This window comes from Periplaneta americana, chromosome 14 (genome assembly GCF_040183065.1).
Source record: "Periplaneta americana isolate PAMFEO1 chromosome 14, P.americana_PAMFEO1_priV1, whole genome shotgun sequence".
Taxonomy (NCBI): domain Eukaryota; kingdom Metazoa; phylum Arthropoda; class Insecta; order Blattodea; family Blattidae; genus Periplaneta; species Periplaneta americana.
The window spans coordinates 94,642,972-95,077,645 of record NC_091130.1 but is presented as its reverse complement, the minus strand read 5'-3'; the positions used below and the strand labels follow the sequence as shown (position 1 = coordinate 95,077,645).

General features: G+C 36.0%; 2 protein-coding genes, 1 long non-coding RNA gene and 1 pseudogene across 6 annotated transcripts; 2 read left to right on the top strand and 2 right to left on the bottom strand.

Annotated features, from left to right (window-relative positions):
• Nucleotides 1-57,838: 57,838 nt before the first annotated feature.
• LOC138714007 (5S ribosomal RNA) lies at nucleotides 57,839-57,957 on the top strand (annotated as a pseudogene).
• A 60,832-nt stretch (nucleotides 57,958-118,789) lies between these two features.
• Nucleotides 118,790-267,042, bottom strand: 5-HT2A (5-hydroxytryptamine receptor 2A). 2 transcript variants are annotated; one of them, XM_069845778.1, is made up of 7 exons: nucleotides 266,293-267,042; nucleotides 265,032-266,165; nucleotides 150,698-150,925; nucleotides 149,203-149,500; nucleotides 135,785-135,979; nucleotides 127,044-127,358; nucleotides 118,790-123,199 (listed from the first exon to the last, which is right to left on the bottom strand). In XM_069845778.1, the coding sequence occupies exons 2-7, from the start codon at nucleotides 265,825-265,827 to the stop codon at nucleotides 122,938-122,940; spliced, it is 2,094 nt and encodes a 697-aa protein (XP_069701879.1). In that variant the 5' UTR covers nucleotides 265,828-266,165; nucleotides 266,293-267,042; the 3' UTR covers nucleotides 118,790-122,937. The 2 variants fall into 2 exon arrangements, with proteins under 2 accessions (XP_069701879.1, XP_069701878.1); XM_069845777.1 differs by having other exon boundaries at nucleotides 265,032-267,042.
• Nucleotides 137,989-360,729, top strand: LOC138713592 (26S proteasome non-ATPase regulatory subunit 1-like). 2 transcript variants are annotated; one of them, XM_069845780.1, is made up of 9 exons: nucleotides 137,989-138,106; nucleotides 334,491-334,605; nucleotides 342,347-342,463; nucleotides 345,629-345,731; nucleotides 349,927-350,096; nucleotides 354,660-354,854; nucleotides 356,035-356,235; nucleotides 356,381-356,507; nucleotides 360,448-360,729. In XM_069845780.1, exons 2-9 carry the CDS (start codon nucleotides 334,567-334,569, stop codon nucleotides 360,516-360,518), a joined length of 1,023 nt encoding a protein of 340 aa, XP_069701881.1. In that variant the 5' UTR covers nucleotides 137,989-138,106; nucleotides 334,491-334,566; the 3' UTR covers nucleotides 360,519-360,729. The 2 variants fall into 2 exon arrangements, with proteins under 2 accessions (XP_069701881.1, XP_069701880.1); XM_069845779.1 differs by lacking the exon at nucleotides 137,989-138,106 and adding an exon at nucleotides 180,973-180,995.
• A 774-nt stretch (nucleotides 360,730-361,503) lies between these two features.
• LOC138713593 (uncharacterized) lies at nucleotides 361,504-412,859 on the bottom strand. 2 transcript variants are annotated; one of them, XR_011335934.1, is made up of 5 exons: nucleotides 411,886-412,859; nucleotides 368,271-368,340; nucleotides 367,803-367,864; nucleotides 363,898-364,059; nucleotides 361,504-362,465 (listed from the first exon to the last, which is right to left on the bottom strand). It is a non-coding gene; the product is annotated as an uncharacterized lncRNA (long non-coding RNA). The 2 variants fall into 2 exon arrangements; XR_011335933.1 differs by lacking the exons at nucleotides 361,504-362,465; nucleotides 363,898-364,059; nucleotides 367,803-367,864 and having other exon boundaries at nucleotides 368,090-368,340.
• Between the last annotated feature and the right edge of the window lie 21,815 nt (nucleotides 412,860-434,674).

Genomic DNA, 434,674 nt, shown 5'->3' with positions numbered 1-434,674 from the left:
TAATGGTGGGCTTATGTGAGGGCGGCAATGAACGTCCGGGTTCCTTAAAAGCCAGTAAGTAATGATGATGATGATGATGATGATAATAATAATAATAATAATAATAATAATAATAATAATAATAATAATAATAACAACCGTAATTCCCATTATTTCGGTTGAAGACGTCGTTCCCCCTAACTTTGACGAAAGAATAAAGCTACAGGATTTGCTCTTTGGCAGCCTTTATCTTCGGAAGTACGAATTTGTTTGTCCCTTTCATACGGCCAAACTAGTGCAGAAATTCATTGATCAAAACAAGAAACTTTGCCCTAACCTCCATTGCAACGTATTTTACGCATATTTTAAGCCACGTGTATAATACGTTTTATCTTATTAGAGTAATTTTAATTATTTTCCTTCTTTTTATGTAATACTAGCCATACCCGATCGCTTCGCTGCACTTCTTAGAATTAAATATTGACAAATCTAAATACAGTTTTATAATTACTTAGTGAATAATAGCTTTTTGTATGTTGTAAGTCGTTTTCTCCTGAATCATTTTGAAAGTTATATTTATAACTATGAATTTAATTGTTATTATCTTGCAATACTTCCTGGAGTTGTTCAGTCAACTCTATTTTTAAGATTGATACTATCCCGGTCGGGGCACGTTATCTGGTTGAGGTTTTTTCCGGGGTCATCCCTCAACCCAATATGAGTCAATGCTGGGTAACTATCGGTGCTGGAACCCAGACTCATTTCACCGGCAATATCACCTTCATCTCATTCAGACGTTAAATAGTCTACTCTAAGATGTTGATACAGCGTCGTAAAATAGCCTAATAAAAAAAGTAAAACAAAAGTTGATACTATTATTAGACCTAATAGACAAATGGTCAGCGTCTGAAATGAAATATACTTGTAAGAACTAAAGGCTCTTACTCTTAGCTGGAAAAAGATTTCCAATTAAATGATAAGCCAATGCTAGAACTTTAAATGATGGCGTAGAATTGACTTTATGTATTTCTTTTGCACCAAACGATGCTACTTGAAATATGTTGTACTGTCTTATATTATATTATTTAAAAGTGTGTTGATAATTTGTTGTGGGAGCTCTTCAATCTCAGGAGGAACAACTTTTACAACAGCGCAATATAATCTGCTTGGCTCATTACCCCATTTTTTACATTGCATTTATTGCATAGTTTATTCATTTTATCTATTTAACACAATTCATTTGAGCATAGTTAAATTTGGATTATAAAATAATGGAATACTAAGCGAACGTACTATTACTGCATACTAAATCAATACACTCTCGTTGTCCGTTAATTCTCTGAAATCAAAATGAATGTGCTACATAAACATTAGTTCAAGAAATACAGGAATATACAGAATAGCCTATCCAGTTTTCTGTGCATAAGAAGCTATTTTAATCTTACCTGCCCTCGATTCACTCTGAAGTTACTGTAATAACATTATAGCATTATGTCCATCTAGAGAAACTACACTTTCCAATGGTGAAATAATAATTATATAAATCGGTTAATTAGCTTCTGAGATTACTTCATACAAACACAGAAACATTCTCTGTATGTTAATAGCTTCCGTTTGTTGTTGTCCAAGGCCCCTTATAGACGAAGTCATTTGTTTTATTTCATTACAGCCCGTTAGATGGCGATAATAAAACGAATTGTTATTTTAAAACTCACTTATCTCATTAAATATCAGTACTATCAAAATTTTGCATAGAATAAGACTTATCGAAATCAGTTTTAAAGAAACTTTTGTTATGTAACTACTTTGGAAACAAGCCCTCATTAGACCTATCCCGAAAAATAAAATTCCTGAATCCCCAAACGACTATAGAGCAATTAGCATCTTGCCAGCTCTGTCAAAAGCACTGGAGCGCGTAGTACATAAGTAGGGACTGGATTTTTATGTAATATCAAAGTGTGAAATATGTACATATTTATGTAAGAAAAATAAGCTGAATATGTACCAAAATATGTAAAATCATGAAAATACTTAATATCAATATCTGGCAGGTATAGGATAGGTAAGACTCTCCAGTTGTGATTTCATAGAGCACCCGACTTTCTTGACACATTATTATTTTTCCATCTGTAGTGAAAGCTTCGTCCATTGGAATCCACGATTTTATTTTTGTCATTAGGGTTGAAGTTACAGGCCATTTTAGTTAGTTAAAAACAGTAGATAAACTCACTTGCACTTTATAGGTACTGTAAGTACTAAAACTAGAAAACTGAGTGAAATGAATGACACAACAGTATTGCAAGCACTGTTTCGCTTTACTGGATTATGAGAAAATAAGAGGAGATGTGGGACACATGCATTTTAGCTGCTCCCTATAAGAAACAAGTACCTACTAAAACCTCAAACTATAGGCATCTACAAACTGTTGTTTGAAAAGTGACATTCCTGTCACATTCAAAAGGGTACGATTATTCCAGCCGAGAACCATACTTTGTAATTGGTCGGAAAATCCCATTTCCGTATAGGTCTACTAAATTTAAAATAAAGAGGTCAAGCAGTAACCTGAAAGTCTCATGTCAGACTTGACACGGGTTTTCCCTGGAATAATTAGGAAGAGAGTGGGTAAGGTTGCAAATTGCATGAGAACGGCTTGTTAAGTTGTGTACAGAACAATTATAGTTCGAGACAAATCATGTCGTCCTCGTTCCATTCCACCGCATAAAGGCAACTCTGCTTTCTGAGTGATTTTTACAATACAAGTTAGTTGTATGAGAAAGGTTACCTTTCGTTCACTTACATTTACAGTGGGCGGTATGGGCTAAGTGCCTCTATTACTGTAACTAAGGACATTATGTTTCGTCCCGAATTATATCCTTTCTTGGGTAGGTAAAATGGCCTTTTAAATCTGTGTATTTCAAATTGTAAACTTCCCTAGCAGAAGTTCCCCCTTTCAGACAATTAAAAAAGAATAAAACTCTTAAATGTGTAGATTTATGTAATAACAAGTCATAATATGTAATATGGGGTAAATATGTAGTATCAAATTTTAATATATGAATGGTAATTACAAGATTCGCAAATATTTGTTATTTATGTACGTTAGGTTGAAAGGAATATAATATGTAATTACATAAAAATCCGGTCCCTATACATAAGCAACTGACTGACTACCTCAATGAGCATTGCCTACTTGATGATTACCAGTCTGGTTTCCGAACAGGACATAATACTACTACTGACCTTTTAAAAGTGATTGAAGACACTCGAGAAGCCAGTGACAGAGGAGAACTAACGCTACCGACATTACTAGACTTCAGCAAAGCTTTCGACACAGTTGACACGGATCTCCTTTTATGTAAACTAAAAAACTACAATCTTTCTAACAGTGCCGTTGCTTGGTTCGATTCCTACCTTCGCGAACGCCAACAATGTGTATCAGCCGGTGGTCATTCTTCCAATTGGCGTACCGTCAAGGCCGGAATCCCTCAGAGCTCGGTTCTTGAGCCATTACTTTTTACGCTTTACATAAACGACGTAACAAAGATCTTAAAATATTCTAAACACCACCTATACTTTACATTCATTCCCGAGCTTGTACAATCAATGACTCCGTGATCAGAATTAATGAAGATCTAGCATCTGTAGCTCAATGGGCGCAAAAATTTGGACTCAGACTAAATCCAGACAAATCACAAGCTATAATAATGGGCTACCAACGAGCATTAAACAAAATAGATCTAGCCACTGTATCAAATACAAAAATAAATAATACCACAATTACATACAGTAAGACAGTAAAAAATTTAGGGGTGTATTTAGATTGAAATTTAAATTTTCAAAGTCAAGTGACCTACATGTGTAAGAAAACTTTTTCCATAATTCATTCCCTCAGACACTGAACCAACATTTTACCTCTCAGCCTTAAAAAGAACCTGATCCAAACTTTAGTGATGCCCCACTTCGATTATTGCGATTCTCTATTCACGAATCTAAATACTGATCTTGCCCATTGACTACAGCGTGTTCACAATATCTGCGTTCGTTTCGTTTGTAACATTAGAAAATTCGATCATGTAACACCATCACTAGAATTGTTGTCTTGGAGTCCACTTAAAGAAAGAAGATTCTTCAACTCTCTCTTATTACTATTTAAAATCATCCACACCCTCTTACCTAGCATCTCGTTATGTTTATCTTTCACTACCTCGAACCCGGAACATGTACCTTCTCTCTATTCCTCTGCACAGAACATTTTTATACTCATCATCTTTCAGCGTATCTATTCCACGCCTCTGGAACTCTCTTTCTGACCATGTTAGAGACTGTCGGACAATATCAAAATTCAAATTTAAATTAAAAAACCACATTCTAGTTCATGGAATTGCTTGTTGAACACCTGTCAGGTTGCGCAACTTCGGCTTAACCCATGACATATAGTAAATATTGTAACTGTGCTGTTGTAAAATTGACAATTGATATGTAATGTATTTATTATTATTATTATTATTATTATTATTATTATTATTATTACTATTATTATTATTACTATTATTATTATCATTTATCACTATCATCATTGCTATCTCTGTTTTCTTTCTTTTTTTCTTGTATTAGCTCGATGAGAGCTCTATAGTGTTCTTTTGACCCTCTATAGGGCTTTAATTTCATTTGTAGTATTTTCACCAGCGTCTGTATTTCTTTTTTGTATTTTGATGTGCTATCTGGTGGGCTGGAAGAGAAGGCCTTATGGCCTTAATCCTGTCAGAGTAAATAAATAAATTATATTCATGAAAATTAATAATAAGAGCTATAGTTCGATTTATTTAATTCAGTCCGCCTTATAACCCCCCTTTTAAATGACGTATTTTAAATGCCATATAGCCTAAAATCGAAGTTAGAACGAACTTAATTTATATCCCAGTTTTCATATAAATCGGTTCAGCCATTATCGCGTGAAAAGGTAACATACATCCAGCCAGACAGACATACAAACAAAAATTTCAAAAGAGCGATTTTTGATTTCAGGATGATTAATCATACATGTTGACACCAATTATTTTTGGAAAGCGAAAATTACCAAAACAATTTCAGTTACACATTTTTTATTATTACTATAAATTACTTCTTCATAATGAGTTGTTTAAAACTCTAGCATGATTTAAAAATTCTTGTGTTGCTAAGTTACCGATGGCGGTTGTCCATGTTTGTTGCTAGTTTACTTATGTAATCTTTGTTTCTGATTAACAAATTGTTGCACAGGTTGAAATAACTGTACGCAGATAAATGTAAGCTTTGTTTATAATTAACAAATTATTTCACATGTGAAGTAATAAGCCATTTCGGATATTCGCTAACATTTTGATAAACAGTACACTCTGTCACTAGGATAAGTTTTTTTACCAGCATAATATAGTAGGTATATCATACAATTAGGTACAGAAGTGATGCTTTATTAACGAGTGGGTTAAATTAGAACACGACTGTGTTCTGTGTACTGAAATTATAATCTTGGTTTGTGTTAAAATAATAGGAGACTTGAAAATATTCGATGAGAAAGAGTCCCTTGAGAAATAATAAGTAAAGCTACCCAATTATAAGCTCTGAACTCCCGAGATAATATGCATCGAGTAGCAGTAGGGATGTCATTCCTGCTGTGATTCCGGTACTAATTTTTGTTAGGAGGCTGAGTGAACCCTAGGGCCATAGTATTGTCGGAAGAACTAGATGTTGTTGTTTAGAGAACTGTCCGAAGACAGATCTGAACCTCGCAAGTGACAACAAGAAGACACCACTTATGAGGCAAATAGGCTAGGAGATAATGGGATAGGATGGCCAGTTCCTCTTTCACTCCATTGCATACATCGCCTACTAGCAACATATTACACTACTTAGACTTCAGATGCATACAAACAATTGTTCTTCCTCTGACATATCATCAAGTGAGATTACTGTCTATGTATATATATATATATATATATATATATATATATATATATATATCAGCCAGAACCTCAGTCAGAGGGATGAATGCAGAAAATTCATGACGCAATTGGGAATCAAACCCTCGACTTCCCGACTTACGTTGCAGCACCTTAGTCGCGACGATATCGCGCGCCTTATCCATTAAACGTGGTTGCGGACAGTTAATGTTATACAAAGGTACCGTACGTAAGATAGCAGTTTTTGTAATTATTGCATAAAATGCAAAATGAGAAAGTGTCATTTGCCTGGCGCCGTTTGTTTATTTCTTATTTATTTGTTTGTTTATTTATTGAATTACAAGAGCTGCGTTGGTCGCTGTTTGGACAGTCCTGTCATATAGTTTACATATCTGTTTAACTTTGAAGATAATGTAGGAAAACAAAAGCAGTTTGTGTATTATACACTAAGCCTAAGTAGTCGTGTGGAAGTGGCAATTAGAAAATGTGTACAGTTTGCTATTGCACTGTTTATTTAGAGATGTGACTTTGTCGACATGGTAATGAATAATTTTACGGCAATGGTTTCCGCTCTGATCGTCGCCCCTAGGACTTTGGAGGTTGCCATTGACGACCTCAGGATCGATTTTCAGGAACAGAATATGAACAGTCAAGTATTGAAATAGCATTCAGCTCCGTGTGTTCAATAAATGGAACAACCAAGTGTATAAATATCACAGTATTGATTTTGAATGCCACCTGTTTAAGCAATGCGTTTGTGTTTTAAGTTCAGTTTTAAATGCTATTTGCATACTGCGGTGTGGTCATAAGTCATGGCTTTTATGGTGCAGTGTGGCGGTGGCAATTCATCTGCGCGTATATCCAGCATAATGAAAGCCTGCTCTTCTTTTGAAAACTCCTGTCTTGTTTTGGAATATTTTTACCCAAAAACATACACTATAGTGAGTATTATAATGCCGTATAAAATACAGAGTTTAATTTAAATTGAGTTTCATTGATCGTGATTGTAAATTATGTTTTATTTAACGACGCTCGCAACTGCCGAGGTTGTATCACCGTTTCCGGTGTGCCGGAATTTTGTTCCGCAGGAGTTCTTTTACATGCCAGTAGATCTACTGACGTGAGCGTCTTAAATGCCATCGATCTGGGCCGAAATGCGCAACCCATGCCGACGATTGATCGTGATGCCGAAACGTTATTTATTTTATAAAGTTTTGTCGGATAATTTGTAATGCATTTTTTATTCTTGTCAGTTGCATAGAAAATTCAGAGACGGTGTCATGGTGATTCAGCAGTGTTGAGGTAATAATGGAACGAGAAAGACAGGAAATACTACATTGCAAAACTGCAGTGGCGTATGAAACACGTTTATAATGTTATACTTTATTGCACGTCTGTTTAGGAAACTAATTTTGAAGAATGCAATAACTGTATAACATTATAAACGTGTTTCACACGCTATTATAATATAATCGTGTGAAACATATTATGTACTACAACATTATAAAACCATTAATAAATTAATAACATATCAAATTTGTAATTGAGGGGCTGGGTGCAAGAAGGGCATTTTAGAGGATGTGCCCTTTTTGAGTAAGACGCTTTATTGTGTTCTCTGATCTGTTATGCATATGATCACCAAGTTGTAGTTGAGTACTATGATCAGGAGTACCCAAAATGTAAAGGCGTGCATAGATAACATTATTACGGTTTGAATTTTCAACATCAATTTTTCAGAACTTGCATTTGAGAGAAGTGCCTTTCTTGCACCCAACCCCTCAATTATGAGTAACCTAGTTTGATATCATAGTCTTTGAAGAACGGGTTGCTATGACAAGGGTGATGTATTATTGCATAGAAAATCTTTTCATAATATTTTTCATCTTACTATTGTTACAAAAGTGAAGACTTAGTTCATTGTTTTCAGTAAAAAACACAATCATTATATTAATTTAGAACATAAAACGCGTATAAAACGTAAAACACGCCCTTTTTAAAACGTAAAACATACTTTAATGTGATTCAAAATATCAATTGAAACGTATTGTAATCTCACCATTATTATAATTCTGAATGTTTACAGCACATAAGTACATTATTTGACGAAAGTACATTTTTTAATGACATTAATATTTTATTTACACAGAAAAATTATATATATAGACACACACACACAATAATCGACAATATCGTAACCCAAATTTCCGCAACTTTACTTGCACTTGAATTTTGTCTCCAAGAATTAAATTTGCCACTCTCTTCTTGCACTGTATAGATTCTTCTACTTATCCCTCTAATACAGTAGTGGACTTCCATTCTTCATGTCTTTTTAATGTCAGAACATTAGCACCATGTGTTTGAAGAAAATACAGAAGAACGTCTCAGACAATTCCCAGTGTAATTCTTGGCGTTTTCCAAGTCTAATTACTCTGCAATATGACTATGAATCTTTCCAAACTTGTTTATGGAAATAACTTGATTGCCACATTTTTCTTTGGAATAGAAGAGGAAGTACTAAACACTCCTTAATAGGAAGTCGGAGATCATTATACAGTACTTATGACAAATCTCAACAAAATCAACATCATTCAGGTCACTACTAAATGTGTATGCTTTTGTCTCCCGTATCTTTACAATGGATGAAGAACTTACATCCTCGACATCATTGTTAATTTCTATAATTCTTCTCACCGACAAGCACCACATAGACTTAACCCAATTATAAGAGCAACTTTCTAATAGGTATTTATCATCAGGTGGATTTTTTAGGGATTATGTGATCTAATTTTGAACTAATATTTTTGACTTGAGTTGTAACCATCGGATTGGCTCTTTAAAAATGCCCTCAGCTTTTCGTACTTAGTAATATCAACATTAGTAATTATAAAAGTTGATTTGATCATAGAGTATTCAGACCAATGACTAGATGGTTTTACGCTCTTCTGCTTTTCATAAAAATAAAGCTACGAGTAATACAGTATCTTCATTTTTACTTGCACTTCTCTAATCACGCACTAGTTTTTTATTTTAGTAGGCTATTTTACGTCGCTTTATCAACATATTAGGTTATTTAGCATCTGAATGAGATGAGGTGATAATGCCAGTGAAATGAGCCCGGGGTCCAGCACCGAAAGTTACCCGGCATTTGCTCATATTGGGTTGAGGGAAAACCCCGGAAAAACCTCAACCAGGTAACTTGCCCCGACCTAGAGTAGAAACCGGGCCACCTGTTTTTGCGGCCAGACGCGCTAACCGTTACTCCATAGGTGTGGACTCTCTCGCGCGTCTTTGAATTTCGTGTAACTGCTATAATAAAGGTTTCTTGATTTTTGAAGAAGAATGTTCAACGTTGCATCTATAATTTCAACTGATGATGCGGGAAATTCCTCTGTGGCTCATTTTCGGCGTTTGAAGCGAGATTTAAAATCGAGACCTCAGTAACAGTATTTGTAGATTTCTATGTAAACAATCTTATTCGTAGGAAACGACTTCTCGATCATGTATAGGCCTAAATTGAAGTAGGCTGTGCCCGAATAAAATGAACTAACTTGTTATAAATTTATTTTCTGAATTTTTAAATAATTTTCGTTAAATATACGAAACGTAGGTAAACGTAGATAAAATATTATAGTTAGTTTTAGTATCTCGCGAGTCTTATAGATAAAATTTAATATCATAGTCAACACGTTACAAAACCAGCTTTAGTATCTCGCGGGTCTTAGCCTGACCCTCTCGTTACTAAAGCTCCACTTCTGTAATTAGTTGTCTAAATAACTATTTTTTTGTACACCAACATAAACGGTCTTTATCGTTGGTTCATAATATTTTAATATGCCACATAAATGTACCAGTACCACAACCATATCATACCAACTAAAACGTCATGGCTTCTATTATGACGGCATAACTTGTACCATAAATCTACTTAAAGATTATTCTAAGTAAATATTAATTGTACCATAAAGGTAATACTACAGCCTATTTCTAGTATATACAGTCACGAAGATTGAGTTTATGAGGGTACTAGGAACAATAGACTGTGCAGGTACTGTTTCGCATTGTCTGTAATGAGGCGATAGTAGCGATCCTAGTGATTAGCAACTATGTATGGATGCATATTTACTACGTATTGAGCTTCGTGACTATATATTATACTAGACTATACTGGACTGTGCTAATACTATGAAATGATTTACCGTGCAATAATACATATATATTACATCATTGTTGCCATAGTAACCCCTTTCTTTATAGACCATGGTTTAAATCAAACTAGCCAGCATTCCAAATTGAATATCATATTTTATTAATTGTTTCATAATGATGTCGTACGAAAAAATTGCATATGAAACACGTTTATAAAGTGATACAATTATTGCACTCGTCAAAATTAGGAAACGAGCTAAATATTGACCCGTGCAATAAAGTTAAGATAAACTTGTTTCATTATATGCAATTATTGCACGTCATTACGTTTCAGTTGGCACGGTAATAATCAGTAATGTGGCGTATTGTACACGATTTTAACTAACGATAAGGACTGTTTATAATTCAGATAATTCCCATTGCCTGTTTTTCTATTACTTTATCTTCCAGTTATCGAACCCAGGTTCATTTGTCAGTAATGAAGAGTCGGTTCATTGAGGAAGTATTCCAGGAAAAATTATTAATTTGTATTCGAAATACAATCCTGTTTTGTTTGAAACGCTGCTCAGATTTATACAACAAAAAAGGTCACTTTTAACGATTTTTTAAGCCACTGGCGTAGCCCAGACGGCTAAGGCGTTTGTCTGCCGATCCGGAGCTGCGCTCGAGCGCGGGTTCGATTCCCGCTTGGGCTGATTACCGGGTTGGGGTTTTTTTTTCCAATGTTTTCCCCAACCATAAGGCAAATGTCAGGTAATCTATGGCGAATCCTCGGCCTCATCTCGCCAAATATCTCGCTATCACCGATTTCCATCCACGCTAAATAACCTCGTACTTGATAAATCGTTGTTAAATAACCAAGTTAAAAAAATTTTCTTCACCGTGAACACCGTCGACAGAAAATGTCGAATCCGGTTTCCAACTAATGCAGTGGTTCCCAAACTTCTTCGACTCGCTTCAGAATGATCCGAATTTGGCGAATCCCTTATTAATAGAAATATAACTTATGTAACAACCTTCAATTAACTTGTGGCTGTAGGTATGGTAAATAGGCCTACCATAGGATTCCCCTCCAAAAATATTGAACCTAGGCCTACATAAGTTCAAACAATTATACATTTATTTTACATTTGAAACATTAAAACCCAAATTAAATGGGCGAGTTAATAATGGAATTGCGCATTTTGCTATCTTTAAAGTCACATTATTGGAGTTAACACATTTTAATTTCAGCATACACCGATATTAGCTACTTTGTAGATGTTATGGATATCATGTAGTGACAGTATTTCATGCGGGCTTACGTTGCATGGCAGTTTCAATATTTTAAACTTATATCTTAATCTAAACGTGTTTATTATAGAGTTACTCACCTTTTCATTTGAAATTCAATAAGAAGGACGCGCTTAATTTCGATAGCACAGAAACTAAGAAGTTATAGGAAATCTCATACTGCTTTCAGCAAAAAATCTATTTCTGGATTTATTTTTTAGATAGGATTATGTAGAAAGAGACTTCTCGCACAAATATTTATGGTTTTATTCGCTAACACTGGGAGCTCCTTAAAACTAAGTTTTATAATTTTTCTGTAATTGAAAATCAGTGTAAATGACGTTTAAATAGAGAAAGTTTCAGACTACTGTTAGCATGAATGTTACCACTGCGGTGTTGAACATTCCTTGTGACCTATGTAGGAAAATCCAAATCTAATAATATAATTATCAGATTACTTTCTTCACTTTGCGCATGATTGACCTTTGTCGGATCGACACACATCACTAGACGCTGAATCACCCGATGGGCTTGATGCAGCACTCATCCCGATATCTGTTCCCGTTTCAAATTTCCACGTTTCAACCAATTATCCGTTTTAGATGTGAACTGAAACGATTCTGATATCGATATGAAACTGAATATGCCAACCAGGCCAAGTAGTGGTAGAGGGGCAGAGAAGGCCTGACGACCTTATCTCTACCAGGTTAAATAAATAAATAAATAAATAAATAAATAAATAAATAAATAAATAAATAATCCGTGGCGCTACAGCCCGTGAAGGGCCTAGACCGACCAGCCGACACTAATACTAATACTAGAAGTACAATAATTGAATAGGTAGGTCCGTCAAATTGCTTATCAAAATCACGATGCTGTAATTATTGTAAAAGAACGTATCGGACTCACACATCATGTTCATCAAGTAGAGGTAGCTTATTGTTGAAGCTACAAAATTCTACATTCTACAGTTGTGATTGGTTGTTACGTTTGGAGTTATTACGTTCAGAAATTTGCGATTTAATGGTTGTTCTTTTTCTGAAGTGGAACTTTAAAACATTTCCAAAGAAAAGTTTGGATCTAGACATTAATACAGAAACGTTTTTTTAAAATCCAACTCAAAATGAAATTCAGCACGTTTTATGACTGCTCTAAGTGCTACCAGAAGACAACAGAGGTTCAGACACGATATCTGAAAACAATTTAACAGGTGAGAAAGACATCAAAGGAATTAACAGATGGTACATAATTGCACATGTAAGTATACAAAGATCGTTGAGGACCTAACAATGTACGTGCTGTACAAATAATACCTCCCGAACCGCCTCTTTGCTCGGGTCATGAATACTGTAGTCTGCTCTTCATAACACTGCGTATTCTACCTCGTGTCACTATTCAATCGCATAAAGCCATATGAGAGCGGCATATGTCTTTGTACCCGGCCATGTGTTCCTCCCTTCCGTTGCCTGGCACATATTTTCGTGTTCACAACAGTGTCTTCTTATAACAGGCTGAGGCGGCTATTCTCTGTCACTATTTAAACACACGCTTCATTTCAAAGCACTGAAAACAATATGTTTAATCCACATAGTCATGTTTGCTAAAGGTCGATATTCAAGGTGTAATTTGTAATAATAATAATAATAATAATAATAATAATAATAATAATAATAATACGATAAGAATAAGGAACCAAAAACCTCAAAATCCGCCATTAGGGAAAAACATTTTGGTGAACTTCTTTGCAATTTTTTTTTGGGGGGGGGGGGAACGCTGACATACAGCGTTATATCAATAGTACATACTGTATGAATCCCTCCATAATTTTCTTACTTTCATTCCCTTCACTGACTTCTTATTTATAAGTCCCTTCTTTCCGTTCGTAACTTCTTCCAGTGGTTTTAATTCAGAGGACATGGTATATAGATACACACTAAACGAGTTAACGAGTACAAAGCTTTGTTGCAATTTGGGTTATATGTTCGATAATACAATCCGGAGGAGTCTTGTAAGATTTATGGTACGCAAAACTGTTTTAAGACAGATTTCCTTGTTATTATTCTTTTTGCACTTCTGCTTCATTGTTTCTTTTTACTTGTATTTTGAGACGCCTTTGTTTGGAAACATCTCCACATGATCATTTTATTACGCTCAATAGTCTCTTTAATTTGTAAACGATGTAACATAAATAACACTGGTTAACAGCCATTTTGCATCTGATGTGTGATACATCAATTCATATCAATTTTTGGTAGTAGAATCCGAAACGGCCTTCGGAATTGCTGCATCACCTAAGAGTTTTGAGATATTTTAGATTTTATAAGGATTTTTAAAAAAGTATCTTTACGTTGTCCGTGTTGTCATTTTTTCAGACATATTGTATAGTAATTAAGGACTATGATGGCTAAACTCTTTATTTCGATGTAGTATACGGTGGGACAAGGTAGGCTACATCTATTGATCAGGAAATTGTTGAAAGATTCTACTTTTAATGCAAAGTCACAAATCTTGAGTTAACCTCTTGGTCCTCTTTCAAAACCATTATTTATGGATTTCTGGTTAACATTAGAGACGATATTTCCATAGTGACTGCTTTGCTAGATAACTATAAGAGTGCAAAATTCACATTTTTTTTTTTTTGCTGTTATTTGTACTCGCTTTAACATCTCCGGTCATATCGTGAGTTAATCTTCTGGATGAAATCCGAAGGCCTCTGTACTATTGTTGAGAATGGTTCTATTGTTGTGAACTAGATGTCGTCTGTAGATATATTACTGATTTGTTATGAATATGATTTTGATTATGAATGAGGGCGGTGATATTTAGGGATGTTGTTGCCCGAATTTCCGGCATTTGCCTTTCGGTTGAGAGAAAACCTGAAAATCCTCAACCAGGAAATTCAACGCTACCGGGAATTGAACCCGACCCCTCTGCGTAAGAGACCAGCATGCAGACCCCTACACCACAGAGGTGGTAAAATTCACATTTACACTCACACTTGGACTTCTTCCCAGAAAACTGAGGAGCTTCTAGTGACGAACAGGATGAACGTTTTCACCAGTACACCCTACCATGGAGAGTTGTTACCAAGACTACTGGAACCGCTCAATAATGGATGATTACTGTTGGTTCCTTTTTAGAGAGACGGATGAGACACCGTACAAAAGAAAAGCATCATGATCCCATTTTGCAGAAAGAAAGGGACTTTAAACTGTGTAAATATGTATTAACATCTTGGATTACTGTGAATTATTTTATTGTTTTTGTTGATCAATAAGAATTTTTTTATGTTATTAAGAAAACTTTAGTGGGTTCTGAGTATTACGTTATGTTTGTATTCAAACTGAGCCATGTCTGCCAATATCCCATTGCTGTCTTTGTGTTAGTGCTGTGTATCTAGGAAATGTGACGTGATAGGAACTGATTTTTCTACTCAATTCAGCACCCCAAAATTAGGTAAATCCACCTATTTACACACCAGATACACGAAAAAAGTCTAAATTTGTTGACTAGTGACAATTATAATTATAATTACAATTTAGGCCTCTTTTAGCTGTATATTAATCGAAAGTTATATTAATTAGTAATTGTAATAATTGTATTATTAATTCCTCAGAGTAGGGTCTATAATTTGGATGGAACTAAAACGAAGAATAAGCTTTTCAGTTATCATCGTATTGTCTTGAAATAATTTTCGAATATAAAATTATTAAAATGGATATTAAGGAGATAATGAAGATATTAAAGATGAAGATAATTAAAGAAAAGAAGGGAAGGGGAGGAAATCGTCGTGCACCCATTTGACGTATTTTTCTATTCCACAAATAATACCTTTATGATTGTTAACATTATTTATTTTCTTCATATATTCCGATTTAATTTTGGAGGTAGTATCTTTAAGATATCTAAATATCTTTTGTTCCTTTTGTTTTATCTTCTTTTTTACAGCTACTTGACATTTTTTACAGCTACTTGACATGTTTGTTATGAAATGACGTTTAGATTGTATGCAGACGGTCTTGTGCATTTTTAAACGAAGCTGGTTCACACAATTTTCTCGCATTTCAAGTTAATATTCATAGACTTTGGATTTACTACCATCTGCATGTCTCGAATTTTGTTTTATACAGTTCGTATGTACGAGGCGCATCCAGAAAGTAAGTTTCCCTATTTTTTTTTTAAAGAACACACTTTCAGGAAAACATTTATTGGCAACATGTACAGCAATGTTTCAGCTATTTTTCAACATAGCCACAATCAGAATTGAGACATTTGTCGTATCGTGGGATCAACTTTTGTATCCCTGTGACGTAGAACTCTGCCGCCTGTGAATGGAACCAGCGTGTGACAGACGTCTTCAGCTCTTCGTCGTTGCCAAAACGCTCACCGGAGGACAGGAATTTCTTGAGGTGCAAGAAAACGTGAAAATCGCTGGGAGCAAGATCAGGACTGTAGGATGGGTGATCAAACAACTCCCAGCCAAATTCCGTCAAAACAACTGCTGTGCGCCGAGCCGTATGTGGACGAGCATTGTCATGGAGGAGCACAACACCTGCAGTAAGCATTCCAAGCCTCTTGTTTTGAATGGCACGTCGCAATTTTCGCATTGTTTCACAGTAATGGTCAGCGTTCACTGTTTCCCCTCTTGGAAGGAAGTCAATGAGCAGAATGCCCTTCCTGTCCCAGAACACCGTGCACATCACTTTCCGTACCGACAGCGTCTGTTTGAATTTCGCCCTGACCGGAGATCCACTATGCCGCCAATGCATTGACTGCTGCTTGGTTTCCGGGGTGAAGTGCGAAATCCAAGTCTTATCGCCCGTGACGATCCTGTCGAGGAACTCGTCGCCGTCATCGTGATACCGTTGCAGAAATGTCAGTGCTGCTCCTAAACGTTGCATTTTGTGTTCGGGTGTCAGGTTTTTCGGCACCCACCTGGCACACACTTTTTTGAACAGCAGATGCTTAGTGACAATCTCATGCAACAAGGATCGCGATATCTGCGGAAAATGACTCCTCAGCTCCGTAATCGTGAAGCGACGGTTCTCCATGATGCACTGCCGCACCAGCTCAACACGATCATCATTGATAAGGGACGGTCGCCCACTGCGCTCTTCATCATGGACACTTTGACGACCTTCGGAAAACTGCCTACACCAGCAACGCACCATCTGCTTACTCATGATGTTCGGCCCATAGACCTGACAGAGCTGCCGATGAATTTCAATTGGCGCAATGCTTTGTGCATTAAAGAACTTTATCACCGACCGAACCTCGCAGGCGGCGGGAGAAGGAATAAGAGCTTCCATTTCGGACCACTGCTGCCACGCTACTGGCACCAGGCGGGATCTGTCCGGCTGGCATATGATTGATACGTCATAGATCTGTTACGCATGCGCAATTGACACGGCTAATTACGTTTACTTTTAAGAGGAAAAATCGGGAAACTTACTTTCTTGATGCGCCTCGTATAATATTAACCTTCTGCAATAGTCCTCCGAGTTACCTTCTATTGAAATGTAAATATTGTAGGAACGGTTTGGAATTGAGAAATAACTAATTGGAGTATTAATTTCTTTACTGCAATAAATTCGTATGGGCGGTTGTCTTATAGGCCTATTTGTATTTCACACGCATGCTTTAAGAAAATACCTGTATTGATGTCACCTTATTTCAAAGTGTACAGTTCCCAGAAAAGCAAAGCTATCCCACAAATATACAGGGACACCATTTTATTTTTACTTCAATTTTTATTGTACCTGAGGTTTTTAATATACTTCATTCCCATCCCTTCTATAAGTGAACTCTCACCCGTCTCCATACAGAACCAAGGCCGCATATGCAGTCATCTTACGGTCATAGTAAACAGTACTAAGTGAGTATAATACGTTCCAGAAATATGGTCGCGTTTTTTCAGTGAAGAAACAGAAATCAGTAGTGACTCATATTTTCGCACAGGTACTGTGCGTCCTTTTGGTTACGTCGCATCCCGGTTTCCCCCACCCGCTTCTTCTGGCCCCTCTGTAAAGGCTAGTGGCTGGGCTGTTTTAGCTCTTTTCTGAAAACATTTGCTGTTAGGAATTTGACGTCTACGTAATATTATAGAACTGTTTAAAATAACTTATACATACTATGGTTGGGAGTTCACTTATGGAAGGGATGGGAATTGTTGAAAATGATGGCTGTTCATTTCGATACAGGCTTCAGTTATTTTCTGCATATCATGGCACTATATTTTAGCCTACCTAATTATAATTTCCAGTTTCGTCCTTTGTACTATAGCGCCCATGTCTGAGTCAATTTATCGTGCAGTACGGGCAGAAGTAAAGATTAAATTTATAATACGTAAGGAGTAGGTACTGAATTATTTCAACACGAGTTACTGTTTTTACGTACAAAGGACGAAACTGGAAATTAGAATTAGGTAGGCTACAATATACTGCGATGATATGCAGAAAATAACTGAAGCCTGTATCGAAATGAACAGCCATCATTTTCAACAATTTGTTTAAATATCTACAGTAGATTATGATTATTATGGATTTTATCTGTCACTGGAATATAGAGATACTTAAAGAATTTCAACTTTATGAATTTGAAGTTGACTTCTCGCTCTCTATAGCGCCACGGTCTTATGAAGGAAATTGCGACTGCACAGCGCGCGTGAGACAAAATCAATAATTTCAGTGCAAAGAAATTATCGTCCATAGTACGGAGGAGGTGCACCTGAAGGGAAAACAAACATGATTTGAGAAGTTCCTAGCGATTGTAAGTGTTCTGAAAAAAAATTGGAGGATCTCGTCGACATGTTTCTGGAGAGAAACTGGAAGAAACTCGGATGTAGTTTCAGAATAGCTCGAGTAAATCAATTCACCAAGCATCGAGACAACATGAGTGCATCGAGTGCTTCATAAGCGGCTACGTTTGTATCTTACAAAGTGTATAACACAATTGAAGCCAGACGACAAGCCGTGACGGTAGGAATTTGTTTTTGGAATGCTGGATCGTATCGACAGGAGCCCTCAATTTCTTGGAAACATTTTGTTTTCAGACCAGACCACATTTCATCTGTCATGTGTGTCAATCATCATAACATAAGGATCTGGGGAACGCAAAATCCGCACGTCTCCAGAAAACACGTCAGAGATAGGCCAAAGTATAACTCTTGGTTTCGCCTAATGAATGACAGGATTATCGGTCGGTTCTTTTAAATGAAGCCAAAATAACCGGTCCGATATACCTTGGCATGTTGGAGGAGTCCCTGTATCCCCAGTTAATCAGTCTGCGAACTAAAATCATCTTGCAACATGACAAAGTTCCTCCACATTGGAATTTGGATGTTCGGAGTTCCCTCATTGCAATCTTCCAAGATCGCTGAATTGGACGTGTGGAACATTTTGTTAGCCATCACGTTCACTGGACCTCACACGGCTGGATTTGTTGCTCTGTGGTTACGTGAAAAATGGTTATGTGGTAATGTGATGCAAAATAAACTTTTCTTGGCCTTGTTTGTTGCTGTCAAAGGAAAAAAATAAAAAGAAAAGAATGAAAGGGGAATTTCAACACATAATATGGGATGCTTCATCACAATGAAACAATCACTGAAACTCAGAGCATAACAGATTATTTGGTGAGTGAAATTATTATTTTTCATTGATAGTAATAAGAATGGACTAATAATAGTAATAATAATAATAAAAATAATAATAATACAGTAATAATGATGTTAATAATATAATAACAATAGTAATTAATATCATAAACAAACATTTCCTATCGGAGGCACTTAAACTAGTTGCATCTGGCCTCACCGAGGATTTCTATCACCGGCCGCTACTGCCTAACATATATAATTAACCACCCTGAAACCGAAAATCGCTTTTTTGAAATTTTTGTTTGTATGTCTGTCTGTCTGTATGTTTGTTACCTTTTCACGCGATAATGGCTGAACGGATTTCGATGAAAATTTCTAATATAAATTAAGTTCGTTGTAACTTAGATTTTAGGCTATATGGCATTCAAAATACATTGTTTAAAAGGGGGGTTATAAGGGGCCCTGAATTAAATAAATCGAAATATCTGGCTTATTATTGATTTTTGTCAAAAATGTTACATGACAAAAGTTTCTTTAAAAATGATTTCTGATAAGTTTTATTCTTTGAAAAATTTTGATAGGACTGATAGTTAATGAGATAAATGAGTTTTAAAATTAAAATAACTGCCATCTAAGGCGGTGTATTGACATAAAAAACAAATGACTTCGTCTATAAGGGGCCTTGGACACAACAATCGAAAGCTATGAAAGATAGCCTACAGACAATGTTTCTGTGTTTTATGAAGTAATATCGGAAGCTAAATTAACCGATTTGTATAATTAATTATTATTTCATCATTGGAAAGTGTAGTTTCTCTGGATGGACATAATGCTATAATGTTATTACAGTAACTTGTGAGTGAATTGAGGACAGGTAAGATTAAAATAACTTCTTATGCACAGAAAACTTGATAGGTTATTCTGTATATTCATATCCTGTATTTCTGGAAATAATGTTTATGAACATATTCATTTTTATCTCAGAGAATTAACGAACATACGAGAGTGTATTGATTTAGTATGCAGAATGAAAGGGGAATTTCAACACATAATATGGGATGCTTCATCACAATGAAACAATCACTGAAACTCAGAGCATAACAAATTATTTGGTGAGTGAAATTATTATTTTTCATTGATAGTAATAAGAATAGAGTAATAATAGTAATAATAATAATAAAAATAATAATAATACAGTAATAATAATGTTAATAATATAATAACAATAGTAATTAATATCATAAACAAACATTTCCTATCGGAGGCACTTAAACTAGTTGCATCTGGCCTCACCGAGGATTTCGATCACCGGCCGCTACTGCCTAACATATATAATTAACCACCCTGAAACCGAAAATCGCTTTTTTGAAATTTTTTGTTTGTATGTCTGTCTGTCTGTCTGTATGTTTGTTACCTTTTCACGCGATAATGGCTGAATGGATTTCGATGAAAATTTCTAATATAAATTAAGTTCGTTGTAACTTAGATTTTAGGCTATATGGCATTCAAAATACATTGTTTAAAAGGGGGGTTATAAGGGGCCCTGAATTAAATAAATCGAAATATCTGGCTTATTATTGATTTTTGTCAAAAATGTTGCATAACAAAAGTTTCTTTAAAAATGATTTCTGATAAGTTTTATTCTTTGAAAAATTTTGATAGGACTGATATTTAATGAGATAAATGAGTTTTAAAATTAAAATAACTGCCATCTAAGGCGGTGTATTGAAATAAAAAACAAATGACTTCGTCCATAAGGGGCCTTGGACACAACAATCGAAAGCTATGAAAGATAGCCTACAGACAATGTTTCTGTGTTTTATGAAGTAATATCGGAAGCTAAATTAACCGATTTGTATAATTAATTATTATTTCATCATTGGAAAGTGTAGTTTCTCTGGATGGACATAATGCTATAATGTTATTACAGTAACTTGTGAGTCAATTGAGGACAGGTAAGATTAAAATAGCTTCTTATGCACAGAAAACTTGATAGGTTATTCTGTATATTCATATCCTGTATTTCTGGAAATAATGTTTATGAACATATTCATTTTTATCTCAGAAAATTAACGAACATACGAGAGTGTATTGATTTAGTATGCAGTAGTAGTACGTTAGCTTAGCAATCCATTATTTTATAATTCAAATTTTAACTATGCTCAATTGAATCGTGTTAAAATACATAAAATATATATGCAATAAATGCAATGCAAAAAAATTGGGTAATGAACCAAGCAGATTATGTTGCGCTGTTGTAAAAGCTGTTCCTCCTTAGATTCAAGAGCTCCCACAACAAATTAAAAACTTTCTAATTCGAGTACATCCGTTATCAACACACTTTTTACATAATATAATATAGTATAATGTAATATATATAATATAATATAATATAATATAATATAATATAATATAATATAATATAATATAATATAATAATAAATCTGTAGTCAAAATTTTTCTGTTAATTTTCGCTTTTCCAAAAATAATTGGTAATGACAATTAAGAAACATGTTAAAGGAATTATCATTGCACCAAATGAGTGGTCTCTGGATCAAAATGATCGCACTTTAATATTTTAAATACAATTTAAATTAAGTAACATATTAAACGATTTATCCTTCTATCAAACATGAATGTTCCCTGGATCAAATGTCCTATTTTAATTATGTAATTACTTTATATTTATTTCTAACGGGTGCAGCGGAGCGCACGGGTTCGGCTAGTCTATACTAATAATAAATCTGTAAGTGAAATTATTCTGGTAATTTTCGCTTTTCCAAAAATAATTGTTGTTAACGTGTATAATTAATCGTCTTGGAACCGAAAATCGCTTTTTTTTTTTTTTTTTTTTTTTTTTTTAATATTTGTTTGTCTGTCTGTCTGTCTGTCTGTTTGTTAACTTTTCACGCGATAATGGCTGAACGGATTTCGATGAAAATTGGAACATAAATTAAGTTCGTTGTAACTAAGATTTTAGGCTATATGGCATTAAAAATATTTTATTTAAAAGGGGGGTTATAAGGGGACCTGAATTAAATAAACCGAAATATCTCGCTTATTATTGATTTTTGTGAAAAATGTTATATAACAAACGTTTCTTTAAAAATGATTTCCGATAAGTTTTATCCCAGGAAAAATTTTGATAGGACTGATATTTAAGTCTGTCTGGATGTTTGTTACCTTTTCGCGCGATAATGGCTGAACGGATTTCGATGAAAATTAGAATATAAATTAAGTTCGTTGTAACTTAGATTTTAGGCTATATAGCATTCAAAATACTTTATTTAAAAGGGGGTTTATAAGGGGGCCTGAATTAAATAAACCGAAATATCTCGCTTATTATTGATTTTTGTGAAAATGTTACATAACAAAAGTTTATTTAAAAATGACTTCCGACAGTGTTATTTCAGGCAAAATTTTGATAGGACTGATATTTAAGGATGTACAAGAGTTTAAAATAACAATACAATACATTTCCACCGGCGCCTCAGATTATAGTGTCGTTGTTCCGTAACTTCTATGTGCAAAATATTAAATTTTTTAGTAGGAAGAAAAACAAATTTATTCATTCTATGGCCGTAGTGCATAGGAGATCGTGAATTCTTACATTTTTCGAAAGAAAGGAATATAATTAAGTTATATATAGTAGATTGTATTATTTGCTGCATCACTATTTAAGTTATTTAATAGAGCAAATATCTGAAAATCGATATGTGACATAGGAGTTATTGCAGGAACGACGACGATGCCTACAGTGAAATCAAAACAAATGACTCCGTCTATTTAAAGCGGCCTTGACGTTTATCAGTGTTAATATACAGAGAATATTTTGTGTGTTTGTATGAATTACTAATCTCAGCAGCTAATAATTAACCTTCACTATTTGAAATTTGTAGTTTCTCTAGATGGATGTAATGCTACAAATGAGGACTGAGGTAAGATGAAAAGAAATCTGTACGCACAGAAAACTTGATATTCTGTCGAAATATTGTAGGCCTATGACTTGATTATTGCAACTTTATTTGGTCCACATAAAATACTCTAATTTTATACACTCATTTTATCATAGAGATCACTGGAGCTGAGTTATTTGAAAAGGTGTCATGAAATGGCGTTCCTGCGCTCATAATTTACCCATATTCGTTTCCTGTGTTTCTTAAAATAATATTTATGTAGGGTACCTCATTTTTTTTATTTGGATAAACAATTATATACAACCGAGCGAGTCGGCTCAGGCGGTAGCATTTGAGACACGCATTCGGGGGTCCCGGGTTCAAACCCTGTTGCCGACCAATCTGACTGGGGTTTTTCATTATTTCTCTTAGTCATAAAGGCAAATGCCGGATTGGAAAGATACAGGCCATTATTCATCACCGCCTCAATTACCATTACTAATCAGTTACATGAACACAAGCCATCTACAACACATAATAGAAACAGGAACTCAGCAAGAGTAAAAACGGCCTCCTGATATACCCACACATTCTAAACACGCGACATGACCACAGATGTTAAGGCGTGAATAAAATAGACTTAACAAAAAAAAAAAGGTGCATAGTAAGGTTAACATAAAAATGATCTTCGTACACAATCAACTCTATTAATTTGATGTGATTTATTAAAGGATGCATTCAAGACTAATTTAGAAAAATGTTAAACGAATTATATTTGCACCAAATGAGTGGTCTCTGGACCAAAATGATAGCATTTTAATTATTTAAATACAATTTAAATTAAGTAGCATATTAAACGATTTATTCTTCTATCAAACGCGAATGTTCCCTGGACCCAATGTTCTATTTTAATTATGTAATTACTTTATATTTATTTCTAATAAGTGCAGCGGAGCGCACGGGTACAGCTAGTTCGTACAATAAAGTTCGTACAATAAATATCTTTACGCAGTCCAGGACCGTATTATTAATTTCTCGATGCAGTTGTAGATAGTGAGCAGGCTGTTTTTTATCAACTGAATTCTAGAATTCTTTCAAGCTACAAGGATTGCTACCACATAATTTACTTAATATTGAATAACCAGAAGTACTATTACGAAATATTAACCCACCAAAATTATGCACCAACATGAATTGGTGTGAAGAATTCATGCGAAACCTAATAGAAGTCGCAATATTAACTGGGAAAACGAAAGGGGAAGATGTTTTTATCTCACGTATTGCTATGATACCCATTCTATTTAGTGCAATTACAATTTCAGTGCAACTAGTATTTGTAATGACCATAGTAAAATGAAGCTCAAGGACAGTACCTCAAAGTTGCAGACATTGACTTAAAAACTGCGTGTTTTTCACATCGTCGACTATATTTTATACAAAGAAGTGAAAAAAGAAAAGATTTTACACATATCAAAAAGCAATTCAATGATACTTCTGTCATGTTGCTAATGTAGTACGTGAATGTACGTAAGCTGACTGAAAATGGCATTGTATTAATTCTAAAATATACGTCTCTCAAAATATTGTTGTTCACGTCCGAAAATATGGTGCTCGAAATTCTATCTTTGTAATCACGTTGCAAATGTACTATGTTATGCGTTGTGGAAATAACAATCTCTTAATTTCTAAAATACCGTTTAGCCTATACGTCTCTCAGAATATTAGTCTTTATGTCAAAAATGTCTTATTACAAGTTTTTATCGTATTCTGTGTATAAAATAAGAATTAATATAATATGTTCCGAATTTGTGAGATATAGTTTTCCAAGTCATATTAAAAAAAATTGCGTATGATATAAGTGGGTGTACAGTGGTTAAGGGGTAAAAAATCTTCAAATATAAATTAAATTATATATGTACATATTGATTCGATACTGAAACTGATCAGAAAGAGGAAAAGGAATCATTTTCGTTGGGTTTTACTTTGTTCATAGTAGTTTGGTTTTCTATTATTTTATTTGTATTTCTGGCGGTGTGGAAGAGAAGGCCTAATGGCCTTAACTACCCAGAATAAATAAATAAAAACAAATAAATATATAAATAAAAAAAAACTTGAACGTCAGGCACGTGATGACATGTTTTCTTTTCGGTGCCTGATTTACAACTGTTTTAAATTGAGTTAACGCTGGCAGGAATTTCGGTAAGGAGTTCATCAATTCATGTAAATGACGTTAAGTAAAGATTAATATTAGCTCAGCAAAGACAATTCGTTTTGGTTGTCTATAGTTAGGTTTCCGAGTTTCCGAAAATGTAATAAGCAGTTTAATTAAAAACAGAAGCAGAAAAGAAAACCTGTGCAACTCTGGGTGTTTTTAGCTAGTCTCAAATAATGTTCACAAAACACTATGTACAAAACAAAACTGTCAGTTCTCAGTTCACGGTACGTCGAACCCCAAGCCTTCCAAATACAGTTTACTGCACTTCGAACCGAAGACTTTCAGATACAGTTCACTGCACTTCGGACCCAAGACTTCCGGATACGACGCATTCGCCTGGACGCTGCCACAGTTACTCAAGTTCACTGCATCTAGAACTCATCCACTGGATACGTCTTCGCTAACTAGCTTCCTCGCAGCTGACGATCTAACTAAACTAAACTGACACACACTCGCTCCTTTATATTTATTAAATCACACGTTCTCGAACCTTCGATCCTAGTAGCTTACAGAATCTTCGGGAACAGTCTGTTTCCAGACGTCTCCTTTACGTCCGTCCCCTCCACTCTGCGCGGGCCCGTAGCTTCCCTTGCCGCGCCGCGTTTCAGCATTCGCCGAAGCCCGAGCCCCCCGCGTCCCTCGCCTTCCTGCGCCCACCCTTCTGCCGGACGCGCGCTCAAATCCCGAGGAACTAGAATCTTCCAGAACAGTTGCCACAATATTGTAGAAAAACTGATTCAATAATATGTGCCAACGAACTGTTAAACGTCAGAAATTGACATGTCTTAAATCATAGCCAGGAAGAGAAAGATGAGATAAATAAATGTAGGGAAGTCAGCTACCTAATGAGGTTTGAAATATCTCGTGCTCTAAAGCCTTTTAATAGAACAAAATTTCTCAAAAGAATAATGATTAAAGTAGCTTAAATAACTTGTCCATAGGAAGTTTTTAGTTTTGAAAAACTGCGATTTTCTCGACCAGGTATCGAGAGAAGAATTTAGAAAATTCCTCATTATATTCAAGAGGAAGGCTAAAAAAAAAAAAAAAAAAAAAAAAAAAAAAAAAGCAAGAAAATTCGTATATTATTCACTGGCTGTTGATGACATTACTGATACAGCAAAGCTTGAGATTATTATCCGCGGGATTGATCAAGATGTTGGTACAGGAACCACCACTGGCTGTAGTTTTCATGCCAAGTACCTTTCCTGCGTCTTCTTACTTCAAGGCTGGCTGTCGCATATAATCACTGCAGTTCGAGTTTTGGTCACCGCTGGATTAGAGGAATAGTTATATAAATAATATAGGCCTATTCTCCGACAAAAACATTTCTGTAGGCATAATGCGTAAATACTATAAAATGCGACACTTGAGTTGGTGTAGGCCTAACACTCTTTGTGTAAAATTTTGCTTCGTATTGGGATAAAAAATTTTGTAATTAATGGTGAAATGTAGTTCGGGTTTTCTTCCACACTGTTGCAAGTTTGGTATGTTAGATTGAAAAGCTGATATAAAACTGTGCATTTTGTATACTGTCAAAGTATTGCATTTTACATTATGTTCCAAGTTTCTTACGAAAATTTGAGCTATTATACTATGGACAATGAAAAAATAAATTACTGTGGTAATGCATACTTTTAATAGAGCTTGAATAATGTAAATTCAATGTGGAAAATAAAAACATATTAGTGTCGATTTAATATTACATAATATAGTCAGAAAAATCGTTTTGATTTAGTTTTTAACGGCACTGTTTCTTAATTTTTAACGGTTCTAGTTCGTCATGAAATGTTACCATGCTATAATGTTCGCTGTTTTGAATGTTATAACAGCTCTTTTGACTTCGTATTTGTCCCCTTTTAGTCTCTATCGAGCCAAATGTCTCTTCTCATCTCTCCAAATATTGAAACTGTCACGCTCCTTTCGCCCAGAATGTACTTACAACTTAATGTGGTAATTCTGAATTGTGGATTTTTTCGTATATAACATCATAGATAACTTTGATAGCGTATTATTTGTCGAATTCTGCCATGGACCCTATCCAGCTTTCATAATTCAAGCACTCTTCTCACTATATTTAAACTTGAATTAATTATTATTAATGCAGTTACTGATATTGAGTTATGCAGGTATCAAAATGTATGGTCCAATAAAGATAATTATTTAAATAAGAGAAGGAAGTGAAAATTACTGAGAGAAATTTGCTCCATAGTCATTATATCTGACCACAAAATTTTTCGGAATGAATTTGTTAGTAATCAGTAATCATTATCTGCTTTATGGCTAGAATTGTATTGTTTAGTTCAGAATATTATTTTTTTTTTTTTACTTTATTTCCATAGCCGCTAATATTTCTTCATCATAGAAAGAGGAATGTACTTACGTTGTTTGTTTCTCATACTTTTCTGAATATTGCGGTGTGTGCAACGATCTCTCTAAAATTCTGTTCTGTCATTCTTCCATATTACAAAGCAGAAGAAACTTGTATCAAAGATGTAGTAGCCTGTCGCGTTATACCATAGCCCTCTAGACTAGAAAGAGCTGTAGTTACACTTTATCGTAAGAAAAGTCATCTGTAGAGATCCGACGGGATATTATTTTCCGTTGCCAATTAACGCCAGGAAATTTCCCTCTGTCCCGTTTTGCCATTACATTGTTCCGTTCTTATTTTGCGATCTTTGCGCAGAAGCGTAGATGATGCGGTAAATCATTTATCTCCAGAAAATAATTAATATTGTTTTTTTAGATAAAAGGAATGTTGATACTGATAACATATTTTGTGCGCATTACAGCCAAGCACATAGGCCTACGTCTATGTATGATACGCGTATTTTTGTGAATTTAGTGTTTATATTTCCGATAGTGTAACGATGGGCTGTCAGTAAATCTGTAATATGTTGCTGATGTCACAACTAACATTAATGAACATTTCATGTCATAACACTGGATACATATCCATAGGTTATTAAAAAATGTATCCATATGACTTCTTCATTCATCGCCATAGCCGCACAGTGGGTCAAAATGCGAATCTAGCGAAAAAAATATATATACCGGTATTTGGAATATTACTTGAATCAACAATATAATCTATACTAATAATAAATCTGTAACCAAAATGTTTCGGTAATTTTCACATTTCTAAAAATAATTGGTGTAAACATGTATAGTTAACCATCCTGAGAGCAAAAATCGCATTTTTGACAATTTTTTTTGTATGTATGTATGATACATACATACGTGTGTCTGGATGTTTATTACTTTTTCACGCGATAATGGCTGAACCGATTTCTATGGAAATTGGAATATAAATTAAGTTTGTTCCAACTTACATTTTAGGCTATAATTATGACATTCAAAATACTTTATTTAAAATGGGGGTTATAAGGCGGCCTGAATTAAATAAATCGAAATATTTCCCTTATTATTGATTTTCATGAAAAATTTTACATAACAAAAGTTTCTTTAAAAACGATTTCCGATCAGTTTTATCCCATGCAAAATTTTGATAGGACTAATCTTTAACAAGATACACGAGTTTTAAAATAGCAATGCTTTATGTAATTGTCGCCACATATTAATATACGAGAAATAAAGATGAAACAAAGGACTCTGTATTTATTTAAAGTGGCCTTGGACAACAATCGGATTAATATTCATTGAACAACCATTTTTATACATATGATTTTCATGATTTTTATAATATACTATATATTATTATAAACAGAGTGTTTGTATAAGGCGATCTTAGGAAACTATTTAATCGATTTGGATAGTTCTTTCATCATTGGAAAGTGTAGTTCCTTCAGATAGACATAGGCTTTATGTCACTACAGAAACTCCAGAGTGAATCGAGGACTGATCTCAAATCCATAATAAGGTATGATTAAAACAGACTCTTACGCACAGAAAAATTGATATACTGTTGAAATTAACGATGAATGAGCGATATGTAGTAAATTTAATGCTATTAGAAGGTAATAACATTTTATGTCTGATTTGTTTCCTATTACTCGTGTTTTTAAGCTAGTACATTGAAAAAATTACTTATAAAATCAATCCGTAGAAACTGACACAGACTGTATCACAACAATCGATCAATTGAGGCAATCAGCTGCATCTATGGTCCGTCCCACGAATCTGTAGAGTAGAAAGACGAAACATGACTTCTGGGCAAGTGGTATGTTGAAGGGCTAAGGCCAATGACTGTTCTGGGGGGAGGCATTGCTTGAACGAAGCGAGCATCGCTTGCAGGGCGGGGATCATTTCTTTCTGAACTCTACTCTCCTTTCTATCACGAGCATCTTACCCCCTTAGCGGCCCCGAGCTGATGCTGCCCGCAGTGTACTCCGTTACAGATAGACCCGCCCCCATATGCGCTAAGTTACTCCTTAGATCTCATAGATACAGTATATTTATGTACGGCTAAGTAGTGATTGGTAGCGTACAGAATAAAGTGTCCAGTGAGTATCAGTCTAAACGCAAGTAAAATGTTACACTTACGGTAACTGTGGGTGTAAAATGGCCCATATCTTATCATAACAAAAGCTTGTACAGACACTATAGATCGCAATTGAAGAGCATAATTCCGAAGTGACGTAACTCCACGAAATACAAAACCTCAGAAATCACGATTTTTTTATTTTCTTCTAACTAAATTCGGGTATGATTATGAATATAATGTAGTCTCATTCATTACTTGTGTATACATCGTGACACTACGTATGCTTTAAAAATCTCGTGTCATTGGAAATTGTGATAATTACCTCATTTAAATTGTTTAAATGCAACAATTATACCTGCATTTCAAATATTGATTATAAATGAAGTCTTCCAATTACACTAGCCTGCGAATTTCAACTTTGTGTTTGTTGCCTAAACTAAATAATGTGATTTTATATAATGTCGATGTGCTGAATCCGAATTTTCAATCCGTTTGCTTCTATCACGTCAGGTTTGTTTGCAAAATCACTTTAAATGTATTTTACAATTACGTGAATTTCATCACCAACTTTTTCATTTCACTTTTTTATTTCAAATTCAAAAGCAATATTTAAAAGACACAACTTGCTAAAATTATGTGTATGGTTGTTCATACATGTCACTAGAGTGTTTTTGCTTTGTTTTGTCTTGTTTACTTCACTATTGGATGTATAAGTTAGCACAATGCATCACACAAAAAATTACACCACTTGCTTCTTAGTTGAGAAAGTCCTCCTGTTCCTCTTTCTTTTATGTTTCTCTTCAGGTATTTCACGCTTTAACAACCAACAATAATCACCAAGCATACTGATGCTCCGGCGTCCCTGGTACCTTCTTTCGAACTCCTGCAGATCCTTGTGAAATCGTTCATCTTACTCTTAGCTGAAAGATCCTAGATTTTCGGCGAAATAATCTAGCTGAGAAAACAGAAAATTTTGATACTCACGTTACAACCAAATTCCTTGTATGCTTCAAGCATGTTAGCCACAATGTTTCGGTAATTAGGATCCTTGTTGCCAAGAAATTTTAAAACAACTTCACAAAAAAAAAAAAAAAAAAATCCATGCTGATTTCTCCTTTTCATTCATACTGTTTTTAAATGCTGCACCAGACATGTACTAAAAACAGCCTCCTTACTTATTTAAAACTTTTACAAGCTGTTTCATTAAGCCACGCTTGATGTGGAGAGATGGCAGCACAACTTTAGAAGAACTCACAAGGCTTGGTGCACAACATTCTTACAACCGACTTCCAAATTTTTTCGAGGTGGCCAGTCTTTCATAGTCCAGTGATCAACTCGTACCCTACTATCCTATAGGCAAAGAATGGATGGAAATTTGGTAAAACCAGATTGTTGACCCAGGAATATAGTAAGAACTTTGTAATCATCACAAACTTGCCACTAGTGATCTTATAGTCTAGTCGCAACAACAGTAAGTTCTTAGTTGCAAATTTGTGTACGATTTTTTTAGGATCACTGAATAGGCAACGGGCACTGAAGCAAAAATGTTTCCGTTATGAAGGAGGGAATCCTTTAAACTTCGCTTGGAAGCATCAATGAACAGTCTCCATTCACTTAGGTCATAGTTTGGAAGTCCAAGTTTTAGCATAAATTCTTTCACATTACTGCAATATACAAGATTATCATCTTCGGAGAAAGAGTATTTGAAACCTATTTCACGTTGTCAGTACCAATAGAATTAGGTTTGTTTAAGATTTTCTGGTCGCACAGGGATTGGTACATTAGGCACAGGTAAAATGCCTGACCGAGCAACTGAATACCCGATTTGATTTTTATGTTTAGAATCGTACCCCTTCACATCACACGAACAGAAGTAGCAGTCATTACTATGGTTCGACTGCTCTCTCCAAACCATAGGTACTCCAAAAGATCAAATGACGAAATTCTTCAGTGCATACTCTACATACTTTGTGTGGTGCCCAAGCTTTACTTTGGTCTCCAAGTTTGATTCCAAAATAGGCATGGTATGACTTTTTCACAAAATCTGTAATAATATACCTCTGCTTAGGTAATGTGTATCTCCTACATAAGTTATATAACAAAAGTGGTCTGGATTATTTAGACATTCTCGATGCAACATGGTAAATACTTTCTTACTGAACTAAAAACTTTCAACATTCTACTCCACAATAAAGCCGCAAACTGATTTCGTTTCGTTTCCAGATGAAACGCAGACTAATGAAATGTGAGAGAAACTAGACGAGTTTAGTTCAGTCTCTCACCAAGGAGTGGCTGACATTTCTATCTTCCACAAATAAAAATAATGACAAGGCTGCACGTTATTTTGCCCTAACTTCCTTATGTGCTTGCACCCCCTATCTGCTAAGAAACATCCAGTGTCCTTGGTTTTCAATATAAACACCTTAAACATATGTTGAATACATTTGGTTTTCATATCCTAACATACTAAACCTACATATGTTAAAATATTACAGTTTAAATAATTATGCTATAAATTGTCGTAATATATTATGAGAAAATAAAAATAACAAAAAAAATGGTACGTGATAGGAACTTTTTGGCCTTGAATTTGGTTTCAGCATGCTAAAAATACCCCAAAAACATTAAAAATTTGGAGGCAGGTATTTCATCGCAGACTAGTGTTATTACAGCACTTACAGGAACAAAATAAATTAAAAAAAAAGTGTTCAAGACATGAAATACATTACAGTGTCTTCAATCATCGCCATAACTGTTACTATTATTAGGAATATTGTCAGCTAGAAAAAAAGACATTTGTTGATAAAACGGCATAGCAAGATGATTCTTAGTTATGCCAAGTTTATTTAGAAGCATCTTTATGATTTGTTGTGTCTTTCATCTTTTCCTGTTTGACTGGGTGGTCTAACTGTTCTTCTCGTAGGTTGAGAAACGAACCTTTTTTACTCTTCAAAAATATGCGAAAACATCCTGACATCACTGAATATGTGCGTTTGCGGACACTTTATACTTATCTCAATAGATTTTAAGTCTGAGATATTAAAATCCATTTTCGATTCAATATGTTCCGTTGCTGAGGTATTCCATATGTAGACATGCCAATCCTTGCCAAGAAAATGTACAGTGCCATCATTTCCGAAAGTATTGTTATATTCAGTAGGCAAAAATATATTATCCTTTTTCGACAATCTCTTTTCGACCCTTCCAAATACATAATTTACAGGCAAGTAACTATGTCCCGTCACAAGGAATGATATGTTTACAGTAATGGTGACTTTACTAGTTTTCGACACTTGAATAGCATTTTTAATGAAAGCATCTTGTTCAGCTTTGCTTGTTCTTTAATAAAATAATAATGTGTGTAAAAGTCTCCATCGGTATGTAGCAACGCAATAGCTTAACAATGACCATCATTATGTTTACATGCTACTTTCGGAACGAAGCCATTGCTCGCATAATATCCGCATTTTATCTCTATTTCATCCAGTTGAACGGTGTACCTGGCAGTGCGTCCAAACTGATGTTGTATGTTCATCTTCTTCAAAGTTAGGCATGGCCTAGATTTACTACTATGAAACACAAAATAAGTTCCCAATACTGTTCTATTACTAGCTTTAAGCAGCTGTGTTCCTGCGTCATATCACATGACGTCCAGAGAACCAGCGGATTATTGAAGTGGATAGAAGATACTTTGGAAATAAATGCACATTGGAGTTGTCACTTTGCAAATAAACGCCTATTGCAGATATCTATTAACATGGGATATAGTACTTGTTGCGACTAAAACGTTTGCTATAAGATGGAGTAACTTATGATAGTATGTTATGCAACGAGTCTATAATAAGACGCGAGTATCATAATTTTCATACGAGCGTCTTAATGATGAGGCAAGATGCATACGACTGTTTTTGTTCGATCATAATTAAATGTCAAAGTTTTGAGTTTTTACAAATATCTTACCTGAGTGTCTTTTCAGCGTGTTCCCGAGTAATGCAACAGATGGCAGGCACGGAGCATTTTTGCGTGTACGCCGTGTTTATTGATTTTTGCAGGGCTTTTCTTTGACGATTTTAACCTCAAAGCAACACACATTAAAACACAGCAAATGAACCCAGTTTATTAGAATATTAAAATTAACATGAACAGAATTTATTTTATTTTAAATTCATGTTGATTGTTCAGTTTGTGCCTGCCATTTTGAATTACTCCTTTCAAGGCTTGCGGGTTGTTGCGCGTACGATATTAATCAATATCGCATATGCTTAGTTGAAAATCGATAGTTGGAAAAACATAATGAATAACAGTACTTTTTAAGGTACAGTCACGTCACATGAAATGAGCGTATTATAGTTTTGTCGAGCAAAAACGATTTTATGAAAGCAAAAGATGAAAATAATTAATTTTGAATTTACGTCACTTTGGAAATAAGCACTCCAATTGTGCATATTTATGTACAGCTGAATATGGATTGAGAATACCTCGAGTCATGATTCGGTAAGTATGTGCCAGTTGAGGACTAGCTTCCCGTTTTATTTTTCGAACTTCTTTATATTTGCTGTTTTTCTATTGTATTCAGTTTTTAAATTCGTATTATCTTTGTCATTCAGTCATCTTGAACGTGCTTCCTTTTTCTCAACAGTGATATTTATTTCATTTCAAATGCTTAGACTTTTCTTAGTACACTTTTCTTTATTCCTAAGCGGCTGTTACTGCTTTTAGTATTATATATTTTCAATATATCCATTCTTGATTAATATTTCTAGTAATTGGTCGTTGATATAAATATTGATTTACTCTGCTGCTAGAAATATCTGATAGGGTCTGCTATCTCTTTTCTGAAGGAGGACCTTAGAACATCTTTCCGAAGTCCTTGTTTCTGATTTTGGTTTTGTCCTACTAGAAATTATCATCTTTGAAAAAAACAATCTGTTGAGACAACTGAATCTCTACATATTTAAGTATCTTGGATAAAGATCCATACTCTTTGTTTCCCATAACGTAGTCATTTTTTTATTTTGAGCTCCTTGATGTCCATATATGTTTGTGTATCTTTTCATATCTGAAGAATGTTTGATAATTTGAAATCATTTACTACCGCAAATTCAATTAATTTCTGCCCATTTGTATTTAAAGCATCTTGTCCTCGAGTACCTACTACATGGGAACCAGTCTATTAACCACACTTGCATTGAGGCCACCTGCTACCATTACATAATCATTTAATTATTCGTATTCATTTTATTCATGACCGATTGTAAGTTGTATGGAATTCCTCTGTTTCTGTTTTTCGTCCTACTAATATATAGAGCTATTCATAAGTCCGTGAAACATTTTAAAAATTCATAACTACTAAACTACACAACGGATAACAAATTGTTTTACACTAAAATAAAGAGGAAAACTCCAAGTTTTGTTACATACCTCACAGATGCTCAATGTGTCCACCTTTGCTAATACGGCATACATTCATGCGGTAATCCATCTCACCCCCAAATATGCTTTAGCATGTTACGGTTGACCAGAATCATGGCAGCTGTAATCTGGTGGCGAAATTCCTGAAGATCAGCAGGGAGCGGAGACACATAGACAATACCCTTCACAAACTCCCACAAGAAAGAGTTCTACTGAGTTAAATCGGGTGATCGTGTTGACCACTTTATTAAAACGACATCTTATGGTCCTTTACGTCCGAATCCATCTCTGTGGCAAATATCTGATTCACTGTTTCTTCGCTGGGTTTTGGACGTCCTTGCCAAGGAGCGGCACACAGACACCCTTCATCACGGAATTTCACATATTTCCAGTTCTTGATACTGTTGAAAACAGATGCTGCCTTTTGAAATTGCGCTCAAAATCGTCGTTGCACAGTCACAACGGACAAGGTCTTCGCATATTCCAACACACACAAACGATTGTTCACGTTTGGTAAACCCCATTTTGCCACTATTGATAACTACTGCCACCTAGCGATAAATCATGGGAACTAAGAGCAGGCTTTTCTTATTAAAAATCTTGGAGAGTTTCTCTTGTGGAGGTTTGGGTATTGTCTATGTGCCTTCGCTCCCTGCTGATCTTCAGGAATTTCGCCACCAGATTACAGCTGTCATGACTCTGGTCAACCGTAACATGCTGGACTCTCACATTCCACGTTGAATGAATGATTGAATGGGTCCACTGTGTCCCAAAAAGGGCTAGGTCCTCCTAAGGAAGGGGAAATCTCTCATAATATCTCACGTGGTGAGCAACTCCATGTCAGGTGATTGTACAAGCTATTCGATTCGTGTCTACTGCTATACTCCTTTTCTTGCGATTTAGTTCATGGAGGTCGCGGCTTTCTAGCTCCCCAGATTAACACGAGCCATTCGCGCTTAAGTAATGTTGTCCAGTTGTAATGTTAAGACTCAGCCGCACTTGGTTATAGTAAGTTAAATTTTACATGCGCCTAGACAAAATATTGTAGCCTCGAAGAAGATGAGACGTATGAACCAAGTCGCGTGAAAAGCGTTATAATCCACATTACACTTTTTTTTTTTTTTTTTTTTTTTTAATTTGTGTCTTAGTTCCCTCCGAGCACTTCTACACCGGACGTCACTAGACCAGTGAACGCCCGCTAATTGCTTGAAGAAGCCTGCCCATCTTCTTCGTGGCCTCCCTTGGGTCCTCTTGCCTGTGTAGGGGTTCCACATGGTGGTTGTCTATGCCCATCTGTCCTGTTGTTGACTTGCCACATGTCCTCCCTAGAGATGGGATAAACTATTCTTTTCAAGAAACAGTTTCGTCTATAACTGTTTTATGAACGAAACTGTTCCAAAATCACAGTTTCAAAGAAACAGTTTCATAAGAATATGTTTACAATATCAGTGCCAACTGTTCCAAGTTTTCGAACTTCTCATCTGCTTCGGGAACATGTTTCAAAGCCCTTGAATCGTCTTTAAATCAGCTGTTCAGTGTATTATGACAACGAAAATCATTTTTCGTAGGTTACTGTTAAAGAGTACAGTAAGTAACTACAATTCAAAATGAATTGATTTTAGTAAAAATAACGCATGTAACTCTAGGAGAGTTTGATAACGTTAAGACATTAGTCGATGATATTTTTCGCGGTATATAAATAATTAACACCATGTTAGGGCACCATGAACATTATTCTCAATCAATGGACAGCTAATAATTAATATCAGATTTATTAGGGAATTTGATTCGTACAATTAAATTGCGCGATCCTACATAGGCTACTGTTGCACGAAGGCCGAGTGGAACATGGATAATATTATATCTACTTTCGATTGGAGGTCAGTGATAGCGCTACACATGGTCTTTGCAGACAGTAAAGAAGTGGAAAACCGTTTGAAAATTGAACTGTTTATCTCTTGGAACCATGTGGAACGTTGAAGTGATCACTGGAGCAGTGTAACACTCTTTGGAACAGGTTATTTCATGAAACTGTTCCGCTGTTCGATATGAAACAGTTTCAATTGTGAAACAGTTTAAAAAAAACTGTTGCAGCTTTTTTTTATCCATCTCTAGTCCTCCCCACTTCCTATTTATGATTGCAGCTCGTTGCTCGATATAATTCGAAGCTTTGAATTCATGTAGCCTATTATTGGAGATCCTGTCTTCCGGTGTTATGTTTAGTATCCCTCTTTCCATTCTTCTTTGGCCAGCTTCCACGTTTTTGCTATTTTTCCGAAAGGGATCAAGTTCGGCATCCGTATAGCAACACTGGTAAGACACAAGTGTTGAGTGCCTCTAGTGTCAATTTCCGGTTTAGGTCTTTGTCCGTTTAGTCAGCTGTCCGAAGACAGATCTGTTCCAAGTTTGAGCCGTTCTCCATTTTAATTATTTGTCCATTTTGTGGTTAAATGATACAAGCTGCTCGAGATAGACATATTCATCCGCATACTGCAGCTCTGTACCATCTACTTCAATTGTTCTTGGTGGCTTATTTGACATTTTATGGTTCATTGAGAGGCCAACATCTTTGCTGTGCCTGCATAATTCTTGAAGCATTTGTTGTAGTTCGTAGGATAACCTGGCAAGTAGCACTATATCATCTGGGAGTTTTAAATTTGTGAATTTCCTTCCATTTATGTTTAGGCCATATTTGTCCTATTTTAATTTCCTAAACATGTCCTCTATTACGCAGGTGAAGAGTTTGGGGAGATTGGATCGCCCTGTCTTACAGGGTTGTTTCCGATCTCTGATAACGAATTTCAATGACCTCATGTGCATCAGGAATCACACCGACAGCTGAATTGCGGCGAGAGGTGACAGAGCAGTAGTGAGTGATTTCATAATCAGAGTGCACAGTGTATCACAGTAGCAGTGCCCAAGAAAATCGAGCCTTTTTGGGAGGTGTACATAGCTCTTTCCGATGCCAAGTACAGTTACGTAAAAATCATAGCCTGCAAAAAACGTGGTTTCGTTATTTCCAAGAAAGGCATCTTGTGTGTACCTAATAAAACTGGCAAAGCTGGGATGGGATTAATTCCAGAGCGAAAAAGTAAGCAAATCCACCCCCCATCACAAGTCGCCGCACACCACGAGATGATACAAATTAATTCCAATCTTATTAAGTACACAGAAGATGCCTTTCTTGGAAATAACGAAACCTCGTTTATTGCAGGTTTCTTTTATTTTCACTTAACTGTATCTGGCATTGGAAAGGGTTGTTATGTACCCCTCCCAAAAAGGCTCGATTTTCTTGGGAATTTCTGCTTTGAGTCGCCGTGCACTCTGACAATGAGATCACTCATTACTGGTCTGTCACCTCGCGTCACAGTTCAGCTGTCGCGTGACTTCTAACGGATATGATGTCATTCAAGTTCGTTATCAGAGATCGGAAACTCCCCTGCCCCGTTTGAAGGTTTTTCCCACTTTTTCTGTCTTTACTTTGGCTACATTATGTCTGTGCAGCTTCTTCAGAATTACAATGCATTTTTTTCCGAGTCCTTGGTTTCACAGTGTCTGAAATACACTGACGTGTTCCACCGAGTCAAACGCTTTGGTAAGGTCCAGGGCTGTCCAAGGGAACTGCCCCAAACTGGCTCTCGGAGCACGGGTGCAAAAAGCAAGTGGACGAAAGCGCGAGGATGAGTATATTTTTAGTTGTAGTATTTATTTATTTAAGGCCGTCAGGCCTTCTCTGCCCCTCTACCAAGGGATTACAACTATAATATGAACAATAAAATTACAATTGACATTAAATTTACAATTACAATTACAATAAAAATTAAAGTACGACAAGATTACCCGATTAATGAAAGCTAGACATTTTATCATAGAAGTTAAGAACAAAGAATATTTTTGTATAGTGGCGGACAAAAGCACAAGTCGTGTTTTACTAAGTGGAGCGGCTTTTATTTATATCTTTAAATAAATGGTTCTCAAATAACAATTGTCAGTTTAAGTGTATGTACAGGAATTGCTCTAAACATTTAATAGGCCTATTAGTATTATACCTGAAGAATACGTTCCCTTGCATGCACCAAAATAAGCCATATAATAAGATTAATTTAATTCAGAGATTACAATACACTTAACATATAAAGGTCATTTCTCTTCACTCAAAGTCCATGAGATTACACTACATGTGTGTCTGTGCTATAAGACGTTAAATATCTGGACATACAGTACTTACAAAATAGAGAATAAAAATCACCGGTATGTAAACAATACCAGCACGACAAGATTACAGTACGCCGGCATCTCTAATAACTAACATCAGTCGTCAGACTTGCTCAACATCATTGTCATTGCAACTATTACGAGACTAATAACGAAATAAGATCAGTAACATTATTATTATTATTATTATTATTATTATTATTATTATTATTATTATTATTATTATTATTCATAATTAAACTTGCCTCGTTTAAGGAGGCTTTCTCAAGATCCTCAGATCCACCGCTATGGAGTAACGGTTAGCATGTCTCACCGCGAAACGAGCGGCCGCAGGTTCACATCCTGGTTGGGAAAGTTATCTGGATGAGATTTTTTCCGGGGTTTTCTCTCAATTCTTTAAGAACACATGCTAGGTAACTTTCGGCTCTGGACCCTGGATTCATTTCGCTGGCATTATCATCTTCATCTCACTCAGAAGCTAGATAATCCTAGCAGTCGATAAAGCGTCGTAAGATAAACCAATTAAAAGAAAAAGATTCTGAGTCATTGTTGTACTACCCTCTTCTACAACCAAATCATAAGTATTAGGATGTTTATTTTCTTAGTGGCGCTTCACATTATATTGGTCACGAAAGTAGAAACATATCAAGCATATCGATCGTTCATCTACTTGAATAAAGGAACATTTTTCTTTCCAGTCTATATCATGGATAAAGGAACATTTTTTCTTTCCAATCTATATCATGTATAAAGGAACTTGCGCGTCTCCTATCCAATATGCATTTTTCGAATCCATATTATTAGAGCGATCAGAGTTTAGAAAATATCATTGGCTACATAAGCGTTTTCTTAGCGGACATCCTCCTCTTTCTACTATAGTTTAAGTAAGTCATTTGCGTATTTTATAATGTATATAAATATCAAAAGTAAGTTATTCCGTTTATTCTGTTATTGGAAATACAAACAAAGTAACATATAGGCCTAAGTCTATTTATAACCAATATAAAGCGTTTATATTTGAAGCAATGCTTACAGTGTATTTAAATTTACTTCTATTGATTCATATACGTTAGAAAATACGTAAATAACTTATTTTAGTTGTATTGCAATGGAGGGATGTCCGGTAAAAAACGCCTATATACACAATGGTATATTCTGAACTCTCTATATAGACGATGCAGATTGTAATGTTATTGTACATTCGTCATATCACGATTCTCAGACTAAGAAGGTAGCAATATTATGACTAGACATCGGAAGTTAATGCACTAAAACATGATATTTTAGGCGCCTAAAAAGGCTCTAAAACAACAAAAATAGGGCAATAAAGGCACTGAAATTATATTGAATCGCCCATAATTAATAAAGTAAACATCCATAACCCTAAGTAACTTAACAAAGTGCACTGGAAAAGTAGTTTCTCTGGTCTATAGACTTGTTTCACTTGTACTTATTCATCCACAACTTCACATCCATAATTTGAGTTACAATAAACAAGTAACTTTTCAAAATTAACGCAAAACTTTTGTCACGTTTATTGGACAAAATCAGTGTGACGATGATTAATGTAACAATAATGAGACATCGGTAGAGTCGCGAAGTCCTACCAGCAAGTACCGTCTTTGTCCACCACAAATTATAGTTGGGCCGACCGGAATTCCTAACTGGTTATCAACGTGGAAATCCAACTCTTCGTGTATTCGATTATTAACTGATGTTTGTTGTTGTTTAGTGAACTATACGAAGACAGGTTTGAATGTCACAAGTGATACCAATAAGGCATCCGTCACTGATGAGGCAACTGAGCCAGGAATTAATGGAGTAGGTCAGTCAGTATTGGAGTCGGCAGTGCTTGGTAATGACTAGACATCGGATTTTTAGGCACTAAAAATTGCAGTTTTAGGCGCCTAAAATAAGCTCAAAATTTGTAAAATTAGGCTCTATTTTAATGAAAATAGGCATTTTAGGCACATCAAGGTATCATACTTATTTCTTTCACTGAAATTTTTAGTTATACACTAAAATACGCACAAAAAAGTATGTTTAAACATTAAAAAAGAATACTATATTATATTTATAAACAGAGCTGCACAAATTTAATATATTGAAACTAATGAAATAATGATTATTGATATCAAGATTACTCATTTTAAGTTATTGAAATTCAGTTCCATGCTCAGACTTTATTATAATTATCTGCACAGTACACCACCAGAATTTTTTCTAAATTCTCCACAGTTAACCTTTGCCTTTTGTCACTGAGAATCATTTTGAAAGCAGAAAAACTTCTTTCAACCGAAACTGATGTGAGAGGCGCAAATTTAAATTAGGTACAATAGAAACATCAATACTTACTGGAACATTTACATCTAATCCTAATTGTTGTATTGCCGTATTTCTATCACAAAGTTAGTGGGTTCGAACAATCAAAATTTTAATGACCTGCAAATACTTTAACTATCGGAATTTAAAAGGTTAAAGTGTAGTGGTCTTAAAAAGAATTATACCTCAGGATAGCTCAGTCAATGTATAAATATTATAGGCCTACTCATTAAAATTAATAGAATTTATATATTTCAACTATTGTTACATACCTTTGCTACAAATCTTGCAGAATATTATTTTTCCATCATAAGTGAATTCTGAATATTCTGTTAGCCATTGCCGGATCAATGTAGATTTTGCACTTATATTTTTCGGCATTATCGCGTTAAACTTCACAGGGAAACGTCCTACCGCTCAAAACTTCTCAACACAAATAAGGTGAGGGAAAGAGCAACTGTTAACGAGCATTCAAATGAACCGTTGTTATTGAGATTCAATTGGACAAAAATACAAAGTTCCACTTATTGTTGCATTTCCTGGTAGTGTTAACACTAGGAGGGCCATTCTTTTAAATATTTTGTAATGGTTTACCCTACTAATTCGCAGTTTTACGACTTTTCATAAATATTTCAAAAACACTCTTTCTCCAAAAATTGTGATTTTATGACACTCTGAAGGGCAGTACAGCTAATCGGTTTCAGACCGAAAACAGTCATTTTTATAGTATAGTATATCTCTGAATCGGTAGCAGCACATGTTGTGATTGTTGCCTGCTTCAAAACTAAGGTTGGTTCTTTGTCGGCATTTATGCCTCCAAACATGTTAAATTCGGTGAAATCTATTGCGAGTGTCGTGAGATTCAAAACATTTTGTTTCCTTTATCAATGGTTTCATGGCCGGTGTGAAGCAAGCTTTCCACTTTTTAAATGCCTTAAATTTCGCAGTGAATGCATGTATAAATTATAAAAAGTAAGAGTAAAATGCGAAACTTTACAGTGAGTTAGGCATTTTTAGGCGAATATTAACAAATTAGGCTCTAATAACCGTTTTAGGGCATTTTAGGGCACTATAAAACTCTTTGAATACCTTTCAATTTCCATGAAACACAAATATTAATAATTATTTTTACTTTTCTCCTAAAGAAACAAAATAGGCATTTGCCCTAGAATCCGATGTCTGGTAATGACAAAGTCGATTCCGGAGTAAGCGAAACAACAACATTGCATTGCAACAGAGTATCCCATATCTTTGGCTACTATAAGCATTGCAATGTCCTTAGTTTTGAAAGCAGAAATGAATGCAGTATTGTTGGAGTGAGTAGTCATATAAAGAAAAAAAGCGAGAAAAGTGCAAAAAAAAAGTACATATTAAAGTTAAAAAAAGTGTAAACGGCAAAAAAGCAAAAAAAAAAAAAACAAAAAACAAAGATCAAACTTCATCAGAATACTTCATTTCTCACGATTCGTGCACATTTACTAGAAGCCTTTAAATATGACCATTCAAATAAAATAGGTATTTTCCTAAACATCCGATGTCTAATTATGACGCTCCGTGCACTGCAGAGACAGGCAAAGTTTCTATCAGGCTTGCCTATGACTGTTTACGTCCGTGAGCGGGCTTACGCTTAGTATCGTTCGCCCGCATGCAACCTTCCCTCACACACAAACAGGCAGGCAGTGTGGTTGCACGTGACTTCCAAACAGTCCTAAGGCGCAATGCACACAGAGAAGACGTGGCTCGGGCGGAGGCATGATGCCTTTTCGCGTCTCTCCCATGTAAACAAATGTGTCAATGCACACAGAGAGGACGGGGTGGGGGCGCGCCAATCCGAAGCCTGAACTGCGTCTCTTTCCAGTCACGAGGGACCTTTCAAAGCGACACGTGGCGTCTGACTTCATAACAAAATGCGCGACGATTTTGAATTTAACATTCAATTTTGTGAAGAGGTTGAAAAGTATTCATCATAGACTTCAGACACTCAGATAGTATACAGGACAAAACATGGCGAATAATCGCAAGAAAATTAAACGAAACAGTAAGTTTATTAACTATTTATTATTGGTTTCTTTCCACACAAAGCTTGAACTAGTGTTCTTTTAGCAGAAACATCACAAAATGCAAATATTTAATCCATACAATATCCATGGGAGAGCGCTCTTTCAAGTATTTGGTTCCTCTTACATTTGTTTTGCCATTGTGTTGCTTTTGGAAGAGCGAGATTTCAAAAAGTTTTTCAAATATTGCAGATGTGGTGCCAGATAATACTTTTTAACTGGTTTAACTCCAGAACCTGAGGTCTGAGCCCTTTTCTTATTATACTTGGAGTACGGCCCTCTAATATTTTTCCGGCGCTCCTTGCAGTCATTTACTGAACACAAACGAAATCCACTTATGTATCGACAATTTAATAATTTAAATACTATTTTGCCAGAATAACACATCAAATTTTAAAATTTGTTATTTGCCGTACACAGTTATAAAAGAATGAAGAGGATGACCATGCAGTCTCCCACGACGACAATGATGAACATGATCCGTTGCCAATCTCTTCTTCCAACAACATCATTTCTTTCTCCTTATATCGTTCCTCCTAGAAAGCCGTCTCCACCAGTATCCAGTGTTAAGTATAGGAAGAAAAGAACACGAACTTTGAGTGATGTAAATGATACTTCCTGTAACTACTTTGAAGAAAAAGAAGAAAAAGTTTGTTGAACAAGAACGTTACCGGACATGACCCAGATATGGCATTCTTACAAAGCGTTTTACCAGACGTGAAAGCCATGAATTTGTCATCAAAAACTGAAATTTAAAATGTGAATCCTGCAATTAGCAGAACAAATTCTTGAGAAAAATGTTTCTAATTACTCCACGGACAACGGTTCTCTTAGCAGGGAAGTGATCGCTCCATCAAGGTGTGACGTCATAAGTTTGGAATCAGTCAAGCAACTCCAACATATGCCACTTTATCAACATCGTCTGCAAACAGCATTGCTTCAGGTCAGTCATCAAACGAGACATTGATTTCTATGAGGGAGAATATGACAGAAAATAGTTTCAACTTAAGTGAATTTTTAATACATCTTGATTACACACCTTTTAACACTGTATCACTTCGGAATATGTATGATAAGAACTTTCTTGTGTTACGTTAAAATTTAACACAAGAAAATGAGTTTTTAAGTTATAAACAATAAAACAAATCTCGATTAAGAGGTGTAAAAGTTTACTCCTCAGAATACTTTATTTCTTCCTAGGAGTTCGGAGATGCTGCAAAAAATATTGTATGACACTTGTAACTTGTAGAAGGTGATACAATCTGAAATATGAAACTTTCTTTTGTCAAAAGAATGGAATAAGTAAAAATAAATATTAGGCTTATAGTAACATACATATGTCAATTCTTATAGTAGCCTAATATAATGTTTTGTTTAAAAATTTACACCTTTAACCAAACAATTCTAGAAAATAGGAATTTCATCCATCATTTCCCTTAAATGGGTTTTCAAACTTTTCTTGTATTATGTAATATAAAAATAAAATATCTGGAAATTAAGGGTTTTGTTTAGTTTACCTCAATGTTATCAAAATCCTCTCCTGTGGACAAATAGGCTGTCTCCAATTTATAGCTTTTTTTAAGGCTGTCCATTAATTTGTGTAATATGGTATAGAAGCATTGATGGGATATTCTATAAAAAGTCTGGAAACTGTCCGGATGTATGTTCAATTCCTTCATCACATCGAATATGACATACTTCTTCGCTTTTTCAACTACAAAGGTTGAACCCAAAATCTGCTCTGTGTTTGAACTATTAAGAAGTTGTACGACAGCCAAGGTATCCTCATCTTCTGAAGAAGAAATTACGAAGGCTGTACGACGCACAAATGTCGCAAGGACTTTTGACTCTTCAGTATGCTTTGCTCACGTCATGTCCGCGTCATGTTTCCGCCCGACGTCCGAGCCATGTCCTGTCCACGTCTTCTCTGTGTGCATTGCGCCTAAGTGAGACCCGAAAGGACTGTTGGGTTCCGCCGACCTGCGCCAGACTGTGCTGGTTTCAGATGCATGATAAATACCAACCAAGTCATTCAAACCTGACAAGAAGCCTATAGATATAACCAAAATACTGGAAACTTAATTTGTTGTCTTCTGAAATGTATCGTTAATAAAGACAAAGAAAACTATTTCTCGTCAACATAATATCCATTAAATGCCAACAGTTATTATAAATTATTTGCACTTTCCTTTTCATCGTAGTAATGTAAATTTAATGCAAACCATTCAAACTTTCAGCTTCATAAATAAAAATAAATCTGTCCCTCAGAAGTTAAATAGCAAAACAATATTCTGAAGAATGAAAAACTTTTATACATTTTACAGATATTCATCACGCTTTTAATTGTTAATAAGAAAAAAAGTTAAAATGGAATATTTTTCTATAATAGTTGTTAATATTCATAATAATTGTTACCAATATCTTTTCAACATATTTTTTTCTCTCTTCTCTTCTCTTCTCTTCTCTTCTCTTCTCTTCTCTTCTCTTCTCTTCTCTTCTCTCTCTCTTCTCTTCTCTTCTCTTCTCTTCTCTTCTCTTCTCTTCTCTTCTCTTCTCTTCTCTTCTCTTCTCTTCTCTTCTCTTCTCTTCTCTCCTCTTCTCTTCTCTCCTCTCCTCTCCTCTCCTCTCCTCTCCTCTCCTCTCCTCTCCTCTCCTCTCCTCTCCCCTCCCCCTCCCCTCCCCTCCCAGCCTCCCGTCCCCTCCCCTCTCCTCTTCTCTTCTCTTCTCTTCTCTTCTCTTCTCTTCTCTTCTCTTCTCTTCTCTTCTCTTCTCTTCTCCCCTCCCCTCCCCTTCCCATCCTATCCCATCCCCTCTCCTCTCCTCTCCTCTCCTCAACTAGTCACAAATTACGAAATGTTACTATTTTGTTGAGTTAGATACACTTTGCAGAAATATGAAATGTATAATATTGTCTTATTATTTTATGAATTCTGTAGCGCAATAAATCGTAAAACTGTGTTTATTTAACCAAGAATTATCTGCCGTTATTTCTTGAGTCACACTTTGCAGGAATATGTATTGTATAATATTGTCTTATTATTTTATGAATTCTGGAGCGCAATAAATCGTAAACTGTGTTTCTTTAATCAAGAATTATCTGCCGTTATTTCTTGAGTCAGATACACTTTGCGGAAAAATGAAATGCGTCTGTAGTGCAATAAATTGCAAAACTTATTTCTTTAATCAAGAATTTTCTGCCGTGTTCGACCATAAGATAAAGATTTTTTTTAAAGTGACTAAATAGCCAACGAACTTAGATTTCAAACTAGTACTGTTTCATCTTAACCAGCGCAGACTGGCTTCCGTGAATGCAAGTCACTCTACCTTACAATACGAGCAAACAGGCAGGCTGAACTGAACTTAAGAAACCCGGGCTAAATGGGTTCAGTCCTAAAAGTTAACTTGCTTTGTAGCGTCACCCAAGCAGGTACGGGCGTGAGTCTTGTCTGATTTGCCAGTCTCTATTACACTGCCCCGTCTCTCGTATGCTGAATGCCCCAGTGGGTGGTAAGTGGCATCTTAAACTCTTCTGATTTTTCAATAATCTGGTTAACGGATTGAAGATGGTCTGCTTTGCGGAGTCCAACGCTGTAGCCTGCTTGTTCGTTAGGTTGGTTATCATACAAGGGTTTTCGTCAATCTTGTTATTACCTTAGAGTCAGCGGTTCCCAAAGTGTGCTCCGCGGAGCCCTTAGGGCTCCGCGAATGATTCTCAGGGGCTCCGTCCGCGGAAATTATGAAGATGACAAAAATTGCTAATTCCATCTAGTCTCTAGCGGGGAAAACGGAAACTACTTCCATCAAGCGAAAAATACTTTCTGAGAAAGTAGTTTGCGTTCTTCTTGCTACATGGAAGCATTAATATTAGATCTACTCGTCACTGGAACTATCTCGATCTTTCTTGCTTGCCAAATACTCAATGATTCTCGAAATTTATTTTATTTTTTATATACTGGGCAGGCAGCGTTTGTTATTCGTGGTACGTGGAATGTACAATCTATTGACTGTTACGTTACCTCAAAAAAAATATATATACTGTATACCTACATGTTAATTTGATAGCAGATGTGTTAGCTAAACTTTCGTTGAACCGGAACTGTGGCTTAAGATGGGCTCCCTAAGACCTAAGAGTCATTAGCCATCAACCAGTGCTCAGCCAAAGGGAGATAACAACAGCTATAACCTTACTTTCAAAGAAGGTATTGCGAATATGTTGAGCATGATCCTGTCTCAGAATCTACGACGCCTAGTGTAGAGGTATTGAAAGTAACAAACTAAAATATTGTGATTTATATTTGGACATGGGATTCACTGAGTTTGCTGATGAACGTCCACAGTGTGTGATATGTAACAAAGTTTTTCCCAATAGTTCTATGTTCCCTGCCAAACTTAGACAGCATTTCTCAATTCAAAAATTCACAAATAAAACTGCAGACTACTTCGAAAGAAAAAGTGACAAACTCCATGCATTTCAGACAAAATTTTACCTCTTGTAAAAACAAACAACGAGAAAGCACTGAAAACGTCATATTTGGTTAGTCATGACCAGGCTCTTGCTGGTAAACCTCACCCTTGCTGAAACTCTTACGAAACCCTTATAGTGAAGGTACCGGTAGTGAAGTGCATGCTGGATGAGAAAACTCCAAACTTGATTTCCAGTGTGCCCTTATCAAATAACACTGTACATAATGGAATCCAGAATATATGAAAAGACGTAAAAAATATCATGATTATCCGTATCAGTTAAACAAAATTTTCGTTACAACTTGACAAATCCACGGCCTTTGCCGGATTAGCTATGTTAATTATGTTTGTGCGATATGAATTTTCAGGTTTTTTCATGAAATATTTTGTTTTGCAGCCATTGCCATCCTCTACAAGCGGTACTGAATTTTTTTCTTCTTCATTGAAAATTCGATGCCATGGGACAATTGCATTGACATGTGCACAGATGGCGCAAAGCCCATGGTAGGTCCTGTTGCTGGCGCTGTTACAAGGATCAAGAAAGTTTTAAAAACTGAACAAGTAGTCACTGTGTACTACACCGACACGCCTTCGCAAGGAAAAAAATGCCAGCGTTATTAAAGCAGGTACTAGACAACGCCGTCAAAATTATCAACTTTGTTAAGGCACGACCTTTCGCTGTGTAGACTACTTAAAATCCTATGTGAAGATATGGGTAGCATACACAAGTCCTTGTTAGTAATATTACACACAGAAGTGCGATGGTTGTCGCGCGGTAAAGCGTTGTCCCGATTACATGAACTTCGAACGGAAGTTTATTCACTTTTGAATTACTAGAACAGTTTGCTAGCAGATTATTTTAATGACCAGGAAAGGTTGTACAGATTATGTTACTTGGCAGATTTTGTCAAAAATGATTTCAGGACATAGCATACAAGGTAAACGGAAGACTATATTCGATGCTGATGACGAAATTGTCGCACTGAAGGAAAAGATAGCTCTCTACATAGAAAGCGTCGACAATAAGGATCTTACGTTTTCTCATTGACTTCAAACTTTATAGAAGAAAATAACATAACATTGAATGTCTCATTCATAGCAATAATAAAAGAACACCTTGACAATTTGCTTCAAAATATGAATTCATTCTTTCCAAGGGACACTCGGGAATCGATTCTAAAGAAATATGAGTGGATTGTAAATCCATTTCCAGTGATGTCAAAACCAGCAGCCCTCACTGCTTCAGATATGAGGTCCTTATAGACATGGTTTCGAACAGCCACTGTCAGGCATAATTTAACCCTGCATTACTCAGGTGGGGTGTGGTAAACCCCGGTGCATATTTTTCAACGAAAATCTAAGAGATGGAGCTAGTGTGTACTCTGTGCATCTGTATAGCTTTCAATCACATCCAGAAGAGTTCACTTAAGAAATTGTTTAAGTGAACTAAGAATAGTATATTTAATTGAATTTATCTGATTTCTGAAACTTGCGGAAAAATATATTAGTTATTTAAAATGGGGTTTGTGAAACCCCACCTGAGCAATGGTGAGAATATTTATAACATGAGTAACGCAGGGTTAAAAGCAAACCATTTCCCAAATTTTGGACTAAGTTAGGGGAGGATCTTTTGATATTAAGTTCAAAAGCTAAATTTCTCTCACTGCATTTTGGTACTGTGTACCTCAGTGAAACGACCTTTTCGAGGTACGCGGTTACGATATACGTCTTCAACTGACTTCTATGACACCGGACATTGACAAACTCTGTCGCAAGAGACAGGCACATTTTTCACATTAACTTCGGGTGTACATGTAAGATTGTAACATTTTTAAAATATCTTAACTACTCGTTAATATCAAATTGTATAGATTTAAATAAATTATATCCAGTACTTTTTTACTAGTGTTTACTTTATATATATATTCATACTTCCGTTTATGTATCGTGTGAAATATGCTTCATAGAACGTAGACAGATAAAACTAAAAAGTAAATATTTCTTGGGGCTCCACGAGAAACTTTTGCTTCAAAAAGGGCTCCATGGCTGAAAAAGTTTGGGAACCGCTGCCTTAGAGAATAGTTTGTACATGTTTGTCATTTGGCTTATAGGCCTGTAATAATTACAGTAATTATTGCCCAGGTGTTTTTGGGCCTTTCTTATGCAATAATACAAGGTGAGCCAATGAAACGGGAGATTTTAAAACTTTAATAATTGTTGCACTGATTACTTTGAAACGAAACTTTCACTTTACATTTAAAGTATACACAATAGCATTTACCTGTATGTAATGAAACTCTTTATTTTCTGAACACTACATACCGCAGGTAGGACCCATTTCGTTGCACACATTCTTCAAGTCTGAGTCTAGCCGTGTGACTGGTCGCACCTTCCTGTTGAAACCACGTGTCTAATAATAATAATAATAATAATAATAATAATAATAATAATAATAATTTATTCTGGCTAAGTTAAGGCCATTAGACCTTCTCTTCCACTTAGCCAGAGGATTATTGGCAATTTGTGGAGATAAAAATTTTTGAATCATGCGGACATATCACTGTGATGTTACAGTAACAGATGTCCCATTATCGTCCTCAAAAAAAGAAGAACCGATGATTCCATATGACGCTATTGCACACCAAACTGTGACTTTGACACTGTGTAATGGTTCCTCATGCATTTCGTAAGGGTTAGTTGGTGACCAGTATCGAAAGTTTTGTTTATTGTATCCAGAGAGATGAAAATGAGCGTCATCACTCATCAGCATATTGTGGACAATGTCTTCGTTAACATTTAGATCCAAGAATTGTTGGCAAAAAAATCATGCGGTTTACTTTATCAGCATCTTTTAATGTCTGCAACACTTGAAGTTTGTATGGATGCATGTGTATGTCCTTATGAAGAATTCTTCGTATACTGCTGTTTGACAAGTCAAGTGAAATTGCATGACGCGACGGGCAGAATGTTTAAGACTACGGATCATAGCAACTCTTACGTTGTTGATGTTTTCCGGGGTACGTAGCAGATCTTTGGTTACCTGGAGACTTCTTCTTTAACACAGAACCAGTTACTTCAAAGTTCTGAATTCAGATTTTTATTGCATGAGCTGATGCATCGGATTATTGCGATGGATATTGTAATGACGTCGAAATAGCCGTTGTGCAGCAATAAAACTCATTATTTTTGTAATATGCCGTAGTAACAAAAGCACTTTGTTCACCCGTCCAACGATGCATTGTAAACAAATGCTTTCGAATGAAGAATAGGTTGTTGCATGTAACAATTAAAATACTCGACAATAGCCGAAAAGACACGAATCTAAAAATCGCCCGTTTCATTGGCTCACCTCCTATAATTACTGTATTTAATTTGCATTATTCAGGTATAATTTCAGATTGCAGTATCTTGTTGAATATCATGGTGATTGGCTTAATTGGAACTTCTGCTCCGGTTTCACATGTTCGTTTGATATGCCATCTTCCCCAAGGGTCCTTCCATTTTTTAGTTCTTCTATTGTGCTTCTAACTTCGCTGTGTAAAATAGGAGGGACATTATCGTGAGGTTTTTGTAAGTATTCACATTCCACGTTGCTGTCCTTAAAATATTGGCAATACCTAATCCTTTATTCTTATTTGAGATGCAATCATCGTTACTTCTGTCTCGGCTATTCAGTTGAAGGATTTGAATGACTTTCTGCCGCCATGCATTGGTGGGACTGCCACCTTTGAGCTTTAGCCTCGCTCCTTGGTCTATTGGTCATCAAGAGGGCTGCCCTCTCCGCCAGCTATTTAATATCTGGTTGTCGGCCTGGTTGGCTTAGTCGGTAGAGTGCTGGCCTTCTGTGCCCGAGGTTGCAAGTTTTATTCCGGCCTAGGTCGATGTCATTTAGGTGTCCTTAAATGCGACAGGCTTATGTCAGTAGATTTACTGGCATGTAAAAGAACTCCTGCGGGACAAAATTCTGGCTCATTTTTTCATTTCATTTATTATATTCCATAGGTATTATATTAGCAATGAAGCTTTAAGATGGGAACAAGTCAGAATGTTACAAGATTACAATTGCAATTTGTACAATATTTCCCAATTTTCTAGAATATTTTGGCGAGATGTAGTGAGATGAGGTGACGTCCGAGGATTCGCCAAACGATTACGTGGCATTTGCCTTATGGTTGGGGAAAACCTCGGAAAAACCCAACCAGGTAAACAGATAAAGTGGGTGAAATGAAGTGAGGCCGAGGATTCGCCATAGACAATCCGGGATCAGTCCTACGGCTGGGGAAAACCTGGGAAGAAACCAATCAATGAGACCAAATGGGGGATCCAACCAAAGCCTGAGCGTAGCTCCTGATCAGCAGGCCAGCGAGTCTGCCGACACAGCTACATCGATGGCTCTGCTAAAAATATATAGTACATAGCCAATCAGATTATTAAATTTACAAACGCAAACGTTTATTCATCAGTTGAGCTATAAAATATAATACATAACAAGTAAGTTAATTCAATTTAAGGCATAAATAATTCAATCAGTTGAGATATGCAGAAATTGGCAACACATATCGTGCAAATTACTTCTAATTACAAACATAAACAATTCATCAATTGAGCTATACAGATTACTATTCAATTTAAAGCACATATAGCCTCAGCAGTTGCGAGCGTCGTTAAATAAAACGTAATTTAAAAAATATATGTATATTTAGTTGCTGAAATTATCTTTGCTTCTGTTACTCCAAGCGTGGACCTTGTGTAATCCCAGAGAAATAGACGCTCTTTTCCCCTTACCTTACTGAAGGGTTTGAGTACCAAAGGTAGAGTACTCGATTAGTAGCTCCACCTCGTGCAAGTCGGGAAAGAATTTTGTTTGCAGAGGCTTAGTGTTCACAATGGTTACTATTGCGCATGTTTTGTTTTATATATATTATTTCATAACAGTCTTTTGCTTTTTTGTAAGTTATAACATCACATCACACCCCAAAAAGTTCCTGTCCTCTTGTCCGTGATCTTGTTTTGCCGTCTACACCTCGAGACTAAGAAGGACGTAACGGTGATAGGCGAACAACACTGAGTAGTCTGAAATGCATGTTAAATAAATATTTACGAATTACAGCGCATATATTGACGGCATAAACGGCGACGGTTTCTCGAATGCATTCTTAATAACTGTAATTAAGATATCAAGCAATACGAAGAATCTGGTGTCTTTAATTAAGATATCAAGCAATATGAAGAATCTGGTGTCACATATTATATTTGTTCGACAATGCAGGACATAAGACAATTCAAGTTTGTTGCTCGACCTGGTGGATACAAAAACTGAGAGAGAAGATTATTATGTCAAGAAGAGAGGCAGACAAATTTTAATGGACGAAGAAGTATAGGAAACAAGCGAAACCCAGACAAAAACAGAATGAAGAATGATAAATACTTTATGCACGTCACACATTTTCGCATCTACAAGGTATTCCTGCCTTCAAGTTTTAGGTTGGACTCAAGTCGTTATTCATCTTGCTGAAGCCATTACAGAAAGCTGCTTCTCAGAATGGAGAAGCCTTTATTCATCAGAGCTACAGAAATGACTGCATTGTTTAGCAGTGTATACGTAGACGTTGAGATCTCAGTGTAATCTAAAGGTTAGTTTACACTGCTACAGTAATGTAATAACTCTTCTTGCCATTCCAATGTTCCATTTTCTGTATAGAGTGTAGTGTAGAGTAACCGTTTACACGTGGTTCCACAAGGAAAAGTACATTACAGAACTTGTCGCGTATCGGTAAATTTGCCGCTTCATTCTCCCCATAATCAAATAGAGGCGTCCCTTCACATAATAAGCATATTCGAGTCTCCTCTTCGTTATATCTTGCACACGGCAGTCAGTTTTAATACAGGAATAGTAAACAATAAATAATAATTCAATTAAGAAATGCAGCAGTCCTTTAAAAGCTTTGTGGTGTATCACGACGTATTCTGTCAAATATTAAAATGACATCATTGTTTCTTTTGATTGAACTTACGACAGAAGATAAGATACAGTATAAAATGAGTGTGAGGAAGACTCCTGAAAACACTGTTAATGTTACAAAAGCATTAATGTTTTCAGTGAATTCTACAAATTTAGTAGTTTCGTTTCCTATTTCATTTGTCTGGTAAAATATGAAAGCAATTCCATAATTGTATTGTTAATAATAGTTTGTCTTCAAGTTTCTGGTTGTCTAATGGCTGATTCAGAACGCATTTTTATATTCACTTCTGCTTGAATGCCTTCAAACTAAGACATCTAACAGCTAGTAAATGTTAGGATGTGGAGAGTAGAACACACTCTTTAAATGAGCATGGAAAAATTCAGATGCATTGCTTGTACGCATGGAAGAAGAGGAAAACTCTGCCTTTATATTTGGAGGAAATTGGCCATCATGCATGATGTGATTTTCTAGGATATAATCACAAATTTCCTGCACATTCATTGTGCTATATGGCCATTATGTCGTCGGTAAAGCAATTCTGTACTTGGTTGGGGTTTAGAAACCGAAGTCTGAAGGAAAACTTAAGTTACTACCAATTTCAGAGTCCTTTTGTTTTTCATTGTACTAATAAAGGAAACTTTTCATCACAACCTTTTTACATTTTAATGGAATATAGCTCATTTTGAAGCTTATGTAAACGAGAATAAGAAACAACGTTGAAAATATGCCGAAGTTGCTTCTAAAAAGCGTAAATCTTAGTTGGAAATCACTCCATATCAATCGACATACTGTAATACTTTATAACTACAGTAAAGCGTCTCGTTTAGGCACAGTGAAAACGTAAACAAAGTGCAGGTAACGTGTGGGAGGAGGACGAGCCGTACGATAAACACGAGGGATACACAAGGTTTTAGTTACAACATTTATGGCGGAGGATTAACTGAAATTATATTTTCCAAGAACACACAAAACAAAAGAACACAAATTGCATAAGGTTATCAGATACACACTTCAACAAACAAGAAATAAAATTTTAACGTTGAAATAATACAATATAACAAATCAAATTTTGCTGCTTATATGACGTTGGGTCATTCCATACAAAATTTTAAGAATATGCCAGCGATGTCATGAATTTTTTGGGCTTTTAATATAATGTTATTATGAAAATAAATTAAACTGCCAACTATGATCGCCATATCATACGGATGACTGAAAAATGGGTGGCAGTTACATGTTATCCATAATTTAAAATATTCTACACACTCTATATGAAGTGTTATCGAAACTAAACAGACGCCATTGTAAACTTGAATAATATATTTTAATACCGAAGGGCCATATTCATAGACATTCTTAACACGGGATTCCGGTGGATGGTCAGCGAACTAACGTTTTTCGTATTCATAAACCAGTGTTAGCGATATGATATATGATATGATATGATATGATATGATATGATATGATATGATATGATATGATATATGATATGATATGATATGATATGATATGATATGATATGATATGATATGATATGATATGATATATGATATATGATATGATATGGTATATGATATGATATGATATATGATATGATATGATATGATATATGATATGATATGGTATGGTATGGTATGGTATGGTATGATATGATATATGATATGATATATGATATGATATATGATATGATATGATATGATATGATATGATATGATATGATATGATATGATATGATATGATATGAATCCTATACAAGTAATCACTCGATAGCCGGAGCTAGTTTAGCACGCTTGTAGCGCGGTATAGCGAAATGTCTATGCATAGCACCCTTAAAGACTAATCCGAATAATATTAAGGCATGCTTATAAAAACACCTCATTGAAAAAAGAAATAGTTTCATATTCGAATGCAACAAATTAAATTCATGCGAATTTCATTCCTATTAAAGAAAATCTTATTCCTAATCCATCTCCCAAGTTTTATGATTTTATCTAAAAAAACCTGTGAATAATTAAATTAATGTGTAGCGGTCGCAGCGTTCGCGAGACTTCATAACGATGAGTAATCTCAGACGTCCGTCTCTCTGACCTTGATCGCGCAACATTCTGTACGACGGGAGAGCCTACCTGTTGAACTCCTTTGTTCCGGTGAGATATTTGTTTATTAAAAACTGACATGATATTTAAATCAACTTTCTGAAATTTTTACAGTGGAATCAATATACCCTAAAGAATTAAACACATGTTTTTTTCGTGTGCAAAAAATGAATTGCATTTTGTGTTGTATATTTTTTAAAATTATTTTACTGTGGGTAACTATTTAAAAAATTATATATATATATATATATATATATATATATATATATCATTTTAAGGGCATTTGTAAACAAGGCTCTCCTTTTTCGAATTGCATTAAAATCACTTTTCCATCTTCCTTTACATAATAAGAAAACTTCAGTGAATCAAACCGCGTTCTTTGTTAAACCATATTTTTAATTCTGATTGCTGCCAAACTATGAAAGATATAAATATAGTATTGGTTGAAATTCATATTTAGAACAAAATAACCTACTACAATATTTTTAACTTTTGAGACATCATGGTTCAAAAATATAATTTTTTGCATTGAATGACCCTTTGCTTTCAAGCAGCATTTTTACGGTCATGAATTTCATTTTCTCTATAACTAGCATAATATCACCGGCTTCTGTGGCCGAATTAACAAAACTACAGTATACTGATCTGAAGTGACAACACTATTTCGTAAACATAATTATTCCTTTCAAAGTTCAATTTATTCAGATAGATTTCAGACCAATACATACACAATTGAATAGAAAAAACATTCACACATCATGCACACTAACATGCATTAGAATAGAATACTCACAGTACAGTCCTGTATGCTCTTGCACTGGAAGACGATTTCTTGAGAATTTGATTTTTAAGTGTTTGCGTTTGCATTAGTTGCACACTGTGTTCAAATATGGCATTTAAGGGAAAAAAAAGGAACTTCTTTTTATATTCAAAGCTCTGGGAGACATCCATTGTTGAAATGTAAGTTAATATTTTGTACCGATTTATGTTGCAGAGTTGATATTTATACGTGATAGTGCAAACAATAATTATTTAATTTCTTAAGTGCAAAGATTTTTAATTATTAGAATAAGATATTTATTCCAATGGTACATATCTTTGAAATTGCTTTCTAAATAAATAGATAGGCCGAAAAATAGTAATATACAAACATACATTATTTTAAACCAATGATTTAATTTCTTTGGATTTCTCATAATTCGTACTCGCATTACGAACTGGTTGGCTCTTTATCCATTGCGAACAGCAATGTGTTGCATTTTGCACGTATTGCCACAGTACACTGAAAGTCCATAACACTTAACTTGCACCTTGCTGAGTGCCGACTTTTACTCGGGAAAGCAGACAATAGTTTCAAACTAAAAATGTTATTCATAGATGATGTGACAAGTAATTGTTGCGTATAATATTTAATATAAAAGAAATGGAAATCAGTTGTATCAAAAGCATTAATTTAAATTGGGGGAAATTGTTGAACTGCATTTTACTGCAGACGCTATTGTTAATTATTGTTGTGTCGGCCATGACTAAAACAAGACAAGGAGAACACGTGTGCAACGCGACGACGGATGGGAGAGAGCGTCATAATCATAATAATATAATAATTGTAATAAAGAGAGCAAGTGAGAAAACATGCTTGCAAGATGCGATACTGGTCGAAGAGAAGATTCAGGATCATGATATGTATTGTACAATTACACAACACAGTAGTTTCATTATAAGTAATTCTGAAAGTAAATCCTAATGACGAAGTTTAGAAAAACATCCCCAAATTTATCTTTCCCCTGAAAGTCCCCCTAACATATTTCTCTCTCCAAACCTCCCTCTGGCAACGACCGTACCATGTTGAAAATACCGGTTCTCGGCCGATCACCGAAGTCAAGCAACATTGGGTGTGGTCAGTACTTGGATGGGTGACCGCTTGGGAACACCACGTGCCGTTGGCGAAACCTTTTCGGGCAGTGTATGGGAACGGTGCCCATCCAGCATCGTGATGCACTTGGGGAGCTACGATAGGTAGCGAAAATCCGGTTTCGCAAACCAACTATAACGGCTGGGGGGATCATCGTGCTAACCACACGATACCTCCATTCTGATTGGATGATCATCCACCTCTGCTTCGGCATGTGAACGTAAGGCCAGCACCGGCTGGTCGGTCTTGGCCCTTCATGGGCTGTAGCACCATGAATAAAAAACTGAAACTTGCCCCTGGAAACGTGTTTTTCCCTCAAATTTGGTGGGAAAACACCCAACTTGGCAACACTAACAGACGTCCGAGGGCACGCCAGCATGCAAACCAACCCTGGGCCATAAGCTTGAAACAGTAGAACCAAGAAGGTGTACTAGTATGGCCGTAAAATTACCCATAGTTCATCTTTTTTTCCAGCGTGTTTTTATTTTATTAGGTTATTTTACGACGCTTTATCAACAGCTCAGGTTATTTAGCGTCTGAATGAGATGAAGGTGATAATGCCGGTGAAATGAGTCCAGGGTCCAACACCGAAAGTTACCAAGCATTTGCTCAAATTGGGTTGAGGGAAAACCCCGGAAAAAACCTCAACCAGGTAACTTGCCCCAACCGGGAATCGAACCCGGGCCACCTGGTTTCGCAGCTAGACGCGCTAACCGTTACTCCACAGGTGTGGACTCCAGCGTGTTAATCAGCTGTTATGTTCATATTATTACGATTACGAATTCTGTTTTGTGTTGTGAATATTTTGAAAGTCTAGTAAAATTCAGCGGGTGTTATTTTTGTAAAAGCTAATATTCTTTTCTGCTGGTGAATATAATGAACAGTAATAAAATGAAGTAGAAATGAAGTGTTCAGTCCATGTAACAACCATAACACGTTTAATAAAGCTACAGTGAAATGTGCATTTATATAATAATCTACCAATTTACTCTTGTTATCTCCACATCCATTCTATGCCATTTACGTATGACAAAATGTAATTATTGGAGCTTCATATGTTACAACATAGGTGGATATATATAGTGCAGTTGAGTCTAATTTTTTTTAAGTACCTGGCTTTGTAAAATACCGTACTATACAGAAAAGTACATTTTTGGGATACATTTCACAACACGGATATCTTCCTTTTCCTCTTACTCCAAAATTCTAACCTTGTGCACACAAAATAAATGATTGGCACTGAAAAGTGTCTTTTTGTAAGCATGGTGCGCATTTACCGGTATTAGGCGATGTAGCAACTGCATATGGTTAAAAATAATATACTCTTTGAAAATGCTGTAGCCTATATTGATATTTTGGTTTAGCTGTTACACCACATACGCAACAACTAACCATTATTAAAATCTGAATTACAATTTAAATTTTTTTGTCATGTGAAATAGCTACCTATAACAGAAGTTAAATACTTGACGGTATTTCGCGAAGGATTATGGATCATAATAGGTGTAGTTTGATGTCACATCCGTCCCATCGCTTTTAAGCATTTTTCCTTGAATCGCTCTATTATTTCTTTTTATCCTCGAAGATGCAAACCGAGTGTGCGGAATGTATACTTTTTCGACCTGCACTGCAATTCGGGAGCGCCCAGAGAGAGTAACTTCATGATTCCGTGCGCATGAGCTTCCACACGGCTCCACTATCGACTTCGAATCGATTACTTGTCGCTCATTGACAGTGCCCTATAATCATCTGTTTTTGTAAGGAGTGTACTAATGCCCATAGGCTGAGTTCATTTGTTCTGTTTGTTTCATTCATCAGAATTTGCAAAAACTTGATTGCACATGAAAGTTTGCGTAACTTGCAATAGTAAATACGTGACAATTTAGCAGCTTCTGACCAACAGTACTAGGCCAACTATTCCAACGTCTTGAAATAGCGCTCTAGCAACTACGTTCCAAGTCGTTTGCAAGAGGATAACGAGACTTTCCTCACTTACCCTAGTTACTATCCGCTTTACTCTAACATGTAGACCAATATTAACGTTTCAAGCACTTGAGAAAAGTTCTTACGTGACAATGATGCATCTTGCCTACTAGGATGTATTGGATTTTTTTTTTTTAATGAAGGTGACTAGTGCGGAAAGTTGCGACTTGTGGCAGAAAGAGCGTAGAAAAAAAAAGAAAATAGTAATTCGACAATATCCTGCGTCTTCGCATCAGCTCTAAAGTTTTGCGAGCCTAATGCTCTATGTCTGTTTTCAAATTTGTTGTAGATATAGCTCTTCGCCTATTTCTTTAAATTTACACTCAGAAATAACCCAGGGCTCACTATGAGGAGATGGATGTATTTCGAGCTTCATCCCTCCACCCACCCTTAGTAGTATACTCCGGTGTCAAATGTTGACAGACTTCGTTGCGAAGCATGGAATTTCTCAGCTATGCACACTAAATTACGTGAAGGATTCCTACGGCTCACATACAAGTGGAGATTCCTACAAACAGTTGTAAGCTATCGAGATTGAACAACTGGCGATGGTTTCTTCGTTTCAAGCTCTATCCGACAATGGCCAGAATGAACAGCTTGGCAAATCCCCAGAAGATACTTCTGGTCAGTACTAAGCTCGGAGATCCGTTCCACGTTAATTTTGTTGATCCAGAGTACTTCAATGGCTTTGAAATTCGTCACTGATTTTGTCTCACAGTGGAGTAACTCCTCTCCGATAAATCCAGAACAAGTTCCTGGATCTGTAGTGATACCAGCGAAATGTTTCATTATATGGCGGAGTGGAAGTTCATTTGCATGGAGAAGACAAATTAATATTCATTCTTAAATAGTGTCTTGGTCGTCACAATGTCGATATTACCAATCATCATATTTCGTTCATTTCTCTGGTCTATTAGAAAGGATAGTTCTATCGATGGAACTTTCCTATTTAACTCACATTCACAGATTCTGTCGTGGTCCGGGCACTGACAAGTGCATATATCAAACAATTTTCGACCTTTATTAATAAAAGCCTACTCATGCGCCCTTGAGGTTGGCCCACTGCGATCTCAGAATATTCTGATATTTACTATGATACAGTTTTATCATTTCCACTACTCTACGCTTGCTGATGGTAGGAAGGCTTGCTGTTTTCCAAACCTCGATACGTTTGTCGGCAGTAGCATGAGCGATGTCTTTTACTGAAAGGTGTTTTCCACCTAGTTCGTTTGTCTGTACTCTCTTATCGGTCCTGGTGTACCGAACAAAGGATTCTCAGGCGAGTACGGAATTATTTTTCCCACTCATGACAACACGATACATAAGAACTATTGCATGTACCACTAAACCACTGATATGATACACGATTTCACAGGAACAGCAGCGATACAAACCCGGCCAGCGTAGCTTACCAAATACTACTGCTGGGCAGACGCTACCCTTACTGCCAACATCTCTCTCTTCTCTCACTCCATAGAAGATACTGGTGCAAGATGCTTCTCTTCTTGTAGTGTCTTTGCTAACTTTTATCTAGTTGACGGAGGGTAGCTGTATAGGTATGCAGACCGTTATAATAATTTTTACTAGTAATGCGTTATAAATTCGAATCTTCACTATTGATGTGGAGACACTTAAGATATTGATTAAATTTAATTTTATTTCTCCTGCAGTCTTTCTGCCACAAGTCGCAACTTTTCCGCACTAGCCACCTTCATTTTTCATTTTTTTTTCGATACACCCTATAATATTGAAGGGCGATACCCAAATGCACCAAAAACGTAATTCACAATGAGTACACCTGCGCGGGGAGATTAATGTTCATTCTAAAAGAACAGAGCTTTAAAAAGTTGCCCTTAGAATACATCGTGTTGAATGCGATCACCGATTGTGAATGCCTAATGTTGCCTCACGAAAACGAAAACGTAGTAGGCCAAACTGTCGATAATAATATTGAAATTGTTTAAACTTTAAAGTATACATTTTACATAAAAGTATCCAGAGCTATCCAAGACCTACTCTCAAAAGACAGAAATATACGAGACCATTCGTAAAGAGGACCATCCATTAAACACATGCAAGAAATAAAATAAAATAGAGACTTGGGCAAATTATTATTAGAGTAAACATTTTTTTTTCTGAATGTTGATGGTAAAATTGTACATAATATGCTACAAATAATTACTTTCATAACATTAACACTTCGTATGCATCTTATTTGCTTCAATGAGTGACTTGTAGAGTTGAACAACGATCGAGAAAGCAAGACTAAAGCTCCCGCAAAGCCGAAAACACGCACGACAGTATTGCCTAAGTCAGTGGTTCCCAATCTTTTTTGACTGAGGACACACTTTACTGGACGCCCACGATATCGCGACACACTTATTTGTTTTAGTAATAATAATATAACAACCAGTGCTTTTCTTCTGGAAAAAATATGGTGGAACTCTGTGTAGAATATTTTATAGCGGACGGGGAGATGATTACTGATCACTGCATGGGAATTTTGTCGTTTTTATCCTCCTTTTCGTCCAACTAAGACTTTCAAGGTGTAAGCGGAATTCAAAGAAAAACTATACCGGTATTAAAAACGTAGATATTCACACATATTTCGATTCCATGATGAAGAATGCAACAAAAAGTGCCGGAATGCCGTTCCAGCGCGTTCCGCGAGAAAAAAAAAACACTGGTAACTTCTATGTAGTGTCGGACATCCAGTGTTGTATATACTGTAGGTCGATGTTAACATGCAACCGAAAAAAACAAGCAGCAACTTATTAGCATTAGAAAAAAACAAAGTTATATTTCAAAAATTCCAACCCATATAATGCTGGTAAAAAAAAAAAGGTAAAGGTATCCCTGTAACATGCCATGAAGACATTTGGAGGGCATGGAGGTAGAGCCCCATGCTTTCGACGACCTCGGCACTAGAATGAGATGGTGTGGTCGGCACCACGCTCTGACCGCCTTTTACCCCCGGGAAAGACCCGGTACTCAATTTTATAGGAGGCTGAGTGAACCTTGGGGCCGTTCTGAAAGTTTGGCAACGAGAAAAAATCCTGCCGCCACCTGGGGTCGAACCCCGAACCTTCCAGCCCGTAGCCAGCTGCCTATATGTGCTGGATGTCCGATAAAAGATTTTTATTAAAGTTTTTGAAAACTCACCTATTTGAATTAATATGAAGTCTGAGTTGACTGTATTATTAACAGACATCGGATTCTAGGGCAAATGCCTATTTTGTTTCTTTAGGAGAAAAGTAAAAATAATTATAAATATTCGTGTTTCATGGAAATTGAAGGTTATTCAAAGAGTTTTATAGTGCCCTAAAATGCCCTAAAACGATTATTAGAGCCTAATTTGTTAATATTCGCCTAAAAATGCCTAACTCGCATTTTACTCTTACTTTTTATAATTTATACATGCATTCACTGCGAAATTTAAGGCATTTAAAAAGTGGAAAGTTTGCTTCACATCGGCCATGAAACCATTGATAAAAGAAACAAAATGTTTTGAATCTCACGACACTCGCAATAGATTTCACCGAATTTAACATGTTTGGAGGCATAAATGCCGACAAAGAACCAACCTTAGTTTTGAAGCAGGCAACAATCACAACATGTGCTGCTACCGATTCAGAGATATACTATACTATAAAAATGACTGTTTTCGGTCTGAAACCGATTAGCTGTACTGCCCTTCAGAGTGTCATAAAATCACAATTTTTGGAGAAAGAGTGTTTTTGAAATATTTATGAAAAGTCGTAAAACTGCGAATTAGTAGGGTAAACCGTTAAAAAATATTTAAAAGAATGGCCCTCCTAGTGTTAACACTACCAGGAAATGCAACAATAAGTGGAACTTTGTATTTTTGTCCAATTGAATCTCAATAACAACGGTTCATTTGAATGCTCGTTAACAGTTGCTCTTTCCCTCACCTTATTTGTGTTGAAGTTTTGAGCGGTAGGACGTTTTCCTGTGAAGTTTAACGCGATAATGCCGAACAATATAAGTGCAAAATCTACATTGATCCGGCAATGGCTAACAGTATATTCAGAATTCACTTATGATGGAAAAATAATATTCTACAAGATTTGTAGCAAACAGGTATGTAACAATAATTGAAATATATAAATTCTATTAATTTTAATGAGTAGGCCTATAATATTTATACATTGACTGAGCTATCCTGAGGTATAATTCTTTTTAAGACCACTACATTTTAACCTTTTAAATTCCGATAGTTAAAGTATTTGCAGGTCATTAAAATTTTGATTGGTTCGAACCCACTAACTTTGTGATAGAAATACGGCAATACAACAATTAGGATTTTATTTTAATTCAGTTTACTTTACATTTTTAGATTTCGCAAGAAAAGAAGTGCCACCTAAAGCAGCATGTGCAAGGAGCGGCTCATAAGGCTAAAGCTCAGCAGAAAAATCAACGGCAACAAACTTTACTAAGACAGCCTACTTCATCCAATCTCAGCAGCAATTTCTATGCTGATTTAACCAGAGCGTTTGTTGCTGCTAACATTCCCTGGAATGCAATTGAAAATCCGGTTTTAAGACAGTTTTTACAAAAATACTGCAAACAAAATATCCCATCTGAGTCGATCCTAAGAAAAAATTACTTAGACAGAATATACAATGAAACTTTAGCTTCCATTCGGGAGGATATAGGTGATTCTTACATATAGGTCTCTGTGGATGAAACCTCAGATCCTATGAATAGGTATATAGCAAATATGGTAGTAGGAAAACTTAGTCCTGATGGACCTTCGATTCCACACCTCGTATGTGTTAAGGAACTTTCGAAAGTGAATAGCCAAGCCATTGCTTATTTTGTAAATAAAGGCCTACAGTCTTTATACTCAGGTAATATAGACGATTCTAAAGTTCTGTTGTTTTGTACTGATGCTGCCTCATACATGGTTGCTGCAGCTCCACTTCTTAAAACATTTTATCCTCACCTCACGCATGTAACCTGTCTAGCACATGGCCTTCACAGGGTTTCTGAAACAATCCGGAATGAATTTCCTCTTGTCAATTCGTTTATTTCTAACACAAAAAATGTTTTTGTAAAGTCCCATCCAGGATTTCAATATTCAGAGAGAACTTTCCAGATATCCCACTCCCACCTCAGCCGGTTGTTACACGATGGGGAACCTGGATTCAGTCAGTGGTGTATTATTCTAAGTATTTTAAAGAAGTGGTCACAGTTATTGATAAATTACCTGAAACTGATAGTGCAGCGTGTGTGAAAGCAGTGAAAGATTGTCTGAATGACTCACGAGTGAAAAACGATATTGCCTACATAACATCAAACTTTTCTTTCATACCTGCAAGCATTGAACAATTAGAACGTGAAAAACAATCTCTTTGTAGCCAAATAGCAATAGTAAAGGAAGCTCAAGTGAACATACATTCTGCTTTGGGCGAAACTGGGAAAAAAGTTAAAAATAAGTGGGACAACGTATTAAATAAGAATGTAGGATTTTCATTGTTGGAAAAAGTATCAAGAGTGATATCGGGGGAAGGTGTAAATGTTCCAGTAAGTATTGATGTTTCTATTGTACCTAATTTAAAATTTGCGCCTCTCACATCAGTTTCGGTTGAAAGAAGTTTTTCTGCTTTCAAAATGATTCTCAGTGACAAAAGGCAAAGGTTAACTGTGGAGAATTTAGAAAAAATTCTGGTGGTGTACTGTGCAGATAATTATAATAAAGTCTGAGCATGGAACTGAATTTCAATAACTTAAAATGAGTAATCTTTATATCAATAATCATTATTTCATTAGTTTCATATATTAAATTTGTGCAGCTCTGTTTATAAATATAATATAGTATTCTTTTTTAATGTTTAAACATACTTTTTTGTGCGTATTTTAGTGTATAACTAAAATTTTCAGTGAAAGAAATAAGTATGATACCTTGATGTGCCTAAAATGCCTATTTTCATTAAAATAGAGCCTAATTTTACAAATTTTGAGCTTATTTTAGGCGCCTAAAACTGCAATTTTTAGTGCCTAAAAATCCGATGTCTAATTATTAATTATCTAACTCTTTGTATACAAGGGTCAACAATGCTTCCTACTTTAACTTATGTATTTAAAACTCTGTCTTCACTGATTTTCATAAATCATTCACCTAAAATGAGATGACGATGCGATGATGATGATGATGATGATAATAATAGTAATAATAATAGGACACTTGGGTGGGCTCGGGCCGCACGGTCTCATAAGTTGGCACCACTGCTTATTATTATTACAGTATATAGATTTAGTGAAATGATTATTACAATTTTAATACATTTTCCTTTTGTTTCAGGTAAGCCAGAAAGTCCTTTCCATTTCTCCAGTTAAATAAAACAAAAGGTAAGATGTGAATGTTGTACTGAAGGTTTATTTTATTGATAGGAAATTAAAACATATGGGATGAATTATCTTTAAGCTGGTAACAAACTTACGCATTTAAGCCGATTTAATAACAGAATCTCAATACGGTTCATTGTAATTGAGAGCGACGGATTTGATCTTTCTGCAAGTGGATCATTTTCACTTTTCCATGAATTTTACTGTAGTTAAAACTTTTTTTTCTTAGGCTATTTTCTGTCTTTTATCGCATGATATTTGAATTTTAGTTCTGTCTGCTGTCCTAAATTGGTTTTAGTTCTTGTTTATAGTAGTTACAAATCAATGTAATTCTTGTTTTCTTATCCATGTCCATTTTCATCAGTATTTTAATGATGTGTTTACAATTTCGTGTATTCAATCCATTTATTATATTTTAGGTGTATATTGAAAAATTACATTTGATAGCTATTTTTAGCTTTTCTTTTTCGTAAAGATAATGACGTATAAAATATTGGTGGCTTGTTCTTGTTTATAGTAGTTACAAATCAATATAATTCTTGTTTTCTTGTCCATGTCCATTTTCATCAGTATTTTAATGATGTGTTTACAATTTCGTGTATTCAATCCATTTAATATATTTTAGGTCTATATTGAAAAATTACATTTGATAGCTATTTTTAGCTTTTCTTTTTCGTAAAGATAATGACGTCTAAAATATTGGTGGCTTGATTTGAGATTTTACTTACGGGTATGCACTGAAGTATAAACTGCTGTTTATTCCATGCCATGTTAGTTATAAGTTATTACTCAACCAAGTTCGGAGTAGGATGGACTGACGGCGCTATTGTAGCGAGCGAGAGGGCTGACGGTCGGAATGCAAGTGTACGGGGATCGTTTCCGAACTTACCCATCCTATTCTGAGCTTGGACTTGGGATGCATCATATTAAAGAGCATCCGAGGTTTGCTGATACATTCTGATCTAGTCGCGTTTAAAAATTATGTATATTCTGAAATAAACGTAATGAAAGGTACCATATTTTACATTTTGGAACTCTAAATTAATACTTCAAGAATACATTTTATTGAGATGTAGGCGGTATGTACTGTATTATGTTTAGTATGGTATATTTTGTCATTTTCTGTTGATAAGAGAAAATGAGATGATCATATCGTATCAGAGTACAAAATGTATTCGAAATTGATATCTTATATCTTGGTGATATCTGATGCAAGTACAATAGAGAATTTTTCTTGCTTCATTGCAGTTGTAAGAGAAAACAAACCTGATTCTACTGTATCTCGACGATTCTTTCAGCTAACAAAGGGCCTTTTCCTCGTTATTCTTCTATAGAATCCATACTTGTGTAAGGTGCGCTGAATCGTCTCGTTGTACATTCTTTCTGACGTCGTGTCCTCATTTATTGGCCGTAGTTTAGTGGGAAGTGGTAATCAGCGCAACTTTCACCGACATATGTAAAGAGCGCCAACCAGAGGTGTAAATAACGTCACCAACCTATGTAAAGTGCGGCACGCTAACATTTTCCTTCCCACTTTCCCGACTTAGGACTGGTTATGAAATTACGTAGGTGTGGTTAAAAATTTTAGGCTTAGTTACTTTGTCACTTACAAAATGGTTAAAAATGTTTGGCTTAGTTACTTTGTCACTTATGAAATTGTAAAAAAATGTTGGACTTAGTAACTTTGTCACTGATAAAATGGTTAAAGATGTTACGTTTAGAATTCTGTCACTTATAAAAGGGTTAAAAATGTTAGGCTTAGTACCTTTGTCACTTATAAAATTGTAAAAAGTGTTAGACGTAATAACTTTGTCACTTATAAAATGGTTAAAAAGTGTTGGGCTTAGTAACATTGTCATTTATAAAATTAACATTCCTCTGAACTTCATATCTTTTTCATGAGCACTTTTGTTTGATATGACGCCTTCTTAATGAAATCGAAACGGATTATTTCATTGTTTATATTGGTGTCTCCACGTGCATAGGCGAGAATACTTGTTTATTTATTTATTTATTTATTTTTATTTTAGCTGATCTTCTTACAGGTATTACTTGTTGAATACTTCTTACTTTTATGTAGGCGTAGGCACCTATGTATTTTGAATTGGAGAAGTACATGTAAGAAAAACAAAATATTGGGAGAGGCGTGGTAAGACATGAAATTATATTTTGCATGAAATGATTGTGCTGCCTTAGTTGTTTCTTTGTATTCACTGGACTGTTCATTCGCCCATAGTGCGGGTCTGCAGAGATATAGTTGTTAAATACATAGTCACAGAATTTAGTGAGGTTATCATTTTCAGATTTTTCAGCCATGAAGTTGTCAGTAAAATAATTATCCACGTCGTCAATTTGAAAAAAATGGAAGCCCAAAAAAATATAGTAAAAATTTTCCAGTGTCGCAAGATCCTGCTGTACACACTTCCCCTAAGCCTAATTCAACTATTTTTCGGTACCAGTTTTGTGATAAGTAGAAGTTGCATCCACTTATTTTACTATTTATTTAGCAACACAATATAAATCAGTGGAACATAATGACCATTTTGTATCTATGAATGCTGAATAGCTGGCTAACGAATGCAATGCAATATTCGAATGTACCATCTACGTATATTTTTTCGCACTCACAAAGAAATATGAAGTTAGTGTTGCATGAAACAATTATCACGTTACTCACCGAGTCATTAAGAAGTAAAAATTCTTCATCCTATTAGTCTTAGGAGTTACAGCACGAACTGCTTCGTGTAGCCTACGTCAGCTCTGCTTTTTGGCAGTGGTGGCATAACACTCTTCTTTTTAAACTGTACGAGTTCCGACGAATACGTGAGGTGTCAATAGTGCTTAGATTACTTTCCTCCTCGTACACAGAAATGTCTCTTAAGTACTACTTTCGTAGATTTCTCTCGAAGTAATGATCATCACCTCGTAATTTTCTTTTAAGATGATTACACAGGATTTGGCGGTTTAAGTTCTGATCGCGTTCATGATTATGTTCTGAATTTGATTATGTAAGTCAGTTTTATAATGTGACTCGCTACACGTACTGTATGTACAGTGAATGCAAGAAGTGTTCGTACATTTACAAACGTGAGTAAAAACAGTTTCTGAAGACAAATGAGATGTCTGAAAATGATGTCACAATATTGTGACTGAAAACTGTATATATTTTATAAAGTGTAACAAAAAGTAATATATATGTATATAATAATAATAATAATAATAATAATAATAATAATAATAATCTTTGTAATATATTTAACAAAATTAAATCACTCTATTTTCATACACAATACGTTATCGTACACCTGCTATCAGGAAGTCTTTATAAACCTATACTGCATTTCACTACCTTGTAGGATTGCCCTTTGCCGCGATTATTGCCTTCAGTCTTTGTGGCATTGATTCCACTAATTTTTCTGTAATTGTGGAATCAATTAAGTCACATTCTTTTTTAAGAGCTTGCTTAAGATCTTTTTTGAGAAATGGTGCCTTCTTATGTTTTACTCTAGAATAGCCCAAAGATGTTTGATGACTTACTGTCAGGTGACGGAGGGGATGTGTGAAGTTGTTTTGGAGTAATGCAGAGTGTTTTTCGCAGTATGTTTGGGGTCATCTTGCTGGAAAACGAAAGTGTTTCCAAGACCCAACTTTTCAGCACTAGCATGGAGATTCTGCTTTAAAATGTGTGGTCCATCACACTATCGATAAAATGCGGTCTACCCACGCCCGAGGCACTCAAACACCCACAAACTAGCACTGACCCGCCTCCATGTTTTGCTGTAGGCACAAGGGGTTGAGCATTCATCTCTGTATTCTTTTGTCGCCACACCATACATCTCCCATCCGAACCAAAAACATTAAATTTACTTTCGTCCGAAAAAAAAAATTCTTTCGCGATATTTAATCGTTTCTTGCGATATTTTTTTTTTTTTACTCACCCAACACTTTTTCCGGGCTACGTGACCATGATAACCATGGCTGTGCTAGCTGAAATTTTCACACCTCGTCTTTCCAGATCTACGGCAATTTTTATTGCAGTAATCTTGGGATCTTTTTTAATTTCCCTAATGATCACGCGCTCATCATGTTCGGTTAGAACTTTAGGTCGCCCAGGACTTGGCTTGTTTTTCACTGTCTTTGATAAGCAGAACCTATCAGTAATTGATTGAATGGTAGACCGAGGTCTCCCAACAATTTCTGATATTTCACGTAAAGTTTTGCACTGGTTATGTAGTTTAATAATAACTTTTCTTGTCTCCTCATATGTTTCTTTACGGTTGCTGCCCATTTCGACGTTTCAGCTCTTCATTCATTGATGACGAGTTCTCTCCCTGTCACTGCTGCACACAGAGGCACACAAACCACCCCTCCACCTCTTCTTTTACTATGATTACTTCATGTGTACGATCACTTATTGTGCCGACTTATGTATCATTATGGAGATTAATTTTAATTTAATTTTCCAAATATTGTACTACTTTTGTTATTTTTGTAGTCAGAATTCACTATTCATGATTAGTCCATTATTGTATTCTCAGATCCTGCGATTCTCCTTAAAGTGTATTATAATCTGAATTTTCTAAGAGTACGAACACTTTTTGCATTCACTGTATTTCAGTGTAACACATTTCATTTACACAGCACCATCTGCACCAGCCATCTTTACTTTTATGATTCAGTCCCAATTTGTAGCCGTCAACCATGATGAGACGTTTCCCGTTTTGACTCACCATTTCAGAAGCCATCACGTCCATGGCTGCGACAACTATGAGAGCTTAGACACAAGTGAATGACTGGTTAGTGGGCGTGTGTTGTGATCTATTTTGTTATGATTAGAGACGAGAATTTCAGCACTATAAAATCCCAAAACATGCATGAATTCTTGCCATATCAAACTATATAACATGCACGATCAAGCGAAATATACATTAAAATATATGCACTTTCATTTGTGTTCCAAACTTTCATTTCACTTTCCTTGTTGCACCGTTAACAACTAACAACAATTCTAAATTGGTTTCTGTGAAGTTCCTACGCTTGTCAGTCAATGTGTTTTTGTAGACAGAGAATTATCTCTCTACATCGCAGGAAGTTATGGGTGCAAACTTGAATGAATCTTTTTCTGTTATTTAGTTTTCTTTTGTTTTCCTTCTTGAATCCTGATTCCTGAAGCTAAAATAGGGGACATAAAAATCGAGGAACTGAGATGTGCACTCAAAACTATTAAAACATGTATTTAAATTGAATATAATGTATATTTATGCATGATTAAGCTAAAAATAGCTTAAATGTGCTTTATGAACGTTTTTATCCCCAAAAAGGCCAAAACATGCAAATATTCACGGAAAAAGTGCACATACTGTAGGCCTATTTGGAACAGGAAAGTAATGAAATGGATAAGTACTAAGTTTGAGCTATTTTCTATGTTCCTATAAAACATGCATTTGCATGAAATTCTCGTCTCTAGTTATGGTATAGAACAGCTGTTACCAACCGTTGGCAAACCGTACCAACCTATAGATAGATTCAATATCGATAGACTTTCCTCGATTTTGTTTATCGTATTACTCTTGGCGCAACCTACAAATCTACGTAGCGTAGTTTACAAATCTTCGTGCCGCACTCTATATATCTCATTTTCATTCAATTACAGAATCTGAGTTAACTGTGGGGTTTGTCCTAATTTTATTTACAACAAACCTCTCTTTTCTCGAATTTAGTTTTCTTTCTTTAGATTTTCTTTTCAGATTGTTAGTAGAGCCGTCATATCTGAATTTGTTAATAATATACTGTATTGTAGAATGTGATTGATGAACTAACTGGCCTATTTTTCGCAAAGAATGTGCTTTCAATGGCAAATTAACAATTACCTGTTTCAGAGCTGACGAAATTTCCTTTCCTTTTCCCATTGTGGACAAATCTGATATATAGAGTACACAAACGGACACTGATTGGCTCTAAGCACAGTTGACGTACTCGTGTACACTCCTTGCTTGCTTGTACAACTCGACCGAGGCAAATGGAGACGCGAGCGTAATGTGAACCATCGCGATGTTACTATACGAACGCAGGAGAAATACAAGTAGCGCTTCGGGTTGCAGGACTCCACTCACCTTAGTCGAGTAATAACACAAAAAGCATCAACAAAATACGGTGTGAACTCTACACCATACGAATACAAAAGTGACATCATTTAGAAGTATTTTTCGTCTTTACATCTATATTTATTTTACACCTTAAGTGAGAGACCAAGTATTATTAGCTCAGGTTCACCATGATATGAAATACATGGTAAGAAAACTAAAAGAAGATTACGAAAAATGGAGACTTTCCATAAATATAAGGAAAACTAAATATTTATGTATAGAAGAAAATGAAAATTTAATGTTTTGTAATGGAGAAAAATTAGAACCATCTATTGAATGCACTTATTTAGGCACAAAGATAGACCATTCAGGAGATAATACAGTGCAAATTAAAAACAAAATTACACAACGATGAAAGAGTAATGGAACGGAGAAAAATTCTCTCCGGCGCCGGGATTTGAACCCGGGTTTTCATCTCTACGTGCTGATGCTTTATACACTAAGCCACACCGGATACCCACCCCGACGTCGGACATAATCGTCTCAGTTTAAGTTCCAACTCTTGGGTTCCCTCTAGTGGCCGCCCTCTGCACTACATCATAGATGTGTATGAACGTAGGACTGAAGTCCACACATGTGCTGAGGTGCACTCGTTATGAGTGACTAGTTGGCCGGGATCCGACGGAATAAGCGCCGTCTTAAACCACGAAGTGACTTACGCATATCATATATTATATTATTATAATGTACCGAAGTACATATGATATTTCCATGCAGATATTCTGCGTCATAATACGATGAAAGAGTAATGGAACGGAGAAAAATTCTCTCCGGCGCCGGGATTTGAACCCGGGTTTTCAGCTCTACTTGCTGATGCTTTATCTACTAAGCCACACCGGATACCCACCCCGGCGTCGGACAGAATCGTCTCAGTTTAAGTTCCAACTCTTGGGTTCCCTCTAGTGGCCGCCGTCGGATCCCGGCCAACTAGTCACTTATAACGAGTGCACCTCAGCACATGTGTGGACTTCAGTCCTACGTTCATAGACATCTATGACGTAGTGCAGAGGGCGGCCACTAGAGGGAACCCAAGAGTTGTAACTTAAACTGAGACGATTCTGTCCGACGCCGGGGTGGGTATCCGGTGTGGCTTAGTGGATAAATCATCAGCACGTAGAGCTGAAAACCCGGGTTCAAATCCCGGCGCCGGAGAGAATTTTTCTCCGTTCCATTACTCTTTCATCGTATGATGACGCAGAATATCTGCATGGAAATATCATATGTACTTCGGTACATTATAATAATATGTATGATATGCGTAAATCACTTCGTGATTTAAGACGGCGCTTATTCCGTCGGATCCCGGCCAACTACTCACTCATAACGAGTGCACCTCAGCACATGTGTGGACTTCAGTCCTACGTTCATAGACATCTATGACGTAGTGCAGAGGGCGGCCACTAGAGGGAACCCAAGAGTTAGAACTTAAACTGAGACGATTCTGACCGACGCCGGGGTGGGTATCCGGTGTGGCTTAGAGAATTTTTCTCCGTTCCATTACTCTTTCATCGTATGATGACGCAGAATATCTGCATGGAAATATCATATGTACTTCGGTACATTAAAATAATATATAAAATTACAAAAACAAAACAAGCAATAAGTGCTCTAAATTCTATTTGGTGAAACAAAAATATTACAAGAAATAGAAAATTACAAATATATCAAACCACAGTTCAAAGTATCCTAATATATGGAGCTGAAGTTTGGCAAATTCCAGGTAGGGAAACAAAGGATTAGGTAGGCCTACAGAAATGGATGTCCTAAGATCAGCTGGGAATCTAAAGTGGAAAAATAAGAAATAGACGAATAAATGAAATTATGGAAGTGCAAGACGAGCCACACATTATAGATACCGTATATTAGAAAGAAAAAAGTTATAGTGGTGTGGCCATATCAGAAGAATGCCAGAACGTCGGCAGACTCGCTGGCCTGCTGATCCGGAGCTGCGTTCGGGCTTGGGTTGGATCCCCGTTTGATCTCATTGTTTGGTTTTTTCCGAGATTTTCCCCAGGCGTAGGACTGATGCCGGATGGTCTATGGCGAGTCCTCGGCCTCACTTCATTTTACCCCCTTTGGTCTGATTACCTGCTTGGGGTTTTCCGAGGTTTTCCCCAACCATAAGACAAATGCCAGATAATCTTTTGGCGAATCCTCGGGGCTCACCTCATCTCACTCCATCTCGCCAAAATATTGTAAAAAATTGTAGAAATATTGTTGAAAATTGCAAAATTGTAAAATCTGTAATTGTAATGTAAAATTTTGACTTGTTCCACATCTTAAAGCTTCATTGCTAATGTAAGATCTATGGAATATAATAAATTTAATGAAATGAAATCAACGATTACCAAAAACAATTATGGATGGATCCCACCAGAAAGAAGGAAAAACGACGACCAAAGAAGACTTGGATGGAGGGTGTACTAGCAGCTATGAATGCTCGAGGATTAGAACCAGGCCAATGGATGAACAGAAGGGAGTGACATTTGGTTTGCAGAAAACAGCGACAGATGTTATGACACTGGAATGATGGATGGATTAAGTGAGATAATATAAAGAAATTTATGATATTTTATTCTTGTATGCTAATATATGATATGATATGATATATGATACGATATGATATGATATATGATACGATATGATATGATATATGATATGATATGATATGATATGATATGATATGATATGATATGATATGATATGATATGATATGATATGATATGATATGATACATTTATTCCACCAGTTTACATCGGTCGTGATGGCCCTTCACATTTCTGTATACAGCGCCATCACTTCCTTGGATACATAACATTCTGCTTACGCTTTTTTTAAACATCCGGCTATTACATATAAATGACCCTGAGCACTTTTCTATCACGTCCCTCACCTCTGTTTCCCTCCCTTCTTCTTATATTTACCCTTCCCTTTTCTAGTTATCTATCTTATTCTTACTAATCTCATTTAACTAAACAATGACTTCTCTCAATCTCTTATTAATTGTTCCCAACATTGTTTATATTAGTTGAACTCTTCTGTAGTTGTTAACTTATTTATTCACTTGAATCACTAACATTTACTAACCACTTATTCCCATTAATCTAATCTGTATATTTTCAGATAAAGTAGTTTCTACAGTTTCATTACCTTTCCATTCCCACTTTCGTTATTATATTTGTATCTCTACTTATTATCAATCTCTGGTTATTACTTGTATCTTATCCTTTTTCACTATTATTCCCTTGCCTTACAGTCTTTTCTGTCACTATCACACTGTTCACTGTGTCACTTTCTTACGTTTTGTCACTCATGCATATTATTTGCACTTTATCACTTTCCTATGTCTTGTCACTCATGCACCAACCTCTTAAGCTATAAGTTTTCTGTCCCTTACTTCTTCCCACTGACAAACCTCTATTCGGTGTCGCTAATGTTACTTCATCCCTTCCATTTCTTGCAGAATCTTGTCTTCTTATCTTGGTATCTTCTTCATCTCTCGATCCCTTCTGTAATTGCTGACCCATATTTGTTGTATGCTAATATATAATACTTAAAATCATACTGAAACGAATGTCACCAAATTAAAAAAAAAAAACAAACTATATCAAATTTAAAATACGATCTGTACCAAGAACATTGTGATTAACTGTATAAAAATAATCGACGTATGGCGAAGGACGACGAAGATGTATAGCGACTCAACTTTTTTGTGAAAGCTATCAATTGAGGAAAGCTGGTAAAATTTTCAAGTCTGGACCAAACAGAAATAAGAAAGAACAAGTCCTAAACGTTAAATTTACTTGCACAGCATACAAACACAAAATATTAATTCCCTTCTCATTACGATCTGTGCCACGGGAATATAAATTACAACTTTTTTAAAGCTGTGCTCATTGTTTCGCGACAGGAATACATCTGCTTTAATAGCCACAGGTCATTCTAACGTTACATGCATAGAGATGTAGGTAGAGAGATGTGCCGAAGACCCGCCATAATTTAGTAGATGGACTGACAGAGGGAAGACATTCATCGTATGAATATTCATGAGTCAGTAAAGCGGCAGAATGTAAACCAACAAGTAAAGCCATGAGTTCCCTTCAAGCAAAGTATCAACATTGGACTAGATCACGTTTATCGATAGTGGTTCTTAAACTGTACAGTTTTTTTTCTGTATGGTGATTTTAAATTTTTTCGTATTCCACAGCTTAAAGCATGTATGCTATTGTAATTTTTCTACACTCAATAATTGAATTGATAGTTATGTACACTCAGATATTGTCATTTTTTCTAAGGACAGCAGTTGTCTGAAAAAAAGTTCACTATTCATACACAAGGAGAGATCATGTATGTTATAGGTCTCGCAAGCAGAGATTACCGACGATTGGAATGCGAACGAAACAATTCGATAAGAAAGAGCGGGCGACAGGAAAGGTTACGAGATAACTTGAATGATACTTAAGAGTACAGTTGGAAGAGAAACGACATTGATAGAATCAGTCTTGCATTGTGATAGTTACATTACGGTTTTAGTTTCAGTTCCACTGCATGTGAATATGTGTCTTGTCCCAAGTGGGTTTATTTTAGTATGTAGTGATGAAGCGTTCCTCTCGTAGAGTATCATTATTTTATTCATAAACATAATGTTGCGCGTTTAATTTGCTTCGATTTTTTTTCTTGGTACGCTCTTTATTTCCACAGGCGATGTCCCCATCTGTTCATCTTCTTGAGAGAGGCAGTTAGTTCCATCGGCTATCAACTCTCACTCCCTCGGCGTGCCTATATACACACGTCAAAACAGGCAGTAACGCCACCACTGTTTTTCCGTAATCGTTCCTTGTGCGAACTATATACTGTACACTTGGCCTGAGCTGTTTTGATCTCGAATATTTCCAACCAATATGAAATTTGTCATCATCATCACCATAATAATCATCATCTTCTACATGGTAGGCCCGAAAGCCTGTTCCAGCTCAGAATCTTTCCAGCTAGTTCTACGACGACCAACATCTCTATGACCTTATAAATGTAGAATCTTTTTACTTAGTATTCTATTAGGATCTATTCGCGTTATGTGACCATACCAACTGTTTTTATTTAAAATAATTGTTGCATTTAGGTTAAATATACCGTATTTAGCCTATTTCTAATTACATTATTGTTCACTTGATCAAGCAAAATAAGACCAGCAACTCTTCTTAAAAACTTTATTTCACTTGTTTTAATTTTTCTTCTGTCAGATCTATTTAGTGCTCAATTCTCTGAACCATACATTGGCATTGGGGCAGCCATCACTTTATAAAACGTGAGCTGGGTGTCGATTCCGGTTTTGCTTCTCAAGAGTTCTGTGTATTGCACCACAGGTGAAATTTGTATTTAGCTATAATTATTTCGATGATTTTCTATATCGAAACATTCGTAACCCTATAATGAAAATATTTTATCTTCGTGTGAACTATATACATTTGCAAATTTAACTAACATAAATAGAACGTTAGTTGGGAGGCCGGAGGGACTAAGACCTTTGGGGATAGCGAGACGTAGATGGGAGGATATCAAAATGGACTTGAGGGAGGTGAGATGATGGTAGAGACTGGATTAATCTTGCTCAGGATAGAGACCGATGGCGGGCTTATGTGAGGGCGGCAATGAACCTCCGGGTTCCTTAAAAGCCATAAGTATGTGTAATGATTTCTGCATAGGTTATGTAATGAGTGTGATCCAGACAATAAAATTATACCAGCATAAAAAAATAGAGAATACGGTTTTCGCATTAAGTACATACGTACAGTACTGAGCATGCGCAATATGTTATAACTGGAACTAGGACAATTTTGTTTATGGGTCTGTACATATACGTACGTACATACATACCTATATACATTCGTACGTACCTTCATACATACGTACGTACGTACATACATACATACATACATACATACATACATACATACATACATACATACATACATACATACATACATACATACATACATACATACATACCGAGAAGATGAACAAGTAACTTATTCCAGGCCACTTTTCTTCCAACTTTCTCAGGTATTATAATTATACTATTATAGTGACATTTCTTAAATTCTGAGGTTCCGTGACCTTTCTCAGATCATCCTAATCATTAATTGAACTATAAACACACACACACACACACACACACACACACACAGATAGACAGACACAGCCTTCGAATAGACGTTCATACGTTGCATTATTATGTGTATGTGTATTTATTCACACTGCAATGGGTATATACCCGGTGGCAGTGGTAACTAATTACACTCAATAATGACAATAATAAACTTGTTAATTAAAAATACAACAATAATAATAATAATAATACCAATAATTAATACTAACAATAATTTATAATAATAATAATAATAATAATAATAATAATAATAATAATAATAATAGGGAATATCCTAAATTAAATGAAGCACTATCACTTAAAATAGCATTTAAAATAAATCTAATTTGTATCTTAAATCTAAGTTCGAACTAAAACCCACGAGTATGATATGTTCATATCTGCACAAGTACCTTTCCACATTACACTCATTTCGCTGTCAACTCACTCACTGCACTGGAACTACGACACATTTCACTGATTCTATCCTGATTTCAAAAACATTTCACTGTTCAAATTCTTTGCACTGCCACTATAAACTATAAAGCTTCCCTGACAGGAACACGTTTCACTGACACAACACACTTCACTGACACAACATAATTCTTCACTGATACAACACATTTACATCCTTTACATACTGTGTATAATTATCGTCTATTAGTAAAGTCCTTAAGCCTATTTTTAAATACGTTTTTGGTTGTTGGTAAAGCCTTTAGTAAGTCTGCAGGTAAAGCATTCCAGTCCCTGATAGTACGATTGAGAAAAGAAAACTTTCCAGTGTCCGTCCTCTGTCTTCTTTCCCTCAATTTATATGAGTGGTCGTTCCTTGAAGAGTAATTTGGCGGTTGCAACCTATTTTTTATTTCTCTCCAGGCAGGCTCACCTCTGTATGTTTTGAACAGTGCGCATAATCGAATTCGCGTTCTCCTGTCCGTGAGTGTGTCCCATTTTAATTGTGAATTTTTCCGGCAACTCTTGAGAGCCCGTTTTTTAATCTTTTCCAGTGTCTTAATATGTTCTAATCTGTAAGGATCCCAACATGCAGCACCATATTCCATTACTGGACGTACTAGTGATTTATATGCAATCTCTTTGGATTTATCAGACCCTTTTCTTAGTACCCTCATCACAAAGTGTAACGCTCTCCATGCTTTTCCCGCTGTGTCTTCCCCCCAGCCGAGATCGCTGCTAAATGTTATTCCGAGGTATTTACATTTGTTAACTTCCGGAATGGTTTCATCCCCCAATGTATACGATGCGACTATTTTATTTCTTTTCCTTGTAAAGCTGATGGCTTTGCTCTTTAGAGGATTTATTTTCATTTTGTTGGCTATTGCCCAATCGTTGGCTATTGCCCAATCGCTGGCTATTGCCCAATCGCATTAGTTCTTCTGAAATTGCTGCAATTTCCCTTCTTATATTGGCATTCAGACCAGAAAGGAAGAGATCAATGGGACGTTCTGTAAAAAGATGGATCGAGTCCTTAACAAGCCACGTGGCCTAATACATGTTTTGAAAATGATGGTGATATTGACTTTCAGTTCTTCTAGTGCATAGGGTTATAAATCTTTCAAGATGAGTTTTCTGAACTCAATATTTCTTTAGCTCATTGACTCCTGAATGTATCGCACACTACAATTAAAGATCTGAAAAAGAACATAGCTGTTTATATGATATAGTTCGGATTCAGATATCTGTTTTTTAAGTTTATGTAAAACAGATTGAAAATAAATTTATTCCAATAAAAGTTTCTTGCGACACTAGACTCATAAAAAGTAGGCATTCAAAACAGGATATAACTTGGCCAGCGTGTTTTGCAGTGACGAAGCAATTGTTCGTAATTTATGCTGACAAAATCACAGAATTTCTTCAACTTTTCAGTGTGAAGTGTGTATTGAAAAGAAGTTGAAAACCTTTAGAACTATTGACTCTCTGTCAACAGATAATAAATCAGTTCCATGCCGCACAAACACTTTCATCACTCTTAGTTTATTTCGATGCGAAGTAAGATGTTATACCACACAAGAGGAGAATGAACTTTGAAAGCACGTATAATATGCTTAGTTGTTTTTAAGTGACTATTCAAATCCGTCCCACTTTTTGACGCTACAGATAACAGGCGCATTTTGCTTCCGTTTCTACACGGCCCTGAGCAAAGCATAGGCATTTACATCTGATAGAATCGCTGAACTCGAACTTCTTTTAATATCTGGTTTTCGATCGTCACTGCCTTTTTTTTTTTTAATGTAAAAATCTGATTAACATCAACTCGAAGAATATATTACCGTAGATTACTGACCAAAGACAGCACTGTAGCACGTTGCGCGTTCAGTGATGTAGAACTGAAGCAGGAAACGGAAATCGATCTGAACGCTAGATCCTGTTGCGAATGTTGCGATAAGGTGAAGTGTATCAAATATGTGTGAAGACGATGGAAGTTGGGAGGGGTCTTCAACTCCAAAAAGAAACGCGAAATTAAAGGGAAAACTATATAAAGATGAAGGAAAGTGGCGTAAAGAAACATTCGTAGAAGATAAATTTAAAGGTTGGCTTTCAAAATCTAAATATCCATCTAATGTTACGTGTTCGTGTTATAGAAAAGATATAGTTACGGGAAAAAGTGAACTAGAAGGACATAGTGGGTTAGCCGATATAGTAGTACTCCCACACATAAAAAAAGCGTAGTTCAAGCGAAAAACGTTCCAAAATTTACTTTATTATTTGAAAGATTCAGAACCATAGTGGGCCAAGCGCCATTTACTAAAACCGTACAACACAAGGGTTAAAATGAAGTTATCACCATAATTCAATGGAAACATATAGCAAGTAATATAAAGTATACACATTCAAACTAAATGATATGTCAATCTTCATTGAACTATGGTATTCACTTAACTTTAAGCCTTGCTTTCTCCGTTTTTAATAAATGGCGCTTGGTCCACTATGCCTCTGAACCATTCATTTACTAATAAAACCAACGAGAATAGGGATAGAAAGATAGCTGAATGCGAACTTATATTCGATATTGTAGAGCATAAAAGGAGTTTGAGGTTCATGAATCATTTAACGGGGAAGAATAATCTGCATTTCCAGATTGGAACATCGCGAAAAACTTGGCGCTCGAAAGAACCGAAGTAACTTGCCTACTTAGTAATGTAATTAATGAAACTGTTAAAAAGAAGAATGTTAAAATATTAAAGAACAATAGACCTACATTTCAGTCTTGCTCGATGAAAGTTACGATATTGCATATGCCATAATTTCAATTATTCCGAGATTGGGAAGAATTTGATTGAATTTGCCTCATTTTAATGTTCCTATTGAACGCATTATCTTAATTGTAACCATTATTAAAACTAAAACGAAGCAGATTACATGCGCGAATACTTGTCGCTCTTGTAAGACTAAAGATTAGCTGCAGAGGGAGAGAAAAGTGCATTGGCGACTCGTCACCAACTTTCTTGGGGGTTCAAATAATTCGGAATAATTATTAAACTTACCTTATACTCGTATACCTACACTGCACAACTGCAGTTTTGAATGCGGAATGTACAGGCAATAGATAGAGATGGGATTTGTTTTATATTAACTAAACGTTAGCTTGCGATTTGGTATTTACTTTAGAAATGTATTTGTATTGTTTTTCGTAAATTTTACTTAGGCTGTGATTTGGTATTTAAAACATTCAACTAAACTTCTGTACCGGTAGTTAATTTTACTCAGTTTGAAATTTGCTATTAATTTGTGTCTATTCTATTATGTTTGTAATTACGATTTATCAATTAGTATTGTTGTTGTTTAGTCAACTGTCCGAAGACAGGTCTAAACCTCATAAGTGATACCAAGAAAGCACCATTTATGAAGCAACTGGGCCAGGAGTTAATGGGATCACTGAGCTGGTTTGTGGTGGCATTTGTTTGTTTGTTGCAGGCCTTGCTTTCAGACCGTAGTGCTACAGTAAAAGGTATACTATGGATGTGATGAAGAGTGAGAAATATAGGCCCCTTTTTATAGTGGACGGCTACAAACTCCGATTTCACAAGGATTTGTATGGAAATGTTCAGCGATGTGCCTGCTGGTAAAGAATGTGCAAGTGTTATATAAAGCTTTATTAAAGAAAATACGATAATCGATAGTTTCCAACAACATAACTACGAAAAGGAAGAAGAAAAAGTGTTAAACAGACAGAAATTAAACAATCACTTGAAACTTAAGGATGTAGAAAATGTTTGAAGTAAATTATCGAAACTTATGCAAAGTGAGCTTAAATAGAGTGATGTGCTTACTATAACCTTCTCTGACGTGGGGCTCATTAAAGGAAATATTAGAAGATCTCGAACATCTGTTCATCCGAAATTGCCAAATAAGTCGCACAGAAACACATGGTGCACTGGAACACATGGACATTAAAACAAATACCGGCGAAGAATTTTTAATGATAAATGATAGCGATAAGGAAATAGGTTTTCAACAGCGACAAATTTGAGTGTATTAAGTGGAAGTAGTTTCTATATTGACTGAATATTCAAAAATTGTCCTAAATACTTCAATCGAATCTTCACGATTCACGGACTTGTTAATGAAATATATGTGCCTCTATTTTTCTTTTTGCTGCCAAATAAAAAAAAAATCGAAAGCTATACAGAAATGTTTCAGTGTATTATAAGACAGTGTGAATCACGAGCTATATTATTTACGAACGCAACTGACCAATAATTGAATAAGTAGGTGGACGCAACTAACCTGATTCTTACTTGTGGGGACGTAACTAACCGAACCCGGAAAACACGGATCACTCAAATAACGCAAAAATTTATTTTCATTCTCTCATCATGCAATAATGCGCCATCTCTTTTCTTCTGATATTTCCCAAGGTAAATTATTCGTCAACTGTTCTACATTTTGCCTACTGAACCGATACAAAGTTCAACGCTACTTCCTGTACGTAGTTTACTCTTTTCTTCTTCATTCATGCACCCACTTTATAATTATATTGAGCGACTGGAGTGACCTAATGAGATGACTTAGAAAACTCCGAGTTAGGACCCTTACACACCAGCGACTTTTAGCCGCCAAGGTCGACTGCAAAAGCAGTTGATCTGACCGCCGACATGAGCGACTCTGCAGTCGATACGGGCGTTGTGTGTCGTCGCTTCCGACGACAGTCGAACTGCAAAAGGTGTGTAATTAATAATTACTCGCATTATAATAATGTACTTTGAGAAAGAGCTACTTTTGTTACTTCTTCTCCGTCGTAGAAGTGGCGTGCTAAGCATAGAAATTATTGGATACATTCGATTTTTACGCAACAGTATGGACAATTTCAATGTCTTTTTCACGAGCTTCGAACCCATGAAGATAATTTCTTTCAGTACTTCAGAATGTCAATGTTATCATTCGATCATCTATTGGAAACAGTGGGAGACAGTGCAGACCAAGGAAACTTTTTTCTGAATCTTCTGAAAGGTCTGAGAGAAGGAAAGCTAGGAACACAATGCAGTCCCGAAACAAGGAGGAACGTCCTTTTCTTGCACAGATGAGCTTGAAAAATCGGAGAAAGAGAGATACTGCTGGTTGTGTCAAGGAAATTATAGATAATACACCACAAAAATAAAGACAGCGTACAAGTCAGCTGCCAAAAAGCCTATTCTACTAACTTCTGAGAAAGCTTTGGCTCTTATTACGAAACAGGTATGTTACCTTTAACTAGTGTACAAAGTTTCATCAAGCTCTGTTAGATAGGAGAAAACGTTATCAAAATTTGTATACAAGACAAATATACTATCTGTAACTATGTACAAAGTTTCATGAATATCTATTAGATAGGAGAAAGTTAATCTTATCTAAATGCATCCCTATAAGGGGTAGCTTCTCTTATACAAACGTAATCACAATTTGTATACAAAAAAATATATATTACCTATAACTTCTGTACAAAGTTTCATGAAAATGTGCTACATAGGAGAAAAGTTATTGATTTTCTCTAAATACACCCCTCTATATGGGGTAGTTTACTTCAGTCAAACTTAACCGCTAATCAGAGTTTGCATACAAAACAAATGTACTACATGTAACTACTGTACTAAGTTTCATGGAAATCTGTAACATTGAAGAAAAGTTATTAATTTTTTCTAACTGCACCTCCTATAAGGGATAGTCTCCCTTATCCTAATGTTAACAGAGTTTATACACAATACAAGTATAGTACTTGTAACTACTGTACAAAGTTTCATGAAAAACTGTTAAATAGGAGAAAAATGAGCAATTATGTCCAGCTAAATTTACGTTTTGGACCACTGCAAGTCGTCGTTATGGACTGCTTGTCGCGGGGCTGTTGTTGGTAATGTATTTCAATGGAAAACGTCGTTTGCTTTTCACACGAGCGCTCAACCGACGGCAGACCGACTGCTGTCACTGTCAAGCAGTCGATCCTCGCGACCGGCATCAGCGTTTTCTGCTTCATTATTCATGACGGAAGCTATGATGCCACTCCCCTTCCTCATAAATAACACACAGTTTAGACGTGGACAAAAAATTGGACTTCTTTATAACACAAGTCCATTATTGTTTTTTAGTGTCTTCAGACTAGTTATAAAACAACAATCTATACAAATCGAGCTTTCAGGTATAACTCCCTGTAAAGTTGATTTGAATAATTTCGAGGGAAAAATTGTTCCGGGGCCGGGCATCGAACCCAGCACCTTTGAGGTCTGTGGATATAAAGGGAAAAATTGGATCTGTATCTGGTAGAGTTTCCGGGTAGCTCAGTTGGTAGAGCGTTGGTACGTTTAACCAAAGGTCCTGGGTTCGATGCCCGGCTCCGGAACAATTTTTCCCTCGAAATTATTCAAATCAGCTTTACAGGGAGTTATACCTGAAAGCTCGATTTGCATAATACACGTCACTGTTCGTTAACAGAAAACAAGAATTTAAGTCACACAGAGTTAGTGTGCACTCAATGTTGGTTGCTTGACGGTTGTCAGCCCACTTTGAGGTCTGTGGATATAGAGGGAAAAATTGTATCGGCGTCTGGTGTAGTTCCCGGGTAGCTCAGTTGGTAGAACGTTGGTACGTTTAACAAAAGGTCTCGGGTTCGATGCCTGGCCTCAGGAAAAATTCAACAATCTATACAACTTATAAAAGCCGAGCCGGAAATCGAATACATCTTCTACTTCTTACAGTGCCTGATAATTGTGTGCCGATTATTATTATTCGTAGCGTCAGTATCGTTGTAAAGTAGTTCTCTTTTGCCGCGTCTGTGGTTATAGCTACAGTGCTAGCGCGCTGGGCTTCCATCCAAGCAGCCCGTGTTCGATCTATGTCCAGGTCCTGATGGAGTTTGTAGTGAACAAACAGATGTTGCAGAGGGTTTTTCTAGAGCAGCGGTGACCAAAGCGGGTGTCGTGATTACGTCGTGTAATCACATACATTCAAACGACTACGAGGTGTTTTCTGTACATTGCTGTGTTTTTCATTATCAAGCAGTGGCGGTATCATGTCACTCTACAAACTCTGTCTCTACAAGCAGTAAGAGGTGGTTTCGTAATGAATGAGAAGGAGAACTTGTTTGTTGTTCTGTCGAACAAAATGTAATATGTTTACTTTGCTCAACGCTTCAATTGGGAGTATATAGAAACATGAATTGCCACGCTGAATAATCTATCATTATTATTATTATTATTATTATTATTTATTACTACTACTACTACTACTACTACTACTACTACTACTACTACTACTACTACTACTACTACTACTACTACTACTACTACTACTACTACTACTACTACTACTACTCCTGACCACAAAGTATGTGTTTCTATAATTCTACTGTACGTGCATGAATATTGATATTTTTAGATCTTCTCCCTAGAAGGATAAAATTATTAGGTTTTATCTCAGTTTTTATCTTCTTAATCTTCAGAAGAGGGTAAGGTGTTTATTAGGTATTCATTTAATAATAATATTGTAGAAAGACTGATTCAACATTATGCCAACGAACTGTTAAACGCCAGGAATTTACGTGTCTTAAATCATAGCCAGAAAGAGAAAGATGAGATAAATAAATGTAAGGAAGTCAGCTACCTATTGGGGTTTTAAATATCTCGTGCTCTAAAGCCTTTTAATAGAACAAAATTTCTCAAAAGAATTATGATTAAAATAGCTTTACCTTGTCCATAAGAAATTTTTAATTTTGAAAATCTGCGAATTTCTCGACCAAGTATCGAGAGAAGAATTTAGAAAATTCCTGATTATATGCAAGAGGAAGCTTAAAAAAAGAAGCAAGAAAAATCGTATATTATTCACTGACTCTTGATGACAACAATGACATTACTGATAACGCAAAGCTTGAGATTTTTATCCGCGGGATTGATCAGGATATTAGTACAGGAACCATAATTGTTTGTAGTTTTCATGTCAAGTATCTTTCCTTCGTCTCCTTACTTCGTAGGCTGTCGCATGTAATCACTGCAGTTCGAGTTTTGTCCACCGCTGTTCTAGAGGTGCTCCCGTTTCCCTCTGTAATTCCACCAACACACTTCACCTCCCCTCTCATTTCATCTATCATCCGCAATAGTAAAATAGGCTGGGATGAAATCTTCAGGACAGTACGGGTTTTGGATGTTGATGCAAGAAGGACTTTGGGCTCCGGGCTCAAGTTACTCGTATACGGACTGGACCTGACTCTATCAGGGTCTGAGGCAGGATGGCCCACTTTTCAGCGTTGGCTGGTAAAGAATGGCTTGGGACTCCGGGCCCATGGGCTTATCAGATTACTCGTCCGCGAAACGGGACCCGGCTCTGTCAGGGGCTGAGGCAGGATGGCCCACCTGTTATTGTCGGAATCACGAATGCCACCCAGGCCACCAGTCGGACTTGGACAGTGGATCGCATACAAGGTCGGACAGTGGGCCAAACTGTGTCTGAGTCCCAGTCCCTAGTCCAGCCCACGTAAAGTCAAGCCAAGCAAAGTACCTAGGGCCTACTCTTTTTCACTGTTAAAGGTTATTCGGAATCTGATGAACAGACCATAGTGTTGGGAAGAAATACTGATTTTAAACGGTCTGTAGACACTTGTTAAGCATGAAATAAGCCTACTTCTTTATCTTTCAATCTTCCCGTTTACTTGAGGACGGTAAGTGATAGTGTGAAGTTGATGGACACCCCAGCAAATATGCCAGTAATAATTTCTTATTCTAGCGTAATGATTAATCACGTGTCCCTACTCTTTTTCCATTTGATGACGATTCCCAGCATAACAATAAGATTTTTTTTCAAGCTTCCATTACGTTTTATCGATTTCGCTTGATATACCGTGGTATAATAATATAATCTTCGGGTCTTAAAATAATCTTAGTGTCCTAAAAGGGAAGTTAAATATTTACAATTATGACCAGTGTCATGATCTATTGAGCACAGAAACTTCTCCTTGAAGGGAATTGTTCCTGTGTTCGTATGTGGTTTGAAATTTAGGTTAAGTTTAGATTTAAGACCTCTACTGGCACTATATAATCGTGATCATACTTTCATATCATCGGAGTTATATAACTCCACCTTTCAGGCTCCCCAACCTCAGAAATGGGTTACACCTAAGCCACGCCAGGAGAGAAGACCAGAAATGTCGAAAGACAACCTTGTGGCACTGGGAAAAAGAATATTTACGATTATAGTAAGTGATCATCGTATCGTGTTGGAACAATTTTTGTAGTTTTTTTTCAGCAGTGAATAAACAATTGCAAAATTATTTTATAATCTCTGAACAGATAATTCTAACGTTTCTAATAACCTGTGAAATGGACGTTAAGTTACTACAAGTAGAACTATTATTTTATTGTCTCTGGATAGCGTCCACAGCTAAAGGAAACATTAGATAAGGAATTATTGTCATTGAACGACAGGTTTTTTTTATTTCGACTTTTAAGGAACTAAAATCCGCATTCGACTTGAGGTAAGGGAAAATATATTTCATCCATATGCTTTCTGTTGCGATAAATCGCCTCTCGAGATTGACATCGTTGCCTCTTTGTTAGTGAACTTTTGGTTCAGTTCGTTGAGTCCCTGATTACCGTCCTTTCTCACAAAGCGAAGGTCCTCTCTTTCTCACCTGCGCACTCTCAGTTTTAGTCCGATATAGTCTACTCTGGATTCACAGTACTGTCTCACATGTCACCCATGCCCTCATAACACTGTATCACTTATTCTGAATACAAAGTAGTGTGTTTTAGTATAGACGTACCTCTTCAGTATAAATATCAGAAAACATTTAAATGAACCGCAATTTTAGTGTAGGTTTATGACATTATCCGCGGCCATATTCTTGTAGACTACTTCCTTTTCTGAAGTCACAGTAAAAGTTTACAATGTCAGAATTTTCTTTCTGCTTCCAAAACTGTCACAAGGTTTTAAAGTTGTAAAGTTTTAAATAATTATATTATTATAAATATGCAGAAATTCTAGCGCTGTTCTGAAACGGAGTGATCTCGTGATCAGGGGAAGATTCAATTCAAAATAAAATTACAGATAAATTAGAATAATTAATATCCTATTCCCAAGAAACTAGTTAGATTAATTAAAATGTGTCTCAGTGAAACGTATAGCAGAGTTCGTATAGGTCAGTTTCTGTCAGATGCGTTTCCAATTCACTGTGGGCTAAAGCAAGGAGATGCACTATCACCTTTACTTTTTAACTTTGCTCCCGGCAGCGGTTCCCAAAGTGTGAATTTCAATGTTGTGAAGGCCATAACTCGGAAATGAAGCATTTCCGGACACATGTTGTAACGAACTATTTTGATTGTCTACATGTGGGAAATACATACCTGAAATTATGCCCCGTATTTTTGAAACACTCTGTATAATATTCATACTTCCATTTGTGTATCGTGTGAAATATGCTTCCTAGAACGTAGGCAGATAAAACTAAAAAGTAAACATTTCTTGGGGCTCCACGAGAAACTTTTGCTTCAAAAAGGGCTCCGTGGCTGAAAAAGTTTGGGAACCGCTACTCTAGAGTATGCCATTAGAAAAGTCCAGGATAACAGAGAGGGTCTGGAATTGAACGGGTTACATCAGCTGCTTGTCTATGCGAATGACGTGAATATGTTAGGAGAAAATCCACAAACTCTTAGGGAAAACATGGGAATTTTACTTGAAGCAAGTAAAGAGATAGGTTTGGAAGTAAATCCCGAAAAGACAAAGTATATGATTATGTCTCGTGACGAGAATATTGTACGAAATGGAAATATAAAAATTGGAAATTTATCTTTTGAAGAGGTGGAGAAGTTCAAATATCTTGGAGCAACAGTAACAAATATAAATGATACTCGGGAGGAAATTAAACATAGAATAAATATGAGAAATGCCTGTTATTATTCGGTTGAGAAGCTTTTATCATCCAGTCTGTTGTCCAAAAATCTGAAAGTTAGAATTTATAAAACAGTTATATTACCGGTTGTTCTTTATGGTTGTGAAACTTGGACTCTAACTTTGAGAGAGGAACATAGGTTAAGGGTGTTTGAGAATAAGGTGCTTAGGAAAATATTTGGGGCTAAGAGGGATGAAGTTACAGGAGAATGGAGAAAGTTACACAACACAGAATGGCACGAATTGTATTCTTCACATGACATAATTAGGAACATTAAATCCAGACGTTTGAGATGTGCAGGGTATATAGCACGTATGGGCGAATCCAGAAATACATATAGAGTGTTAGTTGGAAGGCCGGAGGGAAAAAGACCTTTAGGGAGGCCGAGACGTAGATAGGAAGATAATTTTAAAATGGATTTGAAGGAGGTGGGATATTATGATAGAGAATGGATTAATCTTGCTCAGAATAGGGACCAATGGCGGGCTTATGTGAGGGTGGCAATGTACAGTTTCCCTAGAAAAGGATGAGACGATTGAATATTCCTAAGTCTCAGATGTAAGACACTGCGCATGATCGGAGACCAGAGCACTGATACACAAGATAACGAATATTGAGTTACTTAAATTCAGGCTATTTGGTTTGTTATGAGCATCGTTCCGAAATTCACTTCAAAAACTGCAAAAAAATATGATAATTTTACGTAAATAAAAGATAAATATATACATAAATCGTGTAGTTAAATCGACAATGGACCTTCATGACTAGATCGACACTCCACACAGAAAGGAAAGCTTTCGTGTTGTTTCAATAGCTCAGACGCTAAGACTTCTGCGTCTCGTGTAGAAGAGTGCGAGTTCGATTCCTAGTCTATACAACGATTTTTTTGTCTAAATAACTTTGAAATAGCTAAATAACGTTGAAATAGAATTTTACAAATTCCTTAGATTGTGTTAATGATGACAGACAATACAAAATTACAAGTTATAATATTGTAAACGTTAATCTAATGAATGCATTTATACATACACACATACAATGTAATTGCATATATATTAAAAACTAACAATTAAAATGAATTATGTTAATAACCTAGAATTTAGCTGTAGCAATGTGGTGTCATAACTTGGGATTTGTTTATTTAACGTAATTAGATTTAATTTGATTAGTTTCGCAACAATAATTGGACTTCCTGTTATATCCTGTTATTTAAATATTTAATTTATGGTTGACTTATTAACTCTTACTGTGCAAGATGCCCATTATTTCAATAATTATATATCACGCTAAATAGTTATTGTCTACACTAAAGTATTATCGTCATCCCTCATTTCTCATCGTAATGGCGAACCGACGTGACATGAGACAGCGAGTTATAGCTCTAGTTGAGGCTGTATATGGGGCTAGATCTGCTGGCTGTTTGGTCGGTGTCCCTGGAAGTACAGCAGCGAGGGGGTTCATCGTTACAAAATTCAGGGGAGGTCGAAAATCGCCCTATTCCATGAGCGTTTGCGGATTTCTTCATTGGAAGAGGATGCTCTCTTATTCGAGACAGTTCGACTGGACCCTTTCGGACTGCTAACGAAATAAGAGCAGCATCTAATTTTCCCGGTTCTTCACAGACTGTGATCAGCAGGTTGAGGAACCGCGGTATTAGGAGCCGGAGGGCTGCGCAAATGGAAATATTGGGGGAAGCACAAGCTGTCAACCATCTTGCCTTCGCTACCAATCGAGTGGATTTCGATTGGAGAAATGTATGATGGTATGCGGACAAGATTTTAAGTTAACGGGTCTCTTTTTGTTTTTTATGATTTTTATTTCAGGAAGAATACTTTTAACTTCCAAGTAAGATTTATTTATTTTTCGACGAGGTTCAGCCCACTTGTAGACCAAAAAATTGGGCATAAATTATTCCATATTTTTCGACAAATTATACAGTCGAGGAACTCTAAACAAATTAATTACACGTCAATAAAAAAAAGAGTTTTACCTGGGATCGAACACGAAACGTTTCGTTTATACGGTGGAACCGACACGCTACTATATGAGCTACCGAGACAAGACAGTGACAGCAGCAGTCCAGAATGTAGATCCGATAGCAGGCATTTGCCATTCAGTACAGAGAAGCAATGATATTTTCTTACCCGAGCTATGTTGTGAAATCGTGGCTTTAAATGGCTGTCTTCTTCGTGATCCTTATTCTGATCCCTGTCCTTGTTGTGGTCCTTGTAACAATTCTTGTTCTATTTGTCATGTTACTCATCGTTATACGTCGATATCGAGTGAACCGCGCTGTAGAACTTTAACTTCCGACAACCAAGAATCGTCTCATTCTTTTTAAGGGTAACTGTATCTCCGGGTTCCTTAAAAGCCAGTAAGTAAATAAGTAATATCTTAATGAATTAATATTCGCTAATAACATAGTGCTTACGTATATCGCACCCCTAGCATAATACTGTAACTCCCAAAAATTTAATTTTGAGTTAAAGCAGTTTCGTAATCTTTATTTAATCTCCTATCAAACAGTGGAACTGTCGTATCTCTAAGTTCAAGGTAAAGTCATGCGACAAGCTCGTGTCAGTAGATTTACTGGCATGTAAAAGAACTCCTGCGGGACAAAATTCCGGCACACCGGCGACGCTGATATAACCTCTGCTGTTTCGAGCATCGTTAAATAATCCGTAGTTTAATTTCTTTCTCTTCTATTTCAAATTCTGCGCACCTCAACCCCAAGTTATTTGTCGTTTCGTCTTGTGTATTTATGCTCCAACCATAACCTGAATACTCGATGTCAGATCACCGGTACATTGAATATACCTCATCATAACACTTCCCGATACTCTTCATCATTCACCGTTTCAATTTCTCGTCATTGAAACTCCCTACCTCATACCTTAAGGGGCTGTCAGACATTTACTCATTTGAAAACCCGATTTTCAAATAGACTGCTTAGACCAGGCCTGCAGAACTGTAGCTCTTGAGAGCGACTGCTTTCCTCCCCTTTCTTACCCCACCCACCTTTTCTACCTGTGCGGTCACGGAGTTCTAGTTACGCTCGGCTGCATCAACATTCATTTTCGGGTCGGAAGTCGATCATCCCCAATAGAAGTGGAGTGAGGCTGACGTCATATTTCCCCTCCTTACGAGCTTTGCAGGCCTGGCTTAGACTATGAGTTTTCCTAAAATATAATTTTTCCTAATATACAGTATGATTTTTATTTTTAACATATACATTTTCTTATTATTTTAACAATTATTTCCATTCAAATTACAATAGTTGTTTGATTCTTAGAATCACATGTAACTGAACTTATTTTCGTTTTATTATTATTATTATTATTATTATCATTATCATTATTATTATTATTATTATTATTATTATTATTGTTATTATTTCTGTTACTATTACTAATTGTATATTGTTCCTGTATTTCTGCCATTTTTATATTTGCTATTGTTCTAATACTGGTTGAGTGGAAGAGAAGGCTTTATTGCCTTAACTCTACCAGTAGAAATAAATCTACTAAATAGATAAATAAATAAATTTCTCTATTCCAGCAATGGTAACAAAGCGATCGCTTGGATCCATGCGCCGTCCTTAGCGCTACTCTCGCTCTGTTTACAATATACTCCATCACACAATCCAGTATTGCCAATCCTGCGGCTTGATTGAATCGCACAATTAGTTCCAAATTATTTAATTGGAGGATCGTACATTATAAAAAAGGTATGTTTGGATTATTTTACCTAAACCCCGTCCACTGCGTTTTATTTAAAATATTTTTTAAATTCTTATAAGAAAATAGTTGTTAAAAATTAAATATGGGAGCATAAAATGGTTTTAAACACTTCGTTGTCTGCTTACCTTGGGTGAAGACTTACAAATGGAAGAATCTTTGTCTTGAGGAAGATCAGCAACAGCAGGAACAGAAGAACCGGAACCTACATCTAGCCCCACCATAATTTGTTGTAATTTTGTTCCCATCTTTTATATTTAAGTGCACCCAATGTAGTTTTGTAGGGATAGGACCTACTAGGATCACTATAACCGTCTTCTGATTCCATTGCCACTATTTCACGTCAGAACTAATGATAATGAGTTAATGACACTTACGTCTTACTGCCCTGGCACTACTTCAAAACACGACTGGAACGAAGAACTAGTGTTACAGAATACAGACTGCCATGTTGATTTATATGTACAGTATACCGAATATGTTGCGTTTCTTTTCCTGTTCCGTTGTTCCCAAAACATTATATTCAACTTATTACATGCTTACGTGACAACAGTAATTAATCTTTGGTCTATTGAGAGGTCTGAAAAGAATTTCTCAGAGATGTTTGGATATGAACGGAGGAATCATTGTTTGCATCATTTTTGAGTAGCCACTAGTAATGGATTTCTTAATACCTACGAATGTCAGGCTGTCGCCTGGATCTGAGACATATGAGGGCATTGTTTAAGTAGAAATCTGTGATGCACAAATCGACTATACAGAACTTGTACCGCACAAACTACTTTAAATGCGTAAGTGGAATAGAATACTGCAAAAATGTGTACAGTATATAACATTTCAAATGTCTAAAGTAACGAATTTTTAAAATCCCTTCATTCTCAAATGTTTTTTCCTCTTTCCCGATACGATCGTACATTTTGCGTACTATCCTTGGGTTGAATCGTACGATCGTACATGATACAAATTATCGCACATGTACGATCCAGATCGTACGGTTGGCAAAAACACACACACACACACACACACACACACACACACACAGAGTTGTACAGTTAAGATAGCGCCTGCCACCTACCGAAAATATTCCGAAATTACGCACTTAGTACATAGCTTTTATTGTAGATGTCAGGTTTGTGCAGCGCTGCACAAAGCAGTGTAATATACTCTGGCGCTGCAGTAGAAAATGAAGGAGGGGCTCACGACAGGAAGAAACTTGACTGTGAGATCAAATTGCGCATGAGCAGACTTCTCGTGCATTGCTGGATTAGCTAGATTATTTTCGCGTGCACATTCCAGATCAAATCAATAAGTTTCCCTCGTAGTCTGGTTACACATCTTGTATATACGAAGATTAGCTTTGGTTTGTTTCGTTATATATTAACCAAGTCCGCGCATGCGCAGTTAGATCTCATAGCCAAGTTCTTCCTGTTGTGAATCGCACGTCAAAATACTGCGTAAAGGTACGGTCTGTCACACGTCGCTACTTTTGCTGCGCAACTTTTTTTGTACTGCAGCTGTAAAAGTTGCGTATCGTGTTCACACGTAAGCCAAAAGTAGCGCGCTGCACGCTACTTTTCGTAATGCGCAATCCGAGCGGTGCAAAAGTTGCAACTGGAGGTTGCGAGTCTGTTCACACACAAGGCGCTACTTTTGTAGCCGTAGTCTAGCTGCAGCTCTCCATTTCCGCATTGACTTTTCAATATACATTTTGTGGTTATGTTCTCTTAGAGTTTCGGATTATGAAACTCATGCGATAGCTTGATTATCTATTATTTGGTTTTGTGACCTAACTAGTATTCAGAAATTAGCATAATTTTTACTATAAAGCTATTAAAAAACGTCTATATACTTAAATGATAACCAACAGCATAATCACGTAATCAATGTTGGAAGCCTCCTGTTTAAAACTACACTACGGAAAAAAAAAAAAAGAATTATATCGTCAGAAAATGTACTCGGACTGTGCTGTACTGTACATTTAGTAACTGTTACAAATCATTTATTTTCATCATATCTAACATTAAAATATTTGCAAACAATAAAAATATCATTGGCACATTTGGATAGCGACATTGGTCGCAACCGCAGCAAAAGTTTCAACAAAACTGGTATCAAAAATGCTGCGGCTGCAACCCTGAGAACCCTGTTCACACGTTGCTACTTATAAGCTACGCGCAGCATGAAAAAGTAGCGGGCAGCAGGTTCGGCAGCCGCTACTCCTCGGATTGCACTGTTGTTCACATCACGCAGTACGAGAGTTGCTCAGTTTTTTGTACTGCAGCGCTGTAAAAGTAGCGACGTGTGGCCGTACCTTAAGGGCCCTTACACACGAGCGACTTTTAGTCGCCGCCAAGGTCGACTGCAAAAAGCAGTCGGTCTGCCGCCGACATGAGCGGTTCTTCGACGGCAGAAGCAGTCGACATGAGCGACTCTGCAGCCGATACGGGCGTTGTGTGTCGACGGTTCCGGCGGCAGTCGAACTGCAAAAGGTGTGTCATTTTTCACTCGTAATATAATAATGCACGTCGAGGAAGAACTAATTTCTATTATTTCTTCTCCGTCCTAGAAAAAGACGTGTTAAATGCAGAAAATATTGGAAACATCGGATTGTCTTTCAATGAGCGCAGTATGGCTAATTTCACTGCCTTTTTCACGAGCTTCGTGCCTATGAAGATAATTTTCTTCACTACTTCAGAATATCAGGGCTATCATTTGATCATCTGTTGGAAAAAGTGACAGACGATGCAGACCTAGGAAAATGTTTTCTGAATCTTCTGACAGGTCTGAGAGAAGGAAAGCTAGAAACATACTGCAGGCCACCGGCGTCATTCGGCTAAGGTGCTCGCCTGTCGATCCGGAGTTGCACTCGGGAATGGGTTCGATTCCCGCTTGGACTGATTACCTGGTTGGGTTTTTTCCGAGGTTTTTCTCAACTGTAAGGCGAATGTCAGGTAATCTATGGCGAATCCTCGGTCTCATGTCGTCAAGTAACATCTTGTATCACCAATCCTATCGACTCTAAATTATCTAGTCGTTAAATACAGCGTCGTTAAATTACCACACACACTGCAGTCTCAAAAAAGGAGTAACTTCTCTTTCTGACACAGATAAGCTTGACAGATCAGGGAAAGAAAGATGCTGCTAATTTTGTGAAGGAAATTACAATTACTACACCGAAACGTGCCACAAAATAAAAAGAGCGTGCATGTCAGCTGTTATAAAGCCTATTCCACTAACTCCTGAGAAAGCTTTGCCTCTTGTTACAAAATAAATATTTTACCTCTAACTGCTGTACAAAGCTTGATCATAATCTGATAGATAGAAGGAAACTTATTAAATTTGTCTAAATTCACCCCTATAATGGGATAGTTTCCTTTGCACAAATATAATTGGAGCTTGTACACAAAACAAATATGTTACCCGTAACTACCGTACAATTTTGATGAAAATCTGTTTCGTATGAGGAAAGGTATTAATTTTATCTAAATTCACCCCTACAATGGGACAGTTTCTTTTACACAAGTATAATGAGAGTTTGTATACAAAACAAATATACTGCCTATAACTACTGTGCAAATTTTAATGAAAATCTGTTAGATAGGAGAAACGTTATTAATTTAATCTAAATGCACCCCTTTCTCTCAAACGTAACAAGAGTTGCTATACAAAACAAATATACTACCTGTAACTACTGTACAAAATTTCATGAAAATCTGTTAAATAGGAGAAAAGTTAATGATACGAGTAGTTGTTCATTTTTCTATAAATTCAGCACCTATAAGGGGTAGTTTCCTTTATACAAACGTAATCGGAGTTTGTATACAAAACAAATATACAACCTATAAGTACTGTACAACGTTTCATGAAAATCTGTTAGTATCAGTAATCAGTTTGTATACAAAACAAATATACTACCCGAAACTATTGCACAAAGTTTTATGAAAATCTGTTACATAGGAGAAGGTTAATAATTTTCTCTAGATGCAACACATAAGGGGCAGTTTCCCTTATAAAAACGTTATCAAAGTTTGTATAAAAGACAAATATACTACGTGTAACTACTGTACAAAGTTTCATGAATATCTATTGAATATGAAAAAAGTTATTGATTTTCTCTAAACCCACCCTTTATAGCGGGTAGTTTCGTTTATACAAACATAATCAGAGTTTGTATACAAAAAATGTACTACTTGTAACTACTGTACAAAGTTACATGATAATTTGTTAAATAGGAGAAAAGATATTAATTATATCCAGCTAAATGTAATGTTTTGGACCATTGCGTGTCGCCGACCTTGGCGGCTAAAAGCCGTCCGTATGTAAGCAGAAAACGCTGCCGCCCGTCGCAGGGACCGACTGCAAGACAGCGGCTGCCGTCGGTCTGCCGTCGGGGTCAGCGCTCGTGTGTAAAACAACCGGCGTTTTCCATTTAAATACATTACCGACTGCATCCCCGCAAATAGCAGTCGACCTTGGCGGCTAAAAGTCGCTCGTGTGTAAGGGCCCTAACTCTCGTACTGCGATGTGTGAATTATTGTGAACACTGTGCAACCCGAACCATCTGCTCCTCGCAAGTTGAATGTAGCGACTGAGAACCCGTCTCAGACTTGTAGCCGCAGCATTTCACTTTCTGGTTTGTGTTTGCTTAACTTATATACGAAATCCAGAGTATAAAAGAGTATAATAAAAATAAATCAGTAATCTACCTACAAACAAAATTCGTCCACTAAAGCTTTTACTTATAATTTAAAATGTTTCAGTCCATAATTGAAAACCCCGCTCAATTAAAAAGTACATACCGAGTTCATCGAACAAGCATTATTTCGTTTTACAATTCATGTTTTGATTTTCAGATAAGTCAGTTATTAAATACAATAAATAATGTTAAAAATTGTTCAGTTTTATGACTTATCAATTTAATATTAACATTTGTTAATACATGTTAAATATTAAATAATGTATAAACGTTTTCGTCTTTTACGGCATCATCAGATACAATTCAGTTTGCTTCTACGATATGAAGAGTCCACTGCAAGAATGATGGATGTCACTTTCTTGTCGAAAATGAACCAAGACTGTCAATGCATAGCTTAACCCAGATATGCCTACTGTCCTATTAAAAGGACAGTGGTCAATGTTTCAAATTAACCTGTCTACAGTTAACGCATTTGCTTTTTCACAGGTGTCACTATTACTGGTCTTAATTGGAGGCTTGCTAGGTGTAAGACTGGTATGAGAGCTCTGGTCACCGTTGAGTTTGAGATGTGGACTTGAGATTTGTTCGTTTATTTCAGTTATGGCATCCGAGACGCAAATCAGATATGAAGTTAAATATTGTTACAGTACGAAATTATTTGAAAAATTATTGTAGATCAAATGACTCCTAATAAACATAAATATAACGTTAAACTACAATGCGTTCGAAATATCTATTCTTTGCAACATTACAATAACGAAAACTTGTGTGTCCTTTTAGAAGGACAGTAGGCATATTCCCATATATTTTGAAATTGTTTCACTTTTTCAAATTTTAGTGGATTTTCCTTGCATGACGTTTGAAAATTGTGCTACGAGCGAAATTTCATCTCAAATACAGACATATCGCAGGATTCAAGGGACAAACGTGATATAACACCTACTAATCTATCTGGTTCACAGCTTGCAGCAGGAGCAGAAATATTTCAGCATAGCCTTCTTGAAGAGGAGAGGGAGGGTTCAGGAATGGGGTGACGAATTTGTTGCATGTGAAGATCAGCCGCAAAGTCATAGCAATGTTTCTGCGAACACAGCAAGATCTGAATACTTTCAAGGGAAAAATTATTCCGGGGCCGGATATCGATCCCGGGGTCTTTGGCTTAGCACATCAACTCTCTGCCGACTGAGTTACCCAGGAACTACACCCGATACCATCTCAACTTTTCCCTTTATATCCACATACCTCAAGTGGGCTGACAAGACACCTGAAAGCCAACTTTGAGTGCACATAGTCTGTGTGATTTGAATTGTGGTTTTCTGTTAACGTATACCTGAAAGCATTCAGGTATATATATTTTTTGCCTATTACGTAGTACGATACCACTCAATGACGATAGCATTCTAGAGTTAAAATGAATGTAGGCACATTGCATCGCTCTTCAGAAAAATATTTGTAATAATAATAAACTGTAATAAAATAACAACGTAATAATTTGTTAATAATAATAATAATAATAATAATAATAATAATAATAATAATGATAATATTAATAACAATAAACATGTAAGCATAGTTTACAATTCTTCCTCAAAATGTATGCTCATATGCCTACTGTCCTTTTAAAAGGACTCCCGTTTCTAGCTCAACCAGTTACAACTAGAATGTTTCGACACCATAGATGTACTTCAATTATATACTGCATTAAATGTGATTTGTAAAATACACAAAAATTGCAAAAAAAAAATTCAGGCATATCTGGGTTAAGACATATTGAATGTACATAGAGAGTGCATGTGGAATATGCAAATTCCGATTGTTACAACGAAATAAAAAGCAGTCGGCTTTAGCAGAAATTGCCAGTTCTGTGCAATTTTCGGAACACGATATTGAAAAGAAATTACACATTCTTCGGGATCAATACAACAAAAGTCATATCGCGACACAATCTTTTTTTAACAATAACATAACATTTAGCAAGTTAATTCATTACAGTAAACATTACACAGTTTTATCAAATAATGTACATAGTTAATTTGAAAGCCTTTATGACACTGTTGCAGTGAGAAGGTTCACCAAGAGATCTTGCTATACCGTTGGGGAATTTTAGTTGTTATAACTAATTATGAGGACAGTCCTGGATGATGTGCTTCACAGAAAGAGTTTCACTGCAAGTGTTACAAACTGGAGAAGGTTTCTTCTTTAGTAAATAACCATGTGTGTGTTGGTATGTCCAATGCGTAGCCGATTGATGAGAAGTTGATTCCTTCGTGATAGATGTTTAGATGGATAAGATAAACTGGAAGCAGTTCTAATTTCCCTGAGTTTGCTAGTAGATGTTTGAAGCCAATTGGAGTACCATAGATCATTTAACTTTTTTTTTTTAAGTGAGTGGCTATATCATTATTCCATGTATCAATGTCCATATCCTGTATAGAAAGACGAGTTGTTTCTTTCGCTGCCATATCGGCCTGTTCATTTCCATGCAGACCTTGATGGGAAGGAATCTAGATTACTATAATTTGCTTTCCCGATCAGATTAGGTATCAGTTATACTAACAGTAGCCTATTATTATTAGTATTTTTCATATTACTGCCCAAAGGAGCACGTAATGATTTATCATTTTAAATGAAATGACTAACCACACTAGACATACCTCATATGGTTTTTTGGTTTAACATAGCCTATGCATATGAATTTAATGGTTGAACATTAAACTGAAAACCATTAACAACACATTCCCTCTACTAACCAGTCTTTTCACAAAAACGACGGTCCACACCTGTGGAGTAACGGCTAGCGCGTCTGGCCGCGATACCAGGTGGCCCGGGTTCGATTCCCGGTCGGGGCAAGTTACCTGGTTGAGGTTTTTCCCGGGGTTATTCCTCAACCTATACGAGCAAATGCTGGGTAACTTTCGGTGCTGGACCCCGGACTCATTTCACCGGAATTATCACCTTCATCTCATTCAAACGCTAAATAATCTAAGGTGCTGATAAAGCGTTGTAAAATAACCTACTAAAAAAACGAAAAGTCAGTTGACAAATGGTAAACATTACTCTAATTGGGAATGCAATTGTATGCAGTATGTTCACTACCGTTGCTGTTCAAAATGTGCTCCATTTACTTAAATACAGTGCCTCACTCGATCCTGACATTTTTTTCTGTCACGCTTAACCCTTTGTTAGGCGCATTCTTTATTTTGTGACATGGTTAGGCGCATGGGGTACAGCTATATTCCACCGCTTAAATTGAAATTATTAAGGTCTCTTGAAAACTCAACTGACATCTAAACATTATTTTTAGTTTACCTACGAGTTCTACACTGCAACTGGTAAATAAAATTAGTTTAATTGTTACGATAGTCATTATATTTAATGTTCGATAATATTAATGTTTAATCATAATATGTGATTAGACTCAGACTGAAATTAACACTGAAATATTATTTCCAATTCTATAGACATCATCATCTTCTTCCTCTTCTGTAGGTTGAATTTACAATTGAATCGACTATTGCAAAAAGAACATATGTTACAAATTTAATGTTTTGAGATATTCAAGAAAAACATAATAGCAGGTAGGAAACTAAAAATTGGAACTTGATATTCTTAAACATCTTGATGTAGAGCAATTCCACGTGTAACTGACTGACATTTACAGTACACTTTGGCAGCAAAATGTCTGCCTAAATTGTATAATGGGTTGAAATTAGACTGTGTCACCGCAGGATTATATAGAGGGAAGTGTACACTTAAGATACATATAAAAATAAACTTCTTTAATAGGAAAAGTATACTACTCCTTAACAATAATTTGGATGTTTTATTGCTCACAATGTTACAAAATTCTGTAGCGCTTTGTATCTTCTTCCCCGATTTCGCAGGCATCCATGCCATCCTTTTACTTGGCCTCCAATCATATCCACGGCCCCTTTGCCATGATATGACTGAAAGAAGTTCCATTCTATGTTAAATCCAAATATGCGAGCAAGCAATGTCACATTGCTTAATGTATACTTCTGTTTAAAATGACTCGCTGCTCCATCTGAAAATATTTTTACCACAATGTTCGGAAGAATCGCCAAAATTTCCGAAAACACTTTTCGTAGACAAACATCCACTGCATATTTGTCATGCGCTACATAATCTGACACTAATGCAGAGGATTTCTTTTGAACTTCCCTGTCACCTTCCTGTTTAAACCAGGCAACAGCAGTAAATATTGAGACCTGCTTATTGCTCCAATGAGCTGCCTGAATCTCATTTTGCTTTTTTCAGGTATAATTACTGCACACTTATCACCAGTTCACGTATAACTTCACCAAGGCCTTCCAAGTAACTAAGCACGCTGTGAGAATGAACAGCATAACAGCTGAGAGCGCGACATGTCAGTCACTCACAATGCCGTTGCGGAAAACGAAATCACTTTAGAAGAAAATGTTCTAATACTTGTTTATTGGCCATGTAGTAATAACACAGAATACCAAAGGAAATTTTAATCTGTCAATTATTGTGCTGTGTGGAAGAGTTTTTGTATGTTTCTTGTGACTTACAGTACAAATAATTATAATGATTTTAAGTTATTTAGGATCTTAGGATACTTCAACTAATTTCATATTTACTTCAAGGAAAGACCAAAATATGGTATACAAAAAAGACGGCTCGAAATAAAACAAATTTACGTGTCCAAATTGTGACACGAAACATAAGTATCTATACGTTTTTTTTTTTTTTTTTTTTTTTTTTAAGTGTTTGGAATATGACAAGATCTGCAGCAAGTTATAGACTAAAAGAAAGAGTATTTTTAACATTATCTTACGAAATAAGACAATTTAAAGTAAAAGAAACATATTTCTTCAACAAAAATAGTCCTACATCAATTTCAAGAAATTCACCTCAGTATGACATTTTCGTGGAATTGCTCTGTATTCTTGTTAAATGAAGTTAGCTAAAAATGTGACTGATATATGTTATAATTTACTCATATTATTATTCCATTGGTTATCCATTAAGTTGCAGTTTCCATGAAAAAACCGATTTTGACAATAATGTAACATATCCTTTTTGCAAAAGTCGATTCAGTTATCTTGGTGATATTGTTATCCAAAATCAAATCTAACAATAGTATTTCAGAGTACACTTCACTAGCTCTTCCTTTTGGACCTGGCGAATAAGTTATGTGCAGGAGTGTGAACGTTTGTTTCAGGTTTTTCTTCGTTCCACTTCCATTTTCCATCAGGAAATTTCTTTCTAATTCTGGTATTATTCGCGACTTTTATATTTGCAGTTCGCAAAGTCGCGGCATTTGCATGCTGCAATATCGAATAATCTTTGGCTGTTACGTCTCATACAGTCCAGGTTAGATTCATTAGATTTGCTGTTTTTAATACATTTTTCACTTTATTATGATAATTTAATATCATATCTGTTATTGTTTTCATGGAAATGAATGACAGGGATCGAAGCGTGTTTTCATGTACTCACTACTTTATCTGCAATTACACAACTGCAGGTTCTTTACTTACTTCACCTTTTAAACCTATGCGAGTGAAGAGATAAGACCTCATTACATCTCAATAGGTCGAGAGTGTTTTGTTATCGAATTCTTTTGGGGTACCAAAAATATCCTCCGCTCTGACAGATGTCTTCTTTCTTGTTTATACTGGTGAAGATTTCGCCATTAGAAATAATACACAACACTCAAAACACACATACAATGCACTACAAGCAAAGGTTCGAGAGAAACTGACGAACAGAAAACAGGGAAATTGTGACAGAAAGCAGAAGCGATAGCCACCCCTTATTTTCACCCGCTCCCTCCCTCTTCACAGTACTCACCCTGATTTGAAGTATATTGCGTTACCGGTTTGGAAATGTCTGTTCAGTAATCTATACAAACAGTTATAACATCTGAACGTTCTTAATATTCAGTATTACAGAATGTAATTGTTTCAAATTTTTGTGAGTTCTATAAAACTGTGAAAGCTTTGCGCCTCGGTGAAAATTTAATCTATAGCTCTAATTTTTTTTGTGCGTAATTGTTAGATATAATGACAACTTTCCCGCACTACATATTTAAAAACTTGTAATTTAAGTTTTTCGATACACCCTATTAAGCATGTTCTGTTCAGTTGACGAATGCTTATTCTTTCTGGATGGGTACGCTCATACACAAAATGCACGACTCTGATCCAAAGAAAACCCAAGATGGATGTGTGATGAGAATATTAAATGTATGATTTGTTCACAAGTATTACGAGGAAAACGGTTGTATAACATAAAACGGCATTATACTACATGTTACTGATGAAACATTAAAAGATTAAGTCTTGTTGTTATTATTATTATCATTATTATTATTATTATTATTATTATTATTATTATTATTATTATTATTGTTGTCATCATCATCATCATCATCATCTATGTACGTCGATCCTTTTTCAGCAGATGTACGAATAATGCGGTTAGATCTTCAATTTAAACTCACAGATTTACAATATGATGTTAAATGAAAGCTAGTTGTAAGGACTTGACAAATGTTGAACTTTTGAAATCTTTGCCAAAAAATAAATATCGGAAGCTTCGTTCCTTCGCTTTCTCTTTTGAAGCCATGTTCGCTACAACTTACATTTGTGAAAAACTATTTTCAACATTAAAAATAGTAAAAACCAAATTTAGATCACGACTGACAGACAAATACCTTCGTGATCAACTACGACTGGCAGTAAGTGACATCATTCCTGATTTTGAAACTCTGTCGCAGAGACATTCTGAAGATAGTTAATTTTAGGTTGTGATAATGTGTCCTAAGTTTTCTTATTCATTTCCTTCTTCGTTACACGCACTAAACATTAATTTGAAGCCTTGTACTGCATAAAATTATATTTAAGTGCTTGACGTAAGGAAAATGAAAATCCGTTAATAAGTCAGACAATTGCTTCACTTCCCCTTCGGGTGTTCGCCTCCCTCCATAGGTGCAATGCACGTTGCAGGTTACACAGTGGCTCGGCGCACGATCACATTTTCGCCACGGCTGAGTTACAGTATTTGTATTTCTGTAACAAAATGTCTGTTGCGCAGTATTATGGGAAGGAGAATAGTCTTCAATGTGGTGGTGGCATCATGTTATGAAGGCTTTTCAATTGTCAGTGCTTGATAATAAAAACACAGAAAGTTTCACAACTGGACACTTGAAATTCTTGGAGGCTTATATTTTTCGCATGCTTGTACATGATCCTTTTTTTTTTATGGAACAAGTTTACTGAAACTCTCACTTCATCACGCTATAATTAAGATATCTAGAAAATGATAATAATAATAATAATAATAATAATAATAATAATAATAATAATAATAATTATTATTATTATTATTATCACCATTGAGTAATTAGTCTAATTAGTAACCGTATAGATAGGATAGTTTTTTTGGGGTGAGAATCGCACATACCCTCTTTACTGCATAACTTTTTTTAACACGTTGTCATACACTTTATTATCATTATCATAATTTTATTTCCATTACGGTTGGGCAGCTGGACACAATGAAACATGAGTAATCTGGGCGACCAGTGTAGTGTCCGATTCCCGTATGCGCATTCTACAGTTCGACACTTGTCGATCTTATTTATATCCCCGACTCCACACCTAATTTGCCTTTATGAATATGTATTGTCACTCTACGAACTTCTAAATAGTAAAGACACCATTGCAACACCGTATTTTTGTTCATCTTCGCATATTTCTTGGTATTCTTTTAACATAGCCTTTCTTAAATTCTCCCTGCTAAATTTCAGAAAGAAATACACGATAATCACAATAGCTTGTTTTGGTCTGTACATCACGCTGGTCACGGAAAGAATGAATGAAGCATTGACGCTTCTCACGCACGTGCTTCCTCACTTCCTCTCATTAATGTATGTAGATTGATTTTCCGTTCTTCCTGATCAGTCTCTGTAGCTCTGTGGTCCAGGGTTTCAAAACCAGAAGCGTGCGTTCGGTAGGTTATGTCGACTGATCGAGTCCTGGTTCTCGATATAGCGAGAAAGTAAGGGAAAAAACCGTTGCTTACGAGATTATACAAGCTGGCGCGTAGCACGATCGAGACTAGGTCTCTGAGAGTCATGACAATTTCTGCCGCTAGGTTCACCTCGCTGCACCAAGAAATGATGAATAGTTCCATTACTAAGCATTGTGTATCGTGAAAATAGTTTGATTAATTGTGCATTATTGATCGAGTACGAAAATTATAAATATGCCAAGCATATTACAGTCTTATTTGAGAATTATTGATGACTTGTTAAATATCAGTATGCAGATTTTCAGCTTCATTTAATGGAATTTACAATTTTGTTTCCCGAAAGTCGGAATTTATTGAATTAAAATTTTGCTTCCAAACTACATTGTTCATATGGTTCATTTACTTTGGCAAGTTGATTGTTTTCAGTTCCGTGTTTTTCCTTCAGATTTCGTTCCCTCTAATTTGTTATAATTGCTGAAAGTAAACTACCGGTTTCTGCTACTTTCAGGCATTATTATTATTATTATTATTATTATTATTATTATTATTATTATTATTACATCATCAAAATCAATTTAATATAGTTCTTAGCTTGTCTAAGGCAATCAGTAGCGTTATTCGGGGAAAAGAGTATGATTTACCATCATCATTTATAGTGGCGAATTATTCCACGACAATGGTTAATTATTACTGCTGAATATTGACACATATACGATTTGCATTATTTAGGATACAACATACGCAGCAATGCGATTTTAATGTTGAGCATGCTGAGTTTAGTGTAACGCACTCCTCTCATCCTCCAAGCCAAATCAAATATTATTGCGACATTACGAGTAATAAATAAATAAATAATAATTACCACAATTATTCGTTATGATAAAGTACAATTATCACTGCATGGTGTACCGAAAATTTTACTTTATGTTTTCATTAAATTGACATGTCATGAGTGACGACAGAAAACAGCTCAGGGGAGCGAGATTCAGACATTACTAAAAATGAAATGGGGATCGGGGAGAGCAGATGCGTATATGCCTATGATCGGCAAATTCTAAAAAAATATTGTCCCTGAGCTTCCTGAGATATTTGTTTATGTTTTGGGAAATGGTCAAATTCGAAAACCATTTCTAATCACATATATTGCAGTCTAACTTCCTAATTAGTTTAATTCTAACTCCTAATTTAAAAACTGTTTACACACACTAAAATATCATAGCATTTGCTATTACTACCCACTGCTGGATTAATCTTGCACAGGATAGGGACCGATGGTGGCGGGCTTATGTGAGGGCGCAATGAACCTGTGGGTTCCTTAAAAGCCATTTGTAGGTAACAGGTTAATCACAGGCCTATTAGATATTTATTTCACCGCTGCAAGTTGTGCAAGAAAAATCGCATATTTGTACTAATCATGTAATGTGATTGCTGTTTGCTTTAGTAAAAACCATAACACTTCAACGTTTATATATATATATTTTTTTAAGAAAGGGATAAGTTAGGCCTATTTACAATGATTAAATTATGAAGTCAGGGAAATGGAAGATAATAAAGTACCTTAATTCATTGGAATAATAATAATAATAATAATAATAATAATAATAATAATAATAATAATAATAATAAATGAATACGTGAATAGGGTAGACTACAGTGTTCATGTAAGATATATTAAGTTTCTTTCATTATTTCCGAAAAGTTTCGGTGTATTATTTGAACAACAGAAAGGTAGTACTGTACCTTAGTTTATAATATGTAATATCTTTTAATATCAAGAATGACAGCCTTTTATTGTAATATAATTGAGACGTAGAAGTTTGGTAATTACGTCTATTGTCCATAAAATATTGTACGAAGCATTTAATAAGCAATGGTGAGTCCTTTAAATGTCCCAAATGTCAATGTCATTTAAGTGTTCTGCTATGAATATTTAGTCTAGAACAGCGCTCCGAGCGGCGGAATTGGCATTACGAGGGAACCACTTCAGACTCCCATTTCAAGCGCTATGCGCCAGCTTCTATAATCTCGTAAGCAACGGAAAAAACACAGATAGAGTGTGGAACATTAGACTTACTAAGTAACCGAGGTGTGGAATGTTACGAGTTGGTGCGTGAGAGAGAAAGAGAGTGTGTGTGTTTATTTTTTCTTCCTAGGTGGCGCTTCCCTCCGCTAGATATTGCCTCTTGAAACCCTAACTTCTTAACGTATCCTTATACATTGTCGGATAGCGGGGATGATGACAGAGCTTCTCTACACCGGTCTTTCATATTCTTAAAGAAAAAAAAAACATGGAAGATGTATCCTCATAGATATTTCTTAGTTTGTCGCTTTGTGGGCGAAGTGCTAGCTGTGTTTCTATGGCAATGATGGGAAGATAATTGTTGTGTTGCCAGTCTGACTGTTTTAAACAGATATTATGATTATCATTTAGTTACAGAATTTGTCAGTTTTATAACATTTATGATATTATTTAACTCTAAAACTGGTTTTTTGTACAGCCGATTTACAATTCTAGTTTGAGACAAAGCACCCACATTAGCCACATTTGTTCAGTTGGTCAATAATTAGGCATTGACAATCATGTTACATTTGAATCTGTTGCTGTTGTTGTTTATTGACTTTTCTGGCTTTGAGCCAGAGGCCGTTTTAGGGTTTTATACGCGCAGGATGTCCTCTCCAGCCATTGTACATAAATAATAATAAAAATATATTTACATATATGACACTATTTCTGGCATAAGTGCCAGTAGGTGTGTGAGTGCAGTGATTGGTTCCTTTTATTTTGGTGTAGTCCTAATTTGTTAACTTGCGATACTTAAGGAATGATGAACAGGACAAGAGTTCGGGGTAAAAGATACCTGTTGATAGACAAAGCTAAGGTATTATATGGGGAGATTAAGAGGAAAGCAAGAAATTGGAAAGAATGGGAAATGCTGGGTTTGCAGTTAAAGACCTGCTTTTGGGCAGAACACTGTGCATACATACATTCATTTTTTGTTGTTGTTGAGATTTTTAAGTTTCCCCTTCCAGTGGCAGAAGCATCTGAATGGTTATGGAGACTTTCATGGTGTAGTGTTATTTTATTGATCTGCCTCTCTGTTGCTGTCGTGTGTCCTCTCAGACAGTATTCAAATTTCTAACACGTGTTTGTGTGTTTTAGTTTGGTGGTTGGAGCTGGTTGTAGTTGTAGAAGAGTTTCTCCAGTGTTCTGTTGTTTGTGTTCGGTGGATTTGCGAAGATGTGTTGTGTATATATGCGATTTACTGCCGAATGTGTGTATTTCCTGTTTATGTTGTTTAGATGTGTGAAGAGTGGCTTTGTTTTTGTCGTAGTGTAAACTGTGTTGTTTCTGGTCGTCTGTGCAGGTCGAAGATTTGGCGGAGAATTCTTCTTTCGCGGGCTTCGAATTTTGATTGGGTCATTGGAGGGGCTTATGTGAGGAAAATGGAGGGATCGAACCAATGCTTTGTATAGGTGGAGGAGTGTTTCGGTTATACAGCCAGGTCGATTGATGCCACTTAGGTAGCTTATTGCTCTGGTGGCTGCGTTATATTTCCTCCAGGTTTCTTTAGCTACTTCGGTCCAGGAGAGTTTGGAGGTGAGGGGTATTCCTAGATATGTAAGATTTCGCTGGAGTGGAAGTTGAGTGTTGGCTATTGTGATTGGGTTGTTCTGGAGGACCCGAGTTCGGAGTTTAGGGCGGAAGACGCATATCTGTGTTTTGTCTGTGCTGACTGTGTTCCGCCACGTATTGGTCCAATTTTAGATACTGCCTGAGTGTTGCGTTTAGTAACTTCCTGGCGTAGGGGAGTCGGGGGGTGTGTAGCCCCATATGCGACGTCGTCTGCACATTGTGCCAGTCCTACTAGCGGATTATTATTTTTTTTTAGTTGGTTATTTAACGACGCTGTATCAACTACTAGGTTATTTAGCGTCGATGAGTTTGGTGATAGCGAGATGATATTTGGCGAGATGAGGTCGAGGATTCGCCATAGATTACCTTGCATTCACATTACGGTTGGGGAAAACCTCGGAAAAAACCGAACCAGGTAATCAGCCCAAGCGGGAATCGAACCCGCGCCCGAACGCAACTTCAGACCGGCAGGCAAGCGCCTTAACCGACTGAACCACGCCGGTGGCTTGCGGATTATTAGGGAGGGGAATATCTGCCACATAGATGTTGTACGGAGTGGGAGATATGACACTGCCTTGGGGGACTCCAGCTTCTATTCGGAAGATCCGAGAATTTGAATCTGTAGAAACTGCTGAAAGTGTACTTGAAATTGGTGTAGAAGGTGTGGGGACTCTTACTGGAGATTTACAAGCTTCTGGTGACTGTAGCTCGCTATTTTGTGATAATTTAATAGTTTTATTCACCTGTTTTGAAGATCTCTTTTAAGATACACGACGACCATTTCTGTAGTTTCTATGTATTTTATGAATAAGTTCAAAACGAGAAAGATAAATATCTACACTTAATCTATACTGTGATTTATGTACAACATTATAACTAATAAAACGATTTAAAATTAATTATAACAAGAGTAATGGTTATGTATGGAAATAAAAGACAATATGAGTGGGAAATTTGTAAAACTAAAACACCACATTAAAAAACAAAGGTCTGGCTTCCACACACACTGATAGATCAAAACATTAAATCTCTCTGCTCTCTTTTTGGCTGCAGCATGCTAGAGAGCTGTTTCACAGTACAATCGCTGGTTAGTGTAGAATGAAAATGTTTCGTGCTATTAAGCGGCGACAAATATAAATGTTAAAATAGTTATTTATGATACAAATTCGTAAAGCTTCTCCTTTTGGCATGAGTCGAGGCGAATGTTTATCATATAATGTTTTTTTCTACGGTAGCACAGCATTAAATAAACATTTAAAGTTGGAGATGTTATAATATTAGGATTTCAAGGCCCTCTAAACTGAGAACCATTAAGAAATAATTGTTGGAAGTACAGCTTGTTTTATTCATGATCGCTATTTCACGGCCGTCTAAACAGGCCATGTAACCAGCAAAGCGGTTAGGAAAATTTGAAAGCTTCATCTTGTTGCAAAGAGTACAACAGATGTAACTTCAGGATAATACCATAGTCTAGTATATACAGTCACGATGCTCAATACGTAGTAAATATGCATCCATAGATAGTTGCTAACCACTAGGGTAGCTATTATCGCCTCATCACAGACAATGCGAAATAGTACCTGCAGAGTCTATTGTTCCTAGTACCCTAACAATTCAAGCTTCGTGACTGTATATATTAGACTGTGATAATACGGACTAAAATGTAAATATGAGTGCTAAATTTGTTACTTATTTGTGTTACATGTAATATTTGTGTCCTGAAAGATCGAAATAATGCATTAATTCATTATTGAATGATGTTTGTACATTGAATATTGCGTTTTCTTTGGCAGTGCGTAAAGTGATTACTTACTTCTTTACGCACTAATGTTGTAGAGACTAATGTTTTACAGTTAGTAAAATGCTACATTAAACACTATCCTAAACAAATTATTTTTCGCAAGCATTATGTTGATGCTTAAGTTCGTAGCGTTATTGTTCGTCATCACAACAGTCCGTTGTTAGGAGATTGTTTATTGTTTGTCAGTTATTTGTTATTTATTGTTTGTCAATTATTTGGAGTATTGTGCTCGTACGCCTTGAATTTTGCGAATTTGAAGGAAGTTTGTGCTACCTGTAGGCTAAGGAAGAAGGTGGAATGTCAAGTGGGGAAAAAAAAAGAACGTATTCTTCTGTCTCAGTTTAATAGAGGTGCAAAGGCATCGGAGGCGACTTGAAACATTCCTGCCGTGTACGGAGAGAATACCATCGGAGAAAGCACTGCAAGAAAATGATCCTGTCGTTTCAGCACAACACTCCGTATAAATATTAGTGTCCATCCAGAGAAGATGATGGTTTGTGTCAGGTGGGATACAGAACGTGTCGTGTACTACGAATTGCTTCCCAGGAATGTAACCATAACTGCTGACATTTATTACCAACCACTCTGATGCCTTGCGGAAAGCGACCGGGAAGACTGCATCAAGTGTTGCTGCAACACGATAATGCACCCCCATACTATTGTTCCCCCAGATCATGTAAAACAGTTATTCGAAGAACTCAGAGAAGATGCGCCTACACCATACTACCTATATACTATTACTTTGATCTCCATTACATCAGTGGCTGAAGAGGTAGAGGCAGAACACGATGTGTACCACCGCGCTATGACATTCGCATTTGGAATCAAGACCAATCGACATTGCAAGGTGAACACCGGACCAACAATGTAAGTGAAGCGTGACATAATAGATTTCAAATGCTCATCAGTAGAGCAACCCACATTATGCTTTATTTTAAATCTCTTTTAACATAAATAATACGTAATAATGTCTCTTATATCAATACTCTTAAGTCAAATACTGTTTATATTTATCATCAAACTGAATTTTTTTGTTATTAATGTTAATTTGCAGGATAGGTATTAAGTTTATAAAAGAATACACTGTAAGCAATTTAGTCATGAAATGAATGAAAATCTAGTCATCCTTGTCACTGTCACTCACACTCCAGATGAACAACACCCTCTTGAAGTTGATTTTGATTAATTGCAAGTTGTAGTGAGACTGTAGATTTTCTTCTTTCAGACATGACCGTTTAGAGTTCAAAATAATTGAGAGTAGAAAAGCTTTTCTCAACTGAAGCAGATGATGGAGGAACCATAATTGCCAGCTTAGTTAGGATAGGCATCTTGGTGGTATATTTCTGCCAGAAGGATAAGACAAATTTTTTCCATGTACCATTGCTGCATATGTTGATATTTCTTCCACTGGAACATCAATGGCAGAGAAACGTTTCAGTTCACCTGAAGTAAAAACCGAAGAAATCTTCTCAGGAACAGCTAATGTTGGATCTAAATTCTGAACTTCCTTCCAGAAATTTAGAGCAGGATGGCGTTCATTCATATATCCTGCCAATTTTTTACACGTTGCACCTGAACTTTAAACCATCTGAAGAACTGATGATAGAAGCCAGACCTTTGTTGCATCTTGATTATCTGATTCAAAAATCTGTATTTGATTGCAGAGTCCATCAGAAATTTTAGATATAGCTCTAAGTTGTGAAGTACAAGTTATTTATTTTCAACCAGTCGCTTTAAGTTTGTTACAGCAGCACTGCCTTCACCATCTTCCAAATCAATCCAATGTTTGACTGCATTGAAATTGATGCCATGATATTTTCCTGCCTTCAGCCATGTCCCCCAGCGAACTGGAGATAGAACAAATGTCCCTGCTTCTTTTAGGCAGTCCAGCAATCTCTACCTTCCGGCTGGAGTTTTCGCTAAAGCGGCTTTAACAGCTGCAATGATTCCATCAGCAATTTGTAGTGAAAATCTAATCTCTTCAGCACACAGATGCAATACGTGAGCCCAACATGTAGAATGTAAAAGCTGAGGTGCAACTCCAGCCAGTCGCCTGCCAGCAGAAAGCATATGGTACACTGAGTGATATTAAAACAAAATTGCTTCTGTGAACACCAATAAAATCTAGTGTATCAAGTATTAAATTTACTATAACATCGACATTGCAGTGTTCAACAGTTTTGGTTTTCACCTGACGGAGTTTTTCATTCACAACACCGAGTGGAGCAACAAGAACATTCATCACTTTACGATTCTTTATATCTGTTGTTTCATCAACCACTACAGTAGATAGAATTTTCCTCACATTTTGACTTAGTTTCCTGAAAGTCGTCTTCAGAACACTTTGCAAGATACCTTCTTAGAATGGTTTCACTGGGAGCCGGCTGCATACATGTAGCTGTTGCTATCCACTGACGAAATAGTTGGATACGAAAGACATGCAATGGAATACCAGCAGAAGTGAATGCTTCCACAAGATCTTTCATATCATCCTTGGATTTTTTCATACCGTGCCATACTTGAGGTATCGTACTTGCACGTATGCTGCCAGGATCACCTGACGTTTTGAACCCTGTTTATCACTCTGTTTCCGAGATCTGTGCTTGAAACTTTCCGCTTGTTTCTGCACAATGGATTTTTTTTTTTTTTCGAAATTAATTACACTCTGAACATAAGGTACACAAAAGTTTCCCCTTTTCAGCGACAAAATTGTCTGTAGGTAACTCGCGAACTCTTTGTATCGCAGTTACAGATGTTTTCGGCATGCTGGTATCAAATAGATGTGAACCCTTCTGATTCAGAGTGTGAACTGGACATAAAACCGTTAAACTTATACTCTCTAATGTTATTTTAATTGTTTTCCTGTTCCTCACAGAATTACAACTATAATTAATATAACTGTAGCTAAGAATTTAAAAAATATAACTTTAATTCTTAAGTTTGAAATTTCCATTGTTGAAAAACTAGGTTCTCATTGTTAATGTGAGTATTTTTAATATTAATTGTTGGTCACAGTTGTTATAGTGCATTGAAGCAGGCAGTTCATTTTCCAAGAATTATGCTCTATTTCAAATATGACTATGCTTTTATGCTTTATTGTCCTTCTAACATTTGTTTCATCGAGACAGTTTGATAATAAAAATCATGTTTGGGGTAGCAACCATATGTCTAAAGTGCTGTTATGCTTTTTATGCGTTTGGGTTGCACTACTCATCAGTAAGCATCATCCATCCCTTCATACGGCCTTAGCTGAAATTCAAAAAGAACAAGTCGACACTGAGGTCATGATACAGGAGTTAAGATTGGGAAGGAAAGTAAAAGCACAGCCAAGAAAGCGGTGAATAGCAGTACAAAATAAAATCAGGGCAATAACACTGGAATACGAAACATACAAGGAATAAAACCGTCTTCAGAACTTATGAAGAATTTGATACAATTTTAGCTTCTGAAAAGACATGAAATATAGGCCATGACTTGTAATACATTCAGTTCAAGTGTAAAATCACAATAAATTTAATGTGCTCTTAACTTTACTAATTATTTAATTTAATATTCTTGATTTCGGAAAACAGGTCCTATGAAAAATTATCATTCGGAAAAAATGACATTCGGATAGTTGGTTTCGGAAAAATATCTCTCACAGTGACCCAATCCATGGAAGATTTGTCCGTTTGCAATTGATGCTATTTTGTAGACATTTTCGTTCGATAGTACAGTATACTTTTTACATTTTCTGTTATGTATTGGTACTCAGCTCAAAGATATCGCTATTAATATGGAAAATATCTTGAGAATGTGAACCGTGATGAACACCAGAACATTTTGAGAAATAGAAGACGGTACAAAGAAAATTAATGTCAAGCATGTTTATTGATTACTGCTGGCTATAAAATTTGACAAAGTACTGGTAAGTCATCCAGGAAGAACTTATAATACAGGAGGAAAAAATATTATGTTTCTTGTATCTTGTATTATTGAAATGAAGATACGATGGTAACTTTCTTAGGCTTTGTGCGGTTATTTTTTGACTATGCACCTTGTTCTAGGGACATCCATTGTCTTCCAGCAATAATATTGCAACAGATTTTCTTAGAACTGAGTATGTATAAACACAATGGTAATATTTTGCTTAAAATTCAATTGGGACTCATGGAAATCTTTAGGGAATAGAAAAAACGGACTTAAATTCCAAAATCAGTGCAAGCTAATTATCTCAAATCATCTAGTTTCGCTTCTGTGAGCGATAAAAGTTGAGAATTGCTATTTTGCATCATTATTATTCTCATGTCATATAATTCTGAATACTATAAACATCCCCTTATGTATTAATTGATGTAGCTATTTGAAGTAAATAAAAATATAGCTTTAATCTCATAAATTATTTTATTTGTATACATTAATTTTATTCTGTTTCTTTCTTTTTCATCTCATTTAGCTCACATTTCTTAAGCAGTATGTTCGTACTATGGGTAATAGGATATAAATTTTATGTATAGATTTGAGAGGATTGTTAAAAAATAGGTAAACAAAATTTAAATTATATTTTTCATGTTTCATATTATATAAATCAGTATTACATCACATTAACATTTAAGTGCTAGAAATATTCAATTTCATCGATTGTTAATCTGGCACGGTTTCCAGACTCTTACAATGATCACCTTTCGTACATCAGCCTGAATTGCCTCCCTACTTCCCTTCCAACGATCGCTGAATGGTACACCAAGTAAGTCCTATCACACATAATTAACTAAGTTTTTATTATTATTTACTAATACCTACATTGCACAATGCACATCTATTAATCTGGCAGTACAACTCACTTCACAATATGTGTCAGAGGAAGAACAATTGTTTGTATGCATCTGAAGTCTGATTAGTGTAACATGTTTCTAGTCAGCGATGAATGCAGTGGAGGAGGAAAGGAACTGACAACCCTACCCTATTATCTCCTGACTTGGTCGCCTTTTTAGTGCTATCTTTTTGGTCACTTATGACGTTCCAAACTATTGTCGGACAGTTAACGACATACATTGTGATTAATGTGCTAAATAAATCCAGATTTCTTGTTGATTAAAGCGACTCAGAACAGGTTCCCCCCTCCACCTAGGTTTTTGGATTGCCTATAATCATCCTGCTTATCACCTATGAATAGTTGCTTGCAGTTCTTAATGGATGTGAGGGTGTGCAGAAAGTGCATTAGTTTGTAGTTATACTGGTTGAGTCAGCCTACCCCATTATCTCATGACTTGGTCGCCTTTTTAGTGCTATCTTTTTGGTCACTTATGACGTTCCAAACTATTGTCGGACAGTTAACGACATACATGTGATTAATGTGCTAAATAAATCCAGAGTTCTTGTTGATTAAAGCGACTGAAAATAGGTTCCCCCCTCCACCTAGGTTTTTGGATTGCCTATAATCATCCTGCTTATCACCTATGAATAGTTGCTTGCAGTTCTTAATGGATGTGAGGGTGTGCAGAAAGTGAATCAGTTTGTAGTTATACTGGTTGAGTCAAAAGTCTAACACAACTCTGATATAATCTTGGATGAAACTTTCAAATTGCAAATGGAAAGTGGGTGATTTATGTGACCTCTCTAAACTGTGCGGAATTTTATGAGAAACCCAATGGCTGAATCAGTTATGAGATCCCAATTTCCATAGGTAATATCTCACAAGCTATTAAAATTTTTATGCACTTTTAAGAAGCATCTTATTGTCGGTTAATTGACACTGTATCAACTATTAGGTTATTTAGCGTCGATGGAATTATTAGCGAGATGAGACCTAGAATTCGCCATGTGATTGAGCTTCTCCAATGCGATTGAATAAAACCTCGGAAAACCCCATCTATGGTCCGTCCCAGGAATCTGTGGAGTAATTTCGCGCATATGGGGGCGGAGTCTATCTGTGCCGGAGTGTATTGCGGGCAGCATCAGCTCGAGTCCGCTAAGCGGTAAGATGCTCGTGGTAGAAGGTAGAGTAGAGAGTTCAGATAGATATTATCCCCTCCTGCAAGCGATTGCTCCCTTCGTTCAAGCAATACCTCCCCAGACCAGTCATTGGCCGTGGCCCTTCCACATACCACTTGCTCAGATGTCTTATTTCGTATTGCTACTCCTCAGATACCTGGGACGAACCATAGGTAAACAATAGGGGCAGGATTTTTATGTAATTACATATTATATTCCTTTCAACCTAACCGTACATAAATAAAAAATCTTTGCGAATATTGTAATTACCATTCATATATTAAAATTTGGTACTACATATTTTTACATATTTACCCCATATTACATATTATGACTTGTTATTACATACATCTACATATTCATTTTTACTTCTCTGAAAGGAAAACAAAAAAACTTCTGCTACGGAGGTTTACAATTTGAAATACACAGATTTAAAAAACCTTTTTACATACCCAAGAAAGGATATAATTCGGGACGAAACATAACGTCCTTAGTTCCAGTAAGTAATAGTGGCACTTACCCCATACCGCCCATTTAAATATGAGTGAACGAAAGGTAACCTTTCTCATACAACTAACTTGTAAAAAATCACTAAGAAAGTAGCGTTGCCTTTATGCAGTGGATGGAACGAGGACGACATGATTTGTCTCGAACTATATAATTGTTCTGCACACATCTTAACAAGCCGTTCTCATGCAATTTGCAACCTTACCCACCCTCTTCCTAATTCTGCCAGGGAAAACCCGTATCAAGTCTGACATGAGACATTCAGGTTATTGCTTGACCTCTTTATTTTAAATTTAGTAGACCTATACGGAAATGGGATTTTCCGACCAATTACAAAGTATGGTTCTCGGCTGGAATAATCGTACCCTTTTGAATGAGATAGGAATGTCACTTTTCAAACACCAGTTTGTAGATGCCTATAGTTTGATGTTTTAGTAGGTACTTGTTTTTTTATAGGGAGCAGCTAAAATGCATGTGTCCCACATCTCCTCTTATTTCCTCTTAATCCAGTAAAGCGAAACAGTGCTTGCAGTACTGTTGTGTCATTCATTTCACTCAGTTTTCTAGTTTTAGTACTTACAGTACCTATAAACTGCAAGTGAGTTTATATACTGTTTTTAACTAATTAAAATGGCCCCTGTATCTTCAACCATAATGACAAAAATAAAATCATGGATTCCAGTGGACGAAGCTTTCACTACAGATGGAAAAATAGTGATGTGTCAAGAAAGTCGGGTGCTCTATGAAATCACAACTGGAGTGTCTTACCTATCCTTTACCTGCCAGATATTGATATTAAGTATTTTCATGATTTTACATATTTTGGTACATATTCAGCTTATTTTTCTTACATAAATATGTACATATTTCACACTTTGATATAACTTAAAAATCCGGTCTCTAGTAACAATCTACGTAAACGGAAATCGAACCCATACCCGAGGGTAAATCCCGGTCAGCAGGCACAAGTGCTTTACTGCCGTGATTATGCCAGTAGTAGGAAACATCTTTAACGTAGAACGTTATGGCTAGTATTACACAGTATTGTAATTCTATGCAAGCTCTTCTTAACTACAGTACTAATCTTGTTATAAAAGCTTTCTCTGTCATTTTTGTGATGGCATAATTTATATTTTTCATTCTTGTCTGGTAAACCACAGGGAATTTGCGGAAAACGTCAGTACGAGCTGTAGCAGTTTGACGAAATTTATCAGGAAACTTCGTGTTAGTGGAAGTGTATTTAATAAAAAAAAATGTTATGGCTTAGTGATAGAATTCTTTCTTCTCGTTACAAAGATCGGGCTTCGAATCTCTCTATGTAAAACGCACGCCTATAAACGAATACACACGATGATTCCCGAGTTTCCGAATTGGGACTTAGTCTCTGAGCAGCGACCAATTTCCATGTCAAAGGGTGTATGTGTTCTTCGTTGTAAAATGACATCTTTACAAAATCCAAAAGCTAAAACGCCTGAATAAAGATGAGCCTGTGAGATGGGTCGAATTTTGTGAATGGGATGTAGGGCAGATTCATGGAGACCTGTCATTTGCATTGAATATAATATTTACTAATAAAGTAACCTGTTTATGTTAATGGTGAAGTAAACCGACAAAATTGAAGATACTGATCTAAAGAAAAACACACATTGGATTGATCCAGTGTAAGATGCAAGGTACTGGGAAAATGCTTTGCTGGGCCATTATTCATTGAGAGTACTTGCACAAACATGTTGTAAGAGGACACGTTGCCAGATTTACTTCATGATGAAGGAACATTCTGTAGCTTTTTCCAACAGAATGGTTCACCACCTCATTACAATATTCCTGTACGGTACTATCTGATCGAGCAGTTCGCTGGACATAGGATTATGCGACGTGGACCAATTGAATGGCCAGCCAGGTTTCCAGATTTAATAGCGCTTGACTTTTTCCTTTTGAAATATGTAAAGAGTTTGGTCATATAGAGAAAATTCATTATATAGAACTTTTGAAGGTGATCATGAGAGAAAATTCAGTGTATAGAACTTTTGAAAGACGTCATCAAGCTAGTGTTAATGCCTCTGCTGAGAAGTTCAGCATGTTCTGAGTGGGGAGGGGGGAATCTTTTTTATAATACTGTACATGTCTATCGCCACATGATTTTCATCCATGTGTTCTATGAGTGGCTACGTAATCAGTATATGCAGGATCCAGATTTTATAGGAAATGTCATAGTTACAAACGAAATTTGTTTCACTCGGAACGGTATTATGAACTTTCATAATATACATCCCCTATAATGTACCTGTGTCATGTCAATTCATACAATAATGTAAATCGAAACATTTGAAATTCCAAGAGTTTTAAAATTCATGCTGCTGTCTCTAATGAGTGTTTAGATTTAAAACATTATTTACATAGTTTTCATTGCATAGTTTCACTTACAATTGTCAAATAAATGGTTTAAATACGCGGGTGTGAAGAGTTAGTACCGTGCAAGTGAAGTTTGTTTACATCTTTAGCGACACTCAGATCATTGCCACCGGAGGAGGATTCAGAAGGTGATGTCGGTGCGCTGTTACCAAATCACGCAAACTGTCAGCCTAATTTTCTGACTAACCATGCACTTAATTACAAAACGCATAATAGGTTTTTAAAATATATTTTAACGTATTCCATTGTCCCTTTACTCCATACAGTTATCTTACCTAGAGACGAGAATGTCATGCACTATAAAACCCAAAAATATGCATGCATTAATGCTCTATCAAACTATGAAACATGCACGATCAAGCGAAAAATATATTAAAATATGCACTATCACTTTTGTTCCAAATTTCTTATTTCACTTCACTTTTTTTCGCACAGCTAACAACCTAATAACATTTCTAAATTGGTTTCTGTGAGCTTCCTGCGCTTGTCAATCAATATGTTTCTGTAGGCAGAGAAGTTATGGGTGCAAACTTGAATAAAGATATTTGTAACACTGTCAGGCTAAATTCTTCATTCAAGTTTTCGCCAGAAATAACCTTCTTCACTGAACAAAAAATCCGTAGTCCAGTTTCTTTTTCGCCGCTACACCCACTTTTCCACGGGCATAACGGAGGGATCTATGGAATTCTTTGCAGATTCTTTCCTTTTTTGCATTCTTGCAATATGTGAAGCAAATGCGACATGCTGGTCGACTTGAAATTTTTTAGTACATTTTATCTAAAATTATAATAGACCTTACGGTTACCTAGATACGCTTTAAAGACGGATATAGTAATTTAATTTTTTTTTCTAATAAAATCCTTTCCTTTAATCCACTGTGGAAAGAGTACACTTTTGGAACCTTTTTTTTTAATTGGGGGCATATTAGAATCACATGAACACACGCAAACAGAATAAACAAACACATTAACCACTTACGAGGTTCACACACTGCAAAGACAGTTTAGTGAATGATTTCAATTTTAGAATAATCTAAATTGCTACTAGTACTAGAGAAGGGTGAGAATTTACAACCTCCCTGAAACAGGGTGCTTTTGACCTAAATTATTTATCAGCAGTTTCCTTCAACCCTCTATATTTTCTCTCTATTATTCTCAAAATATCCAACGTAATAAATCAATTTATAACACGTAGTCTATAGAGGGTCGTGAGTAAAGTGTTGTAAAAGTGAACTTCCATTCAGGGAAAGGATCTCTAACATCTTATTGTGAAAATATTAACATTTCATTTCGTTTTTTTTTTCTTTTCCTTGAGTTTTGATTTCTGAAGCTAAAATAAGGGACATAAATATCGAGAAACTGAGGTATCCACTCAAAACCAATAAAACATGCATTTAAACTAAATATAATGTACATTATATGCATTATTAAGCATAAAAATTGCTTAAATATGCATTATGCATGTTTTTATCTTCAAGAAGGCCAAAACATGCATATATGCATGGAAAAAGTACACATATTTGGAACAAAAAAGTAATGAAATGGAAAAGTACTAAATTTGAGCTATGTCCTATGTTCCTATTAAAACATGCATATGCATGGAATTCTCGTCTCTAGTTATATCACTTCTACTTTGTATATTAGCATGGTTCCTGACTTTTGACTCACTTATATTTAAAATTATTCTTAATTTAATTTTACTTGTTATAACCTCAAGTCAAAACTTTATAAAATAAAAGTCTGCAAATATTGGAAGACAACAAGGACCGCGGATAGGAAACATCGTTCCCTAGCACTAGTGGTACCGTGATCATTATATTAGGAATTATGTTAGTTCTTGCAGTGAATTCCTTCCCTTATCTCTGAATGAGATAACTCGAGCAAAAATTCACGTTTTGTCGTTTGTTGTTTACGGATTCTCCACTTTTCGAATAGATATGTCTGCTAGCAAACGTTTGCGAAATTGCGGATTACTCAAACTATGAAATATAGTACATGTAAAAGGTTTGAGTGCCGGTACAGTAATTCATTGGGTTCCATTGTTTTCGGGGGCTGAATACTGGATAGGTCCTCAAATTTGAGAAAAGAAACTAATTTTGAAATTAGTTTGATTGTTTGTCTTATAACTCATACAATACAATCACAACATTGAATATCTTGTCTTTCATGTACTACTGTATGTTAACTTTTGGTTCGGGACTAGTTGAAATAACAGATGATGCAGTCTAGCAGTCATCATCTTCAACATGGAAGGCGTCCGGATAGTTCTCTGACGGTGTTCGCATGACTACGTAGGACGACGACGTGGAAGACGGCGTGGCTAGTAAGGGCATCCCTTGCAAGGACAACGATAGTGGCAAGGCGGCTGCACCTGCCATGGCGCCGGTTGGTGTTGAAGTCTTGATTCCAACCGGAGATGTCACTGCGGCAGGGGACACGAAGCCCATTGGGGTGCCCGCCGGTCGGTTCTCACTCACGGACCTGTACCTACGGAGAATTCGATAATCAGACGTCATCGAAGGAGAACGGAACTCAGGAATCGCAGCTTAAAGTAGCTACAATAAGGTCTAGAACGTTCAGCACTTCTAATGGGATTGCTGGAAGTCCTATTCACATATTATCTTTTTATCCGACCATAATTCCATTTGAATTATTTGAGATTTGAACGTCATGTTCGACGTAGGAAGAGGACAATGTGGTGGTACAGCTGATGTAAAAAAATAGACTAGTTCGTGCGTACACACGTAGCGAACGAACAACGAACGAACGACAATCGAATGCATTCGCCGATTGAAATCGGAACGTGTGGACGACGCAGCAAAGGCAAATCGATCGTTTGATTTGCCTTCGGTAGTGATCCGTCGCTTGTCGGTACGTCAAAGGAAGTTGGTATTCGTTGTGGACGGGATTTGCCATTTGTTTGCAGTTCGTAGCAGAACACAGCGGTTAGTTTAATTTCACCAACAGGATGTCGAAACTCGAGTGGACTGAAAAAGCTGTCATCAAACTTCGAAGAATGTTTCTGAAATGCGACGGAAGTTGTAAAACTGTCCCGATTCAATTCGACGTAAATCATGAAGCAAGTCAGTGTCTCTAAATCGATTGCGATTTTCGTAGAGTGGCGTCTGCCACCATCGCCTTTTGTTTTTTAACTTTATTTTTTTTAACTACTATAATAATAACGGCTACACTTGCTATAATTATATCTTCGTCTCCTTTTACTGGTGATAATCAGCGAACGCTAATGTTCTCTGACCATTCTCTGATGATTTGTATGTTGCTCCGAACAGCGAAGGAACAACGAAGTTTTACTTCATCATTCGTTCGTTGTACGTTCGCTACGTTTGTACTCACCGTAATAGAACTGTGGTGTTGCGAATGAGAAAGTGGTTCTAAATGAAAGCAAGTTGAAACGGAACAGAATCGGAAAGAGGCAAATTGAGACGGTGCCGAAAAGAACAAAGGAATAGTAGACAATAGGAGTAAGGAGAGTTGAAATACTGAAATTGTGCGAAGGAAGAACTGAAAAGACTTTCAAAATGCTGAAGAAAAGATAGGTGTAATAGTTCTGAGGAAGAAGAGTAGGAAAAATGAAATAGTGCTCGGGAAGGGTTTGGAAGTATAAAAAAATGCTTGAGGAAAAAATTATAAAGTTGCAATAGTGCTAAAATAGAAGTAGATAGTTAAAGGAGTACTGAGGAAGGGGTAAAGATAATACTGACGCAGTACAAATAATGCTGGAATATAAGTTCAAATAATGCTGAAGAAGGATTTACACCAGTGGTTCCCAACCTTGTGAGGTTCACGGACCACTTGAGGTTCCTACTTCATTTTGGGGAACCCCCTAAATTATTTAGCATAATTTAGGACCATAAATATGTTCTACGCATTACATATTTTTATAATGTAATGAATTAAGTATCCTTAATGAATTGGTAACGATATTAACTTTTATTTTTTAGCTTTTGAATATAATATTAAGCTGAAAACACATACAGAGATATGTTTTCCTGAGAAAAATGAAATTAGTTTCTTAGACTTGCCATAAGATTGATATTGTCTTATAGCTGGCAGTTTTGACAAGTCTGTTTCAATTGTAGATGCTCTTAAATCGCCAAGTTTAGCTCAACATTAAATGTACATCTGTATCAACTCTTCAAGAAGACAAGCAGAAAGTGTACACTGGACATAAATACAGATGAGGAGGCGAGACCTGGCATAAGAGCTGTGCGAGAAGGGACAGAATGAGCTATCGGAAAGAGAGTTTGTTTCATGATGGTTAATATTACACGAATCTATCGACACGGAAGTTCATCAGACTAAACCTACCTTTCCCCTCCTTATCCATTGGTGATACAGTCACTACGCATGATGTCACAGGACAGGTTCTGCCTCCTTTACTGTATGGTGTTGCAAATGACATTTAGGTGTTGTGTTGTAGATCGGAAAATATCGGGACACATGGGTGAATGCAGATAAGATTGCAACAAGGTCGTTGTGGGAAATACGATTTTTAAGCTCGAGTCAGAAGAAAATAAGTAACAGCTTCTCTTCTTCTTTGACGGACGGACTATTTTTTGTTACATGGAGGGGTTCTCACCCAATTGTTTTTTCAATTGCAGGAAGGAAAATAGTTCTTTAATTTTAATATTAATGAATCAAGATTTTTTTTTTTATTCTTAACGATATCAGTCAAGAGTTCATCACCATTTGTTGCTAGGAAGTCAGCGTAGGAAATTAAACGAATTCTCGATTAGCAACACAGCTAGATCACAAGTTTAATTTATTTATTGTTGCTTCAATCCTATCCTGAACGTGAACACCTAAAGTTGGACCTTGAAAATTGAATTCAAAGAATTTAAAAATGTAAAGTAATAGGTAGGCTAAACTTGCAAGATAAGAGAAGTCACTCAGGTGATCTCATTCCTGGTAAACTCTGTACCTCACAGGTCTGACACAAGCAAATAAATATTCCTTCAAGCTGAGAAAAATCAGAGAACGTGATGAAGATAAGTTTAATTAATGCGGAATTTGAAAAATATATCTTGTTCCCGCAGATCCTTACTGGTTTACACAATACTGAAAAAAATGTACGATATAATGTTGAAAAAAAATAGTTCAGATAATGTCGAATAAAAATCGAAAAGTTTAGATAATGCTGAATAAAACATCAAGGTAATTTGGAGAGAAACAAAGGGAAGGGGGAAAAGACAGCTGAGAATGTACCGAAGACAAAAGGGCTATTCCATCTCAAATCGACCGAAATATAGAGAAAATTGACCTTGCAATTTTTAAATACAATGAAACTTTTTCTGTCCATAGACAACAATGCTTTGTGCAACGTTTGAGGCATCAGAACTTCATAGTGTTTAAATTTAAAATATTTTAATTTACGTATTTTCATAAAATGTTAATAAGAAAGTATTGAAAAATCAAATAAAGAAAATAAATAGTACGCGCGTGAACTAACCAGCTGACTGTGAGGCGGGAGCTAACCTAGAAAATCAAGGCCAGGAGACATAAACACGTGATGTTTCGTCTAGTAGCGCATAGCTGGGCTAGCTTTATCACAGGTTTTCATAAACACAGGAGTAAAATTACGCCCACCGCTCGCTTATCTTCATCTCTCGGCCAGTGCGTGCTGTGTTGTGCCTTTCAAGTCTAGGCGTGTGAAAATAATTTATTTAATACCCCCGAAACTTATTGCCGTACCACTAAGCAAACAATGCCGAATCCCTCTTAATAATGCAAGGTTTTTTCTCAATATTTTTTTACATTTTTACAAATGGGCAAAAAGCTTAAAGGTAAGTAAAATCAGATTATCTGTCTCTCTGTATACAATAAAAATAAGGATTACTTCTTATCATAACCTACCAAATGTCAGCTTCAAAATGAGCTCTCGTTCAATGTTCTACAGTAAATGGTTCCAGAGTTCTGAGCGCTGAAAGAGGCTGTTTTTCTAAAATACGCTAAATTTGTCGCTCAACAATACGAAAACCGTTTGACTTTCGATAGTATATTTTTGCAAATGCACTCTCCTCAGCACCTTCTATAAATAGGGAAAAAAATTAGAGTATAAAAAAAATGCGAGGTATTTTACTGATCGATTTCATATGGAATAGCCCAAAAGGAAATTGGGAAAGACTTGCAATGGGGGGGGGGGGGGGAAACTGCCGGTGGTGCGAAAGGAGAATAAATTTAACATGACTCCTGGAGAAACACTCACGTGTATGAAATTCCAGAAATAAGCTTATACATGTTCTAGTGGAAACAGTAATTATGGCAAGTACGTAGCCTATTTATCTAATTTTGAATGTTTCTTTGAACATACCTGGGCGGCCTCGCAGACTTGTGGCACTTACAGCGCAAAAGTCTGATAAAGGCTGCCCTGAATGTCCTATTGAACACGGTGTAGATCACTGGGTTGATGGTGGAGGACACATATCCCAGCCACAGACACGTGTCTACCACGTGGTCCGGCACGTGACAATCAGTACACGCCGCGAAGATGATGTTGAGAATGAAGAATGGCGTCCAGCAGAACACGAACGTGAAAAAAACCACACCCAACACTTTGGAGGCCTTTTGCTCAGTTGCCACTGCATTGGCGGCCAAAGAACGTCTTTTGTTGCGTCCAGCTAAGAACCTGGAAATAGAGAGTAGTCACTGTAACATAACTTTATAATTAAAATAAATAGGTTACCCACCTATTTCGACATATAATAATAGTGTTGTGGGATTTAACCAATTAATCGTTCAATTTCTAATGTAAGATTAATGGCTCAAAAATATTTAATCGAATCGATAAAAATTAATCAGTTGTACTTGATATTAATTATTATTTTGTTAATAACCTCAGAATAAAAATTCCGACAATATTCGTCTCTCAGAAATTGCTTACTTCAAACACAATAGAGCAGGTAGCAGAGGGCAAATCTTTCCACACACACTTCAGAAAGAGATTAAGATATGAGGAGAGTGACCTCGTCTGCCCCTATTGGAAGTTGAAACAATGCGAAACCCATATTAAGTTTGTCAGCTCGTCTTTGTAGCATATGAAATACATACTTTTTCTGGAATTCGCTCCCTCATCCCTTAGCCATGGCTACACTGTGTGCAAGTAAGAGAGTAACTATCTTCTTCTCTTTCTAAAATATGTAACCCGATTACAATAGGAACCAGTCTGCTGTTCTATTACAGTTTCTTTACTGAGTTTCTAGACGAAGCTTGTGTGTTTAGTTTGCTAAAGAAAAAAAAAATTCAGATTTCTGTGTCTGAAAAAAATTGAAAACTACATTATGTCATAGCCCTATGACAATTTGAGAACTAAACTCGGTGAAACGTTTGGATATAAATTGAAGGATCGTGGAGAAGTGCTTGACAGAAAAAAAATGTTTAGTGATGCAAGAAACATTGTTACTAAACGTAGGGCAGCACTTCATTCGGAGCATGTGAATGCACTCACATGTTCAAAATAATGGATGAAGCAGTATTAACTATGTGAGTCTTCATACTTCTTTATTTGTGTTTGTCTCAAAAATCCCCGGAGAATTAGCACAATAAATTATAAGCCTACATAATAAATATGTTAATAAATAACTAAAATAGTATTGTTTTGTAATATAACGATACAGTATATACATTTTATACTTATGCTTATCACAAAACACAAATTAAATTTAACAATAATTGTGTATTACAGTATATTAAAACTTTTTTTCAAATCGATCAAAACTCGATTATCTAATTGCTTAATCGATTAAATTCAAATCGTTAATCAATTAAATATTTTGATTGATCGACAGCACTAATAATAATGGGCATTTAATGAAAAAGAATGCAGTAACAATCAAGGTGAAAATATAATAGATTAATTACGGTGTTATGTTTCCGCAAAAATTAATGATGGCAGGATATGAAATATAAAGGATGGGTTAGTGTTATTATCTACAGCATTATCAGGTACTCGTATTTCATATCTAAAGTGTATGGCCTTGAACTAATATATTGTAGAAGCAGCATGACGTTGCCAGCTCACTTAAAACATGTCTTTAAAATGTGACTACACGTACTGATCATACTGTCTTAAAGTAAGAATATTAATGGAATATAAGCATTATGCACCATATTACACTACATTAAATATTGCAGAACAATCTGATAGGCTAATATGACGTAGAGAACTTGGTCATTTCATGCACCGTATTTTGTTGCTGAACTGAACAAATCACAATGCACTGCACTCCAATTCGACGTAGACCAGTCGTGCTCACAGAGGGCAACCTGCACTCAGTGCATATACGTGTAGCTAGGGCAGGGCGAGGTGCATTATGCTGTGATGACGTAACAGCGCGCTAGCTCGAGCTTTTCCCCAGCTTATCGACTCTTCTTGGCTTGTAGACTTGGCTTTCCAGACAGATGTGACAAATCATTTAAATTACCTAAATATTCCCTTGCAAGGTAAAGAGCTCCTCATTATTGATTTGTTTAATAAAATTAAAGCATTTCGAATGAAACTTAATTTGTGGACACAACAAATGCAAGAACGCAATTTGCCTCATTTTCCAAACCTAAGCAAATTTCTGTCTAATGTTACGGATTCACAATATGCTGCATTTTTGGAGTCTTTGACTAACTTAGATAAGGCATTTGACCAACGATTCAGTGAAATAGAATCCCTCCAGTTGGATTTTCAAATATTCATGTTCCCATTTTCCATTGATATATCCACAGTTCCCTCCACGCTTCAAATGGAATTATAGATCTCAAATGTGACAGCTTTCTTGAGGTGAAGTTCAAAATAACTGAAGATGTAACTACATTCTATCATTATATCACCTCATCTGATCGTTTTCCATGTCTGCACAGGCATGCAGCAAAAATAATGAGTATGTTTGGTACGAAGTACTTATGTGTGAAACCAGCCACAGATCACAGCTAAGCAATAAACATTTGACATCTATGATTCGGCTGCATTCGAGTAGATCGATTGTTCCAGATATTACTCGTCTGGTGGCACAATGCCTAGCATTTTAAGTTTACGTCTGTTCCTAAAACACTGTTTCTGTTTAAAATTTCTTTTGTCAATGTAAATGCAATAAATTTGTTTATATTATTTATATTTTGTTTGAAAGACGATTCTACATCATCTTCTCCGCCGAGTTCCATAGCAGCGAGTTCTACTCGTTGCCTGGTCCACTTATACCTTCCCAGTCTGCACCCTCTCCCCTGCACGAGGCTTCAGTGCGCTCCCGTGAGCACCACTGACGTAGACTGCAGACATATCCTTGCAACGAGTATGCGACAGTGCTATACGAACGTTAAAATCTCTGGGTACAAGTACGAACCGATGCGAACTGTGACAAAACTGAGCAGCTCTTCCTGGATCTTATGATAATAATCAATTGTTATTGGCCTAGAGCAAGTTTAGCATTCATTCATTTTACATTAATAGTTTTGTGCCCAATGGCAGGTCTTTCACTGCAAACTCAACATTCTCTAGTCTTTCCTATTTTTTGTCTTCCTCTTCGTCTCCACTATGGTCCATATATTTCAGAATTGTTACAAGTTGTCTTTTACCTATCTTCTCCTTGTGTTCACCTATAATTTCTCACTTTATTCTATTAGGAACCAAAATCTGAAACATTTTGGATTTCGTTTGAATGCCGAGAAAATACAATCCCTTACTGACAGGCTATCTCTTGACATATACCGTTAGCCTCCCCCACCCACATAAAAACAGCTCGAAACAGGTTTCTCTTATTCTACACCAGGGCTGATCAACCTTATGAATACTGCGGGCCAATAATTAAAAAAAAAAAAGTTATTTTGGAGGGCCGCAGACATCCTCCAATAATAAATAATTTACATAAATGTCTTACTAATTAGTGATTATTGTAATTAATAATACAAGTCTGTTCAAATATATATATTTTTTAATTTTAAATTTGAAACTTTACTATCTGGCCGCAGCCATATGAGGCCCGCGGGCCGCGGGTTGTGTACCACTGTTCTATACTCTCAGTAATTTAGCACTTTAGCTAGTCGAAGGAGTGTCACTGATTTCAACTTTCAAAATGTGAACGAAACAATATTCGTAAAAACTCGTGAGCGCAGAAGGCAGTAATGGGCGTTATATTTAACTTTTAATAATTCGCTATCGTGTGATACAATCGTGTAACACCGAATCAGTTACTTGTGAAAGGCCTTAAGATCTGTCGTTCAGCTTCCTGCTGATGGAATCGAAGAGCAGGAAAAACCTACCATCTTATTTCCCGTCTTTCTCCCCCTTTGAAACTACAAAAAAACAAAGCAATACTGTAAAATCTACTTATTATGACAGAATTATCATTGAGAGTTACCCGAATATGATATCAAAGAGGTGAAAAAGAGTGCATGTGGAAGAAATTGAAAGAGAAATAGATTTTTAGTATAGGAAGATGGGGACGACATACACCAGGGGTGAATAGCAAGAGCGGATTCTACTCTCTCACGGGGAGCCATATGATTTCTCTTCATTCCCTTTCTTCCCCGCCGAACACCGCGCAGCGTTGATTCAGTGACGGATGAGTCCCCGTTTAGAGTCTGGATCCGCTCCCGATGCCTAGCCCTGACATACATGTTTATGAAGAACAACTTGAACTAGACGAAGAGGCAGAAGATGTGAAGTTGAAGTGGAGCAAAATCAAGAAGATTGAAAACAAGATGTAAGCTTGAAGTGCAACGAGATCAAGGAGATTGAGGACAAGGAATAAGATAGGAACATAAAAACAGAGAAGAAATAAATTAGTGAAAGGCGGGTGAAGGGAAGGATGAAAAATGAAATAAAGGAATACATTGAGGATTAGTAAGATGAAGGCGAAGTTATCCACCTCCCCCCTCATGAAAGCGCATATCTCTACGGGCACGAGAATGAGTTATGATTTGAACCACGTTCCGGTCACCTTTTACTTCCTGGGAGGCGGTATTCAATGTGACAGGAGACTGAATAGATTTCGGGGCCGCCCTGGAAGAGTTTGGCATTGAAAAATACCTCTACTCAATTTCACAGAGACTGAATGGACCCAGAGCCATCTTGGAAATTTGGCATTACACCCAGGACCTTCTAGTCAGTAGCCAGTTGCTCTGTCAACTGCGTTGCTCGGTCGCCAAGTTTGAAAGTGAAAAAAGAAAGTTAAGAGGAGGGCGATCGGCAGAAAAATGTGTGAAAGTAAAAAAAGGGGAAAGAGGAAAAGTGTGGAGAAGTTTAAGGGAGATCAGACACAGGAAATAGAAGAATAAGAAGGTAAAAAAAGAAAGATGGATAAACAGGTGAACCGGATGATAAAGTTCAGGAAGATGAAGAGAAAAATTGCAAAATATGGTTAAAGTAATGTCATTAGCATACAGGTGGAGCAAGAAGGACTACGTAGAAAACATGCCTAGAACGCCTTCTTTAGGAATTCAGAAGATAAAAGAATTAAGAGTTAGTCCATGTCAAATCAACACACAGCTGAATCATTTTCAATCTAATCCTCTTAGATTTCAGTGAAGTTTTTGTCAGATGTCTATGGAAAGGAAATAAAAATGCAAAATATCTAAAGTGTAATGTAAATATTTTTGGAGTTACAAGTCATTAAAAATGAGACAAAACAGTAAAATTTGGCGTGTAAGGTGTAATAAAATTTTTTATTGCTATTCAACAAGTGATGTTAAAGAAATGAACTTTGTCTTACCTTAAAGTTTAAAAATTGACCGTAGGTTTTATATAAGACCAACCATGCTGTGGCCTTGAATGCTGGTCATGGTCATATCATGTAATATTATTTAATCTTAAAATATTAAAAAATGAACAATTCTAAAATTTTGAAAAAAAAAATGTTTTTGGTCTATATAACCTTTAAATACCCTGTAAGTTTCATTTTGAAATTGCAGAAACTTGTGGAGTTACTGACTAAGATGTTTTCACATACACAGATCTATTGTATTGCTAAGGTTGACAAATGTTCATCACGAATAATTTTTGTTTTAATTGTAATTTTTAATTCCTCTGTACCTGGAAAGACTATTTACATGTTGATATATGCTTTTCGTTGATTTTGATGCTCTCCTTATGTGAGAGAGTGTAAGTTCTTCTTCTTGAAGTTCACAGATCAAGTAACATCATTAAATTGCGTACACATTATTCTTGTAGGATAAGCATATGATGGTCCACTGGGTATAGAAGCATAATCTTCACTCTTATCTGTTTCACACACACCCAATCCACCATTTATTGCATCACTACAAGCGACAAATCTTGTAATATTGGTATAGTCGAGTTTATCATTTAACGAAATGTTTTCTTCTTGATACATTTCAGAGTTGGAATATACCTTTGTTATCAATGTTTTCGTGTTTATAGGAATGAAAGCATTTAGTTTTTGTGTTCCAGAAATTGTGCGTGCATTTTTGAATCGCTCTTGTAGAAGTTGCTCTTCTTCAGAATGTTGAGAAATGGTTATGTATTTAGTCACAAGTTTTAATATTGTCTACATACCAACTATAAAGATGATTAGGAGTCATTACCTAGTTACTAGCCTATGTGGCCTTCGTAAATTTGCACGTGCTGCTAGATGTTTCATTGTTCCACCTACAATATCACATGGGCCTTTTCCACGTGATGTAGCATATAAATGCCATTCGGCAGATACCGAAAATTCTACTTCATGAAAGCGAAGATTGATTAAATTTTTTATTGCGCTGCAGAGCCATCAGAGAAATAATAAATGTGCTTTGGTTTAATTTGGAATTTTTTATTCATATTTGTATTAAATGTTTATGATAAAGATGCACAGCTCTAGTGTCTTAGCTAAACAATCTGAAATTATGACGTAACTATTTAATGTATGGTCAGCATTTTTAAGTAAATCACAAAAAGCTGTACTGTCGCGTGAGAATTATTCCAGTGAAAAGACTGGACTTAATCTTGTAGAATGAAGGAAGAATTCTTTGCAAAATCGCAGATTACAATATATTCATTTGCATTTAAGCACTAACTTCAGCTCATTTTGGAAATTTGTTTGTTGTACTGCTCTGAAAGAATGGCTTAGTAAAAGTCTTGATTTATCAAAGAGAATTTCCAGAAACTCATCAGTTTAATGAGTAATTGTTTCTATTGTTGACCTGTCAGTTGTTATTCATTATTTATATGTAATTTCATCCACTGAATTTGTCACAAATTTTCTTAAATTATCTTCACCAGGACTGTTGTAACAGGATCCTAAATTACACTCTGGTAATGAGGAATTGCAAATCTTGTGAAAGACAGTGTTCATAAGAATTTATCTCGCATTCCAAATCAGTTGTTAGGTCTTTGATTCTGCTTCCTATTAGTATTAACTTTTCATTTTGACATGCTGCATAGCCCTACACGTAAAGAATGAGCGCCAGATGATGGCACAGTGACAATGTGTTTTGGTCTTAACTCACAGAATTAGGAAATTCCAATTTTCACATTAGGATAATGTTCTTTAAACAAAGTGTAGGCTTCATTGAAATTACATGAAAGCAGGGTTTTTTTGTTGTGCACTTTTCTTCCATGTTCTACAAATATGAATTTTTTTTTCCCTGGCATACACTACTTATTTCATCATTTAAAAAAATGGTACATGAGTTTCACAGTATCATTCTGATCATCTTGCCAGGCTTGAATTAGGAGTAGATAGAATTCCTCTGGTTTTTACAAGTTCTTTTGTCTTCCTCATCATGTAATTTGTAGCTCCAAATTCTTCTTCTGTTTTTCCGATACGCCAGCTAAAAAATTGTTAAAATTTGTACTTTTTCACTATGCCTACTACTACTGTTAAATTGTCTTTTAACTGTGCAATTATTTCTGATTTAGAAGTTTAAATAGGATTTTCGTCACTTTCACTTGATGGTGTATTTAACATTTTCTTTTTCACTACTTTCATCACATTCTTAATTTATTCTTACGATATTTCTTTTTTAGACGTTTTTCTTACGAGTGATTCTCCTGCAAACTGAAGACTGCTATTCAACACCACTAACATTCTCTACTTCACTACAATCAACTGAACTTTCTAGTTGCATAGTTCGAAAACCACAGGTTCCTTTTCACACATATTCTGTAACATTGGTGGATTTCTTAAGCTTATAAAGTTTTACTCTGCACTTGGCACAAACTTTACAGTCAATGTTGAAAGTACTCTCTGCTAATCCTGTCATTCATTGTTGAACTGGCCTTAGGTTCTTTGAAACATGTGAATATTTTGCTTTATTGAAAGGATTGCAGCAGAATAGTCTTTCTCTCATATATATTATTATATTATATTAACTGGTTCTTCTTATTAGCTTCACCTACACAAAATGTAGCTAATACCCACGTTGTAGATAATACAAACTCCACTAGCTTAAGAATCCAATGTGCTGTTATGCTGCTGTGTTACTGCCATCTGTGGATAGAAAGTTATATTTTAGGATAAAAGGATAGCCAACCTTTGTATAATTTCACTATCAGTTGCGTGATTTGTAGGATAAAAAGACACAACACACACCTAGCTATCCCTTTCTAATGTTATGTTCATACTAATGTACTATAGACAAGAATAATATTTTATTATTTAGAAGTGTTTGAGAGTTCTATCCTGAAATGTTCAGTATGTAATGAGACAATATGTATGGCTAATATATATATATATATATTTTCAAAATTTAAAAATTGTTCTCTTTTCATAAATTGAAGGTTAAATGTGACAATGGATGATCTTGAAATATTGTTCAAGGTCACATTTTTAATATTTATAAAAATAAAGTTTGTTTCATGAGCTTTAAGTTTGACCAAATATAGCACTCTATCTTCAGCACATCATGATTTATTTCAATTTCATGATTTCAAAATTGTAATTTTTTTTTAAATTTAAAGCGCTGTTACAAAACAAGTACGCGACACAGAGATTCAATATTTTATAAATTTAATTAACTTCAAACTAGTTTCAGTTCTGCAAAGTTTTGTGAAAATTAAACGAGGTCAGTTGTGGCGTGTGTTGATTTGACATGGAATGACCCTTCAAACAAAACAAAAAAAAAACTTACCTTAAGTTGAGAGTGGAAGGTCCCATACTGAGCTGCAGCTTGAGACTTCTGAGGCGGAAGTTTCGAGTTTCCCGGCCGATGATGTCAGGGGTCTGAGTTCCCTGGTCACATGTGCCTCCACTCCCTGCACCACTGCCACCGTTTGCTACGTAACTGAGCTGAGGATGTGACGAACTCACCCGTATACTGCAACTCCTACGGATCACGTTTTAATATTGTCACTAATATTAATTTCCCTTCGAGGATACAGTTATCAGTTTTATGCAGCTTCATACTGTACATTTATAAGTGGAACGTTACAAAACACGCAAAAAATGTCCCATGTTATTTTTCAAAATTGTCCTCCAACTTATCTATAAACTTCTGCCACCCATCTTTAGTGCTTCTTTAGTGCTTGAAAGAACATCTTTCGTTGTGCAGCCATTTCTACACTTCTTTGATCACTAGGTCGTACGCTGCTGATGTTTTGCGTCGTAAGCTTTTCTTCTGCCATCCAAACAAGTAATAGTTGCACGGGGAATGAATCTGGACTATATGGTGGATGTGGCAACATTTACCATATGAGTAGGGGTATCTTGTTTGGTTTTTGCTTATTGAGGACGGTGGTTATTGTGAAGGATGATAACTTTAGATAACTTACCATATTTCTTGAACATTATGGCTTCTTTCACTTTGCTCTTCGAGAGACTATAGGCTGCATTCATTGTTTGTAGACCTAGGATAAAATCGACCATTATCGGCTCTTTCACGTCTCCAGCAATCAGCCATTAATGTTTTCTCAGATGATTGCAATTCATCCTTTTTTACTGATGGCGAATTTGAATAATTCAGTTTCTTGACAATTATTTATTTCGCATGTATATTGATATATGAGGCACTCAGAAGCAAAGTGATACAAGTGACGTTTAGTAAGTTTTGAAACAAATGATTTTGAAGTTGAAAAGGAAATTTAAAAAATCTGTTAAGGACTGTTGCTGTAAATTTAAAGTTGTATATGTTAGTACCTATATTTTTTAACTTCTAAATATAAATTATCTATTCTAAAACAGTTTAGGTAAAATTGGGTCCTAAAGTCACTTGTATTATTTTGCCACGGAAATATTTTTGTGGAGAAGTAATATAAGTGAAAGGGTTTTCAGTATTTGTATATTATTTAAAAGAAGAACAAGTACATTGCTTAACAACATTGAAACAGTTCTGTCTTAACAGCATTTGAGCTTTCTTATTATCATATTATGATACAAAAATGTGTCTGTATAACCGAAAGAAGTGGGTTAAGAATATTTTTAATTTTTAATGAAATTCAGCCTTAGTCGTCCATTATGTAACAAGCCTCATGTGAATAAGTCAATCTCTTTCTGCTGCAACATTTGTGTTTCTGCGCATCTGTTGGTCTCCTACCGCGAGTATTCCTTCAACTTCCTCTTCCATGCCCTCTTTCACGCACTCCTCCACGTCCACGTCCTGCAGTCCTTATTATAGGCCCCTCCTCATGATTCAGTTCAACAAAGATAGAATGGTGTATAGGTTGGATGAATTTCTTTAGCTCTTGCAAGTTGTTCCACTTAGCAAAAGTTATCCTTATTGGATCACTGTATAGTTGGTCCAGCTCAATGTGTGCAGGCCTTCCACGAAGATGTTTCGAAAAGACACAGCTGTAATATATTACCTCCCTCCATTATGGCAAATGAATTAGTCAAAGACGGAAGAAACGCAACAACTTTATGTAAACAACGCACTTTTATTAGTTTGCTTCTCAGTCAAAACTCTGTAAGCATTGTAATACAAGAGTCAGACCAACAGGGAACAGCACTGACTGGAACTATATTACTTTTTCTCTGAACAGAAGTGACATTAAAGATGTAGATATACACATCTCACTTTTTTTTTAAAATGTCACTTGTATCACTTTGCTTCTGAGTGCCTCATATCAGGTCTCATCGACTGTCACAATTCTATCCAGGAACCTCTTGGTTGTAGCTCTGGAGACGTTGGTAATAAAAGTTAGCTCTCCCGCTTTGTTTTCTTTAGTCATATTTCTGGACGCCCATCTTCTACTCACTGCTATTTACTTTCCTCGCAAATTCAGAGCCATTTATTTTTTCATCGGATCCCCCAAACACGTTCTTCAACGCGTTGCCAGATGTTGCGGGACGTTAAACATGTGGTATGTGCGCTCATCTTTAAATAACGGTGGTTCGAAGGGCGCAAGTAGCCATAGTTGCTGACGCGCCCTACTAAGCCTTACTATGTAACTAATAGTGGTCCGAATCGCGAATCTAGCGGGAGGAAAATAGTTTTGGTCACCCTTGAAGATGTACTGTAAGTAAAATTTGTTCTAAAAATATCTATCATTATTTAGTCTTTAAATAAGAATATTATAAGAGCCTCAGAGTTAAATGTTTGGTTGCTGACTTCGCGTCTGGCAATCAGACTGTTCTTGTTATTGTGCGGTTAGTTAGTGGTTGCAAGGAAGTGTGAATAAGAGGAAGCTCCCACTGCTACTGGATTTTAAAGATAAAGGGATGTGTATCTTTATGATATAATAATTACACATATAATGAGAACTGTGTCTGTGCTATTATTCGTTACGTGGGGGGGGGGATCTAGAAATTTGAACAGACTTAAAAAAATAATAGATCGGAATATATCGATAAAAAGTTAGTGTATATTGTAGAAAATTTAAGTGATTTAAGAGGCTTTAAACCGCAACTTGGGTCTTTTTGCATCTTGTTCAGATATTTGTTATTTCTTCCAAGGCGATTAACAAGAAAAAAATCCTGCAACCCAAGTTGAAAAGAAAACTTCGGTCGGTATCGTACCAAATCGACACAAACGGACCAAAATCCCAATAAAAATAGAAAGTAGGATATTAATTTAAAGATATTGAATAAATTAAACAACTGAACTTAATTTATAACAATTTTATGCGTCGATCTTACAGAATTAATCTTGAAATAAAAGTTAAATTTCTTACGCTAAATTCGTTTGCTTAACAACAGGGATTTTAATGCTTTAATAAAAAATACTCGTATTAAACAATTATGATTTACTATTATATAAAAATGCAGAACGACCTCTTTACTTTTTATTTCTGGAGGAATTTATAGTGAATGGTTTATGTAATTATGTGAACGAAATAGAATACTATAGGATTCTAGTGATACTATTGAAAGAAAAAATAAGAAAACAGAGATCTGACTTTCAGATATTTGGGAAGCAATGTGGTTGAAAATGTGACAGGTTTGTGTTAAAGTACCGAGTGTTAAAATACCGAAAATATATCATTTCAGAAATAAATTTCCCAGGAGATTATTACGTTCACGTAGTACCACAGAGTCTACTTCTGCTGCATTATCTGTTGGAAAACCAAGAAAATAATTTTCGGAAGGCAGTTTAAAAACAAGATGTAGATTAGTACAGTCATTGGTGAAGGAGAGATGAAAAGAAGAATTGCTTCTTGCAAGTCAACTCTCATTGAATGCAGGGATGCAGCATCCGTAATAAAAGAAGAGAAACCACTCCGAAAAGGGCTACAAAATATAAAAAAGCCTATTTTTCACCATGTTTGCCGCCAATATCATATATCCCTGAAGTACTGTAATTTTGTTAGAATATAAACTCACTGAACAGCAATACATTAATATCTGAATATCTGTTAGGCTTATATAGAAGTCAAGTTATTTACTTCGTCTACATGTATGCTCTATAAAGGAATCGTTTCTTTTACACAAACGTAATGACTTTGTATACAGAACAAATATGCTACTTGTAACTGTTGTGTAAAGCTTCATGAAAATCGGTTAGATAGGAGAAAAGTTGTTAATCTTGTCTAAATACACCCCATATAAATGGGTGGTTTCTTTCACACATGTAATGACTGTCTGTATGCAAAACAAATATGTTACCTGTAAATACTGTATAAAGTTTCAAGAAAATCTCTTACATAGGAGAAAAGTTGACAATTTGATCTAAATTCACCCCCTATAATTGGATGGTTTCTTTTACACAAATGTAATGAGAGTTTCTATACAAAACAAATATAACTAATGTGTAAAATGTGATGAAAGTATATTAGATAGGATAAAAGTTGATAATTTTGTCTAAATCCACCCTCTACATTGGGGTAGTTTCTTTTACACAAACACAATGAGACTTTGTATACAAAATAAATATGCTACCTGTAACTGCTGTACAGTTTCATTAAAATCTGTTAAATAGGAGAGAAGTTATTAATTTCGTCCCACTACATTTGCGTTTTGGACCAATATGCACAGTGTGAACACGAAATTCACCAAAAGAGACTGTTGTTTTTCCATAGAATTATTGTGCTAGAAGTATTCGGTAAATTTCAGCACCACCGGTTCATTCCACAGTGATGAACTTGATAATTTGCTTCGCAGCAGCATTCGAGATGCAGATATTTTCTATGTTCCTGCTATTTTTGGCGAAAGCTTAATCGGGTAAGAGGAACGTATAGACTAAACCCACTTAAAATTTTTGTTTTAATCATATGGAGGACTAAGGTCCAGATCAAATTTGAACGACGTACATATTATGTACAGCTGTCAAAAAAAAAAAAAAAAAAAAAAAAAAAAAAAAAAGTGGCCGCACTCGTGAACAGCGAATATTTTCAAAGTCCACTTCGGGTCGCGGCGATGTTACACGATGCACTCAGTTCCGTAACTATGAAAGTGTTCCATATCTGCGCCTCGTAGACCAGCGGTAGAGTGCTTGCTTAATGATTCAAAGGTTGTGGGTTCGGGCCTTCTTCAAGTTTTCATTTTATTTTTTAATCGTTCTTTAGCGATGTAAATGCTATTCAAATTATCATTTATATTCAGTTATCGTTCTTTATGGATATCACGTTATTTATATTTTGTTATCGTTCTTTAGAGATATGAATAAAATTCAAGTCATCATTTGTATTCTGTTATCGTTTTATAACGATATGAATAATAATAATTATTATTGTATCTCCAATGGTGGTTAGCCCTATTTTACATATCTATGTTAGGGCTATAGTTTCATACACAAAAAAGATAAGCATAAAGAGAAATGGAATTAAATTAGCTTACGCGATGTAAACAAAACATAAACAATCCGTAAATTAGGCATTGCGATTGCAAAACAAATATCAGGTTTCAATTTGAAATATACAAAGACTGTACCATACATCATAAATTAATACACAATAGTCACACAAACACAATCAAACTATAATTACGACATTGCGACGACATCAAGCATCCCATAACTGACTCACATACATAACAAATCAAGCATCCGTTACAAAACACAAACTTCAACATAGTAACCACACTTTTAAAAGTTACAAATTTGGCTCCAAGAAGAATAAATAGGACACTGTTACTAATTACTATTCTTCTACAATTTCTTAAATACATCTGTAATAAATCTGTAAAATTCCGATATGAATAATATTCAGGTTTTTTTTTATTCTGTTATCGTTCTTTAGCGATATAACTAATATTCAAGCTATCATTTATATTCTGTTTTCCTTCACTAGCATTATAAAATAATATTCAAGTTATTTATATTGTTATTGTTCTTTCGCAATATAAATAATCTGTATTTTATGTAGGCCTAAGTAATTATTATAACACAAATAACCATCTTTCTTTGTAAAATAGATTATTTTATTTAGATAATTAAATACGTATTATATAATACCTTATATTAATTGAACAAACCGATATTTATAATTTATATTCTGTTATCGTTTTTTCGTGATACTGTATAAATAATATTCAAGTTATTTATATTGTAATCGTTCTTTAGCGATATAAATATCATAAATTTAATATTAGGTTTGGAAAAATCCAGTTGCATAATAGTGGTATTAGTTTTTCTCTTTGTATTATTACATTATACTATCTTGAACCACAATAAAATGAAAAGGAGTAACGAGGAATTGAACCTGAGACGTTGACATCTAAATTCCGACGTTCGTCCGCTGAGCTACGAGGACAAAAGTGTGGAAACATTTTCGGAAAAATTGGCCCAATCACACTCTAAGATTTTCTGATGATTCGCAGAAGCTAGTCCAGGATACGGTTGACAAAGGCTAATTGAGATTTCCCGGTCTCTGATCGGGTCAAACATCCTGATAGAATTAATATTTAACCCTTGCCGTGACTTTCGGAGAAGTCCGGAGGGCCCAATTAGTCAAATCCACTCTCCTCATCTCCACGCTTGGGCCCCCTGGAATTTAATAAGATGAGAAAGAGATAGTGGTGTGCGGAAAGCAACGGGATGTTACCGCATTTAGGCCTATCCTTCCCAAGAAAAACTGCAAACATGATCAAAGGAAGCTTTTAATAGAAGAAGAAGGATCTTTTGCGGACCCCTGGAAAAAGAACTAAGGAAGAGACTAGTGAAGTGCTTTATATGGAGTGTGGCATTGCATGGGGAAGGAACATGGACATTACGACGAAATGAAGAGAAACGAATTGAAGCATTTGAAATGTGGATGTGGAGAAGAACGGTGCGTGTGAAGTGGACAGTCAGAATAGAAACAAAATTGTGTTTGAAAAAGTGAGTGAAGAAAGAATGACGCTGAAACTGATTAGAAAGATAAAAGGGAATTGGTTGGGTCTCTGGATGAAAAGAATAATAGACGACATTAGGATATGTGGATCATATGCGGAGACTAAGAGGAAGGCAGAAAATAGGAAAGATTGGAGATTTCTGGGTTTGCAATGAAAGACCTGCCCATGAACAGAACACTTATGTATGTATGTTCAGAATGCCTGGAATATCATGTCTAAGAACAGTCGCTATTTGCAAAGACTAGTCGATTCCATGCCCACTCGACTGCAAGATGATCGAGATAAGAGGATGATAGACTAAATATTGAATTGTGGCTTTTTGTTTTGTTTTTTTGAACGCTTAATTATTTGAAAGTTTTAAGACCGACGTCAGTAAATTTGTTTTGTTTATGCCACGAAAGATATTTTTATTGAGAATAAAATCTTTTTTCTTTCCATTTGCAGCCACAATATCATAATGATAAAGTCATGGCATAATATATTAATGAACCTGATGTTAATTACTAAAATAATCGTAAAAGAGAAAGGAGCCATTATGTATAGTTTGTCTCTCTCAAAAACAGAACAAAAAAGAACGTAAAAAGCACGTGGTTGTAGTCGAACGCAGGGCCTCACGAATAAGAGGCCTGAACGCTACCATTACGCTATCGAATAACACACAGAATACTTCCATTATAACTGTAGATATCAGGCAACGAGGTCCAATAACATGTAACATCGCCTGTCTCCGAATTGTAGCGAAGATACCCGAAGGGAACTTTGTTTCAGGAGAGCGGCCACTTTTTCTTTTGACAACTGTACATAGGCACATAAATACATACATAAAGGAGGCATGCACACATGCAAACACGGCAGTAGAAATGCAGTGGGAATCTGTTTTTAATTAATTTTATTGCCAATACAGGTCTTTGCAAACAGTCTTAAGACTTTTGGATCTGATCTACAACTTGTAAATGTGTCTGTACGATGGATTAAAAGTGATAGTGAGAGACAAAGAGTTTTTGGAAATAAATAAGTCCTTTTGTCTTCTTTACTTTGTGGTAAATTAATTCAAATCGTTAGTATATTATTTTTATCGTCGCAGTGCAGTGTCACTGTGGTGACTCCTAGGGCTTGTTACGTATTTTAAATCTGTGATACGTCATTCTAAATATACGAGAGTGTTTACATGGAGGTCTTCTATATCTACATTTAAACTTCATGTACACTGTGACTTATCTTGAAAGCCATATTGAGCCTGTCAGTACATTAAAATGTTTGGCAGCACAATGACACTGTGTTTCCGTCTCTAAACGAATTAAGCCTACACTAAGAGTTTGGGATAAATACATCTCATTTGTGTAAACATCTTGAAAGCACTGAAGCAATTTTGGTTTATACAAACTGTTGTTTATTGAAGTGTTTGTTACTGATGTGTGAAATGTAAACACAGGAAAATATTCAAATAGTTTCCAATAACTCCATTCTAGTATAGTAGCTGAAGTGCATAAACCTCTTGTGATAAATTTTTTGAGTTTTGAACAGTATGTTGAGATTTACTATTTGCGTCATAGCTATTCAGAGGCGAAAGAAGCTTCAGAGATATATACAATTTATGACGTTAAGTGAAAGTAAAGCTTAGCCAGAAATACTGATCTTAGGTTGATTTCACACAAAACGAGGCATCGACAGTAATGCAAGCATATGCCTTGGAATAAAAGAATAACTAAACCATTAACTATGGTGCAGTTCGTTATGCTTGGCCATTTAAAACAACTGAACAAAATAAATTCGCTTCAGAAGTGGGAATAATTAGTCTGACACGATAAAACGTGATCGATACAACTACGGTGAATTGAATTTTCAGAGTAATAATAAAAAAAAATTAGTCATTAAAAACAATTCCATAATTCTGAATCCATACAAATTGTGATAATTATGTAATATGTTATTAATAACCGGTATATATATATATATATATATATATATATATATATATATACTGTTTGAGACAGAACACGCCCACTTTTATGCTGATAAGTAAACACGGCAGACCCAGTGGCGGACAGTAGAAAAGGAGCTAGTCTTTGCGTATTACCTCTTCAAAGCTGTCTCAAACACTAACTAAGCTTGGAGCGCATGTGATCTGTTTACAGTTTCCTGCCATTTCTGGGCATGAGTGTACCTAGAGTCTCAACGAACGTTGACGTAATGCACGTCTGCTGACCAACGCGTAAGATAGCGGCGGCCACGGGTAGATCCTCCGCGCTACTGTTGCTGTTTACCTCCGCGTACACTTGGTACAAACAATTGTGTCATGGATGCATTAGCAGTATGATCTGTGTAATTATCTTGCTGAAAATAGGCAGTGAAACGTTTCTCATGATGTTCGTTCATCGCACATCATTAGATTTCACTTTTGTAATAATTATGTTAGAAAATGTTAAAAACGGGAAAATTTGATCTCAGATCGATTTTTCTTTCCGATGGAGCTTGGTTTCATCTGAATGGCCATGTTGTATCACATAATAAGAGATATTTGTCAGCAGAAAAGCCAATAATCGTGAATAGGATTCCACTGAACGATGAAGAAACGGGAGTGTAGTTGCCGTTAATTCCAAGATAATTATTGTACCTTTTTTTTATATACAGTCAACAGTGCGAAATATATATGTTGCATTTTAAAATCTTTGTGTGATGAATTAACATATGGAAACGTTTCACGGCGTATTTTTAGCAGGATAACGCCATAGTTCATACTGTTATGTATCCATGGCTAATTGCGACAAGCGTTTGCAGATGGAAACAGGACAGTAGCGTGGGGTTCTTACCGCTGCCCTGATCGGCTGACCTACAGTGGTCTACATCAACGTTTCCTGAGACTCTCTTTATATAGTACTGTTTATAATATGTATTGTCTTAGCGTAGTGTATGGAATATATTTAACGCATCTATATGATAAATGAAATGACCATAAGGTCGTTTAGGGACATCTCGACACGCTAAGGAATGAGACTAATTTATGCAAATTTGATTCCATTTTTTCCCTAATGTGTATGAACACGTTTTCCGTACATTTCACATATCTGGTGCCAATGTGATCATTTTATATCACTGAATTAAAAAAAAATACTAAAGTGATGCGCAAGTGTCGACTTCCTCCATTATGGAGAGATTTTGATATAGTGTTACAAACATATGAATTACTTCAAAATCTAACATTACAACATAGCCTTTCCTCCTGAAATTACAACATAGTCTTTCCTCCTGAAATATAAATATTTTGTAATACTCTTACTCGCATTAGTCACGTGTGAACTTTTCATTGGTGCCATTTTCCACACATGACTCGTGAAACCATTTTTGGCATTCTGAGCTTACTGAACCTAGTTTTCTAGCATTGTCGTCGTAGTAATACTCACTAGACGCGGCACAATAATTTTTTGGATTGTCCAGATTGATTGATGAACTGGCTCTTCTACCCTTACTCCCCAAGCATTAGATGTTTCCTTTTGTGGGAATGCCTAACTTATTTTTGCTGTTTAGTCTCCTTCAGCTGTCTTCTGAAGTTTTCAGACGTTTTTACGTCTGACTCTTGGGGCTTTCTTCCTCTTGCCACCAGATCAAGGTGTTAGTAGTGTAACTGGCGACAGTTCTTCAAAGGAACTACGAGCAGTTGAAGAATTAGGCAATCCTAAATGTCCTTGTGCTGTGATGTTCTTGAGGGAGTGCTAATGTCTTCTTCAACGCAAATTTCACATCCATTTTCGGCTTGAACTAGATCGTCAAGATTGATGGGGAAGATCCCACACTTTCGAAACCCACTATTGTTGCCAGTTGTTGCTCCCTTGTCCCAAGCAAATTTCAGGCCACCAAAATTTTCTTTCGTGATTCCCTTCCCTGGATGTCGAACGAAATTTTTGGCGGCCTCATTATAAAAATGTTTGAGACTCTTGAAGTACCACATCCAGAGACTGACATTTGTGTGTCCTGTGTGTAGGTAGGCATAGCATCTCTGTACGCTACTGTGAGGCTTTGTAGAGCACATCTGAATCCTTGAAATGTAATACTGTCCGTTTTAAAAGGTAGAAGAACTTTGCCTTGTGATTCGTAGTGACGGAACAAAGAGAAAACATCAGTTGTCATATATCCTGAATCAGACATAACAGCTTATCCATTGGACATTCCTTTGCCTAACACCTTTCATTATGACAAATGATAACATAACCTGACCAACAGCACTTGAGCAAACCATAACGGTTACTGCAGAACCCTTTTCTCCCGCGGTGAGATGATACACATCCTCTTTTCTTCAGCATTTAATACTATTCCCGGTTTGAGTATCAATTGGAGACCGGATTCATCCGCATTCAAAGCATTGCTAGGCTCTTCCCACAAGTTTAATTCATCCTATACAGTTCTGATGTTTTTTGTAAATCTTTTCAACCTCTTCCCTTTTGGGGCCTCTTGCGCGGGCATATGACATACCCTGATCTTTCCGTAAACTTAAATTTGGATGCCTCTCTCGAAACAAATACACTCAATTATATCCGGCCATTGATTTTCAGCCTAATCCTTTCAGCGAACTTAAATGCCAATTCTTTTCCATCATTAATAATTGTTCCTATAGCGTTTAGGGTCAAGTAGAAGGATATGCCAAGCTAATTTATTTTCCATGTTTGTATCGAGAGTTGTGCCTTTTCCAATTTGTCCGATACCAATTAAAATAAAAATATAAAGTTTAATTTTAAGATTGGTTCAGTGGAAGATGAGTAATTTCATGCTTGCATGCAAACGGGCAGAGAATAGCAGATAGACGAACAAAGTGGCACTAAAAAGCTCTGTGAAAGCATTGCGAACTCTCCTAAGAGCATACACACCAAAATTTTGATAGACACCCCAAGATCGTCTAAGAAGCACCATAGGAGAAATAAGGAAAATCGACACATGTCGAGATCTTACCAATACACAGTATCGAAATCTCTCCTAAATATACCTTCATTCAAAAGATGGCAGCACATCCGAAGTAAAGATAATAATTGAGGATTATCACTTTGGCACCTTTACGAACCTCTATAACGTGGATACAATAATTTATGCATCTACTAACATCACGGACATCTAGCCAAAGTAAAGATGGTAGCTATTTTGATGGTTGAGAAGTGGTCTCGTATCTGGACTTTTGCAGGTCAATCAAAAAACTTCTTTAAAATTAATTTCTTTCAATATATACAGACTTTTTGTATAATATGTTTCTGCTTTGCAAGATCCTCTACTCGACGACAAAATATTACTTAACCGTTTTGGAACATAATAATAATAATAACAACACAGTTATTATAAATAATAATGTAGTTAAACTAATTGGTCAATTTTTGTGCAGATACGAGGTATCACTTCTTAGCCATCGATATTTCATGAAGGGAAAGAAAAGTGTAATTTACATTTATTGTGTTTATTGCCTTCTGTAAAAGTAAAACACAAATTGAAACCTCGAGATTCACTTACATCAAAATTAAAAACATAGCCAACACAGATCTCGTGTATTAAGGACTTTTTCCACTAGGAGCAGTGCTCGAACTTTACCGGAGATAACCAACAGGAGTCTGTCTGGGTCTGTCTCGTAAACGGTTGGCTTCAATTTGTTCCGTCATGTAGGCTGTAACAGTCTACATATATTGGCGCCCGAGCAATTGACTGCGAACTAGAAGGTTCCAGGTTCAATCCCGGTTAGTGGCGGGACTTTTCTCATTACCAGAATTTCCAGAACAGCTCCAGGGTCCACACAGCCTCCTGTGAAATTGAGTATCGGATCTTTCCCGGGGATAAAGACATTCAAAGTATAGTGCCAACCACACCACCTAAATCTAGTGCCGATGTTATGAAGACATCTCCTTGCACTTTCATGCCTTAATAGCGTCCAAAGAGAATGTATCTTATTTATACATATACCATAATTATTGAATCTCCGGGTTCCTTAAAAGCCATAAGTAAGTAAGTACCATAATTCTTTATTAAGTTGTGGAACTTCTGCCTGGAGAATTTATGGATTTTAAGAAGACCTAGCTTTGTATTCAATTTTTTATTTCTTTTTTTGTTCTTTTACGACACTTTTTCAACTGCTATGGTTATATAGCGTCTGAATGAAATGAAGGTGATAATGCCAGCGAAATGAGTCCAGGGTCCAACGCCGAAAGTTACCCAGCATTTGCTTTTATTGGGTTGACGAAAAATTCCGGAAAAAAACCTGAACCAAGTAACTTGCCTCAACCTGGATTTGAACCCGGGCCCGCTCGTTTCATGTTCAGGCTCGCTAACCATTACTTGTATTAAATATTTAGAATAAAATTAATGAAACTCTCTAGCATCTAGCCTATGCAGCTATCATCGCGCTTGTGATGAACAGAGTAGATGGACATACCGCGTCCTTACTGATGACAGAAATTTTCAGTAACACCGGAAATTGAATCTGGGTCGTGTCGAGGGTATTAATGACTATACTCGATACGGTATTTTTCCAGTAGAGACCGATTATTTATTCCTGACAGTTCAGCGACGCGAAAGAGGGGAAGTAATAAGAGTAGTGGGGAATGTTCCGGAATAGAGATAAAGGCGAGCAGTCGGTAAAGGAATGCAGTATAGCTTACTGTACTGGAAACAACGCTTTACCGCATGCGTGACATCCGATCGCTCTGACTGCATGTGACATACTAACCTGAACATCCCTTGGCGTAACTTAATGGACTCGCCTGACTCAGGCACACATTGCCGGCGACTGTCAGGACTAAATAATCGTACTGTACTTTGTATATGGAGCGAGTAAGTACATTACTAACGGTAAATAACTCAGAATCTTGCTGTACTTGCCTGTCTGACCCTCCGCTAGTTCGATACAAATGGTGCGACGTCGTAGACGCGGTACCGTGGTGATGGTGCTCTTTAGACGCCGCGAACCTTCCACCCAGACGCCGGAATTGGTCCGACTCCGGATGCTCCGCCGCGAATCGCGCCTTCTTGCGTAGGAGCTGAACCGTTAGCACGTATGTGACGACCATGATGACCATGGGCACGTAAAAGGCGACCAGCGACCCGAACACGAAGAAGGCGCGATTGTTGATGACGCAGATATCAGGCTCTGGCATGATGTTTCGCGGGTTGTGAATCCCTGAAAACAAATAATAAATAATTTCAGCGTTATTTGTCTTGTGAAGTACTGCGGCAGCGATTACTGCAGAGGTATTTTGGTGACGGACACAAAAAAAAAAAACATATATATATATATATATATATATATATATTGACATTGTTTACTTTCATTGCAGCAAAAGAAGTCGATTTTGAGGCACAGTATTTTTTAGTGTTATTGTTACCTTACAAACACATAAGAGGAACGAATAAAAAAAAATGTTTTGTTACTTGTTTGTTGCCGTGGCAACGTAACACTCAGCTTTGAAGTTTATTTTATTTTATTTTATTTTTTTTTTTGTCATTACAAGTAAAGTTACGTTCTGAAAAAAAAAATGTCATTTGTAATCATAAGAAAATTGACATTGCTAATTTTTCAAACACAATAATTTGGTTGTATGATTGAGGCGTTTCGTGAAGTTCGCGTTGGAGTTTTTGACCGTGTCATACAGACACCCTACATTTTCATGCTACGTACCTATCAACTCAATCTTCAAAGGAAATATGTACAGAAAGAAAACATTTCATGGAAAGATTTATTGAACAGATACAGCAACTGTTGAACTGTTTTTCAACATATCCCCCACCGGAATTGAGACATTTGTCATACCGCGGGATCAACAGAGAGGCGCAGACGGCTGGTTCCGATGCTAGACAACACACTTCTACGCCACAGGGATACAAATTTGATCCCACCGTATGACAAAAGTCTCAATTCTGGTGGGGAATATGTTGAAAAATAGTTCAATAACTACTGTATCTGTTGCAATAAATATTTCCATGAAATTGTTTTCTTTCTGTAAACGGCCCAGGGAAATTTACTTTCTGGACAATCCTCGTACTTTTTCGTGACTTCCTTGATGTTGGATTCAATAGGTACGTAGTTCTGAAATGGGGGATGTTGCTGCATCTGTGGCACAGTGTAAAATTACAAAAATTGCGGACTACTGTTTTTTGTGCCATTTTTTTATACCATGCCTCAGTTTCAATTTGAATGCAGTGATTTTAAATGCCATCTAGTTTTGTTACCAAATGAAGAAAAGGCTTAAATGTGAATTGAAGTTGGTTATGGGTGACATTCATAATTAATGTTGCAGTACCAATAGGATGACGATAAGATTTGATGATACCTGTACGATTGCAATGATAGTAGAGGCGTTGTGCTCTGAGGACTCACCCAACACTGTAATGGAGCTAGAGACAAGCATTGACAGCAGCCACACAAGAGCTATTTTGAAGCCTACGAGTCTCTTCGTGGAGTAGGCATGCCGGGTCTTGAGAGGGTTGCGGATCCCAAGGTAACGACCGAGACTAATAAAACACATGTGCATGATGCTCGCGGAGCATGCCAGTACGTCGCACGTCACGTACACATTACACCACACCATTCCGAAGGGCCAGTAACCTGTGCAAGCAATAATTAAAACATAATAATTGAAGGGTTCAGAACCATAGTGGGCCAAGCGCCATTTACTAAAACCATAGAAAACAAGGGTTAAAATGAAGTTATTACCATAATTCAATGGAAACATATTATAGCAAGTAATATAAAGTATAAACATTAAAACTAAATGATACGTCAATCTTCATTAAATTATGGTATTCACTTAACTTTAACCATTGCTTTCTCCATTTTTAATAAATGGCGCTTGGCCCACTATGACTTTGAACCCCTCAATTTCACAATTTTATTATTCAAACTAGCCGTACCCGTGCGCTCCGCTGCACCTGTTAGAAATAAATATAAAGTAATTACGTAATTAAAATAGGACGTTTGATCCAGGGAACATTCGTGTTTGTTAGAAGGATAAATCGTTTAATATGTTACTTAATTGAAATTGTATTTAAATAATTAAATTGCGATCATTTTGGTCCAGAGACCACTCATTTGGTGCAATGACAATTCCTTTAACATGTTTCTTATTTGTTATTACACGCAACTATAGTTTAATGAAGATTGACATATCATTTATTTTTATTTTGTATACTTTATATTACTTGCTATATGGTTCCATTGAATTATAATAATAACTTAATTTTAACCCTTGTTTTCTACGTCTTCAGTAAATGGCGCTTGGCCCACAATGGTTCTGAAACCTTCAAATAACTTAAATAGTGATACAGCATAAACAGTGATATGTAATATATTTCTTTCTTTCGAAAATGTAAGAATTCACGATCTCCTATGTACCATTGCCATGGAATGAATAAATGTGTTTTTTCTTCCTACTCAAAAATTTTATATTTTGCACATGGGAATTACTGCAGGAACAACAACGCTACAATCTGAGGCGGCGGTGAAAACGTATTGTATTATTATTTTAAAAGTCTATCAGACCTACCAAATTTTGCATAGAATAAAACTTATCGGAAATCATTTTTAAAGAAACTTTTGTTATGTAACATTTTTCACAAAAAAAAATAATAAGCGAGATATTTTGATTTAATTCAGGCCCCGTTAAATGAAGTATTTTGAATGCCATATAGCCTAAAATCTAAATTACAACGAACTTAACTTATATTTCAATTTTCATCGAAATCCGTTCAGCCATTATCGCGTGAAAAGGTAACAAACAGACAGACAGACATACAAACAAAAATTTCAAAAAAGCGATTTTCGGTCTCAGGATGAATAATTATACATGTTAACACCAATTATTTTTGGAAAAGGGAAAATTACCAGAAAATTTTCGGCTACATATTTATTATATTATATTATATTATATTATATTATATTATATTATATTATATTATATTATATTATATTATATTATATTATATTATATTATATAAAAAGTGCGTTGATAACGGATGTACTCCGATAAGAAAGTTTTTAATTTGTTGTGGGGGCTCTTGAATCTCAGAAGCAACAACCTTTACAACAGCGCAACATAATCTGCTTGGCTCATTACCCAATTTTTTTTTTTTGCATTGCATTTATTGCATATATAGTCTATTTTATGTATTTTAACACGATTCAATTGAGCATAGTTAAAATTTGAATTATAAAATAATGGATTGCTAAGCTAACGTACTATTACTGCATACTAAATCAATACACTCTCGTTGTTCATTAATTCTCTGAGATTAAAATGAGTTTGTACATAAATATTATTTTAAGAAATACAGAAAACGAATGTACAAAAAAGCCTATCAAATTTTCTGTGCATAGGAATAGTTTAATAGCTTTCGATTGTTGCTGTCCAAGGCCCCTTTTTCGATTGTTGTTGCCCAAAGCTCCTTATAGACGAAGTCATTTGTTATTTCATTGCACCGTCTTAGATGGCGTTATTTTAATTTTAAAACTCATTTATCTCATTAAAAATCAGTCCTATCAAAATTTTGTAAAGAATAAAACTTGTCGGATATCATTTTTAAAGAAACTTTTGTTATGTGACATTTTTCATAAAAATCAATAATAAGCGAGATATTTCGATTTATTTAATTCAGGGCCCCTTATAATCCCCCTTTTAAATAAAGTATTTTGAATGCCATATAGCCTAAAATCTAAGTTACAACGAACTTAATTTATATTCCAATTTTCATATAAATCGGTTCAGCCATTATCGCGTGAAAAGGTAACAAACATACAGACAGACATACAAACAAAAATTTCAAAAATGCGATTTTCGGTTTCAGGGTGGTTAATTATATATGTTAGGACCAATTATTTTTGAAAAATCGAAAATTACCAGAAAAATTTCGGCTATAGATTTATTATTAGTATAGATATCGAGGAATATTTATATATGAAAGTAATAGAAATGTGAACTCGATTCAGCCTAAATGTTTTGCATCAATGGGAGCGAGGTTCTATTTCCATCGTGTATTCTGACATTTGTAGCAGACAGAAATATGAGGAAATTATTTACGTTTGCATTCTTGTACCGCTATTTCTCTATTACTGTTGTAGCATTCTCCCATCTCCGAATAGCCTCGGTAGTTGTAAACGAAATAGAATTGCAGCTGCTTATCCTCTCTTTATTTTAAAAGGGGTTGAGTAAACAATTCCAGCCGTTTTATGGCACTGGAGATTTCTAAGGATCGTTTTTATGCTCATGCAGTTTGTGTAAGCCAGCTTGTGCGAACAATTTTGTGGCAATAAACTACGGCTGTGGAGTCGGAAGCAACTTTGAACTCGGAGTCTGTAAAAATATACTTATTCAGTCTACGACTATTATAGTCTGTAATAGGCTTCAGTATTTTAAGAAGTGTTGCTTTTAATATTTTCGCTACTCTGTGATCTACCGGTGATCTCATGCTTAGGACGATTCAGTGGCGCATTCATTCAAGTTGTGTGGGAATAAAATAATTTACAGTTCATTTTGAAGAAGTTTTTCAGATAAGCCTTTGAAATACAATAAATAAATTTAATGTTGTTCCGTCAATGACCATACCGCTCTCGTTCAACAAACACGTAAATATACTGTCTCGCAAACTCTTTAAAAAACTAACTTCCCAGCATAACACTCTACATCACTTCTAGACTGAGTACAACCTCCTATAACACAAAGTATTACCACAGTCTAGTATATACAGTCACGAAGCTCAATACGTAGTAAATGTGTATCCATAGATAGTTGCTAACCACTAGGATCGCTAATATCGCCTCATTACAGACAATGTGAAATAGTACCGGCACAGTCAATTTGTTCCTAGCACCCTCACAACTCAAGCTTCGTGACTGTATACACTACACTGTGGTATTACTTTGAAAATCTTCTGGTGTCATATTGTCACACAACACCCCTTCTAGATTGAAGACTGAAGTCAAATAAGTTTCTAATACGTTGATAATATCCAATCCTACGCTACTAATTCCAATATAGAAAGAATACGTCTATAATAGAAAACATTTGACGCGTTATTCCTATTATTAACATTGTTTTTTTCAACAAACGTATGAACGCCTGAATTATAACTTTAATTTTAACACAAATTTAATACCTGTGAGTCGACATAAACTTATATTATAATATTGGGCTCATATACCTACTCAATACACTCACAATAAATTTCGTATGACACAGCAGTCAAATCTGAATTCTAAACAAGTTTTAACATGATATTATTCCCAAAAAAATTTAATTTAGTTTTAAATAATGAAGACTTGTAATTTTATATGAGTGTATATTTATTTTAAGTTTTTAACTTATTGATATCAATGGCCTATAAAAACACGGGTTATTATATTATGAATGTAAAATATGGTATCTGATGATGTCGCATATATAAGCGACGAAAACGTTAATACCAACAATTAAATATGTAGTACAAAGGTTTTATACCTTATGTATAACATGTTAAGTCATTGACGGAACAACATTAAATTTATTTATTGTCTAATAATTTAGTTTTCTGTTTTCAAGAATCGATTTTTGCTGTACCCCGTCATTGCACATATACATTAGCTTATAGCCCTGATTACGTATAACAGATTAATCAGCCTAATGCACTTTCAAGACTACAACTTTTATCAGTTTCACTATGCTTCCACCTAATATACATCTTTCAGTATTCTTACAATACTCATTTAATCAGATTAAATCTCGATCGTTTCGTGGTCTTCGTTCTGACCTAGCATCAGTTTGCGTCAATTAGTATGAGTATCGCCATGGTTTAATAACATTCTCTTTCCTTCTATTTTTATCTCTTGGTATGGTAGGTCGGACAAACCAACCATTCTTTGGTAATTCATAAGCTTATTGTGCTATACTCAGTTTCAATGTGAGCAAGAATAAATTTACCAACACATTTTGTTTGCAGTCCTGTAATATTTAGAGGCAGACAGGGTTCTTTTATGTACATTTGTCAAAAGAAATGTGGCCGCTCTCCAGAAGCGAAGTTCTCTTCGGGTATCTTCGCTACAATTCGGAGACAGGCGATGTTACATGTTTATTTTTTTTTATTTTATTGGGTTATTTTACGACGCTGCATCAACATCTAGGTTAATTAGCGTCTGAATGATATGAAGGTGATAATGCCGGTGAAATGAGTCCGGGGTCCAGCACCGAAAGTTACGCAGCATTTGCTCGTATTGGGTTGAGGGAAAACCCCGGAAAAAACCTCAACCAGGTAACTTGCCCCGACCGGGATTCGAACCCGGGCCATCTGGTTTCGCAGCCAGACGCGCTGACCGTTACTCCACAGGTGTGGACATGTTACATGTTGTACCACGTTGCCTGATATCTACAGTTATAATTTAAGTACTCTTTGTGTTACTTAATAGCGTAATGGTAGCATTCCCGCCTCTTATGCGTGAGGTCCTGCGTTCGAATACAATCTAGTGCTTTTTTATGTCCTTTTTTGTTTTGTTTTTAAGACAGAGATACAAAATATACATAATTGCTCCTTTCTCTTTTATGATTATTTTAGTAATTAACATCAGGTTCATGAATGTATTATGCCATGACTTTATCATTATTTATTATGATATTATGGCTCCAAATGAAAAGAAAAAAAGATTTTATTCTCATCAAAAATCTGTTTCGTGACATATACAAAACAAACTTACTGGCGTCTGGCTTAGAACATTAAAAAAATTAATCATTCAAAAAAAAAAAACAAAAAAAAAAACAAAAAGCCACGATTCAATATATTTAGTTTATCTTCCCCACATCTCGATCACATCTTGCAGTCGAGTGGGCATGGAATCGACTAGAGTCTTTTCAAATAGCGACTGTTCTCAGCCACGACATTCCAAGCAATCTGGACAAACATAAATGTTCTGCCCATGGGCAGGTCTTTCAATGCAAACCCAACATTCTCCAATCTTTCCTATTTTCTGCCTTCCTCTTAGTCTCCGCACATAATCCACATATCTTAATGTCGTCTATTGTTTGATATCTTCTTCTGCCCCGAACTCCTCCCGTTCACCATTCCTTCCAATGCATCCCTCTGTAGGCAGTTTCTTCTCAACCAATGACCCAACCAATTCCTTTTTCTCTTTCTAATCAGTTTCACCATCATTCTTTCTTCATCCACTTTTTCCAACACAACTTCATTTATTATTCTGTCTATTCACTTCACACGTTCCATTTTTCTCCACATCCACATTTCAAATGCTTCTATTCGTTTCTCTTCATTTCATCGTAATGGCCACGTTTTTTCCCCATACAGTGCCACACTCGACACAAAACACTTCACTAGTCTCTTCCTTAGTTCTTTTTCCAGAGGTCCGCAGAAGTTGCTCCTTTTCCTGTTAAAAGCTTCCTTTGCTCATCTTTGCAGTTTTTCTTGGGAAGGATAAATGCGCTAACTTCCCATTGCTTTCCGCACACCACTGTCTCTTTCGAATCTTAATAGAGCCCAGGAGCCCAAGTGTGTCGGTGAGAGAGTGGATTTGACTAATTGGGCCCTTCGGACTTCACCGAAATTCACCGTAAGGGTTAAATATTAGTTTTATCAGGATTTTTGACCTGATCAGAACAGGGAAATCCCAATTAGCCTTTGCCCCCCGCATCCTGGACGAACTTCTACAAATCATCAGAAAATCTTGGAGGGGGATTGGGCCACTTTTTCCGCAAATGTTTCTATACTTGTGCCCTCGTAGTTCAGTCGGAAGAATGTCGGAATTTAGATGTAAACGTCTCAGTTTCGATTCCTCGTCACTGCTTTTCATATTATTGTGTTTGAAGATAGTATAATATAATAATATAAAAAGAAAAAAGTAACACCAGTATTATGCAACTGTATTGTTCCAAACCTAATATTAAATTTATATCGCTAACAAAGATAACAGAAAAAAAATAACTTCAATGTTATTTATACAGGATCACTAAAGAACGATAACAATATAAATGATAAATGTCGGTTTGTTTAATTAATATAAGATATTATATGATATATAATTAATTATTTAAATAAAATAACCTATTTTATAAAGAAAAATGGTTATTTATATTACAATAATTACTTCTATAAAATCAGAGTATTTATATCGCGAAAGAACAATAACAGAATATAAATAACTTAATATTATTTATATCACTAAAGAACGATAACAGAATATAAATTATAATTTGATTATTATTTATATCGCTAAAGAACGGTAACAGAATATAAATGGTAACTTGAATATAATTTATATCGCTAACCAACGATAACAGAATACAAATGATGACTTGAATATTATTTATATCACTAAAGAACGATAGCAGAATATAAACAATTATAACTTGAATATTATTTATATCGCTAAAAGAACGATAACAAAATATAAATGTTAACTTGAATATTATTTGTAACACTAAAGAACGATAACAGAATACAAAATATAATTTGAATATTATTTATATCACTAAAGAACGATTAAAAAAATAAAATGAAAACTCGAACAAGGCCCGAACCCGCACTCTTTGAATCATTAAACGAGCACTCTACCGCTGGTCTATGAGACGCAGATACGGAATAGTTCTATAGTTCCGGAACTGCTTCTACAAGGACATGCATCGTGTAACATCGCCATGACCCGAAGTGGACTTAGAAAATTTTCGCTGTTCACGAGTGCGGCTTTTTTTTTTTTTTTTTTACGATGCTGTAAGTTTGACAACCGAGCGAGTTGGCTCATGCGTATTGCTTGGGACTCGCATTCGAGAGGTCCATGGTTCGATTCTCGGACCGACCAATCTGACTGTGGGTTTTCCGTAGTTTTCAACAGTTACTTAGGCAAATGCCAGGTTGGAATTTTCATTGCCACGATCCATTTTCCCTTCCCCTCTTCTGTAGAAAAATAATTTAGATTTTCATATCATACATGCATCTTTCTCATCTCATTCAATAGGCACATTCAGGTCAAGACGCATGTCTTCATCCGCTTACGGTAGGAGGCGTCTTCTGTACAACCGTTCCTGAGTTCCCACCCTTCCGCAATATCTCTGCCAGGATTAATTTCTTAAGAGACTTCCAAGGCCGCTTCGACATCTTGAAAGGACCGCTGGAATGGATTCTGTTCTGTTTATAGTGGAACACAGAGTTCTGAAGTGTTCAAGGTCGTACGTAGTTTCGCTCGCTTACCCACCCTCCTCATGTACTGTTCCCTTTAGAAGTTACGTTGCAAAAAATATTTTACCACAAGTGTTGCTCATAGGCAGGTGAATTTATTTAACATAATTTTGTTTTTGACCACCTCTGTGGTGGAGGGGTCAGCATGCTCGTCTCTTACGCACAGGGCCCGGGTTCGATTCCCGGTCGGGTTGAATTTCCTGGTTGAGGTTCTTCAGGGTTTTCCTTCAATCGTAAGGAAAATACCAGGAAATTCGGGCCAAAACATCCCTGAATATCACCGGCCTCATTCACACCAAAAATCATATTCGTAACAAATCAGTAATATATCTACAGACGCCATGTAGTTCACAACAATAGAACCAGTCTCAACAATAGTACACAATAGTTGGATTTCACCCAAAAGATTAACTCGCGATATGATCAGAGATGTTAAAGCGAATACGCGTAACAGCGAAAAAAAAAAACAGTTTTAATAGTTAATATTTTGTTTTAATGTGTAATATAATATGTTTAATGTATTTAATAGTGTTTGGATATTATTCTTTTGTTTTTATTTTTATTTCCTGTAATTTAAATTGTAAATTTCTTATGCTTTTGTTAAATACGTTATAATATTTAAATAACGATTGTGAACATGAGTGAGATTGAATTTAAATTTAGTAGATAAATAGGCTAATTGCGTCTTTTTAAAAACAAAAAAGAAAAAAAAACATGTAGGCCTATTACTTTGAATTTATATTAGTGGTATGACAGAAAATGACTTACGATCTCGTCCTAGACCATTGCTTCTATTCCATCTTCGCGTTCTGCTTCTTCTTCCTCGTCGGTATCCGCACTGCCATCTGATTCACTCCTGTCTGTAAGTGTTACTATAATGCTCTCGAGAACATTGTCTCGTAAGCCTTCTTTCAAGAAATCCTCTTCTTGCAAACGTTCAGCATGTTGCACGCATTTTCTCCAGTTGTCAACACTTACTTTGTCCAGTGCTTCGTGAAGTAATTGTTCAACGTTTGATAACCGGAAAGAACTATTTCCATTAGCTACTTCTTTTTTCACTTGCGCCCATATTAACTCGGCCGGATTATATTGGCAATGGTAGGGTGGAAGTCGAATTACTTCATGGCCCAGCTCTGCAGATATTTTATCCAATTCGTATGTGCTGTACTTCTGCTTATGAAGTCGTACAAGAGCCAATAATTCGTTCCTGGTTTTAGAATTGTCATGAGCAGGGAACGGATTTATATGGACTAAAAATATATGAAATATGTAAATATATATGTAGTTATTTTTACCAAAATATGGAATTAAATATGGATTTTTACCAAAATATGGAATTAAATATGGACTTAAAATTATAAAAAAAATGACTATGTACGTTAAATATTGGTACATTTTAATCAAACTAAACAAAAAATATAATGGACGTACCTTATCTTCCAATGTAGTTTCAACAAAACACAATTTTTATTGTCTGTTACCATAACAATAGGTTACAAACATTTCTTTCAAGTGCTGAAAAGTGAATCTTCTTCTATTGTCTCTGAGGATAGATTTATACTGACTAAAAGAGCGTTCGACGTCACAAGAAGTAACTGGTACATAATTCAATTTCACAATGTCTGCTGGGGATAAGTCCAAGTTAATCTTCACTGTTGATTCACCACTCATCACAGCAACAACCTTTTGTAGTTCTTCATATCCAGGGTTTTTTGAAAGTACAGTGTCCACCTTAGCTCTTACTGCATCTGCAACTTTACCTCTACCACGATTCAGTTGTTCCACAGTACTATTTATAATTTCAAAACTTTCAGATAGTGAAAGGTGCCTATTTTGGAGACTTTTGAGCGTTTTTATGATGCATGAAAATGTATGCTGAATGTGAGCTAAGTCATTCTTCACACTTATGTCACAGGTAACTGTTTTCGCAGTATCAATTGAGACTGCATCTTCAGAGTCCAATGCAAGGAGAACATTGTTAATAGAGTCTATATGTTCGGCATAATATTCAACTGCTTCTAGCCATGTACCCCATCTAGTTAAAATTGGCTTTGGTGGCAATGGAATTTCAGGGTACATTTCTTTCAACACGTTAACTCTACTGGGAGCTTTGAGAAATACTTTTTTCACTGATGAAATCAACAAATCTACTTTAGGGAAATTGTCTCTGACCACTTCTGCCACACGATGAAATGCATGCGCCACACAAGTAAAATGAGTCAATTTAGGATATACAACAGATAATGCTTGTCCAGCTTTGACCATATAAGGGGCAGCATCGCTAATAAAGAATAACACATTATCGTACATAATACCCTTTGGCCACAGGATACCCATAGCTTCGTTGAACAGTTTAACTATAGTTTTGTTATTGCACTTTTCTAGAACATCACAATGTAAAAGAATTCGTTCAGAATATTGTTCACTTAACAAACCGATAACTACATTACCAACAAGTCTACCTTCTTTGTCGGGAGTCTCATCAATGGAAACCCAAATTGAACTATCTTTAATTTCATCTCTTATCTTCTGTATTGTCTCATCGTAGATGGATGGAGCATACGTCTTCCTAAGTGTTGACTCATCCGGGATTGTATGTTGAGTATATTTTTCAAGGAATTCCCTGAAGACCTTATTCTTTAGTTTGTAGAGAGGAATATCAGCAGAGATGAGAGAACGGCACAGGTCGATGTTAAACTCAGATCTTACATTCGATGTTGTTGGTTGTGTTAAAAACAATTGTCTCTGCTTGGAATTTAGTTGTTTGTTGGCCTGATGTTTACTAGTTGTAATGTGTTGTTGCACCAGGAACTTTTGTGTAGATGATACTGCACACTGACACAAATTACAAAATAATATTTTATTGTCAGTTGATAAACCATCTTCTTTAAATTCTGAAATGTAACTTGTTAGTTTTGATTTTAAATTGACTGAATGACGTACTTTTGGCATATTTACCGTCTTTATAGTATGATTTACAAAACTGAACCTATGTGTACTCTGACTGGCATTTAACTGTTGAGCTGCACAACTGAAGTCTGTTAAAAATTTTAAATTAAATTAATACAGTTTTGTAACTTACTTTCCCATTGTTGATAGGACTGCTAATTTTCAAATAACTCTGATGTTAAAGGGATTACTGAACATGTGTTTAAATCTCTATTGTTGAAATGTATTTTTAAAAGTTAATGGAATTTTGTTTTGTTTTATTGTTAAACCTAATATAATATGGACTGTTTTATATGAAATATGGAAAATATATGGAAATTAACGAAAATATGTACTAAACTCTAAAATATGGAAAAATATGGAAAATAAAAGTAGGATTTTTCAACCCTACACATTGTGAAACATAAAGATAATGCAAAATATAAATTATATTAGCTTTATAAGTAAATATGTATTTACATATAAATCCTTTCCCTGGTCATGAGGAATGGACTTCTCCTCGAGCCACTTTTCTATTTCAGCTTTCCTAGTGTTTGAGGAAGGGGGCTTTTCTGTAAGCACAGAATGGTAGCTTGCGTTATCCATCACTATTACGCATCCTTCCTCCAAACTGTGCAACATGTTAACATACCACTGTTTGAAAACATCGTACGTCATTTCACTGTGATAGTCGTTGTTGCTTGATCCGGATCTAAATACCAGTTTGGCGCCAGAAATGAAACCGAACTTAGCAGATCCCGCATGGCAAACAATAAGACGACCTCCTTTACCCAGAGGAACTTTTAAACCACCACAACGATTTTTATCTTGCCAAATGAACGATTTTGTGTGGTTCTGATTAACCCACGTTTCATCTAGATAAACGATAGGTCTTGTGTCTTTATTCACTCTTAAAGAGTGCTTCTTTCTTAAAAATGCAATCCTAACCGCAACAATGTCTGATCTCTCCATCAAGAATTTACGACCGTCGTTACATTTCTTGAATGAGAAACCAAGAGATCTTAACAATCTTCGAGTAGACTCTCCCGAACCACTGTAACCAATTTTGTCTCTTAATGCCTCTGAAATCTTAGCACACGTCGGGAACTGTCCAGCATCGTAAAATTCGTGCACTGTTCGACGTAAAATGTCCTTATTAAAATCATCCATACCAGTCACTGGCTTTTTATTGGAAGTTTTCTTCTTCTGGGGAGAACGAAAATATGGGCGTGGTTCATCTTCTTCTAGGGAGGCCGATTCATTCGCTTCAATGCAGATATTTCTTACGGTGTTTAAACTCACACCACAAGCTTTCGCCGTAACTTCTTGTGTTTTACTAAAAATTGAAGAAATAGCAGGCGACTCACTGGTAGAAAGATGTTTGAAGTATTTGTAAACGTTAAAAATAATCTCTTTTGTCTGGCTGCGTATATTTCGACTGTGAGGCATACTTGAAGTATGTACACATAAAACACAGAATAGGACAATATAAGTTTAGACAAGGCACTTAACTGTGTACGTATCTGTACATAAAACACAGACGAGCACAATGTAAGTTTAGATAGGCACTTAACTATTTACGTATCTAACAAGGAAGAGCACTGCACAAGGTTAGACAAGACACTGAATTTTGGCTTTTTCTTTACAGTGTAGGAACCTCAGAATTTTACAGTAGAACCGGTCCCCAACCCCTCGCGGTGGCAGGAGGGTGAGTAAGATAGCAGTGAAAAGAGGGAAAAGTGAGTGACCTTGGCAACCATAAATCCTTGTGGACGACTATAGTCACCTTGGTGGTGTGAACTTAGAGCGGTGAGGGTAGGAGGCCCCCATTGGGTGAGTGGATGAGGGGTCACATGCGGCCGGTGGGCTGGTACACCCTCATCCTCATTCATCCCATACACTTCGGTGTGCACAATAGGCCTCAGTATGGCCAACGTGTAAAGGGTCGTCCTAACCCGCCCGTAGCCACCGTGACCTAACCTAACATAACCTAAGTTTATGACACTGAGTCACATCTTATCGCCTTTAAACATTTTTTGCACGGTAATCACTAACTTATATCATAAAGAATGTTCGTATTGTAATTCATGTCCTAACCTCCAACGTGACTTTAAAGACGAGTTCAAAGTGTTACATATAATGATCATAATAATAAATTGTAATAATATCGATACTGTTAGATATTTTATTCCTCTAAATATAAATCTCATTAAGATGAAAAAGAGTATGTACGCTGTTATTGGTCAGATACAGCTCCACAAACAAAGAAAATCTTTGTTTGTTATGTTTATAATGTTTCAATAAGAAATAATTACAAATTGCAACATCATCAAACACGAGATATCCGTTCTGATGGAAAATATACGATGAAAACACAAGTGAGATTATAGCATGGAAGTTTTCTTAACACATCATTTTCATTGTCCACAGGGGAGGGGAAGTGGAAGATGTGGAACTTGAAGGTCCAATTTACTAGATAAGATTTTAATTACCATATTTCGATGCTGATGCCCTATATCTACTATAACTGTACAGGAAATCGTACTCACCGAAAATTACATCATTACTCACAGTACCTGTACAACAAAGTGTTGTAAGACATTAAGTAGACGCACTTTATAAGTACTAAATTCGTTATATGTTTGAAAGAGAACTGTAAATAAAAGATAAGTGAAAATATCCAGGTGGAAGAAAGCACCAGAAAATACAAACATACATGAAAAATTCCGTTATATGATTTCCACATAATACACCAAGAACTATACTAAAACCTATCTGGCCAGGCAGATGGGGTGTGACGATGTAAAGTTTTAAACTTCGTCTGCTATTGCCAGAGCAATCAGTAGCTCCATTAAGTCAGGTAACACAAAAAAGGGTAGACGAAAGCAGCAAGAGCGAAGGTCAAACATTTGAACTTCATTTAAATAAACAATTCTACGAAGTTACAACGATTACGTAACGTAGTAGCAGTGGAGGGAGAAAATTTAATGAATATAGATTTATAATCTCTTATACATACTGTACGTTTAAGGAAGTCTAACAAACAAAAATATAAAAAATGTGATACACAGAAACAAGACAGTGCGTTGGTTGTTCTTTACTGACAGGCTTCGTGTATTCACACGCCGGAAACTTCTAGGCGACTTGTCTGGCTGCAATAAAGAATGTGGAGTACAGAATAAAATTTTTATGGAAAATGTTTACAAAGCTAAGAAAATTTAGGGGCTACTAAATGCGACAGTAGTACAATTCAACCTAGAGATCTATTGCACAGCACACATACTGTAGAATCTCGCTCTAACTAAACTGTGGTCTCTTTTGTGAGTGGTCGTCAGGTGACGGTTCGACTTCCGTTACGAAAGCAAGGAACAAAAAATTACCCTCGGGTTACTTCAGGTCCCCTTAGTCAGCTGAATGTCTGCGCATTGGTTATCATTTAGTTGTCAAAAGTTGGTATGTCTAAAGATGTTTGACAAAATGTTATATTCAACATTTGAAAATTTGTCTTTGCCACAGAGGGTTTTGATATGCTCTCTGGACATAATTAAAAGCTTTTGGCAAATTACCACAGAATTAGAATCACGCAACTCTTTCAATGTTTTTGGCCGTTCTGTGATTAGAGACAAATAACAGGTATTGTAATAGGAATGAAGTGAAATGTTGTGTGTAAGAATACACATTGAACTGAAATCAGATTGATGATCGTAGTAAAAATTGTATAATGTTGGACGAATGTGGATTGATTAATTAATTAATTATATATTTGTAGGGATTATATTATTTCATGGATAATGCAAGTGTGATGAAAGATCATTAATTCTAAGTTTGAGCTTCAAACACATTTTCTCAAGAATATTAAAATATATTAAATTCATGTCGGGGTAAAAGACTCGGGATTTCCTAGTAAATGTGGTAAAGTTGGCAACCTTGTGTATGTGTGTGTTCTTTATTTCCTTCAACGTAGCCTACTCGTCTCCAATCAACCGCAAGCGAGTTCTATACTAATAAGCTTATGACAATGCTCCACCCCATCGATCACGTTTGACACGCCAGGATTCAAGAACTGGAAGACATTGTGGATTTTCAGTATCCAGCTTGCAGACCAGGCAGTGTACCTTCCGATTAGTGTAACCTACTCCCCCCCCCCCCCAGTTGGTGGCTCATTTTCTGCGTTGATTACACTCAGTTATTTTGATAAGTTCAATACCGCACCCATAGGGTGTTTTTGTCTCCAGATCCAAATATTAATATCGTTATCATATAGAATTCTTTGTGGAAAGTTAGCAAACTTTTTTTAAAAAATAATGGTCTTTATTTTGAAGAATGATATATTTGATATTTAATTAGCTGTTAGTGTAGTATCACACTCACGTCTAAGAGCTTTTCAGTCAATATAGTAATGCCTGGCTATTAATTTAATTGCATTTTTGTAGTAGTTTCATATAGGTTAAATAGTTCATATACGCGCATATACATAATGCATATATGAAGTTATGCAGAGGAAGCTTATCTCTTATTTTGGATGACCACATTCTTCAAAGACTTGCACGTAATCTGGTTACAGATCTTGTATTATATCTCTGCGTCTGTGCAACGTCACGTTTGCAGTAGGCGAGAGACAATGCTTTTTAATGCTGTGACGCCCTCGACTAAGACAAGCCATTTGAAATTTACCGGTCACTCATAGGCAGAGATATAATAATAAAAAAAACTTTTTTGTGCCCCAATTTAAAATTAAAATTTATTATTATTTTATTGCCCTATTACAAAATCAAGGTAAAGTAAATGCAAAATTAATTGAGTATTACAAGATTATTTGATCCAGAATTGAAAAAAAAATGAAACAAACCAGAGAACAAATAACCTGCTCCTGTCTTGGTTACAATAAATTACTAAATGATTTTCCAGGTTGTCTATATGTTATTCCTTAGAATGCGTTTACGCATATAAAACTCCGTTGAACCTCACATGAAGTAATAGGCTCTTATTTCATTGCCATATCTTCCGCAGATCCTAAGATAATTTAGAATGTAGCATCGAAATTTTCCTCCTCCAAAACTTAACACACTCTTTTCATGGTGTGTGGATAAGCTTCAGGGCTTCTACCGCGTTGTCTTGGTGTTAGTGGCTGACGTTTCGACCGCTTGTTGTGGTCATCTTCACAGCAGTTGTTGGATAAGGAAATAGTCTGTGAGCTCTAATATATATAGTAGTTTCGATGGGGAGAGTACTTGCGGTGATATCAAGAATCCCTGACAGTTTAGATGATATAGCTTCCTAAAAATATGGAATTTTCGTCACACTTTCTTGTCACCCGGAATTTTCGCCACTAAATCATGTCATCTCTGACGTATTTCGTCCCCAATTTCATTTTTATCGTCGTGTCTTTTTCTCACCAGTTCATTTTCATCACTTTTTTACATAATGCAACACAAGAAGTAACAAAATAGTCACATTATTTCCAAGGTTACACACTCTTAGTTTACAAAAAATTTGCTTCATTTAATCAGTAATTGATTTTAAATATTCCAGTTTCCATTAATCATAAATCATAGGTGAAGACATTGTTTCATAAAGTAGTAGAGAAAAAGAGAAATTGGTCACAAAACATAAAATTACTAAGGCTGGAGATTGACAAGAGTGATGTATTTATGAGGAGGCGATAGCTATCATATGAGCTGTGCGACAAGGGAAAGAATGAGCGATCATAAAGAATGTTTATTTCATAATGATTAATATTATACGAATCTACTGACATGGAAGTTCATCTCAGACTAAAACCTAGCTTCCCCTCCATATCCATTGGTGATACAGCCATGCTACATGGTAAGGTCACAAGACAGATCTTACCTCTTCTACTGTACTGTATATAACTCCGTAATCACTCTCTTTGCAGAAGATAAGGGGTCAGTTACGAATGGGCCCACAGAGACTCGAAGCAATCAGCAAATTGGGGCAGGATACATGCGGCAAGTGCCTTCAATCGGAATTCAGCAGATCCTATCTCTTTTATTCTACATCGCCATGCTCAAGATATTTCCAGCGAAACAAATCTAAAACTACGGAAGAATGAGACCATTAAAAGATCTCTGCGATTGGTTAGGGAGGCAAATTTGTTTATCGAGCCAAAAACACTGAATTATTTAATAGATATGTCCGATAGGTTCAAGAAGGCGTCAGATGGTGATAAGTGGCTTCTCCACTTTGAAAAGTGTATGATGTTTGCAACTGATCGACAACTGAGAGAGTTGTACACTCGCAGAATGTTGTCTTTTGGGTTGTGAATGGTATTTTTAAATCTATACCAAAATTATTTCTGCAATTATATTCCAGACATGTTAACGCATGGGGGAATTGTTTTCAGTTGTACTCGCAGTAATGAAAAGAAAGTCTAGGTCTGCTTTCGAAACTTTTTTTCGGCACTGTTAAAGGATATGGCATAGGGTTTTCTTAATTATTGTCATCTGCAACCACTGTTTATTTCCAAGAACTGACCTTAGACTTGACTGTGTTTAATATCTTCAAGGCAAAAGGTTTGACTAACTCCACTAAGGCATACACTATAAAACCATAATCCAGTTTAGATTGAATCATGGTGTAGTAGTTGTTGATAAAAATATGGAAATCTGCATCACTGCTTTGAGCTGCTGTAGAGTGTGTTTGCAGTCCAGGTCAGCGTGACATCATAAACCATTCCAAAAATTATAACGGTTTTTGGGTTATCAGTTTTACAGTTTTATTGTCATATGCTTTGTTGGGCTGAGGATATTTCTGTTCTTCATGTGAAGGTGATGCGTTTTGTTTTCGTTGCCGAAAATTTGAAACTAGTTTGTTTAACCCATTCTTCGATTGAAGTGTTTCTTGAGGGAATTATTGGGTTGTGCTGATGTTGATCCGAGAAGAGGAAATTTTTAGGTCGTCTGCAAATAAATTTACTTTCATCAGGTTTTTAATGTGGTTCACAAAATCATTTACGGCTATTAAAATAGTGTTACATTGAAGACGGATCCCTGAAGTGCTCGATTTATAATATTTACTTGTTTTGATCGCACATTATTTGCTTTCATTTTTATTTTTCTTCTCTGGAAGAAGTTACATATGAAGTGGAACATGTTGCTTGTTATGCTATGTTATTTATGATGTTAATATACGAACGGATGACGCCTGGAATGGCTGCGACGATGCGCTGCCTAGTGGCAGTAATGGTAACTATAATAACGTGACGTCTTGAGCCTAAAGTCATTACCAGGGAACGGATTTATATGGACTAAAAATATATGAAATATGTAAATATATATGTAGTTATTTTTACCAAAATATGGAATTAAATATGGATTTTTACCAAAATATGGAATTAAATATGGACTTAAAATTATAAAAAAATGACTATGTACGTTAAATATTGGTACATTTTAATCAAACTAAACAAAAAATATAATGGACGTACCTTATCTTCCAATGTAGTTTCAACAAAACACAATTTTTATTGTCTGTTACCATAACAATAGGTTACAAACATTTCTTTCAAGTGCTGAAAAGTGAATCTTCTTCTATTGTCTCTGAGGATAGATTTATACTGACTAAAAGAGCGTTCGACGTCACAAGAAGTAACTGGTACATAATTCAATTTCACAATGTCTGCTGGGGATAAGTCCAAGTTAATCTTCACTGTTGATTCACCACTCATCACAGCAACAACCTTTTGTAGTTCTTCATATCCAGGGTTTTTTGAAAGTACAGTGTCCACCTTAGCTCTTACTGCATCTGCAACTTTACCTCTACCACGATTCAGTTGTTCCACAGTACTATTTATAATTTCAAAACTTTCAGATAGTGAAAGGTGCCTATTTTGGAGACTTTTGAGCGTTTTTATGATGCATGAAAATGTATGCTGAATGTGAGCTAAGTCATTCTTCACACTTATGTCACAGGTAACTGTTTTCGCAGTATCAATTGAGACTGCATCTTCAGAGTCCAATGCAAGGAGAACATTGTTAATAGAGTCTATATGTTCGGCATAATATTCAACTGCTTCTAGCCATGTACCCCATCTAGTTAAAATTGGCTTTGGTGGCAATGGAATTTCAGGGTACATTTCTTTCAACACGTTAACTCTACTGGGAGCTTTGAGAAATACTTTTTTCACTGATGAAATCAACAAATCTACTTTAGGGAAATTGTCTCTGACCACTTCTGCCACACGATGAAATGCATGCGCCACACAAGTAAAATGAGTCAATTTAGGATATACAACAGATAATGCTTGTCCAGCTTTGACCATATAAGGGGCAGCATCGCTAATAAAGAATAACACATTATCGTACATAATACCCTTTGGCCACAGGATACCCATAGCTTCGTTGAACAGTTTAACTATAGTTTTGTTATTGCACTTTTCTAGAACATCACAATGTAAAAGAATTCGTTCAGAATATTGTTCACTTAACAAACCGATAACTACATTACCAACAAGTCTACCTTCTTTGTCGGGAGTCTCATCAATGGAAACCCAAATTGAACTATCTTTAATTTCATCTCTTATCTTCTGTATTGTCTCATCGTAGATGGATGGAGCATACGTCTTCCTAAGTGTTGACTCATCCGGGATTGTATGTTGAGTATATTTTTCAAGGAATTCCCTGAAGACCTTATTCTTTAGTTTGTAGAGAGGAATATCAGCAGAGATGAGAGAACGGCACAGGTCGATGTTAAACTCAGATCTTACATTCGATGTTGTTGGTTGTGTTAAAAACAATTGTCTCTGCTTGGAATTTAGTTGTTTGTTGGCCTGATGTTTACTAGTTGTAATGTGTTGTTGCACCAGGAACTTTTGTGTAGATGATACTGCACACTGACACAAATTACAAAATAATATTTTATTGTCAGTTGATAAACCATCTTCTTTAAATTCTGAAATGTAACTTGTTAGTTTTGATTTTAAATTGACTGAATGACGTACTTTTGGCATATTTACCGTCTTTATAGTATGATTTACAAAACTGAACCTATGTGTACTCTGACTGGCATTTAACTGTTGAGCTGCACAACTGAAGTCTGTTAAAAATTGTAAATTAAATTAATACAGTTTTGTAACTTACTTTCCCATTGTTGATAGGACTGCTAATTTTCAAATAACTCTGATGTTAAAGGGATTACTGAACATGTGTTTAAATCTCTATTGTTGAAATGTATTTTTAAAAGTTAATGGAATTTTGTTTTGTTATATTGTTAAACCTAATATAATATGGACTGTTTTATATGAAATATGGAAAATATATGGAAATTAACGAAAATATGTACTAAACTCTAAAATATGGAAAAATATGGAAAATAAAAGTAGGATTTTTGAACCCTGCACATTGTGAAACATAAAGATAATGCAAAATATAAATTATATTAGCTTTATAAGTAAATATGTATTTACATATAAATCCTTTCCCTGGTCATTACTCATTAGTCAACATGGCAATCAGCTGTTGGTGGGAGAAATACTGTATTGGTGTTTATTCCTAAGTTTTGTAATTTTATTGTAAAAAAATTGAGTATTTTTAGATTAAATAAATTAGATCTATTATAAAGTACGAGTAAATGTAATATAGGTGTAATAAAGGTTATGTTATATATTGTCAAGTGGGTGGATGTCATGTATTGATGTCTGTATTGGAAGTATACTGTAGGTAATGTCCACATTTATTTAATTAAATCAATCAAAGTAATATACATAGCGTTCCTATGCAAACCGGTCCCACATCAACCTCTACCTACAAAATCTGTTGGCGGGCTCCACACTATCGTCATTAAGCCGACGGAACGTCACTACCTGGGGACCTGTCTGCATAGGAACTCTCTGTATTAACTTCTGATTGCAGTTGCAGAAAACTCTATATTTTAATAATAATTTATTTTTAAAATTATTTTTACAGTGGTTCATGTAAACATGTTCATTGTATAGGTTATTACTGTATGCTCCATTTTGTGTACCATAGTTTCATACAGAGTGAGAATTAAGATTTCTAATGTCTTAATATTTATTTTCTTTATATGAGAAAGAATAGGAACTAATCGAACTGGGGGGGGGGAGGGATAGAATCCTAGATAGTGAATACCATACGTAACATTACTAGTATTATTATCCTCATTCGATACGGCTCAACGCTTGGTCGCACTGAGTTGCTTGTCTTGCATCTTGATCGTAATAATAATTATATCCATGAGCAGCTTAAAATAAGATGTATAATTCCTAAGTTATTGATTGTTGTCAGCTTGCCTGTGATTATGATACATTAATATTATTTTCTTTGCTTACTTTGTACTTTATAAAGTATACTCATATTATAACAATTATATTTTGTGAGTGGGAAATCCTCCCCATTCCCCCCGTTAATTCGCACCGTGGTTTCATATTGAAAAGCTATTATTTATTATTTACGTATTCCTAATTTTAAGTAATACAATAACAACATGGTGTCAGAAGTGTAGTGAATCTAATGTTTATAAGCTGAGAAACGTGATCAATTAGGACAGTATGTCGCGAGAAAATAAAGGAGAAATGTCAGTGGAACATATGTCTTCAATTAATCTTTCAAAACTTAAAATTGGTATTAAAGCAAATTAAATAATGTGACCGAATCTAGAGATATTGGCAGTGTTGGGTTATGTATTGGCCATGAATTTAGAACAAGCGCCTGATAAGATGAAAATTGCAATCATGCTTCATCTCTTCCATTTGGCCACATTGTTTTCTTTAATGCCATTTCAAGATTTGAAAGATTTTTTAAATTTATTTATTGTTCGATTAGCACATATAGTACTATAATACAGACCACTTCTGAATTAAGTAGGCCTACATAAACAAATACATAGGGTAGTAAGAATAAAGCTTAAGTACTTTCTCAAGGTTTATACTTTTGAGTATGGGCACTTCCTGTGATTATATACTCGTAACCACTAGAACATACTCATATTCGTAAGAATAAAGACATTCTACCTAATGCGAATACTCATCTCTACAGCCTTCTTGATCGTTTAAAAGTTAGTATGTACTCGTGTTACCTATCCTCTTTGACCACATTGCACCGTGATGCTCAGTTTTTTTTTTTTTTTTTTTTTTTTTTTTTTATAGACTTTCACATGCTATCCGCATGCTGTAGTGGTTTGTGTTTTGATTTTTATAAATAAATAAAGAAATAAGTAAATAATAAATAAGTACTAAATAATTAAATATTAAATAAACAAATAAACAAACAAATTAATTAAATAATAAAATAAATTAAATAAACAAATAAATAAGTAAATAAATGAATAAATAAACATGAAAGAGAGAGTGAATCAGATAAATGACGTTAATAAACCGGAAACTAGAAAATAGTACTGGGAAATCGTCATTACAGGATGTTTAATACAGATTACAATCCATTTCTAGAATTCCAGTTATGCTAATTCTATTTTTTATTATAGAGAGTTATATATATAATTTAAAGTTACAAGTAATTGCATTTTGCAATTCAGATTTTACAAAATAAACTGTAATTGTTAATTATATTTAACAATACAATCTAACCTTGGAATTTGATAGCCATTCATATTTTTATAGGTTCATATTTTTATAGGTTATGTTTTTTATGAATAACAAATACGTGTTTAACCTTTTTCACATTCACTTTTGTGAAGCGTTAAAGGCTTCTGAAGTTACGTCTTTTTCTATATTTTTCCATGAGGTACTACATCGTTCATAAATTCTGCCATTTTTTTATTTAACTTTAAACTAAACACAATCAACAAATATTCAGAATTGAGCCTGCTACAAACCATACTCAGAATAACATGAGAACGAACTTATAAATATGAGAATATACGAGCTTTTATTCTTATCAAGCATGAGTATATATTCTGTACAAGATGGACACTTGAGTATATTCTACTATGCTTCCATGTTTTGAGTATGTAATAAAAATGAGTAGGTGCTCAAATGTTTTTATTCTTACTAACAAGAGTATATACTATATACTCATGTTTATTCTTACCACGGAATGTATGGCATTTAATTGAGGACAGCCTAGATTGGTTTTTTCGGTGAAGAACAAATTTTTAACAAGTGTATGCATACTAAGTTGATATGATAATAGTTTTTATTATAATATTAGGTACATGGGAAGTCGGCTCTGGATTCTGGTGAGAAATATGGATCCCGTAAGAGTAGTGGAAGGTGCCTGCAACGTTTTCTAGGTCCTAGTGAACTCTTTAACGTGTGAATGGATAAACTGTTTTGATTGTGTCAATACCAGTTTCTCTGTTTTATTGGCTGTTACGAAACCAAGGAGAAGTGAGTGAGATTCGTAGGACTTCTATTTTAAAATGACTGGTTGCGTTTAATTTCACTTATTGCAGCTCCACCCCAGACATGACAGACGTAAAGCAGTAGAGCTCTGTAGCTTCAGAAAGGATTTCTTGTTTGGAAGCGGATGCAGTTTAGTCTTTAGTGTGTCTTGCGTGGGCCAGTTTAAGTTTGTTGTTGATATGACGTTTCCATGACAGGCGGCAATGTAAGCGCACTCCGACATATTTTACAGCTTCACCATCATAATTTTATTGAACTCACAGGGAACATGATCCTAGGGCACATTATATGAGTCATTGTAAAAATGATTTGAAAAATAAACTATTGTTAAAAATATGGAGTTTCTCTACACCTACAATCTAAAGGTGATACTACTTTGATTATTTAATAAGACAAATGTGGAAATTAATTATTATGGAATATTTCTACACAGCTGTCTTTATAAAAGAGTAATCCCTTGGCAATGTATATTATAACCTGTATCACACCCATACTGATACATTTATTTGTTATAGGCATAATTTTTCATTTTTACAATAAAGTCATAAAACTTAGGGATAAACACCAAAATACATGCATTTCTCCCTCGAACAGCTGACTGCCAGGTTGAATTTAGGCTTACGACGTCATATGATTATAGTTACTGTTACAAATTGTGTGTTCTAGAATGTGGGATTTCCTATATCCACTCTGAACAGAACGCGTAAAGAATTTATCAAGTTCTAAAGTCCTTCTGAGGCGATTGTTGACTTTCTCTAGAAGTTTGCACATAGTGCTGGCTATTACAGTGGATGTATAGTTTTCGGGTTATTTGTTATCCTTATTCCAGCTGCAGATGTGATTGTAGCTATTCGTGATTGGTGTGGAAGTACTTTACTAGTCCATATACAGTATGTGTAGTTATAGATATCAAATAAATAATTTAGTACGTTATCTGGACTGGCACTGGAATTCTTGCATGAGGAAAGAGCACATACCGATATTGTCGTCATAATATTGTCATGTTTTGGAGATTTTGTGTCAGGTTCACTTTCTGGAATCAAGTTTTTTTTTTTTTTTTTAATTAGGGTTGTTGTTATCGCTTGAGATATCAGAGAATGTTTGAGCAAGAGTGTTTATTAATTTCGTGTGCATTAGTGACTGGCGTATCTCAAGAGGCTTTTAAGGACGATAAAGAACGATTTATTATTTCCGTGAGTTCTTTTAATTTTACACCATATTTCTTGCGTCGTAGTTTTATTAATCATGCTTAAACATGGCTTGTCCATGTTTGTTTCTTGTTTTCGTTAACAGTTCTTCGTCCACGCGCTCTTAATTTGAGGGAGTTGATTTTTGTTTTCTAGTGTTGGGTATTTACAATTTATATATTAAAATAATTTGTAAATCTGTTCACCTTTTACTTAAACTGAAATATCTCGAGATCTAATGGAACTACAATTACATACTTGAACTTAAAACACTCGGGACGTTACGCATTATCGATTGAACCCTAATTTGCTTTATTCGGACAATCTGAAACAAAGTTATGGTGGAACGTTTATTTGAACGATGTTCCATCATAACTCTGGTCCAAATTGATTGAATCAAGTAAATTTGGGCTCAATCGATAATGCGTAATTTCCCGAGTATTATAGGCCCATGTACATTATCGTAGCTCCATTAGGTCTCGAGATATTTCAGTTTAAGTAAAAGATGAACAGATCATGCCTATCTTAATATATAAAAATGAATGTGGGTATGTAATGTTTGTATGTGCTCTATACAAATCGACACGTTTTCACCGATATGTGTCAACGTTTGCACATTTAACCTTCATAACCAGGAGGAAAACATAAGCTACTTTAAAATTGTGCGAATGGACGTTAACTTAATTAAAAAAATTAATACGATCAAGCATTCATGTATAATAGTGATGTCAAAGCAAACGCATTTTTCTGACCATGACATCGTGCTCGGGCATCAAGCGCTAGGTATGGAAGGAGGAAGAATTATGTGTATGAATAAGCAGCTTGTTGGACTAAGGAAACAGTGGTGCACAGACTTCAAACGGAACGTGACATTTTATGTCATTAGTTTTATATGGTTTCTTTCTGTTTGATATTTTATTTATTGTCTGTAAAACAAAAGTACTAATACCAATTTCTTAATATTGTACTTGTGTTTTAAATGTTAATAACATAATAAAGAGGAATAAGGAATATTCACATAAATTCCATAGTAGTACAGTTATACTGTACTAAGTGAATGAAACACATCATTCATAAAGAAAGTGATATCCCCCCCCCCAAAAAAAAAGAGATTGAGTATGACATGGTAAGTTGGAATTGATATTGATGGTATCCTTAGCCTTATAAATGTAATCAATAAACTAATCAAAACAATATTATAGTACAAAGCAAAGTTATCTAGGTATATGTTTTAACTGTAACTAATATTACATAACAAAACTCTTAAGGTGATATTGGTGCGCAACTTCCTATCATCAGAATATTAAATTATTTTCTCGAAATCCGCTGGTGTTATAGGGCTGACGTTTTTACAACATATGGGTACGTATCGTTTGTTTATGATGCAACAGTAGTTGCTTTGTTAATCCATTTTCCATGCAAATATTTTAAAAATTTGAATATACTATCTTCAATATTACGTATTTACGATATAGCTATTAGATTTACAAAAACATTGTTTCAGTACCTGTAAGACTACTAAATGAACATATCTGAAAATTTCATTTTTGTGTAAAAGAAAGTTGAGAAAATATTCATTTTGAATAAAAAAAAACACTTGTGAAGAATGAGCTTTAAAATTAAAACTTACATTCTTATAATGCACTTATACTTCTCAGACAAATCAAAAAATTAACATAGATACAGTTTTAATAAGTACTCTTCCCATTCTCCATTGAATCAGTGCTAGCCATCTTTGTATATACTCGACCAAACGGCATATATATTACTTCAATCGTCTGTCTCTTTTCTTTCCGTTGTAGAGCGCTCAGGCTCCTCTGAGCTCTAAAGCGCGCGCTTGCACCTATGGGCATCAGTTGAAATGACTGATGTATAATATTAAAATGCAGTCTTTGTAGTCAATAATTGTTCTTTATTATTGTCTGTTGTATTCAACATCGACTTTCACGAAGCCATGATAATTACTGTATAACACGAAATTAAATAACATTGTGATACACATTATGAAGGCTAAAACTAGATAATTCATGCAATAAGTATTCTTACGCAGTCCAGGACCGTATTATGAATTTCTCGATGCAGTTGTAGATAGTGAGCAGACTGTGTTTTATCCAACTGAATTCTTTGAAACCACAAGGATTGCTACCATATAATAATACTTAATATTGAATCATCAATAGTAAGTTACTATTGCGAAATATTGATCCACCAAAATTATGCAATGGAATAAGAATTGGTGTGAAAAAACTCACGCAAAACGTAATGGAACTGACAATATTAACTGGCAAAACGAAAGGAGTTGATGTTTTTATCCCACGCGTTCCTATGATACCCACTAACATGCCTTTCGATTTTAAGTAACAGCAATTTCAGTGCGACTAGCATTTGTAATGGCCATATTAAAATTAAGCCCAAGGACAATCGCTCAAAGTTGCAGACATTAACTTAAAAACTGTGTGTTTTAACATTCTCAACTATATTTTATACAGAGAAGTAGGAAATAAAAAATATTTTACACATATCAAAAAGAAAAACTTTTGTAATCTTTCTAATGTAGTATGTGAATGTACGTAAGGCGACTGAAAATAACACTGTATTAATTCTAAAATATACGTCTCTCAAAATATTGTTGTTCATGTCCGAAAATGTGTTACTGCGAAATTGTAACTGTATAATCACGTTCCCAATGTAGTACGAGTATGTTATGTGTTGTGGAAATAACAATATCTTAATTTATAAAAAAAAACGGTATACGTCTCTCAGGATATTAGTCTTTATGTTGAAAAATGACTTATTGCGAATTTATATTTATCTGTATTTTGTGTATAAAATAAGAATTAATATAATATGTTCTGAATTAGTAAGAGATAGTTTCTCAAGTCATATTAAAAAATGGGCGTATAGCGGTCAACGGGTAAAAAATCTTCCGATATAAATTAAATTGTATATCTACATATATATTGATTCTTTGGTACGACCGATAGAGAGAGAAATTTTGGCTCTCGATGACATCCCAACGGGTTCAGACTGGGAACAAGGGAATTCCCTGTTTATCGTCAGCGTCTCTGAAATTCAAGTGAAAGCACACACAGACAAGAAATTACGTGAAATGCAAAGCTTCAGATCAATGTACAGACCTTATAATTGTTTTATTTCTGCCTCTGTGCAAGGTCACATTTGCGGGGGGAAGAAAGGAGACGGCAGAAAGGTTGTAATACTTTTTAATACGTTGACTCCCATGACTAAGATAAGCCATTTTAAATTTAAGTCACTGACCGGCACTGATAAAATGTAAAATCTATAGAACATTGATACAATGCTAATTCATTTAAAGTTTGTTTGACTGTAGCCTACGAGTATATAGATCCTATAGGTTCGTTTTACTTTTCAATTTGATTTTTCTATTATTTTATTTGTATTTTTGGTGATGTGGAAGAGAAGGCCTGATTGCCTTAACTACGCCAGAATAAATAAATAAATAAATAAATAAATACTGTACCAGATGTTTCAGATCACCCGTATCAGGGTTTTTCTTGAAAACTAAGTGCTATGGTTGTTCATAAAACAAATTTGATAACCCAAAGCTATGTAAAGAATCGATTCGTGGTAGTACCATTTCTCGTAACAAACCGGAAATAGGGGTACCTGTTGTGGTCAACTTCGAAATTTCAAATGAGAACATAGGTCACTGAAGGTATCTACTTTTAAAAAGAGACAACTTTTACTAAAACTTTTTTTTTTTTTTTTTTTAACTTTTATTATTTATTCACACAGGAACAAAAATTGTATCTTCTGAGAAATGCTGTACGTTATTAATGTGCGTACACTCTTCATAGTTATTGTTCAAAATGTCCGCCACCCTTTGCTAAACAACATTCTGATCTACTAACATCCGTGATTGCACGGAGCATTTCAGCACACCTGACAGACCCACAGGCTTCTCTAATTCTTTGTTTCATGTCTTCTCTAGTCTCGTCTAGGTATATATTATGATCTAGGCCCTAGGGTGTAACATTCATTTGCATTCTTTAACCTTTAGCCAATTTCTTTCCGGAAACCGTTCAAATTTCACTGTAGAACTTGCATTTATATATTTTACTGAATTATAATGCTTATTAATGGAGAAAAATTCGTTCCGGCACCGGGTATCGAACCCAGGACTCTCAGCTTGGCGCGCTGAATGCTCTTACCATCTGAGTTATGCCGAGATCCGATGCACAGTGCCGGTCGAACTTTCCTCCTTTGTATTGTCAGTATATATGTCAGTCTTAACATTTCTCTAGAACTGTTGAAATGGCCGTAGCTGAAGGCATTAAAATATGTGCTCCTGCATAGTATATGACTGTACGTAAGGCTAAAATGCAGGTAGTAGGGCAATGACAATACAAAGGAGGAAAGTTTGGCCGGCACTGTGGATCGGGTCTCGGCATAGCTGTTGTGTGGAAATGAAATAATTTTATTCCTCTGTACACCTTATTTATATATATTTATCTGTATACCTTACACATACTGTATTCATCTGACGTTTACGTTGTCTACTTACTGTATTCCAACAACAAGAAAATCTTTGGGGACTGAGACGAAGCGGGGTAATGCTGTGAATGAATGTTGATGTCATAAGATGTCATAAGGTCACACACGTGGGTACTCGTATCTGTATTGGCTAGCTCTCACAGCACAAACAATAACATTGATACACACATATTGATACTACCCTAGTTACAAAATTAGATCACTGTTAATCTTCTGGTCTTTTAATCTCTCCATAAAGGAAATAACATATGCAGGAGAGCGCATGGTTTTTAAACTGACGTTATAACGGTAATATTATCTATCTACTTCGCTCCAATAGATGACGCAATAGTAAGCACATTCCTTTCACGGTTGATCTCCTGGTTGGAGAACAGTACAGTATTCCATTCAGTGCGCTGTCTGAGGGATGGGGACAGGAAATTACACTAAAGCAATACTGATAGCGTAATGTGTAACGGTTATGGTCGGTCCTGATATGCACGTCTGTAGACAGCAGTGTATGTGTACAAGTTGCAGTGTCCAGTCGATCAACCCTAGTGAAATGGAGGAGTATACGAGAGCGGAATATGCAGATCTGATTTTCGAATACGGATGAGCCAATGGGAACAGTAGACAAGCTCACAGATTGTATCGGGCCTAGTACCTACGTAGGAGACATCCGGCTCATACCTTCTTTCCACGACTGTTCCAAAGGTTAAGGGAAGGCACGTGGTGACAAATTACAATTCCATTTCCACACAACTATTTTTGCTTATAACTTTCGACTCTGTCATTTCCGGGCCAGGGTTCCTTATCTCAAATTGATACATGTGCCCTTCCCCATCATCCCTGAAAGTTTGTAACAGCAGCCCGGAAACACCCTGTATATATTAATGAAGTATAATGGGATAGGGAGTGTTATGTTTTTATGTGCTGGTTTGTCCTTGTTATTACTGAGAGTTATACTAGAAATTTATTTTCAATTCTGGTGCTTCCTGTATTTTATACTACGAGCCTTAAATAGGGAATAAATATTTAATGTTTTCTAAAGCTTTCATGTAGTGATTCAAAGTCATGTGTATTTACGTACAGTCTTAGAAAAAAATTGTCGCACAGATACTTTATCTCAGAAAGGAGGCAAAACAAAACTAATTTTATTACCTCAACTAGTCCTTCTCTTGTGAACCAGGTAGCCCGTCCTCTGATCATGCGCAGTGCCTCCTTTCTGGGATTTATAAAGCATCTGTGGGACAACTTTTTTCTAAGACTGTACAATGTGAATTATATCAGACGTTCCCAGAATGTTTTCAAACATGTTTGTGAGTAGCAGGAAGAACATTGAAAACTCTTCCGGTTTCTCTTCCATGATATCTCGTACTATGATAGTGATACTTGATAACATATCGACGTTGGAGGTAGAATATTTAATTTTGTTACTTTCCTTAATTAGCTTATTGTTGTGCAAGATAACAACCCGTTACACTTATTAGTATCGATGGAATGGACATGTAAGTTTTATCAACATAATTATCTGCTCTGGCATAAAGAGACGTTTAATCATCTACGTTACGTATTACTTGTTATTTTACCAGATCACACGTAAAAGAGATTAATGTAATAAATTATCCAGTCTACCATACACCAAAAACTAGTCTGCGACTTCTTCAGCAGTTGAATAACTTCAGGTCACTCCTGCAGTTCTTATGGATCTAACGCGAGAAACCATTGACTTACTTCACTTCTGTGGGAGTTGTGATTGCATAGGAATTTCATCTGTCGTAGTAAATTAATTTATGCAAAAATCTTTTTATTTTTCTTTGTCGGACTAAAAGTCAATTTCTTTTTCCTTGAAACGTATATTTTAAATAACCCAATTAATACACTGATATGTGTTAAAGCTCTGGATATACTTCTAGCAATAATGCAAGCGGTAAGATTAATACAAGGAATTACGTTTAAAACAACTTTCTAGCACCAATGAATATCAAAACGTGTAACATGTTTTTGTCAAGTTTGAACAGACACGAGTGTACTAAAAAGTTGTTTGAATATAATATGTAGACTACATGTGCATTATTGACATTGCCTTCTTTAGATTATTTAACGCTGACAGCGTTCTCATTCCATTCTCAGATCAAGCCTTGTAAAGTCCTTATGATGGGTCTCTCCTCACGAGACAATTTTGGCATTGACGATGAGTAACAGTAGGGATGTCAAACCGCTTTGCCTGATACTACTCATTTCTCGTGGAGGCTGAGTGAACCCCAAGTCCGTAGTGCGGCCTGAAGGATTGGATCAATGGAGAATGTCCATGACACCATCGGGAGTCGAACCAGTGACCTTCCTGTTTGCAACGTAAAGCCTTTCCTCTTTACATACTCACTAATTGCAGCATAATTAGAACTATCACATTCTTATACTTAAAAAAAAAAAGCATCTGAAATTCGTTTTCAAATCCATTCAGATTCAAATTACAATACTTGTAGATCTGTTTTGAAAGGCCTCTGCAGTTTTCAGCTCCTTAAATTACGTTTGATCCTAAGTCGTAGTGTTTCATCTTCATAAATCCAATGAGACTTTATGAAGAAAGAGACTACGAACCACGTATTTGTCCCTATTCGTTTGGTTTCCATTCTTATTTCTGTACAGTAGACGGCAGATTCTGTCAATATTTATAGTGGACAAAAGATCGACGCAGAAGATTCTCGGAATATTTTGATTACGTCTGTGAATCTCACTTCACCCTTTGTTCTTTATCGCCATAGCATGTGGTTGCCTAAGTATTCCGTAGATGTAAATGAAACGAAATAATAATGTTAATAACACAACCATCCTAACCTCGTATACATAATTAGCAGTGAAATATTGCCCCAATCTTTCTTAATAAATATTCCAATCATCGCCAGTACGATATTCCGATAAGAACCCAATACTATTAGCTTTAGCCAATCAAAACGTATTTTTTATAATTTCTTTTCAACTGTACGAGTTTGAAAAATGGTAAGTGCATTGTAATGGAAATTCTTTATTCAATGTCTCTTTCACATTACCTAGGCTGTTGAGAGCGATAAAGGTTGTAAAATTGCGTTTGACGGCGATTAAATCCATTTGACGTGGAGAAGTACATGATCATGCGGGATCAGTTTGAATTCTCTGTACTGTGAAATTCGTGTTTCTGATTAGTGTATTCTTGATGATAATGTCGAACAATCTGATAAGAAGATAAGTTCACTAGAGTGTGATAGATTTGCGAACATCGATCCGGAGATGCGTCAATCAACGATCCTTCCTTCGCCTCTCTGTTCGTGTTGTAATCACATAAGGGTATTGGTCTGCTTTTGCTTTTTAAATGGAATGCTGAATTAATTAATAGTATATCTAAAAAGGGCTAGCGGCGTGGTAGATTGCTGGCCTTGCATTCGGGAGGTCCGGGGTTCGATTTCAGGAGCTGGCAATCCTAATTCAGGTGTTTCATGATTTCCTCAGCTATTTCCAGGCAAATGCCGGCATTGTAGCTCTTGAAAGTCCGGCCATTGACGGCGATCCTTCCCTTAATCCTTTCATAAGTGTGAGTGAATGCTGTGTAATGTCTTAAATGTTTGTGTTGTATCGGAGATGGCCCTGGCATTGAGCTGATCCCTCATCAAGAGAGGCCCTCCATCTCCTTGTGTGATCCAATAGAAGAATAGATTAATTCCTCTCCCGACAGGTCGCGGCCCTGTAAGGCCCGTGAGGCGTGGTTGTATAAATGAACCTAAAATGGAGAGGTTAAACTAAAATGATGATGATGAAGAAGAAGAAGAAGAGGAGGAGGAGGATTTCTAAAAAGGAATGTAGTAGTCGAGAAGAGGCACAATGAAATCAAAGAAAACCTTTCAGAAAAATGAGGATTAGAAGATGCAGAATAGAAAAAAAGAAGGAATAGGAGCGCAAGCAGGAGGAAAAATAAGGGAGAGTAAGACAATAGCCTATGAACTTGTAGAAAAAAAGATAACAACGAAGGAGTGAGGAAATCAACCCTATTACACAAATAAGGAAAGGAGGAGAGAGATGTGAATAATGAGAAAAGAAGGTTTATGAGCTAGGAAAACTGGAAAGAAAAGAAGTTCGTGATAGGATATACAGTAGGAAGAGAAAGAGAAACGATTGATAAGATGGATATGGACAAGAAAGAGAAGTAGTAAAAGAAAATGAAAAGAAAGAAGAGAAGAACAAAGATATGAAGAAATTAATGGTGTTGAAAATTAATTTGTTCCGCGTGGTAGATTAAACTTATGGCTTTGAAAAACTTGTTATGGTTTGCATGAGTGTTAATCCAGTAATTTCATTTTCAAAATTATCATTAATGGGTTGCATGATGCAGTGAATTCTAAATGTTTGCGGCCGTTATACATACAATGCTCAGTGTATCATTCATTTAGGTACCTTCAGAAAAGATATAAATCGTTTGCGATAATAGGGGACATTATTATTGTTATTGTTATTATTATTATTATTATTATTATTATTATTATTATTATTATTATTATTATTATTATTATTATTGCAATAATACATAGGCTATTAAGAACCTTTGCGGCATGTTTTGTAAACAGCTCAGTTTCCCCTGGGTGCACCATGTGGAGGCGGTTTACATTGTTTTTTTATGCTATATTGAACATAATATTGATGAAAAACACGTCATCCTGAACTACCGTCTCAATGAAAGCTGTATTGTTTCTAAATACTGGAAGGCTCGACTGTTTATGACTTCATTGCTAAATGCAGTGCATTGAAAAACAACGGCATTATCACATACATTATCTATTTTTCTGCTTATCCGTCTGCTATTTCTTGCTATATCTCTGTCTACACTGTTTACATACCATCACACTTATTTTCCTGTCTACTGATATTTATATACCTACATATGCACATATTTTCTTATTTGTCCATTCAGTTTTATAACCTCCGTCTTCCCTCCATCTACATAATTTCGGTATTTTTTTTTTTCAATTCAACTCTTAAGGCTAGTCAAGAATGAACCGGAAATGAGAACCAGAACGAGAACGGGAAGTGGAGGACATGAACGCGAAGATTTTTTATTCATAATAAATCGAGAACGGAAACGACTACGCATATCGATATGTATGTCAATAACGATATATAAAATCGATATTGCGCATTCTGATATTTGTGTCTAATTGACCAATGGCGTTCTCTCATGAGTCCAAGCCAGCCAACATAAACACAGGATAACCAACTTCAATAGCCTATCTATAACACAGATTATTTAAGAATTCAGTACACGTCGTAATCTGGTCACATATATACGTAACATATATTGTGAGTGATTCTACTGAATTTCTGAGTTAGAAACGATAAGTGAAGAAGAAAATGTACGACGATCAAAATAGGCTATAGCTGTGTGATAACAGCAGAGTGAATCTAGTAGGCTTTGATCGGAAGCGAAAACGGCAAAGTTAAAACTTCGCCAACTTTCACGTTCCCGTTTCCGGGTCCGGCAAGCTTCTCGTTAATCGTGAATGCTCACATTTTAAAGATATTGGGTGCTATTCATAGACATTTCGCTAGCCCGCACTACGAGCGTGCTAAACTAGCCCGGGCTATCGACTGGTTACTTGTATAGGATTCATATCATATCTTATCGATAACACTGGTTTATGAATAAGAAAAACGTTAGTTCGCTGATCATCCACCGGAAGCCCGCGCTAAGAATGTCTATGAATACGGCCCATTTATTTTAACAATTTTTCCATTCTCGTTCTTGTCGTTTCCGTTCCTGGTTTGATGTGGACCACTGTAATCTGTGTCGGCCGGCGGTCTCTTTGTGTGTTTTTTTTAAATACCGTATTTTCACGAATACCTCCGTTCCCTCAAATAAGTCGCGCACTCCACTTTTGAAGGAGGGGGGAGAAGGACACATGTCACATTTCAAATCCATCTGTGCGCAAGCTCTGCATGCATTCAGTTGTCTTGATTATTCGGCCGTTTACACGATATCCTGCAATATTAATAGCACGCGTCACGATTTTCTTGTTCCTCTGTATCTTTGGTTATTTTAAGTCTTGATGTGAATATGTCTATAGTCTCTTCTTTCGGTCCGAGGTGTGTACCTATGGCGGTATGAAACGTCACGCGACGCTTTTCGACATGCCGTGGTCAACGTTTATATCTCAGAAACTATACAACCTAGAGCTAAGTGATGAATATCATTGTGTAGAGGGCATAATTTTGCACGAGGTAACATGACAATCACATCCGCTGATGACTTCATCACAGCGCAGCAACGGGAAAACAAAATGGCACCTATTGCTGCGCCGCGCTGTTTTGTTTTAGTATCGACTGTAACTTCAGACTGACAGGACGTATTTCGATGACCGAGGTGTGATTTGAAAGGGAATGAGGAGTCCTTTAAGACATACTGCTGTACAGTGACATTCAAAACACGAAATGGTGGCGCGTGTAAAGTGAAATTTGGCGACAGAATTTCAAAATTTCGAAGATTGCCACTCAAAAAGCCAAGACGAAATTGATGAAAGAGCATCAGGATGACGAGACGAATCGATTGGCGTGCCTAAAGGTACGTTTTCCTCGGTGCGACTATTGCGATGATCGTTGAGCACTATTTCTTTGTATTTTCTAGAGTCGCAGCAGTCGCTCGGAGGAAAACAGCTCCATAGAAAATACAAAGAAATAGTGCTTAACGATTATCGTTGCACGATCATCGATCATCGCAGTAGTCGCACCGAGGAAAACGTACCTTTAAAGTAATGCTGAAAATTGTAGAAATTATTAGGGCACGCCTTAAAACAGAGCATCGGAATGGACAAGACGCTCATGGCGCGAGCAAGTGCAGTGTTTCTGCGTCTGTTGTGTCCGATGTCGACATGAAATTAAAAGACGTTGTCACTTCTGAGGTTTACCTTAAAAGGGACGTACTCACGAATAAAAGTTGCGGCTGTCTCTCCGATACAACCTACCACAATTTTTTTTTTTCGCTTCAAGTAAAAAATTGCAATCTCATACTTCCATAGGTGTTCATTTTCGGAATTGAAAATATAAGACGCACAAACTATACACTTATAAGTTATCAATGTTATCACACTTAAACTTTATTCTGACACATATGTATACTGCTAATCCAACGCCATTTAATAATGTTAGAAATTGAAATACCCGCGCGGGAAGATGGAGGCATGCGCTACCACCAAGAGGGCTATAAGGCTATTATTGCCCTCTTGGCTGCCACTTATGAGTTGCGCTGGAGGAAAACTGAGTAATGCTGCCAACTTCATTTCGAATAAGCAGCGCACCGATATATTTCGGAAAAAAGTGCACGTGTATTCGAGAAAATACGGTATCATTTGGCTATTCCAGCCATTCTTGTAAAATAGAAGGGTAAAAAAAAAAAAAGGAAAGCAATGGAGCAGTAATTTGAAGCTAGCATGAATGTGGTAGATTGGTACACAAGGAGAACATGTTTTTATCGCATTGCTAGTTACGTAGAAATGAGTAAACAATGCCGTGTAGTTACGCCCAGCATATCTCCCGCCAAAGGAGATAAGCTGTAGAGCAAAGGAACAGTTTCTATGCTACAGGTCCAGTCTATATGGAAGGCAGTATGATATATTTGTAAAATTGCTTTTCTACAAAGACTTCACAGACGGTGAGATTTTTTTTTTTTTTAATCTTTTAATTCATTTCGCTCTATTGGTTAGTACTCTGTTTCGGTTTACCGTATTTATGCATATTAGATTCCCTCCCTTTTTGTTCCTTTTTTAATTCAAAAAAGTGTAAAGGAACAGGATATAAAGTTTTTGAAGTTAGGTAACAGTAGGTCTACGTATAGAAATTAGTTTTAAAATGCCAATACATTTTCTTGTTATGCGAAGTCAATCACATTCAATTTAAATGACACAGAATAACAAGCTATCTTGTTGCTGATTTTTACATTCACACCTGTCACTGATCTCTTCGTTTGAATGACTGATTTCAGAAGTATGCTATGCAAAAACCGATACCATTAGTAGAAGAAGAAAGGTAATTTGTCTCCCTGTGTTGTGACAATGGAAGAACTAACGGGAGAGAGCGTACAGTAGTTTAGTCTGAGGATAAACAGGCAAAGAGAGATGTTGTTCTTCTTTATCAATAGAGTCCTGCGTTTGGACACATTAGAGTCTCCAAGTAACTCGCAACAGTGTAGATATGTATGGAATATAGATCGGCGGCATCCAGTTCAGGTCTGCTGTTCAGTGAACAAGCGAAAACAAAGGAAAGCTAGGCGCTTTGAGGTTATTTTATTTATTTATTTATTTATTTATTTATTTATTTATTTATTTATTTATTTAACCTTGTAGAGATAAGACCACCAGGCCATCTCTTCCCCTCTACCAGGGGATTACAACTACAATATTAAGAATACAATTACAATTAATATTAAATTTACAAATACAATAAAAATCAAAGTACTAAAAGATTAACTGTTTAATAAAGGCTAGACAGTTTATTGTGGAAGTTAAGAGCAAAGAAAGATTTTTTTTTTACTTAAATATAAATTAATTCTACTCTACGCAATAAGAAAAAGTGTTATAATAGAAGAATTTGATAGCGAACGCTTCATTAGGAAAGAAAAAATGTGTTTTTATTAGAAAGGAGACATTTTTCATTTAAACGCTTAAAATATGTACATTTATTCATTATAATGTGTACAGACTCATAAAGTACGCAGTCAGTGTAATTTATTTTATCCTTAAATGTTATCTAAACTGGTCTTTCTTTCACCGTCCTTGCAGTCTAAACAATGGCTTTATTCACAGCGGTGAATTAAAAGTTTTTAATTCACAGTAGCGAGTTATTTTTTTAATCACTCTTCCCATGACAACCAGCACATTAGCAACAATAATATCCATAAATGTATTCATTAATCACTTCACAAACAACATTTTACAAAGAAAAGACATAGAATTTAAAATTAAATTTAGAGACCATTAATGAAATGCAAGTCTCTGCGGTGTCTTCCTTGTTCTTTTTTGCCTTTAGGTTGTTGAATTTTAATATGATTTTAGTAGCCTGTTCCTTGTCATCGGATCCACCTGTAGCATAATTTTAAGGTTACTATTTTGGCAATCTGCTTCTTGTCATCGGCTCCACGTGTTGTATAATTCATACTGATGTAATATATCTGAAATAGGCTATTATTATTTTAAATTATTGTACTACGTTTCTTATATGTTAGTTGACTATTTTAAATTAATATAGTATTAAACGTCTTTTACGTTTAGTCAAAACTATTCTGCTGTGTTTGTACCATCTTCAGTCTCGTATTATGATGAAGTCAGGTGTGTTCGTATTTCTGAGCAACCAGACATAATACCATTAAATGGTGGCATTCGTGATATGAACATATTCTTTATTTTTGTGAAACTGTTTATGTAACATGCCAATCAGAAGCTGTATAGCTATCCAGAGCCTTTGTTGGAACACTTAACCTTAATAAACAAAAGCTGTAATAGATTTGTCTTCATTACCTCGACCTGCTTTGAAATGTAGTGGTTGAGGTATTTCATACAATCAATTGTGTAACTGAAGCTCACTTTACTTCCTTTGTAACGATTCTGCTGTAAATGTCCTCTCGTTTTCACATGGATGACTGTGCGTTACGGTTTTCAAAGTGCTTTCATTTTCAGTTGTAATTTTCCCGTGTAATCGATTATGAAAATGAAAATGAAGTGAAAAGAATAAATTCTACAAATAAGTAAATACTGAAATGCTTTCTTATATTGTGTCTTTCATTTTTATGTTTACATACGACACACAATGCCACCGAGAAAATTAATCAAATTGAATGCCTTATAATCATAAGCTGTAATAACTGCACATCTGTTCTGATATTGTCTAGTAATAAACAAAGGACGAACTCTCTTACGAATAGAAATATAGGAGAGATTTCTATTCGTCCATTTTGCTTAAATGTGTTTTACATACCTACATTCGTTCTATACATACTGACAATTATTACGGAGTGCATATTATTTGAATTCATAATTAACCATTATACGGGTACTTGTCAGTCCCCATCTATAAACTACATTAGAATGTTTGCTCAAACTGAATTAATTACTGTATTAAAACATTCCGTAGCAATTTCATTATTATTGTTATTATTTAATTCCAAAAATCATCATTATTTTGTTAACACATTTAATTTCAATAGCGTGCGCCATTCCCCTTCTAATAACATACATACATACATACATACATACATACATACATACATACATACATACATACATACATACATACATACATACATACATACATACATACATACAGGGACAGCACTTTATTTTTACCAATATTTTTAACATTAACCTGGCTATACTCGAAAACACTGTTACCCACTTCCATTTCAGGAGTTTGGTGTTACTAGTGCAATATGTAAACAAATCATTTTACTAGCTATAGGAGGAGAGAAAAGTAGTGTATCCATTTATGTTACAGGGAAATACGATATTAGAATTTTCAGTTTGATCATTACTTTTACGGTATTTTATCAAAATATAGTAGAGTAGTAATATTTTTTTTTTTCACAAACTCAACTCTTCAGGCGGTTTTATTCATTTTATAATTGCTACTTTATTCAGCATATTACCGTACTTTCAGTAACTCTAATCTTCACTTCAAAGTTATTCAGTCATGCTACACACCGTACCTGTGCGAAATAAGCAGGGGCGGGTATTTACGGAGATCGCGAAAATCACCACATAATAGATAAATAGATTTTTACTAATCTTTACGAATTAAGTGATTCTGATTAATAATATGCGGATAAAATAATCACGACAAATCGCGAAATAGAGTTCTAATAGCGAAATATGAACACATTCGCGAATTATTATTATTGTGTCGTTTTATAGCGAATTCCATATTCTGAGTTCTTTTTTTCGGAAATGTTTTTAATTTGAATTTGTTGCACATTCAAGTAGGCTAACATTACATGGTATTCCATGTGTTCTCATTACATTAGTGAACTCAAAAGACGGAGAATTCAACATTTCACTAATAATTTGAAAGTATTAATTTGAGGGCTGCAAGTTTTTCGTTTTTAATGAATATGTGTTAAATACAATCTCAATCTAACAAATATTGTCTATACCACACATTTACCAGAATCCAATGAACCTTTCATGTTAATTATTTGGAAAGTAATATTCATACTGAGTTAATGCGCCAATAATTTGAAAATAATTGTATTTTCCAAAATTTCTATTAATACCCAACAAAAGTACAAATCAATCTCCAACAATCTCCGCCGACCCAATATTAAAAAACACAAATGATAAAATTAATCTCCATAAATACCTACCCCTGGAAATAAGCTTCAATAATATAGGCTCTTCCTTCTATGGAAAACGCAAGCATATTTCTGAAACACACTATACTCTGTATTGTTTACTTCACTGCTAGCAGACTTCGAATGCAACAGCGGCCGTTAAGTTTGTGTGGCAGACGGGAGCAAGAACATTACTGCAAGGGGTGGAAGTCAAGTACATTCAGAAACCCAGGTATAATAAAAATGCAAGTAAAAATAAAGTGATGCCCCGGTACATACATACATACATACATACATAGGCCTACATACATACATACATACATACATTACATACATTACACTCAAGGAAATAAACAAATTATCATCTTAGAGAAATCTTCAAGGCGGCTATGCAGTAAAGTTGGTACCGAAATTTTGCATCATTCTGTCTTTATGGTTCCACTTCGTTTCCTCTCCCATGCCTTTAGAACGAACGTAACCCTATTCTGCTGTCATCTGTTTCTAATTTAGGTTATATAATTGACGAAACTTCCAAATATACAAATTTAATAACAAATAATTTTTCAATTGCCCGCGATATTCACCGCGCATACATGTGGAAGGAACATTGGCAAAGAGATCAAAGAGTCGAAGTGTTTCGTAGCTCATTGGTATAATGCTTGATTATTACTCCACCAAGGCCAGTGGAGTCCTGCAGCTCGATGCCGTGGCGCTACTGCTCCTGCGTTCGTAATACCGCATCGCGATAGTTCACATTACGCCCGCGGCTCCACTCGCCTTGGTCAAGTAATACTTGCTGGTACGAAATAAAAGTTACTGTGTTCCAATCACGCTGATCGCTTAATCATGTGTTTATTTAGTTTACGTGGTATTAATTTTATTCCACTATTCCTGTCGTATTTTGCCCATATTGTGTCTTATTAGTATGGCAATTTACTGACCCACCCAAAACAAATACTCCTGATGTATTATAAAAAATCTCGAATTTGAGTCATATATACCAACAAACTTCTTATGTAAACAACGATGTCGAAGCACTGTTCGTACAGTCTGGTACTGATGAAAAATGTTACTTACAGTATCTTACAAGCTGCCATCCTCCTCGTTGCTTTCGATGCGGGAATTACAGTGAACAACCGTGTACATTCGTAAATTTTCGAATGTGAATTTTCTGCGATTGTCGCTTAATCAGTTTTTATACTGGAAGAAAGTTCTTTCGACATCACAGGACGTTAATGATGCATATGAGTAATAGGATTCATTTTCAGTTATTTCTTCTTAATTACTAAGTTTATTTCTTACGTCACACATCACTGAAAACCTACTATTTTCTGGAGAATATTGCGCACTTTCTGTTTTGCTCGTTCAGCAGCTGGTCCAGTATGTAACTTTATTTTTTTCGGACATGTCCTCGATTATGTTTATACTTTTAAGCAGCTTTAAATTACATTCTTCAAGCCTCGTAATGGCTGTTGATAACACCACATAATTGTCGTTTATAAAATGCAGATTTTCCAGTAATGGTTTTGAAAGTAGTGCTTTAGCTATTGCAATCGCAGAAGCCTCTTCACTATTTAAAGAATAAAAAATGTTTGTTATTTTAATATAATTATTCGCGTAATACGAGACAACATTTAACCAAGAACACTGTCTTGTAAGTACTAGACTTGGAGGCAAGGGAATGTCAGGTGCCATTTCTCCGAACTTCATTATTCTGGAAGGCGCTGTTCGAAATATTTCTTTCGTATTCGATATGAAGTTGTCAACCTCATTACATGAACCACGAATAACGTCAGCCACTTTATGAAATCCATTACCAAGGCATTTTACCTGGACCATTTTCGTGTAACGCATTTGTAATTTTTTTTGGCTGCTTTAACGATATATATATATAGTGTATGTTACAAAAAGCAATACATCATCGTATTGAATACCAAGAGGCCATAAAAGGGACATAGATATTTCAAAGAGTGTGTTACTAAATGACAGAATACCCACAATCACATTAGCCACATATCTGCCACTTGGGTCAGTAGCTTCATCAATCGAAACCCACATTTTATTATCACTCACATGTTTTCTAACTTTATTTACTCTTCTCAACATCCAAATCTTGATTACGATATACATTCTTGTATATGATATCAGGATTAATTTTAATTGTATTGTTGTAATTTATAGGCATGTTTAATTTATGCTGACAACTGTACAATTTGTCGCTTCATTAAAAAACTACCGGCCACTTTATGTGTTCGTGAGTATACATACATACACACACAATTTATACACTAATCAAATCATCAATTACTAGACATCGGATTTTTAGGCACTAGAAATTACTGTTTTAAGTGCCTAAAATAAACTCAAAATTTAATAAATTAGGCTCTATTTTAGTAAAACTGATCATTTTAGGCCATATGATCAAGGTTCAATCCTCTTTATTTCACTGAAATTATACACTAAAATAAACAAAACATGGCACAAAAAAGTGTATTTAAGAAATGCAGGCAGACAACTGTATATTTTTAAATTATTGAAATTCAGTTCCATACTCATTCTTTTTCATAATTATCTGGACAGTACATCACCAGAATTGTTCTAAATTCTCCACAGTTAATCTTTGCCTTTTGCCAGTGAGAATCATTTTGAAAGCAGAAAAACGTCTTCCTACTGAAATAGACATGAGATGAGCAAATTTTAAATTAGCTACAATTGAAACATCAATACACACTGGTACATTCACATTTTCCCCCCAATATCACTCTTGATACTTTTTCCGACATTTGATTTTTCTACTGAGCTTTTGCCTTATGTCCCTCTCCTGCACATGCTGCCTCAGGTGGCACTTCTTTCATGCGAAATCTAAGAAGTGTAGAAGTTAACTGAATTAAAATTCTAAATGTTGTATTGTCGTATTTCTATCACAAATTGCGATTACTTGGTTCGAACAGCCAAAATCTCCGTGACCCTTAAATATATCAACTATCGAAATTTAAAAGCTAAAAGTGTAGTTGTCTTTAAAAGAATTTCACTTCAGCGTAGCGCAGTTAGTGTATAAATATTATAATAGGCCTCTTCATTAAAATATATTTCAACTGTTGTTACTTATCTGTTTGTTACAAATCTCGAATAATATTATTTTTCCATCGATATTATGGAAATTCTGTTAGCATTGCCGGATCAGCATAGATGTTGCACTTTTATCGTTCGGCATTAACCTGCACAGGATAACGTCATACCACTTAAAACTTCTCAATACAAATAAGAAGAGGAAAAGAGGAACAGCTAACAGACATTCAAACTAACCGTTATTCAGCATTGTTGCATTTTCTGGTAGTGTTAATCCTTGAAAAAGTGTCCTTTAATATTGCTGACATGTATGAGCAGGTGAGTAAATAGTGAAATATCGAAACTTTACATTGATTTAGGCATTTAAAGCCGAATATTAACAGATTAAGCTCTAGCAATCGCTTTAGGGCAATATCAAACTCTGTGAATAGCTTTCAATATTCATGAAACGTAAATATTAATCATTATTTTTTTCCTATCTCCTAAAGGAACAAAATAGGCATTTGTCCTAAAATACGATGTCTGATAATTATATATGAATGTTGCTTTATCATTTTTTATGTTCAGTCGAACAATATGTACACGTAGCCTATGTATATACTGTATGTAGAAGACGGTAGGAGACAGATGTGCAGTACATTCTTATTGCTACATCAATCGATTTAATATTGAATGAACAACAGCTGGTATGGCCATCACTCTTGCGTCATTGCGACCTCACGCAACGGAGTGTTCAGGTAACTCCATATTATGATATCGTATAGGTACAGTATGTTGTGATTAAAACATGATATCATCCCACTCCCAAATTATTTCGATACAGATAACAGAAGTCGCCAGATGGATCAGTGGTTTCATGTTAGATATTATCAAGACTGATATAGTGACCTTGTCAACAACCTATCCCAAATTGTATTCACCAGGATTTGGATGTAAGTGTGCAAAGCGGGTGTATTCGTTCTTTGGTAAGAGTTATGACTAGGGGCGGATGTTGATGACCTAAAAATCTACTTGAAATGATCTTTAAGATGCCCTTAAACTAATGGAAAAATTACATTTAAATATTATTCAAAGTGCTGGCACTACACTTCTTAAAATTAGTCACCTTGTTTCAATGACTGCCCTGCAAATCTCGGAGAGAGGAGGCAACTTCCTGGAAATTGGCTAAGATAAAGGAAAAGAGCATGCAAAAAATGGAGATTTTAAAGGAAAACTATAGATTTTAATGAGGGTTTTCAGTATGTTTCAATCGGTGGTGGTCCATGTCAGTGCCTTCATTCTCCGTCTCCTCCTCCTTCCGTTCCTCACTTTTGTTACCAGATCTTCTAGATGGGGGAGTGTGAATGACAAAATAAATTGTGGGCGCAGCGTGCATTCTTGCAATCTTTGTGTTCAAAATACTGTCTACTACACTAGATATACCTTCCGAACAAAGTTCGGGACACAGCGTTCTGTCCAGGGCATGGTGAATATTTCCCTCTTCCAAAAAAAATTCTAAAGACACTCTCGTACCGACAAAAGAACAGTAGCGATCAAAGTCCTCACTTAAACTAAGCTGTTGTCAAGCATTTTATATTACTTCCGTTGTGTGAAATGAAGACTTTAGAATTTGTTCCAAACTATAAAACTCAAGCTTCACTGTTATTCACTTATTCAGTAGGTAATTGCTTATAAAAAGATTTAACAGACCTATCGGTAAATTAGAAAGTAAAATGCATTCCAAATGATCTAAAAGTTCTTCAAAATATTATAAATGACCAAAAATGCTGAAAAAAATATGAAGAGTCCACTGCGAAAAGGGGGAATGTCGTGAATTTGTCAAAAATGAGATGAAGGTTCAGTACTATAGATCAAAGGAAGTAGAATACACTTTGTTGTACTGCAAGAAATTTGATAGTTCCAGATCTACATCATGTTGAAGAATTGGTATACCACACAAAGAGTGGGAATGTCAAAGTTTAAATTGCATTTCCTGCAAAATGCAGTTCATTCGGCATTCCCCCTTTTTGCAGTGGACTCTTCATATAAAAATGACCAAGAAATGCTAAAAAAAAAATATGAAAATGACCTATTAGTTCAAAAACGTCGAAAAATTAAAAAAATGCAATATAATAAATTAATTTTTTTCGTTGATATTAACATAGAAAGGATTTCTATATTAATAGGCATCGTCCTAATGTGAAAAATAAGATGACTTTTCATCAACATCCGCACCCTAGTTATGACGTAAACGGTTACTTTTTAAGGAAAGAAAAGATAAGGTAATGTATTCCCGGATAAAACATTCTCCAGCATTTTATTTACAAAATGTACTGGGGTCGGAGTCCTGATATATTTTGTTACGTCAACTTTCTGGCTAAGCCTTGGAAGCAGGAGATATTTCTCCATGCCTGTGTTCTTTCACTATGAGATATGTTTTCCTGTTTATAAAGATATTTGACATGAAGTAACAGTTATCAACAAAATAAATCGTAATTTTCTTCTACTACTTCCGTACGAACAGAATTGCACGTGCGTTGCTGAGATTGACCGAGAGAATATGAAACACCATCGGCAGGATTAAGATCCACTGAAGTCTTCAATTGAGACGTTCTCTTCAACAAGAACTTAACCTCAAATTCTTGAATTTGAGATGTAGATTATTAGACATTTTAGATCTCGTATAACAGCATTGCACAGAACGACATTCGAATGTTCATAGAGGACGCTGTTTTTTTGGTGAGAAATAATCTTTTGCCAGGAGAGAGATATGTTATTAAAAATTACAATATACAGGTTTAACCGTAAGTAATGTCATTAATTTCAAGTGATTATTCTTTGAGATATTTCAAACAAAAAAGTTTAATACAATTTTGCTCGTTTTTGCTTCCTTTTCCAGATAAAAATCGTTTTATATTAAACATTTCATTACGTCTTTTAGGAAAGCCATTGATTTAATTCACAATATGCTCAATCAATTTAAGGGAGTAGTATATTATAATAATAGGCCTATTTGATTGTAAGAATTTTAGTTTTTTCCTTTAAGTGCGTAGAAATTTGATCCAAACAAATGTAACTTTTCGTTTTGAAAAGGAATTTTAAAATGTTACATTTGTTCGGATCAAATTTCTGCACATTTGAAGGACAAAACTAAAATTCTTTCAATAATTTATTATCATAATGCACTGCGCTCTTAATTAATTGACTGAGCATTTTGGGAATTAAATCAATGGCTTCTCAAAACACATTATGAAATGTTTCATAGGCCTATAAAACTATTTTTTTCTCAAAATGAAAGCACAAACGAGCAATGTAGTATTAAACTTTTTTATTAGAAATATATGAAAGAATAACCCCTTAAAATTAATTCATTACGTATCCTATATACTGGAAACAGAAAACCTACACAACGCACGTTAAGTTGTTATTCGGATGAACGCCTCAATTATGATGTCTCAAATGTAAATTATTCAGATTAAATCCGGACTTATTGAAAGCATTTTTTGGGGGGGAGGGGAGGAAATAGAATGCAATATCAGCAGAATACTTCGTTCAGCTTATTAGAACCACATATTATGTGACAATTTAGTAAGACTATTTCCTTTATATGACGTCATTCCACTTTCGGCCAATGAAGTGTAATGAAATTCTAACCAATCACAGTCATACATCGCGATAATTTCTGCAGCTGGATTTATCACTATCAATTTATCGCATGGTCGTTCCTTTGTTCAGTCAGTGTCGCCAACTATTTCCACGTAAATCGATGAGCATGAATCCATTGTGAATAATTTCAAGGTAAAAATTGTTCCGGGGCCGGGTATCGATCCCGGGACCTCTGGTTAAACGTACCAGCGCTCTGCCAACTGAGCTACCCGGGAACTCCACCCGACACCGTCTTAACTTTTCCCTTTATATCCACACAACTCGCGTGGGCTGACGAAACGCCAGAGATTTGAAATTATTCAAATCTGCTTTACAGGAAGCTTAACCTGAAAGACTAGATTTGCATAATATATACGTCACTGTGTACGTTAACAGAAAACCACAATTCCAAGTCACACAGAGTTTGTGTGCACTCGATGTGGGTCTCTGGCGTTTCGTCAGCCCACGCGAGTTGTGTGGATATAAAGGGAAAAGTTGAGACGGTGTCGGGTGGAGTTCCCGGGTAGCTCAGTTGGCAGAGCGTTGGTACGTTCAACCAGAGGTCCCGGGATCGATACCCGGCCCCGGAACAATTTTTCCCTTGAAATTATTCAAATCTGCTTTACAGGGAGCTTAACCTGAAAGACTAGATTTGCATGAATCCATTGTATTAAATAAAGTGCGAAATCCTACTTTCACATCTTCATCTTCATCTTCTAATTCCATGTCCATTGTATCCAAAGAAAATGACAATCCTTCATAACAATTGTTCATTTAATTAATGTATTAATCAGGTTATTTGTAATTATACTATAAAATGTTTAAATTAAATTGATGTCAGCAGATAATCTATACTAATAATAAATCTGTAGCCGAAATTTTTCTGGTAATTTTCGATTTTCCAAAAATAATTGGTCCTAACATATATAATTAACCACCCTGAAACCGAAAATCGCTTTTTTTAATTTTTGTTCGTATGTCTGCCTGTCTGTCTGTATGTTTGTTACCTTTTCACGCGATAATGGCTGAACGGATTTCGATGAAAATTGGAATATAAATTATGTTCGTTGAAACTTAGATTTTAGGCTATATGACATTCAAAATACATTATTTAAAAGGGGGGTTATAAGAGGGCCTGAATTAAATAAACCGAAATATCTCGCTTATTATTGATTTTTGTGAAAATGTTACATAACAGAAGTTTCTTTAAAAATAATTTGCGATAAGTTTTATTCCTTGAAAAATTTTGATAGGACTGATATTTAATGAGATAAATGAGTTTTAAAATTAAAATAACTGCCATCTAAGGCCGTGTAATGAAATAAAAAACAAATGACTTCGTATATAAGGGGCCTTGGACAGCAACAATCGAAAGCTATGAAAGATAGCCTACAGAGAATGTTTCTGTGTTTGTATGAAGTAATATCGGAAGCTAAATTAACCGATTTGTATAATTAATTATTATTTCACCATTGGAAAATGTAGTTTCTCTAGATGGACATAATGCTATAATGTTATTACAGTAACTTCTGATACAATATAATGTAATGTAATGTAATATAATATAATATAATTTAAGTTATTTGAAGGGTTCAGAACCATAGTGGGCCAAACGCCATTTACTGAATACGTAGAAAAGAAGGGTTAAAATTAAGTTATTACCATAATTCAATGGAAACATATAGCAAGTAATATAAAGTTTACACATTAAAACTAAATGATATGTCAGTCTTCATTAAACTATGGTTGTATGTAATAGCAAATAAGAAACATGTTAAAGGAATTGTCATTGCACCAATTGAGTGCTCTCTGGACCGAAATGATCGCATTTTAATTATTTAAACACAATTTAATTTAAGTAACATATTAAACGATTTATCCTTCTATCAAACATGAATGTTCCCTGGATCAAATGTCCTATTTTAATTATGTAATTACTTTATATTTATTTCTAACGGGTGCAGCGGAGCGCACGGGTACGGCTAGTGAAAACATATTTATAATAACAAGAGAAAAGCGCAGTAACATTTTTAAACCTGTATTTCGCTTTTCTCATTGTCATTACTGAATAACATTCAATTTCTTCATTGCAGTACCTAACCGTTATTTATCTATTTCGACTTCACAATGTCTGAATTGGTTAAATATTCATAAATATACAATTATTAACATTTTGCGAGCGAATTTTAGAGATATAGTCCTAATAAATGTCACTCGAGGTCTGAGATTTCTCAAATAAATCCACGCGCTTCGCTCGTGTATTTATCGGCAAATCTCAGACCTCTTGTGACATTACCACCACTAAAACGCCACATACGGCACTTGATCTAATAAACATCATTAAGGGAATGTATTTGCATACAGTATAGGCCTACAATACGTACATAAAGAATAGGAAATCGTGTGCTACAACCTGGCAAAAATTCAGACCTACTGTAAATTTTCTGATAGGTCAGCACCCATTTAAAAATACTGTATAATATTGACGTTATTTATTGAGGAGGCCGAGATGTAGATGGGAGGATAATATTGAAATGGATTTGAGGGAGGTGGGATATGATAATCCTGGATTAATCCTGCACAGAGTAGGGATCGATGGCGGGCTTATGTGAGGGCGGCAATGAACCTACAGGTTCCTTAAAAGCCATTTGTAAGTAAGTATTAACGTTATTTAATAAATTCAATTAAACAGGTTCTGTAAATTACAGATATAGACGACAGAAGCGCCGTGTTCTTACGGAGGAAAAACTTCAAGTTGGTGTGGCATTAGAGCGCAGCCCACGCAAGTCTCTGAGATTTTAGCACAGCTGGCAAGGATTTCTAAAGCATCTGCAGAAGTGACAACAGAATCAAAATCATTGAAACTAAAGCCTAACCAGCAATTTATGCCCACCCCCTTCCCAGAATCTCAGATCTCATGCCTTGCGACTTATATCTGTGGGAAATGTTAAAAAATTAATTATATAAAACTAAGTCCATACGCTAGATACGCCCCTGGTAGAGGGGCAGAGAAGGCCTGACGGCCTTATCTCTACCAGGTTAAATAAATAAATCTAAATCTAATCTAGATAAACTGAAAGAAAATATGCAAAGATCAGTTATTAGGTCTATTACAATAGAAGAACAGACTGATGCGTGTGAATGACAATTTCTTTAGTAGGTGTGAAATACGCGTACGAGAAAATGGACATTACATACAGCATCATCTGGGAACAGGGTGAATACCAAACTACGTGTAATTTATACTTAAGTTTTAACCAGTTCAATTGCAAGAGCACGCATTTCGTCAGCGGCAGATGCATGGCTCCTGCCGGTATGCTGCCAGTCAATTTCGGTACCAGCATGGCTCATGTTTAGGCCTACTGTATTTTATAGTCAGTAGTTCAATATAGAATTACAATATTGTCACTTTATCGTTTCTCAATGCCTTCTATAGTGTAAACCGAACTATAATAAATTAGACTTAATTTCATCTTCATATTAAATCAAAAGTTTGTTTACATATTGCACTCTATGTTCAATAACAATTTTTATCCTCATTATTTAAAATATGATTTTTGCAAGATATCCCACTGTTGTTCTGATAACTATATGCTATTTTATTGTGTTTAAATAATCCCTTAAATGAAAGGAACGCTGTGATCTTGTTCTTTGAATAGCCTGCTTAGATTACAATGAACATTAAATATAATTATAATTGCAGGTATTCTATGACCTGGGGACATTCTTTTTAGTTTAAATGAAAATTTTCAATTTCATGAAATTTCGTATTGATCGTTAAGTAAATAATTTTCCTCCTTTCATGTAATTTTATTGTTCTCACATACACTGGTGTTATTGAGTTCCTTGAATGAATTTCGAAATGGAAATGAATTTGGGCGGTAACTTCTAGTTTTTTTTATGGTATTTTACACAGAATTCTATCTGGATCTCTTTCAAATGATTGTTTTTAAAAAAAGTTCGAAAACGAAATCTTAAAACTTGTCATTATTCCAACTTCTTAAATTAATAGCATTTAAATGTTGCATTATGATGTTATAACAATGCGCAAAAAAGATGTGGTCTCTAAATCCATTTTTCACCGAAGCGCAATTTAAAATTTGAAGTCATTTTTAACTTAACATACATATAACGGAAGGATTTTAAGCTTCTCCTCCCTTGTCACCTGGTAGGTACATAGTCAATTAAAGATTAAGGGATGGGGACATTACAATTGGTAATGGATGGAATTCGTGCCACATCTCATTGTCTTAGCTTTACTTTACTGTGGACTGAATTATAGAGAAGGTGTTTTTATAAGTTTTGAAAATGAGACAACATATTTATGGCTGAGTTGAATGTACAAATAGGACTTAAAACATGTACCAGATATAAAGAAATCTTCGAACAAGTAGAAGATCTCATCTTCAGAACTCCCACAATAAATAAGGATCTGATCACCTACTATCACACGAAAGTGAATAATATCTTGAAGATGAAAGTAAGGAGCAATACTGCTGTGGACGAGATAGCGTCAAGTTCCAAATAACTTTTGGATGTTGCAATATGTAAGTGCCCTTTATTTGCAGCCTGCAGTTGCAATAAAACTAACGTTCATTAGAGAGGATTCTTAAGTGACCAGAGAGCTATCAGAAAAATGACAATAGGCAGTGTTGATAAGATTATCACCAGTAAAATCCAAGTAAGAAAAGAAAGGAAAAGTAAAAGACGTAATTTCAGTTGAAGAGAAAACCATTTACTGCATTTATAAAACCAAATACGTTAATACAATTTTTTGGTTCAGGTGATGGGTCGAACAACTTCTAGTTATGTGATTTTCGTCTTCTAGGCACATAAAACTATAGGTATAGATCATTGCTACGATATCGTCATCGGTTGCATTCACGTCACAATTGAGAGTAGCAGTGAATGGAAAAACCAACTACGTATGTACACTCTTTGACACGGAAATTAGTCGCTATTCACAGACTAAGTCTCACCTCGGAATAGCTCGGGAATTATCTTGTGCGCTGTCTTTACACGCTTGTGTTTGTAACGAGAAGAAAGAGTTTATTGTTAAGCTGTAAAGGGTTCGTAAGGAATATGTCGTTTTGTGACATACACATACGTCGCTGTTACGCCTTCATCTTCGGACTTCATTGCTTACTATTTCCCCATGTGTATCTCACTTTAACTTCGACACAAAAAATTCATGCTACAGGAAAGCGACGATTTTCCGTGTTAAAGGGTGTACATTGTGGCGAAATTCTGTTCGAGACCGTCAGAGACAGAATTTTCGATGCAATATGTTAGTGGAATTTGTGGTAAACAAACAAATTTAGGGCAGCCTTTGATGGCAGTTTCTTGCAAGCGTATTTTTCCGTGAATCATTAACATTCACATTCCATGATGCACCACGGTTAACATCCAGATCTGCTATTCGATGCATGAAGTGGAATGGAATGGAATTTCAGGAGGGGAGTACTATGACCCAGCACTGAGATCTTTCAGAATCTAAAGCTCAAACCCTCAAGCTGGGCGCATTCCCAAACCCACATTGGCTGACTACACTAAGGTTCGGTGAGTACCAAGGTTTCGAGTAGGCAACCCCATTCGTCTCCAGCCGGCGTTCGGGGAATGCTATGGAATGATGGCGAAATGGAGAAATGTTGGCGGAGTGATGTAGATACCTAACATAGGGAAAAGGGAAAACCCTGAGAAAAACGCTAACTGTGATCTTGTCCGCCATAAGTGTCACTATGGATTTTCAAGCTGTTTGATGTATAGTTGTGCTTACAGCGGAACGTTTCAAATCGATTGATGACAATTAATAAAATAATCTTATGTATTTGAATGTCCATCTTGATTAAAGAAAGGGCAGTAAATAATTACAATCACATTCGGATTTAACCTCTTCGTTATTGTAAAGCGAGTCCTTATTGAGCACTGTAGTTTTTCGAGTACGCTATGTTATAATAATTAAGAGGCACAATTTTTGGTCCCGTATCGTCAAAGGAGGCGACGTTAAAATTAGTGGAGAGGGTTGGATGACGTAAGCCGACCTTGATTATACTCTGTGCATGACAATGTAGGCTACTACTACTGGTTTCGGGGTTAGAACACAGACCTTCCGAATTATATCCGTGTTCATGTTAGCTCAGTTAATTATTTTTTTACAATACTGGTGCAGTGTAATGTCTAAAACATGAAAGTTATTGCTTGGACGTATAAAGAAGATGGTGGAGGATGTTGGAAATCCATATTTATGTGCAAAATGAGACATTATTACATGTGCTGTATGTGAGACAGAAACATGAAACAAGATACTTCAACACCACTGCGATTCCAAGAAGCACATGTATAATATAAATCTGTCAAAACGGAATGAAGATAATGAACGATCTTCAATCAGTAAAGAAGTTTCGGGTAAAAAAAATCGATTTTTTTTTTAAGATTTGTGTGAAATGATGGTTCAGTGTAACATTACATTCGAGAAACTCGATAATGTATATTTTAAAAACTTTTTAGAAAAGTGTATGAAAAAGATGATTCTACGAGCAGCAACACTTCGTCAAGGGTACGTACTTTCGTGTTATGAAAAAGTGCTGTGGAATATTGGAAGTGCAGTAGCCTAAGTAGCAAATAACAAAATGTGGGTGTCACTTCACGAAAACACGGATGAAGCTGAACGACATGTTGGTAATGTTATTGTTGGTATACTATTGCCAGACAATCCAGACAAAACATTTTTGCTAATAAATAAAGAACTGGATAAAGTAAATCATGTAACGATGTGCATTATCTTTGAAAAGTCTATGAATATCCTTTGGCATGAGGGCATCGTGAGAGAAATTGTATTCTTGCTGGTATCAGATGCTGTACCATACATGCCGAAAGCAGACAGATACAAAAATCGCAATTTTGTTTAAAGATTTGTGTGAAATGATGATTCAGTGCAACATTCCATTCGAGAAACTCGAAAATGTATATTTAATTTTTTTTAGGAAATTATAAAAAATGAGAGAAACAATAATTAAAAGCGACAAATTTGTACCGCTAAAATGTGCAATGTTAGAAGGATGTCCGCTGTAGAAACAATTATGTACTTTTAATATGTGTGTACTCGCCCGGTACCGAACACGGTCTCGGCTGAGCAGAGCAGTAAACACTGGACGGAACAACACTATGCACACGATAAGGGGACTAAAAATTGTGTCTTTAGTTATAATTATACAGAGTGAAAGTGAAATAACCCTGCAGATTTCCAGACCAAATAGCTCATGTTGTACGTAACAAAGAAGTGTAATACCTAAAGGTAAGAATTTATACAACATGAGGATATTAGGTTAGTTGTGTTTAGACTGTTGTTACGTCATGAATGACGTGAAGCCTGAGATATGCCCAGGTTACAACTGAAATGTGTATCGCAGCAATTGAATGGGAATAAGTTTCTCGTGCGTAGGGTTCAGCCTTGTGCTCCGTCAATTGAGGGTCCGCTGCAAGAGGGAGCTATGTCACATTAACCATAACGTGAGAAAAATAAGTCTGTTACGAAAAGGGTCGCATCCTAGAATTAATCAGAATGCTCTGGCATTGGCTCGTGCACTGCCACATCTATATAGCTTGGAAAAATGAGCAACATATGGTAGGAAGTAGACACCTAAAAACTTGAAATTAAATTCATCAGAATTTTGTGGCATAGCTCTCTCTTGCAGTGTACCCCCCAATTGATTTCTTTACATTACACTGTGATTCGTTGATTGTTTAACCACATAAAAGCCACCGGCGTGGCTCAGTCGGTTAAGGCGCTTGCCTGCCGGTCTGAAGTTGTGCTCGGGCGCGGGTTCGATCCCCGCTTGGGCTGATTACCTAGTTGGGTTTTTTCCAAGGTTTTTCCCAACCATGAGTTGAATGCCAGGTAATCTATGGCGAATCCTCGGCTTATCTCGCCAAATACCATCTCGCTATCACCAATCTCACCGACGCTAATAACCTCGTAGTTGATACAGCGTCGTTAAATAACCAACTAAAATTTAAAAAAAAAACACACATAAAGCTACACCCTCATCCTGCCTATACCATGTCAGAGTTCCCTAACAGATAAGCTACCCATGCACCTGCATTGCTAGCTACGCTCACTCTCTCTTTCAACAACAAACACTCTATGCATACCTAACCTTGTAGTCTCTGTAGATGAATTTCTACCATTAGTAATACTATATTGGTGTAAAATTCATAGTCTTCTTAGAATTTTTTTCCTCCCAAATGTTTAACACTCTCTTATTCGGTAGTCTAACTATTGAGAGTGTAGGATCGTGATTTTTGTCCATATCGATAGAAAATCTAATAAATCATTTACCCCTCTGGCGTGTTTCAATAGCATGGACGGTTTTCGTGTAAATTTAATTTAAAACCACTCATTTCAAGACACTGAACAATCTGACCAGATTGCAACGTTGTAGCCAGAAAGAGAAATGGAAGATAGTGCAACCAGGGAAACAGCCCTGAGTTCGTTGACCTCTTACATCTGTATTACGAGAAGAAAGATTAGCGGCGATTTTGCCAGAGTGCTGAAATTTCCAACTTAATTTTCTAATTATCCGTGCATTTAATCACAAAGCGTAATGTACAGTGAATCAATTTAATATTGGGCCAATGTCGTACTACCACATTGTAGATCTTTATTTGACATTTGAAACAAACATATACAAGAAATTCAAGCTCAGAACATTATTTCAATTTAAACAACACAAACTTACTTTGTAAAAAAAAATACAAATTGTTACTTGAAGAGATACAAAGACTGTCTGAAAAAATAATCTAATATATATGCACACAATTTAATATTGGGCCAGATAAATTAAACGTTTCCGCGTATGTACAAAAATTTAATCCCTACAATTTAGTTTGATTCCCTTTCTGTCTAATGATCGCCCTCAACCGTTGCGGCATATTCTCAATTATTTTCTGGGTATAATTTGAATCAATAAATGCCCACTCTTCATGCAGTCTCTTTTTGAGCTCACGTTTTGATTTTATTAGTCCCTTTTTCAGCTGTTGCCAACAATTTTTCGATTAGGTTTAAGTATGGACTTTCTACTACTTTCGGGCACAACCACATTCTGTTCTTTAGAGTGTCTCTAATACTCAACTTTTCAGTACTCTTATGAAGATTGTTCTTTATGAGATTCAGAGAGTCATTTTGATTCATTTTACCCCCGATGAAGGCCATCTCCCCTATCCCAGCTGAAGATATGCACCCCAGACCATCACATGTTTAACTGTAGGCTTCAAGTATTTAGTTTTTAGTTCGTCATTTGCTCTGCACCATACAGTTATCCTACCATTAGAGCCAAAAACATTTACCTTATTTTCATCCGTAAAATCACATCTTTCCACAAGTTTTTATCCTTATTAACATATACTTTTGTGAATTGAAGTCTCTGTCTTCTATTCACTTCACTTTTCTTCTGGCAGCTCTGCCATTGTACCCTGATTTCCTAATTACACAACGCACTGTCTCTGGATGTACTTTCTTATTAAACCTGTCCACAATTCGGAAGCAAGTTTTGGTGCACTTATTCTTGGATTAGTTTGAACCATTCTTAGTACGAACCGTTCTTCTGGCTCAGATATTTTCTTTGGTTGACCTGTTTCTGGTATACTCTCTATCCTATCCTCTTTTAGTATCGTCTTATAATATTTTCAACATACTCTTGAACAAATTTAGCATATTGCCTATTTGTCTTTGACTTTTACCTCTTGCACGATGGTATATGATCAGTTGCCGCTCCTCAAACGTAATGTTGGGCCCTCTTCGCCCCATACCACTCTTGTTAGCTTCGGTACATCCACACAACACAGAGACCGCATCTGACTCCACCTGAGACTGAATTGAATACCTTGAGTGGATAATAACACTGATCGGCCCAATATTAAATTGACGCAGTCTTACAGTATTTCAAGAAAAATAATGCAAATAATGTCTCCTGATGATTGAAATATTTTTACCACGTTATAGTGACTATAGTACAATACCTACTTTTCTTACTTTTAATTGTACAATGTATTTTATAATATATTTATATTTTAATGCAAAATGTGATTCTGCACATATAGTAAGATAGCATTGGCCCAATATTAAATTGATTCACTGTAGCTTTTCTGTTCATTTAAGTGTACTCTAACGCCCTTCCAATCTGCAGCATTATTTTACTTCCACTCTGTATATGTAAGCAAGCTTTTTTTTAATTAATTGGTAATGCAGTCATAGTTTATGTACTGCACTCTTGTGTTGCGATAGAATTAATCTGCCAAGACTAAGATGCGTGTTAATGGAAGACCTTGTTTCGTTTTGTAGTAATACAGAACACGTCTGTTGTCTGTTTGATACGGGTAAATACGAGCTAGGCCCTGAGAGACTGAATTAGTAGTCAACATGATGCCAGGCTTTTCATACAATTTTTACGCACCGTGAAGCGTGATCTCTACCAATATTCACGGTTCATTAAGGAAATACTGACCCACGACGAAAAGTTCTCTGATCTGTAAAGTCTTTCAGTCCTGCTTTGTTCGAGTATAAAATGATGAAATTGATATTAGTATTAATATTTAAGAATTTGTCGTGTTTAATTTCATAGGCCTTTAACATTTCGTAGGTCACTCCGGAATAGTAACTGGGACTCTTGGTCCGAGGTTGTGTTCGTGCGTGGGTTCGAATCCCGCTGACTAATTACTTGGTTAAGTTTTATCCTAGGTTTCCCACAACTGTATGACGAATGTTAGATAATCCCATAGCGAATCATCGGTTTTTATCTCTTCAAATACCATTTCACTCTTACCAATTCTACAAGTTCTACATAATCTCATAGTTGATATAGCGTCGTTGAATAACATTAAAAATGTAGTAGGCTATTGCATACTTAAAGCACTTATGTAAAAGGCACATACTTTACCGTGCATATTACATGAATTGGTTGGACATTCTATATGCGCTTAAATTATTGGACGAATTTGTAAGACAACATTTTCACAAGTACTGAACAGAAAAGCATGATATTATAATTCGAAAGAGGAATATTTGTAGTTTCATACTGACCTTAAATGCATTCGATGCATGTCCCTCGTGTGGCACGGCAGATATCCAGGAAGTACTTAACTGCTCCGCCAAATCCTGTTAAGCATATCTTGTATGGCATTCTCATTGGCAATGTTGATGCGCCTTCCCAATTCCGGTGGTGTCGTTAGAAGTGGAGGGACGTAAACATTGTCCTTGACTAAACTCCACAGGAATAAAAAAAAAATACTGATGTCCTGTGACTGGGGTGGCCATGTGCAGAAGATATCTGCGGCAACTGCGCAATAATTTTTAGTGTTAAAAATGCATTTCATGTATCCAGGAAGGTCACTTGGCGCAATTATACTGAACGTCTTGTTGGTAAATTAACTCTGTCCCTCATCCGCGAGTTATGACATTAACCAGTTTTCCACCATTTCTGGATACACCTGTCCCTTGACACTGCTGTCCGCGAAGAATGCGTCGAACTCATATTTTGGAAATGGTACACAACACGTTCACTTTGGAGCTGTTACATTCTATCTGGATGACAGCGTAAGGGTCCTCATATCCGGATATTGTGCCTGTTGGTCTTTCCGGATAAATGAATGTCGTTTCATCACTAAAAACGATCGTGGAGCAGCCGCAGACATCTTCTGCACATGACCATCTCGGTCACCGGGTCTCATAATGTACGATTTCTTCCTGTGAGGTTTTGTCAAGGACTATGTTTACATCCATTTACTTCCAACAACATTGCCATAATTGAGAAAGCGCATAAACATCGTCATGGGGAATTTTATACAGCACAAAAGCTTGAAAGAGTTTGATGAGAATGAAATTACTTCCTGACATGCCGTGCCACACACAAGCCCCTACAGTCTCGGCTGCGCAGAACGAAGAAGCCAGGGCAAATTGAACGCTGCGCTTGCCGCCATGTTGGAGAGCAGACGCATAATAGCAGTACGTAAATCTCGCAATTTAACGCTGTGATGATCTAAAATTAACAGATTATGTATGGCCATTTTCGACGTTTAACATAAAATTAGGACGAAATAAACACATTCAAAGTTCTTACATCCATAAATAGGCCTACACAATACACATTATAGACTGTATAATTTTACGATAATCAGCAAATTATTAGGTTTCAGAGAATCGAAAATTATATTAACATACATTACTCTTAGATCACAAAACATAAATACATGCACCTTGATTACGCAAGTTCTTATTATAATCAAATTCTTATGTGAAATAAATATGTGATAATCAGTATAGACCTGTTGTTAAGTTTTAGAGAACCGAAAATTATATTACCGGTACTTCTAGGCCACAGAACATAAGTAATCTGACAAAATATAATGCGCAAAGGTAGCCAAATTACATTGAATTCATTCTTCAATTAATAAAGGGAATGCTATCAATTATAAAAAGTACCGGTACCTAATATATTGCAAACAATAGGTAACGTGAAGACCTAAAAAAATAAACATAATCAGATTATGCAAAATAAAAAAACGACGTACTTTTTATGAGTGGATTTCTTTACATACTGTATTATGATTTTAAATAAATATATTATCATTGCTTGCGAAGTGATGGTATATAATTTTATGCACATATGTAATGTCAATAACATCGCATTCTTTGCTTTTTTACTAAGATAAATCCGGCAAAATATAAAAGAGTTATTTATAGGTGAACCCTGAATCATAAGTTCACAAAGAAGGCTTAGCTATTATAGCCATTTACTCATTTATTTATTTATTTATTTATTTATTTATTTATTTATTTATTTATTTATTTATTTATTTATTTATTTATTTATTTATTTATTATCTGTATATGTATTTATTCATATATGAATTTTGAATGAAAATTTATCATCTTGCAGATAAATTACTTTACATAATAAAAACAAAAAGTTATCTTTCTACTAATTGTGTTTAACATCTGATGTGTAAGTCTAAATAATTCACTCAGTGGGATTTCTCTACAGTCTATACCTGTACTAACTATTAAGTATTAAGTATCGTTGACTACTGATTGATTTGTAATGATATTGATATTGTAACAGCAGAGATAATATTATATCGTACCTTTTCAAATGGCTTGGAAAATTAAATAGGGACGGTACATCATCCTTCAGAATTCTATTACCATTACTTTCCCAAAAATCTGTATCTTTAAAATTAGATGAACACAATTTTACACAATGTGAAGGCTCAAATTTGTCTCTTATTATAGCAACAAGCCCCCTTAGAAAAGTAGCCTGGGCTTCTTCAAAGGGAACCTGCAAAGAGAGATTGTTGCCTAATTATAAACTTTTTCAAGTATGGTACGTAAGATATACGTATATTACAGTTTCAATGCAGCTCCCAGAATTCAATTTTATTATTTTAAAGCGTGTGTACACTTACTTGTGAAAAGAAATTCCTGACCTCTAAACCACGTGTTATTGCACTTAAACGCCGCGCAAGAAATCACCATTTTATACTGTTTATAAAGCACATCACTTCATTTCAACTATAATAATATTTACAAAACAAAAATTCATACTATTATCACATCAATTTACATTGCTTTCACAGTGTTCACTAAAAACACCCGAGACAAAACAAAGGACAAGTATAATACTATCGTGTGTACCGCTCTGGTTTCAATTTTGGACAGAACATCAGCGCTCTGTGTGAGTCTAGCATACTATACAACGTCTTTGGCCACACATGGGATGTATGTCGAATGCATTTAAGAACAGTATGAAACTATAGGTATTCCTCTTTCAAATGATAGTAGTAGTAGTAGTAGTATCATGCAATTTTGTTCAGTATTGGTGAAAGTATTGGTGGTCTTACGAAATCATCCAATAACTTATGAGCACAATATATATAACATTTCTGGCGCCAATTCACTTCCTAGTTGTTTGAAATATCTTGGTTGAATCGACCAGTCTTCAAAAGTGCGTTTACATTGCATTCGATTTTGTCCAGTACAGTGTTTTAAACTTGCACTGAGTTTGTTCAAAGCATGCGCATAAAATAAAAATAGGAAAAATACAAAAATATGTGTGGACAGTAATTCTCTCCCCAAGATGAGAAAGTGTCTTCATAAATGAGGACATAGGCCTACGGTAAGCCTATAACTTCTTGGAACTTGATCATCATCACTTACCTCGCAGATAATAAAAGGGACTGTTACTCTCTATCATTCATGAGACACAGTTTTACGTGGATGTCGTTTACCTTTTGATACTAGGAAAATGTCCCTCAGTTGATATACTGTATAGCGTAATTTGTCATTTTACGTCGCGTCATAGGAAATTTTATACTTACTATTTAAATATTTTACGTACCTCAGTGCTGGTGATAGTGGCTATGGCGGCAGAGGCCATGTTTTTCATTATGGTAATGATGATTATGATTACGATTATGTACAGCCAGGCAGTTCTACCCCTCGCAGTATGCTTATAAGAAAAACTTTCATATGAATGCATGCAGGTAATTGGCAGATTCGATACTGTTCTCGGTAAATAGGCATTGAAACTGGAATAATTTTGTGTAAACACAGATGCAGAACATTTGTGCAACGCATACGTGTGATAATAATGAGAAAGGTAGATTTCCATGGCTTCTGTTAGAAGATTTTCTAATTACAGTTTAGATCCTACCCAAATATTTGCTCATTTCATATTTTGCATGCCTAGAATTCGAGAATGGCATAAAGTTTTACACCAAAATAATGAGTCAAACAAGCCAATGAAAGTAGGATACATTGCGTTGTTACTTAGCGATAAAACTACAGATTTCATTTACAATACGGCGCTTTTGAGAATTATGTATTAACACAAGTTGAAATTGCAGGTTATTACGGGAATGATTATAAAACAATTACAGATGACAAACATTTGAGGAATATCTGGCTTAACGACGTGTTCATGCCAAGAGCTATACCAAAATATTGCTTCGTAATATCTTTATGATTCCGCTTACTCTTTTCCCTCCCACATCTTTAGAACGAACCTTCCAAATATACGAATTTCACAACGAATAATTTTCCAGGAACCCGCGATGTTCACTGCGCATACAAGCTGAAAGAACATTAGCAAAGGTTTGTAGTCGAAGTGTGTGGTATTTCAATGATATAATGTTCTACTGTAAAACAAAAGTTTCCGTATTCGAGTCCAGCCTATTGCTTGATGATTTAATTATAGGCCTACATTTGAATTTATGGCGTATTGTTGCTAGTAAGCAGCTGCTTGAATTGTTACAGCAGAACACTTATTTACATCACGATTTATAACATAGCCATGTCGCGTAAACGGGTGATCACTTTGGTCGAGAATGGGAATATTTGAAGTTCACCTGCATCTCGTCGCTATGGAATTTCAGCTCGTATTTGTTGGCGTTGAGTATCGCAGTACAGGACCGCCAAGATTTGTCCTCGTCGAGGGTCGGTTTGTGGCGTGCTTCGACCCATGCTCATGTCGCTGTGCTAGTGGACCTGACTCGGGAAAATTCATTCCTCAGTTCCATCCAACTGAAGTGCATCAGTAATTTTCCCGAGTGTTCGAGAACTGCGAGGAACCGTCCGAAGGACACTGTTCTAATATATAGAAGTGCGGCTATGAAGGAACGGCTTTCTAGAACCACGTACTCTACCGACTCTCGTTCGCTTAAAATAATATGGATCGAAATTGGGAAAATGCAATTTTCTCAGATGAGTCCATGTTTTCTTCGGCAAACGATGGGTCAGTACGAGTTTTAGGCCCTATGGACCTGAAACAATGCAAAATATATAAAAAGTGTGCACTCTCTGGTTGTATTTATGTGCCATGGTGCGAGTGGATGTCCGCTCTCGGAATCGGTTATCTCACAGATAGATGATCGGCTGAACAGTGCCAAGTATCTCCATATTGCGAGAGAGATCCCTTCAGTGCGACAAAAGAATGGGTTCTTTCTTTTCCAGCAATATTAGTGGCCAGCACATAAGGCGGGATAGTCCAACGTTGGCTGGCTGGCAACAAAGCGATGGAAGTGATCGAATGGCCTCCTTGTGAGGTTGATTTCAGCCCCATCGAAAGCGAAACGTATCATGGGCAAAAGCTAGCCTAACCAATTCCGGTGTTAAAAGACGATCTATGGGATATCTGGAAAGAGGTGGTCCAGGCAGAACTCTATGCAGCTGGTTTGCCAGGATGAAGATGGTTGTAGAGAATGAGGGGTACAGGACCGATATTGAACGATAGTCCAATATGGCGCCCAGTCATGTAGTTCTTTTTAGAACTACCTAAACGTTCAAAACTTCTGATCAACTGTGATGATCAGCTGTAGAAAATATGTAACTGGTATAATTTTAAGATAAATATATCTGCGAATAATAAATTAATTGTAAAATATATTCGTGGACTCGAATCTCTTCAAGACATCATTTCAGCCCATTATTTAAGTAACTGACGTTAGAAGGTATTGTGGTATTCACATCTAGTTCTGCTTGACGGTGCGCACTTCGAAAGTAATGTCATATTATTCGTCTCAATTAATATTTAAAGCGACGGTTTTCTAATCACACGTTACGAGATGTCGGGTCTATTGCTTGCTTCGCACCATAAATAAATACATGCACGCACACACACAGATTCAGAACCTCTGCACAAAGTTCTGAGGAATGATAGGTCTCGCATGGAGCGCCGTTTTTTGTCAGACAACCCACTTCCTCCGACGTATCGTTTAAGAGTTACGAGATCTTCGGTTATAACACAGTGATTACTTATTTCACTTCCATACGTGTGGTAATGTACAATAGACAATTTTACATACCGTTTACAGTCAGTGTTCAAAGTATCCACCCTGAATCGCATTGCATTCATGACACCACCGTAACATTGAAAATGGAACTCTTTCCAGCATGTGGGATCTCTGATGAAGTTGCTCAAAGGCAGCGTGTACTCGCAGAATCAGCTCCCCGCTGGTGTCAACTGGAGTGTTGTACACCACACTCTTCATATACCCCTAAAGAAAAAGATCAAGGGGCGTTAAGTCGGGGATCGGTGTGGCCACGTAACGGATCCCCTCTCCCTAAACACATCTTCCCGCAGGTGTTGAGGTGTGCTCGCATAGCAGAGTGAAGTGCGACGGGGCTCCATCATGTTGGAACCAGATGCCCCTTCTCATCGCGAGGGATAAATTTCCCACGATGAGTAGCATTGTGTGCTGAAGAAGTGAAGGTAAGCTGCTCCGTTCAGGTGTTCAGGTAATCAACTTTACGTACGCTAAGCTCAAATTCAGGCTATGACCTCGGCAACAAGAAACCAGCAGACACGGAGACACGTGAGGAGTGGGGTTGTTGCGATAATAAGAAATTACGGCGTTGCCGCTTCAAAATTTTTCTTATTGGCTTAGTGTACAGAGGCGTACGAGTAAGGGCGAGAAATACTGGGCGTGGCTCCGTTGAACATCGTAAATATTGCCACGCTGATCAATGTATTTTTTCTTACACAGCGATGCATTTTAAACAGGGGTGCATACCTTCTAAACGACACGTCGGAAAAAATGACTTGTCTGACAAAAAATGGTTCTCCATACGAGATCTAGCATTCTTCTGTTTTTGGTGCAGAGGTTTGGTATGTATGTATGTATGTATGTATGTATGTATGTATGTATGTATGTATGTTCAGAACATAGAACTCGTCGGCTTACAAGCAAAACACATTAAGTAAAAAATATTACCTCTGAGAAAAATGCGTTTTGAAAGCTCTTGATAAGACCGAATCCTGAAAATATTATTTTTAGTAAGTTGTTTCTCGTTGTGTGTATTTAATGTTTCAATCCAAAGTTTGTACACATGCATTATGTACATTACATACTCCTTTTTCTAAAAAATAATATTTTTTACTTAATGTGTTTTGCTTGTAAACCGACGAAAAGAAAGTTGTAAGAGTAACACAAAAGTAGCTTATGTTCAATTTACTTCGCAACTGCATGACCTGTTGGGCTATTCGAATATGAACATGAATTTCTCTGGTGACTATTCAGGTCCATCTACTCCCAAGAAAAGAAGGGAATTGCATAGTGAATTAGCTAAAAGTGAAAAATTGTAGAGTGGCAAAACATTTCGAGATTCCTGGTTAACGGGATCAGATTTTCAAGATTGGATAATATTGAAAAAATTAGGAAGGCTAAATATGAAACATGTGAAAATGAATTTACGATCGAAAGAAGTGAACTCTTAAGGTTTATCAAAAGTTCACAAAAAGAATGCAACGCAAATTAAAAATGTCTGAAGCATAAGTAGTACCAGTACACTATTTTGAAACGCGCCTGAGCTTGATTAGAAGGTTAAAAAGTTAGAACTTCGGTATGTTTTTGATGTGGTTGAACATAATCGTAGTTTTAATTTAGGGCTAATGAACCACTTTGTACAAGTCAATAAGAACGCTTTTTCACATAGCAAAATTTGTAAGTATCTAACACTTAAAAGATGTTGAAGAGATTAGTTCGACCTGAGGGGAATCTTGAATACACAAGAGAAACATATTCTATTATTATTATTATTATTATTATTATTATTATTATATTTAGGCCTACAGTTGCTTAAGAGTATGTTACATACAACCCTCTGCGGTGGCTGAGTGGTCAGACCTTCAGCCTGTCGCGCAGGCGGCTGGGTTCGAGTCCCGGTCAGGTCTGGAATTTTTCATTTGAAAAATCCATAGTGACATTTGTGGCGTCACCATTTTTCCATTTCGTTTACCATTCCGTAGCATTCCCCGAACGCCGGCTGGCGACGCACGGAGAGTGCTGGCCTAGGGACGAGTGGGGTTGCCTGCTGGAAACCTGGGTACACAAAGAACCTTAGTGCGGTCAGCCGGTGTGGATTTGGGAATGCGTCACTGGAGAGTTAGCGCAATAGAGTGCGTTTTTTTAGTACGTTATTTTACGACGCTTTATCAACATCTTCGGTTATTTAGCGTCTGAATGAGATGAAGGTGGTAATGCCAGTGAAATGAGTCCGGGGTCCAGCACAGAAAGTTACCAGCATTTGCTCATATTGGGTTGAGGGAAAATCCCGGTAAAACCTCAACCAGGTAACTTGCCCCGACCGGAAATCGAAGCCGGGCCACCTGGTTTCGCGGCCAGACGCGCTGAACCATACTCCACAGGTGTGGACAGCGCAATAGATCTCAACAGGTCGCAGTGCTGGGTCATAGTGCCCCCCTTCGTAAATTCCATTCCATTCCATGTTATATATAAATAATTTTTATAGGCGAGGGCAATAGGAGTTTTTGGTTACAGCAACCTGACAATATCAGTATACACATCTAGCTTTGCTTGAATGTGTATTTCTGAAGTTGTGCGTTACACTATTGTATTCGCGGAACTAAGACATCTAACAATTCTGAAATTCCACCTATCCAAAGCAAATTGGAAGAAAAAGTTTTGTACAGTCAGTCACTCGAAATAATAATGAGCGCTGGGACTACATTGTGTTAAACAAGTGATATTGCACAAGTTGAAGTCTTCCCGTATTAAGATAAACTAATGTTTTCAAAGCATCTATAGCAAATGTCTTCATTGTCTGTCTCTGTTCTGTGTCTCTATCAGTTGACACGTCGCCCCACCACTTTTCCATGGCTGGTTGGTTTTACAAGCCATACACTTAGGCACGCTTTTGTACCATTGTACGTCTTATATATGCGACGATTGTCAAAGTCAGACACTTGATCGTGGCAGTCGTGAATCGGACGCTGACAGGAGGGCCATCTTGTCTCAGCTCCTGATAGAACCAAATCCAGTCCGCATACGAGTAACCTGATAAAGCCCGGAGCCCCAAATCCTTCCTACTACCTCCAAGACTTCACAGAGTCAATTTTTACTAATATAGATGATGATCAAATGAGGAGGTGGAGAGTGTTGATGAAATGATAGCTGAAAACGGTAGTATTCCGAGAAAACCCTCTGCAACGTTTGCTTTGGCCATCACAACTTCCATCATGATGTCCACACCTGTGGAGTAACGGTCAGCGCGTCTGGCCGCGAAACCAGGTGGCCCGGGTTCGAATCCCGGTCGGGGCAAGTTATCTGGTTGAGGTTTTTCCGGGGTTTTCCCTCAACCCAATACCAGGAAATCCTGGGTAACTTTCGGTGTTGGACCCCGGTCTCATTTCACCGGCATTATCACCTTCATTTCATTCAGACGCTAAATAACCTTGATGTTGATACAGCGTCGTAAAATAACCCAATAAAACAAAAAAAATCCATCATGATCTGGCCGGAAATCGAACCCGGGCGCCTTGAGGGAAGGCCAGCGCGCTAGCACTTGAGCCACAGACGCGGCAGCACTTTTCCCTACTTTCTCCTCAGGCATCAAATACTGTTCTCGTCTATCCGCGCGAACTGTACGTAGACGCATTGTTGCTCCACAGCCTTCAACATATAGTCACTGCTTACCTAACTTGTGTGAAATGTGACCATGCACTGACCTTTGCTTAGTCTCAGTTCAGGAGAACTACTCAAAAAATAATAACAGCAAGTTTTACCTCCATTAAAAAGAATTGAACGATTTTAAAGTCGTGTAGAGAATAAGTTCCATTCAAATTGAGTCCCTTTATTTATACATGTTTCACAAAAAGTTACAACTCTTACAAAAAGAATCTAGCTACTTTATGTAGACATATGAGTCACAACGAGTTATTTATAACTTCAACAGGAAGTGTATACTTCGAATAGTTGTTTGTTCTTCAGTGAACTGTCCGAAAACGGGTTTGAACTTCATAAGTGACATCAAGCACTCATGAGGTAACTAAGCCAAGAGTTTTGTTATAAACGTAGTTTCACTCCCACTCAGTTTGATTCTGTTGTCATTGTATTCGGAAGATAGAAAGGGTAGTGGTTGATCTGTATAAAGCTACTGAAATGGTTATTATTATTATTATTATTATTATTATTATTATTATTATTATTATTATTATTATTAAAATAGTGTGTCTTCATTTTTTTGTCTTCACTATCTATCTTAATTCATTTTTATAAACTGTCGAGATAAGAACTTCTGAACGTGCCACTGCCAGTCTTAATTCTGGAGTAAGTTTGGAGTGAAGTTTTCACTGTCACTGTACGTACTTTCGCGGGAAAACTTATGTTTTTGAAACTAGTACAAAATTAGAACGCCACCCGATATATATTCGCAAGCAAGCCTGTTTCTCATTCTTCACCCGCATAGGCTTGGGTCGATATCTGTTGAAAACAGCTATAGATACTGTACGTGTTAATATTGACAAGAGGAATCTCTTTGTGTGACTGCTCTGCTCTCAAATCGATAGACTGTGATTTTCGTGAATAGTTGGGCTCTTCTGACGATACAGAATTTTACGGTATCCGGCTGTAATAATTTCCTGAGTATCGGTACTTCAAAGTAGCTTGATAGTGTAAGGTAATTCTTTACTTAACGCTCCATTTTAATTGCAGAAATTATTCGGGGATATCCTCCTACACATGCGGTGCTAAACTGTATAGTTCCACTCTAGACACTGTGCCACTACATTGGATAACATTTTTTCAAATGGAAACACGGCATGTACTAGTACATCTTGTAAAACTTGTTAGTCGTACTGAAACTGTTGTCAGATTTAAAGTAAAAGGCCAAGGACACAGTCAAGTTACTGCTTGATGACTGTGAAGAAAAAAAGGTTTAGGCCTTTATGTAGCCTGTGTTTGGCCAGACTTTGTTGGTAAAAGAGGTGATTGTTTCCTATGTTTTTCAGGACAGGACGAGTTGAGTACATATTCACGTATAGCTTAATAACCGGACCGACCCTTGTATCTGATTTCAGAGCCTTGTTCACTCCAAAGCACGATAGACTGGTAACTAAGACTTTCGTGGTTGGAATCCTCCTGGGAAGGAAACTTTTTTTTTTTTTCCTTATTCAAATTTATTCCCAATACTTTTCGATTGCAGCAATATTTTACTACTTAATTAACGTATTATTCCTAGAACATGAATTTTACCAGCAAACGAAAAGTATTGGGAATAAATTTGAATAAGGAACAAAAAAAGTTTCCTTACCAGTTTATCGTGCTCTGGAGTGAACAAGGCTCTGAAATCAGCTACAGAGGTCGGTCCGGTTTTTTTTTTTGCCACTACTGTACATACTGAGGTATATCTTCATCACATGACAATTAAATACATACTGACGTAGGCTATAGCTTCATAACAGGACGGTTGAATACATATTGAAGTTAGCTTCATGACCAGACGGGTTGAATACTCGTGCTTACTGACAGCTTCATAACAGGGCGGTTGAATACATATTGAAGTTAGCTTCATGACCGGACGGGTTGAATACTCGTACTTACTGACAGCTTCATAACAGGGCGGTTGAATACATATTGAAGTTAGCTTCATGACCGGACGGGTTGAATACTCGTGCTTACTGACAGCTTCATAACAGGGCGGTTGAATACATATTGAAGTTAGCTTCATGACCGGACAGATTGAATACTCGTGCTTACTGACAGCTTCATAACAGGGCGGTTGAATACATATTGAAGTTAGCTTCATGACCGGACGGGTTGAATACTCGTACTTACTGACAGCTTCATAACAGGACGGTTGAATACATATTGAAGTTAGCTTCATGACCAGACGGGTTGAATACTCGTGCTTACTGACAGCTTCATAACAGGGCGGTTGAATACATATTGAAGTTAGCTTCATGACCGGACGGGTTGAATACTCGTACTTACTGACAGCTTCATAACAGGACGGGTTGAATACTCGTTCTTACTGACTTATACAAGTAGCTTCATAACAAGACGGTTGAGAAGTACATGTTGACGTACTTAGCTTCGTGACAGGGCGATTGGGTACAGATTAACGTATTTCTTCATGATTTTGGGAAAGGACCAGTTCCGTTTGCTCGTCATTACACAAATTCTTCAATGTTCTTATGTACTCATCGTTTCATGTGAAAACTAAATTATAATCCATTATTCGGAATACAACTAATAGTCGTTTGATATCTCATCAGTAGGGATACGAAAGAAATGTAAATTATCTATTTTTTATGTGGTAAAATACAAAAATATTTGCCAAAACATTTACTCAACTACCTCTTCTATTATAAAAATACATACCCATAACAGTCAAATATTAGTTGCTAGTAGTTTCGTTAAGAGTATGTAACAAGATTTCATCTCCAAATTCTCGAATTTAAATGCATGTCGATTGTCTCTGAGCAATATCTTATACTGCGTAAATGTTCGTTCCACGTCAGAGGACGCCAATACACATTGCTTTATAACCATTATTTTTTTATGATTTAAAATTTGCTTTTAACATTTGTACTTTTTAACCTCGTACTGAGTTTAGATTTTTCTTTCACTGGACTGCACCTTCCTAACCGTTTCACAAAGGAGGTTTGTAGATGTCTGTAGTATTTTATTGTATCACACAAAAAGACCAGATTTGAGGATATGAACGCCACATCTTTTTAAACAGTGAAACTTCAAGTATTTCAGTCGACGATGCATTGTTTCTGTCCAATTTATTTACAGCAGACTCAAAAGTTTAAAAAATGCTCCGCATAGCCTACCTTACTGCACTTAGCTATGTACCCCAGCATGTTACTACGGTTAGAGGAGGAAGAGGAACTGCGAGGTTTTCCTATTTTAAAGAGGTCAGTTCTTGAAGGCGCTGTAATAAACACTCTTTTCTCATTTGATACTAACCTATTCAGGTTGGGGAAACAGATGCCGGATATTTACGCATATACTGCATAGAGCATGAACCATACATGTGACATATCATTTTTGGAAAGCTTACTGAAAGATCTTTGGATGCTTTTTTCATATGTACACAAATCATATTATTATTTTTATGTAACTAATGTACACTCACCCTCTGTTTGGTAGTAAATTATTTAGTAACGTTGTTAATTGAAAATGTTTATATTGAAGAAAACATGCAGGGGACTTATAATTAAAATTTATGTAATATTTAAAACTAGCTGAAAGTACCCGGCGTTGCCCGGGTTTTCCTTTCTGCTTCTGTTTTCAAATGAACTGGTTGTTAAATTTTCGGAAATTTCGGAAACTCAACTATAGACAACCAAAACGAATTGTTTTACTAAGCTTTCCTCGCACATAAAGGTGAATCTTTACTTAACTTCACTTACATGAATTAATACTCCTTAGCCAAATGCCTGCCAGGTTTAACTAAATTTAAAACAATTGTAGATCAGGCACCGAAAAGAAAATATTTCATCATGTGCAAGACGTTCAACTTTGTTTTAAATTTATATATTTATTTGTTTTGTTTATTTATCTCTGCCGGTCAGATACCGCTAAATTTCAAGTGCTTTATCTTAGTCGTGGCTGTCAGCGTATTAAACACCATTAATTTTTCTGCCGTCTCCTTTCCTCCCCGCCAAAAATGTGACGTTGTACAGAGGCAGAGAAAAAATAATTATAAGATCAGTACATTTAACTGAAGCTGTGCTGACATACATTTCACGTAATTTCATGTCTATGTGTGCTTTCACTTGAACTTCAGAGACAGCTGATGGTGATTAGAGAATTCTCTTGTTCCCAGTCTGAATCGTTGGGGTGTCATCGTGAGCCTAAATTTATCTATCGGTCGTACCAAAGAATCAATATATACGTATGTAATTCAATTTATATTGGAATATTTTTTTACCCTTTGACAGCTGTACGCCCGCTTATATCATACCCGGCCTTTTTTTTTTTAATATTACTTGAGATATTATATCTAACAAATTCAGAACATATTAAATATATTACTTTTTATTTTATATACAGAATGCAGATAGAGTATAATTTTGCAAGAAGTCATTGTTCAGCATAAATAATAATATTCTGAAAGACATCCTATGTTATAGAAAATGAAGTGACCGTTCTTTCCACAACGCTTGACATACTACACTGGCAACCTGATTACCACAGATAAAATTTTATTGGACATGGGCAATAATATTTTGAAAGATATATATTTTAGAATTAAGTAGTATAACGAAATGATAGACGTCCAAATCTTGGATTTAAAATAGCGACATCCCAATCAATTCAAATGAACAAAATTAGAGAAAATGTAAATTAATGTCTTATTTTCAGTGGGCTTACGTATATTCACATACTACATTTGGAACATGACAAAAGTATCATTGATATGCATACAATTCGTTTTCCCGTCTTTTGTATAAATGTGTATATATGTTTAGGTGTGCTCACTTGAAAGCAAGTTACGCAATTATTGACAATGTGAAAAACACGGAGATTTAAGTGAATGTCTGCAACTTTGAGCGACTATCCTTGAGCTTTATTTTACTACGGCCATTACGAATGCTAGTTGCACTGAAATGGCAGTTGCTTAAAATCGAATGGCATGTTATTGGCTATCATAAGAATATGTGGGATAAAAACATCTTTTCCTTTCGTTTTGCCAGTTAATACTGTCACTTCTATTACGTTTATCATGAGTTTTTTTCACACCAATTCCTATTTCATAGCATAATTCTTGTGGATCAATATTTCGCAATAGTACTATTGGTGATTCAATATTAAGTATTAAATTATATGTTGGCAATTCTTGTGATTTCAAAGAATTTAAGAATTCAGTTTGATAAAACACAGTCTGCTCACTATCTACAACTGTCTCGAGAAATACATAATACGGTTCTGGACTGCATAAGGATACTTACTGCATGAATTGTCTACATTTTGGCCTTCATGATGTATCTACAATGTTATTTTATATCATTTTGCTTTTTCCATGGCCTCATGAAAGTCGATGTTGAATACAACAGACAATAATAAAGAACAATTGACTATAGAAGATTGCATACATGAATGTTTGATCGTATTTATTTTTTACTGTTTTAATTAATTTAACGTCCATTTTAACAATTTTAATATAGCCTATATTCTTCTCCTGGTTATGAAGGTTAAATGTGCAAACTTTGGTATATATTGGTCAAAGCGTGTAGATTTGTATAGGGAACATACATACATACATACATACATACATACATACATACATGCATACATACATACCCACATTCACTTTTATATATTAGATAATAATTCATATATAAATTAATGAATAACTTTATGACATGATAATAAAAAATAAGCACTACGCAAAAAAGTGCAAATTATGAGTTTACTTACAAATGGCTTTTAAGAAACCCGGAGGTTCATTGCCGCCATCACATAAGCCTGCCATCGGTTCCTATCCTGATCAAGATTCCAGTCCCTACCATCATATCCCACCTACCTCAAATCCATTTTAATATTATTCTCCCATCTACGTCTTGGCCTCCCTAGAGGTCTTTTTCCTCTCAGGTCTTTCAATTAACAATCTATATGCATTTCTATATTCTCCCATACGTGCTACATGCCCTGCCCATCTTAAACGTTGGATTTAATGTTCCTAATTATGTTAGCTGAAGAATACAATGCATGCAGTTGCGTTATGTAACTTTCTCTATTCTCCTGTAACGTCATCTCTCTTAGCCCCAAATATTTTCCTAAGTATCTTATTCTCGAATATCCTTCACCTCTGTTCCTTTCTCAAAGTGAGAATGCAAGTTTCACAAACATACAGAACAACCGGTAATATAATTGTTTTATAAATTCTAACTTTCAGATTTTTAGAGAGCAGACTGGATGATAAAAGTTTCTCAACCGAATAATAACAGTAGCCTGCGAATTTCAACTTTGTGTTTGTTGCCTAAACTAAGTAATGTTATTTTATATAATGTCTATGTGCTGAATCCGAATTTTCAATCCGTTTGCTTCTATCACGTCAGGTTTGTTTGCAAATCACTTTAAATGTATTTTATAAATACGTGAATTTCATCACAAACATTTTCATTTCACTTTTTTATTTCAAATTCAAAAACAATATTTAAAAGACACAACTTGCTGAAATTATGTGTATGGTTGGTCATACATGTCACTAGAGTATTTTTGCTTTGTTTTGTCTTGTTTACTTCACTATTGGATGTATAAATTAGCATAATGTATCACACAAAAAATTACACCACTTGCTTCTTAGTTGAGAAAGTCCTCCTGTTCCTCTTTCTTTTATGTTTCTATTCAGGTATTTCACGCTTTAACATCCAACAATAATCACGAAGCATACTGGTGCTCCCGCGTCCCTGGTACCTTCTTTCGATCTCCTGCAGATCCTTGTGAAATCGTTCATTTTACTCTTAGCTGAAAAATCCTAGATTTTCGGCAAAATAATCTAGCTGAGAAAACAGAAAATTTTGATACTCATGTTACAAAACCAAATTCCTTGTATGCTTCAAGCATGTTAGCCACAATGTTTCGGTAATTAGGATCCTTGTTGCCAAGAAATTTTAAAACAACTTCACAAAACAACATCCATGCTGATTTCTCCTTTTCATCCATACTGTTTCTAAATGCTGCACCAGACATGTTTTCTTATGCCAGGACCATTAAATATATATCTTCTTTCAGTTTGCTTCAGATAGTAGTGAAAATTTCTCACATATATACTTAAAACAGCCTCCTTCCTTATTTAAAGCTTTTACAAGCTGTTTCATTAAGCCAAGCTTGATGTGGAGAGATGGCAGCACAATTTTAGAAGAACTCACAAGGCTTTGGCGCACAACATTCTTACAACCGACTTCCAAATTTTGTCGAGGTGGCCAGTCTTTCATAGTCCAGTGATCACCTCGTGCCCTACTATCCCACAGGCAAAGAATGCATGGAAATTTGGTAAAACCAGATTGTTGATCCAGCAACATAGTAAGAACTTTGAAATCATCACAAACTTGCCAGTTGTGTTCCTATAGTCCAGTCGTAATAACAGCAGTTGCAAATTTGTGTATGATTTTTTGAGGATCACTGAATAGGCAACGGGCATTGAAGCAAAAATGTTTCCCTTATGAAGGAGGAAATCCTTTAAACTTCGCTTGGAAGCATCAATGAACAGTCTCCATTCACTTAGGTCATAGTTTGGAAATCCAAGTTTTAGCATAAATTCTTTCACATTACTGCAATATACAAGATTATCATCTTCGGAGGAAAAGTATTTAAAACCTATTTCACGTTGTCAGTACCAATAGAATGATGTTTGTGTAGGATTTTCTGGTCGCACAGGGATTGGTACATTAGGCACAGGTAAAATGGCTGACAACTGAATACACGATTTGATTTTTATATTTAGAATCACACGAAGAGAAGTAGTAGTCATTACTATGGTTCGACTGCTCTCTCCAAACCATAGGTACTCCAAAAGATAGCAACGGTCTTCTCCAATTGATCAAATGACGAAGCTCTTCATTGCATGCTCTACATACTTTGTGTGGTGCCCAAGCTTTACTTTGGTCTCCAAGTTTGATTCCAAAATAGGCATGGTATGACTTTTTCACAAAATGTGTAACATTACACCTCTGCTTAGGCAATGTGTATATCCTACATAAGTTATATAACAAAAGTGGTCTGGATTATTTAGACATCCCCGATGCAACGTGGTAAATACTTTCTTACTGAGCTAAAAACTTTCAACATTCTACTCCACAATAAAGCTTCAAACTGATTTCGTTTCGTTTCCAGATGAAACTCAGACTAATGAAATGTGACAGAAACTAGACGAGTTGAGTTCAATCTCTCACCAAGGAGTGGCTGACATTTCTATCTTTCACAGATAAAAATAATGACAAGGCTGCACGTTATTTCGCCCTAACTTCCTTATGTGCTTGCACCCCCTATCTGCTAAGAAACATCCAGTGTCCTTGGTTTTCAATATAAACACCTTAAAAATATGTTGAATACATTTGGTTTTCATATCCTAACATACTAAACCTACATATGTTAAAGTATTACAGTCTAAATAATTATGCTATAAATTGTCGTAATATATTATAAGAAAATTAAAATAACAAAAAATGCTACGTGATAGGAACTTTTTGGCTTTGAATTTGATTTCAGCATGCTAAAAATATCCTAAAAACATTAAAACTTCGGAGGCAGGAATTTCATCGCAGACTAGTGTAATTAATAGTCATTTTCCATATTTATTCTGCGTTTAATTTCCTCTCCAGTGTTATTTATATTTGGTAATGTTGCTCCTAGTACTTGAATTTTTCCACCATTTCAAAGGATACATTTCCAATTTTTATATTTCCATTTCGTACTATCTTCTGGCCACGAGACATCATATACTTTGTTTTTTCTGGGTTTACTTCCAAACCTATCTCCTTACTTGTTTCAAGAAAAATTCCGCATAAACAAGCAGCTGATGTAACCCGTTCAATTCCAAACCCTCTCTGTTTTCTTGGACTTTTCTAATTGCATATTGTAGAGCAAAGATAAAAAAGTAAAGGTGATAGTGTATCTCCTTGCTTTAGCCCGCAGTGAATTGGAAAAACATCAGGCAGAAACTGGCCTATACGGACTCTACTATATGTTTCACTGAGACACATTTTAGTTAATCGAACTATGTATTTATGATTTGCAAATATTTATACAGTATATAAAAAATTGGAAAGTATGCCTGTGTGTTTTTTTTTTATGAAATAAAATTCGGTTTGATCAGTGAGGATGGTACGTCCAGAATTTTGAACTGATCCAAGAGCGCCTAAGTTCGTACAAAAAATATTTATTTACTTAAGAATCCGCTCCCTACTCATCAGCTGCTAGGGCTGATGACTTGTATTTATCTTTCACTTCCACAAAGCCCGTAAAGCAGTAGAGGAATGATTTTGTAAAAGTTATTATTAATTATAATATTATTATTGAAAGAATTGCGAGTTTGTGACATGCTAAAGACAATCCGACCATCCGGGGCACTTAAACACACTTTCCGGTACAGATCCGATTCCATTCATTTTCTTCAGAAGCCTTTTCAATTGCTGTTTTTAAGTCCTCAACTGTTGAAAACATAATTCTTTTCTGCAAGTGCGGTAGAAAAGACTACTCGCAGGAAATAAAATAAAATTTATTTTCATTTTCGTTTGTTTTTTCAAGTCTGTTGTCTGAAATGAGTCGCTAACTGAAGCACAGCCTTTCACACAATGAGTTCTGGAAGAACAAAACAAAGTGTGTGTGTGTGTGTTTCTTTTTTTAACAGAACATTTGCTCTTGCTTTTATTGTTCTGTGTAATGTTACAGTGATCGCCTTATAGTGCTATGAAACTAGTGTAGAAGACAAGACTCCCGTGTTTTTGCCTGTAACGTATATGATTCAGTGAACCATGGCAACATTGTCACCTTTTTTAACTATAGGGATTTATAACCAAAGCTGTGTTTAAAAGAAGTTGATATCGCATGTAGACGGCTGCAGTTGTTGACAGCAAGTCTCCTTTTTGTGTCTGTGATTGGCAAAGTTTTACTGAAGCTAAACTCTTGTTCTCCCTAACACTGTTCACTAGGTAATAAAGGGATAATTTTTTTTCTGTTGACAAAGAGGGATATTGTTTGCTTGGTATGCTACTATTGAAGTTCCAACATAGATGTTTGAAAATCATGAAGTGATTTAAAAGGTGTTGTATTACAGAAGTTGGAGATGTCTGAATGATTTATTTGAAAGTCATGAAAATAAATACAGTAGCTAAATCTGTTGTTCAGTTCTGTGACATATATCTAACTGTAAGCTTAATTTCTTTGTTATGTGAGACGTTTGTTTCATTCCTCAAGCTCACATGCTGTGATTATTCAACTTATTTCGTATAAAATAACCTTCATATCTAATTTACTTTAAGTTATCTTACTGTTCGGTATAGTCTGAATGTTTCACTTCTGTAAAACTTTAATTTACTTTGTTTTCTTACTGTTCCGTATAGTCGGAATGTTTCACTTCTGTAAAACTTTAATTAACGTTAAGTTATCTTACTGTTAGGTATAGTCTGAATGTTTGACTTCTGTAAAACTTTAATTTACTTTAAGTTTTCTTACTGTTCCCTATAGTCTGAATGTTTCACTTCTGTAAAACTTTAATTCACTTTAAGTTATCTTACTGTTCGGTATAGTCCGAATGTTTCACTTCTATAAAAAATTAATTTACTTTAAGTTATCTTACTGTTCCGTATAGTCTGAATGTTTCACTTCTGTAAAACTTTAATTTGCGTATTTTAAAAAGTGGACCAAACATCCATCATAAATGTTGAAAGTTTTTACACATTATTCACTTCACTATGTCTTGCCTTTGTTTTCCACAGCAAGTCTCGAAACCCCAATAGATAAGAAAAAACTATGGATAAAATATAATAATAATGATAATAATAATAATAATAATAATAATAACTATAATACAATATAATATAATGTAATATAATATACGTATGTATATACGTTTATAATTATATTATTCTTAACAATTTAAGAGACCGGCGTGGCTCAGTCGGTAAATTCGCTTGTCTTCTGATTCGGGGCTGTGCTTCAACATAGGTTCGATTTCCCCTTGGGCTGATTGCCTGGTTTAGTTTTTTTTTTTTTCCTGAGCTTTTCCCCAACCGTAAAGCGAATCCCAGGGAATCTATAGCGATTCCTCGGCCTCACCTTGCCAAATACCATCATCAATTCCATCGACGCTAAATAACCTAGTAATCACCAATTCCATCGTCGCTAAATAACCTAGTATTTAATACAGCGTCGTTAAATAATCAACTAAAAATTGGGATCTGTGATAGTCCTAATTAGGATGATTTATAGTGTTTCTGACGTACATCAATAGTTCTGTATTTTTCGGAAGATGAAATTGACAATTAAGAGTAAATTACTAAAAGCTACATTTACATTACATAGTTTAAGTACCTAAGAGTCATAACGGCGAATGTCAGGTAATCTATGGCGAATCCTCGGACTCATTTAGACAAATACCATCTCGCTATCACCAATTCTCTCTAAATAGCCTAGTAGTTGATATGGCGTCGTTAAATAACCAATATAGCAAATTCAGTATCATATTACAGGGGGTGTTCATAAAATGCTCGTATTCAAAGTCTGGAAATTTTTTACTAATTTACTGTACCAGTGTGTCTGTTATTTACATTGTAACACGGGGCGATTATATAGAACGGTACACAACAATGAAGAAATGTCGTGACATAAAAGTGGGCTTTTGATTTTGATTTAAATAATTGCAATATAGAAAATGAATCTTCCGCGCAATCACATGATCTCTTTGCTAGATACTTTGGTTATAAATCTTATCACAGCTTTTGTGGAGATATGTTATAAAAATACTGATATTCGAACACTATCAATTGGTACACTGATTTCGCGGCACAGGGTCTGTGGAATATAATTAAAACATGTCCACTTCAGATTTTCTTGGGGTTGTCCAACAACGGGTATCAAGTTCTCCACGGAAATATTTACGGCCTTTGACAGAGAAAATTTGAGGGGCATATGGGTCAGTTCATAAAACTGCGAAACGAGAGTAACATGTGCATATCGATTGAAGGTAGCATAGGAACTAAATCCGCCAGATGCCTTTAAGCACGTTAATAAATTACTACGGGAGAAGAGTTCGGGATAGAAGAAGATATCAGATGATAGAAGATATTAAGATATGTGGATCATATGAGGAAACAAAGAGGAAGACAGAAAATGGGAAAGATTGGAGAAAGCTGGGTTCGCAATGAAAGACGTGCCCTTGGGCAGAACACTAAATGAATGAGATATGATTTTTTAATTTCATACATTATAGTGTGACCATCCTCCATGAACAGAAAATTTTCTCAGCTGAGGCATAGTTCCATTTAAATGGCTACATAAGCTCTTAGAACTCAAAGATTTTAGCTATTAATAATCTTTATTCCTTAAAGATGTATCGCATAATTCTCACATTATTGCTAGCCTGTTCTACTTTTCTTGAATTTACTATTTACAACGTGTCAACATCTATGCCACTGTTGAATCTTTTAAATACAATATGTGCAACACAGTTTTACAGCCTATTCTATTTTTCCATTTACAAATTTAAAAAAAAATCAATACTATTGTTAAACCTTTTAAATACTATGTTTAGAGGTACACTATTTAACACAATAACCTATTTTCCTTAAATTTACTATTTACAATGTGTCAATATCTACGCTACTTTTTAACTTTTAAATACAATATACAACACTATTTTACAGCCTATTTGTTTTTCCATTTACAAATTTAAAAAAAAATCAGTACTATTAATCCTTTTAAACACTATGCTTAGATGTATACTATTTCACAAATTAATCTTTTTTCCTTAAATTTACTATTTACAACGTGTCAACATCTATGCTAATGCTGAATCTTTTAAATACAATGTACAACACTATTTTACAGCCTATTCTGTTTTTCTATTTGCAAATTAAAAAAAATCAATACTATTGTTAATCCTTTTAAACACTATGTTTAGAGGTATACTATTTAACAAATCAACCTATTTTCCTTGAATTACTATTTACAATGTGTCAAAATGAATAGTTTTTGTGAACTTCTTGAATGGTTTTGTGTATGTATGTATGTACCGGTATGTCTGTTTTATATACGTATTATGTAACATTTTCTGTTACTGGCGTCATATGGTTTTTATAATACATATTTTCGAATATAACGTGAGCGTATTCACATTTCGAAGAGTCATGGATGATCTCGGAATTCGAAGTTGGACCGCAGCTTCTGTGCAAGGACACGCTTGATTGTTGTGGCTGTACTTTCAGGCGTTCAAGGCAAACAGCAGTTGTGGGTTAAATTCGAACTCAGCCATTCTAGCGCGCTAATGAGTACGCTCCACTTATCCTCTAAAGTTCATCCTCTCTCATTTGTGTGTAAGAAACTTTCACTGTGTTTTCTGTTTATAAATCTCCAATTTCATATTCTAACAGACAGTTGCATTACCTTCTCTATCTACAATACATGGTGAGTTATAAGTATGTTTGGAAAACGCGTGAGCGTGCCCCTGGATCAAAAATAAGAACAATTCCTTTTGTGAAAATTTGACGGAAAATGCTTATTTATTAGAGAAATGATCATACTTTGTTTTTGTTCTTTTTTTGTTTTGTCACAAGTGCATCTTTGGAAACTTGTCATTTAACGTCTACAAAAGGTGCTCAAAATGTCCACCTCTATTGTTTACACATGTCTGAGCACGACGTACACACGACTGGCGAGTTCGCTCAAACACCATGTTGTCATCACAGATCAATTGGCATGCATTTTCAACACGTTGCAAATAGCTCCTCTGCATCATTCACTGGTGTGGCATAGACAGCCTTCAAGTGATCCTAAAGGTGAAAATCTAATAGGGTGAGATCGGGTGATCTGGGAGGCCAAAGCACTGGACCACCGCGTCCAATCAAAACAAAAACACAATAATATGATCAGATACTTATGAAAACAAAAGTCACTATTACTGTTTTTTCCAATAAATAAGCATTTTCATATAAGGAATTGTTCTTATTTTTGATCCAGGAACACTGTCACGCGTTTTCCAAACATACTTATGACTCACTCTTTTTTATATGCTTTCCGATGATTTTGAAAGGAATTGCATGTTGGTTAAGATATTTTCATTATGAAGAAGGAGATTTCTCTTTACATTTATGTTCCAACGCCTTCTACTGCTGCTCTAGTGGTAGCTGCAGTTTAAATGACATTGCGTTCGATGCTTACAGAGAAATTAGTATCTATTATATCTCATTTCAGTAGGCACTCCATATGACGTATGTGCCCTGTGTTCTCTTGTCTTTCTTCTGTATTTCCTGCGGAAGTGGCCGGGTGCCATGACATAACATAACTGCTACTGTGAATACCTCTGTTTTCTACCTTCGTTAAGAGCGAAAGGATGTAGGAAGATATGTAAAACATACAATTATTGGTAAAAACATACCACGAAAAGGATATACCTGCAGTAGTTATAGTCTCTTACACCATAAAAAAGAAAGATGTTTATGATAATCTTTGTCAAATGTATGCTTTACTGTAGTATAACTTCTCGATTGTATACATAGATAAAACTATTATTCTCCTTCTACTCCGTGGCTCTTACAGACATAGAAGAGACTCTACCAACTGAACTACCCAGGAACTCCACCCGACACCGTCTCAATTTTTCCCTTTATATCCACACAACTCACATGGACTGACGAGACGCCAGAGACCCACATCGAGTGTACACAATCTCTGTGTGACTTGGAATTGTGGTTTTCTGTTAACGTGCCTACAATTTATGTAGAGTATTAGTGGGAGGCCAGAGGGGAAAAGACCTTTGAGAAGGCCGAGACGTACGGTAGATGGGAGAATATTATTAAAATAGGTTTGAGATAGGTGGGATATGGTGGTAGAGACTAGATTAATCTTGTTCAGGATAGGGACCGATGGCGAACTTATGTGAGGACGGCAATGAACCTCCGGCTTCTCTAGAAACCGTTTGTATCAACTATTGGGTTATTTAGCGTCGATAGAAATGGTGATAGCGAGATGGTAATTGACGAGATGAAGCTGAAGATTCTCCATAGATTACCTGATATTCGCCTTACTTGGGAAAAACCTCGGAAAGACCCAACCAGGTAATCAACCCAAGGGGGAATCTGACCCACGCCCGAGCGTAACTCAGAATCAGCTACCTCCAGAGCTACGCCGGTGGCTTCTAGTGGTCTCTTACGGTCTCTTTCCATCGTATTTTTGGTGTTCCCAGGTTTCTTGGATATGTTAGAGCATACAGTATGTTAATAACTGAGTATGCAGTTTAGAGTTCATCCCACCAACATGTTTTTTCTGTTATTTCATTATATAGTATATTGCTGTACGTGCTGGATAATTGTAATTCCTTGGTATCACATTATCTTCATTTCTTTGATGATCATATAAGAGGTAACTGGCAGTTCTGCTCTTGTATCATCTTCCCACTGTTAGTTTCCTCTTGTCTGTCGACCTGAGGATCCACGATTCACTAAAATGGTAATTATAGTTACTGTGATTCTGTATGCAACGTCTCTTTTAACAAGAAATAGGTTGATTAATATTACAGCCCTTTATTAAGGTCCGATTAGATTACAGAAGTAACAACGGCGGTAATGTAATTTATTACGTTTATTTATAGTCATTTTAAATTATAGGTTAATCAGGAGACAAGATGATTTTAATTCCTAATTAAGTTTCTTTAGATTAGAGATTATTCAGAGACAATAGGATGATAGTAATTGTACATTTGCTGAAGGTCCTATAAAAGTAGGCGCTCACTTATCGGAAAAAATTCGTTCGTTGCGTTCGGATTTTTATTATAGTGTCGCTCACTTGTCTGACTTTCCGAATTAATCATCAAATAGTGTTGTAATTTACCGCTAGAGCGCATTATTTGATTGTAGTGTTCTGAATTGAACCTGAAAATAAAATTAAAAGCTCTGTAACTTAAACTATGAAGGACATACTGTACTTTGTTAACATAGTATTTTCCCAATCTCATCCCATATGTTCTTTCTCCGTACTACATTGCTATAATTCTAATTTCATAAATTGTAAACCTTTTCATACTGTTGGACTTAATAAAAAAAAAATAAGCTTCGCGTCATCCATTTCATTATACCCCTGATCAGAGATTATACCTTCAATATTACCGCGATTGGAGGCCTTGCAATCAATATATTTACCACGAAAATCTTTATTTCCATCTTGGACCGTACGGAAATCCATTTAGAATTCTCTGGCAAGAATTCTGATTGGAATCCGGTCATGCGGACAGAGGCGATACGACGATGCTCCATTTAAAGTAATGCAAAGAATAAAAATCCGAGCACGCCGTACGGATCCGTTACGGCAAGTGGACGCCTACCTTTAGACAGCATATACATTCTGGTGACTGTAATATACCATTTTTCAACGAGAATGCAAAAAAAAAAAAAAAAAAAAAAAAAAAAAAACAATTACCGCATTACTCTACTAGGAAAAAACTACCACCTCTTCATTCTCGGTTTAAATTGATGTATATGAGGATGGAAGTTTGATCTAACTGTATAGGCCCTAAATATTGTCATGTAATGTAGTCCATCTGAAAGAGTGTAGTTTGGAGTGTCGTAGAGGCAATAAGAAATAAAAAACAGGGGCTTGTTTTCTTTGAATTTGATAATCCCAAGAAACTAGTTCGATTAATTAAAATGTGTCTCAGTGAAACGTAGGGCTACAGCAGAATCCGTATATACTAGTTTCTGACTGATGCTTTTCCAATTCACTGCGGGCTAGAGGAAGGAGATCTACTATTTACTTTTTAAGTTTGTTCTAGAATATACCATTAGGAAAGTCCAGGATAACAGGAAGGGTTTGGAATTGAACGGGTTACATCAGCTACTTGTTTATGCGGATGGCGTGAATATGTTAGGAGAAAATCCACAAACGATTAGGGAAAACACGGGAATTTTACTTGAAACAAAGAAACATATAGATTTGGAAGTAAACCCCGAAAAAACAAAGTATATGATTATGTCTCGTGACCAGAACATAGTACGAAATTAAAATATGAAAATTGGAAATTTATCCTTTGAAAAGGTGGAAAAATTCAAGTACCTCGGAGCAATAGTAACAAATATAAATGACAACTCGAGAAGAAATTAAACTCAGAATAAATATGGAAAATGCCTGTTATTATTCGGTTGAGAAGCTTTTATCATCCAGTCTGCTCTCGAAAAATCTGGAAGTTGAAATTTATAAAACAATTATATTACAGATTGTTCTGTATGGTTATGAAATTTGAACTCTCACTTTGAGAGAGGAGCAGATGTTAAGAGTATTCGAGAATAAGGTGCTTAGGAAAATATTTGGGGCTAAGAGGTATGAAGTTATAGGAGAATGGAGAAAATTACAGAACACTGAACTGCACGCATTCTATTCTTCACTTAACATAATTAGAAACATTAAATCCAGACGTTTAAGATGGACAGAGCAGGTAGCACGTAAGGGTGAATCTAAAAATGCATATCGAGTGTTAGTTAGAAGACCTGAGGGGGAAAAGACCTTTGGGAAAGCCAAGGCGTAGATTGGGAGGATAATATTAAAATGGATTTGAGGGAGGTGGGATATGACTGGATTAATCTTGAACAGAATAGGAACCGATGGCGTGCTTATGTGAGGGCGGCAATGAACCTCCTGATTCCTTAAAAGCCATCTGTAAGTAAGTAAATAAGTAAGACTGTTTTTCTTTAAACCTTTCATTTACATTGACACTTATTTGAGGAAAAATCCGGACAATCTTAATTTACTGTTATTGTACACCGAATCGTGTAGTGATAGATTGGAAAGCTGAATGGTGATTTGAAGTTAAACGAGTGCTCTGCAGTTATACAAAGTTTTTCAAAAGAGGTGCATAATAATTGTAATTAAAATCGAATTAGGGGATTAAAAAAAAAGTGAGACACGTCATAACTTGTATTTAGAAACGAATATATTTATGGAAACAAAATATTTTGCGACGTTTATTGTGCGAGTTATGACGTCTTCGAGAACATTTTTAAATGACAGCCTATATAGTTTTTAAGTCATCTGAAAGAACATTTATTATTTTTTATGGAGTACTACATTTTTGTTTTATACACAAGTTAGTGTGCTAACAATTTTATTGTTGATACATTTTGTTAGTCCTTGTGTTATGAAAGCAGTTTTACTTGATGAAATCAGCATAAAACAAGATGTTCTTAATATAAAATAAGAGAATTGAGATCCTGACGATGCTAGGATTCGGCGGCAGAAGACGTAGAAGAATGCACACTTTTTAACGAAATTCGTTCAAATCGGCCATCTATTTCTCAGTGAACCGTGAGTGGAATAGAAACAAAATGCAGAGAACGTGGACATGTCAGAGACATAAGAAGATCTGGTAGACCGTCCGCTGGCAACGATTTGAAACTTGCCGTTTTGCTGATGATCAAAAAGAAACCACATTCTTCTCTCCGTGGAATAGCATCTATATTAGAATCTCGAAAGCAACTGCCTGGAGGTTTTTTGCACAATACTTAATATCACTCTTATAAAGTGCACCCTTGCAGGAATTAATGGAAGACGACTTTGATAGAAGACAGCAGTTCATCTTGCACAAGAAGGAAGCGAAGACTTTCCAAGAAAATAAGAGGAGAGTGTCGTTGCAAAAGACGACCTAACTAAAGTGGCTGTAATCATGGATTATAAAAAGAATGTTCCTCTACCAAATATTAACGCGAACGATATTTGTTATAGAAGACAGCTGAGTATGTTTACTTTCAATATTCATGTTTTGACCCCTGGAAAATCAGTGTTTTACACTTACCCCGAGACAAACTAGGAAAGGTTCAAGTGAGATCGTTTGAATGTATGACTTTGCCTTTAATCTGACTGATGAAAGTATAGTTATTCTGCGATTCAGTATGAAGACAATAAGAATACAGGATTATTAAAGTTTATTCATGCATCACAGAAAGAGTTTCGACCTTTCCAATCAGAAGTCATTCATACATGGAAAATGATAAAAACTTTGGACTGATCGATAAATTTTAAAAGCAGAATGGAATGACCATGTCAGTGGATAAAACTTCTTGAAAAGTTAAGAGTAAAATCTGAGCCGTTCTTCATTGCCAGTGTTAGCAGAACATGATGCGAAGCTGGAGTGAGTTTCTGAGACAGTAAGAAATATTAGACTGCATACTGGTGACCCCATTTCAGATAAAGCCAGTGGGAGAAATCTGCTCCGTTCGAGACCACTCAAGAAGTGTTTTTCACCGGTGATCCTTCAGTAACCCTTTTGAGGAAGAGATAGTATCACTTTCAGGAGAAAAATATACAGCTCTACAAAAAAAGGCGAGTTCTGTAACCTTAAGTTTATTGGAGGCCATATCGAAACCAGCGTATAAAGATTCTATGTTCTGAAACAATTCTGCAGTCAAGAAGCAAGGGTTTTTATGAAAAGTTACCCTACATCTAGAGCGCAGATAAGTAAAGAGAGGCGACAACAAGATACCAGAAGAAGGAAACAACCAGAAACCAGAAAATGACGAAGTAAAGCAAAATCAGACTGTAAGAGTAACCATCTCTCAGTTTAAAATATGCAGAGATGTGTTTGTGATGATACTGAAGAACACTGGGGATAGCAGTGATAACGTTCAGTTACGTTACAGCTCTGTACCTTCAAAATGGTTAAAAATGAACATTCTTTGTTATTCCTTAGGGAAATTGGGACTTAAAAAAACTGAAACATGTACAAAAGTGTTGTTGATCGATAAAAATATTTAATCGATTAAACGATAGATTAATAGAGTTTTGATCGAGTTGAAAAAGTGTTTTAATGTACTGTAATACACAATTATTGTTAAATGTAACTTGTGTTCGGTGATTAGCATAAGTATTAAATGTTGTATATCTGTATATATTGTATCGTTATATTACAAAACAACTATCTTAATTACTTACTAACATATTTATTATGAGGCTTATAATTTGTGTCATTTTCTCCGGGAATTTTTGAGACAAACATAAATTAAAAAAAAGTATGAAGACTAACGTAGTTAATACTGCTTGATCCATGATTTAAACATATGAGTGCATTCACATGATTCGAATTAAATGCCGTAACAATGTTTCCTGCATCACTAAACACGAAAAATAATCTATCAAGCACTTCTCCACGATCGTTCAATTTAAATCCAAACGTTTCACCGAGTTTACCTCTCAAATTCTCATATGACATAATGGAGTTTACACTTTTCACAGACCCAGAAAACTGATTTTTTTCTTTATCAAACTAAACACACAACCTTCATATACAAACTCAGAACAGAAACTGCAACTGCTGTACAGCGGTCGAAGCAGAAGACTGGCTCCTATTGTAATCCGAATTACCAGAATTTAGAAAAAGAAGATAGGTACGCTCTCACTTGCACACAGTGTAAACATGGCTGTCTTAAAAGGGATGAGGGGGACGAATCCCAGAAAAGTATGTATTTCATATGCTAGAAAGATGAGCTGACAACAAGGTGGAAGTTTTCTTGGAAAACCATAAAACTTAAGGGTTTCACATTGTGTTTCATCTTTCAATAGAGGTAGACTAGGTGACTGTCCTCATATCTCCATCTCTTTCTGAAGTGTTTGTGCAAAGATTTTCCCTACTTTACCTGGTTTACAGTTAGAAAATAATAGTACTCTTGTGCTTTTAAGTAAGCAATTTCCGAGAGAGAAATATTGTCGGAAATTTTAGTATGAGTTTGTATTAACAAAATAATAATTAATATCAACTACAACCGATTAATTTTAATCGACTCGATTATTCGATTAAATATTTTTGATCGATTAATCTTACAATAGGAATTGATCGATTAAATACCACAACACTATACAAAAGTGATGTTTTATTTTAATAGTAAACATAAGAATAATGCCTCTGATTGAGGTTCTGTCTGATATGTACCTACATCTATTATCAGGCAGTACATCTCACTTGACTATATGTGCCAGAGGAAGAACAATAATTGTTTGTATGCATCTGAAGTCTGATTATAGTGCTTTTCACGAATAGAGAAGGTTGCCTCGCCGGGTTTTTAAACCAGTAGCAGGTCAGTTTTACAGGAGATCGAAAGGACGACCAAACGTTTCAAAAGAAACTTTACAATTCTGGTAGAACACTCATGTACATGTATCATGCATTGCGTTATGCATAACAATCACAGAATCAGGTGGAATATTAGGTAAAAGCTGGTCCTGAAACAATATTTTTGAACGGTCGTTCTCCGTTTCTTCGTAATAATTTTTGGTTGAACGCGATTTGAATACCAGTAACCCATTTTATTTTTATAAACCCCTGTTCACTACCAGTATGGAGTACTATATTCTTGGAACCTTTACCAATCGACGCACGCGAAACTTGGTCGTTCATAGTTTATATTTGGTCATGTTCATATTTATCCACGTTTCGTCGGGTATGAATATAGCAGATTTGGTTGATTTTATACGTTTTGTTTGCACAAAGAAACTGATTATACAGCGCAACTATATCTTGACGTTTCATCAAATATTTTCGCGCCACATTATTCTTTTTTATAACGGAAGCCAATGTTTCTCATTATCCGCCAGAGAGATGATCGAAACGTAAAGAAACACAATTTCTCTTTGGCACTTTTTAATATTACATGCAAGCTTGGAATGTAACCTTCTCCACACAAACTTAAAATATTCCTTCTATTGCTATCGAAATTATCTACATTATTTTCAGAACAATTCCGCGGTCGTTTTTTCGTTGGACTTTTCAATTCGCCTGTTTGGCTCTTCTTAAGAATTTGTACTTTTCACTAATTCCAATCGCTTTAATATTTATTTCATACACTTGGTGGCGGATATCATAGGTTACCGCATCTCGCATCGTCATATTCTGACTCGTGAACCCGACATGTAAGCTCTTTATTTTTTGGAACGAATATAGTTCCCTCTCCATCAATTAAATAAGACACTACAATTAAGCATAAGATAAAACTTACACTTAAGATAGCAATTGTTCACAAGACTGCGATTCATATCAAACTCCTTGAAATAGCAAATTGGTTATGACTGTAGCATCTGTACTGAAAATGAACTGCACAAACATCAGCGACTTTTATTTTAACCCTCCCTATATCTGGATCACAAACAGTAACATGTATGTTTTACAGGAATAAGATCAAATAGCATATAAGGCTATTAAGGTCAACCATCTCTATTCATGAAACGCACTATAGTGTAATATGTAGCGAATCGGTGATGTATGCAATGAAGGGGGGAAAGGAACTGGCTACCCTACCCCATTACCTCCTGGTCTAGTTGTCTCATAAGTGGTGCCATGTTGATATCACTTGTGAGGTGCAGCCCTGTCTTCGTACAGTCGACTAAACAACAACATCAGGATAATTTACTAACTTTTCAGTAGGCCTACTATTTTTAAGGTTTAAGAAAGACTGTGTGTACAAAGTTAAGAGACATTAAAATTTGTATAGAGGTATTTTTTTAATTTTTGTTTATGCGGATCTCTTGTTTTTCCGCTGTGATCTTCATTTATGTTTCTTTTACTTTGTACGAGGAGGCTGTGCATTTAATATGGGCCACACTGAAAGTTTGTGCAAACTGAATATGTGTAGAAAAAAATTATTTATGCTTTCGCTTTGTTGCTTCTCAAAATATCGCCCCTTACATTTTATGTTCTTGTCCATTCGGTGGAATCAATCATCTAAGCATTGGACCCACTTTTCTAGGGGCACTTTGAACACCAGCTTGTTGAATTCATCAGTCGCAGCTTGAGCACTGTTAAAGAACAGTTAGCGCGTTTTCTTCTTGATGGTTGGGTACAAGAAGAAGTCGCATGGTGCCAGATCAGGACTATAGGGCGGTTGCTTAATTAATTTCACACATGAAGTGATCAAAAAGTCCACTGTCTGTTCCGCAGTGTGGGACGATGCATTGTCATGGTGGAGGATAATACAGTTTCGAGGTCGTTCTGTACACACACTTTCCAAAACTGTTGGTAAACGAATGGTGATATACCACTCGGCTGTGTTTGCCTGCCGGTCTGAAGTTGCGCTCGGGTGCGGGTTCGATCCCCGCTTGGGCTGATTGCCTGGTTGAGTTTTTCCGAGGTTTTCCCCAACCATAAGGTGAATGCCAGGTAATCTATGGCTAATCCTCGGCCTCATCTCGCCAAATACCATCTCGCTATCACCAATCTCATCGACGCTAAATAACCTGGTAGTTGATACAGCTTCGTTAAATAACCAACTAAAAAAAACACTCGGCATCACCCTTACGACAACCCTCCAATGGAACAGAGGTGACAGGATCAGAGCGAAGAAAGAATGATACAACTACCTTGCCAGTGCTTCTGCCTCTTTTGATCTGATAAGATTCATTGTGCATATTGTAATTTATTTTCTGGCTCATAACAGTGAATATATGTGTGTTTTTCACCTGTTATGATGTCAAAAACAGAATTGAATGACCTCGAATGAATTTTTAAAGCATTTCCATGCACCAATCAACGCGTGTTTGTTTCTCAACCTGTGTCAAATTATGAGGAATCCACCAATTACATAGCTTAACAGCAGGATGATTATGGAGGATCTTTTGTATTGCTCTCATACCTATCCCCAAAGATATCCGAATCTCGACTTCAGTGATTCGATTATCTTCTTTTAATCACAGTGTCGATATTTCGTCACTGTTCACTCACGGAAATTGTTAAGTACGTCAACATTTGAAATATGCAAATCAATTATACACAGCCCTTGCTGATGGTGCTTTATCTCCAAAAGCAGTTTGGAGTCATTGGATGCATTTTTTGACGTCAGTGATGATTTAAAAATCATAAAAAAAAATCATAGTCCGAAAGTCTTGTCGACCTAAATCCATTAATTTGAAATACCGTGAAATACTGTTAACTTAAAACATATGTAGCAGCTGAACTAGAAACTATTTGTTTTTAATTTGTAAACAACAGTTGCCTTGGAAATTGAATTTCTTTTATTATTGGACAAAATACAGTCTTAAGTTTCTTGTTATACAATATATCAGTTTGCAGAAACTTTCAGAGTAACCCCCGTAATATGATATAGTATTTCTTATGAACAATAATTGTATGTGTTGTATTTGAATGTTGTAATTATTTCGTCTTTTTCCTCAGGTTGACCATGGATTTTTAGTTCCTATTTTGTAAACCTGCTTACATAAGTTGAACTTGGCGTGTAACGTAGTAAGGACATCAGATAACATTCTATGAAAAGTCGTCTGTCGTTTGCCATGGACACTTATATTCTGAAGTAGACTCCGATAAATCTAAAAAATGGTATATACAGATGAATTTTTAGAACTAATATTATTTTGTCCAGTTTTTGGCGAAAACAGTAGACCTACAGTTTTAATAAGAAAAAAATTATTATTATTATTATTATTATTATTATTATTATTATTATTATTATTATTATTATAACATGTTGAATTATACTGAGCGCGTCGTCATTATTACTGTCAATGTGTTCTCGTAAAGAGGTGCTTTCGGCGCGAAATTACCTTTGTCTAGTCGTAAGATCTCCAGCCCTTTTCAAGGATAGGTTTCTCTCATTTTTCACTGTCCTTGTATTTCTGACGGATTTTTTCAACCTTGGTGCTACATACGCAAGATATTCAATTACACCGGGGAACAAATTTTTTTTTTGTCTTACCTCGAGTAAATGAGTACCGGCATTACTAATCCTTGTCTTCTAAATATGATTTCTACATCTGAAATATTCCATACATTTACCGCTTTCAGAATAACTTAGATTACGTTTGTTTCTAAAGTAATGCAATTTGTTTCATACTTTCACATCCACAAAGAATTTCACGACACTAAGCGTTCTAAATTTTGAAAATGTTGTGCAGGACAGTTACGGTATCACAGGATTTTCGTCACTGAAATTGTTGTTGCATACATATAATTGCATGAAGAACATAATTCTATAACGTAATGTTAACTGTTAGAAACACTATTTCACTGTGTATCAATATTAGGTCACAACTAATTGCAATAATAAATGCGCGATCGCAATGTCACAACGCACACACCGAGAAAGACGGGCTTCGTCACGAATCGAAGTCACGTGATTATCATGGTCTAGTCATGGCCATCTTGAAAATCGCCTAATATAAATACATGTTCAAAGTTCTAAAAAACAAAAGAATAGCTATATTAAACTCATGTTAAACGGAATTTATATATAAACTTGTTCAATGTTGGCCATGTTATGATTAAGAATGTGACGTCGTGTCGTAGCCTGTCTACACGCACACACACATATTCTAAACTAGGCTATGCCAAGATAAACACAAGACTAAATTTTCAAAATGTTTGTAGTTAATCACGTTAAAAGAATATAATATTTTACCTATGTATCAAACCATAATCCTAACGTACCTCATGATGAAGTAGGGTTTTTGTGTATCTAGAAATTCAATAAATAATAACCAAAACATGGCATAAAACATGTAAAAATTTAAAAATTGCTAGATGCTCTTTTGCGGACGGGACATTTAACGAAAAAAGGGATTCTGGTGTATAACAAAATAACTTAGATGATACGAAAAAAAAAAAAAAAACAAATGAAGGGTACAGAGAAAGAACGAACAGAGTCACAATTCTCATAAGGGTAACGACATCATCTAAGTCAGTATATTACTGCAAAATTTATGTGTTTTTCTTATCAAAACTGATAAAGGAGAATTATCACTACGGATACAATCATCCTTTCCTACATTTTCATTAGGAACAACAATACGTTTTGCAGTAATATACTGAATTATATGATGACATCAACCTTAAGAAAATTGTGACTCTGTTCGTTCGTTCTTTCTCTGTACCCTTCAAATGTGAAAGGAAGAAATTAAGGAAAAAGAAAGACATATGAAACTAGAGGAAATTAACAAAAGAAAGAATAAACAAATCGATAATAAACAGATAAGGAAAAAAATAATGAATAAAAGAGTGAATGAAAGAAAAATAGGAATAAATTAATAAAGTTAAAGAAAATAGAAGAAGAAAATAATTAAGGAAAGGAAGACGAAGACAAGAATGAAAAATAAACATAGTTTAAAAAAAAGAAAAGAAAGAAACGCGGAAAGGCGGAAACGAGATACAAAACAGAAGGAATGAAAGAAATTTTAAAGAAAGGAAGCGTGAAAGATAAGAACTATGGAACGAAAATAAATGAATTTAATGCAGTAATAATAGGTATATAATGATTTATAAAAATAAAACGGTGCAGTGAACTGTATATTGCCTCACTCCTCTCGATCGTAGCTGTCCAAGTGTCAATGAGTAGGAATGGCTTTTAAAATCAAGCGAAGTCATACCGGTGACGTTATATTTGTTTTATCATAATGTTGCGTGCGTGTGCCGAGGGCAGAGAGGCGTATCTGTCCCATAGAATTACATTTTCGTGACGGAGGTCATAAGCAAGCTTGAAAAAGTGGTCGTCCACATTCCAATCCTTGTTTGCTCTGAGTATCAACTTCCAAGAAAGATCAGTGCTTGGAAGAAAGTGTTGCGGGCATGTGACTGATGCCTCATTAGATGCAAATCAAATAATCTTATAAAATATCATTGTCGACATTATCGAACAGAGAATCAATTGTAAATCTGTCGTCCTTGTTGGTCGAGACTTTTCCATTGCTTGCGGCTTCAAACCAGGACGAGATCGATGGATTGTTTCGAACAATAAATATCCTTAGCGGGGGTTCCGTTTGAAATAAATTAAAGCCATCGTGTCGTCTTGTAGATTACGACACGTAAAGGAGACTGTTTCTAAATCAATGCCATTTAATTTTTTTTTTCTGTGATGAATTCATCAACGTACCTAATTAATGTTATTGTTTGGGTACACTTTTTATTTCCAGTAACAAGGTGAAGGATGGAATTAATGTAAGAATCGAAAATACCAGTAGATGTTATTTTGCATTTTTAAATCTTCTAAAAGCAGCTGTTATTTAGAAAAAGCAATGTCATATCTTACACAAATCAATAATTATTATACCAAACTCCATCCTACGCTTGCAGCACATGGAGTTCAACTAAAAACGAAGAACAAAAAAGCTTGCAGGTTGAATAATTTCAAGGGAAAAATTGTTTTGAGGCCGGATATCCATCTCGGGACCCTTCACTTAGCGCACGAATGCTCTACCGACTGAGCTATCCAGGAAATATACACGGCACCGTCACAATTTTTCCCTTTTATCCACACAACTAAAATGGGGTGACAAGGCGCCAGAAACCCAACTTTGAGTGCACACAAATTCTGTGTGACTTATACATGCTTCACAGGCAGCTACTACCTGAAAGCCAGATTTGCATAAAAGTTTGCAGTGTTTGAAAGGGAAATGTTAAGAAATAATTTTGGAGCAATGAAGCAAGAATGGAGAATATTAAGAGATGGAGGAATTTCTCAAGTACAGTATATTAAAAAAAAAAAAAAACAAAAAAAACAAACATGTTGTAGCCGAAAGTAAACAGAGAAGACATAGATTCTGTGTACACCTGATCAGATCACTAGAAGAAACTTGGACAGTGTTTCGAAGAAACGCCTAAAGGGAAACACATCGCATGCGGTTCCAAGATAATTTGGAAAACGACATGACACAGCACCAGAGGAAAGAAATAAAATTCGACTGTGTTTTGCAAGAAATGTCTAAAGGAAAAAAGTTCAATAAGATGTTCTCGCTTGCAGTTTCAAGACAATTAAAAAAAGTAGTCGATTATTTGACGACACTTTACCATTAAATATTATGATTATTTGACGACACTGTATCATCAGATACTAAGCTTATTTAACGTCAATGGAATTGATAGTGGCAATGTGGTATTTGGCGAGATGAGACCGAAGATTACTTGACATTCACTTTGTAGTTGGAGAAACCTCTGACGAAAAAAGTACAACCACTTAATCAGCCCAAGCAGGAATCAGAGCCACGCCCGAGTGTAGCTCCGGATCATCATGCAAAGGCGTCTACCATTTGAGCTACGCCGTTGGCCTAATTTGAGAAAAAAACGCATTTTTTTAATTGTCATAAGTTATTTCGAAAAGTACTTGTTCTGATAAAATGAGTTGACATAAAATTGTATGTTCGGAAACTGAGAACCTACATGGTTTATGAAGCTTAATAAAATTTAATTCAGCCTTACAGGTGCCCCTTATCGGAAAAAAAGTAACGCCGGCAGGCTGCAAGGCGTACTTTATCATCCCTAAGATATTAGGTAATTAGGCCTATTATGTGCAGAACATCGCTTCAATGCAGAGTAAAGTCCATTCGTATTTTTTCTTTGGCTTGCCTCTGGTGTTGTGAGGAGGAAGTAAAATGTGCATTGTGAAAAAATAAGTCATGAATCTATGTAAAATTATATATATTTATTGCTTTCATATACTTGTATACACTTTCTAGTGTATCTATACAACTATCTACGATGTAGAGGGGAAATAATAATTAATGTATTTTCACATCACTTTGCAACGGAAATGAAAGATTTGCTAACGTGTGGGCACTTATAAATAGACCTCCGAGTTTTAGCTGCAAAACACATTCAAGTAGCTTTTAAAATGTACTATTTTTAGATATTAAAATATTAATTTAGTAATCAAAAATACATATTGATATTACAATAGGTTTAATGTAAACTAATATTATGCTTATTAACAATATGAAAAGCCTAAATTAGAAAACAAATATTAAATAATTTAATTTCTTGCAAAACCTTCGTTTATTGACTCTTAAATGAACTTTGTATTAATTGACACTACTCACATATTTCATTTTCTCCCTGGAAGCAATGTTGAAATTGTCCAACTCTTTTCTTCTCTTTTAATATTTGGCATTGCAGCACATAACAATAATTTTTTCCAAGTCTTCAGGATTGACCATTGTTCATCTGAAGGAATAATTGTGTATGCTGAAAAAATATCTCAACAGGGACTGAGATAATACATGGAAACTTGAATTTAAGTACATTTGACATGCTCATTTCCTATTCCAGACCTACATCCTCCCCTTTCATAGTATCCGATAGTTTACATAAAATTGCAAAGTCAGAATTTTTTTCGGCACACTTTTTCATTTATGCCTGGCTTTTTCAGTAACCATTTATGTTATGCTTTTAGGTTAGTTTCTGCTTCCTTAATTAAAGAAATTTTATTCTGGAAGGGATTTTACATGTTCTTCAAATTTGGCTATGTACCGAGACAGAAAGGAAAGCTAGAATGGATGTAAACAATATCGCTCTTCAGACTATCATGCTGAAACCATTCTTTCAAAACTGTGACACATGCTGCACTATCTGCTGACAGTTCATTCACTAAACTAGCTACCTCTTGTAAGTGTTCGGTATAACATGCCACTACATCAATCCAGGTATTCCAGCGAGTGTCCATTGATTGTTGTAGAAGACTGATTGAAAGGAATGCCTCTTGGAACATTGCTATCCTATATAGAGATTTACAAAATGCTTCCCTCACCTACCACCTATCCGCATGAACAGGTTGTAATTTGTGCACACATCAGAATTCTTTAGAAGAGACATTTTTCTTAATTTATTGTGTATATAACTTATGAGCTAAAATACATTTCCTGAGCCCTCCTGCAAAGTTTCAATTCTTACATTGATGATAACGATAATGATGATGATGATGATGATGATGATGATGATGATTTAGTAAGTCGAAACCCTAAGTATCCAGAATTATTTAACAGTGCTGTTATTGAGTTGTCTAGCTATCTGAGTTCGTTTTGGTGATATAGGTTTTATTCTATACCTGTTTATTGAGACTTGGAAATTTTCAGTATTGGGCTAATGCGTTAAAATTCTTCTGTGACGTTACAGAAACATCTTCAGCGTTATTAAAAAGTGAGGAACTGCTAACACCTACTTTAATAAAGTGCTGAGACGGATGGAGTACTCCTCAATTTGATTGTTTCTTATCCATTGACGGATTGCTTGCTTTCGATTTTCGATAATGCGTTCTCAAGTGTCCCTGGAGTTACGCGCTGAAATTGAGGATCATTTGTCTTTTTTGGCATTTCTCATGGTCCACTGTGGGGGCAGGATTGCACTAACATGTATCGGTAAGAAGGAGATTATCACAATTTGGCACCTAAGCCATTTTGACAGACGGTGCGCCATCCTTCAGTTCAGTTAGCATTTTAGAGTTAAATTGATAGTATTCAATCGTGTTTATGTTTCGGGAAAGCAAGGTTCATTTTAAAGACTAAATTGCCGTATCAGCTGAACTTGCTGCGATTATGATTAAAAAAAACATGAATCGTATGGGGAAAGTGTTATTGAAGTGCCATTTTTGTAATATAATTATTGACAGAAATAATATTACCTACATCATATGGCGTTCTTCATGGTAACGAGCGGAAAACCATTTGCTCAGATAAGCAACATAGAAAGTGAAGGTCTTAATGGATTTTACGTTACTTTGACGTCGGTGTGTGAAACAAGAATTTTCAACTAGTAATTAATATTGTTGGCTTTGTCCATTGACAATTTTATTGCACTGCGAACATTTATCAACAAAATAAGTTTTCTAGTGACGTGCATTGCGTCACATGAAGGTCATGCAAAAATAATTGTATATACCGAATCTTTTTAAAATTACGATTAAATTTCTTTAAGAATTTTACTAAAATAAATTGTGTTTAGACGATGAGTTGAGCATGTGAAAAGAGAATAAACGAGAGACAGCTCTCAATTAAAATCATACGAAATTTAAGTCTAGGAAGACCGGTGAAAGGATTAGTACATAAGTTTTGATGGTAAGTAAGGGGCGGATTTCTATGACATGTCATATTTTTTTCCTTTTCTTTGGAATTTTTTCGGTTTTCAGACTGATTTAAACTTGATTCCAAGAATTCTGAAAAAAATGGAAGGGTTTTATGGGACATATAAATGCATATTTGGACCGTATTTAATTTTGTAGCATATTTAGTATGAAACTGCATATTAACTTTATATTTTGGGAATAACTATGCATATTTAGGCGTTTTTTTTTAATTTTATAGCATATTTAGTAAAAATTCTCATCATAAAGTTATATTTTGCGCATTTCTCATATTTAATGCATTCATTCAAATCATAACGAGCGTGGTAAAATTAATACTATGAAAGTTTTTCAGGATAGCTCTAAAATACCTGTATTTTTGCAGAAATGCAATGAAAAAAAAAAGTGTGCACTGACTGTGGAATGTGGGGTTTCAAGTGCCAGGTAGGCATCTATTGTTTAGCCTGTGAGCGAAAATGTGCTGTACGCAACAAAATGGTTTCCTTACAATTTTCAAGTGTTCGTAACTTTCTCCTCCCTCTCGGTCACTCCTTGTTTCTTCAGTATCTTTCAAACATGCTATTCTAAAGACAGAGGACATTTGAAGTAATTTGGTTAAATATAACATTCAACTGGTTAGACATTGTATTTTAATCAATGTATGTTGTTTAGTCAACTGTCCGAAGACAGGTCTGAACCTCACAAGCAATACTAAGAAGACACCACTTATGAGGCAACAAGGCAGGAGATAACGGAGTAATGTAGTGTGGCTAGTTCCTTTCTCCCTCCATTGCATAAATCGCTGACTAGCTACATATTACACTAGTCAGACTTCAGATGCATACAAACAATTGTTCTTCCTCTAATACATATTGTCAAGTGAAATGTATTGCCTGATAATAGATGTACATGTCAGCCAGAATCTCAGAGTGATATCAATGTATAATGCCGAGAATTAAAAAAAATCTAACATACATATGTAATAAAATTGATAAAGTCATATATAGAATTTTATTGGTCATATTTTTATGTTTTCTTTAGGTCATAAATGCATGCATATATGCTATTTTTAGGTCGTAGAAATCCGCCCCCTAATGATAAGTATTATCTGCAATGTTCCTGCGACTACCTAATTTCAATTAGGTTCGGCGTATTGTTGTTTCTTCCCCTTTGCCTTAGAGCAGGGCTCGGCAGAAATGTCATTGTGATCACTAGCAATAGTGACGTCGCAGGGGCACGCTGTAAACTGTCTTTGCTTCACCCCCTCCCTTCCATCCAACTTCCCTACAACTCCAGTTCACAGGCATCTATCAGTGGCGGGTTACCTGATTAGGTTTAGATTGCTTCTTTCTCAAAACCTTCAACGTCTGTTCGGAAACGTGTGTTTAAGGAAGAATGGGAGGAGCAGTATTTGTTGTGCATATGGTGACAATGTAGACGCCTCTTTGTTCTGTTCTAATAGGCACTTATAAATCAAACATCTAGCGACATTAAGACACGTCATAAGATTATCACGAAATCATAGGTGAGCATGAACATATCTAATGTAAATGGAAATGTATACGGTAGGAAATAAATATAAACGTAATTTTCTTTTCTTAGGGCTGGACGGGGCGAAGCAAAACATTAAAGAAAAAGTAAATTGAAATAATAGTTGCGGCACTAAAATATTATGATGAAAGTTATGTTATTGCTTCGGAAATCGCAAAATCATCGAAGTCCTATAATGAAGGATAGTTTATTAAAACATGTCTGAATAAAGTTGCTAACATTATTTGTCTCGAATAATCTAATGTTTTCAACAGTATGAAATTATCCACACGACCGATACAAAGGAGGATGAGGGATTTTGAAACACTAGCTGAACTAGAAATAAAATCAAAGATGCATAACCAGTAGTCTAATCTCTCGCTTTAGGTGGAAACACAGATCTTGATTGATACAGTAGGATTGGTAATGTTCACCCACGGAGTTATGAAGGATCTCTCTGTATAAGAATATTTAATCGATGTTATTGCACTTAAACAAAATACAACAGGAGAGGAGTTATCCCAAGCATGAAGAAAATATATAGAAGAAATGAATCTGAATATAAAGCAACTTGTATCTGTAGTAACATACGGGACTCGAAATACGACTTTAAAAAAAGTCTACTAGGTGGATTAATGTGTTATTAAGACAGCTGGAAATAAGTGAGCACATAAAACGTTGGCATTGTATAACACACCAGACTGGCTCAGATCCATTTAAAATGCTCTTCATATAAAAAAATAATGACTTGTGTAGTCCTATCATAGGTCGCCTGCCGCTATCCTACATAGAGCAGTTGCTATGTTTGGCTGTATATTCAATATATTTCGGAACACTAACTTGTTTTCTCAACAAAAACTTTTAATATCTAAACAAAGATCGTGACTAGCAGACAAAAATTTACGAGTTGTATTAAGAGTGACAATTTGTGACGTATTTTCGTAGGTTGTAGCACAGTAAAATAAATGTGAAATAAAATATAATCTGTCCATCTATAAATCAGTATTGTGTAGTCTACGTCAGATGATTCGGTTGAAAGTCCGCCACTGGGATCCGAACGGAGTGCTTTGTACTCCTCGATTGATATTACATCTTATGTATTGCGGCTTGCGTCCAGTGATGTCATAGCGAGTATAAATTTGCCGACAGCTGCCTTAGAGCTTAGACCATTCCCATGATATTATAGGTAAGTAAATAATTAAGAAATAACCTCAGTTTGCGAAGGCTTCTTACCATAGAAATTACGATCGATTTCTGATAAACTCTTTGAGAAAAGTGGACAAAGTGTAAGTTAGGTTTAGTTATAGCACTTCTATACGTTTTGCCATTTTCAGTATTTCATTAATTGATTCTTATTTTGTTTCGTATCATTTCATTGTAAATGGTAATTTCAACTACAGATATTATTCAGAAATGTTTGCTATTTTACATTTAAACCCCTTTTAAACTGTAGAGGTACTTCGAGACTCTGAGATCATAATCTACCTTTCTACCTGGCTACTGAGAGACAAGATCATTGCAATAGTTATTCTGCATTTAATGGTCCTTGTCAAGTTGCAGCTGTAATTCAGAGACAGTACGATGTCATTGCCATTTTTTCAAATCACCACAATTGATCAATTAATGTGAAACGTGAATGACATAATTCTGTGGAAATCTGTATGCTACTTTGTCTTATCTGCGATGATCGCACACTGCTGTATTTCCTCTTTGAAGTAGGAGTATGTATGTTGACTCCTGCACTGATCTTGACTTCTGTAAATAAATTTTCTTTTACCGAATTTCATTAAGCAATAATCGTATCTGACTGTGCAGTTTGTTACACTGCTGATTCGTCGTGCTTACACCGTGGAAAAGTTATGAAACTAATCATGGGAAAGTATTTTTATGAACATGTGGCATCTTTCCTTTATTCCAATATCGCGTTTGTTTGTCTGTTATCTGTTAGCTTTTTTTGGTAACTTTCCACTTTTTAACATAAGGCTGAGCATGATGCTTAAACTGTCTTTGGAAGTTGGTGATTTATGTTGCTAATGTACGCTGTCGGTAAGACTAGGTTTCGGACGATAAGCTGTTACCTTTTAATATGCACGTGTTTGTGTCATCTTGGCACCTGGCTTAGGACATAGTCTATCGCGCTGGTCTTGTATTTATTAAAATATTGCTTCGAAACTAAGAACTTGAAATAGGATTATTCGTTTCTTAAATGAAAATAACTGAAAATCAGTTACGTAGTATATATTTTTTTAAGAAGTTTCGTCATGTGTAGTCCGGATCAGCTTACTTAATACCCTAAGGGTGAAACCTAATATTTTTCCCTCATTACTACATAAGCTAGTGGATTGTGGTGATTTTCTAGTTTGCAGGTTGAATTTTTGTTTTATCAACTTCGTTACGAATTTCGGCACTGAGAAATACTACAACTGGCAGTGATTTTGTAACTATTAAGTTGGCAGCAGTGACACAAGTTGTCGGTAGTTTAAATTCTGAAAATTCAAATTGTTCTAGATTTCTGGGTCGATTACTGGAAGCTAGTGAACTTTGAACATACTAATAATTAATTAATATAAATTTTAATATTAATACATAATAGTTATTATATGTGTTGTTTTGTGTTGTGGTTACAATTCAAGATTATAGTCAGGTAGGCTAAGTGTAAATAAACATATTTCTTGTGATACAGGCCTTGGGTAATTGACAGAAATACCATTTTATATTTTAATTAATTTCTTTCGTGTTTAGACATTTATTACAATAATGGAGTACATATTATTAAGCATACATTTCAATGTGGAATTCGTTTTCGGAATTCGTAGGCTAATAATAATTATTTCACGTGATCAAACAAAATACAGTTTTAGCTTAGGTCTCGTGAATAGTAAACCGTTTATCAAAGCAATGAATTTCATGTTGTAAGACAAAATACATTCTAATATTAGATCATACAGTAATCTACTAACTACTAACATAATGTTCGAGAGGTGCAGAAGGAAAATATAGCTACTCTTTCACAAATTATTGAACCATTTAGAAAACACCTCCCCAACATAAAAATGAGATGTGGTAAATAAGCAAGTCATCGTTATTATTATTATTATTATTATTATTATTATTATTATTATTATTATTATTATTATTATTATTATTATTGTACATGGCATTGTGATTTTACCATCTTTTGGTGATATCTAGTATCAGTTGGCAACACTGAAGAGACGGCCAAATTAGCCTTTTAGGAACTACTCTTACGTGATCCTCACTATATTCCAGTGAACCTGGGTTTGATTCTCGGCAAGCAAGTCGAGATTTAGGTCTTGATAATAATAACTGAATTTGTGTCTACGCAGAGTCTTTATGTCATGTTGACATCCTCAGAGCCCTGTAGCGGTTGGGTTTGTGTTGTCATTGGAATGAAGAATGGAAGCGCAGTCATTGAGTGGTGGTGGTGGTGGTGGTGGTGGTGGCGGTGGCGGCGGCGGCGGGGGCGGTGATGGTGGTGGTGGTGGTGGAAATGAGATATAAGGTAGGATGTTCTATTTTCATTCAAATGTTCACTTTGTCAGTCATTGGTCAGATATGAAGCATATAGTATGTTCTTCCGAAGTTGGGTATTCTGTTTGGATACAATTTCGATTATTTTAAGTCATTATTTAACGACCCAGTCCCGTGCCGTGACATCGTGGTCTAAGGCCTAGGAATCGCGTTACGGAATGCGCGCTGGTTCTAGTCCTCATGGGGTAAGAAATTTTCTCATGAAATTTCTGCCAGTGTATGGGACCAGTGCCCACCTAGCATCGTGGTGCACTTGGGGAACTACGATAAGTAGCGAAATCCGGTTGCGAAAGCCAGCTATAACGCTGGGACGATCATCGTGCTAACCACACGATATATCCAATCTGGTTGAACGATCGTCCACCTCTACTTCGGCATGTGAACGTAAGGCCAGCAGCCGGCTGGCCGGTCTGGGCTCTTCAAGAGCTGTAGCGCCACGATTATTATTACGAGTATTTAACGACGCTGTACCAACTACTCTGTTATCTAGCATCGATGAAATTGCTGATAGTGAAATGATATTTTGAGAGACGACGAGTCCGAGAATTCGAAGTGGTATTACCTGACATTCGCTTAAGAGTTGTAGAAAGCCTAAAAAAAATTCAATCGCTTAAGCGAGAATCGAATTCGCGCTCGAGCGCAAACTCGGATCACAAGTCACGCCCGTTACGCGAGAATATGCCGGTAGCCGATAGATATGATAAATGGTAAGTGTGAGAAAAACCACTTCGAGAATATTACCTAGCGCCATCTTCGTCAACCACAAATTTCACTTACACTTTCTGCGTTAGAAAATATTTTGCGAGTTGCGAGGAAAGCCGGCACTATATTTTTTTCGTTAATGTTGTGCTACTATTTCTATTCTATCTGTTAATTAAACTATATTATTACATGTTGATTCTTATTATACAATATTTAGCCTATTATTGAAATTCGGCTAATTTGGATTATGGATCTTTAACTGTTTGACACAGTTACAAATTTGACGTGACCTCTTGAATTTAAACATTAGCGATCTGTGTTGACATTAATTTTTATGTCGACTGCTGGATTCGTTCTTTGTAGTATACAGTTCTTTTAAACATTCGGCCCACGCCCCCTCTCTGAGTTAAACACTGAAATCGATGTATTATAGAATCCCTATGTTACAGATTTGGGCCGCGACCAAACATAAGCTCTTAAGAACTGTTCTGTTTTAATAAACGCATTAAATCATCCCTCTGTTTTCTTTTTTACACCTTGTTCTTAAGTCTGTTTACTTAAATTGACAGACGCTCCAAGGTCGTAGTGTACTACACGTTACGTTTAACATATGTCTATTGCGCTGTGAGCTTCAATCGATTCGGTGGTTCAAGATGTTAGAATTTTTGCATAGTTTCATATGCAGAAACATGCAAGATTTCGAAGCTGTGTAAAGACTCTATCATCAGGCAAGAAAGGAAAAGGGAAACTTATTTTTAGAATCCGTTATTTGTCTTCCTGATGATGAAACGGATACAAATCTCCGAAACGTTGGATGTTTTTGACTCTTTTATACGATGTAAGAGCTCGAAATTTTCATACTACGTTGATTACTGTTAAAATCCCAATATACACGCGACAGGACTCGATTCTTAGGAGATTTTATGCAATTCGTGGCTGACAAGGCCGTTGCAGAATGTTTTCTTCTGGTTCATATGTTACCTTTACTTCACCACCGCACTAATATCATCATATTGCCATTTCGTAGTTTTTATTAACTTTGTACTTTAAAAGGGATGTTGATTAAATAATTCCAAGTTTAGTAGGCCTAATTCTAATTTTGTGGAGCATGGACTCTAAGAAAACGTGACCCAAGTAGAATCACTGCTAGTGACATTGAGATTCATGCGCCGAACAGCTGGATATACGAAGTGGGATCATAAAAGAATTGAAGAAATCTTAAAGGAATTTGAAATGAACTCTATATTAGCATACATATCTCACTATCAAGAAAACTTACTTACAAATGGCTTTTAAGGAACCTGCAGGTTCATTGCCGCCCTCACATAAGCCCGCCATCGGTCCCTATCCTGTGCAAGATTAATCCAGTTTCTATCATCATATCCCACCTCCTTCAAATCCATTAATATTATCCTCCCATTAACGTCCCCAAAGGTCTTTTTCCCTCCGGTCTCCCAACTAACACTCCATATGCATTTCTGGATTCGCCCATACGTGCTACATGTCCTGCCTATTTCAAACGTCTGGATTTAGTGTTCCTAATTATGTCAGGTGAAGAATACAATGCGTGCAGTTCTGCGTTGTGTAACTTTCTCCATTCTCCTGTAACGTAATCCCTCTTAGCCCCAAATATTTTCTTAACAACCTTATTCTCAAACACTCTTAATCTGTGTTCCTCTATCAAAGTGAGAGTCGAAGTTTCACAACCATAAAGAACAATCTGTAATATAACTGTTTTATAAATTCTAACTTTCAGATTTTTTGACAGCAGACTAGATGACAGAAGCTTCTCAACCGAATAATAGCAGGCATTCCCCATATTTATTCTGCGTTTAATTTCCTCCCGAGTGTCATTTATATTTGTTACTGTTGCTCCAAGATATTTGAATTTTTCTACCTCTTCGAAGGATAAATCTCCAATTTTTATATTTCCATTTCGTACAATATTCTGGTCACGAGACATAATCATATACTTTGTCTTTTCGGAATTTACTTCCAAACCTATAGCTTTACTTGCTTCAAGTAAAATGTCCTTGTTTTCCCTAATCGTTTGTGGATATTCTCGTAACATATTCACGTCATCCGCATAGACAAGAAGCTGATGTAACCCGTTCAATTCCAAACCCTGCCTGTTATCCTGAACTTTCGTAATGGCATATTCTAGAGCGAAGTTAAAAAGTAAAAGTGATAGTGCATCTTCTTGCTTTAGCCCGCAGTGAATTGGAAAAGCATCAGATAGAAACTGGCCTATACAGACTCCGCCGTCTATCAAGATAACTAGGGTCAGGATGTGAGGCATATGTCTAGGGCTAGAATTCCTCGTGCAATCCTGCATTGTCAACCTAAAGGCAGATCAACTGGACGTCCAATGAAGAGATGAGCTGAAATCTTTTGTGGACCGTAACAATCCTTCTGGAATTATAACATGCATGGCTGATGATGATGATGGTGATTATTATTATTATTATTATTATTATTATTATTATTATTATTATTATTATTATTATGTGTCTGATATATCAGTGTATGTCAATATGCTTAGCCTACATATTATTTAATAATGTTCAACTTTCAACATTGGCGGAGTTCCTCATGAATATCGTCGACGAACGTGTCAGTCCACCAAGACTTTCACACCATGTGCCCATGTAGTGCTAGGTGTAAAAAATTCTAAAAGAAATTTAGGTCAGAATATAATGGTTAATTCCATAGAGTTATCAAGGCTTCTGCAAGATACCAGGTTGATGTTTAATCTGCTATTGGCATTGGATTTGAGGTTCATCTGTGAGCGCTAGTAATGGAAATCTGCTGCCTGTGGCTAATGCAATTTGTAGCGACACCCATCAAATTACGTGTCACCTCTGAACCGCGCGTAATTCACCGTGAGAAGCAGTTCGTATATTGCCACTGCACTTTGTCGCTCATTCGCAGGATAGTGTCACAGTTCAACTGATTACTTTATGTTTTTATTGAGATATCTAGAGATTTGAAATGTCGTTATTTTGTAATAACATAGGTGTCTTTAAAGGAATACTGTGTTGGAACGGTCTTTTGAGAGCAAGAATCGTTCAGATGTAAAATAAGAAAGGAGTTCACGAGAAAAGGCTTTGCTTACATTTCTCCTTTGCTTGACTTGGGAAGAACACAACATTCTGAAGACTGGAATATTGTGACCGATTTCATTCACGAAAGAGTAGAATCAGTACTTGAGAGGTGAACAGACAGCTTTGGGACATGTTCCTCTGAGTACTTTGCTTTCCTCTCCCTTTGTAATTTTACTATTGTTCAATCATCTAGACACTGAAAGTGTTGAACACTGACTAGTAAAAAAAATAACAGTAGAGAAAATAACAATATAATTAGTGTAACATCTACTATAGTTATAGTTATATTTTACACTATCCTTAGATATTGTTATGCTAAGAGCCATCCTGCTTTCTCGATTTTAAGGAATGCCATATGGCAAAGAATGGCTTATGATACCTTGAAACATATGAGACTATCATATACAGTACATTAACTCTGGCTAAAATAGATGTTATTCTTTGATTGAATTTTTTTTAAACGTTTCCGTTAGTGTTCAACAATTTTTCGAATCAACAGTGCCTCTGTCTAGAGAAATCTGCGATTGAAATTTAGTTAGCGGAAGATTTATTAGATAGATATAAGCTATGGTGTTATTTGTTTACTTGACCACTTTTCAATAACACCTGGATCAATTATCAACGAAATTACTGACATTAATGAGCAAGCAGAACAAGCTTTGCTCGGTGCTAATGTGCCGGCAAAGATCCGTTTTTGGTTTCCCAAATACAAAATCTTCGTTCTGGAGTTTTCTTCTTACTGTACTCTCATTGAAATCGAGTACTTTCGTCTGTTAGCGGCGATTTCGTAATTCAACATAGGTTGTATGGCAATCACGTGAAACTCGTAGCTGCTGATGCTGATCGTTTCTGGAAGATGTTTTTCATTTCCGTCAGCCAGATCTTCTAGTCTATAAGATACTGAGTTCTCTATAGCCTTTTACTACTATTTTGATGGTATAGACATTTATAAATAACACACTGTAAGCACAGGGAATGCTTCACCCTTATCACAACTTTTTGTTGTTTGAATTTAGTGTAGTATGATTCCTTCCATGCCTTAACCAGAACACAATTTTCCGTCACACTTTATATAGACTTCGGAATGTGAAGGATATAACTGAAATAACCACTCTATACCCTTGGTATGTTCATCGTTTGATCAGTTTTTATAAAGCATGTACAGGTTCCCCAAAACAATTAATTCCTTGTCCCTTTCACATGATTATTTCCACGTCTGCCATTGTCTACACTCCAATGCACTGATATAACGAATGAACATGCCACACCCCCTTTAACTCATTCAGTATTACCAACACAAAACTAATGACAAATGTAGGCCTATTAAACGACCGGATCGATTGGTGTCTTTATTATATACATATTTATATTTATGTTCATGTGTATTTATATGTATAAAGAAAGTGCAGATATTGTTGGAAGTAGTCGAGAACACTGTTATGGACCAATATTTTCTATATTTTTCTTAATGAAAACATTACGTTGTTTCTAGATTCACTAACAGATGAACTGCTTACATGGACACTAGTGTACTTAGAGCATTCATGACCGCAGCGATATGTAACCATAAACAGATAGACCATGACACCCACCCACCCAGCCAGTCAGACTTTACGGGAGGGAATCGGAGTATTTAATTACAGCTGCTCCTTTTTGGCAAGGAGAGAATCGGTATATTTACAATTATTGCTTCGGAGGGAATCGGGAAGAAAAATTAACCGCGGGAGGGAATCGGTAGCCACCCATTAATTCCACATACAAGTCTCAAAATTGTAATTTCGCCAAACAATAATATGTCACGAAGCCAGGATAAAAAACGAAATCATTGTTCATTCGTGAACATTATTATTATGTTACATTTATTGTACAAAGAAGTCTGAGATGGTTTATGGGTAGGGAAATTATAAAGTTACTTGGACAAGTGAAATTCCGTAATAGAGAGAAAAATATATCGAATACTAGAACATTGTTTGAATTAGGCATTATAGTGTTACTGACATCCCCTCTCGTCTTTCATTTTTAAGTTAATTTAAGTACGAATTTATGCCAACTAGTTGATGTTCCTACAACATATATATAATCAGAACTTGATATTTTAAGGGCTAAAAGGACACTACGTTGTAAGAATCAATTTGTTGCATTTTGTCCTCCAGTAGATCAAAGTTCGTCCCTTTCTGCTGTGTGATTGAGGTACATTGTATGTCGTAAATTTTTACAGATTGTTGTTTATGTTTAATCAATTGTCCGAAGACTGGTTGGAACCCCATAAGTGACACCAATAAGGCATCACTCATGAGGCAACTAAGTCATTAGATAAAGGAGTAGCGTGGCCAGTTCGCATAGGCCTACATCGCTGACTAGTATATCGTCGTTGTTCCTGCAATAACTCCTATGTGACAAATTTATCGATTTTCAGATTTTTGCTCTATTAAATAACTTAGTGATACAGCAAATAATAAAATCTCCTATATGTAATTATATTTTTTTGTTTCGAAAATGTAAGAATTCACAGTCTCCAAAGTACGGTTGCCATAGATGAATAAATGTTTTTCTTCATACTGAAAAATTTTATATTTTGCACATAGGAGTTATTACAGGAACAACGACGATATAAACATGTTCTTGCTCTGATACATATCCTCAAGTGAGATGTACCACAGTCTAGTATATACAGTCACGAAGCTCAATACGTAGTAAATATGCATCCATAGATAGTTGCTAACCACTAGGATCGCTAATATCGCCTCATCACAGACAATGCGAAATAGTACCTGCACAGTCTATTGTTTCTAGCACTCTCATAACTCAAGCTTTGTGACTATACACTATATACTAGACTGTGGATGTACTGCCTGATAATAGATGCACACCCTTTGACACGGAAAATGGTCACTCTCCCATAGCGTGAATTTATCTAAGTGTCGTTCGGATTCATACGGGGAAATATGAAATATCGAGGTCCGAAGATTAAATCAAGTCGTAGCAGCGACGTAATCTATATGTCACGAAAGGACATATTCCTTACGAAGCCTTTATGGCTTAACGTTAGAACTGTTTATTCTCGTTACAAAGACGGGCTTCGAATCTGTAAAACGCATGCATGTGACCACTGCGCACACGATGATTCCCGAGCTATTCCGAGGTGGGACTTGCTGAACAGCGTCCAATTTCCGTGTCAAATGGTGTACATATCAGCCAGAACTTCAAGCAGAGGAAATTTATTGACTAATGGAAGTAATACGATCCTAACCTCCATTCAAACGTAAAATTGTAATCAGAATCATATTATGGTAATTTCTGGTGTTCACTATTGAGTTGAATTTTCTGAAGCGTGTTCCGCACGGTCATGAGATTATTTAAATCTACCGCATGGCTGTAATGACTGTTCCGCTCTTTCTGATCATTATATTTTTTACCGAGAATTGACCCTCGCCTATTACAGTGTGTACAGCACAAACTTCCCCGAGTTTGCAATAATTACTTCCTTCTTTTCACGTTTTATGTTTCAGAGATAATATTGCCAATCGAAATTCACAAATTTCAAGAATGCAGAACTCTCGGACACGTGTTCATTACAGGCTTTAGAGTGTAAACAACAAAAGTTGTAACTTAAATGCACAGAACAAAAGTTTTTAGGAGAGACATTTTTCTTCATCCAAATCATATATTACTGGTGACAATTTGTGATTGCATACATTAACATAGGGCCTACGTATTTCCACTTCGAACTTCAACATAGGTGTTTTGTAGATTATCGGATTCACACATACACCCTGTTTTGACATCCACTTAAAAATGATAACATATTTATTGTTTACAACCTTCAAGTTCCAGTATCTCTTTTGATGATTACTATTAAGAGATGATAAAGTTACAATAGTAATCGTACGTCAAATACCGTTCGTTTATTCAAGTATAATATTTGAGTTGCATTAAAAAGTATTGATTACCTATTTATTTATTTAATCTGTCAGGATTAAGGCCATAGAGCCTTCTTTTCCATCCTATCATACAACACGTTCAAATACAGTGACAAAATACTCTATCTTAAAAAAGAAGCAATTAACTGCGGTAATTTTCGACCTTAAATGCGGTAATTTTCGACTTTAAATTTAGATAATATTATCACAGTCTAGTATATACAATTACGAAGCTCAATACGTAGGGAATATGCATCCATAGATAGTTGCTAACCACTAAGATCGCTACTTTCGCCTCATCACAGACAATGGGAAATAGTACCGGCACAGTTGATTGTTCCTAGTACTCTCATCAACTCAAGCTTCGTGACTGTATATACTAGACTGTGATATTATCCTTATTTTTTAACTGAAGTAAGAAAGAGGTACATTACTGTTAATGGTAAAACTGAATAATAAATTCCAGTTCAAGGAGTGTGTAGAACAAATAAAATCTGCTAAATTAAATTTCATTTTACATTTGTATTTATATACTCCTCCTAGTTTAAAGTAAGTAACTATACTCTTATTTTCATCGTATAAATAATAAACTTTTATAAACATAATTACATAAAATAATAAATCTCATCAAGATCTTCAATGCCGTGCTCTACTGTAAGCTATTCAGACGTAGATTTCTAATGTGAATGGAATAACAAAACTCCCTGAGGCGAAATCATTCCTGTTAAACGCTGTGTCTAAAAAATCTGAGATATAACAAAAATATTTCAGCGGGCATTGGGGACCGCTGGTGTACATAGACTTGTTATAATTTTGTTTGTGAATAATGTTTTCTATTCCATTTTTCACGTTAACAATTTTGTACGTATCACGTCAGGATTTTTCATGATTCGATAATGTTACTTTTGATGTTTACTTATTAAATCTACTGCCTTTCCATTTTTATTGAAACAGCCAGAGACATAACCAGGTGATTTAACTCATGAAATTGTGATACAAGGTGTAGCCTCATAAAAGTTTCTTAGTTTGCTGCTTTATGGGCGGAGTGTGCTAGTTGTGTACCGATGGTAAGAATGGGAAAAACTGGTTCTGGAAGTGTTGCCATACTGACAATTTTAAACAGATATTATGAATACTCATTACTTACGGAATTTTCCAGTATATAACTTGATATTATTATTATTATTATTATTATTATTATTATTATTATTATTAAACTATAAAATCGTTTTTTTTTTTTTTTTTGTATAGCCGACTTACAATTTCAGTCAGATAAAAAGTAGCCATAAGTTATTAGCTACATTTTTGTTCAGTTGGTCAGTAAGACGTTGCCAATCCTGTTCGTTTGAATCTTATAAAGACGAGCTATTGTGAACAGTTCGGGTAACAGAGGGAATATGACGAAAATTAATATTAATGTCATGAAGAAAGAAGCCTGCGTTAACATGTTCATTCATTTATATATACATTAGGGTTGATGCAAAAGTTAGTAGCGTTTTTTCGCTGTGACAAAAGTGTTTTGAGATGAATAGAAGACAGAAATTAAGCAGTAATATATTCTTCTACATTGTTTATGATTCTGCCAACACTGAGGTAGTTTTTCGATTCTGCCTCTTAAATCTGCTGCTCTGGAGTTAAAGAAGTCGTCAAGCCAAGCTTGTAAAGCTTCTTCATTCTCAAAGGAGTTTCCTTGAAGATTGTTGGATAAGGAACGAAAAAGATGGAAATCTGAGGGCGAAGATCGAGAGAATATGGGGATGTGGAATCACCTCCCAACCAAGCTCTTGGGTAGCTCCTTTCGTCATGTTAGCGGAGTTGGCGCGTGCATTATCGTGTTGCAACAGCACTTGATGCAGTCTTCGCTGTCGTTTTTCTTCAATTGCGGCCGCAAGGCGTCTGAGTTGTTGGTAATAAATGTCAGTAGCTATAGTTACATTCCTGGGAAGCAGTTCGTAGTAGACGCCTACTTTATCCCACCAAACGCATAACATCTTCTGTGGATGGACACTGACTTTTGTACGGGATGTTGTGTGTTGAAACTACAGAACCATTTCCTTGCAGTGCTTCCTCCGATGACATTCTCCCCGTACATGGGACAAATGTTTCGAGCCGTCTCCGCTACCTTTGCTCCTCTATTAAACTCAGAAGAATATGTCGGAAGTGTTCATTTTTTTTCCACTTGACACTCCATCTTCATTAGTTCACAAATAACACAAACTTTCTTCACATCCGCAAAATTTAAGGCGTATTCACAAGCACAACACTCCAAATAACAAATGACGAATGTCAAACGATAAACAATTTCCTAACAATGCAACGAATAAAAAACGCTACGAACTTACGCATCAACACACACACACACACACACACACACACACAAAAGCGTGATTCACAAATATCGTGAACTCATTCCTGATATATTTTTTAAGGAAAAAAGTCTGCATATACTGTACATGGTCCAATTTTGAATGGTTTCAGAAGTAATCACGGTTCTTGCTTCCCTTTATAACATATTCTTGTGAACGTAGCTCGAGCGTTTGGAATGATACTGTACCGTAAATAACTCACACTGCTTTGAATAATAGAAAGAGTATTCCATAAAAATTTACAACGAACTGCGAATTATCCATTGTAGACAATTTTGTTCGATTTATTACTAAGTTATACAACGTACCACGTTGACGCGCACAGTTCACTCTCGGGCGACTGCGTGCATTGCTGTACAGATGTTTCATTATATTTCTGCCAATCAATGACCATTAAATTTCAGTGACTTATCTTATTCGTGTGTGTCGGCGTATTAAAAAGCATCACAACGTTTTGCATCTTTTCCTGAGATTTAATACAGTTTTGTCTGGTGAGTAATAATGTGAATGTACTTTAATACATTTGTGACACCTCCAGTACCATTTCCCTATATATTTAAATCACCATACCTTCATAATTTTCACGTTCATGTTTAACTTACAGAAGCGTGTATCTTAATCAATTTTAAAAATATGTCATGGCTTTATGTGATTTTTTTTTTCATTAGAATTATATCAGAAATAATTTCCTAGAGTATTGCACAATCTTCTTGTGTGTATACACGACTTTTATGATTGGTGTTGGGTTTCAAATATTCGATTTAGAGATTTTCATAAAATACCTACTTATTATTAGCATCCGGAAAAAGTGGGTTTTAGAATACAGTGTGTGTGTATGTGTGTGTGTGTGTGTGTGTGTGTGTGTGCGCGCGCGCGCTAGCGTGCATGTGTGCGTCTTTTTCTCTGAACCATTGCGGGCTTGCTCGCGTTGAATTTCTTAGCCTATCAGACAAGTGTGAACATGAAATATAACAATTTTACTATGAAAAAGAACACCTTATGTATTTATTATTGCAACTTACCTAAGAAGCCCGGTATTGCCCCAAGTGGCATAACGAAGAGACTTACTAGTAGATCCGCTATGGCGAGTGATAGGAGAAAATAATTGGTGACATTTTGAAGTCGTCGATCCAGACAAACAGCTAGACACACAAGAATGTTGCCCACACCTCCAGCCACTATAAAAACTAACACGAAGAGGAAAGTCCATTCGTGGTGATGAGACATCCAGTTCATTCCGTCGCCTATTGCTACGGAAGACGTGGCCTCGATCTCCGTCGTGGGCTCCGTATTCGTCAACACACTGTGCAAGGAACACTTCAGATATTCCTGCAGAATCGCGGACTTATTCCACTCACTCTCCTCCCATAGAGATAATTCCTCCTCGGTATGAGACACCTTCTCGGTTCCCATTGCCGAAACGATGTCTTCATGTCCCACATCAACACTTTTAGCATCACTACAGTCCATTAATATATCTACCAAGCCACCTACTTTACACGAAATTGATTTGATAACACTGGGAAGCCTCGCCCAGATGAAGCTGCCGCTTTCGTCGTCATCCTCGCCCCAGAGTCGCAGCGTCATGTTCAGCATGTTGGGAGAGTCGACGGCACAGTGGACGCACCTCGCGGATGAGCACAGGAAGTATTGGTAGTCACCGAATTCTTCTTGAGTACAGTCCAACATCGCGGCCTTGCTGCTGTTGATGTACAAGTCGGGACAAGATGGGATAAAAGACGTGTTAACGCCCGAGGACACCATCTGACACATGAACTGTGTCACCCACCCGCCACTGACGCTCGTATTTCTAGCCATCACTTAATTTTATTACAAAATCTTGTGTACTCTTTTATTACGGATTTCGACGGTAACATGTTTTCTTTTTATTTTTTATTTTTAACACATGCTTTAGTAACTGTAAAGCATTCTTGTATTCATCTTTACAATCAAAGGATCTCGAAGCACTTCGCAGCACCACAGTACGGAATAACGGCACTCTTGTGTCGAAGAATAAAACACTCTTATGAAACTCACACGTCTTGTTTCGGCTTCCATAAATAAAGTCGTTTGAGCGCTTTGTGAAAACCTGTCCAACCTTTGAGTTTACATAGCGTTTTATGAAGATAACAATCGCTTAGTTCAATTGTATGTATCTATGGTGAAAATAAATTACGGAATTAATGTTAACAGTTCACTAATATAAGTTTCCAATTTTTGTGACACGATTTATAATCAAATTATTTCGAGAATTGTGTGAAGTATGCTATACAAGAAACTCACAGGTAGCACAGTAGCGGTAACAACCTGCAGCGCGGCCTCGTTCCTGTTTCTCTTTTCGTAATACCCTCTACTAATTGGAAAGCAACCTGCTACAGAGCTACTCAAGAGTACTTTTATTCGCCTATCACAAGAAAAATATCCGTAAAGAGAAATTTGATTTTATTCTTGTACAAAGTAATTGTATTTGAAACATAATTACTTTACGTTAATTTTCCAAGTTCCAAAAAACAAACACACACAACATACATATACGCATATATATGTATATAATATATTCGTTCTTTGCAGTTACCGATAACCCATATAATCAGTGTAATGTAACTGGATAATCGAAAATGTCTTTCTTTTTTTTTTTTTTTTTTTTAATGTTCGCGGTTAAAAACACAAGTGTCGTTAATCTTTCTTGAAGTTCTTGGTAACTAATACAATATGTAGTATACTGTAGTATAATCGAAAAAAAAAATTCTTTGATGTCTTTATAATCAAGTCAGCCAATTTATTTATTAATGCTGAAATAATTTCCGTTTCTCGTGATTAACGATATCCAAGGCAATCGAATAAATTTTTACAATAACGAACTATCGGGACATTGACATGACAAGAGGCTTTGTTAAGAAAAAAAATGCCGCTTTTTGTTCTATTCACGATTAAATTAATTTCTGTTACGTAAACTTATTGGCATTGATGTGTCTGCAACTCATCCACCGCGTGCCGCCGACACGTACATTTCTCCGCGGGCAACTATTCCCTCGTGCGTGAAGCAAGGCACTGCCGGCTGCACTCTGCCTACTCTATGACGCCATCCGTCCTGCGCACGCGTACTCAATAGTGCCATTATTCACCATTTCTTAACGCTCACCACAGTACTAGTATCTATCATATCGCTCATACTTACAAAATTATCCATTTTTATCTGCTCAGTAAATGATTAGATTTAATTCTTTGGATTACATTTAGTACCGGTAACTAATTTCTTACAGCCTTGCAAACTGCCGACCAGCCTATCATAATATTCGTTCATTTATATTTTAACACTACATGTATCAGTCTGCCTAATTTAGTCTAATATTTTCACAAAATACTTTTATATATTTATTACAATATTTCTGTTAACCATGTATTTCATCCGTCTAGTCTTTTAAATACATAGGCCTATGTTTCACCTTTAATTTATCTAATGCAGTGGTAATAGTGGTACTGATTATTTTTGCTGATGTACCCTCAAACTGGATTACAGTTATATAACAAATAACAAAAACTATATTTATGTTGTATGCAAAATAGATTATTATAATTATTATACATACAGTAATTATTGATATAATAATAACAGTAGGCGTAATGAATTATGTAAAATGTCATTGAAGCAGGGAAAAACAAGAGTTTATATTGTAAAAGAAAATATGTACACTGCAATATTTATCAACTTACTTACGAATGGCTTTTAAGGAACCCGCAGGTTCATTGCCGCCCTCACATAAGCCCACCATCGGTCCTTATCCTGAGTAGTCTCTATCATCACATCCCACCTCCCTCAAATCCATTTTGATATTATCCTCCCATCTACGTCTCGGCCTTCCCAAAGGTCTTTTTCCCTCCGGTCTCCCAACTAACACTCTATATGCATTTCTGGATTCGCCCGTACGTGCTACATGCCCTGCCCATCTCAGACGTCTGATTTAATGTTCCTAATTATCAACTAGTATTATAGAATAAATGTCATCATTTTTTACATACCCAGTCAGTGAGAGGGATGGGCTTGTTTCTTTGAAGCTAGAACTCTATGCTTGGACGAATGTTGGCGAGTGAAAGAATTCATGGGATTCCTGTGCTTGGTTTTTATTATCAGCGCTGAAAAACCTTGTTCACACAAGTATGTTGACGGGAATGGGGTAAATTTTGAAATCTCAGTGTTACTCGTTTCTTGGAATTCTTTGCGTGCTGAAGTCCAAAAGTCGCTAATTGATATCTTTTGAAAGGTTATTGCAACGAACTGTCTGTAGACATTTCAAATAAATATTGTTTCAGTTTGAATGGAAGTTCAGAGGAAGTGAGTGTTCTGGTGTGGTAAGGATTGTCACCTATTCGTGTGTTTTGTTTTCCTTCTGAAGGTGTGGAAAGTATTTCAGATGACAATATTTCATATAAAAATTCACCAAGGTTGTTCAAATAAAACTTTGATTTCAAACACAGTATCACTAATAGCTAATTCGTTTTCTTAAATGAGTTCATGGAGAGTTTGAAATACTGCAAAATTCCAATTTTCAAGACCTTTCACCCAAAATACAATATTTCACGTCCTGTCGCTTTTACCTACTGTATATGTTCATCAAACCCCTGTAATTGGAGATTAAGCTTGCTGAATATGTCTGCCAAGTAAGCAAATTGACAAAGTCAATCATCACTTTTGAAATATTTCACCACATCATAATTCATTTATGAAAGAAACCACATTACTGCTTGTCGTAATTCAAAGAGGCGGCTCAGTATTCGTTTCGTGACGAACATCGTACCTCAGTATGCAATAGCAGGTAAGCGTATTTGTGTGTGTTTATCTATCTATCTATCTATCTATCTATCTATCTATCTATCTATCTATCTATCTATCTATCTATCTATCTATCTATCTATCTATCTATCTATCTATCTATCTATCTATCTATCTATCTATCTATCTATCTATCTATCTATCTATCTATCCATCCATCCATCCATCCATCCATCCATCCATCCATTCATCCATCCATCTATCTGTCTATGTCTGTCTCTATCTCTGTTTTCCGTCTAGTCTGTCTGTCTCTCTAGTCTACCTATCCATCTTTTCAACGACTCTTTGCAATTTGTAAGGCACAGCTTAAACAGTACTCCGTATAATTAATTACCTTACCTCTTTTGTGTCCACCAGAATCCTCGGAATTTCGGTTGAGGTGCGATCGGTGACCAAGTTATGAGTAGGTTAGATGCAGCAGTTCGAATTTTTATAAATCGGAATTCTGTTTGGAATAATCGGGACACCTCCATTTCAATTGTAATTTTTACCCATTATTTATATCTTTTTTTCCCCCCCGATTATGAGTGCTTGGTTTTCAAGTCAATCTTTCGTCACGTCTTACATGAAAACAAACAAGGTTTCTGATCTCCCCTGTCGCTTGCAATGAAATTGGACGAATAAATAATCCATTTCCAGGGAATAGGAATCCTTAATTCAATGTAGCTGTTAGAGCTGGGTCTAATATATTTCTAGACAGCAGTTCCAGAAACTTCAGGCACATGTCTTAAAAATTGACTATTGAATCATGTTATACGGTAGCGTGTGAAAAGTAGTCTATTTTAACAGTCAAGTGTTTGCATCGATTGTAATTTATTTGCTACCAGATGTCACAGCCGGTCAAGAAACGGTTGGAACAACGCCAGGCCTACTGTTTGTGGTGAGGAAACGTACACAAATTAAATTGCATTAACAACTATTTTATTGATAACCATAACTTCTTAACACATGTTTTATGAAATTGCTATATTAATGCTGCAGTTGTGGCATTTGCTTATAGAAATTCCTTGTGTGGAAACACTACTGGCAACACTCTTTCTAGAATTTACGGAAAATAAATTAGTGTTTGAAAAATCGTCTGAATGAGTAGAGAGAAACCTTTTCGCTTTACTTGCTTGAACATTCTTTATCTTGTTCAATTCTGTAATCTGTTATGCGATATATCACATTGCTTCCTTGATTTTGTTGGTGATAATTCAATAGTTACTCTCCCTGCAGCCATTCTTTTATTTTTTCCGGTTCATTTTCAAAACTACGTTTTTCTTTTTCGAAGCGCACCCACAATGTTCATTTCATACATTTATTACCAGTTTGCATTCAGTTCCACTATTAAATATCAGTCAATAAGACATCTGTGTAAAGAATTAGTCAAACAATATATTACATTATATTATTTCCTCTATTACATTAGTGAACGTTTTCGCCTTACAGCATCTTCAGACTATAAGTACAATAACTAAATCATCATAATTTTGTATTAAAATATTACATTATTCCACATACATCTTACAATACAATTTTAAGTGAATAGTTTCTGAATCCGGATTCAACCTTAATATGTAATATAGTGATTTGTTTCATAAGTGACTATTGCAAAACTGTACAGTGACCTATTTAAGTGTGTATTTTGATGTACATCATATTTATAAAGCATCTTTAATCTGTGGTTTTAATATTTTGACGTTTACATCATATTTCTAAAAGCATATTTAATCTGTGTTTTAGTATTTTGACGTACTATATCATATTTCTAAGAACATCTTTAATCTTAAATAAGTACAAATGTAATCAGAGTTTGCACTTAAAAATATATGCTACTTGTATGCCCTGTACACTGTTTCATAAACATTGGTTATGTAAAAGAGAAGTGTTGTTAATTTTGTATAAATGCATCCCATATAAAGGGATAGTTCCTCTTACATTAACGTAATCAGACTTTCTGTAAAAAAAGATATGCTACCTGTAACTCCATACAAAGTTTCGTAAAAATCTGTTATATAGAAGTGAAGTTACTACTTCTGTTTAAAACCATCCCCGATAAAAAGGTAGTTCCTCTTATACAAACGTAATCAATGTTTTTACACATAAATTAGCCTATGCTATCTGTAACACATGCATAAACTCTAATATAAATATGTTATAAGAGGAGAAATATTACTACTTTTGTATAAAGTCACCTCTATGAAGGGATAGTTTCTCTTACATAAACATAATCAGAGTTTCTACACAAAAAATGTATGTTAGCTGTACCTCAAATACAGTTTTTCATAAAAATCCGCTAGAATGGAGAGAAGTTACTAATTTTGTTTAAAACCACCTAACTACTCCTGGTTGAATGTTAGAGAAGGCTGTATGGCCTTAATTCTCCCAGATTAAATAAAGCCACTATTATTATTATTATTATTATTATTATTATTATTATTGAGGACTAGTTCCTTTTACACAAACGTAATTAGAGTTTGTACAGAAAAAATATGTGTATTTTCTTTTGTGTTGTTTTGTAATCAAATTTTGTATCTCATGTATATTATTGAAACCTGATTGAGTGGAAGAGAAGGCCTCATGGCCTTAACTCTGCCAGGCAAAATAAACCTACTACTACTACTACTACTACTACTACTACTACTACTACTACTACTACTACTACTACTACTACTACTACTACTACTACTACTACTACTGCTACTGCTACTTACGTGTGGTTCTGAAACTAAGTGAGAATTTGTGTCCGCGTTTTTGTTTCTTCTGTTTTATATTCTATTAAAATATAGTTTTATTTTTATTATATGTTCTCAAATGAATTGCCATTATCAAGAGTCAGAAAGTAATAATTAATAGATTTTTTAACACAATTTACTTAATATTAATGAAAATACATATATGCGGGATGTCAACTCCATGTATTGTCCACTGGCCCATCTTTCAAACAAAACTGGGTTATTGCATATCTTACTATAAAGGAAATTAATATTGAACTACTGTAAATAAATCAAAAGACATTATCTAGTATTATTTTAAATAGATCAGAAAGAAACATAAACCTATTTTATTTTTGCAAACCCATTAAACTGTATCCATGGAGGCAAGGTCACCTCCATGGAATTGCATTGCAGGTTCAATGAAAACTCACTAGTAGGCAACACAAGCGTGGACATGTGCTTGGCTGAAGCATGAGTCTTCTGCTTTGTCTGAGGATCTTTGTAATAGAAGGTAACGAATTATTTATTCTTGTTTTTAAAAAAAAATACGTAGGGAAAACAAGGCGTACTTTTATTGAATGTCACCTCCATGTTTTCAATAACTTTAATTTAGTAGTTTTATTTGAAATTTCTTCATAACTAAGTTTTATTTCATGTATTTTTCTGTCTTTATTTAAAATCTCATGGTTAGGTTATTTATAAGTTAGAAATATTGGAGGGAAGTAAGTTTGTCACATTCATGGAGTCCACACCTGTGGAGTAACGGTCAGCGCGTCTGGCCGCGAAAGCAGGTGGCCCGGGTTCGAATCCCGGTCGGGGCAAGTTATCTGGTTGAGGTTTTTTCCGGAGTTTTCCCTCAACCCAATACGAGCAAATGCTGGGTAACTTTCGGTGCTGGATCCCGGACTCATTTCACCGGCATTATCACCTTCATTTCATTCAGACGCTAAATAACCTAGATGTTGATACAGCGTCGTAAAATAACCCAATAAAATTAAAATTAAACATTCATGGAAGTCACCTCCATGGATATCAGAGTTCCGTGGATGTGACACTGATGCCATGGAGGTGACGAAGATACTACTTGAGCTGAGACACGCTGTATGAAGAATAATAATTTTACCGGCATAAAAGTATGTATTCCAGAGTTCAGACCACCTCTTCAATAATATAAACCCTTTTCTGTTTACTTTAAATAAGTAATAAAATAGGTCCATGCTACTGAATTTAAGGAACACTTGTTTGTTTGTCATGTGTAAATCTGAATGTCTTCAGATCTGAAATAAATCTTATTAAATCTGTATTTAATTTGGTTGCTCACAAAATAAATGTTGGTAACTTTCAAATTTCAGTTTGACTGTGTTCTTTATTCTGATAATTTAGGTGAAATATACTTTTTTTTCATTTCTTATAGTGACTTTTCACTGCCGGATACTTTATTCAATAATTCTCTATCTATATTACTACACTTGATTAAATCCAATCAAATAAACGCAATTCAATGTGACTATTGTTAATGTTCTTATTTAAGCCGTGTAATAGAAATTGAGGCATGAGGTTGTGTGAATTGTGTCTCTTTTTTATCTCTTTTTGTATTTCACAGATAAAATGCCACGAATATTAAAAGAGAAGTTCAAATCTTTGACACGTGAGTCTAACTGAAGGGGCTAATAAAGATAGGCCAGGAAGGAAATCACAATACAATGAAATATCAAATGAAGATCAGGCCTACCAGTTCTTAATACTTAATTATGCTCAAAATCTGACAGGTGCAATAAATACAATCATTTTCCTCAGCGATAGCCCCATCACTCAATATCATAGCAATAAAATGCTTTATTTCAAGCTTATTTATCTTAACAGATTTTGCAAGAAAGGACTTGTTTGGAATTATACTGAGAATGGTCATGGAAAAGGGCTCCTGATGGCATTGGTGGAGTATTGAAAAGGACAGCAAACAGGATAGTAGGAGAAGGCACTGATCACCTCCATGGAAGCTGCTGACACCTCCATGCCTTTTAAAAAATTAAAATTTTGTTTTCGAAGAAATTATTTCTCTCTTGAGTTCAACAGAATGCTTTTTCTAATTTCATATAAATAAAGAAATTGATGTATATTAGTATCAAATATGAATGAGGTCTCGCCCACCTCATTATATTTTGCTCGACTAGTATGACTAGTCAGTTTGTATGTATATTAGGTTTGCAGAAGTAGGATTGAGTGTTTTTTCTCCGAAAAATTCATACGTGAATTTCCACTTAATTTCAGAACCACCCTTATAAGGTCTGTGCAAAGTTTCGTAACAGTTCGTTAGAATGCAGAGAGATTATTAATTCTGTCCACCTAGATTTGTGTTTTTACACACTGTGCAACGTGGCGATAACTTACAAGCAGAATCATACAAATATCACAATATTATTGTTTGCGTGTTACTTACATTCCGGTGATGATTAGTCTAAAAAGTGACTTTTGTCGAAAATTATTTAATGAAAACTGAACTTCTGTATTTTTATGTGAGTATTTGAGAATATGTATTTACATGAAATGTCAAAATACTTATTTTTATGTGAAATAAAATTTAAAATAGAGTGGCTCGGGGGAAGGTGCCCCACTTTATCTTAGATTGAAAATTTAAGATACTGTTCTTTTAGTTTTGAATTTCATATTGAATATCAAAATCTGGAAGGTATTTTGAAACTATATTTTTGGTACAAAACAGAAAACATTAAGTATTTTGTTTTTAGATACAGGTTTTCTTCTTACCTGCTATATAGTCATCTTTCCCCGATAGTCGGGTGAGATGGCAAATACAATTAAAACAGTTACTGATATATGCATTTTACCTGAACTTTGATATATATATATATATATATATATATATATATATATATATATATATATATATATAACAAAAATGACTTAATCTGAAGCTCATTGACACTTTCTCGTTTATCACTACTTAGCAACACAGTCATTGCACATATTTTATTGCCGTGTGCAAGACTCTTGAAATCACTTCTTGCACACAATGAATTCAATCCAATACATTTTTTGTCATCATTCTTTATTAGGTGGCGTTTAAGGGTACAGTAAGGAATCCTGTATCCTTGCGATATTCTGAAACAGTTCATACCCCCTGTTCTAACATGTTCTATCGCAAGTTGAAGGCTGTTCTCAATCCATTTACTTCTGTAAGAGAGCTTTACGTTATTTTTATGCATTCCCTGCAAGAAAACAAAAAATAAATCTCTTGCAACAATTTGTCATCTTACTCCGAAAAAAATTGAGCATCTTCCCCAAGTATCGGGGAAAGATGCATAGTGCTATGACGCAACCTAAGATGACGAAACAAGGTCGTTGGTTGTTAAGAATACAAACTTTAGAACCTTTATTACAATATCCATTACAAATGTTTGACAGTTATTACGAATTCATCGATGTATTAAAATTGTAACATACCTTGGCAATTATTTTATAACAGAAATATCAGCTGTTTTCTTGCTTTTCTTCTTGTCACAACAAGAACACGTGGCAAAATGAGTTAGCTTCCACTCTACAGACATTCAACTGTCTCAATGATCATGAAGACATGCGCGTGACGCTCTCTCTTGGAAGAATGTGAAACTACAAAGAAATAAGCATCTTCCCCCGATAGTCATCCCCCGATTCACTCTATATAGCCTACTCAGGTGACCTTGTCTGAAACTTAAAACTCAGTTTCTAATTTAATGCGAATGAAATATTTATTTCCTGAGAAACCTAGCCCTACTCATAAGTGACACCTTTAATGTATCACTCAGGCAAGCCAGGAGATACTGGGGTATGGTGGCCAGTGTCTTTCCCCCTCCATTGCATATATTATATCGCTGACTATTAACATATTCCACTATCAGACTTAAGATATATACTGACAATTTGTTCCTGCTTTGACGCATATCAAGTGAGATGTATTCCTTGTAATGAAATAAATAAATATAACTATTTATAAACTAAAATTGAGTTTTAGCGGCGAGCAACGGGTATATCCAGAAAAATAAAATTATGAATAGTTACGTAATTAGAGAATTGAATAAGGTTGACTATTACACTCATCTTACATTCATTCACAAATGGGCTGTAAGAATACGTTGAATTTGAACCAGTCAAAGCCGTATAGAATTATCGCATACAAACTATCGCACCTAACCGCAGTATTTTTATTTTCGTGGATTCAGTAGTACGCCTAACCAACATCCTGATGACGTAGACTATATATCAGATTGGCCATTCCCATGTTATGAAATGACAGTGTCCTAAAAGAGAACAAACACCAGGATCTCCACTATCGAAAATGAATTTTTTGGTAACGACCGCTAGATGGAAGTACTGCTACAAGTTATTACTCCATGCAGTTCCATCAGTGTTATAACGTGACTTCTTTTGCAGTCGCTAGATGGCAGTATAGTTAAATTGATACCTCTTTCTCCCATTGACCGTTTATTCCCTTGCTGCTATTATGCTACATGCCGTTTAAACTTCATGTATGAACTTCACCTCTCTTTTCTATGAGATTCTCAAAAACTGTTTTTTTTTTTTTGTTTTTTTTTGTTGTTGTTTTTTTTTTTACAATATGGGGTTGTTGATCATACGATTAATCCCCAAATAGAAGGGCTAAGGGCTCTTCTGTTTATTATGTAGGCCTAAGAGCGGTCCTAGATATCGTATTAGTCTAAAGGCAGTTTCCCTCAACCAACGCTACCAGGGTAGGATTTGCTGGCATTATGTACGTGGTTTTACTGAATGTACCCTCCTCGACATCAGTCGATCCCTTAAGATAATTTTATCAGCCATTCACTCCTTTATTCGGGCTTGGGACTGGTACTATGATAAGGCCTACCTCAAAATTACTTATTACAACCAACTATGTCAATACTTTTTGCATTATCGTTGCTTTTTTTTACGTTTTGGTTGACTGAGCTTTGTTACATAATGCGTTTATGTTGATGTTGTGTATTTGCGGCAACATTTATAATAATGGGCAGTGTACTACATTTTGGTGCAGTTTTCCTAGTGCACTTATAGTAAATACTTTTGCGTTCGATGTACTGTATGTAATATATTGATTTTCTTTCAAAACGAAATGGAAAGAGTGAATATTTCTAACGTCACTTGTTATACATCTGAACATGACATCATCCGAAATTACGATTGACGAACTATGTGGTTTATAAGTTAATTATGAAAGTTAATTAGTTAAGTAAGCAGATATTGAGTCATTAATGGCAAGGCTCTGTAATGCACGATGAAAGGAAACCATGTCCCTTGAAGTATCCACGGAGACGTGTGTTGCAGACGAGCTACTTGTGAACATGTCCTATTAGGAAGGTCAAATCGCCCGTATCCTTGTCGTAAACATGCACAAAAACCGTATTGCGGAAATAGAGAAGTGATATGTCTTAGCCACACCTCATTATCTGAAATAATACAGAGAATAATTAAGAGTATCATTTAAAAAACAGTGTCCAGAAAAACTAATTTTTCAAGAAAAGAATGGAGAGTAAGAGAACGTGATCTCAGAAATCTGCAACAGTAAAAAGAGACTTAATTGCGTTTTGAAACGCACATCAATATTAAAATTTTGCATCTAGATTACAAAACTTTTAACACTGTATCACTTCGGAATATGTATGATAAGACTTTCTTGTGTTAAATTCTAACGTAACAAAATTACAAAACACCTCTACATATGCAGAACATATCAAAAATGCTGACCACACCCACAGAGACATCAACACTGACAAGGAAATACTACACATCCAACCAAAAAGCCAGAAACCAAACCCACTAGAACAATATGAAATACTGTATACAGACACACGAAAACACACCCCAATGAAATTCTCAACACACAACTCAATTTCAGAACACACACACTCTTTGATTCTACATTATACCATACGAACACACCCTCACAGGAAACAAAACAAAAGGCACCAAGACCAACAACGACCAGTTCTGAGGATGACCTATAAATAGGTCGAAACATGTAAACAAGGTACGTTAGAATTTAACACAAGAAAGACTTATCATACATATTCCGAATTAAAATTTTATTTTGGATTTATGAACATTTCTTGAGACATTGGAATATATGATTTCAGAATTCGTAGTCGTTCTTTTTCATCAAGGCAATTGGGGAGCAAACTTTTAAAAGAGACTTTGTCCAATCAAAGCAATTGGTGAGCAAACTTTTAAAAGAGACTTTCTTCACAAAATAAAAAATTGACTACAACTTTGTTTTCCCATTAGAAAAATCATCTGCACATTTCAGTACAATCAAAGCGATTAAAAAATGTATATCCCATGTATAACGCAATGTAAAAATTGAGTTTTTTTTTTTTTTTCAAAAATAACTTATGTCCACAAACTGAATACAATCAAACACGACCCTGTCACTTCCAGCAAATCACAGCCGGGTTACCCTGGAAACCAGTGTTCCAAAATGCATTGCATGTGCTCCATTGGAGCTGACTCATGCATTATGGTGAGGTGGTATATTTTCAGTATTCAAGTAAATTGTTGTTTAGTCAACTGTTCGAAGACAAGTTTGAACCTCATGATTTACCAAATAAGGAATCACTCATGAGGCCATTAAGCCAGGAGATAATCAGGTAGGGTGGCCAGTTCCTTTCCCCCTTCGTTGCCTAGTAACATATTACACTAATCACACGTCAGATGTACACAACCAATATTGTTCTTCCTCTGACACAGTATATCGTCAAGTGAGGTGTACTGTTACATCCTTATTCCGGGGAGGTCTTCAATTTTCATGGAATCTGATTGCACTGTGAGTGGAGGGGATGCTAATCAAGAGACCTTAAAGAAAGGTGAGCGTTTGAATGGAAGAGAAGTTAATGAAATAAGGAAATACAATATGATACATCTGTTGAACATAGAAGTTGAGAGAAAACAGAATATGTAAGGAAAATTCTAGTCAAACGCTTTGGTGAAAAAATGTTACGTTTATTTAACGACGTTAGCAACTGCCGAGGTTATATCAGCGTCGCCGATGTGCCCGAATTTTGTCCCGCAGGAGTTCTTTTACGTGCCAGTAAATCTTCTGACATGAGCCTGTCGCATTTAAGCACACTTAAATGCCATCGATCTGGCCCGGGATCGAACCCGCAACCTTGGCCATAAAAGGCCAGCGCTATACCAACTGCGCCAACCAGGCCGACCGCTTTGGTGAGAATTGGCACAACGAGATAGATCTGCAGTGGTATAAAATCTCTTCATTTATCCTCTTTTTAAAGTTTCAGATGAAGAGGGAAATCCAATGTGTGATGTTTAGAAGACGATTGTGGTTTTCAAGTTAAAAAGGCCTGTGAAGGAATATTTGATCAGTATAGTTTAATGTTTTCTTGAGATGAAATTTTGTTTGTTCCTTTTTGTAAGTCTTCTTTGACTTAGGTCAAGTTGGTTTCAAAACTACTTCATAAAATAATTGCAATAATATTTTGGCATGTACGGTACCTCCAATCGAAAGGTACTAGTATGTCCAGCATTGTGACAAACAATACCAACAATATTCAGTCTGTTCAATCATAAGTAATTCTGTCCAAACATTTATATTATATGTATACAATGACAATTGAAGGGTTCAGAGCCATAGTGGACCAAGCGCCATTTATTAAAAACGGAGAAAGCAAGGGTTACAGTTACGTGAATACCATAGTTTAATGAAGATTGACATATCATTTAGTTTTAATGTGTATACTTTATATTACTTGCTATATGTTTCCATTGAATTATGGTAATATCCTCATTTTAATCCTTGTTTTCTACGGTTTTAGTAAATGGCTCTTGGCTCACCATGGTTCTGAACCCTTCAATTGAATTTGATTTGAATACTTAGTTTTACTACATTCTGAACAGATTGATATTCATTAATTAAGTAGCCAGTACACAATTGTGACACTACTGGGAAGATAATAAAATGCATTTATTGTTCATATCCTAAAATTCGATTTGAAGAACAAAGTCTCTTTTGAATATTTGCTCCTCAATTGCAATCCTTACTAACACATACATCAGCGCCACCGTTTAGATTATTATACATTTTCATCAATAGCAGTTACATCTTTTCCAGCCTTTCTTCATCAAGACAGTTACATAACTCCCTAACAAACATCATCATACCACATACCAATACTATCATCATAATCATTATCATCATCATTACCTTCATTTAATTCTTCAGCATTTATATGAATTAAACTTAAAATACTACAGTGAGTCCAGTGACTTAGAAGTGTGTTTGCATAATTTCTTTTGACGTATTTTAATATTGTGTACCACGGATACAGGATTTGGATAAAAAAAATTAGAAGCATTCGACCGAACGGTCTGTGTTACATTAAAGTGGTCCCGAGAGAACTGCATTTGAATTTTGAAACGAAGACCCTAAACTATCAACCTCCGACCCATCTGCGCAACATAGACCCCTATTCGAATGCACGTTCGTAGTAAGGTCAATACTTTGGAAATATGAGCCGTTCAGAACAGAACTGGTGTAAGTCAAAATTGGGTAATGAGGTTTAAAGTAAAAATTCTGTAAAATACAGCGCAAAGTAGCACTTAATATGTCCTTCGTGCTATTCACTGACTACTAATAATTTAAATAAATGTAATATTAATTGCTACTTTGCGCTGTATTTTACAGAATGTTTACTTTAACTCTCATTACCCATTTCTGACTTACACCACTTCTGCTCTGAACGGCTCATATAATAGTGGTAGTCAGGGTGCGAATTAAGATTTCTGAGGAGGGGGGGATAGAATCCTAGATAGAGAATACCATACATAAAATTATTATTATCCTCATTCGATGCGGCTCAACGATTGGTCGCACTGAGTTGCTTGTATTGCATTTCGATTATAATAATAATTATATCCATGAGCAGCTTAAGATAAGGTGTGTAATTCCTAAGTTATTGATTGTTGTCAGCTTGCCAGTGATATGAATATTATTTTCTTTGGTTACTTTATACTGTACTTTATAAAGCATACTCGTATTAAAACAATTGAAGTGTTGGCGAGAAGAACGATGAGGGTCCAGAGAAAAATGAATTTTAAATTCTAAAACATTCTGCTTTAATTCGTATGTGTAATAGCATTTACTTTTAATTTTTTTATTGCACCTGGAGATTTTGTAATAACCATGAAAGCCTCTATTAGTTCTCAACGTAATCCAATATATGACACCTCTAACTAAAAATTTCATTTTATGGACCCTCATCGTTCTTCCCGCTAACCCTTCAATTATATTTTGTGAGGGGAGATAGAAGTTATCCCTGGCAGGGGTGTTAATAAGAATTTATGAGAGGGGGATAACTTTTCACCAGGGGGAAAATTCCCTCATCCCCCCCGTTAATTCGCACCCTGCTGGTAGTGTCATTTCTATACTATTTACTGTTATGCTCAAATGAACTCTTAGCGTAGCGTCCATGGATGTGAGAGATGTATTACATACCCTGCAATTTCCTTCAAGGTGACTCTGAATTATGAATTATAATATTGTAACATATAATCGTTTTCGGACAGATCAAGTTTTCCCAGAATGTTTGATTTTGAATTCGCACTGTTTTAATCACCTTGAACAGAAGGCGCGACTATTAGTAAGTATTATACTATCTCTATGGGCACGGCCCGCTTGATGTTTAAAAACACTTCGCAACGTCTCGACGACACCTGTCGTCAGCCCGAGGAAACTCGTGCAGTGAGCATGCGCGGGACCCTGGGTATGTACGACGTTGTAATACATATTGTCGTATAGTTATGCTTGTATTATAATATTATTTCCAGCGACTTATAAAGAATGATGAGTGAGTTATTTGTTCCAAAATGTGTACTCTTTTCATTTGTGAACACTGAAGACTGTTTTGAACGCTTAATTGTTTAGTGTTGAAATAAATTATTTAGGTTAAGATCTTTGTGTTACACGCTTAAGGGCTCAAAGTATGTACGCTGACAATATACATTCAAGAGGTCACGCAGTGAGTGAAAGGGAAATTGGTTCGTGTTCATTGTCGCAAGTTGCATCAAATATGGAAACAAATTGTTGTATAATCGACAAATTGAAGGTAAGGAGCTTCCAGACTTTAACGTTTTGTGAAAAGGAAGATGTAATTAAAGCAGGCCCTCCAAAACCCGTACTGAATATCACTACGAACATAAAAAAGTGTGTAAGGCATTTTAATGTAAAGATTTATGAAAGTGAGTCGTGGCTGTGCGGTTATAAGACTTTAAACAAACTGTTTTGCTGGTCTTGCCTTCTCTTTTCTAATGAAAAGTTCGTTTGGGATACCAATGGCTATGAAGATTTAAATAATATTTATAAGGCAGCCAAGAAACATAACTATTCTTGTAACCATATAATGTCTGAAAAACAACTAAAATTGTTCGGGAAAACTCCAAGGATAGAATTTTCTTTAAGTAATCAGTACAAACTTTCTATTGACCAGCACAACAATGAAGTTAAAAAAAAAAAAACAGAGCTATACTGTACTTTCACATTTCATACGAGCTGTTTGCTTTTTAGGAAAACAAGGGCTTGCATTTCGTGGTCACGATGAGAGTGCGGGATCTTCAAACAGAGGAAATTATATTGAGTATATAGATGAAGTTTCAACATATGACATGTCTCTGAAAGAACATTTAGGAAAGTCAACTGTATTGCGTGGAACTTCACCTGATATTCAGAATGACTTGATTTCAAGTGTGAGTGCACTTATGATCGTGAAATTAAGAAGGAAATTTCAGAAGCCTCTTTTGTTTCACTGTTAGACGAAACTCCTGATGTCAGCAATAAAGAACAACTCTCTACAGTCTTTCGTTATGTAATTGTTGACGGTAATATTGAAGAGAGATTTATTTGCTTTACAGATGTAAGTTCTGACAGAAAATCAGATTCTCTCTTGAATCATGCTCTCAATATTATTAATGACTTTTCTTGTTCAGATAGACTAATTGCCCAAACATATGATGGGGCAGCTGTCATGGCAGGGGAACATAATGGATTGCAGTCGAAGCTCAGAGAACATTGTAAATCAGCCATATTCGTTCACTGCTACGCCCACCAGTTAAATCTTGTGCTGTCGCAGTCAGCTAGTTTTATCAAACAAGTTAAGATCTTTATTTCTCTGGCAGGTTTTGGAACATTTTTTTTCTAAATCAACGAAGAGGGTTCATGCTTTGGATTTGCATGTGAAAAAACGAATTCCATCTGTACCTCAGACTCGATGGAACTTCCAAAGTCGTTTAGTCCGGACAGTAAAAGAACACAAAATTGACATGGAACATTTATTTGAAACAGTGGTTAAAAATGAAAACACCGAATTGGTATGGGTTGAAGATACTGTTACATGTGTAGGAGGCTTATGGACCAAGTTAAAAGAATTCACTTTCAATTTCCTTTTGACAATTTTTGCCAACATATTTCAATACTCTGATGTTCTCTTCCAAGTACTACAGAGAAAGCTTTCAGATATTGCTTACTGTAATCGAATGTTAGAAAATTTCAAACTATATCTGCATAATTATAGGAACGAATTTGACGTGCTTTGGAAGGAAATGAATAAGACTGACTCTGAACCTCAAGCAAAGAGAATTCGTATTGGCAGTGTCTCCGGCACCGACAATGATAAATCCAATTATAGACGATTATTTTTTGAAACCATTGATACCATAGGACAAACTATATCTCAGAGATTTAGTGAAATTTCAAAGCTACAATTTGTCTGTCTTCTTGACCATGCACGGTTCTCTAACTTCAAAAAAAGGTTCACGGAAGAGACACTATCAAGTTTGAAGGCAAATTACGAGATATTTTTTTATTTCATTGGACTAAAAAGTGAATTGTGTGTGATTTATGGTGATCCTGATATTAAGAAAACTAGTGTTTTTGAGCTACACCAGTATATGAAGACAATGGATCTTTCCACAGTGTTCCCTGAAACTTTCAGACTGACAACTTTGATCATGACTATACCCGCAACTAGTGCTTCGGTAGAAAGATCTTTTTCCTGCTTGAGAAGAATAAAAGATTACATTCGCAGCACTCAGTAAGAAGAAAGACTCTCAGCCCTTGCTCTGATGAACATTGAGAGCAAACTTCTGCAGAAGCTACGTTCTCGACCTTCATTTGAGGATGATGTAATTGACGTCTTCGCTCAGAAAAACCGGAGGATCCAGCTGATTTACAAGAAGTAGGCTGATAGTAAACGTGAGTTTATTAATTTTATTTTTACTGCATAGTTCTAAACTAAGTTTATTAAAACCCTTTGAGTGTGTCTATTACTTGTCGAAGTTTTACTAGGTACGTAATATACTTGTAAATTTGTATTAGCAAGCAAGATATATTCAGTGTTAATATTACATGATACAATTATACTCGGTATATACGCAATGCTGGATACAGATATGGGAAATTCCATTTCCGTTAGGCCACTTTTAAATTATATTAATTGGGTTACATACCCCAGTCTGAAAATCAGGCTACGCTACTGAAACAAATATATCGTTGTAGCACACTTACAAAGCAAAAAAAAAAAAGATAATAATAATAATAATAATAATAATAATAATAATAATAAAATAAAGTAAAATGAAAGTAACTTACTCCTACCACAAGAAAATGTAACAAGTTAACGAAAATAATGTGTGTTTCGTTTTACTGATATGGCTTGCATCACTTGTGACAGTGACACATTATGTCACTGCCTTGTGTTCAGAGGCATCTTTTAGGAGGGCAATTGCCCTTCTGAGTTTTGCCTTCCCCCCCCCCTTCTCCGATTTTAAGATTTAAAAAATATTATTATTGAGTAGTACTACTAAAGGAAAAATAATTGAGAACTCTACTTTTAATACTGAAATATTCAGCTTTGTAAACGCTTAAAAAATAAAATACGAGTTGCATGACTGCTCAAATGAAACCAAGGCAAAAACTGAAATGTCGCCCCTGTTTGTGTTTCCGTCACTTGTTTTTTCAAAGGCACTGACATTGCGTCTAAAGACTCCATATTATTCTCTACACTACATGTGCAACTCTGAAGATAGATACAGGGCTAATGGCCACTATAGACCTCTGCATTCTCACGGAAATGGCCGAACGGAGCTTGCCGATCAGTCTTCGGTTGTGAAGAAGGCAGTCGGGAAATAGTGCGCTCGAATGGATGAGGATGAATGAAAGGGGACGGAGAAAGAATAAATGATATTTAAAATGGCAGGCAGGGTAAGCATCCCATGCCTCCATTGGTTACCGACTTGCAATTCACTAACCTTAGATCGAGGTTCCCAGCTAAAAGCCGTTTGCCCTCTCATCTACCAGTAGTGTATTTTCCCCTGTAAATGATAATATGAGACATGTACACGCTATCAGTTGAATTGTGAATGAAATGAATGAAGTGAAGTGAGCACCATGCCTCGCAGATGTTAATGAGAGGTGGAGAGTCCAGTGCTCTGGTCAGTTCAGTTCTAGTCACGTTTATGTAGTGGCGCTAGGGAGACTCGTAACCTGTTACCAACAAAGTGGTGGGCTACTCGTTTCCGTAGAAGCCGTCTGGCTGCCTGGTTGGCTGTGGCAAGTGTCGTGTGTCGTTTCGTTGGGTTTGTGTCTGTAGTGAGTAAGGAAATAGTGAATGTCACTATTTCGTCCTGTAGTCTGTTTAGTTGCCGGTCAATGTAGGATTCTATTTTCTGCATAGCAGAACGTAGAACCCCCTCGACCAGCTGTTCCGTGGTTGTAGTGCGCTCGAACGCAGGCAGTCGAGAATTTATAGCCGACGACTGAAACGTTTGCTCGTTCGGTCGCGAGCGCTCGAGGTTGTTGCACTACAATTACTTCATCTTTTAATGCCTAATACCCAAAACATTCTACCTAAGAAGGTTAGCATTATTGCTTTTATTTGAAATAGCACGAAAAGCAGAAAGTATTGTGTATGAATATTTAAATAAGGAAACATAATTTTTAAATAACACAACTCATTAAATGAAATGATGCTTTACATTATCAGTAATGTTATTCAGCTTCCTTCTTGTCAAACATGTTATATCAGTAATGAAAATGTTTAATGTAGCTTAGTAAATATGTGATTACATAAAAGAATAGATATTTTGTGATGCGTCTCAAATTTCTTGAAAAAAAAAAAAGACAATCTATTTGAGTCACAGTCAGTGGCGTAGCATGAAATTTTGAGCAGGGGAAGCTAACTCAAGTTGTCTTTCATGCAATATGAGAAAACGTATTACAAAAATACAGTCTTAAAATAAATAGTAGTCAATTTCAAGTCAGCAGTCGAAGATTGGTTGGAACATCGTAAGTAACACCAATAAGGCATGACCTCAAATGAGACGTAATAAAATATGATTTCACGGTTTACACATATCTCTTAACAAATAGACACGTATACCTACGTATAACATTAGCTCACTCCCTGTCATACTTAGGGAAATCACAATATTAGTATCATTACGTAAGTATGCGTCTGTCTTTTGGTTGTGTCCTTCATTGACAGCAAGGGAGTCAGTCATTTGTTTTTTAAATTACACTTTTGTTCGTAAGTCAGTCTTGATAATACAATTGTCCTAAAAAATTCAAGTAAATTAGTGTCAGGAACTGTTATTTCGCTCATTATTTATTATATCAGCCACAATGCACACTAACACTTCAACTGAACACAACTGACGAAAAGGGATAACTCGGAAACTACTTATTTTCAATGTTAAAGCTAGCTTCTTTTCGAGCCTTGCGACTAGGGTAGTTTAGTTAGAAAGGAGTGGAAAATCTGCGGGGTGGATTACACAGAAGAAACCGGTCTGCTTGAAAGCTGGTGTGTGCAGGCTTCTTGTTTACTGCTGCATCACAAATCATCCTGAGCTGCCGCATCACAATATTTAACGCGTAAATATAAATTCTATTAAAATTGATAAATAATTTTGTCCATTAACTGCAGGTTTAGTATGAAATTATTATTAACTGGGGAAGCTAAGCTTTTTAGCTTACATTGACGCTACGCCACTGGTCACAGTACTTAATAAAAAATAAACCAAATCTACATGTTCACTTCGCTTAAAATTTTTACAATAGGCCTAGTGTATATCTCTGACAATGATTGACGCTGGAGCTACTTATGGTAAGGTGGATACAGACTATTATTTCATATTCAACGCCCCTATCACGAAATGTCAAGGATGATGCAAACAAAATTCGTTCTGAATTTATTCCAAAATTAAAAGAATCAATGGAAAACCCGCCATTTGGTTTTAAAATCGATAATTTTTGTTCATTCTTATCTAGAATTTCCTCCTTGATTTCTTTAATACATTTATTTTTGTCCTGTGACAATGCAGCTGTTACAAAATATTATAACTATTCTGTTCAACTAGAGCAGTCATGTCAACTGGTGCCCATATGCGCAAGCACGCGCTTTAGAGCTCAGGAGAGCCTGAGCGCTTTATAGTGGGAAGGAAAGAGATGACGAAAGAGGTATGTATGCCGCTTGGTCGAGCCATGTACAGAGATGGCCAGTACTCATGCAATCGATAAAGAGAAAAGAACTTATTAAATCTGTGTCCATGTTATTTTTAGATTTGTCTGAGAAATGTACTATAAGTACATTATAAGAATGTAAGTTTTAATTTTAATGCTTACTTTTTACATGTTTGCTTTTTGTTCAAAAGGAATATTTTGTCAACTTTTTTACAGTAAAATGAAATTTTGAGATGTTTATTTAGTAGCCTTACAGGTACTGAAGCCCTGTTTTCGTAAATCTAATATATTATCGTAAATGCGTATTACTGAAGATGATGTATTGAAAATTTTGAAAATATTCGCATGGAAAATGTTTCTAAGGACATGAATTAACAAAGCAACTACTGTTACATCATAAACAAAAGATATGTGTCCATGTGTTATAAAAATGTCAGCTCTATAACTTCAACAGATTTCGAGAAAATAATTTAATATTCTGATGATAGGAAGTTGCGCACCAGTATCACCTTAAAAGTATAGGTAATGCGATAAGAGGTTTGTTATGTAATATTAGTTACAGTTAAAACATATACCTAAGTAACTTTTATTTGTACTATAATATTGTTTTGATTAGTTCATTGATTACTTTTACAAGGCTAAATATACCATCAATATCAATTCCAACTTACCATGTCATAATCAATCTCTTTCTATTTACGAATGATGAGTTTCATTCATTTAGTACAGTATAGTTGTACTACTATGCAATTTTTGTGAATATTTATTCTTAATTCTTTATTATGTTATTAACGTTTAAAACACAACTGCAATATTAAGAAATTGATGTTAGAATTTTTTTTTACAGACAATATAAATAATATCAGCAAGAAGCCATATAAAAATAACGACATAAAATTTCACGTTCCGTTTGAAGTTTGTGCACCACTGTTTTCTTAATCCAACAGGCTGCTTATTCATATACATAATCCTTCCTTCTTCTATACCTAGCGCTTGATGCCCGCACACGTCAAGGTCAGAAAAATGCGCTTGCTTTGACATCACTGAACTAGAGGATAAACACAACATATTGTTTTCATGTTTTTAGTACTGCTTATGCTTTATATTCTTATAGACAACATAGCTTGTTAAAATGTTATTTTATTGATTTATCAATTTATTAGGCCTATTATTAAATTATTTTGTTGTAATTGATTATTCATTCTGATAGCTTATACCTTCTAGGTTCACTACTAAAATGATAGGTCATCAGGACTTTAATAATTTCCATAGCGCATACTATAAACACATCGATCGAAGACAGTTTTCAGTCTATGATACCCTTGCGACCGACGGTCGGCTGTGATCCTTCATCGGGTATTTTACTTCCTGCGGAGTCTGGACCCGCGCCAGCCACGCTGCTGCGTGGAATATGGAGCGGCCAGCCGACCGACCGCACGTGTATATTATGACTCTCGGTCGGTCGTATGTATTGAAATACAGAGCTCTAATGGTCACGTGCTCTACACTGTACAACTGTAACATAGATCATTGCAACGAATGTTCCCGTCCTTTAGCTAGCAGAATTCTATGTTGTGCTGGCACCTGGTTTTTTTTTATTTTACTTGGTTATTTAACGACGCTGTATCAACTACGAGGTTATTTAGCGTCGGTGGGATTGGTGATAGCGAGATGAGACCGAGGATTCGCCATAGATTACCTGACATTTGCCTTATGGTTGGGGAAAACCTCGGAAAAACCCAACTAGATAATCAGTCCAAGCGGGAATCGAACCCACGCCCGAACGCAACTCCGGATCGGCAGGAAAGCGCTTTAGCCGTCTGAGCTACGCCGGTGGCTGGCACCTGGTGAGATTATTTTTAAACCTAATATGGTACATGATAGAAGTAGAACCAGAAATCTTTATTCCTCTGCATACTCAACATCAGATAAAATGTAATATCGACCTTTTTCGGCCGCATGCTGTATAGTCTGTTTTGTAGTCCTTAATAGATACCTGTACATGTTTTAAGAAGGACCGTCCGAACGATGTGTAGGTTCCATTTACATGACTCTATTTGTCTTGCCTGCATTTTCTGACTTCTTTAGTACAACACGTTTCAGTTCCCTAATGACTTTCAATTTTTAATGACTCGCATATAGATTCGAAATCACAAGCAGTCTAAACATTGCCTAGGACATTAATCTTTCTGCTCGAAACCTGGAAATGTGCCTACATTTTTGTACACTTCATGATACTCTTCAGGTGTGTTTATTTCTGGTAGTTTTCGAAATTCCTTTTCCGTAGCTCTAAACATTGCATCTGTCGGAAGAAATTAATGCCGCCGAACTCGAAATGTTATTGAAATTTGTTTTAAGATTAGAGGGTGGTTTATTTTGAAGCCACCAAACAAGAGCATGGACAACATGATAGTTACTGTTTTGTTCGCCGCATCTATTACAAAAAAGTCTCACACGTGCTGTGGAATGGTCAAACTGGAACATAGTAAGATAATAACAGTACATGCCACTTCTATAGCACGTCGGCTACCTTGATTTTCCGGTTGGTATGTCTTTCACAGCAAACACGTTTTCTCCAATACTTCCTATTTGCCGCCTTTCTCTTAGTCTCCGCATATGATTCATGTATCAACGTTGTCTATCATCTGATATCTTCTGCACGTATCGAACTGCAATCTGTTACAGGCTAGTTACTTTATGGTGACAGCTCTGGCCTGGCGACGCAGTGGTGTGGGCGAGTTCACTGTTTGTTTGAAGGGGTGTTCATTTTAATCTTCCCCTGGCTACGTTAGCGGTAACATCTCGGGAGGGTTAGTGTGGGCGTACAGTCGCGCTAAGGACGTACTACACGACCACTGTCTTGTAGATTGCAATTTAGTGTGATTGTTACGTACATTTCATTTAGTTACTTAAATAGTTGTAGTGCTTCTGTTTTGTATTGTTTAGTATGTCGTACTTATTGTCTAGATTCACTGTTATTTTCTGTTTGTGAAAATGCTGCCTGTTAGAAGCAAACTCAAAGGTCGGGTATTGCATTCGCAGTCGCGAGAAGTCGTGAGCAACGTGTAGCGCTTTATGAAGATAGCGTCGGAAGAAAAAACTAACGAATGTTGGAAAACTTGTAGCAGAGTTTACCGCTATGTCTGAGAGCTGTGTTAGCCAAATGATAAGGGAAACTAAAGACATTTATAATCGGCGCCAAAATCAACTGTGGACAACTTGAATGAAGCTGTCATAAGACGAACCAAAGCACGAGTTCTGTATTTCACAGAAATAGCGGCCCACACTTAAAAAAATATATAAATTATTGAAATTGAAAGACTATCGACTTTCAGGGAGGTATCTCGACTTTGTGAGGAAAGTTATTTTGAAATTAGGATTTCATTGGAAAAAAAAAAACACAAAATAATCGCCAAATTATGATGGAGCATCACAGCATTAGGGCCGAAAGTTTGCAGTATTTGAGGAAAATAAAGAAGTACAGAGAAGAAGGCCGCTCCATCTTTTACATGGATGATGATGATGATGATGATGATGATGATGATGATGATGATGATGATGATGATGAGAAAGGTAACAGTGAAGCACTGATGAATATTACCGGTATTTCCGCATGAGTATATTTCATTGTTAATTAGTGATTCACTGCTAAATATAGTGATTCGATTGCTGCTCATTGTATTTCCACATTAGTTTACTTCTTTAGTGTTTATTAGTGACTATTGTTCCGAACTGCTGCTCATTGTATTTCCACATTAGTTTACTTCTTTAGTGTTTATTATTGTTCCGAACTCCTGCTCATTGTATTTCCATTAGTTTACCTACTTTAGTGTTTATTAGTGACTATTGTTCCATGTTAGTTTACTTCTTTAGTGTTTATTAGTGACTATTGTTCCGGAGTATGAAGTGAACACAGTGACAGGAGCTCAAAATTATGCAGACGCTGCAACGTGCGGGAGAGCAACGTGAGACTTCATTTCTAATATGACTGTATTTCCCTCCCTCCTTTCAGAAAACGTCGCTCCGTCTCGGATCGGTCTCCCTCCCACAGTCGAACCTTCTCCTCTCTCGCGTCGACGAGCTGTCATCATAAAGTAACTGGACTGTACCAGCAGCTACTGTGGCTCGCTTAATCTGTTTACTTCAAGAAACACGCCTGACTGGAGTGCTAGTCAAAACAATGTTCTCTTGAGTTGACTCTGCTTTTGTCGTGATGAATAGTAATGATGGAAATTGTAGTGACTAGTGAGTAAGCAGACGTTGCAGAGGGCTTTCTCGAGGTACTCCCGCTTCCATCAATCATTCCAACACTTTCTGCCTTCCCCTCATTTCATCTATCATCTGCAATAGTAAAAATAGGCTGGTATGAAGTTTAGGGGGTCGTATGAGTTTCCGATGCTGATACAGCAAGGGTTAAAGGCTCCTGGCCACTGGGACTGCGAAATGTGACCTGGCCCTATCAGGAGCTGAGACAGGGTGACCCACCCGTCAGCGTCGGACTCACGACTTGGACAGTCATTACATACACAGGGCGCACAATAAGCCAAAGCGTACCTGACTGTACGAATCCGTCCCGGGTCTAGCTTTCGAAAAGCGAACCCAATGTGGATAATGACATGTGCAAGGAATCACTGGTGAGCTATTCCATATTAGTTCTCCTGAAGAAGGAAGACGCGATGTTCCTGTAAGAGAACTTTTATGCTGACCTTCAGCCGAGCGCATTCTCAACCCATACCAGCTGACTACAATAAGATTCATTGAATTTTCAAGTTTCGTGCAGGCAACCGCTCTCGTTCATAGAATGATTGGGAATTGAGATAAAACAGAATGATGTTGATGCTGAACGTATGGAAGCCCGAGAAAACCCCCAATTGCGAACTTGTCCACAGTAAGTGTCACTATGGATTTGTCAGTGAAAAACCCCAGGCCTGATCGGGACTGCAATCAAGACCGCTTACGTGACAGGCAGAAGATGTAGACCACTCAAACGCCGTATACTGTGATATAAACTTTAAGTGCAATATCGCTTTAGTTAGCCTTGTATATTCGTAAATTTCCTAAGTTCGATTTTTCAATAACTCTTTGATATACAAGTTTGCAATAATGTATATTTTCATATAATCATAAAGATAACGGAATTTTGTATCTCATATTTATAATGATTCACATTAAAAATATGAGAAAGAATCTTTAATTATTATGTTGTCATCACTAATTAACATATATATATATATATATATATATATATATATATATCTGCGTGCGCGCATATGTGACACCATAAGACATCACTAGATATCGGATTTATATGCACTAAAAAATCTAAAATATGAATCGCCCTCGGTAGCGTAGTTGGTATAGCGCTGGCCTTCTATGCTCGAGGTTGCGGGTTCGATCCCCGCCGAGGTCGATGGCATTTAAGTGTGTTTAAATGGACAGGCTCATGTCAGTAGATTTACTGGCATGTAAAAGAACTCCTGCGGAACAAAATTCCGGCACATCGGCGACGCTAATATAACCTCTGCAGTTTCGAGCGTCGTTAAATAAATAATATTTTTTTTAAATCTAAAATATGCAGCATTTCTGCTGTGAAAATCTTTAAAATATGCTCTATCATTTCGAAAATATGTACTAAACATGCACAAAAAATTTTAATTTTAGGCTTATGCATTTTGGTAGGCCTACTTATAATATACATTCTTCCTTAGACATCATTCTGGTCGTTGTAATTTGATTTGTATTACACAATGATTATTTTCTCCAAATGCTGAGGGGTAAGTTTATGATGTTTATCTCTTAATATAAGTTTGTATGCTGAGAAGGACCTTTCCACGTCTACAGATGTTATTGAGCAAAATTTGAAACATTACTAGCTCTGGCGAAATTTCTTCTGGAAGCACAACATTTTCAAATTGAAGACATTTATCCACAAAACATAAAACTTTAATGTCAGGATTTGCGCACAATTTACCACTTAATGTTTCTATACACTTTAAAGTAACACTCTGAAGTTTACTCTAAACCTCCATGAAGACTGATAAAGATTCATGTCGAGACAAATCATATTTTTCGAGTTTTTTGTGACTTCAGCTAGGTGTAACTTTGAAATGTGCCTTGATTACAGTCAAGTCTCTTAGCAAATATTCACTATTAAAATATTCTATGAACGTTGAATTGACAAAGCTTCAGTTGCACTTAGCGCGCCAACGAATTCTTTAACTGCACTGAAATTATCTATAGAGAGAGCAGCTTCAATCTACGTACCCCAGCGGTTAAGTATTGGCTCTGGAAGTAATTGGAGATCTGTAAATTTTTCTTTGTAAGCATTAACTTTGGATGGGGCTTGCAAAGACTTCCGCTTTCAACTGTAAATAGGAATGTTATTTCCCAGTAACGTGATTTTGTCAGTAGCACTCGAAGAGGCTCCTTACGGGTGCCTCCATAGTGACGACTTTATTATCTTGTCATGTGTTTAAATATTACTTTTAAAATTAAAAATTAAAAACTACTTGTATTATATGCTCGATGCATGGAAAAATGATGAAATATGCAACAACATCGAAAATATACAATTATATGTAGGCCTACTATAAAACTTCACATAGAAAAACAGAAGAATATGAAACATATTGCAAAAGTTAATTCCATATCACAAGTAAAAACAAACTAAACATGCATTTGCATATAAATCCGATGTCTAGACATCACTCATGAGGCAACTAAGCCTAATGGGGTAGGGGGCCAGTTTCTTTTTCCCCCTCCATTGTCTATATCGCTGACTAGTAACATATTATACTAATCAGACATATAATATCAGTGGCGACTCGCAACCTCAACAGTTAGCGAAACTCTTTTATTAAGGAACATGATGTACGACTTGCCTAAATTGATTCAACTATCTCTACGGATGGAGAATTTGTCAATGATGTCATCATGAAATGGCTGCTTCTCGATCAGATCATGTAGCAAATCCTTATCTGTCTTTATGCGGCTGAGTCAGAAAAACTACGCTCCACTGAAGCGCTTGTTGACGGTAATGTCACAATGAGGGGAAAAAAGCCTATAGGTTTCTTCAAATATGTCTTTGTTTTCTCTTACAAGTTTTAGTGCTTGTATCAGGGAAATATTCTGGTAAGCCTATTCATGATCTGCATAGAGAAACTCTAGTTCTGCTTTCAAACGACTCACTTTGAACAAATTTGGGAAGGTCTTTTATAAAGTGGGGAGAGCATTACAGGGAAAAACTGTTGAATACTGAAGGAATTTTGAAGTATCGGCAAGAAAGCAAAACTGAAGCTGTTCACTGTCTTGAAATCTAGTGTTAACTTGGATCAAAATGAAGTCAAGCATTAAAAAAAATAATTGCTTGTACTTCTGAAAAAGTTCACCTTCTGACAGCGTAACATATTTCCGCCAGAAAATTTACCCCTTTGTGTAGCCTTTAAAAAAATTGACAAAAACTTCATCTGTTCTTTTTTGTGTGATCACATGATAAGTAGTCTTCTTATTTATTTACTTGTTTCTCACAAAGAATAATGTCCGTGATTTGTTTTGAAGGATATAAAATAAAATGCTAGTGATCTGAAAGATTTCATTGAAAACAATACTAAGAAATGCAAACTCAAAGTTCTTCTTACAATTGAGAAACCCGTTTGAAAGTCTAACTGCTGTTTGATCAGATTCAAAATCATTAGCTATTGCCTCAATCATCCCGTTCTTTTGCAACTACTTTCACTAATTTTGAATTTGAACTCCATATTGTAACTGTTATTGTTGTTGTTGTAAGTATACGCCTTCTTACAATTGTATTCAGAACATAACCTCTCTTAACAGAATGATGAAAAAAATAACGGGATGCCACTAATATCAGAAAAAAAGGCACGGCACTGGGACACCTGTTTCAGCGAGTTTTGTGATGCTAGGTTCAATCCATGGGCCTAAAAATGAATAAATATCGCCTGAGATGCAAATTCTTTCTCTCTCTTTTGTAATCCATTTAAGTGCCTAGATGTCACACTTTCCCCATCGTAACATTGCCCTACAAGCTTTGTTTTATAGTCAAGCGACCCTAACACAATATCCACCAAACTGAACAATGCTTCCGAGGTTCCAACACAATTCGCATAAAAAAAAAACAAGAATCGTTCCACTAATTCACCGTTTGTGTTAATAAGCCTTACAATCAAGGAGCCATCTCTGATTGAGGTTCTGGCTGATATGTATATCTAGACTATTATCAGGCAGTACATTTCACTTGACGATATGTGTCAGAAGAAAAGTAATTGTTTGTATGCATTGGAGAGGGAAAGGAACTGTCCTCTCTGTCCCATTATCTTCTGGCCTAGTTTCCTCATGAGTGATGCCTTATTGATGTTACTTATGAGGTTCGAACCTGTCTTCGGACAATTGACTAAACAACAACAACAGTCAGGGAGCACTAAGATTTTTTTCTGTAGTGTCGTCAATCTGAACTGTCACAACTGGTTATTTCAAGCTTAATATAATCATTAAGGTATTATTAGAAATACACTCGATTATTTCATTTTGTATTGTTTTTTAATCTCCGGTAAAAACACATTTGATTTTCGCATAATTTTGTTGGCTGTCTAGTGGACTCGATGAAATTAAAAGTGAAAAAAGTTGTTTAAAATTCCCGCTACTAGATGGAGATGAACTTCCATAATGTCCGTGAAATGCTAATAATTCTTCTCTCGCCAAAAATAAAACTGCATTAATTACTACACGTAACACTAATGTGTTCAATCTGACATTTTCATTGTTCTGGGCTATATAAAGGCGCGAATTTTCTTTCCGAGCGTCAGAAATAGTATTCTGGTTTTTCTCGAGGTGTTTAATTGCAAAGAACACTTGTGATATTCTGCAGAATCTGGATGTTTGTTCAGTGATTGATGTTTAGCAAGTCACAAAATCCATCCGAGTTCCATGCCGATTTTTTATTCCAACTAACGAATAGGGCTAACAAAACAATTTTTCCAAATAAGAACTATCGCACAGACACTGATTTTCATTGTATCACACACTTTTAAAATGTTTGGTGTTAAATCTTGCACCTTTTCTCTCCACCTTTCTTTGCCGATATATTATGAACAGGTGTTGGTTTCCTCGCTAACAACACACCTCTTTTGTCACATTCAGTCCACCGCGAAAATGATGCCTGTAACAACACGGTACACACTATATTGTTTATAGGATACTTTTCTCATTGTTAATAAAAATATTTGAGTCCCTACTTTAAAAAATAATTAGAAAGTATCACTAAAGTAAATAACTAATTAGTTAAGTTAATCTTTTAACAGATCGTTTTAGCAACAAGACAGAACACAATCATTCTAGTCAGACGTTTCACTAACTGAAATGAAGAGGAAGAAAGTAATATGAACAGACAAGGAATGTATCGTATTGTACTCATGTGCCGTTATTTTTCTTTGAAAAGAGTGATTTATCCAAGTCAAGAGGCTACAGTGGTGTTAGCAGCTACAAAACAAATGCGTTCTAAATGATTCAAATACTATCGAAGACAGGTTTTATAGAAATCTTACAAGGGTTCGTTGGCATGGTTATCATAAACAAATCAGTAGGATAAGCAGCTATGCTTCGGGAAGAGGGAGATAGCTGCATTCTCTACCCTTCCCCTCTCCCCTCTCTCGCGCCCCCACTAGCGACGAGTTACTGTACAATGGGACTATTGTTACATAGTGTAAAATACGTAAGTGCAGAACATATCATAACGTAGAACGTAAAATAAAGAAATGAAGGGAAGTAAAATAAAATATTAAAATGTTCGCGTAGGCTTCCGCGGCTGGTGTACATGGTGCGTGGATAAGCTTCAGGGCTTCTACCGCGTTGTCTTGGTGTTATTGTCGAAACGTCAGCCAATAACACCAAGACAACGCGGTAGAAGCCCTGAAGCTTATCCACACACCAAAATATTAAAATACTTGTAAATAGGTGAAGTTGCGGTTAGTAAACAGGTGAAGTGCCGCTTCACGAGCTTCACTCGAAAAACCGCCCCTGATATACTGTGTACGTCTCACTTCCTGAACCGAGAGCTCCCTAGTCCTTATAGCCATGCCTCTTAAGGTCTACTCGGACTGTCACGGTAGCTGCAGCGTGCGGCACGGTAGCATATTACTGTACTTATGCTCAAAACATTATCCTATGCCATTCCAGGGATAATGCTAGTGACAAACTGGGGACTCTAATTGCGATTACCACTATCGCTATTTTTGTTACTTGGTTATTTAAGGACACTCTATCAACTGCTAGGTTATTTAGCGTCATACGGTTGGGAGAACCTCGGAAAGAGCCCAACCAGGTAATGAGCCCAAGCGGGGATCTTAACTGTCGCTCTTACCTGTGATGGCGATTTCTGAAATTGTGTGTAGGCTACATACTAGGTAATTCTTGGTCCGTCAACAATTGAATTACCAAAAAGCAGCGTCTCATAGTATGTTCCCGGAGTCCCGCCAGCCTTGTATGCTTTTCAAATGTTATTTTATACTTCGTGGCTGCTATAAAATGTATATAAAATTTCTGATATGTGAATCAATTCAAAGAATGTTCGTAGGTCACTAAAATAAAAACAAGTTTTCTTTGAGGATATTCTAGGGTGCGTAGGGCAGGCGGTCATAAATTTTACTATGTTGAGTAGGCAGACGAACCTCTTCAAAGATTTTCCATGCTTCATCCAAGTGTTTTATCGTGCCTGAGCAGAGCGCAAGTGTGGTGATTTCGTGATAAAAATGTCGCATAAAAATGTGGCTTGTCATTAAGTGATAAAGTAAATGTTATCGAGTTGAAGGATAAGAAGAAACGAAGTGTACGAGTAATAATGTTGAATTTCAGTTGTGGAAAACTCAGATGTATGACAATAAAAAAAAAAGACATCATCAATTTATACAGAAGCAATGAATTTTTGGAAGTGTCCGCTCAACGAACTGTCCGATATCACATTGCTCATGATTATTATTTTATTTCGTAAGAAAATAATGTTTATGTGCAGAATATAGATATATATTATTTTACGACGCTTTATCAACTGCTGTGGTTATCTAACGACTGAATGAAATGAAGTGAGTCCAGGATCCTGTGCCGAAAGTTACTCAGCATTTGCTCTTAGGCTAATGGGTTGAGGGAAAACCCCAGAAAAAACCTCAACTAGGTAACTTGTCCCAACCAGGATTTAAATCCGAGCCGCCCTCTCATTTCATTGTCAAATATGCTAACCGTTACTTCACGGACTATATGCAGTATTTACGATTTTATCTATTCCAGAATGCCGTTTTTTTTAATTACACAAGTGATAAAATATTTTATTTTAACTTTATAACTGAATAATATTCTCTGATTGAGGTTGTATCTGATATGTAAACCTACATCTGTTATATATCAGGTAATACATCTCGCTTGACGATATGTGTAAGAGAAAGAACAATTGTTTCTGTGCATCTTAAGTCTAACTAGTATAATATGTAACTAGTCGGCGATATATGCAATGGAGAGGGGGAAAGGAACGGGCCACCCTTCCCCATTATTTCCTGGCCTAGTTGTCTGATAAGTGGTGCCTTGTTGGTATCACTTGTGAGGTTCAGACAGTTGACTAAACAACAACAACTGAATAATACAAATACCTGTCCGCAACAGAAAAAAAAATAGGACGATGGGACTTTCATCCTAAACAGGTTTCACTGTATTAAAATATCTTTAATTACAAATGTTTTACCATATCAGTTATAAACGGTAGACTCCGCCTGTGTTACCGAAAACGAAAATCTATAATACACCTACGACATTTTATAGAAGGTTCCAGCTTTCTGTAAAAGTACATTAATAACGTGCTAAAAATTGTTCATATTATTCTATTACAAACTTCGGAAGCAATATGCAGTAATTTCTAGCACTGTACACTATACTGTAGGCCTACTTACTTACTTACTTACTTACGTACTGGCTTTTAAGGAACTCGGAGGTTCATTGCCGCCCTCACATAAGCCCGCCATTGGTCCCTATCCAGTCTCTACCATCATATCCCACCTCCCTCAAATCCATTTTAATATTATCTTCCCACCTACGTCTCGGCCTCCCCAAATGTCTTTTTCCCTCCGGCCTCCCAACTAACACTCTATATGCATTTCTGGATTCGCCCATACGTGCTACATGTCCTGCCCATCTCAAACGTCTGGATTTTATGTTCCTAATTATGTCAGGTGAAGTATACAATGCGTGCAGCTCTGCGTTATGTAACTGTAGGCCTACTTCAATTAAATTAATTACGCGTGTTTCTGTGCTATGGACGAGACCTAAACAATCCTACCTTTCTTTAAAATTGTGTGAAAATTATCTACTTTGTTTTTTCTGGATAGAATGTGCTCTTCAGGATTCTCTGTATTATATCTTCTTATCCTTTTGCACTCTTGCCCGTATATGTTGCAGTTCTTTCCATTGGATTGTTCAGACTTACTAATAAATTTCTTCTTTCTTTTTCTTGTTCACAATATTTAATGACATTTGCTATTATAACCCGTTCACGCTGTAACTGATGATTTCTTCCTTCTTGGAGGTTTTCACAACATACATATATTCGCTTTAGGATGGCTGAGCTTGCTACATAGCTAACGAAAGGAATATTAAAAAGGCCGATGTGTTGAACACAGGGTAGTACTCACTGCACATGCGGTGCGCATTATAGTCCTCCTACCCTTCCTCCCTCATCTCGCCGCCAAAAACAGCTCAGGAAGCGAGACACAATGTGTGCATGTGTATATACCCTTCCTCCCTGCGTCTCGTCCCACAAAGAAACAGCTCAGGAAGCGACTCACACACACACACACACACACACACACATACACGGACATATACATACATATACAGAGTGGTCCAAAAATGGGGGGATTTTTAAATAGTGAAATAAAACTTTAGGTATTCCATTAAATTAACTTTTATTATATGATAATATAGAATATAGTATACCATTTGCTTGTAATCACTACTTCTTGAAAATGACATCCTTCAAATGCCCTCCACCAACGTGCATACATTCTTGTAATGGCTCTTTGAAATTTATCATTACACTTTGCAACATTTCGATTTTGATGTTTGAAATATCTTCACGAATTTCTATCGTCAATTGTTCAGTGTTGCGCGGTTTGTTTGTGTATATCTAATTTTTAGATACCTCCTTAAAAAGAAATCACATGCACTTAAATCGGGGGATCGTGCAGGTCAGGGAATGTCTCCATTTCTCGATATGATATGATTCCCAAACAAATTTCGCATGTACATCATAGAGATGGCTACAGTGTGTGCTGTTGCACTGTCTTGTTGAAGCCAAGTTGATCTGTTGATACGAACATTTCTTCTTCTCAATATTATTGATTGCTTAAAGATGTATCATTATCACATAACGTGCAGTATTAGCAGTTTGCAGACGACCATTATCAGTTTTTTTCTTTACATGAAGGTTTTTAATCTCATGTGAGGGGAACACAGGATCGTGACGACGGTGTTGAAAGTGGTGACGAAAACTCCCTACGAGCAGTTTCTGCGCATTGACTATTTAGATAATAAGATTTTACAGCAAATCCTCGTTTATCACCGGTCCAATGCTCCATGTTTAATAAATTGTAACAATCAGGCTAAACAATGACAATGAATTTAAGCCTACTAAAATAATTCATGTACTACCAACGACATTAAAATCTCCCGTCCCTTTGACTCATCTTGTATATGTATGTACGTAGTGTGTGTGTGTGTGTGTGTGTGTGTGTGTGTGTGTGTGTGTGTGTGTGTGTGTGTAATCATGACAATGTTTGGATCATAATTTGCTAATCATTTATTTACAGTAGTCGGTTCGTAGCTGCCATTGGTGCTTCTGTGCGAGAAGTAATTGAAAGTTTATTTAATGTTGTGTAAAGTTTTTGGTAGTATGACACTATTATTAATATTGTGTGTTTGCGATAATTTTGCAGAAAATCCGGTAATTTTTAGACTACAAGTTTATAATTTTGTGTTCGAAAGTTGGTAACGCTGTAGTTCATATAAATCCTCAGTCTAATAATCAGCTACAAAAGCGAGATATTGATTCAGCTGTAGTTAAAATCCAACTTGAGTCCTTCGAGCGATAGTCTAAATTTTAAATATTAGACGCAGAGTACCGGTAGGTGAACTATACAGACCCAGAAACAAAATTTGGGCCACCTGAATTTTCCAAGTTCCAGTGGCGCAAATTTTGTTTCTGGACCTGTATTAGATTCCAGTCGAATTTATGGACGAAAGGAAAAGAGATGAAGACGAAAAGTCTGGAAGGCAAAGAGAAGACAATTAGCAACGTGATCAAATGCGAAGCAAAAGAAAGATTCAGAATTACTGTGCATGTTGTTTCTCCCAGAAGAGTTCTCGCATTACAGTAAAAGATTTTCAGAAAGTCTGTTCAAACTTTCTAACGATTGTTACTCATTTCTGGATTCGAAAAAGCTTAGAACAGAACTAGATATCATTTTCGCAAAAGAAGGGTTCAGAAACATGCCAGGTTGTTCAAGTTTTTTGGACTTCATTCGGCTGAATAATCTTCCAGAGACCCACAGTGAATGTTGAAGCTGTTGACTGTGGTAATTACAATTCACGTAACAACTCTGAAGCTTATAAAATCATTTCTAAAAAATAGGCCTACCATGTCCCAAGACAGACTGTTATGGCTAGAAATGCTGCCAATAGAGCGAGACTTCGTCCTGAATATTCCAAACTTCAACCAGCGAGTTATCGACAGATTTGCTAGTGACAAGGAGAGAAGAGCGGATTTTTTCTTTAAGTAAGCTGTGTAAATTTGTTGGGATATATTCATTATTTTGTCATGTTGAATGTTTGATTTATCCTTTCACTGAGAGCCACCGGCGTAGCTCAGTCAGCTAAAGTGTTTCCTGCCGATCCAGAGTTGCGTTCGGTCGCAGGTTTGATTCCCGCTTGGGCTGATTACCTGGTTGAGTTTCTTTCGAGGTTTTCCCCAACCGTCAGACGAATGTTAGGTAATCTATGGCGAATCCTCGGCCTCATCTCGCCAAATACTATCTCGCTATCAACATTTCCATCGGCGCTAAATAACCGAGTAGTTGATACAGCGTCGTTAAATGATAACCAATCGTCCTTTCACTGAGCAACGATGTATTAATTATAATTGACATTAGAATGCACATACATTTTTGTAATCCTGTTTAGAATGAACAAGGTTTTCATTAGATCATAGACTGCACTACCTCATTCAGAAGTCATGAGCCGGCACTAGTCTGAGTATGTCCTACAGTCTAAATAAAGAATTATTTTTACAGTTATATTCTCCGAATAGGCTGTAGTTTCAAAATAACATTTTTATCGTCGTCGTTACTTTTATCATTATCATAGTCGTAATTAAAAGATGAGTGCGTAGGTAGGCCTGTCCGTCAATTACAGAGGATAATCAGCGTAGTCAAGTGGTCATGATCATGAAGGAACAATAGTGAAATGAGATAACAGGAAATAGAAATGATTGTAGGAAATGTGGTGGACATCTGTTTTATTCTCGAAAAGATTTTATGGCATCTTCCGGGGATCGAATCTCGTCCCTTTAGTGTGCTCATCGAAGGTTGGCCCGTATAGCATCCTCTTAAGAAGTTGAAAAAAAGAACAGTTGCTAAGGACGCTAACAGTGAACTTGAATGCAAAAGAAAGGGAATAACGACAGTTTTTTTTTTCTCCATACGGCTAAGAGGTGTAATTTGAAGAGAACTGCGGAAAACACCAATCACACTTGAAAGAAGCGAGCTAATGTTCCGAACATGAAACTCAATTGAAAGTGCGCTCTTCCGCCTCCGTGCATGGTGGCTTCCTTTCCGTACGTCGCTTTACAGCAAATTGTAGTCAGCTTAGATATCGTGAAGAGATTTACAAAATTGACAACTTCAACAAATCAATAGTAACCGAGTGGATATTTCACTGTTCAAGAAACTGTGTATTAACTTTGATTATAGCTGTGTGTGAGCGGATCTAGTATTGAGCAACACAAATGGAGTGTAAAGCTGGTTCACAATAAACTGGGAACGGAAACAACAACGAGAACGAAAACGGCAATATTGTTAAAATAAATGTATTTAAATGTGAGCATTCACAGTAGTTAATTATGAATGCTCACATTTAAATGCATTTATTGTAACAATATTTCAGTTCTCGTTCTCGTTGTCGTTTCCGTTCCTGTTTTTTTGGTGAACCAGCCTTAACCAGGCAGTACACAATTCTAACCTCTTTAAACCGGAGTTACAATTATTGTCTTTTACCTTGAACGTTATTTGGCTACTGCCGGTAAAAACTAGAGATGAGCACAGTCTGAACTCGGGTTGACTTAATTCTTTAAGCGGGTAGGGTAAGTTGTGTCATATCATGCAGCTTGTAATGTCTGGCTGCGTACTCCGCGGGGTAGTGTGAAGCACACTGTATACTAAAAGGAGTAGCTTACCGATGCAGAGCTGTACTGTTAATTCAGTAGTACTCACAGTAGTACGTAAACAATCTACTTTTCCTTCACAGTAACTTGAAGTGAACGAAAGGTACTATACATTAAATATCTTTGTTAAATTATTATTAGAACGAAATGCTGCTTTGGTAAATAATATAAAGAAGAGTATATAAAAATTCAATTTTAAGTTTGTGTTAATTTTGTTATTAATGTTTTGTATTTTCTTTTCAAGAACTGTAAAATATACAGTTATAATTAAAGAGCAACATTATTATTGCATGCAAAATATGCCTTTACTATACAGTTGGTCAAAATGAAACTGGCCGGCGTCTCAGAGATAAGTTCGAATCGGGTATTTCCGTGAGCGCTCGGAACAACCAGGCTTTGTTCAAAAGATTGCGTATATTCTTCTAGTAGTTATAATGGGTAACACAACTATTAATCACTCAAATCTTCCGAGAAAATAATTCATATACGAAATTTAAAACAGACAGACCGTTCAGAGTGTTTAAACAGTGAATATTGTAACACAAACACTATACAGTATACTGTATAACAGGCTCTCAATTGGAGTATCACCGTTGCTCATTACAATGCCGTCCTTACTGTAATAGTACTATTAGCGTAGTGGTAGAGCGTTAGCTAAGTGTTTGTGAGGTTGCAAGTTCAGATCTTCGTGGAGCTACTAAACTTTTTTTTTAAAACGCATCAGTGAAAATATAAGAGTATTTTGTCATTTTTTTATTCTTAGAATACTTTCCGCTTCATTATTTCTTTCGTGTTAATAGAAACTTTTGATGCTAGATGGAAGTAACACTCAAGACGACAATTAGGGGCTTTCATATTAAAATGCTGTGTTAATTATTTTAATCCCTGCTGCTTCACACTCTCTTGCCTAAGGAAAATTCATAAATATGTTGACGGATAAATAATTGGCAATAATTAATTTGCAAGTTGTGCTACAGGGAATATTATTATTATTGTCATTATTATTATTATTATTATTATTATTATTATTATTATTATTATTATTATAACCTAAATCCGTGATCATCAGTGCCTAAACGTAATAATATTGTAAACAGAAGAAAAACCGTAATTCTGATGACAAAATATATCCTGTTTTCCTGGAATTATAACCACAAATTTTCACCAATTTTGTAATTATCTGTAAGTAACATGAAGTAACATAAGCAAAATTATTTGACTATATTACACTACTAAAACGAGTTGTAAACAATAAAAAAAAAAGGACAGAACAAAAAATTCTCTACGGAAATTCGAAGCATGCTGTGGAGGTAGCCTAAATCAGCGCCTTGTATTATGGAGTTAACTGAAGCGGCGCACGGAGGTTTACGGTAGTGAACTGCGCGCTCACCTGAAAGGACTTAGAAAATTTTAACTGCTCAAGAGGCCGGTCAGTTTCATTTTGACCAAATGTACGTTTGTACGGGAACGGAAAAGAGAGTTGGAATGATACTGATGTGGAGGATAATAAGAATAAAAAATTATTAGGCTATAGGCTAACGAAGAAGAGAAATATTCACTTTGACAAATAACAACTTACTTAACCACAATTTTTCGTCCACAGATACAACATCCACTCTAAATTACGTAAAAAAATATAAACACACATTGCTCACATTTTTTTTGTCCAACAGTATTACATGCAACAAAGTTGGTCCACTATTTCGTCCATTTTATTAGCTGTCTAATGTGTGTAAGTAATGAAATTTCTCCTCAATTTTTGCCAGCTGAATAAACATAGTCAATGGGATTCAGTTTGAGCAAATTTTCCCACTTACAGTACAAATTCGGGTTTAACTCCACAATTCATCTTTGTGGAATTAAAGATTAATGCAATAAATGCTGCTCAAGTTATGTTCCAAAATAGTATAGTAAAGGGATGTCTGTTTCTTTTTCGTTAAAACTAGTGTTGTGGGATTTAATCAATTTATCGATCAATTTCTGTTGTAAGATTAATCGATCAAAAATATTTAATCGAATAATCGAGTCGATTAGGTAAAATTAATCAGTTGTAGTAGATATTAATTAGTATTTTGTTAATACGAACTCCTACTAAAAATTCCGACAATATTTCTCTCTCGGAAATTGCTTACTTAAAAGCACAATAGTACTGTTATTTTCTGTGAACGAGGTAGCGTGGGGAAAATCCTTGCACAGACACTTCAGAAAGAGATGGAGATATGAGGACAGTGACCTAGTCTACCTTTATTAAAAGTTGAAACACAATGCGAAACCATTATTAAGTATTATGGTTTTCCAAGAAAACTTTCACCTTGTTGTCAGCTCATCTTCCTAGCATATGAAATACATATTCTCCTTCATCCCTTATAAAATAGCCATATCTACAAGTGCATATGAGAGCGTGACTACTTTCTTCTCTTTCTGTAATTCGATTACATTAGGGGCCAGTCTTCTGTTTCGACCGCTGTGAAGGTTGTGTGTTTAGTTTGATAAAGAAAAAAAATCAGCAAATCAAGATTTTCAGGTATAACTCCCTTTAAAGCTGATTTGAATAATTTCGAGGGAAAAATTGTTCCGGAGCCGGGTATCGAACCCGGGACCTTTGGTTTAACGTACCAACGCTCTACCACTGGGCTACTCGGGAACTCTAACCGACACCGATCCAATTTTTCCCTCTATATCCACAGACCTCAAAGTGGGCTGACAACAGTCAAGCAACCAACTTCGAGTGCACACTAACTCCGTGTGACTTAAATTGTGGTTTTCTGTTAACGAACAGTGACGTGTATTATGCAAATCAAGATTTTCAGGTATAACTCCCTGTAAAGCTGATTTGAATAATTTCGAGGGAAAAATTGTTCCGGCTCCGGAACAATTTTTCCCTCGAAATTATTTAAAAAAAAATCAGTTTTCTGTGATTTGTGAAAAGTGTAAACTCCATTATGTCATGTGAGAATTTGAGAGGTAAACTCGGTGAAACGTTTGGATTTAAATTGAACGATCGTGGAGAACTGCTTGACAGAAAAAAAAAAGTTTTTTCGTGTTTAGTGATGCAGGGAACATTGTTACTAAACATAGACCGGCACTTAATTCGGAGCATGTGAATTCACTCACATGTTTAAAATCATGGATGAAGCAGTATTAACTAAGTGAGTCTTCATACTTTTTGTTATTTATGTTTGTCTCAAAAGTTCCCGGAAAAATTGACACAATAAATTATAAGTCTCATAATAAATATGTTAGTAAGTAATTAAAATAATAGTTTTGTAATATAACGATACAGTATATACAGATATACAACATTTAATACCTATGCTTATCGTCGAACACAAGTTAAATTTAACAATAATTGTGTATTACAGTATATTAAAACATTTTTTCAACTCGATCAAAACTCGATTAATGTGTCTATTAATAGATTAAATTCAAATAGTTAATCGATTAAATATTTTGATCGATCAACAGCACTAGTTAAAACATTTGACTTCACATAGTAAATCTTGGACTTCGCACTGGCATTCGTCGCCTTCTGACCCTTTCACTTGTTCCATTGCAAGATGTAGAAGATAATTTTGACCGATTATCAGACAGTTTTCACGATGATGTCCAAGATCTTGTTGCATGTATTGCGACAATGTAAGAGGCCGTGTAACAAGAGGCGGAAGAAGATTTCCGCCCGTACTTTGAAATGTCTATGACCAAGAGGTAAACAGAAAGCCTACTAATAATTAAGTGTAAGGGTAGCACTTCCGTTTTCAAAAAAATCATTAGGACACATCATTCGAACATTGGGACGTTTTTGGAACACATTGAAAATGATCATTCGGAAATCCAAACGGCAATTCTACAGTTCTATAAGTGTAAGGGTAGTATTTCCGTTTTCAAAAAAAAAAAAAAATCATTAGCACACATCATTCGAATATTCGGACGTTTTTGGAACACATTGAAAACGATCATTCGGAAATCCGAACGGCAATTCTACAGTTATTCTCGGGACACATGAACATACGGTAGGCCTACCTTGTTAAAAAAAGGTACATCCTGAAGCAATAGTCATTAGAACAAATTGTGAGTAGATATTAAACATATTGTAAACATAACATTAATCTGCATTCGAGAATCATAAGTTACAAAATTAAATGTATTTTTTTTCTCGCTGTTATTTATACTCGCTTTAACTTCTTTGGTCATATCGCGAGTTATCTTTGGTTGAAATCCGAAGGCCTGTGTAGTATTGTTGAGACTGGTTCTGTTGTTGTGAACTAGATGGCTACTGTATAATGTATTACTCATTTGTTATGAATATGATTTCGGTGATGAATGAGGCCAATGATATTCAGGGATGTTGTGGTCCGAATTTCCTATCATTTGTCTTACGGTTGAGAGAAAACCCTGAAAAACTTCAACCAGGAAATTCAACCCGACCGGGAATCGACCAGCATGCTGACCCTTACACCACAGAGGTGGTCTAAATTTATTGTATTCGGTAAAACCGTAACCCTGAGAATCCTTTATAACATGAATTACTATACCAGCACATATAAATAATAATGCTTTAAACAATGCATTAATAACAATAGGCAAATTTTGTGACCAAGAGAAGAATGTACTTAAATGGAATACTAATAAAATTATTTTTTTCCCCTCGCTGTTACGAGTATTTAAACTCGCTTTGACATCTTTGGTCATATCGCGAGTTAATCTTTTGGTTGAAATCCGAAGTCCTGTGTCCTATTGTTGAGACTGATTCTATTCTTGTGAACTAGATGGCAACTGTATATATATATATATATATATATATATATATATATATATATATATATAGTATATTACTGATTTGTTATGAATATGATTTCGGTGATGAATGAGGCCGGTGATATTCAGGGATGTTGTGGCCGTAATTTCCTGGCATTTGCCTTACGGTTGTGGAAAAACCCTGAAGAACCTCAACCAGGAAATTCAACCCGACCGGGAATCGAACCCGGGCCCTCTGCGTAAGAGACCAGCATGCTGACCCCTATACCACAGATTATTATTATTATTATTATTATTATTATTATTATTATTATTATTATTTATTTATTTATTTATTTATTTTTTGCTATGACCGTGATAGCATATGGACTTTGTGGACGAATAGTATACGTGGATGAAAAGGGAGTGGAGAAAGAATTCGTGAACATACACCTACAAGCGAATCCTTTGACATAGTAATAATTGATGAAAGAGGACAGAAAAAAGAAGGCTAAGTCGTCTTTCGAGACGGGCTCGGAGTTCATTGCCTTGACTACGAACTGTGAAAGAATCCTTGCTGTCCGCAGGCAGGCCTGCGTGGGCTCGGCGGGCTGGCAATCTCGGACTCAGTCGGGCTAGAGTTCATTACCTGAAGCTCGAACTCTGAAGTAGGAGACCGTACGGTCCACAGGCAGACTTGGTGAGCTTGCTGCTGTACAGGTAGTTGGCTGAAAGTATGGGATCTGCCCGTGCACATCTCTAGTAAAAACGTAGGACATTGTAAGTACAGTATATTTTAAAATTAGGCAAAAATGATATATAAAAATTATAAATTATTGAGAAAAATCAACTTACACTCTGAGGAAGTGATATTCATAAATAGATAATAAAGTAAACAAAAGAATGAGTAATGGAAGTTCATATCCATATTAAAATTTAATTCAATTTAAATTCAAATTATTTTGACAATCAAAATATTAAAAAATTAAAATAATTCACCACAGGTTTTTTGAGTCATTTACTCGCGATTACAGGAGTGGATTATAAAAAGAATAATAAAAATTTAACACACGCGGAAATTTGTAAATATTTAAAAATGAAATAAAGGCATCGAAAGAATTCATCTAATAAGCTACAGATATTAGCAGGGATCCTGCCAGAAGACAAAGAAGTGACAAGATCTTCGAAGAAAATTATGGTCCAGGCTTCTTGGGTTACACAGAAGAATAAAAATCGGAGAGGATAAAGACAAGAGAAGAGCTATATATGACGATTGTATCCCAACAGCGAAGATACTACTCCAGCTCAGCACTTTTTCACAAGTTTCACATGGTATCCGGAGAAAGAACCTCAGTTCCTGTGTGAGAAATCGTCGGCCGTTTTGAAATTTTCCACCTGTTTCTACTCATATATATGTATAATTTTATTATTTAGATATTTTATACGTCTGACAGTTTGTCGAGATTTAAGGTCTTCCGGCGTGTTACAAAGATGGAGATGCGGGTACTGTATAATGCACCGTTGTCGAGTTGTACGGTGGTCACAAAAGAAAAACTTTGTTTCAGAAAAGCGGATTTGCGCATGCGTGGGAAGGCCTGAGCTAAGTTCACAAGAGAATGTGTTTTAAAATGATTATGTCTTAATAGTTTGTCTAATAATAAATAGTAATATATACTAATAAAGGGCAAATCATTTCTTTTCACATTCTGTATTGTAACAAATATGAATAGATACTTATGGCTATTAAGGAACCCGGAAGTTCATTGCCGCCTTCACATAAGCCCGCCATCGGTCCCTATCCTGAGCAAAATTAATCCAGTCTCTACAATCATAACCCACCTCCCTCAAATCCATTTTAATATTATCCTCCCATCTACGGTTCGGCCTCCCCAAAGATCTTTTTCCCTCCGGCCACCCAACTAACACTCTATATGCATTTCTGGATTCGCCCATGCGTGCTACATGCCATGCCCATCTGAAACGTCTGGATTTAATGTTCCTAATTATGTCAAGTGAAGAATACAATGCGTGCAGTTCTGCTTTGTGTAACTTTTTTTATTCTCCTGTAACTTCATCTCTCTTAGCTTCATATTTTCCTAAGCACCTTATTCTCAAACACCCTTGACCTCTGTTCTTCTCTGAACGTGAGAGTCCAAGTTTCACAACCATAAAGAACAACCGGTAATATAACTGTTTTATAAATTCTTTCAGCTTTTTTAGAGCAGACTGGATGATAAAACTTCCAAGGATGAATAGTAGTTTTAAAGAAATCAATAAAGTGTCTGTTACAGTAAGTTCGAAATACGCCCTGTGGTAGTTACCTGTATTTATTTACTTAGGCGAGTGTCCGCAAGACTACAGAATAGCTCAGATTCAATAAACCTCTCATTAGTTTGAATTTTCATCGTGACAGCTTACCTAAGAAAACATGTTAGATTTAAGGCAGCTAATGGATTTTGATTTTCAGGACTGAGTTCACTAGGTGAATTAGCTCTTATGTTTTCTACATCTCAATATAATTTAATTTACTTCATTAAGCAATGAAATAACACGTGTCTCAAACTAAGCTACCGTAGCACGGCTTCTTTTTTGGAATCTATGTTTTTAAATTTTATGACGGAGGAGCAGAGTTCATATGGTTCATATCGTCATGATAAATGGAGTTCACCAAACGCGATGTCTTAGCTCACGCACAGCGTTTTGAGCTCTAATCCAGAGTTCCCAGGTTCGAGTCACTTGGATCTATGGATTTTTTAAAATGTAAGTTAGGTAGGTTAATACATGTTCTGAAATTGAAATCATACATTTTATGCACGGATATAGGAAACTAATAAGGAAAGTACCATTTTACAACAAAAAAAAAACATAACTGTGGCGAAAAATAAAAGCATCATAGCCCATTCTACAACTGAAATAAAATAATTTAAAATAATCTCTTAAAAAGCCACATTCTTAGTAAGAAGTAAATATTTCATGCAATTGGATGACTTCCCGCAATTCTTGAAACATGGACCGTACCACATTTGAAATTAAATCTGACCTTTCTATCAGGACAGTGCAGACATTCTGAATTAGTTATAATTCATCTGCAGTCGCAGGGGATACATATTATGTCAGTGAAGATAGTACTTTCCCACCAGAGATGTGGTATTCTTTTTATTCACACTCCCTGCACACAACAAACGCCTGCGAAGCTTCTCATTCAGGCTTAAATGCCAATTTTTACCTTCACCACCCTCATATAGGCCTATTTACATTTTTAGAAGTCTTAAAAACTATGCACATCAATATTTAAGTAAAACTTCGCAATGCAGTGACGAACATTATCTAGAAAAAAAAAGAAGGCATTGAAGAAAGAAAGCTTTTTATAACAGGCATATACACAAAGTCACATTACAAGATTTTATTACATTTTGAAGGTGTCATACAGAAATAAAATACCAAAGACTTGACACGTTTCTTTTAAAATGTTCTGCTCTCTCTGTATTGTACGGCTAAATAGATCGTAGATTTTTATGTACGGTTGTTTTACAATTTTATTCTTTTATCGATTGTTGAGGCAGCTTATGAACTGGACGGACGTTCATCTTGAATTTAAGTTGAGTATAGTGAATCTTATCGTAATTTAGTTCTGTAAGTGTTGTTTTTTGTTTTTACTATTATTCTATTTGTTTTTTCAGAGTTTAACTTAGCCAGTTATAAAATTTGAGAGTTGAGTTAGGGGGTAAACCCAAGGATTATCGTAAATTCGTAGAGTTACTAAGTACATGCTTACATTCATATGGATTATGGCGGCCAGCCGACTCAACTGGAGATAATGTAACCTTACTGACGACACAACGTTAACGATACTGACAAGGAAGTTTCTAGTCACATTACACTTACACAAACACAAAGTACTTAGTTTAAAAAAAAACGGAGAGAGCCGAGGAATTGTACTCATATAAAGATACGGGCGCGTATTTTTGTATTTTACAACAAAACGATGGTCAAGTACAGCGTATGCATCCCTTGAAATTAGGAATATTATTGTTTGAATCTCATGTTGGGAATATCAATTTATATTATTGTGATGCACCGAAGTACGTATGATATTTCCGTGAGGAATTCTGCATTACCATGTGTTGAAGGATGGGTGGAGCGGAGAAAAATTATCCGAACTCGAACCCGGGTTTTCAGGTCAACGTGCTGACGCTTTATCCATTAAGCCACACCAGATTGTAGTTCCGATGCCGGATTGAATAATCTCAATTTAAGTTTCACCTCTTAGTTTCCCTCTTAGTGTGTTGGACATTGTGCCACTGTCACACATCTGTGACACAGTGCATGAGGGTTAGCCACTAATGGGAACTAAGAGCTACATTAAAGGCAAACTAAAAGGTGGAACTTAAATTGAGAGGATTCAATCTGGCATCGGTACTGGAATTCGATGTTGCTTAGTGGATAAAGCGACAGCACGTAGAGCTGAAAACCCGGATTCGAGTCCCGGTGCCGGAGGGAATTTTTCTCCGTTCCACCCATCCTTCATAATATCAATTTATTTAAGTCAGTAGGTAAAAAGCAAGTTTCAAATCAACTTTCACAATATTATTTGGAAGCAAATGTCTTTCTATTATCTAACTTTAAAGAATTACACGAATGCACCAGTTAGGCTATATTCCTTTCAGTCATATCTACTTCAAAGAAATTGTACATAATATAGACTCCGATATTAGTAAAGAAGAAATAGTACAGATGGGATCATGCATGGAACGTTGCAAGATTACAAATGCTTACAGGTTTAATAAGAAGCAAAATGCAAGTGGGGAAAATAAAAGGGTGCTCGCAGATACAGTGCTTTTGACTTTTCGAGCTCAATATTTTCCTAAAGAAATCAAACTAAAGTACAGGCCTACTACACAGTTCATAATGGGATTATGAAGAAAGCCTTGATATAACTAAATAGTTCAGTTAAGTGTGTGCCACCTCAAAATCAATCGGTTTTACTTCAAATTATTCAGACATTAAGAAATCCTGAAGAAGGTGTGTGGCCTCCTAGTAGATACAAGGGTTAATTGACTATTCGTCACTCGAATGATATTCTATGGCAGGGATGCAGAACTGGCTAGAGAGGGGTTGAAAGCATGGGGAAAGCGTTGGTTCCCCGTTCACAGTCTACCGGCGTTGAATGACGTATCTGTGGCCCGTACGCAATCACATAAGACAGACACTGAATACAAATCCCCTCCCCTACAAAGTCAATGACGCGGGGATGGAAGGAAGGGGTGAGTGACGTATCCGATGAGTGACGCAACGCCACAATTGTCGCCCAGTTCTCCAAGCCTGTTCTATGGTTTAGTGGAGGTCCAATTCCAGCCGAAAAAGATTTCTATTGAACACATGACAGGACCATCTCCTGAAATGTTTGTGTATACCTATTACAAAGCCTTGGAAGAATTTTATTGCCATATTTATGTGTCTACGTTGTAAACACAAAACTTGTCGAACAATTAGATAGATTTCTCCTAGAGGCTTCACAGACATGGGATTTTCAACAAAACATCCACTTAACACTCTCGGATTAAAAATAAATGTCAATCCATAAACGTCTATGTCAATCACTTTTCTCTTTCACTATCACAACTAACGAACTGTTTTGAAAGCCCTAAGAGTTTCATGTTTCTAAGCAACGCTTGGTCTAAGTTAAAAGTACACTCTTGAATTTTGCTCTCTGGAAAAACGGATTGGATTGCCCTCTTTATAGCAATTTCAAAATCAATAACGAACTAAGGAGGGGCAATTCGGAAGTCTTTCATAATATTTAAGTCTCTCTCATACGTTTCACGTCTCTTAGCAGACAAAAGTGCAAACAGAAATGGTATATAAATTTAATTTAAGAAACCATGCACGGTGTAAAATGGGTAGAAGTGTCGGGCGCAGAACTTGAAAGTTCCATCCACATAATCATTTTTTTGGTGCATCTCCTGTCTCTTGTTCATTCGGTGAACGGTCATTTTCAGCGCCTGAGAGAGTTTGTGGGAATTCACATACATATCCAAATTTCAAATCTTGAGGGAGTTTGTAGGAATTCACATATACCCAAATTTCATATCTTGTTACCAGATATGATTTTGTAAAACTCACTAGGCCCATCTATGAGTCCCCCTTGAGCGGAGGGGCACGAGCTAAGGACTGCCGTCGTGTATAGACCGCTTTCATGAGCCCACTGTACTACAAGCAACTGGATTATAGCGACATTTAGCAACAGTGTAATTTTTTTAAAAATTAATGTTCTCTGTAACTACATTAAAGATAGATTGTCATTGTGAGAAAATCGTAGGTAGCCGGTAATGTTATAAGTAGAGGGCGGATGTTGATGATCTAAAAATCTACTTAAAATGATCATTAAAATGTCTTTAAACTAATGGAAAAATGACATGAAATTAAAAGAAAATGACATTTAAATATTATTCACCGTACTCGTACCACAACTTCTTAAAAATTAGTCATCTTGTTTCAATGACTGCCCTGCAAATCTCTGAGAGAGGAGGCAATTTCCTGGAATTTAGCTAAGATAAAGGAAAAGAACATGCAACAAAATTATGGTTTTAAGAGAAAACCATAGATTTTAATGAGAGTTTACAATGTGTTTCAATCAGGGGTAGTCCATGTCAGTGCCTTCATTCTGTCTCCCCCTTCCGCGCTTCACTTTTGTTACCACATCTTCCAAATGAGGGAGTGTGAATGACAAAAATTGTGGCCGCAGCGTGCATTCTTGCGATCTTTGTATTAAAAATACTATCTACTACAGTAAACATCCCTTCCGAACCATGTTGAGGACACTACGTCCTGTCCAGGACACGGTGAAAGTTTTTCTCCTTCCAAACATAAATTCTAAAGACATCCTCGTACCGACAAAAGAATAGTAGCGTTCAAAGCTAAGCTGTTGTCAAGCATTTTATATTACTTCGGTTGTGTGAAGTGAAGCCTTCAGTGGAATGAGGGATGGACTTTTAGAGTCTGTTCCAAATTACAAAACTCAAACTTCACTGTTATTCACTTATTCAATAGATAATTACTACTGATCTATTTACTTAGAAAATGATTTAACGGACCTATCGGTAAAAAAGAAAGTAAAATGCCTTCCAAGTGATCTAAAAGTTCTTCACAGTATTAAAAATGACCAAAAAAAAAAAAAAAGCCGAAAAAATGTAAAGATGTCTTATTAGTTCAAAAACATCAAAAAATTCAATAGGCTATAAGAAATTATTTCTTTACGTTTATATTAACATAGAAAGGATTTCTATATTAATGGGTATCGTCCTAATGTAAAAAATAAGATGGTGACTTTTTCATCAACATCCGCCCCCTAGCCATAAGTGACAAACACAAATATTGTTTTCAGTGTGCACGCCCTAAGCCCCCGCGCTACAGATTCCCCTGTGGTCCATCTCCGAACACCCTTAAAGCGTACAGAATCCCTTTACATTTCCGGCAGGCCTCACCGCGATCCCTCAGCCCCAGATATCACGAACACTATGAGCCTCAGAGAAGAGCCCACGGTACAAACAGCAAATAATGACCACATACCCACGGTGTCCCACAACAAGCCCGAAATATAGGACACATACAGAGAGGATGATGAAAGTGGGGAAGTGTAATATGATGGCCAAAAAAGAGTCCGAGATCCAACGCCGAAAGCTTCAATAAAATTGGTCGAGGAAAACCTCGGAAAAAACCTCAACCAGGTAACTTTTTCCAACCAGGATCGAAGCCAGGCCCGCTCGTTTCAAGGTCAGACAGACATGCTAACCGTTACTCCACAGCGGTGGGTACCATTGTGTTACTGCCATGCTCTTAAAGATAATAAGAGTATAACCTTCTCTAACACTAGCCCTATTCATGCACGACGTACTAATTTAAAAGCAGACTCGAATTTTATTTTGAATCACTTCAAATATCTTGGACGATTGACGTACACATGTATCACCTTCAAAACAAAGCAAGTTACATTGCATTACAGCTGTAAAAACAAAGCCGGCGCCAGAAGCTTGCTGTAGTTGCTGCTACCGAGGCGGAGTAGTCCACGCAACACAGACTCAAGTTGGTATACTAAATAAAGTAAGGCAGGCACTTTACGGAAAAACTGGGGCCTTTAGGAGAGAAAACTAGGACATGCCTTATTTTACTTGTATTTTCATCGCAAATTTAATATTCCCGATGAAAGAAAAGACTAACAATCGATGGGAAAATCTTTTTGTAAGTCTTTTCAGCGTTTCACACTGTTACAACGTTTCTATTGGTCCCATAAGATGAAATCAAGAGGAACTAACTCCCTTTTGAATCCCACAAGATAGATCACACTTAGACGAGTTTGAAATAGACATGTCCACTCGCTTTTTAATTATTCGTTTTATACATTTCAATAAAAATGTATGTGTTTAACATATGATAATGTAGAATTTGAAGAGGGGCCTTCAGAATTTCCACCACAATATTCTGAACCTCATGAAAGGGGATATTAAATTATTTAAGAATATTACATGTGAATTTCGGTAAATATCTTCTCGCTCCAAATAATAAGCCCGTAACACCCTAGTTGTAACGCGGAATGACATTTTTCACTGTGAGGTATGGTAGGCAAGGTGTGTTTAGATCACTTGTCATCATTTATCTGCTTTGCCTGATTTGTGTCTCGCTTGCATATCGTAGGGTCTAAGACCATAGCTTTCAGAGTTTTTCTACGATTTTATCACTCTTCTATGAGAATCGTCTTCAGACACACAAATTGATCTCTTCATGTATTTCCCATCCTCTGTTTCTCAGCAGGTTGGCAATTGCTGTACGGGCTCGATGGTGTCTGTTGTTACGCATTAGCTCCTTCGTCTTACAGAACCCCAGTAGGTACTATTGTTTGTATCGCTATGAAAATTTAATTTCTTTATGTAGAAGCTTAGGCTTCTGCTACTATGGCAACAAAAGAATTTACTACAGTGGGTAAAAGAAGTATTTATGCAGTTCCAATAAAGAAAAAAATTTAATTATACATACACGTAATATTCGTTTCTCTAAGAATCCTTTATTCTTATTTCGATAATTTTGACACGCTCTTTAATGTTTTTCATTTATAATTTCAATTTGCCTTATCTTAATTTTAATTTTAATTATACTTCAACGATGAGATAAGTTAAACGCAAATTAAGTATTTGGACAGCCATATTCCAGGTTATAAACAAACGTTTCTAGGCTTCTTTAGGTGTACCACATCAGTAAGTACAGCACAGTGAAGCAATTCACATCGTTTGAAGTAAACGTAAAGCAATGAGAAACTACATTAGAAGAATGAAATTTGATTATAAAATTACACGGGGAAGGAAAAAGTTTCCGAGAAATTAGCAATTTTCTTGGCAAACCGCATTCTACTATTGGATATATCATAAAGAGGTGTAAAACAGAGGAGTTACTGTAAAATAAAACATATTCGGGCCGGCCAAAGAAACTTAATGCCCGAAATGAAAACTACATCCTTCGATAAGTAAAGAAAAATCCAAAAATAAGTGCTAGGGAAGTAACTATTTCACTCTCTTAGGACATGCAAGTAAGTGTTAATGCTTCAAACAGTTCGAAATGCGCTTAAAAATCTGGATACCAAGGATGTTCTGCTAGAAAAAACTTTACGTATCAGACATAAACTGTACGAGTAAGAAACGCCTAGCCTTTGCCAAGAAATACCAAAATGAACCTTTGGAATTCTGGCATAAAGTAATAATTTTCACAGACGAGACCCAAATCAAACAATATCGAAGTGATAGACATCAACATGTATGAAGAAAGAAGAATAAAGCTTTCACGAAACAGAACTTTGTTCCAACTGTTAAATCTGGAAGGATTTCAGTTATGGTTTGGGGTTGCGTAAATGCTAATGGGATGGGTAACATTCAGATTGTGGGCAGTAATATGGATTGGTAACAATATTTGGATATATTAAAGAATAATCTGAAGGAAAGTGCAGTTAAACTTGGGTTGGGTGACAGGTGGATGTCCCAACAGGACAACGATCCATAACATGCTGCTTACAATGTTCGACAATGGATCCTCTGTAATACACCCCACTACCTGAAAATTCCTCCTCAGTCCCTGGATTTAAATCCTATTGAGGATAATTGATGTGAATTTAAAAAAAAAATACGCCAACGTCAATTCTCCAATATAAAAGAAGAGTGAAAGAAAATTGATTTCACAGTCTGTAGGAAATACATAAATTCAATGCCAAGACGTCTTCAAGCGGTAATTGCAACCAGGGTTTATCAGACCAAGTACTGAATTTAACTGTGATTCAGCCAGAGATTTGTTTATTTTAATTTTACTTTCTGTCCAAATACTTATTTTGTTGCAATGAAATCACTTGTTGAGTTTATTTTTATATCATGAAGTAAATATTATGTGAATGTTAATATTGGCATATATAAATAAAATATATTATTTGTAAGTAATTGCCTGAATAATAATACGACATGAAATCATGTAAGTTATTTAGGAAATATAAACATTTTTAGTTTTGGTGGAAGTGTCCAAATACTTCCTTTATTCACTGTATGCCGAACATCGTGAAAATACTGAATCATGCTGTCCATAATATTGCGTACACTAATAATAATAATTAATGTTTGATCCATTTGTCTTCTGTAATGAGGTTCAGTTGTAAGAAACATCATTAGAGTTCTTATAGCTCGACAAGATAGAAAAGAACTATGCCTATTTTATATACTCACGTGACTGCAGAGGGAGAAGACGACATCACAGAAAGTCGTCCGTTAGGCCGGGTTACACTAGGTTCGTTCCAACAAGCGGTTCATTTATCAGTTCATGTACGAACCATGGATCATCTTATGAGCATGCGGTGATTGGGTACCTGCTATGGGATTGAAACAACTGGATGATGTTGGAATGCTTTTCGGATCATCGTGTACTATATCCAAAGATGCTATAACGGGCTGCTAAATTATTATCGTTTCGCAGCTAATTCAAATTGCAGAAAATAGAATTTCGATAATTTTCTATAAAAAGATAACAAAAAATACGGAAGGCAAGAATTGCACTAATTAAATGTCATATACTGGGTGACTCTTATTAAAAGTGGTTTTTTTTAATTATTCATTTATATACTTTGTTCATTATACTTCTAATGAAAGTTGAATGTTGAAAATGTCATTAACTATTTCAGTACTCAAATAATTTTCATTATCTTTCTTTTTGGCGAAAATTTAAATTAAATCTCTAGTTTTATTATTCGTCTGCACTGTCACTTTTCATCTTAACCTCATTGATGTGAACAGTCGATCATTCTTCAGTATCCAGAAGACGTTGGCGAGCTTATGAGCATACGCGTCTCGCGTACTCATCAGTACATTACTCAATCCGCTGACTACTTCTGACCGTTCCGGACCCGTGTCAACAATTTGTTGGAACGCCCGACTGCAGTACGTTTCCGGTTCAGGACTGGTTCGGAGTGAGTTGGAACGCTTTTCCTGTACTACGCATGCTCACGATAGTTACGGACGATTCCTGACTGTTGTTGGAACGAACCTACGAACGGAGACGTCGGACTCCGATTCTTACTGCGAGTCCCATAGAGTCGTAGATGTAGATTTGTTATTTATCTGCTTTCTGTGATAACTCGCATTATCTATCACAATGACTGGCTTACAAGGCATATTAGGCACAACTTGTGTTTTTAGTTATTTCATGAAATTAGAGGCGTTCATGTCGTCATGATAGTCGCTTATCTTCTGCTTTGATCAGAACATTAACATAGCATTTTTTTACAAAGCCATTTTCTCCTCGTGCATGAGCTGTAATTATTCTTGGTCCTTTACCAACAGACGTTGTGACCACTACTTTATCATGGGATTGTCAACATGAACCAACCCTGTGGCGAGTATTTACATATGAGTTATTCCACGTCAAATCGCACAAATTGAAACAAAAATGTGACCGTCATATCCCGATTTCGCTTAAATCAAAAGTAGGCCTACATATTCTATGAATGATAAATGGAACACGTGTTTTTTTATTTGTCTCTCTTTTGTTATTTTGGTAGCTAGGAAGCATTTAAGTTCCTGAAATATTGTATGCACCGTTGTAGTTGATTCTGAATATTTCTGGTAGCCCCTACTAGATGTCAGAGATATACGATCTTCGGCTCATTTTGAAAGTTAAAAATACGTACTTCGTCCAGACGTAAAACAAAAACCAATTCCTTAAATATTTACTATTTTTACAAAACACTTAATTTTATAAACATTATTTTCAATGCCATAAATTGGCTTTAAAATTCAGAAAAAAATTCCATGACTACTTCGAAGATATTTATACAATCCTAGAAAAAATCAAAGAGATATTCCTAAAAGGTACTGAGAAATTAAATAAGTTACCAAGTCATGCGTCATAGTACAGTCGCTCTGGTACAATAGTACCTTTGTGTCGCGGTGAAGTGTAGTGCAACAGTGTATACGAGGTCGAGGTTTTGGATGTCAGCAAGTCATTGATCAGTGACAATGATCACTTTACACTTTGCAGTCTATCATGTTCATCACCTTATTTTACATTTACACGAACTCGGCATTCCACTTTATATCTAATTAACATAATCATTCGTTAAAATATACAATTTTTAATAAAACAGTCGCTACTTTTTACGCCACATTGCTTTTAACGCAACTGCGGCCCTAGAACGCAATTGATCCCCACCACCACGTTCTGCACATTATTGATAAGTGTTCTGTGGCGTAGTTTTTGTCTTGTATACCTATTCATTCATTCATAATGTTCTGCTCAAGGGCAGATCTTTCACTACAAGCCCAGCATTCTCCAATCTTTCCTATTTTCCGCCTTCCTTTTAGTCTCTGCATATGATCCGTGCATCTTAATGTTGTGTATCATCTGATACCTTCTCCTGTCCCGAACTTTTATTCCGTTCACTATTTCTTCCAGTGCATCTTTCAGTAGGCAGTTTCTTTTTAGCCAGTGACCCTGCCAGATTTTTTTCTTCTTCTCCTGGTCAATTTCAGCAATATTCTTTTTTCACGTCCACCCCTGTCGAGTAACGGTCAGCGCGTCTGGCCGCGAAACCAGGTGGCCCGGGTTCGAATCCCGGTCGGGACATGTTACCTGGTTGAGGTTTTTTTTCCGGGGTTTTCCCTCAACCCAATACGAGCAAATGCTGGGTAACTTTCGGTGCTGGACCCCGGACTCATTTCACCGGCATTATCACATCCATTTCATTCAGACGCTAAATAACCTAGATGTTGATACAGCGTCGTAAAATAACCCAATAAAATAAATAAAAATAAATCTTTCTTCACTAACTCTTTCTAGCATAGCTTCATTTCTTATTATGTCTGTCCATTTCACACGCTCCATTCTTCTCCATATCCACATTTCAAAATATGCTTCTAGTCGTTTCTCTTCACTTCCTTCATAAAATTCCACACTCCAGACAAAGCACTTCACTGATCTCTTCTTTCGTTCTTTTTTCATAGGTCAACAGGAGAAGCTCCTTTTCTATTAAAAGCTTCATTTTCCATTACTATCCGCCATGTTTGCAGTTTTTCTTGGAAAAGGTAAATGCGGTAGCTTCCCGTTGCTTTCCGCACACCACTCCCTCTTTCGCATCTTTAAAGATTCCAGGGTGCCCCAATGTGGAGGTGAGGAGAGTGAATTTAACTAATTAAGCCCTCCGGACCTCACCGAAATTCACCGCAGTTAAATTTAATATCAGTTCTATCAGAGTTTTTGACCCGATGAGAGACCGGGAAATCCCAATTAGTACACCTATTGTAGCCTTATTATTTTCAAAATTTCTAAGAAAAATAAACATAAAATATTGTAACTTTAGTAATCAATGAAACGATTACATTAGGTACAGTTTCAACTTGCTTCCATCATCCTTCGTTAGAGCCTTTTATTTCTTTTTACCGGCTTGACTGCCATGCTGCCCCATACATAATCTGAATTGGGTTGCTTTCTAGACTGTGGGCAGATCTTGGCTGTGTGTGTGTGTGCATGTGTACGCGCTTGCTATTTCCTCATAATCAAAAGTCGAGTTTCCCTCCCCCCCCCCTCATTCATCTCAGTGGACACATGAGAGGAACCGGTTATTGATAGACTGTGAAAGATATAACTCTAGATCACCAGATCACATATACTACAGTATACATTGCTCAGCCTTATAGGCTTTGACGGCAACAACTTTTATCAATTTCACTATGCTGCCATCTAGCTACTATATAAGAAGTCACGTTATAATTCTCATTTGAATTGTATGAAGCAACTGTACTTCCATCTAGCGGTCGTTCTTAATCGACTGTGGCGATCCTGGTGGTTGTTCTATTCTACATGTTACCGATTTTTAACGTGGTAATGGCCAATCTGTTGTGATCAGAAGTATAACTCTAATATCGTATATAATAAAATTTTAAGCAGTTAAATTGCTCTGAATTCTACAATTCTATTTAAAACAGAACATATATTTTGAAAAAAAAAATCAGTTCACAAAAATACCATTGACATTTTGCTGCAGACATGATTTCGTTGTTTTGTACGTATTTCAGGAAATAGAATAATCATATAAATACAATATAGAGTATTTGCTCCTATTTGGTTTCCAGCCTGTGATTTCCGATGCTCTAAACTACACTTTCCTCTAATATTTTACAATATCCTAATTGTTAATGGCATCTAGTAACCCTACCTACAGACCACCTGTCGTAACGCTGAAGATCACACGTTGAGAAACCCTGCATTAATTTATTAAAGTATCGAAATCAAACTTAGAGATATGGACATAATGAGAAAGTGCAAATAGCATGATTATGGTCTTTCGTTCCATAGCACGTATTGACTATGGAGTCTAGACCCTTGCTGTCTGTGAGAAGTGTGGTGTGTTCTGTTTACTTGTGAGGGTGGCACACATAGCCGGTCTGTGTTTGCTGATCTGCGCTGATTGCCAATTGGAGTGTCGCTGGTCTCTGCTCCTGTCATTCTATGGAGATCGATTGAGTACTTTATCTCACACGTGTCTGTAGTAAAGGATTATGTTTAGCTTCGCTGCAGGCATACGCATATTATTATGATTGTGAAGTGTATATAGGTTTTAAGCTTTTTCACGAAAATACACGTGTTTAGCGATTTTGATACCGATCATGTTGTTTTTAACACATCGTTTTGTATGTGTATATCTCCTGTTCGTCTTCTCTCTTATTTACATCAGTTTTTCAATTATGTATCTCTGTCATCACTACCACTACCACCACCAGAACCGATATAGTTTTTATTCAGTGGCGGGTAGCCTACTGAAAAGTATCAATAACTGACCTCAGCAGCAAAACGTCTAAACTTCAACCGTTATAGAATTTATATTGTTGACCATGGCGCTCAGTGGACTGTAATACCATTTGGATTCTCCAGGAAGTGAGGAATTAGTATGGAATTACAACACTGACTCTATCGACTGTAATACCATTTGGACTCACCAGAAAGTGTGGACGATTTGGACTCACCAGAAAGTGTGGATTTAGAACACAGGCTCTGTCGACTGTAATACCATTTGAACTCGCCAGAAAGTGTGGAGTTAGAACACTGGCCCTGTCAACTGTAATATAATTTGGACTCACCAGAAAATGTAGAATTCCGTTATTGTAGATTTTGGCTAGAGATTTAGGAGATTCTTTTGTTTCCATCTTGTTCTTGGTTACCCTAAGTTCTTCTTGTTGGTTAATTTTTCATAAGAAGTAAGTAGTCTTCCTCGCTGGTCTCGTGGTTACCATACTGGCTGCTGAACCCGAACGACGCGGATTCAAACTCGACAGAGGAAATGCATTTTGAAAGACAACAAAATCCTTAACATGGTAAGTAAGGGAAGTAATGTTGTGCATGCCGTGTGACAGATTTACAGCAGGTAAAAAACGCTGTCTCTGACACAGGCAAAATTTGTCGGCCTTTTCTCACTGATGTTTCCCGGCACTGAATAACCTCTAGTAACATCTGCAGTTTGAAAATTCATTAAATGAAATACTACTTCTGTAAGTAGTAGTGAAATGCGGAAGTGTCCCACTGATTGTATTTTCTCGATTTGTTTCTGTGCAATGTAATGTTCTCTTTCAGGAGATCGTTTTTATCCACATTTTTAATTTATTATTTAACTTAGCGTTTAAAAGGAAACCTTCCAAAATCACCGGGAAAATTCATACAGGGGTACGTGCTCTATTGGTAAGATTAAATACAAAAGATTAGCTGCCAGTACGAATGTGAGGCACAGAAAACGGTTGAAATACTAGTGGTCTGGGATGAACCAACAAATCACTTTGATGACTCTTTGTAACCAGCAATCAGTGTTCATCTGTTCTTGAAAGAAAGTTTTGAAAAATCCCATCTGTTCTTGAAAGAAAGTTTTGAAAAATCCCAAAGCGTCTTGCAAATTTAAGTACCAAGGAAACTATTGGTCCATTTTGCGATAATATAAAAGAGACTCTAGAGGGAGAAACAAACAGTGAAAAATAAAGTATGGCCAAAAGGCGAAAGCTTTGAATATAAAAAGTAAAATATTAAAGTTTTATTAATCTACTCAAAGTTATATCATCGCCCATTAAGCTCGATATCATCAAACAATTTGTAAAAGCTCTGGACCAGGACTGTTCATGCTTGAAATATCTCAGTAGTAAATCTCCACCTATATCAGAAGCCAAAAGTGAAAGAGGTTGTATTTGATGGACCACAAATTGAGAAACTTATGACAGATTTCACATTTACCGACAGCTTGAATGACTTAGAGGTAGAACCGTGGTGTTAGAAAATTCCTACTTGGATGCAACCTTAGTCTAAAACTGCATTTCGTATATTCTCATCTCGAACACCTCGCTGAAAATTTAGGAGCCTTAAGCTAAGAACATGATGAGAGGTTCCAGCAGGACATGAAAGAAATAGAAAGGATATATTAGAGTCGTTGTAATGTATCTATGTTAGCTGATTACTGCTGGCTTGTGAAACGAGCAGTTCTGCAAGGGCATAAATGTAAATCAGAATAACGTTCGTTCACAACGAAGTGCAAGTGAGCTCACTCTGAACCTGAACATAGAATAACGTTCGTTCACAACAAAGTGCAAGTGAGCTCACTCTGGACCTGAACATTCGAATAACGTTCGTTCACAACGAAGTGCAAGTGAGCTCACTGTTAACCTGAACATTATATTATTTAAAGGTGAAAAAGTACATTTTACATTAAATTAGTTATTTTAAAAGTATAATATTCACATACGGAACACATTACTACCTTTAAAGACTTTGTGTATAGATTTCTTCGTCCTTTCATATGCTATGTCTGATGATCTGTTATGGTCTCATTCCAACATTTTAACGGACTGTCCCAAGGTTTTTCCCTTGACTATGGTAATTTAGCATTTGGCAAGGAAGTAATTGTAAGGACATGGGATCTCTGTTTTGTTCTATAATTTGAATATTTTATAAAATTGGATCATCCGTTTCTGTAGAGAAGGCGTGGCGAAAATGTGACTCGCGAGCACATTGTGGCTCGCAATGATAGTTATGCATTTCTCTTGCTCCCTACCTCCCCCAACTCCCACTCTTTCACTCACTGGAGCCAAACTCATTTGTATTTGTCTCTGACCTGCGAGTGGCGTATCGTCGCAATGTCTCTCTCGAAACCATGTACCTCTACAAAAACGAAAGTTTCAAGTAGGATGGGAGGACGCATTTTTTTGCTGCCAATTTGATGAGAATATGAAATGTATGATTTTTTCACAAGTAATACGAGGAAAACGGTTGTGTAACTTAAAACGGCATTATACTACATGTCACTCATGAAACATTATAAGTTTAAGTGTTATTATTATTATTATTATTATTATTATTATTATTATTATCATCATCATCATTACCATCATCATTATCTCTGTACGTCGATCCTTTTTCAGCAGATGTACGAATAATACGGTTAGATCTTCAATTTAAACGCACAGATATGCAATGTGATGTTAAATAAAATCTAGATGTAAGGACTTGATAAATGTTGAACTTTTCATATCTTTGCCAAAAAATAAATATCCGAAGCTTCGTTCTTTCGCTTGCTCTGTTAAAGCCATGTTCGCTACAACTTACGTTTGTGAAAAATTATTTTCAACAATGAATATAGTAAAAACCAAATCTAGATCACGACTGACAGACAAATACCTTCGTGATCAACTACGACTGGCAATACGTGACATAAGTCCTGATTTTGAAACTCTGTCGCAGAGACATTCTGAAGACAATTAATTTTAGGTTGTAACAAAGTGTCCTATGTTTTCTTATTCATTTCTTTTCTCATTACACGTACTACACATTAGTTTGTAACCTTGTACTGTATAAAATTATATTTAAGTGCTTGACGTAAGGAAAAAGAAAATCCGTTAATAAGTCAGACAGTTGCTTCACTTCCTCTTCGGGTGTCCGCCTCCCTCTATAGGTGCTATGCACGTTGCAGGTTACACAGTGGCTCGGCTCACGATCACATTTTCGCCACGGCTGCTGTAGAGTAACATCATGCCTGACCGTGAACGAGCGGCGTCGGGTTCAAATCCTGGTTGAAACAAGTTACCTGGTTGAGATTTTTTCCGTGGGTTTCTCTCAATCCATTAAGAGCAAATGCTAGGTAAATTTCGGCGGTGGAATCTGGGCTCAATTTGCTGGCATTATCACCTTTATCTCAATCAGATGCTAGATAACTACAGCAGTTGATAAAGCGTCGTAAAATAACCAATTAAAATTGATCAAATTTTAATTCTTCTAAAAACTAATATTTTTCTTCTTACCTAATTTAGCGTAGCCTGCATTTCTTCTTAATTTCACTGGAAGATTCGATATTTATCATATTTTCGTGCGGTCCATGAGAGTTTGTCTCGTCATTGTTTTGTAGGATTTAATTCTAGTATGTTTTTTTTTAACAAAAGAGATTCTAAATAATTATGTTATTAATAACATCCATTGCATAATTTTCAATTTTGTTGATATATAGGCCTACACTTTCCCAATTCACAGATCAAATGGTAGTGTAGATAGTTAATATATACAATAAAACTTGTAAGTTTTATTGTAAATATAGAGTTAACAACGAAGATGTCCATATTCCTCAGAATATCCGGTTCTAATTGAAAGGCCGAACTTTGGAGTCCATCTTCAGAATTCGCCAAACATACAATAGGTACCATATGTCTAGAAATTTATGTTGATATTATTCAAGTTTATATGTGTACAAGTACAGTTATTTTATATAGACTATAATTCACAGAAATATATTTACACATAAGTATAAGATTAATCAGAACTCTTTCCGAGTCATAATTTGGAGGTAACTGATTTTGATATGATTTACAAATGTATATTTTACTCTATTATACATATTATAACATTGGAACTGAAAATAAATTAATCTCCACTACTGTAAGTATAAAATAATATTCTAGAATTCAAAATAAAAGTTACTTTAACACAGAAAATAAAATAATTGTTCTTTTTGTCTCTTAAAAGTGGTGAGCACAAATATAAGCACAGTACAATTTTGGTCAGTTTTTTTGCTTACACACGCAAAATGATCACTCATTTAGTACTGTACTTCGTTGGCTTCCCTTTTCTGTGAATAACCATCTTAAGCTGTTTTGCATGGAACCAAAAGCTTACCAGTGACTTCAGCCCCTATTTCTCGCCATTCTTTCAGAAGCATCTTCCTTCAATTGTTTTATACTAGTAATGGCGTATTTACGCACTCTTCTTCTCATTTCATTCAAAAGATGTTCGACGGGTTTAATATCTGGTGACTGTGGAGGAGTTGATGAGGGGTATTATAGACGGTCCACAGACGAACAATTTCTGCAGTGTGTTTAGGATCGTTGTCGACTCACAAAATGTGCCCCTGCGTATGGGGTCACTTGGCTGAAGAGCATGTGCCACAGAAAAGATTTTCTAGGAGAATTTTCTAAATGATTGCGAATGTCATGTAATCTTTTCTCGGTGAGAACCCTACGCTTTCTTAGGCTGGACACTAGTTTCCTGAAATTTATGATAAAAATTATGGACTATTTTACGATCTGGAGCGTCTACACCCGGGAATCTTTCTTGAAACCATCTTCGAATTTCACGAGCTGAGTTAACACATACGAATGGTAAATAAAGACACGCTGTGCCGTTGTAAACTCACGAGGCATAATACACTTTATTTATACTGTCGAATTGAGAAACGAACAACACAACACACCCGGGAACAGCTGCGCTACGACTGCAAGTAGGCAGGCTTCCTACTCCCTCCAGTGCGCGGCAAACGAGTGAGGGCTCGCTCATAGGAAAAACCCCGCGTCGCGGGGGAAAGCATAACTGATCGCACTGTAGCTCTTGAAAATTAAACGTACACTTGACAGTGTTGACTGAAAATCTTACGAGGAAGATTGTAGCGAGTCTGGGAGTAATATCTATATCTAATTCTGAACTCAATCGTTGACCATGATGTACCTGTTTCTAGTTACGTGCAATAGAAACAGACATACTTAATTGCAAGTATGGAAAGAAATGTTTTTTAGAATAACAAGTAATGCCTTTATCTCATGAGTCATACTCAGTTTACATACTTGCTCTTTTCTCTTGCCAAGCGTAAGTACAGTAGTTTCTAATAGTAATCCCTTTTCATTATGGACAAGCAGCATTCGTTTGTGAGCTGCCGATCTCAGTTACATTATTTGTAACCACTTGACCTACTTTAAAAACGTATGCGGCATTGCCACGCTTAGTTTTTCTTCACTCTGTGTAAAACTAGAAATATTCAAGTTGTCATTACCGTTAACTAAAGTCCGGCAACAACGAGAACTCCAAGTGAGGTGACGAAGAGCTAAGTAGCAGTTAAAGTGCATCACAGTTCCGATTTCAAAGACTTGAACAATAGTGGCGCGATAACGAAACATTCATGTGTGAGCTACTGATCTCAGTTGCATTACTGACTTGTAAAAATAATACATTGCTGTAGCCACCTGACCACTTTAAGACGTATGCGACATTGCCACGTCTAGTGTTTCTCCGTCGTGTCTAAACCTATTGTTCTAATTGTTGCTGTAATTAACTAAGATCTGGCAACAACGAGGCACTACAAGTGAAGTGATCAAGAGCTAATTTACAGTTAAAGAGCGAACGGTTCCGATTGCAAAGACTTGAACGAACAACAATAGTGACGCAATAACGAAAATCTTTTACATGCCGCTTGTCCATAGTGAAAACGAGACTACGTACTATACAGTGAGCTCTATACTAAAGTATAGTATAGTATAGTATAGTATAGTCTAGAGCTCACTGGTACTATACTAACCTCCTTACTGTCGTTTTGAAGTACGAATACCTAAATACTTTAATTCCGTGTCGTTATCCATTTGAATGCATGTAATAATAATCAGGCCTGGATTTCCCAGTAGGCCTCTTAGGCCTGGGGCGACATAATGAAAACGAGACTACTATACTAACCTCCTTACTTTGTTTTGAAGTACCTACATAATTCCGTGCTACCAGTCAATCACTTGTATTTGGAATGCCATTGTGTTTTGAATTTCTTGTTCATATTGCCATACTTCTGAATTGTATTTGAATTGGGAGTAGGTTTTCGATTTTTCATGTCGCATTTTTATTCATAAGATGAGAACGAGAAACCTGTATTTAATAAAACGTCAATTGAATCAGAATTGCTTTTATCACGCATTTTATAAAATAACTGATAACTAGTGATGAGCAGAAATCACGGTGATCGAAAAATCACGATCACACTTGTGATTAAACAGCTTTTAAACAGTAATCACAGTTCGAGGGCTAAACTGCTCACCAGCTGAGACAGTTCATGTACTTTTCTCACTGCGTGCGCTGCCCTGCTACCTAGTGACGCTCGTTGGTGCCAACACTGAGAACAACTACGCCCGGGAACTGTGAGCGCCCGATTTTAACAATACATTCAGTATAGCCAACTCAGTAGATTTCAGGCTGATCCTAGCAGGTTTCAATTTCTTAAACCCAGAAAATATACTATGTCAGCCGACAGCCGAAAATCTGGCAGGTTTTTACATTGCTTAATGTGATTCCATTATTTTAAGCAGTGATGTTATTAATTGACTACACTATTCAACTAGTAGAATTACAATAATAACAAAATTTTACGAAATATGACAATGATTTTAAAAATAAGAATGTTTCATTCATCTTCTAAGTGATGTGTGAGTTATGTCAAAATTACTAATTTTCCGTTTTTTCCTACATAATATTTCACTTCAGGAATATACTGGACAAGATAAAATGGACTATAATTATATTGGGCAGCCAGGCTTTACTTCTGTGAAGTACAAACACATAACCTCAACATTTTCTTACCCGTTCCTACCATGTGCGAAATATCGAGATCATTGAAACATCGCAGTGAGACGCTCTAATGAGCGGGGAAGAATGAATTGTTCATTGTTCACCTCGAACAAGTTCGGAGTTCAGTCACTGTTTATCACTGTCTAAGATCACCGTGATCATAAATGAGCAATCACAGGTCGAACAGGGAACACAAAAGAGCAGTTTATCTCATCACTATTGTTAACTAATAATCCGCCATAACATTAACGTTCGGTGCACTAGAAATTAAGCTTTCATTGCTATACTTGTTACCTACCAGCCACACTAGATGAGAGAGAATTTAGACAATATTGGGAATGTCTCACAGCGTTCGTAAGAGGTTTGATGGTGAGCTGTGCTACACATGCACCTGTTAACTCGGTCCACATGCCCCAAGCCAGCCGAATGGCAAAATAGAAGATCCGAAGGGACAAGCGTGTCTCCTAACAACAGGTTCGGGCAATCGTCAGATATTGTGGAAGAGTGCTTTACTTTAACACAATGGTGTGATCATGTTAACTGATTGATGTTAAATGTTATGTTTTATTTAACGACGCTCGCAACTGCAGAGGTTATATCAGCGTCGCAGGATGTGTCGGAATTTTGTCCCGCAGGAGTTCTTTTGCCAGTAAATCTACTGACATGAGCCTGTCGCATTTAAGCACACTTAAATGCCATCGACCTGGCCCGGGATCGAACCCGCAACCTTAGGCATAGAAGGCCAGCGCTATACCAACTCGCCAACCAGGTCGACGCTGATTGATGTAACCAGTAACTTCGTAACTCCAAATATTAATATAGCTTAGAATTTTAATTATTATGAACACAGATAAAGTTGTGTAGACACTGTCTCAATGTCTCATAGCATGTTTCGCCCCTGGTAGAATGTGAAATTTGATGATCTGCTAGATGACTTAGCTCGCCATAAAACAGGAAGAAGGTTATCTCATAAAAATGAGGCATGATAAAATTAAATTATATAATTTATGTTATATCACTTTACTATATTTTGCAGGTCTTGCATGCACCTCTCATTTAATTAATAGCCTAATGCACGATTATTAATGAGTTTTCTTAACTCGATAGGGAGTGGCAGGGCCTGTTTGCCCTAGCGGCGTCAAATATGTAAATCCGGCCCTAATATAATAATAATAATAATAATAATAATAATAATAATAATAATAATAATAATAAATTTCACTTGGGCTTGCCGGGATATTGATTCGGCTTAAATATGGAAAACTTTAATGTAGGAAACTAGTCATTCAGATAACAATACATAAATTCAACAGGTTTACTCACATCTCTTTGTGGATGGTTCATTATAACTTACAGCTGAGCTCCAGATTTTCAACTTCAAACATTTTCTTTTTCTATACTGTTAATCTCGAAATTTCTTTTTTTCTGTCTGTGTTCGGCATTTTGGTTAACAATTATAGTTATTTTTGGGAGTTAAAAATCTAATTTTGGTTTTTTATTTGATCTTGTAAAATTGTAAAATAAATGTTTTTGTCATTGTTTTTATTTGTTTGTAATTATATTCATTTAGCCCTCAAATAGAAGAGCTATTGATGACACCAAACAAGTAATTACCTTTTTTTTTCCTATTTGCAAGTATTAGCTATACTGTACCATTCATAAAGGGAAATTTAATTTAAAAATATCACATTAATGTTGTATTAAATATTAAAGTGTGTTTATTGAGGCATAAAAAGTATGAAGTGAATGGTGTCAAGTGCTGCCAGTTTTCGTTTCATTCAAAATACATGATGAAATTCTAAATTATATCTCAATATTTATAAAAATGTTAAAATATATCCATAACAACTTATCCTAAAATTTTAATTATGAGTTTATGACATTAATATCGTGCAGTGTGTAACATTAATGGCCGATTTGTCCAAGTATTGTTAGAACACTTATCGACTGTTAAATCTTCAACAGTTTGGCTTAACAGATTCTTAACCGTTTGTTAACTTTAAATGTAGGATTTCAGGCCGTTAACTCATTTAATAAACAGTTAAACATGGCGGATAACACCACAGCTGTTCAGACAAAAGTTGTGAAAATAACATGTAATGTTTCTCTTTGAGAAATGTTTAGAGTAAGGGCCGGTTTCACCAAGCTTCAGTAAATCAGTCCAAATGAAACATTAATTAGTACTGAACATTAAAATATTTACATGAGTACGTTTGTATGTGAGCTGTCGCCGTAGATTTCAAGCCGAGCAGCTATATACGCCTCGTCGCTCTAGTTACGTCATAACTCGCGTGGAGCAGTCAGTAGCGAGTTGACTTGCCATTCTAGTGGTCCGTGTTCGATTCCGGGCGATAACTTTTTTTTTTTATTAACGTAACTAGTTTTTATACATGTTACCTTTCTTCGTTTTTTTAATTTTGTGTAGTGGAACGAATTATTTCGCAACTCTGGCTCCACTAGGAGAATTTAAAAAACTCTTGGGAGATCAATTTTCTTCCCGAAATAAAACAAAGATAAACAAACAAATTAAAGAAAAATAAAAGAAATACACATGTGGATCTAATACATTGTCCACATGCCACCGGCGTCTATCACTGCCTGGCATTTTCTGGGCATTGAGTCCACCAGATCACGAAAATAGTTCTGGTCCTTAGCGAAATCTTCCCAGGTAACCAGAACTTGATCCCAGAACTCATCTGGATTTTGAGGTGGGATGTCTCGATATTTGTCAATCCTCCTCTTATTCATGCTTTTCCGTGAACCGTCTATGGCGGTGTGCGCGGGGTGATTATCCTGCTGGAAAATTAAATTTCCATCGGAAAGAAAACGATTATAAATTCCAAGAATCCAGCTCTTTCGCTTCTGTTTTAAAGCCTGTGCAAACATATCTTATCGCTAGCTATAATATAATTCTAATAAATGAAAGTTAATATACCAATTAAGTTTTGTTATGTTTGAATGCACATTATGTATTAATTTACTAATATTTCTTAGGTACCGGTATGTAGTTATAATAATCACATTTTAATGTCGTAAAATAAAACTCAGTTGTATGTTATCTAGTTGAAATAGGCCACTTGTTCCAATTCACCAGCTACTATTAACTCTAGATTCTATGTTACTGGCTCTTCAACTATAGCCGATGTCAATAGTGCTTCAAAATACGCAGTGAGTAAATAATAAAATGTTTCAGCAGCAATTGCTTCTTTAGGACGAAATTACATACAATTTATACATGGACCTGAATTAGAGAATTTTATATGATACGGAATTCTCCTCGGGGTTTTGTGTACAGTTGACTACACACACATTCGTGTAATTATTGTCACCTGGTGGTCATAATGCTGAGATTTTTCTAAACAGAAATTCATATTTAGCATTATAAAATATAACCATGCTTATAATAATAATTATTATTCAATAGTAGTCAATGCAACTTTCATTTATCAACTCTCTGTACTGTATGAATCATGGCTACTGTAACAGGTTACGATTTTACACATGTTTCATGACTTACTCTATAGTACAGAATTTAAATAATAATAATATCAGCCAATAAGAAGTTGTCTTATATATGCAAAATCATTACCAACTGCTGTTGAGTAGTTAGAATAGTGTTAACGACAGTTAAAGTTAAGTGTTGGTTATTTTAAACAAAATTATGTTGGAAAAATGGAAAACATCTTAACAAAACGTTAAAAATAAACCAGCTGTTAATTTAACATTTGTTAAGCCAAATTAAACATTACTTGAAAAAACTGGCCATAAGTCTTTTTATTAATTTCTTTGCAGGACCCCAGAACAATGTCCCAGTGTGGTGTCCCTGCTTGCAGAATCGTACAACCCTCACGTGAGATATGGAGCTGCAATGGCTCTGGGGATCGCCTGTGCAGGAACTGGACTCAAGGTACATAACTGAATATAAAAAAAAAACTATATTTCACAGTAATTGTGCTATCTATCCATACCTACCTACCAACGAAAATGCGTATATGCAAGGCATACTAAAAGCCTGAACTTACCAAACCTAACCTGTCACTGATACTCGACCTTACGAAAACTGGTTTTCTATCTATCTGTCTGTCTCTCTGTCTATTGTCCTGCCTGGTTCTGTCCTGCTCTGTGTGCCCATCCGTCCTTACTGTCCACCCATCATTTATGTTACAAGCGTATTACTTCTCAGTTTTTTTTCCCCCCACTATTAGACTTTACCATCCTCTACAGTAAATCCAGCTATGATCAGCATTAAGCATTTTCATATCATAATTATAAATAAATTGCCTGGGTCACTGGCTAATGTAAGAAATTACCTACTGAAGGATGCACTGGAAGAAATGATGAACGCGAGAAAAGTTCGAGGTAGAAGAAGTTATCAGATGATAGACAACATTAAGATATACGAGGGATCATTTGCAGAAACTAAGAGGAAGGGAGAAAATAAATATTGGAGGATGCCGAGTTTGCAGTGAAAGACCTGTCCTTAGGCAGAAAACTACAAATGAATTGAGGCGGTGGCTGGAAAAAAGGCCCATAAGCAAAAGTCATGTTTCGAGAAAACAGTGATTGAAAGATTTATTTTAATGTAATTGCGATTTGAATGCACTTTTATCAAAATAATCATTTCCATACTGTTACAATAATGTTTGTCTACAAATTTTTGTTAAATAATGCATTCCGGCTTTAATAATGTTGTAAATATTGTAACTTTTAATTTAAAACAATAATGTAACTTTTATTGTCGCAACAATAATCACTTTCTATAATTGAATTTAAACACTCCCGTCAACAATGGGTATTTCACTCCACACATCAACACAGTATTCGTTACTGCTCTCCACAGACGACAATGACAGTTCACTTGGATTATTGACAACAATGTACTCCTAATCTCAACTAATGTTCACAAAGCACTATTTACAACACAAAACTGTCAGTTCTCAGCTCACAGTTCGTTTGCCTTAGCTAATTCTTCTAGCTCATTCACTCAAGTCACCGTATATCGAACCCAAGACTTGCAGAGACAGTCCACTGAACTTCGAACTCAGGTCCCCCAACTCCGGCCCACTGCACGTCGAACCACAGACTCCGGATACGCCGCACTCGCCTGGACGCCCGCACAGTTGCGGACACACACTCAAGTCGAACTCTGGTCTCGAAGCTGGCTTCACTGCTACACAAGACTGACTGGCTTGCTGACCAGAAACTGAACTCGTCTCGAAGGCTGGCTTCCTTTTATTTGTTAGGCAACACTTCGCGAGCCTTCGATTTCCGGACGTTTCCGTTTCTGGACAATTCGTTTTCGAGAATAATCTGTCACGCTGTTTCTTCTTCCCCTTCATCTCGCGCCACAGTTGGCTTTCTTCCCCTCTCGGCAAGCACCAGATGCGAGCGCAACCTCCCCCGCCGCGTCGCCCGTCTCTCGCGTTCCCCGCCCTCTGTGGTACGCGCGATCGACACCCGGCTGTCACACTATATATGTTTTATTGGAGCATTTTATAGGCCCTTTTTCCAGAGAACAACTTTATTTTATCAAAATACTTTCAATATGATTATATTTTAGTAGGAATATCAGCATTGAACAGCGCACATTACAGAGGTTTGTAAGTTCAAAATCATTTTGGTAAAATTATATTGCTTACATATATCCCATAGTTACATCATAATTGTATCGCTTACGTAAAAATGAAGAATATCTGTTGGGTACAGAATACAGATTACAGGTTATTTAGTATTAATCTAAAATGGATTCACACTCACTTCAAAGTATATCTTCAGAGTGCAGTTTACACTTTAGTGCACATCCTGGGTGGACTCACACTCACTTTGAGGATCATCTTCACTGAAGTTTGCTGAGTTCTACAACTACGCAAGGGTGCATGGGTTCATTCAATTAGCTAGCCTGCCCTCTGTTTAGAAGATATTGAAACGAAACTACGTAAGCAAGTAGATTTTAAAACGGAGAATCGAATTAAACGTTCTCCCGAAAAAGGGTCTCAAACTACTAATACTGCTACTGCTGCTGTTGTTGCTGCTGTTCGTCACATGGTGCCTGTGCCTCCACAACCATCAGTGAGATGCGCTCCAGTTGGGCAGCATTGGTCTGTACCATTTATTTTATCTTTTATTGTGTGCAAAAATTATAGCAAAAATTGTTGAAGTCGATTTCGAATGAATGACCATTTTGTGTTGTTTTGCATGTAGATAGGTATTAATTTTTTTTAAGTATATTTGATTAAGTTTTGTATGCATCCTTCTAGATTGAATTGATTGAATATAAACAAAATCCGCCAAATGTTCAGGATAAATTTCTGTGAACAGATATGTAGACAAAAATCACGAGTTATAAATCCATGAAAAACACTGGTGTGCATATTATAAGCCTGATAAAAAAAATTGTTTAAAAATATCGCCGGAACACCCTACTTAATCATCTACAAGTTGACTCAGACAGGTTTGAGAAATTATAAAATTTGAAATATCTTGGTACATTGTTTACTGCCTATAATGAGGTCAAGGATGAGATCAGTAACAAGAATCAGAAACGCCATTAGATACTGTTATGAATCTTCTAAATGTAAGATATTGTCTATAAGAAAAACAATTTGCACAAGTATACAAATCAAGTAAGTTGAGATATCGCATCACTTACTTCCGTAATACCAATTTATTGAGTTGACACTATTTGGAAAAACAGTTATTTCATTGTTACAAGTAACGCTGTCTTCTTCTGTGGTCAATGTAACATAAAGTACACAAGATTAGATATGTGGAATGTTTTATTTTCGCTGACAGAATTAAGGCCATAAGGCCTTCTCTTCCATTCAATCAGTCTCTGAAGAAGAGAGATATATCTCTGCTTTCCTGCAAAAATGAGACCTGACTTCGTGACTTTAAGCCCTTCCTAGAATGTGGATGTTTGTCCATTAATTACACTAGTCTGCGATGAAATTACTGCCTCCAAAGTTTGAATGTTTTTAGGGTATTTTTAGCATGCTGAAGTCAAGTTCCTATCACGTACCATTTTTTCGTTATTTTAATTTTCTTATAATATATTACGACAATTTATAATATAATTATTTAAACTATAATACTTTAACAACTGTAGTTTTTGTATGTTAAGATATGAAAACCAAATATATTCAACATATTTTTAAGATGTTTATATTGAAAATCAAGGATAACAGATGTTTCTTAGCAGATAGAGGGTACAAGCATATAAGGAAGTTAGGGTGAAATAACGTGCAGCCTTGCTATTATCTGTATTTGTGGGAGATAGAAATGTCAGCCATACCTTGGTGAGAGACTAAAGTCAACTCGTCTAGTTCCTCTCACATTTCAATAGTGTGTGTTTCACCTGGAAACGAAACGAAATCAGTTTTTGAAGCTTTATTGTGGAGTAGAAAGTTGAGAGTTTTTAGTTCAGTAAGAAAGTATTTACCATGTCGCATCGAGGATGTATAAATAATCCAGACCATTTTTGTTATACAACTTATGTAGGATATACACATTGCCTATGCAGAGGCGTAATTTTACAGATTTTGTGAAAAAGTCATACCATGCCTATTTTGGAATCAAACTTAGAGACCAAAGTAAAGCTTGGACACCACACAAAGTATGTAGAGTATGCATTGAAGAACTTCATCATTGGATCAACGGCAGAAGACTATTGCTATCTTTTGGAGTATCTATGGTTTGGAGAGAGCAGTTGAACCATAGTAATGATTGCTACTTCTGTTCGTGTGATGTGAAGGGTACTATTCTAAAAATAAAAAGCATATTGTGTATCCAGTTATTCGGTCAGCCATTTTACCTGTACCCCATAGGCCTGATGTACCAATCACTGTGCGACTAGAAAATCTTGATAGTTTTCATCTGAGTCTGATGTAGTGGTGAGGGAAATTGTGACGAGTGACAGTGACTATCTACCAGAGTCGGGAGCTGCAGAATGTGGCTTTAAATACATATGTGAGAAATTTCCACTACTATCTGAAGCAAATTAAAAGAAAATATATTTAATGGTCCTGACTAAAGAAAACAGATGTCTGATGCAGCAGTTAAACACTGTGGATGAAAAGGGGAAAGCAGCATGGATATCTTTCTGTGAATTTGTTTTAAAATTTCTTGGTAACGACAAGGGTCCTAATTACCGAAACATTGTGGCTAACATGCTTGAAGCATACAAGGAACTTGGTTGTAACATGAGTATCAAAATTCATTTTCTGTTTTCTCACCTAGATTATTTCTCCGAAAATCTAGGATTTTTGAGTGAAGAGCAAGGTGAACGATTTCACAAGGATCTGCAGGAGTTCGAAAGGAGATACCAGGGACAATGGAGCATCAGTATGCATCCTCATTATTGTTGGATGTTAAAGCGTGAAATACCTGAAGACAAAAATAAAAGAAAGAGGAGCAGGAGGACTTGCTCAACTAAGAAGCAAGTGGTGTAATTTTTTGTGTGATACAGTGTGCTAATTTATACATCCAATAGTGAAGTAAACAAGACAAAACAAAGCAAAAACACTCTAGAGTGACATGTATGATCAACCATACACATAGTTTCACCAAGTTGTGTCTTTTAAATATTGCTTTTGCATTTGAAATAAAAAAGTGAAATGAAAAAGTTTGTGATGAAATTCACGTAATTATACAATACATTTAAAGTGATTTTGCAAACAAACCTGACGTGATAGAAGTAAACGGATTGAAAATTCGGATTCAGCACATCGACTTATATAAAATCACATTATTTACTTTAGGCAACAAACACAAAGTTGAAATTTGCAGGCTAGTGTTATTGTATGATGTTAAATTTATGATAATACCCACTGATTAGCTTAAGTAGAAACATTTCAGAGACCCTAGCTCGATTCCTGACAAGAAGGTGAAAGTTTATCTTCCTTACATGGTGATTGTATGTAAAATTTACAGCTTGTACATAAAAAATGTAAAAAAAAAGTATATATTATAACTTTGAAACCAATGAACTTTTTTTTTTGTGAGAGTTTAAGTACACAGTGTCCACATGCGCTCCTTTTGTTGCTCTGATAATGTCTAATCAGTAATCAGTTTCGGTCAAAGTTATTTGAAGCATACTTTGTGTCATTTTTGATATGGCATTTCTGATTCTTTCATATAGGACTTGAAAATTCCTTATGGACTTTTTATAGACCTTATCCTTTACATAACGCTACATAAAAAAAAAATCTAATGGAATTAAATCTGATGGCTGTGAGGACAAAGAGATTGGACCGTCTCTGCCAATTCATCACCCAGGGATTGTCAAGGAAGCGTCTTACTTGGAGAGACGAATATGAGGATACTTCACCTTGTTGGAAGAAGATATTTTGTAGTTATTGCTGAATTTGAGATAGCACAAATTCTTACATTATAGATATCACAGTTTTTTTTTTTTTTTTTCAGAAAAAAAAAGTTCAATTATTTGATCATACGTGAGTCTGCACCAGACATTGATTCTCTATTATGTTCCCTCACTAAATGAGAGGGCCCAGATCCCTATATCTGAAGATTCTGGACATTGTTGATGGTTGGTTGTGGAATTTGCAAATCTTGTGATGTACGACGAATCAACTTTGTGGGGTTGTGTTGGTAAACTTTCTATACTGCTGCAACTTGAGTGTCAAGTACACTGGGCCTTCCTGGGCGTGACTTCTTTCCTACATATCACTTTCCGTGAACCACATACAAGTATACCATAGTGTAATATTACGTGTAAAGGGTGCATATTGCGTATTGTAGAATCTCCTGAAATTTCATTGTACCTGTGTTGTGGAATTTGTCTGAGTTAGCCACTCTATACAAAGAGCCTTTTGTTGCGTTCTGACCGTTACTTAAAGAAGAAACTGAACACACTTGTCAACAATGCCTATTTACTGTCAGTCCATAAAATCCCCTAACTTTTGTTAACATCTTCCAAAAAATTAAAGAAACAAACAAAATTACATTATTCTGGTTAGCTTATTAGATATTTTTGGATTATTTTGTTACATTATTTTATGTACATAGTGTGCTTGAGAATAGCAATAACTGATGGAATAGGACATCATCATTTAAGACTAGAATAACAGCTCAACTATTTATCTCACATGCAATAAAAGAAGTACAGTAGAATCTGTATTATCCGAGGTAATGAAAGGGGTGGACTGAACGATTAGTCGAAAAAATTGGATAATCTGTAGCATAAAATATTTTCATAAATTAAATGCAGAATACATACAGTTTCGTAATTTCCTCCATGTTGTTGTGTTTAACATGCTAGATAGTGGATCAGAAGTTCACTAATTTAAGTCTGGTTGTCAACGGTGGATTTTTAAGGGCTAAGGGAATTCCTTGTGAAGGTTATCTGCAGTAAGATAGGAATAGTACAGGTCTCGTGTTGTGGATTTACATACTTTATACACTTTGTCATTTTTTCATTGAATCACGCACAGTAGTAACGTCAATCTCGTATTCTGGTTCAAGACGAGTTACAGTACTTTTTCGCAAACTGCTCAATTATTTGCACTTTTTTCGATACTTATCAAACACGTTTTATTCTGACACTTGTGGAAGACATTTTGCATAGAAGTTACATAGTAGTTTACTGCCACTGGAACAGTAGGGCAAGGACTGAATGGTGCACAGGTTTGCTGTAAATTGTGGGGAAGTTCTTGGTGTCATTTCTTTGAAAGCAGGTAGTGAGTATTTTACAAGTTGGGGAAAACATCCACAAGTAAGTTAACTGTTCCTATTGGCAGCAGCAGCAGCAGCAATACTGTGTAAGGATAAAGGCTTGTAATAACAAACTATAAAAAAATACGTACTAATGTAAGGTACTGTATACAGAACTACATGTTTTTTTTTTCTTAAAAAATTAAAAGAGCAAAAGAAAGATAGTTGGATAATCCGCTGATCTGTTACTAGGGTGACGGATAATCGAAGCTCTACTATACATATTCCAAAATAAAATAAATAAATGTATAGGGTTAGCTGAAATGAAGACTATGAGTACTAGTTAAATAGAAAAAGTTGCAGTGCATCCCTTAGTATTTTCGACAACAGGAATCGTAAGAAAAAGCTTCAATAGCAATTGAGACAATTAGAATTAACATGCTCTTTATAAACTACACAAAAGCACGTTTCTGGGATCATGTAATATATATATATATATATATATATATAATATGATAATTTTGCATAAACACTAGACATTCACAAGCACGGAAAATCTATGGTTGTGCAGTCAACATGTCTCAAAGCCACCACTTAAAACAACAGATACAGGTGACAGACCCAATTGAAGGGACGAAAGTCTTCTCTTCCCTGCCTGTATTCCAATCTAAGTACTCTGAATTTTTAGCTAGAAACCCTGCTACAGGTACCACAAAGGAATATCATGGATTTGAGTAGTATTGTTTAGTATCTATTGAAGTGGCCACTGAGTCAGTTAGGACTCGGTTTTGCCATCCTATGACCTGCCTTGAATGGATTGGATGGCAGATCAGACATGAAACGCTATCTGAATGAGCAGGATAACTATCTCTCCTAAATCTGTTTATATAAACCATATTAAGAGCAATTTCTTTTCTCGGCCTAGTGAGTTTGTTCAGAGTGTGCTATGTGATTCAACTTATTATATTATTGTGTTTCAGGAAGCCATCGCTTTGTTGGATCCAATGACCAATGATCCAGTTAACTTTGTTCGCCAGGGAGCACTTATAGCATCAGCTATGATTCTCATCCAACAAACTGAGCACACATGCCCTAAAGTAAGTAGTAAGTCAATAAGCAATATGATAGGGTGACCAGATGTATAAACTTAAAAACAGAACACTTGTATAACAAAGAGCACAAGCTTTTCTTCTAAGTCTTACAGTTCCAGCCCAATGTTAGACAACTTATTGCTCTAATGAGACTTCATTCTATCATCAAATAAGACTAGTTAATAGAGACTATTATTCATTAAAAGCATGAAGTCGAACTGTGCTGTGTCAAAATCTTTTTATCAACTACCAACAATTATTTATTTTACGTATACAAGCATATGGAGCTTTTAATCTGTTAAACATGAACTGGTTTCTTCAACATCAGAAACTTTGTTTGTATTTTTCAGATGATTTTATCTCCTGCAAAAGTTTAGGATTATTCAATAATATATTGTAAAACTCTTTACAACTGAGATTCTGAAAATGAGTCTTAACAATGATAATAGCTTGTACAGTTTCAGTTATGAAACACTTCTTTTTATCAGTACACAGACTGTTCATAATTGAAAAGATTCTTTCCACAGCAGCTTTTGTGCAAATACCTACTACCAAGCACTATCTTCGTCCACCACAAATTCTATTTGGACCCACCAGGATTCATACCTGACTTATCAGTGTATAAAGTTGATGATCTAGACCAGCAGTTCCCAACCTGGGATACATGTCAGGCCACACAGGGATACGCCAAAGATAATTGGTAATGACGGACATTACATTTTGTTGCCTCGTGCCATGCAGTACGCTGTCATTTATACATCAGTACTCAGCAGCAGCTGAGGGTGGTTTCTGTTATTAGTTTTCATTATATTATTACTTTCAGAAAATTTTAAAATAAATATTGCTTCTTGCTGAGTTTGTTTATATTATTTTAAATTCAAAACTAATCTAGATATACATCTTACGTAAGTGGTGTGATAAAAAAAGTAGTATGGGGTGAAAGTTGGAGGTACAGCTTCAGTAAAAGCCTTGTTAAGGGATAAAAAGAAAGTAAAGTAAAGGTAGCCCATTCACATGCCATGAAGACATTTGGGAGCCATAGAGGTAAAGCCCCATGTTTTCTTGACATCAGCACTAAAATGTGATGGTGTGATTGGTACCATCCTCCAACCGCCTTTTACTCCCAGGAAAGACACAGTACTTAATTTGATAGAGGCTGAGTAAACCTGGGGCCATTCTGGAAGTTTGGCAATGAGAAAATCCTATCACCTCATCTCCTGGAATCGAAACCTAGACCGTCCAGCTCGTAGTTAGCTGCTCTACCAACTGAGCTACCTGGCCGTCCTAGTTAAGAGATATGGAAGACAAGAAAGGTTGGGAACCACTGCTCTAGACATTTGGCTAAGGGTGCGCCTTACATACATACACATACAGTGCGAGGCAAACTAGAAGTCTTTGCATTTATTTGGACTACTGCATACTTCCAACTTTGTCAAGGTGCTTTCTTACAGCTTAATTCCAGGCTAGAGAGTGATCATTTGTCAAAATGGGCATTAGCATGCTGCAGGGAAAATAAAAAATACAAATAAAATATTTTGCTTACCTTTATCTTATAACAGTTGTTGGAAATGATGTCCTTCCTGGTCTGAACATAACTGATAAAGGAAAAGGATATTTTGCAACACTTATTAGAATTCTATTTGGAATGTTTCACGGACCACTTTCCTTATCTCAGTTTCACTCTTTTAACTCTTGCAAAGTGTGTGGATTATTATGGTTCACTTTTTGTTTAAAGTTTCTGCATGCATAGGTGGAGAGAGAACCAATTCCTTGGGGGGGGGGGGGGAAGCAAAACAATAGAATCCCCATATAACAAGGTTATGGGGGACATCATTTACCTCCTCCCCCCGTTATAGCTTGACCCTGGTATAGTATATCGGAATATGATCATTTAATAAACGTATTTTCAGGGGGGCATGTTTCTTAAAGTGTTACATCCATATTCGCGATGTTTTGGACCGAGTTGTATAGGGCTTGAACTATAGGTCAACTACAAATTATTATAGGGCATAACTTAAAACAATCTCCCTTTTTTTTCTCTCTCATACAAAAAATATGCATGCATCAATAGAACTGCGTAACAGTGCTAACAGAAACATTTTTATATGAAGCTTACCTTCCTGAAGATATCATATGAAATGTAAACTGTTATTATTTTATTTAATCTCGTCTTTAAGTTTACATATTATACCGGGATCACTTTTCTTTTTTCTGCATTGTTGTGCAGTATGTTTGTTATTCATACATCTCCAAGAGGTGGCCTGAACACCTGCAGTCTTCTAACACATGAGTACAGGCTGTTACAAAAGAAACATTACAGTGCTTCCATTCCTCAAATGAGGTATAGAAATTCTTATACATTCAGAAATTTGAAATAAATATTATAGTCCAGACGCGTGATTTGAAGACATTAATTCATAAATTTATGCACAGAAACTTAATCATAAACAAAAGCAAAATAGATCTTTTGAATTCAATATTTTCTAACGTTAATAGAAAAAAAAAAGAGTTCAGACAAGTTTGGGGAGGGCATTGCCACCCATGCCCCCCATAGCTCTGCCTATGCTGCATAGATAAAAATGACAAACACTCAAATCAGGAGAACGAGATGACCATGGTCCTTGACAGAGTATTCTGTCATCAGACACTTCACCATCTTGCTGAGAATATATGCACTCTTTTTCTTCTTGAGTGGGCGTGTGTTAATAATGTTATTTATATAATGGTCCCAATTTATTATCTCATACTAACTCGATAAGCACTAACTGCACTCCATACCATCATACAGCATGGGGGTTTTCAGTTTTACCCAAAATCTTGAATTGTGAGAATCTACACTAACACTTGAATAAAAAATGAAATTGTGCCTTATCTTTTATGAAAATTAGTGATGGATCGATGACATTTCCATCCAATGTGGGCAGGATGAAGCATCCAGTTACACGGAGGGGAGGGGGACCTCTTGCATGGTTAAAATGAAAATAGAACTTTTCGAAAAAGAAAACTTATAAATATGTTTTATTTCTTTTCTTTGAATTATACCCATACAGGTTTTTCAGTAGTGAAAAGTCTCCATGTCTTGTAAGGTTAACAAAAACAACAACAGCAATAATAATAATAATAATAATAATAATAATAATAATAATAATAATAATGCATCTTCTTTTCTAGGTGAAGGATTTCCGTGCATTGTATGCTAAGGTCGTTGTAGACAAGCATGAAGATGTGATGGCTAAGTTCGGTGCTATTCTTGCTCAGGGCATAATTGATGCAGGTAAGATAAAAGAAACCACTAAAACAGGATTGTTTGAGTGTGGATTATCATTAATTTGTGCAATTAATCTTGAGAGATCATCATCATCATTATCATCGTAGTTGTCTCTTACAGTGTCACTGGCAAATGCAGAGAAGAAATTAATAATTTCGAGGAAAAATTGTTCCGGGGCCGGGTATGGAACCCAGGACCTTTAGTTGAACGTACCAATGCTCTACCAACTGAGCTAGCCGGGAACTCTACCAGACACCGATCCAATTTTTTCCCTCTATATCCACAGAGCACAAAGTGGGCTGACAATCGTCAACCAACCAACATTGAGTGCACACTAACTCTGACTTAAATTGTGGTTTTCTGTTAACGAACAGTGACGTGTATTATGCAAATCAAGCTTTCAGGTATAACTCCCTGTAAAGTTGATTTGAATAATTTCGAGGAAAAATTGTTCTGGGGCTGGGTATCGAATACAGGACCTCTGGTTAAACATACCAATGCTCTACCAACTGAGCTACCCGGGAACTCTACCAAACACCGATCCAATTTTTCCCTCTATAATCACAGACCTCAAAGTGGGCTGACAACTGTCAACCAACCAATATTGAGTGCACACTAACTCTATGTGACTTAAATTGTGGTTTTCTGTTAAGGAACAGTGACATGTATTATGCAAATCAAGCCTTCAGAGAAGAAATGTTATAGACTTTTACAAACAAACTTTTAAACCTGGAATTTAAAATGCTTGTACTTAGATATAAAATTTGATCATGTACTGAAAATACATGACAGCAGGTTCATTTCAGACCATAGTCATTCGTATTTTGTATCCCAATCATATGTTGTGAACCTGAAGACCATTCTACAGATTACTATTTCTGTTCGTGCAAGACTGCAATAATGACAACAAAGAATACAGGTGTTACCGGTACTTATGAAATATCCTAATAATTTGGACCCTGCAATTTGCCCAACTCCTCATACAGACGCAGTTCAAGCTCCAGCATGAAAGTAATGTACCACAGTAATCACACATGAACTTTAACCTACAAGTGAACTTGAAGGCTTAAAGCTGCTTCAATAGTTTACACAAGTCGTGTAAGAGATTTAAACCTTCTATGAGAAGCTTGGAACTTCTACTTCGATATTAAGCGAAAAAACACTCACTAGCACTTGGAATTTATGTTACGTTATGCAGAAACAGGGAAAGAGATTTGTTATCTCTTTTGTATATTGAACTTTCTGCAGTATTATAGCTAGTATATTTTATGCTATAAATGTCTCGTATGAACCTCATGATTGGAGATTTTAGACCAATGGCGGCTCGAGGCTTACTTATGTGGTGGGACTAATTAATATATTTAACTTGCGAAAAAAACAGAATTTTGTTAACCTTCCACATATTAAATAAATCGTAAAATACACTATTTACAGACATCCATATGCACCTATTATATTTTATCTCTAAAATATGCACGTAAATACAGAGTTAAATCAACATTTAAATTCTTACCTTACTTATACAGGAACTTTGCTCTCCTTGCTTTTTGAGTTGCAAGCAAGACAATCAGTCGCTTATCAAATGCATAAATATCTACAATAATGAGTTCGCAGAATTTAAGGCAGTTTGTTATCCTATTTAACATGTGCTATTCTTTTATCAACTAATTTATTGTGATGCTCATTGTACACAGTAGTCCTCATTTAACTGAGCAAGTACAGGATTCCCCAAGTATATTACAGAACCCAGTAGTTTAAATTTAATATCATTATTAATGTGCAAGACCGACGACCTGATTTTTTACTTACTCAGAAAGATGTTTGAGATCTTTTATACATGAGACTGTCCAGCTTTTATTCCCACCACGTAGAACACTTACGAAACAAAGTAGAGACCTTTTCTCTTCACTTACACTTAATCAGGCAGTTGTGAATGATCCTTTCTGATTATTTCCACTTTGTTATTAAATAAAATGATATCTTTAACTTTATTCATTTCACGACCTACGACACACTATGAAAACACTAATAGGCATGATACAGAGTAACACGCATTCACTATTTTTCTGAACAAATCACTTTCTTCTCTTCCATGCAAAACAGAAAACAGGTAAGAATACTGAATTTCGACCCCCTCTCGAACAATTGGCTAGGTCGGAACACTGGACCAGAAAAAATTTGCCACAAAAGATCAATTTAGTGCCTGGGGGGGGGGGGGGGATAACAACTGTATAATGTATGAACTTTTGGTTTCATCTGCTAATGTTATTTTCCCAACATCCTATATTCAGGGGTGTAGTGGTGCCAGGGGCACCAGGGCACCACCCCAGTACTTTTTTCTGCAACCTGAGAGAGCCCTGCTTCTTAATTTGTACTTTTTAAAATAATAGCCCTAGTTGTCTTACTTGTGTATCACTTAACTTCGTATTTTGTATGTAGGCCTTTGTATAACAGTATCGGCATTACGAATAATAATAATAATAATAATAATAATAATAATAATAATAATACAGTATTTAGGCCTACCTGCATGCTTAATCCTACATATAGTTACAATACCCTAACCTTCTTCCTACTCCCTCTTTCTCAAACAACTTTCCTCAGTCATAATTCTGGAAATTTTTGCTAGTCAGTTTTTCGTTGGTGCATTGAAGTCTCTGTGACTAACTGTGATTATGATTACAACAAGTATTAAAAAACGGAAAGCTCTTGTTCTGATGAAATGTCATTCAGTGTAAATTCTTAGTTAAATTGTCTTGAAAATGTGATTATTCATTGTAAGGTTCACATTCCGTTTGGAACAGGACCATACACTAACCAGGTTCTGAGGGGTAGTGAATGAAAGGTTTGCCATACCCGCCTATTTTTTCTGCACCTAGTATAGGAGTGAATAGGTCTGTTACAGTCTGGACATGGTGGAGTTAACTACAGAGAAAGTGCACGTTACATGCAAGCTAAAAACATTTTGCTCAGTTATGCTTCTAGTTCAAAGTAAGGTAAACAAATCCTAATTATTTTGAGATTGAAGGTGAAAAAAATAAAATTATTTTCTGTTTTGGGGGAATTTATCCTCTTCTTCTCCTCTCTAGTTATGGCCCTGTATACAATGTTTCAGAATAAATGTAAAATACTTCAGGATAATGTAGTTTGGGTTAATCTACATCAATGTAACCTGATATAACCATGTCCGAAGTCTTACAGTTGGAGAGAAATACTGGAACATCTTGCGGTTCTATGTACTTACTATACTTGACATGTTACACAAGATCTTCTGCACATGGCAGCATCTGAGCACTGCAACATCTGCACAACACACACAACTGAATACACGTTCACTTGACATTTAATTCGTGTATTCCCGTAGTGAATGTGGAGAGATGCTTTTTGTTTGTGGATTTTGTGATGGCAATGCATTCATTGGCTGCTGTTGAGGAATACGACGACGTTTTCCCAATGGAAGGGTTCCAGCTAGCTGTGTTTCCTGTGCTTACCAGATGTTATCTGAAACTGGCAAGCGATCAAATGTTTTATTGAGGTCGGAAAGATGACTGTTACCGGGATCTTGTGTGAATTTATAATTCATGGAATCTTTAAGAAGGGCAGCCTTAGTAATTTGTGTTGTGTAATTATTTTACTTTCTTACTCAGTTTGTACTTACTTATGAAATAAACTTATTGGAACAACACAAGATGCAGCATTTTCAATAATGTATCCTATCACAATGTTCTAAAATGTAGAAATACGTCTATAATGCTTCTCTCCATTTAAAAGTTCCCCCATGAATAACTTCCCAACCATTTCATTTCGGACATAGATATATCAGGTTAAATTGATGTAGGTTAACTCAAACTACATTATCTTCAAGTATTTTACATTCCTCCTAAGGTTCATACATGATACAGTTCTTTTGCACTGGAAAGCTGGCAGTAGTATTTCGTGAGCAAGGTTGCTCTCCGCTGCTCCACAGTGTTTTCAGTTGCCCCAAAATATCCATGTCATTCAAATGTTTTGCTATAATCCCAGGGTACGAAACACCACTGCTAACAGTGAAATTGTTATGCACGAACTGTATTTTGTGTGCTATATGCCAGCTTGTATAATTATTTGAGCAGTGCCATAATAAACGAAGACTAGGCTCGATACAGGATTGACGTACTGTGTGTGTGTTTTTTATACGTAATTCTTGTATGCTTCATTTCAGGAGGACGAAATGTGACTGTCTCCCTGCAGTCTCGTACTGGCCACACCAACATGCTTGCAGTTGTTGGAGTGGTAGTGTTCACGCAGTATTGGTACTGGTTTCCCTTGGCACACTGCCTTGCACTGGCATTCACTCCAACCTGCCTCATTGCTCTTAATGCACAGCTTAAGGTAAGTAGCCTATACCTATAGACAGTGAATCAAATCTTGGAAAATTTAATGATATATTAATCGATAAGTAAAATTCCTTTACCATTTTTATATATTTCCCTTGTTAATTGAATGGCTAATGTTTTCCACATCACAAATCCTGACTCAAGTCTAGATAAGTTCAAAGTGTAAAAGACGGTATTGGTTAAGATTTTTTAAATTCGGATGTTGTTTCCTTTATCATCATTCCAGATATTCTCAATCATCACTTCTTTATTATCACTCTTATATAATACTAGATAGAAGTCATCAAAATGTTACAGTCCAGTTTAAAAGCAACATATTTTAATTGCATGCTGATAAAAAATAAATACCTATTGTGTGTGTGTGTGTGTTTTTTTTTTTATTATTATCATAAAGCATGTTACATTACACAATGCAGTAATTGTAGTTACTTATTAGTAATTTGTAAATATTTTTCTTAATTATGTAAAGGTAAAAAAAGGTAAAGGTATCCCCGTAACATGCCATGAAGGCACTTGGGGGGGCATGGAGGTAGAGCCCCATGCTTTCCATGACCTCGGCACTAGAATGAGGTGGTGTGGTCGGCACCATGCTCTGACTGCCTTTTACCCCCGGGAAAAACCCGGTACTCTATTTTATAGGAGTGAACCTCAGGGCCGTTCTGAAAGTTTGGCAACGAGAAAAAAATCCTGTCACCACCTGGGATCGAACCCCGGACCTTCCAGTCCGTAGCCAGCTGCTCTACCAACTGAGCTACCTGGCCGCCTCTTAATTATGTACAGTGCAATAATTATAGTTAATGTTTTAAAAGTTCGGACAGTTTTCTAGTTTATGTTGCTAATGATGATATATATATATATATATATATATAGTCGTTTCTGCAGTAACTCCTATGTGACATATTTATCGATTTTCAGATTTTTGCTCTATTAAATAACTTAAATAGTGATACAGCAAATAATAAAATCTCCTGTATGTAATTATATTTCTTTGTTTCGAAAATGTAAGAATTCACAGTCTCCTATGTATGGCTGCCATAGCATGAATAAATGTGTTTTCTCTTCCTACTGAAAAATTTTACATTTACATCATAACTCTGAAAGTAAGGATTTGCGGGAAAAGTTTTATAGAACATTTTAGTTTAGTTTTACCTCTACATTACACCCACAAAGTTTTTACAGATTTTTATGAATCATCCTATATATTATTATATGTTTCTGTTTTCATTAGATATTCTTGTAATCTTCTTTGATAGAGGTTTCTAATAGATTCTTGTTGCAGTAAATACACTTTGTATACATCCTATGGAGATTTGTGAGATTTTGTTTAAATTTTCTCCAACCTGCTCAATGTAATGGTTCCCACGACTAAATAATGATCAGAGTAGATGCCACTTCTGTGAACTTGTACATCTTGAACTTGATTGTTTTACATACAGAAATATTAAAAGGTAATTGATTATCCTTTTAACGTACTTTTCAACTACAAAGGCTGCCCAGAGACAGTGAGATGATGATTGCAACCCTAATTTCTTACAGTCGTCCCTTCTAACTACCGAAACTATTCAGAGAAGAACTTTTTTCCTTCCTCCTGCACATATTGGCATGTAGCCATTTGCGTCTCCTCCTACGTTTTTGGTGATTGTGATGAAGAATCCTGTTAGATGAAGGTTATGAAATTATTGCGGGGTCTGGTGCTAAACATTTCCCAGCATTTGCTCTTAATGTAAAAAGCCAACCAGAATTCGATCCTGGGCCCACTAGTTTCACAGACACGTTAAACATTACTAAAAAATGGTATAATTGTAATTATTCATTTAACATCCCTTATAAACCACAGAGACTTTAGAAACAATGAGGTGATAAATGTAATTGTAAATATTAATCTTGATTCAGCATCCCTTTCCAATTGAAGAGGTGCATGCCAAACTGGCCTGAGTTCGAATGAGAAGTTATGAAAAAAAAGATACAAAAACTGATGAAATAAATTTGACGCCTTAGATTCATTTGAAAAAACATATGCAGACACTAAGTCAAGACTTAGGAGAATCTATTAAACAAACTTACATAGTTATATATAGGCTTGAAAAGAACAAATTTTAACGTGAAAAAAAAAAAAAAAAAAAAAAAAGGACTTGGGACACTTAAGAATCCACCTCTTCAATTATGATGGTTATTTAGAGATAATTATGAGAAGAAATAGTACTGGTAGTGGAATAATAGTGAACTTGTGATGACAAAATACTTGAAAGAATCCTGTACGATAGCCACTTTTATTATTACATTTTTATTTATACCACTCAGAAGGCTTTAATTAAGGATATGCTAATCTATACTAATAATAAATCTGTAGCCGAAATTTTTCTGGTAATTTTCGATTTTCCAAAAATAATTGGTCCTAACATATATAATTAATCACCCTGAAACCGAAAATCGCTTTTTTGAAATTTTTGTTTGTATGTCTGTCTGTCTGTCTGTCTGTCTGTCTGTATGTTTGTTACCTTTTCACGCGATAATGGATGAACGGATTTCGATGAAAATTGGAATATAAATTATGTTCGTTCTAACTTAGATTTTAGGCTATATGGCATTCAAAATACATTATTTGAAAGGGGGGTTATAAGGGGGCCTGAATTAAATAAATCGAAATATCTCGCTTATTATTGATTTTTGTGAAAAATGTTACATAACAAAAGTTTCTTTAAAAATAAGTTGCGATAAGTTTTATTCCTTGAAAATTTTTGATAGGACTGATATTTAATGAGATAAATGAGTTTTAAAATTAAAATAACTGCCATCTAAGGCTGTATAATGAAATAAAAAACAAATGACTTCGTCTATAAGGGGCCTTGGACAGCAACAATAGAAAGCTATGAAAGCTAGCCTACAGAGAATGTTTCTGTGTTTGTATGAAGTAATATCGCAAGCTAAATTAACCGATTTGTATAATTAATTATTATTTCACCATTGGAAAGTGTAGTTTCTCTAGATGGACATAATGCTATAATGTTATTACAGTAACTTCTGATATAATATAATGTAATGTAATATAATATAATATAATATAATATAATATAATCTATACTAATAATAAATCTGTAGCCGAAATTTTTCTGGTAATTTTCGATTTTCCAAAAATAATTGGTCCTAACATATATAATTAACCACCCTGAAACCGAAAATCGCTTTTTTGAAATTTTTGTTTGTATGTCTGTCTGTCTGTCTGTCTGTCTGTATGTTTGTTACCTTTTCACGCGATAATGGATGAACGGATTTCGATGAAAATTGGAATATAAATTATGTTCGTTCTAACTTAGATTTTAGGCTATATGGCATTCAAAATACATTATTTGAAAGGGGGTTATAAGGGGCCCTGAATTAAATAAATCGAAATATCTCGCTTATTATTGATTTTTGTGAAAAATGTTACATAACAAAAGTTTCTTTAAAAATAAGTTGCGATAAGTTTTATTCCTTGAAAAATTTTGATAGGACTGATATTTAATGAGATAAATGAGTTTTAAAATTAAAATAACTGCCATCTAAGGCTGTATAATGAAATAAAAAACAAATGACTTCGTCTATAAGGGGCCTTGGACAGCAACAATCGAAAGCTATGAAAGATAGCCTACATAGAATGTTTCTGTGTTTGTATGAAGTAATATCGGAAGCTAAATTAACCGATTTGTATAATTAATTATTATTTCACCATTGGAAAGTGTAGTTTCTCTAGATGGACATAATGCTATAATGTTATTACAGTAACTTCTGATATAATATAATGTAATGCAATGTAATATTATATAAAATAATTTAAGTTATTTGAAGGGTTCAGAACCATAGTGGGCCAAACGCCATTTACTGAATACGTAGAAAACAAGGGTTAAAATTAAGTTATTACCAAAATTCAATGGAAACCTATAACAAGTAAAATAAAGTATACACATTAAATCTAAAATGTCAATGTTCATTAAACTATGGTTGCATGTAATAAAAATTAGAAACATGTTAAAGGAATTGTCATTGCACCAATGAGTGATCTCTGGATCAAAATGATCGCATTTTAATTATTTGGATGCAATAAATTAAGTAACATATTAAAGGATTTATCCTTCTATCAAACACGAATGTTCCTTGGATCAAATGTCCTATTTTAATTATGTAATTACTTTATATTTATTTCTAACGGGTGCAGCGGAGCGCACGGGTACGACTAGTTTTAAATAAAATCTTTTATTTATAAGTATAATTTATAGTCATCTTCTAAGATTTTATTTTATTATTGATAATCAATGGTGCTTAATTATTACATTTTATTTTTATAACAATATTCATATTTAATTAATTATATTTATTTGCTATTAATTTCTGGATCCTCGTGGTCATCCTTAATTAAGGCCGGACGAGTTATTTCTCTCTCTCTCTCTCTTCATGAAATCTCCCTGGAATCAAATGCTGATTCTGTCTGATGAGAAGTCATTAACAAACTAAGGTTTGGTTGAGCTACAAAATTTTGCAAACAATAAAAGCATTGTGAAATATCTGTGTTTTCTTGTTGCAGATGCCGAAGCTTGAATTTCGTTCAAATGCTCGCCCCTCAGTTTTCGCCTATCCTCCTCCTTTAGAAGAAAAGAAACGAGAGGAAAGAGAAAAAGTAACAACTGCTGTTCTGAGTATTGCTGCTAGGGCCCGCAGGCGAGAAGCTGGGCGTATAGAGGCCGGACGTGCCCAGCGTGATGCTGACAAGATGGAAGTGGTAAGTGAACAGTTACCATGACATCAATAAAATTACATCACACTTAGTGGGTTCAACCTAGTAAAGATAATAAATATACCTTAGCATGAGTTCCTTGACAATATAAGCAAAACTAGATGTCCAGTGACATAGATTTACAAAAAAAAAATACTCATAAATAGACAGCAGAAAAAAAGTCATTCAGATGTAAAGGTAACTACAACGTGAGTATTTTTTCTCGTCAGAGGGTTGTTGTTTACGTAAGCACAGTAGGCATACTAGAGGCGCGTGCAGGTAAGAACTGTTTTCAAATCAGTGATTCAGAAGGTGCCTGATATTTTGTGTACTTTTCTATAAACCCTTTAAAGTGAGGATCGTCCAACGTTTTGAATGGAATATTGCAACTTATCATCATTCGACACAAATCCTGGCAAAAGTTATATTTCATATTTGAGGCGGAATTTGAACTTCAACCCTTATTTTCTTCTAACATAGAGTAACATTTTTCATATGTTTCTGTGTATTACATTGATTTTCTATTGATTGTTTTGTTATCTTTTTTAATGCACACATACATAACCGACATTTAATTGTTTCACCAGTATCACTACTAAAACTGTAGACGCCATATTCTTGTATTAAAGAATACACCCTATGCTTTTTAGCATCTGTCTTCGGCATTATGATCACTTCACCGAACACAAATGAATAATATGTTTACGTATCTCAATGTTCTCTGTTCACGTACGGACGAGGACTGACTGAGAACGCAGAGTGGCAGTTGTTTTCAATCAGAGCAGTGTTGCTCTCTGTGGACGGTACCCTGTTGTACCTACTTGGGATGCATGCACACCTCACGCCATAGTCTATGCGTACAGTACTTGTAAACCGTAAACAAGACTTTTATTTGACTTTTTTTCCGCTGTGTACTCATAAATGAGAATGCTGTAACTAAAATATAGCAGTAATTTATCTCCCTTCTTGTTTCCTGATTCACGGATAATTCTGATACTTGGTCAACAATATAAGATATTCAGAAGTGTATAAGAAGCTAAAGGCTGGTCTCAAACTGAATCTGCGTTTATTTACTGTACTTTGGGGTCCTGTCCCAACACAAAGGATGATCATACTAATAAAGTGTAAATACTGAAGTTCATATTGATTAATTTGTTTAGTATTTAATAATAAAACATCATTTTAGGATGAGGATAAGGACGAAGGAAAGGAAAAGAAAGATGAAAAGAAAGAAAAGGATGATAAGAAAGAAAAAGATAAGGATGAAAAGAGAGCAGGATCAGTAGAGAAGAAAGCTGCAATGGGTACCAAAGAAGAAGAAGCAAAGAAAGAACCAGAACCAGCCTTTGAGATTTTGAACAACCCAGGACGCATTATGAAACCACAGGTAAATTTCTTCAGTTGATTTGCTTCGTAAAATGTAAAAGTGAAATCTAAAATAATTAACGTCATGCTCATGCTTCTTGATTTATAATATTGCATGCAGTTTACACGCAACATGAATTGTGACAAATGGATGTTATTGGTTTCAGTTGAAGGTTTTGCAGCAGGTAGAAGGCAGTAGCTATGCTCCTCTGAAGGATCTCACCATTGGAGGCATTATCATGGTCCGTCATGTGAAACCAGGAATTGCAGAGGAGTTGGTGGAGCCAGTTGCAGGTAAGCCAGGATTCGTTGGTAATGAAGTTAAACATTGTTCCTTGCAGTGTTCTGAGATTTCGTCTGCCATACCTACCTTTCTTACTTTCTCATACGAAGCTGAAAAAAATCAAATTTGAAGTTTCCACAGAAATACATATTTTCAGCAACCCTGATAACCGAGGATATGGTTTTGAGCATGCCATCTTGTCTGGCAGCCTGCATACCACGAGAACTGTTTATTCATATTCATTATCAGAAAATAATGCATAAGATCTAATTTCAAATTGTGATTCCCTCCAAATAAAAACCAATTAGATCTATTTTCTTTGTAATTTTTAGTATTACATAGAATAGACTCACAAAAGAAATGACATAGTTCGTGCCATTGGCAAAATGATTTCTTCAGATTTCACGTCACAGTTTTATTACCACAGACATAAAACACCAGCTGCCCTGCCTAGATTAGCAGTCATTTGTTCTTAGGCTCAAGCCTATACTACACACTAGTGACTAGCAACTAGCTGACTTACAAACTACACATTAGGAGTTTTGAACATGTATGCGATGATTTTGCGATTTCCAAAGCAATAACATAACTTGCATGGTGTTCCCTTTGACTCATAGCTTGTTTCAACATATTTTAGTACCGGAACTATTATTTCAATTTAGCTTTTTTTTTTTTTATGTTTTAATTGCTTCGCCCTGTCCAGCCCTACAAAACTTTATACATTTTCGTTTACGATTACATTAGATATGTTCATGCTTGCCTATTAGAAAAGAACACAAGAGGCGTCTACATTGTCACCATGTGCACAACAAATACTGTTCCTCTCATTCTTTCTTAAACATATGTTTCCGAACAGACGTTGAAGGTTTTGAGAAAGACGCAGTCTAAACCTAATCAGGTAACCCGCCACTGATCGATGTCTATGAACTGGAGTTGCAGGGGAGTTGGACGGAAGGGAGGGGGTGAAGGTAAGACTGTTTACTGCGCTGCCCCTGCAACGACACTACTGCTAGTGATCACGATGACATTTCTGCTGATCCCTGCTTTAGAGCATTATGCATACTATATATGCGATGATTGTCCAAGTCCGACAGTTGGTCCAGGTGACATCCGTAAATCATGTGCTGATAGGTGGGCCAGGTCTCGGAGTCCCAAACTCTTCCTGCATCAGCATTGGAAACCCCAGTTCATGGAAGATGACTGGTAAAATGAGGGGAAGGTGGAGTGTGTTGGTGGAATGATAAAGGAAATAGGAGTACCTCAAGTAAAACTCTCTGAAACATCTGCTTTGTCCACAACAAATTTTATCATGACCTGGGTGAGGATCGAACTCGGGTTGCCTGGATGGGAGGTCATTGCATTAGCTTTGTACAACTATTACAGTGGTTATCAGAGCCACATCCACATCTCAAACCTAGTGACTTTAAAATGTCTCTCAGACTCCTTTCACTACCCTGAAAATTAATCCTCCTGCAGACTTCTTATTTTCTCTACAACTGGCTGGCACCTACTTTACCTGGTCTTAAAGTTCATGCTCAGTTCGTCGTAAAACACAACGTTCACAGTCATCAAGACCAGGGAGAAGTTTATCGCATTTATACTTTTCTGGCGTACTAAATAAACATGCAACTTCATTTTCCATCATGTCTCGAAATTCTTTCTGTATATTCTGTATGGTTCTTTTTGACACACCACACACTGGAGAGGATCTTCCTTCTGATTTTTCAATTGCAAGAAAGAAGGTATGATCTGCATCGGAACCACTATCCCAAGAAAATGCTTCGACATAAATTGAGCTATATTCAGTGGCGTAGCCAGACTAATTATTTTGGGTGGGTCAGATATGCAGGTGTTGTGCCCATTTCTGACACCAATTTTTGTTATACTAATTCTGACACCAGTATTTATTATACCATATCTGACACCAAAATTTATTGTTGAGCTCTATCATATCTGACACCAGTAATTTGTCGTGTCACTTGCCACGACAAGGGCGGATGGCTTATCTTTGAGATAATCGCGAGTTATAATCTCTATCAAGATAACACAAACGAATCGGACACTGCATTATACTTCCTAACTCTCTAATATGATTTATAAACTGTACTTGCTTACGGATAGGAGGGATTCCTACTCAGAATGTGATCTCAGGCTTTCGAAATAATCACAAGTGTAGAAATTCACTATTACTAAGTTTATTAATGAAATATCAATTTACTACAGACAGATTATTAAATATTGAGATAGAATGATTTAGAAAGTATGAAAATTTCTGTTAATTCTAAAGTACCAAGATGAACTAGTTAAATGAAAAGTCTGAAGATTGAACTGATGATTTTACTTACAGTAGATAGTAGGGCAAACACTGGTGCTGTTCACAGATGATGCCATTCTTCTTCCTGGACGTCAGGAAGTTATGACCGCTACTGCATGACCACTGTCTTGACCAATAACTAATGACCGCGTTTTGGACGTTTCATGTCCATTTATAAATTCTCGAACCGCGTCCTTTGTGACGTAACAGAGTGACGCTATTTTACCCGCGAATCTAGATCGGCGTTTCCGGTCGTCACTTAGAACAATACAGATTTAAGGAACTCTCATGACTGAATCTCTGTTTTTGACTTGACCAATGGAAATCCAGAGTTGCGGAATCACCACCAATTAAAATGTCTCGCGAGAGACGCTGCATAAAATATGTATCTTTCGTTATATGTCGGCTGTTGCTAAGACTGACTTCGTGCTATGAGTAAAATGCAAGCGTACACATTTCTACCTTGTTCAAGGACTGGACTGTGCTGAGTTGGCTAAGCTGTACTCTGTAATTTGTCGAAACAGGAAGCGAGCTCTGTCGCATGTAAAGGCATGTTGAATCTTTTAATAAGTACGATTTTATTACTTTAAAATAAAGTGAAAATATATTGCTTATGGTCATAACAAAGTTATGATTGCTTATCATAATCCTTGGGCACAACATAGGGTTTGGAAAGTACTTGACTCATCTCCTGACAATGCCGCTGCTGTCAACTCTCTTGAAACTTATTCTCGGAAGTCTTATTTAATAACATGCAAAATTATGATAAACAATCATGCAAGGCATACCTATACAAACGCTTCATAAGGTGAACTGGAACTGTCGAGATTTACTAGCAACGAATCTGTCGACTGCTGATGATGGGTCCTTCAACAAATTCGAACTTTTCTCCCTCTCAATGGATAGAATTGCTAGATTACAAAACCTTGTGCTTGACATGATTGTCGAATTTTTCTTCGTTTCAGAGCTTTGAAAAGTTTTATATCATTGCCTTAATGAAGGACGAACATTTACTAATACCCATTTTTGGAGATTGAGGTGCTTCCGATAATGAATTTTCAAGAACAAGAATATCGTCTAAACATACCAAATAAAATAAGGTGTCAAATATTTCTAGCTGATGTAGCAATTCAGTAGCCTCCACGGCTTCCTTCTTTTTATCGCTGCCATTCAATTTTTTAGGCCCAATCCAACACAGTTAAATTGGTTCTTGAAGTAATGAACGCATTTTTGACTTACTTTAATGCTATCAACTATAACTATTGCTCTGGATCTATGGTTTAGTTTTAATGTTGAGTATTTTCTATTAAAAACCCCAAAAATTCGCGCCCACCTGGCCCACCCACTGGCTATATTGCAAATTATATCTTTAGCTGGACCATGGAGTTTTTTTTTATTTATTTATTTTTTTTGGTCTCTCACTTTTGATTTAAATTTTATAATGTTGTTAAATTTTACATTCGCATCACAGAATTTCCTATATTCACTATGTCACTGAACAGAGCCCCACAACAAAATTAACAGCTGATCCTGTTTTGTTGAGGATACTACCTGCTTGCCTGTTCTCGCCTTTGAACCTTAACCGACTGCAAGTGCACAGATTCATCCTGATTATTGTTTTTTATTTCTGTTTTCAGCATTTGGACCCAAACCGGATGAGGACAAGGAACCTGAACCTCCAGAGCCTTTTGAGTACACTGAAGACTAAGTTGGATGTTCCAGTTCTACATGTATGTGGGAAATACTAAATTTGTTGTTTAATATGATGTTGTGACTTACACTTGTACTGTAGCTTGAATAATATTGTAATTGTGAACACTGACTATAATAAGAATTAAAATCTCTCAAGTATTTATTGCATTGTAATCCATTGTTGTGCATAATTGACAGACTGAAATAAAAGTTAGCAATAACAAATATCCTTTCATATTATCAGTACCAGTAACATAGTTATTACAGCTGTCAGTGTAGCTTAGATGGTAGTGAGTTGGACTCAAAATCTGAGGTTTTGCTCAGGTACAGTTCAAAGCCTGCTTGGGTTGAATTATCAAGTTGGATTTTCTTCTGTGGTTTTCTCCAACTCTAAGATGAATATCAAGTAATCCTATAGCGAATTCTAGATCATCTCTCACTATAACCATTTCCACTGACAAGTACAATATAAGATATCAAGTCATCATACCAGAAGGGTATATTAGGAAATGCAGCATTATTGAAATATTTTAATGGAAGCAATTTTTGTCTGAAAATAATCGTTTGAGAATTACAATGGACATGAGGAATAATCAAAGAAAATACCCTGTTAAGGGGTTAGGTGCAGCTTACAGTAGTAAAATTTTTGGAAATATTCAACATTTTTTTCCTCCATTACTGTATCTTGTATAATAATGAAAATTGGTATGTGTAAAACACTGTCCTCCTGCTATATGACAAAAAATACTTCTACGATTTAAAAAAATTATTTGCTTTTTTTTTTTTTTTTTTTTTTTTTCCAAGACGGTGGCAGTTCACTGTGCAATGATGAAGTGTTTCCCTCGTAACTCATAAACATGTTAACTTTTTCATGTTCTCTCTGTTTTATTTTATTGCTGAAACTCATGTTTACAATATCATGCTCTTTCAACTATATTACTTAATAAATAATATTGTTTTTATTTTGCATTAGAAGAAAATACTGATATTTGACCATTTTTCAAAATGAATTTATTTTTTATCAGACAATCTATGAAAGGTAGAGAAGTGATTTTGCATCATATTGTAGATATGACATGCATAAATACACACAAAAAAATTTCATCACAGAATGTTGGATAGTTTTTGAGTTATGAGGGAGACGCTTCATCACTGCACAGTGAACTGCCACCACATTGAATCGTAAAAATATTTTTATTATATAGCAGAAGGACAGTGTTTTACACATACTAATTTTCATTATTCATAATGGAGGAAAAAAATGTTGAATATTACCACAATTTTACTGCTATAAACTGTACCTAACCCCTTAAGTAGACAAGGATAGAAAAAATTATTTTGTATTTAAATGGCTGTAATGTAAACTTGGAGTTTTGTTAACACGCCCTTCTGGCATGATGCCCTTGATATCAAGCTATGGGGGTGGTGGGGAGGGACTCGTTATTCCCATGCTGGAGTTCAAGATTAAAAGTCTATTAGTTCGAAGTACTGTCATATTCTAAGCTCCTGAGTTAAAGCCAGGAAGTAAATGCATTTGTGTATTTTTTCCCATTGGGTGTAATTAATTGGTGATCAATTCTTCTCGAATAATCAACATTTAAGGCTATTAAATCTTATTTTATGTTGCAAATACGATATTTGCACATTTTGGTTTTTTATAAATGCATAATATTTTTATAATATTAATATTAATATTATTTATGATATATTTTCATGTTTAAGACCATTAAAGCTGATTTTATGTTCCATAAAAATGCATAGTTTCAATAAAGGCATCATATTTTTATCATTAATATTTTTACTGCAGATTTAATCCATTTAAATTTTTATCACAACTGCACTTAGAAGCTTGGTGTAGACCTCAGGATTTCAGTGTCGTTTTCTACCACTTGTATTACTGGAGGTAAGTTGTTCATTTTTATGCCATTTTGTTCCTTTAGGAATTGGAATATCTTTACACCATCTGTGAAGGAATACCAGTATCACATAATATTCACTGACAATGTTTATACGTACCAAAATAAGTGTGGATGCGTAGAAATTTCATTCATGTTGATGTTTTGAAGTATGACAGCAATAATGTGGCCTCCATGAATTAGGGTATGTTAGGAGACATGAATCTATCATTTCCACAAGTTAGATAATTAATGATAACAGGTTTAAAATGAATCTGAATGATGTAATGAGTTTACAACAATTTTATGCTGTTTTAGGATTAGAAAACACCCAAGATCGTAACATTTTTTATCCACTACTGGTATCTAAACTGGTCTTTATCTCATCGTTCTTAGCAACCTAAACAATGTCTTTATTCACAGCACTGAATTAAAAGTTTTTAATTCATTTCTATGAATTAAAACTTTTTTCATGACAACCAACATATTAGCAACCATAAAATCTATACATACATTAATTTATAATTTCTTCGCAAACAAAATATTACAAAGAAAAGGCGTACAATTTAAAATTAAATTCAGATACAAGTAATGGATAAAATATTGTGTAGCACACGAGAATAAACAGATTTTATGTGCTCATGAAAATTATCACCCTCAGCTTTATCTCGAGCACTAAAACTTTCTACTCGTGCATAAAATCTAATTTTACTCTCTTATACCACAGTCTAGTATATACAGCACGAAGCTCAATACGTAGGGAATATGCATCCATAGATAGTTGCTAACCACTAGGATCACTACTATCGTCTCATCACAGAAAATGCGAAATAGTATCGGCACAGTCTATTGTTCCTAGTACCCTCAATAACTCAAGCTTCGTGACTGTATATACTAGACTGTGATAATTTGTATAAACAAAAGCCGCCCTAAATAAGGGTTCGATAGATCGGCCTACTAATCAATTCATAAAGAATAATAAGTAAACAAAACAATTTTGTGACACTTGGAAAGAAAAAAAAAAAAACATTAAGATAAGAAAACGTAGGAAATCATTTACAATAACAATTTTGTTGGGTACAAATGATTACTAATTATAGCTAAGGACGATTTTAACACGTGAGATCCTATGGCATCAATCGTTGCATCAGAAATTTTATATTGTTTAAGTTGATTTAAAGTTTCACATGGGATCGTGCCACGGGCACCGAACATGAGCCCAAAAACTGTCCAATGTGTAATGTGGTATTGTGCTCCAAGATGCTGACAACAAGGCTCATAGATGACTTAACTACTATTAATTATTACAAAGGGAGAGATTTCTAAAACTGTGAAAGATGTTTCAATGCAAGGTGCATATAACAAACTGTGCTTTTGCATAATGTTAATTATAAGAGAGAATTTTGTAGTTTTTTTCTCAACATGTTTAGCCAATGAAACATTTTTCAGCTAAACACACATTTCTTTTCATTTAATTTGAACTCTTTTGTTTTTTCTTACATTGCTCCTTGTGCGACCACTTTCTTCAGCAACATTCCCAAAAAGTCAGTCGTCCAATATTTCACCTTCTTCAGAGACATATGCTCGTGGATAATTTTGCAGGACAGAAATAGATTTGTATTTGGCACACCAGGACGAGTTATACAGATTGACGAATCTTTGCTGTGCAAAAGGACATATGAGGTTAGAAGATTAGTTTTTAGAGGGATGTGCTTTGGGTATTTATATTACAACTTTGAAATGTTAAGTGCTTGTTTTTGTGATACAGATAAATAGACAAACATTAATTCCACTGATTAGGGACTATGCATTACTAGGAAGCATCATTTACACAAATAAATGGGGGCATATATAGGACTAAGTATCTTGGAATCCACTTTACATACTTTGGGATTCACTGTTAACAAGTCAGAGAATTTTGTGGACCCTATTGCTGGTGCGTGTACAAATGCCATGGAAGGTTACTGGTATAAATTAAAACAATATTTAAGACAGACACAGTAAGAAGTTGACTTCTTTCCATAGATGAATTTATGTGGAGAGAGACATATTGTAGAAATGTGCATCCTTTCTGAAAAGTATTGGAGTGTATTCGGGAATGTTATCAAATAAATAAATTAGTGGTTGGTAGTTTTGAATTGTTTTATTATCATAGCCTACTACATGCAGCTGTAAGTAATGTATCATGAGTGGATCAGTTTTGATCAACAGCATAAAATGCAGACACCTGAGGCCTATTGCATAAAAGATACTAGTGACAAGTGACAATTTACCAATACAGGGTGTAAACGATATAAACTGGCAAAATTGTATAAACAGTACATATTGGTCTAGTAAACAAAATGTCTAGTGAAATTTAATTATTTCTCATAATTTTATTTTTAATTTGTAAAATAACGTGTTTTTAAGATTAATAGTAGTCTAATTATTTGTTTACGTTTTAACTAAACGTGAATGGCATTGCCATGACCTTGCACCCAACACATACCAATGCAATGAGTAAAATGTAACTGCTTCAGCTGTGGAGTAACGGTTAGCACGTCTGACTATGAAACTAGCATGCCCAGGTTCAAATCCTGGTTGGGACAAGTCATCTGGTTGAGGTTTTTACCAGGGTTTTGCCTCAACACATTAAGAGCAAATGCTGGGTAACTTTCAGCGCTGAACCCTGGACTCGGCTAGTGCTATCATCTTCATCTCACTCAGATGCTAGATAACCAGAGCAATTGATACGGTTCCGTAAAATAACCCACTAAAAGGAACTGCCTCAGCATACTTATCGGGTGAAGTAATTAATGACTGACTTTTCTCATTTTCAAAAAAGTTGGATTCAGAAAACATATCTTTTTTTTGTGGGAACACCCTGACAGTTACAGAAAAACATTATTTGACTTTTTTCTTCAGTTATTTATGCTCTCCACCAGTATTTTTTACACCCTGTATATGGATGAAAAATGACAAGTCTTAGTAATTTCTGTTACATAACACAATTTTATTAATTTTTCACGACTAACATACTTTAGAAATGGAAGGCAGCCATATTGACAAATAGTTTTAAAATACTTATAAAAAAGTAATGTTACAATACTAAAATCAATTTTAAGTATTACTTAATTTTGCATTAATTTAATTACGAAAGAAGAAAGACAATCGTAGTCTATGACACGCACAAAACATTAAACATTTATGTTTCATTGTTGTAAAAATGGCATAACTATTTTCACATCATGGTTCTTGATCAATTAAGAGAAGAAAAGAATAATATGTTATTTGGACAGTTTTTTTTTCCAATTTGACGAAGAAAGTCAAATCTAATAAATGGAATAAATGCCACATGTATGCTCAATCAATTAGAATAATGATTGGTAATAATATGCAAGAGACAATTTGGCCGAACTTTAGGAAGAGAGCTAAGGTACAGTGAAACCTCTCATTTACGGACATCGAAGGGACATAACAATCTGTCCGCATCTGGGGTGTCCTTTATTGGGAGGGAGGCTCACCAATCTAAAGTAAATTTATAATATGCATTATGTATCCCATCATGCTTTAAATGAAATGTATTACTGTAGTTTAATTTTAAATACAGTACTACAGTAAATTCTTTGGGACTTTGAACTACAGTAGATAAGACCAAAAAACGAAAATACAGTACTGTCCCATGCAATTTTATTCTAGGTCTACAGATGCAGTTCTGTAATTTACAGTTGTAAACTTAACTTTTATGTTCAGATGCCATCTCTCTCGAAACAGAACAACTGATTGAAGTGAAGAGAATAATCATACTAACCCTATCATGTGTCGAATACAATTTCACGATCGCGGAAAGCTTGGACTCATCACATAGGTAAATTTTATGACTTTGTTTATCCATCCGCTTCTAGCTAACAAGGGGTAGCCGGCTGGGCTAGAGGTAGCCTACGGGACCCTTATATTATGTTTCATGTTAAGAAATTTCTGTACTAAATTTTCCATTTTTGTAATACATTAGGTCTTCAAATCCAAGTTCTGTCCGCAGTCAAGAGATGAGGCAGGCTTTGGGACTGTGAAACTGCTGTCCATGTCTGTATCTGAGAGTGTCCGTAAACGAGATTTAAATTTATAATTATTTCTATATCATTTCAGTTGGGACATAAAAATCTGTCCATATATGAGGAGTGTCCATAAGAAGAGGTTTCACTATATATTTTTACATATTATCTTTCCAAATGAATATTATTAATTTTTAAATTATTGTTTAAAAAATAAAGTGTTTGATCATTATTAAAATAGCCTTCTCCTGGTTATAGGGAAAATCCTCTGTGTTGCAGGACGTAAATAAGGCTCTGCAATAGCAAGCCATGTCTCAAATTTAATTCTTGACATACGAAATCTTTCTTTAAACTTGAACTCTTGAAAATCAATATCTCTATTCTTTTAAGAAAGTTTACCAAGCACAAAGGATTGGTAGAAAACGTGCTCACGACTCTTAACTACTATACAAATAACACATATTTATGCAATAATTCGTTAGTAAAACAAATGAAACTGATAGAGCGTGAGGTTTTGTCTTGCAAAGTATGGACAAATAACACAGGTTGAAGGGACATCAAGGTCAGAGCACTAGTATACAGCTGACTTCCATTTAGTGTAGTTCTGTTTAGTTTGTAGCTATGCAGTGCCAGTACACTTTAGAACAGCGAATCTTCATTTATGATATATATTACGAAGAAATCGTACAAAGTCTCATGGTACAGTATATTGTTACAGAAACATTATGTCGTTTAACAATCCTAAATTTTGTGAAAAATAGAAGAGAACTGTCTCACTTTTAAATAAAAAAGATGATGAAAAAATTGCGTTCTGAGTAAAACTCTGATAAGGAACATTCTCTCATCAGATCATAAAGAAAGTTAGCTCAAAAGACAAGTTTATCCAAGACGTCAGCTTGGAAAGTGATGGAAGTTTAAAATTAAAGTCTTATAAGGCAATATTTGTTCATAAATTAAATGAAACAGACACGTGCCTAGGGTCCAATTCTATTGAGAGAGAATCCAGCATGTGTCCAGAAGTCTTTTGAAAAGATATGAAATGTACATTTGAGAGGATGGTCAACAGTTCCAGCACTTATTATAATATAATGTAATGTTTAACACTACTGCATAACAGAAGTATTATCATCTGTAACACAAAATCTGATATTCTTCATGAAATCCATTCCCTCACTAATAACCTTAAAGCAAACAATCATTCCAGCAATTGAATGACAAGGCAATCAACAAAATACAAGTGGCCCAGCCTTACCCTGAATATATATATATTTATTCATAATTTAATGTCAAGGGCATAAGGGTCATTCAATTGTTATGGGTATGACAAATATTTAGTTATATTGATTAAAAGACTTAAGATTGTCAGGTTCTTACCTTACAGGCAGTTGAAAAAGCTAGTTGTTGATCCATAATTATGAAATGCATATATATTTCGTCTAAGAAAAGAGAGAAGACTAAATGTTACAAGTGTGGCATTGTGCATTCATGCAGTTCATTCAGTAACTCTGCTAATTGGTAAGTTCTGAAAGAGTAGGCTTTTTTTTCTGTATCTGTAAGATTTTTTTTATAACAAGATTAACTTTTTTAAAGCTGGATTTGTGTTTCACCAAGGGCATACAGAATATTTATAACATGTTATGGGTGTGACAAAACAGTTAAAATATAAAATTTCAATTATTTTATTATTAATTTCTCCAAACATCTGAAAATACAACTAATTAAAGTTATAAAAGGAAACAAATGCAATCACAAAGTTTTATTGTTTGATTTTACTGTGAAAATTAATCATTTTTAAACAAAAGCAAACTGTCCACACTTATTTATAACTCTTGGATGTTTCACATTTTTAACTATGACAGAAGCTTTCTTCATAGATACATCTTCCTTCTTTGGCCAGATCCATGAACTTCCACTATAGCCAACATAGGAAACAAAGCCATGATTAAAATTGTCAATCAATTAACAAAGATCAACTTTGCTGTTTATGGTAACATGTAGATTTTAAAATATTATATATTTATGTCTCCTGGACTATGTTGAGTATTTTAACATACAGAAATAGATCTTTTTTGCATGAGCGTTTTCTTCGTCATTACAGCAAACGGCCGTCGCTATTGAAACTTGATTTTACTGAATGCAGAGTTGCCAACCTAGATAAGTATGTTGAAATATTACAAATAACCTGCTCTAGAGTTGTAACTGAAACTACTCCTGCCATCTACCGACACCTATGACAAACTTCTTGCTGAGAATCAGTTCATAGTCTAACGTATGTCGGTACTGTATATTAATATTTTTAAAAATAGTACTTTCAAAAAATACTCGCTGTGCTCGTTTTTCAAACTTTTCCTTAATTTTGTAAAAGCACTCCCAATCTTGTATCGTAATATACTATAATGGAAAATAATTTTTTTTAGATACAAGACCAGTTGACATAAAATAACCGTAACTGAAAAATAAAAGATAGAAAGAAACCAAACCTTATGGACATCAGAAACCACATTTACATTCAGTCCAAATGTGATCAGATTTAGATTTGACAAGATCATTTTGTAAGAATAAAGAAACAAGTGCAATATAAAACCCGGTTCAGATGGTGCTTGTTTCCATGATTGATTCCAAGGTGACTTGCTGCATGCTCACTTGCTGGAAGTAATGCGCTCTGGTGGCTAGCTTGCTGGATTTTGAGGGTAGGTTCCTTACTATTTTTCGTGTTAGTTTGTAGGCTGGAACTAAATATGATGATATAATATCACCACTGAACCTATGTTGCCATGTATGTTGTTTTCCTACTAAACCTGTTTTTTCTATATTCTCTAGTTTATAAGAAACAGCAATTAAATATGGGACTTTAGCTGTTTTGCACTTATGGCTTAATTACCTTATTACGACATTTACTATTGTTCATTTAGGATGTCAGTTGTTTTCCACTCACGGTAGAGTTTCTTTTTGACCATGAGTGTTGGCAACAGATGAAACAGGGGATGATTTTCCAATTTGAACTGTGAAAAGAGCCAGCTCCGTGAGAACAACAATCATCACAGAAGCCAGCACCATACCCACCATGGCACCCAGCTTGCTCGCTAGCAAGGAAACGTGCACGAAAACAAGCACCATCTGAACCGGGCTTAAGACAGTGCTTCCTTGACAAATATACAATAGCACAACACATGTTGGAGACTACTAGAAACATGGAAATTAGAAAGAACCAGTACACACAAACTACTCAAATGATCCTATCAGCCAACCCAGTCTAAAACTCTGTGATATTTGGCTACCCATTTTATCAATGATGAAGTTGCTAAAGTTTAGGACAGAACATAAAGTATAACACTGCCACACTCGACTTCAGTCATATGAAGGGATGAGAATGAGATAGTCCAAAGCCACATTTTTAACAAAAGTGTTTTTTTGTGAGAGTTTACTTCTTACACACGTATGAATATTATAAAACAGCCCATTCCATGGAAAAATGAGTCTAAGAAAGGAAATTGTATATAATAATAAGTAGAATTATTTATACACTAAATTGAAGACAAAACTCTATGTTTTATAAAAATGTCATAAATTGCCCAGTTTGAACAATTTTATGATGAATTAAATGCTAATGAAGTTGTAGAAATTATAACTCATTTATTCAATCAAAACTGGAAATTGCTCAGCTGATTGTTTCCCACCAAAAGTTATTTACCCTTCCTTTAAGGCTGTTGAAGAGCGAGTTCTGATTTTCAGGTAATTAAAAATGACTATAAATTAATAAGTAATACAATATATTGTCTGTACTGTAACAGGAAAACATGATAAAGTTTCCTTTAATAGATAAACATAGCCTATATTGTAAAACTGAAAATTCATGTTAATCTCTGAAAACATATCAAACCTACCTTCACATGCAAAAATCACATATTTTAATTAATTAGAACAGTTTAAATAGCAGTTACAATTCAGACTTTGTCTGATTAAGAATTGTATGTAAGTAATTCGAAGCAGAACATGAACGAATTCAATACATAGGAAAGGACTGGGCAGGAAGAGATCTAGCTCTCGTACACTTGAAACACTTCGAAGAGAAAATGAAAATCATGAGGAACGAGAGGAAGCTTCAGGGCAAAGACTGTTATATCGAAGACATGTCCAGAAAGGAGAGAGAAATACAAGCAGCAATAAGAAGAGGAGCTAAGGAAGAGAAAAAGGCCACGAAGTGAAGCTTGGGTACCAAAAAATCCAGATAAATGGAAAGTGGGAGAACTGGCCAACTACGACTACAAAAAACTAGCAATAGAATCAAGCAGGGGAAGGCCAGACAAACCACATCACTCACAATCAGTAAACAAAAGGAATTCACAGGTCAAGAATGAACTTTCAATAGCAACACTCGATGTCAGAACACTAATGGGTGAGGAAAGACTAACGGAATTAGAAGAAACATTAAAGAATATCAAAGTCGACGTCCTAGGATTATGCGAATCCAGAAGAGAAGACAATATCCTTTTAGAAACCACTAGTGGGAAACTATTTAGCCTATCCAGCGGAACTAATGGCCAGAGAGGTGTAGGCTTCCTCTTCTCCAAAGATATAAAAGACAAAGTCACAGAAGTTATAGGCATCTCAGACAGAATCACATTGGCCAAATTAAATATTGCAAGATTATCAATAACCATTATTCAAGTCTACACCCCTACTCTCAGAAGTACAGAAGAAGAAGTTGAGGACTTCTACAGGAACCTTGACGACACCCTAAACGAATACTGTTCAAATATAAACTTCGTAATTGGGGACTTAAACAGTGATTGGAAAAAGAAAAGACGCCACTGAACTCCAAGTTGGTAGCTACGGTCTAGGAGAAAGAAATCAAAGAAAAGACATGTTAATAGAGTTCGCACAAGAACAAAGGTTAAGAATTGCCAATATATTTTTTAAAAAGAACCTGAAAGACAAATGGACATGGGAAAGCCCCAATGGAATTGTGAAAAACGAAATTGACTACATTTTGTATGATAAGATACAAAGATACAACTAGTTCATGATGTAGACATAGTCAAGAATATGAAAAATGACACCAACCACAGAATGGTCCACGCTTCAGTCAACTTTAAGAAGAAATCCCAAGGAGAAAACTGCATCAACACCCTTCCACAAAACCAAACTCATTGGACCAAATTCAATACAACAGGCTACTCAGGTACAGGTACCCCTAGCAGAAGACTTAGACCTAGGATACCTAACCACTGAAGATGTCTGCCACAGTAGTAGACGAAAAGTCTGGGAACATCTGTACCAGTAGACCACGGCATCTTAGCCCAGAAGCTCCATATCAATTATTTTTTGTATTATTATATTGCTCATATTCAAGGTCTTAAAAAAGTTTAAACAAATTACAGTTGAAGAACCATCAAAAAGAAAATGTATAGCTTATTTTATAATTTTCCTTCTCTTAAAAGATAATGTTTATAAGATGAATAAACTGTCTGAACCGTAACCATGGAATGACTGAAAAATTACTCAATAAATGATGTAAGTATACACCGAACAAATTATGATACTGCACCTAATAGCATTAGACTCTAAACCTTCATTACACACTTCTGTAAAATCTTGTCTGTGTGGCTTAGGACTATATCATTCTCATCCCTTCATATATCGTTTTATTTTTCTTCTTCATCCCATTTGTAATAATCCCAACGGACAGTACACTTCTCACCAACACATCCTTTCTGTTCACTTGAAGATGAAATGTTGACACCTCTTTTGAATTATTGCACACAATCAATGCAGTCAACTTTTTAAAATTAGAATGCATCTTTTACAAACTTTTCCTTATTAATAATTTGTTTGAGAAACTTTATTACTGTACTATATAAGCACATGTATGCGCGCGCGCGCACACACACACACACACACACACATATTTTATCTTCCCACACTTGTGTACTAGTCATTTGTAAGTTTGTTGTCTGTTATTGTGTGCAGTATTAAGTTAAGATTCAAAGCAGTACAACTGTGCAGTACTGACTTGAGTTTCAGAGCAATAAATCTTCAAAGATTTAATATTGAACAAAGAATTTCCATTTGCTACAAATTAAAAAACGAATTGCCTGTTCAGTGTCATAGAGAATTTCAAGAACATTTTCCTGAGCCAATCTACCTGATAAGAATACAGTTAATTAAATAGTGAATAAATGCAGAACTATGGGATTGGTATTGGACAAGAAAAGAAGACGAAGGTGTCATATCTTAATAGAGAAAAAGTTGGATGATATTGGTGTTCAATTAGGACAATAAGCGAATATTTCTCACGAAGTTACCACAACAAGCAGAATCAGTGGTACATCAGCACATAATTACTAAAAACATGAAGAAACGGCCAATATTGAGTCATTCCATGTCAAATCAAACAATTAAAAAATATTTTTGCACTTTGATGTCTCACATTTTAATTTTTTTTTTTTTATTTATGACTTGTTCACTGACTCGCAAAACTTTTGTTTTATGAAATAATGTGGAAGTAAAGTCTGTGAGACATTATGTTGGCAATATACCTACATACCCCACTCCACATGTCCTGGAGAGGGAGATATTTGAACCCCGAGTTTGCTGGTGTATACCTAGCTAATCGAATCAAAAACAACCTTTTAGAGCAATAATGGTATATGCAACCTACAGAAATATGAACATTAAGTCTATTTTGCACCAAAATTTTTAAAACATGTTTATTTCTCTCGAATATTATAGAACATTCTAGGATAATTTTTCATCTTCCTTGTGCATATAAATACCATGTTGGATCATACTATAACATCATTGTGTAATAATGGATACTAAAGCTAAGGTGATAGCGCCATCAGGAAGGAAGAATGAGCACTGTTAGTGCTGGAGAACGCTATAGAGCATACCCAAGAACAGCATCCCATTTGTGGAAACAATATTAAGATTATTTAACAAGAAAATAAGAGGTGGACGACCACGCATTTCTGCTACAGAACAAGACGCTGCACTAACTGCTGCTGTAAGACAACAACCATTCAGCACTGCTAAAATCCTGCGCACTCCTGCTAACTTCCCAGGACTGAGAGAGACAGTTCTTCGACGTATTAAGACACTAGCTAATACAAAGCCAAGGAGGGCAGCTATCAAAGACATACTGAGAGATGAACATAGAATAGATCGCATCGTATTTTGCCAAGAATATTATGAATATCAATGGGAAAATGTGATATTTTCAGATGAAAACATTTTCTCAAACACCAGCCTAAGCCTATTCAGATATTTCGTCCTATTGGGTCCACAGAGTTCCAGCCAGAATACTTAGCATCAAGTCAACGCAGTGGACGTATTTTCTGTTGCTGGATTTTCAGGCTAGAACGAGGAACTCTATGCAAAATTGAAGAGAATTTGACTTTCCACCAGTGGCGGCCGATTGGCTGAGGCAAGTGAGGCCTGACCTCAGTCACTGGCTTAAATGAACTCAAAATTTGTGTTTTTATACGTAACATTATGTATTTGAATGTACGTAACATCATGTCGACCTGAGAGAATTCAAATTGGAAAGAATGGAAGAATCGAAATCGACCAAAAGAATCATGAGATAAAACTGACGCAAAACACTGGATGACAGGAGTGAAGGACAACACGTAGCGGAGAACGACGACGAGAGAACAGATCTCAGTGCAGGCAACAAGATTCTACAAGGATCTCTACACCAATACCATAGAACCAACAGAACGGGATAGGCCCCTACTAATAAGAGAATCCAGGCGAGAGGAGGAAATAGTACCATCCATAATCCCAAGTGAAATAAGGTCAGCCATCAAGAACTTAAAAAACGACAAAAGTCCAGGAGACGACGGAATACTGAATAAATACCTTAAACTAGGCAAGGGGGAACTACTGAAACCAATGGCAGAACTGTTTAACAAAATTCTAGGAACCGAAGAACTACCCAAGGAATGGAAACAAAGTGTCATAATATTACTACATAAGAAAGGAGCACGAGACGAGATAAACAACTACAGGCCAATTAGTCTCCTGTCAAATCTGTACAAAACGTTCATGAAAAATCCTAACCATGAGGCTGTCGAAAACCCTGGACAAGCAACAACTAGATGAACAAGCCGGTTTCAGAGCAGGATACAGCACGAGTGATCATCTATAAGACAAGTGATAAACCAAGTAATAGAAAAATCAAAGAAATGCCACATAACGTTATATCTAGTATTCGTGGAATACACCAAGGCATTCGATTCCGTGGAGCATGAATTCGTCTGGAAAGCCCTAAAGGAACAAGGGGTACATCATAAATACATTACATTACTTGAGAAGAAAACCAATTCCGGAAACAAAGGTGGAGTAAGGAATGTGGCATCAACATAAATGGAACAAACCTAACACATCTGCGGTTTGCGGATGACATCTTCGTCATTGCAAGATCAGCGAGGGAACTAGAAAAGATTCTAGAGGAATTGGAAAGAGTAAGTGCGGAAGCAGATTTGAAAATGAATCCAAAGAAGACACAATTAATGACCAACAGGAGAGAACCAATAAACGTAAACGGCACACAGCTTGAATATGTGTCAGAATACATCTACCTAGGGCAAAATATATCTTTCCACATGCACAGCGACAAAGAAATTAAAAGGAGAATAGGACAAGCTTGGAGAAAATTCTGGAGCTTGAAGTTCATACTGACTGATACATCCCTGAAGACAAGCCTGAAAGTGGAGGTGTTCGAGAAATGTGTACTTCTCAGTGCTACTTTATGGCTGTCAAACATGGTCTTTGAACGAGAAGCTGGGACAGATGGTAAAAATCTGCCAGAGGAAAATGGTGCGGAAAATAATGCAAGTGACGCTAAATGACTGAATCCGCTATGTGGACCTCAGGAAGAACACGGGCATAAAAGACACAGTACAGGTTGCAGACGAACTCAAATGGAAATGGGGAGGCCATGTAGCTAGGATGTGTGACACCCAGTGGACATACAGAGTGACCATGTGGAACCCCAGGATCAGGAAGCGGAGTGCAGGAAGACAGAGAATCAGATGAGCGAATACATTCACACAGAGAGTGGGGAAGCAGTAGACAAAATGTGCAAGAAGCAGATCAACGTGAAAAAAAACTGTCGAAGGAAACATCATTCGGTGGAAAGTGAAATGTGTTCTGAAGTGCCAGCAGCAACACGAATATGTAAATAGTGAAATGATGCAAAGTGCGCAGCAGAATCAGTGAATAGTGACCGTAAACCAGTGAAAGTGCTTCATACCCAACACGAGAGACAATGAACAAGAGAACAAGATCGAACACTCTCTAGACTAGCTCACCTAAAGAGTGAATCAGAGCTATCCTGTCTACGTGCAGGAGGCCTTAGCTCTCAAGGGATGTCATAGACTAAATTCTAAAATTATGTATTTGAATGAAGCATGTAACATTGTAGAAGTATTCGAAAACCTTGTGATGTGTATAGACCTGTCTTGCAGTAAACTTTGTTCCCGAGGCCAGAAATCTTCTGGCCAAGTCTGGCTTCTACATTTCTTATGTTTTCGAGGGCTTTAAGGTTGCAATTTATATGTTGCAAGTAAGGCACAATTCTTCTGGCCTGGCTAGTGTCCCCCACCCACCATTCTCTTGTGAATGGTCATCTGAAGGGTGGGAAGGGATGCGGATAAGGAAGTTAGAGGAACAATGGTGGCTTGTCTTCCTAAATAAGAGGCAAATAACATAAAAATTCTCACTGTCTAGCAGGCACGAGCCCACACTGTTCACTTCCCTTGTGTCTCAATTTATGACTTATGTGAGGGTGTTGTAGTAATGTATTTCACAATTATAGTACAACAGTGAATAGAGTCCAGTGTTATTGTGTGTTTCGTGAAAATGGAAAGTGAAACAGTTGCGAGCAATAGTGATGATGTAATTAATTCATTGTTAAAGTATCCTTTTTCGAGAAGAAATGATATTGAAAGAAGGGAAGTTTTAAATAAAGACGCCATCACTGACAATTTTCCAGAAAGACAATTTTGAAATGTGAGCTTTCAATGCATCCTGGTACGGGCAACATAAATGGTTATGTGGTAGTGTGGTGAGTAATAAACTTTTATGTTGGCCATGCTTGTTGCTGTTGAAGAAAAGAACAGTGTGGTCTACTGAGGGCTTTAGCAACCTGAAAAATATTTCCAGGAGAATTTCAACACATGCATCCTCAGCTGAGCATATGCATTGTTTCATTACATTGAAACAGTTAGTGAAACAAACTCAAAGCATTTCAGAACTACTAAATGAGCAAGAAAAAAATTAAAAAATGAAGTACAATAGTGAAGTGAAAAAAAACCGTGAGGTTTTTAAATCAAAAATTGATTTAATGTGTGTTTTGTGTAAACAAGAATTGGCGTTCAGAGAGTACAACGAAACCAAGGATTCAGTCAATCCAGGCGATTTCAAAGCAATTTTTCAGCTCCTTTTGAATAATAATCCCGAATTAAAGCAATACTGGGAAGGCATGGGATATTTTCGCAGACTCTCAAAAACTGTTCAAAATGAACTGATTGAATGCATACAAGAAAAAAATTCAGCTGTTCATAGACAGTGCAATTCAGAAAGCAGATTTCTTGTCATATATTGTTGATGAGACGACAGATACCACCGAGAAATCTCAGTGCTCTATTGTTGTGAGATTTGTGGATGAAGAAGGAATAATACATGAATATTTTCTTGGTTTTTATGATATTGGTGAAAATCGAATTGCTGTGGGATTATGTAAAATGTTCTTCAAAGATATGATAATATTGACAAAAGACTGGTTGCACAAACATATGATGGAGCTAGTGTAATGGCAGGAGAATTGAATGGACTTCAGGCTGAAGTTCGTGAGTTCGCATCTCAGGCTATTTTCACTCATTATGCATACAGACTAAGTCTAATAATACAACAAAGTTGTTCGAGAATACCTGCTATGAAAAGATTCTTTTCCGTTCTTCAGGGAATTCCAAGCTTCTTTCACAGAACTTCAAAGCGGAGTAACATTCTGGAAAGAATTCTAGGCAAGTGAATACCAAGACACAGTGAAGTTAGATGGAACTCCAATGCAAAAGTAATTTCATCCGTGTGTGAACACAGAGAAAAACTAATTGAAGTGTGTGAAATAATGGATACACCTGACTCTAAATTCAATTTCAGTGAGACAAGCTTTGGGTTTCAAAAATAATTTAGGGCAGTTTGAATTCAAATTTCTATTGCTGGTTTTCGACCACATATTTCAGAAAACTGAAATTCTCTACAGCATTCTTCAGAATAAATCTAATGACATTCAGTTCTGTTGGAATGCAGTGTCAGATTGTCTCTCCTTCATTACAAGAATGAGAAACGAAAAAAAATTCTCTGAATTTTTTTCAAGTGCCGAAAGCACTGATTGCGATAGGCATGTGAGGCGTAATGAGTTTCCAGATGAAAGGAGTGCAACTGGGAAATATCGACAGTTATATGCTATAGCAATTCAGAGAAAGAAATAAAGAGACGAATCAGCATGGCATGGAAGAAGTTCTGGTCTCTAAAGTTCATACTTACAAATTCCTGAAGCTAAGCTTAAAGGTTGAGATCCTGGAAAAATGTATATTACCTGTCCTATTGTATGGATGCCAAACCTGGTCCCTAACATCAAAACAGAGGCGTATCCTTCAAACCTGCCAACGCAGTATGGAAAGAAAAATCCTGCAACTTTCTCTGAGGAACAAAATAAGGAACGAGGAATTACGCAACCGTACTGGCATGAAAGATGTCCTAAACACCGCTGAAAGACTAAAGTGGAAATGGGGAGGGCACGTGGTAAGGATGGATCACAGAAGATGGACGCATAGACTCACATTGTGGGATCCCAGGATCGGCAGAAGAAGAGTGGGATGCTAGACGACTAGATGGGCCGATTTCTTCAAGAAGGCAGGAGCACAATAGACGAGCAGAGCAAGAGACAGACAGCTATGGAGAAATCTAGAAGCAACCGTCCTCAGTGTTTAGTGTTGTGCGAATAAGGAACTTACAAGTGCATATAGTGTTTAGATTAGTACATAGAATCGAAGAAGTGCAGCCAAGTTCGATGATATCACTCCTTAGGACCAGCTCACCTAATGAGTGAAGTCTACTGAGCCAAGCCCTGTCAATCAGGAGACCTTGCCCTTATGGGATCTACCAGGCTAAATTTATTTATTTACATATTTCCAGATTTTGGATAATATTTATGTTCAGCTAAATTCAAGATTTTCTGACATGGCAAAGGTTGAATTTATTCAGTTGGGTGATCCATGTCAATTTCAAAACCATCATGAAAATTTTCCTATCAGTGTTTTTAATGCGTTAATGGGCACTTACGGACAATTTTTCGATAAGTTGAAACTGAAAAATGAACTTGCAACATTGCATTCTCCTCATTTTGAGAGCACAACGAGTAAGTTAATCCGGTCAATGATAGATTCAGAATCGAAGGAAATTCTGCCTGAGGTATATAAGCTGTTGTGTTTAATAGACACAATTCCTGCGACCAGTGCTTCCACAGAAAGGAGTTTTTCTTGCCTGAAGAGAATAAAGACATTCTTAGGGAACTCCATAACTCAGGACCAACTTGAAATATTGTCAAAGCTACAGGAGAGATTGACATGGCATGATGAAGTCATTGACAAGTATGCAAAAAAAGGAGTGCAGGGTCAACGAATTGTATAAATAGCAACTTATTTGGTGAGTGACATTTTATTATTTTCATTATTAATAACATTAATAATAATAATAATAATAATAATAATAATAGTGTAACATAATATTTTTAGTAGGTTATTTTACGATGATTTATCAACAACTTAGGTTATTTAGCGTCTGAATGAGATGAAGGTGATTTTTTTATTTTATTGGGTTATTTTATGACGCTGTATCAACATCTAGGTTATTTAGCGTCTGAATGAAATGAAGGTGATAATGCCGGTGAAATGAGTCCGGGGTCCAGCACCGAAAGTTATCCATGATTTGCTCGTATTGGGTTGAGGGAAAACCCAGAAAAAACCTCAACCAGGTAACTTACCCCAACCGGGATTCGAACCCGGGCCACCTGGTTTCACGGGCAGATGAGCTGACTGTTACTCCACAGGTGTGGACATGAAGGTGATAATGCCTGTGAAATGAGTCCGAGGTCCAGCACTGATAGTTACCCAGCATTTGCTCATGTTGGGTTGAGGGGAAACCCGGAAAAAACCCCAACCAGATAACTTGCCCAGGCCACCTGGTTTCGTGGCCAGATGCGCTAACCGTTACTCCACAGGTGTGGACCATAATAATATACTAATAAGCTTACTAACATCAATAATAACAGGAAAATAATAATAAAAATATTATAATACCATCAATTAAAAAAATCTGTATAGGAAGTAGGCCTACTTAAACAAGTTACATCAGGCCTCACCGAGGATGTCGGTCACTGGCCGCCACTGCTTTCCACCAGTATTTCTACATACCGGAAAATATGTTACACAGCGTGCACATGGTGCAAACTGATGGAATTATATTTTTTCAACAGGACAATTCCTCCATTCACACATTTTTGTTGTGTCAGAGATGGTTTCAGATTCATGAAGATGATATTTCACTCATTCCTTGGGTTCCAAAAAGTCCTGATCTCAAACTGTTGGAAAATGTTTGATCTGAAGTGCAGTGCACAGTGAATGATATCCTGTATTACCCGTCACAACAGTTACAGGAAATACTACAGAATGCTTGGGATGATGTAGTCACGCCTGAACCCTAAATATATAAATGGGTTCTCCATGAGGAGAAGAATGGACAACATTATACGATATGATAGTAATTGGAGTGGATATTCATTACATTAATCAAAACAAATTAAAAAGGAAATCAGTATTTAATTTATTTGCTACCATTGTTCATTACAGAAATTTCTCTTCATTAACACTTAAATTGGTGAAAATTCAATTTTCAAATCAATGTCATAAACCCTGTTGGAGTGCAAAGAAACCAAATAATGAAATTTATCTGTAGCATACTATAATTTGATTTTACTTGAAATTAAACTTTTTCTCTCTGTTCTATTATTTAAAATACACACATCAAAAAAATGTTTTTCATGTTCTGAATCAGCATTCTTTTACTATTCAGTCAGTGTTTATTGTTTACAAGCCAATATTATCATGTTTGGTGTTGAAAGCACAGACATTTGCTATTTTCTATATATTTTGTTTATTTTTTAGTTTGTTACATCCACATTTTCCTTCCATTACTGTAGGAGAGTAATATATAAAACCTTTTTTTTTTTTACGTGTGTAAAATATAAATTAAACTGATGTATCCTACAGGATACAATTGACAATAAAATTAAGGTTTAAATTATAGACATACCCATAAAAATTTGTCTTAATAAAATTATTTACCCGATTTTTTAGATATTAATCTGTTGATTGCTAGTGTCATCTTTAATTAATGCAATTAACGTAGTGTTATTACTATGACAACAGCCAAAGGAAAATATGCTGTAGGCACATCATAACACAAAGAACTGTGGTGAGAGGAGGAGCCGTGTTTATTTGCCTATGGCACTGGACCATTAAGTAAACATAAAGGATTCTCTTTAAGTTTAGAATCAACTACATATCATAGCTTAGCTCAACCTTTCTGTTTCTTAGGAACCAGTACAAAGTCTTTTTTTACCAGACATGACTCTGCTTAGTAGAAATTGATCACAAGTTTAGCAGTTGTCTCATTCAAACTTTTTCTCGGCTTGGGGGTTTGGATTTGAAAGAATAACCTTCTCCATAACTAATTTTTCACAACACTGGCCATATAATCACTCATTTCATCTTTGTTTTCGACTCCAACTAGAGGGTAAGACTGTCAAGATCATCATCTTTTCACTTGTCTTTCTTGTCAAATTTAACTTCTCTTTCAGCTGTTTCAACATTTCTCACTCATCCATAATGATTTTCCATAATGTTCTGTATCATTTCACTGTTTTTTAAAACTTCTCCTAGTTTACTTTTAAGATAATATTACATACTTCAAGTTAGTGTATATTTCTTATTATTAGTTACAGCTAATCAAATTCCAGCAGAATTAATACAAGAGGGTGGAAGCGCATTATCTAACGAAATTTATAAGCTTGTACTTGCTATTTGGGAAAAGGAAATTGTACCAGATCAATGGAAGGAGTCCATAATCGTACCTATCTTTAAGAAGGGGGACAAGACTAACTGTAGTAACTTTCGAGGAATATCACTTTTGTTGACGTCGTACAAAATTTTGTCCAATATTCTTTTGAGAAGGTTAACTCCATATGTAGATGAAATTATTGGAGATCATCAGTGTGGTTTTAAACGTAATAGATCAACTATTGACCAGATATTTTGTATTCGTCAGATAATGGAGAAAAAATGGGAGTATAAGGGTACAGTGCATCAGTTATTCATAGATTTCAAAAAGGCATATGACTCGGTTAAGAGAGAAGTTTTATATGATATTCGTATTGAATTTGGTATTCCCAAGAAACTAGTTCGATTAATTAAAATGTGTCTCAGTGAAATGTACAGCAGAGTTCGTATAGGTCAGTTTCTGTCAGATGCATTTCCAATTCACTGTGGGCTGAAGTAAGGAGATGCACTATCACCTTTACTTTTTAACTTTGCTCTAGAGTATGCTATTAGGAAAGTCCAAGATAACAGAGAGGGTTTGGAATTTAACGGGTTACATCAGCTGCTTGTCTATGCGGATGACGTGAATATGTTAGGAGAAAATTCACAAACGATTAGGGAAAGCACGGAAATTTTACTGGAAGCAAGTAAAGAGATAGGTTTGGAAGTAAATCCCGAAAAGACAAAGTATATGATTATGTCTCGTGACGAGAATATTGTACGAAATGGAAATATAAAAATTGGAAATTTATCTTTTGAAGAGGTGGAGAAATTCAAATATCTGGGAGCAACAGTAACAAATATAAATGATACTCGGGAAGAAATTAAACACAGAATAAATATGGGAAATGCCTCTTATTATTCGGTTGAGAAATTTTTATCACCAGTCTGCTGTCAAAAAATCTGAAAGTTAGAATTTATAAAACAGTTATATTACCGGTTGTTCTTTATGGTTGTGAAACTTGGACTCTCACTTTGAGAGAGGAACATAGGTTAAGGGTGTTTGAGAATAAGGTGCTTAGGAAAATATTTGGGGCTAAGAGGGATGAAGTTACAGGAGAATGGAGAAAGTTACACAACACAGAACTGCACGCATTGTATTCTTCACCTCACATACAGTAATCAGGAACATTAAATCCAGACGTTTGAGATGGGCAGGGCATGTAGCACGTATGGGCGAATCCAGAAATGCATATAGAGTGTTGGTTGGGAGGCCGGAGGGAAAAAGACCTTTAGGGAGGCCGAGACGTAGATGGGAAGATAATATTAAAATGGATTTGAGGGAGGTGGGATATGATGATAGAGACTGGATTAATCTTGCTCAGGATAGGGACCAATGGCGGGCTTATGTGAGGGCGGCAATGAACCTCCGGGTTCCTTAAAAGCCAGTAAGTAAGTAAGTAAGTTACAGCTATTTACTATGTAGCGATCTGTATGTACCCCCATCATATTATAGGTCAGTGGCATGCATTCAGGGTAAGCTACTGAAGCACTGCTTCGGTAACAATATATTATGTCATTATAATTACACGATTATTCAATAATATCTGTATAAAATCATCAGATTTCTTCAGAACGTATAGAACTTAGAGCTTAATACGTTACATTATTGGTATTGTGAGCGAACCGAAGCATTGTCACTTCTACTACGGCTGAACAGCGAAGGAATTGCGCGCGCACCTCTGATGAAGGCCACGGGCTATGTGCGTCTGCACCCCACAATCCGAAGCTAGCATGGGTTGTGACGTCACTGTTACGCGTGTCAACTATGAGAATGCCTGCAAGAGCATGGAGACGAATACTGTCGGTGACTAAGAAGAAGACGAGCACGGAGTGAGGGGAAAGAGTGGACAATAGATTACATTACGACAACAGTGCGATACTTGTACTACTAGTGAGTGGAAAAATTATTTCTGTCTACTAGTAGTACTAGTATTGCACTGTTGTCGTAATGATATCTGTTTACCACCCTATCTTCTGTTCCCTTCCACGCCCGTCTTCTCCTGAGTCACCGACTATACCTGTGTGTTGCTTTCTTTTAGAGCAGTAAGATGCCACACTTCGCCCCTATTTTTTTGGAGTGTTGTTCAGACCGTCGTGCTCAGAAGCATTCTCCGTAATTTCGAGTCACATGTGAGAAGTTGTATATAGAAAGTGTAAAGTGTATCAGTAACAGTTATGTTTTCTTCAGTGTACATGTTTGTCGAATGTGTGTGAAAATGTTTTAGTTCGTGAAGGTACCAGGTAGTAACTAATAATACAATACGTTATATAATATAGAACAATGTCTACATGTATTATAAAAGAGCTTGTGTTGAAGCCCTTTTCCGCTCATTCTTTCCAAGAAAAAAAATGAGATAATTAAAAATGAACGGCCAACACCAGAACTAGGTTCAAAAAAACCAGTAAATTTACTAGACATTTTCAGTCTAATATGTATAGCAAATGTGACTGGTTAGCCGGCAGTGCTGAGCTAAATGCGGTGTTTTGCTGGTACTATCTGTTGTTTGGAAAGGATAGAAATACTAGTTGGACCAAAACTGGGTACACGCATTTGAGAAATTTAGTAAAATCTATAGCCGAGCACGGGCTGTCTGTTAACCACCTACGATCGTCTGTAGCTATAGCTGCTTTTGGGGAAAATAGAATAGAAACTGCACTTGACCACCAGCTTAAAAATGAAATATCTCTACACCATCAAAAGGTAAAGTGGAACAGGGACATCCTTAAAAGGCTTATTAATGCAGTGTGTTTTCTGGGAAAACAAGAGTTGGCCTTTCGAGGCCATGATGAAACAGAAAATTCTGTTAATCGGGGCAATTATGTGTAATTGCTTAAGTACACTGCAGAATATGATCCTCTTTTAGCGGAGCATTTAGAAACCTCTACTATGTTTAAAGGAATTTCTAATCGAATTCAAAAAGACCTAATCCAGCTGTAGGTTCAACCATTTTTTCAGCTATAAAGCAGGAAATTATTGAAGTTCCTTTTGTAGCCGTCATGGTTGACGAAACTTCAGATGTGGCAAATAAAGCACAGTTTTCTATTGTCCTGCGTTATGTGCATGAAGGAGAGATAAAGGAAAGATTCTTGGGGTTCTGTGATATAAGTAGTGACAAACATACCCAAGCTATTGCAGAACTTATCCGGCACTTCTTATCAGAATTCAGATGTAATGAAAAATTGATTGCACAAACATATGACAGTGCAGCGACGATGGCGGGAAATTTGAATGGAGTACAAGCATTAATCAAAGTCACACATCCAGAAGCCCTATTTTTTCATTGTTATGCCCATGTACTTAACCTCGTTTTGTCTCAAAGCACCAGCCAAATACCTGAGTGTAAAATATTTTTTAGTACGCTTAATGGACTTGCAGCTTTTTTTTCAAGATCGCCGAAACGTGCTAACTTTTTGGATCAATTTTTGCAACATCGTCTTCCATACAACTGTCCAATGTGATGGAATTATTCATCAAGACTGGTAAATACTGTGTGCAGGAACAGAATTCAACTTTGTAATGTATTTTGTGCTATGCTAGAACACCCTCAAGAAATTGAGTCAGATATTTTAGCACCAATTAATGGCTTTTTGACACTTTTGGAAGATTTCAAATTTGTTTTTCTTTTAAATACGTTTGACAAAATATTTACCTTCACCGATGTGTTGTACAACATCCTACAGAACCAAGCAAATGATATTCTGTACTGTCAAGAGAAAATACAAGAAACTCGCCGTTCCATAGCCACATTACGTGACGATTATGAAGGGGTTTTCCAAGAAACCGTGTCTCAAGTAGGTGAGCCTCCGAAGAGAAAAAATATCAACTATAAACGCATCTATTGCGAAGTGTTTGATAATATTGATAACCACTTGGATGTAAGATTTCAAGATTATTCTAAACTGAATTTTTTTAATTTATTGTCGCCTCAAAACTATGAAAAATATACTAACCAATTCCCAGAAAGTTGCTTTCAAAGTCTCATAGATACATATGGAAAATTTTTCGACATCATTCGATTGAAAAATGAGCTGATTGTAGTGTACAGCAGTGAAGAGTTTAGAAATAAAACCATGAGTGAACTTGCAAAACTAATGAGTACTAATTCAATGCTGAAAAAAAGTTTTCAGCAGTTTAATGTGTTAGTGACATTACTGTGTACAATTCCTGTGAGTACGTCTTCAGTAGAATGGTCGTTTTCAACGCTGAAGAGAATCAAAAGCTACTCTCGAAATTCTACTGGAGAAGAGAGACTATTTCATCTTGGAATTATTTCAATTGAAGCGTGCCTACTAGGAGAACTCAGGAAGAAGAAAGAGTTCTTTGATGAGGTGGTTACCAAATTTGCTTCCCAGGAGAGAAGGACTGAATTTCAGTTCCGTTGATCTTGCTGTGAGAAGTGCCAAGGGTGAGTTTAAAGTCAGAAGCGTGTTATTTTATATCAAATGTTGTTTAATGGTAGCTTTAAGAAATTTAAATTGATATTAGGTCTAATTATTTTAATATATGTTCTTTTAAATGATTATCAGTTGTGATTTTATAAAGGCAAGCCCCTTGATTTACTATTGTTTACCTAACAATTATAATATTCAGTGCTTCGGCTGTATGAATGGTCACCGCACGCCACTGTTATAGGTCTATAACTTGACAGAGACCTATTTTGTGCCTTGGTCAATAATTTTATTATTATCATGTCTACAAAATATACCTATACTCTTATTAAAAAATCTCTAACTTAAAATCCCATTATTTCTCCATTTTTAAACTTTGCATACTTATAGTCAACATTCTATATAAGATTAACATACATGGTACAGTCATTAAGTTCTAAGACTTGACGCCTGGAGGGTAGGCTCCCACAAGAATCTGGATGTATCACAAGATGCCGCATAACACGGCGTACATTTAAACAGAACCACATCCTCCCTCAAAATAGTCTCCGTTGGCCGGTATGCACGTTTGCCAACGTTGGTATAGCTGCTGGAAGCACCGTTGAAAGATGTTGGCAGGAAAGTCCCGTATGGCTTCTTTTGTGGCAGTCATGACCTCTTCGGAAGAATGAAATCTACGCCCACGTAGGGTTGCTTTCATGCGAGGAAAGAGAAAAAAATCGCATGGTGCGAGATCAGGTGAGTATGGAGGGTGTGGAAGAACTGTCACCTGTTGTCTTGCAAGTTCCTCTTGGACAAGGACAGAGCGATGTGCAGGGACGTTGTCATGTAGCAACAGCCAATTCTTTGTACGCCATAGCTCAGGTCGCTTATGGCGAACTGAATCTGTAAACGGCCAAGGATCTCTTTGTAGCGGGTTTTGTTCACAGTTACACCTTCTGGGATGAATTCCATGTGAACAATTCCATTTGAATCAAAAAACAGTTCAAGCATCACCTTGCCTTTTGACCTGTCTTGTCGCGGTTTTTTCTGTCGTGGTGATAACGGCGTTTTCCAGGTGGCGGATTGTCGTTTCAGTTGCGGATCATAAAGGAAACACCAAGTTTCGTCTCCAGTTATTATCCGGTTGAGAAACGTCGGATCATCGTCAGCACTACTGATGAGGTCACCACAAATCGTCATGTGATCATCACGTTGGTCTTGCGACAGGATTCATGGCACACTGTGCTGGGTAACACGAGACATGTTCAGGTCATCAGACAGAATTTTGTAGCAAGTACCATGGCTGACCCCTACTGTTGCTGCGATATCGTCTACCGATTGGGAGCGGTTAGCACGCACCAATGTTGCAACTTCTTGGATTTGCATTCAGTTCGAATTGTTTGTGGCCGACCAGTACGCACATCATCTTCCAAACTGTCTCTTCCTTGCAAAAAACGTCGGTGCCACCTAAACACAACACTGCGACTCACTGCGTCCTCACCGTAAACTTGCTGCATCATTTGAAATGTTTTGGCAGCAGTTTTGCCTAATTTCTGGCAGAACTTGATGTTTGCCCGTTGCTCAAACTGTGACATCTCGGGTTCCGACGTGCGCATTCAAATCACCGTCACAACAAAGACCGTAGTTCTGCTTACAGTGTATGCACTCAACTATCTCTTGTTGGGTCGAGAGACTAACTGACAAGGTATCACACCATGGCGCCACCTATGCGCTATAGTGCACCCCAACGCCACTATGCGCTCAGTATTAGAACTTAATGACTGTACCACGTATGAGCCTCTTAAAGCCTAAGTGGTGAAACTCCACGTTTTGTTTTTGTTTAGTTAGGGTCACGATCATTTTCAGCAATTTGCATTCTGTTAACAGCACATGTTTACTCCGTCAGTGAAGGCATTTATCTGCTGACAGTCAAAATGGTGTAGTTGGGAGTTACACCACTGTACCTGCAACCGTTTTGAGTTTTTTCAGTTCACTATGGATGTGCAATCTTGTAACAGTTCAAATAATAAGATTTTATTTTCTTTAATTGATCAACTTATGTTCAGTGTGATTCACAATGAATTTTAGCGATGAAGACAGCATCAGTAAGCCAAGTATGTTGGCTGATAATGGATCCAGCGATGAGTATGTTCCAACACATTCAGATCTATCCAGTACTGGTAAGTGTTGTTTACATTTTTGTTTTCTCACTACTTAACCTCAAAATTTCAGAGTTTCTAGTATTTGCAGGCTTTTTACCAAAATAAAGTATTGTATGTTAGGCATAATAGCATCAGACAACAAACTCTACATTATAAAGTGGAGTTTCACCAGTTGTCTTATCAACATTTTCTATAGTGTTTGCTATACTACAACTTACTATTTTTGCTTTCTTTTCAATCCAGGCAATAAAGTTTTAAAATGCTACAGTCGACACTATCATTATTACTACTGGAAAATTCAGTACAGAATGTACAGAAACCCTAACCTGTAGTTCTAATTTAGGCCTAGGGGCTATAGGTTATGGCAGTTGCCTAAAATGAAAATCTCCCCAAAAAATAAAACAAGGTAGCCTAAATCTGTTTAAAAAGATGATGACTGGTATCTCGTTTCTTACTTTTATTATATTTACTAATAGTTTCTTCTTCTTTTCAGGAGAGTCATGATAGCAGAGCACAAGATGTAGCAGAACCCAATCAAAATGAAGCGGTAGCAGGTAGGCCTAAGCGATATCGAAAGAGGAAAATAAATGAGAGCAAAAAAGCACACAGAAAGAGAGAAAGAAATTTTGGACAATCGTACACAATAAAAGGGTAAAGTGGTCGCAGAAAAACAATTCAGTAACTCCAATTGCAACAGCAGAAAAAAACGTTTTTATAAAATTTCAGAGCAAGCACAAGGAAATGCATTTGAATCTTTTTGGAAAATAGGGTCTTTCTCTGCCCAAAACACATTGCTATGTGGTCTAGTAAAACAGGATACGCCATATAATCGGCCAACAACCAGTGATAAACATAAAAAAAACTACTACCAACACTTTCCATGTGACCATTGACAGCAAAAGGTTGTCTGGGTGGCGCAGGCAGTATAGTGCTGGCCTTCTGTGTCTGAGGTTGCGGGTTCAATCCCGGCCCAGGTCGATGGCATTTAAGTGTGCTCAAATGCGAAAGGCTCATGTCATCAGATATACTGACGTAAAAGAACTCCTGCAGGACAAAATTCCGGCACATTGGCGACACTGATATAACTTCAACAGTTGCGAGCGTCGTTAAATAAAACTTAATTTAATTTTTGATGGCAAAAGTGAAGTATGTAAAAAATACTTCTTGGAAACTTTCCAAAACATATAATGAACCAGACATTGTTAGATGTATAAAGATCAGAAGACTGGAGTGGGCAGGACATAATATGTACTTCGTGCCAATGATACAATGATAAAGAGGATATTTAATGCAGTGTCAGAAGGGATCAGGAAAATTGGAATTAAGAACTGGAGGAGCTTGGCACTAAGTAGGGAAGAATGGAGAAAACTTCTTCAGAAGACCAAGGCCCACAGAGGGCTGTCGTGTCGATGATGATGAAACTTTCCAAACCTCTGATGGTACAATGATCCGAGCCATAAAAAAGGTACAAATTGGAAAGCCTCCAGGTGAGGATAAATGAGGCAAGGAAGTTCCTGCTAACAAAGCTCTAGAAGAAAATATGGTAATAGTACGGGAAAACATCCCATCATTCCCCTCTTACCAATTACCAATCATCACATTACACTAGAGCCCATAACCTAAACAGAAAAAATTTATCGGAAAACATGAATATTCTGTAATTTGTACAAAGACCATGTTGAAAGTCAAGGAAAGGAGCCTGTTGTAGGGTACACCTATTGTAGAACTTTGAAAAGCGAGATTAATTTGCATTTCCATGTTCCTCACTTGTATAAAAGGTGATATTTTTTTGCTAGTACACTAAAGCATTCAACAGATGAATAAGAAAAAATCAAAGCTTCAACAGGATCACGACCTGCATCCACGCAAGGCTGAAAAAGCTTTCCAGTCAATGAAGAGGGCACTAAAAAGTCAGCATATGATAGTTCTTACTATGCATTTACTTTTGATTTGGAGAAGTCTCTATCTTTCCCTAGACTGACATGTCAAGTAGCTTACTACAAACGTAATTTGGGGTCACTTGATCAGTGGCTGACCATTTGTTATATAATCACCTTGTAATAAGCTGAAGGCATATGAGACAAGGCTGCTGATTAGCTCTCATAAGTCTGTGAATAACATGTGCTGAGCAAACCAGTAGTATTACTTAAAAGAAGTTAATGCTCTTTTGTAAAGGTGGCAGTCCACTGGAACCAAACTCGACCGACTAACAACTTGTTCGTCTATGGTTGGACACAGCTGACTGATCCTACAATAAGAGAAGGCATTGGTGTGCATTCATTACACTCGCCCTATTCAACTGATTGCAGCCGAAGATGGCCGACTGATGGTTCGATTTCATTAAGATGGGATTTTCTAATCTCAATTGGACAAACAGTGCAAAACATGGTGACAATCCTCTTATCGGAACAACACATGGACTCCGTACAGCGTTATTTTTCAAGCTTTTCTGAATATGAGTCGACCATACCATGATATGCTCTGCCTACGTATCATTAAGTACTTTTTGTCTTAGTATTTTTATTTTCATTAAACAAGTCAAATAGAATTTTTAAGGCTTAACAAGTCGTACATCTTCTCTGAAATTTGATCATTTTGAGATTGATGGACGAATGACATTTAAAAGTTCTAATTATATAAGGTAAGAGCACCTTTAGTCAACAGGGCGCCTATAGTTGACACCAATTTTTTAAATGTTTGAAATAAGGTTAAATGTATTTCAAGGAGGGCCATGGATAAATCTGACAACACTGTTGAACCTCTCCTCTGCAACAACAAATGTGTTTATAATGAAGTAGATCTAGTGAACTGCTTAACAAAATCACAAGAGATATATACAGTATTTAACTTCTGCTTAAGGTACATTTGCTTTGATTTTATATGCTAGTTACATGCATTTTAGGATACAGAATGTGTAATATGGTTATGTTATTTCTTGTTGTTAGAAAAAACATATTCTTAACCTAGTAGCAGGGATGTTAGTCATAGGTACTTATAATTTGTGTCTTTCCTAAGGATGACAGCTATGTCAACTTTAGGTTCTCAACTTAATATTACATTTTGTAACTAGTTTAAACATGCTTCTCACAGTGTACATGAATACCTTTTTTTTTTTTTTGTCTACAACTCTTAGAAACTATAGTTGACAGGGGCTGTCAACCTTAAGTACCCAATGTGTCAACTTTAAGGAGACAATATTGAAGAACCATTTTTTTTTTCCAGACAAAACATGCCTCCTAAAAAGTCAACAATTTTCCCAACAATCAATGCTTGATGCTGTAGAAGCAGTAAAGAGAGGAATGAGCTATAATGCTGCATCAAAGAAATATGATGTTCCCAAAGTCACTTTAATGGGGAAACATGAGTTTGGTTCCATTAGAAATGAAAATGGGACCTACAAAAGCTTTTTTCCCCTATCCAGGAAAATATACTCGCAGAATGGGTAATAATGATGGGAAAATCAGGGTTTCCAGTGTCCAAGGAAACATTTATATATTCATTGAGAAAGTTAGCTGTAGAATTAAAACTTCAAGTACCGGTAGGAGAATCTTTCCCCAGTAAGAAATGGTATCAGGCATTTTTAAAGACATTCAAATATAAGTCAGAGAATTTGCCAAAATCTGACATCTAGCCATAGGCAGGTTAGTCATCATAATATTAAACAGTGGTTTGAGCATGTGAAAAAATATTGTGACGAGAAATAACTCAGCCCAGCTCTTCAGGACTCAACAAGAATATTTAATGGAGATGAAACTTCCTTCTTTCTCAGTCCTAAGAGTGGAAAAGTTCTAGCAGTTCTGTTTATCAAGGAGCTGGCAACGATGAAAAAGAAAATGTCACAACTCTGATTACAGGAAATGCTGCTGGAAGCTTGCTCCTCCAATGATAGTGTACCATTATGCCAGAATATCGACAGCCATGGCTCTTACTGTTCCAGAAGAATGGGGCATTGGTCGATCAGAAAGTGGGTGGATGACCCATGAACTATTCTATGAGTACATAGCCAATATATTTAACCCTTGACTAATTAAGAGAAGGATTAAGCTGCCAGTTATATTATTTATAGATGGTCATGCATCACATGTATCATTGCCTCTGAGTCAGTTTTGTACAGAGAATGGCATTGAACTAGTAGCTTTATATCCAAATGCCACTCACATACTGCAACCAATGGACGTTGCAGTATTCCATACACTAAAGATGTCTTGGAAGCAGAAGATACAAGAGTGGCAAATGGAGAATTGAAAAAGCACGATTTTGCTCGTGTTCTAAAGGTGGTTCTAGAAAGAATCACCCTCAAATTCTACAGATGACTGGGTTTCAGAAATGTGGATTGTTTCCTTGGAATTCGGAAATAGTTGTGTTCCCCAATTTGAGACTGCAATTAAGGAAACTGGAGGAGTTCAAACAGATAAAGTACTCTGTTGGAGAAGCATGTAGTCTGGTTTGAAGAACAAATTGGGATGGACAAATTGAAAACTTTCCAGGAAAATAATGGAGCCTGGGTAGGCTTCACAGAGGATTCCTCCTTATATTATCTCAGGAAGAAGGTAAAGGCCCTACAGCAACAACAAAATACACCAATAGATATGACTGTATTAGAGCTACAACTTCAAACAGAAACGTCTAGGCCCACGACACCACAGTCAGTTCAACCAGAACCACCTATGCCCATAACACCACACCCAGTTCAACCAGAACCGCCAATGCCCACAACACCACAGCCAGTTCAACTATTAGAAGCTTCTTCACTGTCAGATGACAAAACACCTGAAACAGCATCCACAAGCAAGGATTTTGTGCCTTCACCATTCAAAAGGACTTTATTTTGGCCTCGCCTTGTTGAAAGAAACACCCCAAAAAAGAAAGAAAGAGAAAAAATTCCTGCTGTCATTACCTCACCACAAACATTAGAATACTTTGAAAAAAAGGAAAATAATAAAAAGAAACTAGAAAAAGGGAAAGAAGAACAGAAGAGAGCAAGGGAAGAAAAAAAAAAGACCATTCAACAGAAGAAAAAGAAGCAGCAAGGAAACATTGCAAAGAAAGTGAAGAAAGAGAGAAAAATGTCAGAATCAGAAACTTCAGATGAAAGTGCAGTTTTATTGATGAATACTAGTGACTCTGAATGGTGTGAGGAGGATTCTGATGAGATGACAATAGAAAGTCTTGAGCAAGAGAATCTTAAGGAAGGGAATTTCATAATTTGTGAATTTGTTGGTGGAAAGAGAAATACATCCAGATTTACTTATTTGTATTGTTCAAGAAATAATAGATGATGTAATAAAAGTAATGGGTCTGAAAAGTGTTAATGCAAGTAAAACGGAAATTGTAGCTGATGATGACATTTCTTGCATATCTTTCAATCAAATACTTGGGTATGTGGAGACTCCAGCTGACTGTAAGGGGGGAATGAATAAGATATGTGTTCAAAAAGCAACTGAATGTCAAGGAGAAATAACTGGTTCTCTCTTTGTATTAAACTTATGTTTTGAAGTCTTTATATTAAATTAAACTTGTCTTCAATAGTAATACTACAATTACAGCTTAATAGCTTATATAAGGTATTTTATTGTGTATACATATATACAAAGTATTTCTAAATCCCACTCACATAATTTTTTCGACGACATAAAAATGTGTCGAACATAGGTACTAGACATGTCAGCTTTAGGGTTCTTTCTATTTTTGGGTGTCAACTAAAGATGCATGTCAAGAGGTTATTGTTAAATTTATTTTTCAATATAGGTTAAATATTCACAGTGTAACTACTAACACATATGTAGGTTAAGATAGGGATTCCCAGGTGTCAGAATATATCTCTAAAATTCGTTATTATGGTAAAGTATAGTCAGAGAATTGAAGAAAACGTTGCACGACTCCTTAACATGTCGACTACTGGTGCTCTTACCTTATATTACATTGAAATGTATCAACAGTCATCCGATAATAATCGAAAAATTTGGCACTATCCTTTTGAAGTTTATTGTGTTGACGATGGAATTCCCTCAGACGACACCTTTCCCTAAGTATCAAGTGTACCTAACATTTTCGTCAGTCTTCTCATAAGGTAGGGATTGTCTAATAATAGTAACATATTCTCCACATACATTCCAATAATAATAATATTAGCATGTAGTACCAGGGCATACAACTGGTAACTGACAGCCAAGCGTTGGCTCCAATGGACGATTGATCAGCTCTTCTGCCTGACGACTGCATACGGCCTAACGAATACTCGATCGTTCATGGTTCTAGTGGACGGTTAGGCTAAGGCCCTGAAGTGAGAACTTCCTGTGTTGGTGGCTTGGCTTTTGTTGTGTAATAAATACGTAGGAACGGGACTGCTCTTCTATATCCAAAATAATCCAACTAAGTACCAATAATTACATACATATTATGATTTGTTGATGTAGAGTATCTCTTGCCAAGACATTGTGTTATGACAAAATGACATGTGTGTAGTCTAAATTATAAGGGAGTGGTTATCTAATAGCATGCCATTTTCACACAGATGACCAGAGGCTGACCAGTTTGGTCAGGTACTGGATATTTGTAACAACATGTATATATAATTTAAAACTCTTGTAACATGTGATAATACACAATTTAACATCATATGTATGGGCTATTCCATATGAAATCGATCAGTAAAAAACCTCGCATTTTTTTTATACTCTAATTTTTTCCCTATTTATAGAAGGTGCTGAGAAGAGTGCATTTGCAAAAATATGCTATCGAAAGTCAAACAGTTTTCGTATTGTTGAGAGACAAATTTAGTGTATTTTAGAAAAACAAGCCTCTTTCAGCGCTCAGAACTCTGGAACCATTTACTGTAGAACATTGAACGAGAGCTCATTTTGAAGCTGACATTTTGTAGGTTATGATAAGAAGTAATCCTTATTTTTATTGTGTTTAGAGAGATAGGTAATCTGATTTTACTTACTTTTAGGCTTTTTGATCATTTTTAAAAATGTAAAAAAATATTGAGAAAAAACCTTGCATTTATTAAGAGAAATTCGGCATTGTTTGCTTAGTGGTATGGCAATAAGTTTCGAGGGTATTAAATAAAATATTTTCACATGCCTAGACTTAAACGCCGCATTACAGCATACACTGGCTTAGAGATGATGATAAGCGAGCCTTGGGAGGATGAGCCATGCCACCCTCTGAGAAAATGATGTAACATGTTTAGTCTCCAGTACGCCAGCAAAAGCAGTCAAGTTGCGTGTGCATTTTATAAGTGCAAGTGTTGTGACCCACTATTTTCAAGTTTGTATTTATTAATATAAGGTGTTCGTTAACGCATATTTGTGAAACCATTGCGGTAAGATAAAGTACTGTATTTCAAAACAATATCGATCAAATTGAGTTAAATGCGTGTATTTCGTGAGTGCTTCCGTAATATAAACATTTTCTACATTGTAACAAAATTTATTTCACAGGCTACTTAAAATGGAGGACAAATCTTACTCAGGTAACCGCTGTTTCAATCCCCTTCAACTTACGCATCACAAAATGGTCAATGTTAAAGGGCTTCAGAAAGTATCCCGTTCGATTGCAGAAAAATTTGGCATAGCTGAAAAGTACCAAAACATAATTCGATTATGTACATATTGCAGACTGAAAGTAAATAAATCACATTCTTCAGATAACGCAATTCAATCGAGAGAAGTCATAGAAGAAAATGTTCAGCCAACTTGTAGTGTTCAAAGTGTTCAAGTTGAGAGTAGTGGTAGTAACAGCAACAGTAATAATGAAGAATCGGGTAAGACTGAAACAGAATGTGTTGATAAGGCAACCCTCACTACTTTAAACGAAACACTCACTGTGATTGGCGTGAGTCCGGTGAAAAAGAAGAAAATATATCAGAAAAAATATCCCCAAACTAAACTAAAACAGATAGAGACGTCACTGAAAGAAAAGGTTTTCCATCAGTGTGATACAAGTAGTGATTCTACAAACGAACCAGATAATGAAATCCTGGAGAACCTTAAAACAGTGTTCTGCTTGGCCCAGGACAGAAAAACCAGAATTCAAATCCTCACCGTTCTCCCTTCTTCGTGGTCCATTAGGAAGATCCAGAGTAACTTCGCAGCAACCAGACATATGATTTCCATCGCGAAGGACTTTAATGTAAGAGGTCTAATTATGTGTACTCCAGAAAGCAAAAAAGGTCACGGACTTCTGGTTATGACAACAAAATTAGTTCAAAAGTTTTACGAATCAGAAGAATTTAGTAGAACTATGCCTGGAAAAAGGGATTTTGTAACAGTTAGAGAACATGGCAAAAAGAAGCAGGTACAAAAACAATTGGTGCTTTGTAATCTTTCAGAACTCTACAGAAACTTCAAGGACAAACATCCTGGTGTTAAAATTGGATTTTCTAAATTCGCCAAATTAAGGCCACAGCATTGTACTTCTAGCCGGTTCCTGTGGTACACATACTGTTGCGTTTGCATGCTGCATCAGAATGTAAAGTTAATGATAGATAGTGCAAAACTTCCAGAACTAACCAAAAGTGGAGAATTAGGCCTACCTATAAAATCCTACCAAGACTGTATTGCAAGAACCATTTGCAATCCATCACAACCGTCATGTTATTTTGATAAGTGTGCCGAGTGTCCCGGAACATTAGATTTAGAAACACAATTACAATCCGTTTTTGATAAAGCTTTGATAGACTCAATTTCATGCAAAGTGGGTAGCTACAGACAAAACAACATTAGAAACCCTGGAAAAGTCTACAGATGAATTTATAAATGTGTTAATTGGAAAGTTAGATGCACTCAAGAAACATTCATTTATTGCGAGGCAACAAAGAATGTTTTATAAAGAAACAAAAATTAATCTAAAGCATTGGGAATTCTTAGTGACACTAGACTTCTCTGAAAATTATGCTTTCATTATTCAAGATGAAGTACCTGGTTTCCATTGGAACAACAATCAGGCAACAGTACATCCATTTGTTGTTTATCATAGGAACAATGACACTGAGAAATGTGACTCTTTTGTAGTTATATCCGATTGCCTGAAACATGATACTGTTGCAGTCCATCTCTTTCAAAAACAATTAATTAATTTTTTGAAACAGAAGTATGACAAGGTGGAGAAAATATTCTATTTCAGTGACAGTGCTCCTTCTCATTATAAAAACAAAAAGAACTTTATCAATCTGTGCTACCATGAAGAAGAGTTTGGTATAAAGGCAGAATGGCACTTCTTTGCTACTTCTCATGGAAAGGGATCGTGTGACGGAATTGGAGGAACAATAAAATGACAAGCAGCTAGAGCCAGTCTCCAACGTCCAATTCACAACCAAATCACTACTCCGTTAGAATTATTTCAGTGGGCAGCAGCGAATTTGACCACAATAACATTCTGCTACGTCAGCAAAGAAGATTATGCAAGGGAGGCTAAGGAGCTGGTGCCCAGATTCGAACGCGCACGCACAGTACAAGGGACTTTGTCGACACATGCCTGCATTCCTGTCTCCAAGTCAAAACTTGTGACAAAAAAATATTCTTCTGCAGAAGGGGGAGTGGAAGTCCTTTGCAAGAAATAGCAACATTTGGTGAGTAAATGTTTGGATGCAGCTTTCGTCATTTTACTCCTGTGTTTATGAAAGCACAGTCATGCACTGCTAGACGACACTTTCGTGTTTATGTCTACTGGCCTTGCTTCCCTCGGCTATCTCCCGACTCAGTCAGCTGGTTAGTTCACGCGTGTACTATTTATTTTCTTTATTTGATATTTTCAATACTTTCTTATCAACGTACCACCAGTAAAAAATATGTTTTTATTTGTACTTTCAATGCGGAATCTAACCATATATTTTAAAAATATTTTTTCGTTGCCAAAGGCGTCTTAATGCAGAAAAATCTAAATTTCTCCATTTCCATAAAGAGTAAGAAAAACTGTTTACATGTCAATATAAACTTTAAGTTCTCAGCATCAAAATAAACCATGGTTTTGATCATTGGGTGATAGGGTTTCGGAGCCACAACAGTTTAAAGTTGCTAATTTTATGAAAATACGTTAAATTTAAATATTATTAATTTAAACACTATGAAGTTCTGATGCCTCAAACTTTGCACAAAGCATTATATCACAGTTGTCTATGGACAGAAAAAGTTTCATTGTATTTAAAAATTGCAAGGTCAATTTTCTCTATATTTCGGTTGATTTGAGATGGAATAGCCCGTATCAAAGATTTTGCCATATAATATCTGGAACCAGTAGATGACTGGGATGGTCCATCTCTGGTCAGCTACTGGTGTGTTCAAATAATGGATTGGCAAAGTGATACTACATATCCTACATTAGAATATAACAAGCTATGCAATCTAGCCATTAATTCTGAAAGCTCATACACATTCTACTACTATCATTTTGACTTGCAGAATATTATTTCTGGGAGCCTGGAAGGACAAAACCAGAACCAATTTTGCTAAATAAGAAATCTTTGACACACGTGCAACAGTGGAGGTTATCCAGAATGGGTTTCGAAAATATGGGATATTTCTTTTTTTTCACCAGAAGCTGTTGACTACGCCCATTGTATGATGCATTCATCAAGAGTGACAGGAGCAGCAAGGGATCCCATAGCAAAGCCTACTACTTTCACTATTGACATGTGTTTTACCTCGAATCAGTCATGCCAACTGGATGTGCTGGAGAATTTCGAATAGCAGAAAGTAAAGAAGTTTGGACTGGTGATGAAAAGGCAGCTGAACTGTTTTATGTCTGGTGCAAATTACGCAGACAGAGCCTTGCAAGAACTGTTGCAAATACTTCTCATGAGCACTACAAGAAAGTGTAGATAGTACTAACAACATAGCAGATGGGATAACTGATTCTGAAAATGTTAGTCAGTACCAAGAAGAAATCAGCCCTGAAAAACAAGAAAATGCTACCAGTTCCTGTCACGAAGAGAAACAACAGGAAGTTACACCACAAGCCAAACAGAGCAGACAAGCACCTTCAACCAGTCCTGCATTCTTGGACACAGTCCTATGGCCAACAGAGTCACCTCAGAAAAGTTCGAAGAGGAGGAAAGTAAAAATTCCCCATGCAAGCAATGCAAAAAAAAAGGTTGGACTATTGGAATGATGTTGAAAGCAAGAACAAAGCCCAAGAGAAGTAGAAACTTTCCCGCAAAGCTGCAAGAGAGGCTAAAGCCATCAAAAACTCTGGAGAAAAGAAGAAGGCAAAGTCAAAAAAAAAAAAAAAAAAGTGATTATCAGTAGTTCAAGTACAGAAACTGAAGATGAGGTAAGATATGATGACTATCTGGAGATCTGGTTGTGATGCTGGAGATGCAGATGAAAATTCCAATGATAATAACACCAGTCAGAATGACAAGGAAGAGTTGCTGGGCATCAAACTTATAAATGTACCGAAGACAGTGTTGCCAACTGGACGGAAATTCTGTCAAAACTGACGGAATTTCAACGTAGCGGACGGAGGAAAAAAATGGCTTTGACAGGTGACAGATTTCCTGGCAGAAATTATGATTTCCATCGGCTTTTGACTTTTTTTAGCTGCTGTCATTTTCAATTACTTAATTTTTGGGGAATCTTACTTTTTATTTCAATAGCCCTACCCGTACCATACCATGTTAAGGAATCTTCCGTTTCAGATTTCCTCGTAATCAAGTCAGAGGTTGATGGTTATGCTGAGTATGAATGTTAATACAACTTTCCTCTGACTTCAAGATACGATTACTACCGTGTATTGAAATGTGAAGTGGGAGGTCGGCATAACAAAAGTGTATCCCAGATAAGACCTCGCTCCCAACAGAAGCTGTCTTTATCAGGTTATCAGGTCTGCAGCAAGTGGACATAAAATATAGCTTGGTATTGGTTAAAAAAATTAAACAAACATATTCTAGTAAAATGATCAGTGACTCACGTTTCCAGAATCTTGAGATGGAGCTGATTGCATCAAAAAGTGTAAGTAATTATTGTGTGTGCGTTCTGTGTAGTGCAATGTAGTTAGCCCCGTACATGTATGTTTGTTTTATAGTGTGCCCCGTACGTTTGTTTCTATATCGCATTACCTACATTGTAGTATTTTTTAGGGTAAAACGATTATTAGTGTCTGTACTGCCTTGTGAATGTTTTATTGACAGACTTAACATGTCAGAAAAGAAAGATAAGAGCTATTCTAGAAAATTTAGAAAAGAGTAGTTAAGTGATGAAAGAGTGAAGGAACGGTTGTTGGAGGTGCCTGGAGACCCTAGTATTGCACAGTGCAAGTATTGTCAGTGCACAGTCTGGATGTGCGATTGTCAGATTTACTCGATCATGGAAGAACTAAGAAACATTTAAAAGCATCAGAACCGTTTTCAACTTCGCACCAGTCAAAACTGCAATTTATACCAGTCAAACATACGTACGAATGTGCAGCTGCTGAGGCTGCTCTTTCACTTTTTGTAATTAACCATTGCTCAATAAGGCCTGTTGATCATCTTTCCGATCTTACCAAGAAATTTTTCAAAGCTGCTGACCATGCTTCTCTTTTACGACTTCACCGCACAAAGTGCAGTGATTTGATTGGGAATATTCTTTTCCAACATTTTAAATCAGAACTACAGAGCGATATTGGTAGTAGCCACCTTAGTCTTCTTATTGACGAATCGACAGATATTTCTGTCATAAAACTGTTGGCTGTGTGTATTGTATATTATTCGAAACAACAACACACAATTGTATCCACTTTTCTTGGAACTGTTGAACTAGAACAGGGAAATGCAGATTGCGTTGTGAGTGCAATAAAGTCATTAGTCATTACTTTCAGACTACGGGTTAGACATTAAACAAATGAGAGGAGTGAGGACTGACAATGCATCAGTAATGGTAGGCATTAACAATGGGGTCTATCAGAAACTGAAGCAGGAAGTCAGTAATCTTGTATTGATTCCTTGTGTTTGTCACTCAGTTCAGTTAGCTGTGTCCTCTGCTGCAGAAATGTTGGAATTTTTAATATCTGAAATTTATTCTTCGTTTTCAAAGTCATCTTCTCGACAGATCACATATAGCCTAGGTTTTTATTTCAAGCAATATATGATGGAGCTGATCCCCTAAAAATTGTATAACAGTCAAATACAAGGTGGCTATCAATCGAAGTTGCTGTCAATCGCATACTAAATCAGTGGCTTGAATTACAGACACATTTTGAGACATCTAGACTTCAAAATAAGTGCTATGCAGCTGAGCTCTTATATGATGTATTGTGACGTCATCAATAAACTCTATCTTGTATTTCTTAAACCATATCTAGAAGAATATCATAAAGTCAATAAGTCATTCCAGTCAAGTACAGCAGATCCTTCGAAGCTTCTTAAAGATTTAATTATACTCATTGTAGGTATTACTAGACGAATTGTTGTGCCTGGTTATAGGGGAGATCTGCTAACTGTGGAAGTTAGAAAATACAAGTCCCCTAATATTTATCTTGGCCATGAAGTGAAATTTTATTAACTGATTTGAAAAAGGACAATAAAATCAGCCCTGATAATGAAAAAGTGTTTCGCAATGGGTGCGAAAGTTTTCTGTTTTACTTAGCAGACGAACTCCAACGGCAACTGCCGAGGAATGTACAGGTTTTGCAAAAAGTGTCTTTAATTGCACCAGAACAGTGTTTGAGAGTAGTTAAAGAAAGTATAATATCATTAACCAAAGAATTAGGGTTAAATGGAAATGTAATAACAAAAATTGATTTTCAATTTACCACTGTTAAAGGGCAAAATGTTACCAACACAATTGAATTTTGGCATGAGATTGCGTCATATAAAGATGCAAGTTCTCAAAATCCATTTCAAGAACTCTCAGACTTTGCCATGATGATTTTGGTTTTACTGTGGTCAAATGCTGACATGGAGAGAGCATTTAGTATGCTCAACAATGTGAAAACTTCCCTCAGAAATAGACTTAAAACCAATATTTATTTTATTTATTTATTTTATTTCATCAATCATTGTTCACGTCATGGCAGATTAGATGTAATTAAAACCAATAAGGTGAATTCGATCCTAACTGTGCGTGCTGGACTTAAGCGTATAAAAAAATGTTGTCATGACTATACCCTACCAGAAGATGTTCTCAACCAAATTGGCACAATGGCAGCGTACCACAGCGTAGACCAACCCAGCACATCAACTGCAGAACTAGAGGCAATTGACGTGGATGAATTATTATTTTAATCAAGATTGGTAAGTTGTGTTAAAATTTGCTTGAGTGGGTCTTTTCTTTTTAATTTTGACGGATTTCCAGGTGTTTTACTGACAGGAATACAATTTATGTGTTGGCAATACTGAGTGAAGAATGCGTGGGCAATTGTGAAATATGGTGTTGTTACCAGTAATAATAAACCAGTGACTCGTTATTACATTGGTTTTGTTTCAGATGTAACAAATGAAGGACTCAAAGTCAAATTTGCACGTCAAGTTGAAGAAAAGCCATTGGTTTCTAAGTGGCCAACAAATGATGACATTGCAATTGTTGCAAATCATCAGATATATGATATCCTCCAGAGCCAACAAAGAATGATAAGGATGATCACTTGGTTAGCTTTTAGTTCCCCAATCATCATTTTTGTGACCTGAAAATAGAATAATCTTAAATGCTACATGTTCAAAGTCTAAACAAATGTAGGAAAGGAAAAATGCATCTTATGGTTATTTATATATAAAGACGACTTAAATTAATTTAAATTAATTAAGAAAAACTAACCTAATCTAACTAGAAAGAAAAATACAGACCTAGGCAAAAGCAAGAACAGTATATAGGAATAACCAATATAATGCATTTTAGCCGACAATAATGATTGTTTTGTAATGTTACAGTGTTCTCGTGTTTTTTCTAGGCCTGTAATGTTTTTAGGTTCCTATTATGTCTTTTTTGGATTAAAAATAAAATGGAAATTTTTTTTCGGCTAATTAACATTTATTTTCGATGAGATTTTAGATTGGTCAGCTATTGATGGGTTGGTGGTTTACTGCTGGAACATGGCGGTCAGCTACTAGGTATATTATAAAGAATATTTTTCTGATTTTCTTTCCCGAACTGTAGAAATCCTGGCCGAAAGGGACTATATAATACTATTGTATGATTATTAAGCACATAAAAACAAAAAGCAATTCATAAATTCGTAAAATGTTGCCCATGCAAACAAACCTTATAAAAAAATTCCCTTAAATGGTCAGCTACTGGTCAGATGACCCTATATGTTTACAATTTGGGTTGCTAAGAGCTGCCATCAAAATTAGGATTCATGTACTGTTGAGATGAAATGACTGGATCTCGAGGTTCCCAAGAAATTTGTTCCTGTTTGGTCAAACATGCAGAAACAAGAGCGACAGTAGCAAAATATATTGTAATGTACTCCGATACTTGTACAGGTTATAACAGGAATTGGAACATCGCCACGATATTAATGAAACTTGTTTTAAGTGAAGACATTAACATAAAAATCATAGACTAAAAGTTTATGCAAAGTGGCCATTCCTATCTCCCCAATGACTGTGATTTTTCCTCAATAGAAAACTTCAGCAAGACACAACAGATTTTTTGTCCCAATGATTGGTACAATTTTATTACCAAGTCAACAAGGAAAAAAAAAAATTCCTTTCACGTCACTGTAATGTCAAACAATGACTTCTTGTCTATGGAAAACTTATTGCAAACAATCAACAAAAGGGACTGACACTGATAAACATCCTGTGTCATGGCTACAGATGCAGTGGGTTGGGTTATTTTACGATGCTGTATCAACATCTAGGTTATTTACCGTCTGAATGAAATGGTGATAATGCCGGTGAAATGAGTCCGGGGTCCAGCACCAAAAGTTACCCAGCATTTGCTCGGTAACAAAAGAGTGAACCATTCACAATCCTTTTTAAGGAAACTCTTCTGAGAACATGGCATTTTCCAAGTTGACTTCAAGCTGGCATCTAGAAGAGGACGCCCAGTTTCTCTTGCTAACACACCTCAGATAAAGCTGTACAGAAGAACAGACGACCACAGCCTGTTACAAAAGAGAAGAAAAAGGATATGGAAGACCTTTTGCCCTTCATCCCACCTGTTCATAGGGTTGCCAACTTTTTTTGAAGAAAATACGGGAGACTAAGGAATCGACAAAATTTCACATAAAAAATAGACAAATTATTCGATTCAGTTACTAAAAAACAACTTTATTCTACACTTCAGCAGCTAGGTTTAAATTAAGAGTATTTTGAGACAGATTTTGTCTCATGTAATAGTTGAAGTAGACTGGACTTTTCAGCTCTGATTTGATTAAATGTGTCGTGCTCCTGTTTCGCACATCTGTCCAATTATTGTTCTTGAGATGAAACACCCTCTTTGTATGAGCATTACTACTTAGTATGCTTAGAACAAAACTAGGCAGTTTTTCCAAATTTATAACATTAGCATGGTTTGATTTTAGATGGGGTGAGCACTAAAACTCATTTCTGGCAAGCATTACTTTCTACAAAGACTGCACATTTTAATCCATTTTTTGAACAACAAAATTCATCATATAAATCAACATCATTCATGGCAAACTGAAATGTTTAGAATAATGATTTTTACATTATGCAAAAATAAGGGAGCAAAATGCTTGAAGAGAAGAATAATACGGGAGGCGAGAGACTTAAAAATTAGGGTCAAATAAGAGACATCCCGGGAAATAGGGAGGGTTGGCAACCCTACCTGTTCATCACCACTACTTTAAGAGTCTTCTTACTTCTGACAGTGCTGAAGATATTGAGCCACTGAATGGTGATGACAATATTGATGAGTAACAAAAATTATGTAAATACATTGTTGTTAACTGCCATGCATATTTTTCTTGTCAATCATATATCTGTTTATATCACAAGTGTATAACTCCATTTAGGCCCTTATTCCAGGTCTATAACTGGACAAAATTTATCAAAAGTGTCAATGTGAGTTAAAACAAACCTTTCTAAACAAATGTATGAAAAAAAAAATAAAAAAGAATGTACTGCTGAATTTTCTATAACAACCTAGTAAATCATTAAATATTTCAAAACAAGAACAATATGAACTTTAAGGGCCTCATATCTTTTTTTGGAAAGAAAAAAAATGGCGTTTGAGATATAAAAAAAAAAAAAAAAAAAAAAAATTTTGGAAGAATGTCAAAAATATACTTTCAACCAAACATGTGTTATGTGATATACCAAATTAAAGTCCATAAAAGGAGCTTTAAAATGAGCTGTAGCCGAAGCCTGTAGCATGTCTGGTTCCAGAGTTACGAATTGTTTTTGTTGGCAGAGTTGATTTCTTTTTTTTTTTTTTTTTCTGCAGTTTTCAAAAACAAAAATAAAAAAAAATAATCGCTAACTCAAAAAATCTAAAAATTTGAATTTTCATGTCCTCCACAGGTACAATTTACAAGAAAAAAATACCGGTATTAAAATCTGTGCCATAAAGGACCAGGCCCCTGGCTTATTTGACCTGGAATGGCTCTATTTCGGAAGCAGAACTGCAATGTGTGAACCAAAATGTGTTTAGATGTCTCACAGCAATGGGGGACACTTTCAAAATTATTTTACTTGGATATTTAATGATGCTGTAGCAACTAGGCTATTTAGCGTCGATTGGGATTGGGGATAGCAAGATTGTATTTGGCGAGATGAGGCCCAGATTCGCCTTGCAGTTAGGGAAAACCTCGGAAAAAACCAAACCAAGTAATCAGCCAAGTGGGAATCGAACCCACACCTGAGCACAACTCCTGATTGGCAGACAAGTGCCTCAGCTGACTGAGCTATGTCTGTCACTTTCACAATTTGAAATTGTAAATAACTGACCATTCTAAGCTTTATCTCGCATGTTCTTCGCTCATAAGCAAGTGCTCAGTGTGGGCTGCATGTGGGCAGCTGCACTGTGGATTAACACTTTCACTCTCGAATGTAGAAAGATGAAATGTATGCACAATATAAAAGCTTTTTCACTCACAAGCCTATAACTCAATACAAAATTTAACAATAGTGCAATATTCGGTAAATTTAAAGATACGATGGAAAACTATGATGTCACTGATGGCGTCACTAATTCTGAAATATCAATTATTCATTTAAAATTATTTGTATCTACTTTCTCTCTCTCTCTCTCTCTCGTACTCACCTTCTTTTTTTTTTCCCTTTACATGCCTTATGCATTTATGGTTACAATTACACTTTAATTATATATATCATAAACATTATATTACAATTTTACAATTTATTTACACACTATTGCTGACGCTCTGATTCAATCCATCAATCTCTACACCTCACTATTTGTCCAACACTTAGCTATTAAGCTAAGAAAACAAGTTACAAATCAGTGGTCAAAATCAAATATCTGTAGAATTATAACAAATATTTCTATGTTAATAGATTATAAAGAGAACATCAGATGGCGGTACATATATATTTAAATAAGTTAAAAGATTTTAAATTCTTACTTATCCAGTGCAGACATCATTTCGAGCATGGAAGCGAGTAGTAGTGGAACAGTGCAATATGAAGAAAATACACCACATTTTTTAACGTGGATAAATATCATAACTTCAAAGTGTACAACAAAATATCGAGCTTTGTAGGCAATATAACTTACTTCCATCAGAAGAACCGAAAAATTGTGTCCATTGTAAAAAACAAGTGACAGTTAAAACTCTCAAACGATTGTCAAAAGTGAATTTTCCTTTCGAATTACAGTGCAGTAAGTGTAAGAAAAGACTGCTATCACAAAAAATACTTGGTTTGAAGACTGTAAAGTTTCAATTTTACAGAACATAGTTTTAATATATTGTTGGATTAATATATTCATGGATTAACTTTAGAAATAACTAACAGTGAAACTAACCTAAGTATAGTAACCATATGCAATTACTTCAGTTTTTGTAGAGAAGTTTGTTACGTAATAACGACAAATAATTCAACTCCTATCGGTGGACCAGGACAAATAGTAGAAGTACATGAATCTCATATTGTAACTAGAAAATACAAAAAGAGTAGACTCTTAAGAAACGATTTATGGTTTGAACACTCCTCAAATTTTACAGACATTCTTACGAGATATCGCCAAAGTGTACTCACGATACGGCAAGGAGAAATTAAGTCCAAAAGCTTATATTAGTCGAGGAATAGTGGAAGTTGATGATGAATAAAACACAATGGTGAGTACTAAATATTATATATATACTTATTTTAATTGCATTAACATTACAGTATAATATATAATTATCGTGAATGTGAAAAAAAAAAACCATGGTGGTGTATAACTATTATAACTACCTTCTGACGTCATCAATGACATCATACTTTTCCATCGTATCTTTAAATTTACTCAGTATTCTTATTGCATGCAAGAACATTGTTAAAAAATTGTTGTGCAATACAGTACCAAAGCCTTTTTGGAACCAAATTAATATTTAAGTATATATGCTTGTACAGCAAGCTTAGTTCTTTCAGTGAATGTTTATAGCAAGTCGAAACAAATTCCATGCATTCAAGACATAATTAGTCATTTTTCTATTGACTGAGTGCTAAGAGTGTAGTAAAGCCTATATAAAAGACATGCTGCACAACATATTCGGGCTTTCACATGGCTCATATGCAATTTTGGTGATAAAAGACCACCACATAAATATATCGACATGCTTATCATCACAAAATTATCATAGCTAATTTTTACAAACATTATACCTAATTTCTTAAACTTATTTAAGATATCTACAATTTTACTCTGAAAAATCTGTATCACTGTGGCATGACAACATGAACTACATTTGCTGGTATTCTGTTCAGTCCACTCTTTAAACGTTGTCAATCAAATATATAGACCTGTTTCCTCATTTTTTTATTCAGCTAAGCACGCCAGTCTAGCAGAAATACAATATAACAGTACTTATTCATTTCTAAGAATTCCGAGATAAATACTTGATTGTTCCTTTGTCTCTAAACAATATTATATTACACATTCAAACAAACATTTTCTGAGAGAACTGAACTTACACTGTACAGAAATAACCCAAAGTAATGGTCAAATAGTCATTTTTAACCACTTCCCTGATTAACCCAAGTTAACTTGGGTTGCTAACTTCCGTCAAAATTTATTAACCCGAGTTAACTCATGTGAGACCCATTTTCGCTACTAAGGATTATTATCCAGAATTTATATGTTTCCATCATCATTTCCTCACTAGATGGCTACAGAAATTAGTGATATTGCTACATCTGGTGGAGTGTTTTGTACTTTTTTTCCTTGCGAGTGGAATTCTTTGTTCATATAGCATTCACACACAGAAGTGAGTAGATGCTAGTTAGTTTTGGCAGTTTCTGTTTGTGTTTAGTGTTTTGTTGTGTGTAAAGATGGATCATGTTAGTGATTCCGAAAGTTTTGGTCAGGAATATATTCCTGTAGAAGATGAGGCAGTGGAACATCGGTATCAGAAGACGAAGTTTTAGACCAATATACGGATTCATATCTGTTGATGTTGCGTCTGTTTGACAGTGGTTCGAAGAGAAGACATCCGGCACCATTTCTTCTGCACCTCCGAAGTCCCTGTTCACAGCTGCTTCTTTCCTGAATTTAACATTGTTCCTGATAACGATAATTCTCCATTTTTTAAATTATTCTTTGATAATGACCTCATCAACATTATATTCAAGGAGACGATTCGGCATGCTAGTAAGTGTTTACAGAATACTGAAAATAATTCGTGGCAGCCCACTACACTCTGAAATACGTGTACTTTTGGGCATAGTGATACTGCAGAACATTATTCACAAACCTGAAGAATGGATGTACTAGTGCAAATATCCAATGACGGCTACACCAATCTTCCCAGATATGCTCTCATATAGGAGATTTGTCGAATTGAAAAAAATTCCTGCACTTTACCAACAATGAGGACTATGATCCGAAAATCCACTCAAATCTAAAATTGAATAAAGTCTGGCCTATTTTTCGGAATCTTGAAGACAAATTAAAAAAGTTATAGTCCCGACAGAGATGTCACCATCGAAGCGAGCCTGTTGTTTTATAAGGGGCGACTAGGTTGAGAGCAGTATATATCACTAAAATGAGCCAGGTCTGGGATAAAGACATATATGCTCTGTGAATCTAAGAGCGGATACGTTTGGTTCAGTATAATTTACACTGGAAAAGGAACTGTTCTTGATAGCGACTACAAGGATATTCCAATGTCTAGCCAAGTAGTTATGACACTCATGAAGCCTTTACTTGGCCCGGGCTATTGTCTTACAATGGACTATTTTACACATCATCCCAGTTATCCGACATGCATTTCACATACTACAGACACTTACAGAACTGTGAGAATGAGCAGGAAAGATATGTCACCAGGGTTGAAGACAAGAAAGCTGAAGAAGGGCGAAACTGCGGCCTTCTGGAGGGACAAGAACATTACCCTCAGGTTGAAGGATGAAGAAGATGTGATGCTTCTTAGCACAATACACAGTGCTGAGATGGTCGTCATCAAGGATGATTTGAAGTCGAAAATGGTGGTCGACCACAACAACACAATGGGAGGAGTCGACAAGGTAGATCAGCACTTGGCAGCTTATTCAGTCCCATGAAAAAGTGGAAAGCGTTATTATAAGATCTTTCATCTTCTTAAGTTAGCCCTGTAGAATTTCTACGTTTTGTATACGATATCTGGAGGCAGGAAGACACCCTTGGACTATCGAATGGTGGTAATTCGTAAGATTTTTTAAAAATACACCCCAAATGTCCTATCACTCAAGGCAATATGGCCAGGAAAATCGCCTAACCCACTTCAGATTACGGGTAGACATCTTCCAGAAGTTATTCCATGAATTCTGAAGAAGAACAACCCAACCAGATGGTGTTTCATGTGTAGTATTGTGAGAGACGCAAAAGACAAAAAAATTCGATGCGAGAGCAGATGCTACTGTCCGGAATGCAATGAGCCAAAGTGCGTAATATCCTGCTTTCGAGTCTATCACACAACAAGCAACATTTAACGCTTTGATAACAGCACTGGTATTGTACTCATAAATTAATCCATAAAAAACGTAAGTTGGTAAATAGTTCAGGAGAAAATCAAAGTGGGACAACTACCAGAGCTGTAATCAAGATGCACGAGATAACTCGGGATAATAATTCATGTATAAATGTATGTCTATTTTATAGTGACTTTTTTTAGGTATATATGAAAATTAGTGATGTACAGTGATTCTGTAATATTAAATGACCTCTATACAAAAATAAAAAAACATTTTTTTTTTTCCCCACAAACTTGGTAAAATATATAGTAAGGGAACAGGTTAACAGCAATGAAAAAGATTAGGAAAAGTTTGAGAAACAATAACAAACATTATAAAATACAATTTTCACTTCCGAAGTTTTGATAGTACTACAGTTAATTCCCTCCTCTTATTGTTGGATCATGACAAATTATTACTGTACCAGTACATGAAAGGAGAAGAATGTGACGATAAATATAGATTTTTTGCAAGTTTAATTACATTCCATTGCGTATATAATTATATTTTCAATAAACTACATTTTTGGGTTAGACTCGAGAAACGACATAAGATAAGCATTAAGTTAAGTAGGCCTATTTATCTTTCTACAAAGAGATCTCCTGTTATGTAAGCACTTCTGAACATAGCTTTTGGATCTAAGACTGTTCTTGTCTCACACCACTGCCGGAATCCAGGATACATCTGTCCAATTAGAGGAGAAGCATAAACAGGACCAGCAGACCAACACTTACGACCTCCATTCTTCTGAAGTATTGCTTCAAATTCTGCCATTGTTGCCGAGTAGCTGCTTGTGATGCTACGGCTACTGAACCAGTCTGTCCACAAAGTGCACGTCTTTCTTTCTGTATAAGGACAAAGATAAGCATGATGGCGAGACAGAGCCTGATGGGTCTGCACTGCTATGATGATTGGGTTAGAACAGAGGTAGAAATAGCGCTCTGCCCAGTCCCCAATATCTTCCATGACGTCCTGTAACCTGTCTGCTGGAAGACACCATTTGATTCCCCGACAGTATGATACCACTGAAATGAGCAACTGGGGCTGAAAGCTGTGGTATATTCGACATGAAGAAGCCCTCATAACTAGCTCGAACTGAATTTGTGAGAGTCTCTTACTAAATGACGGGACATACCATGCCAAGAAAGGACTACATCTATTAACCAACCAGTGAACGCCCCAGTAAAACATTTCAATACACTTTTTCCACAATGGTTGTAAATGTCCGAGATGTAACCGTACATAACTTGCGTGATTAACAATCATTTTATCCAAAAGCGGATACCAATAAATATAATTGTATAGTCCGTCTGACAGTTGCTGCCAGTTGTCAATAATATCATCCAGAGTATACTCATATATTGTTTCTTGTGCCAAGTGGATAGGAATACATCTAAACGTTGCAGTGTTAATGATTCCAACTATTCCCAGTCCACACACCATTGTCTGTAACGTCGGTAAAAATGTTCGTTCTGGTGGGATGTTTGTTATTCTTTCTGGGATCTGTCCTGCATCTGGCCAAGCCCAATCCATTAATGTACCATCAGTGTGCAAAACTTGGCAACTTTTTAAGCAATGTGCAACAGTGCCATTTGACCCCATTAACCCAAGAGATATAGCATCAGCAATTGTCATATTTGGAATAATGCCGTAAATCTCTAATGTAAAATTTAAATAAGCCAAACTCTGTAATACTTCAGCAACAGTTAACCCACCTTCAAATGTGAAAATTCCTTCTGCGGGATCACAACACACAAATCTTTTCATATTATCTAGGGAAATTAATATTTCTGCACCTTCTCTATCAATAGGAAAAGAACCACCGTGATATTTTATTCGTAATCCATTTTCCTTAGCCTCGTAAATAATTTTCAACAGGTCGCCTCCGTCGTACGGATGAAAAGTTTGAACCCGATCAACTGTTAATTCTGTTATTTGCATTTTACTGCATTATATGCATAAAGCAACGTTGATTGACACTGATTTTATATTTCTGAGGAATAAATAATCATAAATAACTTATCAGTGGGCAACCCTTCGCTGCAATCTTCTTTCTTCTTAGTCTATTGAATGACACCGTATTCACTGTATTGAGCTTCAAAGATTTTAGCGTCAATAATAGCAATTTATAAAATCAGTCACTATAAAATGATATTATCTAGAATATTACTGGGAATATAATGCGTAATTGTCAACATAAGTTCTGTACTATATCTTGATTAACCATTATATTATAGCAACTGATTGTAAACTCGATACACCGTAATCTCTACTAAACTTTCAATATTGAATATTAAGTTTGATACTAACATTCTCATTTCAATCCCAACATTTACAGACATACACTTCACATTTTTTTCTCGATATTCCGTCAGCTTAGGTATCTGACTTTAACGTCCAGTAGGTCACATTGTCACATAATACTCACAGACACAAAGGGACTATTATAGCCATAAACAAATAAATACTAATTTAAGCCCTGTTCACACGGCACACCTTCCTGTGATGGAGTGCTCATTTCATTTTCATTGCATTTTTACACACAGAGCCATAAAATAAAATTTCCCACACTAGTGAGATTTTTCCCCACAACCTAAATAATAACGCAGTAAGGCCGGTTACACACTATACCGAGAGATGTTAAATGTGAAATGTGTGCCGAGAAATGCCCGAGTGAGGCGACACAGCTTTGTCCAAACACAGTGCCGAGAAATGTGTAATCGAACCAAAGACGTTATAAGAATCGAACCATAGAGTACAGACACAGTCTAATATATACAGTCGCGCAACTTCAACACTTTTTTTGCCAACATTCACGACACTAGCGCTCAAGCGGCAGGCAAGGCACTGGTCAGAGCGTTGATACAGCCAGCACGTGCTTCAAAGGTATGCGAGATGTTGTAATAACGTTTTAATCATGCATCGGAATAAAGGCAATGTGTGCAATGACGAAAATTGCAGTAACAACAAGTTTAAATCTCCGAATTTGTCGTTCTTCAGATTCCCTAAAGACCAAGAGAAAATCATAACTCAGTCATAACCTATAATCCACGCTGTAGGTAGCCTACGTATTGTGTTCTATAAAACATTTATTAGTTATCAGTTACCTATTTGTATGTCAGGAAGGAGAGTTTAAATAAAAATAAAGTAAATACCTGTTACAATATATTATTTTTTTTTGCAGAGATCATGTGTAAATGTGTACCGATTTTGGATAATGTATCTACAGTTTTTAATGCAAGTAATTCCATAATTTTTGTATTCGTGTTTTTTTCTTTATATTTTTCAAAAGTTGAATGTTATATCCCATTCAAGTAGGGATTATGGTGTTAATTTTTTCAAGAATTCATGGCGTATTATAATCCTTTTGCAAAATATTCACTTGTCGAAGAAATCCAGACTGTGTCGATAAATTTCTGATGTGTTGGTGTAGATTCATGTGGCAGACGTATTAAGTTCTCAAGAAATAAAAGAGCCTTTTTAAATTTAATATAAAGAGCAATCATTTCTGTAATAATTTGCATGACTGTTATTGGTGTTGATTTTACATTACCAGTGATTATTTGAGCCGTTCAGAGCAGAAGTGGTATAAGTCAAAATTAGATAATGAGGTTTAAAGTAAATATTCTGTAAAATACAGCGCAAAGTAGCAATTAATATATCCTTCGTGCTATTCACTGACTACTAATAGTTTAAATGAATTCAATATTAACTGCTACTTTGTGCTGTATTTTACAGAATGTTTACTTTAACCCTCATTACCCATTTTTGACTTACACCACTTCTGATCTGAAAATAAAATTTGGCCTACATTTTCTGAGTTAGATGAAGTTACAATTTTTTCAACAAAGTTGTGTATTCATTTGTTCTCACCTACGTCATAATAACAGTAAGTGCATGTAAATTACGTATTATATAGGTAGGGTAAGTTAAAATTAAGCTTATGTGTGAAAACTGGAAATGTAATGTAAAATGCGGTAAACTTTCCATAAAAATTTAAACCATAATATCAGCACTATTAGCGACTCAAAATATTTAAAAAAAAATTGAAAAATAATGAACTTCATAAATCAATGTCTGTCAAATTAAGGTTTAAATCTTCTCCTTTTTATTTTTAAGTGTACCTCAGCGGCCGAGTTTACCCCAATTTGCGGTATGGAAAATAGTTAATTTCTCAGGAAATAGGGAGAGGAGTTCACCACGCGATGTACCCTACGAGATATGCCCTACAATTTTGACTCTTCTCACAGGAAATATAGAGTTCCAATGGTTTATAAATATATTTAGGAATGAATTGAATTAACCGTGCACGTACAAACAATTATATTATTTCAAACCATGATACGTGATCAGGGCCATGATTCAGTTGTAAGGAGCAGAAAGAATTACGTTTATTCCAAGCTTCTGAAACTTGTAGATTAACTGCGTGTGAAATTCTTCCAGGATTCTAAAGTAGAATTAGTAAGAACCGTATACACTTATTGTATAGCATAAAAATATAAAATAAATTACGCAAAACCCGTTTTCTGATGTGTTATCATATGTCGTGTGCACACTTTTAACTTGACTGCCGCTAGAGGGCTACTGTCGCGCCAGCTGTCAAATGTTGGCATATTTTATACGTATGAGATGCGTGACTGTATCTATTAGACTGTGGTACAGAATGGAAAATAGTTGCCATTGTCGCGCGGTAGCCATCTTAATTTAACCTATCATTGTATTTTCATGGCATAGTTGTGTTGTTTTAAATTTTTTGAGTAATGTTTTGATAAATTTAAATACGTCGATCCAGTGTGCTATAAGACAGAGTGAAATAAAGAGTCCAAGAGCTTACTTGGAATAACCTATCAAGGGTATGTATGAGAGACTAAAGACATTATAATATACTTAAATATCCGGAGTTGTTATCGTCTGTAGTTAATTAATATTTAAATTTAACTTGTGTTACAGTTTTCCAAAGGATCCTGAGGTTAAAGATATTCGGACACCTCGTGTTGTCTTTGCAGCACAATTTGTTCCAGTAACTTCAGGGAGGAGGATATGGATCGCACGACCTTATCATATATGTTTCGGAAAGGGGGCTGTGCAGTATATATTTGCACCCTGAAGAACCAAAGGTTAATTAGATGAACATTACACTGATAGTTAACCATAATAATATTGGTATATCTATTCACTACTGTGTATAAAGTAGGCTCGTTATGTTATATGAATTATTGTTTTCAGGAAAGAAGGAGACTAAAACGGAAGTTTGCTGAAATCTTTCTCTCCCTCTCTCTACTGTGACAGTTGTAGACGAAGTTGGGACCTCCATTATGTCATTGGAAGCTGATACTGAAAATTAAATTCGGGTTCTATCGAAGAATAATAAGGAAGTTAAGGAAAGGATAGTTTTGTGTACAAAAAGAGAATAAGACATTGCAACAGTATAAATGGCGAGTGGTGAAATCAGTGGGTAACTTGAAAGATGTGTTGGAAACTGGGAAACAGAAAATCTTGTTTGAATATGAGTTTTGTGATATGTCACGTTCCATTTCAAAGACTTTTGTATCTCTTCTCAAGAGACATATGAAAGGTTAATGGCAAAAAGCAAAAGAAACAGTGCGATGAAAACGTATCTACCGGTAACAATTAATTTTCTTTCCCCTAACAAAAAAGAATTTGATACAGCGCTTCCTAATTTCGGACTCTATACAAATGGTAAAGTATCGTAAATGCAGTTCATTGTACAGATAAATGATATATTCATATTCTTAGCATAATATGAATAAAATGTTAATATACAAATAAATGTGTTTTTTTCTATGTTTATTACGTTGTAGCCTATAGTTTGAACCTTATAAATCATCCAATTTCTTAATAAAAATATAGCAGTGGATCAAACCAAGAACAAACAGTTTAATAATACTAAAAAGGTAAGTAGTTTACATAATTTCGTGGTGCAAAATATAAATTAATGAAATATAACTTTTGTTTATTTTCTTTGAGAAGTTAAATTTTGGTTGTTACTCCATTACCATGAAAAGAAAGAGATTTATATTGCATAAAACTGCAATAAGTGTATTTGACAGACTCTTTGATGCGAAAGTGGCTCTGGAACTATGCGTTTTCAATTTTTTTTTCACGGCCTTCAGTAACTATGACAATGTGGTCATAATAGAGGAGGTGTTGGAGGTTCTTTCATTGCACCCAATTATACAAAATATTTGGAAAAATTATCAACATCAGACGCAATAGTTCCAGCACGGATTACTAGGGAAATGACCAGTTTTCATAGTATTGCATCTTGGACCTAACGAGTGTTATATTTGTAACAAGTGAGGGGGGGGGGCTGCAAAGATCCATTAAAATACAGAAGACTCAAATTTGTACAATTTTAATAAGTGTGGGCTACAAAATCGCATTAGAATACATGAGTATCAAAAGATTTTTTTATCCTGAAAGTATAATACTTGTGGTTGCAAACCAAAACCATGTTTTTATCATATACAACTCGCAGAAGCGAGTGAAACGAAAGAAAATTGTGCCTTTCTTTGGTGTAATTTTTCTGGAGAAATACCAATATTCCCTCACTATATTAAACGGCATGTAGGAAATTGTATTTCACTTTATCGCGAAACGGAATGATACTGTTCACTTTTTCATGCCCAGGAACAGCATTCTCTTCAGTCCAATAATGCAAACCCTTCATCACGAGTAGGCCTACAATGAAGAAAACTGAATCCTTAATAAATTATCGCATTGACTAGCAAGTAATACATACAGTAATATCTAATATGAAATCATATCTTATCATTGTTAAGTATTATGCGATCATGAAGTCATAATTTCATTCGTAGCCAATATTATGTTGATTGGCATTGCAAATTAGAAACCTAACCTAATTAATGCCTGATTAAATCGGTTATCTTCTTCCATATTTATTTTCTTCTTTTATTTGAAGACCTCCCCCGAATTTGGACATAACGAACAAAACTGTAAATTCATGTTTCAATAGAAAGGAAAATTATTTCAGGAGCATATTTTATTATTGCTTTATTTACTATCACAATTATTTCACTAAACAGGGATAAACATTTATTCAGCCATTTAGTTCAATAATTTGTTATAAATAAATGCTTTAAAATTTCTTTTCCTACCCACATCATATATTTTAATAATTTGATGTTGCATTCCTTTTACCGGGGAGATCTTCAATTTAGTATTATTATAGTTATCGTCTCGTGTATCATACTTATTTGTATGACACCAAAAAATGTCAATGGCCGATCTGACATATTAGAACAATTTTGCTAAGTTTTCTGCATTTAGAACAGCTGAAAAATATTTTCCCGATATGTGTGTAATTGTAATCGTTCACAGAGGTCGAATGTGTCTTGAAAAATTCGCTGGGCTAGCGATCAGAACGAGAAATGTGTTTACCTCGCGCGAGGTGAGCGAGAAACTCGTTGTAGTGTGTGACGTTCCATTTAAACCAATGCTTTCGATTAAACGCATTTCTCGGCACACATTTCACATTACACATTTCTCGGTATAGTGTGTAACCGGCCTCAAGCCTGGTTCAGACGGTACTATCACAGTCTACTATATATACAGTCACAAAGCTTGAGTTTTGAGGGTGCTAGAAACAATAGGTTGTGACGGTACTTCACCACAGTCTACTATATACAGTCACGAAGCTCAATATGTATTAAAAATGCAAACATGGGTAGTTGCCCACCACTAGGATCGCTACTATCGCCTTATCATCGCAGATCTCTCTCCCAGCAGGCGACAAAATACTGTATGTTACACTTTCGTTGTCGTGTTCTTTTGGAAAAATTAACATTTTCCTTCCATTATTGAAATATTAAATGCATAAAGTTAATTTATTATTTTAATGAAGTATATTAAATTCCACAATAAACTCGAAGATACCTGCAAGAAATAAGTTAATATAATTTTTGTTTGTGCAAAACGAACTGAAATTTACTATAATAGCTTCACTCATTCAAGATTATAGCGATAATTAACTATGAAACCAATAAATATTAATTTTCATTTCCCTTTACAACAATAATAATGGAAATATGAATTAATGGAGTAACTTACGTGTACCGGTACTTGTAGTGTAGGCTTACGTTGTTAACAAAGTGGGATGAGGTTAAGCAATAATAATCACACCAGAATTGGAAATAAAACGTGATCAATAAATTTTATTGTAACAGGCTTTTCTACGTCTCTAGTAAAGCAACAAATAAAAATAACAACAAAATTAACAGCCATAATTAAAAACATATCCTTTGAAAAAAAAATAAGCCTACGCAATAATAATCCCACCAGAATTGAAAATCAAACATGATCAATAAATTTCATTAAAACAAACTTAATTTTTCTACGTCTTTAGTAAAATTACACATAAAAATAATAACGAAATTAATAGCTACAATTAAAAATATATCCTCTGAAAAAAAAAGTAGACCTAACCTTTATTTCTCTGGAAATTTAGCAGCCCAAGTGACAGAACTTTAACCGGTATCTAATGTCCTTTCGGTTAGACTGAAACATTTCATTGTGAAATTTAAGGATATAAAGTATTCTAACAGTCTCAAAGAACTTCAAAATTAAGAGTTTTGTTTCTGCACAGCATTCTTGTGGAAACCCAGGAACCTTTCTGAATCTTTTGGAAATCGGAAAAAGGATAACTCTGGCCTCTCTTACTGTTGCTACAATTTATAGCACTACAAACATCTCCTCCTTGTCCCATTTTATTATTCAAATTATTATATTTTAGCCATTAACATTTTCATTACAACCAATAACGAACATTTCACAAGCATCAATGTGAAAAACGCAATGAGCTAGCACTCGATAGAAATACGACACAGTCCAAAGTCGACCATGGACAGTCTATTGTTTCTAGTTGCTAACCGCTTGGAGCGCTTTATCACGAGATTTGCAAAAAAACACCTCAAGCTTCGCGACTGTATATAGTAGACTGTTCTATCACAGTCTAATATATACAGTCGCGCAAATTCAACACTTTTTCTTCCCAACATTCGCGACGCTAGCGCCCAAGCGGCAGGCAAGGCACTGGTCATAGGGTTGATACAGCCAGCACGTGCTTTAAAGAGATGCGAGATGTTATAATAACGTTTTAATCATGCGTCGGAATAAAGGCAATGTGTGCAATGACTAAATTGCAGTAACAACAAGTTTAAATCTCCGAATTTGTTGTTCTTCAGATTCCCTAAAGACCAAGAAAAAATCATAACTCAGTCATAACCGATAATCCACGTTGTAGGTAGCCTACGTATTGTGTTCTATAAAACATTTATTAGTTATCAGTTACCTATTTGTATGCCAGGAAGGAGAGTTTAAATAAAAACAAAGTAAATACCTATTACAGTATATTATTGTTTTCCAGAGATCATGTGTAAATGTGTAACCATTCCGATTTTGGATAATATATCTACAGCTTTAATGCAAGTAATTCCATAATTTTTGTATTCGTGTTTTTTTCTTTATATTTTTCAAAAGTTGAATGTTATATAGCATTCAAGTAGGTATCATGGTGTTAATTTTGCAAGATTTCATGGAGTATAGTAATCCTTTTGCAAAATATTCACTTCTTGAATAAATCCAGACTGTGTCGATAAATGTCTGATGTGTTGATGTAGATTCTATAAAACAATTATTATTTATCAGTTACCTATTTGTATATCAGGAAGGACAGTTTAAATAAAAACGAAGTAAGTACCTGTTACAGTATATTATTGTTTTGCAGAGATCATATGTGTAAATGTGTAACCATTGCGATTTTGGATAATATATCTACAGTTTTTAATGCAAGTAATTCCATAATTTTTGTATTCGTGTTTTTTTCTTTATATTTTTCAAAAGTTGAATGTTATATAACATTCAAGTAGGTATCGTGGTGTTAATTTTGCAAGATTCCATGGAGTATAGTAATCCTTTTGCAAAATATTCACTTCTTGAATTAATCCAGACTGTGTCGATAAATTTCTGATGTGTTGGTGTAGATTCATGTGGCAGACGTATTAAGTTCTCAAGAAATAAAAGAGCCTTTTTAAATTTAATATAAAAAGCAATCTTTTCTGTAATAATTTGCATGATTGTTATTGGTGCTGATTTTACATACCCAGTGATTATTTGAGCCGTTCAGTGCAGAAGTGGTGTAAGTCAAAATCACGTATTGAGGTTTAAAGTAGAAATTCTTTAAATACAGAGCAAAGTAGCAATTAATATATCCCTCATGCTATTCACTGACTATTAATAGTTTAAATACATTCAATATTAACTGCCACTTTGCGCTGTATTTTACAGAAAGTTTACTTTAACCCCTCATTACCCATTTTTGACTTACACCACTTCTGCTCTGAAAATAAAATTAGGCCTACATTTTCTGAGTTAGTTGCAATTACAATTTTTTTAACAAAATTGTGTGTTCATTTATTTGTTCTCACCTACGTCATATTAACAGTAAGTGCATGTAAATTACGTATTATAATAGGTAGGATAAGTTAAAATTAGGCATTATGTGTGAAAACTGGAAATGTAATGTAAAATGCGGTAAACTTGCCATAAAACTTTGAACCATATATCAGCACTCAAAATAATAAAGGAAATACAGGTTCTTAAGAAATGAAAAAATAATGAACTTCATATTAATGTTTAATCCTCCCCTTTTCTTAATTTTCAAGTTTACCTCAGCGACCGAGTTTACCCCAATTTACGGTATGCAAAATCGTTAATTTCTCAGGAAATAGGGAGAAGATTTCACGACGCGATATGCCCTACAATTTTGAAGCTACTAATTTTTACTCTTCTCACAGAAAATACAAAGTTCCAATGATTCATAAATATATTTAGGAATGAATTGAATTATCCGACCACGCACGAACAATTATATTATTTCAAACCATGATACGTGATCAGGGTCATGATTCAGTTGTAAGGAGCAGAAAGAATTACGTTTATTCCCAGATTCTGAAACTTGTAGATTAACTGCGAGTGAAATTCTTCCGTCGTTGATCCGGGTCACCACGCGGTATGGTCCATCGCAGACACGCTGCAGCTTTGGTGACTTACCTTTGGTCCTGGAAGTCGATACAAGCACACCAAGTCGCCCTCCTGGAATCCTGCAGAGTTGGCTAATCTGTCGTAGCGCACTTTCATCCTGTCGCTGGTCATCTTGAGGTGCTCTCTGGCCAGTTGGTGAACTCCATTCAACTTCTCGGTGAGTTCTGCTACATAGTCAGTTGCTGGCTGGTCGGCGCTGGGTGCCAAACAGCAGATCACAGGGCAGGCGCAGCTCTCTCCCGAAGACCATGTTTGCCGTTGTCATCCCTGTTGTATCGTGGACCGAAGCTCTGTAGGCCAAGAGGAACAGTGGGACTCTGGCATCCCAGTCTCTTTGATGGTTGGGCACCACCTTCCGCAGGTGCTCTTCCACGGTTTTGATGTAGCGTTCCACCATGCCGTCGGATTATGGGTGGAGGGGAGTAGTCCTGGTTTTATGCACCACCAGACGCTCCAGCAATTCGCCCATCAGGTTGGATTCGAAGTTGCGCCCCTGATCGCTATGCAATTCCTGGGGCACCCCGAATCGGCAGATGAAGTTGTCAAGCAGCGCGTTGGCCACCGTCGAAGCCTCTTGGTTGGGAATCGCGTACACCTCTGGCCATTTTGTGAAGTAATCCATGGCGACTAGCAGGTAGCGGTTCCCGCGATCCGTGACCGGGAACGGTCCAGCAACATCGATGGCGATCCTCTCAAAAGGAGCTCCCACGTTGTACTGCTACATGGCTCCCCTGCTGCGTGTCCTTGGTCCGCGACTGGCTGCACAGGTGTCGCATCTTCGGCACCATTGTTCCGTGTCGGTTCTCTGATGTAGCAAGTAGAACCTCTGTCTTAACTTGTCCAGCGTCTTGTTGGCGCCCAGGTGTCCTCCAGTTACTCCAGCATGAGTCTCCTCCTGCACTTCCTTCACCTTGCTCCTGGGCAGGACAAGTTTGTCTATGCGGGTCCTTCCATCGGCCGACTCCCAAATCCTCTTCAGGATACCGTCCTTGACAGTGAAGGATTCCCACTGGGCCTAGTAGCTCTTGTAAGTGGTGCTACGGTTGGTGATATCGGCCCACACTGGTCTCTGGCCGGACTCCACATCACGCAGTAGCTGCCCAATGTTTGGGTCCTCCAGCTGCTCCCTCCTTAAGGCGGCGTTATCCCATCCTGGGCTCGCCTGGGCGGCAATTGCTCGGACTGCGTGGGCGCCATCCCGCTCTTCTACTTTCAGGCAGTGTTTGCAGCCATCCGGGCACAGGCGTCGTGATAAGGCATCAGCGTTGGAGTGTTTCTTCCCCTGGCGGTGTTCAGAGGTGAAGTTGTACTCCTGCAAACGTTGAACCCAACGGGCGGTCTGCCCTTCCATATTCTTGAAGCCCAATAGCCAAGTGAGTGCAGAATGATCTGTGCTCAGATGGAATTACTGGCCATACAAATATTTCTGGAAATGCTTCAGGGCTTCAACAATGGCAAGAAGTTCTCTACGTGTCACACAGTAGTTTCGCTCGGCCTTGGATAATGTTCGGCTGAAGTAGGCAATCACCCTCTCTTGCCCGTCCTGTTCCTGAGAGAGTACTCCGCCGATGCCTACGTTGCTAGCATCCGTGTCGAGTGTGAACTTCTTTCTAGGGATGGGGAATCCCAGTACAGGAGTAGTGCAGAGCGCCTCTTTCAGTGACTGGAAGGATGACTCCGCTTCGTCCGTCCATTGGAATTGTTGTTTCTCCTCCTTTCAGCTGGGTTAGAGGCTTAGCGATGTTGGCGTACCCAGCTACGAACCTTCTGTAATACGTGCAGAGGCCGAGAAAGCTGTGCAGCTCCTGCTTGTCCCTCGGTCTCGGCCACCCTCTGACGGCTTGTAGCTTCTCCGGGTCTGTGGCCACTCCGTTGGTCCCTACTACGTTTCCCAGGTAGCTGACCTTCTTCTGGAATAGATGACATTTCTTCGGGTTCAACTTCAGCCTGGCTTGTCGCAGTCTCTCGAACACTTTCCTCAGGTTCGACAACTGTTCGCCGAAAGTCTTGCCCACCACGATGACGTCATCAAGTTACAGCAAACAGGTGTCGTATGTCAGGCCTCTCATTACGGACTCCATTAGTCTCTGGAATGTAGCCGGGGCGTTGCAGAGGCCGAACGGCATAACGGTGAACTGTCATAGTCCCTGGCCTGTAGAGAATGCCGTTTTCTCATTGTCCTCAGGATGTAGCGCCACGTGCCAGTATTCTGACTTGAGATCCAACGTCGAGAACCACTCTGCTCCGGCCAGGGTGTCCAAGGTGTCGTCAATTCGTGCAAGGGGAAAGCAGTCTTTCCTGGTGACGTCATTGAGTTTTCTGTAGTCCACGAAGAAACGCAGGTCCCCATTATTGTTCTTCACCAGCACCACAGGTGATGACCAAGGGCTGTCGGATTCCTCGATGACCCCTCTTGCTTTCATGCCCTCCAGTTGGCTGTCAATCTCCCTCTGTTTAGCTACAGGGACGCGTCAAGGAGGATGTCTGATTGGGCGAGCATTTCCGGTGTCGATGCGGTGCTGAACTTTCTCCGTTCTCCCGAAGTCGTTTTCGGACAGACTGAACACGTCTTGAATTTCCATCAGTAGATCGTGGACTTGTCTTCTTTCTCCTTTGCTTAAATTCTCCGCCAATTCTCGTGCCAGCTCTTTCAGTGATGGATCTAGATCTGGACGTGGTCGGTGACACTCCTCGTTATCTGCCAGAGACGTCACAGACACCACCGGCTCGACGCTACCTAGTACAGTTCCACTAGGCACCTCCTTGTCCCGATTGGTGACATTCAGGACCTTCACCGGTACCAACTTCTGATTCGGGAGTAGGGATCTGGCCACATACCCTCATCTATCGGAGATGTTTGCGAATCGAGGGGCAGGTTTCTCTTAGGTTGTCCGTCCAGTCTTGCCGTCACCACCATCTCGCAGCCTACCGGGATTGTCACAAGATTCTCCAAGGTGAGTCTGCTGGCCATGGGTTGGTCTTCGACGTCCCTCAGGAACACTTCATCCTCACCAAAACGGAGGATACGGCGCCGGACGTCCACCGTTGCATCGAAGATCCGCGTGGCGTCGAGTCCCATGATGACGTCTTCAGTGATGTTGGCGACGAACACCCACATCTCCAATCTCCTCTTTCCCAAGGTCAAACCCAGGAAAACCTCTTTCTGGATGGGCAGACTCTCGCCTGAGACAGTACGTAGCTCATATCGGCGCAGCGGCGTCCTCCCAGGTAGGCCACGCACGACTTCCGGTCTGGCGATGGTGAGCGACGCCCCGGTGCCTACCAGTACTCTGCATGGGCGGTCTCTTATCCATCCGTCAGCAATCAGCCCCTTCTTCGCATCTTCTGTTAACCGTCTTCAAGATCAGCCGAGAGGATGGTGATGATGGCGCCGACGTGCCCCTCGTCGCATCGGCCCCTTTTAGTTTTCCTGTTTGTGACCAGATTGGTCACAGTCCCTCCTCAAGTGCCCAGGTTCGCCACAGGACCAGCAGGTAGGCACTCCTCGTCTTCGTCGCTCTGGTGATTTCGGTTGACGTTCCTGGACGTCCTAATCCGGTGCGATGCCTAGCCGTCAACTTGGCTGCCTCCCTCCTGAGGGCCGCCGCCAGAGCTGCGTTGATGGTGCGATACTCTGCCAAGAGTAGCTGTTGTCTTATTTCCGGATCTCGAACTCCGCTGCCGAATGTGTAGGCCGCCTCTCCAGCGATGAAGTCAGTAGGCAGGCCCCTGAGGGCCTTATGGGCCAGTTGTTCCACCGCCATCGCAAATTCTTGCTGGGACTCGTCTGACTGTTGGACTCTCGTTTTCAGTTGGGTCCTGAATGCTGCCGCAAGTTGATGGTCACCATAACGTCCCTCCAGGGCCGCCATTATCTCAGCGGCTGTCCCATATTCTGGAACGCTGTGAAGAATCTCCGACGCCTGTCCCTGAATTGCGGCCATGGTCTTCTCTGCTGGCGTCCACCCATTGTGCTCTGCGATGGCCTCGAACTGGCGACGGAATATCGCCCAAGACGTCGTACCGTCGAACTTCGGCGTCTAGACGTTGCAATGTCTGGCTGAGGGCGATGGTTCCACATTGCCACTACATGAGATCCTCAATTCTGTCGTCGATCTTTCCACGGCCCGTTGAACTTCCTCGGGAATTATCTGTTTCTGTTCTCTAGCCTGGCGATCCACCAACGCGAGGATGTGCTTGTTTTCTACAGCATGTTGGTCCATCAGCACACTCGTTTCCTCTTGACGACGTTCGAGAGCGCGAATTTTGCCGTCAAAATGGTCTACATCCTGTCTCAACTCGGCTACTGTCTCGTTTATAGTTGTAAAATTCTGGTTTAGTTTATCCAAATCGGCCTTAAGTTCGTCTTTTACGATGGCGACAATTCCATATACGTGGGCCGAAACGCTTTGAATTTGCGTAGTGACGTCATCTTTCATTCCCCTTATGTCGCCTTTCATCTCCGTTTTCACTTCACTTATATCGTTCTTGACCTCATTGATGTGCATGTTCATTTCTGTTTTCATTTCTGCAATGGCTTGCAGGATCTGCTGTAGGTTCTCCATTGTCGATAATATCCCGATTCTGACACCAATGTAAATTTATTTCAACTCAACAATAGGATTTTATTCTTCCAACAATAATTCCTTTCTATAAATCACCTTAAACGCTCTCGTCAACAATAGGATTTTCACTCTACACTGTATTCGTTATAGCACTCCACTGACGGCAATGACAATTTACTTGGACTATTACGAACAACAATGAACTGTTAATCTTAACTAATATTTACAAAGCACTATTTACAAATCAGAACTATCAGTTCTCAGTTCACAGTTCTTCTAGCTCAGTCACTCGAGTTCACAGTATCTCAAACGACAGACCTTCAGAGACAGTCCACTGTACTCGAACTCAGGTCCCTCCAACTGCAGTCCACTGCACTCGAACTCAGCTCCCTCCAACTGCGGTCAACTGCACTCTAACTCAGGCCTTCGGATGCGGACACAGTTGCGGACGCACAATCCAGTCGAACTCCGGTACACAAGACTGGCTTGCTCTGTTCACTGACTTATTGACTGAACTAATCATGAATGACACACACTCCTTCGCGTCCGTAATTTATAACCACAGCAACGTAACCGAGAAACTTCGAATTCGCGATTTTTCCACTTCGACGGGCTTCTGGAAGAGTCGGGAAGGACCGTTCCCCCTTCACTCCGTAAGTAGCAGCTGCGCGCGCAGCCTCCCCTCGCGCGTAGGCCCTTTCCCCTCTCTTCTCTCCGCCGCGCGCCGTCCCTCAGTGCTTCGTGGAGCCCGCGCGATCTGCTCTCTTTCGGGACGCTGGTCGTGAGTTCGAATCTCACGTCGCTGTCACAATATCTAAATATTCGTGCGGTGCAACTGAAAATTATTGAATCGTGCATAGATGAATGTACAAGAATTTCGCAATATTTAATCGAAATAAAGGCAGGTATTAAGCCTGGTTCAGACGGTGCGTGTTTCTGTGATGGATTCCAAGGTGGCTGCGCGGATGGGTAGCCTGCGTGGTCACTGGCTGACTCCCGTGTTGCCTACGGTGATGGTAGTTGTTCACACGGAGCTGGCTCATTTCACAGTTCAAATTGGAAAATCATCTGCTGCTTCATCTGTTGCCAACACTCATGGTCAGAAAGAAACTAAACCGCGAGTGGAAAACAACTAAAGGTCTACATTAACAGTAGTAAATGTCGTAATAAAGCGATTAAGACGTAAGTGCAAAACAGCTAAAGTCCGATATTTAATTGTTGTTTCTTAGAAACTAAAGAATATAGAAAAAAACAGGTTTAGTTGGAAAACAACGAACATGGTGACATGGTTTCAGTGGTGATATTATATGATCATCTTGGATCCAGCCTGCAAACCATCACCACAGTCTAATACATACAGTCGCGCAACTTCAACACTTTTTTTACCAACATTCACGACACTTGCGCTCAAGCGGCAGGCAAGGCACTGGTCATAGGGTTGATACAGCCACCACGTGCTTTAAAGAGATGCGAGATGTTATAATAACGTTTTAATCATGCGTCGGAATAAAGGCAATGTGTGCAATGACCAAAATTGCAGTAACAACAAGTTTAAATCTCCGAATTTGTCGTTCTTCAGATTCCCTAAAGACCAAGAGAAAATCATAACTCAGTCATAACCTATAATCCACGCTGTAGGTAGCCTACATATTGTGTTCTATAAAACATTTATTAGTTATCAGTAGACATCGGATTTTTAGGCACTAAAAATTGCAGTTTTAGGCGCCTAAAATAAACTCAAAATTTGTAAAATTAGGCTCTATTTTAATGAAAATAGGCATTTTAGGCACATCAAGGTATCATACTTATTTCTTTCACTGAAATTTTTAGTTATACACTAAAATACGCACAAAAAAGTATGTTTAAATATTAAACATTATATTTATAAACAGAGCTGCACAAATTTAATATATATTGAAACTAATGAAATAATGATTATTGATATCAAGATTACTCATTTTAAGTTATTGAAATTCAGTTCCATGCTCAGACTTTATTATAATTATCTGCACAGTACACCACCAGAATTTTTTCTAAATTCTCCACAGTTAACCTTTGCCTTTTGTCACTGAGAATCATTTTGAAAGCAGAAAAACTTCTTTCAACCGAAACTGATGTGAGAGGCGCAAATTTTAAATTAGGTACAATAGAAACATCAATACTTACTGGAACATTTACACTTTCCCCCGATATCACTCTTGATACTTTTTCCAACAATGAAAATCCTACATTCTTATTTAATACGTTGTCCCACTTATTTTTAACTTTTTTCTCAGTTTCGCCCAAAGCAGAATGTATGTTCACTTGAGCTTCCTTTACTATTGCTATTTGGCTACAAAGAGATTGTTTTTCACGTTCTAATTGTTCAATGCTTGCAGATATGAAAGAAAAGTTTGATGTTATGTAGGCAATATCGTTTTTCACTCGTGAGTCATTCAGACAATCTTTCACTGCTTTCACACACGCTGCACTATCAGTTTCAGGTAATTTATCAATAACTGTGACCACTTCTTTAAAATACTTAGAATAATACACCACTGACTGAATCCAGGTTCCCCATCGTGTAACAACCGGCTGAGGTGGGAGTGGGATATCTGGAAAGTTCTCTCTCAATATTGAAATCCTGGATGGGGCCTTACAAAAACATTTTTTTGTGTTAGAAATAAACGAATTGACAAGAGGAAATTCATTCCGGATTGTTTCAGAAACCCTGTGAAGGCCATGTGCTAGACAGGTTACATGCGTGAGGTTAGGATAAAATGTTTTAAGAAGTGGAGCTGCAGCAACCATGTATGAGGTAGCATCAGTACAAAACAACAGAACTTTAGAATCGTCTATATTACCTGAGTATAAAGACTGTAGGCCTTTATTTACAAAATAAGCAATGGCTTGGCTATTCACTTTCGAAAGTTCCTTAACACATACGAGGTGTGGAATCGAAGGTCCATCAGGACTAAGTTTTCCTACTACCATATTTGCTATATACCTATTCATAGGATCTGAGGTTTCATCCACAGAGACCCATATGTAAGAATCACCTATATCCTCCCGAATGGAAGCTAAAGTTTCATTGTATATTCTGTCTAAGTAATTTTTTCTTAGGGTCGACTCAGATGGGATATTTTGTTTGCAGTATTTTTGTAAAAACTGTCTTAAAACCGGATTTTCAATTGCATTCCAGGGAATGTTAGCAGCAACAAACGCTCTGGTTAAATCAGCATAGAAATTGCTGCTGAGATTGGATGAAGTAGGCTGTGTTAGTAAAGTTTGTTGCAGTTGATTTTTCTGCTGAGCTTTAGCCTTATGAGCCGCTCCTTGCACATGCTGCTTTAGGTGGCACTTCTTTTCTTGCGAAATCTAAAGATGTAAAGTAAACTGAATTAAAATAAAATCCTAATTGTTGTATTGCCGTATTTCTATCACAAAGTTAGTGGGTTCGAACAATCAAAATTTTAATGACCTGCAAATACTTTAACTATCGGAATTTAAAAGGTTAAAGTGTAGTGGTCTTAAAAAGAATTATACCTCAGGATAGCTCAGTCAATGTATAAATATTATAGGCCTACTCATTAAAACTAATAGAATTTATATATTTCAACTAATGTTACATACCTGTTTGCTACAAATCTTGCAGAATATTATTTTTCCATCATAAGTGAATTCTGAATATTCTGTTAGCCATTGCCGGATCAATGTAGATTTTGCACTTATATTTTTCGGCATTATCGCGTTAAACTTCACAGGAAAACGTCCTACCGCTCAAAACTTCTCAACACAAATAAGGTGAGGGAAAGAGCAACTGTTAACGAGCATTTAAATGAACCGTTGTTATTGAGATTCAATTGGACAAAAATACAAAGTTCCACTTATTGTTGCATTTCCTGGTAGTGTTAACACTAGGAGGGCCATTCTTTTAAATATTTTGTAACGGTTTACCCTACTAATTCGCAGTTTTACGACTTTTCATAAATATTTCAAAAACACTCTTTCTCCAAAAATTGTGATTTTATGACACTCTGAAGGGCAGTACAGCTAATCGGTTTCAGACCGAAAACAGTCATTTTTATACTGCAGTATAGCATATCTCTGAATCGGTAGCAGCACATGTTGTGATTGTTGCCTGCTTCAAAACTAAGGTTGGTTCTTTGTCGGCATTTATGCCTCCAAACTTGTTAAATTCGGTGAAATCTATTGCGAGTGTCGTGAGATTCAAAATATTTTCTTTCCTTTATCAATGGTTTAATGGCCGGTGTGAAGCAAGCTTTCCACTTTTTAAATGCCTTAAATTTCGCAGTGAATGCATGTATAAATTATAAAAAGTAAGAGTAAAAGGCGAAACTATACAGTGAGTTAGGCATTTTTAGGCGAATATTAACAAATTAGGCTCTGATAACCGTTTTAGGGCATTTTAGGGCACTATAAAACTCTTTGAATACCTTTCAATTTCCATGAAACACAAATATTAATAATTATTTTTACTTTTCTCCTAAAGAAACAAAATAGGCATTTGCCCTAGAATCCGATGTCTGGTCTCTTCTCTCCGCCGCGCGCCGTCCCTCAGTGCTTCGTGGAGCCCGCTCGATCTGCTCTCTTGCGGGACGCTGGTCGTGAGTTCGAATCTCACGTCGCTGTCACAATATCTAAATATTCGTGCGGTGCAACTGAAAATTATTGAATCGTGCATAGATGAATGTACAAGAATTTCGCAATATTTAATCGAAATAAAGGCAGGTATTAAGCCTGGTTCAGACGGTGCGTGTTTCTGTGATGGATTCCAAGGTGGCTGCGCGGATGGGTAGCCTGCGTGGTCACTGGCTGACTCCCGTGTTGCCTACGGTGATGGTAGTTGTTCACACGGAGCTGGCTCATTTCACAGTTCAAATTGGAAAATCATCTGCTGCTTCATCTGTTGCCAACACTCATGGTCAGAAAGAAACTAAACCGCGAGTGGAAAACAACTAAAGGTCTACATTAACAGTAGTAAATGTCGTAATAAAGTGATTAAGACGTAAGTGCAAAACAGCTAAAGTCCGATATTTAATTGTTGTTTCTTAGAAACTAAAGAATATAGAAAAAAACAGGTTTAGTTGGAAAACAACGAACATGGTGACATGGTTTCAGTGGTGATATTATATGATCATCTTGGATCCAGCCTGCAAACCATCACCACAGTCTAATACATACAGTCGCGCAACTTCAACACTTTTTTTACCAACATTCACGACACTTGCGCTCAAGCGGCAGGCAAGGCACTGGTCATAGGGTTGATACAGCCAGCACGTGCTTTAAAGAGATGCGAGATATTATAATAACGTTTTAATCATGCGTCGGAATAAAGGCAATGTGTGCAATGACCAAAATTGCAGTAACAACAAGTTTAAATCTCCGAATTTGTCGTTCTTCAGATTCCCTAAAGACCAAGAGAAAATCATAACTCAGTCATAACCTATAATCCACGCTGTAGGTAGCCTACATATTGTGTTCTATAAAACATTTATTAGTTATCAGTTATCTATTTGTATGTCAGGAAGGACAGTTTAAATAAAAACAAAGTAAATACCTGTTACAGTATATTATTGTTTTCCAGAGATCATGTGTAAATGTGTAACCATTCCGATTTTGGATAATGTATCTACAGTTTTTAATGCAAGTAATTCCATAATTTTTGTATTCGTGTTTTTTTCTTTATATTTTTCAAAAGTTGAATGTTATATAGCATTCAAGTAGGTATCATGGTGTTAATTTTGCAAGATTTCATGGAGTATATTAATCCTTTTGCAAAATATTCACTTCTTGAATAAATCCAGACTGTGTCGATAAATTTCTGTGTTGATGCAGATTCATGTGGCAGACGTATTAAGTTCTCAAGAAATAAAGGTACCTTTTTAAATTTAATATAAAAAGCAATGTTTTCTGTAATAATTTGCATGATTGTTATTGGTGTTGATTTTACATTACCAGTGATTGTTTGAGCTGTTCAGAGCAGAAGTGGTATAAGTCAAAATTAGGTAATGAGGTTTAAAGTAAATATTCTGTAAAATACAGCGCAAAGTAGCAATTAATATATCCTTCGTGCTATTGACTGATTACTAATAGTTTAAATAAATTCAATATTAACTGATACTTTGCGCTGTATTTTACAGAATGTTTACTTTAACCCTCATTACCCATTTTTGACCTACACCACTTCTGCTCTGAAAATAAAATTAGGCCTACATATTCTGAGTTAGTTGAAGTTACAATTTTTTCAACAAAATTGTATGTTGATTTATTTGTTCTCACCTACGTCATAATAACAGTAAGTGCATGAAAATTACGTATTATATAGGTAGGGTAAGTTAAAATTAAGCTTATGTGTGAAAACTGGAAATGTAATGTAAAATGCGGTAAAAATTCCTTGAAAATTTAAACCATAATATCAGCACTAATAGCGACTCAAAATAATAATAAAAAAAATTGAAAAATAATGACCTTCATAAATCAATGTCTGTCAAATTAAGGTTTAAATCTTCCCCTTTTTTATTTTTAAGTTTGCCTCAGCGGCCGAGTTTACCCCAAGTTGCGGTATGGAAAATAGTTAATTTCTGAGGAAATAGGGAGAGGAGTTCACCACGCGATGTACCCTACGAGATATGCCCTACAATTTTGACTCTTCTCACAGGAAATATAGAGTTCCAATGGTTTATAAATATATTTAGGAATGAATTGAATTAACCGTGCACGTACAAACAATTATATTATTTCAAACCATGATACGTGATCAGGGCCATGATTCAGTTGTAAGGAGCAGAAAGAATTACGTTTATCCCCAGCTTCTGAAACTTGTAGATTAACTGCGTGTGAAATTCTTCCAGGATTCTAAAGTAGAATTAGTAAGAACCATATACACTTATTGTATAGCATAAAAATATAAAATAAATTACGCAAAACCCGTTTTCTTTTTTTTATGTTTAATAATGGTCGACCAGCAAACTTGCCATACAGATCACTGTTAAATTGTGGAATATCACATGCAGAATATCATGCTGAGGTTGGCTCTAAAGGCTCATCTAATTAATTTAAATTAATTAATTGAACATTTTAGTGAATTATGTGAACAAAAATATAATGATTTTCTGTGTTAAATTATGAAGAGTCGTCAGTATCACTAAGAAGGATGTCTTGAGGGAGTTTCCTTTTTAAGTCGAGATGGCTGACAAGATCTTACTCCAATGTTATATGTCACAGCTTCAGGAACACCAGGAAGTTTGTTGAAGAAAGATTTTGAAATGGAATGGATGTACTGTTCTAGTGGAATAATTCCCGATTCTTGATGCAGAAACCCGTTTTCTGATGTGTTATCATATGTCGTGTGCACACTTTTAACTTTCCTGCCGCTAGAGGGCTACTGTCGCGCCGGCTGTCAAATGTTGGCATATTTTATACTATGAGTTGCGTGACTGTATCTATTAGACTGTGCCATCACGAAAAATAGCAAGGAACCAACGAGTTAGATACTATAGAGAGGCTGAAGACCTCTGATAAGCGCTCCCTGCGGAGGCCAACAGTACTATGGATCGTTCCCTAAAAAACATGGCGGTCTATAGTACCGCCAGCCTCCGCAAGGAGTGCTTATCAAATGTACACGGCAACGAGTTGGTATATGTATTAAATTTTTCAGATACATCAATATTTAATTTAAACATTTCGCTATAGGTTTTGTAAAAAGCTTATTTATAAATGAAAAAAGTAATAATTAAGACTTTAAAATTTCCAAAAATGTCTCATTCCCTCGGATTTAAATGAAATGTATCGTAAATCATAATATTCGTTGCTGGATAATTAAACCCTCTCAATACAGGTACCATTGCCCCAGAGAATTATAAGATAAGACGGACTGAGCATAAGCGAAATGTCTGTATTAATAAGTTTGCACCATCAAGATCTTAGTATTTATTGTGTTTATAGGGCCTAATCCAATTTTCTTTTTATTAATGCGTAGGGCTCTTTTTGTTAACAAAGAGGAAAGTTAGCACTTGCATCACACACAATTTGTCATTATTGTTCAAAATAATTTAAGAACAGTTTTATTCTGCAAAACCTCTGCTTAGTTGCGAGACACGTGTGAGATCAATGTTTGTTTTAAATTATATTAGACTACACGATGTTTCTATCACGCGACAATATTTGTTTCAAATTATATCAGAGAACACGATGTCTCCATCACGCGAAAAGAAGTGTAGCTAGCTGTGGCTCCTGATGTTTCTGATAACAATGTTAATCGTAAGTATCTTATTGTTTCAATAAATGTGGTGAGTTATGATCATGAGTAACTTCCTATTAGTGTCATTCTTTAATTATTATGTTGCATGCTAAGAGGTTATTTGTAGTTTTAATAATTGCAGTTTTGAAAAGTTCTCTGTGTTAATTCCAATTTCAAAGAATTTTTCTCAATAACTTAATTACTGGATTTTTTTTTTAATTTTCGCCACTACCTTTCCTATATTTTACTCCTATTAGTTACAGACGTCGTCTCTCTTGAAATCACCTGGTGAGCACTGAATTACATAATTTCATATTAGGTTAGACTAGCTGTAAGGTCATTAAATTTGTGACGAAGTTAAGAAATTATTTATTTTTCTTCTGCCAAATACATTCATCCGTCTTTAGGTGTTTTGCTTTGGTTGCATTGAGTATAGCTTGTCATTTAATATCTGGGCTATATTTAGTGAAAGTAATAAAAACAGGCCTACAGCTGTTATAAAACGTGAAGTTTTGTGTGTATTTTACTTTTTACTTATTCACATAGTCATAATATGTAACTCAATTCCCAATAATACTAACTACATCACAGTCATTTCCTACACAACATCCGAGC

Excerpts from the sequence above, each read along its gene's own strand:
- LOC138713592 (XM_069845779.1), top strand. Across the intron at positions 334,606-342,346 it reads GTGCAGGAACTGGACTCAAG|GAAGCCATCGCTTTGTTGGA; the intron begins GTACATAACTGA and ends ATTGTGTTTCAG. Across the intron at positions 356,236-356,380 it reads GACGCATTATGAAACCACAG|TTGAAGGTTTTGCAGCAGGT; the intron begins GTAAATTTCTTC and ends TATTGGTTTCAG.
- 5-HT2A (XM_069845777.1), bottom strand. The coding sequence starts at position 265,827 with ATGGCTAGAAATACGAGCGTCAGTGGCGGGTGGGTGACACAGTTCATG. Across the intron at positions 127,359-135,784 it reads CCTTCCACTCTCAACTTAAG|GTTCTTAGCTGGACGCAACA; the intron begins GTAAGTTTTTTT and ends CTCTATTTCCAG. Across the intron at positions 123,200-127,043 it reads AAGTCTGCGAGGCCGCCCAG|GTACAGGTCCGTGAGTGAGA; the intron begins GTATGTTCAAAG and ends AATTCTCCGTAG.